Raw genomic sequence first — 576,716 nt, forward strand, 5'->3', positions numbered from 1 at the left:
GGTGGTGACCCCTAACTCACCTTGCGGCTGGCACCTGACTGCCCTGACGTCCCTAGACGGGTTCCTCACCCGTGCGGCGATCACGTGCCTAAACCCTGGCTTTCCCTAAAATGAGCCCTAGATAGTGAACGGGCCGGTGGGATCGCTAGTCCGCACCACTGTCACTAAGAGGGAAACACCAGGGAGAGGACAGACAAAACAGACAAACACATACACCCAGGTGGGCGACCACAATAGACCACAAAGGTCCAACAGGGATCCGGAGGGTAACGTTCTGGACCAACTACCAGAGAACGCAGCAACACAGCTCCAGAGGGTCAGAATAGATGTCCAGGCAGGAAGCTCTATATCTGGCAACCAGAGAAGTGTGAGAGGGGAATATAAGGAGGTTGGGAGTGCTGGACAAGGAACAGCTGAGGAGAAGGAGCTACGGATCCCTGAGTGAGCCAAAGGGGTTTGCAAAGCAAACCCAGAAAGCTACCAAAAGGAAACAGCCCTATCTTACATAGAGCGTGCAGCCAACCGCTGCGACTTCCTGACCCCGGGTATAACGGAGTCAGGCGTGGTTCTTGACACCCTCGTGACATAATATTTGTCAAGAAACTGTAGTTTTTTGGGTTTGCTATCAAGCAAGTTTAGAACAGATCAGAGGTTGTCAATAGTGTTAAGCGAACCCGAACCTTTCACAAAAGTTCGGGTTCAGGTTCGGTGTTCGGGTGATTTTATTATTTTCCATTATAACACAGAATGTTAAATAAAATGGCCATTGAAGGGTTAAAAATAATTTTAAAAAAAACCTCACCTCACCCACTTGATCGCGCAAGCGGTATCCTCTTCTTTCTTCTTTCTGCAGGACCACGTGGTGACTTCATCGCTGGTCCTTTTGCAGGTCCTGCAGAAAGAAGAGGATACCGGCTGCACGGAATGGCTAACGGAAAATAATAAAGTGAAGTTCGGGTCCCCATTGACTTTAATAGGATCCAAGTTCGGGGTCAAATTCGGGTCCCGAGCCTTGACCTGAAGTTCGGCCGAACCCGGCGAACCCGAACTTCCAGGGGTTCGCTCATGCCTAGTTGTCAACCATTCATAAATCTGTGGACAAGCCATACAAATTGGAAATGTTTTTCCAGTACCATGAAAACAAATAGATAAATCATATTTTATTTTTTTATTTTTTTAACTAAAGGTAATTGTGCATGTTATTGTGATCGTAATTAGCTTTTTAAACTGCACATTGAATACTGGTGTTCATATCCGTATTCTGGCTTTTGGACATATTTCTTTATGGTTTTCCAATTTGTGCTTAAAATATTAGTTGCTAATGGTTTTTTATGTTATCAGAATCCAGGATGATTGATGTTCTGGTTAGAGATGAGAACATTTTAAAAAAATTCGATTTGGCCGGCTCGCCGAATTTTGAAAAAAAATTAGCTTCGATCCGAATTTATTTCTGGCGAATCGCGTTAAAAAACAGCTATTTCCTGGCTGCAGAGAGCCTGTATAGTGGTGTAGAACAATGTGCCTTGCAGTAACAGGCATAGGGAGTCTGCTCTGGTAATGAAATAATACTGTGAGTCAGTATGACATGCAGATGACAGGTGTCGCTCTTAGAATCAGTACACACTTCACTTATTTGGGCAGTCACGGGGCCAAAACTGACCAAATAACTCAAGTATGAACTCAGCCTTACAGGTCAATGTTAGCGCCAAGAAGAAGCGCACTCCTTTTACACCGTTGACAGCTGATTCCACATAGATGTCTACAGAACCTATTCTATTAAACACTTATACAAGTAGAGCCCCCCTGACAGAGTGGAGAGGGTGTCAGCAGTAAGTTTGTGTGGACGTCACTGAATAATTTGCCCAAAAAACAGATCTTGTCTGTGGAGCGCCTTCACTCGGTCAACATTTGGTCAGTAATCCATCAGTATTGCTAATGCCAAAAAAAATCTAATAAATAAATAGGAAATTAAAACACCCCAAAAAAGTCTGTAATTTTCTCACTTCACCACACAACGGCAAATCCATTTTTTGGGCCACTAAAACATGCCAAAAAGGGCTGTAATTTTCGCACTTGCCCACACAATGGCTAATAACCCTTTTTTCCCACTAATACAAGCCAAAAATGCTTTAGAACATATAACTGCAACCCACAAGTGCAAATAAGACGTAGAAATATTTCCTTGTAATAAACCCTATTAATGCCTGTATCAAACAGCACTTGCACCCTAATAAGAACTGTTTGCTGGAATTACAGAGCTGTATAATTGCCATTTGGATCCCTAGTCAGTGCAGCAAGGTGTAATAGGATTGTTCCTATTACGAAGGCTGTAACCTCCCCTATTGAACCCTGTTCTATATAAATGCTATGGATTGATTCCTCCCTATCCTTTACCTACACCTTGAATAATTTTTCCCTGCACTTGTAACAATGAAGTTTTTTCTATCACTGTACGTAGCCCTGCTGATGTCTCTCCCTGCACTAATTACACTGGAAAATGGCTGAATCCAAGATGGCTGAGGCTATTTATAGGGCTGTGACATCACAGGGCTGGCTGGCTGCTGATTGGCTGCATGCATGGCATTATGGGTGCCTTCCCAGACTTCCTTGCTCCATGTCCTCACACGTGCAGCAGCCATTTTAGGAAAAAATTTGATTTGTTACCACGAAGCATGAGGAAATTCGGATTCAGTGCAAATCGAATAATTTCTGAAATTCGGATCAAATTCCACTTCGTCAGCTTCGATTCGATCTTCTCTAGTAGTGGCCTGGTGGCTCTTTTGCAGTGGACATTTTGTTGGAGAAAGAAAAATCACAGTGGGAAAGTAGAACTAGAAAACTAAACAAGTTAAGGGATTAGGCCCTGAAGTTAAATAGGGACCAGCAGTTTGAGAAGAAAGAATCAATCCCCCAGGGTATTATAGAATGTCTTCAACACATTATTAGAGAACGCAAACATCAGCAATTTGTGAGGGACCTGCAGGAATTTAAGTACAATACAGAGCCTACATTTTCCCCAGTTAGACATACACTAAGGAAGTAGCCACTGAAGTGTCCTCATCAGAAGCTGAAGTCTCAGATTATTTTGAGGGAGGAGCTGACACAAATAAACATAAAAGCCATCCCAGAGGTAGAGAAGAAGGATCAAGATCAAATAGAGGTGGGCCTGCCCAAAGTGATTTTCAGGGGAGAGAAAGCAGGGGAGCCATTAGTGGGGTGAACAGCAAAAACTTTTGTCCAACCTCCACAGCCGGCACAAATACCAGGCATATATCAGCTATGAATCAGGAAATTAATATTGGAAAAAGAACAGAGCACTTTTTGTACTTAAATAAGGGTTCTCTGCCTTTTATTCACTGATGATCTATCCTATTGATAGGTCATCAATATCTGATTTGCGGGGATCCGACACCCGGGACCCCCGCAAGCCAGCTGTTTGGGAAGGCAGAGGCACTCTCAGTAGCACCACGGCCTTCTTGCTGCTTCCCGCAGGCCAGTGATGTTATGACTATGTAATGTGGCCTGGGCACAGCACAGCCCAATTCATTTCAATAGGGTTGAGCTAAGTCCAGGCCATGTGACATTGTCATGACATCACTGGCCTGCAGGAAGCAGCGAGAAGGCCGCAGCGCTACTGCAACTACTGCTGCCTTCTCAAACAGCTGATCAGCGGGGTTCCCAGGTATCGGACCCCCCATTAGATGCTGATGACCTATCCAAAGGATATACAGTAGATCATCAGTAAGAGAAAGGTTGAGAACCCCTTTAAGCATTTTTAGATAAAGGATGAGAATCTATGCAACTAACATAACATCAAGTTCAGTGACCTGCAGGCAGTGAAGACCTTGGGGTAACTTCTTGATGGGAAGTTCTATTCTTCTATAAAGAATAAAATGGATAAACATTCCCCCCTCCAGCACATAACCTCTTAAAGATATTTTTCGGAAAAAATTAGAACAAAATCATTAAAAAAGTGTTAGAACTAGAGTTGAGCGGACACCTGGATGTTCGGGTTAGACCGAACTTCACAAAAAAGTATGAGTTCAGGACCCGAACTTGACCTGAACTTGACCCCGAACCCGAACACGATTGAAGTCAATGGGGACCCGAACTTTTGAACACTAAAATGGCTGTAAAAATGTCATGGAAAGGGCTAGAGGGCTGAAAATACCAGCAAAATGTGGTTAAGAGCATGGCAAGTGCTCTGCAAACAAATGTGAATAGGGAAATGACTTTAAGTAACATAAAATATGTAAAAATAAAAATGTGGAGTAGGAGGTTGAGGCAGTGGATGTGGCGGTGTAGGTGAAAGCAGTGGTGGAGGAGGTAGCCTACACAGTTTTTTGGTTTTCATTTTTTATTTTTTTTGTTTAAATTAAAGGGTACACCACAAAACATTGGGAAATATAACCTGTGATAACCCCCTCCAGTCATGCTAAACACACGTTCAGACAATACACTGGCTGCAGGGAAGGCCAGCACCTCCAAGGCGTAAAGGGCAAGCTCAGGCCATGTGCCCAATTTGGAGACCCAGAAGTTGAAGGGGGCAGACCCATCAGTCAGTACGTGTAGGCGTGCACACACACACTGAACCACCATGTCGCACGTCCCCGTGATGTTTACGATCCAATTGGATATCTGCTCTATCAACTTTCGATGTTCTTTTCTGTGCCTACCATGTTGATTATGGTTAGTGGCAAATCAGGGTTCCACGCCGGAGAGGGAGCGTGAGAAAGGGATACCACATCCAAGGGAGATCAATGGATGAAATTTAATTGTGATCGAGCGAAAATGTGGGACAAATTATCTACGCAGAAGCTTCCAAGTAAAGGAGGGGGCGCACGGCAATTACCCACTCCCGACTCGGAAGGCAGTAACAATAAATAACAATACAGGACTCTTAGGATGCCCTGTTATTGGAATGATTAATAAAAAATTATAGGGAATGTCACTGGGGTATTTTGGATTTGGAAACGTTAGACAGGAGAGGCCCTGCTGCCGCTTTGTTGACTCTAGATAACTTCTGCCTGATCGCATGTCCCAGTGACGTCCACCATCTATTTGGATATCTTCTCTATCAACTTTCGATGTTCTTTTCTGAGCCTACCATGTTTATCAGGGTTCCACGCCGGAGAGGGAGCGTGAGAAAGAGATACCACATCCAAGGGAGGTCCATGGATAAAATTAAATGTTGATCGAGTGGAAAAGTGGGACAAATTATTAAAGCCGAAGCTTACAAGTAAAGGAGGTGGCGCGCGACAAATAAAAAAAATTATTTGAAATTTAATTTACCTATGCAGAGAAGGGGTTTGTATATGCCAAAATTGGTAAACTGTCACCTGACAATGTAACAGACGATTTTTTGAAATTTATGTCCCTGTCAACTATGCAGAGCAGGGGTTTAATCACAGCAAAAATGGTCAAAAGTCACCCAAGAATGTAACAGACAAATTAGTGAATTCATTTTACCTGTCTACTAGGTAGAGCAGGGGAATATCCCAGCCAAAAATTGGTGAATTTCACCCGAATATGTAACAGGCAAATTATCTATTTTTTTTTACCTGTCTACTAGGTAGAGAAGGGGTATATCACACCCAAAAAGTGATGAATTTCCACTGAATATGTAACAGACAAATTAGTAATTTTTTCTTACCTGTCTACTAGGTAGAGCAGGGGTATATCACACCCAAAAATTGGTTAATTTCACCCGAATATGTAACAGACAAATTAATGACATTTTTTTACCTGTCTACTAGGTATAGCAGTGGTATATCACAGCCAAAAATTGGTGAATTTCACCTGAAAATTTAACTTAGTGTAAATTAGTGAAATGACATAAAATAAAATACGTACAAATTAAAAAAATTTTACTTGATTTATGAGGTGGAGGTCCATATGGAGTAGGAGTTTGAGGATGCGGTGGACGTAGCGGTGTAGATGGAAGCGGCGGTGGAGGAGGATGACGTAGCCAACACTGGTTTTTGTTTTTAATTTCAATTTTATTTTTTATTAGGGTACACTCCAAAAGAGTGGGAAATATTAAAAATACAACAATGAGCAATTGCGCTGTAGTATAACAATGGCTTGGTATGGCCGGTACACATGTCTATTCTGCACAAGGTACGGATAAGTCCTGTGGGATCCATGCCTGGTTCATTTTAATGAACGTGAGCTTGTCCACATTGGCTGTGGACAGGCGGCTGCGCTTGTCTGTGATAACGGCCCCTGCCATGCTAAACACACTTTCAGACAATACATTGGCTGCAAGGAAGGCCAGCACCTCCAAGGCGTAAAGGGCAAGCTCAGGCCATGTGCCCGATTTGGAGACCCAAAAGTTGAAGGGGGCAGACCCGTCATTCAGTACGTGTAGGCGTGTGCACACATACTGCTCCACCATGTTGGTGAAATGCTGCCTCCTGCTAAGACGTTCCATATCAGCTGGTGGTGCTGGTTGTTGTGGCGTGCTGACAAAGCTTTTCCACATTTCGGCCATGCTAACCCTGCCTTCTGAGGTGCTGGTGGTGCCCCAGCTGCGTTGGAGACCTCTTCCTCCTCCTCCTCTGCCTTCGCCTTGTGCTTACACTGTGCCCCCGCTGTCGGGTGGAAATGCCACCAGCAGCGTGTCTACCAGCGTGCGCTTGTTCTCACGCATCTTACGATCACGCTCCAGTGACAGAATTAAGGACGGTACGTTGCCCTTGTAACGGGGATCCAGCAGCGTGGCCACCCAGTAATCAGCACAAGTTAGAATTTTGGCAACTTGGTGGTCGTTGCGGAGACACTGCAGCATGTAATCGCTCATGTGTGCAGCCTGCCCAGAGGCAACGAAAAGCTGTCCTCTGTGGGAGGTGTATCGTCTGTGTCCTCTGTATCCCCCCAGCCACGCACCAGTGACGGCCATGAGCTGGTTTTAGTGCCACCCTGCTGTGAACACGGTTCCTCCTCCTCTATTTCCTCCTCCTCATCCTCCAGCTCATCATACTCCAGAACTGTGCCCTGGCTGGACAATTGTGTACCTGGCGTTTGTGGGTGCAGGAACCCACCCTCAGAGTCACTTGTGAATGACTGGCCGGAAACGCTATGAAATTATCCCTCTTCCTCCTCCTCCTCCTGTGCCACATCCTCTTCCATCATCGCCAGAAGCGTTTTTTTTTTAAGGAGGCATAGAAGTAGGATAGTAACGCTGAGAACGGCATTATCGTCACTGGCCATGTTGGTGGAGTATTCGAAACAGCGCAACAAGGAACACAGGTCTCGCAAGTAGGCCCAGTCATTGGTGGTGAGTGGTGCTGTTCCGCAGAGTGACTCACCCGTGCATGCTGCAGCTGAAACTCCACTATCGCCTGCTGCTGCTCGCACAGTCTGGCCAGCATGTGCAAGGTGGAGTTCCACCTTGTGGGCACGTCGCATATGAGGCGGTGAGCGGGAAAGTCGAAGTTACACTGCAGCGCTGAGAATGCCGAAAGCGCGCACAGACGGCCCCCCCTTTATTCAGCAGCTTTGACATATCGGGGTAATTTTTAAAGAATTTATGCACCACCAAATTCAGCACATGTGCCAGGCAAGGGATGTGCATCAAACCGGCTAGTCCCAGAGCTGCTACGAGATTTCGCCCATTATCGCACACCACCAGGCCGGGCTTGAGGCTCACTGGCACCAACCACTCATCAGTCTGTTGTACAAGGCCCGTCCACAGCTCCTGCACAGTGTGGGGTTTGTCCCCCAAACAGATAAGTTTTAAAACTCGTTGGTGGTAAAGGTGTTACGCTGACCAGATGAGGAGCCGGTAGAGGATGAGGAAGCGGAGTAGGAGGAGGAAGCAACAGGAGGCAAACTGAAGCGCCCTACATTCCTTGGTGGTGGAAGGACATGCGTCATACTGCTATCTGCCTCAGGCCAACCGCCACTGCATTTACCCAGTGTGCTTTTATGGAGATATAACGTCGCTGACCGTGCTTACTGGTCCTCGTATCCGTAGTTAGGTGCACCTTGCCACAGATGGCGTTGTGCAGTGCATACCTGATTTTGTCCCCCACTTGATTGTGCAGGGGAAGTAATGGCACGCCTGGAAAAGTAGTGGCGGCTGGACACGACGTACTGTGGGACAGACACTGCCATAAGGCTTTTAAAACTCTCCGTCTCCACCAGACGGAATGACAGCATTTCAAAGGACAGTAATTTTGAAATGCTGGCATTCAGGGCCAGGGATCACGGGTGGGTAGGGGGGTACTTCCTCTTCCGCTCCAGTGTTTGGGAGATGGAGAGCTGAACGCTTCCGTGGGACATTGTGGAGATTCTTGGTGACCCAGGTAGTGGTGTTGCTGGCAGATCTTCTTGCGGGGTGGCAGGTGGCACTGTCACTCCAGAGGTGGATGAAGAGGCCGAGACTGCAGCAGAAGAGGAAGCAGGAGGAGCCAGAGACCTTTCTTGGTTTTTGAGGTGTCTACTCCACTGCAGCTCATGATTTGCACTTAGATGCCTGGCGATGCAGGTTGTGCTCAGGTTGAGAACGTTTATGCCTCGCTTCAGGCTCTGATTGCACAGCGTGCAAACCACTCGTGTCTTGTCGTCAGCACATTGTCTGAAAAACTGCCACGCCAGGGAACTCCTTGGAGCTGGCTTTAGTGCTCAGTCCCTTGCTGTGGTGGGCAGTAGCAGGCATACTGTCTAGGGGACGGCCGCTACGCTTTTACACCCTGCTCCCTCTTCTGCTGTATTGGTGGCTTTGTGCGACCACCGCCTCTTCCTCCGAACTACACAGGTCACTCGCATGACCTTGGTTCCATGTGGGGTTGAGGACCTCATCGTCCTCCACATCATCTTCCACCCAGTCTTCACCCCTGCCCTCCTTGTCGGTCTGCACACTGCAGAAAGCCACAGCAGTTGGCACCTATGTTTCGTCATCATCCGAGATGTGCTGCGGTTGTCCTCCCATGTACTCATCTTGAAACATAAGTGGTTGGGCATCGGTGCACTTAATCTCTTCCACTTCTGGGGCAGGGCTAGGTGGATGGCCCTGGGAAACCCTGCTAGCAGAGTCATCAAAAAGCAGAAGAGACTGCTGCATGACTTGAGGCTCAGACTGCTTGGCTGAATTGCAAGGGGGTGAGGTGAAAGACTGATGGACATCGGCTGCAGGTGCCAACTCAGATTTTTCAGCAGGGGACTGGGTGGGAGACAATGTAAAGGAACTGGAGGCACTGTCAGCAACCCAATCTACTATCGCCTGTACTTGTTCTGGCCTCACCATTCGTAGGGCCACATTAGGCCCGACCAAATACCGCTGCAGGTTCTGTCGCCTACTCGCACCTGAGGAAGGTGTTTCACTTTTGCGTGTAGCTGGCACAGATCGACCACGTCCTCTCCCTGCAACAGGAGCTCCACCAGCAGCACCACGACTGGGCCCACGTCCCTTATTTGACGCTCTCCTCATATTTCTCAAATTTAGGATCTTGCCCAAAATGGGTGTTTTTTTAATAACAGAATAGAACAACAGTATCTAACGTGTGTATTTCACACTGACAGATGCAGCAAAGGCTGCAATATTAAGTACTTTGCCCAAAATGGGTGTTTTTTTAATAACAGAATAGAACACCACTATCTAATGCGTGTATCTCACACTGACAGATGCAGCAAAGGCTGCAAAATTCAGTATTTTGCCCAAAATAGGTGTTTTTTTAAACCCAGAATATTATTGCTATATTTCAAGCTAGTTTCTCACACTGACAGATTCAGCCAAGGCCGCAAATTTAGTATTTGGCCCAAAATGGGTGTTTTTAATAACAGAATAGAATAGCAGTATCTAACGTGTGTATCTTACACTGACAGATGCAGCAAAGGCTGCAAATTTAGTTTTTTGCCCAAAATGGGTGTTTTTAAACCCAAAATATTATTTCAGTATTTCTATCTTGTATGTCACACTAACAAATGCAGCATAGGCCCCAGATGTAGGGTATTGCCAAAAATGGGTGTTTTTTTAACCCCATCAGGGACCGGCTCATTTTCACCTTAAGGACCAGGCCATTTTTTGCAAATCTGACCAGTGTCACTTTATGTGGTGATAACTTTTAAACGCTTTGACTTATCCAGGCCATTCTAAGACAGTTTTTTCTTCACATATTGTACTTTATGGCACGGGTAAAATGGAGTAAAAAAAATGCATTTTTATTTAGAAAAAAATACCAAATTTGCCCAAAATTTGGAAATATTAGCAAATTTCCAAGTTTCAATTTCTCTATCTCTATAATACATAGTAATACCTACAAAAATAGTTATTACTTTACATTTCCCATATGTCTACTTCATGTTTGGATCATTTTGGGAATGATATTTTTTGGGAATGTTACAAGGCTTAGAAGTTAAAGAGCTAATCTTGAAATTTTTCAGAAATTTTCAAAAACCGACTTTTCAAGGACCAGTTCAGGTCTGGAGTCACTTTGTGAGGCTTACATAATAGAAACCACCCAAAAATTACCCCATTCTATAAACTACACCCCTCAAGGTATTCAAAACTGATTTTACAAACCTTGTTTACCCTTTAGGTGTTCCACAAGAATTAATGGAATATAGAGATACAATTTCAAAATTTAACTTTTTTGGCAGATTTTCCATTTTAATAATTTTTTTCCAGTTACAAATCAAGGGTTAACAGCCAAACAAAACTCAATATTTATGGCTCTGATTCTGTAGTTTACAGAAACACCCCATATGTGGTCGTTAACCGCTGTACGGGCACACGGCAGAACGCAGAAGGAAAGGAATGCCATATGGTTTTTGGAAGGCAGATTTTGCTGGACTGGTTTTTTGACACCATGTCCCATTTAAAGTCCCCCCTGATGCACCCCTGGAGTAGAAACTCCAAAAAAGTTACCCCATTCTAGAAACTACAGGATAGGGTGGCAGTTTTGTTGGTACTATTTTAGGGTACATATGATTTTTGGTTTTTCTATATTACACTTTTTGTGAGGCAAGGTAACAAGAAATAGCTGTTTTGGCACCGTTTTAATTTTTTGTTATTTAGAACATTCATCTGAGAGTTTAGATCATGTGGTATTTTTTTAGACCAGGTTATTACGGATGCGGCGATACCTAATATGTATCCTTTTTTAAGTATATGTGTAAGTTTTACACAATAATATCATTTTTGAAACAAAAAAAAAATCATGTTTTAGTGTCTCCATATTCTGAGAGCCATAGTTTTTTTCAGTTTTTGGGCGATTATCTTAGGTAGGGTCTCATTTTTTGTGGGATGAGATGACGGTTTAATTGGCACTATCTTGGGGTGCATAAGAGTTTTTTATCGCTTGCTATTACACTTTTTGTGATGTTAGGTGACAAAAAATTGTTTATTTAGCACAGTTTTTTTTGTTGTTTTTTTATGGTGTTCATCTGAGGGGTTAGGTCATGTTATATGTTTATAGAGCTGGTCGATACGGACGCGGCGATACCTAATATGTCTTTCCCCCCCCCCCCCCCCCCTATTTTTTACCAATTTTTTTTAACTGTTTGGGGAAAATGACGTTTTTGTTTATTTTTACTTGAAACTTAAAATTTTTTGGGGGGAAAACTTTATTTTTTCAACTTTTTTTTCACTTTATTTTTTGTATTACTTTGGGACTTCAACTTTTGGGGATCTAATCCTTTACAATGCTTTTTAATACTTCTGTATTGGAATGCATTGGCTATATGAGTAATACAATGAGTATTACTCAAACATCTTCCGGCCTGTAAGATCCAGGGGGCTGGATCTCACAGGCTCGTCACAGGAAGGCAGCGCCGGTGCCTCAAGAAGGCATCGCGCTGCATTCCATGCCATCGGGTCCCCCCTACAGCCCCACGGGAACCCGATGGCACCGCCGCCAGCCGCAACATTGAAAAGCCGCAAACCGCAGGTCTGAATTGACCTGCGGTTTGCGGCGACCACCGACATGGGGGGGGGGTGTCACGGGACCCCAACGCGCATTTAGCCTAGGTGCCTGCTCAATGATTTGAGAAGGCATCTTGTTCCGATCACCGGTACGTCATGTGAACTTGAGTACCGGGACAACATGCAGTACCGGTACGTCATGTGTCCCAAACAGATTAAACCCTGAATATTTCAAGCTTGTATCTCACACTGACAGATGCAGCAAAGGCTGCAAAATTTTGTTTTTTGTCCAAAATTAGTGTTTTTTTAATAACAGAATAGAACACCAGTATCTAATGCGTGTATCTCACACTGACAGATGCAGCAAAGGCTGCAAAATTATTATTTTTTGCCCAAAATGGGTGTTTTTTTAAACCCAAAATATTATTGCAGTATTTCTAGCTTGTATGTCACACAAAAGAATGCAGCATAGGTCCCAGATGTAGGGTATTGCCAAAAATGGGTGTTTTTTAAACCCAGATAATTATTGCAGTATTTCAAGATCGGATTTCACACTGACAAATGCTGCAAAGACCCCAGATGTAGGGTCTTGCAAAAAATGGGTGATTTCTTTTGAACCCAGAAAATTATTGAAGTATTGCAAGTTTCTATTTCACACTGACAAATGCTGCAAAGGCACCAGATGTAGGATATTGCCAAAAATGGGTGTTTTTTTAAACCCAGATTATTATTGCAGTATTTCAAGCTTGGATTTGAATGTCACAAAAGCACATATGCTGTGCTGGTGCACTAAGCTTGCATAAAATGGCCGCCGCCACCCACCTAACTAACAGACGGATAAAAGTTATTTTTCTGCGTCACTGGGCTCAGAGCAGGGTAAAAGATTGTGCACTGCACCTACAAAACTAAATCTAGGTTGATCGCTGAGTTAACAAGCACTTCTGATTAAAGATTCTGTCCTACTCCCTCCCTCACAGCAGCAGCATACTCTCCCTACACTAGTAACAGCAGAGTAACGTGCAGCGCTATGTGATTCCAGCTTATATTTGCTTTATCAGCAAAGCAGAGGCTAATGGTACTTTCACATTAGCGATTTTCTTTTCTGGCACTGAGTTCCATCAAAACGGCTCAATGCCGGAAAAGAACTGATCAGGTATATACCCATGCATTCTGAATGGAGAGCAATGCGTTTAGGATGCATCAGGATGTCTTCAGTTCAGTAATTTTGACTGATCAGGCAAAAGATAAAACCGCAGCATGCTACGGTTTTATCTCTGGACAAAAAAACTGCTGGATCCGGCAATTTTTTCCATAGGAATATATTAGTGCATTTTAAATTCCGGAATGCCGGATCTGTCCTTCCGGTTTGCGCATCCGCAGACCGATAAAAAGGTGAAAAAAATTAATGTTGTATCCGCTTTGCAGGATAACACTGGAAAGACGGATCCGGCATTTCAATGCATTTTTATGACTCATCAGTTGGCATACGTTTTGCCGGATCACTCTGCCGCAAGTGTGAAAGTAACCTAAGTTTATATAACTCACACATCCAATCACTGCTACCTTTTATGCGCTACAAAAAATCCATAAAGGATTAAATCCCCTAAATGGTAGCTCAATTGTGTCGGGGGTTGGAAGTATCAACCAAAATGTAGGATGTTACAAGATTTTGCATCCATTTGTACTTACATTGCTATCCTATATTACTGATGCATCCTACTTCTCGGCAAATTTTAGGATATAGGCCTAGAACAGAACATCATGCTTGCCTCCATTTAAAGGTTTTATCTTAACTCATCAAGGTATATTTATTATGTGCATGACATTGATATAAGTAACTTACTAATGTAGATGAATTAGCAGAAATGGCTCTGGTGCCACTATCTTTCTTCTTTGTCCTCTTTATAGACTGCTCGTCTCCAGGGGTTACGGCCACCGCTGCAGTGCAGCAGCAGTGGCCGCGATTGCGCACAGCTAGAAAAAAAGCCGGCCTTTCCGGTGGCCGGGAATTGATGGAGTGAGCGCGCACAGGGCCACGCGCATGCGCAGCAGCTCCCGTTCCCGTCCACCTTACTGTCATTCTCTCCTGTAAGATACAAATCGCGGCAACCACTTACCATAGGTTGTCACGATCTGTACAGGGTCTGCTCCACTGAGACTGCTAGTGTTTCAGATAGTCTAGCAGCCTAACGAGCGTGCAGGAGTAGTCAAAGGGCGGGATTATATTATCTCAGCGCCTCATGCCTGCTCCATCAGTCACAGCAGAGGTATCTCCCCCCCCACTACAGCTCAGGAAGTGCCCCAGGAGCCGTGCACTGAGGACTGAAATAAGGAGGTGAGACAACCCCTTTAAGTGGAATCACTGTACACGTCTATTCATCACGAATAAGGACTCAGGGCAGTCATACATTTAAAGGCATATAATGATTTTGGGGCACATTTATTAATAAAGCCCTAAGCTGGTGGTGGTTCCACCGAGGTTATGAAGAGCTGCAGTCTCTTCATAAACAAAAACGTCTTGAGTTACTAACCCTCAAAGCCCCAGATAACTCCCCCAGAAGCATCTGTGTCATAGGGGCATTTCACAACTAGAGATGTCCCGAATAGTTCGCCGGCGAATAGTTCCCGGTGAACATAGCTTGTTCGCGTTCGCCGCGGCGGGCGAACATATGCGATGTTCGGTCCGCCCCCTATACATCATCATTGAGTAAACTTTGACCCTGTACCTCACAGTCAGCAGACACATTCCAGCCAATCAGCAGCAGACCCTCCCTCCCAGACCCTCCCACCTCCTGGACAGCATCCATTTTAGATTCATTCGGAAGCTGCATTCTTAGTGAGGGGAGGGACAGTGCTGCTGCTGCTGCTGATCTAATAGGGAAAGCGTTAGTTAGGGCAGTGTTCTGTGTCCACAGACTCATCTGCTGTAAGGACAGCGTCCTGACAGCACCCCAAAAAGCCCTTTTCAGGGCTGGTACATCAGTCTGTTTTTATTTTTATTTTTATATATTTATATATATTGCAGTTGCCTGCCCGTGTGTGAGAGGCTGCAGGCTCAGTCACAGACAGTACTGTGTGCACACCATTCATACAGGGTGTGACAGAAAATACCTTGCAGATAAAAAAAATTCAATTTATTATTTCTCTGTGATATAATAGCAGTTGCAAGCCAGTGAGTGACTGTCTGGCCTACAGACAGTACTGTGTGCACACCATTCATACAGGGTGTCACTCACAAATACCTTTTAGATAAAAAAAAATAAAAAATAAAACATTTCTGTGATATAATCCCAGTTGCAAGCCAGTGTGTGTCTGGCCCACAGACTGTACTGTGGCCACTGGCTAGCCCACCACTCATACCTTTACAGGGTGTCACTCACTCACAAATTGTCACGACCATAATCATGATCGTGACTTCTTGGGAGCCGCATGCATTTGCCCGCGGTCTGGGATTGTTGTCAACCACAGGTGAGGGCTAGTATCTTGCCTCACGTATGGTTGCCGCTGGCAACTTGTGGTTGTTGGGCAGTGGAGCAGCCTGAGCTGGTTGCAGGGCGGCTCGCTGTCCATGCATGCGGTTGTCTTTGGCAACGTGTAGTTTTGTGTATGCACTTTGTCTGTTTGTTGTGCACGAGGTTATGTTTTGTGCGCACTGACATTTTCCCTTCACTTGTGGCTGCCCGAGGCAACGTGTTATTGTGTACATGTGGTGGCAGTGTCTCGGCCTTCTGGCTGACTCCCAGGACACGGTTGCCACGCATGTCGCTGCCTGCGGTAACAGCTGCAGTGTAATTGTGTGCGTATTTCCCTTTAAGTTGCGATCTTCCCTTCCCTGGTGTAAGAAGGGTTAATGCCCTTCCTAGACTGTGAGCACTGGGTGTGTCTGTGTGGGTGTGGCTACTTGGGCCTATATAGCCTCTGCTGAGAGCAGTAGTCAGAGGGTACTTCAGCCATGGTCTGCTGGAGTCATCCTCCTACCTAATACCATCTGCCAGTGAGGGCCACCCTTGTGGTCATAGCAAATGTTATATATGATGTTTAGTTGATGTTGTTTTATCTTTCATGTTTAATGCATCTGTGGATCTGGGTTCCTATGTGTATGTGTGTTTGCTGTGTCCATTTATTTATAGTGTGGACATCAGCTGTGAGCACGGGATCCAGTCAGCAAGGCTGTGGCAGGTAGGTGTGAACTAGTGTAGTTCTCCTGCCATATCCATAGGCTGTTCTTGTTCCTATCCCCTTGCAGCTTGGCCACTTTAGACTCCTGTTTCTCCGCGTCCAGGAGGAACGGGCTGTCTACCCAGCTCCTAGCTCAGGGATCTGCGGAGGGTTAGTAGGGATCCGAGGTTCCGGAGCATGAGCCCTCCTACCATCAAGGTCGGCTCATGCAGCTAGGAGTCAGGGTCAAATTAGGGATGCGATAGGAGAGGACCTGCTCCCTAATTCTGTGGTCCTGGCCAAGTAGCAACCAACCATCTCCTGGCATCGCACGGCTGAGGGTTTCCCCCATCCTCAGCTGTGACACAAATACCTTGCAGATAAAAAAAATTCAATTTAATATTTTTCTGTGATATAATCCCAGTTGCAAGCCAGTATGTGTCTGGCCCACAGACTGTACTGTGGCCCCTGGCTAGCCCACTACTCATACCATTACAGGGTGTCACTCACTCACAAATACCTTGCAGATAAAAAAAAATCAATTTAATATTTTTCTGTGATATAATCCCAGTTGCAAGCCAGTGTGTGTCTGGCCCACCACTCATACCGTTACAGGGTGTCACTCACTCACAAATACCTTGCAGATAAAAAAAATTCAATTTAATATTTTTCTGTGATATAATCCCAGTTGCAAGCCAGTGTGTGTCTGGCCCACAGACTGTACTGTGGCCACTGGCTAGCCCACCACTCATACCGTTACAGGGTGTCACTCACTCACAAATACCTTTTAGATAAAAAAATTAAATTTTATATTTTTCTGTGATATAATCCCAGTTGCAAGCCAGTGTGTGTCTGGCCCACAGACTGTACTGTGGCCACTGGCTAGCCCACCACTCATACCTTTACAGGGTGTCACTCACTCACAAATACCTTGCAGATAAAAAAATTCAATTTAATATTTTTCTGTGATATAATCCCAGTTGCAAGCCAGTGTGTGTCTGGCCCACACAGACTGTACTGTGCCAACAGCCCACCACTTATATAGGGTGGCACAGTACCTTGCACGCATAGTACCACTTATCTAAAAAAAAAATGACAGGCAGAGGCAGACCACACCGCAGGGGCCATCGTGGTCGTGGTGCTGTGATTTCCATTGGCCCTGGAATAATGCCCAGTATTCAGAGGCCACGTACCCTGAACCCAAAAAATTCGGAACAAATAGTTGACTGGCTTACACAGGACACCCAATCTTCAACAGCTTCCGCTAAGAACCTTGACGCACCATCCTCCTCCAGCTCAGCTTTGGTCACCTGCTCTCAAGTTACCACTCTCCCGCCCGCCGCCACCACCACCACTACCACCACAGCCACCACAGCCGCTTCAATGGATCCCTCAGAGGAGTTATTTACACATCAGTTGGATGAAATTAGTGATGCGCAACCATTATTGCCAGAGGATGTAGATAACAGAGATATGTCTCAGTCAGGCAGCATTACACACATGGACGTACAGTGTGATGATGATGATGATGTTGTACCCGCTGCTGCTTCCTTTGCTGAGGTGTCAGATACAAGTGAATTGGTTGATGATGACGATGTGTCCGTGGATGCCACGTGGGTGCCTGCTCGAAGAGAAGAAGAAGAGAGGGGAAATTTCAGAAGGGGAGACAGAGAGAAGGAGGAGACGAGTTGGAAGCAGGAAGAGGTCGTCGCAATGAGCTAGTGGCACAGTCAGACAGCATGTATCGGCACCCGGGGTCAGCCAGACAGCATGATCGCACATCACAAACACCTATGGGATCAACACATGAGTACAAGCAGCACACAAACTCAAAGCCACCATCCTCCTCCTGGTCCAGCATCTTCAGCCACGTCAACCACTGCTGTCCTCCTTGCCCCCTCTCAACCACCCGCCACTCCGCCTCTCACCTTCAGCAGTTCCATCTCATCTGCTCACAGTCAGGTGTCTGTCGAGGAAATGTTTGAGCGCAAGAATCCAATGTCACAGAGTCACCCCCTTGCCCGGCGTCTGACAGCTGGCTTGACAAAACTCTTAGCCCGCCAGCTTTTACCATACCAGCTGGTGGAGTCCCGGGGTGCTAGGACAGCCTCGGCGGCGCTGGGAACTTTTTTGCCATGTTACTGGACGCTCATGCGCAATGCCTGTAGGCTCATGCGTCCTTTTGAGGAGGTGACAAACCTAGTCAGTCGCACCGAAGGCACCATCAGCGACCTCATCCCATATGTTTTCTTCCTGGAGCGTGCCCTGCGAAGAGTGCTGGATCAGGCTGTAGATGAGCGTGAAGAGGAAGAGTTGTGGTCACCATCACCACCAGAAACAGCCTTGTCATCATCGCTTGCCAGACCTGCGGCAACGCTGCAAGAGGAGTATGAGGAAGAGGAGTCAGAGGAGGAATGTGGCTTTGAGGAGGAGGAAGACCAACCACAGCAGGCATCCCAGGGTGCTCGTTGTTGTCACCTATCTGGGACCCGTGGTGTTATATCTGGCTGGGGGGAAGAACAGACCGTCAATGACATCAGTGAGGACGAGGAACGGGAAATGAGTAGTTCGGCATCCAACCTTGTGCAAATGGGGTCTTTAATGCTGTCATGTCTGTTGAGGGACCCTCGTATAAAAAGGATGAAGGAGAACGACCTGTACTGGGTGGCCACGCTAATAGACCCCCGGTATAAGCAGAAAGTGGCGGAAATGTTACCAAATTACCAAAAGTCAGAAAGAAGGCAGCAGTTCAAAACAAAACTAAAAAATATGCTTTACACAGCTTATAAGGGGGATGTCACAGCACAACGGTAATCTAACTGGGGAAGAGGTGAAAGTAATCCTCCTCCTACCACGACCACGGCGGCAAGGACAGGGCGCTTTACAGATGTGTTGTTGATGGAGGACATGCAGAGCTTTTTCAGTCCTACACATCGCCTTAACTGCAGATATCGACACTCTGAGGAGCGATGAACCCCTTGATTACTGGGTGTGCAGGCTTGACCTGTGGCCTGAGCTATCCCAGTTTGCGATAGAACTTCTGGCCTGCCCCGCTTCAAGTGTCCTGTCAGAAAGGACCTTCAGTGCAGCAGGAGGCATTGTCACTGACAAAAGAAGTCGCCTCGGTCAAAAAAGTGTTGATTACCTAACCTTTTATTAAGATGAATGAGGCATGGATCCCGAAGGGACTGACAGTGGGGGATACGTTTGACTAACAAAAGGCCGGATGACATGCCTTGGCCTCAAAATGGTCCCCACGCTGCTGTATTTAATGTCTGCATACCGGATGACTTTCGTGAATACTCCGCCACCAACTAGGCTTCAAGCCACAATGTTTTAGTCACCTTTCTGCCTTGAAAACATCAATTTTTCCGGCTGCTGCTACAACAGCGGCTGCAACAATACTATTATTTTTCAGGCATGTGTACATGCCTAATTTTTCTGGCCTCTGGTGCTGCACTGTGGCTGCAAAAACAAAACAAAAAAGGCACATACAAGTGTCAATTCCCCTTCGTGATCGTTACCTTGTTGTGGTGAAGGGGCTTGCGTATCACAATGAAGCGATCATCACCTCTATGAGTGTGTTGGCAATGTTGCCACACTCCAGATGATAAGGCCATTGCTTCATTATGATCAGACCAAAAGCGATTGGCTGGATAATTTTTCATAGAAAAAACATTAATGTTTTTTTTTTTTTTTTTAAGTTGTATGGGTTTTTAATACATAAAATAAAAAAATCATAATAAAGTCTCGTAATAGTTTATTATAAATAATGCATACAATTAAAAAAATCCCCATCAATTCCAATACAAAGCAAGTACAAAGCTCAGAACTAAATTATTGCAGGATGTCGTAATGGTTCGTTAATTCGACAATGGTTAATCAATTCTACACACGTCCCCGGATAGGGACGTAACAGGGATTAAACTGATAGGAATAGTACTAGTTAAGACACCACTCATATAGGGTGTCCCAGCACATTGCTCCGTGCACGCGCAGTGCCCCAATTTGGGAATAAGAGGACCGACCAAGCTGCTTTTTCCATCTCCCAGTTCCTAAAATCAATTCATTTTGGTCTGTCACTGTGAAGACAGTCGAAGGTACCCGGCCTAAATTTTTTTTCACAAAAGGCAATCCCTGATATGGGACGTAACAGGGATTAAACTGATGAGAATAGTACTACAGAAAATACCACTCATATCGGGTGTGAGAGTAAATTGCACGGCGCAGACGCAGTGACCGTGGCGTGGATTCAAACAAAGGGGAGGGAGCCAGCGTTTTTTTAACCATCTCCCCGTTCGAAAAATCAATTTAATAAATGGACCCCAGATTGAGGACGTAACAGGGATTAAACTGATGAGAAGAGAGAACTACAGAAAATACCACTCAAATCGGGTGTGAGAGTAAATTGCACGGCGCAGACGCAGTGACCGTTGCGTGGATTCAAACAAAGGGGAGGGAGCCAGCGTTTTTTTAACCATCTCCCCGTTAGAAAAATCTATTTAATAAATGGACCCCAGATTGGGGACGTAACAGGGATTAAACTGATGAGAAGAGAGAACTACAGAAAATACCACTCATATTGGGTGTGAGAGTAAATTGCACGGCGCAGACGCAGTGACCGCGACGTGGATTCAAACAAAGGGGAGGGAGCCAGCGTTTTTTTAACCATCTCCCCGTTCGAAAAATCTATTTAATAAATGGACCCCAGATTGAGGACATAACAGGGATTAAACTGATGAGAAGAGAGAACTACAGAAAATACCACTCATATCGGGTGTGAGAGTAAATTGCACGGCGCAGACGCAGTGACCGTGGCGTGGATTCAAACAAACTGGAGGGAGCCAGCGTTTTTTTAACCATCTCCCCGCTCGAAAAATCTATTTAATAAATGGACCCCAGATTGGGGACGTAACAGGGATTAAACTGATGAGAAGAGAGAACTACAGAAAATAACACTCATATCGGGTGTGAGAGTAAATTACACGGCGCAGATGCAGTGACCGTGGATTCAAACAAAGGGGAGGGAGCCAGCGTTTTTTTTAACCATCTCCCCGTTCGAAAAATCAATTCAATTCACCTTTCGGGGACCCTTGGTGTTGTACGTGGCTGGGTGGAGGAGGAAACCTTCAATGACATCAACAGGACATGGCTAGCTTGGTATCCAACCTTGTGCAAATAGGGAGTTTGCGGTTGGGCAAATGGACTGTTTGCGGTGCATTAAAAGGGGAGTTTGGTCTGTCAATGTCTGTGAAGCGGGCGTAACCCTTACACTACCTGATCGATACAACATCATACCTGATTGTATACACACACTGGATGTTTTAAACCACGTTGTTCAAAATATTTTAGGATTGTTAGGTGATTTATGCCCTTTATGGATTAAAATCCAACTCTGCGTCAACTATGTAATTTTCAATGGGAGTTTTGCCATGGATCCCCCTCCGACATTCGCTAGTCCAGGTGTTAGTCCCCTTGAAACAACTTTTCCATCACTACTGTGGCTAGAAAGAGTCCCTGTGGGTTTTAAAATTCGCCTGCCTATTGAAGTCTATGGCGGTTCGCCCAGTTCGCCCGTTCGCGAACATTTTCAGAAATTTGCGTTCGCCGTTCGCAAATGGAAAATTTTATGATTAGGCGACAACTCTATTCACAACGCCCACAGAGAGGAAAGGAGAATCCTGACAAAACATTGGGGGATATTTCAAATTGACCCAAGTGCATGAAGGAAATCCAAAATTGATTCATTTCTTGGGTATGAAATTGGCCCTGTGGAACAAACAAGGGGGTGATTGGGATCACCAGATCCATCAGAAGGAAAATGTGCTGTGCTGTGATCTCCCCTATAAGGACATGGTGTGTGATTGGGATTGCTTAGTGAACATCCTAAACATACATGGTCTTTGTGGCTTGTTCCAAAGACAAGAATTGCTATGTGATTTAAGTGATTATATTTCCAAAAGTGTGCATCTTGGTGACCTGTCTTTTGTCCAGTAGTCTTACATAGGAGCTTGATCATCTCCTGCAATAATTAAGACAATGGGTTTGCCTGGATCCAAAAATGTCTGTGGGGATGATCCCAGTTGAGGTGTAGGATGGCGTATGACAGCTGCAGAGATAGTGAAAAGAGAAACGGGTAAGTGGGCCGTGAAAGATATTGAACACACAACAAAGAAAGCAGAAGTGCCAAAGGAAGGATGTTTGAGTCTGACGAGGTGAGTTAAAAAGAAAGGTGTGAAAGAGAAGGCTGAAGCATGGATACATGTATGTCAAAAGATGAAAGGAAAGGATTACGTTTATAGAAAGGTTTGTGCAGTGTAGTTGAATGGTGAGAATGTGTATTTATACTCTGAGGAAGAATAGCATGCTGCAGCTATAGTAGCTGCTATGCAAATGTTCAGTGACTTCAAAGCCCATAGCGACTTCAACACCAGTAGCTAAACAATATCCTGATTTGTCCCAATTAATGCCTCAATTATCTCTGACTGCTACCTCTACTTATATATAAAACCCTCCTGTCTACCTTGTATGTAGCAAGCACAAGTTCACTGAAGTGGGAATTTCTATGTATTGGGTGGTTGATAATGCTAATTAGTGTTGAGCGAAGCAAAGCATTCAAAGTTGAATTTGGTCCAAAGTGTAGGAACATTTGGATTCAAAACTAATCAGAATTTTCTCACTCTTCGTGGTTACGAATCTGGTTTTCCTAAAATGGCAGCTGCACGTGTTCAAAAGAGCAAGTAAGTGTAGAGGAGACAAGCCCAAGATCACCCATAATGCAGTGCAGCTAGCCAATCCACACATAGCTGTCCCCTGTGATGTCACAGCCTTATAAAAACCCTCACCCTGCAAGGTCTACTCCACTGTCCTGTGAGCGGAGCATAGGGAGAGACGTGGCAAGCGCTCATGTGCTAGGGACAGTGTTGCTGAAAATTATTAATCTAAGAATATTGGAGAGGGAGAGTGCAGGAAGACTACAGGGAGAGTGCAGGGAGACTTATTCTGTGTCAGTTTTATTTATTTATTGCTACATTTACCTATTTCTACATTAGCGATAAACTAAGATATGTATTTCAATACCAATAAGATGAAAGCCTTTATTATTCCAGTGCCAGTGTGTTAACTAATACCATCCAGTCTGCCCCCCTTGGGGGGGGCATGTCTTAATGATGACCATTCTTATCTTTTGCTGAGTTTACTTCTTCTAAGCCTCCATGTCCTAGAAAAGTCAACAAGAACATCAACAATGAAGATCGACTATACAGTTAAATGAAAGGCTGTGAGCTGTGAGCTAATGAGCTGTGAGCTAATTGGCCATGCGGTTCTTCATGGCAGCATGGCCACAACCCGCCCGCAGAACGACCCCTCCATGTGGCTGCACCCTAAGGCAAAGTGGCCTGGGTATACCTGATTTATAGTGATTAAATCAGGACAAATCAAATTTCTTGGCTAACTTTGCCGAAGTTGCCAAACTGAATTTTTCAAATTTTTGCTAGTCTCTGCGAAATTGCCAAATTTAATTTCTCTAAATTTCGCTCAACTCTACAGCTAATTAGAATCAATCAGTCCCAAATGATCGATGCAAATGAAAAGATAGAATTAATGGAGTAAAATGTTTTACCCGTAGACACCCAGAAGACCATTGCCATTGGGGTGGGTGGAAGTTCTACTCATATAACCTGGTATCATTCTTGGACCTAATCTTTCTGAGCCACGTAAGGACCCTATGGGTTTTGTACACCAGATGTGGACTTTACAAGATAGTCATGCAGCAACTTGGTCAGATTCAGCAGGATTGATTAAAGCTCAAACATTACTGACACAAATTGAAGGTTTTAAGACTACTAGACAGGGAACTCGACCAAAAACAGTGGACTAAGGAACTGAATTATTGGATTGTTTAGGAAAGTAGGTAGAAAAGCAAGTGGAAACAGAGATGCACGCAGTCCAGGGACTGAGACAGGAGACTAAGGAGACAGTGACGGATTTTGGTACTTGTCTGTTGACTGCATTTCAGCACCAGGATTATGATGTTAGTATATCCAGAGACAAGGGTCTGTTTAGGTCTTGTTTTTATAAATGGATTGTTAGTACCTTTGCAAGCTGAATTAATGAAAATTAGACCTGAATGTTTCCATACGGAAGTAGCCCAAACTTTATCAGTACTTAAGGGAATAAAGGAACAACAGAAAAAGAATGGTCAATCTCAGGCATTTTGGGTTGAATCAGAGTTAGAGTTTCCTAACCAGCCTAGATGTAAGGGGTTTGTTCAGCAGGATTCGGGCGATAGATAATTCATATATTCTAATGCTCCAAGAACATGCTTTTATTGTCGAAAGAAGGGTCATTTTATGCAAGGATGTCCAGAACTCAGAATGCTGCATTCCCAGCAGCTTCTGAACTTGCAATAGAAAATTGACATTCCAGTGTCAGAACCTGTCCCTATCTGGGCCATACAGGTAGCTACAATCAGGGCTGTGTGCATTTTTCAATGCTGAATTTCCCTGGGTCCTGGATGTTGACTGTCTTGTAGACACCAGAGCAAGTCATTCAGTAGTTCAAAAGGAGATAGTACTGTACCTAAAGCTGCAATATCAAAGAAAGTTGTTAAAGGGGCAGGTCTATCTGAAATACCATACCTGTGCAGGGAACTATACCCATTTCTGTTTATATATCTGAGACTGAAGAAGTTCTTTGCAAGTTTTTAGTATATGATAGCTGCCCAGTCCACTTTATAGGAGCAGATGTATTATCAGCCATTCATCTGATATTGTCCAGAGGATGGATGAGTGACTGGAACAGGTCCTCTATCATTAGAACAATTGCAGATCATGTACATTGCATTGGCTCAGCCCCTACAAGATGGAAAGTCTAGAAATCCGGATATTCCAGCTCTGCAGGAGGTTCCTGATAGCCTTTGGGCTAAAGATAAGAAAGATGTGGATAGAATATCTGTTCCACCTGCAAAACCACTGTTATGCCTGGTAGTTCTCCGGTAAGCTTAATCAGTACCCTCTTAGTTTGGCTCAGCTTCAAGGGTTAGAAAAACAGATCCAAGCTTAATGCATCTGGACATTGAGGTCATTAAGAAATGTGCATCTCCATGCAATACTCCATTGTTCCCAGTAAACAAAAGGACAGCGAAGGGGGAGTTACTTATCACATGATACGTACATGATCTAAGGGCAATTAATGCTACCACAGTGGCTGACACTTCTATGATGCCCTAACCCTACACTCTTCTCTCATCCATACCACCAAGTACTTTCTTCTTTACAGTCATTGATTTGTGGCATGCTTTCTTCTATGTCCCCCTACATGAGGATAGCCATTAACTTTTTGCTTTTACATACAAGCATGTACATGCAGATCTGATTGATAACCCAGACTGAGTTTTTTGTAGAAAGCTCCAGGTTCTTCAAAGAAGATCATATCAGACAGGATATGCTGTCACTACCCAAACTGATGTTGCCAAACAAGAACTACTCCCTCATGCAAAGTAAACCCATCAAGAATGTTACCCATTCTTGTCTGAACACTGTTTGTGTAGATTAAATTAAATGATCTGGACTAACATTCTGCTGTTTAGCCACAAGATGCCTCTGTTTCCTAAACACAGCTACAAAATGTACATATATCTCCATATTCATGAGAGAGGTGGGTTTAACATAGAGTCTGGAGAGAAGAGAAGGAGAGAGCAGAGCTGATAAAATTCTCACAAACTCAAGCCAGGCTGGTGTTTTTTTGCTCAGGAGGAATACTCAGGCACATGCTACAGGACCAGTTATGGGAGGGGGAATACTGTAGAACTTGTTAAGATTGTAAGCTATTGTGCTGCACCGCAGGATAGCCCGTAACACACACCCATACAGTGGTTCTTGTTTTTAGGGTAATAACAGGTAAGGTGTGGCTGTTTAGTTGTGCCCGCCAGAAGGTATATTACTGCACTTTCCCCCTCGATCCATTGTAGGGCGCCGTGCTGGGCAGCACAAGGGTCTCAGACTTTGGGCTGGGTGTATGTACATTTATTGTATGTTCTCAGCATGTGTGGTTGTGTTTATTGCCACATTTATGTAAAATTCTGTTTTGGCAAAAGCTGGTGTTGTGGTTGCTTTCCTCGTTCATGACTTCGCAGTATCCTGTGGAGCCCACCCCGATACACGGCTTACATCTTGGCATAGTCTGCAGGATACAACGACCGTTATGGACGGGAGCGCGGTGGGAGATATTCCCCCGACGCCAATGGCACCGGTCCAGGACCCAGCTCAGGGTGCGCCAGTGCAAAACCAACTTGCTCCAACACCGCTTATACAGCTTGCCGCCGCCATGCCCGTACCAATAGAGTACATCTCTGTGGGGGCGCTGTTGCATCATCTGTTAAAATTTGACAGTAAAAATATGACATTGCAGGAATGAAAAAGGGTGCGAAGTGCTGTTAGACTGTGTAACCTGACCCCCGAGCTGCGGGCGGAGGTTGCATTGGGGGCTCTAGAAGGTGATGTCAGACGGACAGTGATGGTAAGCGCCGAATCCGAGAGAGACACCCTAGAGAAAATATTCTCCCTGCTGAAGAGAGCCTGGGGAGGGGGGTGCTAAAGTAGTGCAGCTGCGGGGCAGCTTCTTTCACCGACCACAGCGAGGGGGCAAGACCCTGATGCAGTACTCCAATGCCCTAAAGGAGACGCAAAATGAAATAAAGCGGCAAGATCTAGAGGCCATGGGAGCCAAGAGGTGGACCGGCTACTACGAGACCAGTTCATAGTGGATCTCTCCAACAAGTTCTTACAGGACAAATTGCAAGAGATGACCCGGACGATGGCCGACAAGACATTCTACAGCGTCTACCTAGCCGCCCTAGAGAGAGAGTAAGAGCACATGCCTGTGGTGGTGAGAGTAGTGAGTAGCACCCATGCTACAGGGGACCGGTCGTGGTCGGAAGACTCAGAGTCCTTAAAGAATGTGGTCCAGGCCCTGCTGACAGAATTGAGAGAACTTCGGCTAGAAGTGTCCCAGATGAAGGCAGGATCTCCCTGGCCTCTGGAAATGACCCCAGCACCCTGCTCCACTCCACCCAGGATAACTCAGGCGTGGGGGCATGTCAAAAGGAGGCCCCTCTGTTTGGCTTGTCGACAGTACGACCATATGGCCAGAGAGTGCCCAGAACAGATGAAGTTCGAGTCGACATTAAATTTCTGACCGCCGCAGTATCTGGGCGTCCTGCAGCGGTACACCAGAAGCTAAGCCCTATGCGAGAGGAACACCACCTGTATGCCAGCAGCTAGAGCCTAAGTGGTAAGTTAGAGAAGGTGCGTGCGATTACATCAAAGGACGCACCAGAGTTAGTTGAGTGGCTCAATCAGCCTTCCGCTTCTGCACCCTCCTCATCCTCTGTAACTGCACCCAACTCCCTCTCTGCTGTGTGCACCCCCAAAGACACCACCACCACCATAGCCCCTCCACTAGAGTCAGAGGAATTATTTTCCCATCCATTCCCAGACCTTACCGATGCGCAGCCATTCTTGGTATTGTATGAGGAAGAGGAGGTAGCAACGGCCGCCGCCCGGCGGTCTGACGACAGTACCCAGATCAGCCCAAGGAGGGTGGTCCCCGCTGTTGCTGCCTACTCCGAGATCTCTAATGTCAGTGGTGGTGAAGGTGACGATGATGACGTGTCGATGGACGTCACGTGGGTGCCCACAAGAGAGGAAGAGGAGGGGAGTTCAGAGGGAGAGATGGAGCAGCAGATAGGGAGGAGAAGCAAGCAGAACTTACAGTGCACAGGAGGCAAAAAGCAGACTGCTAATGTTCCTGGAACGAAACATCCACCATGCACACATCTGGCGCTCCCAGGACGCCGGCACATGGCTCCGCAGTGTGGGCTTTTTTTAATCTGTCCACTGCTGACAATAGTGTTGCCACCTGCAGCCTGTGCTGTCAATGCATAAGTCACGGTAAGCCCAACACTCACCTAGGGACGACCGCTTTAAGAAGGGACCTGGCCTCCCATCACCAAGCCCAGTGGGAGCAACACCGTCAGAACCCACAAAGCCACACTCCCAGCGCTCACCATCCTGCCTCTTCTCCTCTCTCCTCCCAGTTATCCTCCACTCCACCTTCCACCGTGTCGTCGTCGCGTTCATCTGGCAAAAAGCAGGCTTCATTGCCCCAAATGCTCGAGCGAAAATAGATCATGACGCCGGATAACCCTCTTGCCCAATGGCTGACCGCTGGCTTGTCAGAACTTCTAGCCCGCCAACTACTGCCATATAAACTGGTGGACTCGGAGGCCTTTAGAAAATTCTTGGCCATTGGAACACCGCAATGGAAGGTCCCCGGAAGGAAATATTTCTCCCAGAAGGGCATCCCAGAGCTATATGGCCACGTTCAGTGGCAAGTGAATGTATCTCTGGCACACAGTGTTGGTGCCAAGATACATCTGACCACAGACACGTGGTCTAGCAAACACGGGCAGGGAAGGTACATAACTTTTACTGCCCACTGGGTGAACCTTCTGACGGCCGTCAAGCATGCAACCCATGGCACCCGTGTAGATTTGGTGTTACCGCCACGGATTGCATGCAGGCCTGCCTCTTCTTCTCCTCATCCTCCTACTCCATCCTCTCTCTCCTCCTCGGCTGACTCTTTCTTTTCCGCTGCTACCGTCTCTTCCGCTGCACCCCCCAAGATCCCCAGAACCTATTTGACGTGCCAGGTGAGACGTTGCCATGCTGTACTGCGTCTGTTGTGCCTGGAAGCCAAGAGCCACGCAGATCCTGCACTCATTTCAGCTTTGCGAACACAGGCAGATCAGTGGCTAACCTTGCTTAATTTGACAGTTGGTAAAGTGGTGTGCAACAACGGTGCCAATCTGCTGAGCGCGCTGAAACAGGGCAAAATGACACATGTGCCATGCATGGCACAGGTCCTGAACTTAGTCATGCAGCGATTCGTTGCCAAATACCCTGGGGTCCAGGATGTCTTCGGCAGGCCAGGAAAATCTCTGGCCATTTTAGAAGATCTTACACGGCCATGGCTCACCTTGCTGACATTCAGCGCCGATACCACCTGCCGGTCAGACGTCTGATTTGTGAGTGCCTGACGCGATGGAACTCCACCTTGTATGTGCTTGATAGGCTGCTCCAGCAGAAACATGCAGTTAATGACTACCTGTTCGAAGTCTGCGGCAGGACAGGTTCTGGGGGGCTTGTTTTTTTTTTCACTGCGCCAGTGGCTGCTCATGCGCAACGCATGCAGACTTCTGTGGCCATTTGATGAGATCACCAAACTGGTCAGTCACAGCCAGGGCGCTATCAGTGACATCGTACCTTACGCCTTCTTTCTGGAGCGTGCATTGCGTCGTGTCATTGATCAAGCCGTCGAGGAGCAGGAGCAGGAAGATGAGGAAGTCACAATGCTGAATGAATTCCCAGGGGGGCTACTCCATCTGAGACAAGTCAACAACAGGAGTCTGAAGAGGAGTCAGAGGAGGATGGTGCCGGGGAGGAGCAAGAAGAGCATGCTTTAAACGTTTCTGGGATCCCTGGTGTTGTCCGTGGATGGGGGAGGAGAACGAGGACAACATTATCCTGAATGATGAGCAGGAGCCAGGCCACTCCACCGCTTCCAGTTTAGTGCAAATGGGGGCCTTCATGCTCCAGTGTTTGAAGAGGGACCCCCGTATAAAAAGCATAAAGGGCAAGGACCAGTACTGGGTGGCAACATACTTAAACCCCCGAAACAAACACAAAATGGCGGAAATGTTACCACCATCACAGAGGGCTGTCAGAATGCAGCACTTCCAGGCCTTGCTTTGAGAAATGCTGGATTCTGCTTTTGCGGGCGCTGGCAGAGGAATTTCCACTCACAGAGAAACAGTTGCGGGTACCAATCCAACAGAGCATGGAAGAAGAGGGCTGTTTGAAGATGTATTGGTCACTTCGGATATCAGATCATTCTTGCAGCCAACTCATCGACAGCCGTCCTCCGGATCCAGCCTCAGGGAACGCCTAGACTGACAGGTGTCCGACTACATCGGGTTAACGGCCGATGTGGGAGCTCTGAGAAGCGATGAACCCCTGGACTGCTGGGTGTGCAGGCTTGACCTGTGGCCAGAGCTGGCACAATTTGCCATGGAACTGTTGGCTTGCCCCTCGTCTAGTGTCCTGTCCGAAAGGGCGTTCAGCGCAGCAGGGGGGATCGTGACCGATAAGCGCACTCACCTAGCTCACAACAGTGTGGACTACCTCACATTTTTTTAAATAAATGAGGCATGGATCTCGGAGGAATTCAGCACATGTGACGAGTCAACCATGTTTGATTGAAATTCCTCATGACAGCCCACAAATATCCGCCACCACCCATAACAAATCATGGTCCCTGTCTTAGGTAAATACAGCGGCATAAAAGGCCTTTTATGTCCGTTGAATGCCTAATTTTTGAGGCCTGTACTGGCCGACAGTTACATATTTATCCTGTGACTGCCTAATGTACCTCCAGCCACAGAATCCCAAATTCTTTGCTGTCAGGTGAATGCCTATTGGCTAATTTTTGGGGCCTGTACTGGCCTACAGTTACATATTTATCCTGTGAACGCCTAATGTACCTCCAGCCACAGAATCCAAAGTTCTTTGCTATCAGGTGAACGCCTATTGGCAAATTTTTGGGGCCTGCACTGACCGACAGTTACATTTTTATCCTATGACCGCCTAATGTACCTCCAGCCACAGAATCCTACAAAGTTGTGTGCTGTCAGGTGAATGCTAATTTTTGGGGCCTGTACTGGAGTGGCAAGTTCTCACAACAATACTTAGTGCACCAATCACTAATACCTCATGAGACGTTCTAAAATGTGAAGTTGTGTGTAACGCGAAAAAATAAATCGCATCATTAGAGATTTTCGCAATGGCGCTTTTTTTAAACACTCGATCTGCATATACAGCGATTGTTATAACATGCATGTGAAATGTAATCAAATACACTGCTTTAATGTCAAATTACTTACAGTGATCAGAAATTCTTCCTCAACGTTGTAAAAATTGTTGCCAACCATCTTTTCTGATCGCATCCAACTTCAATCTGGTGGAAACCCAGTTGCTGTAGTAGGCCATGCATATTTTGCGCATGCGCATAGGCGAAAATTACATTGCCAAAATTTTGCATTGAAAATAATAATGAATGGAGATCGCAAATTCGAATAATACATCTGGTATGTCACCGTCCATGTTGTGGGACGATTTGTGCACTTCTTGTAATTATTTGGTGGCTACAAATATGAGCTGAAGGTTTTTCAGGTTCGCCTGCCATTAAAGTGAATAGGACCCGACGCAAACTTGCGGTTCACGAACATTTGATCGCGTTCGCGTACCGCCCCGGCCGATGTTCTTCCATCACTATTAAGGGGCACTGTGGGGGGCCTGAAGAATCGTCCCATCGAGTAGGGACTCCGGCAACAAGAAGCAGTGAAGGAGGCGCTGACCAGTGCCCCGATTCTGGCTTATGTGAAGTTCGACACCCCATTCCTGCTGTACACTAACGGAAGTCTACATGGTCTTGGGGCGGTGTTATCTGAAGTCCAGGATAGACATGAGAGAGTCATTGCCTATGGCAGCCGGTCTCTGAGGGAGTCAGAGCGCAATCCTGACAACTATAGCTCTTTTAAATTGGAACTATTGTCACTGGTGTGGGCCATGATCGAAAGGTTTGCGGAGTACCTTACAGGTGCAGAGGTGACATTGATGACGGACAACAACCCGTTAGCACATCTGGAGAATGCCAAGCTCAGTGCACTTGAGCAGAGGTGGTTGGCTCGCCTTTCTAAATACCAATACCGCATCACGTTCCGGTCAGGTAGTGAGAACGGCAACACCGATGCACTCTCCCGAGTCCCTGTAGGGTTGTCGACTCAGAGTGCCGATGAGGAGCTAGAGGACACTGAAACGTCTGACCTTGGTCGATTACCGATGTTCCAGGACGTGGCACATTCAAGTGGGGTGACGTCTATGGTGCTGGGAAAGACATTGGCTGATTGGGAGAGAGTCCAGAATGGCTGCCCGGACCTGTGGAAAGTGAAAGAATGGGTCTGGACCAAGATCTGGCCTCAGCCAGAAGAGCGGGCTTGTCTGACTCCAGAGGGCCAAAAGTTGTTGAGGCAGTGAGATAAGCTGACTGTTACCCATGGCCTCCTGTGTCGGACCATATATTTATAGTCAGAGCTGCAGTACCGGCAACAGATCCCCATGTCATTGGGACCGGAGGCCGCCTGGGAAGCCCATTTTGGGAGCGACAAAACGCTCCAGTGGCTCCAACGGCTGGTATACTGTCCAGATCTGGCAGACATGGTGGCCGAGGCATTTCTTAAGTGTCGACCCTGCGGGCTGAGTAAGAGTACTGAACAGCGGGCTCCTGTCCAGGCCATCCAGACCTCAGCACCCCTAGAGCTTCTAATGATCGATTATGTACAGATTGGGTACTCTACCTCGGGACACTCGTACTGTCTAGTCATGACAGATCATTTCACAAAGTATGTTGTACCAACCAGAGACCAGAAGGCAGAGTCGGCCGCTGAAGCAGTCTGCAAACACTTTATACAGGTGTTCGGGTGTCCACAGAGGATACATTCGGACCAGGGGGCATGTTTTTAGGGTACTCTAATGAATGAGTTGTACCAACAGTATGGGATCGAACATTCCCGCACCACCCCGTCTCACCCCCAGGGAAACAGGGCGTGCGAACGGTTCAACCGCACCTTGCTCCAGATGCTGCGTACTCTGTAGGACTGCCAAAAGATAGATTGAAGATCTCCACATGCCCGATCTGATGGAGCCACCACCGAGAAATACCACCGCATGGGTGCAAGAGCACCGCCGCTGGCTGTGCTCTTGCACAAAATAGATGAAGAAATTTCAGTAAACAGAGTTACTGGTCCTTTTCAGTAACCTCCTTTCAAAAATTTTAGACTGTCCATGCTAGGTTTAGTTCCTAAAAAATAAGTTAACAGTTATCGCCTCATTTATCACTTGTCATATCAAAAAAATTATTTATTGAATGATTTAATTGATAAAAAATTTACATCGGTACACTATGCATTCTTTGATCAAGCATTATCCTTGCTTAGAAAACCATGGAGGAATGGGTTGATGGTAAAAACAGACATAAAATCTGGTTCAGGTTGTTGACTATTAACCCAGCCGGGTATAATTCATTGGGCTTTCAATTTGAAGGAAAATGTTATTATGACAAAGCACTTCCTATGGGATTTTCCCTATCCTGTTTTTACTTTGAGGCATTTTCAACATTTTTACAATGGATGCTAGAAAGTCATTCAAGTGGTGGTTACGTGATCCATTATTTGGACAATTTTCTGTTTATTGGTAAGTCAAAATCCAATGATTGCATTAATTTGTTAACTACCTTCAAAAATGTTGCTGAGTTTTTCCAAATTCCATTAACGGAAAAAAAGACAGTATACCCAACAAATAATATCACTTTTTTGGATATCTCCATAAATACGGAAAAAATTTAATTCAAAATCCCGGAGGAAAAAATTTCTTCCTTGTGGATTTTAATAAACAATTTGTTAACATCTAAGAAAACTACATTAAAACTTTTACTATCCGCTCTTGGATCATTAAATTTCATAACTTGAGTAAAACCAATGGGGAGAGTTTTTTCTAGACAAATGTATTCTGCCACTGTGGAAAAAACTGTCCATTCGATCACATTCGTCTGACAAAGCAAATAAATTACGACATTCAAATCTGGCTAAGTTTACTTGAGGATTATAATGGTAGAACCATGTGGCAGCATGAATTTATCGATTCTGATTCACTTCAGTTGTTCACTGACAATGCTGCTTCAGTGGGTTATGGAGCAATTTTTATGAATCAATGATCTACAGAAAAGTGGCCAAAAAATTGGTTAATTGAACCATTTACAAAAAACATAATTTTCTTGGAACTTTTTACGGTACTGGTAGCTTTATCAATTTGGCATGATAAATTCAAAATTATTTTCAAATAATAAGGGTGTGGTTTTCTCCATAAACTGTCTATCTGCCAAATCAGTGGTAGTAGTCAACATATTGAGACAAATTGTCCTCACTTGTTTAAAAAACAATATTTGGATGAAAGCTAAATATATTAAAGGCAGGTCTAATATAATCGCAGATTCTTTGTCTCGGCAGAACTTCTATTTCAGACAGTTGGTCCCGGAAGCAGAAGAAAAGGGAATTCCATGCCCATCAAAACTTTGGAAGACTATCTGGAATTGATCAATGGATGAATTAGTAACGCATTAGCTCCGACTACATGGGCTGCCTATACAGCCGCATGGAATAATTGGAGAACATATTGTTCTGCCAATAATTTTAATTAATGGGATCACAACATATTAAATCCTATTATCCTATTCATTTTGAATCTTATTAAAAAGGGCTGTAAAGGGGATTACATTCAAAAAATATTAGCCGGCATTTCTTTTTTCCTGAAAATTTGCAATATACCCGTCCAATTTTTTATTAAAACAGATAATTAAAGGTTCAAAAGTAAAAAAATCTTTCAAAAGCAGAACTAGACCATTATCTCTTGAACTTTTAAAACAATTTGTGGAATACTTGCCGTTTATTTGTTCATCTCCTTATGAGATGCGTTTATTCAAAGCTGCATTTTTGCTTTCCTTTTTCGGTGCACTTCGCATCAGCGAATTTACAGCTGCGAATAGAGCAACAGAAGCACCGTTACAAATCAATGACCTAGTTATAAATCTGGAAAAAAATCTAATTATTCATAAAAAGATCAAAGACCGATCAACAAGGTAATGGAATCTGGTTAAGTCTGAAAAAATTTAAATTATCCACACTGTGCCCTGTTCAGGCTTTAAAAGATTGGTTAATCACTAGGTCATATAAACCAGGCCCTCTTTTGAAGCATGTTGATGGATCCCCATTAACTAAGTTCCAATTCAACTTAACTTTGTCTAGATGTAAGAAACATTTCGAGTATAAAAATTTCAGCTCATTCTTTTCGAATTGGAGCTGCAACTTATGCATATAAAATTGGACTCAAAGAAAATACTATAAAGAAAATAGGTAGTTGGAACTCAAACAGGTATAAGCTGTACATTAGACCTGAATTGTTGTTATAATCTCTTTCAGAACGGAAGATTATTTGGATAATCAGAAATTATCTAATTTCTTCATCTAGTAAAAGCATCTATTAAATTCAAATCTGATAATGTAGGCTTAGGCGATAAGGTATCCATTTATGGGAGAGGTATTGTTGATCTAAGCTAAAAAAAACATTTATGCTGAATGTGTATCGGCCTCTAAAATGTAGCCGGTGACTTATATGATAATTTTATATGTTGGTTCCTCTGATATGGGTAGAATTCGTACACATGATTTAATAAAAGAATTAATTAAGAATATGTTAGAAGTACATATTCAGTTCCCACAAACTAAGATTGCATTTTCAGAAATAGTACCCAGATGGGAATGGAGTTCAAATACCTTGCTCTTGGAATTTTTTTAAATTTGTATAACCAAGAGAATTGAGACATTTATGACTAGTATCCAAGGAACGTCCTACAGACATATGGGCCAGATTTATCATTAGCTGAAGTCAGAATAATGGAGAGGAAAAGTTGCAAATTTTTGCGCAATTGCTAAAACTGCACAAAAAATTGTGACTTTTATTGGCTCTGCGCTATGCTCGCCAGTTTTCTGAAAGTGGGCGTGTTTTCTTATGTAAATGAATCTCTAGACAGATTTACTATTGCGACTATTTAAAAATTGCAAAAAATTGCGCCAAAAATTGCTCAAGTTCACTCCAGTAAGGACCATGCGTATCTTAGGCGACTTTTTAATAGAATATGCAACTTTTTCGTAAAGACGTGCGACTTTTGTAAAGCCGCTTACTGAAAGATAAACTGCTACCGTCAAACCACATTTATCACAGTATTAAAGTGACTTTGGACATATGTAAAAGTGGAGTAAGATGTAAGTGTAATGATAAATCTGGCCCATAGAGTTGGAAGGGTTTATTGCAGGGTTATACAATCAAACTGAAAAGAATGACGTGGTAATAAACAGGCAGGAAGTGCTCAAGCCCACATGCAGTTGTGCATGTATATATATACAGGGGAGCAAATCCTGCACTTGTGGCCGGTAGCTAATGACGATCCCCACCAAAAATGCATACAGTGGAGGATGCCCGCAGTGAACCACAAGTACCACAATAGACATCCTACACAAAATAGCAATTATGTGGATGTGATAATCAATATAACAATATAACAAAATAATAGCAAAGACAGGTGCACTCTGCGGTCTTACTAAACCCTCAAACTGATTTTAAAATTGAGAGATTAGCCAACATGTCCTACAGTGTAGGACATGTCTGAGCCCGAGCACCGCGCCAAGGTTTCTCAAGTAGCTCGAGACCTAACACTCACCTACCTGTGCCATGTGGGCAATACCAGGAGCCAGTGGGCAAATTACAGGAGCATGAGGCCGACTCACAAACAACTCACCAGTTGGGGTAACAATCATTTACTGAGTGAACTAGTTGGTTGTTATTTATTCAGTATTTAGTTATGTTGGTAATTTATTAATGTGGTTTACTTACACTGAGCAAAAATATAAAACACAACACTTTCGGTTTTGCTCCCATTTTGCATGAGCTGAACTCAAAGATCTGAAACATTTTCTACATACACAAAAGACCCATTACTCTCAAAATTGTTCACAAATCTGTCTAAATCTGTGTTAGTGAGCACTTCTCCTTTGCAGAGATAATCCATCCCATCTCACAGGTGTGGCATATCAAGGTGCTGATTAGACAGCTTTAGGCTGCCCACCATAAAAGGCCACTGAAATGTGCACAGTTTTGCCTTACTGGGGGGGGGACCAGTCAGTATCTGGTGTGGCCACCATTTGCCTCACGCAGTGCAACACATCTCCATCGCATAGAGTGGATCAGGTTGTTGATTGTGGCCTGTGAAATGTTGGTCCACTCCTCTTCAATAGCTGTGCGAAGTTGCAGAATATTGGCAGGAACTGGAACATGCTGTCGTATACGCCGATCCAGAGCATCCCAAACATGCTCAATGGGTGACATGTCCAGTGAGTATGCTGGCCATGCAAGAACTGCAATATGTTTTCAGATTCCAGGAATTGTGTACAGATCCTTGCAGTATGTGGCCGTGCATTATCATGCTGCAACATGAGGTGATGGTCGTGGATGAATGGCACAACAATGGGCCTCAAGATCTTGTCACAGTATCTCTGTGCATTCAAAATGCCATCAATAAAATGCACCTGTGTTCGTTGTCCATAACATACACCTGCCCATACCATAACCCTACCGTCACCATGGGCCACTCCATCCACAACGTTGACGTCAGCAAACCGCTTACCCACACAACGCCACACACGCTGTCTGCCATCTGCCCTGACCAGTGAAAACCGGAACTCATCCGTGAACAGAACGCCTCTCTAATGTCCAGATGCTATTAAATGTGAACATTTGCCCACTCAAGTCGGTTACGACGACGAACTGCAGTCAGGTCCAGACCCCGATGAGGATGACGAGCATGGAGATGAGCTTCCCTGAGACGGTTTCTGACAGGTTGTGCATAAATTTGGTTATGCAAACCGATTGTTGCTGCAGCTGTCCGGGTGGCTGGTCTCAGATGATCATGGAGGTGAACATGCTGGATGTGGAGGTCGTGTGCTGGTGTGGTTACACGTGGTCTGCGGTTGTGAGGCCGGTTGGATGTACTTCCAAATTCTCTAAAAAACGCCTTTGGACATGGCTTATGGTAGAGAAATGAACATTCATTGCACGGGCAACAGCTCTGATAGACATTCATGCAGTCAGTATGCCAATTACACACTGCCTCAAACGTTGCGACATCTGTGGCATTGAGCTGTGTGATCAAACTGCACATTTCAGAGTGGTCTTTTATTGTGGGCACTCTAAGGCACACCTGTGCAATATTCATGCTGTCTAATCAGCAGCTTGATATGCCACACCTGTAAGGTGGGATGGATTATCTCAGCAAAGGAGAAGTGCTCACTAACACAGATTTAGACAGATTTGTGAACAATATTTGAGAGTAATGTGTCTTTTTTGTATCTTTGAGTTTAGCTCATGCAAAATGGGAGCAAAACCGAAAGTGTTGCGTTTATATTTTTGTTCAGTGTAAATATATTTATTAGGTAACATTATGCACCGTGGCCAATTATATTCCAATAATAAAAACATATTTAATACTTTAAGTGTGGTTAATTATTTAAGTGTTTGAGCATTCAGGTGGATACAAGCTTAGGGTCTATGACACCATGGACATCTGACCCTTGTTTGGCCTCCACTTGTCAGAGAATTGGTGCATGTGCACTGTAATCCTTTAGACACCGAGTCATGCGAGTTAAAGCTCATACCAGGATGGACCTTGTAGGTTATTGTCATTTAGACAAATGTATTTTATGTACTGTATATTCACATCACAGCTGTCTGGTGGTTCCTAATTATGACCTTATACACTATTGCATCACTTGTACAATGTGCACATTTATGGATCTATCATGTATACATATGATTATTGTAGACTAGCAGAAGGGCTTTGCACGGGTATATTTCATCTATTTCATTTAATGTTTGTGTGGTCGTTAAAAGATTTCGACAGAATCCCCCCATAACATGACTAAGAATGTCCTTTGTTGCCTATAGCAACCAATCAGAGCTAATGATAATGACCTGTAGCAAAATAGAAGTTGAGCTGTGATTGGTTGCTATATGTAACCTGATGAATATCCAGGCTAACTGCCACAACAGCCAACAGACAATGGCTGCTGTAGTTTGGCGGTTAGGTTACTAAGTGTATTCTTTGGCAAATAATTGAAAAGTGCGGGGTGAAAATCTTCACTCAAAACATAGTCTATGACATTCCCCGAGTCACAGGAGGTGGCTATGCAAAATTTAGTGATTGTAAATGCAACGGTGCAGATTCCTTTAGCGGACATAATCTATTTCATTTAATGTTTGTGTGTGTTGTTAAAAGATATCAACACTATCCACTATAACAGTGACATCTACAGCACACCCCCACAAAACAGTTACTTCCACAGTCCCCCACCCCTTAACACTAACCCCCACAAAGTGCCCTGTCCCTTAAAATTGGACCTCCACAGCAGCCCACCCCCTTAACTTTGACCTTTACTACAGCCTTCCCCTTTAACAGTGACTTTCACAGCATACTACCCCTTGACAGTGACTTCCGCAGGGGCCCGCCCCCTTAACGTTGGCCTTTACTGGATCGGGGGCGTTTCCTTTTGAACAGCTCACTCTCAGACAGCAGCACTGTGCTGTCTGAGTGTGAGCTGTAGGGAGAAAGACAAAAGGCAGCTGACAGAAGTTGATTTTTACCCTTATTTTGTCAATCCCTGTCGGCTCGGGAGTGAAAGGGGTGTGGCCTAAGAAGATCGGGGCATGGCTTAGCGTGACCTAGAAGTTGATTTTTAACTTCATTTCTATTGGCTGATAAGGGTTATCTGACTAATCTTCTATTGGCTAATGCATTTTTGGGGAATATCTCAGGAACGGTACGTCCTGAAAGCTGGTCTAAAACCTTCCCGGACACCTGATGTACCTGTGTGCCAAATTTCGTGATTGTAAATGCGATAGTATGGATTCCTTTAGCAGACATACATACACACATACACTCAGCTTTATATACACCCTGTACAGAATTATTAGGCAAATGAGCATTTTGACCACATCATCCTCTTTATGCATGTTGTCTTACTCCAAGCTGTATAGGCTCGAAAGCCTACTACCAATTAAGCATATTAGGTGATGTGCATCTCTGTAATGAGAAGGGGTGTGGTCTAATGACATCAACACCCTATATCAGGTGTGCATAATTATTAGGCAACTTCCTTTCCTTTGGCAAAATGGGTCAAAAGAAGGACTTGACAGGCTCAGAAAAGTCAAAAATAGTGAGATATCTTGCAGAGGGATGCAGCACTCTTAAAATTGCAAAGCTTCTGAAGCGTGATCATCGAACAATCAAGCGTTTCATTCAAAATAGTCAACAGGGTCGCAAGAAGCGTGTGGAAAAACCAAGGCGCAAAATAACTGCCCATGAACTGAGAAAAGTCAAGCGTGCAGCTGCCAACATGCCACTTGCCACCAGTTTGGCCATATTTCAGAGCTGCAACATCACTGGAGTGCCCAAAAGCACAAGGTGTGCAATACTCAGAGACATGGCCAAGGTAAGAAAGGCTGAAAGACGACCACCACTGAACAAGACACACAAGCTGAAACGTCAAGACTGGGCAAAGAAATATCTCAAGACTGATTTTTCTAAGGTTTTATGGACTGATGAAATGAGAGTGAGTCTTGATGGGCCAGATGGATGGGCCCGTGGCTGGATTGGTAAAGGGCAGAGAGCTCCAGTCCGACTCAGACGCCAGCAAGGTGGAGGTGGAGTACTGGTTTGGGCTGGTATCATCAAAGATGAGCTTGTGGGGCCTTTTCGGGTTGAGGATGGAGTCAAGCTCAACTCCCAGTCCTACTGCCAGTTTCTGGAAGACACCTTCTTCAAGCAGTGGTACAGGAAGAAGTCTGCATCCTTCAAGAAAAACATGATTTTCATGCAGGACAATGCTCCATCACACGCGTCCAAGTACTCCACAGCGTGGCTGGCGAGAAAGGGTATAAAAGAAGAAAATCTAATGACATGGCCTCCTTGTTCACCTGATCTGAACCCCATTGAGAACCTGTGGTACATCATCAAATGTGAGATTTACAAGGAGGGAAAACAGTACACCTCTCTGAACAGTTTCTGGGAGGCTGTGGTTGCTGCTGCACGCAATGTTGATGGTGAACAGATCAAAAAACTGACAGAATCCATGGATGGCAGGCTTTTGAGTGTCCTTGCAAAGAAAGGTGGCTGATTTGTTTTTGTTTTGTTTTTGAATGTCAGAAATGTATATTTGTGAATGTTGAGATGTTATATTGGTTTCACTGGTAAAAATAAATAATTGAAATGGGTATATATTTGTTTTTTGTTAAGTTGCCTAATAATTATGCACAGTAATAGTCACCTGCACACACAGATATCCCCCTAAAATAGCTAAAACTAAAAACAAACTAAAAACTACTTCCAAAAATATTCAGCTTTGATATTAATGAGTTTTTTGGGTTCATTGAGAACATGGTTGTTGTTCAATAATAAAATTAATCCTCAAAAATACAACTTGCCTAATAATTCTGCACTCCCTGTATTAGATGGACACTCTAATAAACTATTGAATGTCTTCACAGAATCATGTAATTTTAAGTTTTGTGTTGATTAGTTAATTATCTTACCTTCCTCCTATGTATATACACTTCACATTGGTATAGGCCACATTGCTTGAGAAAGACATAATTGTGTTAAGCTGAAACATTGCAGTTGGGGTGAATAAAGCCTATCCACTACCCTTTCACCTATCTTGGAGTGCTCCCTCATTTGTTTATTTTGTATCCATTCACCTATAACTGAAGGTCTTGGAGGGATAGCACCCATATTTATCTGGATTGACAAAAGCTGGTGTTTTTTTCTAAGATAGATAAATAGATACATCTAGGTTTCAGCTCACAGGACTAAGTCATTATCTATCGTCTCCAGATGGCCCATTCCACATTTAAATGTACCTTGTGATTACAAATTTTAGCAATTATCTCTATTGTCTGGGGCTTGCTGGGAAGGTAATGAAATGTGCCCTTCATTTATATAAAATTATGCATGCAATGGCATTGTAAAATTGTTCTCTGTACTTTAATTGAATTACACCCAGAAAACATTTCTAGATAGTAGCAGGGAGTTGCTCTCTGGTTCATAGCTAATTTAAAGTAATCTAATTAATTCATATTGTTCATCTATTTAAGATTGTCACATTAATGAAATCCGATCTCTAAACATATCATTAAAAGGAAAAATGGGTTAAAATTTAGGGGACATACTGATATTGATATTAAACCACAGCTTATTCTATAGAATACTACCTCTCACTCATTGCAATCAGTTGTTGATATGTACAAAGCAGTAGTAGACCATGGTAATATAATAAGTCGTATTATCTTTTGCAGACTAGGCGCCTACTGTACTCTTCCAACCTAGCCATCTACATGTAATAATAAATTACATAGAGATAGTATTATATAAGGCTTTTGTTGTTATGCAATGGAGCAAATCACAGTGAGGTGGTTAGGTTGTTGTGATATTAAATTGGAGCTTAACCTAATATAGTCTATGGACACCTCTCGGGGGATTTTTTTATTTTATTATTATTATTACATTCTAATTATTTTGGGCTAAAATAATTTTTCATTTATGTTTTCTGAATAAAAAAATCTTCTATTTTTTCCTGTGCAGCTTTCACTTTCAGTGCATCTGCAAACTATTGCTTCTCCTTCTTAGTGAATCCATCAGAGAGTTGTATTGACGGCTCAATCTGTAGCGTTTTATTTACTGCCCCTATGGCTCATACACACTCATTTAAAGATGATCTCCCACAAAAAAATATTCTACAGTTTTCAAACCAGCACCTGGATCTGAACATTTTTGTAATTGCATGCAATACAAAATTGTGTATAGCCACTGAGTTATTCAATAAAATCTCTCTGTATAGCGCCATTTGCTGTTTTTTTTTTTTGTCCGGCTCACTGAAAAGACCGCACATGCACAGTTTCATCCCTCAACTGTCTCCTGAGCTGTGATAGGGAGGGCACTCCAGCAGAAAAGACACACCTCTCTCTCTGAGCTGTCAGCTTGATATACAGTAAATCTAGCAGAGCAATGATCCATGTGAGATACAGGGCTGGTTTCTAAAATTAGTTTTTAGTAAGGAGAAAAGTCCTGCATGCAGGACTTTAAAGACCTCTTTCATACAGTCAGAATTTTGTCAGTATTTTGCATCAGTATTTGATCAGTATTTGTAAGCCAAAAACAGGAGTGGGTCCAAAACAGAAATGAAATGTAATTGAAATATTTGCATCTAATCTGTGCCTTGAACATAATGCCTGCCTGCTGCTGCTTTTTTGAACGCTTGTACTGGGAGTGTTCCTCACAAGTAGTCTCCTGAGTAGTAGACGGTATACCCCTCCCTGATTTGCCTGCAGATCTTTCAGTGCTTCCACCCTGCTGTCTCATAGGCACACTTCCAACCTGCAATCTCATGGGCACGCTGCCACCCTTGTCACCTGATGATCCTGATGATAACGATGCCCCCTCTTCACCTGACTCCCACGTGCAATTGGCTACATCATCATCTACATATGTTTGGTCATCACTTGTGTCACCCTCACCTGTCTCTTGTGCACGTCTCTGACCTTTCGCAACATGTGTTTCGATCTGATTGTCATCATTAGTAGTTGCACGCCTAGAGAAGTCTGCAGCGGACTTCTCCTCCAGGTCTGGGCTGGCCTGTAACTGCTGACTGTCCTCACAAAGCTCATCCTCACGAAAAAGTGGAGCAGAGCCGGCAGCTATCATTACTTGGCGAGCAGAAGGAGCAGCAAAAGCAAGAGATAGGTTCAGGACAGGGGAGGGCACAGAGACAGTTTTGGGTCATGCCAACTATCGATTTGAGTCAATTAGGAAATTCCTACACTACAATGACAATTCACAGTGCCAACCCCAAAACGACCCAACATTTGACCATCTGTTCAAAGTTAGGCCTGTCATTGACCACTTTATCACCAAGTTTGCTGGTGTACAACGCAGATAAAAATGTCTGTGTAGATGAGTCCCTATTACTCTTCGAAGGGAGGATTATATTCTACCAGTACCTGCCTAGCAAACGGGCAAGGTATGGCATAAAGTTATACAAACTTTGTGAGAGTAGCTCCAGGTACACCCACAAGTTCCGCATTTACGAACGGAAAGATTCCAGGATAGAACCCCCAGAATGCCCCCCCATCCTAGGAGTTAGTGGGAAGATAGTGTGGGACTTACTGCACGCATTGCTGGATAAAGGTTACTACCTCTGTGTGGATAACTATTATACCAGCATAACTGCCAGAGGTACTGTGGCCTGCGGCACAGTGCGCAAAAATCAGAGAGGCCTCCTTAGATCCCTGGTAGGGTAACCACTGAGAATGGATGAAAGTAGGGCTCTCCTCCGTGAGAACATGCTGGTGGTTAAGTACAAGGACAAGAGGGATGTCCTTGTACTGACCACCATTCACACTAACGCCAGCTCCCCTGCCCCTGTACAAAGTATCACTACCATTGTCCCCAAACCAGATTATATCCTGAACTACAACAGGCACATGGGGGGGTGGATCTTTTAGATCAACTTCTGAAGCTCTACAGTGCCACATGAAAAACGAAAGTGTGGTACAAAAAGCTGGCTGTACACATTGTACAGATGGCAATGTGCAATGTGAACGTGCTATTTTAATCTGCAGGCCACACAGGAACTTTCCTTCAGTTCCAAGAAGTGGTTATCAAGGCCCTAATTTTTCAAACCCAGGCCGGGAAGGGTCCCAGTACTTCTGGAAGTCATGCTGCTCATGTGGTAAAAGGGCAAAATTTTCCAGGTCAAGGCCCCACAGACAGCAAGGAAGGGAAGGACCGAAACAAGATGTAGGGTGTATTCCAAAAGGGGGATAAGGAAAGACACCATTTACCACTGCGAAACCTGCCCTGAAAAACCTGGCCTGTGCATGCAGGAGTGTTTTAGAATCTACCACACATCCATGGAGTATTCATTTAATTTCATCCATGATGTACTCTGTAGATTTACCACCTTATATCTCTGATTTAGTCCGTATAGCTTACATATCCACTTTCCACCAACCACTACATATTCTTTTCTGTGAGACAAGTGTTAGGTCCAAAGAACCATTTCCACCTCTTAAAATGTTCGTATGGGGGTGCTCTTTCCAAAATTTGGTCACTTCTTGGGGTTTTTAATTTCTAGGGACCTCAGGAATTTAAATTTTTCACTTTCATAGCCAAGCATTTCCTAATTCTGTGAAAAGCCTGATGGGTCAAAGTGCTCACTACACACCTTGAAATATTCCTTGAGGGGTGTAGTTTCCGGAATGGGGTCACTTTTTGGGGGTTTCCACTGTACGGCCATATCAGGGTATCTTCATATGCGACATAGCTCCCAATTACCATTCCAGCTAAATCCGCTCTCCAACAGCCATATGGTGCTCCTTCCACTCTGAAGCCTGCTGTGTGCCCATACATCATTTTTTTAGCACATATGGGGTGTTGATGTACAGTACAGACCAAAAGTTTGGACACACCTTCTCATTCAAAGAGTTTTCTTTATTTTCATGACTATGAAGGCATCAAAACTATGAATTAACACATGTGGAATTATATACATAACAAACAAGTGTGAAACAACTGAAAATATGTCATATTCTAGGTTCTTCAAAGTAGCAACCTTTTGCTTTGATTACTGCTTTGCACACTCTTGGCATTCTCTTGATGAGCTTCAAGAGGTAGTCCCCTGAAATGGTCTTCCAACAGTCTTGAAGGAGTTCCCAGAGATGCTTAGCACTTGTTGGCCCTTTTGCCTTCACTCTGCGGTCCAGCTCACCCCAAACCATCTCGATTGGGTTCAGGTCCGGTGACTGTGGAGGCCAGGTCATCTGGCGCAGCACCCCATCACTCTCCTTCATGGTCAAATAGCCCTTACTTTTTAAAGTTTTCCCAATTTTTTGGCTGACTGACTGACCTTCATTTCTTAAAGTAATGATGGCCACTCGTTTTTCTTTACTTAGCTGCTTTTTTCTTGCCATAATACAAATTCTAACAGTCTATTCAGTAGGACTATCAGCTGTGTATCCACCTGACTTCTCCTCAACGCAACTGATGGTCCCAACCCCATTTATAAGGCAAGAAATCCCACTTATTAAACCTGACAGGGCACACCTATGAAGTGAAAACCATTTCAGGGGACTACCTCTTGAAGCTCATCAAGAGAATGCCAAGAGTGTGCAAAGCAGTAATCAAAGCAAAAGGTGGCTACTTTGAAGAACCTAGAATATGACATATTTTCAGTTGTTTCACACTTGTTTGTTATGTATATAATTCCACATGTGTTAATTCATAGTTTTGATGCCTTCAGTGTGAATCTACAATTTTCATAGTCATGAAAATAAAGAAAACTCTTTGAATAAGAAGGTGTGTCCAAACTTTTGGTCTGTACTATATATCTATTGATTATATATACAGGGAGTGCAGAATTATTAGGCAAGTTGTATTTTTGAGGATTAATTTTATTATTGAACAACAACCATGTTCTCAATGAACCCAAAAAACTCATTAATATCAAAGCTGAATATTTTTGGAAGTAGTTTTTAGTTTGTTTTTAGTTTTAGCTATTTTAGGGGGATATCTGTGTGTGCAGGTGACTATTACTGTGCATAATTATTAGGCAACTTAACAAAAAACAAATATATACCCATTTCAATTATTTATTTTTACCAGTGAAACCAATATAACATCTCAACATTCACAAATATACATTTCTGACATTCAAAAACAAAACAAAAACAAATCAGTGACCAATATAGCCACCTTTCTTTGCAAGGACACTCAAAAGCCTGCCATCCATGGATTCTGTCAGTGTTTTGATCTGTTCACCATCAACATTGCGTGCAGCAGCAACCACAGCCTCCCAGACACTGTTCAGAGAGGTGTACTGTTTTCCCTCCTTGTAAATCTCACATTTGATGATGGACCACAGGTTCTCAATGGGGTTCAAATCAGGTGAGCAAGGAGGCCATGTCATTAGATTTTCTTCTTTTATACCCTTTCTTGCCAGCCACGCTGTGGAGTACTTGGACGCGTGTGATGGAGCATTGTCCTGCATGAAAATCATGTTTTTCTTGAAGGATGCAGACTTCTTCCTGTACCACTGCTTGAAGAAGGTGTCTTCCAGAAACTGGCAGTAGGACTGGGAGTTGAGCTTGACTCCATCCTCAACCCGAAAAGGCCCCACAAGCTCATCTTTGATGATACCAGCCCAAACCAGTACTCCACCTCCACCTTGCTGGCGTCTGAGTCGGACTGGAGCTCTCTGCCCTTTACCAATCCAGCCACGGGCCCATCCATCTGGCCCATCAAGACTTACTCTCATTTCATCAGTCCATAAAACCTTAGAAAAATCAGTCTTGAGATATTTCTTGGCCCAGTCTTGACGTTTCAGCTTGTGTGTCTTGTTCAGTGGTGGTCGTCTTTCAGCCTTTCTTACCTTGGCCATGTCTCTGAGTATTGCACACCTTGTGCTTTTGGGCACTCCAGTGATGTTGCAGCTCTGAAGTATGGCCAAACTGGTGGCAAGTGGCATCTTGGCAGCTGCACGCTTGACTTTTCTCAGTTCATGGGCAGTTATTTTGCGCCTTGGTTTTTCCACACGCTTCTTGCGACCCTGTTGACTATTTTGAATGAAACGCTTGATTGTTCGATGATCACGCTTCAGAAGCTTTGCAATTTTAAGAGTGCTGCATCCCTCTGCAAGATATCTCACTATTTTTGACTTTTCTGAGCCTGTCAAGTCCTTCTTTTGACCCATTTTGCCAAAGGAAAGGAAGTTGCCTAATAATTATGCACACCTGATATAGGGTGTTGATGTCATTAGACCACACCCCTTCTCATTACAGAGATGCACATCACCTAATATGCTTAATTGGTAGTAGGCTTTCGAGCCTATACAGCTTGGAGTAAGACAACATGCATAAAGAGGATGATGTGGTCAAAATACTAATTTGCCTAATAATTCTGCACGTAGTGTATATATATATATATATATATATATATACACAATCCTCAACATTGAAATTGCAACACCAAGATGCAAAAGTAGTGGAATTATGGAAATCACAGGATCGATAGACATGCTAATGATATGTAAATGATAAAACATAGAAAGAAAATATTTAATACATCTCAGTTTATTCAGTATCAGGTATGGGTGTCACATGCAGAAATATACACATTTGCATGCCTTATATTACTATTAAAGAGATAATGGTTGTCTGAGGATCGCTCTGCCATGCTGAATGCACTTGGGCAAACAATGAATCAGCAAGATCCGCTGCTGAGAGCTCCTTCTGCAATTGCTGACCAATGACGTTCCAGATGTGCTCGATGGGAGACACGTCCAGAGACACTGCAGGCAATGGTATCACATTTTGGCCACACAGGTTGCTCACAGTAGCATGAGCAACATGCAGCCTGGTGTTGTCCCATTGAAAAAACGCCTCCTGGGACATGTCACATTCGGGTGTGGGAGGGAAACACCACACCAAACATAGGAGGAAAAGGGGTGAGGGAATAAGGCCAGGAAACTAGGAAAAGGAGATGGACACCTGCTAGTAAAACCCTAATCAAAGTCCTGACTAACTGCTAGTATGAACAGATGCCATACACAGGAATACCTAATGTCCTAACTCACCCTATAGGACCCTGGTACCAATGTCAGGACTGAGACAACCTGTTCCTCCAAAAGGAAGGACAAACAGGAGTCTCCCTCAGGCCTTAATACAAATGACAGGGAAATGCAACACACAAAATAACCCAAACAAAATACAAAAGGGAAAGAAAACACTTAACTTTAAATAGCTATGGTAGCACCAGGAACTCAGCCGAGATCCACACACCAGCTATCCACAACTCAAACTGAAGCTATAAACCGCATAGCATAGTGGGAGAAACAACAAGAAATAGAGAAGGTTAAATGACCATAATAGCCACACCTGGGGAAAGAAGGTGTGGCAAGCACCATAAACAACACAGATATGATTTGATCCAAACAGAAAACATGTCAGATCAAACCACGTGTTGCCAGTCTCACCGATCTCCTGCCACCCAGATGAAACCTGTGAAACGCTTTCATAAAATGACTGGCATTCAGATGCCTGTACCCACATCCTCTCCTCTGGTCCAAACCTTTCCAGTGAACAAGATACTGAAGAGATCTACAGAGAACTCGAGAGTCAATAATCTTGGTGATCTAGAATTCTTAACTGTTGTCCACCATGAAAGCAGCGGGTGGCAAAGGGGACAACTCTAAAGGTTCAACATATCTCTTCAACAAAGATTTGTGAAACACATTATGAATTTTTAGAGCCTAAGGAAGTTCAAGACGAAAAGCTACAGGATTAATAATGGCAGTGATATTATATGGACCAATAAACCTTGGACCCAACTTCCAAGAAGGAACCTTCAACTTAATATTTCTTGTGGACAGCCACACAAAATCACCCACACTTAGGTCTGGACCATTCATACGTTTCCTGTCAGTCACATTTATACTTGTTGCCCATATTCATCAAGTTATTTTGAATTTTCCGCCATAAAGAAGACAATGATGACGAAAAACATTCCTCCTCAGGGATACCGGAAGTATCTGAACCAGAGAATGTGCCAAATTGCTGGTGAAACCCATATGCCCCAAAAAATGGCGACTTACCAGTGGACTCCTGTCTACGATTGTTTATGGCAAACTCTGCCAAAGACAAAAACGAGGACCATTCCTCCTAGTTCTCAGAGACAAAACATCTTAGGTAAGTCTCCAGACTCTGATTAGTGCGCTCCGTCTGTCCATTCGTCTGAGTATGAAAAGCAGAAGAAAAAGACAATTGTACACCCAATCGAGTACAGAACTCCTATCAGAATCTGGACACAAACTGAGTCCCATGATCCAAGACCACGTCAGAGGGAGTGCCATGAAGTTTCACAATGTTGTCAACAAACACTTGCGTAAGTGTTTTAGCATTAGGTAGGCCAGGTAATGCTATAAAGTGCACCATTTTACTAAAACGACCAACCACCACCAGAATTACTGTCTTTCCAGACGAATTAGGCAGATCAGTAATAAAATCCATAGACAAGTCCATGGTCTGAACGGTATGGGCAATGGAAGTAGAGATCCAAAAGGTCGAGTATGTGTCACCTTAGCGCATGCACAGATACTACAGGCTGACACATAGTCCTCAACACACTCACGCAACCCCAGCCACCAGGGATCGGCAGTGGATCTACTCCCAGGGTGTCCCGTAAGAACTGTACAGTGATGTTCCTCAAACACCTTATGACGCAATTCTGACAGAACAATTTCCCAGAGGGGCAAGACTCCGGTGCGTCTCCCTGAGCCTCTAACACCTTCACCTCTAGGGCAGGGTATAGAGCGGATATCAGCGGATATCACTACCCCATCCAACCCCATTGGACTCAGATTTTTAAAATCACCACCTCCAGGAAAACAATGTGACATGGCATCTGTCTTGACGTTCTTAACCCAAGGACGATAAGTGACAATGAAATTGAATCTGGTGAAAAACAAGGACCATCTGGCCGGGCTCGGGTTCAGTCGTTTAGACCAGTGTTTCCCAACCAGTGTGCCTCCAGCTGTTGCAAAATTACAACTCCCAGCATGCCCGGACAGCCTTTGGCTGTCCGGGCATGCTGGGAGTTGTAGTTTTGCAACAGCTGGAGGCACACTGGTTGGGAAACACTGGTTTAGACGACTGCAAGTAAGCCAGATTTTTGTGATCTGTGAACACCGTGATCGGATGAATCGGCCCTTCCAACCAATGACACCACTCCTCAAAAGCCAACTTAATGGCCAGCAACTCTCTGTTACCCACATCATAATTTCTTTCCGCGGCAGAGAGTTTTTTAGAGAAAAATGCACATGGACGCCATTTAACAGGTGACAGGCCCTGCGATAAGACTGCTCCTACCCCCACATCGGACGCGTCAACTTCCACAATGAAAGGTTAACTTGTGATACATCCGGCTGCACCAATATAGGGGCAGAAGCGAAGCACTCCTTAACCACAGATAAGGCTTGCAACGCCGAACCAGACCACACTGAAACATCTGTCCCTTTCTTAGTCATGACAGTTAAGGATTTTATTGTTGTCGAATAGTTCTGAATAAATTTTCGGTAATACTTGGTGAACCCCAAAAACCGCATAAGAGCCTTCAGATTTCCAGGTCCATCCCAGTCCAATACAGCACGGACTTTCTCTGGATCCATTCTAAAACCTGAAGATGACAGCAGGTAGCCCAAAAACTGCACCTTGTGTACACCAAAAACACACTTCTCTAATTTTTAGTACAATTTTTTATCTCTTAGGATCTGTAACACCTGTCTAACATGATCCTGTATCTCCACATCTGGAAAATAAATTAGAATGTCATCCAAATACACGACTACAAACCTCACCACAAAGTGATGAAAAATGTCATTCACAAAATGCTGGAAAACCGCAGGAGCATTGGGCAACTCAAAAGGCATGACCAGGTTCTCAAAGTGACCCTCTGGGGTATTAAAAGCTGTTTTCCATTCATCCCCTTCCTTGATCCTGACCAGATTATATGCCCCACTCAAGTTTAACTTGGAAAACACCTTGACATCAACAATCTGGTTAAACAATTCAGGAATCAAAGGAAGGGGGTAAGGATCACGGACAGTAATCTAATTGAGCTCATGGAAATCCAGACATAGCCTAAGAGTTCCATCCTTTTTTTTAACAAAGAAAAACCCTGCTGCCACTGGAGATTCGGAAGGTCTTATGTGTCCTTTAGCCAAACTCTCGGTATTATACTCTCTCGTGGCCATTCTTTCAGGTCCAGAAAGGTTATGCAACCTAGATTTGGGCAACTGAGCTCCGGGAAAAAGGTTGACAGGACAATCATATTCCCAATGCGGAGGTAAATCCTGGCATCCACTTTCAGAAAATACATTGGCAAAATCAGATCTAAAAGAGGGTAATGTTTTAGTGGTTAAAGCACAAAAAGATGTATTCAGACAATTGTCAACGCAATAATTGCACTAAACCAGAATCTGTCTAGCTTGCCAATCGATGGTTGGATTGTGCTTGCTTAACCACGGTAAACCCAGAACCAACGGAGCTGGGAGACCCAGATGAATCCTGATGTAAGTCACCCACTCTTAATCGGATGTCATCTACCATCTGAGACAAACACTTCTGAGTTAGAGGTGCAGAATAAGGGTCCATTCACACATCTGTGTGTGTTTTGCGGTTTAGCGGATCCGCAAAACACGGACACCGGCTATGTGTGTTCCCGCATTTTGCGGAATGCACATCGCTGGCACTAAATAGAATATGCCTAATCTTGTCCGCAATTGCGGACAAGAATAGGACATGTTCTATTTTTTTCGGGAACGGAAATGTGGACCCGAAAGTGCGGGTCTGCATTTCCGGATCCGGGCTGCACATCGTGCGGCCCCATAGAAATGATTGGGTCTGCAATTCTGTTCTGCAAAATGCATAAATGGAAATGTTTTTCTGTAATGCACTTGGAGACAACTTAAAAAATACAATTCAACAGCACTCTGCAAACCAAATAAAGTACAAAAAAGTATTCTAATGCTATGCATATTATGTAAATTAGAGATGCTTGGCAAATACATTTTGTACAAAAAAAATTGGGCCCGCCTGCCACACGTCAAGGCGATCTCTGTAAGACGGGAACCTAACACTAAATTCTACCTGTTATGTGCCATGACGGCTACCATACAATTCAGGGAGTGTAGGTTCCACATGCATGCTGGGCCCACCTTCATTTTTGTCATCTTTGGTGCCAAAATGGCCTCCATTAAATCCAGAGAATGCAGGTACCAACATGCATGCCAAGCCCACTCCACACCTTTCCTGGTGCCAAATGGCCACAAATGAATGCAATGAAAGTCCACCTTATACCTCTCCTGGTGCCACATGGCTTCTATTGAGTGAGCGAGTGCAGGCTAAGCTTTATAATCACACTAATTAAAATCAGGTTATGGGGCAGACAGGCTGGTCAGGAGTGCACGACTGAAGTGTTAGCCACACCTCCAGTACAAACTGCAAATAAAAAAAGGGGGGTCAGTCAGCACATCCCAATGCACAGGTGCACGTCTCCGTGGCTGAAAACACAAAGTAGAAAAATACTATACAACAGCACTCTGCAAACCAAATAAAGTACTAAATTAAATTCTACCCGTTATGTGCCATGACGGCTACCATACAATTCAGGGAGGGCCCAGCATGCATGTGGAACCTACACTCCCTGAATTGTATGGTAGCCGTCATGGTAGAAATTAGTGTTAGGTTCCCGTCTTACAGAGATCGCCTTGACGTGTGGCAGTTTGTACTTGGAGACAACCTGTGCATACGGACGAACTGAGCATCAATCAGGTTCACCCCTGCCCCACTGTCGATAAACACCTCAATCCACACAGTCTTGGACTCTAGCGCCACCTCTGCAGTGGAGAAATCGGGTACTACCAGTCAAAGACAAATGCATGTTCTTTAAATTACTGTTGTAATTTTCCATGTTCACCAGCAGGTGGCAGCAATGCGTTGGTAAGGAGCTAGCTACAGTTTAATACATCTAAGCTGGAATGGTTCATTCCAGCTTAGCTCCCCCTCTGTGGAGGTGTGGACTATTCCCACAACCTACTCCCTGGGTGGAGAAGGAAGTTAGAGAGGAGTGTAGCCCACCCCCTGCTAGGGGTAGGGTGTATGTGTTAGGAGCTCCCCGATATAGGGAACCAAGCCAGGATCTTGTCTCGGCTGACACATTGATCACAATCCCCAGCCTGAACCCTGCAGCCTCAGCTGGATGAAACAGCAGACAACCTCCAGTTCCAGGAAGAAAGCATTCCCTGAGAATATAACTGAGTAAAGTCCAGAAACCCATGAGACGCCATATTCCTCCTCAGCTAGTCAGTCCCCATAAAGCAGAAGATAGAAAGAAGTGCAGAAGCCAAATTCCTGCCACAGTTTTAGAGCTACTAAGCAGACGTCCTTTCCTGCAAGCTCCAGGTTTATAGAGCAGAAGATTCATTCCTGCTAACCATTGCTGAAAGCCTGCTGGGACCTAAGACCAAAGCTGTACCTTGCTTGGATGAAAGTTACCCTCAGTAAAGACAAGTTTGAACTTTACCAAAGGTCTGGATATCAATTTCTGCTGCAAAATCCCTCTATTACTCCTACTATCACTACACTTAACTTATTGCAAGTGAGCCAGGAGTCCAGCCGTACCCAGGTAGGAGACACCGTTGACACCACTATCATGACCATACAGAGACATTATAGGCAATTACACCACTCTGGCATTCCTAACCTGGGACGTGAGTTATAGCATCTTGGAAGGGCCCTGTGGTAGTACCCTGCGCACGCTGCAATTGGCGTCACGACAAATACTGAACATTTAACCACCCATTCCTGGCCACTGGATATCTTCACCCAAAGTGTCAGAGGAAGACGATACGTTATGTGATAGTACGTCCTGAGAGTGGGGGCCTCTAGATCTCTTTCTCAGGCATCTATCAATGTGTACTGCAAGAGACATAGCGGCTTACAGAGACTCAGGATTCTCATGAAAGGCCAAAGCGTCCTTCAGCCTCTCTGATAATCCCTGACAGAACTGACTACGGAGAGCTGGATCATTCCACTCAGTATCCGTAGCCCACCTCCTAAACTCAGAGCAATAGATCTCAGCAGAACGCTCTCCCTGACGAAGGCCACGTAGCTTGGTCTCGTCCAGGGAGGGCCGATTCGGGTCATCATAGATAACCACACCAACTCTCTGAATCTCATCCTCAGATAAGTGTGGACATAGCCTAAAATACAATTTGCACGCCTCCCTAAACAAAATGAAATTATCACTTTCCTGAGAGAATCTGTCTGGGAGGGCAACTTTAGGTTCGAGACAGGCCTGGTAACCACCACTAGGACCAGCAGCCTGTGGTCTCTGGATCTGCGAGACGGTCGTGCGGAGGTCAGCTCCCTCAGCCCCTGCAGCTGTCCGGCCAGTGCAGCAATAGGATACATGGCTGTACTGAAACACTGGCGGTTTATAATGTTACATTCGGGTGTGGGAGGGAAACACGACACCGAACATAGGAGGAAAAGTGGTGAGGGAATAAGGCCTGGAAACTAGGGAAAGGAGATGGACACCTCCTAGTAAAACCCTAATCAAAGTCCTGACTAACTACCAGTATGAACAGACCTCAGAGGTAGGTGTTCATACACAGGAATACCTAATATCCTATTTAAACCTATAGGACCCTGGTACTAATGTCAGGACTGAGACAACCTGTTCCTCCAAAAGGAAGTATGAACAGGAGTCTCCCTCAGGCAAATGACAGGGAAATGCAATACACAAAATAACCCAAACAAAATACAAAAGGGAAAGAAAACACTTAACTTCAAGTGGTTATGGAAGCACCAGGAACTCAGCCGTCGCGGGAACATCCGTGACAAGACACTTTGGAGAAGTGGCGGTACCATTAGTTCCAAGACCAAATCAATATAATGATGAGCTTTTAGTATACCTGAAGTGAAGACTAGAGAGGTCTGGATACCATACATATTGCAGCCCACACAATAATTCCAAGAGTATAACCAGTGTGATGTTCTCTTATGAAGGAATACACTCACCTAAAGAATTATTAGGAACACCTGTTCTATTTCTCATTAATGCAATTATCTAGTCAACCAATCACATGGCAGTTGCTTCAATGCATTTAGGGGGGTGGTCCTGGTCAAGACAATCTCCTGAACTCCAAACTGAATGTCAGAATGGGAAAGAAAGGTGATTTAAGCAATTTTGAGCGTGGCATGGTTGTTGGTGCCAGACGGGCCGTTCTGAGTATTTCACAATCTGCTCAGTTACTGGGATTTTCACGCACAACCATTTCTAGGGTTTACAAAGAATGGTGTGAAAAGGGAAAAACATCCAGTATGCGGCAGTCCTGTGGGCAAAAATGCCTTGTGGATGCTAGAGGTCAGAGGAGAATGGGCCGACTGATTCAAGCTGATAGAAGAGCAACGTTGACTGAAATAACCACTCGTTACAACCGAGGTATGCAGCAAAGCATTTGTGAAGCCACAAGACGCACAACCTTGAGGCGGATGGGCTACAACAGCAGAAGACCCCACCGGGTACCACTCATCTCCACTACAAATAGGAAAAAGAGGCTACAATTTGTATGAGCTAACCAAAATTGGACTGTTGAAGACTGGAAAAATGTTGCCTGGTCTGATGAGTCTCGATACCTGTTGAGACATTCAAATGGTAGAGTCCGAATTTGGCGTAAACAGAATAAGAACATGTATCCATCATGCCTTGTTACCACTGTGCAGGCTGGTGGTGGTGGTGTAATGGTGTGGGGGATGTTTTCTGGGCACACTTTAGGCCCCTTAGTGCCAATTGGGCATCGTTTAAATGCCACGGGCTACCTGAGCATTGTTTCTGACCATGTCCATCCCTTCATGACCACCATGTACCCATCCTCTAATGGCTACTTCCAGCAGGATAATGCACCATGTCACAAAGCTCGAATCATTTCAAATTGGTTTCTTGAACATGACAATGAGTTCACTGTACTAAATTGGCCCCCACAGTCACCAGATCTCAACCCAATAGAGCATCTTTGGGATGTGGTGGAACGGGAGCTTCGTGCCCTGGATGTGCATCCCTCAAATCTCCATCAACTGCAAGATGCTATCCTATTAATATGGGCCAACATTTCTAAAGAATGCTATCAGCACCTTGTTGAATCAATGCCACGTAGAATTAGGCAGTTCTGAAGGCAAAATGGGGTCCAACACCGTATTAGTATGGTGTTCCTAATAATTCTTTAGGTGAGTGTATTCTATATTATTAAGACCCATGTGGTCTCTAGACTAATCTCCTGTTAAACACTGTCCCTAGCACTTGTCTCGTCAATCCCTATGCACAGTTCACTGTAAAATAGATGAGACCGGGCGGGATTAGGATTTTTATAGGGCTGTGACATCATAGAGGCTGGCTAGCTGCTGATTGGCTGGCTGTACTGCATTATGGGTGATCTCTTGTTCCCGGGCTTCTTACTTTCACTTTGTAACACATGTTGCCATCATTTTAAGAAAAAAATCTATTCATTACCACGAAGTGCCAGGAAATTCGGATTATTTGTGAATCGTATATATTTACTAAACTTTGGATCGAATTCCACTTCGGATGCTTTAATTTGGTCAACACTAATTGTATGCTGCCGACTCTGCTCCGCTTTTCAGAGAGGATAAGCCTTTTGAGGACAGTCAGCAGCTACTGCCCAGCCCAGATTTGGTCCACTGCTTCCACCTGTAGGTGTGCAAGTAGCAACTATGAGAGTCGCATGGGAGAAAGTGTTATGAGCGGTCAAGGACACAGTCATGAGACTGGTGAGGGTGAAATAAGTGAGGAGCAGACAGTAGTGGATTATGATATAACTGATTGCACGTGGGAGCCAGGAGGCTTCATCATCATCAAAGGGTGAGGGTAGCAGCTTGTGTGAGAGACAGTGGCAGGTTGGGAGCTTGCAGCTAAGCCCGTGAGTCATCAGTGTGGCAGTAGGGAGAGATATGGAGCCAAACGTGCCTGGGGTAGACTATCTGCTATTCAGGAGCCTACCTATCCAAAAACAACTAGCAGTACACAGGTTCATAGAGGCAGTGGCTGACCGCACACAGTGGTGGGGGTAAAATACCATACTCGTCTTTGTGGGAATTTTTCATCAAGTCGCCAGAAGACCTCAGCGTGGCTGTATGAAGGATCTATGGGCAGAAGGTGATTATATTAGTGGTTTGGAGACAGCACACCAGAGTCAGCAAGTAGCTTCGTATTCAATCTTTATTTTACCAGTGGTATAATCTCATGACATTTATTGCTTATAGCAACGTTTCGGGGCCCAGTTCGGTGCCCTTTGTCAAGCTATAAATGTAAACACAGATTAATACAATTAAAAATACATCAGTGAAAATTCCTTCATATATGCATCAATTCTTATGTGGTAATTCATATTTATAAATTCTTATCAATGAAAATTCATTCATACAGACATCAATTCTTATGTGGTAATTCATCAACCATTTATATCACTTAATTTCAGTACGAATCAGGATACGTCTACCGGGTCCCACAACGAACCCAAGTGAACGAGCACGCTCAAGGACCTCCGGATCCTCCAACACCAGCGACACTGATTTTTTTGAAGACCCCAGACCGCGCCGAGGAAGACGCCGAGGAGGCCTGGGCAGAAACATCAGAAGAGACAACTCCAATCCCAACACCCACAGACGGGACCAAATACAAACCAGATCCAGCAACAGGGGCAGATAAATAACAATATGGGACCACCACCAGAAAAGTCAACCAATCTGGTGGTTAATTTATCCGACATCATACTGGACTCTACTGCAACTATGGTCCTAAACAAAGGACTGGGCTTCGCCAGCACCAACCACACTGATCCATTCACACTGGACCTGGAAATGGCTAAATTCTATTGCCTGCTCTGGTTAAAAGCGCATATCAAACTGGATAACCTGGTATGGGCCAAGACACAGTCCACCTCCATTCCAACCATCTTCCATGCAAGAACCCAGAGATGCAAACCCGAAAGTACCTTCGAACCACCACACGACAATGATGCCATGGAGACATATACAGTTGTGTTCAAAATTATTCAACCCCCAATGGTGTAAAGGGTTTTAGGGAATTTAGTGTACATTTGTAATTGTGTTCAGAATGAAATCTTACAAGGACTTTTTAAAGAACCAAATGCAACTAAAATGACATCAATTGTTTTTGTAATACAGTATTAAATGTTTTTTTTCTGATTTCTTCATTGACACAATTATTCAACCCCTTAAAGACTACCACTCTTAAGAACAGAGGTTCATTCAAGTGTTTTCGATCAGGTATTGAAAACACCTGTGGATGTCAAGGAGCAGCAATCAAGCATAATAAGCACCAATTAGGCAGATTTAAAAGGACTGTGATACTCAGCTCCTTCTAGACATTTACTGGTGTGTTTACAAACATGGTGAAGTCAAGAGAATGGTCCAGGAAGACAAGAGAAGAGGTGATTTCTCTTCACAGGAAGGGCAATGACTATAAGAAGATTGCAAAGATGTTAAATATACCAAGAGACACCATAGGAAGCATCATTCGCAAATTCAAGGCAAAGGGCACTGTTGAAACGCTACCTGGTCGTGGCAGAAAGAAGATGCTGACTTCGACTGCTGTGCGCTACCTGAAGCGCAAAGTGGAGAAAAGTCCCCGTGTGACTGCTGAGGAACTGAAAAAAGATTTGTCAGATGTGGGTACTGAAGTTTCAGCTCAGACAATAAGGCGCACACTGCGTAATGAAGGCCTCCATGCCAGAACTCCCAGGCGCACCCCCTTGCTGTCTACAAAGAATAAGAAGAGTCGACTGCAGTATGCCAAAAGTCATGTGGACAAACCACAAAAGTTTTGGGATAGTGTTCTGTGGACTGATGAAACAAAATTAGAACTGTTTGGGCCCATGGATCAACGCTATGTTTGGAGGAGGAAGAACAAGGCCTATGAAGAAAAGAACACCTTGCCTACTGTGAAGCATGGTGGGGGGTCAATCATGCTTTGGGGCTGTTTTGCTTCTACAGGTACAGGGAAGATTCAGCGTGTGCAAGGTACCATGAATTCTCTTCAGTACCAGGAGATATTGGATGAAAATGTGATGCAGTCCGTCACAAACCTGAGGCTTGGGAGACGTTGGACCTTTCAACAGGACAATGATCCCAAGCATACCTCCAAGTCCACTAGAGCATGGTTGCAGATTAAAGGCTGGAACATTTTGAAGTGGCCATCGCAGTCACCAGACTTAAAGCCGATTGAGAACCTCTGGTGGGACTTATAGAAAGCAGTTGCAGCGCGCAAGCCTAAGAATGTGACTGAACTGGAAGCTTTTGCCCATGAAGAATGGGCGAAGATACCCGTAGATCGCTGCAAGACACTTGTGTCAAGCTATGCTTCACGTTAAAAAGCTATTATAACTGGAAAAGGATGTTGTACTAAGTACTAAGTTGAATGTCACTTGGGGGTTGAATAAAACTGATAATGATGTGAGCACAGAAAAGACATTTGTGGTTATTTCATTATAAATGTTATGTTATATTTGTCTGACTTACAAGTGCCTCTTTGATTTAATTGTAAACAAGATGACTGAAATGATCAAAATCAATGTCAAACTGGCCAAAACACTCAATTTCAGTGGGGGTTGAATAATTTTGAACACAACTGTATCGCCCTCGTCAAAGCCGATCTACTGGAACTAGAGAAAAGGGGACCATCCACAAAGGTGAGATACAATCTAAAGAGATCAGAACAAAGGGCCCTCGATAACCTTAGAAATAATAAGGATATAGTAATTAAACCAGCAGATAAGGGCTCAGGAATTGTGGTTTTAAACAGGGAGGATTATAGGAGGGAGATCCTTAGACAGCTAAACGATAGCAATACTTATCAACATATTAACTATGACCCCACAGCTGAGATAAAATCCGTCTTATGTAACTTAGTATCACAAGCTCAAGGACAGAAAATAATTGAAGACAAACTAGCTAACTTCCTGTTAATTGAGCACCCAAGAATCCCAGTATTTTATGTCTTGCCCAAGATCCATAAAAGCCTAAACAAATCCCCCAGGCCGTCCCATAGTCTCAGGGTGCGATTCTGTCTTTCAACCAGCCGCAATCCTTCTCGATAAGCTCTTATGCCCCTATGCCCAATCAGGAAAATCCTTTATTTTGGACACCACAGACTTTATTAATAAAACTAAGGGTTTGGACATCCACGGAACTGATACAATCCTGGTTACCATGGATGTCTCCAGTCTGTATACGAACATTCCCACAGAGGATGGCATTAAGACGGTCATGGAGATCCTGGTACAGCACCAGGAATCCCTTGCTGCCCATTTTCCCTGATGAAGCCAGAATACTGGTGAAACATGTCGGGGGGCAGTTTTAGTTTTTAGATTCAGTCCTCCACTCCATAGTGATTTAGCTTTGGTCAGTCTGGCTGGACTACATTCCAATAGAGAGATCAATCAAGCATTTCAGTTTATTAAAGTCTGTAGGGCTTTTTGAGGCTTGGCACTAAGCTCGTCTGATGCTTACAAGGGTGCCAATAGCATCCCTCTGACAGTGGGGTGACGCAGTTTGTTTCCCACTGCTTTACACTGCTACACTGATAACAATATTTAGTTGGCAATAGCTAGCATTGCTTTATACTGCTACACTGATAACAATATTCAGTTAGCAATAGCTCTACACACAGTAATACGGCAGTGTCTTGTATCACAAGTAAGAGGGTGGGATGTAGTGCACTCCTCCGCGCCCCCTCCTCATCGTGCAATACTCCAATCCCCTAGCGGAGTGGTGACTGTATTGTTAACATCGTTTTTTTTTGGTTTGTAAAATAATTAATAAAGGTAAATAAAACGAGCACCCATTTAGTAATTCAGATTTTAATATATATAATAATAAAAGTGAAGTATTAATTTCACCTGGGTCAAGATAGGTCTCATTGCCTGCTTAGGCATCTGTTAAAGCACCAGGAATACTCACACGAGGAAAATCTCTTCATTATAGCGTTATTAAGTTTGGTGTTGAAAAATAACTTTTTTTTATTTGAGGATGACTTCTATCTACAGGTCTCAGGTACCGCGATGGGATGTAATGTGGCACCGACATTCACGGTCATATATATGAATGCTTTTGAAATACATTATGTCTATACACATCGTTTGTTTCATAAATGTGTCAAGACTTGGCTACGTTATAGTGATGACGTCTTTTGTTTGTGGCAGGGGTCATTAGAGGATCTGCAGAACTTCCATCTTGACCTGAATTCATCGGTGGGATCCATTGCTTTCTCCTTGGAGACTAGTCAGACAAAGATTCCGTTCCTCGATGTCCTACTCCAGGTAGAGAATAACCATATACATTATGACCTGTATACCAAGCCCACAGACAGAAATAGCCTTCTATTATACAATAGTTACCATCCACCGGGCCTAATCAACTCCCTCCCATTATCACAATTAATGAGGGTCAAAACAATCGTTTCTAATCCTGAGACAGCAGAAGAAAGGTTAACCCAAATGAACAATACATTTTCTGATCGTGGGTTTCCATCCAAAACATTGATAGAACACACACAACGCATGAACAATACAAATAGAGATGACCTCCTGAAACCCAAATCCCCATCTGAAAACAAACAGAACACCAGAATCCCCTGTGTGTCTACCTACTCCACCTGGAGTGCTTCCATCAAAAAAATCGTGAACAGACACTGGCAGATCCTACAGAGAAGTATCCCCAGTATCTTTCACCTTAGACCCCTGATGTCCTATAAACGCCCACCCATCATCCGTGACCGCTTGGTGAGATCCGATCTTGGATCCAGAAAAAATGATCCACAACGCACTATCACGGGATCACCCAACTAGGGTACTTACCCATGCTTGGGGTGTGCTCAGTGTGGTAATGTCACAAAAGGGAACACTTTTACGCACCCCTCTTCAGGAAAAAAGTATTACATTAGAGACCACTTTTCATGTATGACGAGTTTTGTCATTTACCTCATTAAATGTCCCTGTGGTCTGAGGTATGTGGGTGAAACCACACAAAAAATAAAAGACAGAATTAGTCAGCATAAGTCAAACATTCGTACTAACAAAAAGGAAGCCCCACTAGTACAGCACTTTCAGGAACATAAACATACACCCAGCCAACTACGCTTTCAGGTGATTTATTGGGTCCCAAATCCCCGGAGAGGGGGGAGTCGCGATGACATGTTGCATTCAAGAGAAATGTAATGGATCCGCCACTTGGGTACTTTGGGCCCAGGAGGCCTTAACAAGGATTATGAGTTTGCCTAATTTGATAAAGGCTTAGTACTCTGACTCATACGTCTATTTATGTTCTCTCCAATAGGTTCATCCCATACAGCGTAACCCCATGATTCCACGTAGAACCTTAACTGTAGACAACCCTCAGTCAGCATCTATAGTCGGATGTAATGTATTGCGGCCAATGGGTATAGTATATACTCCCAGGATGAACTAACTCATGATTACAGGCATAAAGAGCACATATGTTTGATACACAAAACCAGCAGCACTCCATAGAATATTGTAATCTGGCCCCGTGCAGCATATGAAAAGGAAGCCTGGCGTCAATTAAACGATCATAATTGTTACAAGAGGCTGACATTCAACCCAACCCTAAAATATAGGGACGAGTTGAGTGTCATATTGGAGAAAGGAGTAGATGAGGGTGTCATCACGAAACAACAGTTGTCCTTCTTATTGATAGAACATCCTGTGACTCCAACAATGTATTTCCTACCGAAAGTACATAAAAACATGCAACATCCCTCTGGGAGGCCAATTGTTTTAGGGATGAATAGTGTAAAGGATGTAATTTGTAAATATATTGAACACCATTTACACCCTTTTGTTGAAGAATTGTCTTCATATTTGAAGGATACGACAGATGTGCTTCGAAAAATTGAGGATCTACATTTAGAACCAGATATGCTACTGGCTACCTGTGACGTGGAGTCACTGTATACTTCCATTAAACACGAAGATGGACAGCGATGGGGGCGTCTTGGGGCTGTGGGAAAGGGAAATACTCCAAACAGAAGTGACACCATTGGCACAGAAGGTGCAATATTGGGGCAGATATATTGATGATCTGCTGATCATATGGCAGGGTACCAGTGAGGAGTTTGGCCTGTTCATGAACCAACTAAATGCGAACAAATTGAATATCCGACTGACCTCTACCGTGAGTCGGACGGAGGTGGAATTCCTCGATGTAAAAATCCATGTGGGTGAGAAAGGGAAAATAGTGACAGATTTATATAGAAAACCGACCTCTGTCAATAGTATACTATCGGCCAAGTCTGCACACCCCAGGAGATTGATTGACAATATCCCTGTGGGGCAATTCCTGAGGGTGAGACGGATATGTTCTACGGATCGGCTTTTTGAGACACAGGCAATAGACTTGTAACAGATTTCAGGCCAGAAATGATACGGAAAGATCAGTTGAAAGGGCGTATAGACGGGCAAGTCTATCTAGACGCCCAAATCTGTTACAAGATAAGAAACCGAGGGAGACTGCGGAGGAGGTCAGATTCATAACAACATTTAATGATAAGAGTAAGGAGATTACTAACATATTAGCCAGACAATGGGAGATTTTAAAACTTGACCCATGTCTGAAGGATAAATTAAAAGAGCACCCAAGCATTACCTTCAGGAGGGGAAAAAATCTAAAGGATCACCTAGTAAAGAGCCCCTATGTTGTTATTCTCTCCAAACCTGTTTGGATCAAGAGGCCCACGGTGGGGTCAGGGGCGGACTGAGAACCCTCAGGGCCCCCGGGCAAAATAAATCAAGGGCCCCCTTACAGGCCCCACCCATGTTCTTCTGCAAGCCCCACCCTTGTCCCGCCTCCAGCCACACCCTACACAATCTTTAATAAGATTTCAAAGTTTAAGCGACACAAAAGGCACCCAGACCACTTCAGCTCATTGAAGTGGTCTGGGTACAGATCGAGCTGCAATGTTCTAGAGAATGCATTGTTTACGTTCCAGCAATAAGTCAGCCTCTAGTGGTTGGCAGCCACCTGAGGGCTTCCTGGAGTAAAACAGACCTTTGGTCTGGTATCTGACGCTGGACGTCCTCACACTCTGCATGATGACCTCCAGGGTAAGATTTTTCCCCATAGGAAAGCATTGATTCAATGCTTTCGTATGGGGTGATCTAATCTCAGCGTCCATTAGTGAGCCTCTGTTAGAAACAGTCCCCTCCACCTTGTACTTGTTCCACTGATCTGCTACTTGCGGGCTACGTGGGCATGAGTTCAGTCACTTCGGCGCGTGATCCCGCGAGACCCGTGACCTACAGAGACGGGTCTCGCGGGATCACGCGCTGCAGGACAGGATTGCGCACCGAAGTGACTGAACTCATGCCCGCGCAGCCCACAAGTAGCGGAACAATTACAAGAGGGGTGGGGAATAGCCAAATTAAAAAATATTTTGAACCAAAAGGTGTGCTTTTGGTGGGTTTTGAACTAATGGTGGTCTGTGGATGGCACTGTTGTGGGGGCTCTGTGGATGGCACTGTTGTGGGGGCTCTGTGGATGGCACTGTTGTGGGGGCTCTGTGGATGGCACTGTTGTGGGGGCTCTGTGGATGGCACTGTCGTGGGGGCTCTGTGGATGGCACTGTTGTGGGGGCTCTGTGGATGGCACTGTGGGTGACACATATATAGCACCTTATGCTATATATGTGTCATCCACAGATCCCCCCATAACAGTGTCCCTGTGAGTGAATGACCCCCAATACAGGGTCTGGGGGCCGGCATCTGGTGTTGTAATGGCAGCGGGGCCCGGTGCAGTCACTGTATTCAGGGGCGTAGCTATAGGCTCATGGGCCCTGGTGCAAGAGTTCAATTTGGGCCCCCCTACTCCCCAGCATAAGTATATGCCAATCGTTCACCAGCAAGGCAGTTGGCACTGGGATCTCCATGTTATTGGTCAGTTAATACATCAGGGACCCCCTGGCATGGGGCCTGGGCATAGCTAAGTGCAAACTGGGTGATCCCCAGGCAGGACCTTTATTATTAATGTAATGGCCCCCTCTTTATTATTAATGTAATGGCCCCCTCGTTGTTAATATAATGTCCCCCTCTTTATTATTAATATAATGGTAGTCTCTCCACTCTTATTAATACTATGACATTGTCCACTGAGTACTGTCAGTGGTCCTCCTCTCGTGCCCCCAGTGCCTCTGCAAGGGTAGAACGTAGGGTACATAAAAAAAAAAAAAATTAATACTTACCTCTCTCTCCTTCACAGCTTGTGGCATCCTGGTACAGGCGGTCACCAATTCCGCGCTCACTGTGCCTTCCCGCGCCGCGTCATCTCGCGAAATCCGACGCAGGAGGTCACAGTGAGGTACGTGACTAAGTCCTGCGTCGCACCTCAATTGAAGCCGCTCCCCCGGCCCCTGCTCCTCACTTCGCCTGCCCAGCTGCCCTGCACAGTGCGCGTCACACAGGGCCTCTCCTCTCGGCCTCCGCTCCGCCCCCTGTAAATCTTATTTTAGTTATTCAGCTGCGGCTGCGTTCTTCTGGCTTGAGGAGGCCCTGTGGGCCCCCCTGACTCAGGGGCCGGTCGCAATTGCGACCGCTGCGACCCCTATAGCTACGCCACTGACTGTATTCTATTACACAGGGCCCCGCTCACTGTAATACTAATTTTCATATGTGAACAAGAACAAGAGAAATCCTCTGCGATCCTCTCCCTCTCTTTACTCACAGCTCGCCTGCTCCTCCCACTTTATGAATGAAGCCGGCGGAGCAGGCGCGTGACGTCAGTGAGTTGCGCTGCCGCCCGGCCTGCCTGCTACTGAGTTTGAGAGTACAGAGAGGCAGAGGATCGCAGAGGATTTCTCTTCTTGTTCACATCTGAAAATTAGTATTACAGTGAGCGGGGCCCGGTGCGATAGAATACAGTGAGTGCATCGGGCCCTGCTGCCATTACCACCATTACCAGGCCAGCATAACACATTGCAGGGGCGTAACTAGAAGTGACTGGGCCCCACAGCAAATATTTGTAAGGGCCCCTCCAGCGCGCTTCGCACCTCCCTCCTCCTGTGTAAACCCCACTCCTTTGGCACAGTGTAGCGGTATACTGTATATTGTGGGGCACAGTGTAGCGGTATACTGTATATTGTGTGGCACAGTGGATGCTATATGTGTATAACATAAACATATTTAATATGAAAACTTACAGTTACTTGACTTGGCCCTTGGGGATCTCGGACACCACTTCAACACTTGGCCGGGGGCTCGGCGGAGCTGATGTTGTGCTTTATCCTAACGAGAAATATTTCATAATAAGGATTTGGAGAAGGGGCAGAGGGATAGCAGAGCAGGGAGAGGCTGGTGCTGCTACTAGGGGGTCATACCATGGGGGAGTAATAAAGCCCACTATAATGCCCCCCCCCCCCAGTAATAATAATTCTCCTTATAATGTGACAGTGCAAAAATACCCCCTTGTAATGCCCCCAGTTGAGCTAATGTCCCCATAGTGCCCCCATAATGTCCCAGTATAAAATACCCCTATATAGTGCCCCCAGTAAATTCCCCCATAGTGCTCCTCTCCCCCCTTCCTGCTAGTGCCCCCCATAATGTACCAGTATAAAATGCCCCATATATAGTGCCCCAGTAGATGCCCCTCAGTGTCCGGCCTCTGATAAGCTGCCGGGCTAGTGTCCCCCATAATGCCCCCCAATAATGTGCCAGTAAGTGTCCCCATAGATGCCCCCCATCATGTGCCAGTATCAAGTGCCTCCCCCCCCCCCCCCCCACATGTCCCAGTATCATAGTGCCATCCCCCCCAATGTGCCAGTATCAAGTGCCTCTCTCCTTCCCACCCCCCATGTGCCAGTATCATAGTGCCAAACCCCCCTATGTGCCAGTATCAAGTGCCTCTCTCTTCCCCCCCATGTCCTAGTATCATAGTGCCATCTCCCCCCCCCCCAAAAAAAAAGTGGCAGGATCAAGTGCCTCTCCCCCCCATGTGCCAGTATCATAGTGCCAAACCCACCCATGTGCCAGTATCAAGTGCCAAACCCCCCCCCCCACATGCCAGTATCAAGTGCCTCTTTCCCCCCCCACATGTCCCAGTATCATAGTGCCATCCCCCCCAATGTGCCAGTATCAAGTGCCTCTCTCCTTCCCACCCCCCATGTCCCAGTATCATAGTGCCACCCCCCCCCCCCCCCCAAAAAAAAGTGCTAGTATCAAGTGCCTCTCTCCCCCCCATGTGCCAGTATCATAGTGCCAAACCCCCCATGTGCCAGTATCAAGTGCCTCTCTCTTCCCCCCCCATGTCCCAGTATCATAGTGCCATCTCCCCCCCAAAAAAGTGCCAGTAACAAGTGCCTCTCCCCCCCCATGTGCCAGTATCATATTGCCAAACCCCCCCATGTCCCAGTATCATAGTGTCACCCCCCCCCACAAAAAAAGTGCCAGTATCAAGTGCCTCTCTCCCTCCCCCCCATGTGCCAGTATCAGGTGCCAACCCCTCCCCCCCCCCCATGTGCCAGTATCAGGTGCCTCTCCCCCCCATGTGCCAGTATCAGGTGCCAACCCCCACCCCAGGTGCCAGTATCAGGTGCCTCCCCCCCCCCCCCCATGTGCCAGTATCAGGTGCCAACCCCCCTCCCCCCCAGGTGTCAGTATCAAGTGCCTCTCTCCTCCCCCCATGTCCCAGTATCCAAGTGCCATCTCCCCCCCACAAAAAAAGTGCCAGTATCAAGTGTATCTTATGCTATATATTTGTCATCCACAGATCCCCCCATAACAGTGTCCCTGTGAGTGAATGACCCCCAATACAGGGTCTGGGGGCCGGCATCTGGTGTTGTAATGGCAGCGGGGCCCGGTGCAGTCACTGTATTCAGGGGCGTAGCTATAGGCTCATGGGCCCTGGTGCAAGAGTTCAATTTGGGCCCCCCTACTCCACAGCAGAAGTATATGCCAATAGTTCACCAGCAAGGCAGTTGGCACTGGGATCTCCATGTGATTGGTCAGTTAATACATCAGGGACCCCCTGGCATGGGGCCTGGGCATAGCTAAGTGCAAACTGGGTGATCCATAGGCAGGACCTTTATTATTAATGTAATGGCCCCTCTTTATTATTAATGTAATGGTCCCCTCTTTATTATTAATGTGATGGCCCCCTCTTTATTATTAATGTGATGGCCCCTTCTTTATTATTAATGTAATGGCCCCCTCGTTGTTAATATAATGTCCCCCTCTTTATTATTAATATACAGTAATGGTAGTCTCTCCACTCTTATTAATACTATGACATTGTCCACTGAGTACTGTCAGTGGTCCTCCTCTCGTGCCCCCAGTGCCTCTGCAAGGGTAGAACGTAGGGTACATAAAAAAAAATAAAAAAAATAATACTTACCTCTCTCTCCTTGTGGGGGGGTGGGGGGGGTTGACACTACACTGTGTGCAGAATTATTAGGCAAATGAGTATTTTGACCACATCATCCTCTTTATGCATGTTGTCTTACTCCAAGCTGTATAGGCTCGAAAGCCTACTACCAATTAAGCATATTAGGTGATGTGCATCTCTGTAATGAGAAGGGGTGTGGTCTAATGACATCAACACCCTATATCAGGTGTGCATAATTATTAGGCAACTTCCTTTCCTTTGGCAAAATGGGTCAAAAGAAGGACTTGACAGGCTCAGAAAAGTAAAAAATAGTGCGATATCTTGCAGAGGGATGCAGCACTCTTAAAATTGCAAAGCTTCTGAAGCGTGATCATCGAACAATCAAGCGTTTCATTCAAAATAGTCAACAGGGTCGCAAGAAGCGTGTGGAAAAACCAAGGCGCAAAATAACTGCCCATGAACTGAGAAAAGTCAAGCGTGCAGCTGCCAACATGCCACTTGCCACCAGTTTGGCCATATTTCAGAGCTGCAACATCACTGGAGTGCCCAAAAGCACAAGGTGTGCAATACTCAGAGACATGGCCAAGGTAAGAAAGGCTGAAAGACGACCACCACTGAACAAGACACACAAGCTGAAACGTCAAGACTGGGCCAAGAAATATCTCAAGACTGATTTTTCTAAGGTTTTATGGACTGATGAAATGAGAGTGAGTCTTGATGGGCCAGATGGATGGACCCGTGGCTGGATTGGTAAAGGGCAGAGAGCTCCAGTCCGACTCAGACATCAGCAAGGTGGAGGTGGAGTACTGGTTTGGGCTGGTATCATCAAAGATGAGCTTGTGGGGCCTTTTCGGGTTGAGGATGGAGTCAAGCTCAACTCCCAGTCCTACTGCCAGTTTCTGGAAGACACCTTCTTCAAGCAGTGGTACAGGAAGAAGTCTGCATCCTTCAAGAAAAACATGATTTTCATCCAGGACAATGCTCCATCACACGTGTCCAAGTACTCCACAGCGTGGCTGGCAAGAAAGGGTATAAAAGAAGAAAATTTAATGACATGGCCTCCTTGTTCACCTGATCTGAACCCCATTGAGAACCTGTGGTCCATCATCAAATGTGAGATTTACAAGGAGGGAAAACAGTACACCTCTCTGAACAGTGTCTGGGAGGCTGTGGTTGCTGCTGCACGCAATGTTGATGGTGAACAGATCAAAACACTGACAGAATCCATGGATGGCAGGCTTTTGAGTGTCCTTGCAAAGAAAGGTGGCTATATTGGTCACTGATTTGTTTTTGTTTTGTTTTTGAATGTCAGAAATGTATATTTGTGAATGTTGAGATGTTATATTGGTTTCACTGGTAAAAATAAATAATTGAAATGGGTATATATTTGTTTTTTGTTAAGTTACCTAATAATTATGCACAGTAATAGTCACCTGCACACACTGATATCCCCCTAAAATAGCTAAAACTAAAAACAAACTAAAAACTACTTCCAAAAATATTCAGCTTTGATATTAATGAGTTTTTGGGTTCATTGAGAACATGGTTGTTGTTCAATAATAAAATGAATCCTCAAAAATACAACTTGCCTAATAATTCTGCACTCCCTGTATGATACTGGGACATGGGGGGGTTTGGCAATATGATACTGGCACATGGGGGGGAGAGAGGCACTTGTTACTGGCACTTTTTTGGGGGGGAGATGGCACTATGATACTGGGACATGGGGGGGAAGAGAGAGGCACTTGATACTGGCACATGGGGGGTTTGGCACTATGATACTGGCACATGGGGGGGAGAAAAAATATCTACTGTTATAGGTGACTAAGTGTACATCTATACACATGACAGCTGCTCATATATAGAGATATAGCAGAGCTGAGTGTGCTGGGACAGCTGTCATATAGAGATATAGCAGTGCTGGGTGTGTTGGGGCAGCTTTCATGTGTATAGATGTACACTTAGTCACCTATAACAGTAGATATTTTTTTCAATGCAACCTTTATGGCATTGAGGGTAAATGCTTTGCCTCTGATACATTGGAGGTTGTGGGTTTGAATCCCAGACACATCAGGAGACTTTAGGAAGACAGTAAGATTAGATCACATTAGCGAGGGGGCCTGGTCAGCCGCTGCTGCTGTGAAGGGGCCCTGAACAGTAAGACAAGAATCGATATTTAACTAACTTGAAAATAAACTGTCACACACGCTGCCGGGGCTCCCGGGCCCCGAAGCAGCTGCTTCCCCTGCTTCCCCGGTAGTTATGCCACTGACACATTGTTATTCTGCGGTGGTTGCGGGCCCCCATACCGGCCGGGCCCTTGGACCTCATGAGGTGACTGATGTACAACTGCTTACAACAATACCAAGGCACTTTAAGGCAGAGCATGCCTGTGACGGATCAGCTTTACGCTTCAGAGGGATTGATCATGTAATGATCTCCCAAAGAGGTGGCAACTGGAAGAAACTACTGGCCCAGTGAGAGACACGCTGGATATACACTCTGAAAACTATGGCCCCACTAGGGTTAAATGATTATAACAGCTATGTTCCGTTGTTATAGATTGTTACCCATTTTTGCTTCGGATGACCAGGATCATCGTGGAACCACCAGGTAGGATGGGTTCCTTTTTAACTGTTGTTTGTTGATACAATATGGTGTCTTTTAACAGTTGTCCCCCTTTTTTGTAGCTTTCCTTTTGTGTTTAGCTACATGGTGGTTCGAACTATATAATCACTAATTGCCATATTTCTCTCCTTGCTTTTAGTTTACTTTGATTCTTATAGCAATATCCACCACAGAATATGGATCAATCAGTCGATGGGATGATGTGATGTGATTACATGGCACTACGCATATACAACACTGGAAGTTGGCAGGGGAGTGGGTCGGCGTTTGATGTCGCTCTGTCATCCTCTATCCATTGGAAATTGGGATCATAGATGTATATGTAGTATTATGTTGTTGATGTACTATATAGGAATAACCTGTGGGCTTTGGGAATGTAGGCCGCGGCACTAAGGTATAAGATATGTACAAGATTCAATCAAGGAATTGAAAAGCTTGAATCTAAACCCTGATATCACCATTCGCTGCACTCTGTTCACTGAGCAGTTTGCACATTGCACTTTATCATATCTCCCCCCTTTCTTCTTCTCTTCTCCTTTCCTCTTCACATGCAGTTGCACTTGGGAGAATGGTGATATCAGAGTATACAATATATATTGCTCTTAGATATCTAACATATATGTAGAAGTGGGTTTAAATAAGTGAGGTGTCACACAGTGATCCTATCACTCACGAGAATAAATTGTGACCGTCATGATGCGTTATCTGCTAGATGCACATGGCCAGCTGGTCTCCTTTATATATACACATTTTGTTAGTGGGAGATTGTTTATTGCTCACACTGGGCTCTTTTATAAGTATTGCTTAAATATGGCATAGGTCCCAGCAGGGCATAACTAGTATCAATTAGCATTTATTATGTGTCACATAACATTGTTTTACCACTATATATATATATATATATTTTTTTATTTTAACATGGATTGTAATCATGTATCTTTTGCACTTTATAAATTGCATGTTGCAGAGTTGTACTGTATTGATGTATCGTATGTCTTTCTAATTATGGTGTCTCTGATTGTATATATACTGATCAGTGTTTGACAATGGTTCGTTTAAGTAAGATTCCGATTTTATTCTGATAAGCCTAGTGTCGATGGGGCTACATGCAGTGTATGCTCCGTTTTGAGTGATTGAAGTGCGGGAGGAACAACTTATACGTCACCCAGGAGTGGCGAGCTGGTCATGTGACCCGCCTAGTGATTTGGTTGCCATAGGACGAGCCAAGCTGTCGTCTGACGTGGCCCTCCGCGCCGCATGACTTTTTGTCTTGTGTCACGTGACTCTGACGCAGCCTGCTGCGCCGCTTGACTCCGGCTGCGTCATGTGACTCTGTCCTCTGGCGGGCGAGTCGCAGGGCGGATGACGTGGCAGCTGTACAAATGAGATGTGATTGGATCTTAGGACATTCATCCCTCTCGAAAAGGTATCTGGGTGATTGATTGTGTGATTACGGACGGTGGCGTAGAAGTGCAGTCATTGGCTGAGGTTAAACTAAAGGAGTATATAGGAGGGGACTGTGGATGTGTGGAGTATGCCCCTAGAGGAAGCGTGAAGCAAAACGATCGTCGGGCGGCTGCTCCAGATCAGGGTCAGTAAGTTAAGTTATGTGATTTATTGTATTGTATTTTCTTTCCCCTCAGCAGTTCCAATTCTGTAGGCGTGCACGCAGGTTTACACCGCTGTGCACGGACTGTGCCTGTGATGTATTGTAACCAATATCCTGTGTGCACTTTGGCCATATGAGCCCCACTTATATTGTTGCTGCTTAGTGTGGGTATACTAGTCCCTCGTGATCTGGAGCTCACTCTCTGTTTTCCCAGGATTGCTGCTTTTTGCAATATTTTATCATAGTGTATTGTCAATGGATGTTTAATAAAGAATTGATTGATTATAACTACTTGTGTGGTAGCTTTTTGAGCGTTATAGGTGACACACTCCATAGAATGAGTATAACTACTAAAGTGCCAAAAGAATTTAACAGGAGCGCTGTTAATCAGCTAATACACCATCCCCAATATGATTGTGTAGAAATATCTATGAATTACCGATGTCTCCAGGTTCCAAAATGGCCTTCGGACATTTAAGACATTACTGGGCATGCTTCCACTCCTCCCACACAGCACCAGCGACCAAGATGGCGCCTCAAGACCCAGAGGGACAGTGCGCATGCGCCGAAATCCCGACGCACCACCCGCTGCCTCCGCCCCCCCACGTACGCCGGCTAACGCCGGATGTCCGGCCATCGCTCTGCATAAAACACCACGGCGTGCCTCCTGTGCACCGCACGCCGTGGAAGTATCATGACCAGCCACACAGGTAACTAAACGGAGACCATTCGGGGATATTCATAGCCATGTTTTGCCGCCACTATATAGCATCTGTGCTCTATATATGGTGCCTTGTGTTTACTTATGGCAATTTAATGCTCAGGAATCCCACCGCTATTGCCACTAACGCATAGGGCCTTGTGCTCTGAATAGGTGATGCCTGGTTTTGTGTTCACATATGATGTTTTAATGCTATATTCCACCCCCCTAATCTAGCTAGATTTATGAGTACATGTAGCAGGGGAGCCCCCTACCGAGCAATTCCTGTGATCATGACACCGGACTGTAATCATGGACGTGACCATGATACTATTATGCTCTCTAATCATGTTACATCTTGAAGCATTTGCCTTCCTGTTTCCCTTTAATCATGTATTTGCTCCTTTAATCATATATTCTTCCCTTTAATCATGTATCTTTTCATTGGTCGAAATCATGTTTCTCAATTGCATACAAGCATGGCCCTTGTTATTTGCATGAAGTTGTTCTCTTCTAATGAAATAATGTGTATCAAAATCAAGTGAGAATACGGTTGATGGATTACCACAGAGGAATTGATGTCCATGGTTTTTTCGGCCGTCCAATCATGTGTTTCAATGACATGGGAGTATGGCCCGTATTATTAGCATGAACACACCTTCCTTTAATGAAATAATACGTACTGAAATTAAGTGATATAAATGGTTGATGAATTACCACATAAGAATTGATGTCTGTATGAATGAATTTTCATTGATAAGAATTGATAAATATGAATTACCACATAAGAATTGATGTATATATAAAATGAATTTTCAGTGATGTATTTTTAATTGTATTATTCTGTGTTTACATTTATAGCTTGACAAAGGGCACCGAACTGGGCCCGAAACGTTGCTATAAGCAATAAATGTCATGAGATTATACCACTGGTAAAATAAAGATTGAATACAAAGCTACTTGCTGACTCTGGTGTGCTGTCTCCAAACCACTAATATAAGCTACTTATTTACTCCGCCGGTGGAAGGAGCTTGTCAGGAGACGTGCACCCACAAACGCCACTTGACAAAACGTGTGCTGAGGTCTCATAGCAATCAGAAGATATGGGCAGAAGGTGAAGCGTGACACCACGGCCCTGTGTCAACAGATGGAGTGTCACTATAAAGTGGCCTGGGAAAACCATGGCGCTAACTTAGTGGTACAGCCTGACGCAGCAACCGCTGCATCTCCCAGTAGCTCGCACCCCTTCTCCAGCAGTCAAGGCTACACCACTACACCACCTCAGCAGAAGGGAGCTGTGTTTTCTTCCCATCGTCTACTGGTTCTGATGTTCCCCCTCCTCCTCCTCATCACGCATTTCGCCAGCAATCGATCACCGAGGCAACTGCAAAAAGACAACAGTATGCGTGCAATCATCCAATGACACAGAAGCTGAATGTGCTCCTGGCCAAGTTGATGGTACTACAATCCCTAGCTTTCCATGTGGTTGACTCTTCCCATTTCAGAGAACTGATAGCTTGTGCCGAGCCAAGGTGGAGAGTCCCAAGCGGTCATTACTTCTCTAAAAAAGCTGTAACAGCCCTGCACACGTATAATGAGCAGGAGGTGGGCCAGTCCTTGAGCCTGTCAGTGTCTTGTACAGTTTATGTAATATAGCAGGCTAGTTTTTTAAAATCTGTAACAAAACAGATGGGCGCACCATAGGGTAATTCTGTGAGTGTAGAGTAATATACGGAGCAAGATGGTAAGGCTCACCTTGTGTGGTTGTGCAAATGTAGGCACAACACTATTGCAGGTATTTTCAAACAAGCCTGGACGTCTGGATATGGCGGTCTGCAGCCACGGGACCACAAGAGATCTTCAAAAGGAGAAGCCTGGAGCCCCCAAGAAGATGATGATGCAAAAGAACAAACCACGTCCCACGGCGCAAATTACCGTCAGCCAGTCACCAGGATCAAGAAGGAATCTTTTATTGCAGCGATACAACACGTTTCGGGGAATCACTCCCCTTCATCAGGTACAAAAAAAGCTGCACTGATGTGTGGAGCTGTAACTATGGTCAAGGACAATATATGTCCTTTATGGCCCACTGGGTAAATTTGGTTCCTGCCCAGGCACACTAGCAACTTGGCCAGGTAACGGCAATGCCGCCTCATCCTCCACCTTGTCCTCAGCCTCCACTGTAGGCACAGTTCGGAGTGGTCCTCCAACATATTACCTATGCAGAGCACGACTGCATGGGCGAACGTAGTCACACCAGGGAGAAACTGCTCTGCTCTATGAAAAAGCATGAGATGTCCCAGCGCAGTGTGTTTTCAAACACGCTATATATTAACATATGCCAAGCGTGAGTTACCGATAGCTATGTATGTCAGTGTCACAAAGACATCAATTACAATTGTTGTCATTGTGTTCCAGAGCTTGGTAAGGGGGGAGTTGAAAGGGGGAAAAATTAATAAAAAATAAACGAAAAGAGATAACAAGTTTTCATAAACATAGAGTCCTAGGAGGCTAGAGTGGGTTATATATCAACTTTCAGGGCAATTGGAGAAACTTCGGTTTGGATCTGAACTGAACTTCTTCAAAAGTTGGGTGCACCAGACCCGACACAAATCTCAACTGGTTTGCTCATCTCTAAATCTCATCTCACTTGTCCTTTAACCATTTTAAATGTGTCTATTTTACATTAAAGAGATTCTCCAGGACTTCTATATTAATGACCTATCCTCAGAATAGGTCATCAATGTTTGATTGGTGGGGTGCTGACCAGCTGTCTGATGGAGTGCCTCACAGCATACCAAGCACAGCGCCATTCATTGTTAATCGGACCCCCACCAGTCAGCCTTAATAGGACCTATCCTGAGGCTAGGTCATCAATATTAATATTCCCAGAAAAACCCTATCTAATCCCTAACTATATTATAGTATTGTATTTTTCTTTTCAGCTTTTTGACTCAAAAATCATTTTCAGACCTATGTTCTCCACTCTTCCAAAAGCTTAAGTGAAAGGTTTAAATGGAATGTGTCATCAGCAAATGACCTATTGTTTAAATCACGTTTTTTGTTGAAATTTCTTTTTTTAATATTTGTTGGTTATTTTTAATTTTCCATGTCACTATCTCTATTAAAAAAAATCATGCAGTTTTTGCACTGGCCACTAAGCTTAATAATAGGTGTGATTTCTTGGTCTGTGCAGATAACTTTATTGTAGTTATCTGCTTATCATTATAGGCAGAATTACACTGACAGATATCAGCGATGTATAGATAACACGGGGTCCGCAATTAACAATAGGTGATATCAGAACTTATCTGCTTCTCCTGACCTCTGCACAGGTCACAGAGCATGCCTAGACTAAACTCTCCATAGAAGTCAGTAAGGTCCTCTCCAGTCCATTCTTTCTATGGTCCATGGTGGTTGCTACAAAGCATATCTGTAACAGCTGTTTTAACACCGATGGCTCGTGTCCATTGCTGACCTGTTACTTCTATTAAGTCAGAGACAGGAAAAGGAAAAAAAGAGGGTTAGTCACTGGGCCGTCAGAACGATGGTCCAGGGGTAACTTCGCAGGGCGCCAAAAGGTGGGGCAGATTAAGTATCCTTTGATTTCACCTGAATATTAGGGAAAAAGATGTGTGAAATGAAGATAGTGGAACAGGTGAGGGCAGGCTGCCAAATGGTCTCAACCCACCTTGAGGGCCTCAAGGTGGGTGATTGGAGAGAAAGGAGTGAGGTAGCGTGGGGACGCTAAAAAAGAGAGAGAACCACAGGGAGGCGCCAATATCCCTAGTATCTATGCTTGTGGGTGTATATAACCCAAAGATAGCAGTTGTAAATAAAACAAATAGTAAAAGCAATGGTAAGTTGCACATATAAACTTGAAATATAAAATCAAAATTTTAGTGACTCACTTCACCCAGGAGGGTAATGTGGGATAAAGCTCAAGACACCCACATCACACCTCCTGCGCCTGGATCGCCAGTAGAGTCTTTAGAGATGAACAAAGATCACGCTCGAGTCCTTGTTCTTTCTTTTATTCTTTTATTCCAAAAAGCCAGGGTTGGGGGAGTGAGCAGCTCGACGCGTTTCGGGGCCTCTTAGTGGGTCCCCTTCATCAGGAGCATATATATTCAATATGCAGTAAAATGAGGTTTAAATAGCATGGGAAACAGCCAAAAAGACCGCCAAAAAACGGATTCAAATTGTGTCACTTCCGGTTTCTGCATGCGTTCCACTGTGGAACGCACCGGAAGTGACGACCTCTGTCTCAAAAACATTAGTTCAGTGAATACATAACTAAATACGATATATGGTACAAAGATAGCTAGTATATACATGTGGGGTTGGTGGGGGGTACCTCCTCACCACTTTCGGGTGTGAAAAGAGTGTGTGTGTCCCTCTTACATAATGTGCCCACGGTGGAGCGCATACCGGACTTCCGGCCTACTCCACCGTGGAACGCACCGGAACCGGAAGTCCCAGGTGCTCCTATGGGTCTGTGTCTCTTTTGTGTAGTATCCACGGTGGAACGCATACCCGACTTCCGGTGCGCTCCAACGTGGAACGCACCAGAACCGGAAATGCGCCTCAGGACGGGAGTGTGTATATTTATAATGGGCGGGGGGTATGGAAAAGAGAGGGAGGGTCCTTGGTGATGGGTTTGCACTATGCCTAAGCATAGGTCTAACATCAAACGTAAAGTCCCGACACATAGCGTATCACGACATTTCACCGAAAGGCATGAGGGCTCCATAATCGGTCTCACAGTTACACCCCTAGAAACCATCACCTCATCATACCAACAGTTATGCCGGAAGGAAATGTTCTGGATATTTACACTAAACACTTTATCCCCTTTCGGTTTAAATGAATGTCTAGAATATTCTAATTACTAAAAAAATACCACAGCTTAAGTCCTGTTTTTGCCATTTTTTGGTACAATCTCATCATCATCCATACGTCCTGATTTTTATGCTCGTTAACATTATTTATTTATATTGATATATATAATCATCCACTAGTAAATTTTTTTGTGTCTTATTTACCCAACACGTTTTATCTAATGTTTATCTAATGTATTCTTGTATCAGATATATATGCATATGTATGTATTCCTCTATATATAGGGAGAAGAGGAAGAAGTTCTTATAGAAAGTTTTTATGGAAAGTTTTTATCCCCTTGTACATATGCATATATATATATTTATATGTTTTTCTCTATATATATTTGTCTATCTGGTTATATATGTGAGTGTGGTCTAGATACCTATTTATATATTTATTATCATTATTACCATTGCTATGAATTAATTAATTATTATCCTTTTTCCATTATATTCTTTTATTTTTTTTTATTATTATTATTATTTTTATTTTTTATTTTTATTTTTATTATTACCAATCATCGCTAGATGACTGTGGGTATCCACTATAGTTCCCCTTTTATGAATTATGTAGAACACTGCTCCCTGTATGAACGATTCCCCTCGTATGAACTATTTATACAGTACCATCCCCTTGAAATCCTAACCATGTGACAAGGGAGCCAACCATATGACTCCACCCAGACTAAAGATACATTTTTGCAAAAAACACACTTAAGTACGTCCTTAGGCATAGTGCAAACCCATCACCAAGGACCCTCCCTCTCTTTTCCATACCCCCCGCCCATTATAAATATACACACTCCCGTCCTGAGGCGCATTTCCGGTTCTGGTGCGTTCCACGTTGGAGCGCTCCGGAAGTCGGGTATGCGTTCCACCGTGGATACTACACAAGAGAGACACAGACCCATAGGAGCACCTGGGACTTCCGATTCCGGTGCGTTCCACGGTGGAGTAGGCCGGAAGTCCGGTATGCGCTCCACCGTGGGCGCATTATATAAGAGGGACACACACACTCTTTTCACACCCGAAAGTGGTGAGGAGGTACCCCCCACCAACCCCACATGTATATACTAGCTATCTTTGTACCATATATCGTATTTAGTTATGTATTCACTGAACTAATGTTTTTGAGACAGAGGTCGTCACTTCCGGTGCGTTCCACAGTGGAACGCATGCAGAAACCGGAAGTGACACAATTTGAATCCGTTTTTTGGCGGTCTTTTTGGCTGTTTCCCATGCTATTTAAACCTCATTTTACTGCATGTTGAATATATATGCTCCTGATGAAGGGGACCCACTAAGAGGCCCCGAAACGCGTCGAGCTGCTCACTCCCCCAACGCTGGCTTTTTGGAATAAAAGAATAAAAGAAAGAACAAGGACTCGAGCGTGATCTTTGTTCATCTCTAAAGACTCTACTGGCGATCCAGGCGCAGGAGGTGTGATGTGGGTGTCTTGAGCTTTATCCCACATTACCCTCCTGGGTGAAGTGAGTCACTAAAATTTTGATTTTATATTTCAAGTTTATATGTGCAACTTACCATTGCTTTTACTATTTGTTTTATTTACAACTGCTATCTTTGGGTTATATACCAAAGGATAGATGGTGTAGCAGCACTAGGGGTATACTGTCCTCAATGTGGTGGTGCATGCAGTGTTGAACGACAGTCTGTAGCGTCCCTCCAAGTATGCATCCAGAGATAGTAAAACCGCAGCACTCTCTTGCCTCTTTAAACTCTCTTTAAACTCTTTATTCCATCAAATTCATGCGACGTTTCGACCTGGACGGTCTTTTGCTTGAAAAAGACCGTCCAGGTCGAAACGTTGCATGAATTTGATGGAATAAAGAGTTTAAAGAGGCAAGAGAGTGCTGCGGTTTTACTATCTTTGGGTTATATACCCCCACAAGCATAGATACTAGGGATATTGGCGCCTCCCTGTGGTTCTCTCTCTTTTTCAGCGTACCCACGCTACCTCACTCCTTTCACTTCTATTAAGAACATGATTCATTGAACTACTACTACTCTTATTTTTGTCACCAACAGTCCCCTCCTCTCCTTGCTTTGTGTGCAGTTGCACAGCTGCTTGTCAATCAGCTTCTGCAATAAATGCTGGTCTGCCCCCTCACTCCTTGCCTGAGTTTAGGTTCCTAGTTTACCAGTGAAGGTGTGCTGTTCTGTCTTCCCGTGTACTAAACTTCTGCCTAATTATCGACTCTGTTACTCCACTGCCTTTCCTGACCTTAGCCTGTCTACTGCACTGCCCCTTTGATGGCTTGCCAGAACTCTGCCTGTGTATCAACTATGAGTATTCCATGACCCCTTGGTGTTTTGCATCAGTGTCTCTGACCCCCATGCTTCAGCGGCCAATTACTTTGGGACCATTCCAAGAGGAAGCGGCCTGGTAGGGTCCCCTGCAGTAAAGGCCAGATCCCTGTATAGGAATTAAAAGGTGAAAACCAGGGGATTACCAGGATAAACCCCTTAGGACTAAACCAAAGTCAAACAGCTCAGGCAAGATGGCAGACCCCATAATCATGTTCAGGAAAAAGAATTTAAAAAAATCTACAATCAGAAAATAAAAACAGATTTGATCAAAGGGATGTGTTCTGCTATCTGGTTTTAACTGGCTGGGAAAAAAATGGTGACACATTTCCTTTCATCAATTCAAAATTTTGGGTTAATGTGCAACCATGGAGATTTTACTTGTTGTACTGCATGTTCTAAGAAAGAAGAAATTATTTAGAGAAGTTCTGTCTAAATTATATTTTTTTAAGAAACTCTAAACGATATAGCAGTGCTAATGATTTTTTTATATATATCTTGTGGTGATGTGTATGGCAAAGTGCTGGAGGGAGTGTATATCTCACCTAGGTTCCTCATCTGGGTGAGATAGCTGAAATCCAGAAAGATGCATTTGCTTCGGCAGAGCATAGTCTGCTGAAGCCCTTTGTTTAAGTTTGTATGAGCTGGATTTCTTTGGACTGGGAGATAGGATTGGTAGAGGGAGTTCCCAGTCCACACCCCTCCATGAGAGATTTTTCCCCTAGCCCGAGGTGATACCAGGTGATGCCTGCTGAGATCATCACTGGGGAATAAAGCAGACCTCAGAATGTCAGCCTGGGGGAGAAGGAAGCCTGAGATGCTTTGTGTGGTTACAGCTTTTAGACTTAAAGGGGAGTGAAGCCTGGAGAGAGGTATTGTGTGGTCACAGTCAGGAGGGCTGTTGTACCTTGATCCCCCCAATGTGTCATGTTGGTCATAGCCAGAAGGCTGCTGAATGGCTGAGTGAACAGGACTCTATAGGTGAGGCAGGAATGTCCTGTGTATTAGGTAGAGCACAGATGGGTAGATATTTATATTTATTTTCTGTTATGTTATGCTGGTGCTATAGCTTCACCTTACCAAGTGACACGATAACTTGGATGCTAATCTGTATTGCCGAAGGGACCAAATAAAGCAACGGTTGAGCTTGAAAACCCGCTATCTCCATGGAAATCTGTCATTGCTGTGAGTACAGATCCCTACAATCTTTCTAAGTAGAGATGGCCTTGCGGTTCGCGGCAAACTTTGCGTGTTCGCGATTCACCGAACATGCAAACATATGGAGATATTCGCGCCCGCGATATTCTTTTACATTGTGAAGAACTTTGACCCATGACACATCCATCAGGTGGTACAGGACAGCCAATTGAGACGGTTCAGCACATGGACATACCCCCTACCTTATAAATAAACCTGATCTGGCCGCCATTTTACATTCAGTGTTTTGACAGTGTAGGAAGAGGTTGCAGTGTGGAGCAGAGACAGGCTGTTAGGGACACCAAACGCTAGCTAATAGGGCCACAAAAGTCATTTTAAGGACTAGTATAGGTGTGCTATCGATAGGTGTGATACACAGAGGGGTGCGATATACTTATAATATACTTTTATAATGAGTCAAAAACACATAGATCTATATAGTAGTCACTGTAATGACCGGCGTCACGCAAAGGGAGGGAAGTGGGAAGGCCCTGTCCAAGGGAGAGGGAAAGGTGGTGACCCCTGACTCACCTTGCGGCTGGCACCTGACTGCCCTGACGTCCCTAGACGGGTTCCTCACCCGTACGCCGATCACGTGCCTAAACCCTGGCTTTCCCTAAGATGAGCCCTGTGTAGTGAACGGGGCGGTGGGATCACTAGTCCGCACCACTGACACTAAGAAGAAAACACCAAGGAGAGGACAGACAATACAGACAAACATATAATCCCAGGTGGGCGACAACAGCAGACCACCAAGGCCCACAGGGATCCGGAGGGAACAACAACCAGGGAACACAGTTACACAGCTCCAGTAGGTCAGTATAGAAGTCCAGGCAGGAAGCTCTATATCTGGCAACCAGAGAAGTGTGAGAGGGGAATATAAGGAGGTTGGGAGTACTGGACAAGAAACAGCTGAGGAGAAGGAGCTACGGATCCCTGAGTGAGCCAAAAAGGGTTGCAAGGCAAACCCAGAAAGCTACCATAAAGAAACAGCACTATGTTTCTACACCCGCTGCGACTTCCTGACCCCGGGTATAACGGAGTCAGGCGTGGCTCTTGACACCCTCGTGACAATCACCTGGAGGTCAGGGGTCTAGGGGCTAGGGCTTACAAGGGCCATTTTTATATAGGGTAAGGTTCCGGACGGGGTCGCTCTTATCAGGGCGGGCGGTCTGTGGTTAGGCTATCAGGGCCAGAATAGCACCCCCCTGTAGCGCAATATCAGGGACAGGTCTTTGCCCATCCTGTCCTTCAATACCACATCATCATCTAGCCCAGGGATAGATGTTTTTTGCTTTCCCTTCGGGATTCATGGATGTGCACTGGAACCCCCCGGATTGTGGTAGGACATATGGTTTCTGATTTGGTGCCGCCGAGCACCTGGTTTAGTGCCGCCGAGCACTTGTTATTGCCTACCACATCTATGCTTTTTCTTAACTTTAATAATTTAATTTATTTTCATTTTGAGGGATATCTTTTCCATTCACACGTCCGCAAAATGGGTCCGCATCTATTATGGAATATAATGGACACTTGCTTGTCACTTACAAAATGGTGTCTGTCCGAGAGACAACCCCCAGTATGCATTCTAGAAACATAGAAACATAGAAACATAGAATGTGTCGGCAGATAAGAACCATTTGGCCCATCTAGTCTGCCCAATATACTAAATACTATGGATAGCCCCTGGCTTTATCTAATATGAAGGATGGCCTTATGCCTATCCCATGCATGCTTAAACTCCTCCACTGTATTTGCAGCTGCCACTTCTGCAGAAAGGCTATTCCATGCATCCACTACTCTCTCAGTAAAGTAATACTTCCTGATATTACTTTTAAACCTTTGCCCCTCTAATTTAAAACTATGTCCTCTTGTAGCAGTTTTTCTTCTTTTAAATATTCTCTCCTCTTTTACCTTGTTGATTCCCTTTATGTATTTAAAAGTTTCTATCATATCCCCTCTGTCTCGTCTTTCTTCCAAGCTATACATGTTAAGGTCCTTTAATCTTTCCTGGTAAGTTTTATCCTGCAATCCATGTACCAGTTTAGTAGCTCTTCTCTGAACTCTCTCCAAAGTATCAATATCCTTCTGGAGATATGGTCTCCAGTACTGAGCACAATACTCCAAATGAGGTCTCACTAGTGCTCTGTAGAGCGGCATGAGCACCTCCCTCTTTCTACTGGTAATGCCTCTCCCTATACACCCAAGCATTCTGCTAGCATTTCCTGCTGCTCTGTGACATTGTCTGCCTACCTTTAAGTCTTCTGAAATAATGATCCCTAAATCCCTTTCCTCAGATACTGAGGTTAGGACTTTATCACTGATTTTATATTCTGCTCTTGTGTTTTTACGTCCCAGGTGCATTATCTTGCACTTATCAACATTAAATTTTAGTTGCCAGATTTTTGACCATTCCTCTAGTTTTCCTAAGTCCTTTCCCATTTGGTGTATTCCTCCAGGAACATCAACCCTGTTACAAATCTTTGTGTCATCAGCAAAAAGACACACCTTACCATTGAGGCCTTCTGCAATTTCGCTGATAAAGATATTAAACAATATGGGTCCCAGAACAGATCCCTGAGGTACCCCACTGGTAACAAGACCTTGGTCTGAATATACTCCATTGACTACAACCCTCTGTTGCCTGTCCCTCAGCCACTGCCTAATCCATTCAACAATATGGGAGTCCAAGCCCAATGACTGCACTTTATTGATAAGCCTTCTATGTGGGACAGTATCAAAAGCCTTACTAAAGTCTAGATAAGCGATGTCTACTGCACCTCCTCCATCTATTATTTTAGTCACCCAATCAAAAAAATCAATAAGATTAGTTTGACATGATCTCCCTGAAGTAAACCCATGCTGTTTTTCATCTTTCAATCCATGGGATTTTAGATGGTCCACAATCCTCTCCTTAAATATGGTTTCCATTAATTTCCCCACTATTGATGTCAGGCTTACTGGCCTATAGTTGCCCGATTCCTCCCTACTACCTTTCTTGTGAATAGGCACAACATTTGCTAATTTCCAATCTTCTGGGATGCGCCTGCGCCGATGACGTCTTCTATTTCGGTGATGTCATCGGCGCAGGCGCACTGAGGGAGTTCTGAGGAGGCGAGCCTCCTCATCTCAGAGCGCCTGCGCCGAATGAACACAGGCGCGCGATTTTTGAAATGCCGACAGGGCTGGCCGGAGGAGGAGATCCCGGCTGGCCCTGTCAATCAACACGACGAGGGGGCGGTTTTCTGCAGCTGCTACCAGCAAGTAGCCGCCCTACTTGCTGGTAGAGACCTAATTTACATATTATAAAACTTCGTTTTTAGAAGAAACTGCTGAATCAAAGTAAGTAAGACCATTATATTTTCATATATCGCAATATAAGTATTTTAACTAGCCCAAAAAAAAAAATGACTTCAGTGGGGTGACAGAAGCCCTTTAAGACATATTGTAACATTCTGGCTGTCCATAATCACCATGAGGTGGAGTGTCGGAGCTTGCTGTTTACTGTGACATTATTTAATTTATTGTATAATCAGTATTCAGTGCTAGTGGTGGCTGCAGACAAATAGGAATTTGGAGCGCTGTATCAGAAAAACAAAGTTCCGACTGCAAAAAAAATCCATAAAGAAATAAGCCCGGGCACAATTATGAAATGGAAGGGCAGCTCCTTCATCTGGATACATGTGCCAATTTATAGTCTGTTTGCCAGCCTAACAATCACAATTTTGTCAATGGGTTTGTCAAGGATATTTCAATTATATTTGCCTCATGAATTTATATGATTTTTGGATCACAAATTTAGATGAGCTACGTATCTCTTTTATAAATCAGTCTTTCAGTATGTACAGTTCTACCATACCGCAATCAAACTCCCCTCTAGTCTCCATCCATAACTTTTCAAAAAATATATTGTTAAACCATGAGCAATGATTTATCTGTGATGGATGGAATAACACCTACATTTGAGGCAAGCATTTATCAACTTGCGTAGGCAGCAGGGTGGCTCAGTGGTTGGCCCTTGCAAGCACTACAGTCCTATGTTCAAATTTCACCAATCACAACAGTATGTTCTCCAGATGTTTGCGTGGGCTTCATTCCAAAGTCCCCACTGGGGACAGCAAGTGATGATAATGCCTGAATATGTCAGCATTATATAAGTAATTAAAGTAATATAACATAATCTATATGATTAAACATAATCCTACACCTGATTGGCTAATCTTACATGAAATCCTTTAATTTTGGTTGAACATAATACGTTTTTTTATTTAAAAAATGCTGCGTGACAAAAAATGACTTTTATCAGTCTGTCATAATTTTGGTGCTGTCAAAATAATTCTTAATTTTTATTTATATACTTATCAACTAACATGACATTACCGGTAAATGAAAGTGTGCCTCATTGTGCTACCTTTATAATGTATTTTACTGTAGGATCAGTCCTGTAATACTAACAGATGGTACGAGGGCTGCATATTTAATTAAAACCAAAGGCTTCTTCATGGAAGACAAATAATAGGGACTGATTGTAATACCATAAGCCCATAAACATACCATACCATAAATATGATTGGAGTGTTCTGTCCTCAGATGCAAATCTAGTTATTTCTGTGGGTTTAACAGTTTAGACATTGCTATTACCTGTGTCTGTATTCCATCTGCATTATATTGTATGGTAACAGCACCATCTACTGGTGAGTTTAGTGTATTTCATCTAGCATTTATACTAATTGAAAAGATGAAAAGGAAATGTTCACACAATGGGCAATTTCATGCAGATTCCACCATGTATTACATGTCAAAATCTATGTGAAATCAATTTTTATAACACCTTTTACTGATTTCAGTGGGAACCACCCTGCACAAATAGAAGTGACATACCACTTCTTGACATGTATTCTGTGCAAATTCCATTTAAAACCACGGAGATTAGCCACAAAAGGTTTGGTCCCATTCAATGGGACAAATCTACGTATGGGTCCGTGGTATGATGAACTACAAATACGAGTCATTCTCTGAGTTCTGCCACAGGTTCTGGAAAAATCCACCAAATGAATGCCTTGGGCTATGTTTACATTACAGATTTTTCATGCTGAACAAACCAAAGCTGATTTTATAAATTTGCATGCAAATGGTTAACGCTATGATTTCAGTGCAGAATCCATTTCAGTAAGCAACATGTCCTTTTTTTCACAAATATATAAACTATTTGTACAAATTTCTCACTGAAATTAATGGGATAAAATAATATCGCCTTTTCACATTGAATATCCATCGGGCATTGTTTCAGCTAATGTTTCCTGACTCTACCATAAACATGCTTACTTGGCTACTTTATCTGCTTATGCTATCAGGGGTGAGTTTGGAGGTTTTCATACACAGGAGATTTTTGGCTATTCCTGTCTAAGGGTACTTTCACACTAGCGTTTTTCTTTTCCAGCGCTAAGTTCCGTCCTAGGGGCTCAAATCCGGAAAAGAACTGATCAGTTTTATCTTCATGCATTCTGAATGGAGAGCAATCCGTTCAGGATGCATCAGAATGCATCCAGTTCAGTCTTTTTTACTGATCAGGCTTTTCAGAAAACCGTAGCATGTTGTATTTTTACCTCCGGCCAAAAATCCAGAACACTTTGACTGAACGCCGGATCTGGCATTTTTCCCATTGACTTACATTAATGCCGGATTCCGGCGCCGTGTGTTCCGTCAAACCGGATCCGGCTTTTGCATGTTAAACCCGAAAAATGTGCAAAAAAAGTTAAAGTCCATAAATGGCAGATCCGTTTTTTTCCAATGCATTTTTTTTTTATTGTGATCAGAATCCTAATCAGGATTCAAATGTAATCCGTTTTCACACGTTTTTCCAGATCCGTCGGGCAGTTCCGGCGACGGAATTCCCCACCGGATTCAAACAACGCTAGTGTGAAAGTACCCTAACTTGGCAGTCGGCGGAATCATATGTACTGTTTGACCACCTCAAGTAAGTAATGAAATAGTTACAAAATAAAGCCCGAGTGAAACAAAGGATTACACTTACTAATGCTTTCATACTCCAATTCTTAGTTGGAGCATGGCAAAAATAAATTTGGTGCAAATTCAAACTCAACCATGTCCACTTTCAAGCCAAACAAAAAAATGTAAATGCATAATAAATTTAAGGCCATTTGAAAGCTGCCAAAAATTGATATACCAATGAGCAATAATTTTTCTTTTCCGTTAGCCTGCTTCTACCTTCCTCAAGGACCTCTCTTTCCTCTAAGTGTATTCTTTGCAGAAAACTTTTTTTAAATGCATAAATTCAATGCATACAGTTTTTCACATTATACTTTTGTTCTGTTTTACTGAAGAATATGATCTTTTATAATATTATATTTTGTTTTACAGAAGATGCTTTCCGCAGTAAGACTAATCAGAAAATGAAATCATAAATGGATCATAAAAGACAAGTAACACAAGTAAGTTAATACCTTCACAGGTTGCTTAAGTATACCCCGTATAACAATATAAGTGTAATCTGCCTAAAAACAAAGTATGAGATCCGAAAGAACTAGCTTTTAAATGAATATTATCCAACTCCTATTTTGTATCGTAGAAAATTGGCGAGGGGAATCTGACTCCAATCCAAACAACTTGCTACTCATGGATGAACAATATGTCCAATCAATATCTGCCCAATTTGTGGCCTGGTTTGGGCTTCCATAGAAGGGATACAGATCTGTTGTTGGTTGCCATAGGCCACTCCTTGCTTTCCTGCCTGCACTTAATATTATACTATTTTGTCCTTCCTTACCATCATGATACTCTGTCGGGAGAAGTATATGCTATATTTGACTATGTGCAGACATCCGGTGATTTTGATGTGAATTGCTAGCATGTAAGGATAATGTATTAAATGTGTACTGTGAGAAATTGGATTTCTTTGTTAAATTTGCAGAAAGTTAAAAGGGTTTTCCCAAAACAAACACTTATCCTCAATCCACAGGATAGGGGATAAGTGTATGATGAACAAGGGTCCAACAGTTGACCCTACATCAATCACGAAGATGACAGCGATGTGTTCCACTCTTTAATGGAGCAGCTTTCAAGCATGCACATTGGTCCTCCACTTGGTCTCAACTATCTCCAGATGTCCCATAGAGATGAATGGAGCAGCAGGGTGTCTTCGTGCTCACTTCTTCATTCAAACTGGGAACGCAGCCCTATTCTCGTAATCAATAGAGGCCCCGAAAGAAATGCAAATGAGCTTAACAAGCTCTGCCTCTAATGCCACCAGATGTAAGGCAGCTATCCTATAAGTCAATGGTCAACCCTTTAACTAGGCCATGAGACATGACTTGGATAATAAATAGGACAGCACTACATCTGCACTGCAGTCAGCTGTTTCCAGGTGATTGCCCCCAGGGCCGGACTGGGGATAAAAACCAGCCCTGGAAAAAGTTGCATACCAGCCCCACAGCATTGCGTCATTATTTACTTGTTTATAATACCGTAGGAGAAAGCATTCATTTAAAAACACGTGTGTAAACACGAATATGAACTTTGCCCCACGATAGCTCTTTTGTAGAACCCCCATTGTTCATATTATCACAGTGTTTTCCCAACCAGGATGCCTCCAACTGTTGCAAAACTACAACTCTCAGCATGCTCAGACAGTGTTTTACCACGCCCTTTGACCCACCCCTTTTTTGTTGGCCACCTATTTAATGATTTTACTGAGCAGCTATTTTAGATATTCTACGGCAATCCTGTTACAATCCCCCCCAATGAGCCTTTCGACCAAATAATAAAAATATTTATAAAATCTTACCCATATGCTGCAAAAAAAATAAGAAAATATGCAATGTAAAATCGATAATAAAGATCAACTACAAACAAACATATTTCACATAAAAACTTACAGTTACTTGGCTTGGCCCTTGGGGATCTCGGACACCACTTCACCACTTTGCCCGGGGGCTCGGTGGAGCTGATGTTGTGTTTTATCCTAATGAGAAAGATTTCATAATAAGGATTTGGAGAAGGGGCAGAGGGATAGCAGAACAGGGAGAGGATGGTGCTGCTACTAGGGGGTCATACCATGGGGGAATAACAAAGCCCACCATTATGCCCCCCCAGTAGTAATAATTCTCCTTATAATGTGCAAAACATACCCCTTTGTAATGCCCCCAGTTGAGCTAATGTTCCCATAATCTGCCAATATAAAATACCCCTTCTCAGTGCCCCCGTAGATGACCCCAATAGTGCTCCTCCCCCTCTTCCCCATAGTACCCACCATAATGTGTCCCAATATAAAATGCCCCTATACAGAGACCCCCATATAAAATACCCCTTCTTTTTAGCCTCAGTAGATGCCCCTATAGTGCCACCCAATAATCTGCCAGTAATAAGTGCCCCAATAGATGCCCCCAATCATGTGCCAGTAAGATGTGCCCCCATAGATGCCCCAATCATGTGCCAGTAATAAGAGCACGCCCACCATCATGTGCCAGTAGCCAGAGCCCCCCCATATCATGTGCCAGTAGCCAGAGTGCCCCCCCCATCATGTGCCAGTAGCCCCCCTATCATGTGCCAGTAGACCCCCTATCATGTGCCAGTAGCCCCCCTTATGTGCCAGTAGCCGCCCCTTATGTGCCAGTAGGCCCCCTTATCATGTGCCAGTAGCCCCCCCTTATGTGCCAGTAGCCGCCCCTTATCATGTGCCAGTAGCCGCCCCTTATCATGTGCCAGTAGCCGCCCCTTATCATGTGCCAGTAGCCCCCCATCATGTGCCAGTAGTCCCCCTTATGTGCCAGTAGCCCCCCTTATGTTCCAGTAGCCCCCTTATCATGTGCCAGCCCAGTAGTCCCCCCTTATCATGTGCCAGCCCAGTAGTCCCCTCTTATCATGTGCCAGTATTGTACCTATATAAAAAAAAAAAACACTTGTACTTATCTCCAGCGATGCGATGCAGGCCTCTTCCGGCCTGTGTCCCTCGCTATACAGCTCAGGCGGCGCGATGACGTCATCGCGCCGCCTGCACCGGCCTCTGATAGGCTGCCAGCACTAGGCCGGCAGCCTATCAGAGAAACAGGAGGGGACACACCTCTCCCTCCCCTGCCGCAGCATAGACATCTGTATTGCTGTCCAGAGGACGGTGATACAGATGACTATGGAGATGAGCGCTTCCACAATGGAAGCGCTCATCTCCTGCTGCTGTGCCCTGCCGCGGGCCGCCCCCACTTGTCACCAGGGCCGCGGCCTTGCGGCACTCAGGCCTGCCGGCCTAGCGGGAAATTTCCCAGTATTCCGTCAGGCCAGTCCGGGCCTGATTGCCCCTCATCAGTGCAGAGCAGAGAGTACTGGCTTAACTGGGTGAGAGGACTAAGCTCTCAACAGAGGCCCCAGCAGTTGGACCCCTGCTGATAAGAATGCATCCTCTATCCTGTGGATAGGGGATAAGTATTTGTGGTAGGACAACCCCTTTAAGAGCGGACACATCATGTACATAAGGCCCTCTTTGTTTTCATTTGGAGCTGGTGCATCAGATTTTGCAGATGGCACATATTCCAATCTGAACACATCATTTTAAAAGTGGAATAACTTTTTGAGTCCTGCTTACCAAGACACCACTGCTTGCAATGTACGTCTTATACAACTACATAATAAGATTAGAAAAAAAATTCTGCAGACAGTGATAAGAATGACAAGAAATCCTTAATGGAAGTTCAGTCTATACTTGTAAGGGCTTGAAAGGTTAGTGATAAAAACTACTTAATATAAAAATCGTTGATATGTCATGATATATTACAAGCTGCCAATGACAACATGGAAAATCTATGTGTTTAATATCAGGTCTACCCTGATCTGATAAGAAAACATGTCTATCATGAAGAGATAATGCTTCCAGATCCCTGTTAAACTAATTCCCTCTGAGACATCCTTCATGGGATCTGACGATTTGTGTAATAACGATATAGTCACAGGCTCGCAATCATCTTTACTACAGTCATTTATAGATACTGTATCTGCAAATATGGTGTATCATGATGTCAGTCATATACAATTTAAGCAACATGCCTCCATGACAGAATAATACAGCACTCCAAGTCTTGAATCTATGTTAATAACGATTTATTCACCAAAACATGTGCAGCGTTTCGACTACAACCAGTCTTTCTCAAGCTTGATGAAGACTAGTTGTAGTCGAAACATTTCACATGCTTTGGTGAAAAATCTTTATAAATACGGACTCAAGACTTGGAGTGTTGCAGTACTCTTCAATACAGTACTTGTTGGGGCTTATGGCTAAGGTCTAACAATGCCTGCACCGTCACTGAATGGAACTCATCATGGGATCTACTAACTGGTAGTGCTGCCTTTATTTTTATGCTATCTGGATCCAGGACAGAAGATCTACATATGTTTTGCCTTTCCTTTGGTTCTAAAAAACCAGTCAAAGCAGTGATCGTTTGATACTGGATTGGAACTATTGCCATTATAATGTTAATTAAGGAAGTAATTGCAACTCAGATCCAAACTCCATGTATTCACAGGATATGCCATAACTGTATATAAGACATGGTAGCCAGTAAGACCAGATAAGAGGGGAGGGGCCCCATTCTAGAAAAACATCTGGGTGATCTTATCAAAGAGGTGATTTTGTAAAATCAATTCATGCAGAACTTATATTTGCTAAAAGGCAAATAATCTAAACACATTTTATTTAAAGGGGTTATCCAAGACTATTAAATGCCCCCCATACACCCGGGCCCCTCATAATGAATATACTTACCTGGCCCCTGGTTCCCTGCACCGCTCCTGATCCCACACTGCTGCTGCTTCTCCCCATGCACGGATGAAAACATACAGTGTCGAGGGGAGCAGCCAATGGCAGGTGGTGATGGTGGGGAGCCTCCCTAGCGTCACCCGTGAGGGGCCTGGGCCTATGGGGGGCATTTAATAGTCTTGGATAATGCCTTTAACACTAAAATAATAAATAAAGTGATATCACTAATTCAATCAGTAAAAAGTGTATGCTACCACTGTAAAAAGGCCAATTATACAACCTTATAGTAACCATTTAGTAGTCTACACAAGTGGCCGGCAGAATATTATCACATTGCATACAATATAAGAGAACACTACTGATCAGACTAAGCCAAATGCAGAAAACACAACAGTTGCACCTAGTGACTCACAGATGCCCTCTCTTATTGGAGTCATCCACTTTCCCTTTCTTCTCCATCCAACCTAGACTGCCATGACAACCCCTCCTGACCACTGCAGATTTTTTTTGCCCAGATATTTTTGGCCCTTCATTTCTGCAGCCCATCACAACACTCTGTAGCAAACTCCCTGATGCTGTGATACTGTGCACGCTGCTGCCCAAAACACCCCCATTACTGTACTTACAGTGGTGACTAGTGCCCTCAAATGCAATACTGCTGACATAGTAGTGTCCGAGGGGCAGAAACAGATAAAAGCAAGACCATAATTACAAAATGCTAGGCTGTAGTGCTTAGAGGAGTTGTCTCACTCAGCAAATGGCATTTATCATGTAGACAAAGTTAATACAAGGCACTTTACTAATGTATTGTGATTGTCCATATTGCCCCCTTTGCTGACTAAAAAAAAATTATATTCCTACAGTGTGCAAGCACAGCCCCTGCTGCTGGACCGCCGTTGTAATTGAGTATAATGTGATGGAAAAATTGAATCAAGCCAGCAAAGGAGGCAGTATGGACAATCACAATATATTAGTAAGTGTATTGTATTAACTTTGTCTACATGATAAATGCCATTTGCTGAAGTGAGACAATGCCTGTAATTACCTGCCCATAAACTGGGGAGAAGACAAGGAGTTGTAACACAGTCTCAGCCAATGAGTACATCATAGGCCGCAAGGGACAGTATGGAGAGAGTGCAGGAGACTAGCCCTGCATATACAGCGTGTGCCATCTGCGTTATACAGCCTTTACAAGCCTATAATGGCCCTATTTTGAGGTGACACCAATCCAAGCCATTTAACATGGATGACGTGACCGTCTTCTGAGCTGACCCGTGTTCGGTGACTGCACTTGTCCAGACCTGCGAGGAGTTCGGACAAACTTCAGGGGCCAAAGTCAACTGCGGGAAGTCGGAAGCCATACTCTTCGGGGACTGGCAACTGGCTTCTTCTGCCCCCTTCCCATTTTCCATCAAATCAGACTTCATCAAGATCTTGGGAGTCTGGTTCGGGAAGGAAGGTGCAGCCCTCAAGTCTTGGGAAGAACGCTTGGCCAAGGTTAACCAAAGGATTGGACTGTGGAGTCTCAGACAGCTCACTATTGAGGGCAAAGCACTCATTCTGCGTAACGAAGTTCTGCCTGTGCTACAGTACACCGCACAGGCATGGCCCCCTCTTGTCACCATCTCAGGGGCCATCACCAGGACAGTGTTTCGCTTTGTTTGGGGATCCAAAATGGACAGAGTAAAGCGAGCCATCATGTACAAAGAGCCCCGCAAGGATGGAAAGGGTAGTCCAGACCTTCCCACATTATTGCAGATCGCCTTTGTTTGTGACAGCATTCGCCAGACTCTGAGAACTGCAAATGGTTCTGCGGGCAAGGCCATGTCTCGCTTCTTCCTCCTTCTTCCTTCCTGCCCCTCTGGTGGGGTCTGGGCTGAGACAATTGGGACGCTCCCTGGTATTACAGAGATGTTGTCAAGTTTGTGAGGGAACATCAACTGTAGGGCCTCAAGCCCAACTTGTCAAAGCCTAAGACAATCCCCAAGCTAATCAGAGAAATGGACGCGGTGGAGTCGTCAGACAGGTGTGTCGTCAGACAGGTTAACCAAAGGGCACAAGGACTTGTCATGGATGGCCATTCAGGGAGGATTACCGATTTGGTCATTTATGTATGCCGGCAACCTGTGCAAAACCCGGTACTGCTCCAGTTGCCATTTCAAGGAGGAAACATCTTACCACCTGTTTTGGGAGTTCCCCTTTGTGCAGGGCCTTTTGGATTCCCTGGAACATGAACTTAAAGACTCTGTGCTCAGGAACAGCCTGCAACACATCAGTGTTGTATGGACTTTTTCCTGGGGTTCATATTGTTGGGGCCATCCAGGAGGCCTGGTGCCTTATGAACTGTTTTAAGGACACTATATGGCTTTCCAGAAATCAGCTTATTCTCAGGAGGGAGAGCATGTCCGTCCTGGACTACCGCAGGCTTATCTACAGCCTGTTGCGGGACTACAACATCTTGGATGTCAATGATGAAGAAGAGGACTAAACCCCTCTCTTTCCCCCTCTCCCCCTGTTTGTGTCTGTCCTTTCAATGAAGCTTTGGGCATGTGATTTCCCCTCCCTACCCCCTCCTTCCCATCCCCAACCCCTCATCACTGTCTAAATGCTTTTGTTGAAAGGTTAATGTTCATTTGGGATTGAATAGGAATGCTAGTGTAGCATGCATTGTGATGTGTAGTCTACGTTAGCCGTTGCTTTTACATAACAATACCATGCTATGAAAGACGATTGTAAGTATTTATTAAGTGCTGCCTTGTGGCCTTGGCTGCGTTGCAGTACTAAGTATGTATGTTTTTGAGGATTTGATTGTAATAAAGGCGTTTTCAATCAATCCAAGCCATTTAATGCCTTGGATTCCATGGTCAAAAGCACCATCAGAGCAGTTAGAATGAGAGAGAGGGCTTCCTCTGTCTCCTCATCACCCTGTTACACAATCATGGAGTGCTGATCAGTTTCAATGACAGTTTCTTGGGGGACTAAAAACAGTTTAATAAAATTTTAAATATAAAAAATACCAATATAAAAAATAAATAAAAACTCCCCTCTGCATCATATAAAAAAATAAAAATAAAGTGTGGTATTGCCATATCCAATAATCTTTACTATAAATATATCCCAAAGCCAGTATGGAATTTGTTTTGCAAATATACTATCGCATTAGTCGGTCTGACCCACAAAATAAACTTAACATGCCTTGCTTCTGCAGTGTATGCTGTAAAAAAAAATATATATTTTTGGGACAATTTTTAACCACTTCTCAATATATTATATGGAACATTAACATTGTATTAAAAAACAAACCCATGTACAGCTATATCGGCAGAAAGATGGAGGGTCGGAGGTGAAAAAACTAAAAAAGTTGCAGCCAAAATTAGCTTTGTTTGAGTTGTCCATATTATTTAAACAACTCTGGCAAGGCAGCATTTGTGATAAAATAGCAAAATAAAAAATACTTATTTTATTCCCCTCTGCTTTCAGTGCTGATGTTCCGATATTCCCTTCAGTTGTCATATGCCATATTCAGTGTCTGAAGTACAAGCACATCACCGCTAATGTCATTGCTGCAGGGGTGGGGAGGATCAGAGCAAGGGATAAAATAGGTGAGTATATGTTCTTTTATTATTTTATCGCAAATGCTGCCTTGCCCGAGTTTTTGAAATAATTCTGACAACTCCTTTAGAGGTCAAAATATGCGTTTAGTCAACCCCTATAAAGATATTTTCCCATCCCGTATGCTCTCTTTGGCCACTCTTGCCAACTTGTTATGACATTGTTTTAGAAGCTTTCCCATCCATCTCCATCTCCATGTAAGAGGAAGGGGCAGCTGCTTCCCATGGAAATAACATAGGAACATGTTGCTTACTTCTAAGGCACGGTCTTCCAAATTGGATAGGACACCCCCTTTAAAAAAAAAAAAAGCGCTCTGGGGTTATTTAGCGTTTGTTAATTTATTTTCATTGAATACTTTTGATCCAGGCAATCATCTGTTCTCTGCCCCATCACTGATTATCCAATAAGCACATTTATCTATATTCTTATGGATATGGAGTGTTCATTCACAAATCCTTGAACCCGAATTTGCCATGGTGATTTTACTAAGAGGGTGGATTAAATCAGCAAACAAGCAATGATTGCTGCACCTCGTAGATAACCTCTATTTGAACGGAGAATGACAATATGGAGATTATCTCAAGCCACTAATAGGTTGTGCCCTCTCTTCTGGAACACATGTGGGCTTCTGCGATTGTCTTAAGGATAATGATGTGACTAAAGAATAACTGCTTGGATACTGTAACTACAATGTAAAAGTATGATTCATTGATCTTGTTTTCCATTTAATTCAAAGCTGCAATGAGTCCATTTCCTGTTGCTTAGAAACAAGAATTTAAAGGAAAGTTTCCTCCTCTCTATTTATTAACCCCTTTACGAAAGCAAACATGAATTTTTTACTGCAGCCTTTAAGGGGCCTAATTCTAGAGTGCCACGTTTTTACATCACACCACAAAAAGTGCTACACTGGCATCCATTGAGTGGGGACTTGGCATGGGTCACATCACAGCTGTTTAACCTTTTGATTGACGTGGTCAAGAGAGACCATGACATGGTCAACCAGAACTAGCCCCCTATGTCCTCACAACTGCTTGCAAGGGCTTGTTCACACGACCGTGTCGTTTTTTGCGGTCCGCAAATTGCGGATTTGCAAAAAACGGATGCCGCCAGTGTGCCTTCCGCAATTTGCGGAACGGAAGAGGAGGCCCATTATAGAAATGCCTATTCTTGTCCACAAAACGGACAAGAATAGGACAGGACTCATAATTTTTGCAGGGTCACGGAACATAGCAACGGATGCGGACAGCACACAGAGTGCTGTCTGCATCTTTTGCGGACCCATTGAAATGAATGGTTCCGTATACGGATCATATGCGGAACGCATAAAACAGTCCGTATACGGAACGCAAAATATGTTCTTGTGAACGAGCCCTAAGACAGATCATAATATATTATGCTAAGTATGCCAAGACATTATAAGAGTAAAACGGGCAAAACAGTAATCCCTTGATCAGATTTAAAAAACATCAAAAAAATAAAACCAGCAATAGTTTTGCATAAAATACAATTAATTGCACAAACATTACCCAAAAGCAAATCACCTACATTTATTAGGCATCCATATTGCTATAGTATTCTGAAGACTTTATTTACATTTGCAGGCGACAAGCCTAGGAAAGGGAGCAGAGGATGGGAGTGTTAGTTGTGTCCCTGAGCGGGGTAGTAGTGCTCACAGTTCATATTGGCAGTCCTCCTTCTGGAACCTCCTGGGGCTGTGCAGTGAAAGGACGCACCATTTCTTTCCCTGGGCCACACCCTAATAATAGGGCTCCTGCCTAGTGGTAGTTGGGGTGCCCTTGATGGTAGATGTTTGGTCAGGGTGCAAGGAAGGAGGGTGGATGCAGCAATGGCGGAGTATGATGACAATGATCAGGCCTGTGGGTTGTAATAAATAAAGTCTCCTTACTGAGTAGATGATGAGAGTTTTAGTACAAGTAGCAGCAAAGTGACACAATGATGGAGGTAGTAGTACTTTCAGACTCGCTATATATATATATATATATATATATATATATATATATATTCTCCTTACAATCTTTTCAAGTAACCATAGGCATGCAGTTAGGTTTTTAAGTCTTACTGCAGTTCCCAAACTGAGGGGTACAGATTAAGACACGAATGGCCAGTCCGTATCCAATTCTGGCAGGTGCTTGAGCATTCTATGCCTCTGACAGCAGTACGTTCTCTGGCCATAAACAGTGTGTACCTTACTGGCTCTATCTTACACAGTCTTGAAGGTTCTAGACCTTCTCGAGACTTTATTGATGGAACTGTTCTTTTAAGGATCAGAGATGGCAATTCTCTGCAACTTGAGACCTTGTCTGCTGGGCTTCCCTCATGCAAGTCTGTCTTCTTCTAAAAACGCTAGACTCCTCTAAATAAGTAAACAGGGGGTAGTCTCCTGGGTCGATCACACTGACAACCTGAATGATAAACAAATTTTAACTATGTTGTTGCCAGTACACTTACATAACTTGGGAAAAACAAGCATTTAACCACAACATTGCACTAAATAATAGTAAGTTAAGTGCTGCAGCAATAATTAACCTTTTACAGTGCCCTTCCTGGGGGAAACATGCACATTATAAAAAAAATCTATGTAATATATGTTCCCTCCAACAAGGGCTGGTAAAAATACAATTTCGCCCACAAAGTGTGCTGCTGCAGCCAATTACTAGCCTCAGTGGTGATCTGTCCCAAAGCAGTATGTGACCCAACCTTGACATGCTACGCTGAGGCCAGTGATTTGCATTTCTGAGGAACAGAGAGAGTGCAGATCGGGCCCTCAACACAGGAGCAGAGCAGCAGGGAGTATGTTTTTTGTTTTGTTATAGTGCAGTACTGACCAAATTTAAAAGAGGCTATAAAGTTGGACAACCCTTCGGGGGCAATTTTGTGGGCTAAAATTCACTTTTTCAATTGGTCTTTATATAAAAATTGCGAGCTGTTCTGTCACAAAGGGTTAACTGTCTAGTTTTGAGAATGGTACTTTGACTTTGTGCTGGTCAGCCAATAAACCTTATCTCTAAACCATTAACAAGTCAATCATTTATTTAAGCTGCATTCTTATCAGTAAGATAAGAATTGAGCTATAATGAATTGAGCTATAAGGAGGTCAGAGATCAGAGATAAGGAGCCATCAGTTGAGCTGCCTGATTTAACACAGTGAAAACAGACAGCAGACTACTAGAGCATCTCAGTGCTATACAAAGAAAATGGCTCAACATTTTTAATAAAGACCAACTGAAACAATGGTTTTGTGCTCAAAATAAATACAATGCAATACTAAAAAAAACAATTGCCCCTAAAGGTGTACATAGCCTTTATGTTTATTTTAAGCAGCAGTAAGCTTTGCACATTTGTGTCAATTATTGACAGCTATAGTTGCATTAAGTAGAGTTTTTCTGAGTGTTCCAGTACATATAGAACTGTATATTCCCCAGGTCCTCTTCCTTTATTGTACCATCCACTGCCCAGGTGGGGATTTTTACAAAAAGAAAATGAACAGTTTCAGATTCTACTGAGGAAGCTTGCCATCATCTCCTAAGATTATATTAAATCTGTCAAGTGTTCTTGAAGACACAAATAGCTCTATTTCTCGCTTCAATAGCACATCTCCCTATAACTAGATGAGCGTCAAACAGCCTGGATAATGAGAATATTCCAAACCAGGCTCTTGTGGTATAGCTGGATTTACTCTACCCTGCCTTCCATGGGAAATGTCCAGTATATCCTATCCTCTACAGAATTTTAATTAGATTGATTTGCTAAAAAATTATTAAATGGCACAGCCCTCCTAAAATCAGATAATAAAATCAACACCTGCTCATAGATCTGAGCTAAAATCGGTGCCAATATTTTGTCTTTGTATTTATAAATGTCTCATAATTATTCTCCCTCCTGGTAAACTATGGCAATTCTTTTAACTGTTTTAGAGAGTTTGACTTTTTCAGTACAATTTGTGATTTTTGTTAAGCCAAAAAACTGAAAGCTGTTAATAAATTCCCTACTAAAGTTATGTTCTCATCAGGGCTAGTGATTTTCGCTGCTCCATCACAGGAGCAGAAAAATAATCAGGGACAACACAGACACCAACAGATACCATTGACTATATAGTTGCATAGTTAATGCGGTTGAAAAAAGACATAAGTCCATCAAGGCTATAATGGGTCCCATCAGGTTCCCATCAATGAGCCTGGAATTTTACTGGACAAAATAGTACAGCATGATTTGTTATTTTGTCAGAGCTTCTCTCTCTGGGTTTCAGCACAAAAAATGTATGATAACTCAGTGACTCTTTAACATGTACTTATAGTTCGGAGTATTATAAATTTTTTGGGAATGGGTTGTTTATGTATTGAGTATATAAATCAGCTTTACAATAATCTAAAATAGGATGGGAATAATGTCATCATAGCAAATTAAAAAGAATCATTTGCACTCACAGACTGAAATAATTTTTATTTATTTAATGTACAGTAGTGACCAAAACATAACGTAAAGCTCCTGGGTGTAAATGAACAATAAAAGTAATCAGTAGTAAAATATTCTGCCAACATGGCCAGTCTGGATTCTGTGCAGGGTTTAGCAGAGGGATGGCATGCTTCTTCAGCATCCAGACACAAGAGTATGAGAAAGGAGAGAAGAAATGTCTGTCCTAGAAGAAATGTCTCCTAGGACACACTACTGTAGAGAACAATTTTTTACATTAGATTTGTTTTCCTTTTTTTATTATTATTTTAAATTATTTGCTTCTTTTGTATTGATGTTTTTAAATTAAAAATAGGGTTAGCCATAATATTATTAATAATAATAATTTGTTTTTATTTAGGAAATAAACAATGCATTCAGAAAGTCTTCAGATTGTTTCACTTTTTTGAACATTTTATGTTGCGGCCTTCAGGGCCGTTTCTTGGACCGGGTGGGCCGGGTGGCCGCCCGGGGCGCTGTCAGAAGGGGGGCGCCGGCAGGGCACAGCAGGAGATGAGCGTGAGCGCTACACTTTCATTGTGGAAGCGCTCACTCATCTCATAGTCCTCTGTATCGCCATCCTCAGGACGGCGATACAAATGTCTGAGCTGTGGCAGGGGAGGGAAAGGTGTGTCCCCTCCCTGTTCCTCTGATAGGTGTGTCCCCTCCCTGTTCCCCTCCCTGTTCCTCATCGCACCGCCTGAGCCAGCGAGGGACACAGTCCGAAAGGGGCCTGCATTGCATCACTGGAGGAGGTAAGTATACATTTATTTTTATTTTTTTATATATATGTACAAATTACAATACTGCCACATAAGGGGGCTGCTGGCACAGACATAAGGGGGACTACTGGCAAATAAGGTGGACTACTGGCACATAAGGGGGACTACTGGAACATAAGGGGGACTACTGGAACATAAGGGGGACTACTGGAACATAAGGGGGGCTACTGGCACATAAGGGGAGCTACTGGCACATAAGGGGAGCTAATGGCACATAAGGGGGGCTACTGGCACATGATAGGAGGCTACTGGCACATGATAGGAGGCTACTGTCACATTATAGGAGGCTACTGGCACATAAGGGGGGCTACTGGCACATAAGGGGGCTACTGGCACATACGGGGGGCTACTGGCACGATAGGAGGCTACTGGCACATAAGGGGGGCTACTGGCACATGGGGGGCTACTGGCACATAAGGGGGCTACTGGAACTTGATAAGGGGGCTACTGGCACATGATGGGGGGGCAACTGGCACATGATAGGGGGGCACTCTGGCTACTGGCATATGATGGTGGGGGGGCTCTTATTACTGGCACATGATTGGGGGCATCTATGGGGGCACTTATTACTGGCACATGATTGGGGGCATCTATGGGGGCACATCTTACTGGCACATGATTGGGGGGCATCTATTGGGGCACTTATTACTGGCACATTATTGGGTGGCACTATAGGGGCATCTACTGAGGCTAAAAAGAAGGGGTATTGTATATGGGGGCTCTTTATAGGGACACATTATGTGGGTACTATGGGGAAGGGGGAGAGGAGCACTATGGGATCATCTACGGGGCACTGAGAAGGGGTATTTTACAGGGAGTGCAGAATTATTAGGCAAGTTGTATTTTTGAGGATTAATTTTATTATTGAACAACAACCATGTTCTCAATGAACCCAAAAAACTCATTAATATCAAAGCTTAATATTTTTGGAAGTAGTTTTTAGTTTGTTTTTAGTTTTAGCTATTTTAGGGGGATATCTGTGTGTGCAGGTGACTATTACTGTGCATAATTATTAGGCAACTTAACAAAAAACTAATATATACCTATTTCAATTATTTATTTTTACCAGTGAAACCAATATAACATCTCAACATTCACAAATATACATTTCTGACATTCAAAAACAAAACAAAAACAAATCAGTGACCAATATAGCCACCTTTCTTTGCAAGGACACTCAAAAGCCTGCCATCCATGGATTCTGTCAGTGTTTTGATCTGTTCACCATCAACATTGCGTGCAGCAGCAACCACAGCCTCCCAGACACTGTTCAGAGAGGTGTACTGTTTTCCCTCCTTGTAAATCTCACATTTGATGATGGACCACAGGTTCTCAATGGGGTTCAGATCAGGTGAACAAGGAGGCCATGTCATTAGATTTTCTTATTTTATACCCTTTCTTGCCAGCCACACTGTGGAGTACTTGGACGCGTGTGATGGAGCATTGTCCTGCATGAAAATCATGTTTTTCTTGAAGGATGCAGACTTCTTCCTGTACCACTGCTTGAAGAAGGTGTCTTCCAGAAACTGGCAGTAGGACTGGGAGTTGAGCTTGACTCCATCCTCAACCCGAAAAGGCCCCACAAGCTCATCTTTGATGATACCAGCCCAAACCAGTACTCCACCTCCACCTTGCTGGCGTCTGAGTCGGACTGGAGCTCTCTGCCCTTTACCAATCCAGCCACGGGCCCATCCATCTGGCCCATCAAGACTCACTCTCATTTCATCAGTCCATAAAACCTTAGAAAAATCAGTCTTGAGATATTTCTTGGCCCAGTCTTGACGTTTCAGCTTGTGTGTCTTGTTCAGTGGTGGTCATCTTTCAGCCTTTCTTACCTTGGCCATGTCTCTGAGTATTGCACACCTTGTGCTTTTGGGCACTCCAGTGATGTTGCAGCTCTGAAATATGGCCAAACTGGTGGCAAGTGGCATCTTGGCAGCTGCACGCTTGACTTTTCTCAGTTCATGGGCAGTTATTTTGCGCCTTGGTTTTTCCACACGCTTCTTGCGACCCTGTTGACTATTTTGAATGAAACGCTTGATTGTTCGATGATCACGCTTCAGAAGCTTTGCAATTTTAAGAGTGCTGCATCCCTCTGCAAGATATCTCACTATTTTTGACTTTTCTGAGCCTGTCAAGTCCTTCTTTTGACCCATTTCGCCAAAGGAAAGGAAGTTGCCTAATAATTATGCACACCTAATATAGGGTGTTGATGTCATTAGACCACACCCCTTCTCATTACAGAGATGCACATCACCTAATATGCTTAATTGGTAGTAGGCTTTCAAGCCTATACAGCTTGGAGTAAGACAACATGCATAAAGAGGATGATGTGGTCAAAATACTCATTTGCCTAATAATTCTGCACGCAGTGTATATTGGCACATTATGGGAACATTAGCTCAACTGGGGGCATTACAAGGGGGTATGTTTTGAACATTATAAGGAGAATTAATTCTACTGGGGGGGCATTATGGTGGGCTTTATTATTCCCCTATGGTATGATCCCCTAGTAGCAGCACCAGCCTCTCCCTGCTCTGCTATCCCTCTGCCCCTTCTCCAAACCCTTATTATGAAATCTTTCTCATTAGGATAAAGCACAACATCAGCTCCACCGAGCCCCCTGCCAAAGTGGTGAAGTGGTGTCCGAGATCCCCAAGGGCCAAGCCAAGTAATTGTAAGTTTTCATGTGAAATATGTTCATGTTATACACATATAGCCTACACTGTGCCACACAATATACAGTATACCTCTACACTGTGTAGGGGTTATACTGTCTATTGTACAGCATGGCACAGAGGTTATATTGTCCGGCATGGTGTAACCTCCATACATTGTATGTACAGTATACAGTAATCCGCCTTGCCATCTATGCTTTGAATCTGGTTTTATATGTTACTTGGTTTTTGTACATTTACTTGCGTGTGCTAGTTGAGACCTGCTAACATGACAGTTTTTGGGTTTTGTACATTATTGATGATTGTATTTCATGACTACTCTTCTAAGGGTATTGCCTTCCTTTATACTGCAGTTCTCCTGTACCACTCTGCCTGCGACTTTTAGCAGTTTAAGCAGTAATTTATGATTTTCTTTTGCTCTCAATAAATGTTGTGTTAAGCATAAAAAAAAAAAATAATATATGGTGAGACGGTTGCAAGTACTCTTCTGATATAATTTCATCAAGCAGTTTTGATGGGGGGGGAGTTTTTTTGACACTCGCCCTGAGAGAAATTTTACCTAGAAACCGCTCTGGTGGCCTTGTGTTAAAATGAAAAAAAATAATTCCAGTTTTTCCTCATCGTTTTGCACATGATTCTGACAGAATCTTGCAATTGTAAATGTTATATCTTGCTTCTTGAATAAAGTACAAACAATCCCATTTGAATTCATGCATTAAATCTAGCATAGAATTCATAAAGTGCAAAAGTCCAAGGTACAAAGTCCATAAAATCAAAGACTTAACAGTCCGATGTAAGGAGACAGTTCACATGAAGGTGGAGGGCTGAAAAAGGGGGTGTGTTCATACTATGTAGTGGGAAGCGGGGGAAAAATTCCAAATGGGGTGGAATTGGGGAAAAAAACACAATTCCTCCACAGTTTTACAGGGTTTGTCCCTACTACAGCAAATATGACCTGTGCACTTCATTCTCTGGGTCAGTACAATTACAAGGATAACACATATGTAGAGGTTTTATATATCTAAATACTGAAAAAATAAATGAAAACTTTAAAAATAAAAACTTTTTTTTTTTTTTTTTTTACATCACCATATTCTGACACCCATAACTTTTGTAAAATGATGTCCACTGAGCTGTGTGGGAGTTCATTTTTTGTTTTTATTGATACCATTTTGGAGTGTGTGTCTTTTTGATCACATTTTATTCAATTTTTGGGGGTAAGAGAACCTGCTGGGGCTCTTCAGAGAGGCCCAGTTTATTACAATAAATTACCGGCATCCCCAATTGCCACACAATCCCTGCACGGGGAGGCCGATATTAACCAAGAATCAAGCGCTTCCAGGTTTTCCACTCTTTAGGTGCCATGATCACACTTGATCACAGCACCTAAAGGCTGTAATGTGCGCAATCGGCATTATTGCTGGTCATGGACATTAGCCGCGGGCTGCTGCTCTGTGAAACGTGTAGTGGGCACCATGTTTAAAGACCCACCAGCACCGTATTTGTATAGCGCTGGTAGTAAAGGAGATAAAGGGGTTTTCCGGGCTCCCCTCAGGGGAGCTGAGCTGCAGTAATACAGCACAGTCACTACACTTTGACCCTTTTAATATCCCTCCTCCATTTAGAAACTATTTTGTTTTATATTCTAATCAACAAAAAAGTATATAACGAAATCTACCAATCATTTGAGGTTAATTTAATTTTGGCTTTAATAATTAGATGTGGGTCTGTAAAAGAGAACTGTGTATGGGGAACTCCTGACTCTACCCTAACAAATGATGTCAGGGGAGAATCGGGCGAACTAAATATTTTCGCCTGATCCTTGTTTATTCCAGGAAATAAGTCGCTGCCAGAAGTGTCTGGCAGCAGCTTTCTCCTCTCTCCAAACTGACAACACATAAATGCTTAACTGAACCTGCATGTGTATGGGTGAGTTAGGAGGGAGAAATTCGGCTATTGAATTTGTATGGCTAACTATAGTTGACAGAGAGACTATTATATTGAGTGCAGCTCTAATTCTGGAGAATGGCAGTTGAAAGGCATTAATGGATAAATTGTGCATATTGTGACTATGCTGTCTCACCTAGGTTGGCAGCAGTATAATACAGCTGTCATTAATTCACTCATCCTGTTAATCATAATAAGATGACTTTGCTCATCCTGCCTCAGTCTTTACAGTAAAGCTATGCAGTGGAAAACAGAGGGGAATTTATTAAAGCTAGTTTCACACATGCGGCAGATAACTCCGGCAGGCTGTTTCGGAGTTGTCTGAATTGCTGGATACTACTGCCTTTCTGCCCGAGCCCGTTGACTATAATTGGGTCTCACAGAGATTTTTGCCTCTGTCTGGCCGATTCCCAGCATTGTCTGCTGGAACACCCCACTGGAACATCTGGCCACAGGTCTGAAACTAGCATAAGTCTGGACTACCATTACTTGCACCAAAGTTAACTAACATCACAAGCTGTTTCAAATTTGATGCATCTTTAAATATATCTAGAGATGCAACTCTGGTTGAGAGAACTTGAGGGGTGTCAAATAAAAATAGTCAAAACTTTTGTGTAAGGCGCACTTCACACTTCAGTTATTTGGTCAGTTATTTCCATCAGTTATTGTGAGCCAAAACCAGTAGAGAAGCCTACTCAGAGATAAGGCATAATGGAAAGATCTGCACCTATGTTTGTTTCTGACCCACACCTGATTTTGGCTTATAATAACTGAAGTGTGAACTCAGCTTAAATGAGCACAAAAAATGCAAAAGTCCTTTTTTGTGACTTTTTGAAACTAGAATTTTGGAGTGTACAACTTGATAAATCGCCCCGCCTTAACCCCCCCACCCTAAGCCAAGTATTGGCCTATTTTAAATGTTGTTGTGCCCATGGAGACACATAGATCTGCATAGAAAAAGCAGAAGATTCTTACGGCATCGCTTTACTTCTTAAGCATGCTCTCATCTGGAAGTTGAAAACGAATAATAGGGCGTGATTTTATAGGAATAGCCAATGTAAGACTTCCCTAGTATTTAATTTATCATATACTTTTTATTGTAGAATATTTGTCATACAGTTGTTTAGAACTCATGTACAAACCTATTAGTATACAGTAAATCTACGGAGACAAATCATGCTAACCCTGCATTACTGGTTACTTAATGTGGAATTTGTCAATGACACTTGTATTCTCATTAAATACTGCTTATTCCACAGAAAACATCGCAAAAGCCAGAAACATCAGTTACTTATATTTGCATTTTTTTCAAGCAGGCTTTTTTTTCCTTGCACATTAATAGAAGACAAATGGGGAGATTTATCAAAGACCAGCATTTTACACCGGTTTTTGAAATCTGCTGCACTGACGGACGAGGCACAGGTCCCATCATATATTCGGTGCATCATTGGTCAGGCAACACCACCAGAGAAAAATCTATGGCCGCTCAGAGCTTCTGGAGATTTCTTTCTCTATTTGCACCTGACATTGTGCGCACTTATATGGTTATAGTGTATCTTGAAAGAAATGAAACATGAGATATTATTAAGATGCTGAGCACTCACAGTAGACAAGATGTCCTCGACAATATTGATGGTTGGCGGATAATCACATAGTTGATGTCTGGACACAAGTATATACATTATATATTTTTTTAAGAAGACTGTACTTTGAGAATCTGTGTCGTACCAGGAACCACAAGATGAAGAAATTTTGAGGATGATGGATGAGGAGTCTGTGCAGTAGAATACATAAGGGGAGCGCGCAAAACTGGGAGGACAGTATTTGGCACTGGAACCATTTTGATTGACATCATCTACAGGAGCAGCAGCCCCATCAAACAGCAAGACAGAAACACTATGGTGGAAATGTACTCAAGATAATAGGCAAGAAAACTTGCCTCAAGTACAGAGAACCTGTAAGCAATCTATAAATATAACAAAGTCTCCTACCTTTTTAAGAGTTGCTGAGAAATATAACTTTTTATATTTATGCTAAGGTGCTGGCTGTAGCGCTTGGAGCACTGTAAGGACTATGGCCCTGTGCTCTGTTCACTCCCCCTTCCCTAATTAATTGATAGGGATCTCTCGCTAGTGCCAAGTCTTCTCAATGACTTGACACGAAACACAATGGGAAGCTTGGGAAGCAGCATAAGATCAATTGTGCAAGTCGTTTTAGGTGACATGGTTCCTGCACAGTGGATCTGATGACCAGTACTTTCAGAACTCATCAGATCCACTTTGCAGGCACCGAGTTACTAAGTCGACTTGGCGCTGGCTAGAGAACCCTGTCAATCAAATAGGGAGGGGAGAGTGAACAAAGCACAGGGTCGTAGCACTTGTGGTGATCCAAGCACTACAAGCTACACCTTGGTGCTCAAAATAGGACATTAACATAAACATTAAGTTATATTTCTTAGTAACTATTAACCCTAGAGACAAAAGAAATATATCACTCTACTCAGCATGATCAACCCTACCAGGCAAAATGCCTGGTTTAATAGAGTTGATCATGCTGACAGATGCTCTTTAAGCACCTAAGGATCCGTCCCCATTGACTTACATTGTGTGTCATAACGGATCCGTTTGGCTCAGTTTCATCAGACGGACACCAAAGTGGAATGGAGACTGAACTGATGCATTCTGAGCGGATCCTTTTCCATTCAGAATGCTTTAGGGCAAAACTGATCCATTTTGGACCGCTTGTGAAAGCCCTGAACGGATCTCACAAACGGAAAGCCAAAACGCCAGTGTGAAAGTAGCCTAAGATGTTAATTATGTGAGAAACATTGCTACTACATTTGCAAGGTGCATGGCTACAGTCCTAAAGAGGTGCTTCTCAAACTTGGTGGCTGGCCTTACGAGTGACTTAGCTTAACTGTAGTGCAAAATGTAGGATCTCCAATTCACACCGTGGAATAGCACCAAAACTTTAGCATGGACTTCTTCAGATTATGAGTTCATATATTTAGTACGTCATCAAATATTCCAGACCAAATAAATATTGACGTTTCGCTCAACTTTGGGCAACCTCAGAATAGTTAGTCGAAATGAAATGACCATTGTGCATTCTGAAAATACAGTAGTAGGAACTTGCAATGTAGTGTGGTGTTCTTGGTACATAACAAGTTCTTGCTATTTGCAGCACGTGGTCATTTTGAGGAAAGCAAGAGTAGAACTGCGAGGTGGTCCCTTGTTGTTGAAGTGCAACTGGATAGGCAATTGACACAGAAGTGATCACTGCTGCTCAGGCCTTTCTCTGGATGTAGGCTCATAATCAGGAGTGAACAGGGAATTTAACATTTACCTGGAACAAAAAGTGTCTCTCATGTTGTCAGCTGGTCTAAATTGATAGAAGGTGGGGCAACAGAAGTAGACTGCAATTGTCTCTAATTAATATATGGAGCAGTGGGCTCAGGAGGTGAGATGTGGGCAACAGCAACAAGCCAGCCTTATCTGCAGCATGCTAACTGGACTGCCGCTAGAAATGACCCCTATTGTGCACCCAGTTGTATGCTGCCCAAGTGGCCTCGGAAAGAAGAAAAAATAAAATACATTAGTCCCATTTCAAGTTGCCATTTCCAGTGGTGGACACAGGCCTACTCCAGCCTGCAGCCTAAGACGCTTGCGTCTGTGTCCCTCTACCTCACTTCAGTATTTAATTGTACGACCATCCTGAGGACAGCAATACAAATTAATTCAGTAGGGCACCTGTGGCTGCTAGCCAGGTGCAAAAGTACCTAATGTTATTAGTCTTGGCTTAAATAGGAATGACTGGGAACCACATTTTTGAATTACCCCCACTCCCCCGCCACCAGGAACTTCTTTGCAAATCACTCCGCCCGTTCAACCCTCACTTCTATGGTTAGTCAAGATCAAGATCGCTCTCTCAGACGAGGCCTGGCAGCAGCTCTGTTTGTTTCCTACATATAAAGTGTCTCTGGATAAAATTTCATTGTATAATACTGTTGAGGGGGACCTGACAATAAAATCTTTTAGCCCTCCTCCTGGGTGGGCTTTTTCTGAGTTTGGGCCCCAAAGCAGCCGTTTGCCCTGCTTCCCCTACGCCCCTTCTCTTACCATTAACTAACACAGAGAGTATCAGATTATTATGTATCCATCCAGTGGGAAGGGCTTGGGTGGCCCCCTGGCCATCAGCCTACTGGGAAGTTTCCCTGTAGGGTCTATGGCCAGTTCGCCTTGGTGCATAATTTACTCCTTTTGGCTTGGAAGAGTTACAAAAGTTCTGCCCTTTTGATATTCTTTTCTCATTCTTATGAGGAAACACATTAGCTCTTTGAAAATTAAATATCCTTAATACCTTTTAAGGAAAAATATTGATTGCACATTTTCAGCACTTCCCAGGAGGCGATGTTTAGTGTTCTTCGTGGATGGCGCTTGATCATTAAAGGGGTTGTACTACAAAAAATATTTTATATTTTCCAAATCGGCACCTGGATCTGAATACTTTTGTAATGGCATGTAATTAAAAATGTAGTATGGCCACTGAGCTTCTCAATAAAATGTATCTGTGTAGAACCAACTGCTGTTTGTTCTTTTCCTTATTTCTCTGTCCACCTCACCAAGGTGGTCGCATGCACTCATTGTAAATTTCCAACTGTAACCAGCTATTTCTTCTGTTAGAAGCTGTGGCAATTACAGGGAAAGAGGTACAGCACAAAGGGCTCGCACCCCGAGCTGCACACCTGAAATCAATCTAGCAAAGCAATTGGAGCAACGAATGGGGAGATCTCCAGGATCCATATGAGGTACAGGGCTGGTTCTAGCTTTGTAAGAAAGAGATTATCCTGCGCTATATGATGTCGGATTTATCATTTTTACATCAATCATTGCATAAGCCGTAATCTATTCCAACCAGGTTTAGTTTTGCCTGTGGCTGCTGCTTACAGTTAATGTTCTTTACTTTAGTCCTTTTATTCTGTTTGTTGTAAATTGACCACTTGCTGAGACGTTCCATATAAACAAGACTCAATTTAACAATCTGCATCCACAAAAAGTAATCTAAGGCAAAGTAAACTGTATATTTCCAGTGAGAGTGACAGGCGAGCAGACAAACGTAATTGCTTAGAAACTGCGGTCTATGTTCATGGAAATGCAACGTTGCATGATTTCTAAAAACCCCTACGGTGCTTAATGCTGAAGTGTTTGTTGTTATGAATAATATATTTTAATGATAGATATCCTATGTTTCCAGATCACTCCTCTATAATGCAGCATTACTGCTGCACATTGTATTGCCTCCTGGGAGCCTGAAATATGAGGCAGGAGAAAACTAGACTTTTTTTTTGGAAAGTGAGGAATGTAAAACATGAATACATATAACAATTTATGATATAAAATATAGGTAACATATAGAATACAGGCTTATTACAAAGGATCAAAAGATTCTCTGGGTTTCACCTTTGATTCCAGTACATGGAAACTTTAGCTTGTGGTGCTCAGATAAGCATCCCATCAAGCACATGTCAGAGTCAGTAGATGAAGGGGGTTAAACCAAAAATCCAAATGGTGGATGGATCCAGAGGATCCAGACAAGAGATGAAAGGCAGTACAGTTATTTACATAGGAGCAGAAGCCAGGAATGATGCCAGAGGTTGGCATACCAGAACCAGGGACAATCAGACAAACAATGGAGATGTAACCCGATTTACAAAAACAGGACCAAGACTTTATCAAGAGAGGCCAGAGGCACAGTGTCATGTTGGCAGCTGAGGTCAGAACGTGCGGTGAGTAGGAGGCTGTGGCCAGGTACAGGAAAGGAACCATCACATTGTCACACAGCAGCATGATGCATTCTGGATGAAGGAAAATAAGTGTTCTACAGCAGGACAGCAAAGGGATCATGTAGCAGATCAATGGATCGAGAAGAAGTCACTAAAGTCAGAAAACTAATCATATAATGTAGGTAGTGTTGGAATTTACTATGAGCCTCCATGGGGGAGACAGTTCCTGTAGTCCAGGAAGAAAAAGAATTGCAAATAATAGAATCACAGCACTGTATTTAGTGCTATTGTTACTGTCAAAATCTGAGACCCCTAAGCAGAACCAGAAGAGCCCCATTATAAGTCAATGGGGCCTGCATGCATCACTAGTGTTTACAGTATGATGGAAACCAGGATGCTCTTGTTGTGAGCAGAGCCAAACATTTTTCATAATATATTTAGGGGCTGAAATCATACAACCCCAATGAGTAGGTATTGTCATTCTGTTCCTTTACAAAGAGCCAGTACTTTGTCCAGTCATATATTAAAGAAAACTGATGTACAATTAACATTGCTTCTTCCAGATTCAGTTTGGACTTTTTGAATCCAAATCAGGTTCTTCTAACATTTTGCCCATCTGAAATAGTGTTCTCTAACCATTGGCCTAGGATCCATATGAGATCACTGAGAAATATGTCCTAGTTGTTGGCAGATGAACATATCATAATTGTCACCTAACCATAATCTTACCATCCAGCAGCTGCCACTTCGGTGCTGAGAGAGATTAGAAGTGGCATGTGCGGCAGACACAAGGCAGACCCTGAAAGGTTGTCATGCCAACCAAGTAAGCCCTGACGGTCAGTCTAACAGAGCGATGGGGTGCCAAGCCAAGCAGGGCTCTGGCTCAGCATCCAATCAGAGGGGTATGTGGGGGATTTAAATCAGGCACTGACAGATCAGTGACATTACTTTTTTATGCACCCTGGCTCCTGTTCCTTAATCGGGGTTTAGTGCTCATACCCTTATATTCTTGCTTACATATCCTCCATTACCGACTTTGGCTTGGCTCCTGATTAAATTCTTGTCTCCTGATTAGGTTTATACTTACTCTCCTGGCTTTGACCATTGCTAGCTGACTGTTCTATTGTTCCCTTTTGGTCTAGTACCTGTGAGTTTACACCCTTTTAATGTCACCTTACGCCACAGATGTAACCTGGGCCCCTAGCAGCAGCACTCCATACAGCCTTGCACCGAGTTCTAGTGAACACCTAGGGGTAGCCTTAGATTCTGTAGTGTACGAAGATTGGTAGCAGTTTTTTGAGTTTGCTGCCAGTGTTTCAGGCAGTGACCTTCGCAGTTTACTTTACAAAAATATTAATATAAGCTAAGAATATTATTACTAGCAAGAGTGTACACAGTGTAAAGGCAGACCAAGTAGTTGATATAGGGGTCAGGCCTGTTTGGCCCCTACTGGTTAGTAGCAACCTGTAGAATCTCCAAAGGAACTGCACTGTTAGCAAGCAGGAAGGTGATAACTTGGCTCAAGAGTCAAGGAAAGGGTAACACCAGGCCCTTTGTTCATGGATGGCACCGTTATTGGTGGCCCATTTTGATATTTGCTAAGGGATCCCTTCTCTTTTACGTGTGGCACTTGGCACCTGTGTCAACTGACCATACAACTGGCTTCCAAAAAGTGGACTTTGCATCAGCACAATATCACTGTCACTTTTTGTTCAAACTAACAGGTTCTTCTTTGTTAGTTCCTCTGTTATTACTATTTGGTTGTTCATCAACGATACATATTCAGTTCATTAGGTAAAGTGCCTGATAGTATATTTGATATACTACCCATTATCACTGTTATTACATCACCTGCTGTAATTTAAGGTCCATACCAAGCAAACAATGTTTTGGACCTCCAACTAGTTTCAAAGAATTAGTGCACCTAAAGATACATATTATAAAGGAGTATGTACTGGCTTCCTGTTCACATTGTAATCTAAAAAAAAATCATGAAAATCATAATCACTGATAGAGATGTTTCATCTATTAGGTCATTTGGATGTCAGAGTGGTTACCCTCTCACATTCTAGAGCCGCTAACAAGCAGTTCCCCTCTGTGGCGATTTGTGCCATCCATGCAGTTTGCTGGGATTCTGGGAGACAGATCCATGATGATCAGCTGACCCTATATGAAAGAGGTCGTAATGTATATGATGAACCAACCCCCTTTAAAAACATATATATATATATAAAGAGGAGTCAATAATTAGATCAGTACTATCGCCGTTCATTTTATAGAGTCGTTTATTCATTGACAGGCTGTGATAAAGGGAACACAGAGGTATAAATCATCAAGTATGAAGTCTTACATTCTTAAGAATTCACACAATTGTACGGTTTATGACACAGAAAAGCAAACAGCTTAGAAAATCACACAAATATTCTTTGACAATGAAATGTGAGGAACGATGCAGTGAAATCTGTTGAGGCTTCTGCCCTCTTGACTTTACACTGGGAATAAATAATATACTGTATTTCTTCATCGCTGTCACAGCAAACAAACATGAATAACGTGAATGAGTTCAAGCGCTCAGTGAAATGAAATATTCAATGAAAATTACCAGTGTGAACATTGAGGTAAAACATGAAGGATTCTCACCTGAGATCCGGCACAGTACTATACAAAGGACCTGTGATGGTGATCAGTTGTCTCAGTCTTTCATTTGTTTGGCCTAGGACCATGAGTGCTCGGACTATGAGACTCCATGAAGGGTTATTCCATCTGACAAATGAGTCACTTATTCAATGGATTGGTAATAGGCATTAGATTTGTTGGGTTCTAATGGTTGGGACCCTCATTGAATGCTAGAATGGGGACCCTGTCCAATAAATAGCAAAACACTCCCACTAGGCTATTTCCGCAAGTTCTATATAATTCCAAGGATCGGTAACACGCATGCTGAACTGCTGCTACATACAAACTCCTCCATATCATGGCCATAGTCATGAGGGGGCAGCGGACTTCCCAAACAGGTATTTCAGTCAATAACATGATAAATGGGAGCTTGATAGTATTCTGGCAGCCGGAATGCTCCTTAAATGGGACACTAAAGTAATTTAGTATTTTCTATTTCTAGCTAGAGGCGTTAAGTAAATCAGGAAAAATGTCCTACCACATCATCACTGCTTTATATCACATATTTCCAGGTCCAGTAATATTTATATCCAGACTCTGCTTCCTTCATGCTTGGCCTATACTGACATAGTCCATAAAACGGACACACTTGCATGGTGTAACATACCATTAGGTTATTAGGTTTTAAAGTGTGCCAGGATGCTGATGAGCCTGCTACGCTATTTGGAATAGCAAAACAAGAAAAATGTATACGCAACAATATAAATATAAAACGAAATAAATCTTTTAAAAGGCAAATGGAAAAAAAAACAAAAAAAACAAACGTAGGTCAAAAATCCATATGCATATTCAAACTGTACAGAGTAACTGTGGTTTCAAAAGACCCTAAGGTTGACCTTTATGTACTGCAGACAGGAGCGAAACAAGTAGCCATGAATTTGGTGCCTAATCCATCATATAAGAATGATAATGGCCTAACTGCTGTGTCTTCACTTTCTTTAAAGGCCTCTCAGAGCTCCTAGTAACGTAGAGAACATTAATCCTGACTGCTGATTCATCTGCAAGCTTCCATGTGCAGTACATGCGTGATAAAGTGGCAGACCTTTGGGTGTTCCATGCACCACCTATAGCAATCCCAATGGTGCCTTTAGCTGCAAAACTTAGTATTATTTATAAACAACATTAAAATATTGTCCAATTATTAATTTTTGCGCCTGTATATTACCATATTTTTTTTACTAATCCAAAGACTGATCACATGTCCCCTTTAAAAAATCACTCATAGCAAAATCAAAACCATGAGAAGCTACATGACTGGACATGACATTAGAGAGGACATTGGGAGCCATTTACTATCCAGAAATATTCCTATTTCAGGCGCAGATGGCAGCACAAGATTAGTTGCGCCGCAACCTGCGACTTCTTTCCCGCTCACGCTACGTCTAAAAAGTGGGCGTGGTGTGGGCGGAAAAGGGGACGGGCCAGTAGTGCCTATTTCATTCATAATTTTCTATGCCTGGTTAAGGAGTAGAAAATGGCTTAAATTTAAGCCAGAAAGGAAGCGGTCATACATTTACACTGGCGCTGGATACGCCGCTGCCTCTTCACTACGTCAGCGGATCCACTGATAGCTATAAGGATTACTAACACGACATCTAAAACGCCAGTCTTAATAAATGACCCCCATTATTTTTCAATAATCAGACACACTATACCTGTCACCAGGTTACCTGGTCTAAACTAATGCTGATCAGATGTACGCAGCACACACACACACTATAATGAGCCTACATGGGAGCTCCCCTCTGCGGGGGTGAGGCAACGATTAGTTCATGTGACACAATCCACTCATTTAGAGGCTCAATTAAAGGGTTTGTCCGGGATACTGAAGGGCTATCCTCAGAATACAGGTATCAATACCAGATCGGCAGGGATCCTACACCTGTACACCCTACCGATCAGCTGTTCCTGAATAGTTCCCGCACCAGAACTCCATTTGTAGTGGACGGAGCTGGTTACAGCAGTGCTGCCCCCATTCACTTTATAGGACGGAGCTATGCAGTTTCGGTGCTGACTTCCGGCTCTGGAGATACAAATAAACAGGTGAACAATGGTGGTGCAGAGTGTCAGTCCCATGCTGATCTGATATTAATGGGCCTATTGGACTGAATAGCTGGAAACTTTGGTGAAATACTTGTGTCTCCAAGACCCTGATGTATTAGAATTTCAACTGTAAGAAAAAGATCACTGTGTAACCAAGCATTGTAAACTCTAGGTCCTGGACACATTAAAGCAGCCATTACCTACAGTGTGAATAGTCTATATTTTAAGCTTTAAGGAAAGGCACAGATGTATTTTGTCATATAGATATTGTAATTGAAATGTTTACTGTGTAATTTCCTGTGCGGGCGAGGTAGGCTCACCCCCGTCACGGCCTGCTATTGCTTCCCCGTCACCGGATGTTTTGACCGCGTGAGGGAGAGATGCAGCGGCGGGTGTGCGGGGATCAGGAGCAACATGGGTGCTGGGGAGCAGGTTAAGTATAATCTATATGAGGGGCCTGGGCACTGGGGGGTTATGTGTTACACTTTGGATAACCCCTTTAACAGCACCCACTGTAAAATTAAGTGATGTGTCGTCTACTGCCAAGTTGTTAAAAAGGCTGTGTAGCCACTCTTTAAACATATCTGTTCCTGGGAATACTCGTTATGGCTATCCTTACCTTGCTATCATATTTTGAAATTCGTTCACGCTTCGTTTGGTGGTAAAAGCAGAATTGCGTTATGGATTCCGTTACCAGGGACCATAACGCAATTCTATGACGGAATGCATAAAGGAGTGCCTTTAGAGGCATTCCGTTATTCATTCCGTCATAATAGAAGTCCATGGGCTGCAAAACGGATCTGTCCCGTTTCCGTTAAGCAGGGGAGTCCTCTCCTGCATCACGGAAACGGGATGGACCCGTTATGCAAAAGCCTTCTATTATGACGGAATGCCTCTAAAGGCATTCCGTTTTGCATTCAGTCATAGAATTGCGTTATGGTCCCTGGTAACGGAATCCAAATAACGCAATTCTGCTTTTACCGCCAAACGAAGCGTGAACGTATTTGATAACATGAAATTCGCTCATCTCTAGTTGTCACCCAGCTCCAGAACTCGTAACAGCTAATCTGCTTAGTTATGTGCACTGACAACCCCTATTTGAGCTGAAATGACAAGCACACTGGCTTGTCGCTTTTTTTTCCCCAGAAAACAGATATGACTAAGAATACACTAAATAGCCGCAGCTTAAATCTCCTTCATCTTTTCATAGATTACAGGGCATTGTAGCTGTGTGCCACTTAGTAACTCTGGGGTACTGTGAGCACTGAACCCAGCTTCTTACAATAAAGCACTGGAGATCGCTTAAAGGGGCATTCTAGTTTCTTCATATTGATGACCTATGACCTGGATTTAAGATTGGGGGAGCCTGACACCCTTCTGCTTGTTGACTCCGTCCACTGTTTAGTTTTCAGCGCCGGCCGAAAACAGCTGAACAAGTGTCCGACATTGTCTATCTGGAGGAAAGGTCGTCAATTTTAAAAAGCTGGAATAGCTGGTGAGCTTTTCACATGGTCCTATAAAATTTGCAGGATGTGATAAAATGTCAATTGAAGTCTAGAAAGTTAAATGCACATTGAAGAATCTGAGCAGTGACTTCATGTTCACAGCCATATCACAGCTACGTGGAAACTGGTTTGTGTGGTGCTATAAGGCACCACAAACACAACAAAGAATAAAAGATATTTGGATTTTCAATACATTGATGCCTTCCTTAGACTTTTTCCTTTAAACTGGGGAAAGGTATTTTCTGCTGAGGTTCAGTTCTGGCGAATGATTCTGTTTCTTTTCCATCTCCAGAAACCTTTTCATCTAGTAATAAATATAAAAAATACACATTAGGTTTATTGGACGAATGAAAATACAGCATAAAACACTAGCACATTACAAGTAGTGGAATACAAGAGAAGCTAATGGCGCCTTTATTAATAGTATAATTATAGTTCTGACTTTGGCAGTTAGAAGCTATTTTATAATTGCTACATGAAACACCATCACCGTGGGGATCAACATATACATCTGGCAGGTTTTTTGTTCTTTTTTGCTTTTTATTCTACCATTTACATAGCCGTATGAGGGCTTGTTTTTTGCAGGACAAGTTGTATATTTTTTATTTAATGGCTCCATTTAATATACCATGCCATGTATATAAACTTAAGTTTTTCTACTTTCAAAAAAAAATGTGTTGTGTTGCGGCCATATTCTGTCACTCATAACTTTTTATTATATTTCTATCTAAAAAGCTATGTTGGGGCTAGTTCTTGCAGGTTCAGCCATAGTTTTTATTGGTACTATTTTTGGGTACTGTGGTAATGTGAACAATGCTGGAAGGTGTGTTGTCCCACTTCAGGTACCTCAGATGGGTGAGAAAGATAAAATCCAGAGAGTTTGCTGAGACATTTTTGTATACATTTTCTGGGCTGGATTTTACTTGGACTGGTGGCTAGGCTTGGTAGAGGGAGTTGCCAGTCCACACCCTTCCAGTACGGGTTTTCCTTTCTACCTGAGGTGATCGCAGGTGAGGCCTGCTGTAATCAGGCTGGCATAAAGCGCCTCAGAGTAGGTCAGTCTGGGGAGAGATACTCTGTGAGATACAGAGACCCAGAGCAGAGGCTCTGTGCGTGGTCTCAGCTCGCCAGGCTGAGAGACCCTGGGGCACTGTGACAGCCCGAAGTTTGGGGAACGCAGTGACGCCGGGATTCAAGGGTCACAAGGCTGGAGTCGGGAGGACTGTTGGGCCACACTTCCCCATACAGGTACGGGACTGATTACAGCCGGAGAGACTGGGGAACTACGGGCTGAGAAAAAGCCGCATATGGGTTCCGTCTGTGAACAGGGTTATGTAGCTGAGTCAGGGCCACGTTAACAGGTGTAGTGAGAGCCCAGCCGGGCAGGTATTTGTTTTGTTTTAATGTATGTGGGAACCTCACCACCCCAGTGATTATTAACTGGACTGTTCCGTGTATGAAAAATGTCCCAATAAATGCAATGTTTGGCCTCGAAAGCTGCGGTGGACGACTATTCTTGTGAGAATAACCCCCCAAGTACAGCGATCCCTTACAGTACGTATAACTTTTTGACTACATTTTATTACATTGTTTGGAGGGGGAGAGATGACAAAGAAACAACTATTTGAGCATTTCGATTTTTTCCTATTACAATGTTCCCTGTGCTGCATAAATACTTTTATGTTTTAATAGCTAGGAAAAGGAGTTTCAATTTTAATACTTTTATATATCAAGTCCTCTAGGGTATTGTTTTTACCACACACTATAATACTTTAGTATTGCAGTCTATAGTAATTGTGACTTCTTTGTATTAAGCCCTAGCACACAAAGATAACAATATTACAATGGAGGACCTGGGAGCGTTGCCAGTATAAATCAATTTTGGAGTCCAAACAAAAACAGGAGATCAGCACTGTTAATCCGTAAAACGTCTAAGTTTATTGTAGCATCTAAAAATCAGGACATCAATATATTATGGACAGTGTAGAAAAAGAAACCCACTTCACAATTCTGGCATCTAGCCCTTATTCATAGAATTCATAGCCAATTTTATTGAGCTGGGGAGTTCTTTAATTCATCCATTGCTCCACATGGCTTGTACAAAAATTTGACCTTTAGACTTTAGGGACAGCATTGACCAACAAAAATAGCTGCTGTATACTGCACATAATTTAAAGGGAATAGGTCACGAAAACATTATTTTTTTCAGTTAAAACAAGATAGTAAAGTATATCCTTTTCTCTGTTTTACTTTCTGACTGCAGGTATTTTTTCAGGGCAGCGATCTTGCCTGACATGTTGTTAACAGCACTTAGACATATGCTTTAGAAGAACCACTATGGGCCATAAACACATTAGACACAATGAACATGAGGGGACCTCGCTGACTTCTATGGGAGAGTTTTCTAGGCATGCTCTCTGACCTGTGCAGGTACTGTCAATGGTGGATCCTGTGTTAGCTATATATAGGTGTTATAATTAGGCATGAAAAATTATTTGTGAATAATCTCATAGAATGGTAAGTGATTGGAACCAAAATTATCTCCAAATAGAGTTTCCCTCATCTGGACCCATTAATGTGTCAGAGCTCAGGCCCACCAGAAAAATTTCTGGTGCTTTGGTGGGCTTGTATAACCCTGATTCAATGCAATGACGAAGTCATGTATTGAAGCATCTTGAACTTTTCCAAATTGTTGTCTTCACTAGAGGCTAAAACATCCACCTGCACCGACTATGAGAAGATTAGTATGCCCCTGGGTAGACTATTAAATATGCTGTCTATTTTACCTAATGCTCTTGAAGAAAGAATTTGAAATACTTCCTGAAACGGATTGAGTTGCTGTATTTTACTATGATCATTTAATAAGTGGTAACTGTTTTATCGTGGATTCTACTATATGGGAATAAATAGGCTTAAACAATAGCAGAGGAATTAAGAAGTTTACTAAGCAGTGGAAAAAAATATACAGAAAAGACATATACTGATCACATGCAGCATAAGATACAAAAAACACTTAACCTGCACTCAATTCTCTGGAACCTCCTTGCTGGCCCACCACGCAACAAAAAAAAACCTTTTCGTCTGCTACTGGGCAAAAACCATTTCTCCTATACTAAATCGAGTGTGCGGATTACAAGTCGAAAGTCAGAATTATTGTAACACATCACGCACGTGCAGCGGGCGCCATAGCTGTCGGGTTTCTGCTATTTTAAATAGCAGAGACCCACGGCACGTGTATGCGATCAGTCATAAGGATGATCGCATACATTTTCCCTTTCAGATGCCGTGGTCAAATGTGACCACGGCATCTGCGCAGTCCGGAAGCGGAAGTCGCGCACTTCTGCTCCGGTAACCGCGTTCCCCGGCTGAGATCGGGGAACTTGTTACATTGATCTAATAGGCTGAAGCCTCAAGCAGGGTTCGGTGCCTATTAGATGACTATACCAATACAGGCCACTAGGTGGCAGCATTGCATTGGTATAGTGCAAATTAAGTGTTCAATGGTGTCTATATAGACAACAATGAACACAATAGGCAATCTAATGATTGCCAGTTATTGTCACTCAAGGTGACTTAAAAAACAGTAAAAAAAAAGTTAAAAAAAAGTTTTCGCAAATATAAAAAAAAAAACTAAAAGTTCTAATCACCTCCCTTTCCTTAAAATAAAAATACTTAAACAATAAAAAAAATAAACATCATGGGCATCACCGCGTGCGAAAATGCCCATACTGTTAAAATATAACAATATTAATGGCATACGGCAAATGGCGTAACGTAAAAAAAAATGTTTTGTCACTTCAACTACCCAATAATTTTTTTATAAAAAGTGATCAAAAAGTCGCACACACTTCAAATTGGTATCACTGAAAAGAACAGATCGTCCCGCAAAAAATGAGCCCTCACACAGCCGCGTACATATAACTACAAAAAAGTTATAGGGGTCAGAAAATGGTTATAAAAAAAAATAATTCCTCAAAGTATTATTTTTTTTTTCAGTATTAAAACGCAAGAAAAATTATACAAGTGTGGTATCGTTGTAACCATACGGAACTGGAGAATGAAGATAGCATGACAATTTTACAGCATAGTGTACAGTGTAAAAAAATGAAATAAAAACCTTTATCAGAATTGCGTTTTTTCCCAATTCTACCCCATTTGGAATTTACAACTTGTCCCGCAAAAAATAAGCTCTCATAAGGCTATGTGAATGGAAAAATAAAAACACAAAAATGGAAAATCCCAGGGTCCTTAAGGGGTTAAAATCTAAATGTGTCAGGCAAATTTTGAGTTCATATTTGGAATCAGTGCACTCATTTTAGTATATTGTTTTTCTCTCAGTAGCAAAATAATTGCTGCGCGGTGTAATCGAAGGCTAATTGAATATACACTCAATGACAACGAAATAATAAAAATAACGTACCAAGAGGGAATTAAATTAAACTTTATAAGTAGTAAAGGGCTACTGTTCTTGTCAAATCAAAAGTGACAGGTGGGCACTCCCCTTTCCCGCCCACAATCCCACCCCAAACCACGCCCAAATACCGCCCATTCAACGCCCCTTTTATTCTTTTAGATCTTATAACGCATCATTAATTTAATTAAGTTTTAATAAGTTTAAAATAAAATGATATTAAGCTTGTATTAAGTGTGTATTAACCGCTTATTAAGTTATTATAAATATTGGCAATAGTTAATTGATCCGTCTAGCTTGCTAAAGGCTAAATGACCTTCGATGATGTCATCACAGGTCCTAGGTACATTTCTATCTAGCCCAAATCTAACCTTCAATAGATAAATATTTTATCTATTATCTATAAATCTATCTATCATCACAAATCACATATCTATTTATCCGGCATCTATCTACCTAGCTAATCTATCTATCCGGCATCTATCTATCTATTAGCTAAAGGACCTTTGATGAGCCCCTTTCCCCGCCCATAAACCACCCAAGCCTCCCCACACCCACACAGCCCCGCCCAAATCTGATGTCTCCGCAGGTCCTTAAAGGATAACTGTTGCATTACCTTTTGTTAGTGGATCTGCGATCTTTGGAATTTGCTTTAATTATATACTATCGTGTTTAATAAAATCGAAGGCGTCCGTGATTTAGGCAAAATATTTGAGCACCGCATCTAACGCATATATGTATCATTTATAAATATTAACAATAGCTAATTGCGACACCCAACTTTCCCAGGGTCGATTCTGTCTTCCCATTTTGTCCTATTTCATAGCCGCATCTATCATAGATATTCAACATATCTATCTTTTTTTTCTTAGAACTCTATATTGTTCCTCTGTTATTATTCCTAGAAATTAAGATATAAATGAATAACGGCAGCCTGATTATTTATGTCATAACGGGCGCTAGAATTGGATGGATCGCAAGCAACACACCGCCCACACCGGCGTGCCTGTCAATCACCACTGTCCCACACGCCACCCGTACAGCCCACATCGGCGTGACGGTCAATCGCCGCCGCCCCCACATCGCCCACACCTGCGTGCCGCCCAATTCTAGCGCCCGTTATGACATAAATATTCAGGCCGCTGTTATTCATTTATAGCTTAATTCCTTGGAGGAATAACAGAGAAACACTATAGGGTGCTAAGAAAAAAAAGGACCCAGCCTTGTTATTGTAATGAATCAATACTTTTTATTCTGGAATTTTGGTCTTTTAATCTGCATTTAGGTATGTGTATTTACAGATAGCTAGGTAAATAACAGATAGATAGATAGATAGATAGATATTGGCTTGATAGATAGCTATATAAATAAGATAGACGATTTATTTCTATGAGATAGATAGATATATAGATAGATAGTTAGTTAGATATTGGCTTGATAGATACAGCCAGGTCCATAAATATTGGGACACTGACACAATTCAATTTTTTTTGGCTCTATACACCACCACAATGGATTTAAAATGTAACAAAATAGATGTGCTTCAACTGCAGACTGTCAGCTTTAATTTGAGGGTATTTACATCCAAATCATGTGAACGGTGTAGGAATTACAACAGTTTGCATATGTGCCTCCCACTTGTTAAGGGACCAAAAGTAATGGGACAATTAGCTTATCAGCTGTTCCATGGCCAGTTGTGTGTTATTCCCTCATTATCCCAATTACAATGAGCAGATAAAAGGTCCAGAGTTCATCTCAAGTGTGCTATTTGCATTTGGAATCTGTTGCTGTCAACTCTCAAGATGAGATCCAAAGAGCTGTCACTATCAGTAAAGCAAGCCATCATTAGGCTGAAAAAAAAAAAAAAAACCATCAGAGAGATAGTAAAAACATTAGGCGAGGCCAAAACAACTGTTTGGAACATTCTTAAAAAGAAGGAACGCACCGTTGAGCTCAGCAACACCAAAAGACCCAGAAGACCATGGAAAAAAGCTGTGGTGGATGACCGAAGAATTCTTTCCCTGGTGAAGAAAACACCCTTCACAACAGTTGGCCAGATCAAGAACACTCTCCAGGAGGTAGGTGTATGTGTGTCAAAGTCAACAATCAAGAGAAGACTTCACCAGAGTGAATACAGAGGGTTCACCACAAGATGTAAACCATTGGTGAGCCTCAAAAACAGGAAGGCCAGATTAGAGTTTGCCAAACGACATCTAAAAAAGCCTTCACAGTTCTGGAACAACATTCTATGGACAGATGAGACCAAGATCAACTTGTACCAGAGTGATGGGAAGAGAAGAGTATGGAGAAAGAAAGGAACTGCTTATGATCCTAAGCATACCACCTTATCAGTGAAGCATGGTGGTGGTAGTGTCATGGCGTGGGCATGTATGGCTGCCAATGGAATTGGTTCTCTTGTATTTATTGATGATGTGACTGTTGACAAAAGCAGCAGGATGAATTCTGAAGTGTTTCGGGCAATATTATCTGCTCATATTCAGCCAAATGCTTCAGAACTCATTGGACGGCGCTTCACAGTGCAGATGGACAATGACCCAAAGCATACTGCAAAAGCAAACAAAGAGTTTTTTAAGGGAAAGAAGTGGAATGTTATGCAATGGCCAAGTCAATCACCTGACCTGAATCCGATTGAGCATGCATTTCACTTGCTGAAGACAGAACTGAAGGGAAAATGCCCCAAGAACAAGCAGGAACTGAAGACAGTTGCAGTAGAGGCCTGGCAGAGCATCCCCAGGGATGAAACCCAGCGTCTGGTGATGTCTATGCGTTCCAGACTTCAGGCTGTAATTGACTGTGAAGGATTTGCAACCAAGTATTAAAAAGTGAAAGTTTGATTTATGAATATTATTCTGTCCCATTACTTTTGGTTTTGTAACAAGTGGGAGGCACATATACAAACTGTTGTAATTCCTACACCGTTCACCTGATTTGGATGTAAATACCCTCAAATTGAAGCTGACAGTCTGCAGTTAAAGCACATCTTGTTTGTTTCATTTCAAATCAATTGTGGTGTATAGAACCAAAAATATTACAATTGTGTTGATGTCCCAATATTTATGGACCTGACTGTAGCTATATAAATAAATAGACAGATTGATAGTTAGATTGCTGCTTGATAGATACACGATTGATAGCTAGATAGATAAACAAATAGATAGATAATAGCTAAATAGGTAGATAGATAAATAGATAGTTAAATAAATAGATGATAGCTAGATAAATAGCTAAATTGTGAGATAGATAGATAGATAGATAGATAGATAGCTATGAGATAATAGATAAATTGTTAATTAGATAGCTAGTTAAATAGATAAATTACTAGATAGATAGATGTCTATAAGGTTATGTAAATAAAAACACTCCACCTCTCAGAAGGTCAGGAACTTGGAGGACCCCATCCCTGATTCCGGCATCACTTGTATAGAAGACACTTATGCCTTTCTCTGGGGACACAGATGGTCTGTGTCTTAAGGTTCCATTTTAGTGGTTCTTTCCCTCTAATTATTACTTGTGTAGTAAGCAGATACAAGACTATTATTCTACAGTTAACAGGATTAGTAACTGGTACTAGGCTGCATTCCTAAGGGCTGAGGTCACTGTTCTTGTACACTGCACACTGGAGACCTTTTAGGAGAGGCCACTGGGCTAAAAGGTATAAGGTATGCATGTAACAAAGTTTAAGCTTTATTGAAGAAAACCCAGAGACAGCTACCTGTCTCTTTGTTTTCCACTATCTAGGGTAGGGAGGAATGAGAACTTAAAGTGGCCTGGAAAAACACTACAAGTGACCCCATGTTGTAGGTGGGGGAACACAAGTAGGCAGGTACAACAGAAGTAGGCGGCGACAGCAATACCGTATTGTAGAACTAAATACCACCCAGCAGAACCAAATACCACAGTGCAGCACAAAAAGCTTCCACCTGTGCCACAATATAAAAATGTAACATTGTCCTGAGGATGACAGTTGAATTCAGAAGGGCACATGTGGCCACTACCAGGTGCATACGTGCCTGGTGCTCTTAAAATAATAAATGCTGAGAGCATCAGTTATTTATGTACCTGGCTCACCAGGAAATTTCCCTCTAGTGTTTATTGCCAGTCCGCCGCTAATCTAATAGATAAATTGATAAATTGATAGATAGAAAGATAGTTAGATATTTATGAGCTAATAGATAAATAGATACACTGATAGATAGTTAAATTGATAGATAGACAGATAGATATATAAATAGAAAGATAGATAGATAGAAAGATAGTTAGATATCTATAAGCTAATAGATAAATTGATAGATAGTTAGATAGATACATTGGTAAATTGTTAGCTATATAGATAGATAAATTAATAATTAGATAGATAGAAAGATAGATTGTTAGATAAATTGTTATATGGTAAAAATTCCACGGCACTCCCATAGGTTGTGGTTTAAAAATGTGTTCTTTAATCACCAACGCTAGTGTTGGTAATTAAAAAACAAATTTTTTAACCACAACCTATAGTGCCGTGGAATTTTTACAATATATCTATTTTGGATAAAGGATTGTCTCCATAGCCGCTGGCACACAACTTAGTTTTGCTCTGCGGTGCCGCTTTCATTTTGTTGTTGTAGATAAATTGTTAGATAGATAAATAGATTGATAGATAGATAGAAACATAGATATTTAGTTAGATATCTATGAGCTAATAGATAAATTGGTAGATAGATAAATAGATTGATAGATAGATAAATAAATAGATAAATTGTTAGATAGATAAATAGATTGATAGATAGTTAGATAGATTCTTCTTCACCTCATTGAGCTGTCTGCGCTGTGCTCTTGCAGTCATCTTTACAGGACGGCCACTCCTAGGGAGAGTAGAAGCAGTGCTGAACTTTCTCCATTTATAGACAATTTGTCTTAACGTGGACTGATGAACAGCAAGGTTTTATGCAGGTCAAAAATTCTTAATCGTAGGTCTTCTGAGAGCTCTTTTGTGCGAGGCATCATTCACATCAGGCAATGCTTCTTGTGAAAAGCAAACCCAGAACTGGTGTGTTTTTTATAGGGCAGGGCAGCTGTAACCAACACCTCCAATCTCATCTCATTGATTGGACTCCAGTTGGCTGACACCTCACTCCAATTAGCTCTTGGAGATATCATTAGTCTAGGGGTTCACATACTTTTTCCACCTGCACTGTGAATGTTTACATGGTGTGTTCAATAAAAACATGGTAACTTTAAATTCTTTGTGTGTTATTAGTTTAAGCAGACTGTGATTGTCTATTGTTGTGACTTAGATGAAGATCAGATCACATTTTATGACCAATTTGTGCAGAAATCCATATCATTATAAAGGGTTCACATACTTTTTCTTGCAACTGTATCTATGAGCTAATAGATAAAATGTTAGATAGATAGATAGTTAGATAGACATCTATGAGCTAATAGATAAATTGTTAGATTAGATAAATAGCTAGAGAGATAGATAGATAGATGTCAATGAGTGTATATTGGCATACAGGTTTTCTTCTAGACAGTTTCATAAATCTGCCCAATGAATTAATTCTCAGTTTACCAAGGAGAGGACTTTAATTAGTTAATCTGGAAAATGTCATCTAAAATATCGCTTCTGGCCATTTACAAGACAAATCCCTTAGTCACATAAATAGTTTATATGTTTTTCTACAGTCTAACGATACATGGGGAATCATGGACCAGATCTGTTTAATAATTCCATATAAATTACCATATAAAGAGTGTTAAATATTCTTGGCTAAAACATTCATCTTGAAAGTAAATATCCACCCTCTGACACAATCTACTTTTTACTGTAAGCAAGCAGCTATATACAACCAAGTAAGCCAGACACAGGAATTTAATTAGCATTTCTACCCCATTTTTTTCTGGTTGTGTAGCCTACACTTCAATGATGACATGATTTAGAGGAGAGACATAGAAACTGGGCTAGTCAGTGAGGCCACCAGTTTTAAGGATCTCATATCAGCTTCATGGGTTACACCTATATATGTCCTTGATCAGCAGTGGCCATCTATACTTAATAATCTCTTAAGGCCCTATTACACGGAGCGAATATCGTACAGATTCTTATGCATGCGAGCAAAAATGGACAAGAATTGTGTGATGTAATAAGTATGAACAATTGAAGGATGAACGATAAATTGTTAGTTTCTCGTCCACCGTGATCTTTCAGCATGAAAAAAAAGTTCCTTGTTAATAGATCCGTTCGTATAATATGTAGTCGTCTAGTTGCTAACAATCTAATCCATGGCTTTGGGAGTGGCAATAGGTGTGTCTTCGAAATTGACATGCTCTTTTCCATTGTCACACCTACCATTTCACCTGAAGAACAACCTCTTGACCAAGCATCTGTTCACCATCTTTACATGAAATAATAGCAAACGAGTAAGGACCGCATCTACGAACAATTATCGATGTGTATAATAAGCAAAATTTTCGTCGCTAAATCTTCGATCATTTATCGTGATCTGTATGACATCTGCTAGTGTAATAGTACCTTTACATTATATATAGAGTAGCTATCTTTGCTGGTCACTGGTGCCTTTAAAGTCTAAAAATGAAAACTTTGTATGTGCCATGTGGAACGTCAGAAAAGTTCCACTGCTCTACAAAATTGACTTCGAATAAGATCTAGATACCAAAAACATGTAAAAGGGATACTTTTTCTACACTGTCCAGGATATATTGATGTCCTGATTTTAAGATGCTACAATAAACGAAGAAGGTAACAGAACTGCTGATCTCCTGTATTTTTTTATTTTTTTTTTACAAAACTGATTGCTTATACTTAGCATATGTGATCAATATCAGATTGGAGGGCATCTGAAACCCCGCACCTCTGCCAATCAGCTGATTGAAGTGGCTGCAGTGCTTTAGCAAGTGCCTCATTCTCTTTATTTTTTACCAGGCACTGCTCCGAACATTTAGTTATGGCCAGAAGTGAATTAGCTCTTGACTTGACAAGGAGTAACCCCCATGGGATGGTCAGGGTATCAAGTCATGAGGCCGGCTACCCCCAAAACTGAAGAGCCATAAGTCAGTACACTATACATTAGTTATATACAATTGTTATAATCAGGCACAGTCTACATATGAGCCAAAACTTCTGCCTGTTGACATGAAATAATAACGCTCCCACTATTGGTTAACAGGTTTGCATTTATTCAATGGTCTTAAAGGGGTTGTCCGGGTTCAGAGCTGAACCCGGACATACCCATAATTTCACCCCAGCAGCCCCCCTGACTTGAGCATCAGAGCAGTTCATGCCCCGATGCTCTCCTTTGTCTTGCGCTAAATCGCGCAGGGCAAGGGCTCTTTTGTTTACAATCACACACTGCGGGGGCGGAAGCTTCCGCCTGGCAGTGTGTTCGGTGGCGTCACCGGCTCTGATGGGCGTGCTTTAGCGCTGCCCTAGCCGTTTTATTGGCTAGGGCAGCGCTAAAGCCCGCCCATCAGTGCCGTTGACATCACCGGGCTTCCTGGCAGCCTCATGGAGAGCCTGGTACGTCACCGGATCTCCAAAAAATGCCTATGCCCTGCGTGATTTAGCGCAGGGCAAAGGAGAGCATCGGAGCATGAACTGCTCCATTGCTCAAATTAGGGGGGCTGCTCTTAACCTAGACAACCCCTTTAATTTTGTATACCCTCCCATTTTGCATTCAGCGATATTCATTCAGTTTAGATGGCAGCCCATACTAAAAGAGAGAAGAGCACTTGTATGTGAACCCTTAGTTTGGGCACAGGTTCTTCTATATGCTGTCCAAGTGCACCTCTGGGTCTCAATGGTTGTCACGAAGCAGCTCTAGATATGAATAATTTATACCATACAGAAGGGTGTTGTCCATATGGGACAAAAATGGTCATACATGCCAACTTATGAGATGGGACAACCAGGAGATTCAGTAAAGTGGCATACAAAGCAGAGCACTACAGTATGTGCAACATGCAAAATACAGTCCTGATCAAAAGTTTAAGACCACTTGAAAAGTGGCAAAAAATCATATTTAGCATGGCTGGATCTTAACAAGGTTCCAAGTAGAGCTTCAACATGCAACAAGAAGAAATGGGAGTGAGACAAAACATTTTTTGAGCATTCAATTTAATGAAAATAACGAATAAACTGAAAAAGGCTGTTTTTCAGCTGATCCAAATTTTAGGACCACATGCCTTTAAAAGGCCAAATCTGTGCAAAGATGTGGATTCATTGTCATTTTCTGTCAGGTAGTCACACATTATGATGGCAAAGGCAAAAAAACTCTCCCTTTTTGAACGTACTCGGGTTGTTGAACTGCATAACCAGGGTCTCTCACAGCGCGCCATCGCTGCTGAGGTGGGACGCAGTAAGACAGTCATTTGGAATTTCTTAAATGATCCTGAGGGTTATGGAACAAAAAAGTCTAGTGGAAGACCCAAAAAAAATTCATCAGCACTGAGCCGGAGGATCCAATTGGCTGTCCGTCAAGACACTGGACGATTCTCGACCCAAATTAAGGCCCTTACTGGTGCTGACTGCAGCCCCATAACCATCAGACGGGATCTGAGACTAAAGGGCTTCAAAAACAAAAAACGTCTTCAAAGACCTCGTCTCCTTGAATGCCACAGAACTGCTCATTTGGACTTTGCAAGAGAGCACCAAACATGGGACATTCAAAGGTGGAAGAAAGTTTTATTCTCTGATGAGAAAAAATTTAACCTTGATGGTCCTGATGGTTTCCAACGTTACTGGCATGACAAGCAAATCCCACCTGAGATGTTTTCTACGCGCCACAGTGGAGGGGGCGCCATAATGGTCTGGGGTGCTTTTTCCCTCAGTGGAACAATGGAGCCTCAGGAAGTGCAGGGGCGTCAAACGGGCGCTGTCTATGTCCAGATGTTGCAGAGAGCATTCCTCATGACTGAGGGCCCTCGTCTGTGTGGTAACGACAGGGTTTTTCAACAGGACAACGCTACAGTACACAATGCCCGCAGGACAAGGGGCTTCTTCCAGGACAATAACATCACTCTTTTGGCCCATCCTGCGTGTTCCCCAGATCTAAATCCAATTGAGAACCTTTGGGGATGGATGGCAAGGGAAGTTTACAAAAATGGACAACAGTTACAGACAGTAGATGGCCTTCGCACGGCTGTCTTCACCACTTGGAGAAATGTTCCCACTCACCTCATGGAAACGCTTGCATCAAGCATGCCGAAACAAATTTTTGAAGTGATCAACAATAACGGCGGAGCTACTCATTACTGAGTTCATGTTTGGAAGTTGGATTTCTGTTTTGGGGGGGTTTAGTTTTTTTTTGGAGGTGTGGTCCTAAACTTTTGATCAGCTGAAAAACAGCCTGTTTCAGTTTATTCGTTGTTTTCATTAAATTTAATGCTCAAAAAATGTTTTGTCTTACTCCCATTTCTTCTTGTTGCATGTTGAAGCTCTACTTGGAACCTTGTTAAGATCCAGCCATGCTAAATATGAATTTTTGCCATTTTTCAAGTGGTCTTAAACTTTTGATCAGGACTGTATTAGTCCTTCTCTCCTGCTTATTTATATAGGACATGTCTGAACTTACAAAATTTAAAATCACAAATAGTACATATGGCTTCTTAATCACACGCCAAAGTGAATATAGACCACCTAAACCAGACCCCCTTATAACGCCCCAAAATACAGTAGAGACACCAGACCATCTAAGGAAATGCAGACCTTGAAACAGACCCCACATCAGGTCCCCCACAATAGAGAATCCACACCAGATCCCCTTAATAAACACTATAGACCAGAACACCCATTCATACAGATTCTATATCATACAGACACCAGAAAAGGCACTCCCATTTATACAGACCCCAGACCAGACCAGACCATCAATATAGACCTTCCGTTTGCACAGACCCTTAAGTCTTCCGTCTATACACCCAGGCCAAACCTTTATTTATACAAACCCCAGAGCAGCCCAACACATAATGCAGATCCTGGATTAGATGCACAGATATTCAGAACTCCTCGTTCCTGCACACTTTATTACCCCCAGGTCTTGCTGCAGGCGACTTCCCACTGACAGGGGCCAGCATCAGGACGTTGTCTGTGGCAGCACTTGGAAGTGGAGAACAGTGCAGGAACAGAGAGAGGTAGGTATAATTTAAAATGATGTGGCACCTAGGAGATTTGCATGCTCTTCCAGTAGTCTAGGAGGTCAACCCTTTTAACTTGAGACTCCCAAACACATAGTTGGCAAATATGTTAATGGGGCAGAAAGGCTAGGTGCATGGGAGAGGGAAATGCATCCATTTTTCTTGAAGACCCATTGTGTCACGAATAATGGGAAGGGGAGGGACACCAGAATAACAAAAGGGGAAAGACAAAGAACTAGGCCTCAAGGCTAGGGAGAGGTGTACGAAACCTGGCCCTGACTCCTGTCAGTATGTATAGACTCTGAAGGTGAGAAAATACATACGCCTGAACCTAAACCCTAGGAGCCCTGAAGGTAGTGACAGGGAATGAGACAACTGGTTCCTTCCCTGGTGAATGAACCAGCGTCTTCCTGAGGCCTAGTAAACAACAAGAACAAGGGACAACCAAATACAAAGAGCAGTACAACTTATCTTATAGAAAATGGATGAGCAGGAACACAGGAAAGGTCCACACACCAACTCCTCCAAATCCAAGCAGAGAATATCAACCGCATGGAACAAAGTGTGAGACCAAACTAAATAGGGAATGCAGTAATGACCACAAGCTGCACCTGGCAAGAGGTGTGGTCATTAGCAAACAACAACACTGAGAATCAAGAGACAGTCAGTTAACCCCAGGTGCAGTCTCCCAGATTTTCAAATCTCTGACATGGGAGGTAAAATGACACATTGTAACAATGCCTATTCTTGTCTGCAAAACGAACGAGAATAGGACATGCTCTATCTTTTTTGTGGGACTGCGGAATGGACATACGAATGCAGACAGGACACGGTGTGCTGTCCGCATTTTTTTGCAGGCCCACTGAAATTAATAGGTCCACATCCGATCCACAAAAAAATGTGGATCTGATACGGACTAAAAATACGGTCGTGTAAATGGAGCCTTAGGGTGCATTCACATGATCGCATTTATTTTACAATCTGCAAAACGTGGATCCACAAAAATACAGATGACATCTGTGTAAGAATAACACAGAACATGTCCTATTCTTATCCTATATTTTTTGCGGGACTACAGAAAAGACTTACGGATGCGGACATCACACGGGGATGCTGTCTGCATTTTTTTGCGACCCCATTGTAATGAATTGGTAGGCATCCAATCCGCAAAAATGCGGAACGGATGTGGAACAAAATTATGGTCGTGTGAATGAGATCTGAAAAATTCTGGGAAACTGAAGCCAGCTACACCAAACAATTGGAAATTTTAGAATGAAGTTAATGTGTCATAAGGGGTTCTTTATTTCATTGATCTATTCCAACGTTGTTGGTATTAGTGATGTGGGACCAGGATTGTCAGGACATCACTGAGTATATAATATACTATACTTTATTTATAAAAAACTAAATGTGGCTTCATGAAGCTCATTGAGTATTTCTTTTCTACAGTCAAGATGGTAAAATCATTTAGTGTTGAATAATTAAGTGTACTTTATAATTATTAAAGGGGTTATTCAACCCCTATAATGACCCCCTCAATGCCCAAGCACCTCCTATAGGTTATACTTACCCCACTCCCCGGCACCCGCATCTCTTCTGATCCCCGCATGGCTGCCGCTGCATCTCCGGAGATAGGGGGGAGCAGCCAATAGCAGGCCGTGACGGGGTCGACCCTCCCTAGCATCGCGGGTGACACATTGCTGGAGATGCATTGGTGGCCATGCGGGGCTCAGAAGCAACATGGGTGCCAGGGAACAGGGTAAGTATAACCTATATGAGGGGCCCGGGCATTGTGGGGGTCATTATAGAAGTTGGATAACCCCTTTAAGTGTAATTTGTTACATAGCAGATGATTAATTCTTCAAGGCTTCAACACAGCGCTTAGATTTACCATATGTGATTAGTTAGAATATGTGCAAGGAATTATTAATGTAAAACTGCAATGCTTATCCAAGCAAAATTCAAGGTATAATAAACTGAGAAAATTGGGACATACAATGAACAACACAACAACATGATATACTATTAATAAAAATAAAAAAATAAATATATATATATATATATATATATAAAAGGTAGGATGTTTAGACATGTACTGTATCATACAAATACATAAGAGTTGTAGATCTGGATCCATTTGCCCATTGATTTTACTGTACAAAAAAGATACCATATGGGTATGTGGTCTGACCAAAGAAGGAGCAATGGTAGCTCCTTAGTGCAAAAGGAATTGGTATATGAAAAGAAAATCCTCTGAAATGTGCCAATACCCCTATTCCACCTTGTAGTGTTGTTATACTGTGACAAAAAGTGTAATAGGGAAATCATTAAATAAAAAATATCCATGTACGGTAACATGTAAAAACAACAAAACAGCCAAAAAAGGTGAAGATAGACATAACCCTAAAGAAGCCATCTTTTGATTAGTCACAAGAAGCCAAGATAAAGGGAGATTTACAATATATAATTATAAACCAACTAAAAATTTCCCTCCAGCAAGCATGTAGGGCAGCAAGGCAGGTGAAGATTAGCAAAAGATTACAGATATCAAAGAATATATCAAAGCACTACCAACAAAAGACTTCCTAAAGAACCTCTTTGAAAAATGTACACAAACCATCAAGGAAGACATAGCCAATCTGTGAAATGATATGAAAAATGTCTTTGACCAAGTATACTGCCCTGAAGAAACATGTTCACAAGCAAACTAACAAAAAAAACTCTCAGAAGTAATAATCAGCAAATAAAAAGGAATCTACCTATGAAAATGACAAATAAATGGTCTAAAAATTAGATTGTAGAAAAAAAAATTGGAGTATAAAAGTTATACCACAAACGATTTCTGAAAAAAAGAATTCTGTAAGTTTAAGGCCCCTTTCAGACGAGCGTGGCGGATTAGGTCCGGATGCGTTCAGTGAAACTCGCACAATTTTGCAAGCAAGTTCAGTCAGTTTTATCTGCGATTGCGTTCAGTTGTTCAGTTTTTTCCGCATGGCTGCAATGCGTTTTGATGCGTTTTTCACAAAAACTGAAGGTTTACAAACAACATCTCCTAGCAACCATCAGTGAAAAACAACGCTCATGTTCACAGACCCATTTAAATGAATGGGTCAGGATTCAGTGCGGGTGCTATGTGTTCACGTCACGCATTGCACCCGCGTGGAAAACTCGCTTGTGTGAAAGGGGCCTAAGGGCCCATTTACACCAGCCGAGGATCAGGCCAGTTATCAAATGTGTGTTCCAATGAAAGCTCGTTCACGATAACTCGCCCATGTAAAGGACTCGGAGATTATCTAATAAACAAGCAAAATGCTTGTTTGTCGGGTGATCACATCTTTGATGCAACAGCCAAATTCATTTTGTTGGCATCACATCAACCAGTGTGAACAGAGATGTGTTGCCGACAATATGCAAAGTGAATGGGGGACTGATACGATTGTTTGCCCTCTTTCCCCTTTACATCGGGCAGTATGAAGAGTACTTTAAAGAGGACCTTTCATCGGTCCAAACATTGTGAACTAAGTATCATGATCTGTACAGCGGCGCCCAGGGATCTCACTGCACTTACTATTATGCCTGTGCGCCGCTCCGTTCTCCTGCTATGCCCTCCAGTATCTTTGGTCACTTGGTAATAGTAGGCGAAGACTTAGGGGACTTGGTTATAGTAGGAGGAGACTGCCCTTGTTCTCCTGGGCGTCGTCTTCTCCCAGGCTGTAGCGCTGGCCAATTGCAGCACAGAGCTCACAGCCTGGGAGTTTTTTTTCTCCCAGGCTGTGAGCTCTGCGCTGCGATTGGCCAGCGCTACAGCCTAGGAGAAGGAGACGCCCAGGAGAACAAGGGCAGTCTCCTCCTACTATAAGCAAGTGACCGAACATACCGGAGGGCATAGCGGGAGAACGGAGCGGCACCCAGGGATAATAGTAAGTGCAGTGAGATCGCTGGGCGCCGCTGTACAGATCATGATACTTAGTTCACAATGTTTGGACCGATGAAAGGTTCTCTTTAAATGAGTGCTAATCAACTTTTGTATTATTGATCGACGCTCATTCAGTGCCTGGTAATGAACAACCTACTAAACAATGAATAGACAAATGCTGTAGGCATAAAGACAGTACAGTATTCACACCAAAGTCAGTAGGACGCCTAGAGATAATACTCTGTTGCCTCTAAAGCTTGAAAATAAATGAGGGGATAATTCAAAAAGTGACATACACTTAAAAAGTTAGGAATATTTGGCTTCCGGGTGAAATTTATAGAAAATGTAAAAAGTTCACCCTACAGTAATATTATATCATGAAAGTAGGGCATTTAAGTAGAAGCATGCAATAGTGATTTCCTCATCTCAAACAATTTATTGAAACAAAAGCCAACAAAAGTGGTGGGTATACCCCCACAAAAAATGTCAATGTCTCAATAACTTGTCATGTGGCCTTGAGCATCAATTACAGCTATTCACAAGTCGACTTATTGTCTGCTTAGGCATGGCATCTCACTCTTCTTGAAGGGTGGCCCTCAGGTCATTGAGGTTCTGGGGTACAGAGTTACGAGTCTCTACAAGGTGACTCAGCTGATCCCAGAGGTTTTCAATGGGATTCAGGTCTGGAGAAAATGCAGGTCACTCCATTTGAGGTACCCTAGTCTCCAGCAGCCGTTCCCTAATGATGCGACCTCGATGAGCTGGCGCATTGTCCTCCATGAAGATCAAATTAGGCCTGTGTTGTTTATGCAGAGGCACAATGACTGGATTAATGATATTATTCAAGTAGTATGGGCTTGTCATTGTACCATTCACAAAGTGTAGGGCAGTTCTGTATTGACTAGGCACACGTGCCCACACTGTAACACCACCACCAGCAAAGGCTCTTCTGGTGACAAAAGTGGCTGATGCATAGCGCTCTCCTTGACGTCTCCAACATCGTTGGCAGCCATCATTTCTGCTCTGCGTAAATCGACTTTCATCAGTTAACAGTACTGAGGCACCCTGGTTCCTCATCCAGTATAGATGCTTCATGGCCCATGCAAGACGATGACGCCTGTGCCTTATGGTGTGGTGAGGTACCCTTGCAGATCATCCAGTGCACAGACCAGGCCAATGTAAATTGTTTTGAATGGTCTGATGTGACACTTGGATGCCTCTCACCTCCCTTAAATTTGCCTGGAGTTGTGTGGCATGCATCATCTGGTTCCGCAGGGCATTGTTCACAATGAAGCGGTCATTAGTGTGGCCATTGGATGTCCACTTCTATGCCTTTCTGTGACTCTTCCAGTTTCTCCATAACTCTGTTGCAACCTGCTGATAAAACTCTGTGATCCTCTAAGCTCAGTGGCCACTTCTGTCTGAGAACATCCTGCTTGAAGCCTCACAATGACGAGATACTGTTGATCAATTGTTAGGTGTTGTCTTGGTCTCATGAAATGTGAACAGCATGATAAGGAGGACTGTTTAAATGCAAATTCTAATTGATCCAGGAAATTTATTAGGTAATTCATGGATCAAACACCTATTGTGATTTTTGCCGTTAGTCTCCTTGTTAGAGTTGTGAAAAAGTACTGAAACATTGAACAGTTGGACATGTGCATTCAAAAGTTTAGAGAAGGTCACATTAAGTTCATCTGTAAAGGTTAGAGTGCATTTTAGGTTCATCCTGAAATTTTACCCACAAGCCAAATATCCCTAACTTTTTGTAAGTAGTGTATGTGAAGAAATTGAAATATTATGGTAATAAGATGAAATAATGAAGATATAAAAATGCAGAAGGGTATATTTGCGGACTAGGGCTGAAATGATTACTTTGAATCGAGTAATTCGACCCAAAAAAATCCTCGATGCAAATCTTTTGCATCGGGGATACGTTTGTGTCATGTAACCACGGAGCGGGAGTGAAGTGCTTGCTATTACTCACCTCTCCGTGGTCACCCGCTGGCCCGCACCACTCTGCACTTTCCTCCTGACAGATCGTCAATACATAGTGACCTGACGCTGTGTGACGTCAGGACGATAGTGCAGCGCGGGGAGAAAAAGATGAAGGAGCTGTGAAGCGGCGCCCCTACAGGAGAGGTAAGAATTTTATTTCACTGGCACTGGGGACATGGCTAGGAGGGGGAGATGGTGGCACTGGGGGGCAAGCTGATGGCACTGGGGGGACAGCTGATGGCACTGGGGGGGAAGCTGATGGCACTGGGGGACAGCTGATGGCACTGGGGGGAAGCTGATGGCACTGGGGGCCAGCTGTTGGCACTGAGGGGGGGGCCTGATGGCACTGGGGGGGGCAGCTGGTGGCACTGAGAGGCAGCTGATGGCACTGAGGGGGGGCCTGATGGCACTAGGGGGGAGCCTAATGGCACTGGGGGGGGGGCCAGCTGGTGGCAATGCGGGGGAGCCTGACGGCATGGGGGAACCTGATGTTATGGGGGGAGCAGCTTTATAAAGAAAAATGTTCTTTTAATTAGTTTTTTGTTATTAGAGTACTCGATTAATCATTGGATTAATCAGTAGAATACTTGATTACAAAAATAGTCGATAGCTGCAACCCTATTGCGGACTAGAAAAATATACTACATAACACCCCTTCCCTGACCTTGCCGTACAGTTATGGCAGCTGTTATGCCTGCAACATATCTGATACATTTATTAGTCTGCCACTTCATCGTGCCCCTACGACTGCTATAGAGCAACAGTGGCCTTCAAGGTCTGTCAAGTACATAAATTAAAAAATAAATAAAAATATCCACATCTGTAACAACCCGTTCTACAAAGTTATCGTTATTTAACACACATGGTGAACAATGTTAGAGCACACTACATTCCAGCAAGACTGCATGCTATATATCCTTCAGTCTCACCATTATAGTTAGAAATATGATAAGCCATATTTGATGGTCGTGCCTCATTGTGGCTCATCTTTGGTCTTGTGTAACGAGTTTGATGGTGGAGGTTACAGTCAAATCCTTCTAGATCCACCGTCTTTCAGGCGACAAACCCACAAATATGAACAACCCTACCTTTTAAATTAACACAGCATGTTCTATTGGCTGCTCACATTTACGTTGCTGCTCAATAGAAAACACCTCTCCTATGAATGCCGTAACTATAGCAGCTGCTATGGGGCCCAGAGGTTGGGTTGCCCAGTCAGGTGCAAGAACATTGTACCTTTTCGTGGGGAATAAACATCTAGTGGCTTTTTGCTATAAGGAGCTATATGGTGCTAGTATACAAACCTTTAAATATTGCTACAGTACTTATGCTGCTGTTTAAATTTTCTTGCACAAGGTGGTGGAGGCCCAATCTTATTTTGCTATGGCGCTCTTTCAAACCATAGTTACGTCCCTACTCCTACAAAGATCAGATTTATTTTTCATATTAATCGCATTATGTGATATAAAAAATTATCTGCTACTAGACTCGATAAGATTAAACATCTTAACAGGGTGTTGTCTCCCTGGATATCCTCACCTCATTCAGCCCATGTGCGGCATCATACCTCCTTATAGATAAAGGACTATGTCAGCCCCTAGCTGGTGTAGATTTGAGTTTCTGGTGCACGGCAGAGCAGAGATGCGTCTGACTAACAGCTCACAGGGGATCAGGATTGGCGTATTGTAACACCAGTCTTGATAAATCTCCCCCATAGTGCCTGTGTAAATAATGAAGTGGCTGCGGCCTCCCTGGATCTTTTACTATGACGATTGTTGGGCGTCCTGTGGATTGTATCACCAGCCATCAAACATTCATGGTAGGAGATACTTTGAAGATTTTCAGCAGTGTTTTTATCGTAGCAACAAGGTAGATGAGGTTTTAAAGGGAGTCTGTCACCACATTTGGGCATATTAGACCGATCAAATAGGGTTATATGTGCCACCCAGAACTTAAAAACGGTACCTTTGTTGTAGAAAACGGACTTTTCTTTTAGCCGAAAATGAACTTATAAGGTTATGTTAATGAGCCCTCTCAAGTGCCCAGGGCGGTCTCTCAATCCTCGGAGCCCCAGGCAGCACCTCCTAAACGGCTCATAACCCCGCCCTCCGTGCGCCTCTGCCCGCCCGTTTACTCCCCTCCCCTGTCCTTTTCCACTGCGGCTGTGCGGTCCAAATCGTAGCGGGCGCATGCGCAGTAGGTATCGCGATGCCCTGCCAGGAGCGGGCATCGCATTGCGCATGCGCCCGCTACGATTTGGACCGCACAGCCGCAGTGGAAAAGGACAGGGGAGGGGAGTAAACGGGCCGGCAGAGGCGCACGGAGGGCGGGGTTATGAGCCGTTTAGGAGGTGCTGCCTGGGGCTCTGAGGATTGAGAGACCGCCCTGGGCACTTGAGAGGGCTCATTAACATAACCTTATAAGTTCATTTTCGGCTAAAAGAAAAGTCCGTTTTCTACAACAAAGGTACCGTTTTTAAGTTCTGGGTGGATCATATAACCCTATTTGATCGGTCTAATATGCTGAAATGTGGTGACAGACTCCCTTTAAGAGATCTCAACCACATGCTGAGAAATAAATCTGCAGCGTGAAATGATTTTAAATCCACGGTGTGTCAATTTAGGCTTCGGACAGGGGCGTTGCTAGGCTAAAACATTCGGGGCCTGGGCCCCTGATGTTTTGTCCTAGGCCCCGAATATACTGCCTGCCAGGCAGATACAACTGTATTGCCATCCTCAGGATGGCAATACAATTGAATCTAATGCACTGCAAGATCTGAAGGACCTGTGATGACATCACAGGTCATGTGATCAGTGCAGAAGGCAGGGGTTGGGAAGGACCTGCGATGATGTCACTATCATGTGTTATGTGACCAGTGCAGGAGAGGACGGTAGTGAAGAGGTGAAGAAGCTGTGGTGATGTCTGTATATGAGGAGAGGTAAGTGAAGGGAGAGGCAGAGCAATGCTGGGAGTTGTGGTTATTTAACTGGGACTGTATGTTAGGGCTGAAGGGAGAGATGTTATCATGGGACTAAATGTTCAGAAGTGATGTTATTTACATGGGACTGTATATTGATGGTGGCTGGGGGAGGAAGTGATGTTATTCACATGGGCCTGTATTTTGATGATGGCTCTGGGAGGGAGTGATGTTTACATGGGACTGTATGTTGATGGTGGTTGTGGGAGGGAGTGATGTTATTTGCATGGGACTGTATGTTGGTGGAGGCTGAGGAGGGGGCGATGTTATCTACATGAGGCTGTATGTTGAAGGCGGGTGTGGGAGGAAGTGATGTTTACATGGGACTGTATGTTGATGGTGGTTGTGGGAGAGAGTGATGTTATTTACATGGGACTGTATGTTGGAGGAGGCTGGGGAGGGGGCGATGTTATTTACATGAAGCTGTATGTTGAAGGCAGCTGTGGGAGGGAGTGATGTTATTTACATGGGACTGAATATTGATGGTGACTGGGGGAGGGAGTGATGTTATTTACATGGAACTGTATGTTGAAGGCGGCTGTGGGAGGGGGTGATGTTATTTACATGGGACTGTATGTTGATGGTGGCTGGGGAGGGAGTGATGTTATTTGCTTGGGACTGTATGCTGATGGCGGCTGTGGGAGGGAGTGATGTTTACATGGGACTGTATGTTGATGGTGGTTGTGAGAGGGAATAATGCTATTTATATGGGACTGTATATTAATGGTGGCTGGGGGAGGGGGTGATGTTATTTACATGGGACTGAATGTTGATGGCGGCTGTGGGAGGGAGTGATGTTATTTACATGGGACTGTATGTTGGAGGAGACTGGGAGGGGTGATAATTACATGGGACTGTATATTGGAGGGGGCTGTAGACAGAGAGGGATGTTATTTACATGGGACTGTATATTGATGGTGGTTGGGGAGGGAGTGATGTTATTTACATGGGACTGTATGTTGATGACGGGTGTGGGAGGAAGTGATGTTTACATGGGACTGTATGTTGATGGTGGTTGTGGGAGGCAGTGATGTTATTTACATGGGACTGTATGTTGGAGGAGACTGGGGAGGGGGTGATGTTAATTACATGGGACTGTATATTGGAGGGGGCTGTAGACACAGAGGGATGTTATTTACATGGGACTGTATATTGTAGGGGGCTGGAGAGATGGTGTGATGTTATTTACATGGGACTCTATGGCGGAGGGAGGGAAATAGTGTTATTTACATGGGACTGTATGGTGGAGGGGCTGAGGAACTATTTGTGAGGACACTAAGAGGAGGAATATAACTACAGGGGGCAATTCAGGGGAGAGCATTATAACAGGAGGGGGCAGCTGTATATGTTCTGCTGTATAGCAAGTACAGCAAAATGCAGTGTGTGCGGGGAGGGTCAACTTCCCAGGGAGTACGGCAAACATGCCGAGAGGTGGGCTGAAAAAAACGACAGCATGCTGCAGTTTTATTCCAGCCGCCTCTCTGATTGTTTGCCGTGCTGCAGCTGGACCTCCAGCCCGCCCCATTATAGTGAGTGGGGCCGGAGCAGACTTCCGGCGGCATGGTGCACTAGCGGTAGCACGCATCTGGCAGGCTGTTACCCCGCCGGAACAGCCTGCAGGAGAAAGCTACCCCAAGTGTGAAAGGAGCCTTAGAGAATTGGGCCATATTCATTGGGGCTTGGAACCCGGTTCCTTTGAGACCCTAGCAACGCCCCTGGCTTCGGATATCCACATATTTCACTCTTTGCAATGTATATGATGATATCCCCTGAAAAGCCTACCAAAATCTGTGACTAATCCACATATAGCACAGTTACACTGAAGAGGCCATCAAAGGTGAACCTACTTCTCAGTTTTTTTAATGGTATAGTAATGCTTTGTTTGGATATACTGTAGTGCATTGCAGTTTAACATATATCTTTGTAATAACTGGACTACGCACTCCCTGCAAAGCATGTTTTATTGCAGAATTTTCCAATTTTTCTTTGAATTTGTGGCGAATATTCACACGCATGATTCATAGGTTTGTTTATTTTAACTGTGTGGAATACAGCACCTAGTAACAGACAACTATGATAATTGTTCTAGAAATAACATATTCCAATGAATGCTATTAGCGCATTAACAGTAATGAGAATGATAACAAATTCAGTTACCTGATATTTAACATGATTTACTGGATGCAGTTAATTATCTGAAGAGCTTCCCTCACTGGCATCGCTGTAGCTATCCCTAAAAAGAAAACAGGAAAAATAATATGAATAACATTTAACTCGTTCAGTACCGGGCCACTTTTCACCTTAAATCCCAGGTCAATTTGTGCAAATCTGACATGTGTCACTTTATGTGGTAAAACTTTGGAACGCTTTTACTTATCCAGGCCATTCTGAGACGGTTTTCTCGTGACACATTGTACTTCATGACAGTGGCAAATTTGAGTCAATATATTTCACCTTTTTTATATAAAATAATCCCAAATTTACACAAAATTTGGAAAAATTTTCAATTTTCTAAATTTGAATTTCTCTACTTTTAAGACAGATAGTAATACCTCATAAAATGGTTATCAATCAACACTCCCCATATGTCTGCTTTATGTTGGCATATTTTGTTTAGGAAGGCTTAGAAGTCTTAAACTCCATAGCTATTTTTCAAATTTTCAACAAAAATTCCAAAACCATTTTTTTAAGCACCAATTCAGTTATAAAGTGATTTTGAGGGGCTTACGTAATGTAAACCACCCATAAATGACCCCATATTAGAAACAACACCCCTCAAATTATTCAAAACTGATGTTACAAACTTTGTTAACCCTTGAGCTGTTCCACGAGAATTTAAGGATAATGGAGGTGAAATTTCAAAATTTCACTTTTTTGGTAGATTTTTTATGTTAATCAATTTTTTCTTGCAACACAGCAAGGGTTAACAGCAAAATAAACCTCAATATATATTACTCTGATTCTGGAGTTTACAGAAATACACCATACAGTATGTGAAGGTAAACTGCTCTATGGGCACGTGGCAGTGGTCAGAAGGAAAGTAGCGCAACATGGATTTTGGAGGCAGATTTCGCTAGAATGGTTTTTAGGCACCATTTTGCATTTTAAAAGACTCTGACGTACCCCTACAGTGAAAACCCTCAAAAAATGACCCCATTTTGGAAACTACACCCCTTAAATAATATATTAAGGGGGGTACTGAGCACTTTGACCCCCTAAGCGTTTTACGGAATTTGGAAACACTTGGCTGTAAAAATGAAAAGTTTTGTTTCTTCCAATAAATGTTGCATTAGCCCCAAATTCTTTCACAAGGGGTAACAGGAGAAAAAGCACCCCATAATCTGTTACCCATTTTCCCCGGAATACGGCAACACCCCATATCTGGTGGTGAACTGCTGTGGGGGCAGATTTCGATGGATATGTCTATGGGTGCCATGATTTTTATTTTTTAAGTGAATGTCTTATGTAGGGGCTTATTTTTTGCGGGATGAGGTGACGATTTGATTGGTACCATTTTGGGGTACATAAGACTTTTTGATCGCTTGGTATTAAACTTTATGTGAGGCAAGTTTTGGCATAGTTTTTTTTTTTTTTTTTTTACAGCATTCACCTGAGGGGGCATATAATGTGATATTTTTATAGAGCAGGTTGTTACGGACGCAGCGATACCTAATATGTCTATCATTTTTTACAAAGTGAAATCATTTTTGAACAGAATTAAATCTTGTTTTTGTGTTGCTATTTTCTGAGCCCTATTTTGGAAATTTTTTGGGCGATTGTCTTAGGTAGGGTCTCATTTAATGCGGGATGAGATGACAGTTTGATTGGCATGATTTTGGGGTGAGTATGACTTTTTGATCGCTTGGTATTACACTTTTTGTGATGTAAGGTGACAAAAATTTGCTTTTTTGACACAGTTTTTTTTTTTTTTTTTTTTTACGGTGTTCATCTGAGGTTTTACGGTGTTCATCTGAGGGGTTAGGTCATGGGATATTTTTATAGAGCAGGTTGTTATGGATGTGGTGATACTTAATATGTCTACTTTTTACATTTAACGCAATAGCCTGAGAGCCATAGTTTTTTTTATTTTTTGGGCGATTGTCTTAGTTAGTGGCTCATTTTTTGTGGGATGAGGTGACTGTTATATTGGTACTATTTTGGGGGAAATACACCTTTTTGTTTGCTTGGCGTTGCACTTTTACTGATATAAGGTGAGAATTTTTATTTTATTTTTTTTTGGATGGTGTTCATCTGAGGGGTTAGGTCATGTGATATTTTTATAGAGCCGGTCTGCTGCCTTCCCTGCCATCGGGTCCCCGTCACAGCAGCGCGGGGACCCGATGGCCACCCTGCATCCGGCAGGATACCGCACGTGCCGCGCATACAGCAGGGGTACGGCTATCATTGACTGCCGGGATGTCCCTGTTTCCAGCACCGTACATGTACGGCGCTGGTATCCTATGGGTTAAATACCATGTAGATATTCAGTATAAAAAAAAAACTAACTAATGACTACATATTTGCTTTTTCCTTCAAGATTAATATTACAGAAATAACAATATATGCAGTCACACAAGTAACCCCTTCCCACCGCTGCCATTTTTAGTTTTGGAATTTACATCTTTAGTCCCTGCCTTCTATAAGTCATAACATAACTATTTTTCCTATTTACCGTACATAGCCATATGAGAGCTTGTTTTTTGTAGGCCAAGTTGTACTTTCCAAGTCCCAGTTGGTCCCCTAAATTATCAATTGGCAATTAATCTGGCAACTGAGAAGGCAAAGGAAGTGTTCCAGTCTGGTAGAGACACTCCTGGAAAACTGTTGCTGTGTGGGGTTGAGCATTATCCTGCTGAAAAATTCCAGCTGGAAGCTCTGCCATGAGAGGAACACATGTGGCCACAGGATATCCTGCACCTATCTCTGAACTGTTAATGTCCCTCGTATCAATCATCACACGAGTTGGGGCAGTGTGTTGCTCTACATTAAAAGCAGGAATGAAGCGCTCACCATAAGGCTCACCATACTCGAACCCGACCCGATCCCAAGCAGAACCTGGATTCATCATTAAAGATGATACAGTTTCTGTCCATAGCAGTCCAAGTTTCTTGTTCATGATACCACTACAAACGAAGGCGACAGTGGATGTCTATCAATGGCAGGACACATAATGGGCGCCATGTCACCAAATTTTCTTTTGCTGATTACCTGGGAAGGGTCCGGGCAGAGACAGGGGTGGGTAATGAAGGTGCAACCTCTGTCTGGATGATGGACAATTAAACAGTTGGAGCTGCTCATTCTTGTCAACAGATCAAATGATCCTCTTTACAGGTGGACTGTCTGAATAGTTCAGAGCCTGTTCACTGTGTGTAAGCCCTCATGTAACCACAGCTCCCAACAACTCCTAACAGCTAGGTCAGCCTAGATGGCAAGCAATTTGTCAATAAAAAACATCACCTTCTCTCAGATCAATGATGTGCCCCTTCCCAAAGTCTGTCAACTGAGCAAAACATCTTTGAATGTGTCGTAGCAGTCAACAATCTGTCACCAAGAAGTACACTGCCCAAAAGTGACCTTTGAGAGCCTTTTTTTTATAGCAGCAGGCCACACCTGTAATCATCTACACAATGGCTTTTGATTCAGGATATCACGATGAGTTAAGAAATTTGAGTTAAGATTTTGTGTGCTAACATCCATGCATATCTGCCTAAGACATAACTGCATGTTGAATTTTGAAGCAATTTGACATTTCTATCTATATTTTTTGTCAATGGGGGTATTTGGTTCATCTTCTGCCAGTCCATGCACCAGAAAATCAAACCTATACTGTCTATAATCTAGCATGAATTTGAGCAATAATTTACGCCAGTTTCTAAAATAAATTCTACTAAATCGGTCACGCCAAAACTGGCCCTGCCCCTCCTGCTAAATCCCGCCAACAATTTTAGCAACTTTTGAAAAGTTGTTAAAAGTTGTAAATTATAGTGCAAATATGTTGTATCATAATTTAAAACTTTTTACTGTCATAAAAGTGGGGTTAATCCTTTCATAAATCTGCCCTTATTTGTAAAACCAATTTGACACTATCCATTCAATGCTGACAAAGCCAGCTTTATGTGTATTTTATATATGTAAAAAATATGTCCCCCAAGAGGTCATAAAACAGCTCTGGAGTACAATTTACACTGTCAGTTTTATTTTAATTTGCAGCTTTTCAATGTATCTTGGGCAGCAACAGGAAATCCATTACAAGGCAAAGCTGCTCTGGGTCACTCTGAGATCACTGCTTTCAAAAGTGATGAGAAATATGGGCAGGGGTTAACTATTTACTATATTTCATGGCAGAAACTGGTGTAAATTATAACTGAAATGAGGTGACCTAGATTTTCTGATGCAGGGACTGCCAACATTGCACCAAGTTTATTATTAGGCCTTAGACTCTTCATAAATTCAGGGAATGTCACTTCAAATAACTTTAGACTAAAGGGGTTAATGTACGAAAGCATTTGTGCTAGAAAAGGGAAGGGTTTTTGTCTGTTTTGCCAGTGGAGTAGCTTTTGTGACATATTTAAGAAGTGTTTGCGTGTCCTGTGTCATGCCTGGCATTTTGTATTTACAAAGTGAAGCACGGATGTTTTGTGGGCAGAGCTACATTTTTAGCCAGATTTATCACTTGCGACTTTTTAAAAAGTTGCAAGTGTACTCCAGCCTGCTGTACTACACCCTGGTGGAGTAGAAACTGACGGCACATTTATGATAAAATAACATTAGACTTTAGACTGAAAAATCACTAGATAATAAATTATATATAATGTAGAAATGGGGGAACTCTTAGTGGTGCTCTGTCTCATTAGGGGGATCAACAAGTATGCGTGATACGTATTGTAGTCCAGTCACCGCTGCTCCGTGTTTCTGAGAAACAATATGCAAATGTTACTATAATACATCTACAAGCATCAGATAGGCTTAGTGTTCTTTAAATCTTGGAAGAAAAGTTCATTTGAATATTTTCCCGAAAAATCTAAAGATGTTCAAACTAGCTTTCCTTCCAAAAAGAAAAATAAGCAAATATGGCAAAGCGGCTTTGGCTGTACTACAATATTCCTCATGCATATTTGTTGGTCTCTCTAATGAAAAAGAACCCCCCCCCCAAGAGTACCCCCAAGGCCACTCAGCTAACTAGGGCACTTCTTTTCTTGAGATACCCAGTACTCTTGTACTTTTGGAAGGGGAATTGGCTTGCATGTCTCATTTTCAGTGGAGTATTACACCTCTGTTTCTCTTCCTCTCAAAATCTCTCTTGAAATGCATCACAAGAAATTCAGGATGAATTCCAAATCGATTCATTCATCTCTAATCACTTTCTTAGTAAAGCATCCAATATATACTAATGCTTGTCCCTATTCTTTCCTGTATTGATTACCTTGCCATTATCCCATTCTGATGCCTTGACTTTTCATTGGACTGTCTAGAATATCATTGATCTTTTGTTATGTTAGATACATCTGCTCTTGATTTTTTTATTTTATTAGAAAACCAAACAATAATTTTCCATACAGAATACATTATTATTTCTATTTTCCCAATTTTAACCCTAACCCCCCTAGTTACCCACAACCTCTCTCCCCAAGACAGAAAGGGGATAATGAAGAGGTAGAGGCAGGAAAACTTGAAACTTCCAATCTCCCCATACCCTAATCCATTTTTCCTCAGTATTTCTTTGTTTTTTATAAAATATTTTCATATCTTTTGATCTTATTAGCAAGGTTTAACTATGTGTTTATACTTGGAATATTACGTGAAAACCAAGCCCATGCAATCAAAAGTCTCGCCAAAAATATTATTTTAATCAAAAGAATCCTTTTCTATTTATTGCAACCTACCTTGGAAAGGTGGCTCAATAGCCAACATTCTATCATAAATGGGATCACCACTTTCAATTTTTGGGTAATAAAGATATTAATTGCCCCCCAGTATTCTTTTAATTCTATATAAGACCAGAACATATGTAGATGATCAGCCCCGGGTGATTCACAACGTGGACAATTAGGAGTATTTCTTAAACCACATTTATTGAGCCATACAGGTGTAATATAAATTCTATGCAAAATGTTAAATTGAACCAAAACGTGATTAAAATTATGTGACACAAAACTTAAATTCACCAATATATTATCCCAATCATCCAGTTGAATTATTGGACAATCAATTCCCCAGGTCCTTTGTCCGGGAGATCGTATATTATTAAATCATGCTTTAAGTAAACATTTCTAAAGTTGAGAAATCTTAACCTTCTGTCCTACATTCCCTATCAAATCATTCTAAGGTGTAAAAATCTCAAACAATGATTTTTCCTTTATACTAAAGAGTGCCGAACGTAGCTGAAAATACCTAAACCAAGATAAATTAAATATATTTTCTCTTTGTGCTAACTCCAAAAACTAAAGTATATCCCCATTCCTAACCACCTGTGCAATATACAAAATATAATTTTTTGGGCAGTACTGATCCCCAGCCAGTTTGTCTAAGGCTTGTAAATAATATTTATGCCAAAGGGGCGTACAACAAAGGGATCCCTTTATTCCCAACCAATCTCTAATAGAAGTCCAGGACTTAGTGAATAACTTCCCAGCCACTCCATAGTCCTGTTGGAGATTAATTCATTGGCCGGATTCCAATAGAGTAAACATGTTGTCATATGGAGATCTCCTTACCAAGTATCTGCAGAGTAGGCTTTTCTCCCATTCACAATATAGCCATAACTGTGAAGCTATAAATTAGCCCTTGAAACAGGGAAGATTAAGCCCATGGTACATGGTCTGATAAAGACCTAGCCTCAAATTTCATCAGTTTAATGTATTTCAAATAGTTTTTATTTATCAGGGCCAAATCTATCCTGGACATAGAATTTCCGGATTTGCTTACACAGGAATATGCTCTTTTCCCCTTCCCTAAATATCCCCTTACATCCACAAACCCTGATTCCTGGCCAAAACATGCCTAAGGGGACCCTTGAGCCAAAATATAGAAATCTCCCCCCGTGGAGATCCTGTCCATCTCTGGATTAATAACACAGTTAAAGTCCCCAGTTACAATGGAAGGATATTCAGGCCACTAATCCATAAACGTTAATAAACAATTAAGTATATAAAGAGAAAAGGGGGCGGGGGGATATAAATAAAGGCCAAAATACATAATCTTCCAACCAGTTTCCCATAAAGAAAAACAAATCTCCCCTGCTTATCAATAGAGGATGCCCGGCAGACAAAATCGATCCTTTTATGGATTAATACTGTCACTCCTCTGCTCCTGATCTCCTTAAAAAACATATTTGCTTAGATAGCTAATAAGTGGCAGGTTGTGGTAATATCATTTACATTCTTTGCATGCACTAGGAACTCCAGCCTATTGTCCCTTAAATCCCACAGTTTCCTTAGAATGCCCCATGAAGATGGTACCTTACAGTATACTCACAAAGCATCCAAAGCTTGCCAGATGAGCTTTATTAAAAATCTTACAATTTTATGTCTACAGCTCATATGTAGATCTAGGTGTCTCCATGGTAACTGACTACAAACAAAACCACATACCCTATTCTATCTGTGTATACTTATTTCTGACTTATCAAATGAAAGTTATCAAGAAAAAGGGTCTGCACTGGAACTGTAGACACACTATGGTTAAAGATTTTTTTAATGAAGACTATTTTTTTAATGAATACTATTTGCAAAGCTGACCCATTTTTTATGTTAAATCTGAAGCACTACAAACCGGCAGACATATCCTTTTAGCCCATAGGGGACCTGGCGATTTTCCATTTTTGCATGTTTTTTTTTTTACCTGCCTTCCCAGAGCCATAACTTTTTTATTTTTCTGTTCACATAGAGAATGAAGGCTTGTTATTCACGGGACAAGCTGTACTTTCTAATGTCACCTTTTAATACTGCATATGATATAGTGGGAAGATGGGAAAAAAAATCCAAATGGGGTGGAATTGAAAAAAAATATATAACAATTCCGCCACTGTTTTATGCGGTAAAACTGACCTGTTAACTTCATTCTCTGGGTCACTACAATTACATTGATACCATATTTATATAGTTTTTCCTGTGTTTTTATTGACACATTCTAACCCCTGTAACTTTTTTTATATTTGTCAAAATCATGAAACTGCGCTGCTCCGAATTAACTGGAATGGACCATCCCAAGATAGGACTTATGAAGAGCTCCAGATATTCCACAGATGTAATCAATGCGCCACCCGGTAAAGTGTTCAATAAAATCTCCGCTCGGGAGCAACAGGAAATTGACCTTTTTAACATTGATATGTCTGTTATTTTATTGACCTTGTGAGTATATTAAATCTGCTGGATAATTAATGGTGGCTGCAGTGCTTCACTATTTTCTGCCCCCTATCTCTGGCTAAATACAGGGAAAGCAGGAGCGGAGATTTTAATGAAAGCTTTACCAGGTAGAGCAGTGATTTACTACACCTGTGGAATATCTGGAGCAGTTTATAAGTCCCATCTCGTGATGCTCCGTTCTAGTTGATTGAGAGCAGCGTGGTTTCATGATTTAGACAAATATAAAAGTTACAGGGGTTAGAATATGGCAAAAGTGGGAAAAATATAGTTAGGCAGAGTGGTCTGGGTATACCCGCTTTATAGCGATTTGTGACAAATTAATTTGTAATAAATCAAATTTCTTGGCAAACTTCAGCGATGCCGCCAAATCAAATTTTTCAAAACTTTGTTCATCTGTAGTAGGAACCCATCAGAATGAGATTGCCTTGTCCAAGCAGAAAAGCTCACACATTTTGATCAAAACGTGCAGCACGAAACTCAAATTTAGTATAGTATAGTAAATACAGAAGCTATTCAATTTAATCTATATCACACACACACTATGGGGACATTTATTATGAATTATATGCCACTTTATGATTTTAGCCCAAAACTTTCATGGAAAATGATAAATGAGATGAGCCTGCCGGTCTACCATTGCGGCAAAATCTGTGACTTTTTGCCGCTGACGTTCGCGTGAAAAAGGGCGTGGGCCATCAGGCCCAACTCATTTATCATTGTCCACAAAAGTTCTTGGTGTGGAAAATGACTTAAATCCCTTGCTGGCGTAGATTTTAGTATGCCGCTCGGCTTGCTGGAGGAAGCGCCAAAGTTATGTAGAGGCCTGTGCCTCCACATAACTTTGGCACATCCACTGGCAGAGCAGAGAGACTAAGACCAGCATCTAAATTGCCAGTCTTAATAAATGTGCATATATATACAGTACAGACCAAAAGTTTGGACACACCTTCTCATTCAAAGAGTTTTCTTTATTTTCATGACTATGAAAATTGTAGATTCACACTGAAGGCATCAAAACTATGAATTAACACATGTGGAATTATATACATAACAAACAAGTGTGAAACAACTGAAAATATGTCATATTCTAGGTTCTTCAAAGTAGCCACCTTTTGCTTTGATTACTGCTTTGCACACTCGTGGCATTCTCTTGATGAGCTTCAAGAGGTAGTCCCCTGAAATGGTTTTCACTTCACAGGTGTGCCCTGTCAGGTTTAATAAGTGGGATTTCTTGCCTTATAAATGGGGTTGGGACCATCAGTTGCGTTGAGGAGAAGTCAGGTGGATACACAGATGATAGTCCTACTGAATAGACTGTTAGAATTTGTATTATGGCAAGAAAAAAGCAGCTAAGTAAAGAAAAACGAGTGGCCATCATTACTTTAAGAAATGAAGGTCAGTCAGTCAGCCGAAAAATTGGGAAAACTTTGAAAGTAAGGGCTATTTGACCATGAAGGAGAGTGATGGGGTGCTGCGCCAGATGACCTGACCTCCACAGTCACCGGACCTGAACCCAATCGAGATGGTTTGGGGTGAGCTGGACCGCAGAGTGAAGGCAAAAGGACCAACAAGTGCTAAGCATCTCTGGGAACTCCTTCAAGACTGTTGGAAGACCATTTCAGGGGACTACCTCTTGAAGCTCATCAAGAGAATGCCAAGAGTGTGCAAAGCAGTAATCAAAGCAAAAGGTGGCTACTTTGAAGAACCTAGAATATGACATATTTTCAATTGTTTCACACTTGTTTATTATGTATATAATTCCACATGTGTTAATTCATAGTTTTGATGCCTTCATAGTCATGAAAATAAAGAAAACTCTTTGAATGAGAAGGTGTGTCCAAACTTTTGGTCTGTACTGTATATATACCGTATATATAGTGCTTTTTGTGTTGGTTTCCTTTGGTATTACAGTCAAAACAGAAGTACTACCCGGTTACTGTATTTCACTGTGCTATTTTTTTTCTGACAAAGAAGGGGGACAATCTTAAAAGATGCACTATAGGCAGAAAAAAGTCCTTCTGATCTTCAGCATCTGCAGACACCCAGTAAAAACTAGAAACCGACAGGAAGATTTTCCTCCGCTCTGACCACTGTTCCAAAATGTTTCACTATGGATTTGCTGGATGTTAGAGGGACATGTAGTACAACATTACAAAACATATACATGCAGAAAATCATTCCTGTTTGCTGCAATTCTCACTGGGATGTAACACATTGGTGCTCATTGCCTAATTTAAACACAATGATTTATTCAGTAGTGAACACAAAAACTGAAACAAACGCTATATGTGTTCAAACTGACAGAAACTAATTGGATTAAGTACCATAGGTGTTACGTTGTTATAAACAGTCACCTTTTACTGTGAAATGGTTAACATTCTATGGCCAGTTTAAGGCCTCATGCATATGACCGTATCCGTTTTGTGATGCATTTTATTTGCGGACCCATTGTTTTCAATCGGTCCATGGTCCGCATTTTGTGTACATAATGTCATAAGAAAATACCAACAGTGTGGAAGAGTTCCTTATTTATCCTAATCTTTAGTTAAAGGGGTTGTCTCATCTCAGACAATCGGGGGATATTGCTAGGATATGCTCCCCTTGTCTTATAGGTGCGGTTCCCACCGCTGGGACCCGCACCTATATTGGGAACAGAGCCCCGCAATGTGGTGGCTTCAGGACTCCGGTCCGGCCACCACCAATCGCTCTCCCCCGCTCAGCTATTTTCGGCGGCCCCATAGAAAACGAATGCGCATGCGCCCTCCACCACTTTCGAGGCTCCCGCACCACTTTCGGGGACCCGCACCTATCACACAATGGGGACATATCCTAGCGATATGCCACTATTGTCTGAGATGAATGAGACAACCCCCTTTGAGGAGGGTAGCTAGAACCGACAGTAATAATGAACCCTACTTTCCCCCAAAATCGAAAAAAAATGACCATTTATCCGTGAATCAGAAGTTATCCTGAAAACGACAGTTTAGTAATTATATTATTTTTTCACCTACAGCGACATTAGCAATTTTTTGCTTTGTTGTGGTGGCCATATATTTGCAAAAGCGATAACAGTGTAGCAATATTGAATGTAACTTTGGAATTAAAGGGCACCTGTCAGCAGATTTGTACCTATGAAACCAGATATGTCTGTTACATGTGCACTTGATAGCTGCAAACATCTGTGTTGGTCCCATGTTCATATGTGCCCGCATTGCTGAGATAAATTATGTTTTAATATATGCAAATGAGCCTCTAGGAGCAACGGGGGCGTTGCCGTTACACCTACAGATTCTGCTCTCTCTCTCTGCAACTGCTGTGCCCTTTGCCTGACAGGACCAGGCAGTGAAAATGTCATCATACCTGGCCCTGTCAATAAAAGTGCAGAGGACGCAGCAGTTGCAGAGAAAGCAGAGCCTCTAGGTGTGATGACAATGAACATGGTACCAACACAGATGCCTTCAATAGGTCAACCAGTGTCATAGGTACAAATCTGCTGACAGATGCCCTTTAACTTCTTTCCATCTGCTGGTAATTTGCTTCTTTCCAGAGAAAAGGGCAGCTAATATTTTCCGAGAAGCATATTCAAAGATACCAACCAATATGGCTGCATTTCCTGTACTGTTGTAAAAATGACCATATCTCTGTCTGCATAGTATACACAAAACGTAATCTTACTAACTTCTGATTTACTCGTTTTCCGACATTTTTTAGTCCAGTTTAAACTGGAGTCCAGTTTAAATGGATTGTGTCTCTGCCTATTGCTAATCTGAAAATAAAACCCAACTTATTGTGAAGGGTGCCCTGATGTTAATACCACTGTCATATCCGGTGAGTGAAACATGCAATACAAATACAAACACACACGTGCAGTATAATACTTACTTTCTTCAGAAGAAATCAACAGAAGCATTAAAATAGAAGTAACAGGAGATTAGTCGCTTTGGAAAATACAGCCCATTATAACACAACAACCATTATGAATGTGAATGGCAGAATTTGCCTCCCTAGACGTGATTATCCAAGAAATCTGACATTGTTTGTAAATAACACAAAGTGAATTGAACATTTCAGACACTTTCCTCCTTCTAATGGCAATTGCTACAATAAATAATAAATGTAACAATAGTAAAACATTTGCAGAAACTGAAAATCTAATAACAAAATCAATAACTGTACGCGGTAAAGGCATTTGTAAGTACAATGCAGGATGAAAGGGAAGAAAAAAAAACCTTCAGATCCTGTGCGCAGAACTGATGGATATTTATTCACAATGTTACTGTATTAGTTGTCCACCTTGTCCTTTTCAATTCCTTAATGGAATATATTGGTTTTTCCACCCTATGTACAACAAATAGGTTGCTTTCTGTAGCTGAGTGCTTGCAATCAATTTACACAACAGCTGATTTTTGTCTTGGTGTTGGAATACAGGCTATTCTTCCAGTTTAAATAACTTTCCAGTGCCAGTTATATGTACAGATTCTCTAACCACAAGCACATAATCCTAACCAATACAGTTTTAACCCCATGTTCTGGATTTAGAAGCCATGAATATTGATAACGTTGTATTTGCTTTGACTGACATCTCTTTAAACTGCATCTGTCAGCAGGATTAACCCTATGAAACCAGACATGATAGTCAGCTTCCCAGCACGGATTCACTTGATGTTAAACACTATATAATCTTGAAACAGAAGGCTTCATCCTGAGGGATTGTCTTTAAAACACAGTGTGATCAGACTGCTGCCGTGCAGTAGAAACGCCTAAGTGTTAAGCTGTACGGTGTTTCCTGGTGGATACTACGGGGGTCATTTATTATTCTGAAATTCGCCTATATTAGGCATATTTCAGGTGCAGATTGCGGTGCAGCAGGCGACTGCGCTGGATGTGCCAAAGTTATGTAGAGGCCAATGCCTCTTCATAACTGTGGCGGATCCACCACTAGCTATAAGGGATATTAGGAAAGGCGTCTAAAATGCAGATCTTAATAAATGACCCCCTCCTGCTGGATGAAGAAATCTATGTGTTAATGCCTGACTGGGCTGCCCAAGCTGATCCGCTGTGAGGGATATTAAGGTTTAAGTGCACCAAGGGTGTACCTTAGCTCTTCCACCAACTGGCAAGGACCTGCCCTCGATACATTTAACCCTAATCTTCATATTTTTTAACAAATTTTTCCTAAATGCCACAACAGAATGGGCAAAAATGCTATGGTTGATCCTGCTGACAGATGCCCTTTAAGTCATGAGAGGGCAAAGCAAGTAATGCAGTGCTTGGACATGACCCAAACAAATAACCCAATAGGAGATATGTATAAAAAAAAATGTGTCTTTGAGCAAACCATTTATTTTTATTTTTTTTGCATTCCAAAATATTTTAAGTCTATGTACACCTTTGGGGGCAATTTTTTTTATTATTGCATTATACTTATTTTGAGCTAAAAATAATTTTTTCCATTGGTCTTTATTAACAATATGGAATGCTTTTTTCTGTACAGAGCTGACATGCTCTACTAGCTGCCTGTGGATTTTTTGTCCTTTCCGTCATCTGAGGAGCAGACTGACTCCTTATCTCTGCCTTTATAAACACTCATTAAAGCTCAATCCTTATCTTACTGATAGGAATGTGGCTTAAATAAGTGTTTATGACTTTATCAGTAGTTTAGAAATAAGGGTAATTAGATGACAGGCACAAAGTGAAAGTACCAGTCACACAGTTAGAAAAACATTTAACCCTTTGTGACAGAACAGCTCAATATTTTTAATAAAGGCCAATTAAAAATTCCCCCTTTTTCAACAAAACAAATGTCTTTTTTGCTGTTGAACATATTGCATGTGCTTTAAAGAAGTTGTCAGCTGCAAGGGATAGTTACCAGATTCCCCCCCCCCCCCCCCAAAAGTGGGGGATAAATGGCAGAGCATCTTACGGTGCGAATACTAATGTGCGCTTTCAATATAGAAGTGGTTATTAGTATGCAGGAGCCGTGGGGAGCGGTGGGTGTTGCCCTGCTAACGCTGGCTGCACTCACCACTCCCTGATTTTCTTATGGGTGCCACACTGCACATATTCTGACTGCCTACAGAGTCAGGACATCGTGCACATAGGCACACACTATGACTTGACATTGTGCGATGTCAGGTCATGAAGTGCAGCTCAGGCTGAAAACAGACCAGGTGGCGTTGAGTGCAGAACAGACCGCCGGATCTGCCGAGTGGCAGCACTGTCTGGGGCAGGAGAGGCAAGTTCTTGGGGGTCTGATGGGGATCTAATCAGAGGTCTGATGAGGAATGGAGGTGTAATAAAAAAAAGTTTTTTTCATATTTTCCTCCTCTATATAGTAGGTGGGTCTAATGGACTGCAGCAAAAAAAAAAAAAAACGCATATATTATATCTATTTTTTAAAACGTCACAGGGAATGGCCATATTGGAGACACAATTCATTGGTCAGTACGGCAACATATGTGGGTTTTTTTGGCAGCTGAAATGAATGACAGTAAATTGACAGAAAAAAAAGGCCTAGATTATAAATCTCCAGGAAATGATGGATTGCAGCCTTCTTCACAGAGATTAGGGTGTGACAGGAGAGGTACATACTGAATCTTGGCTGGGTGTACAGTATATGGTTCCTTTTACAGTCTGCAATGAGCACCAATCAATGATATAAGAAGTCGCTTGATATCATTCAACACCAGCCAATGCAAACTAAAATCAGTAGATCATTCATCCCCATTCAGTTTGCATTGTCAGCAGCACATCCTGTTTACATAGAGAGATGTGCTGCCAAACAGCAAGCACTTTAATGCACATATAAAATATTCATTTGGCCTACAACCAGATGATTACTGCCCTGTTTACAGCTATGAACATTTCTTTGGCCGGTCATCTGCCCCTGTAAAAGGGACAGGGCTTGTTCACACGACCGTGCCGTGTTTTGCGGCCCGCAAATTGCGGATCCGCAAAACACGGATGTCACCCGTGTGCCTTCCACAATTTGCGGAACGGAAGGGGTGGCCCATTATAGAAATGCCTATTCTTGTCCGCAAAACGGACAAGAATGGGACATGACTTATAATTTTTGTGGGGCCACGGAACAGAGCAATGGATGTGGATAGGACACGGAGTCTCGGATGCGGAACTAAACCACGGTTGTGTGAATGAGCCCTTATAGTGTTAATAGCCTGCCTTATTTAGGCCTCCTGCAGTACAACAGAACTGTCAATAAGACCTGCCTTTTGCCCTTAGTCTCTCATGGCAAATTAGGTACAGAAAACAAGAAGTGTCTGTCTGTTGTGACTGCTCTAGTGGCATACATTTTTTTGAATATTACAAAAAAAAATTATGTCGACAGTGAAATAAAAATAATATTTAACCAATAATGACATGCCATTTTCTACTGACACATTCCCTATGTTATTGTCATGGCTTGCAGGTAGTTTGCCATGACACTTTCTCCGCGCATGCTGGTTACCGTATTGCATGTGTGTGTGCTTTTCCTTTAAGGCTGTTGCCCTTCCTTTCTGGTGTGCACGGGGTTAAAGTGTGAGCAAGGTGGAGCTGGGTGTGGTCTCAGGTGTCTTCATATACTGTTGCTGTGAGACTGAGATCATTGTTATGTCTGCCTTTGTATGAGAAGTAGCTTGCTCCTTTCTTGGATTTGATCTGTGGGCCATCCTAGTTTGACGGGGAAGGGGGTCCCTGGGGTTCCCCAGAGGGGGGAACTACAACTCAGTTAAAGAGGACCTTTATAGGCTCCGGTGTCTGCGCTCCCTCTGTTGTACTGGACTGATTTTTTGTATGAGGCGTGTCCCTTGCTGCAGCGCTGGCCAATCGCAGCGCACAGCTCATAGCCAGGCTATGAGCTGTGCGCTGCGATTGGCCAGCGCTGCAGCAAGGGACACGCCTCATACAAAAAATCTGTCCAGTACAACAGAGGGAGCGCAGACACCGGAGCCTATACCGGGCGAACGGAGTGGCGCCCAGACATACTAGTAAGTGCAGGGGGACCCCTGGGCGCCGCTCTGCCCACTGATATAGTTAGTTTTTAGTTTGTACACTAGTGAAAGGTCCTCTTTAAGCAGCGTTGTCTGGGTCCGCCATGCATCTTGCCGTATGGTGGTCCAGGCAGTTACTACTACTTCTGTGTTTGGTGTTGGTACTGAGTCCAGATTTGTGTGTTTGGGCTTCAGTGCTTTTCACAGCATCCAGTGGTTGTAGTGCGGACGACTCGTTCCTTTTAGTTGTTGTGGGCAGGTAAGTGACGTTGTGGTCCTGTGGTCTGTTGTCATTCCGCCACAGGACACTTACCTGTCGAGTTTGTCCTCTGCTTACTGTCTGCTTACTGCTTACTAAGAGACTCCTGCTCTTCCGTGTTTTAGAAAGACAGGTCATCTCTGGCCCTGACCTTACTACCAGGGATTGTTAGGGTCAGAAGGTCCCAAGTTACGGAGTATGAGCCCCCCTACAATTGAGGCCGGCTCATACAGTTAGGAGGTCAGGGATAGGATGAGGGTCGCGTTAGGAGGTGACCTGCTTCCCTTATCCCAGTATCCAGGCCTAGTGGCATATCCCACCTACCCCACATTGTACAGTGGGGGGTTTCCCCCACTCCCCACTGTGACAGTTATACACTGGTGTTTGTCTGTCTGCAGACACCACTAAAGGCAGCTTAGGAGCTTACAGCATACTTTTTTATGCCACAGGCAGACAAAAGTTTGTGGATACATTTAGAGCTCTGTATCACATAAATGATATTCAAACACTGTAACAATATATCATAGTTTCCTATGTCTGCATAAATTTTACTTAAATGAAATCAGATTTTCACACAAGTCCTAGAAGTAGATAAAGATAACCAAATCAAACAAATAAGTTAAAAAAAATACTAGACCTCGTCATTTTTTAAAAAGGAAATGGATCCAATACCACATGTCTGTGGGTGGCTAAAGTATGTGAACCTTTTCTTTCAGTATCTCGTGTGACTCCATTGTGCAGCAATAACTGCAACAAATTGTTGACTTGTCCTGCACATCAGCTTGGAGGAATTTTAGCCCATTCCTCTTTACAAAAAAGCTTAAATGGGTATTCCAGTTGTTTCAAGTTATCCCCTATCCAGAGGATAAGGGATAACTATTGAACTGGTGAAGGTCGTACCACTGGGACCCCCACCGTTCACCAGAATGGGGATCCCCGTACCTTCTACAACCCCCATCAAAAGAATGGCTTGCAGCCACTCCATTCATTTCTATGGGAATTCCGGAGATGGCGAGGGCTGTACTCCAGAACTCTTATAGAAATGAATGTGTGACCGGCTGCTCTCTTCATTCCTCGGGGGCAGCAGGGAGTACAGGGCCCCAGTTCTCGTAATCCCAGCAGTAGGACCCACACTGATCAAATAGTTATCCCCTATCCTGTGAATAGTGGATAACTTGAAACAATTGGAACAGTTCTTTAAGCTCTGCTACACTATGTTGGTGGGTATTCTCCCATGAACTACACACTTCAGGTCCTTTCACAACATTCCTAGTGGATTAAAGTCAGAGCTTTGACTTGGCTTTTTCAAAACGTTATCCTTCCTTAACCAGTCTTTGGTAGAAGGACTTTTGTGCTTAAAGTTGTTGTCTTGCTGCATGACCCTCATGGCCTTGAGATTCAGCTCACAGACAGATGTCCTGATATTTTCCTTTAGAATTTGCTGGTATAATTCAGAATCCATTTTTCCATCAATAAAGGCAAGCCAGCCTGGCCCAGATGCAGCAAAATGGGCACCAACCATGATACTACCACCACTGTGTTTCACAGATGGGATGCTGTTTTTACGCGGGAATGCAGTGTTTTCCTTTCTCCAAACATAATGCTTTTCATTTAAACCAAAGAGTAGTATTTTGGTCTCATCCATCCATAAAACATTGTCCCAATAGTCTTCTGGCTTGTCCAGGAGATCTTTAGCAAACTGCAGATGGGCAGCAATGTTCTTTTTGGAGAGAAGTGTCTTTCTTTTTGCAATCCTGCCATACACATTGGACTCATGAACATTAACATTAGCTAATGTAAAAAAGGCCTTTAGTTGCTTAAAGATTACTTTGGGTTCCTTTGTGACCTAACGGACGATTACACACCTTGTTCTTGGCGTGATCCTTGTTGGTTGACCACTCCCAGGGAGGGTAATAATGGTCTTGAATTTCCTCCATTTGCATACAATCTGTCTGACTGTGACAGACCAAACTTGTCAGATATGGTTTCATAAGCTTTTCCAGCAGGATGAGCATCAGTAACTCTTCTTCTGAGGTCCTCAGAAATCTTCTTTGTTTATTTTTATGATACACTTCCACAAATCTATGTTGTGAAGATCAGCTTTGATTGTTCTCTGTTCTTTTAATAAAATGGGTCACCCACTCACACCTGATTGTCATCCTACTGATTGCAAACACCTGACTGTAATTTCACTGTCAAATTATCTGCTGATTCTAAAGGTTCACACACATTTGCCACCTACTGATATGTGACACTGGATAATTTTCCTCAATAAATTAATGACCAAGTCTAATATTTTTGATTCATTTGTTTTATTTGTTTGCCTTGTGTGAAAATCTGATGCAGTTTTAGATCACATGTATGCAGAAATATAATACATTTTAAAGAGTTTGCAAACTTTCAAGCACCACTGTAAGATATATAATTCCTATTATATATTGTTACATTGATTTAAGTCTCATTTTTGTGATACAGAGCTGCAAATCCCCTGTATAGGCAAACTTTTGTCTGCCTGTGGCATAATACAGTATGCCATCAGCTCCTAAGCTACCTTTAGTGGTGTTTGCAGGCAGCCAACATTTTATGAAATAAATCTCTAAGGAGGGGATTTTGAGCTCTGTATAACAAACATGGAGCCCCAAATACCATGAAGTATATTAAAAAACGTATGCGCACACAGTGTGGGAATGAAAAATGCCATGGTTCCAAAAAAAGATCAATATTCACTTTAAAACTGTAAACATTGGTAAACATTACTATGCTGGGGGTCATCTACTATGCTGCAGATAGCAGCGCAATGGTTATCTGCGCTGCTATCTGCGACTTTGCCCCACTCACGCCAGGTCTAAAATTGTGGGTGTGGCGTGGAATGGGCCGGGAGGCCTGTCTCATTCACCATTGTATATGCCTGTTTTAGGCGTCGAAAAAGGTCTAAATGTAAGACAGCTAGGAAGCTGTCTTACACATAGAACTGGCACTGGATGCGCCAAAGTTATTGCATCTCTTCATAACTTCGGCTGATCCACCGCCAGTTTAGGGCATCTAAAACGCCGGTCTTAATAAATGTGCCCCTTTGTGTACAATAGTTCACATGCAGTATCACTGCAGGAGAGGGTAACACAGACCGGCCAGACCACTAAAATTGCGATGCTGGAGTGGCTGGGCATTTTAAAGGGTTATCCCATGAAAAGTATTATTATGTAATGAATAGGACATTTCAATTAAACTATTATTGCAATATACATATATTTAATTTTTTTATTTTTATGTTCATTTTCTTCTTTAGTAGGGCCCCTTCTGTTTATTCTTCTGGTCCATGTTCTCCTGCATTCAGAGTTGGTCTGACACACTCACAAACTTTCCTGCTCCCTTCCCCTACCGTCAGTGCTGGTGTAAAGATCTCATAGCGAAGCAGGTGAAACAGTCCAGACACCTTTCATTCATTCATCTTTACTTCTAAAATCACAGAAGTATTATCTGAGGGTTAATGTGTGTCTCTAAATATGTTTCAGCACTAACTTAGTCTACTTTGACTCCTAGATGTGATCTCCACATGTTACTTTATTTCATTTTGTTTAAATCTTATTTTATTTTTATATTATTTATGTTCTATTTATTATTTGCACTCCACCATATTCTGTATAGATATAATGATACCTGCTTAGCATATATGATCTGACTTCCGTGATGCATGTTATTCCTGTGCCATTTTATGTATGCTATATGATGTGCACAATTACTTTCATTATGAATAAAATACTTTGAAACATAAAATCGCAGAAGTATAACGGAAAAATGGTGCAGGTGCAAGATTGACAGTGCCAGGCAAGATATTTGCAGTATCAATCACGGGGAAGTTTGTTGAACAGCAGAGAAGGACTATTTTCTATGCAGGGGAAGAAAGGGTTAAGAAGAGTTAATTGCAATACTTCCTGGAGATGCAGGTGCTTGATTGTCTCATGTGAGAAGAAAGTCCTCCAGATGACTGATACCATTTAAAAATTTGTGGGATAACCACTTAAGAAGTGAGTAGTACTTATTTTGTTATTTCTGCCTTCTTCTCCGTGATATTCTAATGTATCTGACAGCCATATAACCAATAAAGGGATCATACCTAACATTATGTTTCCATGATACATTGAGATATCTTTCTTAAAAAATAATGTGCATTAGAGATCTTTTAGTATAAGCTACTCAGATTCTGCACACTAACAGACTGCAGAAAACTGTATAGGAAAGCATCCCAGCCATGTTATTAATTTTGAGCCCTGGGCACTCTGACTTTCCGCAAGTCTGAAAGAATTGATATTATACATTTCTGATGATTATCTCATGAAACGAACAGTATTCAGCTGCTAATAATACAAAGCTTGTAAAAATCTTACTTTTGTACTGGAACATAGATTAGTATGTGAGATCTATAGAGAGCAGTAGATGTTTTTTTCTATTTTGTGTTAAAATTAAAATAAAAACTCAGGGAGAGGTCTCTGTGGTGATGCCCTCATTTATAAGTAAAGAGATTATATCATGGTTTTGGGGAAACAATAAAGTTTGATGTTACCCAAGTTTCAGACCAAAAGCAAAGGCTTTCCTCTATTCCTGACATTAAATATCAGTGTTTAAAATAGACAGCAAAGAAACTAGACAGCTTCCTTGGATCCTACTTGAATCTTCTCACAACAATGTTGGCCTGGATGCAGAATAATTGTAAAGTGCCTTGTGAAAGTATTCACCCCCTTTTTTTGCAAAATCTGTTACATTACAACCTGGATTTACAATGGTTTTTAATTTAGTTTTTATGTAATAGACCTAACATAATACGGTAGTCCAAATTGTTACAGTGGAATGAAATAATACCTTGTTTAACCCTTATGATACCATAGGTTTTTTCGTTTAACTATTTCTTCCAGTGGCTTCCTCTGAGGAAGAGGTCAATACCTCGAAACGCGTCTGGATGTTTCGGGAATTGAAGACTACCCACCTAAAACCTTATACGGATTATCGAATATCACCACCTCTCATTGTTCTTTATTATGAAGACTGAGCCTCATAAGATTTACTGGAAACGGCATCAACTGACTTGCTCTGCCTCATGTGGAACAGCACGTGACATCGCCAAGTTGCTGGGACGCTGAAGCTCAAGACCTACGCACAACACAGTCCGGAGTGACTGCAACTCACCATCGAGGTTTGGTGGATATCCCATGAGCCTGTCTAAGTCGAACAATACTATCGCGGGAAGGGTAAGGTAAGAGGGTGCACATCGGGGGGACGCCCCAGACGCTAGCCCTACAACTAATACCTAGCCCTCAGGGATACTCGAGTTATATTATTAACCAACTGGGAGCATTGAATTGATACTGACTATCACTGGGATACCATCTACCCACCTTTGGGATATTTTTTTGTATTTTTTAACATTTTTTCACATATATTCTTGTGGACTTGTACTGTATTAATTACTCATGCAATGTGGTGACTATATTTTCGAAGCACTATATTTTCAAAGCACTATCTATGATACGTTTTTTTCAAAGTTGTTTACAATTCCTAAGGAGCACATAGCAATTATTTATGTATAAGTTTCTTTTATTGGTTGTATTACTTATTTTATCACATAAGTCCGTCGAATTGAATACTCCGAACATAATATACCAATGAACCTGTAAGCAAGAAGTTAGAGGTCTATAGGATTTTAGATCTATAGTATATTGATATCTATAGTATATTGATTTTTATCTACAGTATATTTACATTTTAGTACCTGCATATTGTATGGACAATTTTAATCCTATCCTATTGAGTAAACGAGCTATTTATACACCCTACCAGATGGTGAGTGCCTGTTTTTATTAGTATTTTTGAATTTTCGCAATTTGTGGATGACAAGGTGAATCATCCAAAAAACAGAGCACCTTAAAGGGTTTCTACCACCAGAAATACTGTTATGTAGCTGACTGACATTAGCGATGCGCTAATGTCAGCACTACATAACAGTATGTTTCTAACATTAGTTCCTGCAGCCGTTTTTGTTAAAAAAGCACTTTTATTATATGCTAATGAGCCTCTAGGTACTATGTGGGCGTCATTAGCACCTAGAGGGCTCCGTCCACTAACCATTTCAGCCGCCCATTGCATCCCTCCAGCCCGCCCCGCTCCTTTTGATTGACGTGAAACTTCTCAGTATCTCGTACTAATTCCCGCGCCGTGCGCTTCTGTATTCGGCGCAGGCGCAGTGAGTGAATGCCGCGCTCCTGGTGCCGGCTTCCTCATTGTAACGTAGTTGGCGCAGGCGCAGTGAGGAAGCCGGCGCCGGGAGAATACAGAAGCACACGGCGCAGGCGCGGGAATTGGTACGAGATACTGAGAAGTTTCACGTCAATCAACAGGAGCGGGGCGGGCTGGAGGGACGCGATGGGCGGCTGAAATGGTTAGTGGACGGAGCCCTCTAGGTGCTAATGACGCCCACATAGCACCTAGAGGCTCATTAGCATATCTATAAAAGTGCTTTTTTAACAAAAACGGCTGCAGGGACTAATGTTAGAAACATACTGTTATGTAGTGCTGACATTAGCGAATCGCTAATGTCAGTCAGCTACATAACAGTATTTCTGGTGGTAGAAACCCTTTAACCTTAAATCAGATACGGGAAAGCCACGATATATCTGTTATACATATGTCACTACCAGAGCTTTGGGACGTTCTCACAGCTCTGTTTCTCCACCCCTGTGATGATGTCACTACTAGAGCTGGGAGGAGTTCTCACTGCTCTGTTTACTTTTGGTTTCCTTCCTCCCAGCTGTTCCTCATGCGTTTGATTTCCCTCTCTTTATATCACCCCTCCTCCTATTGTAGGGCGTGGATTATAGTTCTCATTTCAGTTGTAGCTCTTGCTTTAGTATCTTCACTTGTAGCTATCAGTTCAATGGACCTGTGTTCTGCTGCAGCAAGCACTCCGGATATTGCCAGCTGTCCTTGGATCCGTCTTCTCTGCGGCTGCAACACCTTCAGCTAAGTGTACAGACATTGTTGTGTACCTGATTATTTTCTGACTGGATCTGAGGTGGCCACGGTTCCCTCCATATACTGAGTAGGGCACCGGTGGCCGTGCCCCTTCCACTATTGTAGGGGTTACAGTGGTCATCAGTCTTAGGCACGTGGGCATGCCTCGTTCCGCCATTTGGATCCGGGCATGTGCTTTAGCAGAATAGGGAGAGCTTTGAGGGTCGGACAGGGGTCACCCTTTATCCTCCCTAGTTTGGGTCCGGTCAGTAGCTCTTTTACTGTGTATACTGTTGTTGCTCACATACAGCTGTGACATTATAATCCACCAAAACCGTCCTTTTTTGACATGGATCCGCTTTCTGGCCTGGTTGACCGCATGCAGGGTCTTTCTTTGGAAGTAGCGGATCTCCGTCAATCTATGACTCAGCTTCAAGCATTGGGCTCTGCTCCGGCTCATGGAGTCTGTTGCGAGCCAAAGGTCTCACTTCCGGAAACGTTCTCCGGGGGCAGTGAGAATTTTGTTCGCTTCAGAGAGGCATGCAAACTCCATTTTTGCTTGTGTCCCCACTCCTCTGGTAATCAGGAGCAGAGGGTGAGGATTGTCATCTCCCTGCTCAGGGGTAATGCTCAGACTTGGGCTTTTTCGCTGCCATCAGGGGATCCCTCCCTTCGATCCGTGGAAAGATTTTTTGTGGCCCTGGGGCAGATTTGTGATGACCCGGATCGTGTTGCTCTGGCCGAATCTAACTTACGTGTTTTATGCCAGAACAAACTGTCTGCGGAGCTTTATTGTTCTGAATTTCGGAGATGGGCAGCTGATTCGGGTTGGAATGATGCTGCACTCCGGAGTCAGTTCTGTCATGGTCTCTCAGAGAGATTGAAAGATGCGTTTGCTTTCCATGAGAGACCAACGTCCTTAGAGTCTGCCATGTCACTGGCGGTACGCCTTGACAGGCGTCTAAGAGAAAGAAACGAGACCTCTCTGTCCAGCCATTGTCAGTCTAGGGGCAGTGGTGCGGACTCATTCAGTGTGCAGGGGCCTCATCCTGTCTCGCTCCCCTCTGAGGAGGAGCCCATGCAGTTAGGTCGACTTGCCCCTGATAAAAGAGGATTTAGTCCTCAGAGTATGGTGTGTTTTTGTTGTGGGGGCATAGGTCATTTGGCAAATGTTTGTCCGTCTAGGAGATTCGTGAACTGTACTAAGAGCGATAATAAGAGAAAAACCTCAAAAGGTAAATCATCAAGTTCTGCTTCATCTGCTACTTTGGGCAAAGTTGATGTAGGAATTGATGCTTTTCCTCTGACCTGCAGTTCCCGTTTTCTCCTATCTGCCAGGGTGGCGCTAGAGAGCAAAGTCATTTCTTGTGAGATTTTTGTCGATAGTGGAGCGGCCGTCAATCTTATTGACACTCGATTTGTAGCCATGCATGGTTTTCAGGTTTGCACATTAGAAAAGGATATACCTGTTTTTGCTATTGACTCTGCTCCACTCTCACAGAGATCTCTGAAGGGCATTGTTCACAATATCCGGCTAGCTGTAGGTGACACTCATGTGGAGGATATATCTTGTTTTGTCCTTAACGGATTGCCGTCTCCTCTAGTTTTGGGGTTACCCTGGCTCACTAGACATAACCCCACTATTGATTGGCAAGGAAGGCAAATAAATGAGTGGAGTGACTTTTGTAGAGAGAATTGTCTCACAGCGACTTTTGCAGAGGTGTCTACTAAAACTGTGCCATCATTTCTCTCTGATTTCTCGGACGTGTTTTCCGAGAGCGGTGTTCAGGAGCTACCTCCTCACCGGGAGTTTGACTGTCCCATTAACCTCATTCCCGGCGCCAAGCTGCCAAAAGCACGCCTCTACAATCTCTCACAACCGGAAAAAATCGCAATGCGAACTTATATCTCCGAGAGTCTCGAGAAGGGGCATATTCGTCCCTCAAAGTCACCTGTGGCCGCGGGTTTTTTTTTTGTTAAAAAAAAAGATGGCTCTCTGAGACCTTGCCTAGATTTTAGGGAGCTGAACCGTATCACGATTCGCGATCCCTATCCCCTTCCTCTGATCCCGGACCTCTTCAACCAAATTGTTGGGGCCAAGGTGTTTTCCAAATTGGATTTGAGAGGCGCGTACAACCTGGTCAGGGTCAGAGAGGGGGATGAATGGAAAACGACCTTTAATACCCCTAACGGGCATTTCGAGAATCTCGTTATGCCTTTCGGCCTTTTTGTTAATAGTATTTTCTACCATTTAATGGGGAAATTTGTATTGGTGTATCTTGACGATATTTAGATTTTTTCCCCTGATGTTCAGACCCATCAGGATCATCTTTTTCAGGTTCTGCAGATTCTGCGGGAAAATAAATTGTACGCCAAACTGGAGAAATGTCTTTTTATGGTATCGGAGATTCAATTTCTGGGTTTTCTCCTCTCTGCTTCTGGTTTTCGCATGGATCCGGAGAAGGTCCGTGCTGTACTTGAGTGGGAGCTTCCTGAGAATCAGAAGGCATTGATGCGCTTTCTGGGTTTTGCGAACTATTACAGAAAGTTCATTTTGAATTATTCCTCTGTTGTCAAACCCCTCACTGACATGACAAAAAAGGGGCCGGATTTTTCCTCTTGGTCGGAGGAGGCGCTTGCAGCCTTTTCTAAGATTAAAGAGAGTTTTGCGTCTGCTCCCGTCTTGGTGCATCCCGATGTTTCCTTACCTTTTATTGTTGAGGTGGATGCTTCCGAGGTGAGTGTGGGTGCGGTTTTGTCCCAGGGCCCTTCTCCTGCCAAATGGCGACCCTGTGCCTTTTTCTCTAAAAAACTCTCCCCGGCAGAGAGAAACTATGATGTGGGAGATAGGGAGTTGTTGGCCATCAAGTTGGCTTTCGAGGAATGGCGCCATTGGTTGGAGGGGGCCAGGCACCCTATCACCGTTTTTACCGACCATAAGATTCTGGCATACTTGGAGTCGGCCAGGCGTATGAATCCGAGACAGGCCAGATGGTCTCTGTTCTTCTCCAGATTCAATTTTGTTGTTACAATCCGACCTGGGATAAAAAATGTGAAGGCTGATGCTCTCTCTCGCTGTTTTCCGGGAGGAGGAAACTCCGAGGACCCGGGTCCCATTTTGGCGGAGGGGGTAGTTGTTTCTGCTCTATATTCCGATTTGGAGGCCGAGGTCCAGGCTGCCCAGACTGAGGCACCTGCCCGTTGTCCTTCTGGGAAGTTGTTTGTGCCTCCTGAGCTACGTCACAAACTCTTTAAGGAGCATCATGATACGGTTCTTGCTGGTCACCCCGAGAGTAGAGCCACGGTAGATCTCATTGCTCGGAGATTTTGGTGGCCGGCTCTTCGTAAGTCGGTGGAGGGTTTTGTGGCTGCTTGTGAGACGTGCGCTCGCGCTAAGGTCACTCGTTCACGGCCTTCAGGTTCCCTTCTCCCGTTACCCATACCTTCCCATCCTTGGACACACCTGTCCATGGACTTTATCACGGATCTTCCTCGTTCCTCGGGGAAGTCGGTGATCCTGGTGGTGGTGGACCGTTTTAGCAAGATGGCTCATTTCGTACCTTTCCCTGGTTTACCCAATGCTAAAACGTTGGCGCAAGCTTTTGTCGACCATATTGTTAAATTGCACGGCATTCCCTCTGATATTGTTTCCGATAGAGGCACGCAGTTTGTGTCCAGGTTCTGGAAGGCTTTCTGTTCTCGCCTGGGGGTTCGGCTGTCCTTCTCTTCTGCTTTTCACCCGCAGTCGAATGGTCAGACTGAGCGCCTCAATCAGAATCTGGAGACATATTTGCGCTGTTTTGTGGCAGAGAACCAGGAGGATTGGTGTTCATTTCTCCCTCTTGCTGAGTTTGCTCTGAACAACCGTCGTCAGGAATCTTCTGATAAGTCACCATTCTTTGGTGCATATGGGTTCCATCCGCAGTTTGGGACATTCTCGGGAGGGGCTCTTTCTGGTTTACCTGAGGAGGAGAGATTTTCCTCGTCTTTGTCTACCATTTGGCAAAAGATTCAGAGTAATCTTAAAAAGATGAGTGAGAGGTATAGGCGTGTGGCTGATAAGAGACGTGTGCCTGGTCCGGACCTGAATGTGGGTGATCTGGTGTGGTTCTCTACAAGAAACATTAAACTGAAGGTTCCCTCCTGGAAATTGGGTCCCAAGTTTATTGGGCCTTATAAAATCTTGTCAGTCATCAATCCTGTTGCCTTCCGTCTTGATCTTCCACGGGTTTGGAAGATACATAATGTATTTCACAGATCTCTCTTAAAACCATATGTCCAGCCCACGGTACCCTCCTCTTTGCCTCCTCCTCCGATTTTGGTTGATGGCAATCTGGAGTTTGAGGTTTCCAGAATTGTGGACTCTCGCATTGTCCGCGGTTCTCTTCAGTACCTCGTTCATTGGAAGGGTTATGGTCCTGAGGAGAGGATGTGGGTTCCGGTGTCGGACATTAAAGCCACTCGCCTCATCAGGGCATTTCATAGGGCTCATCCTGAGAAGGTGGGTCCTGGGTGTCCGGAGTCCACCCGTAGAGGGGGGGGGTACTGTCACTACCAGAGCTTTGGGACGTTCTCACAGCTCTGTTTCTCCACCCCTGTGATGATGTCACTACTAGAGCTGGGAGGAGTTCTCACTGCTCTGTTTACTTTTGGTTTCCTTCCTCCCAGCTGTTACTCATGCGTTTGATTTCCCTCTCTTTATATCACCCCTCCTCCTATTGTAGGGCGTGGATTATAGTTCTCATTTCAGTTGTAGCTCTTGCTTTAGTATCTTCACTTGTAGCTATCAGTTCACTGGACCTGTGTTCTGCTGCAGCAAGCACTCCGGATATTGCCAGCTGTCCTTGGATCCGTCTTCTCTGCGGCTGCAACACCTTCAGCTAAGTGTACAGACATTGTTGTGTACCTGATTATTTTCTGACTGGATCTGAGGTGGCCACGGTTCCCTCCATATACTGAGTAGGGCACCGGTGGCCGTGCCCCTTCCACTATTGTAGGGGTTACAGTGTTCATCAGTCTTAGGCACGTGGGCATGCCTCGTTCCGCCATTTGGATCCGGGCATGTGCTTTAGCAGAATAGAGAGAGCTTTGAGGGTCGGACAGGGGTCACCCTTTATCCTCCCTAGTTTGGGTCCGGTCAGTAGCTCTTTTACTGTGTATACTGTTGTTGCTCACATACAGCCGTGACAACATAACTTTTTTTAGTTATATCTACTAAGATGTGTGGGGGCTCATTTTTTGCAGGACGATCTGTAGTTTTTATTGATACCATTTTGGAGTGTGTGTGACTTTTTGATCACATTTTATTACTTTTGTGGGGTAAGAGAAGTAATGAAAAAATGGCGAATTGGCCATTTTGACCCTTTTTCCGTTACACCATTCGATGTATTGGAAAATAATTTTTATATTTTAATAGTACAGTTGTTTTCAGACGTGGTGATGCCCATGATGTTTATCTTTTGTTATTTAGGTATATATTTTTTTTATTCTACGGAAAGGGGGTTGATTTTAACTTTTATATTTTTTAATTTTTTATACATTTTTTAACATTTTTTTTTACTTTTTTGGGGGTGTTTGAGGCTACAAAACTCTATTTTTTAAAATTCTGTATCATTAGGTTTATTGTATATCCATATTGGTACAGAATTGCTCATTTCATATGTTGGCCTGCCACCTGCTGGCCAAAATAATAATTGTAGCTTCAATACCCTGGGTCTCTTCAGAGAGACCCAGCGTATTGAAATAAATTGGCCGCAGACTATGCCGGCAAGAAGCGCTTCCAGGTTTTTCACCCTTTAGATGCCGTGATTACACTTGATCACGGCATCTAAAGGCTTTAATGATCGCAATCGGCATTATTGCTGGTTGCGGTCATTAGCAGCGGGTCTCTGTTGTTTAAAACAGCGGAGACCCGCCGGCCATGGCGCATGCTGCGCACAAGCGGGCTCCATGCCTGCACACCGTTGGTGTATATGTATTCACCTCCTTTAGTACAAGGTCCTGAGTTTAAGAGTTTGGCCACTTTCTGGTTACTGTTGTCCACTGACTATATGACATTTACTAATATACCATAGCTTTTGTTGAAATTCTGCACCATTTTCTATATTTCATAAGGTATGCCCCTTGTTTGCAAAATCTTTTGTGCTGTCCACACAGAGGTCCTGTCCATAAAATGCAGGGTCATATGACCAGGCAAATCACCTCCATGTGATGCCTCCTCCTTTCAAATACACTGCACCTGTCAACTGCACTTGCACTGTTGGGAGTTTAGTGCAGGTTCAGCGTGTTTGAATGGAGGAAGCTGAGTGATGTATCTGGTCAAAGGACCCTCCATCAGCAGCATCTTATCGACATGACCTCTATGCGGACAGCACAGAAGATTTGCCTAACAAGAGGGGCATGGTTTATGAAATATAACATATCACACAGAATATGAACAAATAAAGGGTATCTGTGGATCGCTACAGCTAGACAATATGGAACAGGTGCTCTAGGTCTATGTGGCCCACCCAGCCACAGAAAGGTATTCAAAAAGTAAAGAGAAAGACCTGGCATTCTAAATATGCAGCCAAAATCGAGATAAAGTTATTAAAATATTTGATTATTTATTTAAAATATATTTAAAAGTAAACACAGCAGCGTATAGAATAAATAGCAGCACTATCTAATATGACATAACAGCATAAATAAATGGCTTCAGTATAAATAAAATATACAATAGCATAAAATGGCAGCAGTGATATATCAGCAAATGGTATTAATATAATCAAATAGTATCAATGATAAAATTCAACCATAGAGTATCCGTAATCCGTACGTGGGTTTAAACATAAACTGTTCCTCCTGTACCGCAGTGGGAAGTGCAAAAGTGCATTCAAATAGCAGCAATAATTAATGTCCAGCAGACCTCAGACTGTGTGCAGGTCTTTGCATATGAAATTGCTATTCAACGCTATCCAGGATGGATAACCTTAAGTATTTACAGTTCACAATTGCTACTGACTTTCTGTAGCAGCGCACGCATGAATCGCCAGTCTTTCCAATAACACACGGAAGGCCAGAAGGTACAATGTGGTAACTTCTCAAGGTGGAGTCCCACTCAGGTACAGTTACTGTATAACCTTGTTACCGGTGAACAGAGCTCTGCGCGTCACCTGGCGATCGACGTATTGCGAGAGGTTGGCCGTCAGGGAATTGATACCCGAGATTATGGGACGTCCAGGAGGAAGTCTCCGGAAGAAAGATAAAAAGCTCTGACGATACATGTCCTTACTGAGCGCACAAGCCAGCCGTGGGAACGTAGTTTTGGACAAGCGCAGCTGACATCCATTATACTACGAATTATCAAGCCCGCATTCACACATCGACCAGACTAAGGTAACAAGGATATATAGTAACTGTACCTGGGTGGGACAAGAAGTTACCACACTGTACCTTCTGGCCTTCCGTGTGTTATTGGAAAGACTGGCGATTCATGCGTGCGCTGCTACAGAAAGTCAGTAGCAATTGTGAACTGTGAATACTTAAGGTTATCCATCCTGGATAGTGTGGAATAGCGATTTCATATGCAAAGACCTGCACACAGTCTGAGGTCTGCTGGACATTAATTATTGCTGCTATTTGAATGCACTTTTGCACTTCCCACTGCGGTACAGGAGGAACAGTTTATGTTTAAACCCACGTACGGATTGCGGATTCTCTATGGTTGAATTTTATCATTGATACTATTTGATTATATTAATACCATTTGCTGATTCTTCACTGCTGCCATTTTATGCTATTGTATATTTTATTTATACTGAAGCCATTTATTTATGCTGTTATGTCATATTAGATAGTGCTGCTATTTATTCTATACGCTGCTGTGTTTACTTTTAAATATATTTTAAATAAATAATCAAATATTTTAATAACTTTATCTCGATTTTGGCTGCATATTTAGAGTGCCAGGTCTTTCTCTTTACTTTTAGAATATGAACAAAGGCTATATCAGTAAGTGCCATATAATCATCTTATATACACATTGGTCAACAGTAGCCAGAAAGTGCATCGGGCAAGGAGGGCATTAATCACATGTGAGATTTGTTCTTTTTTGCTCATTGTTACTCTGGTCTTGCACCCTAGATCCTGTTTCGCCATCCTCTGGACCCCAACTTGTTTACCATGGACATGGTCACATCTGCTATGGAAGCCAATGACTGGCTTCAGCACTGACATTTCCCCAAGACACACGTCACTGGCCGAAAGTAAACTAGCCAGGGACCAGAAGCTGGAGGAGGTCTGGAGCAGCGAAAAGCAGATAAGTACAAAGTACAAATCTTTCATTAGGTGGTCTTCCGTAAAGCCCCACTGTCTGGAGTATATGGCTTATTGCGGTCCAATGAGAGATAAAAAACACTAGGGGCCAAAAGTAAACACTTCATAATTCCTGGAAAACCCCTTTAGAGTCCATTCACACGTCCGCATAACGGGTCCGCAGCCACTCTGCAATTTTCAATGTCAATTCAATGTCCGGATCCGCACTTCCGTTCCACGGCCCCACAAAAAAAAGAGAGCATGTCCTATTGTCCGCAGCCATGGACAAGAATAGCCATTTCTATCATAGTGCCAGCCATGTGCGTTCCACTGCAGAATCAATTTTCTATTGAAATGAATGGAGAGATTCATATACAGGCAATCTGCAACAAAATCTGCACCATAATTCAAACCATGCCCACTCGGCTCTGTTCGGAAGTGAATGGAGAGCACGCTGTGTATATGCGGTGCTCTCTCCTTCACTCTGAGGGCTTTGTTCTAGAGATACTTGCAGGGTCCCAGAGGTGGTAACCAAATTGGTGGCATAGGCTAGAGATATGCCACCAATCTCTGAGATGGGCCAACCCTTTTAGGATTTAGGGGGAGATATTGTTTAATGCAGAATAAAGAATAGGGTGAACACAAGAAAAGTAAGAGAAGACACATGGATTATGCAGCAGATATATATAGTAATGGGTTATTCTACAAGTTGGCTATCTGGATCGGAGTCAATGTCTAATATGGTCAATACACATATGTATAGCTTACCTGGGAGATAGCTTGCCGCCATTCTGTATGTATGTAGATAGCTTTCCAGAGGCAGCCAACATTAGCCCAAGATAAGGAGGAGAAGGTTTCATAGGTCTGGATGAGAATTCTGGATGAAACTGCACGCCAACAAAGTATGGATGATCTGCAAACAGAAGAAATAGAATACACTGTATAGCACAAGATTGTGAATGACGAATGATAACAGCATTCTACAGACATTGAACATACAGAAGAGGCAGTGTCCATACTCGAACACTGCTCCTTTAAAACTCGTCCTCACTTTGGTCGTGCAGTGATGAGGAATAGTTCATTCTGGAGATCTAGTGGAATGCCAATTGTGGGTAAACCCTAATGTATTTTGAAGAGTAAAGCCAGAATTACACTGCTTGCACCGAAGTAACTGTAGAAGTAGCACAATCCGCCATGGGAGAGCCCCCAATCTATGACATTCATATGTTTCAATAGGGTCTATTTAAAGGATAACTGTCATATACAGGGAGTGCAGAATTATTAGGCAAGTTGTATTTTTGAGGATTAATTTTATTATTGAACAACAACCATGTTCTCAATGAACCCAAAAAACTCATTAATATCAAAGCTGAATATTTTTGGAAGTAGTTTTTAGTTTGTTTTTAGTTTTAGCTATTTTAGGGGGATATCTGTGTGTGCAGGTGACTATTACTGTGCATAATTATTAGGCAACTTAACAAAAAACAAATATATACCCATTTCAATTATTTATTTTTACCAGTGAAACCAATATAACATCTCAACATTCACAAATATACATTTCTGACATTCAAAAACAAATCAAACCTTTCTTTGCAAGGACACTCAAAAGCCTGCCATCCATGGATTCTGTCAGTGTTTTGATCTGTTCACCATCAACATTGCGTGCAGCAGCAACCACAGCCTCCCAGACACTGTTCAGAGAGGTGTACTGTTTTCCCTCCTTGTAAATCTCACATTTGATGATGGACCACAGGTTCTCAATGGGGTTCAGATCAGGTGAACAAGGAGGCCATGTCATTAGATTTTCTTCTTTTATACCCTTTCTTGCCAGCCACGCTGTGGAGTACTTGGACGCGTGTGATGGAGCATTGTCCTGCATGAAAATCATGTTTTTCTTGAAGGATGCAGACTTCTTCCTGTACCACTGCTTGAAGAAGGTGTCTTCCAGAAACTAGCAGTAGGACTGGGAGTTGAGCTTGACTCCATCCTCAACCCGAAAAGGCCCCACAAGCTCATCTTTGATGATACCAGCCCAAACCAGTACTCCACCTCCACCTTGCTGGCGTCTGAGTCGGACTGGAGCTCTCTGCCCTTTACCAATCCAGCCACGGGCCCATCCATCTGGCCCATCAAGACTCACTCTCATTTCATCAGTCCATAAAACCTTAGAAAAATCAGTCTTGAGATATTTCTTGGCCCAGTCTTGACGTTTCAGCTTGTGTGTCTTGTTCAGTGGTGGTCGTCTTTCAGCCTTTCTTACCTTGGCCATGTCTCTGAGTATTGCACACCTTGTGCTTTTGGGCACTCCAGTGATGTTGCAGCTCTGAAATATGGCCAAACTGGTGGCAAGTGGCATCTTGGCAGCTGCACGCTTGACTTTTCTCAGTTCATGGGCAGTTATTTTGCGCCTTGGTTTTTCCACACGCTTCTTGCGACCCTGTTGACTATTTTGAATGAAACGCTTGATTGTTCGATGATCACGCTTCAGAAGCTTTGCAATTTTAAGAGTGCTGCATCCCTCTGCAAGATATCTCACTATTTTTGACTTTTCTGAGCCTGTCAAGTCCTTCTTTTGACCCATTTTGCCAAAGGAAAGGAAGTTGCCTAATAATTATGCACACCTAATATAGGGTGTTGATGTCATTAAACCACACCCCTTCTCATTACAGAGATGCACATCACCTAATATGCTTAATTGGTTGTAGGCTTTCGAGCCTATACAGCTTGGAGTAAGACAACATGCATAAAGAGGATGATGTGGTCAAAATACTCATTTGCCTAATAATTCTGCACGCAGTGTATATATTTTTTTTTTTTATAAAGTGTAGGGCAAGTGATAGGTAACAATTTTGCAATAGACTTTATTTAGCCAAAACGTTTATTTTTGGTAGAAAACTGGGGCTGAAATGGCCCTTAGCAGCACTCTTCAAATGAGCGTTGCTAAGGGCCATCCGTCTCCTATTAGAAAGGGGGAGATGGGCTGTGCAGATGCTGTGCTTCTGCCTCCCGTGCTTCCCTGGGCACAGGAGTCTTAGGAGTTAAAATTACATTTATATTCCCCCTTTCTATGCAATCTAAAGCTCCGTTACATTCACTGACCTGCGATCCCTGTGATAATAATTCATGAAGCAGCAGCCGGCTCACTGCGCACAGTGCTTCTACTTCCGGCTGCTGCTTCATGAATTATTATCACAGGGATCGCAGGTCTGGCTGCACAGCCCGTTTTTTCTAATCGGAGATGGATCTCCCTTAGCAACGCTCATTTGAAGAGTGCTGCTAAGGGCCATTTCAGCCCCAGTTTTCTACCAAAAATAAACGTTTTGGCTAAATAAAGTCTATTGCAAAATTGTTACCTATCACTTGCCCTACACTTTAGCAAAAAAAAATATGACAGTTATCCTTTAACAAGCCAAGCACCTAAGTCACAAATGGCATATATAGAAGTCATATTCTGTTATTTCAAACAACTTCACTTTAAATGAAGAAACTAGCTCATAACCTTCAAGCTCAATGATCTCCATCCTCTGTCCCTCAGTGTCATGTCCAACAAACTTTAGACCTTTTTCTTCAAACTGTGGAATAAGTTCTGGATTCACCTGTGTAGAATTAGAAAGAGAAAGACTTTAAAGGGGTTATGCCAATAATGATGTAAAACAATAAAAATCAGACATTACATAGTACATGACAATCTCTTTCTAACAAAGCTAGAAACAGCCCTGTACCTCACATGGATCCAGAGATCTCCATATTCATTGCTCCAATTGTTCTGATAGATTTATATCCAGCTGGCAGCTCAAGGAGCATGTCCTTTCTCAGTAAGTGTGTCCCTTTTCAGGGGGGGTGTCCTTTCTCAGAGGGTGTGTCTTTTCTGCTGTAGCTCTCTCCCTGTAACTGACACAGCTTCTAACAGAAGATAGAGCTGGTGGCAGTTGAACATTTAAACTGAGCAGTGAGTTGGACGTTGAAATTAAGAAAATAACTAACAGCAGGTGGCGCTATACAGATACATTTTATTGAATAACTCAGGAGCTAGACTACCTTTTTTTTATTACATGCAATTACAAAAGTATTCAGAACCAGCTGCTGGGTTAAAAAATGTAGAATATTTTTCTGACATAACAATTAAAGGGTAAGTTTACTTTGCAGCAAAATTTTACAGTTTATAAATATCTGCACAAGATGTTGTGCCTCAATTTGCACCAACAAATGGTACATACATCTTGCAACACATTTATTACGTGTTTTAAACACTTTTTGTGGATCACTAGTCAATGAGTGTGGCTTATAGGAAAGAGTATGGCTTACTGGTAGGGGTCTGGCTTAAGATGCATGTGACAAAACGTTTGGAACAAAGTAAGCCCACTGCTGTCCCTTGCAGACGCAAACTCCACGCCACTTGCCATAACATCAGGCATTCTGGTTGCCAGCTTCCTCTGCAAGCTGCTGCCTAGTGCCACAGTCCCTGTCAACTTAGCGTGCTCACCTCTAGCCTCTTAAAAGACCAGTGCACGTGCTTGCCAATCCTTCCCCCCCCAAAAATGGCTAGAGTTCCCTGGGTATTTTAGGCACTCTCTCGAGGCAGAGGGTGCCTGAGCTTTTAGGTTCCCTGGTGACCAGCAAAGGTGTTTGACGTCTAGTGCTTCTGTTTATCCTGCGTTATTTCTGCTTATATTTCTGTCTATGCTCTTGCCTGTAACCAACCTGCCTGTGTGCTCCTGCACTTCCAGTTTCAATTTTTTTCTCGTGTTTAAGTTAACCCAGTTTGTCTGCCTTGTCCAAGTTCCTGTCAAGTACTCAGCTTGCCTGTCTTGACTCTGTCTTCACCAACACCCTGCCTGCTGGTTTATCGTGTCTCAATCTATTGACACTATCTGCGCGAAGTTCAGATCTCTGACTGCTCCTGCAGTTTTCCTGCTGTTTTGATGCGTTTTTGGTATCCAGAGCTCATGGTGCTTGCCCCAGAGTCCCTGACCCCAGTTGGTCAGATGCAACCATACCGGGACTATCCCAGTAGGTGGCAGTCTGATTGCTCCCGAGTAGCAAAGTACAGATACCTGTACAGGTGTTAAAGGGTGAATACCAGGGGACCACCAGAATAACTCCCTTAGGGTTAGCCCAGAGTCAGACCAGTTGGCTGGCACAGTGGGTCCATACTCACAAATTGTGCAACATGTCTAGCAAGATGTAACAAGCCTCATACAGCATGCGTCACTGTGATAACTTTGGTGCATCTTTAGACTGTCTGGTATGTTTACATTGTCTATATATTAGACAGGATCAGTAAATCTGCTCCACTGCATTTTCTTTAACTATTCCTGAATTTCAGTCTCAGTTGTAGTCCACAGCTGTATTCACAGTCCTTTTGGTTGTTATTGGAAACAGTCAACAAGTTTGTTGTCAAACCTCTTGCAGCTCAGTTTAACTCCTATAATGCAGTGGGATAATTCGTTTTTCCTTCATCAAATTACTCTAGAGTATCTGAAATAAAGACTTCACTGTAACAATAACAGGGAGCCGGCGACGCGCTTCCCCTTCGCAGCGCCGCCGCCATCCCGTGCATGTAGGGGAGCGGGGACGCGGCCAGCGGCCTCGTCTCCACAGTAACCAGGGGGCGGGGAGGATCCGGCCGCGCTGAGGAGTCCTCCATCCCCTAGACAACGAGCTGCAGGGGAGCTGAGCGCCAATAATGGTGAGTCGGCGCTCAGCTGTATTGGACTGTGTATGTGAGTCACACAGGACAGAGGTTCGGGTGGAAATTAGGGCTGCACTCTTCCCTTCCTATGTAACATTCACTTCCTAGAATGTAAATCTAAAAATATGGGGGATTTTACCTCTGAAGCCAACAGATTTGTGAATGGAGTTGTCACCGCCAGATCTTTGAGACGTTCTGATAGACGTTCTTCAGTACCTCCTGCATGATGTTCTTTTGTTTTGGTTTCGCTTTGACATCTCTTCTCCCTCTCCCAGCTGTCATCTATTAGCAGTGATTGCCTCCCTATATATCTCCTCCCATACTGCTTCACTTTGCGGTTTATACTACTTCCTGGATTCTGTTCACTGCTTGAAGTTGCTATTGCTGGTTCCTCAGATAAGTCTATTTCTTTATTTGCATTTTCCTGTTGGCTTCATCATTGGTGACCCTGACTCCCTTCGGATTAAGTGTAGGGAGCCGGTGGTCGTGTCCCCTCACTATTATAGGGTGTTCAGGTGTCACACAGTCGAGGTACGTGGACATGCAACTTTCTATCATTGAGATCTTTGCATGGGCTGAGCAGCCAGGGAGAGCTCTAGCGCTTTAATAGGGCTCACCCTTTTGTTCCTTAGTTTGGGATCAAGTCAGTCGGATCTTTATTTGTTACTTCTTGTTTTCTGCAACACCATCCGTGACAGGAGTCCTGAATTATAATATACAGTAGACTGTAGTCCAGGTTCAGTACACGATGTGTAAGTAATAAACTTTATTCACCAAGTGACTCAACATAGACTCATTCTAAGCATATTACTGCAAAATAATGTTCATGGTAAACTTTTGGGGTTTTCCTTGGAACTCCAAGCCTTACATTCCCATCATTAGTTTAGCTGCCATCTCTGGCCCAGCTCTAGGTTTACTATTTTTTTCTTATACATAGTTCCTCAACATCCTTTGTCATCCTTACCCAATGTTATACAGTTAACTATGTAATGAGGAGATTTATCCTGTTGTCTTAGGTGTATAACCTCTGTAAATACTTGGCACTGAAGACTTATGTCCACTTTTGCAACTAGTCTTTCTTTTTACAGTCTCCATCTTAAATAAAAATAAAGCAATTTAGAGTGTTTTTTTTGTGTTTCCAGTGCCAATGCATTTGTACATATAAAAAGAAAATAGATGTGACGCACTGGACTAACTATTGACCCAAGAGGTGCACTCAGTTGAGTGGGCTCACCCAGTCCACTCAAAAGGAGAAGTATAATAGAACAAAAGTAACTGGGCACTCTCAGGATATCTGGACCATTTGAAATTTATTAACATATAATAGCATGAATAACTGTACTTATTGACAATGATAATATAAAACTGTAATAAAAATACCTGTCCACTAAGCCATAATACACAATGTGCAGTACTCCAATATGACAAATACTACAATATAAAATACTAAAATTCGAGGAATACAATAGAATAAAAACTCGTATAAATATTCAGCAGATATGTGTATGGGAAAGTCAAATATTAAAAATTTGGCGATAATCCAATGTCCTTTATGTATGTCTCTTTCGATAAATGACAGGGATATCCAAAAAAAGCAAAGTCCCAATGAGCAATCAAAGAACAAACTCAAGCGGCGTCCCGCTAATAGCATCCACCAGCAGCGTCCCACTGGAATAATAATGCAGTTTTTAAATCGCTGGAAAATAATTGCTGGATAAAATCGTACGGTCTTAACGTCTCCTTTGATAAGTCGACAAAGATGCAGTTATGGACTTCCTCAGTAGCTACTGAGGAAGGGGTACTTCTAAACCCCGAAACGCGTCTAGCCTAGACAGGACCCCAACATTTGGACCACTTGGGAAGCTGGAGATTTGACTGGAAAGTCGCAAAGAAAGAACTACCTGGCACAAGAAAGGTACACTTGGAAAAGAAAGTGTAAGGCCTGATTCCATGGTGAAAGCCTGACTACATGTGCCAAACAATTGCAGTTGTGCGAGTTTACTATAAGATATGGTCTGCAAACTCAGAAGTCCATAACTGCATCTTTGTCGACTTATCAAAGGAGACGGTAAGACCGTACGATTTTATCCAGCAATTATTTTCCAGCGATTTAAAAACTGCATTATTATTCCAGTGGGACGCTGCTGGTGGATGCTATTAGCGGGACGCCGCTTGAGTTTGTTCTTTGATTGCTCATTGGGACTTTGCTTTTTTCGGATATCCCTCTCATTTATCGAAAGAGACATACATAAAGGACATTGGATTATCGCCAAATTTTAAATATTTGACTTTCCCATACACATATCTGCCGAATATTTATACGAGTTTTTATTCTATTGTATTCCTCGAATTTTAGTATTTTATATTGTAGTATTTGTCATATTGGAGTACTGCACATTGTGTATTATTGTGTAGTTGACAGGTATTTTTATTACAGTTTTATATTATCATTGTCAATAAGTACAGTTATTCATGCTATTATATGTTAATAAATTTCAAATGGTCCAGATATCCTGAGAGTGCATTTGTACATATATATGAGACAGGCACTCTACACTTGAAACAACCCGGAGAGAGTATTGCCTTAAATGAGTATTTAATATTGCACATCTACATTCACAATAAATAAAAACCTGTTCTAGAACCTAATTAAAAACAAAGTCAGCCTTATACTAAACAAAAAGAAAATAATGTACATTAAAACTGAATAAAAGTAAAAAATAAAAATATGTGACGTATAGTGGCAATATTGCTGTATGTATGATAGGTCTACAAATATCATTATAGTAGCTCTTGGATGGTTATAATATTAGTACCTAACATTCATACAGCTACAGAGGATTGCCACGATAGATCGCACATTTGCACGTGATGATGGTGGGTTATAAATGGTAACACATCTGCATCTGTTAGTATTAAGTTATTATTAGTAATACATTTGCATATGCAAATTTCAGGTTATAAATAATAACACAATCAGTATCTAGTTGGGCGCACAAAGTTCTGTCTATGGGTAATCCACCATTAATAGTACTTATAAGCCTATCAGTTTGTTTACAGTGATGAAATACAAAAGTGATACATTTGAAAGTCTCTTCTTTTCTTTGTGTCCACTGTAAAATTATATCTTCATTTGGTTATTGTATCATTCAGCTGTATTACCATTAGTTTTTAGGAGCGATAATATCCCAACAGTGATCAGTGTTGAGTACTCACTGTTTAGCCAATGGTATTTACCAACCGTGGCGTCCCACGTGGTAATCAGCACATTGGCCTCCTCCCTGTGAGTGTTGCGGGTAATGTTACCTTTGCTCGCGGCTGAGTTCTCACACTGTTGGTGCTTACAGATACACTTGCAAGCTCCGAGACTCACTTGCTAAAAATCAATGGAAATATGAGAAAATAATCTATTCACTACAAGTAATGTGGAGCGATTCACGGATAATATAACTCTCCTCCTGCAATCCCCCTACCTCACCAAAAGACAGAGGCGGTTTGAGACCGGCACATGGGACGTCAAGCAGCAACCGCGGAAACCGCAGCAAACTCAGCCACGAGCAAAGGTAACATCACCAAGAGTGCCTGTCTCATATACATATACAAATAACCAATTGCTTTAACGGGGTGAGTCAAATTGACAAGAGCACCATATGCATAGTAACAAGAGGGTGAGCCGCTATATTCCTCCAGTGCATGTTTCCATGGCAGACTCAAACTGTCACAGTCGTTACCTCTGGCTGTGACCTTCTGTCTTTGCTCTCGCTGCAGCTCTGTTCCTGTGTGTTCTTTGTGGGTTAACTCCCCTGTGTGGGGTGGGGGTTTTCTCCCACTGTGCTGACGGTACATAGAGCTCATGTTTTGTCTGTGCTGCCTTCCTGTCACGACCGCTATCCCAGCAGCAGTCGTGTCGCACCAGACAGAGGGGAAGGGGGACCCTTATCTACGGATGGGAAATAGAATGGCCACCCCTGACTAACCCTAAGCTGGCACCTGTCTGCCCTGATACCCTAGACGGGGTGTGAACCCGTGCGGCGAGCAGTATGCCTAAACCCTCAGTCGCCCTAACAAGACTGGACTGGGGAAAGGCCGATGGGAGCGCTAGTCACCATCACTCACGTCTAGGAAAACAACAGGGGAAGACAGCAACAAACAAACAACAGCAGAGATAGACTTATCCAGTCACGAGCAGAGAAGGTGATCCCAAACACGACAGTCCACGCCGGACAAGAGCTCCACAGCAACACCATCAAACGATCTCCTTCAAAGGTCAGAGTAGCACTGGAAGTAAGGACTATATCTGGCAATGACTGCAAGTGAAACTGAAACTAATATAGTATCTGGGAGTGGCAGACAGGACTCACCTCAGAAGGATGCCTACAAACTCCCAGTCAGGACAAAAAGGTTCACAAGGCAAAACCTGGATGACATACCCTGAACCACGGAGCAAACTCACAAGCTATCGCGAGTAGCAAGTCGCTGCGACCTTCTCCTCCCAGACCTGTCTGGATCAGTCACAGTCGTGACACTTCCCTGGTTTTTGTTTGTGCAATAACTCTTGTGTGTCTGTACCTGATTTCCGTTTGTTTATTGCTTGACGACGCGGTGGTCTCTCCTGGGACCTCCAACTCGTGACAGAATGAACAAGTGAACTTTCACAGAGTTTTTTTTGTTCTGTTTTCTGCTTATCTGTGGTGTGTGTGCAGTCTGTTTTTGTTTCCCTCTTTATGGTGCCTTTAGGTATCGGATTTGGTTGCCTTGGTGTACTGGCTGCGGTGTTCTCCGTGTATGCTGGTTGCCAGGGGTGACGTCCGGTTCAACCTTTTTAGCTTGCAGTTCTGCCTACGGCCGTGTTTTCCGTTATCGGCGCAGGTATCTGCTTCTGGTCCTGTTCCTCCGGAAGGGGGTGTCAGCATGTTTGACCAATCAGTTCTTGGCAGACATGCCATTCTCCGGAGGGAGAGTGGAGGGGGAGGTGTTAGCACACTGCAGTTCACCGTGACTTTTGTGGCCGTGTAGGCTGGCAGCATTCCCCTTGGCGTGCAGAGTGCTATGGGCAAGGCCACGCAGTATTCCACTGGTGGAGCTAGTCCTTCTCTGCTCATTGCCACTCCTGTTGCGTTTTTCGTGTAGGCTGTTGCTAGGGGCTGCGTGCTGGCTGCGGTTGTCTTAGGTGTTCTGCTTGTGTACCTCTGTACCCCTTTGATTCCGATTTTCTTTGTATTCCAGTCTGGTTCCTGTTCCTGGTCTTAATCCTCCGGAAGGGGGTGTCTGCATGTCTGGCCAATCAGTTCTTGGAAGACATGTCATTCTCCGGAGGGAGAGTGGAGGGGGAGGTAACTTCTTGGTGCGGTTCACTTGACGTGTATGCCTTATTGGCTGGCTATCTTCCCCTGGCGTACTGGCTGCGGACCCTCCGTGTAGGCTGGTTTTCAGGGGTTGGGCTGGTTGCGGTTGTCGTGTGTGTTCCTGCCCATGTACCTCGTCACCCCTTTGATTTCTGTCCCCTTGCCTGGTTCTGTTTGGTTTGTTGCCCCACTTCCTCCCCTTTTCTGTTTGGGGAGGAGAGGGGGGGGCTTTGAGGGGTGGGAGTGTCACAGTCGTTACCTCTGGCTGTGACCTTCTGTCTTTGCTCTCGCTGCAGCTCTGTTCCTGTGTGTTCTTTGTGGGTTAACTCCCCTGTGTGCCTATTAGGAGTTAATCCTCTCTGTCTGCTCCATGGGTGTGGCTTCTCTGCTGCACCCATGGAACCTGTATATAAGGCTGAGGTTTCCTCAGTTCTGTGTCAGCTCTCCTGGTGTGTGTTGTCTTGTCCTGCTCCTTGTTTGTACTCACTCTCCCATGCTGCTGACCCATGGGATCCGTGTCTGTCTGTCTGTGCTCTGTGGGTTTCCTACTTGTTCATTCCCGTCCTCTTTGATGTCCTCTTTCCTGTGTTTCTGTTATCTGTTCTGCCAGTTATGTTTTAGTTACCTTGTGTGTATTCATGTCTCTGTTCAGCAAGTCCTTGCTGCACCTTTCTTTACAGCAGAGTGCCATGCGCAAGGCCATGCAGTTTACTACTGGTGGAGCAAGTCCTTCTCTGCTCATTGTCACTCCTGTTTCCTTGCTATGTACTCCTGCTTGTGTTATTAGTTGCCCTGTTTGTATTTGCCTGTCTATGTTATGTATGCCTATGTGCCGTCGGTACGTTCTGGTACCTGTTGTCCATTCGTTCCTGCTGTCACTGTCTAGTTCACGCTCCAGAGTGGACCCTGGCAACTTCCTGCTGCAAAGCCTAACCCTACCATCTGGGGCCCTAGTGAATACCAGGAGTTGCTTAGTCACGCCCCTCTGGAGTATTACTAGACAGTGGCGCAGAGGGGGTTTTCTCCCACTGTGCTGACGGTACATAGAGCTCATGTTTTGTCTGTGCTGCCTTCCCTGGTTTTTGTTTGAGCAATAAACTCTTGTGTGTCTGTACCTGATTTCCGTTTGTTTATTCCTTGACGACGCGGTGGTCTCTCCTGGGACCTCCAACTCGTGACACAAACATTGAGTAGTCTGATCCTATAGTTCTGGTTAATTCCATTTGACCTGTACTTCTTGTCAATCTACTACAGTACATATAAGTTTGTATGAATACGGGGGGGAGATGGAAGTAATGGTGACTACAGGATTAGACTACATAGGATTTGTCTGTAGTCATGTATGCCTGTATAAGAGCTGTATACACAAAACTATAGAAATGTGACAACTGATGACCTAGCATATTTGCTGTGAATCTTTTTTTCCATGACTGCTGACCCACCCTTGGATATCCCACTGATGACACCCTTTACCATAAAAATATCACTTTATTCAATAGATCAATAAAATATAGTAAAACACGTGTAAATGTTGGGACATCTGGAGACAAGTGGGGGTGGCGGTAGGGCTGTGGGCAGTGAGCGCTTCTATTGTGGATGCACTCATCTCTATTTTAAAGGGAGTCTGTCACCTCCATATGGCCATAAACAGTCCTCACATTGTCCTATAGCACACCTATACACGAATGTAATAGTACCTTTGTCTTTGCCTGCATCGCTTTAACTACTGCGCATGCGCCAGCAAACGCCCCCTTGCCGCTGGTTTTGCGCCGTACGCCAGCACATGCGCAGTAGTTAAAACGATGCTGTGCCCACAATGGGCATCGCAGTGCGCATTCCCTGGCCTGGCGAGGCAGTGCGCAGGCGCGGGATCTCGGCCGGACCGAAGGATGACGCAAGGGAATAGGAGGGCGGGCAGAGGCAGAGGATGGGGCGGGGAAACAATGAAAAAAGGCAGAGCCGCCTGGGCTCCAACACAATGAACGTCCCCCCTGGGCACTTGCGAGTTGAATGCTGCGGCCTAGTGCCCTTAGAGTATCAGAGGCCGATGCAGGCGGCATGATGATGTCGTCATCGTGCCTCCTGAGCAGGGGCAGTATAGAACTCGGGACACAGGCCGGAAAAGGCCTGCAGCACATCGCTGACAGCTTCATGGAGGGCATTGTTTCTAATGGGGCACTTAATAGGTGCATTTTGTACTGGAACACATAAGGGGGTATATCAGCTTTATAGGGACATTAGCTCTACTAGGGGCACATTAGGGGGTATTTTTTGACTGGCGCACATTACACAGAGGTATTTTCTGTACTGGCACACTTTATAAGAGGGTCATTTTTGTACTGGCACACATTATAATGGGTATTTTTGAACTGGCGCTCATTATATAGGGGTATTTTTGTACTGGTGCACATTATACAAATGTATTTTATGTACTCGCAAACATTGTAAGGGGGTATTTTTTGTACTGGCACACATTATATAGGGGCATTTTTGTACTGGTGCAGATTATATGGGGGTAATTTTTGTACTGGCGCACATTATACAAAGGTATTTTATGTACTGGTAAACATTGTAAGGGGGTATTTTTTGTACTGGCACACTTTATAAGGGGTTTTTTTTTTTATTGGTTCACATTATAAGGGAATTTTTTGTACTGGCATACATTATAGGAGGTATTTTTGTACTGGCACATTATAAGTGGCATTATAAATTCTGGGCACAATGGGGGACATTATTACTATAAGGCTCCATTCACACGTCCGCAAAATGGGTCCGCATCCTTTCCGCAATTTTGCGGAATGGGTGCGGACCCATTCATTCTCTGTGGGGACGGAATGGATGCGGACAGCACACAGTGTGCTGTCTGCAGCCGCAATTGCGGAGCACGGCCCCGATTTTGGGTCCGCAGCTCCGCAAAAAGATAGAGCATGTCCTATTCTTGTCCGCAGCTTGCGGACAAGAATAGGCATTTCTATGGGGGTGACGGGCTGGTGTGTTGCGGACCCGCAATTTGCGGGTCCGCAACACACCACGGACGTGTGAATGTAGCCTTAGGGGCACTGTTACCAATAAATACAACTCTGGTAGAGAATTATTTTTATTGGTGGGACTTTTGTTAGTATTATTGATTTAGGGGACACAGCTTAGCACAATTGCTTTTGTGGAGCACTATATTTACAGAACTACTAGTATTAGGGGAACTATTTCCTGGGCACAAATATTTTTAGGGCACTGTGTGCCAATAATTATTGAAGGGGGCACAATCTGTGTTTCTGTAGAATAGTACTTGGGAGCACAGTGGGCATAGTATTGGGGGTGGCAGGAAGGGGCGTTCAGAAGGTGGGAGAATGATGGAAAAGTAGGAAACTAACATGTCTATGTCAAACTGTGCAGAGACGAGACATGACTGAAAGAAATCATCATGGCTAGGGATGAGCAAATAGACTTTGGATAAAACATCCGAAGTCAATTTGCATAAAACTTTGTTAGAATACTGTACGGAGTGTTCCGTTCAGTATTAGAATGTATTGGCTTCGATGAGCAGAAGTTAATACTTTGCGAAGTCTCGCGAGATTTAGTGTAATAACTTCATAAATTTATTTCTTAAAAACGTATACAAAGAGGCAGGGCTCACACGGCACACAATAGTAGCAGGCGCAGGATTTGAGGCTGCAGGCAGGGCCAGTGAGAGGAGGAGAGTGCTCGCTGGCCCTGTCAATCAAGTGGAGGAGGGGGCGTTTTTTCAAACAGAGGATGCGGCGGCTACCAGCAAGTCCGCCCAACTTGCTGGTAGTGAAGAAATTTACATATCATAAAAGTACGTTTTTTACTGTAATTACTGCACAGCCCGAGGTAAGAGGGGCATATATGGAATCTGATTACATTAACAAATATAATAAGTCAAAAACTGAAAATTGGGGGGTGACAGAAGCCCTTTAACAATAATTGGCTCACATAACGTATTGATTATTCATTCTCATCATGCCCGGGATACTTTGCTCAATAATTTATAATCCTGATATACAATAAATGAATACATCTTGGTAGGTCCTCAATTCATGTATCTACTGATGTCAATCACAGTTTGTGATTAAAGTGCATCTACAAGAATAGAGTATATGATCCATGGAGTCCATGATTAGGGTGCATAGAGCACAGTTGTAGAGGTTATATCCAATCCATACACTTCTATTATCAATACTCTGTAGATTATATCCCACACGTGAATATTCCACTTTTTGTTCTAAATGTGGTGGTAAGTCTCTACAAATAGCGCATTGGTTGGCAATGAAAACGCAATGAAAATGCATGATTATCGCAGTTACTGAAATGAGCTCTCAACTCACTATATACAGATTAATGATATATAGATCGATGTATAGGGAGAAGATGAAAAAAATAATGTAAGAAGGGAAGGAGGAACAATCAGAATAAATGGAGACTATAATTCATGTACGGGTTTTTGTAGTATTTTTGTGGTAGTGTTCCTGATCCCATGGATCCAGTCTGTAATGAAGACCACACAATGTTATGTGACATATGGCTATTGAGGAAGGAGCAGTGGCTCTGAAACGCATCTAACGGTACATATGTTACTGTATGTTTGATGTCGACATCTATTCAAAGAATTGTATGCCAAGCCAACAGCCGATGCAATTATCAACAACGTTCAAGTATATTGGATAATGGAGTGCGTTTGGTGCGCAGCAGGACGAACGAACACGTGTATGCTGGGAGGCACGCTGGAAGTTTGAACAGCATTATCAGCCATAGTGGGGAGCTGCAAGAGCGGTAGCGATATAATGATAAGGCAGGGGTAAGTGCACAGCCCCACAGCCCATCTGGCTCCAACTTACTGTAAATCCTTGCTTCAATCCACCTCCAAGGTAAGCGCTCCCCACTAAGCCTCAGAGTCACCATCGTTTCAGCTACCAACTAACAGGTAAACCCTGATGCATACAGACTTTCAATAGCAACGCTACCTGCAACTACTTACTAGCACACGAACAACACTCATTACCTAAGCGCTTTTTTAGGGTGAGTGCTACATATGAGACACTCAGCACTACGAGTGGTACCTACAGACGCCTATTAATACTAATGCTACTGGCATATTAATACCAGCATAATGCGCTATTTGTAGAGACTTACCACCACATTTAGCACAAAAAGTGGAATATTCACGTGTGGGATATAGTCAGGGGAGGGCTGGCAGCCTTTGTCCTGGGTGGCAAATCCAGTCAAGTGGCCCATTTTAGCCCCGTCCATTATTAAAAGCTCCTCCTACATATAATAGGCCACTCCCAACAAACACTGTACAGCTCACATTCTATTGTTCAGGCCTGTCTCTACATCATACGGAGAGGGGGGGCCTGTCCTGGCTGCACTGCCTGCTTCACATTATACAATAAACAGCAAGCTACAGTTAGGAAGCTCCTCCGCTCTCCTCCCTCCCCAGATCCTGCTCATTGCCTGTGGTTCCCCCCACCATCTGCCACCCGCCCGTGGCCTGCTGCCCCCCGTGGCCGTCCTCACCTAACTCTGAATCCTCCTTCTGCAAATGGCAGGGGGAGCAGCCGAAAGCATCTCCTCTCCTACATAGCGCCCCATACCTCTTACATCCAGTGATGTCACCTTTTTTGTAGACGTTCTCTTTCCTCATCTTCTCCATTCAGACCAGACCGCCATGATGATTTTTCTGCCATCTCCCGTCTCTGCAGAGATTGACAAACAGACATTAGTTTCCCACATGTCCATCATCTTCACATCTTCTGAAAACCCTTTCCTGCCACTCCCAATACAATACTGCAGAAACAGTCCCCCTGGAAATGCTACTACCACACAGATAGTGCCCCCTTCAACAATTATTGGCACACAGTGCTCTAAAAAATAACTGCGCCCAGACACTAATAGTATAAAGATAATGTCCCCCAAAAATAATTGTGCTAAGCTGATACTATGCCAGGGTGCCCCCAAAGTAACAGTGCTCCCCAAAATCCCACCAATAGAAATAATTCTCTGCCAGAGCACACTTAGTAGTAATAATGCCCCTATAGTGCCCATACTAGTAATCATGTTCCTCATAGCCCCCCAGTAGTAGTAAAGCTCCCCATAATACCCCCTAGTAGTAATAATTCTCCCTATAATATGATTCTCCCTATAGTGCCCGCAGTTAACTTAATGTCCCCATAATGTATGCCAGAATAAAATACCCCTATATAGTGCCCCAGTAAATGCCCTCATAGTGCTCCTCTCCCCCTTCCCCATAGTGTCCCTTATAATATACCAGTAAAAAAAATGCCCCTTCTTAGTGCCCCCAGCAGATGCCCCTATAGTGCTCCTCTCCCTCACAATGTGCCAGTAAAAAATGCCCCTTCTTTGTGCCACCATATGCCCCAATAGTGCTCCACTCCCCCATAGTGCCCCCAAATAATGCCCCATAGTGCCGCTCTCCCCTATAGTGCCTCCCATAATGTGCTAGTAAAAAATGCCCCCTTAGTGCCACCAAATGCCATAGTGCCCCCCATAATGTGCCAATAAAAAAGGCCCCTTTAAAGCCCCCACTTCCCCATAGTGCCCCCAAATAATGCCCTATAGTGACACCAGATGCCCCATAGTGCCACTCTCCCCTATAGTGTCCCCCACAATGTGCCAATAATTACAAAAAGCCCCTTTAGAGCCCCCAGATACCCCCATAGTGCTCCTCTCCCTCATGGTGCCCCCCATAATGTGCCAGTAAGAAATGCCCCCATAGTACCCCCTCCATAGTGCCAGCTCCTCCTATAGTGTCAGCTCCCCCCATAGTGTCAGCTCCCCCCATAGTGTCAGCTTCCCCAATAGTGCCAGCCCCCCCATAGTGCCAGCCCCCCCATAGTGCCAGCTCCCCCCATAGTGCCAGCTTTCCCCCATAGTGCCAGCTCCCCCCCATAGTGCCAGCTTCCCCCCATAGTGCCAGCTTCCCCCTATAGTGCCAGCTCCCCCATAGTGCCAGCTCCCCTCATAGTGCCAGCTCCCCCCATAGTGCCAGCCCCCCCCAATAGTGCCAGCTCCCCCATAGTGCCAGTTCTCCCCCCCATAGTGCCAGCTTCCCCATATTGCCAGTTCTCTCCCCCATAGTGCCAGCCCCCCCTATTGTGGCAGTCCCCTCATAGTGCAAGCCCCCCCATAGTGCCAGCTCCCCCCCATAGCCATAGTGACAGCTCCCCCCCCCCCATAGTGACAGCTCCCCCCGCAAAGAAAGAAAAAAAAAACACTAATACTTACCTCCATCAGCAGCGATGCAGGCCTCTTCCGGCCTGTGACCCTGCTGTGTGTTGCCCGGCTCAGGCGGTGCGATAATAATGATGTCTGCGCTGCCTGAGCCGGCCTCTGATAGGCTGCAGGCATTAGTGCCTGCGGCCTATCAAAAGAACAGGGGAGGGACACGCCTCTCCCTCCCCTGCCCCACAGCACAGCCATCTGTATCGCTGTCCTGAGGACAGCGATACAGATGAATATGGAGATGAGCGCTTCCACAATGGAAGCTCTCATCTCCTACTGCCCGCCGCCAGCCCGCCACTGCTGCCCGCCGCAATTACATCCAGGGTCGCGCGCTGCCTGTGGTGATCGGCGGTGCGGCCCTGAGGAATAAAAAAAAAATATATTTTTTGTTAAAGACGGCCCAGCGGCCGTTTTTTTAAGGGCGGCCTGGGGGGCAATTGCCTCCCTGCCCCCTGGCCCAGCCCGCCCCTGGATATAATCTACAAAGTATTGATAATAGAAGTGTATGGATTGGATATAACCTCTACAACTGTGAGGTATGCACCCTAATCATGGACTCGTCACATTTTTTGATGATAACACTTTGTGATGATATACTCCATTCTTGTAGATGCACTTTAATCATGAACTGCGATTGACATCAGTAGATACATGAATTGCGGACCACTTACTGGTCCGCAATTCGGACCACTTACTGTTATTTCACATATATATTCTTATTATTATAGCCAAATTTACCACCCTAACTCCTCCCACAGTTTTTACACTACATAGACAGTAATATACTTAAACGTGCAGATTGTTCCCGATTGGTGTGCTATTACTTTGTGGAACGTTTCACCGAATGGTTCACAAAATATCTGCGTTTTTTTTTTTGCGAAATTGGTCCCATATGAATGAATGGCAGAATGTTCAAAACTAGAGTGGGAGCTGACAAAAGCTAGAGTGTGAGCTGAAAAATCAGGACATGATTTCTAAACTGCCACCACTCCCTTATTTTCAAGCCCACCTACACAAATCTTATATCAAAACGTTCAGCTATCCCTGCTGCCACTAAAAATGTCCACGGCTAAGCCGTAGTCCTGATAGTTTTGTCCATTTGTTTGCAACTCACGCTGCCCATTGACATTCATTGAGACTCCACTCTAGCCACCTCAAATTTAAAAGGGCAATTTCTAAACTGCGACTGTGCCTTCATTATTAATATTTCAGAGAAATACTATGCATCAAAATATAGGTCTGGGCCTTGTGATTCTCACTGTAGGATTTATCATTTTTAAACTACAACCGTTTGAAGATGGCAACCGCCAGTGAAGTGAGCAAGTTGGAGCAGTTTGTTTTTAACCGCTCTTCTCTGCCCTTGCTGTAGAGTGAGTTGCCATAGGAACCCAGGTGTGTAAGCAGCCAGCAGAGTGATTAAAGCTAGAGTGTGAGCTGAAAAATCAGGACATGATTTCTAAACTGCCACCACTCCCTCATTTTCAAGCCCACCTACACAAATCGGGTGCTAATGCTTTTATAAATGTATGTTTTAATGTAACCGTAAAGCACTTTGGGCAACAACATTGCAATTAAATGTGCAATATAAATAAATAAAAGTTAAAATGCATTTCTCACTCTATCAAGCTTGCCATGTGTACTTTTTAAATTTGATCAATCAATTGGTTATGTAATGTTTACTATCTTTACTCATTCCAAACCCTCCACACAGTTACTCTGCCCACCCCATAAAGTTACTCTGCCCACTCCATAAAGTTACTCTGCCCAGTCCAACCTTTCCACAGTTACTCCAGCCACTCTAACCACACAACAGTTACTCAAGCCACTCCACCCAGTTACTCCGCCCACTCCAGTTGTAGACTACTGGTGGAGGCAAGAACACTTCACACAATTTACCCAGAAATTGTAGCTTTTCTAGTTTTATCATATATTTCACTTTCTGTATTTTAATTTTATGTAAATAAATTTGTCAAGTTGTTTTACACTTAAGGTGTGTCAACATATTCTTCCAGAAGGTGGTATACCTATATATATTTTCTTTTAGAAATTGATTTCTACTGTAAAAAAAAAACATTTCTCGGACTCGGGTTTGGTTCCAAGGTCCAACTTCGAACCAAAACTGAGTTCGATAAAATGTTTTTCACAGTAGAAATTAATTTCTGAAATTACCCAAAGTCTTGCGAGACTTTGCAAAGTAATAACATAATATTATAGTAATATAATAGTAATATTAGAATACATTCTAATACAGTACAGTATTTTAACTAAGTTTTATGCAAATTGTATTATGATGTTTCATCCGAAGTCGATTCGCTCATCCCTAATCATGGCGGTCTAGTCTGAATGGAAAAGATGAGGAAAGAGAACATCTACATCAGAGGAGACATCACTGGAAGTAAGAGGTATGTGTATTATCTTGTATGTTTTGTAGCGCTGTGTACAATGTTTTCCAAGTATGTCTTTAACAGCATGGCTGGAAGGAAGGGGTTAGGTTGTGAATTTGGCAAGGAGGGGGCACCATTTCAACTTTTGCCTCAGGCAGCAGAAAGGCTAGGTGCACCCCGATTACAACATTTCAAGAGGTGAATAAATAATACAGATATATAATATATATATATATATATAATGTACAACGATAAGTAGCAGTTTTTAATACAGCACAGTGATTTATTTTAGACTCCTAAAAATAAAAGTTACGTATTAAAACACTCCTTTTTTTGTGGCTAAGGCAAGTAGGATATTATTTGCCTAGGTAGCAGTGATACAGTAAATGTATAATTATACTACCTGTCCTTAGACCAGGGTCAGGTGGATCCAAAGTATCTGTTTTCCCCCAATGTTTTTTTTTTTTAAATTAGACAAGCCCCTTTCACATGAATGAGTTCCATGCATTGGACTCATTCATGTCAGTGTTATAGAATACATTCCAGACCTCTAAGGGTTACATAGCATCATAAATCAATACAATATTATGCGACCCCCGCCAGTGCTGAGAGGTCAGGACGGGTGCTCTCGCTGACACATGCTGCGAGTCCAATGTGTGGAACTTGCTTATGTGAAAGAGCCTTTATAGGGTATCCTCTTTGAGTACATTATCAGAGGCAGTCTATGGATGTGCCACAGGGACAGGATACTTACAGGATCAACCCTACTAGGCAGTATGTCTGGTTTAATATAGCTAATCCTGCTAACAGGTGATCTTTAAATAATATACAGACATTTTAAAAACCTTGAGCAGTGGTAGACTATTACATTATTGTGTCCTCCAAAAAATGTGAACAGTTGGAAAACGGGTCAAACGAGCCCGAAGTTTAATCGCTTGGACTCCACTTGCTAAGTTAATGGATCTGCAGAGGGATATGTTTGAATACCATTTACAGGTATTAAAAAATAGCTCAGCGTAGAGCGAAAATGTGATGTGAAAAGCCCCTAAGAATTATTCATCACAGTCGACCTCTTATTTGAGTAATCAAAGCTTTCCTTGATGAAGCCCTTTTTGTGTGCATTCTCTTGATAGGATGCTATATAGGTTTGTAATCAAAGTCAGACATAATTTGTATTCTCCTAAGTGTATTATGAATAAGGTGCTGTCAGGAACCTCAGTGTCTCAGATCAGAATGGCATGTAAAATCATATACGTGTCAATAAGAGAGATGGTTTGTGACAAGTGGGACAATGACATAATTTATGTATGTCACAGGAACTAAAATATATACACCACTAAAAAGTATTTTAATTAAATACTATATGACAGAAAATCAAAGAGGCTACCAATTTTAACAGTAAGAAAAAAAATGAAAAGGAAAAAATCTCAGAAATGTGAGCAGACTGTGTAATCACAATTCATTAGTCATCCTATGACACACTGGACAATGCCGTGAATTATGATTGTGATGTAGACAATTTCAGCCCCAGGTTCCAAATCGACTTAAATTTATGTGAACATCTGTGGAGTCAGATGTGAGCCTGTATAAGAATTGGACTTCATTAAAACCCTATTTTAGGTTTCTTTCACATTTGCATTACCGATTCTCTGTTGGAACAGCCTGCCGGAACTCTCTGGCTCTGGCATAGCCACATGTTACCACAATGTCCACCGGCCCCATTGACTATATTGGGATCTGGTGGAGATCCAGCTGTTACCCAGCAAATATGCCGGGATTCGGTAAGACAAAAGCCTTTCTGATATGGTGGTAAAACTTTGCCTGAGGCTAGAGGTTCAGTAGCAAAACAGTGCCTGATTCTTGGTGGTACAGTGCTAAAATAGTTGATATCTGGTGGTACAGCGGCAAAAGGGGGACTGATGTCTGGTAGTCCAGCAGAAAGAAAGCATCTGATTTCTGGTGGTGTAGTGGTAAAAATGGACTGATTTCTAGTGGTTCGGTGGCAAAAGAGTCACTGATATCTGGTGATACAGTGAGAAAAGAATGACTGATGTCTTTGAGTAGAGTGGTAAAAGAGTAGGTGATTGATTTCTGGTGGTGCATTGGTAAGTGATCCACTGTCACGGGGTAATATGGATAACAGGTTTACCAGATAGACAGCATAGGATAACATTCCAGGCCTAGAAGCTCGTGAAGGAGAGATGGTTACCTCCTAGCAATCCCTGAGTCTCTCCCTGACTCCTGACAGTATGTGCAAGCCCTGATGGTGGACGAACACATACACTCGTACCTAGACCCTTCTAATACTGTAGCAAACCCTAGATTAGGGAACGGGGAATGAGACTGCCGGTACCTTCCACAGTGAAGAGGCCAGCGTCTCCCTGAGACCCAGACTGACACAAACAACACAGAGCAAAAGCGGATCTTAGCTTGGGAAGAGTGAGGAACAAGGGATCCACAAACAACCAGCAGGAACTTCAGAAGGAAATATCAACCACATGGTGAGAAGTCAGAGGCAGACTAAAATAGAGCCTTTAATTAGCAAACAAGCCGAACCTGTGGAGAGGTGGGATCCCACCCACAACAACAAACTGAAAGGAAACACCTAGAACCAGATAGACTCACGTGCAGCAAGTCTATCTGATCTCTCAGATCTCTTACAGGGCCGGCAGTGACATCCACGTTGTCATGCCCTGCTCTGACTATGTGCGGAGGTCGGCCAGAATAGCAGCATGTGTTTAGTTTTGTTTTGGAGTCGTGCTGGACCCGCCTCCCATCAGGTGCACTGGGTGGGGTCATTGGTTTAAATATCACTCTAGTCCAGTGTTCTGAGCGGGTTATAGAAATCAGTCTGGCATTGGAAGCAAGGAAGGAAGGTTGTCTGTTCCAGCTCAGAAAAGATAAGTGTGGTTTCAGTTTTTGTTGATTGCTGTCTAGGTTGTGTTTGTGTCATCTTTCCCATCCAGGTTCTGTGCGAGCAGGCTGCTCCTTTTCCCCTTTTCACCATCTCAGGGAATCTAGGGTGTTTTAGCCCAGGCACGAGGACACATCATTCCTACCTTCAAGGTCTAAATGTGGGCTGAGCAGTGCAGGGAAAGAGGTCAGGGTTTAGCTAGGAGGTGACCCTTCCCCTGCTTCTCGCCTAGAGCCTGGTTGTTGGTTTATCTGTGTGTCTGAGTTCCCCGTCCGTTGTGACACACGTATTGTTAAACAGTTACCTATGAATGGAAATAGTGGCAAACCAGTGTCTGATTCTTGTGATAAAGTGCTAAAAGAGTGACTGATACGTTGCGACAAAAAGGAAAACACTGATTTGTGGTGGTACAGTGGTAAAAGAGGGACGGATTTCTGGTGATACAGGGGACTAGACAGAATCTGATTTTAGTAGTAAAATGGTAAAAAAGTAACTGCTGTCTGGTGGCACAGCAGTAAGAGAGTGACTGATGTCTGGTGGTACAGCAGTAAGAGTGACTGATGTCGGGTGGTACAGCAGTATGAGAGTGACTGATGTCGGGTGGTACAGCAGTAAGAGAGTGACTGATGTCGGGTGGTACAGCAGTAAGAGTGACTGATGTCTGGTGGTACAGTGCTAAGAGAGTGACTGATGTCTGGTGGTACAGTGATAACAGAGTGACTGATGTCTGGTGGTACAGTGATAAGAGTGACTGATGTCTGGTGGTACAGTGATGAGAATGATTGATGTCTGGTGGAACAGTGATAAGAGAATGATTGATGTCTGGTGGTACAGTGTTAAGAGAGTGACTGATGTCTGGTGGTACAGTGATAAGAGAGTGACTGATGTCTGGTAGTACAGTGATAAGAGAGTGACTGATGTCTGGTAGTACAGTGATAAGAGAGTGACTGATGTCTGGTAGTACAGTGATAAGAGGGTGACTGATGTCTGGTGGTACAGTGAAAAGAGTGACTGATGTCTGGTGGTACAGTGGTAAAAGAGACTTATGGAACAATGATGAAGGAATGATTCATGTCTCTGAGAATAAGTACCAATATCTGATTCTTGGTGGTATAAGAGCAAGCCAGCATCTGATCTCTTGACAATGTCAAAATTATGGGATTGATTAAAAAATACTGGGCACTCTTGATATATTGGGACCATACAATTTATTAATAACTAAAAAACACTTGTAAGTAACAATAGATAAAAAACTTAATTATCAAATAAAAGGTTTGATTAAAAAGTTAATAGCCTAAAAGTCAAAATGCATACATTATCCTAAACCTCAAATAAAATCCACCTCAGTCCAGATTAGTAATATGTCTATTACCTGAAACCTATAGTGTAATAGGTTATTTGGTTTTGAATAGGAATTCAGGTGGGGGAGGAAGAAGAGAGCAGGGGGTGCGATCAGGCGTTCAGTGAAAGGAAAGGAAGAGTTAAATCAATGCAGACAATAATAGTATATATAGAAGGTATTTAGTAGTGCCAAACAGAATCCCTGATGTAGCAGCTCCGGTCAGTGCAGGGGGCGTGGCCAGCACTGTGATGTCTCCTGTAGTGATGGCCAGTTTGCAGTGTTCGCCGACGAACACATGCGATCTGCCATCTTTATTCCCAAGTCCGGCGATACAGAGTTAAGTCCTTACCTGTGCCTGCGCCGCGAGCCGCTCTGAAACACATGCGGTCACCGGGAGCAGGCAGTTCCAAGAACAGCCCGATGAAGGCTGTTCTCGGAACTGCCTGCTCCTGGTGACCGCATGTGTTTGAGAGCGGCTCGCGGCGCAGGCACAGGTAAGGACTTACCTCTGTATCGCCGGACTTGGGAATAAAGATGGCAGATCGCATGTGTTCGTCGGCGAACACTGCAAACTGGCCATCACTACAGGAGACATCACAGTGCTGACCACGCCGCCTGCACTGACCGGAGCTGCTACTATCTGCCCTGTGTCTCCCTCCTGCTGGATTCTTCAGGAAAGATTAACCCCTTCTACCATAAGAAGCACAGACTCAGGGCTGAGGCTTACACATACAGCATGCTGCTGCGTATCCCAGTAGTCAGACATGTCACTCAGAGCAGCACTTGTATTCACCCCCTTTGCAGGGAAGGGGGGGGGGGGGGGCAGAGATTGATTACCTGCAAATAACAACAAAGGGCCAAGAAGAGAACTAGGGAAATGAGGAAATAAAAAAAATTTCCCCTAAAACTTGCTTAGCTTATGTACAGGTGAAACTCGAAAAATTAGAATATCGTGTAGGTGAAACTAACATATGAGGTAGACTCATTACATGCAAAGCGAGATATTTCAAGCCTTTATTTGTTATAATTTCGATGATTATGTCCTACAACTTATGAAACCCCAAAGTCACAATTTTGAGGTACCCTTTGCTCAGGGGGTATGGATTAATTAGCTGACTAGAGTGTGACACTTTGAGCCTAGAATATTAAATCTTTTCACAAAATTCAAATTTTAAGCTGCATTAATGCAATTCCTTTACATTTGCATTACTGAAATAAATGGACTTTTGCACAATATTAAAATTTTTTGAGTTTCACCTGTATATATTGCTGACCATCAGATTTACAGGGCTATTTTTCTTTTTACATAACTCGGACAACCCCTTTAAGGATTTTTGGGCATTTTTATATCTTAAATGCACTTATGTGAATTAATTAATAGTAATTTGGTCTTTAAATTTGGTTAAAAACCCATAATATAAAAAATTGAAGACAATTTAGCATTTTGTGGCAAATCCTGACGTCTAGGAGTTTTTACATTTTTTTTATTTGTTTTCAGCACACCAAAATACATGGAAATTAGATGAAAATAATCAAACAGCTTTTTAGTCGCAGACCTGTGAATTGATCCTATATGGAGAACTAGAAGGAGTGCACAACTTCTTTTTTCTGATTGTATCCATTATTTTTGGTTTTTAGTTTTATTATGGGCAACATGTGCAGAAAGAACAAGCATATTTTCTGTTCTTTTTCTTATTTTCAAACTTTTTTTTACATTTTAATTTCACAAAAACCTGCACAGCATACAGTTCTGTAAAGTGCAAAAAAGTTTTTTCCCCATTTGTTTCAGCTGTTTTAACATATAATATGTATAGTATGAGCAGAGCAGAGGAACCAACTCGGAAATAGAAAGAGAGTATATCAATCAAGTTATATGTATTGTAGCCTAATCCAGTAGAGCGATATGAAACACCTCAGCTCCAAGTTTTGTACTTAAAATAAGAATTGCAACTGAGCTCATTTTATCTTTCACTCAATCCCTATTTTTTTTATACTACTGAAAACCCAAGGAGAGCTCCTCGCTATTGTCTGAGAAGAACTGTGCTTCTTTTTATAAAACAACTAAAAGCTGAACTCGTATTCGGTCTCTGACTACATAGTCTATTTCATTTCTGGAATTTCCATAGCTTAGGGGAGGCGCTGGCTCTCCTTAAAAAGTTTTTCTGAGACTTTTTAACTGATAACCTATCCTCTGGTTAGGTCATCAGTATGTGATCGGTGGGGGTCCGACACCTGGGACCCCCAACGATCAGCAGCTTACCAAGCATAGCGCCATACATTGTACAGAGGCTGTGCTTGGTATCGCAGCTCAGTCCCATTCACTTGAATGTGATGTCACCAGGGAAAACTGTGAGAAGACTGTGCCACTTACTGTCACGGTTGAAGTTGCAGATAGCTAGAACTTATAAATAAACGACCGACTGGCTTGATCCCAAACTAAGGAGCATATAGGTGAGCCCTTTAAAAGAGCTCTCCCTGACTGCTATGCACATGCAAGAGATAATTGCATGCCCACGTACCTAAGACTGTGTGACACCTGAAAACCCTATAATAGTGAGGGGACACGACCACCGGCTCCCTGCACTTAATACGGACGGAGTCAGGGTCACCTAGAATCAAGCCAGCAAAGAAACACAATAAAAGGAAAAGACTTATCTGAGCAAACAGCAGAAGCAGCCTCCAGCAGTGAACACTTCATCCAGGAAGTAGTATAAACCGCAAAGTGAGGCAGTATGGGAAGGAATATAAAGGAAGACGATTAGTCTAAATAAGTAACACCTGGCAGAAGGAAAGGAGATGACAAAGTGAAACCAAAACAAAGAACGTCATACAAGAGGTAGAGAAGAACGTCTGCCAGACCTTCTCACAGAACTGGCGGTGACAGTATCCCTGCCTCTACGGGTGGACTCCGGACACTCAGAGCCCACCTTCTCAGGATGAGACCTATGGAAAGCCCTGATGAGACGAGTGGCCTTAATGTCCGCCATTGGGACCCACATCCTCTCCTCAGGACCATAATCCTCCCAATGAACGAGGTACTGAAGAGAACTGCGGATAATGCGAGAATCCACAATCCTAGAGACCTGAAATTCAAGATTACCATCAACAACAATCGGAGGAGGAGGCAAAGAGGAGGGTACAGTGGGTTGGACATAAGGTTTTAATAGGGACCTGTGAAAAACATTATGGATCTTCCAAGTCTGAGGAAGATCAAGACGTAAGGCAACGGGATTGATGACGAACAAGATCTTGTAAGGCCCAATAAACTTAGGACCCAACTTCCAGGAGGGAACCTTCAGTTTGATATTCTTTGTAGACAACCACACCAGATCACCCACATTCAGGTCCGGACGAGGCACACGTCTCTTATCCGCCACACGCTTATATCTCTCACTCATCCTCTTCAAATTACCCTGAATCTTTTGCCAAATAAATGACAAAGACGAAAAAAATCTCTCCTCATCAGGTAAACCAGAAGACCCCTCTCCAGAGAATGTCCCAAACTGCGGATGAAACCCATATGCACCAAAAAATTGTGACTTTTTTAGAGGACTCCTGGCAACAGTTATTTAAAGCAAACTCAGCAAGGGACAAAAAAGAATACCAATCCTCCTGATTCTCCGCCACAAAACAGCGCAGATATGTCCCAGATTCTGATTGACGCGTTCGGTCTGACCATTCGACCGCGGTTGAAAAGCAGAAGAGAACGACAACCGAACCCGCAAGCGAGAACAGAAGGCCTTCCAGAATCTGGAAACAAATTGCGTGCCCCTATCAGAAACGATGTCTGAAGGAATGCCATGCAATTTAACAATGTTATCAATAAACGCTTGCGCCAGCGTCTTAGCATTGGGTAACCTAGGAAATGGAATGAAATGCGCCATTTTGCTAAAACGGTCCACTACCACCAGAATTACAGTCTTCCCCGAGGAACGAGGCAGGTCCGTAATGAAGTCCATGGACAGATGCGTCCAATGATGGGAAGGAATGGGTAACGGAAGGAGAGAACCCGATGCCCGTGAATGAGGGACCTTAGCACGAGCGCAGGTCTCGCTGGCTGCCACAAAACCCTCAACCGTCTTACGAAGAGCCGGCCACCAGAATCTCCGAGCAATGAGATCCACTGTGGCTCTACTCCCCGGGTGCCCAGCAAGGACAGTATTGTGGTGCTCCTTAAAAACGTGGTGCTGTCGTAAAGCAAGAGGCACAAACAACCTCCCAGGAGGACAAAGATCAGGAGCCTCTGCCTGGGCTGCCTGAACCTCTGCCTCCAAATCAGGATAAAGAGCAGAGACGACCACCCCTTCAGCCAAAATGGGACCCGGGTCTTCAAAGTTCACCCCTCCCGGAAAACAACGTGACAGGGCATTCGCCTTCACATTTTTAACTCCAGGGCGGAACGTAACAACAAAACCTAGAAAAGAACAAAGACCATCTGGCCTGTCTCGGGTTCAGACGCTTGGCCGATTCCAAGTAGGCCAGATTCTTATGGTCGGTAAACACGGTAATAGGGTGTCTGGCTCCCTCTAACCAATGGCGCCATTCCTCAAAAGCTAATTTGATGGCCAACAACTCCCTATCTCCCACATCGTAATTTCTCTCTGCAGAGGAGAGTTTCCTTGAGAAAAAAGCACACGGTCGCCATTTGGCAGGAGAGGGACCCTGAGATAAGACCGCACCCACACCCACCTTAGAAGCATCCACCTCAACAATAAAAAGGTAGAGAGACATCAGGTTGTACCAAAATGAGAGCGGAAGCAAAACTCTCTTTAATACTAGAAAAGGGTTTAAGCGCATCTACCGACCAAGAGGAAAAATCCACCCCCTTTTTAGTCATATCAGTGAGTGGCTTAACAACAGAAGAATAATTCAAAATGAACTTTCTGTAATAATTGGCAAAACCCAAAAACCGCATCAGCGCCTTCTGATTCTCAGGAAGCTCCCAATCAAGCACAGCGCGGACATTCTCAGGGTCCATCCGAAAACCAGAAGCGGAGAGAAGAAAACCAAGAAATTGAATCTCCGGAACCGCAAACACACATTTTTCCAGTTTAGCGTACAATTTATTCTCCCGCAGAATCAGCAAGACCTGACATAGGTGGTCCTGATGAGTCTTGAAATCAGGAGAAAAAATCTAAATGTCATCAAGATACACCAGTACAAATTTCCAAATTAAATGATAAAATATGCTGTTCACAAAATGTTGGAAGACGGCCGGATCATTCATCAAACCAAAGGGCATAACCAAGGCCATCTTCTATTTGTCCCCTTCCTTGACCCTGATTAGGTTTAGGTTGTATGCCCCTCTTAAATCCAACTGAGAAAAAACTTTAGCCCCAACAATCTGGTTAAACAGGTCCGGGATCAGAGGAAGCGGATATGGGTCACGAATCGTGATACGGTTCAGCTCCCTGAAATCCAGATCTTAAAGAAGCATCTTTTTTCTTAAAAAAACAGCGGCAACAGGTGACTTCGAGGGTCGGATGTGTCCCTTTCTCAGGCTCTCAGAGATATAAGTACGCATAGCGACCCTTTCAGGTTGTAAGAGATTGTATAATCGTGATTTTGGCAGCTTGGCGCCTGGGATGAGATTAATAGGGCAGTCGTAACTCCCAGTGAGGGGGCAACTCCTGGACACCACTCTCGGAAAACACATCAGAAAATTCAGAGAGAAAAGATGGCACAGTCTTGGTAGAAACCTCTGAAAGAGACGCCGTGAGGCAATTCTCTCTGCAAAACTCACTCCAACCATTTATTTGTCTTGCTTGCCAATCAATGGTGGGGTTATGTTTAGTGAGCCAGGATAGCCCCAACACTAGAGGAGTAGATAATCCGCTTAAGACGAAACATGACATATCCTCAACATGAGCGTCACCCACAGTCAAACAGATATTGTGAACTATGCCCTTTAACGATCTTTGAGAAAGTGGAGCGGAATCGATAGCAAAAACAGGTATATCCTTTTCCAAAGTGCACACCTGGAAACCATGCGTTGTTGCAAATTGATTATCAATGAGATTGACAGCTGCTCCACTATCTACAAAAATCTCACAAACAATGTTCTTGCTGTCTAGCGCCACCCTGGCAGGTAGGAGAAAACGGGAACTACAAGCAAACGGCAAACCTTAAATTTCCACATCAACCTTGCCAATAGTAGCAAATGGAAAGTTTTTAGAGGGTTTTTTTTTGTTTGTTTTTTATTACCCTCAGAAAACTCCATGAATCTCCTAGAGGGGCAAACATTAGCCAAATGATTTATACCCCCACAACAGAAACAAACCCTCCTCTGAGAGCTGAATCCTCTACTATCAGAGGCAAGCAAACCGAGCTGCATATAGGTGAGCCCTTTAAAACCCTAAGAGCTCTCCCTGACTGCTATGCACACGCAAGGGTCTCAATGGTAGACGATTGCATGCACACGTACCTAAGACTATGTGACACCTGAAAACCCTATAATAGTGAGGGGACACGACCACCGGCTCCCTGCACTTAATACGGACGGAGTCAGAGTCACCTAGAATCAAGCCAGCAAGGAAACACAATAAAGGAAAAGACTTATCTGATCAAACAGCAGCAGCAGCCTCCAGCAGTGAACACTTCATCCAGGAAGTAGTATAAACCGCAAAGTGAGGCAGTATGGGAGGGAATATAAAGGAAGACGATTAGTCTAAATAAGTGACACCTGGCAGAAGGAAAGGAGATGACAAAGAGTGAAACCAAAACAAAGAACGTCATACAAGAGGTAGAGAAGAACGTCTGCCAGACCTTCTCACAGAACTGGCGGTGACACTTACAGGAGCACTGGTGCCATCTCAAACAGCTGATCGGCAGGGGTTCTGGGTGTCGGACCCCTGATATTCAGATACTGATGACCTATCCAGAATAAAATCCCTTTAAGAAGACCAGCTGTGTATGTAGACCTATTGGCAGTACTGTGAAGCAGCTGTCTGCGGATGCTTCTCTTTCTGGAGGAGATCGTTCTTTACGTGCAATTTCCATAAAAGTGTGCTTTTAGTGATTTAACAAATTTGACAGAATATGCCTATCAATTGCAATCTCAATTGCAATGTCTGGAGTCTATGTGTCTGTGAAAACCACGGATGCTATCCATGTTGCATCTGTATTCCATGGATCATTAGGAAGAGATGCTTTGAAAAAAAAATTTTCAGCTGTGCAGTGTCAGTGAAACACGGATGTCACACGGACAGCAATAAACGGACACACAGACCCAACACGGATCCTTCACGGATGCATCACTGACCACCTTCTCACAGATCTGAGCACGGACGTGTGAATAAGGCTTTAGACAGCTACATTTAGAACTGGGCACATTTAGAACCACCGCCAGCTTCGGGGTTTATTAAGACTGGCGTCTAAAACGCCGGTCTTAATAAATGTGCCCCCATATACTGAGTGAGTGACTGTAGTCTACAAAATCCATATGTTTATTAAGGAATATTGTGCAAAAAACCTAACTCCTTGTTCCCGAATAAAGATATGGATTTTACAGTCCTGGTGCATCCTTTTAAAAACCTGCTGGGCTTTGAGGTGCCAAAATGTCCCCATGCATGGGATATATACAGTTCACTTTTATTAGGTTGCGGTTTACTTTTATTCTATTCTGTTTTACATTATTGATTTGTCAACTGATTTTAATATCTTTTCACTGTTCTTGTATAACGTGTGGGAGTCATGTTTGCGGCATTGTACATGATCAATATGATATAGAGAAAATAAAATATGGTGACGACTCAAGGTGAGCACGAATTCCAAGTGGAGGATTTTGCCTTTGTCATTAGCATTATATCACCACATTACTGCATATTGAGGCGATGCTGAATAAGCTACTTGAGGCAATCCAGCAGGACATTCAGATTCTGCATTGGAAGCGGTATTCACTAACTCTGCACCACAACTGTCCCCAGGTTTTGAGTGGAATTGAAGCTTAGGCCTCTTCACTTCAATGGAGCTGGGCTACAATACCAGACACAAACCATGGACAGATATGGTGCTTCTTTCAGGATCCTTAACAATCCTTTTAAAGGGGTTGTCTCACTTCAGCAAGTGGCATTTATCATGTAGAGAAAGTTATTACAAGGCACTTACTAATGTATTGTGATTGTCCATATTGCCTCCTTTGCTGACTGGATTCATTTTGCCATCACATTATACACTGCTCGTTTCCATGGTTACAGACCACCCTGCAATCCATCAGTGGTGGACGTGCTTGCACACTATAGGAAAAAGCGTCAGCCTCTCTGGTGGCTGGGACTGTGGGAGCGCACATAGGCTGGTGCTTTTTCCTATAGTGCGCAAGCACGACCACCACTGCTGGATTGCAGAGTGGTCATAACCATGGAAACAAGCAGTGTATAATGTGATGGAAAAATGAATCCAGGAGGCAATATGGACAATAACAATACATTAGGAAGTGCCTTGTATTAACATTCTCTACTTGATAAATGCCATTTGCTGAAGTGAGACAACCCCTTTAATGCTGACAATAAGTTTACCTCATAGCGATGTCGATGACGTTCTTCCACAAAATCCATATTTTTATACAGCTTTTCTAGAAAGAAAAAAAAAACATAAATTCAATTCAAAACTGGTCTTAGATGTATTTGTGGACATTTCTTCATAAAATTTTATCTTTTGGCATGTCATACAAACAAAAGTATGGCCAGCATCAGCTGAATCCACCAATTACTAGAACCAAGAAGCCCAGAGAGGATGATGGGAGACAAAGGAGCATAACCATGGGGGTCACTGACATTCCTACGATATATCGGGATTTTATGCACAATGCGGCATATTTCCATTATGTCTCTGTTTTCCCAACTCTGCTGTGTTCCAGACCCTTATCTCTCTACCTACAGTACAGACCAAAAGTTTGGACACACCTTCTCATTCAAAGAGTTTTCTTTATTTTCATGACTATGAAAATTGTAGATTCACACTGAAGGCATCAAAACTATGAATTAACACATGTGGAATTATATACATAACAGACAAGTGTGAAACAACTGAAAATATGTCATATTCTAGGTTCTTCAAAGTAGCCACCTTTAGCTTTGATTACTGCTTTGCACACTCTTGGCATTCTCTTGATGAGCTTCAAGAGGTAGTCCCCTGAATTGGTTTTCACTTCACAGGCGTGCCCTGTCAGGTTTAATAAGTGGGATTTCTTGCCTTATAAATGGGGTTGGGACCATCAGTTGCGTTGAGGAGAAGTCAGGTGGATAGACAGCTGAAAGTCCTACTGAATAGACTGTTAGAATTTGTATTATGGCAAGAAAAAAGCAGCTAAGTAAAAAAATCGAGTGGCCATCATTACTTTAAGAAATGAAGGTCAGTCAGTCAGCCGAAAAATTGGGAAGACTTTGAAAGTAAGGGCTATTTGACCATGAAGGAGAGTGATGAGGTGCTGCACCAGATGACCTGGCCTCCACAATCACCGGACCTGAACCCAATCGAGATGGTTTGGGGTGAGCTGGACCACAGAGTGAAGGCAAAAGGGCCAACAAGTGCTAAGCATCTCTGTCACGGCCATGGCTATGACCGTGACTCCTGAACCGCATGCGGTTGTCAGCGGTTTTCATTGGTGTTCAATCACAGGTGAGGGCTGTGGTATTGGCCTCACCTGTGGTTGCCGCTGGCAACAGTATGTATGTGGCAGCGTAGCAGGCTGAGCTGTGCCATGCAGCTCGCTACCCTGCGCATGCGGTTTTGTGTGTGATGTGTGGATGTGTGCACTGTGTTTTATGTTATTGTGTGCACGTTCCCTTTAAGTGGTGTTTTCCCTTCCCTGGTGTTGGAAGGGTTAATCCCCTTCCTAGTGTGTGTGATCACTGGGTGTGTCCGACTGTGGGGTGTGGCTTCTTGGCCTATAAAGCCTCACTGCTTTTGCAGGTCTGCAGGTTGCTTCAGCCATGCTTAGCTGAGAGCAGCCTCATGTATTTATTACCTGCCAGTAAGAGCCACCCCTGTGGTCATAAACCATAATGTCATAACCATAATGTCGCTTTAAGTTATTTCTAGTTATGTGTGATGTCCGTGTGATGTTTTATATGTGATTTTGTGCAGCTATGGATCTGGGTCCCTGTGTGGGGATGCGTTTGTGATCTGCACCCTGCTAACACAGGGATCCAGTCAGCAAGGCTGTGGCAGGTAGGTGGAACTCTTTGTTCACCTGCCATATCCATAGAGCTGTTTATGTCTCCCCTTTTCCTGCAGCTTGGCCGTTGAGACTCCTGCTCCTCCGTGTCTAGGAGGAGTGGGCTTGTCTTACTCAGCTCCTAGGTGAGGGTCATCTTGAGGGCTAGCAGGGACTTTTAGGTTCCGGAGCATGGGCCCTCCTACCATCAAGGTTGGCTCATGTAGCTAGGAGCCAGGGTCAGGTTAGGGATGCGTTTAGGAGGTGACCTGCTCCCTAATCCTGTCTTCATGGCCAAGCAGCCGTAACATCACCGGGCTTCACACGGCTGAGGATTTCCCCCATCCTCAGCCGTGACAGTATGACCACAGGGGTGGCTCTTACTGGCAGGTAATAAATACATGAGGCTGCTCTCAGCTAAGCATGGCTGAAGCAACCTGAAGGCCTGCAAAAGCAGTGAGGCTTTATAGGCCAAGAAGCCACACCCCACAGTCGGACACACCCAGTGATCACACACACTAGGAAGGGGATTAACCCTTCCAACACCAGGGAAGGGAAAACACCACTTAAAGGGAACGTGCACACAATAACATAAAACACAGTGCACACATCCACACATCACACACAAAACCGCATGCGCAGGGTAGCGAGCTGCATGGCACAGCTCAGCCTGCTACGCTGCCACATACATACTGTTGCCAGCGGCAACCACAGGTGAGGCCAATACCACAGCCCTCACCTGTGATTGAACACCAATGAAAACCGCTGACAACCGCATGCGGTTCAGGAGTCACGGTCATAGCCATGGCCGTGACAATCTCTGGGAACTCCTTCAAGACTGTTGGAAGACCATTTCAGGGGACTACCTCTTAAAGCTCATCAAGAGAATGCCAAGAGTGTGCAAAGCAGTAATCAAAGCAAAAGGTGGCTACTTTGAAGAACCTAGAATATGACATATTTTCAGTTGTTTCACACTTGTTTGTTATGTATATAATTCCACGTGTTAATTCATAGTTTTGATGCCTTCATAGTCATGAAAATAAAGAAAACTCTTTGAATGAGAAGGTGTGTCCAAACTTTTGGTCTGTACTGTATGTGTCAGGCCATTCCTCCCATCTTTTCAAAACACTTGACCACCAATGTCCATCAGGCAGCGCAGTGAGCGCACAAAACTGGTGTCATGCTGTCAGCACTGAGAAGGGAGTGCCTGCTGTAGCCAAAAACAATCATGTGGCCACATCCACGACACCTCAGCATGGCCTTCAGTTCAGACCAATTTTCCAGGAGCGTTATACAGGTGCACTTATGGTGGCACCTTCCGAACTGACCAGGGGTCTAATGGCCTGAACTAACAGTACTGTAATGTGCACACGCTACTCAATATATTTATACATATATATGCATATACATATTTATTTTTTATACATTAGGAGAAAATTCGGCTAAACTCAACAGAGGCTTGATCCTCACTGACAACACATGCATACATGTATGTGTATGAAGGGGTTGGGAGAAGGTTTCTGAGAAGTCAAATCCAAGGTGGATGACAAGGTGTTTAGCACGTTCTCACATCCAGAAGATACATGACCGCACTGCTCAATACAGACAGTATAATTAATCATACCTAACCCAAAGCTCATACAGGATTCCACGAGGCAGAGATATATTGTTACAGTGTAACAGCTTTTTGTGTGTGTGTGTATATATATATACAGGGGCGTAGCGATAGGGGGTGCAGAGGTAGCAGTCGCTACCTGGCCCAGGAGCCTAAGGGGGCCCAAAGACCCTTGTGCCACATAAGAAGACACCGGTATTATAGAAAGTCCATGCTGGTATAGTTACACCTCTGGCTCAATTTGCCATCTGTTTGAGCCATTTCCATTAGAGATGGAAAAAAAGTCCTGCATGCAAAAATGTTCTGTTTTGTTGAGGTAAAAATGACACAAGGAAGTGCTGCCATATTGGTTGCCACTTATAAAACCAACTAATGGTAAAACTGGCACTTTGTTGTTGATTGAACATGCCAATAGAAGGACAGTTTTCCATCAATTCAGGTAATATCACTGGAGAACCTGAAAGATAATTACTACATGTGGGGCTCAAGGTACAAAAAATGTTACTTCTGACCGTTACATTTCTATAAGAACAACTAATAAGCTAGTAGTGGTAAAAAAAAACAGAAGTGGAATGGAATACAATGGACAATTTTGACATCTAGCTGATCGACTGGATATAGGTGACATCACTATGAGGGCACTGTGATGTCACTAGCCCTAGACATGGCATTTAAAGCCCCCACTTAGCTTGATGGAACTGAACCTAATGCTTACAACAGATACACTGAAGCAGTTATGCATGTGTACGGTATATTGTACATACTTAGGGTGGAGCTACTTGCTGTAAAAACAGTCTTCCGCTTCCCTAGTCGCATTGTTCCACCCATGTCTCCTGGGTTGTGTTCAGGCATGTCAATCACCTGGAAAAATAAAATACTTACATTACATAAATGTCTAAAAACCCAAAAATGTATTCATTTGTTAAACATTCTATAAAGGTTATACTTAAATGTGTACCTAAGGATAAGTCATTAACAAGTAAGCCCTGGAAAACTCCTTTTAAAGGGATTATTCCATGAATAACGTAAAAAATGAAAATCAGAATTCATATAGTGCCTGAAAATCTCTTTCTAACAAAGCTAGGACCAACCCTGTACCTTCATTGCCCCAAATACTCTGCTAGATTCATTTCAATCTGCAAGGGGGTGTGGGACCACCTCGGTGAGGTGGACAGAGTAAGGAGGAAAAGAACAAACAGCAGGTGGCACCTTAACTCAGAGTATATACTAAATGTTTAATTACATGCAATGCATTCAGAGACAGGTGCTATTTTTTCATGGGACAACCCCTTTAAGTTTAATGAGAAGAATTACAGAATTACATGGAAAGGAGGGAAGAAGAGAATGACTTGCATTTTATCCACTAATCCTGATTAATGCAAATTTTAACTACATTTGCATCTTTATAATTTTTTGCGGCTTTTCAATGAGGCACAATGGTGACAGGTAGTGATGGCCGAACATCGGCCGGGACGGTTAGCGATCTCACGAAAGCTATCAAATGTTCGCAAACCGCAAGTTCGGGGTGGGCCTCATTCACTTTAATGGCAGGCGAAACTGAAAAACCTTCAGCTCATATTTGCAGCCACCAAATACTTAGTAGTCCCACAACATGAACAGTGACAAATACTAGAGGAAGATCAATGACAAAAAATTCCAACAAAAAATTCCAACATTCCAACAAAAAATATGTATCTTAATCAGGGGACATTTTTATGCGTCTTAAAGGGAAATTCTCTGAAATGTGCCCTGTTGGAGACTAGAAATTTTTTATTTTAGGCCACAGGAGTACGGGCCTTAAAAATTAGGCATTCACCTGACATAAAAAAAATGTGATTATGTATTATAGTTATATATAACTATTTTACTGTAGCCCACTTTTTTTTTCACTTTTTTTTGGGGGGGGGGGGGCAACTGGTATATCACACCAGTACAAATTATTTATACCAATGTCGTTTGTCACTATCTGTAGCTGCGGTAACGCAGCTAAACCGCAAACAAATGCTGCACTACCCATATGCACTATATAGAAAGTATGTTATTAGTATATAACACCCCTGCTTCAATCATTTTTTTTGGGGGGGGCGACTGGTATATCACACTAGTAGAAATTATTTGTTCCAATAACGCTTGTCCCTCTATATAGCTGCGGTATCGCAGCAGAACCGCACACAACTGCTGCACAATACAAATGCACTATAATATACTTTCTATGTTAGAAAGTATATTATAATTATATCACACCCCTCTGTATATCACACCTATCGGTAGCACACCTATACCAGTCCTTAAAAGGACTTCTGTGGCCCTACTAGCTAGCGTTTGATGTCCTTAAAGGGTTTCTATCACTTCGTTTCACCTATTTAGCTTTCAGACACTAGCGATCCGCTAGCGTCTGCTTTATCTAACCATCCTAATATAAGAGCTTATTGTCCTGCCGTTTAGCTAAAAAAATAACTTATATAGATATGCAAATGAGCCTCTAGGTGCTATGGGGGCGTGATTAGCACCTAGAGGCTCCGTCTACCTTAACAAACTGCCGCCGCCCAGCGCGTCCCTCCAGCCCGCCCATCTCCTCCGGAATGCGATGCTCCTCGTATTCGGCGCATGCGCAGTGAATGTCTGATCGCTTCCCTGCTCAGACATCTCCACTGCGCCTGCGCCGATGACGTCATAGTGCTCCGAGGAACAGGCGCAGTGGAGATGTCTGAGCAGGGAAGCGATCAGACATTCACTGCGCATGCGCAGAACAGAGACGCGCACGGAGAGGATCGCTTCAGCTGGAGATGGGCGGGCTGGAGGGACGCGCTGGGCGGCGGCAGTTTGTTAAGGTAGACGGAGCCTCTAGGTGCTAATGACGCCCCCATAGCACCTAGAGGCTCATTTGCATATCTATATAAGTTATTTTTTAGCTAAACGGCAGGACAATAAGCTCTTATATTAGGATGGTTAGATAAAGCAGACACTAGCGGATCGCTAGTGTCTGAAAGCTAAATAGGTGAAACGAAGTGATAGAAACCCTTTAACAGTCTGTCCCTGCTCCACACAGCAACCTCTCCCTACACTGGCAAAACACTGAATGTAAAATTTATAAGGTAGGGGGTATGTCCATGTGCTGAAACGTCTCAATTGGCTGTGCTGTACCACCTGATGGATGTGTCATGGGTCAAAGTTCTTCACAATGTAAAAGAATATGGCACCGGCGGACATCTCCACATGTTCGCCCGTTTGGCAAACGAGCAAAGTTCGCCGCGAAACGCAAGGCCATCTCTAGTTACAGGTAAATGTATCTACCGCTCATGTAAACACATATATAGTATAATGCTGTAGACTTTGTCTCTGTGTTGAGTAGAAATAACTACACAGTCAAGGAGAAGGCCTTTAGACACATTCACCAGGTATGTGCTTGACAACGATGTCTTGCGACTATGCTGCCATGTCCCACTCATATCACATCTACAGTGCCAGGAGGAATAAATGTATCCCCGGCCCCAACCATACAAATGTCAAGGCTTCACATCATAAATACTATACGCAGAGTTGGGGAGCAGTGCTAGTTTTATGGATCTCCTGCTAATTGAATTGCCCACAATGCTTTTCTCCTGTGACTGGGGGAGGACTGACACCTGATGGGATTTATAATATACGTGCCTGTACAGCAGTCAGAAGGCTTCTAGTTCCCCGTGAGATCAGATAGATATAAACACCATCTGCTTCTGCTATGGAAACAATTCACTATTTATTTGTTGACTTTGTGAATAAATTACAGCGTATGATTTATTCCGTGTGTTACAGGGAACCCCTTTAGGACCGGCCTATTTAGTGCCTTTAGGACAAAGCACTTTTTTGCCTATTCCAGCAAGCCACAACTTTCATTTTTACTTTTCAATCGACGCAGTTGTATATGGGCTAGTTGTTTTGCGGGATAAGGCTACTTTCACACTAGCGTTTCTATTTTCCAGTATTGAGATCCGTCATGGGGTCAATGGGGACAAAGCGTAACTGAACAGAATGCTCCAAAATGCATTCCGTTCCGTTTGGTTGCGTTCTCATTTCCGGCATGGGATGCGGAGCAAGACGGGTCCGTCATGACACACAATGCAAGTCAATGGTTTTCTCTGACACAATAGAAAACTGATCCATCCCCCATTGACTTTCAATGGAGTTCATGACGGATCCGTCATGGCTATGTTAAAGATAATACAAACGGATCCAGCTGGTTGTGTTATCAGTAACGGAAGCTTTTTGCTGAACCATGACAGATCCAGCAAAAACGCTAGTGTGAAAGGAGCCTTAGTTGTATTTTTCAGTTACGCCTTTTTGGGGCATTTATACTTAAAGTTTGGGTCACTGAGTTTTCACTTTTGATCATAGAGACACATCAAAAGATTGCACGCCATGGCGTGCAGAGACACCCACCGATCCCTAGAATAAGGAGAGAGAAGCGCTTGCATATTGCGTTCTCTCTCTTCGCCGCAGGACAGGAAGCTATATGGACATAAAAGAAGGTCTATGGGCCCATCTCAATTCCATCCCCTTCAGTGAGGAAAAGCTTTTCTCTCTTCTTGCTCTAGGGATCGGTGGGGGTCTCAGCACTCTAACCCCCCTCCCAAATGAAAATTTTGAAATGTCTCTGACATATCAAAAATTTGCTGAAAACTCAGTGACCTATTAAAATGATTAACTGGGGAAAGGTAAAAAGCAGCGATTGTAATGTGTTTTTTGTTTAAATTTAGCACCATTCACTGTGCAGCATCAATAACATGTTATCTTTAATTCTTTTCACCATTACAGTTACTGAGATTTTTGTAGGGTTTTACGTCTTTCCCACAATAAAGTACATGTATTTGAAAAAAATCACTTGTTCCTGTATCACTATATTCTGCGAGCCATCATTTTTTAAATTTTACATTGCCAGAGTTAGGAGAGGGTTTGTTTCCAGACAAACTGTAGTTTTCATCAGTATCATTTTGGTTTACATTCGATTTTTTTTATCACTTTTTATTACAAATTTTGGGAGGCAGCATGAACAAAAAAACAACAGTTCTAAATTTTTTTCACAGTGTTTTCCATGTGGTATAAGGGCTCATGCACACGACCGTATGTATTTTGCGGTTCGCAAAAAATGGATCCGCAAAAAATACCAATGACATCCGTGTGCATTCCGTATTTTGTGGAATGGAACAGCTGGCCCTTCATAGAACAGTATTATCCTTGTCCGTAATACAAAAATTGGACATGTTCTATTTTTTTGCGGAACGGAAATACGGACATACGGAAACTGAATGCCCACAGAGTAAGGCCTCTTTCACACAACCGTTTTTTTTTTGCGTTTTGCGGGCCATTTTTTGCGTTCTGTATACGGTCCATATACGGAACCATTCATTTCAATGGTTCCGCAAAAAAAACGGAATGTGCTCCGTATGCATTCCGTTTCCGTATTTCCGTTCCGTTGAAAGATAGAACATGTCCTATATTTGGCCGCAAATCACGTTCCGTGGCTCCATTAAAGTCAATGGGTCCGCAAAAAAAACGGAATGCATACGGAAATGCATCCGTATGTCTTCCGTATCCGTTCCGTTTTTTGCGGAACCATCTATTGAAAATGTTATGCCCAGCCCAATTTTTTCTATGAAATTACTGTATACTGTATATGCCATACGGAAAAACGGAACGGAAAAAGAAACACAACGGAAACAAAAAACGGAAAAACGGACCGCAAAACACTGAAAAAGCCATACTGTCGTGTGAAAGAGGCCTAACTTCTGTTTTTCTTGCGGACCTATTAAAGTGAATGGTTCCGCATACGGTCCGCAAAAAAAAAGGAACGGATACGGAAAGAAAATACATTCGAGTGCATGAGCCCTAACTGACATGTTTACCTTTCTCTGTAGGTCAGTGTAATTACTCTAATTACACTGCAAAAATTTTTACAACTTTTTATTCCATTTTTTAGGAGACAGGGTGAAAAAAAAACAGCAGTTTGGGCATTTTCTCCCCACCAGATCGCTTAAATAATGTGATGTAACTTTTATTTTTACACTTGGGCCTCATGCACACGAACGTATATTCTTTCCGTGTCTGTTCTGTTTTTTTTGCGTATACAAAATCATTCATTTCAATGGGCCCGCAAAAAAAAAGGAAGTTACTCCGTGTGCATTCCGTTTCCGTATGTCCGTATTTCTGTTCTGTTCAAAAAAATAGAACGTGTCCTATTATTGTCCGCATTACGGACAAGGATAGTACTGTTCTATCAGGGGCCAGCTGTTACGTTCTGCAAAATACGCAATGCACACGGACGTCATCAGTATTTTTTGCAGATCCGTTTTTTGTGGAGCGCAAAATACATACGGTCGTGTGCATGAGGCCTTAAGGACATTTTTTAAGTCATTATTCTACAATTTTAGTCACACAAGGGAAAATGAATATGCAATCCTCCTATTGAAAAATGTAGGAAGTAAATCGCACTGCTGCATGGTTGATATTGGCGAGCCCTTGAGTTGTGAAAGACTCATAATTAAGTGCTTTATTGGGGAAACACATTTCTGGGGCAGATCACTCTCCATCAGGTACAGTTGTATCCTAGTCTTGATAACGTTGTGCCTATCACCTTCACAGTACTACCAGGTGAACACCCAACCATTTTGGTTTACCTTTGTTCTTTTTAACAATTTTTTTTTGTGCATATTGCTGTATTCTACTGAAAGGTAGACTATTAGACCCTGCCAACAATACATAAATTGTATCGATGTATTTTATAAAGTACTGGAAGGGTTTATATCTCGTCCAGATTGCTCAGATGGGTGAGATAAAAGGAATCCAGAAGGCTGTATAATTTCAGCAAAGTACAGTTTGTCGGAACTGGGTTATTCAGACTTTATTTATGGGCTGACTTTTTTTTATTTTTTTTATGGTAGGTAGGATTGGTAGAAGGACCTACCATTCCACCCCACTCCAGTACAGCTAGCCTGACGTGTTCTCAGGTGTAGTAATTGGGATTGTTACTGGGGAATAAATAGAGTCCTCAGACTGTCAGTCTGTGTCAGAGCCTTGAAGCTAGTAGACATGTCTCCTGTAAAAAGTCTGATCTGCATGGAATTTGTACCTAGATGAGGTAGAAAGCTCTGTGTAGTTAGTGTCCAGATGGGCCAGGACTTTAATTTAATGTTTATCTGTTATTCTGGTGCCGTGCCTTCATCCCAAGTGATTGCACAACTTGGTTGTCCTGTATTCTGCTTGATGCTAAATAAACTGAAGTGGACTTTTAAAACTGCTGAGTCATCTGAAGTCTGTCACCGCTGGTCCTGTTCACACATGCAGATCCCTAAAATAAATATTTGGTACCCAAAGGATGGGATTGTATTTGACCAGGTCAGCAAAGAGAATTGAGTCTCTGAGTGTTTCTTTTGACACACTGGGCCTTGACTGTATAAAGGCGTGTTAGTACGGGAAGATAGACATCTGTTTATTCCAACTGAACATCCCAATCCCCTATTGTCGGGGTAATTAATGGACAAAGAACTATTTATTAATCATGGTACTTCCCCTACCTCACTGTCATCAGTAAGATACAACCTTTTGATTGCATTTTATTTTGTTTTTGGGAGGAATGGTGAACAAAAACCAGCAATTTTGACATTATGATATGGGCTGTTAGAGACGCGGCGGTACTAATTTAGCATTTTTTTTATGGTTGTTTCAGCCCCATAGGCACAAAAAAAAGAAACACTGCACATGACTGAAAGAAGCTCCATTTTCCAAAACTGCATTAACCACAGTATATACAGTGGCATTGAAAAGTTTGCAACTGTGAACAGTTAAGCAAGAGGAAGATGACATGATCTCCAAAAGGCATAAAGTTAAAATGAAACACATTTTACAACATTGTAAGCAAGATCAGTGTATTATTTTGGTTTTGTACATTTTAGAGTGAAAAAAGGAAAGGAGTACCTTGCAAAAGTATGAGAACCTAAGTAGATACCAGACTCCTCTAACCTTGTCTCAAAAACAGCAGTCATGCGTATCAACTCGCCTTCATCTTCTTAAAATAAGGATCTCATCTTCTGAGCGTCCTGGACGTGTCTCATTTGATATGCTAGGACTCAAAAGCGATGAGATATGAATTACGAAGAAGGTCTGGGGTCTGTAGTTTCTCAGTTGGTCTGGTGAAGATATCTTTTTGATATTTTCATACCTGTTCCTTAGATGGCCAGTGGGCCGGCTGCATGGGTAATAAAGCTCGGCCAGAGGGGCTGAGTCAGAGGTGGGAGGGGAAATCCCCCTCAGGCCTGCCCCTGCAGGAAAGGCATAAACATACAGTCCCTGGATATTTGGGTGTCACAAAGTGGGAGATCTAATCGAATTAGTTTGTGCACCATTATTCTGCCCAAATCTCCTGGGAGGAAAGGACTTTTACCACACAACTGCTAAGTATCAGAACTTTCTATGTTTTCTCCTTTTTATTTTACAATTGTTTGCCATTTATGTATGTCTCTTGTTAATCAATTTTTGTAACCAAATACTGTCTATTTTTAATACATTAAACCTAAAAGTTTGATGGTTTGTCTTGTAACCTTAAAGGGTTTCTACCACCAGAAATACTGTTATGTAGCTGACTGACATTGGCGATGCGCTAATGTCAGCACTTCATAACAGTATGTTTCTAACATTTCTCCCTGCAGCCGTTTTTGTTAAAAAAGCACTTTTATTGTATGCTAATGAGCCTCTAGGTGCTATGTGGGCGTAAAATCAGCACCTAGAGGCTCCGTCCACTCACCCATTATCCCGCCCAGGTCCAGTGTTCTGCCCGCCCAGCTCCTCTTGATTTATGCCACTGTTCCCTGCATCGTTGGCGAAATCCCGCGCCTGCGCCGTTCACTTCTGTCTTCGGCGCAGGCGCAGTGAGTGAAGGCCACTCTCCTGATGCCGGCTTCCTCACTGTGACGTAGTCGGCGCAGGCGCAGTGAGGAATCCGGGACCCGGATCGCATCATTCACTCACTGCGCCTGCGCCGAAAACAGAAGTGATTTCGCCAACGATGCAGGGAACAGTGGCATCAATCAAGAGGAGCTGGGCGGGCAGAACACTGGACCAGGACGGCATAATGGGTGAGTGGACGGAGCCTCTAGGTGCTGATTTTATGCCCACATAGCACCTAGAGGCTCATTAGCATATAATAAAAGTGCTTTTTTAACAAAAACGGGTGCAGGGACTAATGTTAGAAACATACTGTTATGTAGTGCTGACATTAGCGCATCGCCAATGTCAGTCAGCTACATAACAGTATTTCTGGTGGTAGAAACCCTTTAAGAACCTGTTAGCTCCATGAAGAGTGTGTGTGCAGTCTGAGGCTGTAGGTTGTTTTCCGTGAGGCTTACTACCGTGTGCGTGTGTCTGCTTGCGAGTGGAACACTCAGGGGTTTCCCGTCAACCTTATAACGGACGGGTGGTGGCAGTGAAAGTTTTGTGGGTGTGCTTGCAGGCTTCAGGTGGCGATTTATGCTCGAGTTACGGCTCGTTGCAGCGTGTGAGGACGTGAGGTGAATCGGCCTGAAGGGCTTGGGCAACCCTTGTCACGTGACGCGGTGGGCTGGGCTGGTCCCCGGTACGTGACAGTCTGGAAGACCAAGAAAAATGCTTGTTCATAGGATTAATGGCAGAACACCTGGTAGACTGCAAAACACCTTCTGGATGACTTAGCAGACTCGGAAGTGGTACATTGTTCTACTGTTCAGCGACACCTGCACAAATATGGCCTTCATCGAATAGTCATCAAAAGAAAACCTCTCCTGTGTCCTCACTACAAAAACAGCATCAGAAGTTTGCAAAAAAACATCTAAACAAGCCTGATGCATTTTGGAAACAAGTCCTGTGGACCGCTGAGGTTAAAACTCTTTGGCCACAATGAGCAAAGGTATGTTGGTAGACAAAAGGGCACAAAATGTCATGAAAGGAGAATCTCTCCAACTATAAAGTATGGGGTGGGTCAATCATGCTTTGGGGTTGTGTTGCAGTAAATGGCACAGGGAACATTTCACAGGTAAAAGGAAGAATGGATTCAATGAAATTCCAGCAAATTCTGTAAGTAAATATAACATCAAGTGTAAAAAAAAAAAGCTGAAGTTAAAAAGAGCATGGCTTCTACAAATAGATAATGATCCTAAACACACATTATAATCGACAATAATCTACCTCAAAGAGTGCAAGCAGAAGGTTTTACCATGACTCTCATAGTCCCCTGATCTGAACATAATTGAAAATCTGTGGATAGACCTCAAGAGAGCAGTGCATGCAAGATAGCCCAGGAATGTTACAGAACTGGAATACTTTTGCAAAGAAGACTGGATGAAAATCCCTCAAACAAGAAATGACTTTTGGCTAACTACAAAAAGCGTTTACAAGCTGTGATGCTTGCCAAAGGGGGTGCAACTAGGTACTAACCATGCAGGGTGCCCAGAGTATTGCTTTCTGTTATTTTGAAAATGTAAAAGATGAAAAAAAAAAAAAAACTTTTTGCTTAAAGTGCAAAGAGAATGTGTCATCTTTGTACTTTGTAGAGATAATTTCATCTTCAACTTGCTTAACTGTTCACATTAACAGTAATTGTGACCCAGGGGTGCCCAAACTTTTGCATGCCATACTGTGGACAGGTTCACACGCAATGTCCTCTGCTGAGCAGCACAGCCCCTTTATTTAGTACAGCCTCTCCCTTCCCTGTCTGCATTGGGTTCCAGGGCAGCCTGTCAAAGGTTTTACTACTGCAGCATGTTGATATATCGTCTTTAGGGAAGGACTTTACCATCAGGCAAACCTTGCTTGGGGCCTCAGAAATGTGAAATCCATCCCAAACTGTATTAAACTGGCTTCATGATAAATTAGAGTCCTTAAAGGGGTTATCAAGGCGATAACTCCTTTAACCAAGTTAGACCTAAGGTAAGGGTGGCTGTGTATTTGGACATATTGTGGGAGCAAACTGCTTAATGGGGTTGTCCTGGTTATGAAAAAATATATATATAGCACTGTAAATCTGATGGTCAGCAATATATAACTAAGCTAAGCAAGTTCTCTTCTGGCCTCTGTTTACCTGCAGTAACAACAACCTCTGAGGTTTTCCTCATGAATATTTGCGCCCCTCCCCCTGCTCTGCAAAGGGAGTGCTAGGATACTCAGCAGCATGTTGTATGTGTAGGACTACAAGTCCCAGCTGTACAATGACACTGCTGATACACACAGGATCCTCCCCCTACCTGTTCTTATGCAATGCTCTGCAGAACTCCTCCAGTCTGTCAGCTCTGTGTCTGCAGGATGAGGAGGAAAGATCCTGTGTCTCTTCACTGCCTGTAGCTACCCGGCAAAGCCTTCAGCCCTGAGTCTGTGCTGCAGAAGGGGTTAAAGTTTCCTGAAGAATCCAGGGAGAAGGCAGACAGCAGCAGTGCTGGGGGGCGTGGCTCGTGTACAGACACAGATCTGCTCTCTCAGGCTTGTGCATGAAACATCATAAGATCAGGAAGAGAAGCTGACATCACAGGTCATGTGACCCTCAATGAAATCTGAGAAGGGAACCACTGCAGATGCAGTAAGTGCATTGTAAAGCCCTTACATTTGCCTAGTTAGAAACATACAAAGAACAAAAAAAAAAAAACTCTGACAACCCATTTAAAGTGTCACTAACTTTTCACACAACTTTTGATGTGTTATAGAATTAGAGACATATCGAAACTAGTGATCGGTGGGGGTCTGAGTGCTGAGACCCCCACCGTTCTCTAGAATGTTGGGAGAGCACACATATTGCGCGCTCTCTCTCCTCTTTGCACAAGACCAGATCCATAGAAATCTATGGGCCCATCTTGATTCAGTCCTCATGTTATAAGCGTGTACCTCTCTCTCCTTGTTCTACAGATTAGTGGAGGTCTCTGCACTCAGACCTTCACCAATCACAATTTTTGATATGTCTCTATTAGATATCAAAAGTTGTTTGAAAAATTGTGTGAAAAGTTAGTGACGCTTTAACCCCCTTTTTTTTTCTTAAAAAAGCTACTGTACTTCGGCAGGAGGTGAAATAGAAGTCCTTACTTTATATTTCTCATTCCTCTTAAGTCATTTCTGGCTTTGGCTCAAAATACTACATCAAATACTGAAGAAGAAAAAAAGCTGCGTGGAAACCATTTTAAAGGGGTTATCGGAGAGTTTAACAAATTAAACTAACTCTATTTAATATTATAAAAATGAATACTGATATCCTGGTAAATACATACTAATTGTAAGAATTGGATCTAGGCTTTGGCTTTTTGCCCCTAATGCTGATTAGAAGCTTAAAGTGAATTCTGTCACCAGAATTATCTCTATAGAGCCAATTACATGTTATTGGGGGTCTCCTACAGCATGTCAGAAATATACCAGTGTGTAAATTATGACTGCTGTGTTTTTTTTAAGGAAAAACTATTTTATATGTATGGAAATGAATTGCGAAACGAGCCCAAGGGGCAGTCCATGAGGCTGATGCCAGCATATGAATGGGAGACCGCACCACCGCTAAGGTGACTAGAAAACGCACTCGCGCGGGATTACAGTGCAACATCAGAATGACGTCGGAGGAGCTAGGAGGGGACTTGAGGATGGGGTGCTTTGCTCACACAAAATGAGTGCAGCTGGCCTCTGCTGACTGGTAGGACGCCTCTTGTGCTCTCTTCACAGTTCATTTGCATAGATGTAAAATCTTTTTTTCTGCAAAACGACAGCAGTCATAATTTACACACTGGTATATTTCTGACATGCTGTAGGAGACCTCCAATAAAATGTAATTGGTTCTATAGGGATAATCGTGGTGACAGAATCCCTTTAATTATGCATGTTCTTGCAAATGTATCAATGGTGTGATTTCTAAATAGAGAAATGTTATAAGAGAGTAAAACATTTACTCTGTGGTCAGGAACAGTTTTTCACCTGCTTCTTGTGACTGGGTTTCTCCTGGTAAATGGGTAAATCTGACATGTCACGCTGACAGATGCACAATGTTCTGGCATAAATATAGTCTCCAGTGTGATACCAGAGGACAAAATGTAAGAAGAATGCAACACAAAGAAGTAGAAAGATTTAAAAGAATTCAGAAGTAGAGCAAAATGGCAGAACAATAGACAGAGGATAAAAAATAGACCAAAAAAATCACAGCTTTCTTAACAGAATAGGAAAAAAAAGAACACAAAATTATTCTAAAGGTGAATATAATTTTTACTCTTTATAGAAAAAAACTCAAATGTTAACTTATGAATTATTAAATATATCAGCGATATAATAATGATACATCACTATACAGGATAATTAATGTTTAGATCCAGGTAGGCCTCATGCACACAGTAGTATATAGTTTTCCGATAATTGAAAAATTTATACTTTGTGTGCTTGAAATTTTTTTTCACAGTGCCATTAATACAAAGGGCTATTCTCTTCTGCACAAACGGACAAGAATAAAAACGTGCAAATGAGATCCTCAGATTAAGCACACGGATCGATGAAAATAAAAAAGAGTCTCCTGTTCCAGAGAGCAGCACCATAGTGCTCCCTGAGCTGCTGGACAGCTCCTTCACAGAGTCTGTAGACATTCCTGATCATTACTAAACTTCTTGTTCCAAACCTGTTTAACCTCAACCTCTGACTTTCCATTAAGCCTCTACACTTCCTGATTTCCAGGTTTGGCTCTATTCACGTCTGTGTCGCACTCCTTTAGACCCATACGAACAGAGCCCTATTGTGCTTTGCCTATAATTCAGCAACTGTTACTGCTTACTCCAGTACCAAACCTGGACTGTTACATGACTATTCTTGCATTGTTATACCACCATTTAAGACAGCTAAAGGAATCTGCTGCTGGGACCCCCGCAATCATCTCTACATATTTTTATTACCCTTTATTAGAATTCTATTCATTTTTTTTGCTTTGGTAACTTTTTTTGTTAACTTCAAACACTTTTTTAAACTTTTTTTGGCCCATATGGGGACTATCATTTTTCATTTTGTAAAAATGGGAAAAGTAGTTGATTACAATCCATATTCATTATTAATCCATCTGTAAAAACAAATTCCAGACATCCACTGCAAGTCTGACCGTGCCTGACCCCGGAGTGTTGTTACCTTCCTGCTCCGTTAGCAAAGGTGGTGACCATACATCTTATCCAGGATTTACTGTGGGCGCACCACATTTCTTTATTTCTTTTTACTTATAGACTGTATTGTTTTTAATGTTTTAACTACTTTCACATGTTGCAGCCGTTAAATGAATGGCCACCATGCTACACTAGTAATATGGTGCATCACGGAGCTCTAAGCTATTTATTTAGCAGGAGAACATTCAAGGCATGTTAGGTGAATAGCATAGATGTGCTGCATTCAAGGGGTATTCCGGGTACATTAAGTCCCCTGTCCACAGGATAGGGAATAACTATTAGATCGGTGGGGATCCTACCCCTGGGACCCTCACCGGTGACACAACGACTGGGGCTCCGTACCCCCCTGCAGCCCCCTGAAATGAACGGAGCGGCCGGTCGGGCATTTGTGCGGCCGCTCCATTCATTTCTATCGGAGTTCCAGGAAAACGGGGTCCTGTACTCGGTGTGACCAGTTGTAGAACCCTAATCCACTCTAATAGTTATTTCCAATCCTGTGCTGCTAGAGCTACTATACCTGCATGCATTCCAACGAGCTGGCAGAAGACATATGGTATATAGTTGTTTGGAAACACCTAAGGTACACCCAAACAGGCATAATCACTAGAAAGTCCTGTAGCTGTTTTTTTAGATACTTCTTGATAGGTGCTACATTCATTACTGATTGTGTTTTCTAAAGCGTTAGATGATCATTATCAAAACTTTCTCCTATCTTGGCTGTTGCCTTTTCAATTACAGCAGCACTCCCTGGGGTACAGTTTTGGTGGCAACTGTATGCCCAAATGCCTTAAAGGGGTTATCCCATGATTAATGTAAAAAATGAAATGACAATAGTACATGACAATCTCTTTCTAACAAAGTTAGAACAGCCCTGTACCTCACATGGATCCAGAGATCTCTCCATTAGTTTCAATAATTGCTATGCAACGGTCGATTTATATCAATCTAGCAGCTTAGAGGATGTGTCCTTTCTGCTGCAGCTCTCTCCCTATCATAGCTCAGGAGGCAGTTGAAGGATGAAACTGAGCATGTGCGTCCAGCAGAGAAATAAGAAAATCTAAATAAACAGCAGGTGGCGCTATACAGGTAGATTTTATTGAATAATTCAGTAGCTATACAAAAAATTTTATTACATGCAATCAGAAAAGTATTCAGATCTGGGTGCTGGTTTTAAAAATGCTGAACTTTTTTTCTTTGGACAAATTTTTTAACTGCCAGCATCCTTGGATGGATAGGTTAAATAACTAAGCCCTGTTTCACAAAATAAAGTGAAATCCATGGTTTCCTATGACTTAGGAAAGATGGCCTTTAAACTGACATTTGTTCTTTATTCAGTTAGTTCACTTTATTCAGAGGCGACGGACAAATCTTCTTCAAATCTAGTTAATCTCCAAAAGGGAATACAGCTGAGAATTGTGGAATTTACTTACTCGGAATACAACAAATAACAATCACGACTGACAAAGATAAATACGCCTCAGTTAAAATTTTCAATATCTCGGGGGCAAAAGCGAAAAATTGGATACATCCAATGAACTTAGAACTATGTATCTATAAGCGGCGCACAATTCACAGCATAAACCCCTGGATCTTCTCCAGCATACCGTAATCAATAAATAAAAGCTGGAAAAACAATTTCTATCTCATTTACAGAGAATACAACCAGAGCAAAAATTGTAATTGTCTCTGAAAATTTAGATATAAAGTGAAAAAATAACTGTATCAGGCTAAGAAATATATGGCTTGAAATGTTACCACATTTACTTAAAGGCTATGTACACCTTTGGGGGAATTTTTTATTGTATGGTACTCCTTTTGAGCTAAAAATCATGTTTTCAATTGGTCTTTATTAAAAATATGGAACCCGTTTTATTGTACAGAGCTGAGATGCTCTAGTAGCAGCTTCTGGATTTTCTCTCTTTTCTGTCAGTTGGGGAGCTGATGGGCTCCTTATCTCTGCTCTCTCTTACTGACAAGAATGTGGCTTAAAGAGGACCTTTCATTACAATAAAAAATCTAAACTAAGTATGCTGACATGGAGAGCGGCGCCCAGGGATCTCCCTGCACTTACTATTATCCCTGGTCGCCGCTCCGTTCTCCCGGTATAGGCTCCGGTATCTTCAGATTTTTGGCTCAACTGGGAGGAGCCTGCTCTTGTTCTCCTGGGCGTCTCCTTCTCAGGCTATGAGCTGAGCGCTGCGATTGGCCAGCACTCCAGCCTGGGAGGACTTTTTCTCCCGTCAAAAGCACCTGAATGTCTGTTTTTCTCTTTTTTGAAGACAAGTTTACTTAAGTCCAAACATCAGAGTAAAACACCGGCGGCCTAATAACAAGCCTTCAGAAGTAGTAAATAGCTATTCTGTGCAACATATAATATAGAAAAACTGCATGTTCCTCCCGTCACCATTCACCCATATCAAACAGGCATCTATCCACAGCCTTCTATTACAGTCATATTTCAATGATTCTCCTTTCAGAAACTGTAGACCTTAAAACTTACTTTCCATTCATCAGTGCATGTGACACTGGAAGGGTACATGTGTAAGTCTTTGGAATTGTCAGATTCAATAATTATTTGGATCAGACTTTAGTGAGAAGATCCAATACTCTCTTACTCTGCTTCACATGTACTTCTGTTGTAATAATGCTTGTACCAGCTTGACAATATATCTAACACAAGAACTGCACAATCTACAGCACTATCCTTACCACCAAATGTTACCAAAACCCTGATGGACCCAAATAGTAAAAAATCTGTTGGCTGATCATCTCATAGATTCATTATAAACTGAATCCATGGTGCTATTTCATACACTCATCAACAAAAGATGTGCAGATGATCAACTTTTCAAGCACCTAGCTCCGATTTATGGCATGTGGGATTCAAGCCAAATTCAAGCCAGATTCAAGCCAAATTGTTTAGCCATATGAAACCTCAAAAGTCGGATCAAGTAATGTGCGATGCCTCCTGTTTATCAACGTGCCACTTATTGCCACTCGTCGCAAACTTAGAGGGACAGAATCCTGAACTGAGAGACCTTTGTTTATTACTACGGCAGATGACTGCATCTAGGCCAAGATGTTACCACTGTTTAAAATTGTGTGCCCTGGTGGTTGGAAGAACAACGATGAAGTGAATGACAGCAAGAAGTCCACAAAGGCGAACATCTACACAGAGGAATAATTTGACTAGAAGAATGTTGTGTAGTGCAAGTGAAACTGGAAGTCACATCCCAAGCCTATGATGGCAAACAGTGTCTACAGAAACCATCACAAGCAATTTGAACGACATTGGACTACAAGCCAGACGTCCAGCTACAGATGTTCCATTGACCTCATGCCACCCCTCGCAAAGGCTATCATGGTGCACAGTAAAACGGCAATGGAAGTTGGAGTGGAGATCTATCATCTTCTGCGATGAGCCCTGCTTTTGTCTCGGATGAAATGATAGCCGGAGATCAGTCTGGGAGACCTTTATTCGACGGGATGGTTATGATTAAGACCTTATGTTGGAAAACGTAAACCAGTTCAGTGGTTTTGTTCCTGTATCATATTTTCATTAGTTCAAATAAAGGTGGATTTTACTGGTGATTGATCGTCTGGAAATTCATCCACTATAGAGAATTGTAGATGATACAGTATTGATCCATGCACCTCCAAATTTAGACATAAGACTTTGCAAAATTACATAATTCAATAAAACTGTGCAAGCCACTTTAAAGGCTATGTACACCTTTGGGGGCATTTGTTTTTTATTATTATTGCATTGTACCCATTTTTTAGAAATTAGTCTTTATTAAAAAATATGGCTTCCTTTTTTCTGTACAGAGCTGATATCCTCTAGTAGCACCCTTTGGATTTTATGTCTATTCCATCAGACCAGGAGCTGACGGGCACCTTATTTCTGCTGTCTGACATTATAAACACTCGTTTATAGCTCAGTTCTTATCTTACTGATAAAAATGTGGCTTGAATAAGTGTTTATGACCTCTCGGTAGTTTAAAGATAAGGTTTAGTAGATGACCGGCACAAATTGAAAGTACCAGTCACACAGCTAGAAAAACAGTTAACCCTTTGTGACAGAACGGCTCAATATTTTTAATAAAGGCTAATTGAAAAAAAATAATTTTTTTGCCAAAAATGAGTAAAATACAAATCATAAAAAAATTGCCTCCAAAGGTGTACATAGCCTTTAAATAATATTATTTTAAGAGCTGCACGATTCGCCTTTAAGCAATGCACAGTACTAAGGCTATTATTTCCATACTCCATCTCAAATGTTATACTCCCAATTCACTTCTCTGTAGTATAGCATTCTCCTCATTATTTCTGTACTGCTCTACATCTTCTACTGGAGATTTACTGGTTTAGCCAATGTATTTGAACTCTGCATCAGTGATAATCTGCTTAATGTGTGCCAGCAAACTCTGAACATCTCACAGATTTCAGCAAGCGTGCAGAGAAAACTATATTTGGGCTAAAAGGACGCTGTAGAATTTGGAAAGTAATTCTGGCGTGAAGTCACTTGATGAGTTTTGTCCAAAAAATAACTGGGGTATAAACATAGTAAACAACAGCTTAGTCTTGTATGTATACTAATACACAGAGAACATCAATTCCTAAATTCAAATAATGCACAAAGGAAGTGGACGATCTCCAACAACAACCAAGACTTGAAAGGACCCAAAATCCAGGCCATCGAAGTACTGCAAAATTTTATGGACACAGATGACAATTTATTGCACCTTTACATTCTACTTCTATGAAAGTCTACATTACCACTTACTTACTAAGACTTACATGTCTGTCTTAGTAACGACCTGCACTCCGCATGTAATAACAAATCTGGAGCATCAATTCCTGACTCTATGATGTGCCATTCCCACGATATTCCCCTGTTTATGAATAAATTGCCAGCAACTTGCAGTAAAGGTACAGATGGGTGTTGCCAGTCGGGGGGGTGTCCCTGCACAGTCTGACAATAGTCAGAGTCAGACACATCATCTATTGGTAACACCCAGCAGTATTAGGGTCGAGTGATATACCGGTGTCCACGGTATACAGCGGTATTAAGAAGCGGCGATATGGCGATATCACCGTTTCCTAATAACCGTGGTGTTTAATGATGTCATAGAAGCGGTCGCATGTGTGCCCACCGCTCCTAAAATGTCCACGTCCTGCCACCTGCTTACATGTCAGTCCCCGAGTGGCCACTTCCGCCTAGTTCTGAGACCTCCAGGTGCAGGTTGGCTATGTATATGGAGGTCTCGGTGGGTTTGTGGTGCTCAGGGTCCATTTTCTGCTGCGTATAACGGTGTCGGATAACGGCTGGTGTAGGTGTCTCCTCTGGGCGTGGGCGCTGTGCTTTCACTGGCCTCTGCCTCCTGCATTACTACTAGCGCGCGGAGGGCTGGACGCGGCTGCAAGTGCACTGGAGGGAGGGGGCGAGCAGGCTTTTTTTTACATTAAACTTTATATATACTTTTACAAACAAGCTGCATGCTAATGGAGGCTCCACGACCCACGGACACAGTTCTAACATAAACTGTCGCATAAACTTTGGTTTTAAGTGAGGTGAGGTCTGTTATTTTTTCCCTTTTTTTTAGAGAGCGTTTTTCACATAAAGCCCATCCACAGCTGTTGGTCATATCCTGCAAAGCAGCCAGAGCACAAGCATGACAGTGCCAGCCTGGGTGCCCCCAAAATAGTGTACATCAAATTACAAGCATGACGGCATGTAGTATAATGTCACCTTGTCCCCAGCCGCCCCATGCAGTATAATGTCACCTTGTCCCCAGCCGCCCCATGCAGTATAATGTCACCTTGTCCCCAGCCGCCCCATGCAGTATAATGTTACCTTGTCCTCAGCCGCCCCATGCAGTATAATGTCACCTTGTCCCCAGCCGCCCCATGCAGTATAATGTCACCTTGTCCCCAGCCGCCCCATGCAGTATAATGTCACCTTGTCCCCAGCCGCCCCATGCAGTATAATGTTACCTTGTCCTCAGCCGCCCGATGCAGTATAATGTCACCTAGGGATGAGCGAATCGACTTCGGATGCAACATCCGAAGTCGATTCGCAAAAAACTTTGTTTCAATACTATTAGAATGTATTAGCTCCGATGAGCCGAAGTTATTACTTCGCGAAGTCTCGCGAGACTTCGCATAATAACTTTAGAAATTGATTTATACTGTAAAAAAACATTTCCCAAACTCGGGTTCGGTTCCAAGGTACCACTTGGCTTTTATAGGATGTTTCATCCGAAGTCGATTCGCTCATCCCTAATGTCACCTTGGCCCCAGCCGCCCCATGAAGTATAATGTCACCTTGTAGCCTGACGCAACATACAGTATAATGTATCCTTGTGGCCTCCATACAGTATAACGTCTCCTTGTGGCCCTCATACAGTATAACGTCTCCTTGTGGCCCCCATACAGTATAATGTCTCCTTGTGGCCCTCATACAGTATAACGTCTCCTTGTTGCCCCCATACAGTATAATGTCTCTTTGTGGCCCTCATACAGTATAATGTCTCCTTGTGGCCCTCATACAGTATAATGTCTCCTTGTGGCCCTCATACAGTATAATCTCCTCGTGGCCCTCATACAGTATAACGTCTCCTTGTTGCCCCCATACAGTATAATGTCTCATTGTGGCCCTTATACAGTATAATCTCCTTGTGGCCCTCATATAGTATAACATCTCCTTGTGGCCCTCATACAGTATAACGTCTCCTTGTGGCCCTCATATAGTATAACGTCTCCTTGTGGCCCTCATATAGTATAACGTCTCCTTGTGGCCCCCATACAGTATAACGTCTCCTTGTGGCCCTCATACAGTATAACGTCTCCTTGTTGCCCCCATACAGTATAATGTCTCTTTGTGGCCCCCATACAGTATAACGTCTCCTTGTTGCCTCCATACAGTATAATGTCTCTTTGTGGCCCACCTCCCGATACAGTATAATGTCTCCTTGTGGCCCTCATACAGTATAATGTCTCCTTGTGGCCCTCATACAGTATAACGTCTCCTTCTGGTCCCAAGTGTTTTTTCTTCTAAATGGGCATTTATTGCGATATATATCGTTATCGCGATAAATGTCTTAATATCGTTATCGTGGGAATATTTTTGATATCGCCCAACCCTAGTACTGCAGACTGCTGGCAATTTATTTGTAAACTTCTAGCAGGAATAATACAGAAATAGTGCAACACAGAGGCATAAGAACAGATGCTCCGGAATTGTTATTACATGGGGAATGCAAGTAGTTACTAAACAGACATGGCAGGAGAGATGTGCTTGTGTCCTATAGTCGCCAGACCCTCCTGACTGCTTCCTTAGTGATTCACAGGACTCTGCTGGATCAATGAGAGAGCTGTGGGTCTGCACACTTCTCTCTCTCTGCCTGACATGTGTATGATAAGTGCAGGTAGGAGAGGAGGATGAAAGATCATTCGGCTCATGAGAGGACTGCGAGAAACACCGCCGCCCCGTGCTGAAGATTCCCACGCAGCAGGGACATATATAAAAGCTCTGACTTAGTGTAGCTAAAGGTTCTTTGATGATGTCACCAATTGGAGGACTTAGTCCACTAAGAAGAAGAGGACTACACAATGGGGTCTGTACTGTACACTGTCATCTGACCACATGCGTCATTACTGTTTGTTTCAATGGTCAAAAGATGACACACTAGGATTAACAGAAGCTGACTGTAAGCTATATCCCCCTCTACCCTAAAGATAGCGACACTGACATCTTCACTTCATTAACCCTTTCCAGATTTTCCGTTATGTGTGTTTTCGTTTTTTACTTCCTGCCTTTTTTCGTTCACATAGCCATATAAAGGCTTCTTTTTTGTGGGACAAGTTTTACTTTCTAACGGCACCATTTAATATTGCATATGATGTAGTAGGAAGCTGGAAAAAAATTCCAAATGTGGTGGAATTAGAAAACAAAAATGCAATTCCTCCACAGTTTTATGGGTTTTGGTTTCACGGCGGGCGTTCACTATGCAGTAAAACTGACCTGTTCCCCTCATTCTCTGGGTCGGTACGATTACAACAAAGTTATATATATATATATATACACAGTCCTGGTCAAAAGTTTAAAAAATGGCAAAAAATCATATTTAGCATGGCTGGATCTTAACAAGGTTCCAAGTAGAGCTTTAACAGGCAACAAGAAGAGATGGGAGTGAGACAAAACATTGTATATACAGCCTTAGTGTATATGCCTTAAAGGGGCTTTCAGGGAGATCGATATTGACAACCTATTCTGAAGAATAGTAAATGTAAAGAAATCACTCACCACTGGATTCTTTGTGTTTGGGTCAAATTCTGTAGAGTTTGCATCTGCACAAGACAGAAATCCAGATTAAAAACAATCTGTGGACTATGCCGTAGCTTTAGACCATACAGGGAGTGCAGAATTATTAGGCAAGTTGTATTTTTGAGGATTAATTTTATTATTGAACAACAACCATGTTCTCAATGAACCCAAAAAACTCATTAATATCAAAGCTGAATATTTTTGGAAGTAGTTTTTAGTTTGTTTTTAGTTTTAGCTATTTTAGGGGGATATCTGTGTGTGCAGGTGACTATTACTGTGCATAATTATTAGGCAACTTAACAAAAAACAAATATTTACCAATTTCAATTATTTATTTTTACCAGTGAAACCAATATAACATCTCAACATTCACAAATATACATTTCTGACATTCAAAAACAAAACAAAAACAAATCAGTGACCAATATAGCCACCTTTCTTTGCAAGGACACTCAAAAGCCTGCCATCCATGGATTCTGTCAGTGTTTTGATCTGTTCACCATCAACATTGCGTGCAGCAGCAACCACAGCCTCCCAGACACTGTTCAGAGAGGTGTACTATTTTCCCTCCTTGTAAATCTCACATTTGATGATGGACCACAGGTTCTCAATGGGGTTCAGATCAGGTGAACAAGGAGGCCATGTCATTATATTTTCTTCTTTTATACCCTTTCTAGCCAGCCACGCTGTGGAGTACTTGGACGCGTGTGATGGAGCATTGTCCTGCATGAAAATCATGTTTTTCTTGAAGGATGCAGACTTCTTCCTGTACCACTGCTTGATGAAGGTGTCTTCCAGAAACTGGCAGTAGCACTGGGAGTTGAGCTTGACTCCATCCTCAACCCGAAAAGGCCCCACAAGCTCATCTTTGATGATACCAGCCCAAACCAGTACTCCACCTTCACCTTGCTGGCCTCTGAGTCGGACTGGAGCTCTCTGCCCTTTACCAATCCAGCCACGGACCCATCCATCTGGCCCATCAAGACTCACTCTCATTTCATCAGTCCATAAAACCTTAGAAAAATCAGTCTTGAGATATTTCTTGGCCCAGTCTTGACGTTTCAGCTTGTGTGTCTTGTTCAGTGGTGGTCGTCTTTCAGCCTTTCTTACCTTGGCCACGTCTCTGAGTATTGCACACCTTGTGCTTTTCGGCACTCCAGTGATGTTGCAGCTCTGAAATATGGCCAAACTGGTGGCAAGTGGCATCTTGGCAGCTGCACGCTTGAATTTTCTCAGTTCATGGGCAGTTATTTTGCGCCTTGGTTTTTCCACGCGCTTCTTGCGACCCTGTTGACTATTTTGAATGAAACGCTTGATTGTTCGATGATCACGCTTCAGAAGCTTTGCAATTTTAAGAGTGCTGCATCCCTCTGCAAGATATCTCACTATTTTTGACTTTTCTGAGCCTGTCAAGTCCTTCTTTTGACCCATTTTGCCAAAGGAAAGGAAGTTGCCTAATAATTATGCACACCTAATATAGGGTGTTGATATCATTAGACCACACCCCTTCTCATTACAGAGATGCACATCACCTAATATGCTTAATTGGTAGTAGGCTTTCGAGCCTATACAGCTTGGAGTAAGACAACATGCATAAAGAGGATGATGTGGTCAAAATACTCATTTGCCTAATAATTCTGCACGCAGTGTACAAGGTGATAGGTTATTTAGCAGATTTCATAAACGTCATAGGTTACATGAAATTTTACACCCCGAATTCTGTTCTCTGAAGTGAGTGCATCCCTCATTATTCCCCACAAATAACTTTTATCACCTATCGATAGAAGATAAATGCTAGACTGCTGTCAGCACCACTCTTTAGGCCCCCCAATCACTAGTACAGGGGCTCTCAGTTTTCACCAGTGAATTGGGAAGTAGTGGAAAATATGTTGGCGCTAAAGAAAAACAAAAATATAAATATTAAAAAGACTGGATTCAGTTTATGCTTTAAAAGGTTTGTCCCACCATAGGACCCTATCTCCTACCCAGAACATAGGGGCTAAGTATCTGATGAGTGGTCCTTCACTGATCACAAGAATGAGGTGCTGGGCTGAACAGAGTGGTGGTCACACATGGGGCTGCCAAAGAGAAGCCAAGCACAGAGTGGCATGTATGCGTGACCACCACTACATTCACTCTGGGATGTCTATCACCTTTGTCTTGAGATCCATGGGTGGTCCCAACAGTCTGACCCCCATGATCAGATACTAATTGCTTATCCTGTGGATAGGGAATAAGTTCCTATAGCAGAGCATCCCTTTAAAGGGAGCCTGTCACCTGGATTTGTGTATAGAGCTGAGGACATGGGTTGCTAGATGGCAGCTAGCACATCCGCAATACCCAGTCCCCATAGCTCTGTGTGCTTTTATTGTGTCAAAAAAAACCATGTCCTCAGCTCTATACACAAAATCCCAGTGACAGGTTTCCTTTAAGGGTGAATTTACAATGTGGCGCATTTGCTGCAGAGGTTTATACTGTTTCATTCATCTATACTTGCAGAAATCCATGTTTTTGCTGCCAAGTTCTATTCAGATGAGTGGTGTCTAATTCCAACAACCAAAGGAGAGGTCGCCCATTGCTTCATTTCAACAGTTTATCAACTTAGTGTCACTTTACTGAACTATTTTAATGCCTGTAGAGTATGTTTTCAAGGAACTGAACAACGTACGGCTCTAATGTGTGTGATTTACGTCTCCTTCTATTTCATTTGACAGCTCTACTTAGCTGAATTTTGCACAAATGTCAAGTACAACTGAGGATGATTAGAGGACAGGAGCAGTTCTAGAGATACATGTTTTGACTGAATTAGACATATGTAGCTATCTTTGAGATGAGAGATGCCTGTAAATGGGTGGATTTATACATCCTCCCCCCCTTCCTTCACTTCTCAGCCTTTAAAGCATTTCTTCCAGAAGCGGCCTGTCTGCTGGCTCTGTTTAAGGGGGACATTCTGCTGCTACAATGGAGCTGTCACTGGGGGACATAACGGCAATCATTTATATGGGTATTTAAGACATGCACTGTATGGTGCAATTTTTTTATTTGCATAATATGTTAGTATTATTCACTTATACTAGATGCATGGATTCGGTGACGTACCAGGCTCTCCATAGGCAGAGGCTTCCACCCAGCAGTGAGCCCAGTGACATCAGCAGCACTAATGGGCGGGCTTTGGAGCTGTCCTAGCTGTAAAACGGCTAAAGCCCGCCCATCAGAACCGGTGATATCACTGAGAACACTGCTGAGCGGAAGCCTCCGTCCAGCAATGTGCCATTGTAAACAAAAAAAAACCTTGCTCTGCGCTGGAGAGCACCTGAGCATGAAATGGGTGACGGGTGAAGATGGGCATATACCCCTTTAAGCCACATGTTTCTCTGTAATTAGTGAAAGGATTTTGTCTGGCTAAAAACCTCAGTAGTATGGTACAGTGGTTGTGATTGTTATCGCAGCTCGGCCCCATTCACTTGTATGGGGCTGAGCTGCACCTAGGCCATGTGATGAACGTGGCTTGGCTTAGAGAAAACTGAGAGAAGGCCGCAGCCTTCTCAAACAGCTGATCAGCAGGGGTCCTGGGTGTTGGACCCCCACTGATGAGATTTAAGTCTCAGAGAACCCCTTTAAATATACAGGGGTATCCTGAAGGCCCATTCCCTTTCATGTCACACTGCCAGGACTTCATTCAGTATCCCAGCAGGGCTCCCTAGCCCCACAGCAACGCATGGTCTGCCTGCCCTGACGGAACCCCGCTGGGTTCAGCTTCCTGTGTCTCATGATAACACTGCCCGAACACCCCGGAGACCGTGCAGCAGACTTTCCCTGATCAGAGTTATCTTTAGGCCTCATGCACACAAACGTATTTTCATTCCGTGCCCGTTCCGTTTTTTTTGCGGACCGTATACAGAACCATTCATTTCAATGGGTCCGGGAAAAAAAAACAGAAGGTACTCCGTGTGCATTCCATTTCCGTATGTCCATATTTACGTTCCGTAAAAAAATAGAACATGTCCTATTATTGTCCGCATTACGGACAAGGATAGGACTGTTCTATTAGGGGCCAGCTGTTAAGTTCTGCAAAATACGGAATGCACACGGATGTCATCCCTATTTTTTGCGGATCCGTTTTTTGCGGTGCAAAATACATACAGTCGTGTGCATGAGGCCTAAAGGTGCTACCACATTTGATAGGCAAAACCTGGCTTTTTACTATGAGTAGTGAATACTGTTTCCTCTAAGCTGCCCAGCAGTGGGCCATGCAGCTCAGAAGCGGTCTCTGATCAGGGAACCTGAAATATTGTAGAGCAACTCACAGCCCTTCAAAGATGCATTAATCAATGGAAGAATTCTTTTTCATTAATCTACTATGAAATCATAAAGTATAGCACACAGTATTCACTGCAAATGTTTTGGTCCTTCCTGGACGTGCATGCTGACCATAAGGCCTCATGCACACGACCGTATGTATTTTGCGGTCCGCAAAAAACGGATCCACAAAAAATACGGATTACATCCATGTGCATTCCGTATTTTGCGGTACGGAACAGCTGGCCCCTAATAGAACAGTCCTATCCTTGTCCGTAATGCGGACAATAATAGGACATGTTCTATTTTTTTCCGGAGCTGCGGACCGGAAGATCGGGGCCGCGTTCTGGAAATGCGGATGCGGAGAGCACATAGTGTTCTCTCGGCATCCATTCCTGCCCCATTGAGACTGAATGGGTCCAGACCCATTCCGGATATTGCGGCACGGATGCGGACCCATTCCACAGACGTGAATGGACCCTTATGTGTGTCCGTGTTACAGATATATAACCACATCAGTGATCCCACCCTTTACGCAATCTTACATATACCCCTGTGTAATCCTAGCAAAGTCTGTCCCAAATTAGATGAATGTCAGACATGCTGATTTCAGCAAAGGGGTGCCGGGACAAAAAAAAGAAAGGGCAGCTGGATTGTAATACTGTATGGCCTCATGCACACGACCGTATTTTTTCACGGTCCGCAAAACAGGGTTCCGTTGGTCCGTGATCCGTGACCGTTTTTTCGTCCGTGGGTCTTCCTTGATTTTTGGAGGATCCACGGACATGGAAAAAAAAGTCGTTTTGGTGTCCGCCTGGCCGTGCGGAGCCAAACGGATCCGTCCTGAATTACAATGCAAGTCAATGGGGACGGATCCGTTTGACGTTGACACAATAAAGTGCAATTTCAAACTGATCCGTCCCCCATTGACTTTCAATGTAAAGTCAGGAGTTAATATACCATAGGGTCAGAGTTTTCTCCAATCCGATGGTATATTTTAACTTGAAGCGTCCCCATCACCATGGGAACGCCTCTATGTTAGAATATACCATCGGATTTGAGTTACATCGTGAAACTCAGATCCGACAGTATATTCTAACACAGAGGCGTTCCCATAGTGATGGGGACGCTTCTAGTAAGAATATACTACGAACTGTGTACATGACTGCCCCCTGCTGCCTGGCAACACCCGATCTTTTACAGGGGGCTGTGATCAGCACAAATAACCCTTCTGGTGCCGCCAGTGTGCGGCCCCCCCCCCCTATTGTAATATCATTGGTGGCCAGTGTGCGGCCTCCCCTCCCCCCGATCATTGGTGGCAGGGGAGAGTTCCGATCGGAGTCCCAGTTTAATAGCTGGGGCTCCAATCGGTAACCATGGCAACCAGGACGCTACTGCAGGCCTGGTTGCCATGGTTACTTAGCAATATTACAATATTAGAAGCATCATACTTACCTGCTGCGCTGTCTGTGACCGGCCGGGAGCTCCTCCTACTGGTAAGTGACAGGTCTGTGCGGCGCATTGCTTAATGATCTGTCACTTACCAGTAGGAGGAGCTCCCAGCCGGTCACAGACAGCGCAGCAGGTAAGTATGATGCTTCTAATATCGTAATATTGCTAAGTAACCATGGCAACCAGGCCTGCAGTAGCGTCCTGGTTGCCATGGTTACTGATCGGAGCCCCAGAGCGATTAAACTGGGACTCCGATCAGAATCTCCGCTGCCACCAATGATCGGGGGGGGGGGGGGGGAGAGGAGGCCGCACACTAGCCACCAATGATATTAATACAATAGAGGGGGGGCCGGGGGGGGGGGCGCACACTGGCCACCAATGATATTAATACAATAGAGGGGGGGGGCCGCACGCTGGCCACCAATGATATTACAATAAAGGGAGGGAGGGGGGGGGCAACGGAGGCAGCACACTGGCCACCAATGATATTACAATAGAGGGAGGGGGGCCGGGGGGGCCGCACTGGCCACCAATGAAATTAAAACTGGGGAGGGAGGGGGGTCTGCCCGCTGGCCACCAATGATATTACAGTATATTACTACAATAGAGGGGGGGGGGCCGCACGCTGGCCACCAATGATATTACAATAAAGGGAGGGAGGGGGGGGCAACGGAGGCAGCACACTGGCCACCAATGATATTACAATAGAGGGAGGGGGGCCGGGGGGGCCGCACTGGCCACCAATGAAATTAAAACTGGGGAGGGGGTCTGCCCCCTGCTGCCTGGCAGCCCCTGATCTCTTATAGGGGGCTATGATATGCACAATTAACCCCTCAGGTGCAGCACCTGAGGGGTTAATTGTGCGGATCACAGCCCCCTGTAAGAGATCGGGTGCTGCCAGGCAGCAGGGGGCAGTCATGTACACAGTTCGTAGTATATTCTAACTAGAAGCGTCGCCATCACTATGGGAACGCCTCTGTGTTAGAATATACTGTCGGATATGAGTTTTCACAAAGTGAAAACTCATCTCTGAAAAAGCTTTTATGCAGACAGATCTTCGGATCCGTCTGTATGAAAGTAACCTACGGCCACGGATCACGGACGCGGATGCCAATCTTGTGTGCATCCTTGTTCTTTCACGGACCCATTGACTTGAATGGGTCCGTGAACCGTTGTCCGTCAAAAAAATAGGACAGGAAACGGACGGACAGGAAACACGGATCACGGATGCGGCTGCAAAACGGTGCATTTTCCGATTTTTCCACGGACCCATTGAAAGTCAATGGGTCCGCGAAAAAAAAACAGAAAACGGCACAACGGCCACGGATGCACACAACGGTCGTGTGCATGAGGCCTAAGTCTGATTCTTTAGTTATTGAGAGAGAAAAGCCCCTGCCATTTTATACATATGCACGATTGACCGTGCCAAAAATATGTGTGAATCGCGGATAGGGGTGGGCTGGAGGAATAGCTGTCAGCCAATGAGCATTCAACCAACAGCTAAAGTCTATGGCCAGTCCCAGACTGACACAACAAGCCATTTCTCATCTCAGCATGTGCTATTAATCAGACGAATTACTAATAAACATAAGTAAAGAACTTCATTCATTCTCTCTATATACTGTCAATTCTCCTGAATTTGTATTGTTACATTTTTTGCTAGACTGCTATAAATACAAACTTTTCTTTTTACGAACATTTCTCCTTGTAACACATCTGAAAGCGATAAAACGATATTGTTGAAAGCCTTAACACAATGCTTCATAAAACTGACAGAAAGTGAAATGGAGTCCAGGATTCCTTCTCTCACCTCATGAAATCATACAAATACTCACCTTTCCAGTTCAAACAATTTCTTGCAAATTCCACTACAGCCAACTGCATCCCCAAGCATACACCTAAAAACATAAAGCAACAGTTACAAGAATTACGTGGAACACTTTTTGCATTAAAGTGGCAGTGTACTTAGGGAAACCGCTTGGTATGTCATAACGGCATGAGACCCCTGCCGATTACTGGAGCGAGGACAGAGGACCGCTCACATGGCACGCTCACTCCCATCAAGGAGGAGATAAATGCAAGTTGGACTCAAGAGAAAGTCTATAGGCTGACTCCATTCGGTCTCTTGCAGTGAGAACCCGCTATGTGAGCACTTCTATTCTTAGGCCTCCTGCACACGACCGTTTTTTTTTCCCGTTTACTGGCCGTTTTTTGCGTTCCGTATACGGAACCATTCATTTCAATGGTTAGGCAAAAAAAACGGAATGCACTCCGTAAGCATTCTGTTTCCGTATTTCCGTTCTGTTTAAAGATAGAACATGTCCTATTATTGCCCGCAAATCACGTTCCGTGGCTCCATTCAAGTCAATGGGTCCGCAAAAAAACAGAACACATACGGAAATGCATCCGTATGTCTTCCATTTCTGTTCCGTTTTTTGCGGAACCATCTATTGAAAATGTTATGCCCAGCCCAATTTTATCTATGTAAATACTGTATACTGTATATGCCATATGGAAAAACGGAACGGAAAAACGGAACGGAAAAACGGAAACAAAAAACAGAACAACGGATCCGTGAAAAACGGACCGCAAAACACTGAAAAAGCCAAACGTTCGTGTGCAGGAGGCATTAGTCTAGAGATTGGTGGTGTTCTCAGCGCTCGGCTCACTGATTAGGCTACATTCGCATCTGCGTTTTTAATTCGGGTTTTGATATCCGGCAGATGATCTCAAAACCTTTGGCTACTTTCACACTAGTGTTTTCCAGCAGGGTTCAGCACAAACGCTTCCGTTACTGATAATACAATCATCTGCATCCGATATGAACGAATGCGGTTGTATTATCTTTAACATAGCCAAGACGGATCCGTCATGAACTCTATTAAAAGTCAAGGGGGGACGGATCCGTTTTCTATTGTGTCAGATGAAACGGATCCGTCCCCATTGACTTGCATTGTGGGTCTTGGCTATGTTAAAGATAATACAACCGGATCCATTCATAATGGATGCAGATGATTGTGTTATCAGTAACGGAAGCGTTTTTGCTGAACCCTGCCAGATCCAGCAAATACGCTAGTGTGGATCCGTCTTGCTCCGCATCCCAGGATGGGAAGCAAACCGCAGCATGCTGCGGTTTGCCCTCCGGTGTGAGAACGGAACAGAATGCATTTTGGAACACTCCGCTCTATTCAGTTACGTTTTGTCAGCATTGACAATGAATGGGGACAAAACGGAAGCATTGAGACCCTATGATGGATCTCAATAATTGAAAATCTTAACGCTAGTGTGAAAGTAGCCTAGATAAATAAATCCTGATGGCTCAGTTTCAGCCGGATCTGGTTGTATAAAATCACATTGATTTTCATGCCTGATCAGGTTTGTTCAATTTTGCAAACCGGACTCAAAAATGCTGCTTGCAGCGGTTTTGTGTCCGGCCCCAAAACGCAACTGAACGGAGGCTGCTTTCTCCTACGACACGTTGTAGTCTTATTCCAGCTGCCTCTCGGCATGTTTGCCGTGCCGCGGCCGGACCTCCGTCCCGCCCCTATTATAGTGAATAGGGCCGGAGCGGACTTCCGACGGCAACGTGAACTAGCGGTAGCACTGATCCGGCAGGCTGTTCCCCAGCCGGAACAGCCTGCCGGAGAAGGCTGCCGCTAGTGTAAAGGTAGCCTGAGCTGATGCATACTGATCAGTTTTGTCCTCACTGACAATGAATGGTGACAAAACTGATCAGTTTTACATATTTTGATTACATATCAAAAGTTTTCTCAAAGTACATGTACACCGTTTAAAGAGACATGATGAACCCTATTAAACCAGGCATACAGGTAGAGCTCATCGTGCTGATTACAATGACACCTTTCTTTTGTCTGTATGCTAAACAGCTGCAGAGATATCTGTGTTTTTATTCATATGCAATTTAGCAATTTAGAGCACCAGGGGGCGAGACTGCATCCTTGGAGCACTAGTTTTGTAACACCCCTGTGTTCTGTACACCCCTTCCCTTGATTGACAGGGCTAGAAATCAGCATGCTGAGACAATTAAACCAAACATGTAACATTCCAGTCATAGACCTGACCTTTAACAAACCATCGGATTGCACTTGAGTAACTGCATCAGCGCTTGTAAAGGGGCTAATGCAGCTCCGGAAATGTATGCCTGAAAAACCGTCCCGCTAATCTGCTCATGTGAATGGGCACTAAATCACACACTAGATAAAGTGAAAGTAAATATGAACTCTAATTAGAAAAGCCTTTAAAGGGGTTGTCTCACTTCAGCAGGTGGCATTTATCATGTACAGAAAGTTGATACGAGGCACTTACTAATGTATTGTGATTGTCCATATTGCTTCCTTTGCTGGCTTGATTCATTTTTCCATCACACTGCTTGTTTCCAGGGGTTCCGGCCACTGCTTCAGCGGACATATGAGACCAACACCTTTTTTCTATACTGTGCAAGCACGGCCACCGTTGCTGGATTGAAGGGTGGTCTTAACCCCTGGATACTAGCAGTGTATAATGTGATGGAAAAAGTGAATCCAGCCAGCAAAGGAGGTAATATGGACCATCACAATACATTAGTAAGTGCTTTGTATTAACTTTCTCTACATGGTAAACGATAAATGCCATTTGCTGGACTGGGACAACCCTTTTAATATAAATCATATTTGTTGCTCACAGCAAGGTTTGTGTTTCATAACCTCATCACCTCCGCAAACTGCATTTCCTGATCTTTATGTAATGCAGAAAACTAAATCTCTCAACTAGCTCTTGTCCTTTTCAAAGGAAAAAAAATAAGAAACAAGACTTAATTGCTGTTCTTCACTAGGTCAGTCAATTGTTCGCTCTTACCCTGACTTCTAATGAGAAATCTGCTTCTCTTTGAACTTTATTATTTATCTCACACACACGCTAATTGCCATGAATCTCAGGGACACATCGCGGTCTTCTCACATCTATTCTACTTGTCCAGATTTTTTTTTTTACATTTCTGAAATCCGTTAAAGAGAATCTGACCAGGTTTATGCTGCCCAATTTAAGTAATGATAGAGACCCCGATTCCAGCGTTGGGTCACTTACTTTTTTATGTCTTTTTTCATGTGCTGTTCTTTTTTTGAAACTTCACTTTTATTTATGTGTTCTCTATAAAATCTTCTCACAAATAATAAAGACTGTGACAGGCTAAAACTGTCAGTGGCTTCAGGCTCGCTCCCTCTCATAGTCTGCGAACTGTTTATATTCCTTCACAGCAGCGTTCTAGATTCTAATAGTCTGTAGCAGCTTCAGCCTCAAGCGCTCCGGCTGACAGTCTGTTTCTACCTTCCGGTATTGCTATAATTGCTGTAATTTAACTCCTGTATCGGAGCTCCCTGCCTGTCTGCCACTGAATCTAAAAACACACACACATATACACCCTGCATCCGACATGTGTCTCTGGACACCCAGCGTCTTCAGGGGATCGTGCAGGTATGTGTGATGTGGGCGGGGACTATCCTTTAACTGTTCGGTATCAGATGACGTACCTTTGATAACCTATCATGTTGCTTATTGTGTATCCATCTCCCCGTCATTGTTTCGTCTCCGGCTCTAATAGGCTGGACTGTCTTGAGGTTTCCGCCTCCTAGCTCTGTCACTCCGTGATCTCCCACTCCCTCTAACAATGTCCGCGCGTGAGCGCCAACTTAGAAACAAATCTTCTTCCCAAGCTCAATGCTCTGGAGAGGAACGCGCAGGCGCGCCAACTCAGAAATATATTCACTTCTCAACATTCGTTCTACAGAGAAAACAGCGCGTGCGCGCCAACTTGGACACAAAAAATGTTTTGGGGTTCGTAGTACGAATGAATTTAAAATTATGGGAACTGTATATGATTTTAGATTTTCTCTTATATTACTTCAGTTTATCTCATTTAGCTATTTTAACAGGTTTGGAGATATATTTGCTTCCAGTGGATATTATTTAGCTAAAAAAAGTGGCCACTATTTTATTCGGAAAATCAAACTGTAACTGTTCCTGAAGGCAGATCCCAGGTCTCTGACTAGGACTATTATATACAGTACAGACCAAAAGTTTAGACACACCTTCTCATTCAAAGAGTTTTCTTTATCTTCATGACTATGAAAATTGTAGATTCATACTTATGGCATCAAAACTATGAATTAACACATGTGGAATTATATACATAACAAACAACTGTGAAACAACTGAAAAAATGTCATATTCTAGGTTCTTCAAAGTAGCCACCTTTTGCTTTGATTACTGCTTTGCACACTCTTGGCATTCTCTTGATGAGCTTCAAGAGGTAGTCCCCTGAAATGGTTTTCACTTCACAGGTGTGCCCTGTCAGGTTTAATAAGTGGGATTTCTTGCCTTATAAATGGGGTTGGGACCATCAGTGGCGTTGAGGAGAAGTCAGGTGGATACACAGCTGATAGTCCTACTGAATAGACTGTTAGAATTTGTATTATGGCAAGAAAAAAGCAGCTAACAGTCTATTCAGTAGGACTATCAGCTGTGTATCCACCTGACTTCTCCTCAACGCAACTGATGGTTCCAACACCATTTATAAGGCAAGAAATCCCACTTATTAAACCTGACAGGGCACACCTGTGAAGTGAAAACCATTTCAGGGGACTACCTCTTGAAGCTCATCAAGAGAATGCCAAGAGTGTGCAAAGCAGTAATCAAAGCAAAAGGTGGCTACTTTGAATAACCTAGAATATGACATATTTTCAGTTGATTCACACTTGTTTGTTATGTATATAATTCCACATGTGTTAATTCATAGTTTTGATGCCTTCATAGTCATGAAAATAAAGAAAACTCTTTGAATGAGAAGGTGTGTCCAAACTTTTGGTCTGTACTGTATGTATATATATATATATATATATATATATATATATATATAAAATAGTCCTAGTCAAAGACCTGGGATCTGCCTTCAAGAACAGTTACAGTTTGGTGATTTTCCAAATGAAATAGTGGCCACTTTTTATAGCTAAATAGTATCCACTGTTAAAATAGCTAAATGAGATAAACTGAAGTAATATAAGAGAAAATCTAAAATCATATACAGTTCCCATGGAATAGACAAGTGGACCAAACTTTGAATGAAAATGGAGCAATAAGAGAGATGTGAGACTAAGTTTAAATTTATGCGTACTACGAACCCAAAAACATTTTTTGTTTCCAAGTTGGCGCGCCTGCGCGTTCCTCTCTAAAGCATTGAGCTCGGGAAGAAGCTTTGTTTCTAAGTTGGCGCTCACGCGCGGACATTGTGAGAGGGAGTGGGAGATCACGGAGTGACAGAGCTAGGAGGCGGAAACCACAAGACAGTCCAGCCTATTAGAGCCGGAGACGAAACAATGACGGGGAGATGGATACACAATAAGCAACATGATAGGTTATCAAAGGTACGTCATCTGATACCGAACAGTTAAAGGATAGTCCCCGCCCACATCACACATACCTGCACGATCCCCTGAAAACGCTGGGTGTCCAGAGACACATGTCGGGATGCAGGGTGTATATGTGTGTGTGTTTTTAGATTCAGTGGCAGACAGGCAGGGAGCTCCGATATAGGAGTTAAATTACAGCAATTATAGCAATACCGGAAGGTAGAAACAGACTGTCAGCCGGAGCGCTTGAGGCTGAAGCTTCTACAGACTATTAGAATCTAGAACGCTGCTGTGAAGGAATATAAACAGCCGAGTTTGCAGACTATGAGAGGGAGCGAGCCTGAAGCCACTGACAGTTAGCCTGTCACAGTCTTTATTATTTGTGAGAAGATTTTATAGAGAACACATAAATAAAAGTGAAGTTTCAAAAAAAGAACAGCACATGAAAAAAGACGTAGACAGGTCTTAATATTTAAGTAGACGTCGTACATGCGCTGAGAGGTCTTATTAGTTTGTATAGTTGTTCACAAACTGTGAGGACTCTAGTGCTTGGCTCCTTTTGCAGCTTAAACGCAGTGACTTTATGAACGTACTGTAAGTGACCCATCTGTCACTATTTTATGCTGCCCTCAGAAAGGCAACAAACTTGACGAGGATTCCCTTTAAATAACTCTGTCGTACCTAGGAAAGGAATCTTTCTTTCTCTGGCCCAGGTGATTGCTTCAAGTTTTCCTTCAGTTCCTCGTGATCCAAATCCACCAGGAACCAATATACCCCTGGAAATAAAAGAAAAGAGTAATCGATGCGATTCATTCAGAAGTTGGATTACTTTAGTTGGATTTTAACATAAGGCCAGTGACAGGGAGAGAGGTGCATTGGAAGAAAATACTACAGTACTTACATTTCTTACCGCTGATTTTAGGACCTTTTGGCCTCAAGAGAGCCATGTGCATAGACATTGCAGGCGCTTCTCATGATTATCTATATACAGTGTTTGATGGCAAACTTTTTTCTTTCCTAATCATACAAGAAAACACATCACTGCTGAGGCCAGACATTGGCTTCAATGGCTCATTTGACCCCTTCTGTACCCCGGTTGGAAGTAAACAGGCCAGAGACTGGAAGATCATCAAATGAAGCTATGGTACCAAATCAGAAAATCAGGGAGCAGGTCAGTACGATATGTTTTAATTAGGCACTACACATTCTGTTAGCTAGGTAAAAAAGGGTAAAATCCCTGCAGTTTTAGGGGTTTCATTTTTACAGCATTTCCTATGCGGTAACACTGTCCTGTTGCCTTCATTCTCTGGGTCAGTATGATTACAGCGATTCAACATTTATTTCGTTTTTCTCGTGTGTTAAAACTTAAAAAAATCAGTCATTGTTTCTTTGCATCGTCATGTTCTGACCCCCATAACTTTTTTTATAGTTATGTCTTCGGAGCTGTGTTAGACCTTTTTTTTTGCAGGGCGGTCTGTAGTTTTTAGTGATACCATATTAGATCACCTTTTCTTTAATTTTTTCAGGAAGGGAAGAGATAAAAAAAAAAGCAAATATACCATTTTGATTTTGTTTCCATTACGTAGTTCACCATATGGAATAAATATTTTGACATTTTAATATTATGGGTGTATTGGGACACAGCTTTTTTTTTATTGTTAACTTTTTTCTTTTAACCCCTTCAACCCCGGGCCTGTTTTCACCTTCCTGCCCAGGCCATTTTTTTAAAATCTGACATGTGTGACTTTATGTGGTAATAACTTTAAAACGCTTTTACTTATACAGGCTATTCTGAGAATGGTTTCTCGTCACATATCGTACTTCATAACACTGGTGAAATGGAGTAAAAAAAAAATATTTTTATTTATAAAATTTCAAAATTTCATTTTCTCTACTTTTATAATAGATAGTAATACCTCCAAAAATAGTAATTACTTTACATTCCCCATATGTCTACTTCATGTTTGGATCATTTTGAAAATGACATTTTATATTTTTGGGACGTTAGAAGGCTTAGAAGTTTAGAAGCAAATCTTAACATTTTTAACAAGATTTCCAAAACCCAAATTTTTTAGGATCAGTTCAGGTATGAAGTCACTTTCTGGGGCTTACATATTAGAAACCACCCATAAACCACCCCATTTTAGAAACTACACCCCTCAAGGTATTCAAAACTGATTTGACAAACTTTGCTAACCCTTTAGGTGTTCCACAAGAGTGAATGGCAAATGGAGATGAAATTTCAGAATTTCACTTTTTTGGCAGATCTTTCATTTCAATCCATTTGTTCCAGTAGCAAAGCAAGGGTTAACAGCCAAACAAAACACAAAATCTATTACCCTGAATCTGGGGTTTACAGAAACACCCCATGTGTGTTCAAAAACTGATGTATGGGCGCACAGCAGGCTTCATAGTGGAAGGAGCATCATATGGCTTTTGGAGAGCGGATTTAGCTGGAATGGTAATTGGGAGCTATGTCGCATGTGAAGACACTCTGAGCTGGCCCTACAGTGGAAACCCCCAAAAAGTCACCCCATTCTGGAAACAACACCCCTCAAGGAATATTCCAAGGTGTGTAGTGAGCACTTTGACCCATCGGGCGTTTCACAGAATTAGGAAACGCTTGGCTGTAAAAATTAAAAAAATTTCCATAAAAAGTTGCTTTACACCCACATTTTTCACTTTCACAAGGAGTAACAGGACAAAATGCACCCCACATTTTGTTCTGCATTTCCCCCTGAATACGCCAACACCCAATATGTGCTCATAAAATGATGTATGGGTGCATGGCAGGGTCCAAAAGGAAAGTAGTGCCATAGGGCTTTTGGAGGACAGATTTTGCAGGATTGACTTTTGGGAGCTATGTCGCATATAAAGACACCCTGAGGTACCCCTACTGTGGAAATCCCCAAAAAGTGACCCCATTCTGGAAACTACACCCTTCAAGGAATATTTCAAGATGTGTAGTGAGAACTTTGTCCTCTAAAGGTAAAACATGGAATTGGCTGTGAAAATGAAAAATTTAAATTTTTTCAAGAAAAATGGATTTTAGCACAAAATTTTTCCCTTTCAAAAGGGGGAACTAGAGAAAATGTACCCCCTAATTTATTGCCCATTTTCTCCTGATTCCAGCAATACCCCATATGTGCTTGTATACTGCTATATGGGCGTACCACAGAGGTCAGAAGGAAAGGAGCACCAAATGGCTTCTAGAAGGCAGATTTCACCGGAATAATTCACAGGCGCCATCTTGAAATTGAACACACCCTGAGGTACCCCTACAGTTGAAATCCCCAAAAAGCGACCCCATTCTGGAAACTACACCCTTCAAGGAATATTTTAAGATGTGTAGTGAGAACTTTGTCCTCAAAGGTAAAACATGGAATTGGCTGTGAAAATGAAATTTTTTTATTTTTTCAAGAAAAATTTACTTTAGCCCCAAATGTTTCCCTTTCAAAAGGAGGAACTGGAGAAAATGTACCCCCTAATTTATTGCCCATTTTCTCCTGATTACAGCAATACCCCATATGTGCTTGTATACTGCTATATGGGCGTATCACAGGGGTCAGAAGGAAAGGAGCACCAAATGGCTTCTGGAAGGCAGATTTCATCGGAACAATTCACAGGCGCCATACTGCAATTGAACACACCCTGAGGTAACCCTATAGTGGAAACCCCCAAAAAGTGACCCCATTCTGGAAACAACACCCCTTTAAGGGTAATTCCAAGGTGTTAAGTGAGCACTTTGACCCATCGAGCGTTTCACAGAATTAGGAAACGCTTGGCTGTGAAAATGAAAAATTACTATTTATTCCTAAAAAAGTTGCTTTACACCCACATTTTTCAATTTCACAAGGGGTAACAGGACAAAATGCACCCCACATTTTGTTCCCCATTTACCCCCGAATACGCCAACATCCAATATGTGCTCATAAAATGATGTATGGGTGCATGGCAGGGTCCAAAAGGGAAGTAGCGCTATAGAGCTTTTGGAGGACAGATTTTGCAGGATTGACTTTTGGGAACTATGAAGCATATAAAGACACCCTGAGGTACCCCTACAGTTGAAATCCCCAAAAAGTGACCCCATTCTGGAAACTACACCCTTCAAGGAATATTTCAAGATATGTAGTAGTAAGAACTTTGTCCTCAAAGGTTAAACATGGAATTGGCTGTGAAAGTGAAAAATTAAAAAATTTTCAAGAAAAATTTATTTTAGCCCCAAATGTTTCCCTTTCAAAAGGGTGTAAATGTGGGTGTAAAGCAACTTTTTCTGGAAAAAATTGTAATTTTTCATTTTCCCAGCCAAGCGTTTCAGCACATATGGGGTATCGCTGTAATCAGGAGAAAATGGGCAATAAATTGGGCGGTACATTTTCTCCTGATTACAGCCATACCCCATATGTGCTGAAACGCTTGGCTGGGAAAATGAAAAATTACAATTTTTTCCAGAAAAAGTTGCTTTACACCCACATTTTTCACTTTCACAAGGAGTAGCAGGACAAAATGCACACCACATATTGTTCCCCATTTCCCCCCAAATACGCCAACACCCAATATGTGGTCATAAAATTATGTATGGGTGCATGGCAGGGTCCAAAAGGGAAGTAGCGCCATAGGGCTTTTGGAGGACAGATTTTGCAGGATTGGCTTTTGGGAACTATGTCGCATATAAAGACACCCTGAGGTACCCCTAGAGTGGAAATCCCCAAAAAGTCACTCCATTCCGGAAACTACACCCCTCAAGGAATATTTCAAGGTGTGTAGTGAGCACTTAGACCCATCAGGGGTTTCACAGAATTAGGAAACGCTTGGCTGTGAAAATAAAAAAATGACACATTTTTCACTTTCACAAGGGGTAGCAGGACAAAATGCACCCCACATTTTGTTCCCCATTTCCCCCCGAATACGCCAACACCCAATATGTGCTCATAAAATTATGTATGGACGCATGGCAGGGCTCTAGATACAAAAAGCTAAATATGGATTTTGCTGACCTGAATTGGCAGACATGGATTTTAGCTGCCATGTCACATTTAAAAAATTTCCTGATGTCCCCAGAAATGAAAAATCCCCCAAAGTGACCCCATTTTGGAAAGAGCACCCCCGTACGAACATTTTAAGTGGTGGAAAGGGTACTTTTTACCAAACAGGTGTCTCCCAGAAGGCAGAATTACTTGAGACAAGCATTTCATAGCACACATTTGTAAAAATTACTAGCAGACCCCAATTTTTCACTTTCACAAGGGGTTAAAGGAGAAAATGCACCCCATATGTGCTCGTAGCCTGCTGTATTGGCGCACAGAAGGCTGCTACAGGCAAAGTGCAATTTGCAGGCCTGAATTGGCAGACATGGATTTTAGCTGCCATGTCGCATTTAAAAAATTTCCAGAGGTCCCCAGAAATGAAAAACCCCAAGAATTAACCCCATTTTGGAAAGAGCACCCCCGTACGGACATTTTAAGTGGTGGAAAGGGTACTTTTTACCAAACAGGTGTCTCACAGAAGGCAGAAATACTAGAGAGAGGATTTCAAAGCACACATTTGTAAAAATGAAAAAGTACTAGCAGACCCCAATTTTTCACTTTCACAAGGGGTTAAAGGAGAAAATGCACCCCAGTATACGTTCCCCACTTTCTCCCCATTTTGCAAACACCCCATATGTGCTCGTAGCCTGCTGTATTGGCGCACAGTAGGCCGCTACAGGCAAAGTGCAAAATATGTTTTTTGCAGGCCTGAATTGGCAGACATGGATTTTAGCTGCCATGTCGCATTTAAAAAATTTCCAGAGGTCCCCAGAAATGAAAAACCCCAAGAAGTGACCCCATTTTGGAAAGAGCACCCCTGTACGGACATTTTAAGTGGTGGAAAGGGTACTCTTTACCAAACAGGTGTCTCACAGAAAAGATTATGTAGTGGTTGTTGGAAAGTGGGTATGCAAGTGAGGTGGACTAAATCAGAGATATGGAAATATTACAGGGAGCATAAAGGATGAAATAAAAAATCCATGGATGAGTGGTAGGTTCGGAAGCATTCTTTCATGCAGAGGCCAAGTTTATCAGGGCAGGTGTCGTATTGATAAATGGTGTCCTTTCGTATTCCCCTTTTGTAACAAACCTGACACCTTTTTTGGGTCTTTCCCCTCTTCGCTGTTTGTGGCACTTCACCAGGGAAATGTTTTCCTGGTACAACACGGGCACCATGACCTCCTGAAGTACTCGGGCCATCCCCTTCCTGACTTTGGAAAATTCGGGCCTTGATTACCGCCTCTTGGAACTGAAGGAAAGTTCCTGTCTGGCCTGCAGTTCGATGTAAACTGTAAGCATTGTACATTGCCATCTGTACAATGTATACGGCAAGCTTTTTTTTACCACACCATAGTTTTACGCATGGCACTGTAGGGCTTTAGAACTTGATCAGACAGATCATTCCCTCCCATGTGCCTGTTGTAATCAAGGATGCAGTCAGGCTTGTTGACAGGGGTAGTGGTACCTCGCACTTGGGCAGGAGAACTGGTGTTTGTGTGAATGGTGGTTAGTACAAGGACATCCCTCTTGATCTTGTACTTAACCGCCAGCATGTTCTCATGGACGAAAGCCTTACTGTCACCTTTTCGGAGTAGTTGCCCTACCAGGGATCTAGGGAGCCCTCTCTGATTTTTTCGCACTGTGCCGCAAGCCACAGTACCTCAGGCTTTTAGGGACATGAATAGGGGTATGCTGGTGTAATAGTTATCTACATAGAGGTGATACCCATTATCCAGCAGTGGGTGCAGTAAGTCCCACACAATCTTGCCAGTAACTCCTAGGACGGGGGGGGGCATTCAGGGGGGTGTGTATCCGGAATCTTTCCCCTCATAAAACCCGGAACCTGTAGGTGTACCCAGAGGTACTGTAATGACCGACGTCACGCACAGGGAGGAAAACAGGGAAAGCCCTGCCCAAGGGAGAGGGAAAGGTGGTGACCCCTAACTCACCTTGCGGCTGGCACCTGACTGCCCTGACGTCCCTAGACGGGTTCCTCACCCGTGCGGCGATCACGTGCCTAAACCCTGGCTTTCCCTAATATGAGCCCTGGATAGTGAACAGGCTGGTGGGATCGCTAGTCCACACCACTATCACTAAGAGGGAAACACCAGGGAGAGGACAGACAAAACATACAAACACATAAGCCCAGGTGGGCGACCACAATAAACCAAAAAGGTCCAACAGGGATCTGGAGGGTAGCGTACTGGACCAACTACCAGCGAACGCAGCAACACAGCTCCAGAAGGTCAGAATAGATGTCCAGGCAGGAAGCTCTATCTCTGGCAACCAGAGAAGTGTGTGAGAGAAATATAAGGAGGTCTGGGAGTGCTGGACAAGGAACAGCTGAGGAGAAGGAGCTACGGATCCCTGAGTGAGCCAAAAGGGTTTGCTAAGCAAACCCAGAAAGCTACCATAAGGAAAACAGCCCTATCTTAAATAGAGCGTGCAGCCAACCGCTGCGACTTCCTGACCCCGGGTATAACGGAGTCAGGCGTGGTCCTCGACACCCTCGTGACAGTACCCCCCTCTCTACGAGGGGCCTCCGGACACTCAGGACCAGGTCTCTCAGGATGAGAGGCATGAAAAACCCGAACTAACCTGTCGGCGTTTACCTCAGACGCAGGAACCCACATTCTTTCCTCGGGACCGTAACCTCTCCAATGCACCAGATATTGAAGAGAGCGGCGGACCCGACGAGAATTAACAATTTTGGATATCTGAAATTCTAGGTTACCATCCACGACAACAGGAGGGGGTGGCAGCGGTGATGGTTCTAGAGGTGGAACATATTTTTTGAGTAACGACTTATGAAAAACATTATGAATTTTAAAAGTCTGAGGTAACTCCAGGCGAAAAGCCACGGGGTTGATGATGGCTACAATTTTGTAAGGGCCAATAAACCTAGGACCCAGTTTCCAAGAGGGAACCTTCAATTTAATATTCCTAGTAGACAACCACACATAGTCATTCACTCCTAGGTCCGGACCTGGCGACCGTCTCTTATCAGCCATGCATTTGTATTTACCTCCCATATTTTTCAAGTTAGCTTGCACCTTCTGCCATACCGATGAAAGAGATGACGAAAACCGTTCCTCTTCGGGAACCCCAGAAGACCCCCCCTCTTTGAAAGTACAGAATTGGGGATGAAAACCATATGCACCAAGAAATGGTGACTTGCCAGTGGATTCCTGACGACGATTATTTATGGCAAACTCAGCTAACGGTAAATATGATGACCACAACTCTTGGTTTTCAGACACAAAACATCTTAGATATGTCTCAAGGTTTTGGTTGGTACGCTCAGTCTGTCCATTCGACTGAGGATGGAAAGCAGAGGAAAAGGACAAGTGTACCCCCAAACGGGAACAAAAAGCTTTCCAAAATTTAGAAATAAACTGGGTACCCCGATCCGAAACAACATCGGAGGGGACCCCGTGAAGCTTCACGATTTCACTGACGAATACCTGAGCAAGAGTCTTAGCATTAGGTAGTGCGGGTAACGCAATGAAGTGTACCATTTTGCTAAACCTGTCCACTACTACCAAAATAAGTGTTTTACCCGCAGACAAAGGTAAGTCAGTGATAAAATCCATTGACAGATGTGTCCACGGTCTATTGGGAATGACGAGTGGTAATAGAGACCCTGCAGGAAGTGTATGTGAAACTTTTGCGCGCGCACAGGTAGAACAAGAAGACACAAAATCCAATACATCCTGACGCAACCTTGGCCACCAAAAACGACGAGACAATAGTTCCAAGGTTGCTTTACTACCCGGGTGCCCAGCAAGTGCCGAATTATGATGTTCCTTTAATAATTCGAAACGTAAGTTCAACGGTACAAACAATTTCTCTGAGGGGCAAGAGACCGGGGCGTCCCCCTGGGCCTCTAACACCTTCCCCTCCAAAACAGAGTGTACCGCAGAAACAACCACTCCTCTTTGAAGAATGGGTACCGGATCACTCACATTACCCCCTCCAGGGAAACAACGAGATAGTGCATCAGCCTTGGTGTTCTTTGCCCCAGGACGATAGGTAATCACAAAGTTAAACCTGGTAAAAAATAGCGACCACCTAGCCTGTCTAGGGGTGAGACGCTTAGCTGATTCGAGGTACAGAAGATTTTTGTGCTCCGTAATCACAGTGACGGGGTGGACTGCCCCCTCTAAGAAATGACGCCACTCCTCAAACGCAAGTTTAATAGCTAATAGTTCCCTATTGCCAATATCGTAGTTCTTTTCTGCTGCAGATAGTTTTTTAGAAAAGAAAGCACAAGGACGCCATTTGCCAGGAGACGGACCCTGAGACAGCACCGCCCCCACTCCCACCTCTGACGCATCGACTTCAACAATAAAAGGCTGAGAGACATCAGGTTGGACCAGTACAGGTGCTGAGGTAAACCTCTCTTTTAGAGAGGAAAAAGCAACTTTAGCGGCGTCAGACCATTTAGAAAAATCAGTCCCCTTCCTAGTCATGTCAGTAAGCGGTTTTACAATAAGTGAATCATTTTTAATGAATTTCCTATAGAAATTCGCGAAGCCCAAGAACCGTTGTAGTGCTTTGAGGTTCTCAGGAAGATCCCAATCTAAAATTGCCTGGACCTTCCTAGGATCCATACGGAAACCTGACGCAGATAAAAAATAACCCAGGAATTGTATCTCCTGAACGGCGAAGACACATTTTTCAATTTTAGCATATAATTCATTCGTCCGTAGGACCTGCAGTACTTGTCTGACATGCACCTCATGTGTTTTCAGATCAGACGAATAAATTAAAATATCATCTAGGTAGATTACCACAAACCTGCCGATTAGATGACTAAAAATGTCATTAACGAAATGTTGAAAGACGGCAGGAGCATTGGTCAGACCGAAAGGCATAACTAGATTTTCATAATGCCCCTCAGGGGTGTTAAACGCTGTCTTCCACTCATCCCCCTCCTTAATACGAATCAGATTGTAGGCACCCCTAAGATCAAGTTTGGAGAACCACCTAGCACCCGCAATCTGATTAAACAGGTCAGGAATGAGAGGAAGAGGGTATGGGTCTCGGATGGTTATCTGATTTAATTCGCGAAAATCTAAGCAAGGACGCAGGCCCCCATCTTTCTTTTTAACGAAGAAAAACCCTGCAGCCACGGGTGAAGAAGAGGGTCTGATGTGTCCCTTAGCCAAGCTCTCGGAGATATAATCTTTCATGGCTTGTCTCTCTGGACCCGAAAGATTATATAACCTGGTCTTGGGTAATTTTGCGCCGGGAATAAGGTTAACCGGGCAATCATAAGGACGATGAGGTGGTAACTTCTGACAACCCTTTTCAGAAAAAACATCCTCAAAGTCCGAAATAAATGTAGGTAGGGTAGTTATGGAGGCGACTAAGCAATTGCTATTTAAGCAATTTTCTCTGCACTGCTCACTCCACTCCAATATCTCCCTGGCCTGCCAATCCACCACTGGATTGTGCGCTACCAACCAGGGAAGACCCAGCACTACCGGAGTGGGAAGCCCCTCCAGAACATAACCTGAAAGCATCTCGTTATGGTGGTCCCCTACCCGAAGGTGTAAATTATGAACAATGTGCGTGAGGTTTCTCTGAGACAGGGGAGCAGAATCAATAGCGAATATGGGAATGGGTCTCTGTAAAGTACAGAGAGACAAACCCAAAGTGCGGGCAAAATGGGCATCTATCAAATTTACCCCTGCTCCACTGTCTAGAAAGAAAGAAATAGTCTCCGTCTTATCAACAAAAATAATAACCGCTGGCAACACAAATTGCGATGTACGTATGGAGGAAACGTATACCCCCCGGCTGACATCCTCCACACAGCCTGGGGTTAGTAGTTTTTCCGACGGTCTTTTGTTTCTGAGGAAAGAAGGACAGACATTAATGAAATGACCCCTCTCCCCACAAAAAAAACAAACCCCACGCCTACGGCGAGCCTCAGGAGGACGGACCTGACGAGTAGTTCCTCCTAGCTGCATAGGCTCGTCTAAGTCCGTACAGACTAACTGCTGCTTGGGAGGGGTTACCAATTGCTCCGGTTTTTTCAACCTGACCCCCATAACCGCATCAAGGGAAAAGGGGGTCTCATATAATGCAAGCGCATCCTTAATCCTTTCGGATAACCCAGAGCAGAACTGACTCCTGAGAGCCGGGTCGTTCCATTGGGTATCCGTAGCCCACCTACGGAATTCAGAGCAATACTCCTCTACCGGCCGCTCTCCTTGTAAGAGTCTCCGTAATCTTGATTCAGCCAGGGCGACTCGGTCAGGGTCATCATATATGAGACCCAAGGCCCCGAAAAACTCATCCACTGACCGAAGAGCCTGGGAATCAGTAGGTAAAGAGAACGCCCAGGACTGCGGATCCCCCTGCAGCAGGGAAATAACAACCCCCACCCGCTGATCTTAATTACCAGAGGAGTAAGGGCGCAGTTTAAAATATAACTTACAGGCCTCACGGAATGTCAAAAACTTGTCCCTTCCCCCAGAAAATCAGTCAGGGAGAGGGACCTTGGGTTCCGCAACAACCTGGTTACCAGTAGCAACCGCTGGGCTTGCAGTCAGTTGTAATTGCTGCTGTTGCTGGAGGACCAACGCCTTCAATCCTACCACCTCCAAAGACAGGCCATGAAATTGTTTGGACAGAGCAGCAATTTGATCCATACTGGATTCTAAGTAGGTAAAAATTATTATTATTTTTTTTTTTTTACCTACACAAAATAATGGCCAGAGATAATGTAATGACCGACGTCACGCACAGGGAGGAAAACAGGGAAAGCCCTGCCCAAGGGAGAGGGAAAGGTGGTGACCCCTAACTCACCTTGCGGCTGGCACCTGACTGCCCTGACGTCCCTAGACGGGTTCCTCACCCGTGCGGCGATCACGTGCCTAAACCCTGGCTTTCCCTAATATGAGCCCTGGATAGTGAACAGGCTGGTGGGATCGCTAGTCCACACCACTATCACTAAGAGGGAAACACCAGGGAGAGGACAGACAAAACATACAAACACATACACCCAGGTGGGCGACCACAATAAACCAAAAAGGTCCAACAGGGATCTGGAGGGTAGCGTACTGGACCAACTACCAGCGAACGCAGCAACACAGCTCCAGAAGGTCAGAATAGATGTCCAGGCAGGAAGCTCTATCTCTGGCAAGCAAACCCAGAAAGCTACCATAAGGAAAACAGCCCTATCTTAAATAGAGCATGCAGCCAACCGCTGCGACTTCCTGACCCCGGGTATAACGGAGTCAGGCGTGGTCCTCGACACTCTCGTGACAGGTACTCTCACACAGCTTGTACATACATTTTTATTCCGTACCGTGCCCGCTTGCTGGGCAGGTACTGGCAAAATTTAACCCTTCCTTTAAAATGTACAAGGGACTCGTCTATGCTAATTTCTTTTGCTGGGGTGAACACCTCTGTAAATTTTGAGTTGAGGTGCTCCAGGAGGGGTCTTATTTTGAATAGACAGTCAAAATTTGGGTAATTTTTTTTTTTGGGGGGGGGGGGGGGGCACTGTGCATTATCATTGTAATGTAGGAATTTCAAAATGGATTCAAATCTTGAGCGGGACATGGCCATATTGTAAATTGGAGTGTGGTACAAGACATCTGAACTCCAATATTGTCTCATTTCAGTTTTTTTTACAAGGTCCATATGCAGCAACAGCCCCCAAAACTTCATAATGTCTGCTGCATTTACAGGGGTCCAACCTAGGGGTCTAGCATATGGGGATGTTGGGTTTTGAGAAATAAACTGCTGGGTGTACAAATTTGTTTGGGTCACGATCAAATTTATGAGATCGTCAGAGAAATAGATTTTGAAAAAATCAATTTCTGTGAAGCCCGTGCAGTCAATCTGGATTCCAGAGTTTCCCACAAACTCTGGAATCTGGGGCTCATCATCCTCAGGCGGTGTGGACCATAGGGGATCACTGGGGGGACTACTTCATCTCTCCTGGGGCGTCTCCTTGAGGGTCCCTCATCACCGGATGACGATGATGATGAAGGAGTAGAGGAGTAGAGGAATGTTGCATCCTCTTCTCCCTCACTTGCAGACTCCGTTTCAGAGGCAAGGATGGCGTATGCCTCTTCAGCGGAGTACATTCTCTGGGATGAATTGGACATTTTTATTTTTATTGGTGTATGTAAAGTGAAAAGTGTCAGGGGGGTGTATGTAGTGATTTAACACGTGAGGGGACTTGTAATGAATTAATTAAAATAACATTTATGATAAAGAAAAAAAGAGAAAGAAAGAAAAGAGAAAAAGATAAGTGAAAGAATTAGATAAAAATTTAGAAAGAAAGGCTCAAAAAAATAAATAAAATAAAATAAAATAAAAAAAGGCACTAAACCTGAGCAGACGCAGTCAGTAATTGACAGTACTGACCGGCGCTCAGCAGGTGCAGAACCCACGCACGCAGATGGCACGTGTGTGGGTTAAAAAATCTAAACTAGTACTAAGTAAAATTGACATATATATATATATATATCTATATGTGTATATAGAAATAAACAAAGGGCAGTGGCACATGTGCAGCTTCTCTCTGCTCACTTCAGGGGTCCCGTTCAGGAGGGAGGTGTAGATCCCAGAGGTGGGACCCGCACCTATCTGACATTGGTAGCATATCCTAGCGATATAGCAACCAAACAGCTCCCTCGATCGTGGTGTGAGGGAGCCGTTCGGGCCTAGGGTGCGCAGTGCTCCCAGGGTTTCACCGCTCAGATGCTGTGATTGCAATTGACCATGCCACCTACGGTGTTAAATGTCAGTGATGTGCATTATCGCTGATCGCCGACACTGCCTCCGCTGTGGCGCCTTGCTCTGCTTTTGAGGGGGAGCAGTTGTGGCACCTACTCAGCTTCTGAGAGGGAGTTATCTTTAAAGTTTCGACTTCTGCTGTACATGGATGGCGGAGGTCAGGAAGGGGTTAAAGTATACTTATCACATAATTAATCCTTGTCTATCAGGACAAGTCGTTTCTATACGCCCTTTTTGTGGAAATGCACATTACAGAGGTGGGTTTCTACATTTGCTGCAGGCAAAATGGATAGCCGTCTGCAGTTTAACCCATTGTATCAGTAGCCAAAAGTGCCGTGATTAACTGATAACTGGAGGAGATCATGACATAAACTGTTGGATGATTAATCTTCCATCAACACAAAAACCGCCTCAGCAGCATATAGAAACATAAGGAAGTATAAATCAGTATAGTCCAGAACACCTTCCCATAAATCTTCCAGTCGACACCCTTAGACCTCACCGTTCTGTTTCTCTCTTGAGCTATAGTAGCTTTTTTTATACAGGTTTGTAAAGTTTTCATTAAGTTCAACAGGAAGATTTAAAGAGAATAACCTACAGTACAGACCAAAAGTTTGGACACACCTTCTCATTCAAAGAGTTTTCTTTATTTTCATGACTATGAAAATTGTAGATTCACACTGAAGGCATCAAAACTATGAATTAACACATGTGGAATTATATACATAACAAACAAGTGTGAAACAACAGAAAATATGTCATTTTCTAGGTTCTTCAAACTAGCCTACTTTTGCTTTGATTACTGCTTTGCACACTCTTGGCATTCTCTTGATGAGCTTCAAGAGGTAGTCCCCTGAAATGGTCTTCCAACAGTCTTGAAGGAGTTCCCAGAGATGCTTAGCACTTGTTGGCCCTTTTGCCTTCACTCTGCGGTCCAGCTCACCCCAAACCATCTCGATTGGGTTCAGGTCCAGTGACTGTGGAGGCCAGGTCATCTGGCGCAGCACCCCATCACTCTCCTTCATGGTCAAATAGCCCTTACTTTCAAAGTTTTCCCAATTTTTCGGCTGACTGACTGACCTTCATTTCTTAAAGTAATGATGGCCACTCGTTTTTCTTTACTTAGCTGCTTTTTTCTTGCCATAATACAAATTCTAACAGTCTATTCAGTAGGACTATCAGCTGTGTATCCACCTGACTTCTCCTCAACGCAACTGATGGTCCCAACCCCATTTATAAGGCAAGAAATCCCACTTATTAAACCTGACAGGGCACACCTGTGAAGTGAAAACCATTTCAGGGGACTACCTCTTGAAGCTCATCAAGAGAATGCCAAGAGTGTGTAAAGCAGTAATCAAAGCAAAAGGTGGCTACTTTGAAGAACCTAGAATATGACATATTTTCAGTTGTTTCACACTTGTTTGTTATGTATATAATTCCACATTTGTTAATTCATAGTTTTGATGCCTTCAGTGTGAATCTACAATTTTCATAGTCATGAAAATAAAGAAAACTCTTTGAATGAGAAGGTGTGTCCAAACTTTTGGTCTGTACTGTATATATTTTTTTAGAACTTTGATGATCTTCTTTAATGTTTTATGTCACTATGAAAAAAAAGAAACTAAAAACCTGCAGTTTTCACTCTTACCACTAAGCCTAATAACATTTCAAGATTTTCTGTTCTGTACAGATTCACTTTTCAGCAGTCATCTCATTATCATAAAAGGCACAATGAGTACAATGACAGTTAATACCTATATACAGATTACATACAAGCCACTTTTCACAATAAATGATGGTCACAGCTTATCTTGCAAAATGACCTCCGCACACTTCACATAGCATGTTTAGAAAACTCTCCAATACAAGTCAATGAACATCTACTGTCCATATCTGTAAATGATGTTATAGGGGTTGTCCAATTTCCGATACTGATGAACTATCATCAGGATAGGCCATCAATATCAGATCAGTGGGGGTCCAATCGGCTGTTTGAAGAGAATGTAGCACTCCTATCAGTGCTCCTTCCTCTTCACCGTTAACCTGCCCGCTATCAACATTGCAGAGCCGAGCAAGTGAAATGACAGCTCTTTTGTCCCATTCACTTGAAAGGGAAGGTGCAGTTGTAGTTTCACTCTATACCATTCAATTGAGTGGGATGAAGATGCTATAATTACATTGCTCGCTGCTTCAATGTTGATGGCAAGCAGGCAAGCAGTGAAGAGAACGCAGCGCTCCTTCAATCAGCTGATATTGATGACCTATCCTGAGGATAGGTCACCAATATTGGAAATTGGAGAACCCCTTTTAACAACAGCTCAGGCAACATGGCTGCCCCATAGTCATGTACAGAAATTTACAATTAGAAAGTAAAAACAGATTAGCAAATAAGGAATATGGTTTTAATTTGTAAAAATATAAATATATAAAATATAGGGAATACCTTCCCTTTAAAGAGGTTGTCCGGGTTCAGAGCTGAATCGGGACATATCCCTTTCTTCCCCCACTCAGTTCCTCTGACATGACCATCTGAGCATTTCATGCCCCGATGCTGTTCCTTGCCCAAGGCCTTTTTTACATTTGTTTACATTTTTACAGGCTAGTGCAGCGCTAAAGACCGCCCATTAGTGCCAGTGACATCACCGAGCTCCCTGCTAGGCGAAAGCCCATGCCTAGCTTACCCATAGAGAGCCGGTACATTACTGGATCTCCAGAAAAAGCCCTTGTCCTGCACGATTCAACACAGGGCAACGGAGGGCATCGGAGCATGAAATGTCAGAGGGGCTGAGTGGGGGAAGAAGGGGATATGTCTGGGTTCAGAGCTAAACCTCTTTAAGTCTTGTCACGACTCTTTGCCAATTTTTGACCATGCAAACCTGGATAGTCGTGAATGTCAATCGGATTGAATACTTTTATAGAAATATCAATGTAAGCAGCCCCGTGGTCAAGACTACAAGAATGCAGCTGAGCTGCAGTACCACACACAACCAGGGGATAGTTATATAACTGTTTTTGGAAGAAATCACTCATGTTTTTCTAATGTTGAACAACCCCTTTAAGGATGTTCATTATTTGTGTAGAACCCTTTTCGATGATACCTATACTGCTGTTGACCAGTATAGAACAAAGTTACAATTTACTAGCAATAATGTCCAGCACTGCATGCCGTACAAATGCATTTAAAAAAGTTAAGAAATTACAAAAGAAAATTCCAATTTAGATTTTTCATAAATCACCTTTAAATAGTCAATCTTAGATTTTACTTTATTGTATTTTTAATCAAACTCCTAGAAATACATCCACTCGTCACCATCTCGTGAAAGCCATAACCGCACTGTAGATCTCAGCTACCTTGAACTCTGTATAATATGATAAACGGGGAATAATATATAGTGCTCAATGCACTCACACACTACCTGAATTTTCAGGCTTTGAGTTAAAGGTATACTAGTTGTGGCAAGCGACAACTATTAGATAGGTGGAAAGCTGGGATCCCCACTGATCACAAGAACAGCGACCCTGCATGCCATGGGGCCCCCCAAAAATAAGTGCAAATCGGGTATGCGTACTGCTGCTCTATTCATCTCTATGGCGCAGCAGTGTGCATGCCCTGTTCATTTGGGGGCCCAATGGAGTTCCCATTCTCGTGATCAGTGGGGTGCCTAATGATAGGATTTCCACCAATCTAATAGTTATTCCCTATCTTGTGGATAGGGGATAAATTGCCACAACCGGAACAAAACTTTAATATTGAGACAAAGAAAAAAAAAATTATAGAAAAAAATCTTTGCATAATCTATAAAAACATTTCTCAATATTGCTCTTTCAATTATTACATAATTCTTTGCACATTTACCCCTTGGATGACTACTTCACCCATCAGATTATGGATTCGATTTTTGAATAATACTTTTATTAAAGCATTATACATTGCATAAAGATTTTCAATGATACTATCTCGAGCAGGCGTTCTTTTACCAGAATAAACTGATTGGTATTTCACTGAGGCAAGCATAATAAAACATAATCGCTTGTGAGGCAGTGACAGGCCTCATAGCTATGAGAGGAGATGTATGTCCGGATTTTCAGGGCTTTCCCCACAATCACCAGGTCTGAGGTAAGACCAGGTGTGATCATCACATGGGGATAAAACTGTCACAACCAGACAGCTGAGAAGCTCTGACAGGAGCCGTCCAGATCCTCCTCCTTGAGTTTCTTTGTTTTGGTTTCTGTTTCTCACCTCGTTAGTCTATCTCAGCTGTCATGCAGTCAGACTGATTACCTCCCTTTAAATTCCTCCCCATAAGGCAGTAGTGTGCGGCTGATACTTCTTCCTGGAGTGTGTGTGCATGCTGTTCCAGCTCCCAGCTCCCAGTTCCCAGTTCCCTGTCCACAGTCGTCTGCAAGATAAGTTCTGTTTATGTATTTATGATTTTCTGTTTTCTGGATCCAGGTGACCCTGACTCCCTCCGTGTCTGTGTAGGGAGCCGGTGGTCGTGTCCCCTCACTATTGTAGGGCCTTCAGGTCTAAGATAGCCGAGGTACATGGATATGCGCCCATCCACCTTTGGGGTGGTCGCATAGGCTGAGCAATAAGGGAGAGCGGCAGGTCGATTGCAGGGGTCTCCCTTTTGTTCCTTAGTTGTGGGTCCAGTGAGTCATTGTTTGTATTGTATTATCTTGTTTCCTGTACACCATCCGTGACAAAAACAATCCTCAGAGTGAGAGAGATTTTTTGAACAGAGGCCTGCAGAGGCTCTGAGTAGCTCCAGCCAGGAGGACTGGAGCAGCAAGGCTGACGAAGCCTGAGTTTGGGGGGACGCCCGTGACACCCAAGGAAGAGAGGTGTCGCAAGGTCAGAGTCAGGAGGACTGCTGGACCCAAGCCCCCCAAGGTATTTCACTGCTTCCACCACGAGGACTGGTGGTTTGCATTGGTTGGCAGCAGGGAGGCTGTCGGACCGAAGTAAATACTGTACAATGTGAATTGCGTCTAAGAGGTGAGCTAGGGAAGCCTCTGTTTAGTGAGTGCCTAGCCGGGCGAGTGTTTATTTTGTTGTGTTGATATAACACCATGTGAGTTGAAGCTGCGACTTCAAAGTGCCGAGTGATGTCACAACTCGGATATATGACCCATATGCGTCCATGTGCTGTCCAAGGTTTCCTTGGACTGCACATTGAAACACCTATTCTGATCCGTAAAATACAGATCACAATAGGACAGGCGGTGAGTTTTTTCACATGGACTTGAATTCAATTGAGCCGTATGCCGTCCGTAAAATATGGCCTGAACAACAGCTGTATTTCACATTTGCGTGAGCCCATACTAAGTGAACAATAGGGTTGTCATTCTGTCATTCCAATCTTATACGTAATACTATCCCATGTGTATGTAGGGCCTCCCAACCTTCCCGTCATGATGTTGGGGAGAAGTAAGATTAATTATTTTGAATTTGGACATGCTTGATACTATCTTCCCCTGTGTCTGACAGCATCTTACACTCCTCTCCACAGTTAAAACACACGCATGCTCAGCAGAACATGCATGAGCAAGCTGGAGTCAGGAGGCATGTGGCTGAACAAGTGTTCTGTTGACAAGTATTTATGGTGTTTGAGCACCTTCTGTAATCCATTTGTGCTGATTTCAAAAAAGTACATTACATTTTTAATTGTATAATACTGCCAAATTAAAAAGAACACATATTGGGTTAAAAAATTACATTGGAGGCTTAATTAAGCTGTGTGTTGCCAAATGGTATTCCAAATTGTCTCGCACATGAAGCAGGCACTTTACTAGAAGTTATATCTACTACCAAAACAAATTGACAAAAGCATGAATACATCATTAAGAAGATTGAAGAACCAAGCAGAAGACACAAGTTTTGGAGAAGCAGAACGACTGTTGCAATAAATATTGCATTGACACAGCTACAGAAGAGAATGGCTTTCATTTTATTCATTTTTTAGGCCAAAATGAATAGGGATCAAGACCAAGAATTGGCAGGTCAACAAGCACCTCCACCAAGAAGCACAAATCTGGAAGCCAAAAAAGAAAAGAGAAGCAGATACTGGAAGACAAAATCAAGAAGCTAGCTTCCATTGACCGGTTCTTCAGGAAAAGTACACATAAGGAGAATGAAGAGTCCTCCATTTGCACGACATCAGATATTCAACCAAGTGTCAATACTTCTCAAGAAGCATGTTCAAGCATTGAAGAAGTCAGCGAACTGGTTGTAGACCCTCCAGACCAGCAAACCTTGTCCTGTCATTCTGGACCTCTTCCAGAGCTTAGTGATGATCCAGCAGAATGGCCTGATGTAATCACTGATCTACTGAGATGCAAACTATCAAAAGGGACCCTAAGCAAGTGAAGCTGGAAGATTTTCCACTTACAGATTTTCCAGATGGTACAAAAAAATAAGATTCTCATCTGGTCATTATTACAGATTGCTGGGTACTGGGGAAAAGGTTCCACGAGATTGGCTCGTTTACTCAGTGCTTGGAGATTCCACATATTGCTTTTGTTGCAGGCTATTTGACAATGAAGCTAAATCAAATTTCTCAAGCTCAAATAGAATTAGAGACTGGAAGCATGTCAGTGGTAAGGGATCCTTGCATTCCCATGAAATATCTAGCAGCCACCTGTCTAATGCAAAATGGAAAGATCTGGAATCAAGCATAAAAAAAGAAACTACTATTGACAAAGATTTGCGTCGACAACTCCATTTGGAAGAACAAAGATGGCGCAAAGTATTGTTGTGGCTACTAAAAGTAATTCGCTGGATGGCAAAAAAACAATCTGCCATTCAGAGGATCATCAGATACTGTGTTCACAGAACATAATGGTATTTTTCTCCAATTACTGGAGCTGATCTCTGAATTTGATCTGGTTCTGAAGGAACACTTGCAACGTGCCAAAGAAGGAACCAATGCGCATTATCTGAGCAAGGATATGCAAGCTAAATATTTTAGCATCATTGTAGACTGCACACCAGACATCTCCAAACAAGAGCAGTTGTCACTTGTGCTGCGATATGTGGACATCGATGATGTTAGCAAAACAGTGGAAGTCAAGGAAAGCTTTCTGGAATTTCTGACTTTCACAGATACAACTGGAAAAGGTCTTGCAAGTGTTGCTTTGGAAAGACGGACAGAACAACATGGACTGTGTGTGTCAAACATTCGAGGTCAGTGCTATGACAATGTCGTAATAGTGCACGCTGCAGAGAGCTCAAGCCAAAAAAACATTTTTACGATCTGTTGAATCGCATTTATGTGTTCTTCTCGGAGCAACCAAGAGATGGGAAGTGGCTTCAGAGCATTTGTCACATCTGACACTTAAAGCTCTGTCTCAGACACGATGGTGTGCTCGCCTTGAATCAGTGAAAGCTATTTTGTTACAGTTTCCACAACTTGTTGCTCATGCTTTAGAAGTTTTTTTTTTACATGGTACCCAATATTCCAGTGACACATACAGTGAGGCAAAGATTTTATTGGATTCCATATGCACATACCCCATTGTTGTCTCTTTATGTGTATGGCATTCTGCTCCAGGTCAACCAAATTAGCCTGGCTGTACAAACAAAAACCATTCATGTTTCAAGTGTTAGTCCACTTGTAAAATCTATTACCACAGCTTTTAAAGAATACAAGGTGTCAGGTTTCAAACAAGCTGAATGTAAGGCAGCAGGTATTTGCGAAAAGCTGGATATATCTACTGAATACCCGACACACAGGGTTAGAAAGAAAACTCGGCAATGCAGTGACCAAAACTGTCAAGAGCCAGCATGCCAGCAGGCAAGTGGAACATCATTTTTAGAGGCAAGGCAAGAATTTGAAGAAATATTCTTCAAGCCTCCGCTTGAAACTTGGTGAAATTGAAATAAGGTTAAATTTTTTGCAAACATTTACAGACAAGTTTGGATTTCTATATGACATTAAGAAAGAAGCTGCTGACTTGTCTAACTTACAGCTCCAGTGTTTAAACTTCTCTGATCCAGCAGTTGATGGAGAAGTTATGCTTGAGGAGATCAAGACACTGGCTAGGATGTTGCCTGAACATATACGCCCACAGGAGACTTTAAAGTATATATTCTCCCACTCACTTAATCTGGCATTCCCAAACCTTGTTTTGGCCTAGCAGTTGTTGTTAACTGTGCCTGTTTCAGTTGCATCTGCTGAAAGGAGCTTCAGTAAATTGAAGCTAATTAAAAACTACCTAAGCTCCAAAATGTCTGCAAAACAGATTAAATGCACTGGCGGTTCTTTCAATCGAATCTCAAGAAGCAGAATGTGTAGATTTTAATCAGGTAATACTTTTTCAGATGAAAAAACACATACAGTCAGGTCCATAAATATTGGGACATGGACACAATTCTAAGATTTTTGGCTCTATACACCACCACAATGGATTTGAAATGAAACGAACAAGATGGCTTTAACTGCAGACTGTCAGCTTTAATGTGAGGGTATTTACATCCAAATCAGGTGAACGGTGTAGGAATTACAACAGTTTGCATATGTGCCTCCCACTTGTTACAGGACCAAAAGTAATGGGACAGAATAATAATCATAAATCAAACTTTCACTTTTTAATAGTTGGTTGCAAATCCTTTGCAGTCGATTACAGCCTGAAGTCTGGAACGCATAGACATCACCAGACGCTGGGTTTCATCCCTGGTGATGCTCTGCCAGGCCTCTACTGCAACTGTCTTCAGTTCCTGCTTGTTCTTGGGGCATTTTCCCTTCAGTTTTGTCTTCAGCAAGTGAAATGCATGCTCAATCGGATTCAGGTCCAGTGATTGACTTGGCCATTGCATAACATTCCACTTCTTTCCCTTAAAAAACCATTTGGTTGCTTTTGCAGTATGCTTTGGGTCATTGTCCATCTGCACTGTGAAGAGCCGTCCAATGAGTTCTGAAGCATTTGGCTGAATATGAGCAGATAATATTGCCCCAAACACTTCAGAATTCATCCTGCTGCTTTTGTCAGCAGTCACATAATCAATAAATACAAGAGAACCAGTTCCATTGGCAGCCATACATGCCCACGCCATGACACTACCACCACCATGCTTCACTGATGAGGTGGTATGCTTAGGATCATAAGCAGTTCCTTTCCTTCTCCATACTCTTCTCTTCCCATCACTCTGGTACAAGTTGATCTTGGTCTCATCTGTCCATAGGATGTTGTTCCAGAACTGTGAAGGCTTTTTTAGATGTCATTTGGCAAACTCTAATCTGGCCTTCCTGTTTTTGAGGCTCACCAATGGTTTCCATCTTGTGGTTAACCCTCTGTATTCACTCTGGTGAAGTTTTCTCCTGTTTGTTGACTTTGACACACTTACACCTGCCTCCTGGAGAGTGTTCTTGATCTGGCCAACTGTTGTGAAGGGTGTTTTCTTCACCAGGGAAAGAATTCTTCGCTCATCCATTACAGTTCTTTTCCGTGGTCTTCCGGGTCTTTTGGTGTTGCTGAGCTCACCGGTGCACTCCTTCTTTTTAAGAATGTTCCAAACAGTTGTTTTGGCCAGGCCTAATGTTTTTGCTATCTCTCTGATGGGTTTGTTTTGTTTTTTCAGCCTAATGATGGCTTGCTTCACTGATAGTGACAGCTCTTTGGATCTCATCTTGAGAGTTGACGGCAACAGATTCCAAATGCAAATAACACACTTGAAATGAACTCTGGACCTTTTATCTGCTCATTGTAATTGGGATAATGAGGGAATAACACACACCTGGCCATGGAACAGCTGAGAAGACAATTGTCCCATTACTTTTGGTCCTGAAACAAGTGGGAGGCACATATGCAAACTGTTGTAATTCCTGCACCGTTCACCTGATTTGGATGTAAATAACCTCAAATTAAAGCTGACAGTCTGCAGGTAAAGCACATCTTGTTCGTTTCATTTCAAATCCATTGTGGTGGTGTATAGAGCCAAAAATTTGAGAATTGTGTCCATGTACCAATATTTGTGGACCTGACTGTAGAAAAGTGTTTTAACTGATTTACACAAGATACCACTTTTGTGTTCTGCCCAAAAAGTTCTGGACCATCAATGCATGGACTCTAACAAGACATTTCATAGTGTTCTGCATTAACTTCCTTTCGTACTTTTTAAATGTTTTACGTCTTTACAGTATGTCCAAATAAATATTTTCGTATTCAATGTCTGTCTGTTTCTCTTTAGAGGGTGTAAAGTAAAAACGGAATACTGAGTAGACCTGAGGAATTAAAACACTGGGTAGATAAAAAAAAGTAGGGACATAAGGATTGATTCACATATATCCATGCTGTAGCGTGTTCTGTCTATTGTATTTGGCACCATACACTGCGTGCAGAATTATTAGGCAAATGAGTATTTTGACCACATCATCCTCTTTATGCATGTTGTCTTACTCCAAGCTGTATAGGCTCGAAAGCCTACTACCAATTAAGCATATTAGGTGATGTGCATCTCTGTAATGAGAAGGGGTGTGGTCTAATGACATCAACACCCTATATTAGGTGTGCATAATTATTAGGCAACTTCCTTTCCTTTGGCAAAATGGGTCAAAAGAAGGACTTGACAGGCTCAGAAAAGTCAAAAATAGTGAGATATCTTGCAGAGGGATGCAGCACTCTTAAAATTGCAAAGCTTCTGAAGCGTGATCATCGAACAATCAAGCGTTTCATTCAAAATAGTCAACAGGGTCGCAAGAAGCGTGTGGAAAAACCAAGGCGCAAAATAACTGCCCATGAACTGAGAAAAGTCAAGCGTGCAGCTGCCAAGATGCCACTTGCCACCAGTTTGGCCATATTTCAGAGCTGCAACATCACTGGAGTGCCCAAAAGCACAAGGTGTGCAATACTCAGAGACATGGCCAAGGTAAGAAAGGCTGAAAGACGACCACCACTGAACAAGACACACAAGCTGAAACGTCAAGACTGGGCCAAGAAATATCTCAAGACTGAATTTTTTAAGGTTTTATGGACTGATGAAATGAGAGTGAGTCTTGATGGGCCAGATGGATGGGCCCGTGGCTGGATTGGTAAAGGGCAGAGAGCTCCAGTCCGACTCAGACGCCAGCAAGGTGGAGGTGGAGTACTGGTTTGGGCTGGTATCATCAAAGATGAGCTTGTGGGGCCTTTTCGGGTTGAGGATGGAGTCAAGCTCAACTCCCAGTCCTACTGCCAGTTTCTGGAAGACACCTTCTTCAAGCAGTGGTACAGGAAGAAGTATGCATCCTTCAAGAAAAACATGATTTTCATGCAGGACAATGCTCCATCACACGCGTCCAAGTACTCCACAGCGTGGCTGGCAAGAAAGGGTATAAAAGAAGAAAATCTAATGACATGGCCTCCTTGTTCACCTGATCTGAACCCCATTGAGAACCTTTGGTCCATCATCAAATGTGAGATTTACAAGGAGGGAAAACAGTACACCTCTCTGAACAGTGTCTGGGAGGCTGTGGTTGCTGCTGCACGCAATGTTGATGGTGAACAGATCAAAACACTGACAGAATCCATGGATGGCAGGCTTTTGAGTGTCCTTGCAAAGAAAGGTGGCTATATTGGTCACTGATTTGTTTTGTTTTGTTTTTGAATGTCAGAAATGTATATTTGTGAATGTTGAGATGTTATATTGGTTTCACTGGTAAAAATAAATAATTGAAATGGGTATATATTTGTTTTTTGTTAAGTTGCCTAATAATTATGCACAGTAATAGTCACCTGCACACACAGATATCCCCCTAAAATAGCTAAAACTAAAAACAAACTAAAAACTACTTCCAAAAATATTCAGCTTTGATATTAATGAGTTTTTTGGGTTCATTGAGAACATGGTTGTTGTTCAATAATAAAATTAATCCTCAAAAATACAACTTGCCTAATAATTCTGCACTCCCTGTATATAGTACATGCAGTTTTAGTGCCTCATCTGTTGTGCAAAATGCCACATGGGGGCCCACTAAGGCTTTATCGCCCAAGGACCCACATGAACCTTGAGCTGGCCGTGCCTGCCGACCCGTCCCCTTCCCCGCCCACGCCACACCCACTTTTTTTAGAGCTGGCGTAAGCGGGGAGAAGTCACAGATTGCAGCGTAACTAACCGTTGAGCCGCAATCTGCTCCTGAAAAACGCCTAATTTAGGTGTATCTCAGCTTGATAAATGAGCCCCACCCCCCATCTTTAAGAAAATAAATGAACATAAATTACTCGAACAACCCTTTTAAAGGGGTTGTCTGACCCCTGGCTCAAAATTAAATAATGGCTGGAACATGTGTACACTATAAAATGAAAACCACTCACCTCTTCTAAGCAGCTCTGTTTCAGCACAAATGGTCCCTGCACCAATGCAGCCATTCACCCGATGTGACGATGGACAAGACATTACATCTTAGGTCCACAGGGGATCAGAAGCAGCAGACTGTTGGTGCTGAAATGGAGCTGCTTGGAAGATGGGAGTGGCTTTCTTGTTTTTTTAGTATACACACATTATAGCCATTATTTTATTTAGAGTTGTGGGTCAAATAACCCCTTAAAAGGGCATCTGTGATTTGTACCTATGAAACTGACTGACCTGTTACATGTGTGCTTGGCAGCTGAAGGCATCTGCGTTGGTCCCATGCTCATATGTGTCCGCATTGCTGAAAAAAAGTTTTAATATATGCACCTAGAGGCTCTGCTCTCTCTGCAATTGCTGCCCCCTCTGTATTTTGATTGACAGGGCCAAGCAATGAAAACGTGATCACGCCTGGCCCTGTCAATCAAAGTGGAGAAGGTGTGATGGTTGCAGGGAGAGCTGAGCCTCTAGGACTAACGACAACGCCCCCGTTGCTCTTAGAGGCTCATTTGCATATATTAAAACATAATTTTTCTCAGCAATGCCCTTTAACTCCTCCCATTTCTGAAATTCACCTCCTCTTTCAATTCCTGAAAGATTAATTAAAGCCCTCATTCTAACCAACAAATTCCTGTCCAATTACCCTGTACATGTGCTTTCTAACTCATCGATATCATCGCACATGCAGCCTCCACCCTGCAAGTCTTCTCTCGTGCCTCCCTTCTCTTCTCTCTTTATACATCCATTCATGCCTTTAGTTTCTGTGCCTCTTTGCTGGGTATAGTGAAAGTAGACAGCAGATACCGATAACCTGTGAACTTTCAGGCCGATAGCCGATAACTTATACCAATATTCTGTGCATTTTATTTTATTTTTTAAAAACTATATTTTTCTGTTACAGTGTTCACCACATAGGAGATATATTTTAATAGTTTTGACTTTTCGGATGTGGCAATATGTGATATATTTATTTATTGTTTATATATTTTATATGCAAAATTCGGAAAGGGGGTGATTTATACTTAATATTTAGGTGTTTTTTTTTACTTTTTTTTTTTTTTTACTTTTTATTTAATAACCATTTCCCTCCTTAGAGGCTAGAACCTGGGATCTTTTAATCCCTTGTCCTATTTACCCTGATAGAGCTCTATTAGGGTGAATAGTACACACAGCAGCAGGGAGCTTACCATGGCAGCCAGGGCTTCAGTAGCATCCTGGCTACCATGGTAACCAATCAGAGCCCCAGGATTACACTTTTGGGGCTCCGATCAGAAGCTGGCACTGCACCACCAATGAAGAGGAGGGAAGGGGACCCTGTGGCCACTGCCACCAATGATTTTAATATTGGGGGGGTTTGGGGGGCGCATTGCGCCACCAATGATTTTAACACTGGGGGGGCGCACTGCGCCACCAATGTTTATAATACTGGGGAGGGCGCACTGCGCCACCAATAATAATTAACGTTTAATACAGGAGGCGGGTGTGTCGGCAGCAGAATCACATAGCCGGTACCCTCTGAGGTGCGGCACCTGAGGGGTTAACTGCCGCTGATTGCAGCTTCCTTTCATAGAGGCTGGGCGACGGCTATGTGATTCTGCACCCAGCCTCCTGTATTTGCATTAAATGTTAAAGAGGACCTTTCATGGGTCCGAACATAATAAACTAAGTAGCAGAAAATGTAGGGGTTAATGCAGGGATGTCCTTGCACTTATTATTATTTCTGTCCGGAGCTCCGTTGCGCCGCTGTGGCCCCCGTTACCTTCTCCTGCGCTGTATGCTAATCACTATCATCAGAACACCAGGGAGGAGACATCAGCTTCTCTCCCTGGGCGTTCCTTCTCCCTGGGCGTTCCTTCTCCCTGGCTGTAGCGCTGTCCAATCACTGTGCAGAACGTCACAGCCATGGAGAAGGTGAGTTTTTTTTTCTCTCCCCGACTGTGACGCTCTGCGCTGCAATTGGACAGCGCTACAGCCAGGGAGAAGGAACGCCCAGGGAGAGAAGCTGATGTCTCCTCCCTGGTGTTCCGATGCTAGTGATTACCATACAGTGCATTTACCATTACATGTTCTGCTACTTAGTTTATTATGTTTGGACCCATGAAAGGTCCTTTCATTGGTGCCGCAGTGCGCCCGCCCCTCCTCCTCCCCTCTTCTCTAATTGGCAGCGCGGCACAGGGGGAGGGAGAGAGTGACTTCTTCTCCCCTGTGCTGCTGAGGGAACATGAGCACGCTGACAGCAGCACGCTCATGTTCTGTGATAGCGTGCTAGACACATTATCGGCATATCGGCAAGATTAGATGCCGATACCGATAACTTTGAAAATCATGAATATCGACCGATAATATCGTTAACTCCAATAATCGGTTGATCCCTAAGTGAAAGCTCTATGCAGTTGCTTCCAGAGTCCAGAATCCCAGTCCATTGGATTTGTGGTTCCACAGTGTTAGTGTTGCCTCTACTGAAGCTGGGTTTGCTGTTTGAGTCTTGTGATTTTCTTGCTGTCTAGTTGGACTTCAGTTCAGGGTCAGATAAGTGCTTTATATAACTTTTCTTGCCACCATCTGAATGTTAAGTAATTCTACTCGACTCAAGTTCGGGGGGTACTTGAGTACTGAAAGCCATTGAATAGGACTTGAGAAAAGCAACTGTTATAGGTGGTCAAGTTCTGCTGCCTAGCACACAACAGGTGTCGTTACAGTGTTACACCAATATTATTATATTAACATTATACCTTATACAAAGTGCACCCTAAGACATGTTTGTGATCATTGACATTTTTACGCATCACAGATGAGATGAGCTGAGTACAGTTTCCTTGAGCCTTCAGGACAACAGGCTGTATCAGCCAGGAGGCATTAGCTCTACAATCTCGGCTCATTTACAAACTGAATGCACAATGTTCTCTCAGTGTGATTCCACATAAGAGTAAATCAGATAGGCTTCAAAAACACTTTTCCCTAAACGAGAACTCTTATTATGTGGCCTCTTCTCTTTGGAGGATGCAAAAATAATTCTTCTTCTTTAATACTCATTCACCAGATGAATACGATATTGACCTGTGTACTCCTGGAAGAGCAGAAATTCAAATGGATATCTAAGGAAACGTTTCTATCCTAGCTTTATGACCTTAAAATGTGTCAATTTGGACACAAAACTTCAGATCTTGCTAAACCTTTCATATATTTTCTCAGAAATATACATATACCGACTACTGTGACAGCAGAGAAAGTAAGATGTGGTAATTGGGAAGAATATGCCACCCACCGTGTGTGAGATTAGTCTTCAGGTTGTCACCATTTAGTGGAAGCATGTCAGCAGGGTGCAAGTTTTTAAGTCTGCAGACCCTCTGCATACAGATTATATTAAATGTACAGTACATACACTGAGAAAGGGAAGTGTCTTTAAATGAAGATCCATAGACTATTTAGGTTTCCGCTTAGAGAAAGATATTTGAAGCGGAGACAAAAGCACGATCGCCACTACACACAATGAAATGTGAATCGTGACAAAGTAAACAACAAAGTGAAGCAGCTGAATCGAATTTTTGATAACTTTGCTCATCTCTACTGAACAATGCGACTTTTGCATCAACTTACAGGGCAGAGTAAAAGAGGGCGAAATAACCGACATGCTGGTGTCCAGTGATGACGCTACCTTTCACCTCAGTGAGAAGGTAAATCTCCACAACGTTAGAATCTGGGGCTCAGAAAACCCATGTGTCCTTATCGTGCTCATGAGGGACTTTCACAGATACCTGAATGAAACTCTACCAGAATATTAGATTGGCCAATCCAGAATAAACAAGTTCCCCAATGCTGCGCTGGCCTCTGCGATCACCAAATCTAATACCTCGCGATTTCTTTCTGTGGAGCTACATCAAGAATTCAGTGTAACTGCCCCACCAGCCACAGGATCTGAATGACCTGAGGAGACACATCAACTGCCAAACACAGCGTGACACCAGACGTGCAAATAAATGTTTTCACACAGCCAATTAAAAAAGGGACTTTTTTACACTAAAACAGTTGCAAGTTTCTTAACCACTTCCAGACCAGGCCATTTACTCCCTTCCTGACCAAAATTTAGCAAATCTGACGTGTCACTTTATGTGGTAATAACTTTGGAGTGCTTTTACTAATCTAAGCCTTTCTGAGATTGCTTTTTGTGACACATTGAACTTCATGACAATGGAAAATTTGTGTCAAGATTTAACAAAAAGTTTGAAAAATGTAAATAAATAAATTAGAATCTCTCAGCTTTTAGGACAGATAGTGATAACTCATAAAAATTATGAATTAACATTCACCATATGTCTAATTTATGTTGGCATCAGTTTGGTACTGTTATTTTATTTTTTTAGGACGTTAGAAGGTTTAGAATTTTAGAAGCAATTTTTTACATTTTCAAGAAAATTTCCAAAATCAACTTTAAGAACCAATTCAGTTCTGAAGTCACTTTGAGGAGCTTACATAATAGAAACCGCCCATGAATGACCCTATTTTAGAAACAAAAACCCTCAAACTATTCAAAGCTGAGTTTAGAAATGTTATTAACCCTTTAGTTATTCCACAGGAATTAAAGCAAAATGGAGCAATATGTACTATGAGGTGAGATTTCAAAATTTCACTTTTTTTTGCAGATTTTCCATTATAATCCATATTTTTCCTGTAACACATCAAGGGTTAACAGCAAAACAAACCTCAATATTTATTACTCTGATACTGCTCTATACATAAACAACCCATATGTGGTTGTAATCTGCTGGATCATGATTAAGAACCAGGAGGTTCGAAACATGTTGATCTGATGGGAGGTGGAGGGAGGTGAAGCTCACTACGTTTTACCTCTCATGTGAATACTGGAATAAAGATGCACTAACGTATAATCTACTCCGTGCTGGAACTTTTTCTTGTTATGCCTATGTGAAGAGCTGGCCTTGGCTCCATCCGTGCACAGAAGAATTGGGTGAGCTGGACTAATATACTTATTGTTTGGGTTGTAAACGGCTATATGGGCACACAGCAGTGCTCAGAAGGGAAGGAGCAACATATGGTTTTTGGAGGGCAGATTTTGCTGGAATGGTCTTTAGGAGATATGCTGCATTTGAAGAGACCTTGAGTTACCTCTACATTGGAAACCCCCAAAAATTGACATTTTGGAAACTACACCACCCAAGAAATTTTTAAGGGGTGTAGTAAGCACTTTGACCCAACAGGTTTTTCATAAACATTATAACACTTGGCTGTGAAAATGAAAAATTACGATACATTCCTTTTTTTTTTTTTTTTTTACAAGAAAATGGTGCTTTAAGCCCAAACTTTCCTTTTCACAAGGGATAACAGAATATCACCCCACAATTTGCTACCCATTTTCCCCTTAATACTGTAACACACTATTTGTCTTCGTAAACTGCTGTTTGGAGATACACCAGGGCTCAGAAATTTGCTGAAATGGTTTTTAAGAGCCCAAAATGTATTTATTTTTTTAAGAGAAGTGTGAGGGCTTATTTTTTTGCAGGACAAGCTGTAGCTTTTAAGGCACCCTTTGGGGGTACATTTGGCTTTCTGATCGCTTTTTATCTCATTTTTTGGGAGGTGAGGTAGGCAAAAACTAAAATTCTATCAGTGTTTTTTTTTAATGTGGTTCACCATGTGGTATAAATGATATAATAACTTTATCCTGCAGGTTGATACGATTATGGCTATACCAAATTTATATAGTTTTTTTAATGTTTTACTACTTTTACATAGTAAAATCACTTTTTATTATTAAAGATATGTCATATTTTGCATCGCCACAGACTAAGGCCTCATGCACACGACCGTTGTGTGCATCCGCGGCCGTTGTTCCGTTTTCCTTTTTTTTTTCGCGAACCCATTGACTTTCAATGGGTCCGTGGAAAAATCGTAAAATGCACCGTTTTGCAGCCGCATCCGTGATCCGTGTTTCCTGTCTGTCAAAAAAATATGACCTGTCCTATTTTTTTGAAGGACAACGGTTCACGGACCTATTCAAGTCAATGGGTCCATGAAAAAACACGGATGCACACAAGATTGCCATCCGCGTCCGTCATCCTTGTCCGTAGGCTACTTTCACACAGACGGATCCTATGATCCGTCTGCATAAAAGCTTTTTAGATCTGATTTTTCACTTTGTGAAAACTCAGATCCGACAGTATATTCTAACACAGAGGTGTTCCCATGGTGATGGGGACGCTTCAGGTTAGAATATTCTAAAAGAACTGTGTACATGACTGCCCCCTGCTGCCTGGCAGGTGCTGCCAGGCAGCAGGGGGCAGACCCCCCCTCCCTCCCCCCCCTGTATTTAACTCATTGGTGGCCAGTGCGGCCCCCCCTCCCTCCCCTGTATTTAACTCATTGGTGGCCAGTGCGGCCGGCCCCCCTCCCTCCCTTGTATTTAACACATTGGTGGCCAGTGCGGCTGGCCCCCCTCCCTCTCTTGTATTTAACACATTGGTGGCCAGTGCGGCCGGCCCCCCCTTCCTCCCTCCCTTGTATTTAACACATTGGTGGCCAGTGCGGCCGGCCCCCCTCCCTCCCTTGTATTTAACACATTGGTGGCCAGTGCGGCCGCCCCCCCCCTCCCTCCCTCCCTTGTATTTAACACATTGGTGGCCAGTGCGGCCGCCCCCCCCCCCCTCCCTCCCTCCCTTGTATTTAACACATTGGTGGCCAGTGCGGCCGCCCCCCCCCCTCCCTCCCTTGTATTTAACACATTGGTGGCCAGTGCGGCCGGCCCCCCCTCCCTCCCTTGTATTTAACACATTGGTGGCCAGTGCAGCCGGCCCCCCCTCCCTCCCTTGTATTTAACACATTGGTGGCCAGTGCGGCCGGCCCCCCCCTCCCTCCCTCCCACATAATTAAAATGACCGACCCCCCATCATTGGTGGCAGCGGAGAGTTCCGATCGGAGTCCCAGTTTAATCGCTGGGGCTCCGATCGGTTACCATGGCAGCCAAGATGCTACTGCAGTCCTGGCTGCCATGGTTACTTAGCAATTTTAGAAGCATTATACTTACCTGCGATGTCTGTGACCGGCCGGGCGCTCCTCCTACTGGTAAGTGAAAGGTCTGTGCGGCGCATTGCTTATAGCATTTTTTTTTTTCTGACAACCTATGTGGCGAAAAAAAACCTGATGTGAACTGAACCATTTACTTGAATGGGTCAGTGTGCTATGCAGTTGCAGCGCGGATAGCACACAGATGGAAAACACTGTCATCTAAATAGAAACATAGAATGTGTCGGCAGATAAGAACCATTTGGCCCATCTAGTCTGCCCAATATACTAAATACTATGGATAGCCCCTGGCCCTATCTTATATGAAGGATGGCCTTTTGCCTATCCCATGCATGCTTAAACTCCTCCACTGTATTTGCAGCTACCACTTCTGCAGGAAGGCTATTCCATGCATCCACTACTCTCTCAGTAAAGTAATACTTACTGATATTACTTTTAAACCTTTGCCCCTCTAAATCAGGCCGTACTGTATGAGCTGAGCCTCAGGGTCACCCACTCCTTGTGTCTAATGGTAAATCTGGCCCTGATGGATATGTAACAGTATCAGATGAATCTCGTCTGGTGGATCAACTGAATGGATCCAACCGGACGTGACTCAAAAAAAGAAAACACTATAGTAGGCGCCACTCCCAAGAGTATGGAGGAGATAGGTATGGTAAGTAATCACCCCTTATTCCAGATGATGGTGACGAGAATACAGAATAATCTCCTAACAGGAGGTTGGTGATTCTGAAGGTTAGAGTACTCACTTCACAGGGGGGGGGTTAGTCACAGGATAAAGCTCAAGACACCCGTGACCAACTGCCCCCCTAGTCAGGATCGCATATCAGATGGTATCAATTGATGGCCGCCAAACGATAAGGCTTCTGATCAAATGCAGCTTATTTTTGTAGAAAATACAAATATCCCAGCGCGTTTCGGAGGTCTCACAACCCTCCTTCTTCAGGGGTCTTTTGACAGAGGTCTCCAGTACTTCAGGATGAGATAGTCCCTGATGGATATGGGCATGCACACATGCCACCGATGTTACTCATGGAATGTCAAACTGACAATGTAACGGAAGCCTATTATCTGCAAAAATGCTTTTATAAATACATCATATAGCCTTGTTGTAGAAGCATCAGCCATAAACAGGCTTAAAAAGAATGAACTGTTCACACTTCACTTAATGCTTATATAGATCAGTATGATAATGCAGGATAGTAATACGGCATTTACATTATTCTAGCAGATGTTATTTTCACAGTATTTGTGGTTTGCCATGCCGGCTTTCATTCAAGGACAAGCCGGCATTTTCTGTCAGACCATCTATGCAAGATAAATGATGGCGTATCTCGCATCGCATTATACTAGAAATGTATTAACGGGAAGAAAAACTGTTCAGGAAGGAGCTGCATGTAAAGCTTTACTCACCAAGGAATTATCACCTTCATACAAGCTCTCTCTAGGCAATCCAAGTGCCTTGAAATGTATCATGCATTTAAAGTGATTGGCCATTTACTTATGTCATTTCCAATATTTTAACCTGATTGATCTCTCTTAAACGCCATAAGAAACTCAGCAGTCCATTTGTACGTAATGTTGAAGAACCACTTCGGTCCCACTGTCCGGAAAATACAATTCCAAGGAGTTCTCCTCAGTCAAAACCTGTAGAGCACCCTTGACCTCGCTTCTTCTTTTCAGTGCAATTAACGAGAACGTATATCACTGAGGGCAACTTCTAAAACGTAACCTTTAGGCTACATGCACACGATCGTGCTGTTTTTTTTGCGGTCCGCAAAGCGCGGACAAGAATAGGACATGTTATTTTTTTAGCGGGGCCGTGGAACGGAGCAACGTATGCGAACAGCACATGGAGTGCTGTCCGTATCTTTTGCGGCCCCATTGAAGTGAATGGGTCCGCATCCGAGCCGCCGATGTGGACCCAAACAACGGCCGTGTGCATGAGGCCTTATTCTACCTAAATAAGATAAAAATATTTGGTCCAAACAGGACCCTGATAACCATAGTCTAAAAGAGGTGCTACCCTCAATATATTGCAAGAAAATTTAGACTAGAACCCCCATTTCTTAGCTCTATTGTTTGTATATACAGGGAGTGCAGAATTATTAGGCAAGTTGTATTTTTGAGGATTAATTTTATTATTGAACAACAACCATGTTCTCAATGAACCCAAAAAACTCATTAATATCAAAGCTGAATATTTTTGGAAGTAGTTTTTAGTTTGTTTTTAGTTTTAGCTATTTTAGGGGGATATCTGTGTGTGCAGGTGACTATTACTGTGCATAATTATTAGGCAACTTAACAAAAAACTAATATTTACCCATTTCAATTATTTATTTTTAACAGGAAAACCAATATAACATCTCAACATTCACAAATATACATTTCTGACATTCAAAAACAAAACAAAAACAAATCAGTGACCAATATAGCCACCTTTCTTTGCAAGGACACTCAAAAGCCTGCCATCCATGGATTCTGTCAGTGTTTTGATCTGTTAACCATCAACATTGCGTGCAGCAGCAACCACAGCCTCCCAGACACTGTTCAGAGAGGTGTACTGTTTTCCCTCCTTGTAAATCTCACATTTGATGATGGACCACAGGTTCTCAATGGGGTTCAGATCAGGTGAACAAGGAGGCCATGTCATTAGATTTTCTTCTTTTATACCCTTTCTTGCCAGCCACGCTGTGGAGTACTTGGACGCGTGTGATGGAGCATTGTCCTGCATGAAAATCATGTTTTTCTTGAAGGATGCAGACTTCTTCCTGTACCACTGCTTGAAGAAGGTGTCTTCCAGAAACGGGCAGTAGGACTGGGAGTTGAGCTTGACTCCATCCTCAACCCGAAAAGGCCCCACAAGCTCATCTTTGATGATACCAGCCCAAACCAGTACTCCACCTCCACCTTGCTGTCGTCTGAGTCGGACTGGAGCTCTCTGCCCTTTACCAATCCAGCCACGGGCCCATCCATCTGGCCCATCAAGACTCACTCTCATTTCATCAGTCCATAAAACCTTAGAAAAATCTGTCTTGAGATATTTCTTGGCCCAGTCTTGACGTTTCAGCTTGTGTGTCTTGTTCAGTGGTGGTCGTCTTTCAGCCTTTCTTACCTTGGCCATGTCTCTGAGTATTGCACACCTTGTGCTTTTGGGCACTCCAGTGATGTTGCAGCTCTGAAATATGGCCAAACTGGTGGCAAGTGGCATCTTGGCAGCTGCACGCTTGACTTTTCTCAGTTCATGGGCAGTTATTTTGCGCCTTGGTTTTTCCACACGCTTCTTGCGACCCTGTTGACTATTTTGAATGAAACGCTTGATTGTTCGATGATCACGCTTCAGAAGCTTTGCAATTTTAAGAGTGCTGCATCCCTCTGCAAGATATCTCACTATTTTTGACTTTTCTGAGCCTGTCAAGTCCTTCTTTTGACCCATTTTGCCAAAGGAAAGGAAGTTGCCTAATAATTATGCACACCTAATATAGGGTGTTGATGTCATTAGACCACACCCCTTCTCATTACAGAGATGCACATCACCTAATATGCTTAATTGGTAGTAGGCTTTCGAGCCTATACAGCTTGGAGTAAGACAACATGCATAAAGAGGATGATGTGGTCAAAATACTCATTTGCCTAATAATTCTGCACGCAGTGTATAACGGTGTGCAGCCATTTTGTTTCTTGTAATTATGTTTGCTTCATGGATATGCACCTGTGATTCTGAAGGTTCTAGTCTAAATTTTCTTGCAATATATTGAGGGTAGCACCTCTTTTAGACTGGACACGCCCATCTACCTGGGACTACTGAGCAGAGTACATTTGTAGCTGGTTCCTACACTGCCCTGAATATTGTAAGTCCAAAGGTTTGTAGCTGGTTCCTACACTGCCCTTAAGTAAGTCCAAAGAGAGGCAGTATATTTAGTGATAGGGACCCATCTGAGGAAGCAACATTGACGCCTGGTAGATGGGCCCAACACGTATGTGCGCTAAGAGCTTCCATTATTCATTTATAGTTGGTATTGTACCACTTTTATCTACAAACCGGATTCCAAAAAAGTTGGGACACTATACAAATCGTGAATAAAAACGGAATGCAATGATGTGGAGGTGCCAACTTCTAATATTTTATTCAGAATAGAACATAAATCACGGAACAAAAGTTTAAACTGAGAAAATGTACCATTTTAAGGGAAAAATATGTTGAATCAGAATTTCATGGTGTCAACAAATCCCCAAAAAGTTGGGACAAGGCCATTTTCACCACTGTGTGGCATCTCCCCTTCTTCTTACAACACTCAACAGACGTCTGGGGACCGAGGAGACCAGTTTCTCAAGTTTAGAAATAGGAATGCTCTCCCATTCTTGTCTAATACAGGCCTCTAACTGTTCAATCGTCTTGGGCCTTCTTTGTTGCACCTTCCTCTTTATGATGCGCCAAACGTTCTCTATAGGTGAAAGATCTGGACTGCAGACTGGCCATTTCAGTACCGGGATCCTTCTCCTACGCAGCCATGATGTTGTGATTGATGCAGAATGTGGTCTGGCATTATCTTGTTGAAAAATGCAGGGTCTTCCCTGAAAGAGATGACGTCTGGATGGGAGCATATGTTGTTCTAGAACCTGAATATATTTTTCTGCATTGATGGTGCCTTTCCAGACATGCAAGCTGCCCATGCCACACGCACTCATGCAACCCCATACCATCAGAGATGCAGGCTTCTGAACTGAGCGTTGATAACAACTTGGGTTGTCCTTGTCCTCTTTGGTCCGGATGACATGGCGTCCCAGATTTCCAAAAAGAACTTCAAATCGTGACTCGTCTGACCACAGAACAGTCTTCCATTTTGCCACACTCCATTTTAAATGATCCCTGGCCCAGTGAAAACGCCTGAGCTTGTGGATCTTGCTTAGAAATGGCTTCTTCTTTGCACTGTAGAGTTTCAGCTGGCAACGGCGGATGGCACGGTGGATTGTGTTCACTGACAATGGTTTCTGGAAGTATTCCTGAGCCCATTCTGTGATTTCCTTTACAGTAGCATTCCTGTTTGTGGTGCAGTGTCGTTTAAGGGCCCGGAGATCACGGGCATCCAGTATGGTTTTACGGCCTTGACCCTTACGCACAGAGATTGTTCCAGATTCTCTGAATCTTCGGATGATGTTATGCACAGTTGATGATGATAGATGCAAAGTCTTTGCAATTTTTCGCTGGGTAACACCTTTCTGATATTGCTCCACTATCTTTCTGCGCAACATTGTGGGAATTGGTGATCCTCTACCCATCTTGGCTTCTGAGAGACACTGCCACTCTGAAAAACTCTTTTTATACCCAATCATGTTGCCAATTGACCTAATTAGTGTTAATTGGTCTTCCAGCTCTTCGTTATGCTCAAATTTACTTTTTCCAGCCTCTTATTGCTACTTGTCCCAACTTTTTTGGGATTTGTTGACACCGTGAAAATTGGAATCAACGTATTTTTCCTTTAAAATGATACATTTACTCGGATTAAACGTTTGATCTGTCATCTACGTTCTATTACAAATAAAATATTGACATTTGCCATCTCCACATCATTGCATTCAGTTTTTATTCACAATTTGTTTAGTGTCCCAACTTTTTTGGAATCCGGTTTGTAGAATGACCCCAATTTCTTAGCACTATTGTTTGTATATATAACGGTGTGCAGCCATTTTGTTTTTTGTAAGAGGATTAGGATATATCTGTCCCTATTCTTGCCCTTAAAGAGACTGCTCAGCCCAGAGATGCACCTTAAAGGTAGTTGCACTCTGTCCACGTTCCTGGGCTAGCCTGTCCTTATATAGCCCTATCACTTTCTGACACGACATACAATGTCCCAACACGTTTCCCCTTACAGATAATTAAAGGTTCATCAGGGGACTAAAAGCATCAGTACGGTAATAAGTTGCAATATACAGAGTAAACATAAATAACCGATAAATGAAAACATTACTGGAGCACCCCAGACAAGAAAACATCTGTGACGAGGTAAGAGGCGCTAAGCCTCTGTCCTTATCCGCATAACATTGTCTGTATTTCTGCTAACCGTCCATTGTATTGAAAACTTTTGGGACATTGTATGTCGTGTCAGAAAGTGATAGGGCTATATAAGGACAGGCTAGCCCAGAAACGTGGATAGAGTGCACCTACCTTTAAGGTGCATCTCTGGGCTTAGCAGTCTCCTTAAGGGCAAGAATAGGGACAGATATATCCTAATCCTCTGCCCTTATTCGCATAATATTGTCGGTATTTTTGTTAACCGTCCATTGTTTTGACAGCTTTTTGTACTATGGTTATCAGGGTCCTGTTTGGACCAAATATTTGTATCCTATTTATGTAGAATAAAGGTTAAGTTTTAGAAGTTGCCCTTCGTGATATATGTATTGGAATAGCAACTGTCTGCTGTAATATCCTGGTACTCAGTGGTTGTGCAATGAATAAGAACGGTCCTAGGCTCCATTCACAGATTCCTCCCAGGGAAACCTCTGATGTTACAGGAACATACGTCATGTCCCAATGACCCCCCTCTTTTAAAAAAAACTTATAGGCCCCTTTCACACGGGCGAGTCATCCGCACGGATGCGATGCGTGAGTTAAAAGGCATTGCACCCGCACTGAATCCTCACCCATTCATTTCTATGGGGCTGTTCACATGAGCAGTGATTTTCACGCATCACTTGTGCGTTGCGTGAAAATCGCAGCATGCTCTATTTTGTGCGTTTTTCACGTAACGCAGGCCCCATAGAAATGAATGGGGTTGCGTGAAAATCGCAAGCATCCTCAAGCAAGTGCGGATGCGGTGCGATTTTCACGCACGGTTGCTAGGAGACGATCGGGATGGAGACCCGATCATTATTATTTTACCTTATAACATGGTCTGGTTGGCAAGTCTTTTTTTTTCTTTACTGTATAGGAAAGTGTCATTTACTATGCTTTTCTATACAGAGTGACACAGGAATAAATTGCACAGTATGGCCTCTTTCAGACGGGCATTGCGGGAAAAGGTGCGGGTACATTGCGGGAACATGCACGATTTTTCCGCGCGAGTGCAAAACATTGTAATGCGTTTTGCACGTGCGTGAGAAAAATCGCGCATGTTTGGTACCCAAACCCGAACTTCTTCACAGAAGTTCGGGCTTGGGATCGGTGTTCTGTGGATTGTATTATTTTCCCTTATAACATGGTTATAAGGGAAAATAATAGCATTCTGAATACAGAATGCATAGTAAAATAGCGCTGGAGGGATAAAAAAATAAAAAATAATAATTTAACTCACCTAATCCACTTGATCGCGCTGCCGGCATCTCCTTCTGTCTTCTTTCTTTGCTGTGTGCAGGAACAGGACCTGTGGTGACGTCACTCCGGTCATCACATGGTCCGTCACATGATCTTTTACCATGGTGATGGATCATGTGATGGACAATGTGATGACCGGAGTGACGTCACCACAGGTCCTGTTCCTGCACACAGCAAAGAAAGAAGACAGAAGGAGATGCCGGCAGCGCGATCAAGTGGATTAGGTGAGTTAAATTATTATTTTTTATTTTTTTATCCCTCCAGCGCTATTTTACTATGCATTCTGTATTCAGAATGCTATTATTTTCCCTTATAACCATGTTATAAGGGAAAATAATACAATCCACAGAACACCGATCCCAAGCCCGAACTTCTGTGAAGAAGTTCGGGTTTGGGTACCAAACATGCGCGATTTTTCTCACGCGCGTGCAAAACGCATTACAATGTTTTGCACTCGCGCGGAAAAATCGTGCATGTTCCCGCAATGTACCCGCACCTTTTCCCGCAATGCCCATCTGAAAGAGGCCATACTGTGCAATTTATTCCTGTGTCACTCTGTATAGAAAAGCATAGTAAATGACACTTTCCTATACAGTAAAGAAAAAAAAAGACTTGCCAACCAGACCCTCCTTAGGTATATCATGGAACCTCTTGACCTATAGATATAATTGGCATGCACACTGGTAACTTTGTCTGCACATAAACAAAATATGATGCAAAAATGTAATGTGAACAGACTCTTACTGGATTCTTAGAGAATCAAAAGCCTGTGATGTACCATCAGATAAAATGTGCAAAACAAAGTCCAGATTACCTGAGTCCTTGTGATGCAGGAAAGGGACTAGACAGCTCCAGTGCAATCTATAGAAGAAAGTGCAGATCCAGCATCTGATGCAGTATCAAAGATGAAGGTTTACTGAGATCTATTAAAGGGGTATTCTGGTTACATTAAGATATCCCCTATCCACAGGATAGGTGATAAATACTAGATCAGTGGGGGTCCTACAGCTGGGACCCCCACCGATCACAAGAACGGGGGCCTCATACTCCCTGCAATGAACAGAGCAGTCAGTCGCACGTGCGTGTGACCACTCCATTCATTTCTGTGGGAGAAGAGTACAGCGTCCGGCTATCTCTGGAACTCCCATAGTAATGAATGGAGCGCCAACACGCATGCCTGACTGGCCACTCTGTTCATTTCAGGGGATCGGTTCTTGGGAACGGTGGGGGTGGGGGTCCCAGGGGTAGGATCCCCACTGATCTAGTATTTATCACCAATCCTGTGGATAGGGGATAACTTAATGCAACCGGAATACCACTTTAAAGGTATGGCTACACGGCGACATGTCTCGCAGAAAAGTCACATGACCGCATATTAACACAGTGGGAGCATTTTACACTCAGGACTAGTCTAGAAGCACAACTGTCAGAAAGTTATAGAGATTATTAAATATATGAATCAAGGAAATGGGACACACTGGGGGTCATTTACTAAGGCCGTTTTTTTTTTTTTCAATCGGTCTTAGATTCCCCCCTACGCGTGCACCTCGTCATAAATTAGGCAAATCAACGGCAGCCCAATCACCTGGCGTTTTCACCAACATTTACACCTGTTTCCAGGAGTAAATGTTAGTAAATTTGCCACACACCCCTGCCTATCCCACCCAACTTCCGAACATGGCGTACCCCTCATCATAAATTAGGCAAATTAACAGCAGCCCAATCGCCTGGCGTTTTTCGACAACATTAACACCTGTTTCCAGGAGTAAATGTTATTAAATTTGCCACACACCCCTGCCCTGCCCCCATTATACCCAACTTCTGAACACGGCATAAAACCGAGCAGCATTAAAAAAAGGTACTTGGGGCTATGTGTACTACTAAAATAGTCACAAGTCTCGAAATAAATGACCCCCAATCAGCGTAGCAATAATGTTTCTTATATTACAAAGAAAACAGATACAGCGCACAATTATTAATGGAATTAACCCTCTAATGAACAGGCCTGAAAAGGCCTTTATTTCCAGATGCTTTCTTCGTGATGAAACACACATGGTGGTTTAATGGTCGTAACTTTTTTATTTGTTGGACTACAAAAATATTTTTTGCAAATTTTTTTTACGTGACACCTAGGGATTTTTATACATTTTTTTTTTTTTATTATAGTTCCTTATCCTTTAAATATGCAAATTGACACCAAAATAAATTATTAAAATGGGTTCCGTATTTTGTGTTTATTGTTTTAAAGGGAATCTGTCACCTATTTTGAGCCTATAAAACTGTTAACATAGCAATGTGCAATAAAGTACCTTCATTCCAGCATGTGTCTTCTTTCTTTTATTCAACTTTTCATTCAGATGAAAAAGCAATTTTTATGATATGCAAATTAAGTCTCACTGCACCGTCCTTGCTTCCTCCTCTCTTGGCCTCCGAAATCCCGCGCAGGTACAGTATCGCTGAGTGCCTGCGCCTGTACGCTACTCCTGGTCCTGAGGGCAACAGCCTCAATAGTGTCACTGGGCATGCGCCGAGCCCAGTGACGTAATCAGAGCGCTGTTGCCCTCTGGAGCAGGAGTATCGTACAGGCGCAGGCACTCAGCGATACTGTACCTGCGCGGGATTTCGGAGGCCAAGAGAGGAGGAAGCAAGGATGGTGGGGTGAATAAATTAAATGACGTAGTGGAGGGGGTGGCGCCGTTCGGCAAGGATGTAGGAGGACATTTATTTCTTAGGAGGCGTGCTGGGCTTGGAAGAAAGGCGGGCTGGGCACTGCAGGGGCGCGTTACTGGGCACTAGAGCAGAGTAATAACGCCCCTCTGGGGACCTTGAGACTTAATTTGCATATCAGAAAAATTGCTTTTTCATCTGAATAAAAAGTTGAATAAAAGAAAGAGGACCCATGCAGGACTGAAGGTACTTTATTGCACATTGCTATGTTAACAGTATTATAGGCTTAAATAGGTGACAGATTTCCTTTAGGCCTCTTTCACACGGGCGTTGCGGGAAAATGTGAGGGTGCGTTGTGGGAACACCCGCATTGTAATGCATTTTGCACTCGCGTGAGAAAAATCACGCATGTTTGGTACCCAAACCCGAACTTCTTCACAGAAGTTCGGGTTTGGGTTAGGTGTTCTGTAGATGTTATTATTTTCCCTTATAACATGGTTATAAGGGAAAATAATATCATTCTGAATACAGAATGCTTAGTAGGTGATCAATTGAGGGTTAAAAAATGAATGGGGTTGCGTGAGAATCGCAAGCATCCGCAAGCAAGTGCGGATGCGGTGCGATTTTCACGCATGGTTGCTAGGTGACAGTCTATGCACTGTATTATTTTCCCTTATAACATGGTTATAAGGGAAAATAATAGCAGTCTGAATACAGAATGCTTAGTAGGTGATCAATTGAGGGTTAAAAAAAAGTAAAAAAATTAACTCACCTTCTCCTCTTGTTCGCGTAGTCCCCGGTCTCTTCTTTACTTCTTTAATGATGAGCTGTGGGCTAAAGGACCTTTGGTGACGTCAGATCACATGCTCCAATCACATGCTCCATCACCGTGGTGATGTACCATGTGATTGGAGCATGTGATCTGACGTCACCACAGGTCCTAGCCGATAGTTCATCTTTTGAGAAGTAAAGAATAGACCGGGAGCTACGCGAACAAGAGGAGAAGGTGAGTTAATTTTTTTACTTTTTTTTAACCCTCAATTGATCACCTACTAAGCATTCTGTATTCAGAATGATATTATTTTCCCTTATAACCATGTTATAAGGGAAAATAATACAGTGCATAGACTGTCACCTAGCAACCATGCGTGAAAATCGCACCGCATCCGCACTTGCTTGCGGATGCTTGCGATTCTCACGCAACCCCATTCACTTCTATGGGGCCTGCGTTGCGTGAAAAACGCAGAATATAGAGCATGCTGCGATTTTCACTCAATGCACAAGTGATGCGTGAAAATAACCGCTCATGTGAACAGCCCCATAGAAATGAATGGGTCGGTATTCAGTGCAGGTGCAATACGTTCACCTCACGCATCGCATCCGCGCGGAATACTCGCCCGTGTGAAAGGGGCCTAAAAGAAAGAAGACACATGCTGGAATGAAGGTACTTTATTGCACATAGCTATGTTAACAGTATTATAGGCTCAAAATAGGTGACAGATTCCCTTTAAAGTACAATATGTATAGTTTTGCATACATGGGGTGACTATGGTGATGGTTTCGGTTGGAGTGGATATTTTTATTTATTTCTTTGATTTGTATTTCATTATAATTTTTACTATTTTTTTAAATATATTTTTGGCACATAATATGTCCCACAAGAGGTCATTAAATGAAATACACTTTCAGTACACTACCCACTATACTTTCACTTCACATTTTCCGTTTTTTCATTCTCATTTTTTACTCCCTGCCTTCCTGGAGCCACACCTTTTTTTATTTTTTTTCTGTTCAAATAGACAGGACAAGTTGTACTTTCTAATGGCACCATTTAATATGACATATAAAGTAGTAGCAATCACCACAGTTTTATGGGTTTCGCTTATACGGCGTTCCCTAAGTGGTAAAACTGACCTGTTCCCTTCATTCTCCGCGTCAGTACTATTTCAGTGATACCCCATTTTTAGAGCTTTTCTTGAGTTTTAATATTTAAAAGGAATAACTCTGGAAAAAATATTCTGACCCCCATTACTTTTTTATATTTATGTCTATGGGGCTGTCTGAGGGCTCCTTTTTTTGGGGGGGGGGGCGATCTGTAGTTTTTATTAATACCATTTTGGGATGTATACGAAATTTAGATCACTTTTTATAAAAAAAAATTGGGGGGGAGGTGAAGCAAAGAAAAAATGGCAAATAAACCATACAGGATAAATACTTTTATATTTTAAACGTTTGGGCATTTTGGAATGAAGCGATGCCTATGATCTTTATCTTCTTTATTTTTTATTTTATTATGGAGAAAAGTGATTATTTGATTTATTTTATATTTTAAACTTTCTTTTACACTTTAAGTCCTCCTAGGGAATTGAACATGTCAATCTCTGATCGCTTCTCCGATAGATTGCAATGAATTACCACTGCAGTCTATACGAGACTATATTCCTATGGAGCCCGGGTGTCAGGAAGGGTAATATAAGGTCTTGTCTGCGGTTAAGACCACTTGGTGTTTGTGTTGCTAAGGCCTCATGCACACGACCGTATGTGATTTGGGGTCCACAAAAAACGAATCCGCAAAAAATATGGATGACGTCCGTGTGCATTCCGTATTTTGCATAACAGAACAACTGGCCCCTAATGGAACTGTACTATCCTTGTCCATAATGCGGACAATAATAGGACATTTTTTTGCGGAATGCAAATCCGGACATACGGAAACGGAATGCACACAGAGTACCTTCCCTTTATTTTTTGCGGACCCATTGAAATGAATGGTTCCGTATACGGTCCGCAAAAAAAACTGAATGGACACGGAAAGAAAATACGTTCATGTGCATGAGCCCTGAGGCCTCTTGCACACGAACGTTTTTCTTTTCCGTTTCCGTTTTTTGCGCTCCGTATACGGAACCATTCATTACAATGGATCCACCACAAAAACGGAAGGTACTCCGTATGCCTTCCGTTTCCGTATTTCCGTTCCGTTCAAAGATAGAACATGTCCTATTATTGTCCGCATAACGGACAAGGATAGTACTGTTCTACCAGGGGCCAGCTGTTCCGTTCCGCAAAAAATGAAATGCACACGGACGTCATGCGTATTTTTTCCGGAGTCGTTTTTTGCAGACCGCAAAATACTGAAAAATCCATACAGTCGTGTGCAAGAGGTCTAAGGGTCCATTCACACATCCGTGTGTGTTTTGCGGATCCGCAAAACACGGACAGCGGCAATGTGCGCTCTGCATTTTGCGGACCGTACATTACCGGCACTAAGAGAATATGCCTATTCTTGTCCGCTGTTGCGGACAAGAATAGGACATGTTCTATTTTTTTCAGGATCGGAATTGCGGACCCGGAAGTGCAGGTCCGCAATTCCGGATCGGGGCCGCACGTCGTGGGGCCGCATAGAAATGTATGGGTCCGCAATTCCGTTCCGCAAAATGCGGAATGGAATTGCGAATGTGTGAATGGAGCCTAACTGTGAGGCTTTCTTTTATGACCGCCTCAGTGTGAAGGAGGAAAAACCTTTTCTATAACTTTCAGGGTGGTAAAATCTCCATTATGGGCCTGAGTAAAATGAGTCAATACTGCAGAGACATTCTTTTTTCCATCATGCGGTATGTGACTACGTACTGAACTTTAGAAGAAGTAGGCCTCATGCACACGACCGTTGTGTGCATCCGTGGCCGTTGTGCCGTTTTCCGTTTTTTTTCGCGGACCCATTGACTTTCAATGGGTCCGTGGAAAAATCGGAAAATGCACCGTTTTGCAGCCGCATCCGTGATCCGTGTTTCCTGTCCGTCAAAAAAATATGACCTGTCCTATTTTTTGGACGGACAACGGTTCACGGACCCATTTAAGTCAATGGGTCCGTGAAAGAACACGGATGCACACAAGATTGGCATCCGCGTCTGTGATCCGTGGCCGTAGGTTACTTTCATACAGACGGATCCGAAGATCCGTCTGCATAAAAGCTTTTTCTGAGCTGAGTTTTCACTTTGTGAAAACTCAGAACCGACAGTATATTCTAACACAGAGGCGTGGTGATGGGGACGCTTCTAGTTAGAATATACTACGAACTGTGTACATGACTGCCCCCTGCTGCCTGGCAGCACCCGATCTCTTACAGGGGGCTGTCATCCGCACAATTAACCCCTCAGGTGCTGCACCTAAGGGGTTAATTGTGCATATCATAGCCCCCTATAAGAGATCAGGGGCTGCCAGGCAGCAGGGGGCAGACCCCCCTCCCTCCCCAGTTTGAATATGATTGGTGGCCAGTGTGCGGCCCCCCCCCCCCCCCCCCCCCCTCTATTGTAATATCATTGGTGGCCAGTGTGCGGCCTCCGTCGGCCCCCCTCCCCCATCTATTGTAATTTCATTGGTGGCCAGTGTGCGGCCTCCGTCGGCCCCCCTCCCCCCCTCTATTGTAATTTCATTGGTGGCCAGTGTGCGGCCTCCGTCGGCCCCCCTCTATTGTAATTCCCCCCGGCCCCCCCTCTATTGTATTAATATCATTGGTCCCCTCTCTCCCCCCCCCCCCCGATCATTGGTGGCAGCGGAGACTCCGATCGGAGTCCCAGTTTAATCGCTCTGGGGCTCCGATCGGTAACCATGGCAACCAGGACGCTACTGCAGGCCTGGTTGCCATGGTTACTTAGCAATATTACAATATTAGAAGCATCATACTTACCTGCTGGCTGCTGCGCTGTCTGTGTCCGGCCGGGAGCTCCTCCTACTGGTAAGTGACAGGTCTGTGCGGCGCATTGCTTAATGATCTGTCACTTACCAGTAGGAGGAGCTCCCGGCCGGACACAGACATCGCAGCAGCCAGCAGGTAAGTATGATGCTTCTAATATTGTAATATTGCTAAGTAACCATGGCAACCAGGCCTGCAGTAGCGTCCTGGTTGCCATGGTTACCGATCGGAGCCACAGAGCGATTAAACTGGGACTCCGATCGGAATCTCCGCTGCCACCAATGATCGGGGGGGGGGGAGAGAGGGGAGGCCGCACACTGGCCACCAATGATATTAATACAATAGAGGGGGGCCGGGGGGGGGCGCACACTGGCCACCAATGAAATTACAATAGAGGGGGGGAGGGGGGCCGACGGAGGCCGCACACTGGCCACCAATGAAATTACAATAGAGGGGGGGAGGGGGGCCGACGGAGGCCGCACACTGGCCACCAATGATATTACAATAGAGGGGAGGGGCGGGGGGGGCCGCACACTGGCCACCAATGATATTCAAACTGGGGAGGGAGGGGGGTCTGCCCCCTACTGCCTGGCAGCCCCTGATCTCTTACAGGGGGCTATGATACGCACAATTAACCCCTTCAGGTGCTGCACCTGAAGGGTTAATTGTGCTGATCACAGCCCCCTGTAAAAGATCGGGTTCTGCCAGGCAGCAGGGGGCAGTCATGTACACAGTTTGTAGTATATTCTAACTAGAAGCGTCCCCATCACTATGGGAACGCCTCTGTGTTAGAATATACTGTCAGATCTGAGTTTCACGATGTAACTCAAATCCGATGGTATATTCTAACATAGAGGCGTTCCCATGGTGATGGGGACGCTTCAAGTTAAAATATACCATCGGATTGGAGAAAACTCTGATCCTATGGTATATTAACTCCTGACTTTACATTGAAAGTCAATGGGGGACGGATCCGTTTGAAATTGCACCATATTGTGTCAACGTCAAACGGATCCGTCCCCATTGACTTGCATTGTAATTCAGGACGGATCCGTTTGGCTCTGCACGGCCAGGCGGACACCAAAACGACTTTTTTTTCATGTCCGTGGATCCTCCAGAAATCAAGGAAGACCCACGGACAAAAAAACGGTCACGGATCACGGAAAAACGGAACCCGTTTTTACGGACCGCAAAAAAAAACGGTCGTGTGCATGAGGTCGTACACGGTACATCAAATTAAAGTGAATGTGTCACCTTATCATTTTTTTTAACCATTTAAAACGAGAAAGTGACCCAGATTTTTTTTATTCTATCTGAACATGATTATAGGAGCAGCCATCTTTCCCGAGCTTCTAACAGCATTTAGAAATATGTTTTACAGTAGCCACTATGGGCCATAGACACAATAGCCAGTTTTGTAGACAGGCTCTGTGACCTGTGCAGTAGTCAGGAGGGAGTAGATAAGCTTTGGCAATCACTTATTGTGATGGGTCATTTTATATATACAGTATATATTAGAGATGAGCGAATTTGTTTTAATATGTCTTGGGTCCAATTCGTTGAAACTATTCTGGGTTTCTGGGCAATATATATGCGTTGTCTGGGGGGTACAATTTCTCATTATGGAAAACACGTAGTATAGGTAGTATGTGTGCGGACTATTGCAGGCCAGGCAACGTCTCTGTAGCATTCTTTTCTTTTTTGGAAGAAAAATGAATCTGAATATCTTTCCCAGAAATCTAAATGTACAGTTGCAAGAAAAAGTATGTGAACCCTTTGCAATGATATGGATTTCTGCACAAATTGGTCATAAAATGTGATCTGATCTTCATCTAAGTCACAACAATAGACAGTCACAGTCTGCTTAAACTAATAACACACAAAGAATTAAATGTTACCATGTTTTTATTGAACACACCATGTAAACATTCACAGTGCAGGTGGAAAAAGTATGTGAACCCTTGGATTTAATAACTGGTTGAACTTCCTTTGGCAGCAATAACTTCAACCAAACGTTTCCTGTAGTTGCAGATCAGACGTGCACAACGGTCAGGAGTAATTCTTGACCATTCCTCTTTACAGAACTGTTTCAGTTCAGCAATATTCTTGGGATGTCTGTTGTGAATCGCTTTCTTGAGGTCATGCCCCAGCATCTCAATCGGGTTGAGGTCAGGACTCTGACTGGGCCACTCCAGAAGGCGTATTTTCTTCTGTTTAAGCCATTCTGTTGTTGATTTACTTCTATGCTTTGGGTTGTTGTCCTGTTGCAACACCCATCTTCTGTTGAGCTTCAGATGGTGGACAGATGGCCTTAAGTTCTCCTGCAAAATGTCTTAATAAACTTGGGAATTCATTTTTTCTTCGATGATAGCAATCCGTCCAGGCCCTGATGCAGCAAAGCAGCCCCAAACCATGATGCCCCCACCACCATACTTCACATTTGGGATGAGGCTTTGATGTTGGTGTGCTGTGCCTCTTTTTCTCCACACATAGTGTTGTGTGTTTCTTCCAAACAACTCAACTTTGGTTGCATCTGTCCATAGAATATTTTGCCAGTACTGCTGTGGAACATCCAGGTGCTCTTGTGCAAACTGTAAACGTGCAGCAATGTTTTTTTTGGACAGCAGTGGCTTCCTCTGTGGTATCCTCTCATGAAATCCATTCTTGTTTAGTGTTTTACGTATTGTACATTCGCTAACAGTGATGTTAGCAAATGCCAGAGACTTTTGTAAGTCTTTAGCTGACACTCTAGGATTCTTCTTTACCTAATTGAGCAGTCTGCGCTGTGCTCTTGCAGTCATTTTTACAGGACGGCCACTCCTAGGGAGAGTAGCAGCAGTGATGAACTTTCTCCATTTATAGACAATTTGTCTTACCGTGGACTGATGAACAGCAAGGCTTTTAGAGATACTTTTACAACCCTTTCCAGCTTTATGCAAGTCAACAATTCTTAATCGTAGGTCTTCTGAGAGCTCTTTTGTGCGAGGCATCATTCACATCAGGCAATGCTTCTTGTGAAAAGCAAACCCAGAACTGGTGTGTGTTTGTTATAGGGCAGGGCAGCTGTAACCAACACCTCCAATCTCATCTCATTGATTGGACTCCAGTTGGCTGACACCTCACTCCAATTAGCTCTTGGAGATGTCATTAGTCTAGGGGTTCACATACTTTTTCCACCTGCACTGTGAATGTTTACATGGTGTGTTCAATAAAAACATGGTAACATTTAATTCTTTGTGTGTTATTAGTTTAAGCAGACTGTGATTGTCTATTGTTGTGACTTAGATGAAGATCAGATCACATTTTATGACCAATTTGTGCAGAAATCCATATCATTCCAAAGGGTTCACATACTTTTTCTTGCAACTGTATGTCCAAGGCAAGGCAAGGTCTGTTTGTTGTGAGCCGTTGACGTACTAGGCTTTACATCAGTATGCTAGACAGGGACTTCCGCCTAGCAGGGAGCCCGGTGACATCACTGGTACAAATCGGTGGCACATAGCGCTGTTCTGGGCAGTTTTTGTGGTGAGTACTAGTGATACCCGCCTCTAAAACCGCCGAGAACACCGCTATATACCATCCCTTTCTGCCGTGACATCCTGGACTCCCTGCTAGGCGGAAGTCTCCACACCCTGAACCCGGACAACCACTTTAAATCTTGACGGTTTAGGACTAAACCCGAATATAAGCTCCCCTTCACTCCTTTACCATGTACGAGTGGAGCATCAAAGCATTTCCTTGCTGCCATGCTCCCCTTGCCTTGCGCAGGGCAAGGTCTGTTTGTTGTGAGCCAGTGACGTACCAGGCTTCACATCAGTATGCTATACAGAGACTTCCGCCTAGCAGGGAGCCCGGTGACATCACTGGCACAAATGGGCGGTTTATAGTGCTTTTCTGGGCAATTTTAGAGGTAGGTACTTCATCTCCGCCCTGAACCCGGACAACTTCTTTAGGCTAAGTTCACACGAACGTGTGTGATCCGTGGCCGTATTGCGGCCCGCAAATCGTGGGCCGCAATACACGGCCACAGTTCCGTGTGTATTCCGCATCACGGATGCGGACCCATTCACTTCAATGGGTCCGCAAATCCAGAATCGTGGAACGGCCGCACGGGACGGGACCCCTCGGAAGCACTACGGAGTGCTTCCGTGGGGTTACGTCCCGTACTTCCGTTCCGCAAAAAGATAGAACATGTCCTATCTTTTAGCGGAACGGGCGGATCGCGGACCCATTAAAGTGAATGGGTCCACGATCCGAAGCGGCTGACCTACGGCCGGCAATCGTGCATTGCGGCCCGCTATTTGCGGGTCGCAGCACAGGCACGGGTCACACACATTCGTGTGAACTCGGCCTTAAACCTTTGGATTCTGCTCTTCTCTCTGTCCTCCAGAGACCCTCCTCCTCAGTAAAAGGTCTCAAAAAATACAAAAATGTTTTCTACCTGTTATGCCACCCGAAAAAATTCTGAAGTTTACATTTTGAGTCTATAAATCTGCTTGCAGTAAGCTCCTAGGCTTCTCTCTAGTGAAGGGCAGGAAGACAAAATGTATTATTAATTCAAGTGAAATTCGGACCAACATGTGCAAAATATGCACAGGTCATGTCATAAATGTCAGATAACAGTCAGCCTGCTCAATGTTTCCATACTCAGACTTCAATTGAGGGTGGAAAGCTCTGTTTGGCTTCCCATCCTATTGGTCTTTGCCACCAGCCACCTTGTCTTGCAAAGCATGGTCATGAAATGCTCCTCCTCCCCAACTATTAGACACAGATACCGGCCGTGTGTGTGCTGCATTTTGCGGAACGGAACACTCTACCATTTATAGAACTGTCCTATCCTTGTCCATGAAATGGACACATATAGGGCATGTTCTATTTTTTGGTGGGTGCCGCAGAACAGACATACGGATGCAGACAGCACGCGGTTTGCTGTCTGCATCTTTTGCCACCTCATTGAAGTGACTGGGTCCTTGTCCGATCTGCAAAAAATGCACTGGACAAAAAAGACAGTCGTGTGCATTTGCCCTAACTCTATGAATGTGTTTAGAGAAGTAGGTTATTTGGAGATCTGCAACAGAAAATGGAGCTCCGACTCCTAGAAAGATATGCTATGAAGTAAATCAGCATAGACATTTAGCCTGAAAACGCCTATGGAAAGCCTCTAATAACAGACATTTTTGTAACAGCTTTTTACACCAAATGGCAATACTGCATGGAACAACTCATAGGAGGCTGAAATGAGTGTGAGGAATAAATAAAATGAATGTTCTCCCTGCGGGGCTGGCAGCTCTGCCACATCCTGAACATAAAGATATGCAGGCAGACCTCCTAGTGAACGCAGAAAATACTCTGCCAAGGTACACTGAATGTACATCTGTCTCCTTTGTATTCAAAGGTAAGCCTATTAGTTCCTTCAGGGCACTACCTGAGGTATAAAAGATGGGTGGAAACCATTCCCGTCTAACATTTCAACATTTTTTCCACTGTTTAATAATAAGAATATGACAATGAAGTAAAAATTTCTAATTGGTTCAAAGGCGTCTGTCAGCAGTTTATGACCTCTCAAAGCTGCTGGCGGCCTATTATACAGGTGAAACTCGAAAAATTACAATATCGTGCAAAGTTCATTTATTTCAGTAATACAACTTAAAAGGTGAAGCTAACATATGAGACAGACTCATTACATGCAAAGCGAGATATTTCAAGCCTTTATTTGTTATAATTTGGATGATTATGGCTTACAGATTATGAAACCCCAAAGTCACAGTTTTGAGGTACCCTTTGCTCAGGGGGTATGGACTAATTAGCTGACTAGAGTGTGACACTTTGAGCCTAGAATATTGAACCTTTTCACTAAATTCTAATTTTAAGTTGCATTACTGAAATCAATGAACTTTTGCACGATATTCTAATTTTTCGAGTTTCACCTGTAGGTGATGGGTAGAGTGGTGCAGACATGCCTAGAGAGATGGTCACACAGGTTGCAGGATGCGAGTGCCCAGGAGGCGATCTCTTCATGTTCACTGCTCTGGGCATCCCGACTGAGCAATCCCAGGCCCCTCCACCCTGAGTGACAGCCCTAGTGTTCAATCAGGAAACCATGAGCGTTGTCACTCAGAGAAGAGATAGTAAGGTTCCAGAAAGCATTCAGTGTAGAGGGCCCAGGGCATTGAGCATGAAGGCACGACCTCCTGAGCACCTGCGGTCGCAGCCGAGTGAGGATATAAAAACATAGATATCGGTCATGCAACATTTAGGGCCATCTCTCTAGGTATGTCTGCGACTCTCTCCCTGTCACTTGTAGAATGCTGTCAGCAGTTTTGAGGGCTCAAAACTGCTGACAGACTCCCTATAATACATTTTGTACAAATGCAGTAAGCTAACAAAATCAAAACCTTCACAATTTAAAAGTAATGAAGATACCAGGCACCGTATGTCTGATGCACCTAGGACTCAAGGAAGCCTCCGCGACCACTAACCACCCACCATGTCAACTTCGTCATTCCCTGTTTTAGCTGTAGTCCAGGCCGGCACGTCACCAATGCACTTAGTGCAAGTAACAGTAACACTGATGTTCTTCTGCTGCCTGTGACTGTTCTCTGTATCGTCTTTAGTTTTTGGCCCCTTTATTCTGAACTTGCGATCCCATTATATTTCATTCTCGTATTTTAAATGTCTCTATCAAATATATTGCCGATGTTCTAGTCCTGGACTTCCTGAGAGACAGGACAGTGAGAGAGAACCTCTCATTATGTGTCATGTGTCTGCTCCAGAGGATGCTGGATTATCAGACTTTTCCTGAATATATTAGATGTATCTCTGCTGTTTCAGTCTTTACCACTTGAGATCAGCCATTCCAGTCCTGATGAATGGAACGTATGCACATTGTGCCACACAAAGCGGAAACTCAGGAGAATAAAATGAGGTGGTAATAGACTAATAGAGGTTTGCGATATGTGCTCTTTAAGAAGGAGGGACCTTCTAAACCGCCAAAATGTGCTGAGTGACTGTTTATGTTGTAAATAAAAGCAACTTCTGGCATTTAAACCCGGTGAATACTTTGTGGTGTGTGCTACGTTTTCTGGACTTTGGGGACTTTGGGTTAGTAGCTATGCTGGTCCAGTCCCACAAAGGTGCGCTGATCCATCCAGTTATTTACATAATCTTTTTACATAATCGCATCTGTTATCGGGACAAACGCCATCAGATTGTTCTGGTTCTTGTATGTGTAAATCCAATACTAAACTTTCCCATCTTTTGCACCTCTGCATGGTTCCCTTCTCCCTTTCCTTTACTTTCTTCTCCTTTTCCCTTGTTTTTATGCTGAGGCACTACCCTTTTTTCTTGGGTGTGTATTGCTAAATATTATTGCACCCTCTGTTATTTTTTCCTGCTTTGTCTTTTTTTGAGTTACATTATTTAATTTTTTGTTGTTATTGTAATCAGTCTTCATATGGTGGTAATATTCAGTCACTATATGGTGGTAATATTCCCATACAATATGGTAGTAATATTCACTTGCAATATGGCAGTATTCACTTACGATTTGGTGGTACTATTTACTTACAGTATGGTGGTAACAGTTACTTACTATATGGTGGTAATATTTATATACAGTATGGCAGTAATATTTACATACAGTATGGTGGTAATATTCATTTACTATATGGTGGTAATTACTTACTGTATGGTGGTAATATTTACTTACTATATGGTGGTAATATTAACATACAGTATGTTGGTAATATTCACTTACTATATGGTGGTAATATTCACTTACGATATGGTGGGAATATTCACTTTCGATATGGTGGTACTATTCACTTACAGTATGGTGGAAATATTCACATACTGTATGGTGGTAATATTCACTTACTATATGGTGGTAATATTTACTTACTGTATGGTGGTAATATTCACTTTCGATATGGTGATAATAGTCGCTTACAGTATGGTGGTAATTTTGGTATTCATGTAGTACTTTCATCCAGCACCAGTATAGTCACAGTATTGGGGTGTTATCCATTTACTGTACAGAATTATTATCCAGTCACAGTATATGGTTGTATATATTGTCATATTATGGCTGTATTTTTTAGTCACAGTATTGAAGTGCCATCCAGTCATGGTATGCTGGTATTATCCAAAGCATGGTGGTGTTCTCCAGTCATGTTATGGTGATAGTATTCAATTACAGTAAGGCGGTGTTATTTAATTATTATCTAAAATTATTTTTACTTTTCAGTGCCAGGTCAGGTGTACTAGATTCTTGAACAGGGCAGTGGTGGGGAGATCATATCAACCACTACTGCCCTTGGAGTTGTTAGCAAAATACAAGTCAAAGATTAGAGCCTGTATTCTGCCTAGGGTGCAGTGGTCCTAAAATAACCTATAGAGACTCTCCGGGTAATTTGGCCTTTAATTGCATGCTCACCACTCAATTATTAGAGCGCCCCTGCTTAACAAGTCGGATAATAGACATATGAACAAAACAGTTATCTCATATCTATGGCCAGCTGAATGCATCTGAATGGGGATGAGCTGCAATAACAGACACAGCTCATGGGCAGTAGTGGCATCATTTCTGTAAAAAATTACCGAATGCAGAGTAACTTTATGGAGTGGGCAGAGTAACTGTGTGGAGTGTTTGGAGTGAGTAAAGATAGTAAACATTACACTAGCCAATTAATTGATCAAATTGTAAAAGTGCACATGGCAAGCTTGATAGAGTGAGAAATGCATTTCAACTTTTATTTATTTATATAGCACATTTAATTGCAATGTTTTTGCCCAAACTGCTTTACAGTTACATTAAAACATACATTTATAAAAGCATTAGCAGCCGATTTGTGTAGGTGGGCTTGAAAATGAGGGAGTGGTGGCAGTTTAGAAATCATGTCCTGATTTTTCAGCTCACACTCTAGCTTTTGTCACTCTGCTGGCTGCTCACCCACGTGGGTTCCTATGGCAACTCACTCTACAGCAAAGGCAGAGAAGAGCGGTTAAAAACAAACTGCTCCCACTTGCTCACTTCACTGGCGGTTGCCATCTTCAAACAGTTGTAGATATAAATCCTACAGCGAAGAGCTTTATACTGTGAGAATCACAAGACCCAGACCTACATTTTGATGCATAGTATGTCTCTGAAATATTAAAAATGAAGGCACAGTCGCAGTTTAGATATTGGCTAGAGTGGAGTTTCAATGAATGTCAATGGGAAGCATGAGTTGCAAACAAATGGTCATATTGTTAAAACTATCAGGACTATGGCTTAGCCGTGGACATTTTTAGTGGCAGCAGGGATAGCTGAACGTTTAGATATAAGATTTGTGTAGGTGGGCTTGAAAATGAGAGAGTGGTGGCAGTTTAGAAATCATGTCCTGATTTTTCAGCTCACACTCTAGCTTTTGTCAGCTCCCACTCTAGTTTAGAACATTCCGCTATTCATTCCTATGGGACCAGATATTTTGCAAACCATTTGGCGAAACGTTCCACAAAGTAATAGCACACCAATCGGGAATAAACCGCACGTTTTGGTATATTACTGTCTATGTAGTGTAAAAACTGTGGGAGGAGTTAGGGTGGTAAATTTGGTTATAATAATAAGAATATATATGTGAGATAACAATAAGTGGTCTTGCCATGCAAGAACACTTAATTATTACAACAAATATTTCGGTTTGTAACATTGTCATCTGTTACAGGAGACCCTTGCTGATCTGATACCGATGACCTATGGTCAAAGGGGTTGTTCAGTTTCATATAGTTTATACCTCCCACCGAAAGGGCACTTCACCGATGTTTGGTTCTGGCTTTGTGAGTCCACTGCCGTCTTTCACTGTGCTTCAGTCCCCTCATGTAAATTTCTGGCACGGACGGAACCGAGCATCGGGGTGCAGAAAAGTATTCTTCACTCGACAGGTTGGGAGGATTTAAAAATCTATATGAAGTCGAACAGCCCCCTTTAAGATATGTCATCAATAAGTAAACCCCTTTAATTTGGCATTTTTTTAAAGTCATCAGGACACATAAGTCATATTATTGCATTACTATATACTGTCCATGTAATACATTACTTACTGAGCTTTGCACAGCTTTTCCCAGGCCTTATGATATTTCACAGGGTCTTCTGTTTTGTTTGAAGGTTCTAGTTCAGCAGAGTCTATATACTAAGAAAAGAAATGTATTAATCACGTGAGATACATTCTGTATGAACTGTTAATTTGTTCTTCTAAACTTCTTAGACTATGGTTATTTTTTAAAGTCTACAACTTAAAGGAGTTTTAACCACTAGCAACCTGTTTTAGAAGGGCAGGACTGGTTGCCTACACTGCCCTGCAATAGATGATAATGATGTGATCCTGCCTATGATATGCCAATTTATGCCATCATGGCTGAGCAGCCTGTTAGAAAAGATCACCAATATGTAGTATATGCAAGCGCCAGAGAGTAATGTGTAGTGAGGCCCTGGCCCTCTCACCCCCTAGCCAGCTCTGCAAATGAAGGACACTAGTCCTGCTCACATTCTAGGACAGGTTACTGGCAGCTATTTTAAATTTTCATCCCCAGATGACCCCCTTTAATAAACCAGAATTTATACCCATCTCAAAATAAATATGCTGCCCCAGGAAGCAGAGCCAGCTGTTCTCTTGACAGCTGCCTCCCAGGCTTCATCCAGGCCCTGATCACTAGAACATCTACTATGTTGCTTAGAACAATGGCCTCCAAACTGTGGCTCTTCAACACTTGCACAACTAGAACTCCCAGCAGCTGGAGGGCCACATGTTGGAGACCATCGCCTTAGGCTACTTTCACACCTGCGTTTAGGTCAGATCCGTCTGGTGTCTGCACAGACGGATCCGCACCTATAATGCAAACGTTTGGATCCGTTCAGAACGGATCCGTTTGCATTACCATGAACAAAAAAAAAAAAAAAAAATTTTTTTTTTTTTTTTTTTTTGTTCATGATAATGCAAACGGATCCGTTTTGACTTTACATTGAAAGTCAATAGGAGACGGATCCGTTTGAAAATTGAGCCATACTGTGTCAACTTCAAACGGATCCGTCCCCATTGACTTACATTGTAAGTCTGGACGGATCCGTTTGCCTCCGCACGGCCAGGCGGACACCCGAACGCTGCAAGCAGCGTTCAGGTGTCCGCCTGCTGAGCGGAGCGGAGGACAAACGGAGCCAGACTGATGCATTCTGAGCGGATCCGCATCTATTCAGAATGCATTAGGGCTGGACGGATCCGTTCGGGGCCGCTTGTGAGCCCCTTCAAACGGAACTCACAAGCGGAGCCCCGAACGCTAGTGTGAAAGTAGCCTTAGCCATGATGATAACACAGATTAAAATATCCCCAACTAGGATAAATAATGGCTTACCATTAAATTCAGCTTATGGTTGATGGCCAGGGCAGAGTGCTCTAGCGCCTTGAAGACAGAGGTATAACAGTCACTCAGTTTGGTGTATTTTCCAACCAGTGCTATGGAGCAGGTCTGCAGCAGTCGTTCATACCTGGTAAAAATGGTCACAATTACTGGTTGACAACGAAAGGTGTTTTTTTTTTTTCAGCTCCCAATGCTGGGACTTCCGAAGGAAAAAGCTGTAGACTGTGGGAGAATCTGACAGCGAGTGTTGAATTAGGCTAGTTTCACCTCTGTGGCAGAGCACTCCGGCAGGCTGGTCTGGTAGAGAACACCGGATCTGGCATTGCCTATAACTACTGGCAAATATCCTGAGAATTGGCCAGACAAAAAACACTGCACACTGAACGTTTTTTTGTCTGGACGATTCCCGGCACTGTCTGCCAGTACTGCCGGCAGGAACACCCTGTAGCCTTACCCTGTAGTGCCATCACTCAGGAAATTAAAGGGGTATTACAGATTTTATACTTTCATTTATTTGTTTATAGAATAGGAAATCTCAGATTAGTCCTGTAAAATGCATTCATGAGAAACTGAATAAGATTATACAGTCATATAAACTCCCCCCTTCCATCCCACCTATACATTAGACAGTAACTATCTCCTCAGGAGATCAATTTAGGAACAAGCCGTAGGAGTTGAAATGTCGAAATGTACTGCATGTTTAGCGAGGTTATTATACCCTTTATACTGCATCATGTTGTTTACTGTCATAATATTGGATAAGGTAATTGAACCTGAAGACTGTCAGCTAAGGCGCTCACTCCAGTCCTGTGTACACAGCACATGCAGCACAACGAGCTGGTGTTCATTTCACTAAATGTTACCTCTGTATATACAAAACGTAACTTGAGAATGACTGTAGTAGTGTAGGGGGAGGGTATCTCCTTTATAATACCTGACTACGCAGCCCTCTATCCCCACTACTTTTTAAACATAACAGTATAACATGTAGAAACCCTAGATGCGCCAGATTTTTGGTGCAGATGCATTACTAAATCCGGGCCTCTGTTCTCACTGTTATATTTAAGACTCTTCTACAGGAAATATTGCAATGCAATGTAGGATAGTTACTATACTGTCACAGGCACGGTGGTGACGGTTTAAGGCTACTTTCTCTATACCGGAATTAAACGGATCCGTTTTGATTTTGCACATCAAGATGCATCCGTTCCGTTACGATGCTGTTGTGTGAAATAAAAATGGAAATAAACAGATCCATCAGTAAATACATTAAAAGTCAATAGGTGACGGATCCGTTTTTTTTAGGCTCCATAAAAAACTGATCCATCACCATTGACTTACATTGTTTTCAGCGTCGCATCCGCTTTTTTCAGTTTTTATGATCGGACACAAAACTTCAGCTTGCAGCGGTTTAGTGTCCGGTCACAAAGCGGAATGCTGCCAGAATGGAAGACATCCTGATGCATCCAACGGATCGCTTTCCATTCAGAATGCATAAGGTCTAAATGGAAACGTTTTTTTCCAGCATTGAGACCCTCTGCCGGATCTCAATACCGGAAAACAACAACGCAAGTGTGAAAGAAGCCTTAGACTTATCCAATCAAGACCAAGACGTTTATTGAAGTCCATATCCATATCCTTGTACTACATGGTCAACCATTAATTTGAATGACCGAAATAAAATATTGCACTTCCCCTAATGTATGGTTACTTTCCTTTGTAGATCTGGAGCCTGGATATCCCAGGTATCAGAGCTAATCAATGATTAAAATGAACGTTGTCCACATTGTAGACACCTTTTGGCCACTGACCTTAAACTGGTGGCCCAAGATTTAAAGTGAATCTGTCACCAGTGACCTCCCTATTAAGCTGTCTGCATAAGCACATAGCTGTGGTTCACCTGATTAAAAGGGTTGTCCGGGATTAGTACAAGACAGACAAACATATAACATACATCCATGTCCTACCTTTTTACATGTTTCTGAGGCCCCGTTTTCTTATAGGAAATTCTTTGCCGGAAGTGAACTTTTCTTAGACTCGGTGACGTACCGGGTCCCTTTGAAGGAGCGCTGAAGCCTCCTCTTCCGGCTGCTCAGGGAGCCCGGTGACGTCACCGGCTCTGATGGGCGGGCTTTAGCGCTGCTCTAGCCAGTAAAACGGCTAGGGCAGCGCTAAAGCCCGCCCATCAGAGCCGGTGACGTCACCAAACACACTGCCTGGCGGAAGCCTCCGCCGGGCAGTGTGTTATTGTAAACAAAAGAGCCTTTGCCCTGCGCGATTTAGCGCAGCGCAAAGGAGAGCATCGGATCTTGAACTGCTCCGATGCTCAAGTCAGGGGCACTGCCTGGGTGAAAATAGAGGCTCTGAACCCGGACAACCCCTTTAAGACACTGTTTTACGTTTGTTGATTTGAAGCTCATTAGGCATTTGGTGCAATGAGGGCATCACCATTGTTCTTGTTGAACTCAAGCTCCACTCAGTTCTGTATTTAACCCCTCCCAGGCTGCTATGATTGACAGGGCAAGGCAATGGCAAGGCAGGGAGGCATGGGCTGGCTACAGAAAGCAGTGGAGCTTGGATGCGACAAGAGCAATGCTGACACCCTCATTGCACCAAGGGTCTATTTTGCATATTAAGAAAAAGTATCATAACTCGGCAACAGAGACTCATATTAACAAAAGAAAAACAGCATTTGAATCAGGTGAACCAAAGCTATGTGTCTATGCAACCAGTTTATTAGGCAGTTCACGCTGGCGACAGATCTCCTTTTAATATTTTAATATCTCATCAGTGGGAGCCCAACTCCACTGATCAGCTGTTTGAAGAGGCCGTGTGTCTCTTCCTTGGCCTGTGACGTCACAGACATCAGTCATGGGACTGGGCTGCAATAAGATACACAGCTGCTATACAATGTACACTGTGCTTGGTATACTATGGAGAGGCCATGGCCCCTTCAAACAAATGATAGGTGGGGGTAACAAGTTGGACACCCACCAATCTTATATTGACCGATCTTGAGGATAAGTAATCAATATTTAATTTTCGTGAAACCCTGTTATATATGTTTTTTATTAAATTAACATCATGCCTCTACTGAATGTGACCTGCACTGTTACACCGAAGACCCTGGAAAATATCCTTTAATAAGAAAACAAGGTGTTGCCCAGGATTAGAAAATCATGTCCACATTCTTCCATAAACAGCATATCAGCCCTATTCACTTCAATACGAGACAAAACCTATGGACAGGTGTGGTGTGAACGCAGCTGTTTCATGGACAATTGCTTTAAGGTACTTCAAGCATTCACATAGAACTGCTTTAAAAGATAAAGGGAGTTGTTTATGATGAAAAATACGCCTACATTAGGTGTATTTCAGGCGCAGATTGCGGCACACCTTTGTGCCGCAATCTATAACTTTTCCCGGCTCATGCTAGGTCTACAAAAGTGGGCATGGAGTCAGCGGGGAAAGGGGATGGGTCGGTAGGCCCAGCTCATTCATCATTTTCAACGCCTCTTTTAGGTATAGAAAATGGTCTAAATCTACGCCAGCAAGGGAGACGGCGGGTCTACATATCTTCCGCAGATCCACCGCCAGCACAGGGCCTTATTAAGACCAGCATCTAAAATGCCGGTCTTAATAAATGACCCCTAAGATATCTGCTAGAAATTACCTAATTTGCCACTGTCAACTGCCAGACACGGTTACAAAATATCATATAGACATCTGGGAAGGTATACGAAATTTGCCGGATCAGCTGATTAACCAGGGACATTCATAATGCAGGCATCAGTCTTGCAGAGTATAATTACATGAGATCTAATCACCCACTCTGCCGAATCTATTTAAATACATCACTGATACTGATGACCATCTGATTTGCATGCACTAGATGCAGAGACAGATGGAAGAACATCTTAAGTACATATTCTGTTTGGTTCATGGTCAGGCTTGACACGTTTATATCCATCAATCTTCTAAGCTCTTAGAAGAAATGAGTCAATCACTCGGACTATTGTGAACATATAAGAGATTGCATGAGGAGACAGGAAAGTGCTGCCCCTTCTATTTTGTCCTTCTAAATAAAATAAAAGCTTCTGCACAAAAGGAGAATTGCTAATTCCCATTGATTATGCTTCTGGAATATGACAGCATAAAAGTAGCAGAGAGCATAGAATTACCTAACTGTGGACGTAAGAAAAGAATTGAAATTGCAGTTCAGCCAAGCCTAGAAATACAATTCTCCAGATTTATAGATCTAAAAATGTTTTTAAAGTGTCAGCTGAGGATAAGTGATAACGGTATTCCATCGGGGACAAAGTATAAACTTTTTTTCTATTGTGAAAGGGGTATTCGAGTTTTAATAATTTCTGTATTTTTGCTGTATAAGGCGCACCTGATGATAGGACGCAACTAGATTTTAGAGGAGAAAAATAAGAAAAAACTAATTTTTTATCGGATTTCAAAACAGACCACTAATCTTCATCAGACCCCCAAATTAGACCCCCATATCAGACTTTGACAGCAGAACTAGATTGTGGGTTTTTATTAGTGGTTGACTGAGGTTTCTCGGGCGCCCAACTTCTAGAACCTGTGCACATCCACTTTTAATGTTATCCTACTCTTTTTTAATATAATTGCACAAACAGGACACATAAACAAGGTTTAATTAGTTATTTGTGAATTAAGAAACTGACCTCAGTGGTTGTTTTGCTGGAACTTTTGGGGACAGCTGTATTAGGGTGCCCATTAACGTATCAGATGTATGGCTAGGAAAATGTATTAACTAAAGAAAAAGGGTACTTACCTATTCACTGCTGCTCTTTTCCAGTGGTGAGACTCCATCCCTGCTCTTTCTGTTTCCCGGTAGACTGTGACGTCTTGTCTGTGGTCATGTGCACCACTGCAGCTATTCATTGGCAGTCATATTTACCTTAGCAGCACGTGACCACTCAGTTTACGTGGTAATCTGACTTATAAGGATACATGGTGGTGAATTTAACCTCCAGGGACCAGAAGGACCAGGGGATGGGAGCCTTAGCACTGGAACAAGACAACCCCTTTAACACCACCAAATCTTCATTTGACGCTTTAGTGATGTGATTAGTATACACTTGAAAGTCAAGACAAGATTACAGTACTAAGTAATAGATTTGGGGGGGTACTATCTCTCCTTGGGGAGAGAGCACCTTAATCAGCATGAGGAGACTTATAGGCCATACATGCTCCACTGGGAAGAAAGGGATGCAAGTGAGTTCTTAACAAGCTCTCCTCTGATGCCACCAGATGTAAGGCAGCTCTCCTATAAGTCAATGTTCGACCCTTTAAATAAGCCTTAAGACTAGGGCTGCACGATATGGGAATTTTGTGCGATTGCGATTAGGGCCCTAAAAATTGCGATAACGATATGCGATGCAAATTTTTAAGGGAATTGTGCTAGAGGTCTATTTGCTTGGATTTTCCCATATGAGCCGCTGACACGGCTGGGTATGACATTGTTATGGGGGATCTGTGGATGGCACTGTTATGGGAGATCTGTGGATGATGCACTGTTATGGGGGATCTGTGGATGATGCACTGTTGTGGGGGATCTGTGGATGACACTGTTATGTGGGGGATCTGTGGATGATGCACTCTTATGGGGGATCTGTGGATGGCGCTGTTGTGGGGGATCTGTGGATGACGCTGTTATGTGGGGGATCTGTGGATGACGCTGTTATGTGGGGGATCTGTGGATGGCGCTGTTATGTGGGGGATCTGTGAATGACGCTTTTATGTGGGGGATCTGTGAATGACGCTGTTATGTGGGGGATCTGTGGATGACGCTGTTATGTGGGGGATCTGTGGATGACGCTGTTATGTGGGGGATCTGTGGATGACGCTGTTATGTGGGGGATCTGTGGATGACGCTGTTATGTGGGGGATCTGTGGATGACGCTGTTATGTGGGGGATCTGTGGATGACGCTGTTATGTGGGGGATCTGTGGATGACGCTGTTATGTGGGGGATCTGTGGATGACGCTGTTATGTGGGGAATCTGTGGATGACGCTGTTATGCGGGGGATCTGTGGATGATGCTGTTATGCGGGGGATCTGTGGATGACGCTGTTATGCGGGATCTGTGGAGGACACTGTTATGGGGGATCTGTGGAGGACACTGTTATGGGGGATCTGTGGAGGACACTGTTATGGGGGATCTGTGGAGGACACTGTTATGGGGGATCTGTGGAGGACACTTATGGGGGACCTGTGGATGACGCTGCTATGGGGTGGATCTGTGGATGGCACTGTTATAGGGGATGTGTGCTATGACACATAGGGCCATGAGGGGGGCTAGCATAAGACACACATATAGCATCTTACGCTGGTCCCCCTCATGGCCCTATGTGTCCCCTCATGTGTCCTAAACTGCGCACATAACTGGCTTTGTGTGTAAAGTATTTTACTACTGTCTGAAACAAGCTCTCTCCTATTGATAAAATGGCCAGCCTCTGTACTCACTTTCACTATGAATGCACTGCAGCGAGCAGCAGCGAGCGGGCCGGCCGGCGCGTGACTGACGTCACTTAGCACGCTCCTCCCACTTATTTCAGGAAGCAGGAGCGTGACTAAGTGACGTCAGTCACGCGCTGGCCGGCCAGCTCGCTGCAGTGCATTCATAGTGAAAGTGAGTACAGAGGCTGGCCATTTTATCAATAGGAGAGAGCTTGTTTCAGACAGTAGTAAAATACTTTACACACAAAGCCAGTTATGTGCGCGGGCCCCTTCATATATAATCGCATCATTTTCGGGTCGGCCAAATCGCCATATCGCATTTGGCGATTATCGCGATTCGATTATTTTTTCGATATATCGTGCAGCCCTACTTAAGACAGGACTCGGATATTAAATAAGCCAGCGCCTCATCTGCAGGCTCATAGCTTGGGAGAGGCATGTGTAGGATATAGCTGGGTACTACTTTGCCCAGATTGTAGGCTGTAAGCCCAGGAGAGGCATTTTAGAGTAGGCCCCATCTGATTAGAAGCCACCTTGTCGTCTGGTAGATGGGCCCGAAATATTTTTGATCAATTATATGCGCAAAGAGCTTCTAGCTGCATTTGCAGTAAAGTATGGCCACCAAGCTGTTATTTTTTCAGTGTTTGCTTATATCTTTGTGCAATTGACTAGCAGAGTGCTGTTACCTGTAGTTCTACTAATCCAATTGTGCTTCAGCCAAGGTAGCGTGCACCTGCGTTCTCATATTTACTTATTATGGAGGTGCTGGTTCGTTTGTTTTTCTTAGCTAAGTAATAGTATCAGGTCTGTGATAACTCTCAGTCCATTTTCATAAAAAAGTGGATTAATAGAATAGAATAAGTCCTTGAGTTGTCCTTTACCTTCAACCTCAGAAAAACTTCATTGATTTATTATAAATACCTGTGTTTTCTCCTCTCTCTGTGACAACAGGAAAACCATTGCTTTCCCATATGCCTCAATGGCACACACCTAGTTATGAAGTGATAGGTTCTTTTACATTTATAATTAGGCTCATCTGCTACTCTTGAGGAACCCAAATAACTGTCCACCTATGACCTCTACTGGCAGACATTTAGGTCATCACCCAGGTTTCCCACAAAAAGATGTAATGGCGAAAAAAAGAAACCCTATTACAGATGTATCCACCTTAAGACTGAGACACACAGAAGATGCATTTGGCTTCAGCTTTGGCGTAGCAGTCACACTTCATTACAAGTCATGTGACTTCTACTGGCATGTGACTGAAAAAGATGTCACACTTGCTTATATAGTACCAGCATGTTCCAGACTGCTGTGTCGAGACTGTCATCACCATAAGCCCATGTTTCCAGTGGCTTACAAGGTGGCCATACACAACAGATGAAAGCTAGGCAAACCCAACAGTTTCAGTGGGACTGAGTGACTATCTCATGTGTATGGAGGTGTCCACTCTACCCAACTGGCAGACATCATAGGGAAAAAAGAGTTGGACATGTAGATCTCAATATGCACAATCCTTGTGTTCCCAAGAGAGATTATGCAATGGCTTATTCTCCTCTTCCATTAATAAATGCATGGTCAGCCAAGTAGGTGGGTTGGAAGGAATAGCTGTAAGCCAAATAAGCGTTCTAGACCGAAATATAAAAAAAAGTTATGGCTGTCAGAAAATGGCAATACAAAGAAAATTTGTATTTTTTCAAAGTTAAGTAGTAAAAAAAAATATATATACAAGTTTGGTATCGTTATATTCGTATTGAGCCACAGAATAAGGGCATCATGTCATTTTTAGCACACAGTGAACATCGATATGTAAAAACTTCAAAAACCTTGACAGAATTTTGCTTGCTTTTTAAAAAAATTGAACCTCACAAATATTTTTTTTTCCCATTTACCAATAACAGACATGGTAAATTATATGGAGCCCTTAAAAAATACAACTTATGCCACAAAAAATACGTCCCATAAGGCTATATGAATGAAAAATTAAAAAAGTTATGGCTATTGAATCGTGGAGAGGAAAAAAAACGAAAACGGAAAACTAAAAATAGGCCCTGTACTTAAGGGGTTAAAATATCAAAATATTATTTTTCCTGCATGGTGAACGCCGTAATGGAAAAAATTTAAATCCACGATTCACCATTTTTGGTCACCTAGTCCTTCCCCATCAAAAATAAAAAGTGACCAAAAAGTCGTCAATCATCCAAAAATGATACCGTTCACCCCACAAAAAACAAGCCCTACACAGTTCTGTAGCCAGCAATATAAAAAAAAGTTGCGTCCGAAAATGGTGAAGCAAAGATTTGTATTTTTTTTAAAGTAGTAAAACATAAAACTACACAAAACTATACAAATCGGGTATCGCCGTAATCGTACTGACCTGCAGCATAAGGACATCATGTCATTTTAGCACATGCCGTAATAACAAAACCCAAAACATTTTAACAGATATGGTAAATTAAATGGTGCTATTAAAAATACAACTTGTCCTGCAATAATGTGAATGAAAAAATGTTTAAAAGTTGCGGCTTTTGGAAAGTAGAAAGGAAAAAACTAAATTACAAAACAAATTTAGTGACATGTCTTATTTAAAATTATCTGGGGCAACTGGAAGTGATATCAATCTCCTACTGAGAGAACTGCAGTCTGACATGGTAGAAATCAATATCCTTCACGGTAAGACGTCAGCAGCAGACATAATTACAGCTATTTCTAGCAGGCCCAGAGGGCTGCAGCCATCGCCGCCATGCAGGGGAAACAGGTTGGGGATCTCAGCATCAAATGATATAGAACTACAGAAAAATAGCTGCATCTGTCTATCTATTGCCTTCTACAGAAGATGGATACAGAGCATACCTACATGACTACGGGAATGTACGTTTACTCATATCCAGTCCATGCATAATGCATGTGTACATAGATTTTTATGAACACATCACTCATCTATGGAAGGACAAAATACATTAGTCATTTTATATTTATGAAATCCATCAGTAATTATATACAGTATTTTTTGCCCTGTAAGACGCACCCGCCCATAAGACGCACCTAGGTTTTAGAGGAGGAAAATAAATAAATAAATATTTTTCATTAGCCCTCAGATCAAGCCACCAATCAGATCCCCAATGTTAATCAGACCTTAGCTCAAAGCAGCTATTCAAAACCCCAGTGTTAATAAGACCTCAGCTCAGACCCCCAATATTAATAAGACCACCAATCAGACCTCAGCTCAGACCTTTAATGTGAAAAAGACCCCCCTCAGATAAGACTCAATGTGAATGGCCTTTAATCAGACGTCAGGTCAGAGCCCCAATCTGAATAAGACCCCCATTCAGACCTCAGAACAGACCCACAATGTGAATGAACCCCCCCCCCCCCCCAATTAATACCTCAGATCAGACCCCCATGCTCAGAGCAGACAACAAAAAAAATCAACTTACCTCTCCTGCTCCGGACGACTCCTGACACAGGTCACTGAGCGCCAACGTCCTAACGCTGTGTGCAGGTCACAGAACACCATGAAGAGCCTGCAGGAGAAGACCAGGAAGCGAAGAGTACAGAGCCAGCACAGGGAGAGCTGTATTCACCGCTTCCCGGTTCTTCCATAATGGAAGCGCTCATTAGGATTCGCCCCATAAGACTCACTTTGAGGGTGAAAAAGTGCATCTTATAGGGCAAAAAATACGATAAATGTTGAGTAGCTTAAAGGGGTTGTCCAGCTTTTTGGACTTTTTTAGCTTTCAACCCCAGACTGTTATACCTTTTGAAAAAACAATGCTGACCTGCTCCCGTTGTTCCGGCTTCCTGGCTCGATTCAGTGGTATTACGGTCTCCTCCCAGAAGAACAGGGTTATGTGCGCCGCTGCGGCCAATGACTGGACTCATCAGTGACATGTCCCCAAACGCCACATTGTGTTGGATCATGAGTCGTTTGAGGAAACATCACTGCTGACATTAGTCATTGTCTGCAGTGGTGCATGTAACCCAGAAATTTACAAGACCGGGACTGGAAGACCACTGAAGGGAGCCAGGGGCCCAGAGAGCTGGAACAAAGTAGCATGTGAATATTACCATATTTTTCGCCCCATTAGACACACTTTATTCCCCCCAAAGTAGGGAGGAAATGTCCCTGCGTCTTATGGGGTGAATACTAATAAGCGCTTCCATTATGGAAGCGCTCATTAGTACCGGAGGACCAGGAAGCGGTGAAGGCTCTGTACTCACCGCTTCCTGGTCCTCGGCTGTCGGCTGTGCAGTGGCTGCGCACATCGTAAGGGCACTCTGTGACATCACGCTGTGCATGCCGGTTCACAGCACAGCCAACAGCAAGAGCAAGAAGATCGTGGGTGGAGAGGAGCGGCGGTGTCCAGGAGCAGGACAGGTAAGTGGTTTATTTATTTTGTGATCTGAGGCTGGGGGCTGATGAATAATGGCTGGGGGCTGCTGAATAATGCCAGGGGGCTGCTGATTATATGACTGGGGGCTGATTATATATATGACTGGGGGCTGATTACATATGATTGGGGGCTGATTACATATGGCTGGGGGCTGATTACATATGGCTGGGGGCTGATCACATATGGCTGAGGGCTGATCACATATGGCTGGGGGCTGATTGATATGAGGCATGGAGGACTGATATGAGGCATGGGGGTCTCATCTGAGGTCTGATTTGGGGTCTTCTTTATATTATGCTCTGATGTGAGGTCTGATTGGGGGTCCTTCACATTGGGGTCTGAGCTGAGGTCTTATTAACATTGGGGATCTAATTGGGGCTGTGAGCTGAGATCTGGCTAATATTAGGGGTCTGATTGTTGATCTGATCTGAGGTCTAATGAAAAAAAAAAAATTCTTATTGTCCACCTCTAAAACCTTGGTGAGTCTTATGGGCCAGTGCGTCTTATAAGGCGAAAAATACTGTATATTTTTCAACAAGTACAAAAAAGTTTTTAAAAAAAGCTGAACAATCCCTTTAAGCTTGTGTTCACAAAGGGTAGTACTGATAATGATGACACCACATCAACATGTCAGTGGGCACAGTTTTTAAATTAAGTTCAAAGCTAACATGGACAATACCATACTGTGGCCCCAACATGTGAATACAGTCTTAGCTAATAGCCACAGAGCTGATCAACTCAGAGGCCTGTGATCTGCAGCTATGTGCTGGAGCTACATATAGCCTCTTACACATCACTGCTCGATTCCCTATACAAGGTATAGGTAATATATACAGATATAGGACATATGCCAGGGAGTCATATGGAAAAAATTCTATTATAGTAAAGAACTGCATCACATTGTGTCTGCAGTATTCATTTAACATGTTTCAGGCACATAAGTTAAATGGACTAATAGGCCTTCATATATCGCAAGAAGCCAAAAAGACTGTTATTTTGGTAAACACCAGGGCTTAAGATTTTTTATAATACTGTAGCCCTTGTGGGTTGCCTGTAAGGGATGGAAGCCACTCAGAGGCATCCATAAAACACCTCCTCCTATTGTTACACCAGGAAATCCTCAAAACAACTGGCAGGCCAGACAAAGGTGAAAAGAACATACGATTCACATATTTTAAATTACAAATTTCAATAATTTTTTGAATCCATTAACTTCTCCAATTTTCACAACATTAAAGGGAGTCTGTCACCAGCATTTCACTTTTTTAACCCTTCCCACAGCTCCCTAGCATGCTTACAGTTAATAAAAACGTTACCTCTGGCATCAATCCTGGACTTAAAGAACCCTCAAAAACGATCTTTATAAGATATGCAAATGAGGGCTCACAAGTGCCCAGGGGCGGCGTTACTCTCTTAGGTGCCCTGCTAGCTCAGCCTTTTTATTGCGTCCCCCCCGCCCCTTCTTACCCTCCGCCCGCCCATCCTTTCCCTCTGACCGCCTTTCTACTAACTTGTTATGCTGCCAGTATCCCGTGCCTGCGCACTGATTCCTTTGGCCGGCGCATGCGCACTGCGATGCCCATTCCTTGTACGGCATCACAGTAACTATTGCGCATGTGCCGGCTAACAACGCGAAAACACAACAAAGGAGGCGGTCCATCGGCGCATGCGCATTCATTACTGTGATGCCGTACAAGGAATGGGCAGTGCAGTGCATATGCGCCGGCCAAAGGAATGAGTGCGCAGGCGCGGGATATCGGCAGCATAACAAGTTAGTAGAAAGGCGGTCAGAGGGAAAGGATGGGCGGGCGGAGGGTAGGAAGGGGCGGGGGGACGCAATGAAAAAGCTGAGCTAGCAGGGCACCTAAGAGAGTAACGCCGCCCCTGGGCACTTGCGAGCCCTCATTTGCATATCTTATAAAGAACGTTTTTGATGGTTCTATAAGTCCAGGATTGATGCCAGAGGTAACGTTTTCATTAACCGTAAGCATGCTAGGGAGCTGTGGGAAGGGTTAAAAAAGTGAAATGCTGGTGACAGACTCCCTTTAAAGGATATGAGAACAACTGCTGCCATCTTGTAGAAACAGTGCCACACTTATCTATGGGTTGTGTCTGGTATTGCTTGTCTGCAATAGGTCCCCTACTAGAGGGAACTATCCTGGCCACCACCGATGTGGAATTGCCACCGAATCTGTGGTGGAGCGTATAAAATTCATACTAACCCATAATTACTTTTTATTTGGTGACAGCATATATTTACAGAAAACCGGTACAGCAATGGGAAGCAAAACATCACCACAATTTGCAAATCTGTTCATGGTCAAACTTGAAAGTGACTTCCTTTGGCCACTATCGCTAAAATTATGATATCATAACCATCTGGACAGATTGTGAACTAAAAACATTCCATGAATGCTTCAATCAGTGTCATCTCACCATCAATTTAACACTCAACTACTCCTTTACTGAAATAAACAATTTGGACACGATAATCAGGATACAAAACAATAACATAGAGACATAATTATACCAGAAACCAACTGGTTGCACAACAAACCTCAGATGGGACAGTTTCCACCCCAAACATTAAAAAAAATCCATCACCTACAGTCAAGCTATCAGATGCAACCGCATATATTCAAACCCTACAGACAAGGATGAACACCCAGGAAGGCTAAAAAAAAAACATTTTTGAATCAGAGACACCATCCAATTACAGTGGAAAATCAAACACTAGTTTACGAAGACGTGAGCTCCTACGATGCAAAACAAGAAAACCACTGGATACCTCTAGTAATCAACTACAACCCAAATCAGAAGATTCTGAATAGGGTTGCTCGGAGACAACATGGAATACTACAAAAAGATTGAGATCTATATTTACAACCCCCCACTCCTGTGTTATAAGCAGCCATCTAATCTTAAAAACATCACTGAATTGGATTTACTGTATGTCCATCTACATCATTTGAGGAAATGACCCTCTAGACCTCTTGGGTTCATAACATTTGTGGACTGGATATCTATCAAGGGACAATAAAACTTTCACTGTCCTTAACTATAACTGCTACAACAATTTACTGCTACAACTTTACTCCTCTACTTATCTTGATCTGCGTTGCATCACTTGTCTTATCTACCTCACTACTCCTATGTAGTGTTGTGTATAAATATGTTCAGATAGTGTCTTATAACATACCTGATGAAGAGACAAGAGTAGTCTCACAACTTGAAAATTTTCAGTTTGCCATTAAAAGGTGTCAACCACTATGGAATCTCATTTTTAAATCTTCTTAGGATACCCGGAACTGATACAGAATTCCCTATTGCCTCTCTCTGCTGACTGGTCAAAGGAGATTACTTGACCTACTGTACATCACAGACCCTTTTTTCTTTAGGGCTTCTGAAAATTGTAGGGGATTTGTAGTATGTTATCAGGGCATCCAATGACTTCTGTATGAATTGGCTTGTCAGGACAGGGTCACGTTGCGAATGACAGCAGGGAAGACAGCCTATAATTCTACAATATAATAACCAACAAGGTCAATCATTGCCTTACCCTATGTCTCATGCAGTATTCCAACAGAAGAAACAATAAATAAAATTGATTCAATGGTGAACAGTCACTTTACAGTGCTTGTACCATTTGCCGGTATCTTCACCTGCAAGGCACGTTCTGTGGCCAAATGATGGGAAACTACAGTCGCGGCCAAAAGTTTTGAGAATTACATAAATATTGGAAACTGGAAAAGTTGCTGCTTAAGTTTTTATAATAGCAATTTGCATATACTCCAGAATGTGAAGAGTGATCAGATGAATTGCATAGTCCTTCTTTGCCATGAAAATTAACTTAATCCCAAAAAAACCTTTCCACTGCATTTCATTGCTGTCATTAAAGGACCTGCTGAGATCATTTCAGTAATCGTCTTGTAACTCAGGTGAGAATGTTGACGAGCACAAGGCTGGAGATCATTATTTCAGGCTGATTGGGTTAAAATGGCAGACTTGACATGTTAAAAGGAGGGTGATGCTTGAAATCATTGTTCTTCCATTGTTAACCATGGTGACCTGCAAAGAAACGCGTGCAGCCATCATTGCGTTGCATAAAAATGGCTTCACAAGCAAGGATATTGTGGCTACTAAGATTGCACCTCAATCAACAATTTATAGGATCATCAAGAACTTCAAGGAAAGAGGTTCAAAGGCTTCAGGGCGTCCAAGAAAGTCCAGAAAGCGCCAGGATCGTCTCCTAAAGAGGATTCAGCTGCGGGATCGGAGTGCCACCAGTGCAGAGCTTGCTCAGGAATGGCAGCAGGCAGGTGTGAGCGCATCTGCACACACAGTGAGGCGAAGACTTTTGGAAGATGGCCTGGTGTCAAGAAGGGCAGCAAAGAAGCCACTTCTCTCCTAAAAAAACACCAGGGACAGATTGATCTTCTGCAGAAAGTATGGTGAATGGACTGCTGAGGACTGGGGCAAAGTCATATTCTCCGATGAAGCCTCTTTCCGATTGTTTGGGGCATCTGGAAAAAGGCTTGTCCGGAGAAGAAAAGGCAAGCGCTACCATCAGTCCTGTGTCATGCCAACAGTAAAGCATCCTGAGACCATTCATGTGTGGTGTTGCTTCTCATCCAAGGGAGTGGGCTCATTCACAATTTTGCCCAAAAACACAGCCATGAATAAAGAATGGTACCAAAACACCCTCCAACAGCAACTTCTTCCAACAATCCAACAACAGTTTAAAGAAGAACAATGCATTTTCCAGCTGGAGCACCATGCCATAAGGCAAAAGTGATAACTAAGTGGCTCGGGGACCAAAACGTTGACAATTTGGGTCCATGGCCTGGAAACTCCCCAGATCTTAATCCCATTGAGAACTTGTGGTCAATCCTCAAGAGGCGGGTGGACAAACAAAAGCCAACTAATTCTGACAAACTCCAAGAAGTGATTATGAAAGAATGGGTTGCTATCAGTCAGGAATTGGCCCAGAAGTTGATTGAGAGCATGCCCAGTCGAATTGCAGAGTTCCTGAAAAAGAAGGGCCAACACTGCAAATACTGACTCTTTGCATAAATGTCATGTGTAACGGAACGCCTAGCACCCCGACCGGGTACCTCCGTCGATATATGCTCCTAGTGCTTCCAGAGGACTCCAAGCACTCCACTTGACACCGTCAGCACTGCAGACCCCACAAACCGCCGAAGCTTGGTGGAGGTCTCGCCGTCTCCTACCCACCCTGGACCTACGACAAGGCTCCAGGCTGTGAACCTCTCCTAAATGCAGAGACAGGAACCAGGAACAAGCTCTTATAAGAGCTTATACTCAGGGGAGTATTGTGATATAGCAATCCCCAAGAGTGTAGTTATTCCATCCCCCAAACATGAGCCAAGACTTCATGAAGGTATAAAACAGGAACTCTCTTTATTTTAACACACAAGCATTTTATACACATCTTCCAACAAGGTTACCACCCACAGGGTTTTGTAAAAACAGCCAATAACCACGTACAATACACTCAGACACTCCCACACAAAATCCTCCCCTCTGCCCGCGATAGAATTACCTCACACTGGGTTGATGCAATCATCACAGGCAGGCGAATACACAATATCCTCTGTCCTGGAGACAACCAAGAAGTAATTCAATTATCTCTCAGGACAAAGGACATCGCCAATACACACAGAGAGACAATGCAACAGACCTCCCTACTCAACGTATACAATGTTCCACCCTTTTCAATACACAGACATTTAACATCCCAAAATGGCACGAATTAGACCAGGAGTTCAAGTTAGTCCAAGTCCTTTGTGAACAAATGAGGCCTGGCTGATGAGAGGTCCCATAATCCTGGGGCAAGAGGCTAGTAGCCAGCCCCTTCCAAAACCCAGTGGCGAGGTTGGTTTCGCCACATCATGTAATTGTCGATAAAAGCCTTTGAAACGTATGAAGTGCGTGTAATTATATTTCACTATATCACAGAAACAACTGAAACAAAGATCTAAAAGCAGTTTAGCAGCAAACTTTGTGAAAACTAATATTTGTGTCATTCTCAAAACTTTTGGCCACGACTGTATATGCACTGCTAGGAACACAGGAGCACAAAACAGGAGAGGGCAGCATCTAATTATTTTTCTTTGCTGGGTATGCTTTGCTTCTTTTCCTGTTTTTGGAGACAATTTTTGATAATTTGGCAATTGTACTGGATATAGTTATATTTTTAGTAAGTTAGATTATGTTGCATTGTGTGTGTATATATCTATATATCTATATATATATACACATATAGAAACACCTTTTATTTCAAAGTTTTTCTTTTTTTCTTCATTGTAGATTCATACTGAAGACATGAAAACAATGAGGAAACACATATGGAGATTAGCAGGAAACAAGAAAGTGTTAAACAAACCAGAATATGTTTGTAGCCCCTTTTTGCTTTGATGAAAGCTTTGCACACTCTTGGTACTTTCTCAGTTAGCTTATTGAGGTAGTCACCTGGAATGGTTTTCTGTTAATAGGTATGACTTTTCAAGTGTTAATTTGTGGAACTTCTTGCCTTCAAAATGTGTTTGAGGCCATCATTGATGTTGTGCAGAGATAGGATTTGTACACATACAGTCCTATTCCACTACGGTTCTAAACCACATTATGGCAAGAACCACTCTCCTAACTGAAGAGAAACAAAAGTCCATTATTATTTTCAGACATGAAGGTCAGTCAATCCAGAAAATTTCTTGGACTTTAAAGGTTTGCTCAGGTGCCATCAAACACTAGAATGAAATTGGCTCTCGTAAGGACCACCCCAGGAAAGGAAGACCAAGAGTTAACTCTGCTGCAAAGGATTAGTTCATTAGAGATACCAGTCTCTGAAACGACAAATTAACAGCACCTCAAATCAGAGCCGTCATAAATGCTTTACAGAGATCAAGTACCAGACACATCTCAACATCAACTGTTTTGAGGAGGGGGCGGAGCCAACGGAGCATGGTGCAGGACGCTTGAACTCAGAACTCCTCACCACACCACCTGGCTTATTAGCTAAAATAGTGTTTACTACTGCCGAACCATGGGCAAACTCAGTAAAGAAAGAGGGAGAGACTCGGAGGCCACCCCGAGGGTCAAGAAATCTCATGGGGACATGAACAAGTTCTTCCAAAAGAAGCTGTCCTTAACGGCCGAACGCAGCAAAATGGCGCCGGATGATTACAGCGATGCGGCGCATGAAGATGAAGACTCTGATGGCGCGAGTTCCTGCGCTCACTCTGAACCACCAGATCGGGAGGACCCGATGCCTATCACCAGATCCTTCTTAAAGCACACACTGGCACAAGCTCTTTCGCCAGTCATGAAGGAATTGGCTGACATAAAATCAGAGGTGACACACATGGGGCACAGAGTGGAAGCATTTGAAGAGTCACAAGCTTCAGTCATCCAGCACAGCAAAGGCATGCAATCACAGATGCAAGTGCTTCGCTCGCAGGTCAACAATGCTTACCTGTATCTTGAGGACCAGGAAAATCGGGGTCGGCGGAAGAATGTGCGGCTGAGAGGAATCCCTGAATCGGTTCCCCCTGACGAGCTGATGGAAGTGGTCCGCCGTGTATTTGCCACGCTGCTGGGACCAGACTGTGCGGCAGCCATTACAATAGAAAGGGCTCATAGAGCATTACGACCGAAACCTCCTGCAGGTGATCACCCCAGGGACACCATTTGTGCCTTACTTAATTATCTGGACACTGCAGACGTCCTGAGAGCGGCGAGGGATAAAGAAGAAGTTCTGCTTGACAACAGCAAGATTCTGCTATTTCAGGACTTAGCTGCTAGCACCCTGGCTAAGCGCAGGGCCCTACGCCCGCTGACGGCGGAATTGAGAGCTAGGAAGCACCCCTTGAGATGGCTGTTTCCTTTCGGCCTCAGTACCACCATAAATGGACGACAGATCCTGTTGAAACACCCGGACGATTTGCGTAAGATCTGGGACTCATTAGATATCGCACCGATGGAAATTCCACCTTGGTTGCCGGTTGCTGATTTTGATGAACTTCCCAAGTTAACCGTTCCTTCTCCATGGAACCGAGTGGGGAAGTTCAAATCCCCCAAGAAGAGAGCTGATCCAGCGGACTAAGGTCCTTCACGTGAGACTTTCATGACAATGTCTAACCCTTTACTTTTCAGGGCCGAGTGAAGGGACTTGTTATCATGGTTGTCTACTTTTAGTATGCTTATATCTATGTCTAGAATTACATCAACCTGGGTCATAGAAAGCTGCGCTATCATAGGATATGGATGTATGCACAGTTAATGGTTAATGTTTTTCACATCATTTGTTCATGTGGACGACTAAGTTACTGCTTTCACAATCCAAACAGGTGATAATGAGCCCAGGTACAGACCTACGGGTATAATTGTATAAGGGTATTACTCCCTTCATAGGCTCTCTTAGTATTAGGCAGGTTTCACTCTGCTCAAGCCGAGGTTGTGGTGCTCCGAATGTGACCTTGGCTCTCACCACTAAGTTACCTCCCCCAACATACATGCCCTTGTATGTTGCCTTTGTTCTCTACAGGTGTATGTTTCTGACATACCTCATCCTTTATGGGGGTCTGATTTTAGTTTTTGTTCACCATTTTTTATTGTTAATTTTTAAGTCAGTTCAGGAATGGATAGCAATGCTTTCTTTCTACCTCAAACAACTCTCATATGGCTAAAGTCACGGCGGTGACATTGAATGTGAACGGGATGAATGCACCACAAAAACGCAGCCAGGTATATCACATGCTCAGAAAAGAGAAAGCGGGCATTGCGTTTCTGCAAGAAACGCACTTCAGACATTCACACATACCCAATATGGTAAATAAGCATTTTAATAGCTGGCATCATGCTACGTACACGTCAGCAGCTAGAGGGGTCTCAATAGGGATCAATAGCAATATTCCTTTAGTGATACTAGATAAAAAGGTGGATACCGAAGGAAGATTTTTGTTCCTCAAAGGTAGAATTCTGAATTCTATTGTCACCCTTGCTAACTTACATGCTCCTAACACCAAGCAGGTAACGTGGAGGATCCAGACATTGGAGGTTCTTAAGTCATTCACTGAAGGGACCATCATTTTGGGGGGAGATCTTAACCTGGCATTGGACCCTTCAAAAGATTCCACTTCTAGACATGCCTCTATTTCTCTGAAACAGATACGTAGGATCCAAATTAGTCTTGCTGATTTGGGAATATCTGATGTCTGGAGGATACTCCACCCGAGTGATAAGGACTATACCTATTTCTCCCAGGTCCATAGATCCTATCAAAGCTTGGACTATTTATTTCTTTCTAATACTGCCCTAACGTCTGTCACTAGCGCATCGATAGGTTCTATAACAGTGTCGGACCATGCCCCAGTAAGTATATGTTTAAGGCTCCAGGACATACCACCTAAAGCTTGGTCTTGGCGACTCAATACTACGCTCATAGAAGAAGTGGTTAATAGAGACATGATCAAGGATAAAATATTAGAGTATTTCAAGGTTAATGACATACCCAACACTTCAAAAACCATATTGTGGGAAGCTCATAAAACAGTTGTTAGAGGGGAGTTGATTAGCCTGGGTACCAGGGTGAAAAAACAAAGAGAAAAAAAAATAGAACAAATCCTGTTACAAATCTCCATATTAGAAAAACGGCACAAGTCCATTATGACAGATGATGCTCAAAATACTTTGAGTCTCTTACGCTCCCAATTGAAGGATACGCTCAATGTTAAGTCGGCCAGAGCCCTGCAAGCGTTAAAGTTTAAGTACTATTCACATGGGGATAAGGGATCTAAACTAATGTCTTCTCTTTTGAAGGCCCAGAGAAATAAGACCTTTATTAGTGCGGTAAAGTCTAATAAGGGTAATAGACTGACCTCGACCCCAGCCATAGCTGAAGAATTCTGTAAATTCTACACTTCACTTTACAACCTAGAGGAACAAACGGATGCTCCTGGAATTCCCCCCCCCCCCCCCCCCATATACAGGATCACATCAATTCTTTCCTCCGTTCCATCAAATACCTACTATCGCAGAAGCAGGGAAAGCTAGCCTCTTAACACCTTTCACAATACAGGAGATAGAAAAAACACTTCATACTATCCCTTCTGGTAAAAGCCCGGGTCCTGACGGGTTCCCGATTGCCTATTATAAAAAGTTCAAAGAGGTATTGCTGCCACACTTCACCAATATGTGCAACTCTCTGATGTTGGGTTCCTCCCTCACTCCCCAGGCCCAGTTGGCGCATATAACTATTTTGCATAAAGAAGGGAAGGACCCGGAAGAATGCGGTAGCTATCGACCCATTTCCCTCCTTAATACGGACCTGAAGTGGTGGGCGAAGCTTTTGAGTCAACGCATATCAAAACTGCTCCCAGGCCTAATAGGGGAAGAGCAGGTGGGTTTTGTGCCGGGGCGGGAGGGTAGACACAACGTCAGTAGAGTACTGCATTCCATATTTTTAGCTAAAGAAAGAAGGTCCCCACTTTTACTCTTAGGGAAAGATGCTGAAAAGGCGTTCGACAGAGTTAATTGGCTTTTCATGAAATCCTGCTTAGTTGCATTTGGCTTTCCCTTACAAATCATTGACGCAATTTTTTCACTGTACCCCCCTCGGCCAAAGTACTGGTTAATGGAACTCTGTCGAACGCCTTTCAGATTAGAAACGGAACTAGACAGGGATGCCCCCTTTCCCCCGCCCTGTTCGTTTTGACTTTAGAGACACTTCTCTTGAAATTTAGACAATCCCCCAACATTAAAGGATTAAGAATAGATGACGTACATCATAAGATGGTGGCGTTTGCCGACGACCTTCTACTGATGATAACGAACCCAGAAGAAGCTATGCCTCATGTCCTGGAGATTTTTAAGAAATTTGGAAGTGTCTCTAATTTTTTAATTAATATGGGGAAGTCTGAAGCTTTAGGAGTCTCACTGGACCCTGCTAAAAAGAGACATTTAGAAGCCTCGACCCCCTTTAAATGGCCCTCTGAAGCTTTAAAATATTTAGGGATAATGATACCGGCTAAACCAGCTTGCCTCTTTAAACTTAATTATATCCCCTTATTAAATTAAATAAAAACGTTTCTCTCTAAACCCTCGATGCCTAACCTCTCTTGGTTGGGGAGAAAAAATGTTTGACGACGTACACTCACCTAAAGAATTATTAGGAACACCATACTAATACGGTGTTGGACCCCCTTTTGCCTTCAGAACTGCCTTAATTCTACGTGGCATTGATTCCACAAGGTGCTGATAGCATTCTTTAGAAATATTGGCCCATATTGATAGGATAGCATCTTGCAGTTGATGGAGATTTGAGGGATGCACATCCAGGGCACGAAGCTCCCGTTCCACCACATCCCAAAGCTCTATTGGGTTGAGATCTGGTGACTGTGGGGGCCATTTTAGTACAGTGAACTCATTGTTATGTTCAAGAAACCAATTTGAAATGATTTGAGCTTTGTGACATGGTGCATTATCCTGCTGGAAGTAGCCATCAGAGGATGGATACATGTTCTCATTCTGTTTACGCCAAATTCAGACTTTACCATTTCAATGTCTCAACAGAAATCGAGACTCATCAGACCAGGCAACATTTTTCCAGTCTTCAACAGTCCAATTTTGGTGAGCTTGTGCAAATTGTAGCCTCTTTTTCCTATTTGTAGTGGAGATGAGTGGTACCCGGTGGGGTCTTCTGCTGTTGTAGCCCATCTGCCTCAAGGTTGTGCGTGTTGTGGCTTCACAAATGCTTTGCTGCATACCTCGGTTGTAACGAGTGGTTATTTCAGTCAACGTTGCTCTTCTATCAGCTTGAATCAGTCGGTCCATTCTCCTCTGACCTCTAGCATCCACAAGGCATTTTTGCCCACAGGACTGCCGCATACTGGATGTTTTTCCCTTTTCACACCATTCTTTGTTAACCCTAGAAATGGTTGTGCGTGAAAATCCCAGTAACTGAGCAGATTGTGAAATACTCAGACCGGCCCGTCTGGCACCAACAACCATGCCACGCTCAAAATTGCTTAAATAACCTCTCTTTCCCATTCTGACATTCAGTTTGGAGTTCAGGAGATTGTCTTGACCAGGACCACCCCCCTAAATGCATCGAAGCAACTGCCATGTGATTGGTTGACTAGATAATTGCATTAATGAGAAATAGAACAGGTGTTCCTAATAATTCTTTAGGTGAGTGTATATTCTTCCTCAGGTTATGTATACATTCAGGGCTCTTCCAATCCCTGTCCCAAAACTATTTCTGAATAAACTTAAAACACTTATGGGTAGATTTCTCTGGGCAGATAAAAGAGCCAGACTCTCTTTTTCGCTTTTAACCAGACGTAGAAAACAAGGTGGTATCTCCCTCCCGGACTTGTCTTCGTATATTCAGGCTATCCACCTGGAAAGATGGTTGGCCCTGTCCAGGCCGCAACCTCTCCCACTGCATATATCTCTAGAAAGGGCTCTATTAGGAGTGAATCAAGAACACCTTCTGTGGAGACACAGTAGCAAGATCCCCAATAGACAAGCAGTTAAGAGTGAGATTACGAGGTGTACCATTATGCACTGCAATGCTTCCCCAGCTCTCAACATTTGTGGAAAACGTCTTTCACCCATAATACCCCTTCCGCTACTGCCACATATACTCTCCACTAATCCACTTAAACGGTCTAGGGTTTGGAGATCTGTTCATAATCTCAGATTGGGCGACCTAGCTAGAATTCCCCCGAACTCTGACTATTATTCTGCCCTTACTGGAAACCCTGCAGTTGCAATAAATATGATCCAGAAATGGGACTTTGAAAGCACATGTGCCAAATTTTCAAGGTCTTTGCACCTTCCCCTTCCAGATCCTACCTGGCTGGAGAATTATGTCCTTCTCCCTTCCATTCCCCCAAAGTGCCTTTCTTTAATCTATAGACAATTACTAGCTGGGAGGGACCAGCAGACCCCAGCTTATTTGAGGGAATGGGAGAGAGAACTGAATATCACAATTGATGATCCAGATAAAGCATTTATACTTTCTCATTCCCATGGACCCCCCCACTTTGACCATGTGGTATGATAAAATGAATCTTATGTGTCGAATGGAGGAATTGGCAGGGTGGGAGAACAACAACAGGAGTGTGTTCCTTAAAACTTTGCAACCTTGGCTTATGCACATGGAGGAGAAATATGCCCAGGCCAAGGGTTAGTCCACCTGCTGCCCCCTTTCCACAAATCTGGTGTTGTGGATTTTGCATTCCCCAATTGTTCACATTTCTTATACCCAAGAGGTTAACGGTTTATATGTGACAGGTCTATGATCGAATGTTTGATATCCTGACTGACATGTATTTTTTCCCCCTATGTTCTTATTGTTTAATGTTATCGTTGTCTGTCCTCTAATTTTGCTTTAAACAATATGGAACGAGATCCTTGGGGGGCCTTGGGTCTCTTAGCCAAATTTCCACCCAGGGCCTATGATTAAAGTAGCATGATTGGAAGAGTTAGTAGACTCTAGCGTAAAGTTTTGGCCACAAGTGTCCCTTACCTGCGGCTTGGGGTTCCCGGTGCCCCTCAAGTTGGTCTTATCTCCATCTTGATTGATTATCAGAGTGGTGACTTATTGATGATTATACATGCTTTAATCTCTGATGTACTTACATGTGCTGTGTATGTCTTTGTGTGAAAATCATGACATAAATAAAGATTAAAAAAAAAATATATGTTTTGAGGAGACTGTGAGAATCAGGTCTTTATGGTCGAATTACTGCAAAGAAACCACTACTTAGGAACAACAAGATGACAAGAATTATAATGACCCCAGGCTATGAAAGGGCTATTTGACCTCCAAAATCACCCAACCTTAACCCAACTAGGATAGTTTGGGTTGATTTGGACTGCAGAGTGAAGAAAAAGCAGCCAACAAGTACTCCAGATTGCTGTAAAACCATTCCAGGTGACCACCTCATGAAGTTGATTAAGAGAATGCCAAGTGTGTGCAAAACTGTCATAAAAGCAAAAGGAAGCTACTGAAGAAGCTACTGAAGAAATATAAATCATATTCTGGTTTAACACTTTTTTTCTCACTAACTCACTACTTAATTTCATATGTGTTTCTTCATTGTTTTCACATTTTCTATATGAATCTACAATGTGGAAAATTAAAAATAAATAAATAAATAAGAAAAACCATGGAATTAAACTGTGTCCAAACTTTTGACTAGTTTTGTATGTGTGTGTATACAGCTGAAACCAGACGTTTACATACACTATATAAAATGACACATATGCATGTTTTGAAATCAGAATAAACATTTCCTGTTTTTGGTCAATTAGGATTACCATAATTATTATTATTTGCCAAATGCCAGAATAATGAGAGAGAGAGAGAGAGAATGTTTTAAGGCATTTTTATTACTTTCTGCAATGTCAAAAGTTTACATACACTATGATTACTATGCCTTTAAACAATTCTGGACTGCCCATATGATGATGTCATGTGTTTAGGAGCTTCTGTTAGGTTTGTTGGCAACATCTGAGTTAATTAGAGACACATCTGTGAATGTATTTAAATGCACAACTGAAATACACTGCTTCTTTGTGTAGCATCATGGGAAAGTCTAAAGAAATCAGCCAAGATATCAGGAAGAGACTTGTGGACTTGCACAAGTCTGGCTCAACTTTGGGTGCAATTTCAAGATACCTGAAGGTGCCTCGTTCATCTGTACAAACAATTATATGCAAGTACAAACAAGATGGGAATGTCCAGCCATCATACCGAAGGAGACAGGTTCTGTGTTCCAGAGATGAAAGTGCTTTGGTCCGACATGTGCATATCAACCCAAGAACAAAAGCAAAAGACCTTATAAAGATGATGGCAGAAGCTGGTAAGATTGCGTCAATATCCACAGTGAAACAAGTACTGTATCAACATGGGATGAAAGGCCACTCTGCCAGGAAGAGGCCATTACTCCAAAAGAAACATAAAAAAAAGCCAGATTAATGTTTGCAAATGCACACAGGAACAAAGACCTTATTTTTGGAGACATGGCCTGTGGTCTGACAAAACTTAAATTTAACTTTTTGGCCATAATGACCATCGTTACGTTTGGAGAAAAAAGGAAGAAGCTTGAAAGCCTAAGAACACCATCCCAACTGTGAAACACGGGGGTGACAGCATCATGTTGTGGGGTTGTTTTGCTGCAGGAGGGATTGTTCACTTCACAAAATAAATGGCATCATGAGGAAAGAAGATTATGTGGAAATACTGAAGCAACATCTCAAGACATCAGCCAGGAGGTTAAAGCTTGGGCGGAAATGGGTCTTCCAAATGGACAATGACCCGAAGCATACTGCCAAACTGGTTACAAAGTGGCTTAAGGATAACAAAGTCAATGTTTTGGAGTGGCCTTCACAAAGCCCTGATCTCAATCCTATTGAAAACTTATGGGCAAAGCTGAAAAGGCAGGTGCGAGCAAGGCGACCAACAAACATGGCTCAGTTACACCAGTTTTGTCAGGAGGAATGGGCCCAAATTCGGACCAACTATTGAGAGAAGCTGGTGGAAGGATATCCAAAACGTTTGACCCAAGTCATACGGTTTAAGGGCAATGGTACCAAATATTAATGAGACGTATGTAAACTTTTGACTTTGCAGAAAGTAATAAAAATGCCTTAAAACATTCTCTCTCTCTCTCATAATTCTGGCATTTGGCAAATAATAATAATTATGGTAATCCTAATTCACCAAAAACAGGAAAGGTTTATTCTGATTTCATGTCAGATATTGAGAAAAACATGTGTATGTGTCTTTTTATATAGTGTATGTAAACTTCTGGTTTCAACTGTATGTATTGTGACGATCAGCTCAAATGGTGACTTCAGATATAGTTCAAACAATAGTCTTTTTATTTTGTCCAAAACGGATTCAACAAATACTCGCTTACTTCAGCATGTAAACACAAAAAAAACACAGTCCATGTGAAGTGGTCTGACTCACAGTCCTCTGTAGATCCTGGTTTCCACCACCAACTTGAGGGGGAAAAGACTTGGCAATAGCAGGCTTTTCCGCTGAAACACTCCACACAGCTGTACTCCCAGTCTATCACACTTCCAGACTAGGAACCACACCCCTAGCTCTCTCGGGCTTTCTAGCTTATATAGGCCAGCCAAAACCTGGTCTGGATACGTGGCAGTAGTCATCCCACCCTGCTCTTTGACTACTGCAATGAAACCAGGCCCGGATCAGCCAGCAGCTAAACTACTACTAACAAGTGTCAGTAACCTACGGTTACTGACAAAACGTTACCGGTTCATTTCACAGAAGCCAGGCACCTTGGTGACACGTATTTATCATCTACTATGGCACCTTGTGCCTTCTCACAGTATATATTTGTATATTTTCGGTTCAGAGTGTGTGCTTGTGTATGTGAATCAATGAGTGGTTAGACCAATTAAAATTTTTGCTAGACCAGTTTTTAATTTTTGCAATTACTGTTCATTTTCTGTTTACTATTTTAGGTTTCTATTTTTGATTATGCTGTTGTTATTGGGCGATGTTATGCTTATGTTATTATCATAAAATAAATACAGAAGTGAGCAGTGTGGACTACTTTACCTGTCAGACATTCTTTTCCATTTCAGAAGCTGCACAGTGGGCTTATCATCCACAGGAAGGTTCAATCTGTGTTTAAAATACGTAATAATTCCTTGTTCCTCTAATAAAATGGGGACACGGTATGTAGAAGACACGTCATGAATGAAAATGACCTGAAAAGAAAGTTTTACACTGAGAAGACAAGAATAATATATCTATATAGTTTCTAATGGAGTTATGACAGGTCTGTAGGTGATATCTAAGACTATGGAGTAAAATTTTATAGATAGTACCATTGCTCCCTCTCATACAGTCCTGATCAAAAGTTTAAGACCACTTGAAAAATGGCAAAAAATCATATTTTACATTGTTGGATCTTAACAAGGTTCCAAGTAGAGCTTCAACATGCAACAATAAGAAATGAGAGTGAGACAAATCATTTTTTGAGCATTCAATTAATTGAAAATAACGATTAAACTGAAACAGGCTGTTTTTCAGCTGATCAAAAGTTTAGGACCACATGCCTTTAAAAGGCCAAATCTGTGCAAAGATGTGGATTCATTGTCATTTTCTGTCAGGTAGTCACACGTGATGGCAAAGGCAAAAAAACTCTCCCTTTTTGAACGTGGTCGGGTTGTTGAACTGCAAACCAGTGTCTCTCACAGCGCGCTATCGCTGCTGAGGTGGGACGCAGTAAGACAGTCATTTGGAATTTCTTAAATGATCCTGAGGGTTATGGAACAAAAAGGTCAAGTGGAAGACCCTTTAAGGTGAGCACCTCTATTTGTTAAACAATTCAGTTTGTTCTGAACATACTACCCTATTGTGCTCCCGCCACCCCTCTTTCTTTTGTCTCTATGTTCCCCTCCTGACCGAGGGGAATTTAGATTCGCCCGTGGTTACATAGGCCTATCCATTAGGAGCAAAATGGATTATGCTTGAAACCGAATGGAACAGCGGGAACGCTTGATTATTCAATGTACAAGAAGCACCACTGAACATCATGTCAATCTGAACCAGGAACCAAATGCAAGTATTGACGAAAAAACTCTACTAACTTTATTTCATGATTTAGAGAAACTTGTCAGATGAAATACAACATCAACTTGATGCCAGTTTTCTTGAGATTTATCTTAAGGAGAACATTGTCCCCCGTGGTCTGAGACTACGGTTTGGGAATTCCTTCAAGGAGGATACTGACTTCTGTAAAGAATGGGACAATTATTTGCTTGAATGTGCAAAAGGACTCATCACCAGACTGATATATAAAAGGCGGTCATTATACTTGGAATGTGGTTGGAAAATATCTGAATGCCACAATATAATTTCTAAATATAAAATCACACACGGCCTTCACCAAATTCGATCGGCTCATTACATCTAGGATACTATCGGTCGAAAAAGATACACTATATAAAAAGAGCAATAAACTCCATAGAGACAGACAGGATTTTGCCACCAATAACATAAAACACTGGTTGAAACCTGATATGTCTAGGCATATAACAGACAATCATATCAAACCACACTCAGCTATTCCTATTCCAGAGGACAATACCATAGAAAACATCAATACACCGCATCTGACTGCACACCCTCACAGTGATAGTGGAGCCCAGATCCAACCTCCCCCTGTTCATAAACAAGAACACAAATACAAAAAATTTCACAAACCCTGGGTGTCATATTCTAACCGAAATAGATCCAATTACAATGAAGCGTCATATTCCCAAGGCAGTAGATCAAACAAGTTCTTTAGACCACAGACCCATTATACACCGAAATACAATAGAATACCAGTTGACAAGACACCAACTTTAAATCCTGACCAGCACACATCCCATAGTGTCTGCCATACCCCCATTGGTAGATCCAAGCACACTAATGGTCCACTTAAGGACATAGTCACTCAGGAATCCCCAGTTTCTGTATTTCAGACTCCTTTACTTACTCCAGACTCCTTAACTTACTACAACCATCACTACACTAACTCTTACCTCTCCGTCCTCAATGTTTTCCACTGAAATACTTAATACATGTGGTCCACTCAATCTACCACCCACTGAGTTTTCTATTCATCCCGATCAACATCCTTCAGTTTCATCCAACTCTCCCACTCCCTCAGCTTGTTCTGATTTGGAGATTGACTCTCTCCTTACCATCCATGTGAGTACCTCTCCACCAACAACTTCACACTTGGGCTTGTCGCAAACTGAATATAATATACCTGCCAGTGCATCTTCCACCACTTCTGACAATATCCATACAAACCAACATAACGGTTCACCGGCTATAGAATCTTCTACAACTGGCCCCATTACATCCATGGTATCTTTTTTAGATCTCCCTCCTATCATCCATCCCACAACCGTCCATTCCATTCCAAAAAATCCAAAAACCACCAATATAGCCAATTTTTTTCGCCCACTAGGCCACAAATCTGTAAAAAGAAAAAACCAAGGAGAGGCTGTAGAGCAGGTCAACGCAAAAAGAAGAATCCCCACCCCTCGCAGCCAATATTGATTCCCAAACCAGATACATCCCCTCTTTCTCATGGCATTTTTAACCTGTCCAGTCATGTACTGACACCAAATGAGGTTGCGGTATTATCCAAAGGACTTTCCTTCTGCCCCACTAGCAAACTTAAAGAATTTGATCTCTTTCTCGATTGGAATCGGTATATCAAGAAACTTACCCTCAAAAGGCACTTCAAGATAAAAGAAAATTCCAACACTGGGCCGAGACTAGAGCCAAATACTATATCCCCGGACATGGAACAAATTATAGCTTTACCCTCTGGTTTAAAACCACCATCTACCTTTTACCCCATCCACCATAAGGGGAATTTCCTTGACACTTTTTATTCTGTGATTTCAAATGATTTTAGGGATATCAACTATAAACCAGAAATAAGGCAAAACATGAAACTATCAGATAAATTAGCCCTAAAGAAGCTACAATCAGATACCGACCTAATTATTAGAAATGCCGATAGGGGGGGGGGGGGGGCATTGTCATCCAGAACCGTGAAGATTATGTGAAGGAAGCTCTAAATATTCTATCCAACGATAAATACTATCTACCCCTTGACTGTGACCCCTCTGAAGCACACATAGAAGAATTTCAGACTCTAATTAAATCCGCAGATCTTTGTCTAAATAAGAAAGAGAGGGAATATATTATGGTGAAAGAATCCGCACCAGCTATTTTTTACCATCTTCCTAAGATCCACAAGGACATCCAGAACCCGCCGGGTAGACCCATAATATCAGGAGTCTCTTCCCTCACCCGGAATTTGTCACACTATATTGACATCTACCTACAGAAACATGTTCTCAATCTAAAATCCCATCTGAGACACTCTGCATCCCTCATTACTCTACTTAAAGACATTAAGTGATTGGATGGCTATTATTGGGTGACTTTGGATGTTTCGGCACTATATTCGAACATCTCCCACGACTTGGGCATGAAGTGTACATCCAGTTTTTTAGATATTGATTCAGAAATGCCTGCTACACAAAAGGCATTTATTATGAGGGGCATTGAATTTATACTTACGCATAACGTGTTCACATTCCAAAATGACATTTACAAACAAATACGTTTTGGGGGCATTTGAGGAGGAATTCATATACCACTCAAGCTTCTGGGCCAACAACAATATTGTCTTTTTCCGCAGATATATCGACGATCTGATTTTCATTTGGAATAGGGACCCAGCATCTATTGATAAGTTCATTTCTTACCTTAACACCAATGACTGGTGAATCTCTTTCACTGGCACATACGACAATGAAAAAAACTGAGTTTCTGGATCTAGAAATTTTTATTCAGGACAGTAAAATAAATACACGCACCTTTTTCAAAAAGGTCGATAGCAATAGCTATCTAGATTTCAAGAGCACACACTATAGGAAATGGAAGGTGAACATCCCCTTCAGTCAATTCAAATGACTTCGATGAAATTGTACTCGTGAAGATGACTTCAACCAACAGTGTGATACTCTGACCTCCAGGTTCACTCAAAAAGGCTATCCCCCTAATATTATTTCTGGCGCAAGAGCAAAGGCAACAGAACTCACCCAAGATGAATGTCTGATTCCAGCCTCTAAAAAGAAGAAAGATAACAGCAACGAGAAATACAGTTGCAATTTTATATGTAACTGAATCCTGTTACATATCATATTTAGAAACAAGATTCCACTGTCCCCAAAGGCAGCTCTGAGTGCGGACACAAAAGATGTCTATGCTGCTCCAGTATATGCCAAACATCCATTTTTTACAGTCGAGTTAGCAGGGAGTCATTCCCCATTATGAGCAGCCTAAACTGTGAATCCAGCCACGTCATATATATCTTAGAATGTCCGTGCCATCTGCAGTATGTGGGGCGCACGATTCAAACACTGCGGAATAGACCGAATACACATAGATCAAAGATTAAGAAAAAATACCGGAAACACAGTGTATCCAGACACGCTGCAGAACATCATGAAGGTAGTTCAGCCGGATTCAAGGTGACCCCAATTGAACAAATTCCAAGTCACCTATATAAAGATACCCAGTACATTAGACGTAGGGAAATGTACTGGATCTTTAAGTTGAATAGTCTGAATCCATATGGCCTTAACGAAGCTTTTGAGATCAATTTATAAAAAGCCTAGAACCAGTATTTGATATATATTCCCCCTCTTCCCCCCCTCCCCCACCTTTTGGGTTTTTAGATAATAATTTTATTAGTTAATTTTATTCATCATCACTGAGGGCATATTCAATTTATTTTATATTCATTTTATATCTATTATAACACTACTAACATGTATTGTATATCTATTTATTACTATTTTTTTACTTTTTTACAAATATATGTATGTTTATTTATATATTTTTATATATATTTTTATATACTATATGATTAGTGGTTCATCTTCAGAGGCGTTTTAGCATGAATGTATACACTTAATTATTTATTTATTCAGTAATTTATTCAGTGCTGGTGTGGCCTCACCTTGTATAATTACATACTGGACCCCCAGATATTTGCTACTGTCCCGTTCCACATCACAATATCGCGCTGAGTGGGATGTTCCCTGGGCACTGCGCTCTGTTATGCCACATAGAAGCGTCTCTGCAGTCATGGATACCGGCCATGTGATCGCGAGTCTAGCGATCACATGACCGGGCGGCCCTGAGAGGAGTTACAGGGGAGCAGAGCGCATGCGCCAAGCGCTCACCGAATACAGCAGCCGCCCTGCCCCATCACATGATCGCAGTGTAGCGGTCATGTGACCTTAGTTTACCGGCCGCATTATATACAGTATAGTTCTTTATAATCGCTGACTCATTATCGGTATTGTCCCACCAATGCATCACTAGCAACAACCAACTATATATATACTGAGGTTTAAAAGTTAAAAAGCTTTATTCTAATATGTGACATTATACCTGGGGCTAGCCCCTCCCATCTGTGGGCAGCCCCCAGGTAATTTGTTCTTTGGCGGTTTTTTAATCTATATAAACCTGTATTTTACTACTAGCTATTGTGACCACCTGTTAACCTGATGAAGGGGACAGTTTGAGCCCCGAAACGCGTTGTTCTACACATCTTTTAATTATGATGTAAATAAAGAAGATTCACCTACAAGAGACGTATTGGAACCTGTGATTTTGCGCCTGATCAGAACCTTTTTACTACAAGCACCCTTTGGGGGATTGGGCACCCGATCCCAAAGACACTTCTGCGGCTGCATTCACGGATCCTAAAGATTTATATATATCTACATATCTACAATAGAGTTGTGTCTATTATTGCATAACCCTTTAAGGTGAGCACCTGTCACGGCCACGGTTTTGGTCGTGACTCCTTGGGAGTCGCATACAGTTGCCCGCGGTTTTGGTTGTTGTGTCAACCGCAGCTGAGGCATTATGTAGTTGGCCTCGGTGCGGTTGCCGCGGGCAACAGCCTTGTGTGCGGTTCCCGGGGAGTTGTTTTGGATGCACGTTTGTATGTCTGGTGTGCACTGTGTTTTATGTTTGTGTGCGCACGGACATCATTCCCCGCACTGTGGTTACCCGTGGCAACCTTAGGTGGTATTATGCACATGTGGTGGCAGTGTCCCGGCCTTCGGGCTGACTCCCTGGACACGTGTGCCACCCATGTCGTTGCTTGCAGCAACGGCCACAGTGTGATCTGTTGGACACTTTTCCTTTTTGTGAGTTTCCCTTCTGTGGTGTGTGTAGGGTTAACTCCCTTCCCAGTGTGTGTGTGATGTCACTGGGTGTGTCCTTCCTTTGGGTGTGGCCACTTTGGGCCTATATAACCTCTCTCTGTGGCAGGGCTCAGGAGGTTGCTTCAGCATGCTTGCTGATAGCAGCCTCCTGTGTTTTTCCATCTGCCTGTGAGAGCCACCACTGTGGTCATAGATTTAAGTTAAGGTTTTATGTATGCCTATCTCTTTATGTGTGTGTTGTAGCAAGTTTGTCTGTTGGGATTTTCATATGTCTTTGTGCAGCATAACGGTTCTGGATCCCTGCCTGTTTAGGGATCCAGTCAGCAGGGCTGTGGCAGGTTGCTGAATGTCTGTTCACCTGCCATTTCCGTATTGCTGTTTCTGTTCCCCTTTTCCCAACAGCTTGGCCGTTGAGGCTCCTGCTCCTCCGTGTCAAGGAGGAGTAGGTTGCCTTACCCAGCTCCTAGCTCAGGGATCTGCGGAGGGTAAGATAGGGCTCCGAGGTTCCGGCGCATGGGCCCTCCTACCTTAAAGGTCGGCCCATGCAGGTTAGGAGTTAGGGTCAGGGTAGGGACGCTGTAGGAGGTGACCTGCTCCCTGTCCTGTGGCTTCATGGCCGAGTAGCTACTTCAACACCTGGCACCTCACGGCTGAGGGTTTCCCCCATCCTCAGCCGTGACAGTATGACCACAGCGGCATCTCATGTGGCGCTTTTCCCTCGAAAGAGGGTAAAGCATGCACCGCTATCTACGGATGGGGTGCATGCGCGTTCTCCGGAGGGAGAGCGTTATGGGGTTTTCACCATTTACGGCGCGGTGAGTGGCATTCCCCGCCATTCCTTGCTCACCGTTGTCCGTGTTGGTGTCCCCTTTGTTTGTCTTTCCCCTCCCCCCCTCCCATTGTTTTCTAAGCCTCACCAACCTTCCCCTTTTTTGTTGGGAGGGGCTTTGAGGGGTGGGAGTATGTTCCCTCGAAAGAGGGTGAAGCATGTATCGCCGTCTGCGGAAGGGGTACATGCGCGCTCTTCGGAGGGAGAGCGTTCTGGGGGTTTCGCCTCTGACGGCGCGGTGAGTGGCGTTTCCCCGCCATCATCGTTGCCTCGTTTTGGCGTTCCCCCTGATTTTTAGAACACGTGGTGTTTGTTTGGTATGCGGTATGCATACCTTCGAAAGAGGGTGCAGCATGCAGTGCCATACCCTTGTGGCCTGCATGCGCGTTCTCCGGAGGGAGAACGTCCCGGGGGGATCATCCTTAGCGGCACGGTTGGTGGCTATTCCCCGCCACCGTACTTTCCGTGTCCATGGTCCCTCGTGCCTCTCCATGTTCCCATCTCTGGTCGTTTGCTGGCAGCACTCCGTAAGTAGTCCAGCTGTGTGCTGGTTAGGGGTGTCTGCTGGCAGCGACTGGAGTGGGGACGTGTGTGGAGAGTCCCTTCGTCCATCTCTCAGTGGTTCTTTCCCCTTTGTTGCTGGTGCGGGCTGCAGTCCTCGTCGGACTGGCTAGTGTGAGCCGGGAGAGGATGCAGCTGACAGCGACCCCTTTTTAGAACCGGCACTGAGAGTGGACGTCCCCTTCTCCTTTCCCCTTGTCTGAGTCCCTCACGTATTTTTTTTTGGTGGGGGGGCTTTGAGGGGTGGGAGTGTCACGGCCACGGTTTTGGTCGTGACTCCTTGGGAGTCGCATACAGTTGCCCGCGGTTTTGGTTGTTGTGTCAACCGCAGCTGAGGCATTATGTAGTTGGCCTCGGTGCGGTTGCCGCGGACAACAGCCTTGTGTGCGGTTCCCAGGGAGTTGTTTTGGATGCACGTTTGTATGTCTGGTGTGCACTGTGTTTTATGTTTGTGTGCGCACGGACATCATTCCCCGCACTGTGGTTACCCGTGGCAACCTTAGGTGGTATTATGTACATGTGGTGGCAGTGTCCCGGCCTTCGGGCTGACTCCCTGGACACGTGTGCCACCCATGTCGTTGCTTGCGGCAACGGCCACAGTGTGATCTGTTGGACACTTTTCCTTTTTGTGAGTTTCCCTTCTGTGGTGTGTGTGGGGTTAACTCCCTTCCCAGTGTGTGTGTGATGTCACTGGGTGTGTCCTTCCTTTGGGTGTGGCCACTTTGGGCCTATATAACCTCTCTCTGTGGCAGGGCTCAGGAGGTTGCTTCTGCATGCTTGCTGATAGCAGCCTCCTGTGTTTTTCCATCTGCCTGTGAGAGCCACCACTGTGGTCATAGATTTAAGTTAGGGTTTTATGTATGCCTATCTCTTTATGTGTGTGTTGTAGCAAGTTTGTCTGTTGGGATTTTCATATGTCTTTGTGCAGCATAACGGTTCTGGATCCCTGCCTGTTTAGGGATCCAGTCAGCAGGGCTGTGGCAGGTTGCTGAATGTCTGTTCACCTGCCATTTCCGTATTGCTGTTTCTGTTCCCCTTTTCCCAACAGCTTGGCCGTTGAGGCTCCTGCTCCTCCGTGTCAAGGAGGAGTAGGTTGCCTTACCCAGCTCCTAGCTCAGGGATCTGCGGAGGGTAAGATAGGGCTCCGAGGTTCCGGCGCATGGGCCCTCCTACCTTAAAGGTCGGCCCATGCAGGTTAGGAGTTAGGGTCAGGGTAGGGACGCTGTAGGAGGTGACCTGCTCCCTGTCCTGTGGCTTCATGGCCGAGTAGCTACTTCAACACCTGGCACCTCACGGCTGAGGGTTTCCCCCATCCTCAGCCGTGACAGCACCTCTATTTGTTAAACAATTCAGTTTGTTCTGAACATACTACCCTATTGTGCGCCCCCCACCCCTCTTTCTTTTGTCTCTACGTTCCCCTCCTGACCGAGGGGAATTTAGATTCGCCCGTGGTTACCAAGTCGAATAAAATGGGGACACGGTATGTAGAAGACACGTCATGAATGAAAATGACCTGAAAAGAAAGTTTTACACTGAGAAGACAAGAATAATATATCTATATAGTTTCTGATGGAGTTATGACAGGTCTGTAGGTGATATCTAAGACTATGGAGTGAAGTTTTATAGATAGTACCATTGCTCCCTCTCATACAGTCCTGATCAAAAGTTTAAGACCACTTGAAAAATGGCAAAAAATCATATTTTACATTGTTGGATCTTAACAAGGTTCCAAGTAGAGCTTCAACATGCAACAAGAAGAAATGAGAGTGAGACAAAACATTTTTTGAGCATTTAATTAATTGAAAATAATGATTAAACTGAAACAGGCTGTTTTTCAGCTGATCAAAAGTTTAGGACCACATGCCTTTAAAAGGCCAAATCTGTGCAAAGATGTGGATTCATTGTCATTTTCTGTCAGATAGTCACAAGTTGTGATGGCAAAGGCAAAAAAACGCTCCCTTTTTGAACGTTGTCTTTTTGTTGAACTGCATAAGCAGGGTCTCTCACAGCGCGCCATCGCTGCTGAGGGGGGACGCAGTAAGACAGTCATTTGGAATTTCTTAAATGATCCTGAGGGTTATGGAACAAAAAAGTTAAGTGGAAGACCCCAAAAAATTTCACCAGCACTGAGTCGGAGGATCCAATTTGCTGTCCGTCAAGACACTGGACGATCCTCGACCCAAATTAAGGCCCTTACTGGTGCTGACTGCAGCCCCATAACCATCAGACGGCATCTGAGACTGAAGGGCTTCAAAAACAAAAAACGTCTTCAAAGACCTCGTCTCCTTGAACGCCACAGAACTGCTCGAGACTTTGCAAGAGAGCACCAAACATGGGAGCACCAAACTGATGAGAAAAAATTTAACCTTGATGGTCCTGATGGTTTCCAACGTTACTGGCATGACAAGCAGATCCCACCTGAGATGTTTTCTACGCGCCACAGTGGAGCGGGCGCCATAATGGTCTGGGGTGCTTTTTCCTTCAGTGGAACAATGGAGCTTCAGGAAGTGCAGGGGCGTCAAATGGCCACTGGCTATGTCCAGATGTTGCAGAGAGCATTCCTCATGACTGAGGGCCCTCGTCTGTGCGGTAACGACTGGGTTTTTCAACAGGACAACGCTACAGTACACAATGCCCACAGGACAAGGGACTTCTTCCAGGAGAATAACATCACTCTTTTGGCCCATCCTGCATGTTCCCCTGATCTAAATCCAATTGAGAACCTTTGGTGATGGATGGCAAGGGAAGTTTACAAAAATGGACAACAGTTACAGACAGTAGATGGCCTTCGTGCGGCCGTCTTCACCACTTGGAGAAATGTTCCCAAGTGATCAACAATAACAGCGGAGCTACTCATTACTGAGTTCATGTTTGGAAGTTGGATTTCTGTTTTGGGGGGGTTTAGTTTTTTTTTGGAGGTGTGGTCCTAAACTTTTGATCAGCTGAAAAACAGCCTGTTTCAGTTTATTCTTTGCTTTCATTAAATTGAATGCTCAAAAAAAATTTTGTCTCACTCCCATTTCTTCTTGTTGCATGTTGAAGCTCTACTTGGAACCTTGTTAAGATCCAGCCATGCTAAATATTATTTTTTTGCCATTTTTCAAGTGGTCTTAAACTACTGATCAGGACTGTATGTTAGTGCAAATTATGATATCCAATACACTTAAAGGAAGTAAGCTACTACACATGTTCCTTTAATAATGAGCATCTAGTAAACGTTATTTCTTAAAAGGGCCTGTCCAGGGAGAGAAGTACAAAAATGAGGTCCAAGGTACAGTCAGGTCCATAAATATTGGGACATGGACACAATTCAAACATTTTGGGCTCTATACACCACCACAATGGATTTGAAATTAAACGAACAAGATGTGCTTTAACTGCAGACACTCAGCTTTAATTTGAGGGTATTTACATCCATATCAGGTGAACGGTGTAGGAATTACAACAGTTTGCATATGTGCCTCCCACTTGTTGAGGAACCAAAAGTAATGGGACAATTGGCTTCTCAGCTGTTCCATGGTCAGGTGTGTGTTATTCCCTCATTATCCCAATTACAATGAGCAGATAAAAGGTCCAGAGTTCATTTCAAGCGTGCTATTTGCATTTGGAATCTGTTGCTGTCAACTCTCAAGATGAGATCCAAAGAGCTGTCACTATCAGTGAAGCAAGCCATCATTAGGCTGAAAAAACATAACAAACCAATCAGAGAGATAGCAAAAACATTAGGCGTGGCCAAAACAACTGTTTGGAACATTCTTAAAAAGAAGGAACGCACCGGTGAGCTCAGCAACACCAAAAGACCCGGAAGACCACGGAAAACAACTGTGGTGGATGACCGAAGAATTATTTCCCTGGTGAAGAAAACACCCTTCACAACAGTTGGCCAGATCAAGAACACTCTCCAGGAGGTAGGTGTATGTGTGTCAAAGTCAACAATCAAGAGAAGACTTCACCAGAGTGAATACAGAGGGTTCACCACAAGATGTAAACCATTGGTGAGCCTCAAAAACAGGAAGGCCAGATTAGAGTTTGCCAAACAACATCTAAAAAAGCCTTCACAGTTCTGGAACAACATCCTATGGACAGATGAGACCAAGATCAACTTGTACCAGAGTGATGGGAAGAGAAGAGTATGGAGAAGGAAAGGAACTGCTCATGATCCTAAGCATACCACCTCATCAGTGAAGCATGGTGGTGGTAGTATCATGGCGTGGGCATGTATGGCTGCCAATGGAACTGGTTCTTTTGTATTTATTGATGATGTGACTGCTGACAAAAGCAGCAGGATGAATTCTTAAGTGTTTCGGGCAATATTATCTGCTCATATTCAGCCAAATGCTTCAGAACTCATTGGATGTCGCTTCACAGTGCAGATGGACAATTACCCAAAGCATACTGCAAAAGCAACCAAAGAGTTTTTTAAAGGAAAGAAGTGGAATGTTATGCAATGGCCAAGTCAATCACCTGACCTGAATCCGATTGAGCATGCATTTCACTTGCTGAAGACAAAACTGAAGGGAAAATGCCCCAAGAACAAGCAGGAACTGAAGACAGTTGCAGTAGAGGCCTGGCAGAGCATCACCAGGGATGAAACCCAGTGTCTGGTGATGTCTATGCTTTCCAGACTTCAGGCTGTAATTGACTGCAAAGGATTTGCAGCCAAGTATTAAAAAGTGAAAGTTTGATTTATGATTATTATTCTGTCCCATTACTTTTGGTTCCTTAACAAGTGGGAGGCACATATGCAAACTGTTGTAATTCCTACACCGTTCACCTGATTTGGATGTAAATACCCTCAAATTAAAGCTGACAGTCTGCAGTTAAAGCACATCTTGTTCGTTTCATTTCAAATCCATTGTGGTGGTTTATAGAGCAAAAAAGGTTAGAATTGTGTCGATGTCCCAATATTTATGGACCTGACTGTATAAAGATTGATTAAATCATATCTATCCCTTATTGGTAGGGTAGAAGAAAACATTGAACAGCTGGATTGTTCTGACTTTTTTATTGCTCCAGTGCATCTAATACACAAGATGAAACAACTCTGAAAACAGTCTTTTCCACAGTTTTTAGACTAGACACAAATCCTATAGTCATGTTTCCTGTTCTTCCATCCGTCTCCTCTTCTTGCTAACCTACAGACCATAAAAGAGAGGGCTGATGGAGTGCAACGTCACAAGACTGCAGAGATCAGACTACACAGGATTTTTTTGTAGTCTGTTACCCTGGAGACACATAGGTCTGGATGGGAGTTGTATGAAGTCTACCTGCAAAGCTGCATCTATTTTTTGGTAAATTGCTGCTCTACTAAAGGTACTTTTACACCTACCAATAATCAGTCCAATTCGGGGATAAGCATTTGAACAAACATTCATTCTTGTTATTTGACCTGTGTGCTCGTTAATCAGGTGAGCCTGTCTTTCAGCCAGCACCTAAAATGGTGGTTTCTGTTTCCAGGGAGCACCAAGTATGCTACTCTGGGTTTATGGTCAATGTATATGTGTAATCTAGGGGTACTCTTTCTCATTACAGAGTGCTTAGTATGCATAGAATGTGCGGCAAGTATTGTAGGTCAGGCAACTCCCCTCTGGGTTTCTGGGATGCTAGCAGATATAAGATGTGTTCGTTTTTATATATTTTTCTACAAACCCAGAGGAGAGTTGACTGACTTAGGGCTCTTTCACACTTGCGTTATTGTCTTCCGCCATAGAGTTCCGTCGTCGGGGCTCTATGCCGGAAGAATCCTGATCAGGATTATCCTAATGCATTCTGAATGGAGAGAAATCCGTTCAGGATGCATCAGGATGTCTTCAGTTCCGGAACGGAACGTTTTTTGGCCGGAGAAAATACCGCAGCATGCTGCGCTTTTTGCTCCGGCCAAAAATCCGGAACACTTGCCGCAAGGCCGGATCCGGAATTAATGCCCATTGAAAGGCATTGATCCGGATCCGGCCTTAAGCTAAACGTCGTTTCGGCGCATTGCCGCATCCGACATTTAGCTTTTTCAGAGTGGTTACCATGGCTGCCGGGACGCTAAAGTCCTGGCAGCCATGGTAAAGTGTAGTGGGGAGCGGGGAGCAGTGTACTTACCGTCCGTGCGGCTCCCCGGGCGCTCCAGAGTGACGTCAGGGCGCCCCAAGCGCATGGATCACGTGATCACATGGATCACGTCATCCATGCGCATGGGGCGCTCTGACGTCATTCTGGAGCGCCCGGGGAGCCGCACGGACTGTAAGTATACCGCTCCCCCGCTCCCCACTACTACTATGGCAACCAGGACTTTAATAGCGTCCTGGGTGCCATAGTAACACTGAACGCATTTGGAAGACGGTTCCGTCTTCAAATGCTTTCAGTACACTTGCGTTTTTCCGGATCCGGAGTGTAATTCCGGCAAGTGGAGTACACGCCGGATCCGGACAACGCAAGTGTGAAAGAGGCCTTACAATATTCCTCATGGATACTTGTCGTCCTCCATAAGGAGAAATTGTACTCCAACCAAGGCCTCTCAGGCAGCCAAGCAAATTTTCTTTGCTCAATGCTGTTGAAGACAAAGACACTCAGTTTTCCTTTCCTTTTGGAACAGAGACTAGCTTACGTGTCTCTTTCCCAGAAATGCATGATGTAAAGATACAAGCACAGCAATAGATTAAAAAAATCTTAGGAAAAACATAGAAACATAGAATGTGTCGGCAGATAAGAACCATTTGGCCCATCTAGTCTGCCCAATATACTGAATACTATGGATAGCCCCCGGCCCTATCTTATATGAAGGATGGCCTTATGCCTATCCCATGCATGCTTAAACTCCTTCACTGTATTTGCAGCTACCACTTCTGCAGGAAGGCTATTCCATGCATCCACTACTCTCTCAGTAAAGTAATACTTCCTGATATTACTTTTAAACCTTTGCCCCTCTAATTTATAACTATGTCCTCTTGTAGCAGTTTTTCTTCTTGTAAATCTTCTCTCCTCTTTTACCTTGTTGATTCCCTTTATGTATTTAGCAGTTTCTCTCATATCCCCTCTGTCTCGTCTTTCTTCCAAGCTATACATGTTAAGGTCCTTTAATCTTTCCTGGTAAGTTTTATCCTGCAATCCATGAACCAGTTTAGTAGCTCTTCTCTGAACTCTCTCCAAAGGATCAATATCCTTCTGGAGATATGGTCTCCAGTACTGCGCACAATACTCCAGATGAGGTCTCACTAGTGCTCTGTAGAGCGGCATGAGCACCTCCCTCTTTCTACTGGTAATGCCTCTCCCTATACACCCAAGCATTCTGCTAGCATTTCCTGCTGCTCTATGACATTGTCTGCCTACCTTTAAGTCTTCTGAAAAGCACTGACTGAACAGTTTGATGCAAAAACCAGGGGAAAAAATTATTGAGAAAAAGCTAAATTGATTCTTATTTTCTAAAAATTTTCAAAAAATTTGAAGGAATTTGTTCATCTCTAAGGCTACTTTCACGCTTGCGTTGAAAAACGTTTCCTTTAGCCCCCACGCATTCTGAATGGAAAGAGATTTGTTCAGGATGCATCAGGATGTCTTCCGTTCAGGCAGGATTCCATGTTGTGACCGGACACAAAACCGCTTCTGGCGCTGAAAATAAGGCTACTTTCACATGTCATGGATCTGCAAAAATGCTTCTGTTACAATAATACAACCGCATGCATCCATCATGAACAGATCCAGTTATATTATGTCTTATATAGCCATGACGGATCCGACATGAACACCATTGAAAGTCAATGGGGGACGGATCCGTTTTCTATTGTGTCAAATTGTGTCAGAGAAAACGGATCCGTCCCCATTGACTTACATTGTGTGTCAGGACGGATCTGTGTTGGCCTGCACCACATCGCGGACAGAAAAACGCTGCTTGCAGCATTATTTTGTCCACGATGGGGACGCAACCAAATGGAACGGAATGCATTCTGCTGCATTTCGTTTCCATCAGTTTTGTCCCCGTTGACAATGAATGGGGACAAAACTGAAGGTCTCTCCTATGACGGATCTCAATAGCGGAAGTGAAAACGCTAGTGTGAAAATAGCCTGATGTAAGTCAATGGTGACTAATACGTTTTTTTAGGAGCCTAAAAAACAGGATCACCCGTTGACTTTCAATGTACAGGGTGGGCCATTTATATGGATACACCTTAATAAAATGGGAATGGTTGGTGATATTAACTTCCTGTTTGTGGCACATTAGTATATGTGAGGGGGGAAACTTTTCAAGATGGGTGGTGACCATGGCGGCCATTTTGAAGTCGGCCATTTTGAATCCAACTTTTGTTTTTTCAATAGGAAGAGGGTCATGTGACACATCGAACTTATTGGGAATTTCATACGAAAAACAATGGTGTGCTTGGTTTTAACGTAACTTTATTCCTTCATGAGTTATTTACAAGTTTCTCTTTGTTTACAGCCATTGACATGTCGCCGAGGTTAACACGTGAGGAGCAGATAGAAATTGTGTTGATGTCTGGTGAACGCAGTAACCGGGTCATTGCAGCAGATTTCAATGCAAGACACCCTACGAGACCACCCATCTCCCATGCTACAGTTAGCAAACTGCTTGCTAAGTTTCGTGAAACTGGTTCAGTGTTGGATTTGCCAAAATGTGGACGCATGAAATCTGTCTCTAATGAAGAAACATCAGTGGCTGTCCTAGCTTCATTCAGCAAGAGCCCACAGCGTAGCATTCGCCGCATGTCACTGGAGAGTGGCATTAGTCGAACATCCCTTCGGCGGATATTAGCTACTCACAAATGGCACCCTTACAAACTCCAGCTACTGCAGCATCTCAACGAGGATGACCCAGATCGGCGCACTAAATTTGCAGAATGGGCAAAACAAAAATTGGAACAGGACCCTCAGTTTACGCAGAAGATTTTGTTCAGTGATGAGGCAAACTTTTATGTGAATGGTGAAGTTAACAAACAAAACCACCGCTATTGGTCTGACACTAACCCACATTGGATAGATCCCTCCAAGACTGTTGGAACAAAAAAATTGATGGTATGGTGTGGTATATGGGGTACAAAGATAGTGGGGCCATTCTTCATCAACGGAAACCTCAAGGCCACTGGATATGCGAAATTGCTACATGATGATGTGTTTCCCTCTTTATGCACTGAAGCTGGCACGTTCCCTGAGTTTTTCCAGCAAGATGGTGCACCACCACATTATGGGTGTCAGGTCTGAGCATTCCTAGATGAACAGTTTCCTGGAAAGTGGATTGGTCGTCGTGGGCCAGTTGAATGGCCCCCAAGGTCTCCCGATCTGACCCCCTTAGACTTTTATCTTTGGGGTCATCTGAAGGCAATTGTCTATGCTGTGAAGATACGAGATGTGCAGCACCTGAAACTACAGATACTGGAAGCCTGTGCTAGCATTTCTCCTGCGGTGTTGCTATCCGTGTGTGAAGAGTGGGAGAAGAGGGTTGCATTGACAATCCAACACAATGGGCAGCACATTGAACACATTTTATAAGTGGTCAGAAACTTGTAAATAACTCATGAAAGAATAAAGTTACGTTAAAACCAAGCACACCATTGTTTTTCGTGTGAAATTCCCAATAAGTTTGATGTGTCACTTGACCCTCTTCCTATTGAAAAAACAAAAGTTGGATTCAAAATGGCCGACTTTAAAATGGCCGCCATGGTCACCACCCATCTTGAAAAGTTTCCCCCCTCAGATATACTAATGTGCCACAAACAGGAAGTTAATATCACCAACCATTCCCATTTTATTAAGGTGTATCCATATAAATGGCCCACCCTGTATTTAGTGACAGATCCGTTTTTTTTCCGTTTTGATTTCACACAACTGCATCCTAACAGAACGGAGGCAAAATCAAAACGCATCCATTTATCTCCTCTGCCGGATCTCATTACCGGAATTAACAACGCAAGTGTTAAAGTAGCCTAATTGAATCCATTGGCAAATTCAGTCATCATCACGTAATAAAGAAATCTTTATCACCACTGACTCTAATTATTTCCCATCTAGACTACTGTAACTCACTAGTGAAAAAACTGTCTCCACTTCAATCAACCAGGAATTCAGCAGCCAGGTTGATTTTCTGCCCATTGGTTATGCTCTCTGTTGATCTTTCAATAGGTTACCAGCTTCTTGTAGAACAAAGGGGTTTTCCAGGACCTCCGGATAGGCCATCACTGTCAGATTGCCAGAAGTCTGACACATGCCCCCTGAGTTGCAGCAGAAAGGATATGTCCCCTGAATTGTGGCAGAAAGTACACGCCCCTGAGCTGCCAGCCTGAACTATATCTAGCAGAACAACTGGAAAAATGAATGGGGAGACCTCTGGATCCATGTGAGGTACAGGGCTGGTTCTAGCTTTGTTACAAAGAGATTGTCATGTTCTATATGCTGTCTGATTTTTATTTATTTTTATTATTATTAATGGGGTAACCTATTTAGGGACAAATTGTAAACCATTACGAATGATAAAGATATTATGTAATACATATCTGTAAGTCATACAGTGATCTGTTCAAGTACCATCAGCCTAAAAAAAGATACAACTTTATTTTTCATGTAGACTTTCTTCTATTTTCAAAGACTATCTGACTTTCAGCCATGACCTACAACTCTCATTATCCCTTTCTTAAACCCCCCCTTCCCCCCATCTACAAGACTTCAATTCTGTGGAACTCACTGCTTGGACCATCAGATTTGCTCCTAACATTCCCAGTTTTAAGTTTTCCTGGAAAAAAAGAGGTCTATGTCACAGAATCATAGTCCACGGCCCCTACACAACCTGACCTGGTCACAAATATTTCCACTCCACCGTGTCCTCAACTAGCTATCCTTGTGCTGGCTCCAATACTGGATGGTGACAGGTTCATGCAGCTCTATCTGTATTCCCCATGTCTCACTCCTCCGAACCCATTCACATTGTCAGCTTTCATGGGCAGGCACAGCTCTCCTTTTGTCTCTTTGTTCATTCTGTTTTATTTGCCATTAAACTTGTTTATTACCTTTTGTAAAGTGTTGCACAATACTGTAAGTAAAGGCCGTTATTGGGTGCAATTTTAGATGATTTGGAGTAATAAGGCTTATTATGACTTATTAATGGATTGCATGCTATTTAAGGCAAGTTAAGTTCAAAAAGCCATTAAACCCACCAGGGCTGACCAAAATACCAGAAACATTACATGGTAAGCAGCTCTAATCTGTTAAAAGAGAATGCATTAGAAAATGACATATTATTTAAAGTTTTAAACCAGTGATGCCCAACCTACGGCCCGCGGGCCACATCCGGCCAGCGAAGCTGTATAATGCGGCCCGCGCACTGACGGGAGGCGGAGCTTGCGCTCAGTTGAAGAAGAAGGGACACGCCTGGGCCGCAGTACAATTATTTTCTGCAGCGACTGGAGACCCCCATCCCCCCACACCCCTGGGTACAGACCTCATCAGAGCACGTCTGAGAAGGATGAGTACGAGTCAGAAGGGAGCAGGAGGTAGATGTGACTGCCGAGGTGTGGTAGTGGTGGGAAGTCTGGTGCCCGTGTGGGCCGTCTGGGTTGCTTCTCAGGAAGCGCTCCTCACCAGCTCTAATAAGGGAGAGATATGTGCCCCTTCACAGTAATAATGCTCCCATGTGCCCCTTCACAGTAATAATGCTCCCATGTGCCCCTTCACAGTAATAAAGCTCCCATGTGCCCCTTCACAGTAATAATGCTCCCATGTGCCCCTTCAGTAATAAAGCTGCCATGTGCCCCTTCACGTAATAAAGCTCCCATGTGCCCCTTCACAGTAATAATGCTCCCATGTGCCCCTTCAGTAATAAAGCTGCCATGTGCCCCTTCACAGTAATAAAGCTGCCATGTGCCCCTTCACAGTAATAATGCTCCCATGTGCCCCTTCACAGTAATAATGCTCCCATGTGCCCCTTCACAGTAATAAAGCTCCCATGTGCCCCTTCACAGTAATAATGCTCCCATGTGCCCCTTCACAGTAATAATGCTCCCATGTGCCCCTTCAGTAATAATGCTCCCATGTGCCCCTTCAGTAATAAAGCTGCCATGTGCCCCTTCACAGTAATAAAGCTCCCATGTGCCCCTTCACAGTAATAATGCTCCCATGTGCCCCTTCAGTAATAAAGCTCCCATGTGCCCCTTCACAGTAATAATGCTCCCATGTGCCCCTTCACAGTAATAATGCTCCCATGTGCCCCTTCAGTAATAATGCTCCCATGTGCCCCTTCAGTAATAAAGCTGGCATGTGCCCCTTCACAGTAATAAAGCTCCCATGTGCCCCTTCACAGTAATAATGCTCCCATGTGCCCCTTCACAGTAATAATGCTCCCATGTGCCCCTTCAGTAATAAAGCTCCCATGTGCCCCTTCACAGTAATAATGCTCCCATGTGCCCCTTCACAGTAATAAAGTTGCCATGTGCCCCTTCACAGTAATAATGCTCCCATGTGCCCCTTCACAGTAATAATGCTCCCATGTGCCCCTTCACAGTAATAAAGCTCCCATGTGCCCCTTCACAGTAATAAAGCTCCCATGTGCCCCTTCACAGTAATAATGCCCACATGAGCCCCTTCACAGTAATAATGCTCCCATGTGCCCCTTCGCAGTAATAATGCCCACATGTGCCCCCTCACAGTAATAATGCCCAGATTTGTGCCTCCTTCACAGTCGTAATGCCCAGATATGTGGAAAGTGATTGTACATGAGCCTTCTTTTACTAAGTCTGGTGCCTGTGTGGGCCGTCTGGGTTGCTCCTCACCAACTTAGCAATATTAATGAGGGAGAGAGAACTCATAATGCTGCACCCAAAGGCTTATGATTTCTTTTTAATACTGTGTTATCTAAATTACTACAATAATTTCCTTTTTAATGATTGCTTTTCTTTCTGGCAAAGCTACCTGGTTCTGGCCCGTGAAATTAATTCCATGTCTAGTGCGGCCCCCGGATGAAAAATGGTTGGACACCACTGTTTTAAACCATGTTTCAAGGAATATATTTTTCTTTAATTGATGCTTTTTATGAATTTCCCGTCTCTATACACAAACAAATTAAAATATGATAGTTTATAGTTTGCACAAGATAATTACCTACTGTTTAAATCACATGTTTATGTTAACATTTTTGGTTATTTTTTTATTTTGCCATGACACTATTTATCTTGAATAACTAAGTTCTGCAGTTCTCACACTGGCCACTAGGCCTAAAATATAATAAGATTTCCTATCTTTTGAGAGCAGCCACCGTGGGCCACAGACACAGTGGTCTGGAGCTGACCCCAGTGACATCTATGGGAGAGTTTTCTAGACATGCTCTGTGACCTGTGCAGAGGTCAGGAGGAAATAGGTTAGGCCTCGTTCACAACTCCGTCAAGCAGATCCGGGTGCCTGATGTAGCACAAATGCCAGCTGTCGGCAGGACCAAAAACCGCTGCAGGCAGTGTGGTTTCATACTACATCTTTTTTCCAAAAATGCTATGCATTTTATCAGCACTGATTTTTGGAGGGGGGACAAAATAAATGCCATGACCAGGTGGTAAACACCCTACAAACACAGCTTTTTATGCAGCATGTTTTTAGACATTTTCCTATACACTGTAATATAGGAGGGGGGGATATAAGAAATTGTTGCGTAACTAAAAAATAAAAAGCCCACACCAGAAAATGCTTGTGAAAAATGGCTCCGAATCTGCTCAATAATTTTCACCATTTTTTGAACAGTTCCAAAATACAAATCTATGGCATACATTAGTTTACATTTGAACAAAATGTAAAAAAGAAATTCAAAAAAGCAAAAAATACAAATGTATAGTGATAGTCAAAGGTGCCCCCATAGTAGTCTAACTGCAGCTGCCCCCATATTTGTCCACCAAAAGGCATTCCTAAAGGTGTCTAGCCACAGGTGCCCCTATAACTGCCACACAGTCTCCCATAATTGCCAGCCACCGCCCCCTATATTTGGCAAACACAACCCTTTCCTATAATTGCCAGCCATATCCCCCCAATAATTACCAGTTACAGTTTCCCTCCCCAGGGTGACAAGCTGCCTCCCTCTGCCATCCTATCTCCTCCTCTTTCAGTGTGGGGGAAGTGAACATTGTCCGTTCACTGTACTATATTAGCAAATACATCATTTCCCTCAATATCACAAGAAGCCTATCTATGTTTTTGAAATGTAGGAGGAAATTAACCTCCTAACAGTCATGTTAAAATTGGAAAAACCCTAAAAAAATTCACTTTTTTATTGTAGATTTTTAATGTGTTTCTGCAGTAAATCTTGTTAACGCACAACTCAGGGAAGACTATTGAATTTTTAACCCAGTGACAATTTATGGACCAATAATATTTCCCCTCTTTTATTTTGCAGGATTAGTTGTAGTTTTTGTTAGGAACCATTATGGGGTATATATAGTGTATTAAATAACTTTTATTATTTTATTTTTAGGGGGAAAGAAAAAACAGCAATTTTTACATTATTTTGTGGAATTTATTTAAGTCGTTCACTGTGTAGTAAAAATAGAAACTTTATTATGCGGGTCAGTATTCTGATGATAATGCCACATTTCTATATATATTTTTTTTAAGTTTGTCTCTTTTCCTCCTGCAAGCTGTCAGCTCTGCAACTGCTCCCCCTTCTCGGCTTTAGCTGTTCATATCTCTGGTAGCAGATAGAGATATGGGCTTTATATTGTTTGAAAGCTGACATTCCAAGCCAATACCAGAATGACAGCAATATCTTCAGTACATGGGAAGATATCACTGTTCGGGAAATCGGGATGCAGTGAATACAGCTGAAAGTAAATGCAGGTTTTACCCACGATTATTCCCCACTCGATTTCTAACAGTGATATCTCCTGTTTATCTTGGAATAATGCTGTCATTTTGGTCTAGAAAATGAAGACTCCTGTACTCCACTGAATTGCTTCAAGTGTTGTATTTTATTAAGCGCTATGAATGGCGCCATTCCTATAGGGAAGTTGCCCAGTTTAAAATAGCGCTGACAAGGGCCGTAGAGCACAGCATAACAGGACCATTTTGGTTCCTTCATTCCAATTGCCAAAAGGCTGCGGGTTCTTTATCCCTCTTTTATTTTCTTCACTCAATGCGGCTCATCCAGTGTTCTGAATAAGGCTAAATGCCGAAAACGTTTATATTTCATTTGAACTGGAAATCCGCTTGCTTAATAAAATACACTTGAAGCAATTCAGTGGAGTACAGGAGTCTTCATTTTCTATTGCAACCCGGCCTGGGAACCGTCTCCTGGTACCTGCGTATCCACCCAATTGGAGTGTCGCCCAACCTGATGCCAGTCATTTTGGTCTTGTATGTAAAACTGGAATGTCATCTTTCAAACAAGACCAGTTGCATGCTTCTTGTGCTACTATTCAGGAGATATCAGCAGCTAAAGCAGCCCTCCCTCTTCTACTTCTGCCTGAGCTGAGCTCGGGCAGAACAGTGAGGTGGTTAAAGAACCTTGAGCAAACCCAGCCAGTGGAAAAGACGTGACCGTAAACTCTAATGTGAGATAATCATGGAATAAATAACTGACCTGTTCGGGTTCCACATGACAGAACATTGAAATCTTCTGTTTCACAGCCATCTCAATGGGTTTGGTACTCCTACACACAATCTGTGAAAAAAGATTAACAGTCAGAGTTCCCCACGTGTCCAAAGAAATCCATACAGACACTTTGTGAAAACGATGAGCATCTACCCAAAGTTTATCTCTGCAGGCACAGTCATTGCTGGGCTACTGCTACAGGATTAAGGGTCCATTCACACGTCCGTAAGTGTTTTGCGGATCCGCAAATTGTGGATCCGCAAAACACGAACACCTGCAATGTGCGATCCGCAATTTGCGGACCGCACATCACAGACACTATAATAGAAAATGCCTCTTCTGGTCCGCAATTGCGGACAAGAATAGGACATGTTCTATTTTTTCAGGAACGGAATTGCGGATCCTGAAAAAACGGATCCTGAAAATGCGGATTCGCATTCGTTCCAGCCCCATTGAAAGTGAATGGGTCCGCAAATTGCGGAACAAATGCGGACCCAAATTACGGACGTGTGAATGGACCCTAATAGTCCTTTAGAGTCCTCTGTTGTAGAGACCTGCCTGGTCACCTTCTATCCTTCAGTCAGTCATCAGTACATCCTGCCAACACCTTTGCCCCTATACTTGTTTTTCTCAGTGTAATGTGGGTAAGGGCAGGAGGACAGCAAGTGGCATTTATCATGTAGAGAAAGTTAATACAAGGCTCTTACTAATGTACTGTGATTGTCCATATTGCCTCCTTTGCTGGCTGGATTCATTTTTCCATCACATTACACACTGCTTGTTTGCATGGTTATGACCACCCTGTAATCCATCAGTGGTGGTCGTACTTGCACACTATAGGAAAAAATGTTGGCCTCTCTGGTGACCGGGACTGAGGGAGCGCACATAGGCTGGTACTTTTTTATAATATGCAAGCACGACCACCGCTGCTAGACTGGAAATGGGCAGTGTATAATGTGATAGAAAAATGAATCCAGCCAGCAATGGAGGCAATATGGACAATCACAATACATTAGTAAGTGCCTTGTATTTACTTTCTCTAGAGGATAAATGCTAAGTGACAAAACCCCTTTAAGTCATAAAAATAGCCTTCAAAGACATTTGCAAAAAAGGCTACCTTGAGCCATGTTACTTTAATTTAAGGGGCTGTCCATGAAACAGCTACAATGGTATAAAATAAAAAGAGTAATAATCACCAAAGTCTGGATACCACATACGTCGTGTACACACTGGGGTCAGGTAAACAGAGACCAGTACGGATCCCGGAAGTGTAATAGGGAACAGCAGTATACTGAGAAAACATTACGCTACTTCTTTTGTTATTTTATACCATTGTAATCTTTGGAATTTCTAAAACAATGTCATGGAGATAGAAAACTCCTTTAACCCCATGCCGCAAATGGACATAACTGTACATCCACTTTAACAGCGCCTTACCGCAAATGTACGTACAGTTCTGTTCATAGGAAGACTTTGAAGAACCAAGTATACACCACCTGCAGTGGGCGCTGGATTTAATATATCTGGGCACCGCCGTAAAAGCCAGGGTCGGAGTTAACTCTGATCTTAGCTGTTTAAAGGGGTTTTCCCAAATTTTTATACTGATAATCTATACCCTGGACCCCCGCCAATCAGCTGTTCGAGAAGGCAGTGGTGCTCGCAGTAGCTCCGCGGCTTTCTCACGGCTTTTCCTAGACCAATGACGACACGTTCATCAGTCACGTGGCCTAAACGCAGCTTAGTCCCATTGAAATGAAGGGGGCAGAGGGCGATACCAAGCACAGCCGCTATACAATGTACGACACTCTGCTTGGTAATCACGGAGAAGGCTGTTGCCTTCTCAAACAGCTGATTCGCGAGGGTCCGGGTGTCAGACCCCCACTGATCAGATACTGATGGTCATCAGTAATAAAATGTCGGAAAACCCTTTTAACTGGTAATAACTATCTGCCATAGATATATGCACTAATAGATTGCTTGTCAGTTTGAATGACAGGTAATAATGCTTTGCTATACTGAGTATACCAAACTAATAGAAAAGCAATCAGATGATCACATTGTGAAGTATTGGTACTAAAAAATATGTTTTACCTAGAAAAAAAGTACTTTCATAAAGGGACCAAGCTGTTTTGCTTACATTTTGTACTGAACAACTCCACCGATGCTGGAGCTGCTCATTGCCCAGTGCAAGCCAATAAGTCCTGATATTCACAACCTCAAGGCTCGCCCCGACCCAGTGCTAATTTACATAATTCTTCCTACAGCAATCAGGGGGCAATCATGGTATCACCCGAATTGCAACAACACATAGAATAAAGTTAACATTTCATTTAAATTGCACAGTACTGTAGGAGAAACATGCAAAAAACAACATATGTACCCCAAAATGGCTCTATTAAAAATATGACTTGTCCTCCAAAAACAAAACATATGCAGCTATATTAATGACAAGATGTTTTGGCTCTTGGACATTTTTTTTCTATGAAATGTGGTTTTATTGTGCAAGAGTAGTAAATAGCTCAAAAATACTATACATATTTGTTATTGGGGGCATCCATAGAATAAAGGTGACATGTTATTTACTGTACAGTCGTGGCCAAAAGTTTTGAGAATTACATAAATATTGGAAATTGGAAAAGTTGCTGCTTAAGTTTTTATAATAGCAATTTGCATATACTCCAGAATGTTATGAAGAGTGATCAGATGAATTGCATAGTCCTTCTTTGCCATGAAAATTAACCTAATCCCCAAAAAAACTTTCCACTGCATTTCATTGCTGTCATTAAAGGACCTGCTGAGATCATTTCAGTAATCGTCTTGTTAACTCAGGTGAGAATGTTGACGAGCACAAGGCTGGAGATCATTATGTCAGGCTGATTGGGTTAAAATGGCAGACTTGACATGTTAAAAGTAGGGTGATGCTTGAAATCATTGTTCTTCCATTGTTAACCATGGTGACCTGCAAAGAAACGCGTGCAGCCATCATTGCGTTGCATAAAAATGGCTTCACAGGCAAGGATATTGTGGCTACTAAGATTGCACCTCAATCAACAATTTATAGGATCATCAAGAACTTCAAGGAAAGAGGTTCAATTCTTGTTAAGAAGGCTTCAGGGCGTCCAAGAAAGTCCAGCAAGCGCCAGGATCGTCTCCTAAACAGGATTCAGCTGCGGGATCGGAGTGCCACCAGTGCAGAGCTTGCTCAGGAATGGCAGCAGGCAGGTGTGAGCACATCTGCACACACAGTGAGGCGAAGACTTTTGGAAGATGGCCTGGTGTCAAGAAGGCCAGCAAAGAAGCCACTTCTCTCCAAAAAAAACATCAGGGACAGATTGATCTTCTGCAGAAAGTTTGGTGAATGGACTGCTGAGGACTGGGGCAAAGTCATATTCTCCGATGAAGCCTCTTTCCGATTGTTTGGGGCACCTGGAAAAAGGCTTGTGTCAGAAAAGAAAAGGTGAGCGCTACCATCAGTCCTGTGTCATGCCAACAGTAAAGCATCCTGAGACCATTCATGGGTGGGGTTGCTTCTCATCCGAAGGAGTGGGCTCACTCACAATTTTGCCCAAAAACACAGCCATGAATAAAGAATGGTACCAAAACACCCTCCAACAGCAACTTCTTCCAACAATCCAACAACAGTTTGGTGAAGAACAATGCATTTTCCAGCACGATGGAGCACCGTGCCATCAGGCAAAAGTGATAACTAAGTGGCTCGGGGACCAAAACGTTGACATTTTGGGTCCATGGCCTGGAAACTCCCCAGATCTTAATCCCATTGAGAACTTGTGGTCAATCCTCAAGAGGCGGGTGGACAAACAAAAACCCACTAATTCTGACAAACTCCAAGAAGTGATTATGAAAGAATGGGTTGCTATCAGTTAGGAATTGGCCCAGAAGTTGATTGAGAGCATGCCCAGTCGAATTGCAGAGGTCCTGAAAAAGAAGGGCCAACACTGCAAATACTGACTCTTTGCATAAATGTCATGTAATTGTCGATAAAAGCCTTTGAAACGTATGAAGTGCGTGTAATTATCTTTCACTACATCACAGAAACAACTGAAACAAAGATCTAAAAGCAGTTTATTTGTGTCATTCTCAAAACTTTTGGCCACGACTGTATGCTGCAATGAGAATGGCAAAAAAAATTATAACGCTAAAATACTAAGGAGAAATTGTTAGTAGTTATTTTTTTTTCTTTTCCCCAAGGAAAGAGATAAAAGTTAGTCAAAAACAACTTGGCCCAAAAAAAACAAGCCCTCAATCACTTACCGCATTTTTTGCCCTATAAGACGGAAAAAAAAAACTTCCCCCAAAGTAGTGGGAAAATGTCAGTGAGTCTTATGAGCGCAGTGAAGGCAGAGTTCCACGTGCGGGCTCTGTACTTCCTCGTCTTCCTCAGACGCATGCTGTGCTATGACCTGTGCACAGTGTGAGGACATCAGCGCACTCTGTGACCTCACGCTGTACGACGTCAGATCACAGCACTGTGCGCCAGGAAGAGCAGGAGATGCATCTCAGGACCGGCGGTGGTGTCTGGAACAGGAGAAGTAACTTGATTTATTTTTTTTCTCTGATCTGAGGTGTGATTAACATGAAGTCTTATTCACATTGGGGGCCTGATCTGAGGTCTGACTGGGGCTCATTCACAATGAGAGTCTAATCTGAGGTCTGAATGGGGGTCTTTTTCACATTGAGGATCTGATCTGAGGTCTTATTCACATTGGGGGTCTGATCTGAGGTCTGATTGGGGGTCTTATTAAGGGGTCTGATTTAAGGTCTGATTAACATTGGGGGTTTGGTTGAGGCTCTAAGCTGAGATCTGATTAACATTAGGGGTCTGATTTGAGGTCTAATGAAAAATGTTCCTCCCGTAAAACCTAGGTGCGTCTTATAGGCAGGTGCGGTATGTTTTGGATCTCTGAAGGTGGGTATGAAAAAACAAAAACAAAAAAATCATGACATAATAAAGGCCAAAACTGGCTGTGGCAGCAAGGGGTTAAAAAAGGAATCCAATAAACTGTGATGTCTAGGAAATTTCATAGTTTTACAGATGAACAATTGACACATATCTACTGTAAGATTTACAGGACATACCAAGTCTGGAGATAGGCCCAGACCCCTGAGCGCGCGGACGCTGTTCTGCGTTGGTTTGGTCTTTTGTTCTCCTGTAGCTGTTGGCTACAAAAAATGAAAAAGAAACATTGATTGTTAATGTTATTATGACATAGGCACATTCTCACTTTTACTACCCTGCAGCACATGCTGGAGATAAATAATGCTGCAGCCATTGCTATACCGTTGTTTTAGGCCCCTTGCAGACGAGCGTGTGTCACGCTGCGAGTCCGCAACACAGCTCCCGGCCTGACCTTCCTGCACTGACAGGGGTCACATAGCATTATATTGATTTATGATGTTATGTAACCCTTAGGCCTCTTTCACACAGGCGTCATGGATTTGGGCCGGATAAGATGCGGATGCGGGTGCGTCGTGGGAAAATGCGCGATTTTTCCATGCAAGTGCAAAACATTTTGATTCGTTTTACACGCGCGTGAGAAAAATCGGCATGTCTTCACAGAAGTTCGGGTTTGGGATCGGTGTTGTGTAGATTTTATTATTTTCCCTTATAACCATGTTAATGTTAATGGAAAATAATAGCATTCTTAATACAGAATGCTAAGTAAATTAGGGATGGAGGGGTTAAAAAATAAAAAATAAATAATTTAACTCACCTTAATCCACTTGTTTGCGCAGCCCGGCTTCTCTTCTTTCTTCTTCTTTGCTGTGCGGACCATGTGATGAACGCAGTGACGTCACCACAGGTCCTTTTCCCCCTGCACAGCAAAGAAGAAGACAGAAGAGAAACCGGGCTACGCAAACAAGTGGATTAAGGTGAGTAAAATTATTTATATATAATTTTAACCCCTCCAGCCCTATTTTACTTAGCATTCTGTATTAAGAATGCTATTATTTTTCCTTATAACCATGTTATAAGGGAAAATAATGATCAGGTCCCCATGCCGATCATCTCCTAGCAACCATGCGTAAAAATCGCACCGCATTCGCACTTCATTGCAGATGCTTGCGATTCTCACGCAGCCCCATTCACTCCTATGGGGCCTGCGTTGCGTGAAAAACGCACAAAATAGAGCATGCTGCGATTTTCACTCAACAAACAAGTGATGCGTGAAAATCACCGCTCATGTGCACAGCCCCATAGAAATGAATGGGTCCGGATTCAGTGCGGGTGCAATGCGTTCACCTCACGCATTGCACCCACGCGGAAGTCTCAACCGTGTGAAAGAGGCCTTAGAGTTCTGGAATAACAGCATTATGTCAGTGTCATCTAATACATTCCAGAACTGTAAGGGTTACATAGCATCATAAATCAATATAATGCTATGTGACCCCGTCAGTGCTGGGAGGTCAGGCCGGGAGCTGCGCTGACACACGCTCCTCTGCAAGGGGGCCTTACCCATTACACCGCATGAGCAGCAGTTCCATTATATGTCACCGTTTTAGTTGTTTCTAACATTAAGATAATTTTAATAATATTGAACCAAAGTAGTCACCAGTCACATTCTCCTGCAGCCTTCTTGTCAGTCCATCAGTGGACAGGCTGCAATTTGAATGCTTGTGTCTGCTGTACCATGGACAGGTGCCGTTAAAAGGGTTATTCAGTAATATATAATGATGATAAATCCTCAGGATAAGTCATCATTATCACAATAGCGGTGGTACAAGTCCCGGAACTCATACAACTGTAGTGGAATTGCTTATTTTTCACATAGCCTTCAATGAAAAATAAAAAAGTTATGGTTCTGGGAAGGTCGGGAGAAAGAAATGCAAAAATGGCCGCAGCCTCTTCCTAGGCCACTGACACTCTGCTTGAAACTGCTGGCACCGATGTCAGCACTTTAACCCCTTCCATGCCGCGGTCAATAGGGACCGCTGTATGGAAAGAGTTAACAGGGAGGGAGCTCCCTCCCTTCCCCATCAGGTCGCTGTGCTGCTGTGGCAGCGTCCCGATGGTTACCATGGCAACCGGATGCCTCCACAGACTAAAGGCAGAAGCCTGATCAAGTGTAAAGTCACAATACACTGCAGTACACTATATAGTGTACTGCAGTGTATTATAGAGGCATCAGACCCACTGGATGTTCAAGAAAATGTAAAAAAAAAGTTTAAAAAGTTAAAGAAAAATAAACAAAAACTAATTTCTTCCTATAGCCGCACATTTATAATTGATTAAAAATTTAAAAAATAAAATACACTACACATGTTTGATATCACCACATCCGTAACGACCTGATCTATGAAAGGATCATGTTACTTTCCCCGCACGGTCAATGCCATAAAAAAAATAAAAAAAAGAAAAACTATGATGGAATTGAAATTTTGCCCACCTCATTTCCCAAAACAAGGTATTAAAAGTGATCAAAAAAGTCATATGTACCCCCAAATGGTACCAATCAAACCGTCACCTTATCCCTCAAAAAATGAGCCCCTACATAAGACAATCGCCCAAAAAATATGGCTTTCAGAAAATGGAGACACAAAAATGTTTTTTTTTTCAAAAATGCTTTTATTGTGTAAAACCAAAATAAAAAATAGACACATTAGGTATCGCTGCATCCGTAACGACCTCCTATATAAAAATATCACATGATCTACACCCTATGGTGAATTCTGTAAAAAACTAAAATAAATAATGTGTCACAACAACTATTTTTTGGTCTACTAAAGTGTAATATTGAATGATCAAAAAATATTATGTAAAATTTGGGACCAATGAAAATGTCAACTTTTCCCACAAAAACGAGCCCCTGCACATGACAATCGGCAGAAAAATAAAAAAAATATGTCTTTCAGAAAATGTTTTTTTTTCCAAAAAATGCTTTATCATGTAAAAGTGAAACAGACAAACAAAGTAGACAAATTTGACATAAGCGCATCCGTAACAACCTGCTATATAAAAATAGCACATAATCTAACTGTCAGATGAACACTGTAAAAAACTAAAAATAAAAACTGTTCCAGAACGGACATTTTTGGTAACCTTGCCTAACAAAAAACGTAATATAGAGCGATTAAAAATCATATGTAACCCAGAATAGTATCAAAAAAACTGTCACCTTATCCCGTAGTTTCCAAAATGGGGTCACTTTTGGGAGCTTCTACTTTAGGGTGCATCAGGGGCGCTTTAAATGGGACATGGTGTCTAAAAACCAGTCCAGCAAAATCTGTTCTCCAAAAACTATACGGCCCTCCTTTTCTTCTACGCCCTGCCGTGTGCCCTTACAGCAGTTTACAACTACATATGGGGTGTTTCTGTAAATCACAGAATCAGGGTAATAGATTTTTAGTTTTGTTTGACTGTTAACCCTTGATGCGTTACAGGAAAAAATAGATTAAAATGGAAAATCTGCCAAAAAAGTGAAATTTAGAAATGTCATCTCCATTTTCTTTTAATTCTTGTGGAATACGTATAAGCAGGATATTGCTGCATTTGTGGGAGGGGAGGCTGATTACAAGGCTATTCATACGTACCTGTGGGCCAGGCTGGCTGATTACTAGGCTATTTATAGACACCTGTGGGTCCAGGCTGACGCCGATTCAGCTGATTTCACCCACCCACCCACACCATCTTACAGTCACTTCACATTAGGGTGGCCCACTTTAGGCTTCCCTTCCACAGCAGTTATGGCATAATTCTACTGCTCGTTGTAGATAGGGTTAGATAGGTTAGGTTCACCTTTCTGATAGCCGATCCGACCACAAATAAAGGGTTAACAAAGTTTGTAAAATCAGTTTTGAATAACTTGAGGGGTGTAGTTTCTAAATTGGGGTCATTTATGGGTTGTTTCCACTATGTAAGCCCCACAAAGTGACTTCAGTACCAAACTGGTCCTTAAAAAAAATGGTTTTGGAAATTTTCTCAAAAATTTTAAGAATTGCTGCTAAAATTCTGAACCTTCTTACGTCCTAAAAAAATAAAATTACATCTACAAAATTATGCCAACATAAAGCAGACATATGGGAAATGCAAAGTAATAACTATTTTGTGTGGTATCACTATCTGCCTCAAAAGCAGAGAAATGAAAATTTTTAAAATGGCATATTTTTCCAAATGTTCGGTAAATTTAGGATATTTTTTTTATAAATAAGGGTAATTTATATTGACTCACATTTACCACTTTAATGAAGTACAATGTGTCACGAGAAAACAATTTCAGAAAGTAAAAGTGTCACATGTCAGATTTCCAAAATTTGGCCTGGTCCTTAAGGTGGAAAAATGTCCTGAAGTGGTTAAAGGGGTTGTGCCATAAACTAGTTTTCACTCTAAGGGGACAAATTTTTTTAGCTGAATTTTGGTGTGGATACCTGCGCCAAAATTTCGCTGAAAACCTGTCGGTGGCTGTATTCTCTCTGCCTCTCATATATCTCAATGTGAGGTACAGCTGAGGACGATGGACCAGCGACTTAAAGCCACAGATGCGCCAAGAAAAGCCTTGATCTGCTGTCCCATCATGCCGTAGGGCAGTATTCACGCCCCTTGTTCTTACCATTGTTCTTACCAATGAGGCTCCCTACGTTCTAAATTATCAGGCTCCAATGCAGGACGTAACCTACAGCAGCTGAAAATCAAAACTGATTTGCCACAGGGCGCAATGGTAGATTAATAACTTTAGAATAAGGCAGTTTGGATAAATGGTGGTATATGGGGACAGTGATATAACGGCAATATCTGTTGGGATACACTTAAATTAATAGTACAACCCCTTTAAATATATCAACATACAGTACAGTATTTGATCTGATGGCCAGAAATAAAAAGATAATCAACAAAAATAGTAAGAACAGCAGGATTTCATTTTTTATTTTATAGAAAACGCTTGTTGATAGTGAGAAGCATTTTTCGAGCAAGGATGCCCCCTAGTGTTACAAAGTGTAGATAGTAGTAGATCTAATTCATCCTCATGCTGCTTTTAACAAATGTACAGATTAATACAAAGGATGCCATTCTTTTCTCGGGTCGGCTACTGTTGCTTGCACTCTCCCTCGCACGTAACAAATGACATATTCTTTTATATAGGTGTTCTAACTTACCAATTGTTCTGATTGTTTATATATGTATACTTTAAAGGGGTTGTCCTTTCTGCTGCAGCTCAGGGGGTGCATCCTTTTAAGGAGGGCACGTCCGTATTCAGGAGCGTGCCCTCTTTTTGCAGATTTATCCCTGGAACTTTATCCCTGGAACGCCGACATCCAGTTAGCCCTTACCAGGGAGTCATTGAGGCCGTGATCAAGGTCTGGGAAGTGGGAAGGACCAAAATGTCGGTCTTGCCAATATTATAGTAACTGGATAGATTAATAAAACTTACAGTCTATAAATTGAGAGTGCCGTGAAATTTATTTAGGATTTTTTCCTATCACTGAGCACCAGGATTGCTCTTTTTCTAAAGAAGTGGAGTGCCAACCAAGTCTTCTGAGTGTGCAGATGAGATGCTGGCTTATTTAATATCCAAGTCATGTCTCAAGGCTTATTTTAAGAGCTGAACATTGACTTATAGGATAGCTGCCTTACATCTGGTGGCATTAGAGGCAGAGCTTGTTAAGAGCTCACTTGCATCCCTTCCCTCCCAGAATTCCAGAGGAGCATGTATGGCCTATAAGTCTCCTCACGCCGATTAAGGTGCTCTCTCCCTAAGGAGAGTTAGTCCCCCCCTTCCCTGTAACTGTTACAGTTGAATCTGTTGAATCTCGGAGCTATGTAGTGTAGTGATGTTACTGAGGTGGACGGAAAAATAAGGAAAAGAACAAACAGCAGGTGGCGCTATACAGATACATTTTATTGAATAACTTGGTGGCTATGCAAAATTTTTGATTACTTGCAATCACAGGAGAATCCAGGTGCTGGTTTTAAAAATGTAGAATTACTTTTACTGAACAACCCCTTTAAGCACTCTGCAGTGATTGAGTAAAACTTCCATACTTTAATTTCGATGATAACACATAAAAGCCATCTCCGGCAATGTCTGCTGCGTGAAGGGTTAATCAGCATAGTGTGTTTGTTCTTTCATATGTAGACACTGATTTAACAAGACAGATCACCCCTGAGGAGGGTGCCATGCAGCAGCGGTATGTGTGAATTTGCACCTTACACATTGCATCCGATAGCACATGGACTCCATCTTTTGATGCATATACAACATATTTTTTGCACATTATGGTCCTGGTTTATCAAGATCAGCATGTGCTTCATTAGTCTTGATGGGCCCTGTGGTGCCAGAGCAGGCTCACAGATTGGGCAGATTTCAGTCATCATTTATGCCAGTTGCTACTAAATATAGTCGCAATGTGGAATAAAAAGTCACAATGTGTATCATTTTTCTTTTCACGTCACATTATATTTGCTTTATTTGCTATATTATTTTTAGTTCGCCCATTTTGAATGTCAAAGGATTTTTCTATACAGTTTATATATCCGTGATTGCAATCAGTGGTATCTTGTGCACCATGCTAATGTATCTGCTGTTTTATGGTGAATGACTAAGAACAAATCCTGTGTGTAGTCTGATCCTGTGGTCATGTATTATTCTACCACTTCAACTCTAAAATACTGAAGCGGCATCTGTCCTTAGGACATTTCTCCCAGAAATGTCAGTGTGAGGAAGTGGCTCAGATTAGATCCAGGCAAGGGCAAAGAGAGGCAGAGGCAAGGGAGGAATACTGTCACCCCCACACCGAACATAGGAGGGAAAAGGAGATAAGGCCTGAAAACTAGGGAAGAACGATGGACACCTCCTAGTGAAAACCCTAATCAAAGCCCTGACTGACTACCAGTATGAACAGACCCTATCTAACCCTAAAGGACCCTAGTACTAATGACGGGAATGAGACATCCTGTTCCTCCAAAAAGAAGGATGAACTAAAGCTAAAAGAAGTCTCCCTAAAGCCTAACACAAAACAACAAAGGAATGCAACACACAGAAAAGCCAAAATACAAAGGGAAAGGTAACACTTAACTTCCAAGAAGCTATGGCAGCACCAGGAACTCAGCAGAGATCCAAACACCAGCTATCCACAGGTCCAACTGAAGCTATAAACCGCACAGCATTGTGGAAGAGACAACTATAAATAGGGAAAGTTAAATGACCACAATAGCAACACCTGGAGGTTAAGGGTGTGGCCAGTACCAGAAGCAACACGGACGCCTATTGATCCACAAGGTAAACATGTCAAATCAAACCAAGTGTTGCCAGTCTCAAAGATCTCCTGCCACTCACTGTCACAGGGACATCCGTATGCCTAGGTACGTCCGTGAAAAATACAGCTCGAACATTCAAAGTAAATTATCTCTGAGCTCTGAACTTGTAGGTCCACAAGCAACAACATGAGAGAAGGTAATAAAAGTCAAAAGGAAGCAGATTTATCATAGCTTAGTGGCGTACTCCGGGTTATGATCACCAGGCGCGCTGTCGGATGCTGCGCCTGATTAATGAAAAGGCTTAGGCCTCGTTATAAATTAAAGGGTTTCTGTCGCCAGAATTAACTTTATTAAACTGGCTGACATTAGCGATGTGCTAATGTCAGCAGACCCTAACTCTCCTAATCTTATGCTTATGGATGCCCCCGTTACTGCACAATTTTAACTTTGATGATATGCTAATTAGTTTCTAGGAGAAGGGGGGGCGTTGCTCCTGCTTCTAGAGGCTCCGTTCGCCAACCTCAATCCTTGATTGACAGGGCCAGCGTTTGTCCTCTCCTACCGGCCGTGTGTGCGGGATAAATCTCGTGCCTGCACAGTTCCCAGCACACAGGGCCGGCAGGAGGAGACGAACGCTGCCTGGCCCTGTCAATCAAGGACGGCAGGGCGTGACTTGGTGGGCGAATAAGGCCTCTAGGAGCAGGAGCAACGCCCCCCTGCTCCTAGAGTCTAATTAGCATATCATCAAAGTTAAAATTGTGCAGTAACGGGGGCATCCATAAGCATAAGATTAAGAGAGTTAGGGTCTGCTGACGTTAGCACATCGCTAATGTCAGCCAGTTTAATAAAGTAAATTCTGGCGACAGAAACCCTTTAAGCACAGCATCCGGCAGTCCAATCTGGTGGCTGGCATAGATTTCAGCATTCTTCTGGCATAGAAGATGATATGCTTTTTCATAAATCAGGAGCAGCATCCGGCAGTCCGTGCGCCTGAACTGAAAAGATTCCAGTGTCCTTCTACACCAGAAGACTGACATGAAAGATAATAAATGTGCCCCCCCTCCAGCCTTACCACGCCCCCTTTTTGGAAGAGTAATGGCACTTGTGCAAAAATTTTGCGCAAGTGCCGTTAAAAAGTCACAAATGTGTAGCTTGCAACTTTTTCACGCGACAAAAGTGGCGCACCTACCATATTTTTCACCCTATAAGATGCGTTTTTCCCCCCAAAGTTCGTCTTAAGGGGCGAATACTAATGAACGCTTCCATTATGGAAACGCTCATTAGTACAAGAGGATCAGTAAGCAATGAATCCAGTGCTCCTCGTGCAGGCTCTGCTCTGTGACCTGTGCTTTTCCTCCTCTAAAACCTAAGTGTGTCTTATGGGCAGGTGGGTCTTATATGGCAAAAATACGGTAAATGCTAAACTCTGTCCATAGTGTAACCTCAACTTCTCCAATTAAACAGAAAAGTATCTAAAATATCTCTTTTTCGTGACCTGTTACCGACCGATCCTGACACGTCTAACAAACCAGTATGATTAGTGAATGAACCAGCATGGATAGTCTGTTTTTTCAGCTTTTTGTATACCCTAAAGATTTCATTTATTTTCCTTTCTGGCTATAAGATCAATATACCCTCACACTCAAAGAAGCTTACGTTTAAATTTAATAGCTTTTTGTGCCCGAGACTGTGTTGTAGGAGTTGTAGTCTCGGCGTACCTATCACTAAGGTAAATTGATTGTTCCATCCGTCAGAAAACAGCCACAGACGGTCTACTCTAGACTTTATTTATTGTGAATGTAAAGGACTAAACAGCGTGTTCTTCAAATAAACAAGCGAGGGTTCGGAATTATGTACACGTTAGGCTACTTTCACACTGGCGTTTCTGGGTCCGCTTGTCAGATCCGTTTCAGGGCTCTCACAAGCGGCCCAAAACGGATCAGTTCAGCCCCAATGCATTCTGAATGGATAAGGATCCGTTCAGAATGCATCAGTTTGGCTGCGTTTGGTCTCCGTTGCGTTTTTAAATGGTCACTAAAACACAGCTTGCAGCGTTTTTGTGACCGTCTGACTATGCGGAGCCTAACGGATCCGTCATGACTTACAAGTAAGTCAATGGGGACGGATCCGTTTTTCACTGACACAATATGGTGCAATTGAAAACGCATCCGTCCCTCATTGACTTTCAATGTAAGTCAGGACGGATCCGTTTTGACTTTTTTTTTTTTTTTTATGAATAATGCAAACGGGTCCGTTATTAAAAGATACAAGCGTTTGCATTATTGGTACGGATCCGTCTGTGCGGATACAAGAAGGATCTGCACCAAACCCGAGTGTGAAAGTAGCTTTACGTGTGATACATTGCAGCGACTCTCCAGCGCAGCACCATCGTCTTTACTTTTATCTTGCACTTTGACAAGCCTGCTCTTAGTTTTCCCTTGTAGTCCCCATATTTAAAATGTCTTATTTTTTTGTGGTACTAGTCTGACATTTATTGTTACACAACCAATTGTAGTTGGTCAAACTATAATGAAACCATATGGCTAAACCCTTAAATAACTAATAGACTTCACAATTAAATGGGTAGCTTATTTGAATTTTAAAACATAACATTTATTAATGTTTGTAGATAAAATAATGGGCCCTACTAAACTTGACAATACTAAATAGTTGCCACTAGTTACACTATTCTCCTATAAAAAATGGGCGGAGATGGGAAGGGACCAAAAAGGGACAGTGTTAAAGTAACCAGATAGGGTGAAGGGTAGCCAGGTACCAAGGTAGAAAGACACAGCGCTGGGTCAATATCCCTAGACAGCCCTGTCTCTCACTATATCCTCCCTCCTATCTGCCACAGTATCCCTATTTGCACCCTCCCTAGTTGTGGACTGCCCAGCTTTGCCCGATAGCCAGAATATGGTCCTAAAGATGGTATCCTTAACCACAAGGGGAAAGGAAGGGAAAGCTGGCAAAAGGTGAGTATGCTGAAACAAGAACAGGCAAATTAACGATGTAGCGTTACCTGTGATGCCTCAGCAGATTCATGCACAATAAAATATAATCATAAATCATGAATTACCAAGAATGTAAATATTCATATACTATATATGACAGATAATGTATACATCTGTGGTCTACAAAATATCATGTTAATGTGATAAAATAAGACTGGAAAATGTTAATAAAGAAACATCTGATTTAAGAATGTAAATATTCAACTGGTAGCAACGTCCCGACGCGTTTCCTCAGTGCAACCTGATTCGTCAGGGGACAAATAGATTATATCGAAAGAGCCCCTCAGTTGGGCTCAGTCATTCAGACAAAACAGAGGGGTCATAGAGAGCACACTATACCATACTCAATAAGCCTATACAGTCTCCCTGATAATGGACAACTGTGCAGCAAATAGAGAGTATAGGTGGGTTATTATGTGGCCTCAATTTAGCCGAACGTTGTAGTAATAAAGGCAAAAATCACCCTCTATTTTGCATGGCCTGTGGTAGTTCCTGCTATTTAAATTCAATAGTGTATAGTGTATTCAGTGTTCAATACACACCAGTATCCAGGTTAGAGTGTCTAAGACTGGAAATTAAATCAGGAATAACCAGAGGTCACCAGTCTCTATTTAGACAAGGTAATACTTGTCAGTAGGACTACAATCCAAGCCTAGCAAACCAATGGTAGTATATTCATGAATGCATCACATTAGCTGGAGGTATCTATTCAGAATACCTCCAATGATAGATGCATCACGTCAGTTGATAGTATCTACTTAGTATACATTGTAGCCGATCTCCCACTAGTCATGTCATTAGCGGACATTAAAAGTCGGCGCAACGTTGCTCATCAAGTGCTTATGTCAATCTGATATACAAGCATCAAGAAATAAGCGGCTTATCTGTCCAGTCGTGATGGTAACTGTCTCCAGATGGGAATGGATGGAGGTTGCTCCCTGGCGTCCCGCGTGTAGCAGTGGCAATGAGGCCATATTCGCGGGTCATTTAAAAAGCCGAGAAGCCCCGCCTCCAGTCAACGCCCCCTCGTTGTCAGATCGCGTCATAGTCACGTGATACATCGGCTGTTCCGCCCATAGTCACGTGCTTCTACTCCTTTCTATGACGCCTAGTGTGGAAGCAACTTCCTGCTGCCAGGCAACCAAGACGACGCGTTACTTACAATAATAAAGTAGAGGTCCGTTCATATTTCAGTGGTCTGTCGGGGCGCCGCCTTCCCCTGTTATGTTGCAGGCGGCCTGTAGTCTCCACTACATATATTTGAGGTGCGTGTTTAAATGAGATGCAGAGATGGGGTCAAAGGGCAAATAAGCTCAACCTCTGCTCCCATAGAGATAAAGAATGTTTTCCATTGGTCCGCTAGGTCTGCGGTTTGCCTAATGGAATATTAGAGTTTTTAAGGTGATTCCTTAGATAGCTGTCGTTTTTAATTGATTGCTTCAGCGCAACCCTATTTAAAGATGCCTCTTTCCATAAGATCCCAATAGGGTTTTTTTTTCTGATCTCATTCAATATGTCGCTCCGACGGAGTCATTCTTAAGAACAAATACATATTTTTAATGTTAAATGTATGTTATTACTTCCATCCTACCCACATACTCACGGGGTAATTACGAGGGCGACCGGACGCCATTACTGAGATACAGAGTAGTATGTCACGGTTCAATGTAGCAACCAAATTACAATTGTTCATTTAGGCCTAAATGAACAATTGTAATTTGGTTGCTACATTGAACCGTGACATACTACTCTGTATCTCAGTAATGGCGTCCGGTCGCCCTCGTAATTACCCCGTGAGTATGTGGGTAGGATGGAAGTAATAACATACATTTAACATTAAAAATATGTATTTGTTCTTAAGAATGACTCCGTCGGAGCGACATATTGAATGAGATCAGAAAAAAAAACCCTATTGGGATCTTATGGAAAGAGGCATCTTTAAATAGGGTTGCGCTGAAGCAATCAATTAAAAACGACAGCTATCTAAGGAATCACCTTAAAAACTCTAATATTCCATTAGGCAAACCGCAGACCTAGCGGACCAATGGAAAACATTCTTTATCTCTATGGGAGCAGAGGTTGAGCTTATTTGCCCTTTGACCCCATCTCTGCATCTCATTTAAACACGCACCTCAAATATATGTAGTGGAGACTACAGGCCGCCTGCAACATAACAGGGGAAGGCGGCGCCCCGACAGACCACTGAAATATGAACGGACCTCTACTTTATTATTGTAAGTAACGCGTCGTCTTGGTTGCCTGGCAGCAGGAAGTTGCTTCCACACTAGGCGTCATAGAAAGGAGTAGAAGCACGTGACTATGGGCGGAACAGCCGATGTATCACGTGACTATGACGCGATCTGACAACGAGGGGGCGTTGACTGGAGGCGGGGCTTCTCGGCTTTTTAAATGACCCGCGAATATGGCCTCATTGCCACTGCTACACGCGGGACGCCAGGGAGCAACCTCCATCCATTCCCATCTGGAGACAGTTACCATCACGACTGGACAGATAAGCCGCTTATTTCTTGATGCTTGTATATCAGATTGACATAAGCACTTGATGAGCAACGTTGCGCCGACTTTTAATGTCCGCTAATGACATGACTAGTGGGAGATCGGCTACAATGTATACTAAGTAGATACTATCAACTGACGTGATGCATCTATCATTGGAGGTATTCTGAATAGATACCTCCAGCTAATGTGATGCATTCATGAATATACTACCATTGGTTTGCTAGGCTTGGATTGTAGTCCTACTGACAAGTATTACCTTGTCTAAATAGAGACTGGTGACCTCTGGTTATTCCTGATTTAATTTCCAGTCTTAGACACTCTAACCTGGATACTGGTGTGTATTGAACACTGAATACACTATACACTATTGAATTTAAATAGCAGGAACTACCACAGGCCATGCAAAATAGAGGGTGATTTTTGCCTTTATTACTACAACGTTCGGCTAAATTGAGGCCACATAATAACCCACCTATACTCTCTATTTGCTGCACAGTTGTCCATTATCAGGGAGACTGTATAGGCTTATTGAGTATGGTATAGTGTGCTCTCTATGACCCCTCTGTTTTGTCTGAATGACTGAGCCCAACTGAGGGGCTCTTTCGATATAATCTATTTGTCCCCTGACGAATCAGGTTGCACTGAGGAAACGCGTCGGGACGTTGCTACCAGTTGAATATTTACATTCTTAAATCAGATGTTTCTTTATTAACATTTTCCAGTCTTATTTTATCACATTAACATGATATTTTGTAGACCACAGATGTATACATTATCTGTCATATATAGTATATGAATATTTACATTCTTGGTAATTCATGATTTATGATTATATTTTATTGTGCATGAATCTGCTGAGGCATCACAGGTAACGCTACATCGTTAATTTGCCTGTTCTTGTTTCAGCATACTCACCTTTTGCCAGCTTTCCCTTCCTTTCCCCTTGTGGTTAAGGATACCATCTTTAGGACCATATTCTGGCTATCGGGCAAAGCTGGGCAGTCCACAACTAGGGAGGGTGCAAATAGGGATACTGTGGCAGATAGGAGGGAGGATATAGTGAGAGACAGGGCTGTCTAGGGATATTGACCCAGCGCTGTGTCTTTCTACCTTGGTACCTGGCTACCCTTCACCCTATCTGGTTACTTTAACACTGTCCCTTTTTGGTCCCTTCCCATCTCCGCCCATTTTTTATAGGAGAATAGTGTAACTAGTGGCAACTATTTAGTATTGTCAAGTTTAGTAGGGCCCATTATTTTATCTACAAACATTAATAAATGTTATGTTTTAAAATTCAAATAAGCTACCCATTTAATTGTGAAGTCTACTAGTCTGACATTATCTTCACACAGATGAACAGAGAGACAAAAGCTGCAGATTGAAGTAAATTACAGTTTCCACAAATTAGGATCGGATAGCTTTATACTGTATGCCAGGCATGCTCAACCTGCGGCCCTCCAGCTGTTGCAAAACTACAACTCCCAGCATGCCCAAACAGTCTACAGCTATCAGCATATAGCAGGGAATTGTGGGAGTTGTAGTTTTACAACAGCTGGAGGGCCGCAGGTTGAGCATGCATGCTGTATGCAATTAGCTGCAAGAAAAACATGAATTTTATATAAAGCGATGGCATCCAACATATACATGCTTTTAGTATTATGAAATCTTAAAAAAAAAAAAAAAGATCTGACAGATCTAACGTCATGGCTGGCTGCTTTACCAAAGCTTGTATTCCCCATCATTTGGAGCATCATTTCTGCGGCAGATTTACTAATCCTGTAGACGATACTGTCTAGATTTATCACAGGGCCTCAGGCTGGATGATACATTTGGTGCAGGCAGACACTTTTGTTAAATTTTATTACAACTATTGGTTGACTTAGAGAATTGTGGTGTAAATGTGGTGTAAAATGGACATCTTAGGCTATGCCCCTTTCCTACTGTTAGCCCAGCGGTCCGTGCCGGCGCCCCTAACCACAGGCAGGGGCGCCGGGCTCCCTCTTTTTCCTCCTGCTGCCATGCTGACAAACCAGGGCAGCAGGTAGCTTAACTATGGTATCTGTGTTCCATGCCAGAGTTTCCTTCCTGCTGGAGACTTGCACTGGTGTTTGACCTTGCGTGGGTGTCTCTCTTCACCTAAGAGGCAACACACACACAGCCTATGGCTGAATTGCAGCAGGTATTTAAATGCGCTTCCTACTACAGGAAGATGCCTGAGCAACCTCATGGTTTTAGCTTGTCTATCTCCAAGTGCTAAGGTGTCTCTCTTGCCGGATCTTGCTTATTCAACTCCTGGACTTTGCCTGTTTACCGCCTGCCTCTGACCTCGGACTTCGATTAATTGCCGCCTGTCCAGACCCGACACCTCCTGGCCACGCAAGTCCACTCGGTGCTTGCACCGAGTACTCTGACCCCCTGGTCAGCTGTCACTGACTCGGGGACTGCTCTGGAGTAGCCCCTGGCAACTACCCTAATGACCCAAGCCTATCCTCACCATCAGAGACTCTAGTGAAGACCAGGTAGTGGCTTAGTTACACCTCTCCAGTGGCGCAGTGGGTCCACACCCGCTTGCATAACACCTGCTAAGTCACTCTTCTTTAAAATTAATAGTTCCCAAGACTGGCACTATCACAGACTGGCAGTTCCATTCAATACAATAAAAATGAATTCAGAAATGTACGTAGAGCCCTTTTACAATCCGAGTAGAATTAAATAAAATGATTTATTTAATCAAATAAAATAACTTTACTCCTTTAATAGAAATAGATCAAATTCAATGTAATAAAAAAAATACTAAATGAAAAATATAAAACAAAAAAACATAAAACAAAACATAGGTGTGCCAAATTTTACCAAAATTGCTCCAAATTGGGCCAATTTGCACCAGACTTTAGCATGGTTTACAACACTGTCTAGGTCAGTGATGGTGAACCTTTTAGAGACCAAGTGCCCAAACTGCAACCCAAAACCCACTTATTTATCGCAAACAGCCACCGCGGCAATTTAACCTGAATACCAATATAATATATCTTCCATCTACTTTATCATTTAGCTATAATAGCCTGCCTACATTCAGTGCGCTGCCTGTGCTGTTCATAGCGCACCCTGCGCTGATGAATGGCAGGGAAAGTCTAAGGCATACTGGTACACCATAGACTTTTTCCAGGGTGCTGGTGCCCATGGAGAGGGCTCAGAGTGCCGCCTCTGGCACCCGTGCCATAGATTCGCCACCACTGGTCTAGGTGAACTCGTAGTAAATATAGGGCTCTGTGTTGTTTTGTTCCTCTGTTATGCCTCATTTAAATGAACAGATACGAGGCCAACTGGGTGATACCATTTCTCTTGTCAAAGGGGTGTGTCTGAGTCAGCACTGATTGGGCAGTGTAAGGACACACCCCCCAACTGGTGACACCCAGTTGTCAATTTGGTCATATAGATTGAGGAGGAGGACACAATGCAGAGCTCTAAGAAAAGGTGCTCTAGAATTGTTATTCCACTTATACAATTACTTACTAAAAACAGTCAGGAGAACTGACACGGCCATGTTAAAAAAAAAAAATTCTAAAACACTTGATTTTGTGGTCACGCACACTGGCAAAGAGTCTTTATTTTAGTGCTATAAAGACTCCCTGCAGTGCCGTACAGGCTGTGACACAGTCCTCATGTATGGAGATTATTCTCATCTAGAAGCAAAGCTCCATTCTGTGATGGTGACTGGGGATTCTTTATATATATATTCCAGGATATTATTCAATATGAAAAAATGACTTTATCTGTAAAGATCAGTTTCTCTAGGTGACTAATGCTGAGACATATACAGTCACAGATGACTTACCTGAGGCACAAGGCTGACATGTATGTTACAGAAGTTTTCTCTTTTGGCTTTAAACTGGAACTGCCTGAAAGCTTCTATGAAAGCCATTCCCTCAATGTCTCCAATAGTTCCACCAAGCTGAAAAGACAATACAGAAGATTTAACGTCTCCTTACATGTATATAAAACAATCGCATTACTGGAACATGGTGGGTGTGGGACCCAGTTAGATTCTGAACTGGGACCCAGGGACTTAGAGTTACGCCTCTGGGAGATATTATTTTCCATGCTGTTCTACCTTTCACTGATTTGTCCTTAAAAAATTATTCTAAGGCCCCATGCACACGACCGTTCCGTTTTTTGCGGTCCGCAAACCGCGGATCCGCAAAAAACGGAAGCCGCCCGTGTTGCTTTCCGCAATTTGCGGAACGGGCGCCGGCAATATAAATGCCTTTTCTTGTCCGCAAAGCGCGGACAAGAATAGGACATGTTATATTTTTTTAGCGGGGCCGCGGAACGGAGCCACGGATGCGGACAGCACACGGAATGCTGTCCGCATCTTTTGCGGCCCCCTTGAAGTGAATGGGTCCGCATCCGAGCCGACAAAACGGCGGCTCGGATGCGGACCCAAACAACGGTCGTGTGCATGAGGCCTAAACCAGATGGGATTATTCAGCTTTTTTTTTTTTTTTTTATATATATATATTGTGACAAGCAGTGTTTTACACCTTATCTGTTCTTGTTTCCAGTAGATGCAGTCATAAAAGGGTTTTCGCCAACACAAATCATGCACTCAAGTGTCCTTAGTACACCTCTTTTCTGGTTTTGGGTAATTCTATAGCTCTGATGGAACGTCTTTCTTTGATTCATTTTTAAGACACTGCCAGGATAATCTCGGAAAACCCTTTTAACTGAACTGCTTGTCAGAAGGTCCCAGTTGTCCGTCCACGGGCTATGTAAAAACCGCACCGACACAGCCGCCCTGTGCATGGGAAGCAAAATGGTGGCAGTCATGTGGTTAAATCACAAGCCCGCTATCTTAGCCATCCATGACCGCTTCCTCTTCTGCACAAGTTGAACTGGTCCAGCTTCGGCAGCGGTGATCTATTTACACAGTCTGCAAATGGTCAGCCGGGGCCCTTATGACAAGCGGCTCAGGTGAGCCAAAAGGATCCCATGAGTTTATTGTGGCACACCGTGTACTGTGAGACCATTTTAAAGTGGACAATCCCATTAAATTAGCGGAAAGGAAAGTTCAGCAGCTCTCACCTGCCTCACCTTCACCTGTGAGCACGGAGGACCCGTGTCAGGCCCGGGTAACGTAGTACAATGTGGTTCAAGAAATCCAGCTCCACTTCGGTAAAGAAAAAATTTATTTTGCTTGCGGTAAAATCACATCCAGTTAAAGTTACAAAGTCGCTGTCTACGAGTAAGGGCTTGAATTGTCTTCAGTAGCCCGAAACGCGTAGACAACGACTTTGTAACTGTAACTGGATGTGATTTTACCGCAAGCAAAAGAAATTTTTCCTTTACCGAAGTGGAGCTGGATTTCTTGAACCACAATCCCATTAAGTTGGAAAAAAAATCAAGATTTTGATTTTAGGTCATATTGCTCAGCTCAACTATCATCTAATCTTACATTTTGTTTGCAGATCAGAAACAGTGATGGCCAGTTCGCAGTGTTCACCGACGAACACATGCGATCTGCCATCTTTATTCCCGATGAAGGCTGTTCTCGGAACTGCCTGCTCCCGGTGACCGCATGTGTTTCAGAGCGGCTCGCGGCGCAGGCACAGGAAAGGACTTACCTCTGCATCGCCGGGCTTGGGAATAAAGATGGCAGATCGCATGTGTTCGTCGGCGAACACTGCGAACTGGCCATCACTGATCAGAAACCATTCAGTGTGCAAAAATATGCAATACTATGTCATATCTGCCAGGGTGTGATGTTATGTAATAAAATGACTATCAATATACATTATACGTTATATACATCTGGCCTGGTTAGAAGCAAAATTATCAAAAATATAAGAAAAGTCTGCAAATCCACCAACTATAAAGCAGTAAATCCACTATTATGATGCTGGAAGAAACAATCTATCAAAATGATTACTCAGTGTTCAGGAGAATCTATCCTCTGGAGTACTTCACTATGTGGATAGACGGGTTCTGTAACAAGCCAAATGAATGATTGCTGACATCAGAAAAGAACATTGGCATATTACTGTGCAATGATAATCACAAGATGGACAGAATGATATATCAACAAGCGGAAGATATCGCAAACCTCAGACCAGACGTCATCCCACTTATCCCTATTCTCTTTGTCGATTTATATATTTTTTTTCCAACAAGCACCACAGCTGAGGCCGGGTTCACATCAACGTTTATTTTTCCATTCTTCTGATCCATCAGAAGAACAGAAAAATAAAGAAAAAAACAGATCCTGTACTTTAAGCATCCGTTATGGTCATAACTGACCATCTGGCATCCGTTTTAGCCATTTCCTTTCTTTTGACATCTTTTGGCATCGCCGTTTCCCAAGAACCATAACTTTTTTGTGTGAGGGCTTGATTTTTGCTGGATGACTTGTAGTTTTCATTGGTATCATTTTGGGGTAAATTACACCTTTTTATCGCTTGTTGTTAAGTTTTTTCAGTGGTGACTAAGAATAAATTAGCAATCCTGCCATTTTTTTTTTTTTTACAGCGTTCACCGCAGGGGATAATCTACATGATACTTGTGTAGTGCGAGTCGTTACGGACTCAGAAATATATGTGAAGGAGATTTTATTTTTGCAATTTTTTCATTGAAAATCGTATTTTTAATGGAAAAAAAAGTGTATTTTTTTTTATTGGATTTAAAATGTTATTCATTTTATTTTATTTTTTACTGCTTAATAGTCCCACGAGAGGACTATAACAGACAATATTTGGATTGCTTTTAAAATACAATGCACTATCCCTATAGTGCACTGCATTTTAATGTCAGTGCTATACTGACATTTACCAGCAGGCAGCGCCAGAGAGACGCAGCCTGCTGGAAAACACTCAAGGTACGCTTGGGGCCTATACCAGGTCCCAGCCAGCCTTTACATACATCGGCATCCCGCGATCGCATTTGCAGGGTGCCGATGGGAGACAGAGGGAGTCCGCTCCGTCTGTCACCGCTTATATGCAGCAGGCACCATTGCCTATGGCATGTTAGGGGTTAAACAGCCCGGATCTGCACTCCTGGTTGGTCCGGGCTGTTAGAGCAAGAACGCGGCTCTCATGTGAGAACCGAGCACCCGATCTCATGAAAAGGCGGCGGCTCAGCCTAAAGCCCCTTAGTGACCGCCGTAAAGAGGCGTATTGGTGGTCACTAAGGGGTTAAAGGGATATTCTGGCTACAGGTATTGATTATTAATATCAGATTAGCAGGGGTCTGACACCCGGCACCCCCTCTGATCATCTGTTTGAAGGGCCTACAGCGATTGTGCTGTGTCGTCGTCTCTAGTGTTGAGCGAACTTCTGTTTTAAGTTCGGCGTCTAAAGTTCGGCTTCCGGTTAGCGAAGAATCCTGATATGGATTCCGAATTCCGTTGTGGTCCGTGGTAGCGAAATCAATAATGGCCGATTATTGATTCCGCTACCACAGACCACAAAGGAATTCGGAATCCATATCGGGATTCTTCGCTAACCGGAAGCCGAACTTTAGACGCCGAACTTAAAACAGAAGTTCGCTCAACACTAGTCGTCTCCACTATGGTGGCAGTGAAGTAATTACAGCTGTAGTAGCGAATGGGAGAGGAAACTGTAATTACACTGCCCCTCCACTACAAGAGAGATGCACAAGCGCCCCGGCCCCTTCAAACACCTGATCGGTGGGGGTTGGGGCTGGGAGTGGAACCCCCGCCAGTCTGAAAGTGATGACCTATCCTGAGGATAGGTCATCGATATCTGTAGCCTGGACAACTCCAAAAATGGGTTGCCCAAGATAATTAAAATTCTTGGACAAGTCCCTCCAAACTGCCTAAAATAAATAATCATCATATACTCACCCATCCCTGCAGCGCTGGTCCTCCTGTCACTGCTTGTCACGTAGCAGTATACAGCGTGTGACCGCTGCCCTCAGTGATCATTGGTGGATGCTTAAAGTGATTCTGATTCTCTACAGTAATACATGAGTAGTACTGCAGATATGGAGGCCAGGTCACTATTTTGTTTTTCCTATTATCCCCCACTCCCCCGCTGTCAGCTCTCAGAGCTGTGTTGAAATACATTGTCAGGGCTGCCCAGCATGCCCACACCAGTTAGCACTGCCGTCCGGACTGTGTATTCAGTGCAGCTTTGAGTCCTGACAGTGGGGGAACCGGGGGCAGTAGGAAAATAAAAATTGTGATCTGGAATCCTTATCTGCAGTACTACGCATGTATTACTGTAGATAATGGTCCAAAATTGGGGTGACAGCTTCCCTTTAATAATATACTGGGTGACAGAGAGCAGAGGATATTGAGATTTATGAGGGGGCAGGTTATCAATATGTCCATGCCAGTTGTGTCGTGTAAATACTTTGAGAAATATCTTGTTCAGAATGAGCGCCATATTTATGAAGCACCTGTTCCACTTTTTCCAACACTGAGGTCGGGTAAACTGGGTGACGAGGAGGGCAGCTTTTTTTGTACAAAATTTCCACGATTTAATTTAAGAAAACTCTTCATTTGTCATGCAGCCTATTGGTGTAGAGGGACACATACTAAGTGTTCCTATGGGGCCCTATGAAACCTGTTGTACCCTCCTGCATTGGCTGAAGTCAAATCCTGTACCGTTATATTAAACTATGTTTATGGAATGGATAAACAGGCTTATTTAAAAAAAATATCTAAAACCCAGTAAATATAAAAGATAAACATTTGTATTCTTTGTCAAAGCTGTTTCCTGATACATTTAGATTTAAATACTGAGCTGACAAAAAGCTTGTATAATAATGTTTTCTATTCAAGGCGGCGAGAAATGATCCAGAAACGGTTATAGTTAAACTGCGGGGATCTACGGCTTGTCACTTCACTCCGAAGAGAATTATGGAGATGCAGATCTAGGCTGCAAAGAGCCATAAACAAAATATATACAACCGAATATACTGCATTAGAAAGACAACAGTGCCCTCTAGTGGTACAGCAAGCACATCACACAGAATGGAAACAACTGCATGTGCGTACTTTGCAGTATATTCAGGAGAATGTCAAGATCGAGATATGTCTCCTACTAGTATAGGATTCTACCCTTCACCCCCTATCCGGATGGCAGGAACACTTTGAAAGCTACTATACTGTATGTATAATTACAGAGGCACTGCCAGTGCTGGGGGAGTACTAGGATGGTGCCACCAAAATGGTCCTCCTTATGAACTACCGTATTTTTCGCCCCATAAGACACACCGGCCCATAAGACGCACCTAGGTTTTTGAGGAGGAAAATAAGAAAAAAACATTTTTTAACCAAAAGGTGTGCTTTTGGTGGGTTTTGAACTAATTGTGGTCTGTGCATGACACTACTATGGGGGATCTATGGATGGCACTGTTATGGGGGATCTGTCTGTGGATGGCACTGTTTTTGGGGGGATCTGTGGATGGCACTGTTATGGGGGGATCTGAGGGGGGCACTGTTATGGGGGGATCTGTGGATGGCACTGTTATGGGGGGGATCTGTGGATGGCACTGTTATGGGGGGATCTGAGGGGGCACTGTTATGGGGGGGAGATCTGTGGATGGCACTGTTATGGGGGGGAGATCTGTGGATGGCACTGTTATGGGGGGGGAGATCTGTGGATGGCACTGTTATGGGGGGGAGATCTGTGGATGGCACTGTTATGGGGGGGAGATCTGTGGATGGCACTGTTATGGGGGGGAGATCTGTGGATGGCACTGTTATGGGGGGGAGATCTGTGGATGGCACTGTTATGGGGGGAGATCTGTGGATGGCACTGTTATGGGGGGTGATCTGTGGATGGCACTGTTATGGGGGGGAGATCTGTGGATGGCACTGTTATGGGGGGTGATCTGTGGATGGCACTGTTATGGGGGGGTGATCTGTGGATGGCACTGTTATGGAGGGTGGATCTGTGGATGGCACTGTTATGGGGGGGAGATCTGTGGATGGCACTGTTATGGGGGGGAGATCTGTGGATGGCACTGTTATGGGGGGAGATCTGTGGATGGCACTGTTATGGGGGGAGATCTGTGGATGGCACTGTTATGGGGGGTGATCTGTGGATGGCACTGTTATGGGGGGGAGATCTGTGGATGGCACTGTTATGGGGGGTGATCTGTGGATGGCACTGTTATGGGGGGGAGATCTGTGGATGGCACTGTTATGGGGGGGAGATCTGTGGATGGCACTGTTATGGGGGGGGGATCTGTGGATGGCACTGTTATGGGGGGGAGATCTGTGGATGGCACTGTTATGGGGGGGAGATCTGTGGATGGCACTGTTATGGGGGGGAGATCTGTGGATGGCACTGTTATGGGGGGAGATCTGTGGATGGCACTGTTATGGGGGGTGATCTGTGGATGGCACTGTTATGGGGGGGAGATCTGTGGATGGCACTGTTATGGGGGGTGATCTGTGGATGGCACTGTTATGGGGGGGTGATCTGTGGATGGCACTGTTATGGAGGGTGGATCTGTGGATGGCACTGTTATGGGGGGGAGATCTGTGGATGGCACTGTTATGGGGGGGGAGATCTGTGGATGGCACTGTTATGGGGGGAGATCTGTGGATGGCACTGTTATGGGGGGAGATCTGTGGATGGCACTGTTATGGGGGGTGATCTGTGGATGGCACTGTTATGGGGGGGAGATCTGTGGATGGCACTGTTATGGGGGGTGATCTGTGGATGGCACTGTTATGGGGGGTGGATCTGTGGATGGCACTGCTATATATGTGTAACCCACAGATCCCCCACCCCATAACAGTGCCATCCACATATCCCCCACCCCATAATAGTGCCATCCACAGATCACCCCCCCTCCCCCCATAACAGTGCCATCCACAGATCACCCCCCTCCCCCCCATAACAGTGCCATCCACAGATCACCCCCCCTCCCCCCATAACAGTGCCATCCACAGATCACCCCCCTCCCCCCCATAACAGTGCCATCCACAGATCCCCCCCCCCCCCATAACAGTGCCATCCACACATTCCCCACCCCATAATAGTGGCATCCACAGATGCCCTAATATACCGGAGCTAAACCTGTGGGAGGGGCCGGTGTCATGCAAATGCAGCGGGGCCGGTGCGGTCACTGTACTCCGGCCCCGCCACTCACTCACTGCTTTATTGCCTAAACCTTTTATAATAATAACTTTAATTGAAGTTCCGATCCCCAGCCCCATCTGTACTACTTACTAAATGTCCTGTAGCAGGCAGAGCAGGGCGAAAAAATCGGCAATCACAGAAGTTCGAGTTTGGGTTAGGTGTTGTGTAGATTGTATTATTTTCCCTTATAACATGGTTATAAGGGAAAATAATAGCATTCTTAATACAGAATGCTTAGTAAATTAGGGCTGGAGGGGTTAAAAAACTAAATAATAATAATTTAACTCACCTTAATCTACTTGTTCGCGCAGCCCTGCTTCTCTTCTGTCTTATTTCTTCAGGAGCTGGGTAAAGAACCTTTGATGACGTCACTGCGCTCATCGCATGGTCCATCACATGATCCATCACCATGGTAATGGATCATGTGATGGACCATGTGATGAGCGCAGTGACGTCACCACAGGTCCTTTTCCTCACAGATGAAGGCAGAAGAGAAGCAGGGCTGCGCGAACAAGTGGATTAAGGTGAGTTAAATTATTATTTTCTTTTTTTTAACCCCTCCAGCCCTATTGTACTTAGCATTCTGTATTAAGAATGCTATTATTTTCCCTTATAACCATGTTATAAGGGAAAATAATAATGATCGGGTCCCCATCCCGATCGTCTCCTAGCAACCATGCGTGAAAATCGCACTGCATCCGCACTTGCTTGCGGATGCTTGTGATTTGCACTCAGCCCCATTCACTTCTATGGGGCCTGCGTTGCGTGATAAACGCAGAATATAGAGCATGCTGCGATTTTCACGCAACGCACAAGTGATGCATGAAAATCACCGCTCATGTGCACAGCTCCATAGAAGTTAATGGGTCCGGATTCAGTGCGGGTGCAATGCGTTCACCTCACGCATTGCAGCCGCATGGAAAATTCGACCATGTGAAAGAGGCCTAAGAGTTTTGCCCAAGCTATGCTAGGGCTTTGAGAAGATTCCGGTCTTAAAACTATTGTCAGCTTTCAAACATGGCCTGGCCCATATCTCTAGCTTCTACCCAGCCTGAGATAAAAGGAGTTAGGCTAAATGCACACAATCAGGATTGCGTGCGGATTGGCGTGCAGAAAATCCGCACCGTAGGTCGTGTACATTGTATTCTATGAGAATTTGAAATTCTCAATGCACACGATGCAGATTTTTTCTGCGCAGATTTTGAACTGCGGTGCGGATTTAAAAATCCGCAGCATGTCAATTTATTTTATTTTTCCTTACCGGATTTTCTTCATTCACTTAGTAAAATCTGCATGCAAATCCGCACCAACTGATGCGGATTTACCGCACGGATTTGCCTGCGAACACCTGCGGATTTCAGTGCAGATTCCCTGCACATGAATCCTGAACGTGTGCATGTACCCTTAGGCCCCTTTCACACGGGCGAGTATTCCGCGCGGATGCGATGCGTGAGTTGAATGCATTGCACCCGCACTGAATCCCGACCCATTCATTTCTATGGGGCTGTTCACATGAGCGGTGATTTTCACGCATCACTTGTGCGTTGCGTGAAAATCGCAGCATGCTCTATATTCTGCGTTTTTCACGCAACGCAGGCCCCATAGAAGTGAATGGGGTTGCGTGAAAATCGCAAGCATCCGCAAGCAAGTGCGGATGCGGTGCGATTTTCACGCACGGTTGCTAGAAGACGATTGGGATGGAGACCTGATCATTATTATTTTCCCTTATAACATGGTTATAAGGGAAAATAATAGCATTCTGAATACAGAATGCATAGTAAAATAGTGCTGGAGGGGTTAAAAATAAATAAAAAATAATTTAACTCACCTTAATCCACTTGATCGCGCAGCCGGCATCTCCTTCTGTCTTCATCTTAGCTGTGTGCAGGAACAGGACCTGTGGTGACGTCACTGTGCTCATCACATGATCCATCACATGATCTTTTATCATGGTGATGGATCATGTGATGGACCATGTGATGACCGGAGTGACGTCACCACAGGTCCTGTTGCTGCACACAGTTAAGATGAAGACAGAAGGAGATGCCGGGCTGCGCGATCAAGTGGATTAAGGTGAGTTAAATTTTTTTTTACTTTTTTTTATTTTTTTTTTAACCCCTCCAGCCCTATTGTACTATGCATTCTGTATTCAGAATGCTATTATTTTCCCTTATAACCATGTTATAAGGGAAAATAATACAATCTACAGAACACCGATCCCAAGCCCGAACTTCTGTGAAGAAGTTCGGGTTTGGGTACCAAACATGCGTGATTTTTCTCACGCGAGTGCAAAACGCATTACAATGTTTTGCACTCGCGCAAAAAAATTGTGCATGTTCCCGCAACGCACCCGCACATTTTCCCGCAACGCCCGTGTGAAACCAGCCTTAAAGCAGCCCCCACCCTGCTGTCCATGCTGTCACTATTGCTCCTAGAAGCACATTTGCATATATTAAAACTATTTAAAAAAAAAATTCTCAGCAATGCGGACACGTATGTACATGGGACCAACACAGATGTCTTCAGCTGCCAAGTGCACGTGTAACAGGTCAGCCAGTGTCATAGGTACAAATCTGCTGACAGATGCCCTTTAACAGTTCAGCCTAAGCAGCATGTACAGCAGGGTGGGGGCTGCGTTAACTTGTCTTATCTGGGGCTTGGTAGAAGCTAGTCAACCCTGTTATACCCTACGTCATCTAAACGTCATGACATAGGGTATACCAGGGTTGACTAGGGGTAGGTACGTGGACAAAGTGCACCCACCATTAGGGTGCATCTTTGTGCTGAGGAGTAATCAGGGATTCTATAGGGAAACACCTTCATCCCTGAGGGCTCATGCACACGACCGTATGCCCACCGGGACATATGGCCTGCTCACGGACCGTATGTCTTGGAGGGCATACGGTCGTGTGCATGAGCCCTGACTGTGTGTCTCCTCAAATTTTTTACCCTCCTAGCAATCACATTTCGTTTTGGATAACGGTTATTTGGTTTTCCTTTTGTTATATTCTTTTATTTATATTATTAAAAGTTACATTTTAAAAGTTTCATACCCTCTGTGATATGATTTTACAGGGCTGTGACATTACAAGGGATGGCTATCTGTCTGGCAGCACAGTGTTCCCAGGCTCCATACTTTCACTTTGTAACATGTGCAGCTGCCATTTTACAAAAAACTGATTCGTTACCCCGACGCATAGGGAAATTCGGATTTGTCGTGACTCAAAGTTTTCCTAAACTTCAGACCAAATTCCACTTTGAATGCTTTGCTTCACTCAACACTAATATAGACCAAAACAGTTCCTAAAAAAACACCTACAACTCTTCACGAAAATTCTAAGTTCAATATAGCTAAATTGAATAAAAAAATAAAAAAACGTTATGACTGCTGGAACACAGAGGGGGAAAATGTTACTGGTCCTTAAAGGGGTACTTCGGTTATAGGAATGATCCCCTATCCATAGGACAGAGGATAAATATGGCTCCGTCCACTGTGGAGCCCCCTGAAATGAACAAAGAGGCTGGTCGGAAAAGCACACCGCTGCTTTATTCATATTTAGGAGAGGTCCAGAGATAGCTGAGTACAGCGCTTGGCTATCTCCGGCACTCCCATACAAATGAATGGAGCAGCAACTCACTTTTCCGACCAGGCACTCTGTAGATGGGCGATAACTTTCTATAACCGGAATATCCCTTTTAAAATTAGTTATGTTACTAAGGGGTTAAAAATGCAATTGTGTCCCCTGAGCTGTGTGCCAACTAGATCTACTTCAGACATAAATTTTAAAATCTACAACAAAAAAGTGACATTTTGGCAAGGGCTTTTTCAATATTAATGGAACTACTGGATGGATCATTTTTTACACCTGGAGGTTTTATTTTTTACATAACCTTTCTCCTACAGTCATGATCATGGCAGTAATAAAGCACAAAGGTAAAAATTAACTAGGAGCACATGTCATGTTGAACACTATAAAAACCAAATGCAGAGAACAAAACAAAAGAACATAAGAGTAGAGGGAGGATTACAACAGTCAATAGATAGTGTTAGGGAAGACGTAGGCAGGGGAGACAAATGGGTGCCATATGTTGGATATACTGTATCCTCCCTAGAAGCAATATTTCAATAGCTAAATATTTACAAAATATGGTGTGTAATGGAGCAGGCCACAACTTTTATTTTGTAGGATTTGTATGAAGACGTCTATATGCCTTTGTATCGGAAACATGCAGAGCGGCCATCAAACGGCTATGTGCATGAATCTTTAGGTTGTGGTAGGGAAGTCACTGTCACGGACGTACCAAGATATACGGACGTCCCGGAGACAGTGAGTGGCAGGAGATCTGCGAGACTGGCAACACGTGGTTTGATTTGACAGGTTTTCCTTGTAGATCAATAGGCGTCTGTGTTGTTTCTGGTAATGGCCACACCCCTTGCCTACAGGTTTTGCTAATGTGGTCATTTAACCTTCCTTATGTATAGTTGCTTCTCCCACAATCCTGTGCGGTTTATAGCTTCTGTGCCTGTGGATAGTTTGTGGTTGGATCTCGGCTGAGTACCTGGTGTTGAATGAAACTAAACAAAGAAATACCATACTGGGGCCGCACCTCCAAGAATAAAACACAATTTATTGAGACATCTAGATTAAAATCAGCGTTACATGGAGCAAACCCCAGGGGTGGGAAAATTCATGTGCAACATGATGAGGAGTACCACAGAGTAAACAATCATGAAACAGATTGGGAATGAAATCCCTGTAAAATCATGTATGAGGCATACAAAACCCATCCAAGAGGAGAGCAAAAAGCCCTAACGCGTATCGCTAGTACATGGACTAGCTTCCTCAGAGGTCCATGTCCATGGACCTCTTTGTTTAGTTTCATTCATGTTTATTTTTTAATACCAGGCCAGCACTCCCTTTGATATTGATAGGTGTGCCCCCCGCTCTTTAGTATTGAGTATTGAGTTCCTGGTGTTTCCATAGCCCCTTTGAAGTTAAGTCTTTCCTTTTCCTTTTGTATTTTGTTTGAGTTCTGTGTGTTGCATTTCCCTAGTGTTTGTATTAAGCCTGTAGAAGACTCCTGTTCGTCCTTCTTTTTGGAGGAACAGGCAGTCTCGTCCCTGCCATTAGTACCAGGGTCTTATAGGGCTAGATAGGACTCTAGGTATTCCTGCGTATGAAATCACCTACCTTTTGGGGTCTGTTCATACTGGTAGTCAGTCAGGATTTTGGTTACGGTTTTCACTAGAAGGTGTCCATCTTCCTTTGCTAGTTCTCAGGCCTGATTCACTGTTCCCCCCTTCCCTCCCATGCTCGGTGTGGTGTTTCCCTCCCACACTGAAGCGTGACAGTCACGTTGCTAGCTCCACTGTGACCAAGAACCATTGCTGATAAATTCACTTTTTCCACGTTTGTCTATTGCTGGCACTCATATGAATTGGTCTAGTGCAGGAGTAGGTAACCTCCGGCACTCCAGCTATTGTGAAACTACAACTCCCAGCATGCATACTTACTCTGCACTTCTCAGAACTCCCATAGAAATGAATGGAGAATGCTGGGAATTGTAGTTTCACAGCAGCTGGAGTGCTGAAGGTTGCTGACCCTGGTCTAGTTGATTAGATACATCACAAAAGTAAAGTGACAGGCACTTAAGAAACACAAATAGTCAGTGATGGGTCAGAATATAGCTGCTGGAGGCAGAAGGTGATAGACCTGATGAGGTTTTATGTTACCGGCACTTGCCTCAATGACACAGATCTGAGGCTCCTGATGGTCCTTGTCCACTGGGACTGTTGCCTGCTTCATCACCCATTCCTGAATAGCATCCGTAATATGTGGGACCACTAAAATCAAAGACAACATAGATAAATCAGATCTATGAAGGTGCTGCCAAACATAACCTTTTATTAACAATAATACCATATTGATTTGACAGGGTTGTCTTGTGATCGGTGGGGGTCCGGTGTTCCCCAATGCCAATAGACATGCACACTGCTACTCCACTGAACTCTATGGGACTGTCATGGAAAATTAGAGTATTAGAGTCCAGTGCTCAGCTATGTCATGCAGTGAGCATTCATAACAGCCCCTCCATTCAAACTGAGGGACCACAGGGCCCGTTTCTTGATCAGCAGGGGCCCCAGTGGTCAGATCCCAGCTGATCAGACACTAATCCCTTATTCCGGAGGATAGGGGATAAGTCTTTGTCATGGGACAACCCCTTTAAGCTCCTGGCACACGATTGCAGTTTGTAAATGGCAATGTACTATTTACAAGGCTATATTTCCAGTTACATTACTGTTAATGTATAGGAATACAATCTGCTACGTGAGAAGTGCAGAACCAGGGTCTTCAGCCACTGAATGCAAACAAGAGTGCCATTCACTGACAGCAAGAAGAGGCTGTGAATATGGTGATACACTGTATACACAATATGTGTTATTTATATAAACCCCATAGAGGTGACCCCGTGGTTCCATATAAAGATGTATCTTTCCTTGCATTCCCTCGTGGCTCACTATATCCCTAGATATGTAGTATGGGTCGTCCAGCTTTTATAAAAAAAAAACATGACCTTGCGATACTCTCAAGATTTCCATCCCATAAGTGTCTAAGTGTGGTCACATCTGTGCATGTATCCACCATCTGCAGTCACTGGCAGGAGTACATGTGTACTGTGTGACAATGTGCCCCTTCATATTTCTTAGGCAAACTTCACATACAGTGTTTTGACGTGTTCTCTGAGTTTTTTCGGATCTCTTGTTCAATAAGGCTCTTTTCAAATTTTCGCAAATTTTTTTTCTGGTCGAGGGTTAACCCTTTGAGGACCATAAGATTACCGTCATCAATATAAAAATAATTTTTTTCCCTTCAAGAATGTATTTGAACAATAAATAAAGCTAGATCCATTTGTTAATAAGAACTAATATTTTGACTCAAACCAAAAAAAAAAAAAAAGTATTTTAAGTTCTTAATCAGATGATACAGGCAATTAGACATGGGACAAATACGTCCCTTGGTCGGTCCTCAAAAAGTTTTAAGAGACAATCCTGGTGTGTGCCTGTATGTGCTCCAAGGAGACCCTGGAGTGCTCCGAAATCAACTGTGTATGCACGCCCCAAAGGGATTCCCCCAATTCGCTTGTGCAATTTTTTCACACAGCACTTCCTATGTCTACACCAAACTCCAAAAGATACTCCCCCAGTACCTGCGCACCACGAAGACCTGCACTATACACCTCCACCCACAAAATACTGCAAATCAACAGGTTGGTACATGAGAATGCATGGACTGGGAGAAAATGTCTGTATGTGGGTAAGTAACTGGCTCAATGATAGAAAACAGAGGGTGGTTATTAGCGGTACACACTCAGGGGGTACCACAGAGGTCAGTATAGGAGGGGACACCAGTGGGGTACCACAGGGGTCAGTATTGGAGGGGTTATCGTCACCAGTGGGGTACCACAGGGGTCAGTATTGGAGGGGTCACCAGTGGGGTACCACAGGGGTCACTATTGGAGGGGTTATCGTCACCAGTGGGGTACCCGAGGGGTCAGTATTGGAGGGGTCATCGTCACTAGTGGGGTAACACAGGGGTGAGTATTGGGCCCTATTCTCTTCAATATATTTATTAAAGGGGTTGTCTCATCATAGACATTGGGGGCATATATCGCTAGGATATGCCCCCATTGTTTTATAGGTGTGGGTCCCACCACAAGGACCCGCACCCATATAGAGAACGGAGCCCCGCAAGGTGGTGACTGGAGGACTCCGGTCCGGCCACCACCACCAAGCCGGCTCCCTATAGAAGTGAATGGGAGCATACCGCACATGTGCGGTCCCCGCTCCCCTTCAATTCTATGGGGCCGACGGAAAAAGCCAAGCCAGCGCCCCAAATAAAATTAATGGAGGGTGGCTGTGCATGCGCAGTGCACCCTCCTTCACTTGCAGGGCTCCGTTATAGATGCGGGTCCCACCTATATCGAGAAGACAATGGGAGCCTATCCTAGCGATATTCGCCCATTGTCCATGATGAGACAACCCCTTTAATGATCTTGTAGAAGGCTTGCACAGTAAAATATAAATTTTTGTAGTGTAAAGTAATTAACACGAAACAGGACAGTATACTGTATATATATATACACTAAAGAGGACAGTATACTGTGTGTATATATATATACTAGAGAGGACAGTATACTGTGTATATATATATAGATATATATATATATATCAGAGAGGACAGTATACTGTGTGTATATATATATATATATAAAAAAAAGAAAATGATGGCGGCACTGGAAAAACAAATGCTGGCGGGTGCCAAGTCCAGGGATATAGCTTCTTACCCCGTGTAGATAAATACGAAAAGTGGACAGCACTCCAAGTAAAAAAGCAATTGGTGTTTATTCACCCATGTGGAAGGCAACGTTTCAGCTCATACAAAGAGCCTTTCTCTCCCCTTGAGAAAGGCTCTTTGTATGAGCTGAAACGTTGCCTTCCACATGGGTGAATAAACACCAATTGCTTTTTTACTTGGAGTGCTGTCCACTTTTCGTCTTTATATATATATATATATATATATATATATATATATATATATATATATATTAGAGAGGACAGTATACTGTGTGTGTATATATATATATATATATATATTAGAGAGGACAGTATACTGTGTGTATATATATATATATATATACTAGAGAGGACAGTATACTGTGTGTGTGTGTGTATATATATATATATATATATATATATAAGAAAGGACAGTATACTGCTACAGATGGATCTGGATAGATCAGAGGCTTGGGCAGAGAATGAGGATTAAAAGGGTAGTGCGGTAATTTCAGGTTATTCCCTATCCACAGCATAAGGAATAAATATTTGATCTTACCACCAAGACCCCCACCGATCACCAGAACAGGGGCCCTGTATTCTGCAAGGCCCGTGAGAAAGAACAGAATGACAGGTTGGGCACACTCACTGCTGCTCCATTCATCTCTATGTGACTGCAGGAGATGGACGAGTACAGCGCTCGCCTATTTCTGCCACATGCTATAGAGATAAATGGAGTGGCAACGTGAATGCCCTGTCAATAGGGCATAACTTACCGGAATTGACTGGAATACCTTTTTAACAGTGGGTCTGGACATGGGAAGGGGAAATACGTACATGTCACCAGTACATACTAAATGAGAAAGCACCAGGTAAAACTAACATGGAAGGGGACTAAGGAATTTTAGTTGACAGCTGCAGCAACCAGTGTCAGACAGCTGCTGCCAAGGCTAATAATTATTGAGTGCATCAAAAGGGGCATAGATGCACATGATGAATTGATGAAAAGTTTGGCAAAGTGTCCTAAGAACTGTTTTTCAACAGGACAACACCATGCCACATGTTGCTCGCGCTACTGTGAGCAGTCTGCATGGCCTAAACGTGCTACCATGGGCCTGCAGCATCTCTGGACTTGTCTCCCATCAAGCACATCTGGAAAATCATTGGTCGGCAATTTATAGCTCAGAGAACCCCCTTTTCTGCCATACCTGCCTGCCTGGCACTTCGCCATCATTTTATGAGATGGGAAAACCCTTCTAAGATATATGGCAATGCCAAATGCACAAACCCTACACCGTGACAGGTCCGTTTTACTTTCCCGCTACCACCTTATTAGGCCTTGTGATACCCCGTGTTGGCATTATACCTTGCACTAGAATATATTGCTTTCTTCTCGCCACACAATAACACTTTACAAGAACTGAAACAGCAATAAGAATTAGAGGAAGAAATCCAGCGCCAAACTCTCTGCGCTACGTTGACCGACCTTGCACGGTTTTGCCCAGGTAGTCTCCTCGCCGCTCCTTGTTGATCACATGCTGATAAATCTTTCCTGTAGTGATATTGTTGTCCTTATACAGACTGATATCCAGGAATCTCTCGTAATTTCCCAAATCCAAGTCTACCTCCCCTCCATCGTCCAGCACAAACACTTCACCTGCAAATCAGATCAACGGAGAACAATGTCATGTCATATGTCATGTTACTCGCCAGGTTTTCTCTATGTAATAACTGTGACAGGGCCTTTCCATATATCCTGGATATGTTAACAGAGGGGACCGGACTGGAGAGCATTACAAATCTCAGCTGAATGTAAGGATACCTTTCACTTAAAGATCCGCTGCTTTATTCTGGAGAAAAAGTCTTTTTAAGTTTGCATTCGCACAACCGTATGTATTTTGCGGTCTACAAAACGGACATCCGCACAAAATACGGATGACGTCCGTGTCGTATCCCTTTTTTTTTTTTTTGTAGACCCATTGTTACAATTCCTATTCTTGTCTGCAAAACGGACAAGAATAGGACAGGTTCTATCATTTTTGCGGGACTGCGGAAGGGACACACGGTGTGCTGTCTGCAATTTTTGCGGCCCCATTGAAATGAATGGGTCCACATCCAATCCGGGAAAAAAAATGCAGATCGGATGTGGACTAAAATACGGTCGTGTGAGTGTGGCCTAATCCATATGCCAATAAGCAGTTAGGTGCATTGAGGGCGGACTCAAGCCGACACTAAAACGGGTTAGCCCGGATCCATTGCTGAAATATTTTCATTTTTCCGCTCTTCTGTTTTTAGTTAAGATTAGGGATGAGCGAACTTGTGTTTTACAAGTTCGAGTTCGGGTTTTATTACAATTCTGATATGCATTCCGTTTTCCATTCCATCATAATAGAAGTCTATGGGCCGCATAACGGATCCGTCTGGTTTCCGTTATGAAGGAGAGGACTCTCTGCATAACGGAAAAGGGACGGATCCGTTATGCGGCCCATAGACTTCTATTATGACGGAATGCCTCTTAAAGGCATTCCGTTATGCATTCCGTAATAGAATTCCATTATGGCCCGTGGTAACGGAATCCATATGGGAATTGTAATAAAACCCAAACCCAAAATTGTAAGTTCGCTCATCCCTAGTTAAGATATGAAAAGAGCTTAGAGAGGGTAGTCCCGTTATGACAAGTTAGGCTACTTTCACATCTGTGCTTTCCGCTATTGAGATCCGTCATAGGATCTCAATAGAGGGGGGAAACGCTTCTGTTTCTCAATGGGGACAAAACTGAACTGAACGAAACAGAATGCACTAGAATGCGTTCCGTTCCGTTTGGTTGCGTCCCCATTGCGGACAGAATAGCGCTGCAAGCAGTGTTTTTCTGTCCGCGATGTGGTGTGAACTTTCAATGGTGTTCATGATGGATCCGTCATGGCTACATTAGCGATAATACAACCTGATCCGTTCATAACGGATGCAGACGGTTGTATTATCGTGACGGAAGCGTTTTTGCTGATCCATGACGGATCCAGCAAAAACGCTGGTGTGAAAGTAGCCTTATCCCTATCCACATAGGGATAGGGGATAACCATTAGATCAACGGGGGCCCTACTGCTGGGACAACCACCCATCACGAGAATGGAGACCCTGTACCCTTAGGGGCCCCCCAAAATGAACGGAGTGGCAAGTCAGGCATCCGTTCCCTCATTCATCTCAGTGGGAGAAATAATCGCGGGGTGTAGTCAGCTGTCTCCAGAACTCCCATAGAGATGAATGGAGAGGCAGTGTGCATGCTCGACCTTCTGCTCTGTTCATTTTGGGTAGCCCCAAGAGGTACAGGGTCTCTGTGTTCGTGATCGGTGGGGGTCCCAGCATCCTGTGGATAAGGATAACATGTCACAAACAAAAGAACTTTTCTAATTTTCCATCTCCAGGGCATTGCGTTGTGCTTTCAGCACATCCCATCCCAACCTGTCCCATCCCAAGATGGCAGACCTTCACTAGGCCCATGTCTGCCATGACCCCTAACCCCTTGACCATATGACCCCATTAGTCTAACTGCTTACATTCCATGGTAGCTATTAGGTTATTTCTGGTCCTGGTCAATGCAGGCAGTTGTCAGCTTTATACCAATGCTAGCACCCAGTGAGCCTTATATGATGTTGGGATCAGCCGAATACAATGGGGGACATTTATCAAAACTGGTGTAAAGTAGAACTGACTTAGTTGCGCATAGCAACCAATCAGATTCCACCTTTCATTTTCTAAAAGATCTCTGAAAAATAAAAGGGGGAATCTGATTGGTTGCTATGGGCGACTAAGCCAGTTTTACACAATTTTTTATAAATCTCCCTCAATGTTAACCAGCTTAAAGGAACATTCTAGTTGTGTGAAGTTATCCTCAATCTTCAGGATTAGGGTATAATTATTAGATTGGTGGGGGTGCTACTGCTGAGACCCCGATGATCACAAGAAAGGGGACCCACCTGAAATAAACAGAGCGGCCAGTCGAGCATGCGCACTGCACCCCACAGCACTTGAATACAGCACTTGATTATCTCTGAGCAGGCCGCTCCGTTCATTTCGGGGGGCTCTGCGGGGTTTGGAGTCTCCATCCTCGTGATCAGTGGGTTCTCTGTTCTCATGATCGGTGGTGTCCCTTATAAGACCCCTACATACATGAATTTTGTCTGGTGTTTTTTTACCACTAAACAATTACAATTACAATTTGTTTTAAAGGCGTTTTTTTTCTGCCATTTCTTCTCCTATAGCAAGGATGTCAAATTGCCAGAAAAAGAAAATACAAAAGCTTTTACAGAGAAGAACGGTTCTAGAGGTGGGACCAGCACCTATCCAACACTGATTGCATATCCTAGCGATACGTCATCAATGCCTGAGATGGGAATACCCCTTTAATTACCAAGCCTATGACTATAACCATAGATCAGTGCTCCATCTGTCGATCAGACGATTGTCAGGTACATTCACAATATGATGATTGAATAAAATCTGTAATATCATAACTTATACTGTACCATGCTCATAAGGTGAAAAAGTCCCAGCATCAATATTAATGTACGGGTCAATTTTAATGGCGGTCACTCGAAGCCCACATGACTTCAGTATGGTACCAATGCTGCTGGCGATGATTCCTTTTCCAATGCCAGAGATGACGCCTCCAGTCACCAGTATGTACTTCATCGGTTCTCTACGTACTGTAGTCAGGTGCCGAAATAGATTCCTAGAATACAATAAATCATATTATCATGACTGGTTCCATAGATGAACATGAGAAAATAGAATATGTTTCCAGTATTAGGCTACTTTCACAGTAGCGGCAGCCTTCTCCGGCAGGCTGTTCCGGCGGGCAAACATGCCAAGAGGTGGCCGGAATAAAACTACGACATGTCATAACTTTATTCCCGCCGACTCTCGGCATGTTTGCCGTGCTGCTGCCGGAAAACCGGGCCGACCACATCATAGTCAATGTGGCAGGAGCGAACCTTCGGCGGCACGTGTGCACTAGTCGCAGCACGGATCCGGCAGGCTGTTCACCCACCGGAACAGCCTGCTGGAGAAGGCTGCCGCTAGTGTGAAAGTAGCCTTAAAGGGGTGCTCCATTTATTTGGTTCTCCCCCATCTCCATTGATGCTCTGTATATATGAGTCCTGGCACTTAGTAAGTTCGGCAAGCCCTGTTATTATAAGCCATATCAATGGTAGCACAGGCTACAGGTAAAACACCATGTAAAAAAAAAAAAATTTTGTGTGAGACCTATACATTAAGATTCATACCAAATTTAGTTGCATTGATTCTTAGATTTTTTTCACATTTTTTCCTATTATACAGTGACAATGATCAATTATTGACTATCTTCGATAAATTGGATTAAAAGGGTTGATCAGTTAAAGAAATCTGTGCACGGACTGAAATAGTATAAAAAACCTATTGCCACATGGATCAGATATAGGAAACTTAAAGGGTTTCTATCACTTCGTATGCCATAATTAGCTCTCAGACACTAGCGATCCGCTAGTGTCTGCTCTGGCCAACCATCCTAATATAAGAGCTTTTTGGGCAGCCGTTTTGCTAAAAAAATAACTTTTATAAATATGCTAATGAGCCTCTAGGTGCTATGTGGGCGTCATTAGCACCTAGAGGCTCCGTCTACCTTCATACACAGCCACCGCCCAGCGCGTCCCTCCAGCCCGCCCATCTCCTGATGAATGCGATCCTCCGTGTGACGCAACAGACGAATTCTCGCGCATGCGCCGTGCGCGGCTGTATTCGGCGCATGCGCAGAGAATGTCTGACCGCTTCCCTGCTCAGATATCTCCACTGCGCCTGCGCCGATGACGTCATAGTGCTCCAAGGAACAGGCGCAGTGGAGATGTCTGAGCAGGGAAGTGTCAGACATTCTCTGCGCATGCGCCGAATACAGCCGCGCACGGCGCATGCGCGAGAATTCGTCCGTTGCGTCACACGGAGGATCGCATTCATCAGGAGCTGGGCGGTGGCTGTGTATGAAGGTAGACGGAGCCTCTAGGTGCTAATGACGCCCACATAGCACCTAGAGGCTCATTAGCATATTTATAAAAGTTATTTTTTTAGCAAAACGGCTGCCCAAAAAGCTCTTATATTAGGATGGTTGGCCAGAGCAGACACTAGCGGATCGCTAGTGTCTGAGAGCTAATTATGGCATACGAAGTGATAGAAACCCTTTAAAGGCTATGTACACTTTTGGGGGCAATTTTTTTTTTTGTGCATTGTACTCATTATCAGCTAAAAATCATTTGGTCTTGATTAAGAATATGGAGTCTTTTTCTCTGTACATAGCTGAGATGCTCTACTAGCAAGATTTGAATTTTCTCTCTGCTTCGTTAGACAGCTAGCTGACGGACTTCTTATCTCTGTTCTCTGACCTTATAAACACTCATCAAAGCTCAATCCTTATCTTACTGAAAAGAATGTGGCTTAAATAAGTGTTTATGACCTCTAAGTAATTTAGAGATAAGGGTTATTAGATGACCGGCACAAAGTGAAAGTGAAAGTCGGATGCATACAGCTAGAAAAACTGTTAAACCTAATTTTTTTTAATAAAGACCAATTGAAAAAAATATTTTTAGCCCCAAATGAGTAAAATGCAGTCATAAAAAAAATGTCCCCAAAGGTATACATAGCCTTAAAGGACTTTTTTACTGGTGAACATGACTGCTTCCTTCCTGGCTACAGGTTATGAGATGTATTGCAGCTCAACTCTATTCAGTTTAGTGGAGCTGATTTGCAGTACCAGACATAACCCATGGGGAGGCGTGGTGCTGTATCTGGGGAAAGAAGCAGCCATGTTTTTCTAATGTTGAGCCCCCTTGGTCTTTCTGCAGACAATACCTTTCATAATATAACTGAAAAGTGATATTACCTTCTTCCACAGGCAATATATTGCCCAGCGAGTCTCCAGATCATTACACAGTTACTCTCCACACTGCAAAGCAACAAAGGCATGATTTACAAAGAAAGATTTTTACGTTAATAAAATAAATAAAAATGGCAATGTAATTAATGAATTACTTTTCAATGAATGCGCATCTAAATAATGTCTTAAAGGGAATCTGTCACTAGCAATTTACCCCAATTATTTTTTCATGAATCCATGTTTAACAGAGTACCTTTTTTCCATCGGTCTTGTTCTTTTGATTGTCCGTCTTGTCATTTCTTCAAAAAATCGATTCTTATGATATGTAAATGACGCTGTAAGGAGCCCAGAGGGGCGTTCTTCTTTCTCCACGGTGCCCAGGAACGCCCCTCTGAAGTGCCGTGCCCGCCTAAATTTGAAATCTAATAACGCCTCCAAGTTCATCTAAATCCCCTCCCAGAGGCGCGGCTAAGTGCTCAACAACGCCCCCTATTCAGCGCCGCGCTCTGCGGCAAACACCCCGATCCTCCTCTCGCCGGCATCCCAATCCCCGCGCAGGCGCAGTGCCGGCGATTTCCTGGGCTATTATAAGATGACTGTCGGCACTGCGCCTGCGCGGAATTTGGGATGCCGGCGAGAGGAGGATCGGGGTGTTTGCCGCAGAGCGCGGCGCTGAGGAGGGGGCGTTGTTGAGCACTTAGCCGCGCCTCTGGGAGGGGATTTAGATGAACTTGGAGGCGTTATTAGATTTCAAATTTAGGCGGGCACGGCACTTCAGAGGGGCGTTCCTGGGCACCGTGGAGAAAGAAGAACGCCCCTCTGGGCTCCTTACAGCGTCATTTACACATCATAAGAATCGATTTTTTTAAGAAATGACAAGACGGACAATCAAAAGAACAAGACCGATGGAAAAAAGGTACTCTGTTAAACATGGATTCATGAAAAAAAAATTTGGGTAAATTGCTAGTGACAGATTCCCTTTAAGTCCACCCTAAAAGCAGCCCCAGGACCACCCATTCAGTGGGCTATAGATAGCCTTTAAAGGGGTTCTCCGGGAATTAAGAAAATGAAAATACGCAAATATTTCTTTATTATAAATATATTCCCAAATACCTTTTATTAGTTATAATGGCTTGTTTTGTCTGGTAAGCAATCATCAGGGGAAATAAAATGACCGCTGTCCAATTAGTACACAAAAAATGTGTCCTAATCACACAGCAGGACAAGTTACTTCACAGCACTAAGCTAAAGAGCTGCCTCATCCTCCTATCTGCTCTACTTCTCAAGGATAAGGATCCTGAATACAGCTGATAAGATCTTCAGCAGAATCTCTGTAGGAATGGAACTCATGAGGAGACATGAAGTACAGAGAGAAGGGTGGGGATGTAGTAATGAGCAGCAGCACTTGTATGCAGTTTCCATTACCACAGCCCAACATTATTTCTGCACTTCATGTCTCCTCATGAGGAGGATGAGGCAGCTATTTAGCTCAGTGTTGTGAAGTAACTTGTCCTGCTGTGTGATTAGGACAGGTTTTCTGTGTACTAATAGGACAGCGGCCATTTTATTTCTACTAATGATTGCTCCCCAGACAAAACAAGCCATTATAACTAATGAAAAGAATCTGGGAATGTCAGGTACCAGTTGGTACTGGCCAAGTGGTGGGTAGGGATTCTACATCGCACTACATTAAAGGAACTGGCTGACCTGTTACATGTGCACTTGGCATCTAAAGGTCTCTGTGTTGGTCCCATGTTCATATGTGCCCGCATTACTGAGAAATTTTTTAAGTTTGAATATATGCAAATGAGCCACTAGGTGCAACGGGAGCGTTGTCGTTACTCCTAAAGGCTCGGCTTTCTCTGCAACTGCTGCGCCCTCTCTACTTTGATTGACAGGGCCAAGATGTGTAAATGTCATAATACCTGGTCCTTCCAATCAAAGTGTGGAGGGGGTGGCAGTTGCAGAGAGAGCTGAGCCTCTAGGTATATATCACGGTCGGGCGTGACTATCACATACGTGACGCAGAGGGAGGGAACAAGGAAGGCCCTGCCCAAGTGAGAGGGAAGGTGGTGACCCCTGACTCACCTAGCGGCTGGCACCTGGCTGCCCTGACGTCCCTAGACGGGTTCCTCACCCGTACGCCGATCACGTGCCTAAAGCCCTGGCTTTCCCTAAGCTGAGCCCTAGATAGTGAACAGGGCGGTGGGAACACTAGTCCGCACCACTAGCTCTAAAGGAAAACACCAAGGGAAGGACAGACAATACAAACTCAACATATAATCCCAGGTGGGCGACAACAGGAGACAACAAGAAGCCCAACAGGGATCCGGAGGGTAGCACTCTGGAACGACAAACAGGATTCACAACTCCAGTGGGTCAGTATAGATGTCCAGGCAGGAAGCTCTATAACTGGCAACTAGAGAAGTGTGAGGGGAGAATATAAGGAGGTTGGGAGTGGCAGACAAGAAACAGCTGAGGAGGAGAAGCTACGGATCCCTGATTGAGACAAAAAGGATAGCAAGGCAAACACAGAAAACAATCACTAAGAAACAACGTGATCTTTAGATATAGAGCGCGCAGCCACCCGCTGCAACCTCCTGACCCCTGGTATAACGGAGTCAGACGTGGCTCTTGATACCCTCGTGACAGTACCCCCCCTTTCACGAGGGGCCTCCGGACACTCAGGACCAGGTCTCTCTGGATGAGAGGTATGGAAAGCCTGAATTAACCTGTTGGCGTTTACCTCTGATGCTGGAACCCACATTCTTTCCTCGGGACCGTAACCCCTCCAATGCACCAGATACTGAAGAGAGCGGCGGACCCGACGAGAATCAACAATTCTGGCTATTTGAAACTCCAGATTACCATCCACAATAACAGGAGGAGGTGGCAGTGGTGATGGTTCTAGAGGTGGAACATACTTCTTGAGTAACGATTTATGGAAGACGTTATGGATCTTAAAAGTCTGAGGTAGCTCCAGGCGAAAAGCCACAGGGTTAATAACGGCTACTATTTTATAAGGACCAATGAACCTAGGGCCCAGTTTCCAAGAGGGAACCTTCAACTTAATATTCCTAGTAGACAACCACACATAGTCATTCACTCCTAGGTCCGGACTTGGCGACCGTTTCTTATCGGCCATGCATTTATATTTACCACTCATCTTTTTCAAGTTAACTTGCACCTTCTGCCATACCGATGAAAGAGATGAAGAAAACCTTTCCTCTTCGGGAACCCCAGAAGACCCCCCCTCTTTGAAAGTACAAAATTGGGGATAAAAACCGTATGCACCAAGGAATGGTGACTTGCCAGTGGACTCCTGATAATGATTATTTATGGCAAACTCAGCTAACGGTAAATATGATGACCACAACTCTTGGTTTTCAGACACAAAACACCTTAAATATGTTTCTAGGTTTTGGTTGGTACGCTCAGTCTGTCCATTCGACTGAGGATGGAAAGCTGAGGAAAAGGACAAGTGTACCCCCAAACGGGAACAAAAAGCTTTCCAAAACTTAGAAATAAACTGGGTTCCCCGATCCGAAACCACATCGGAAGGGACCCCGTGAAGCTTCACGATTTCACTGATAAACACCTGAGCAAGAGTTTTAGCATTAGGAAGTGCGGGTAGCGCAATAAAGTGTACCATTTTGCTAAACCTGTCTACTACTACCAAAATAACTGTTTTACCCACAGACAACGGTAAGTCAGTGATGAAATCCATTGACAGATGTGTCCATGGCCTATTGGGGATAAAAAGTGGCAATAAAGACCCTGCTGGACGTGTATGAGAGACTTTCGCGCGTGCACAAGTAGAGCAAGTAGACACGAAATCCATTACATCCTGACGCAACCTTGGCCACCAAAAACGACGAGATAATAGCTCCAAGGTTGCTTTACTACCCGGGTGCCCAGCAAGTGCCGAATTATGATGTTCTTTTAATAATTCAAGACGCAGGTTTAACGGTACAAACAATTTCTCTGAGGGGCAAGAGGCCGGGGCGTCCCCCTGGGCCTCTAACACCTTTCCCTCTAGAACAGAGTGTACAGACGAGACAACCACTCCTCTTTGTAAAATAGGTACCGGATCACTAACATTACCCCCTCCAGGGAAACTACGAGATAACGCGTCTGCCTTGGTATTTTTTGCCCCAGGACGATAGGTGATTACAAAGTTAAATCTGGTAAAGAATAGCGACCACCTAGCTTGTCTAGGGGTGAGACGCTTAGCCGATTCTAGGTACAGAAGGTTTTTGTGATCCGTAATCACCGTGACGGGGTGGATTGCTCCCTCTAAGAAGTGACGCCACTCTTCAAGCGCCAGTTTAATCGCCAACAGTTCCCTATTTCCAACATCATAGTTCTTCTCTGCAGAAGATAATTTTTTGGAAAAGAAAGCGCAAGGGCGCCATTTGCCAGGAGACGGACCCTGAGACAATACAGCCCCCACTCCCACCTCTGACGCATCTACCTCAACAATAAAAGGCTGGGAGACATCAGGTTGAATTAGAACAGGTGCCGAGGTAAACCTCTCTTTTAGAGAGGAAAATGCATTTTTAGCGGCGTCAGACCATTTGGAAAAATCAGTCCCCTTCCTAGTCATGTCGGTAAGGGGTTTAACGATCACTGAATAATTTTTAATGAACTTTCTATAGAAATTTGCGAAACCCAAAAACCGTTGTAGGGCTTTAAGGTTCTCAGGAAGATCCCAATCTAAAATTGCCTGGACCTTCCCAGGATCCATACGGAAACCTGAAGCAGATAATAGATATCCCAGGAACTGTATTTCCTGAACGGCGAAGACACATTTTTCAATTTTCGCATATAATTTATTCGTCCGTAGGACCTGCAGTACTTGCCTGACATGCACCTCATGTGTTTTCAGATCAGCCGAATAAATTAAGATATCATCTAGGTATATGACTACAAACCCGCCGATGAGATGACTAAAAATATCATTAACGAAATGTTGGAAGACAGCGGGGGCATTGGTCAGACCGAAAGGCATAACTAGATTTTCATAATGCCCCTCAGGGGTGTTAAAAGCTGTCTTCCACTCATCCCCTTCCCTGATACGAATCAGATTGTAGGCCCCCCTAAGATCAAGTTTGGAGAACCACCTAGCACCCGCAATCTGATTAAAAAGGTCAGGAATGAGAGGAAGAGGGTATGGGTCTCGGATGGTTATCTGGTTTAGCTCACGGAAATCTAGGCAAGGACGCAGGCCCCCATCTTTCTTTTTAACAAAGAAAAACCCTGCAGCCACGGGTGAAGAAGAGGGTCTGATGTGTCCCTTAGCCAGACTCTCGGAGATATAATCTTTCATGGCTTTTCTCTCGGGACCCGAAAGATTATACAACCTGGACTTGGGTAATTTTGCACCGGGAATCAGGTTAACCGGGCAATCATAAGGACGATGAGGTGGTAGCTTCTGACAACCCTTTTCAGAAAAAACGTCCTCAAAGTCCGAAATAAATGTAGGTAGGGAAGCTATGGAGGCGATTAAGCAATTGTTATTTAAGCAATTCTCTCTGCAATGCTCACTCCACTCCAATATCTCCCTGGCCTGCCAATCCACCACTGGATTGTGCGCTACCAACCAGGGGAGACCCAATACCACAGGAGAGGGAAGGCCCTCCAGAACGTAACATGAAAGACACTCATTATGGTGGTCCCCTACCCGAAGGTGTAAATTATGAACAATGTGGGTGAGGTTTCTCTGAGACAGAGGAGCAGAATCTATAGCGAATACGGGAATAGGTCTCTGCAGCGTACAGAGAGACAAACCCATAGTGCGGGCAAAATGGGCATCAATCAAGTTTACCCCTGCTCCACTGTCTAGAAAAAAAGAAATAGACTCCGTCTTAACACCAAAAACAATAACCGCTGGTAACACAAATTGAGATGTTCGTATGGAGGAAACATATACCCCCCGGCTGACATCCTCCACACAGCCTGGGGTTAGTAGTTTTCCGACGGTCTTTTGTTTTTGAGAAAAGAGGGACAGACATTAATGAAATGACCCTTCCCCCCACAGAAAAAACAAGCCCCCCCCCTACGGCGAACCTCAGGAGGATGGACCTGACGAGAAGTTCCGCCTAGCTGCATAGGCTCATCTAAGTCAGTACAGACTAATTGTTGTTTGGGAGAGGTAACCAATTGCTCAGGAATTTTCGATCTCTCCCTAAGACGCCTATCTATTCTGATAGAGAGGGACATAACAGCATCAAGGGAAAGGGGGGTCTCATACAGCGCCAGTGCATCCTTAACCCTTTCAGATAACCCAGAGCAGAACTGACTCCTGAGAGCCGGGTCGTTCCACTGAGTATCCGTAGCCCACCTACGGAACTCTGAGCAATATTCCTCTGCTGACCGATCTCCCTGTAGGAGTCTCCGTAACTTCGACTCAGCCAGGGCGACTCGGTCAGGGTCATCATATATGAGACCCAAAGCCCCAAAAAATCCCTCCACTGACCGGAGAGCCTGGGAACCAGGGGGTAACGAGAACGCCCAGGATTGTGGGTCCCCCTGAAGCAGGGAAATGACAATCCCTACCCGCTGTTCTTCATTACCTGAGGAGTAAGGGCGCAACTTAAAGTATAATTTGCAGGCCTCACGGAACGTCGCAAATTTGTCCCTTCCCCCAGAAAATCTGTCAGGAAGAACAACCTTGGGTTCTGTAACTACCTGGTTACCCATAGCAACCGCTGGGGGTGCGGTCTGCTGCATTTGCTGCTGTTGTTGGAGGACAGACGACTTCAATCCTGCCACCTCCAAAGACAGGCCTTGAAGCTGTTTTGCCAAGGCAGCAATAGGATCCATATTGGATTCTAAGTAGAGAAAAAAAAACAACAAAAAAAAAATATATTTTTTATTTTTATTTATTTATTTTTTCAAAAAGTAATGGCCAGTTATAATATCACGGTCGGCGTGACTATCACATACGTGACGCAGAGGGAGGGAACAAGGAAGGCCCTGCCCAAGTGAGAGGGAAGGTGGTGACCCCTGACTCACCTAGCGGCTGGCACCTGGCTGCCCTGACGTCCCTAGACGGGTTCCTCACCCGTACGCCGATCACGTGCCTAAAGCCCTGGCTTTCCCTAAGCTGAGCCCTAGATAGTGAACAGGGCGGTGGGAACACTAGTCCGCACCACTAACTCTAAGGGAAAACACCAAGGGGAGGACAGACAACACAGACTCAACATATATTCCCAGGTGGGCGACAACAGGAGACAACAAGAAGCCCAACAGGGATCCGGAGGGTAGCACTCTGGAACGACAACCAGGATTCACAACTCCAGTGGGTCAGTATAGATGTCCAGGCAGGAAGCTCTATAACTGGCAACTAGAGAAGAGTGAGGGGAGAATATAAGGAGGTTGGGAGTGGCAGACAAGAAACAGCTGAGGAGGAGAAGCTACGGATCCCTGATTGAGACAAAAAGGATAGCAAGGCAAACACAGAAAACAATCACTAAGAAACAACGTGATCTTTAGATATAGAGCGCGCATCCACCCGCTGCGACCTCCTGACCCCGGGTATAACGGAGTCAGACGTGGCTCTTGATACCCTCGTGACAGTATAACTACAACGCCCCCGTTGCTCCTAAAGGCTCATTTGCATATATTAAAACTTCATTTTTCTCAGTAATGCGGACACATATGAACATGGAACCAACACAGATGCCTTCACCTGCCAAGAGCACATGTAACAGGTCAGCCACTTCCATGGGTACAAATCTGCTGACAGATGCCCTTTAACCACCTCCGGACCGCTGTACGCACAGACGCGTCCTGGAGGTGGTTGATTCATTCCGAGTGGACGCATATACGCGTCATCTCGCGAGACGCGAGATTTCCTGTGAACGCGCGCACACAGGCGCGCGCGCTCACAGGAACGGAAGGTAAGAGAGTTGATCTCCAGCCTGCCAGCGGCGATCGTTCGCTGGCAGGCTGGAGATGTGTTTTTTTTAACCCCTAACAGGTATATTAGACGCTGTTTTGATAACAGCGTCTAATATACCTGCTACCTGGTCCTCTGGTGGTCCCCTTTGTTTGGATCGACCACCAGAGGACACAGGTAGCTCAGTAAAGTAGCACCAAGCACCACTACACTACACTACACCCCCCCCCCCCCGTCACTTATTAACCCCTTATTAGCCCCTGATCACCCCATATAGACTCCCTGATCACCCCATATAGACTCCCTGATCACCCCCCTGTCATTGATTACCCCCCTGTCATTGATCAACCCCCTGTAAAGCTCCATTCAGATGTCCGCATGATTTTTACGGATCCACTGATAGATGGATCGGATCCGCAAAACGCATCCGGACGTCTGAATGAAGCCTTACAGGGGCATGATCAATGACTGTGGTTATCACCCCATATAGACTCCCTGATCACCCCCCTGTCATTGATCACCCCCCTGTCATTGATCACCCCCCTGTCATTGATTACCCCCCTGTAAAGCTCCATTCAGACGTCCGCATGATTTTTACGGATCCACTGATAGATGGATCGGATCCGCAAAACGCATCCGGACGTCTGAATGAAGCCTTACAGGGGCATGATCAATGACTGTGGTGATCACCCCATATAGACTCCCTGATCACCCCCCTGTAAAGCTCCATTCAGATGTCCGCATGATTTTTACGGATCCACTGATAGATGGATCGGATCCGCAAAACGCATCCGGACGTCTGAATGAAGCCTTACAGGGGCATGATCAATGACTGTGGTTATCACCCCATATAGACTCCCTGATCACCCCCCTGTCATTGATCACCCCCCTGTCATTGATTACCCCCCTGTAAAGCTCCATTCAAACGTCCGCATGATTTTTACGGATCCACTGATAGATGGATCGGATCCGCAAAACGCATCCGGACGTCTGAATGAAGCCTTACAGGGGCATGATCAATGACTGTGGTTATCACCCCATATAGACTCCCTGATCACCCCCCTGTCATTGATCACCCCCCTGTCATTGATCACCCCCCTGTCATTGATCAACCCCCTGTCATTGATCACCCCCCTGTCATTGATCACCCCCCTGTCATTGATCACCCCCCTGTCATTGATCACCCCCCCTGTCATTGATCACCCCTCTGTAAGGCTCCATTCAGACATTTTTTTGGCCCAAGTTAGCGGAATTATTATTTTTTTTTCTTACAAAGTCTCATATTCCACTAACTTGTGACAAAAAATAAAATCTCACATGAACTCACCATACCCCTCACGGAATCCAAATGCGTAAATTTTTTTAGACATTTATATTCCAGACTTCTTCTCACGCTTTAGGGCCCCTAGAATGCCAGGGCAGTATAAATACCCCACATGTGACCCCATTTCGGAAAGAAGACACCCCCAGGTATTCCGTGAGGGGCATATTGAGTCCATGAAAGATTGAAATTTTTGTCCCAAGTTAGCGGAACGGGAGACTTTGTGAGAAAAAAATAAAAAATATCAATTTCCGCTAACTTGTGCCAAAAAAAAAAAATTTCTATGAACTCGCCATGCCCCTCATTGAATACCTTGGGGTGTCTTCTTTCCAAAATGGGGTCACATGTGGGGTATTTATACTGCCCTGGCATTCTAGGGGCCCCAAAGCGTGAGAAGAAGTCTGGCATCCAAATGTCTAAAAATGCCCTCCTAAAGGGAATTTGGGCCCCTTTGCGCATCTAGGCTGCAAAAAAGTGTCACACATCTGGTATCGCCGTACTCAGGAGAAGTTGGGGAATGTGTTTTGGGGTGTCATTTTACATATACCCATGCTGGGTGAGATAAATATCTTGGTCAAATGCCAACTTTGTATAAAAAAATGGGAAAAGTTGTCTTTTGCCAAGATATTTCTCTCACCCAGCATGGGTATATGTAAAAAGACACCCCAAAACACATTCCCCAACTTCTCCCGAGTACGGAGATACCAGATGTGTGACACTTTTTTGCAGCCTAGGTGGGCAAAGGGGCCCATATTCCAAAGAGCACCTTTCGGATTTCACTGGTCATTTACCTACTTACCACACATTAGGGCCCCTGGAAAATGCCAGGGCAGTATAACTACCCCACAAGTGACCCCATTTTGGAAAGAAGACACCCCAAGGTATTCCGTGAGGGGCATGGCGAGTTCCTAGAATTTTTTATTTTTTGTCACAAGTTAGTGGAAAATGATGATTTTTTTTTTTTTTTTTTTCATACAAAGTCTCATATTCCACTAACTTGTGACAAAAAATAAAAACTTCCATGAACTCACTATGCCCATCAGCGAATACCTTGGGGTCTATTCTTTCCAAAATGGGGTCACTTGTGGGGTAGGTATAATGCCCTGGTATTTTAGGGGCCCAAATGTGTGGTAAGGAGTTTGAAATCAAATTCTGTAAAAAATGACGAGTGAAATCCGAAAGGTGCTCTTTGGAATATGGGCCCCTTTGCCCACCTAGGCTGCAAAAAAGTGTCACACATCTGGTATCTCCGTACTCAGGAGAAGGTGGGGAATGTGTTTTGGGGTGTCATTTTACATATACCCATGCTGGGTGAGATAAATATCTTGGTCAAATGCCAACTTTGTATAAAAAAATGGCAAAAGTTGTCTTTTGCCAAGATATTTCTCTCACCCAGCATGGGTATATGTAAAAAGACACCCCAAAACACATTCCCCAACTTCTCCCGAGTACGGAGATACCAGATGTGTGACACTTTTTTGCAGCCTAGGTGGGCAAAGGGGCCCATATTCCAAAGAGCACCTTTCGGATTTCACTGGTCATTTACCTACTTACCACACATTAGGGCCCCTGGAAAATGCCAGGGCAGTATAACTACCCCACAAGTGACCCCATTTTGGAAAGAAGACACCCCAAGGTATTCCGTGAGGGGCATGGCGAGTTCCTAGAATTTTTTATTTTTTGTCACAAGTTAGTGGAAAATGATGATTTTTTTTTTTTTCATACAAAGTCTCATATTCCACTAACTTGTGACAAAAAATAAAAACTTCCATGAACTCACTATGCCCATCAGCGAATACCTTGGGGTCTCTTCTTTCCAAAATGGGGTCACTTGTGGGGTAGTTATACTGCCCTGGTATTTTAGGGGCCCAAATGTGTGGTAAGGAGTTTGAAATCAAATTCTGTAAAAAATGACGAGTGACATCCGAAAGGTGCTCTTTGGAATATGGGCCCCTTTGCCCACCTAGGCTGCAAAAAAGTGTCACACATCTGGTATCTCCGTATTCAGGAGAAGTTGGGGAATGTGTTTTGGGGTGTCTTTTTACATATACCCATGCTGGGTGAGAGAAATATCTTGGCAAAAGACAACTTTTCCCATTTTTTTATACAAAGTTGGCATTTGACCAAGATATTTATCTCACCCAGCATGGGTATATGTAAAATCACACCCCAAAACACATTCCCCAACTTCTACTGAATACGGAGATACCAGATGTGTGACACTTTTTTGCAGCCTAGGTGGGCAAAGGGGCCCATATTCCAAAGAGCACCTTTCGGATTTCACTCGTCATTTTTTACAGAATTTGATTTCAAACTCCTTACCACACATTTGGGCCCCTAGAATGCCAGGGCAGTATAACTACCCCACAAGTGACCCCATTTTGGAAAGAAGAGACCCCAAGGTATTTCGTGATGGGCATAGTGAGTTCATGGAAGTTTTTATTTTTTGTCACAAGTTAGTGGAATATGAGACTTTGTAAGAAAAAAAAAATAAATCATCATTTTCCGCTAACTTGTGACAAAAAATAAAAAGTTCTATGAACTCACTATGCCCATCAGCGAATACCTTAGGGTGTGTACTTTCCGAAATGGGGTCATTTGTGGGGTGTTTGTACTGTCTGGCCATTGTAGAACCTCAGGAAACATGGAAACATGACAGGTGCTCAGAAAGTCAGAGCTGCTTCAAAAAGCGGAAATTCACATTTTTGTACCATAGTTTGTAAACGCTATAACTTTTACCCAAACCATTTTTTTTTTTTACCCAAACATTTTTTTTTTATCAAAGACATGTAGAACAATAAATTTAGAGCAAAATTTATATATGGATGTCGTTTTTTTTTGCAAAATTTTACAACTGAAAGTGAAAAATGTCATTTTTTTGCAAAAAAATCGTTAAATTTCGATTAATAACAAAAAAAGTAAAAATGTCAGCAGCAATGAAATACCACCAAATGAAAGCTCTATTAGTGAGAAGAAAAGGAGGTAAAATTCATTTGGGTGGTAAGTTGCATGACCGAGCAATAAATGGTGAAAGTAGTGCAGGTCAGAAGTGTAAAAAGTGGCCTGGTCTTTCAGGGTGTTTAAGCACTGGGGGCTGAGGTGGTTAAAGGACACCTAACTTTTGTAAAAAGACACTAAGGGCCATTATTGCTGCTGAGTGCTCTGCATCTTCGGGTTTCATCAGCTCTGCTCGGCTGACTGACGCCCCACAGGCTTGGACAACCGAGCAGAGGCAATGAAAATCAAAGGTGCATAGCGTTTAGAGGAGCACTTCTGCCCCTTCATGCTTCTTGCAAAAGATTAGGTAACATCATAACTGATTTTTTATTTATTTTTTGCCACCTGCGTTTTTGCCATGTTCTTATGTCTTGTGGCATTTTTAGCAATCAGTAATATTCTTTTTATTATACTCACTTATATAGCGCTACTATATTCTGCAGCGCTTTACAGACATTAGTATCATGCTGCGCCCAATGGGGCTCATAATCTAAGGTCCCTGTCAGTATGTCTGTGGAGTGTAGGAGGAAACCAGAGGAAACCCACACAAACAAGAGGAGAACATAAAAAAATGCAGATGTTGTCCTTGGTCGGATTTGAACCCAGGACCCCAGAGCTGCGAGGCACCAGTGCTAAGCACTGAGCCACCATGCTCCTGCTCGCTAGTGTTTTCTTTATGCCGTTTTTCCCCTATAGAGAAGGTGATGTGAAAATGCCTCAAAAATAGCATTTAAAATTTCCCATAGACTTGCAGCAGGAGCAGGAGTTTTTAAAGTAAAAAACACACAACAAAAAATGCAGGTGCAAAAAAAGTCACTAAAAACATATACCGTAAGGGCAGAAATGTGACAGCAAAAACCTAAATATGAACCCAACCTTAAATTGGTGTCACACACAGGTTTCTTTGACGTTTTTGAGGGTTGTTGCAGAGTTTGGTACTTTTTTTTGCCGATGCTTTTTGCAGAGTTTAGCTCCAGATGTTGCATGGAAGTGTTTGGGAATTATTAAGTGGACGACAAACAGAGGTTCTTTTGTAATGCCAGTTTTTCACCCTTGATGTGCATTTTTGGGTCAATTTTTTTATTTTTTTATTACAGCATGCTCTCAGTCTGGCATTCACTACAAGGCATACAAAAGAACGCCACTAAAAAAAGGTCAGGTAGTAAAATACACTGTTTGGCCAAAAACACCTTGAAAATGCTTTAACCCCTTACATGTACGGCATTATTAGCCCGCAATTGTATGGAGTGGGCTGCTGCAGGTAGCCCGCTCCATATGCGATAGGTATGCATATAATACAGCACGCACCTGGCAGCAATGACAGGGAACAGCGATTGTGCCAAACCCTGTCATTTAACCCCTCAGATGCGATCAACAGCGATCGCGGCATCTCTAAAGTTAGGCAGAAGGATGAAGTTGCCTCTGCCTTCTGATCAGAGCTCCTGCAGTGAAATTGTGGGGCTCCGATCAGTTACCATGACTGCCTGGAGTCAGCTGAGGCTTCCCTGGCCTGCTATGGTAACCTCCCTGCTAAGCTGTGCACAAGGCATAGCTCAGCAAGAGTGTGTCAAAATCCTATTCCCCCTTATAGATCTCTATAAGGCCTCATGCCCACGAGTGTAGCCTGTTTTGTGGTCCTGCAGGACGGAACCTCCTGGCCTCTATACAACAGTCCTATGCTTGTCTGTAAAACAGACAAGAATAGGCCATGTTCTATATTTTTGTGGATGCCACGGAACGGAAACGGTGTGCTGTCTGCATCTTTTACAGCCCTGTTGAGTATGCATCCGACCCGCACAAAGTGAAGATCGGATACGGACCAAATACATTCGTGTGAATGGGGCCTTAGGGTGAACAGGACAAGGGATCAAAAGATCCCATGTATTAGCCCCCTAAGGCTACTTTCAAACTAGCGGCAGAATGGATCCGACAGGCTGTTCACCCTGTCGGATCCGTCCCGCCGCTATTTCTATAGCTATTGACTATAATGGGGACGGGGGGGCGAAGCTACGGTGCAGCACGGCAGTGCACGGCGAGAGGCAGCTGGACTAAAAGTACTGCATGTCCGACTTTTTAGTCCGGCGGCCTCTCACCGCGCACTGCCGTGCTGCACCGGAGCTCCACCCCCGTCCCCATTATAGTCAATGGGGACGGAGCGGCAGTCCGGCGGCACGGCAAAATAATGGCAGGACGGATCCGACAGGGTGAACAGCCTGTCGGATCCGTCCTGCCGCTAGTGTGAAAAAACCCTAAGAGGGCTAATAGTTACTAAGTAAAAAGTTTAACAAATGTAAAAAATACTAAAATATTAAAAGTTTAAATCACCCCCCTTTCCCAATTTAACATATAAAAACAATAAAAAAAACATATAAACAATATAAACAATAAAACATATGAACAATAAAACATATGAACAATAAAAAAAAATAAACATATCAGGAATCGCCATGTCCAAGAATGCCTGTGCGGTGCATGTGGTACTTTTCTCCATCTAAAAAATCTGATTTCTGACAGAAATGGCTCAAACAGATGTCAAATGTGCATAACTTATGCACAGGATCAGTTTTTTTTTTTTTTTCTACTCATAGAGAAGGCAGGGATGGTCTATTAATGTATATGCCTCATCCATTGCTCTGTACAAGTACTGAATGAGCACTGTAGATACATGTGATCACCAGGGCCCGGGTGTCTGCATGAGCTGCTGGGACTTAGAAGATCCAGATTAGCTCTGCAGTGAGACTGTACAGCCTTGTACAACCTATCTGGGCTTGTATTCCCCCTGTAACTGAGGATAATATGTCAGCCCCAATTACATCCGAAATCGGCAATTAAAATAATGTAATGTTAGGCTACTTTTAAATATGTGGCCAGGGGCAGACAGGGAACTTAAAATACTAATAGTGGCCCCGTTTTGTAGTCCGGTCCAAATTAATGAAAGGCAGAGCCAACACAAGTAGGCGAGGCCAGCAATACCATATTGTGGCACATTATACCAACCCAGCAGAGCCAAATGCCACAGTGCATCACAAAATAGTGCCGCCAACAGCATAAAACACATCCCCAAAAACTTCCACTGGCTGGCCGTGAGAAAGGCCCAGGTGGCCCCCTGGGCATCGGCCCGCCGGGAAGTTTCCCTGTAAGGTCTATGGCCAATCCGCCCCTGTCTGAGGCATTGTGATCCAGCCGCCAGTTCAGGGAAAGAATGCCAGGAATCTGACGGACGCAAACCCAAGCGTGCAGCGGTTTCTGTCCATCCAATTCTCTGCATTTTTGCCAGAATGCATCCAGACCTGCGCAAGACCCCATTATAGTTAATGGGGCCGACATTCAGGTTGCATCTGGCAGGGCCGGATCTGGAGAATTCAGGGAGGCTGTTCTTACTGCCGCAGATGTGAAACTAGCCTTAAATCCCCCCCAAAGGTCTTGTATGACTTTACACAAAGCACAAAAGTAATAATAAAGGCAAAACAAAATTAAAAAAGAAAAAGAAAAAAGAAGACGTCCACTAGCCCACACACTGCTTCTAGCCCACACCACTGCTTTAGCCCACACACTGCTTCTAGCCCACACCACTGCTTCTAGCCCACACACTGCTTCTAGCCCCCACACTGCTTCTAGCCCACACACTGCTTCTAGCCCACACACTGCTTCTAGCCCACACCACTGCTTCTAGCCCACACCACTGCTTCTAGCCCACACACTGCTTCTAGCCCACACCACTGCTTCTAGCCCACACCACTGCTTCTAGCCCACACCACTGCTTCTAGCCCACACACTGCTTCTAGCCCACACCACTGCTTCTAGCCCACACACTGCTTCTAGCCCACACCACTGCTTCTAGCCCACACACTGCTTCTAGCCCACACACTGCTTCTAGCCCACACCACTGCTTCTAGCCCACACACTGCTTCTAGCCCACACACTGCTTCTAGCCCACACCACTGCTTCTAGCCCACACACTGCTTCTAGCCCACACCACTGCTTCTAGCCCACACACTGCTTCTAGCCCACACACTGCTTCTAGCCCACACACTGCTTCTAGCCCACACCACTGCTTCTAGCCTCACCCCCGTAAACTGCATGTCTTCTATATCAAAACAATTTAAACACTTATTTTAGTTGCACTTTGTGCTATTAAAAAAAAAAGGAAATCAAAATGATGAAATAATGTGAAAAACTGACTTTTTATCTCCTGCCTGTCAAGAAGGGGGATACATGGCCCATTGTGGAATAAGTTAAACATGCATTTGGTCTAGTATTTTTCAAGTTCTATAGAAAAGTCTACGGGAACAACATTCTAAAAAAAAAAATCCATACCTAGTATACTGCATTTTTTATATTTTTAAGGCCAAAATGCTCAAAACTGCCATGTGAAAACCTTTAAAAAAAAAAAAAAGCTTTTAATGTAGGGCTTTTCATCCTATGTGGGCACATAAAAAAAAAATGAAAAAAACATGCTACGGAATGCTGCAAAAAAAAAAACATACAAAAAAAACACTCAAAACACTAAACATGTGAACGAGCAGAACATAAACATTATTTTTGGGAAACAGATGGACTTTTTGGTGGAAATAACTACCGTAGACACTGATAATGTGCTCTGTGAGGCAGACATGCCGCTGGCTGGTGTCATACAACACATACAAATGTGTTTTCAGCACCAATTCATTCCCAGCCAGCAGAGATCTTGAAATTCATAGCTGACAAACTTTTTATTACATTTGAGTGGAGCCAGACTACTTATAAGCCCCGCCTCCTGTCACTCATACTTAACCCTTCCTGTACCGCAGCTAACCATAAAGGAGAAGTGCAGTCCCGCTCTGTGCCTCCCTCACCCCATGCTATCCAGCTCCACTGTCATTACCTATGCGATGCCGCGGCACAGCGCAGACAGCTCCTTCCTAGTATAGCGCACACAGAGTCAGCCGTACTGCAGGGCCCATGCCGGGTTACCACGCACTCAGGGGCCCAACACACCTTCAGGAACAACACGTTGGATTGACAGGACAAGTTATTCTGACGCTCAGCCGCTAGGTGGCGACGGTTTCCACAGCAAGAGTCACAAACATGTACAGTAGATAGACCATGCCCATATTAGTTTTTTTTTTTTTTTTTTTGTCAGTGCTTTATTGATATAGAAACAATAAAAAAAGGAACAAAACTGAGTACGAATTGCAACTTGTCTTTTAGTTTGTGTTAAAGGTTATCATTTTATAAACTAGAGATAACTAGTACAGGCAATGTTACCAGCGTGTAATATGCTGCAGTTAATCTATTTCAGAATTCTCATCGACATATGAAAAAAAAAAAAAAAAAGCAGAAAAGCTTTGGTATTGCGGATTTTAAATCTGCAGCATGTTAATTTGTCCTGCAGATTTCATTTCCAAAGCAAAGAATGAAACTGCATCTTTTCTGTAACAAAATCCAAGCTCCCTGTGGTGGGTGTGCAGTGTGAACCTACCCTTATTATCCTTGCATGTCGCTGTATTTTTCTGGCAGAATGCTGGTATTTATGTCGCAAACTTACCGGTGACCGGCTACGCCGGATACAGTAACTCCGATAGTCTGCGCCTCTGCTGGAACAAAATACCGGATTTCCCTCCCTCAGATGTGAACGCACTTCTTAGGGACTGGCCTGCTAGGGGCTTGTTTTTCCCATTTTTGTCTCATTTCCATATCTCAAGAGTCTTAACTAGTTTCTGAAGACAGCTTTAACCCTCAGGATTCCAGAGGTTTTTTTTGTTTTTGCATTTTCATTTTTCTTTCATTTTCATCTTCTTGGAGCCATAACGTTTTTATTTTTCCGTTCACATATCCTTATAAGGGCTTGTTTTTTGCAGGACAAGTTTCTAATGCCACTATTTTATGTGGTATACAATGTAGTGGGGTGGAATTAAAACATAAACGGAAATCCTCCAAAGTTTTACGGGTTTTGTCCCTACAGCCAGGGGCGGACTGGGAACTTAAAGCGGCCCTGGAAAAAATATTAAAAGTGACCCTGTTTTGTAGTCGGGTCCAAATCGATGGAAGGCAGGGCCAACAATACCATATTGTGGCACATTATACCACCCCAACAGAGCCAAATACCACTGTCCATCACAAAATACATCCCCAAAAACTTCCACTGGCCGACTGTGAGGAGGGCTCAGGCGGCCCCCTAGGCATCGGCCTACCGGGAAATTTCCCTGTAAGGTCTATGGCCAATCCACCCCTGCCTACGGCGTTTCATTTGCGGCAAGACTGACCTATGCCCTTCATTCTCTGGGTCAGTACAAGGATACCACATGTGTATAGGTTTTAGAAGTCTAAATACTGTAAAAATAAAACTTTGAAAAATACATTTTTTTATATCACCATATTCTGACCCCCAAAAGATTTTTATAGTTATATCTACTGAGCTGTGCGGGGGCTCATTTTTTGCAGGACAAGTTTTTATTGTAGTTTTTATTGATACCATTTTGGAGTGTGTGTGACTTTTTAATGACATTTTATAAAAAAAAAATTGGGTAAGAGAAGCTATGAAAAAATGGCGAATCGGCCATTTTGATACTTTTTTCCATTAGACCAGGGATGGCCAGCCTGAGGCTCTCCAGCTGTTGCAAAACTACAACTCCCAGCATGCTCAGAATGCCTACAGCTATCAGCCTACAGCAGGGCATGGTGGGAGTTGTAGTTTTACAACAGCTGGAGGGCCGCAGGTTGGCCATTCGTCGTTATTTTTATATTTTCATAGTATGGGTGTTTTCGGACGTAGTGATGCCCATGATGTTTATATTTTTTTTTTATCATTTATGTATTTATTTTTTGAATCTAAGCAAGCTGTGGTTTTGTGTCCGGTCATGTAAGTCAATGTAAGTCAATGGTGACGGATCCATTTTTTTAGGAGCCTATAAAAAACTGGATCCGCCAACCATTGACTTTCAATGTATTTAGTGACGGATCGTTTTTTTTTCCGTTTTGATTTCACAGAGCAGCATCTTAACAGAACAGATCCATCCTGATGTGCAAAATCAAAACGGATCCTCTGCCAGATCTCAATACCGAAATTAACAAAGCAAGTGTGAAAGTAGCCTAACATAATCTGGTCATTAGCCATTCTATATAATTAGGCCTGTGTTTTTCATGCAGAGGCACAATGACTTAATGATGTTATTCAAGTAGTATGGGCTTGTCACTGTACCATTCACAAAGTGTAGGGCAGTTCTGTATTACCCAGACACACCTGCCACACTGTAACACCGCCACCACCAAAGGCTCGTTTGGTGACAACTCTGGCTGATGCATGGCTCTCTCCTTGATGACTCCAACATCGTCAACGGTCATCATTTCTGCTCAGCGTGACTCAACTTTCATCAGTGAACAGCACTGAGGCCATACTGGTCCCTCGTCCAGTGTAGATGCTCCCTGGCCCATGCAAGACAATGCCACCTGTGGTCAGGTACCCTTGCAGGTCGTCTAGCACGCAGACCTCGTTGATGTAAACAGTTCTAATGGTCTGACATGACATTTGGATGCCTCTCACCTCCCTTAAATGTGCCTGGAGTTGTGTGGCATTTATCATCTGGTTCTTCTGCAGGGTATTGTTCACAATTAAGCTGTCATCAGTGTGGGAGGTGTCCAAAGGACGTCCACTTCTATGCCTTTCTGTGACTCTTCCAGTCTCTCGGTATCTCTGTTGCAACCTGCTGATAAAACTCTGTGACACTCTAAGCTCAGTGGCCACTTCCGTCTGAGAACATCCTGCTTGAAGCCCCGCAATAACGAGGTACTGTTCATCAATTGTTAGGTGTTGTCTTGGTCTCATGATGTAAAATTGTGAACAGCATGATGAGGAGGACTTTCATAAATACCAATTCTAACTGAACCAGGAAATTTATCGGGAGATTTATGGATCAAACACCTGTTGTGAATTTCGCCTTTCAGCTTCTTGTTGGAGAACAGCAAGTTGTACAAAAAGTACCGAAACATTGAACAGTTGGACATGTGCAGTCAAAAGTTTAGAGAAGGCCACATTAAATTCAACCTGTAAAGTTTACAGTGCATTTTAGGTTCATCCTGAAATTTCACCCACATGACAATTATCCCTAACTTTTTGTTAGTGTGTGTATATATATATATATATATTATATATATATATATATATATATATATACACTGCTCAAAAAAATAAAGGGAACACTTAAACAACACAATGTAACTCCAAGTCAATCACACTTCTGTGAAATCAAACTGTCCACTTAGGAAGCAACACTGAGTGACAATCAATTTCACATGCTGTTGTGCAAATGGGATAGACAACAGGTGGAAATTATAGGCAATTAGCAAGACACCCCCAATAAAGGAGTGGTTTTGCAGGTGGTAACCACAGACCACTTCTCAGTTCCTATGCTTCCTGGCTGATGTTTCGGTCACTTTTGAATGCTGGTGGTGCTTTCACTCTAGTGGTAGCATGAGACGGAGTCTACAACCCACACAAGTGGCTCAGGTAGTGCAGCTTATCCAGGATGGCACATCAATGCGAGCTGTGGCAAGAAGGTTTGCTGTGTCTGTCAGCGTAGTGTCCAGAGCATGGAGGCGCTACCAGGAGACAGGCCAGTACATCGGGAGACGTGGAGGAGGCCGTAGGAGGGCAACAACCCAGCAGCAGGACCGCTACCTCCGCCTTTGTGCAAGGAGGAACAGGAGGAGCACTGCCAGAGCCCTGCAAAATGACCTCCAGCAGGCCACAAATGTGCATGTGTCTGCTCAAACGGTCAGAAACAGACTCCATGAGGGTGATATGAGGGCCCGACGTCCACAGGTGGGGGTTGTGCTTACAGCCCAACACCGTGAAGGACGTTTGGCATTTGCCAGAGAACACCAAGATTGGCAAATTCGCCACTGGCGCCCTGTGCTCTTCACAGATGAAAGCAGGTTCATACTGAGCACATGTGACAGACGTGACAGAGTCTTGAGACGCCGTGGAGAACGTTCTGCTGCCTGCAACATCCTCCAGCATGACCGGTTTGGCATTGGGTCAGTAATGGTGTGGGGTTGCATTTCTTTGGAGGGCCGCACAGCCCTCCATGTGCTCGCTAGAGGTAGCCTGACTGCCATTAGGTACCTGGTATACTTACTGCAAATGCAGCTAGAAGCTCTTTGCGAATATAATTGATCAAAAATATTTCGGGCCCATCTACCGGTCGTCAAGGTCGCTTCTAATCAGATGGGTCCTACTCTAACATGCCTCTCCTGGGCTTACAGCCTACAATCTGGGCAAAGTAGTACCAAGCTGCATCCTACGCATGCCTCTTCCAGGCTGTGAGCCTGCAGTATGGGCTGGGTAGAATACAGCTGTACAAGTACAGTGGCTCCCCCTGGTGGTGAGATTGAACCGTGCACCACCAGCCCATTTACCATGTGCTATTTTAATCAGATAGCTTGTACAGCTGTATTCTACCCAGCCCATACTGCAGGCTCACAGCCTGGAAGAGGCATGCGTAGGATGCAGCTTGGTACTACTTTGCCCAGATTGTAGGCTGTAAGCCCAGGAGAGGCATGTTAGAGTAGGACCCATCTGATTAGAAGCGACCTTGACGACCGGTAGATGGGCCCGAAATATTTTTGATCAATTATATTCGCAAAGAGCTTCTAGCTGCATTTGCAGTAAGTATGACCACCAAGTATTTATTCTTTCAGTGTTTGCTTATATCTTTGTGCAATTGACTAGCAGAGTGCTGTTACCTGTAGTTCTACTAATCCAAGTGTGTTTTAGCCAAGGTAGCGTGCACCTGCGTTCTTGTATTCACTTATTGTGGAGGTGCTGGTTCGTTTATTTTTTCCCCATTGCCATTAGGTACCGAGATGAGATCCTCAGACCCCTTGTGAGACCATATGCTGGTGCTGTTGGCCCTGGGTTCCTCCTAATGCAAGACAACGCTAGACCTTATGTGGCTGGAGTGTGTCAGCAGTTCCTGCAAGACGAAGGCATTGATGCTATGGACTGGCCCGCCCGTTCCCCAGACCTGAATCCAATTGAGCACATCTGGGACATCATGTCTCGCTCTATCCACCAACGTCACGTTGCACCACAGACTGTCCAGGAGTTGGCAGATGCTTTAGTCCAGGTCTGGGAGGCGATCCCTCAGGAGACCGTCCGCCACCTCATCAGGAGCATGCACAGGCGTTGTAGGGAGGTCATACAGGCACGTGCAGGCCACACACACTACTGAGCCTCATTTTGACTTGTTTTAAGGACATTACATCAAAGTTGGATCAGCCTGTAGTGTGTTTTTCCACTTTAATTTTGAGGGTGACTCCAAATCCAGACCTCCATGGGTTGAAAATTTGATTTCAATTTTTATATTTTTGTGTGATTTTGTTGTCAGCACATTCAACTATGTAAAGAACAAAGTATTTCAGAATAATATTTAATTAATTCAGATCTAGGATGTGTTATTTTTGTGTTCCCTTTATTTTTTTGAGCAGTGTATATACACACACACACATTATAAAAACTGTGCTTTATGTTTGTGGCAGGCCCAGAATTGAGGTTTGCTATGTAGCCCCTGCTAGACAAATTTGGAATTCATAATAAAACAACTATATATTAGATATTGCCCTTAAAAAAAACAAGAAACAAAAAAATTTGGAATTCAGCAGTCTGGGAAAGCTGGATAACAACCTTTGCAGAGATGTAATGGAGGTCAAATTTTAACTGGTCAGATTAGCTATTCAGCTGTATGTACTATGGCACTGTGTCTGGTACTGTTAGCAAATGTTTTTTTTTACTATTACTAAGGCTACTTTCACACTAGCGTTGTTTTAATCCGGCGTTCAATTCCGACACCGGAACTGCCCGCCGGATCCGGAAAAACGTGTGAAAACGGATTACATTTGAATCCTGATCAGGATTTTGATCACAATGAAAAAATGCATTGGGAAAAACGGATCCGCCATTTATGGACTTTAACTTTTTTTTCACATTTTTCGGGCTTAACATGCAAAAGCCGGATCCGTTTTGACTGAACACACAGTGCCAGATCCGGCGTTAATGCAAGTCAATGGGAAAAAGGCCTGATCAGGCGTTCAGTCAAAGTGTTCAGGCTTTTTGGCCGGAGGTAAAAATACTGCATGCTACGTTTTTCTGAAAAGCCTGATCAGTCAAAAAGACTGAACTGAAGACATCCTGATGCATCCTGAAGGACTGACTCTCCATTCAGAATACATGGGGATAAAACTGATCAGTTCTTTTCCGGATTTGAGCCCCTAGGACGGAACTCAGCGCCGGAAAAGAAAACCGCTAGTGTGAAAGTAGCCTAACTAGGAGATTACTTCCAACAACAAAAAAAGTCACTCTGTGTACACAAAAATTATCCAGACTAAACCCAGCCGCCTCCTTCAATACTTCCTGGCTCATGTGCACACGTATGAGAGGGAGGTGAAGGAGGAGGTAGAGGACTTGGCTGCAGCCTGAGATTACAATGCACTGCTTTTCTATTGTATTTTTCATGGTCTGCATTTGTAATATCTGACAAAACAACAGTCAATAACAGACACAAAAGTAGATAATGTTCCTTTTTTTTTTTTTTTTTATATGTTTTGATTCTGGGTTTAGTTCCCCTTTAACCAGCTATAGGACGATCTGAAGTTTTTATTGATCACTTGGCAATGGCAAATTGGCCAGTTGATAAAAAAAAAATTCCATTACGCTATTCACCATATGGGATACAGTTTTTGTATTTTTAATAGAATGGGTGTTTTCGGACACAGCAATGCCTATTATGTTTATTTTTACTTTAATTTTGGGCAAGGGAGGAGGTGGATTTGCATTATTTATTTTTTAGGCCCCCTAACATGCAATCCTTAGACTACAATTTGTATAAAGTAATGACATTTTATCTATTACCATATACAATTCAGTGCTGCCACCTGCCGACCTGAATTGTAATATACAAGTAATAAGCCTAGAACCCTAGTACAGGCTCTGGGTCAGAGGTCGCACTACATTTTTTCTGAAAGAGTAGAAATACTCCTCTTACCATTCTTGGGGAGTATTTTTAGCCGAGGAGGAGTACGAAAGTTGAAGTAATTTTAAATACATAATACGTAACCTGCACTTGTTCACATCTGCATTTAGAGCCTCCATCACATATTTTGTTAAAAAGACTGGACAAAAAAAAAAAACTTACATGCAGGACCTTTTTGTCTGGTAAAAAGAGAGAATCCCAAACTGGTCTAAATAACATGAAGCAATTATGGCGAAGTGATAAAGTCCAGTCCAATATGGCAGATCTTCCCTGTACTTTATCACTTGGCTATAATAGCCTGCTGTGCACTTACTACACACTGCAGCACATACATCACACCTACACTACATACATCAGTGTGAGATGTGTGGTGCAGATCACATACATTACACATATCGATACATTGCTGCACTTTCACCTTGCGGTGCAGCACTCCATTCCTCTTCAGATCCACGCCATGTTTGTCGCCTCATGCATCGAGACTCGGGAGCCGGCCCCTCCTCCTTTCAGCTCCCGACGGCTTCCCCTGCTGTATTGCTCCGGCGTTTGTTCAAACTAACCAATAGCAAAGCTCCTTACTGTATGGAGGTGCTATTGGTTATTTCAGGCACAGGCAGCATCACTGCGCTGCCTGTGCTGCTGAATGTAGGGGCAAAGTCTAAGGTGTATTGGTACGCCTTAAAGCGAACCTTTCACCTCATTTTCACTTTTTAAACTAGCCACAGTACCTTATAGATTATCTTGAGTGTGTTGTTATCCATGTTAGTGCCGCTTTCCTGCGCTTTTTATTCATAAAAAAACCGTCTTATAAAGTTCTGATTTCTGCTCCAACAGTCAGGCAACAAGTCAAGGGGGTAGCCCTTCCCTCTCCTCTGGCCGTACCTACCCTGCCCTAACGCCACCTCTATGCTTTGTGATTGACAGCCGGCTCAGTCGCCGGGACGGCGCTTCTGAATCCTGCGCATGCGCCGTCCTCCTCATTCGCCGCGCGATCCCGTCTTTCTGGGGCTCACGATGATCACTGGCTTGCAATCTGCGGCAAGTCTACAGTGATCACGTGGGGCACTTGGAGCCTGAAGATAGTGGAGCGCGCGCACGGGAGGGAGAGCAGACAGGCAGGCATCGCGTACGGCGCATGCGCGATCCTGTTACATGGTCGCGCTTCTGTCTGCCAGAAAGACGGGATCACGCGGCGAATGAGGAGGACGGCGCATGCGCAGGATTCAGAAGCGCCGTCCCGGCGACTGAGCCGGCTGTCAATCACAAAGCATAGAGGCGGCGTTAGGGCAGGGGAGGTACGGCCAGAGGAGAGGGAAGGGCTACCCCCTTGACTTGTTGCCTGACTGTTGGAGCAGAAATCAGAACTTTATAAGACGGTTTTTTTATGAATAAAAAGTGCAGGAAAGCGGCACTAACATGGATAACAACACATTCAATATAATCTATAAGGTACTGTGGCTAGTTTAACATGTGAAAATGAGGTGAAAGGTTCGCTTTAAACATTTTTCAGAAAGTAAAACAGCCTGAACAAGCGTCTATGTTCTGGGTTACTACTTCAATGGAACACCTTCCCCCATCTCCGCCCAGGGGAGGCCTTCCTGCCCAGCGAGCACTTCTGGGTTTTGAAGAGTTAAATGTCAGCAATCGGCTGGCACCCAGTTGCTATGGCGCTGGCTCTGCTCTGGAGCGGCTGCCATATTCAAAAGGGGTTCTCCAGGAATTAAGAAAATGAAAATACTTAAATATTACTTTATTATAAATAGATTACCAAATACTTTTCATTCTTTATAATGGCTCATTTTGCCTAGGGAGGAATAAACGGAACCACCGTCCTATTAGTACACCCAAAACCTGTCCTAATCACACAGCAGTTACTTCAGAACACTGGGCTAAAGAGCTGCCTCTTCCTCCTCTCTGCTCTACTGGTCAGGGAATATGATCCTGAATACAGCGGAGATCTTCGACTAAATCCCTGTAGGAATGGAGTTCATGAGGAGACATGAAGTACAAAGAGGATGGACAGGACAGACTGTGGTAATGGAGACTGCATACAAGTGCTGCTGCTCATTATCCACATCCTCCTCTCTGTACTTCATGTCTCCTCATGAACTCCATTCCTACAGAGATTCAGCTCTGCTTGTCATGGATGATGATCCTAAATACAGATGAAAAGATCTTCAGCAGAGAGGAGAATGAGAATGTTCTTTAGCTCAGTGTTGTGATGTAACTTGTCCTACTGTGTGATTAGGACAGGTTTTGAGTGTACTAATAGGACGGTGGACATTTTATTTCCCCTGATGATTGCTCCCTAGACAAACCGAGCTATTAGACGGAACAAAAAAAAAGTATTTGGGAATATATTTAGAATAAAGTAATATTTAAAGTGATTCTGTCATGAGATTTTACCCCTATAACCTAAACATATGCTCATGTCCGGAGTAATAAGAATAATCCTAAGTTGGCCTTATTAAACTTCACTGTGGCTCTATTTGCCCAAAAAATAGGTTATTATAACCTGTCACTCACTTAAGGTACCCAAGGGGAGGTCCGTTAATACAGGGTGCCCGGCCGCACCCCTCGCCATCCGGTGCCCAGTGCCGCCTTCGCTGTCTTCTGCGCCGCCTTCTACAGCTCAGCGCCGCCTCCGCAATCCTACCCGTCCCTCTGCCAGATCCCGGCGCCTGCGCACTAGGCTCAGCCTGATGCGCCGCGGACTCCTGGCAGCGGCTTTGTTGAGCGAAGTGCGCATGCGCATCAGGACGGCGCATGTGCACTTTGCTCAACCAAGCCGCTGCCAGGAGTCCGCGGCGCATCAGGTTGAGCCTAGTGCGCAGGATCTGGCAGAGGGACGGGTAGGATTGCGGAGGCGACGCCAAGCTGTAGAAGGCGGCGCAGAAGACAGCGAAGGCAGCGCTGGGCACCGGAGGGCGAGGGGTGCGGCCGGGCAACCTGTATTAACGGACCTCCCCTTGGGCACCTTAAGTGAGTGATTTGTTTTTTGGGAAAAAGAGCCACAGTGAAGTTTAATAAGGCCAGTTTAGGATTATTCTTATTACTCCGGACATGAGCATATGTTTAGGTTATAGGGGTAAAATCTCATGACAGAATCCCTTTAAGTATTTTAATTTTCTTAATTCCCAGAGAACCCCTTTGAAGACCTGACTATTACAGAGGATTTCGAGAAGAGGTTAAATCTTCACGATACCCCGTTTTCTGCTATTTACCCCCCTTCATAATTATGACACTTCCACCCAGTAACTTATGTGCTCCATTTTATTACCAGTTTGGGAATCAGAGATCACACACAATGAAAAGGATAGACAACACTTTTAATATTTCTCTGATATATTCTCAATTTAACACATTTAAATAGATGAGTGATTAAGTACAGGAAAACTTGGGTATGAGAAAGTCGTGGTAGAGGTACATAGTACCAAAAACGCTATACACATCTTTTGTATATTACCAGACAATGCACAAGGCAATCCTTAACAACTGCAGTTGAAATACGTTACCCAGAGAATCAAGGCAGGAAACGTAATATAACAAAGTGATATATATATATATTTTAGGGTGAGAAAAACGAAACAAAAAAAAAAAAAACACATACACAGCAGTGTAACGGAGTGTTGCATTAGGAGCATTGGTTCTGCCCCAATTCGTAATGAAGTCCAACAGCGCGATGTACTCCCAGAACTGTCCCTTTGCAATACTAGTGTGTCCAAGGGTCTCAAAAGCTGGATCCAAATGGTCATTGTCCTGCAGCAATCATATGCTGAAATACAGCCTCATTAAAAGATCCATGGGTTCTTCAAGATAGTAGACTTGCATGTATCAGAAAATGAAATTGCAGCATAGGTAGAAAGAAATCAGATCATCAGCTGTGAATCCACAAGCAACCTTCCACGTTCACATCCTCATAAAACCAGACATTATCATCATTTTGAACTAACGAGGCCTAACCTGTTATACGGTTATCCTCTCAAACCATTCCCACAATACTACAAAGTTGTTTCCACCCCAGACCACTTGAAATTATTAACGCATGCAACCAAATCATCAGCATCCTTTAAAGGGGTTGTGTCACAAAGCATATTCAACATTTTTTTCAAATCATCACCTGGATCTGAATACTTTTACAATTCCTTGTAATTAAAAATTTAGTACAGCCAGTGAGCTTTTCAATAAAATGTATCTGCATAGCGCCACCTGCTGTTTGTTTTCTTTTTTATTTCTTGTCCATCAAAATGATCAGGTCACACACGCTCAGTTTAAATCTCCAACTGCCACCAGCCATACGTTCTGTTAGAAGCTGTGATAGTTACAGGGAGAGAGATGCAGCAGAAAGGACACACCCTCTGAGCTGTCAGGCTGAAGATAATCTAGCAGAGCAATGAATGTGAACATCTCTGGATCCATGTGAGGTACAGGGCTGGTTCTAGCTTTGTTAGGTACTGTCATGTACTATATGATGTCTGATATTTTTTTACATCAATCATGGCATAACCCCTTTAAGGCGGAAGTAACTTGTAGTCTATTATTGACAGGGAAAGGAATTACCCAGGATTAGGAAAATGTGGCTGCTTTCTTCTTTAAAAAACAATGCCACACCTGTCCATGTGTTGTGTGAGGTATGGCAACTCAGCTTCACTGCAATTAACTGGGCTGAGCTGCCATACCTCACCCAACCTGGGCACAAGCGTGGCACACTTTCTAGATTGAAGCCAGCCATGTTTTTCTACCCCTGGGCAACCCTTATTTAATGAGCAGCCAATGTTCAAAGCAATGATAGGATATTCCCCACCATTAAGGTAGCCTTGGAGGAATAGGAAAATGTGATAACTCCGATGTACAGTGTAATGAGAGCCTTCTGGCATTCATTTAAAGGGAATGTGTCATCAGGAAATAACTATTGTTTAAATCACATTTTTAAATAATTTTGATAGTATTTTTAAATTTTCCATGTCATTATATATATATATATATATATATATATATATATATATATATTTTTTTTTTTTTATTATATATTTAAACAAAACCCATAAAATCATACCGTTTTCGCACTGGCCACTAAGCCCAATATTAGGTGCCACTTCTTGGTCTGTACATATCACTTTACTGCAGTTATCTGCTTATCATTACAAGCAGGTTTAGAATGGCATATATCATCTGTGTATAGATAACACAGGATCCTCCATTCACAATAGGTGACTGTCAAATCTCATCTACCCCTTGCTTGTAAAATGCCCTCTGCGCAGGTCACAGAGCGCGCCTAGAAAACTCTCCTGGTTCCCTCCTGTCCATTGTGTCTATGACCCATGTGGCTGCTGTAAAGCACTTCTTGAAATGCTTTCTAAAAGGCCGTTAAGAACAGCTCGGTCGAGATGGCAGCCCCCATAATCATACCGAGAAAATAAAATTTAAAATCTGTACCTAAAAAATAGAAATAGATTAGAGAAAAAAAATGCGTTGCTATCTGGTTTTAACTAGGAGAATTTTTTTTTTATTTAAATGGTGACACATTCCCTTTAAGTGTCGATTTAATGATTATAAATTAGCACTTTTATTAGCAGATTAATTTCCAGCAAATTCTATAAAAGATGGGAAAACGTTGCCATTCATTAACGTGATGCACATTTCCCAAGAAGTGTTGTCAGAGGAACACAAGCTCTCCTCACAAGCAGACTGTAACTTCAAAAATCAAGATAAAAAACTACTCCGGTACGTGGCTGCGGTTTCGCGCTGACTAACTTCAGTTTATGATAACGTGGCATAGGAATAAGGTATTTTTTTCTCATTTTTAACACAAGTGAATTAAAAGGGCATCTGTCAGCAGATTTGTACCTAAGAAACTGGCTGTCCTGTTGCATGTCCTGTTACATGTGCGCTTGTCTGTGTTGGTCCATGTACATCTGTGCCCGCGTTGCTGAGAAAAATGATGTTTTAATATATGCAAATGAGCCTCTAGGAGCAACGGGGGCGTTACCATTACACCTAGAGGCTCTGCTCTCTGCAGCTGCCGCACCCTCTGCACTTTGTTCGACAGGACCAGGTGTGACTGCGTTTACGCTGCCGGGTAATGTCAGTGCAGAGGCCGCATCATTTGTAGAGAGAGAGGAGCCTCTAGGTGTAATGGCAACGCCCCCGTTGCTCCTAGAGGCTCATTTGCATATATTAAACCATCCTTTTTCTCAGCAATGCGTGCACATATGAACATGGGACCAACACCGATGTCTTCAGCTGCCAAGTGCACATGTAACAGGTCACCCAGTGTCATAGGTGCAAATCTGCTGACAGATGCCTATTAATGTTATCAGGTTTTATCACACACATCAGATCTTAGCCAAGTGTATTTGCTGCAAAGCCACCGCAAATAGCGTTCAGCAGCACGCAGGTACCGGTGATTGGGTGAACAGTGTAAATGCATCCTTAGGGCTCTTTCACATGAGCGGATGCCGTGCGGGTAAAGAGAGCCAAGCCCCGTTCTGGACAGCAGAGACCCGGAGCATTACATGACTGATGATGCTCTTTGCCTCTCTGTGATCTTTTTACTACAAAATCACAGTGAGATAAAGTTGTTAATGCTCCGTGTCTCTGCTGTCCTTGGCACTATTTCTACGCACGGCATCCGCTCGTGTGACAGAGCCCTTATAGGAAAGAAGTCAGAGAGTTTGTGTGGATGAAATAATGGCCAGGGAGCTGAAGCTCTGAATCCCTGTATCATGCATGTGTTTATTGCTATGGATCATGAAGGATAATACATAGGCCAGGCCACAAATATGCATCAACTGTGACAATACACCTTCAAATGTGGAACCTGACTTATGGGAATGTCGTATTAAATACATTGTCTGCAAAACATTTGTAGTAGCTCAATGGGCAAACTATGAACCACCAGAAAAATGAAAAACGGAAACTGCGGTAATATGTCAGAGTGCGTCTGGGTAATTGTACAATGTGCACGCACAAACAAGATGTCCGCCCAGACCCATATCTTTAATGAAGTTTTGTGTTCTTTTAAATTGTGGTGACTAGAGAACCGACTGATCTAGGCAGGTATCAAAACTTATCCTGAATGGTCCTGGACCGGCTTGTGACTCTTGTTGACACTCCTGTGATCTTTTCCATATTCATAATGAATGATATTTCCAGTGCAGATAGATCACAAAGTGACCAGAATCATCCTGAAGTGTTAACCACGGAAACATGCAGCATCTCTGAAGGAAGTCTTAGTTCACACTTCGTGTGTTTCACCTTCGCGGTCACCTTAAGTGCCCTGCGCACATCTTCATAGAGATTATATTGGGAGAGGCTTAGTCAAAAGAACAACATTTTTTTTTTTTTATTCTTCTAGTCCCAAAAGCTTTGATCCCGACACTGGCTTTAATTACTTTCTCTTGTTCAGCACAGTTGCTGTAACACATCTGTAAGTGCAAGGAACTTTTGAAAGTCACGTCAGACAGAGAGTGGTGTGACGCCATGGATCTTATACCTAGGATATATTTTAAAAAAGGCAATTAGGTAAAATGAGTCAGAAAAGAATTATTACTTCTGCAAGATAAAGACGTCATCATGTAAAGAACCATATAATGTATTTTTCGCTCCATAAGATGCATTTCCCCCCCCTAAAAGTGGGGGGAAATGGCAGTGTGTCTTATGTAGCAAATGCTAATGATCACTTGCATTATGGAAGCACTAACTAGTACACAGTAGAACAAGGGAGCGGTGAATACAACGCTCCTGGCCTTCTCAGGACCTGCACTGCACTGTCTTGGCTGCGTACAGTGTCAGGACGTAGTTTGGCGCACTATGACCTGAAGCTGTGCCATGTCCGGTCACAGTGCAGCAAGGCAACCGGAGAGGACCAGGGATTGGTGAGTGCAGGATCAGGTGGTGGCGCCGTCTGGAGCAGGTGAGGCAAGTTCATTTATTTTATGTCTGATAAGGGTCTAATAATGAATGGGGTCTGATTTGGGGTTCTGATCTGAGATCTAATAATGAATGGGGCTTGGATTCAGGGGTCTCATCTGAGGTCTGAAGAAAAACTTTTTTTTCTTATTTTCTTAAATCCTAGGTGCGTCTTATGGTATAAAACATACGATAAATGGCAGTTTTACGAACCAATAAAATTGGATTCTTTTGTGCTTTCCTGTAAAATCTTTTTCTCACAGAGTTAATTAGGGGACACAGAAGACCATGGGTATAGCTGCTGCCACTAGGAGGCGACACAGAAAAAAATGTGTTAGCTCCTTCCCTCAGCTATACCCCTCCTGCAGACACTGAGCTAATCAGTTTGTACAAAAGCAGTCAGAGCAGCCAAGAGAAGCCAACAGAAAACAATGAAAAGTAAGAAAGACTAAGATGGGTCAGAATCAAGAACCGGAGAGACCCATTAAGGAGCTCCAGCAATGTACTTACAGTGTGGGAGCTGTGTCCCCCAATGATCTTAGCGAGAAAAGGATTTTACTGGTAAGCACAAAAAAAATCCTATTTTCTTGCTCGAATCATTGGGGGACACAGAAGACCATGGGACATTAAAGAGCAGTACCATGAGGAGGGAACAAGAACAGAACGAATCCAAGGCCGGTCATAATGCCCCGCACAGAAATGCGGGGGAGGACACACCTGGAACCCCGAAAAGGGACAGGAAGAATCATTCCCAGGAAGGCCAGCCAAAGAACAGCTGAACACGCAGAGGCTCCGGCTGGGCAGAAGAACAGTCCAGGGAATATAAATCACGGCTTAGAAGACTGCAGAAGATGCAGGAGGGAGACCTAGCCTGGATTCAGAAGACTTCTGAGGAAGCAATATCCATGGGTCAGAACCCCAGGAAAAAAACAGACACAACATGGTGTGAGAAGAAAAAAAAGGGAACCACTCAGTGGAAAACTGATTGGAAGAAGACAAACGAAAAATGGTGTCTGGATATCAAGGGACAGAAGTGCAGATGTGACAAAAATTTTGCCCCCCATGGGGGACGAAGTAGGGGTTCCAGAAGGCAAGGCCCCAAAACCATAACAGGCTGCCAGAAGAGAAAACCACTCCAGCGGGACCATGACGAACAAGGCAGGGCTAGAGAACCTGAATAACAGGCATGAAAATGGCCCACAAGAAAAAGTTCTTGAGGGAGTGAAGAAAGTCAATGGGAACAAGGCAGTGAAACCGACCCAAACCACAAAAAAGGTGAGGAGTAACCTGGCAGGAAAAAAAGCGTCCTCCGGAAGCAAAAACGTCCACTTCAGACCTACGGCCAAGGGGTTTGCTGTATAAGTGTTCCCCAAGGAGAACGCCAATTTGATAAGTAGAGGTAGGTAGAGAAGGAACTAAAATTCCAGAACAAGAGGGGAGAGAAGCCGTCAGATAAGCCATGGAAGGCTGCCTGAATTGGCAGACCTAACCGGAAGCTGAAGAAGAAAAAAACACCTAGGCCAAAGGGTCGAAAATTTTAAGGTTGTGTAAACTCATCAGACACTGTCGACCGCCACTGCGGAACAACCCCGCCTAAAGAAGGCAAGAATGGGGTTATCCGAGGAATGTACAAAAAACGGGCCAAAAGGAACCAGAGATGGCATAAATACTGTGCCAGGAAGGTAGTGTGGACACCGAACGCCACTAGTTGCAAAAAAAACTGGTAACAGAACCAGTACCCACCCACACAGGCACTCTACAGCAGAAAGGGGGCATACAAGAACTCAACAGATATGGAAACTGGCCGAGCAGGAGAAAGTGCAACTACTCGCCCTGCAGAAGGGGAGAAGTAAAAGAGGCTGATGCTGCTCAGTGGGGAACCAGCATTTAGGGGTGACAACAAGGACAGTACGACCGCTCTATCCGGGGAGGGGAGCCATGCAAACAAGTCACATATGCAAACTGAATAAGTGCATACCCAAAACCACAAGGAAGCAAAGCTGATGCCGTCACCGTAGGAGATGGTAGAGGCAATGCACTACATGTGAAGGGAAGAAGGCGCAAAGCCAGCACTATAGAAATCAGCAGGTTACACCACGCACAGAAAACCGTATTAATACCCATGAGAAGTGAGCAAATCCACCAGCTGCAGCATTTCATGGTATGGGCAGATGACAGCACTATAGGGAATAAGAGTACCTGTCAGCCAGCGCCTCAGGAACACCATACATATAAGGCCTGGAGGATCTATCTCACCCGGTGAGGGCAGAACATGAGCACAGGAGTAGCCATAAAATCTATGGCCAGCGCAAGGCTGCCTCGTAGGGGGGAGGCCATAGCCACAACTAGTCTGCCTATGGAAGGAGGGTAATGCAATAGGCTGTACAGTATCCAGTGCTAGAGCCATTATGCTGCCTATGGAACTAAGACAATGCTATGGGCTGTACAGTATCCAGTGGTAGTGCAAGTACTCTGCCTATGAAGGAAGGGTAATGGTACAGACTGTACGGTATCCAGCACAAATGCAATTACTCCGCCTAAACAAGGAGGGCAGTGCCACAGGCAGCACAGCAACCGGTGCAAGTGCAATTACTGCGCCTATGGAAGGAGGGTAATGGTACAGGCTGTACGGTATCCAGTGTAAGTGCAATTACTGCGCCTATGAGCCCTAAACCACACCTGAAGTAAAGAACAACTGATCATAAAATATACGAATGACTCATGTCACAATTCATATAAGGGCACATGTGATAGTATAGCTCACTGACCTTAGTAGAGGTGTCTGGTGGAGGACTCCACTGTGCCTGCTGCATCACATCATTAACTATCATCTTTGCTATCTTCCAAGCCATTTCTTCTTGAGCCTACAATAGACAGGAGCTTGAGACACCAGCACAGTAATACACTGTAAACATGAAGACTGGCCACCGCATTAACCCAGAGCATGGAAAGGAAGTAAAATTAAAACATGGAGTGAGGACAATTCCACATCCACACCAACATTGAAGAGCACCTAGATGACCACATCGGTGGATGTCCAGGACAATGTTCAGTGTCCAGTAGCTGAGTAGTGGGTGCACTGGGCGCCACATCTATACTTTAATTACTGCACATGAATAAAATGCTTTTGTTGGCAGGAATACTTTTACACATGCAATTCTAAAAATCATAAAATATCAAAGTTATGTTACGCCCTATACCCATATGTTTTTAGGATTTAGAAAAATGGCCCATTACGACTGAGCCAGAAGCACAGCTCCATCCACTGTGTAGTGGCCGTGTCTTGTTACTGCATCTCAGCTCCCATTTTTCCTGAGGATACAGTAGGTCCTTAATACATGTACGGCCAAGTTCACATTTCAGTTATTTCCATCAGTTACTGTGAGCCAAAGTCAGATGTGGGTCATAAACACAGAAGTGAAGCAAATCTTTCCAGTATAGCTCATCTCTGAGTAGCTTCACTACTGGTTTTGGCTCACAATAACTGATGGAAATCACTAAAGTGTGAACTCGCCCTAACCTGGGAAACCCCTTTAAACAGAAATGATTTTGTAGGTCGTTATCTCCTACTCAACCGCCAAGATGTAGTCTGCTGAAAATTGGTTAAAGGGGTTCTGCAGTTTGTTTAAACTGATGATCTATCCTCTGCCTGTTTGAGAAGGCAGCAGCGGCGCGGCCTTCTCACTGTTTACCGCTGGCCCAGTGACGTTGACTAGTATCAACTGGCCTGGGCGCGGCTAAGCTCTGTTCACTTGAATGGAGCTTACCTGTGCCCAGGCCAGTTGATACAAGTCGTGACGTCACTGGGCCGGCGGTAAACAGTGGGAAGACCACAGTACAGCTGGAGCGCCGCTGCCTTCTCAAACAGCTGATTGGCGGGGGTCCCGGGTGTCGGACCCCCGCCGATCAGAGGATAGATCATCAGTTTAAACAAACTGCAGAACCCCTTCAATGTAAATCCTGTGGAGTGGAGCATTATCATTATGTATGGAGATTTTTACCTCATCTGTGTTACCCTGGACCCATTTCTTCATCGCTTGGGAGAACATCGACCCTAATTGCAAATAACAACAATGAATTTACATGTGATGGAATCCAGAAACCTGCAGAACAACAACTGCATACATTTCTTCACATCTGAAGAAGACATTCACCTTTGGATTTCTTCACATCCGGCTCGGGCTCCGACTCTCTGATAAACTGACCTAGATCACTCACTGTCCCAAAAGACATTTTCCTGTCAGTAAAGTAATGAAATAAATGTTAAAACGTATAGATATGACTGAATGCAAGGGGCATAATACAGTGGTAAAGAGAATCTCTTGGGAGTCACTGAGAATGTCTCCGACATTGTATATGCATAAGGGCTCATGCACACGACTTGCGGATCAGCAGAACACAGATACCGGCCGTGTGCATTACGTATTTTGCGGAACGGAAGGGCCGGCCCGTAATGCGGACAATAATAGGACATGCTCTATATTTTGTGGAAAGGCCATGCAGACATACGGACGCAGAACGCACACAGTCATTTCCGTTTATTGTGGGCCCATTCTAGTACATAGTTCCGCCTATGGGCCGCAAAAAACAAACAAAAAAAACTAGTGCACGAGCCCTAAACTGGTTTCAATGAATGACAAAGGGTTCACATGACGATCTGCTGCGACGTATATTTCTTGTGGAATTAAAGGTGATACCAGAATGAAATCAATTATTGAAGGACAATGACAATGAATTTCACGTTCTAAAATATTCTGGGCTTCAATGCATCACCACGTACTGTACGTCGGAGGATCCAAACTTCAATGTTTGCACTCACAGGAGGTAAACACTGAAAACGTTGGAGTGTATTAGAAAGAGGACATCCTCTCACTATACAATTAAACTTTACTGACAAAAAAAAAAAAAGGGGGAAAACCTCTTTAAAAAAGGTTCCAAAAGATTGTAACAATTATGCAGCAGAATAGCTGCCACAAAGGATTTGACTATCTGCAATGGTCAGAGACAGAAAGGAGCTGTCACCTCTCCTGATCTGTCTGTTTTAGTAAGTACTTGCATTTTCCCATGAGCTAGCTACTGTGCACCATCAGTTCTGATCTCTCTATGCTGTGCTATTCCTCCGTTATTCCTACTAGAAGTCTACAAATGAATTGCCAGGAGTCTGCAAAAGGTCCACCTGGGTGTTACCAGTTGGGGGCGTGTCCCTGCACAGTCTGACACGGTCCAATCAGTGCTGCCTGTGTTAAGACTGTGCAGACATACCCCAACACACAGACGTAACACCTAGTTGCAGACCTATTAAGTCATTTAGGCCTCTATTACACAACCACATTTTCAGACCCGTATAATAACGCCCCGCCTAGCCGACAAAAACTACCCGTTTGTGGCCCAACTGTGTCTTTCATTCTGATGAAATGAATGATGCTTGTTTATCAGCAACACATTGCCCGATGTAGTCAGAGATGAGCCGTCGATAACCACTATGAGAGAATGAGGGGATAAGGATGAGGTCTATTGTCAATCGCCACTCACCCTGCCTGAATATTGGGCAGGGTGATCTATCCCCTAGTCTGAGGTTACTGGTCGAAAAACCTGAGGCTGGCATTGTCTGGTTTCGCTTTATCAAACGTCTCAGCCTGGCATGAACAGGAAGAGTTGTTCCATATTATACACGTGAACAACAATTTGGGTGGCGCACTGGATCCACACATTGACCCGGACGTACACTTTCTCTACACCTGCACCAGATTTATCCCAGGGGCTCAGGCTGGATGATTATTATGGTGCAGGGGGAGACACTTTTGGCTGATTTACTATGAGACTATTTTTTTAATTTTTTTATTGAAAACATTAAGCCTACTCATTTTGCTTTGAAGCCCCCCCCCCTCCCACTTTTTCCTAAGCCCCACCTCTCGTACAGCAGGTCAGAAAAATAGTGTCGAAAACCCTAGATGCGCCAAATTGTGTCAATTTGCGCCACTTTTTTTTTTGTGAAACATTAGAAAATATGGGCCAATGATCACTGCAAAGGAACCTCAAGCTTCAGGCCTAAAACGTCTTTCGCACTGCTCTTTATTTTACTGCCTGCATCGGTGACGTTCCGTGTACTGCTAGCAGGTGACCTGCGTCCATGGAAAGTCACCACTGAGGCCAGGAAGAAGGCGTCAGCGTCAGGGACGACCGTACTGCAGCGCATGGAAGAAGCATGGGAGAAAAGGGGTATCTATTCATATCATTTATAGGGGCTGCCAGATTTTATTTATCTTAAGCAACTCCATTAAATGTTTTTTTTTTTCTTTAATAAATTACTGTCCATGCAATACTTGTAAGGCTACTTTCACACTTGCGTTCAGAGCGGGTCCGTCTAAAGTCTGCACAGACGGATCCGCTCCTATAATGCAGGCGTTTGGATCCGTTCAGAACGGATCCGTCTGCATTATAGTTTGAAAAGAATTCTAAGTGTGAAAGTAGTTCAGACGGATCCGTCCAGACTTTACATTGAAAGTCAATGGGGGACGGATCAGTTTGAAAATTGAGCCATATTGTGTCAACTTCAAACGGATCCGTCCCCATTGACTTACAAGTCTGGATGGATCCGTTTGCCTCCGCACGGCCAGGCGGACACCCGAACGCTGCAAGCAGCGTTCAGGGGTCCGCTTGCTGAGCGGAGCGGAGGCTGAACGCTGCCAGACTGATGCATTCTGAGCGGATCCGCCTCCACTCAGAATGCATTGGGGCAGTACGGATGCGTTCGGGGCCGCTTGTGAGAACCTTCAAACGGAGCTCACAAGCGGAGCCCCGAACGCTAGTGTGAAAGTAGCTCTAAGGCCCAAGTCTGTCAGCGCTCACAGAGGAGACAGCAGGTAGTCTGGAGCATGGCTGAGCAGGAAAAAACTGAGAAGAGAGGCCGTAGATCCAGTATTATTAGGGTGGACAATGGTGCCGGAGCACAAAGGCTAGACCAGTAATACGCCATAACCTCATGAAATGAGAATACTCCTTTAATGGACAGAAGAAAAAAAACTCCTGTGCTTGCATTAAACTGATGTCTGCTCCAACACACAGTGTTATTACCCAGCATATGTTCGTTGATAGAGCGACTCAGGATCCAGGCTTGCAGCATCAACAATTATTGCTTCATCAAAGTTTTTCAGAATTTTTACATTGCTCTTTTTGACGTTAGTCTGAAAGATAGAGATCATGTACATTAGATTTACAGTACTAAAAGGTCAAGGTCTATAAAGCGGAAATCCAGCAAACAGCCACACGCTTTAGGCGATCACATTTCGTAAAATCCTTGATCTTGGACTGTCACCGATTTCCAATATAAAAGGACTCTATACAGAGCTGAACCTTTTTGGGACTATTTCGGAGACTTTGCTTAGAATATTTTAAATTTTCAGTAAACTACGAAGCATTTTAATAGAGGATTTAGATTTGTATTAGAATTCCAGTGATGGATATCTGAGCAGTGCTAAAAAGGATTAACCCATTAACAATTTTGCCCAGCTCAGCTCGGGCTTTAAAGGGGTTGTCCGGGTTCAGAGCTGAACCCGGACAAACCTCCATTTTCACCCCGGCAGCCCCCTGACATGAGCATCGGAGCAGTTTATGCTCCGATGCTCTCCTTTGCCCTGCACTAAAACCGCGCAGGGAAAAGGCATTTTTTGGAGATCCGGTGACGTACCGGGGCTCTCCATGGGGCTGCCAGGAACCCCGATGACGTCACCGGCACTGATGGGCGGGATTTAGCGCTGCCCTAGCCAGTAAAACGGCTAGGGCAGAGCTAAAGCCCGCCCATCAGAGCCGAGCAGAATAGATCCGTCCTGGTTTCCATTATGCAGGTGTCCAGTCCTGCATAATAAAAATGGGGCGGATCCGTTCTGCTGCCCATAGACTTGTATTATGACGGAATGCAAAACGGAAGCCTTTAAAAAGGCTTTCCATCATAATAGAAGTCTATGGGAATCATAACGGATCCGTCCCGTTTCAGTTATGCAGAAAGGACAAAAAATTGTTTTCCGTCTTGCATAAAAGGGAAACAAACGGATCCGTTATGATTCCCATAGATTTCTAATATGACGGATCAAAATAGAATGCCTCTTAAAGGCTTCCGTTTTGACTTCCGTCCTATGGATTCCGTTACTTTCCGTTATAACCATGTTATAACGGAATACATAACGCAGATGTGAACCCTCCCTAAACAGGCTACCAAAGAGAGTAAAGGTTATAATCAACCAAACAGGTGTAAAGTGACCGCAGGGTCCAATGATGGGGGAAAAGCAAGAAAAATTTCCTTTCCTAGCAACATGAGGATTAACCAAAACAGCAGAAAGAAGGGACATCCAGAAGGGGGAGAAATCATACAGCATTGGCCTTGAGTAATGGGTCACCACGTATAGTGGTGTTGAAGATCCTTGGCCTCATAGATTCGCTGAACAGTGTGTGCTAGTAAGCTGCTGATGACTCTTCTGACTGAATACAGGGAGTGCAGAATTATTAGGCAAGTTGTATTTTCGAGGATTAATTTTATTATTGAACAACAACCATGTTCTCAATGAACCCAAAAAACTCATTAATATCAAAGCTGAATATTTTTGGAAGTAGTTTTTAGTTTGTTTTTAGTTTTAGCTATTTTAGGGGGATATCTGTGTGTGCAGGTGACTATTACTGTGCATAATTATTAGGCAACTTAACAAAAAACAAATATATACCCATTTCAATTATTTATTTTTACCAGTGAAACCAATATAACATCTCAACATTCACAAATATACATTTCTGACATTCAAAAACAAAACAAAAACAAATCAGTGACCAATATAGCCACCTTTCTTTGCAAGGACACTCAAAAGCCTGCCATCCATGGATTCTGTCAATGTTTTGATCTGTTCACCATCAACATTGCGTGCAGCAGCAACCACAGCCTCCCAGACACTGTTCAGAGAGGTGTACTGTTTTCCCTCCTTGTAAATCTCACATTTGATGATGGACCACAGGTTCTCAATGGTTTTCAGATCAGGTGAACAAGGAGGCCATGTCATTAGATTTTCTTCTTTTATACCCTTTCTTGCCAGCCACGCTGTGGAGTACTTGGACGCGTGTGATGGAGCATTGTCCTGCATGAAAATAATGTTTTTCTTGAAGGATGCAGACTTCTTCCTGTACCACTGCTTGAAGAAGGTGTCTTCCAGAAACTGGCAGTAGGACTGGGAGTTGAGCTTGACTCCATCCTCAACCCGAAAAGGCCCCACAAGCTCATCTTTGATGATACCAGCCCAAACCAGTACTCCACCTCCACCTTGCTGGCGTCTGAGTCGGACTGGAGTTCTCTGCCCTTTACCAATCCAGCCACGGGCCCATCCATCTGGCCCATCAAGACTCACTCTCATTTCATCAGTCCATAAAACCTTAGAAAAATCAGTCTTGAGATATTTCTTGGCCCAGTCTTGACGTTTCAGCTTGTGTGTCTTGTTCAGTGGTGGTCGTCTTTCAGCCTTTCTTACCTTGGCCATGTCTCTGAGTATTGCACACCTTGTGCTTTTGGGCACTCCAGTGAGGTTGCAGCTCTGAAATATGGCCAAACTGGTGGCAAGTGGCATCTTGGCAGCTGCACGCTTGACTTTTCTCAGTTCATGGGCAGTTATTTTGCGCCTTGGTTTTTCCACACGCTTCTTGCGACCCTGTTGACTATTTTGAATGAAACGCTTGATTGTTCGATGATCACGCTTCAGAAGCTTTGCAATTTTAAGAGTGCTGCATCCCTCTGCAAGATATCTCACTATTTTTGACTTTTCTGAGCCTGTCAAGTCCTCCTTTTGACCCATTTTGCCAAAGGAAAGGAAGTTGCCTAATAATTATGCACACCTATATATAGGGTGTTGATGTCATTAGACCACACCCCTTCTCATTACAGAGATGCACATCACCTAATATGCTTAATTGGTAGTAGGCTTTCGAGCCTATACAGCTTGGAGTAAGACAACATGCATAAAGAGGATGATGTGGTCAAAATACTCATTTGCCTAATAATACTGCACGCAGTGTAGTGCTGGGTGCTCTAAAAACATGAACATTAAAAAGAGAGGCATGATGCCTTTTCTAATATCGCAGGTCCGCTGCCAGGGGGTAACATTTGATTCTGCCATGTCCTTTAACCACCTCAGCCCCCAGTGCTTAAACACCCTGAAAGACCAGGCCACTTTTTACACTTCTGACCTACACTACTTTCACCGTTTATTGCTCGGTCATGCAACTTACCACCCAAATGAATTTTACCTCCTTTTCTTCTCACTAATAGAGCTTTCATTTGGTGGTATTTCATTGCTGCTGACATTTTTACTTTTTTTGTTATTAATCGAAATCTAACGATTTTTTTGCAAAAAAATGACATTTTTCACTTTCAGTTGTAAAATTTTGCAAAAAAAACGACATCCATATAGAAATTTTGCTCTAAATGTATAGTTCTACATGTCTTTGATAAAAAAAAAAATGTTTGGGTAAAAAAAAAAATGGTTTGGGTAAAAGTTATAGCGTTTACAAACTATGGTACAAAAATGTGAATTTCCGCTTTTTGAAGCAGCTCTGACTTTCTGAGCACCTGTCATGTTTCCTGAGGTTCTACAATGGCCAGACAGTACAAACACCCCACAAATGACCCCATTTCGGAAAGTAGACACCCTAAGGTATTCGCTGATGGGCATAGTGAGTTCATAGAACTTTTTATTTTTTGTCACAAGTTAGCGGAAAATGATGATTTTTTTTTTTTTTTTTTTTTTTCTTACAAAGTCTCATATTCCACTAACTTGTGACAAAAAATAAAAAGTTCTATGAACTCACTATGCCCATCAGCGAATACCTTGGGGTCTCTTCTTTCCAAAATGGGGTCACTTGTGGGGTAGTTATACTGCCCTGGCATTCTAGGGGCCCAAATGTGTGGTAAGGAGTTTGAAATCAAATTCTGTAAAAAATGACCTGTGAAATCCGAAAGGTGCTCTTTGTAATGTGGGCCCCTTTGCCCACCTAGGCTGCAAAAAAGTGTCACACATCTGGTATCGCCGTACTCAGGAGAAGGTGGGGAATGTGTTTTGGGGTGTCATTTTATATATACCCATGCTGGGTGAGAGAAATATCTTGGCAAAAGACAACTTTTCCCATTTTTTTATACAAAGTTGTCATTTGACCAAGATATTTATCTCACCCAGCATGGGTATATGTAAAAAGACACCCCAAAACACATTCCTCAACTTCTCCTGAGTACGGGGATACCAGATGTGTGACACTTTTTTGCAGCCTAGGTGGGCAAAGGGGCCCATATTCCAAAGAGCACCTTTCGGATTTCACTCCTCATTTTTTCCTGAATTTGATTTCAAACTCCTTACCACACATTTGGGCCCCTAGAATACCAGGGCAGTATAACTACCCCACAAGTGACCCCATTTTGGAAAGAAGACACCCCAAGGTATTCCGTGAGGGGCATGGCGAGTTCCTAGAATTTTTTATTTTTTGTCACAAGTTAGTGGAAAATGATGATTTTTTTTTTTTTTTTTTTTTTTTTTTTTTTCATACAAAGCCTCATATTCCACAAACTTGTGACAAAAAATAAAAACTTCCATGAACTCACTATGCCCATCAGCGAATACCTTGGGGTCTCTTCTTTCCAAAATGGGGTCACTTGTGGGGTAGTTATACTGCCCTGGCATTCTAGGGGCCCAAATGTGTGGTAAGTAGGTAAATGACCTGTGAAATCCGAAAGGTGCTCTTTGGAATGTGGGCCCCTTTGCCCACCTAGGCTGCAAAAAAGTGTCACACATCTGGTATCTCCGTACTCAGGAGAAGTTGAGGAATGTGTTTTGGGGTGTCTTTTTACATATACCCATGCTGGGTGAGATAAATATCTTGGTCAAATGCCAACTTTGTATAAAAAAATGGGAAAAGTTGTCTTTTGCCAAGATATTTCTCTCACCCAGCATGGGTATATGTAAAATGACACCCCAAAACACATTCCCCAACTTCTCCCGATTACGGAGATACCAGATGTGTGACACTTTTTTGCAGCCTAGGTGGGCAAAGGGGCCCATATTCAAAAGAGCACCTTTCGGATTTCACAGGTCATTTTTTACAGAATTTGATTTCAAACTCCTTACCACACATTTGGGCCCCTAGAATGCCAGGGCAGTATAACTACCCCACAAGTGACCCCATTTTTGAAAGAAGAGACCCCAAGGTATTCGCTGATGGGCATAGTGAGTTCATGGAACTTTTTATTTTTTGTCACAAGTTAGTGGAATATGAGACTTTGTATGAAAAAAAAAAAAAAAAAAAAAAAAAATCATCATTTTCCACTAACTTGTGACAAAAAATAAAAAATTCTAGGAACTCGCCATGCCCCTCACGGAATACCTTGGGGTGTCTTCTTTCCAAAATGGGGTCACTTGTGGGGTAGTTATACTGCCCTGGCATTTTCCAGGTGCCCTAATGTGTGGTAAGTAGGTAAATGACCTGTGAAATCCTAAAGGTGCTCTTTGGAATATGGGCCCCTTTGCCCACCTAGGCTGCAAAAAAGTGTCACACATGTGGTATCGCCGTATTCAGGAGAAGTTGGGGAATGTGTTTTGGGGTGTCATTTTACATATACCCATGCTGGGTGAGAGAAATATCTTGGCAAAAGACAACTTTTCCCATTTTTTTATACAAAGTTGGCATTTGACCAAGATATTTCTCTCACCCAGCATGGGTATATGTAAAATGACACCCCAAAACACATTCCCCAACTTCTCCTGAGTACGGCGATACCAGATGTGTGACACTTTTTTGCAGCCTAGATGCGCAAAGGTGCCCAAATTCCTTTTAGGAGGGCATTTTTAGACATTTGGATACCAGACTTCTTCTCACGCTTTGGGGCCCCTAGAATGCCAGGGCAGTATAAATACCCCACATGTGACCCCATTTTGGAAAGAAGACACCCCAAGGTATTCAATGAGGGGCATGGCGAGTTCATAGAAATTTTTTTTTTTTGGCACAAGTTAGCGGAAATTGATATTTTTAATTTTTTTCTCACAAAGTCTCCCTTTCCGCTAACTTGGGACAAAAATTTCAATCTTTCATGGACTCAATATGCCCCTCACGGAATACCTGGGGGTGTCTTCTTTCCGAAATGGGGTCACATGTGGGGTATTTATACTGCCCTGGCATTCTAGGGGCCCTAAAGCGTGAGAAGAAGTCTGGAATATAAATGTCTAAAAAATTTTACGCATTTGGATTCCGTGAGAGGTATGGTGAGTTCATGTGAGATTTTATTTTTTGACACAAGTTAGTGGAATATGAGACTTTGTAAGAAAAAAAAATATAAATTCCGCTAACTTGGGCCAAAAAAATATCTGAATGGAGCCTTACAGAGGGGTGATCAATGACAGGGGGGTTGATCAATGACAGGGGGGTGATCAGGGAGTCTATATGGGGTGATAACCACAGTCATTGATCACGCCCGTGTAAGGCTTCATTCAGACGTCCGGATGCGTTTTGCGGATCCGATCCATCTATCAGTGCATCCGTAAAAATCATGCGGACATCTGAATGGAGCTTTACAGGGGGGTAATCAATGACAGGGGGGTAATCAATGACAGGGGGGTAATCAATGACAGGGGGGTGATCAGGGAGTCTATATGGGGTGATCACCACAGTCATTGATCACGCTCCTGTAAGGCTTCATTCAGACGTCCGGATGCGTTTTGCGGATCCGATCCATCTATCAGTGCATCCGTAAAAATCATGCGGACGTCTGAATGGAGCTTTACAGGGGGGTAATCAATGACAGGGGGGTAATCAATGACAGGGGGGTGATCAGGGAGTCTATATGGGGTGATCACCACAGTCATTGATCATGCCCCTGTAAGGCTTCATTCAGACGTCCGGATGCGTTTTGCGGATCCGATCCATCTATCAGTGCATCCGTAAAAATCATGCGGACATCTGAATGGAGCTTTACAGGGGGGTAATCAATGACAGGGGGGTGATCACCACAGTCATTGATCATGCCCCTGTAAGGCTTCATTCAGACGACCGGATGCGTTTTGCGGATCCGATCCATGTATCAGTGCATCCGTAAAAATCATGCGGACATCTGAATGGAGCTTTACAGGGGGGTGATCAGGGAGTCTATATGGGGTGATCACCACAGTCATTGATCATGCCCCTGTAAGGCTTCATTCAGACGTCCGGATGCGTTTTGCGGATCCGATCCATCTATCAGTGGATCCGTAAAAATCATGCGGACGTCTGAATGGAGCTTTACAGGGGGTTGATCAATGACAGGGGGGTAATCAATGACAGGGGGGTGATCAGGGAGTCTATATGGGGTGATCAGGGGTGATTAGGGGCTAATAAGGGGTTAATAAGTGACGGGGGGGGGGGTGTAGTGTAGTGTAGTGGTGCTTGGTGCTACTTTACTGAGCTACCTGTGTCCTCTGGTGGTCGATCCAAACAAAGGGGACCACCAGAGGACCAGGTAGCAGGTATATTAGACGCTGTTATCAAAACAGCGTCTAATATACCTGTTAGGGGTTAAAAAAATCACATCTCCAGCCTGCCAGCGAACGATCGCCGCTGGCAGGCTGGAGATCAACTCTCTTACCTTCCGTGCCTGTGTGCGCGCGTTCACAGGAAGTCTCGCGTCTCGCGAGATGACGCGTATATGCGTGACTGTGCGCAGGGCTGCCACCTCCGGAACGCGATCCTGCGTTAGGCGGTCCGGAGGTGGTTAAGACACAAATCCAAACCCTCACCTCCACCTGCCGCTTTCACCTCAAGAACATCTCTCGTACTCGCTCCTTCCCCGAGTCAACTAAGATTCAAGTGCATGCCCTCGTCATCTCCCGCCTGGACTACAGTAACATTCTCCTCTGTGGCCTCCATCTAGCACTCTCACTCTGCTCCAATCTATTCTCAACCCTGTTGCCTGGTTAATCCACCTCTCCCCTTGTTTCTCCTCTGCCTCTACCCTCTACTAGTCCCTTCAGTAGCTCCTTATTGCCCAGCAAATTCAGTTTAAAATACTAACAACTACATATAAGGCCGTCCACAACCTGTCCTCTCCTTACATCTCTGACCTGCTTTCCTGATACATCCCTCCAAGTAATCTCCGATCATCACAGGACCTAATTCTCTGTTCTCCTCTCATCTGTTCTACACACAACTGACTGATTTCTCACGTGCCTCTCCTCTACTCTGGAACTGCAAGTAGACACTACGGTCATTAGATTTAATAGTTTTTTATATGGGGGGATCTGAATGGCATAGAAAATAATGAACTGACCAATTTTTGTTTTTCTGGGAGGGGGGGGGGATTGAGTGGGGCACGTCACTTGCTTATCTACATCTCTCTAAAAGAGAGACTGTTCTATTAAAGGGGTTGTCCCACAAATATTCTACAGTTTTAAAATCAGCACCTGGATCTAAATACTTTTTTAACTGCATGTAATTAATAATGTAGCATAGCCACTGAGTTATTCAATAAAATGTATCTGTTTGGCGCCACCTGCTGTTTTTTTTTCTTTTTTCTGCTCACTGAGAAGGCCGCACATGCTCAGTTTCATCCTTCAACTGCCTCCTGAGCTGTAACAGAAAGGACACTTCCCTTGAGCTGTCAGCCTGATATAAGTCTAGAAAAACACAGAAATAAGATAATAATGCACTTAGTAAAGTAGATGCTTTTATCTTGGGAGTAGCATTCCTCTGCACTTTTGCCCTTCCTATCCAATAGAGCGCCTTGATTAGGTGGTACATATAGGTGTGCTGGCTCCTCCTCCCATTGGTTGCTTGATGCACATGGAGGTGACTAGGAGCAGCACACCATATGTGCGGCGTCTGCGCTCCTGAACATAGAAGCCCAACGGCTTAGGTAGGTTTAGCGTAGGACCCGCCTGACCTGGACCACCTTGGCGCTTGGTAGGCGGGCTTAGATGTGTTTTGATCAAAATATATTGACTAAGTGTCTCAGATATTATTATATCAGAGTGAGGACTTTGTCCATGTATAATGTTTGCATCTACTTTACTAAGTGCATTATTATCTTATTTCTGTGTTTTTCTTCAATAATATGGCCAGGGACATCCGCACATTTGTATCATATCGTGCAGGATGTTTTTATCTTAGTTTTTTCTGTGGAATTTTTTTGTCTGATATAAGTCTAGCAGAGCAATGAATGGGGAGATCTCTCATTCTGCTCCAATCTATTCTCAACCCTGTTGCCTGGTTAATCCACCTCTCCCCTTGTTTCTCCTCTGCCTCTACCCTCTACTAGTCCCTTCAGTAGCTCCTTATTGCCCAGCAAATTCAGTTTAAAATACTAACAACTACATATAAGGCCGTCCACAACCTGTCCCCTCCTTACATCTCTGACCTGCTTTCCTGATACTTCCCTCCAAGTAATCTCCGATCATCACAGGACCTAATTCTCTGTTCTCCTCTCATCTGTTCTACACACAACTGACTGATTTCTCACGTGCCTCTCCTCTACTCTGGAACTCACTATCCCAACACATCAGACTCTCCTCCAATATCCAAATCTGCATAAGTAACCTGAAAACCCACCTCTTCAGGAAAGCCTACCACCTGCCATAGACATGCTGCCACCACAAGAGCAGCCTTTACCCTCACCTACGGTGTTCTTCCCCCTTCCCTTGTAGATTGTAAGCTCTTGTGGTCCTCTCCTCCTCTGTACCAGTCTGTTAATAGTTCCTTGTTTACAGTATTTGTATTTAAATATTATGTATTTGTAAATGGTGCTCTCAAAGGGGGGGACCAAGGTGAACAAGGGAGGTGAAGGACACCGCGAGGAATGCGATAGACTCCAGATCCTGTAAGTTATCCAGAACCCAAAAGCAGAATCTCTGCAGCCCACAGTGGGGCAACTGCTATACTGCCAACTAAGGCCATCCATGAAAAAAATAAAATACACAGCTCACCATGAAGGGAATCAGGCAGAGAGAGTGTTAAAGGCGACCTGGGGAAGAAAACCTATAAAGGCAAACGAGCCCAAAAATAGGAACATTAGCTGAAGAAAAGGAGATATGATCTGGGGAAACCGCAGAACAAAACCAGCAGGGCAAATCAGAAAATTGCCATGACTGGCAAAGGAAAGCAGAAACGGATGGAGTAGGTGGTAGTTCAAAAAACTTCACTGCTGACGTAAAATGAAAAAGACTGATGCAAAGTTTAAGTTTTCCGGTATTGAGTTCCGTCATAGGGGCTCAATACCGGAAAAAACGCTTCAGTCAATGGGGACAAAACGTAACTGAACAGAACGGAATGCTCCAAAATGCATTCTGTTCCATTTAGTTGCGTTCCCAGACCAGAGAGCAAACCACAACATGTTGTATTTTGCTTTCAGTCCTGGGATGCGGATGCAAGACGGATCCGGCATTACCCCAATGCAAGTCAATGGGAACGGATCAGTTTTCTCTGCCACAATAGAAAATGGATCCGTCCCCCATTGACTTTCAATGGAGTTAATGACGGATCAGTCTTGGAATGTTAACGGCTGCAGATGGTTGTATTATCAGTAACTGAAGCGATTTTGCTGAACCCTGCCAGATCCAGCAAATACGCTAGTGTGAAAGTAGCCTAAGACGGCATTCCAATGGAACATGCCCTGGCGCGGCTTGACGGTCATGTCAGGGCTAATCCTGCTAAGAAAGGTAGTGACTAGAGAGATGGTTCCAGGAGGTGACGAACTCCACAAGCCCCACCTCCCACTGGCGACTCCAGGCGCTAGCTCTGCAAGCGGGGTCCTGACAGTGACAGCATGCGTACCTCAGTGTTGACCTGGGCCCTGAGGAGCAGAAAAGTCGCCAAAGCCCTTTCGGCCAGCACGCAGGCAATGAAATAGCAAGATGAGTGAGGAAATAATCAGGGAGGCAGGAGGGCAGTGCAAGTCCTGTCTCCCAGACAACACAAGGCCACAGACCAGGGGTGGAAGTATCCAGCTGAGCCAACAGTGATTCTACTTGCTGGTCCGAAAAACAGGGCAGACCGGCAGACACCAGACCGGTGGAGCATGCGGGCTGACAAGTATACTGTATGCAACGGTGCAGACTTGTTCTGGAGTAAAATTAAATGAAGATGTATTTAAACAACACACTCTAAAGTCAAATCATTGGACTGTTCTCTGTTAAAATCAACCACATTCTTCAAAAAAACTAGGCAGTTTTGTGCCCAGGCAGCGGGAAAGATGTACTGTATGACAACTACTGTGGCAGGCGTACTGGATGCCATACTGTTTGCAGTGAATATGACACTACCCCTCCTAAGGGTCCATTCACACGTCCATAGAGTATTGCAATTTGCGGATCCGCAATACACCCGGCTGGCACCCCCATAGAACTGCCTATTCTTGTCCGCAATTGCGGACAAGAATAGGACATGTTCTATTTTTTTGCGGAGCCGCGGCCCGAAATGGATCCGCATCCATTCCTGCCCTACTGAGAATTAATGGGCCCGCACCCGTTCCTGATATTGCGGAACTGATGTGGACCCATTTGCGGACGTGTGAATGGACCCTAAAAATGACAATGGTGATTTATTTTACTGCCATATAGGACATGTTGTATTTTTCTATGTTAGACCACAGTCCTAATAAGTCTATGCATGTAACATAGATCTTTACCTGAGAGGTGGATATGTCCGATGCCCCAGTACAGGGCTCATGGTTGGGAGTGCCTTGGTTTCCTTGACTTGGATTTCCAGCTCCAGTCCACGTATAGTCATCACCCTTCACTGAGTGAATCAGATCATTCAAGTACTTATAATACAGATTGCTAGAGAGGAAGCCAGGCAAGAAAACCTGAAACAATATTCAAAGAATCTTAATTAATGAAGTGAGTGGAATGTAAATAATTAACAAGCTATTCAGTATAAGACAACGCTGTACTGTCTAAGTTCATTGATGCGCAGAGGTGGCAGTATGAAAAAAAACTAAAAACTGCAGCATTACCCTCCAGAGTGAATATACCGTTCCACATGCTCGACATCTGGATACAGAAAGCACGTGGAAGACATTCTTGTGCATTCCGCACCCGTATGTCCGTTCCACAAAAGACAGAACATGTCCTATACTTGCCCGCACAATGCGGTTCACAGACCCATTGAAGTCAATCGGTCCATAAAAAAAAATGGACCGGCAGCACAGAGGGGATATCAAGACCTGCACAGAAAGCGCCCGTCTTCATAAATCTCCCCCACAGATGTTGCGCTCCAGTCAGTAAGAACAGTATACTTGTCTTTGTTATGACCTCACCTTCTCCATGGTGGTCCAAGCCTGACGTAATGGAGTGGTGAAGCAGTTTGGGAGTGGGCCTCCTTCCCGGCAAATGTTGGACTCTATTTCTAGCCGCACAGAGTCATCAAAGCCTAATGGGTGCGTTGCTTGTAGAGAAAAATACCTAAAACACAAGATCCAGATATGTCTGAGCTACACAATATTACATAGCTGTGTTCAGTCCTCAGTCAGCCACGACGTAAGCAAAGCTCAGAGAGAACAGCAACGTGTTCTGCTAAGATTAATCAGATTAGGAAATGTTGTGGTTTGGGGTCTGAACAGGTTAGCTAATCCTAGATCCTAATGACCGGGTTACATAGGACCCTTCTTACCTAATGGTTTCCTTTTGTTTGTGCTCAGTAAATGCTAGTCAACGCTGTAAGTCTGCTCCTTTTTTTAGAAAAAGTACAAAAATACTTAGGCCTTGATTTATCAAGGCTGGCGCTGGGGGAGAAGGCAGGCAATTTATGATGAGGCACAGGCCTCATCATAAATTACCTGCCTCCGTCAGCTCTCCGCGCGGTGGAACGAGCTGCCGTAGATTTCAGACATTTGCGCCAGTATTGGTTTTAAATAATAAGGAATCAGCCAGGGCAGATAGCCACGCCCCTTCTCGTAGACTTGGCGAGGGTGGTAGGTTGCAAATCCGGTGGACTGCGACTTTTCTACGCCAAAAAGAGGTGTAAGGGGAATGATATAATATTAATAGAACGTAGTGATTCTATGTTAAAAACTGCTCTAGCTAGACTCCTTCAGAGGAGGCTTTTGTATCCTTGACCTTACCTTCACAAACACCATAAAACAGGTCCGCAAATGAATAGAGATGCCATATATGCATGGCTATCTATTCCCGAAAATTCCACAGACCCAAACCCTATGAGACTACAGAGACTATAAAAACAATTGTTGATTCTCCCCCCCCCCCCCCACACACTATAAAGTTGACAGTGTTAATAGCTACACCCAAACAGCTGATAAGCAGGGTGTTGAACCCCCGACGATCAGCTAGTGATGGTCTGTTCTAAGGATAGGTCATCGCTTAGAAAAGGCTGGACAACCCCCTTAATTGAATGAGCTGTAGATTCCTGGGAGTGATCCACTGCTTACTTATCATAAAGGATCATTGCGTCGTTCTGCGCCTCCTGTCCATCGTACTGTCCATTCTTGACTGCAAGTTGAGACTGGAAATTGTCAGCAGCCAACCAGAATTGTAATATATTGACTGCATCTTCCTTCTCCATGTACTGTTAACAAGAAGTTGAAGAAAAAATATAATTTTAATATTTTATTCACGCATCAGTCCTAGTCAGCATAATAAAATATGGCCATAAATATGGATGTCACCAGAGCCTGCCGATTTCAGACCACCCATGTAACGTGCCCTGGCGGCAGATGTCAGAGAAAAGAAGGCTCCTCTTTAAGACAAGCCGCTGATGCCTGGGCCTGTGAATCAAGGGGATGGAGGAGTGGAAAGAGGAGCTCTGGCCTACCCCACCGTACACGGAAGACCCAATTTACCCATCACTAAAAAGTAAGGAATCTGGGAACGGCACAACGAAGACAAATATAGATTGGACCCTAGCAGGCATTATACCTGGTTCAATAGGGTTGCTCCTGATGACAGATGCTCTTTAATAAAAGGATAACACTTGTTTGTGGAAACGGTAGGATCCCTTTAATGATCATGCCCCAGATTATTATGATAATGTCTTTACAGCAAAACCTGTTGCCACTCCTTGTACGCGCCATTATCTTCCTCTTTTACAGAAGTATGAGGAACAGAAAAGTGAACCGTGCAATAATAATGATATCAAATCTAAAGACGTGAAGGGACAAAGCACTGAAGTCACAGACGTGGTACGACTGTATCTCACACGTAACCGGAGTCAGAATTGTAGATGTAACCATCGTTGTGCTCTTACCTCTGAGAAATAAAAGAGCGCAGACTCGCAGAACAAAATATCCGACAGGTACACCGTTCCACTGGTCAGCACCTCAATCTGGTATTTACAGAAATGTTGACTTCGTAAAAATTCTGAAAAGTGCCTGTAAGATGCAGACAAAAAAAATTCAGTATTGTTTCTAAAAGGTAAGGCAGAGCTGGGTTAGTTATCTGGTGCTGCCCATCATGTTACTAAAGTGAACCAGTCCTAACCACAGGCAGCATGAAACAGCAATAGGCGCCCTTGTCACACAGAACTAGGTGGCACCCTAGCTTTAGAAATAGCCAGTGTCCACCGGCCAGCTGCCCTCCCCTATAGCTACTCCTTGGGCATGGAGAAGCTAAATAGCCATGATGAATCCACTGACACCAGCCTAATCCAGAGATTCCCCTTAAAAGCGGTAAGGCTCACATAGTTTAGGCTACTTTCACACCTGCGTTAGGTGCGGATCCGTCTGGTATCTGCACAGATGGATCCGCACCTATAATGCAAACGCTTGTATCCGTTCAGAACGCATCAGTCTGCATTACCATGAACAAAAAACTAAATAAATAAATAAATAAATAAATAAATAATGCAAACTTACACTGAAAGTCAATGGGAGGCGGATCCGTTTTCAATTGCACCATATTGTGTCAGTGAAAACGGATCCGTCCCCATTGACTTACATTGTAAGTCAGGACAGATCCATTTGGCTCCGCAGCGTCAGGCGGACATCAAAATGCTGGTGTCAGCCTCCAGAGCGGAATGGAGGCAAACTGATGCATTCTGAACGGATCCTTATCCATTCAGAATGCATTGGGGCTAAACTGATCCGTTTTCGGCCGCTTGTGAGAGCCCTGAAACGGATCTGACAGGCGGACCCAGAAACGCCAGTGTGAAAGTAGCCTTAGCTGATGCATCTGAAGAACAGAAGAAAAAAACAAAAAAAAAACAGATCCATTATTTTGAGCATCAGTTATGATCTGTTTGTGTCACTTCCATCAGAGATCAGCTATTTTTGACAGGAGAAATAGTTCTGTATGCTGTACTTTTTTGCCCGTCAAAAATAACTGATCTTTGACGGAAGTGACACAAACTGATCATAACTGATGCTCAAAATAAACGGTGATGTGAACTCAGCCTAAACTGGAAACAGGCTCAAAGACTTCACTTCTCAGAGCACCCCGCACCCCCTGCTGCACGATAAAACATTGGGGCACAACTACCACAGTGTGCAGTGCAGAGATTGTGAGCACAGGGAAAGGACTTAACGTCTAAGGGTCCATTCACACGTCCGCAAAGTGGTTCCGCAATTTTGCGGACAGGTGCAGACCCATTTACTTTTAATGGGGCCGGAATGTGCTGTCCGCATCCGCACTTCCATTCCGCAAAAAAATAGAACATGTCCTATTCTTGTCCGCAATTGCGGACAAGAAAAGGCATTTTCTATGAGAGTGCCGGCGATGTGCGGTCCGCAAAATGCGGTGGATCCGCAAAACACATACGGACGTGTGAATGGACCCTTACAGTTGTTAAATTATTTTTCCACCAGACGCCAAGCATCTTTCCTGAGCTGGAGGATGAATCTAACCAGGGTCCAGCATGGTTTATTTTTAATTTTTTTCATCTTTATTTTAAATAAAAATAACCTTCAATAACTTACTCTTGTTCCATCGCATTAAAAACTATGGACTGTGCCGTAACAAAGCAGTTGGGGTCCACTTGGCCATCCTCGCCACAGATTTTTGCTGCAAATAATAACATGCAACCATTATGTAGTTCAAAAACATTAATGGGTTCCACAGAATTAGGTCATAAGGGTCCGATTGCTGAGGGAATGACGAAGACAGAGTACAGTACGCTCTGTCAGTCCCTTCGATTTTGAATGGAGCGGCAGTGCATAGGCTCAACTGCTTCTCCATTCTAGCTTCTCCTCATTGCGGTCATCCACTGAGAAGGAACAGGGGGGCAGTGGACATCTGTTCTGAGATCCCATGGACAGGTGATCAATGTTGATTCTGGAAAAACCCCTTCCAGACATTCGACATACATCATAATGGTTGAAAGGGAGTATGGTGCAAGCCAAGTCCTCTCCATAAGCGGTGGGTGCAGGCTGTGTTATACAGCTGACATCCATCTTTCTGTGACCGGGATCAGATATAACTACCAGTAAACATCAATATAAGGCTACTTTCACACTTGCGTTTTGCCTGATCCGGCAAGGATCAGCAAAAACTATTCCGTTTCCGATAACACAATCGTCTGCATCTGTTATGAACGGATCCGGTTGTATTATCTTTAAAATAGCCATAACGGATCCGAAATTAACTCCATTGAAAGTCAATGGGGGACGAATCCGTTTTATATTGTGTCCGAGAAAACTGATCTGGCACCACTGACTTGCATTGTTTGTCATGCCGAATCCGTTTTGCTCCGCATCCCACGACGGAAAGAAAGTTTGCTCTCCGGTATAGGAACGCAACCAAACGGAACAGAATGCATTTTGGAGAAGTGTTATTTATTCAGCAGTGAATGCTGTAAAGAAAAAAAAAGTCATATGTATCTCCAAATATAACTGCTAAAAACTACAGTTCACCCCACAAAAAGCAGGCCTTTATAAACTGTCAACAGAAGAAAAAAAAAAAGAAAAAAGTATGGTTTTAGAAAAACAAAAAGGTTAAAAAAAAATGTAAGTTGAAATGGAAAAAAAATTAAAAAATATTTTTTTTTAATTTGTAATCACAGTGACCTAAAGAATTAGTCATTTGTGTCATTTTTTTACCACATACTGAACACCATAAAAATAAGACCCTAAAAACAATTGTGTTTTTTCCCTAATACACCCCACAAATATCTTGCTTTTATACTTTACAATATAATTACTACATTAAAGGGTTTCTGTCATCAGAAAAACCGTTCTGTTATCTGGCTGACATTAGCGATGTGCTAATGTCAGCAGAACATAACTATGATTTTTAACTCCCTGCCTGCCGCCGTTCCCTCAAAATAAAGACTTTTATAACATGTTAATGAGCCTCTAGGTGTTCGTGGGGCGTTGCTGCAGCACCTAGAGGCTCCGTCTTCTCACCCTTTGGCACGCCCATGTCCAGTTGATTGACGTCCGAGTTCTCCTCAGTGTTGGTAAAATCCCGCGCCTGCGCCGTCCCGTTTAGTATTTGGCTCAGGCGCAGTGAGTGAAGGACGCTCTCCTGCTGCCGGCTTCACTCACTGTGCCGAATACTAAACGGGACGGCGCAGGCGCGGGATTTTACGGGCACAGAGGAAAACTAGGACGTCAATCAACTGGACATGAGCATGCCAAAGGGTGAGAGTAGACATAGCCTCTAGGTGGTGCAGCAACGCCCCAGTAACACCTAGAGGCTCATTAGCATATTATAAAAGTCTTTATTTTGAGGGAACGGCAGCAGGCAAGGAGTTAAAAATCATACAGTTATGTTCTGCTGACATTAGCACATCGCTAGTGTCAGCCAGATACATAACGGTTTTTCGGATGACAGAAACCCTTTAAAAAAAAATAATGGTTCCCGGAAAACATCTAGTTCATTATATATTATATATATATTCCTACAGACCACTCACCTACAATATCGCTCCTGATTTCCTCACTGATGGGGATGGGTTTAGCAGCATCCGGAGAAATGTATTTGGTGAATGTGTTCACAGCATCCCGTTCTATACCTGCAAAAAAAAATCTAAGGCATCAAACCTCAGTAGAATAGACTGAGCCTTGTATGTGCAGGAAGTGGGGAGATCGGCAGCTTTCCCAGCATGCCTCACAGATGCTTTAGCAAAATGTCTCTGAGCTGTACCAGAAGACTAAACACCAAAAAAAGGTTAGGACAATGTAGTATCTGTTGGGCTAATAACATGGAGATCTCGTTATATCTGAGCTAGGCTGTCAGGTTCTTCATTGACCGATGGAGCCTTTTGATCCACATACAGTATTTGCACATATACTTGAAAGGGGGCATCTCATGAGGACAACCAATTTCCAAATCCCTTATTGGAGAAGGGGGGGGGGGGGTGGCAGACACCAGGAGACCTGTTCAACAACAGCATCTCTTCCTCCAGCAGATGGAGCCCCTCTATTGTACCGTATAGTGACCCATTCATTTAAATGGAGGCCATGTAATACTACAAGCAGGCGGTGTGTATGGGAAGCTGCGGATTCTCTCAGCGGTAACAACTGATTTCTGCAGGTTAGTGAAGACGAGCCAGCAACTATGAAAAGGCATTGTCTTAAAGAGACTGCCCCCTTTAAGATCTCCAGAGTAAGTGAAGAAAACACTGACACCTTGAAGACTTGTGAGTCCCTGAGCAAAAAACAGACATCGACTATAAATAACCTTGAGATGTAACCCAACCAGAAAACCTCAAGATGCGAGGAGGCCTGATCTTGTCCTCTAGAATCCCTGACAAAGAGAAAGAACTGAAAATCTACTATAAATGTCTCCTTCATTACCAAAGGTTACGAAAAGAAAAAAGGAGATTAAACTCCTCCATAGAGGTATGAATCAGGGGGAATTCACAGATTTAGTGCAGAAATGTATGTGACTGTTCCATTCATTTGAATGGGGTTTGCAGGAGTTCCTCCACTTGCTGCCAAAAGAACCCCTCTGACGTGTACGGAACTGATTCTCAGTGGCAGAACGTTCTGTGTGAATATTCCCATAGATGATTGACAAGATTGGGGTCCACACAGTGCAGCAGTCTGCACACGGCCAAGCCACATCCAAGGGACCCGATGGCTAAACGATTTTCCAGCAAAATCTTGTGGCCACCCCAGGTGGGCATGTCTTGCTCACGAGCAGCCAGCTGCACCATGTGACCTCACCTTAAGGCAAAGGGTCCTTCACACCCAATATTTGAGCAGATTATCGCTAACGAGCATCAGTGGTAATCTGTCAGAGTTCGAGTGTCACGCTCTGGACTGTATTAGATGACACTGACATAATGCTGTCAGTGTTAGCTAATACATACCAGAACTGTAAGGGTTACATAGCATCATAAATCAATATAATGCTATGCAACCTTGACTGTGCAGGAAGGGTGCTGCGCTGCGAGTCCGGAGCGTGACACTCGCTCGTGTGAAACCAGCCTAAAGGTGCCGGGTAACAGGATTGTTGGGGCGAACATCTAAATTATCATTTACTGGCAGCAGATCGTACCGTCTAAACAGGACGCTGCTACCGGCAAATGAGGATTCTGTATGGGAATGCTTCCTTCCCGACAACAGACTGCTCCTTCAAGCCATGTAAAGAGACCTTAACTGATAAACATAAGCACAAGTACCTTACATTAGGAACCACAGGGTATTCAGAAGCTGCTTGCCTTTGTTTAGTAGGTGTAATGGTTGCGAAGAAAAAAAATAAAAAGACACTAACTGGAGTTAACACAAATGAAGGGCTGTGCAGTTGTAAAGGGGTAGATCTGATCCAACTTCAGCTCCAAAATAAAATTATTACATGATTGTGATGAAAAACCTGATGTTAGGCTCCATTCACATGTCCGCAAATGAGTCCACATCCGTGGACGGGTGCGGACCCATTAATTCTCTATGGGGACAGAAAAGTCACTATGCACTGTCCGCATCCGCATTTCCGTGCCGCGGCCCCGAACTTCGGCCCCAAACTTTCGGGCCGCGGCTCTGCAAAAAATAGAACATGTCCTATTCTTGTCCGCAATTGCAAACAAGAATAGGCAGTTCTATAGGGGGTGCCGACCGGGTGTATCGCGGATCCGCAATACACTACGGACATGTGAATGGACCCTTACCACGAGTTTACTACACACTGTTCAGCTCTATGGGACTGCGGAGTACAAGCGATCAGCTATGACAAGCAATCCCACACAGTTGAATGGAGCACCAGAACCACTGTGTGACAACTGCTCCATTCAAACTAGGGAACACAGGGCCCCTGTTCTCATGGTCAGAGGGTGCCCCACAGTTAGACCTCTGCCAGGCACTTGTCCCCTATTATGTATACAGCATTACTATGTGCATAACATCCACCTTTGCTCCTAGAATGCGTTTTACGGTCCGTGCTGAACCCCAGCTTTGCTTAGCATGGCTGCTAAACGTGTTATGCATATTACATCACAAGACAGTCAAAAAAAAATTGCACGTCTGGAAGTAGTGGACTTACCCTTCATTAACTTCTGGGACATGTCAGCTAGCCCTTCGTCTATAGGACTGTTCCTGTTTGATGCGTTAAGCTTGGAAGACTGCTCATAGGGGAGTAAGGTCTCATCCGTAGACAGTTCTAGCTGAATAGCTGGCATGCTCCCCATCTTCTGTTTAGTCTGTGAAGCGTTGCGTTGGTTTGCTGCAGAACCTAACGCTTTCAATCTGGATGTATGTTGTGGAAGTTTAGAGCAATCTTGGGCCTGCTGATCAACTGAAGCCGCAGACTGATCCGGCCGCCTTGGAGATGGCGACATGGGCTCTGCCAAAGTGCTGTGCTTGACTGTGTTTAGACTGTATGCTCTAATTCGGGACCAGGTAGTGGAGTTAAAACTTTTAGCCTCCAGCCAGAACCTTACTAAATGTTCCATTCTGCGGAGTTCCATAAACTGAATAAAATAAGGGAGGGCCAAATTGTCTTGGAGAACTTGTACAAGAGTTTTTGAAAGATTTGACTTTGCATCTTGGGACTCATAATTCAGACATGATCGGCCTGGAAGAGGAGAAATACATTAAAAAGCTTATTTCAGGAATCATTTTAATGCCCACAGACACAAAATTATGTTAACAGAGGCTTCAAAAGGAGTTGTCCAGGATTTACAAAAACTTGGCAAAGAACAATCCTACAGACATCCTATGCTCACCTGTTCTGTCCCAGATGCTCAACCATGCTGAGTCCTCACCAGTCATTCTACTTGCTTCCCTGTGCTGACATCACATACATACTGCTGCAGCCAATTGCTGCCCTCAGCAGTCTCATGCTGTACAAGCAGGCATCTCCACTATGGTCAGTGACTGGCTTCAGTGCTCATGTACAGCATGTCATCATGTAGTAAATGGAGACCAGCAGGGACTGCAAGAACTGAACATGTGAGTGCAGTGATTTTTTTTTTATTTATTTATTTATTTTAATTCCTTGCTCATTCCAAAATTTCGGAAATCCAGTAAATCTCTTAAATATAATTGGCAATGTATTTAGTATAAACATTTCTTTGCTTCCACGTGACCTCTCAGTGATGCTGCTAATCTATAGAGCCAAGACTGGGCTCTGGAGAGAGTCAGACTCCTTCCCCCTCTGGTAGCTGATAACAGGGTCCATTCTTCTCTATCCTGCCACAATACTGCAGAGGCTCTTCTCCTTCCCAAACAAGCAGGGCACACAGATATTTTTTTATTAGCTGTTCTGCGTGAACGGAAGATCTCTATACAGATGGGGAGAGTGACTGACTACACGTGTTTATGAAGACCCCCCTCATTAGGTGGAGGTGCACACTGTCATACACCTTAACTACCAGGTGGCACCATACTATGGAAGTAACTTTTCACTGGATCATTTATTTACCAGTATGTAAATGGAAAACACAGTTCACTTCCTAAGGTCTCCATACAATCATTATGATATTTTAAGGCTACTTTCACACTAGCATTAATATTTCCCGGTATTGAGATCCGTCATAGGGTCTCAATACCAGAAAAAAAAAAAAAAAGCTTCCGTTTTGTCCCTATTCATTGTCAATGGGGACAAAATGTAACTGAACAGAACAGAATGCTCCAAAATGCATTCCGTTCTCATACTTTCCGTCCTGGGATACGGAGCAAGACGGATCCGTCATGACCCACAATGCAAGTCAATAGGGACAGATCCGTTTTCTCTGACACAATAGACAAACTAATCCGTCCTCCATTGACTTTCAATGTAGTTCATGACAGATCTGTCTTGGCCATGTTAAAGACAATACAACCGGATCCGTTCAAAACTGATGCAGACTGTTGCATTATCAGTAATGGAAGCGTATTTGCAGAACCAGGACGGATACAGTAAAAACGTAAGAGTGAAAGTAGCCTTAGATGACACAAGCCTTTAAACTATATACAGACCTCCTTCTATATGTATACATGCAGTCAGCAATCAGGCATCAAACTGTAAAGGTTCACTGTAACTGATGTCAGGGTCCCACAGGCCTGCACATCTGCATTTACGTCACCTCTGTGTAACTGTAGACCCACAGCACAACACAGCGAAGGCGGGAGCGGCTTCTTACCAAGATCTCCAAAATGTGTAGCTTCCATGTGAGTTGGCTGCTTTTTGAGCGCAGCAGTCCTGCTGCTTGAGTAAGAGTCCATATTGGCTGATATGGCATTGATAGCCACATGGCTCGGTCCAGCAGCCTCCAGCAAGGCATTATTTTTTGGACTTCTTGATGGGGAATGTACTGGTGCAGGTGCAGCTTCTAAGACGAAAAAAGTTAATTTTAAGCAGACTCATTCCCACTTCTAGAACATTATTAATCCAGCGACAAAATAACACAGTATGCAACATAGCTGGACTTTGCTATAGTACAGCACTTTAAAGTGTACCTCCAGGACTACTCTCCTATCCGGTGTCACATCAGAACCGCACGCTGGAGGCACTGGGGCAATTATTAACACAACTGTACCTATTCTAGTTAGCAGGACCCGAGCACAATACTCACTGGGGGTCAAATGGCTGCCCTGACAACTGTTCTGTCCAGCATACGGTTGTGACTCTCCATAGCCAATGTCAGACTGGCTGGATAGCCTGTCTGAAGAGCTCACTTAAGGGGGGGGGGGTTCACACAATGCATATTTTTACGCAGTGAATCTGCAACAACATCCACATGTGTTCCATGCATTTGCAGAAAAATCTATGCAAAGTCCCATCCAAATCTGCAGGGAACACAGATTTTTGTGTGGCCAAATTCACAGAGAAAAGAATATGTCAAGTGTGAATCCGTCCTAATAGATATATTATTACAGGTGTTAAAGGCACAGTGTATAGTGATGATGGTTGCAGGCAGAATAGGTCATCAATATTTGAGTGGCGGGGGGTCCGACACCCAGCAACCTTGCCAATCAGCTGTTTGAAGAGGATGTGGCGCTCCATGCGAGCACTACTGCCTCTTCACTACACTGCCTGTCATCTTGGGGGTGCAGGGTGATTACAAATACTCGTAACATTCACACCACGCCGCTGCTGCGAGGGAGATGACGGGCAGAGTAATAAACAGGAAGCAGTGCTCACATGGAGGGCCACATCCTCTTCAAACAGCTGATTGGTGGGGGTTCTTGGTGTTGGAGCCCCGCCGATCAGATATGGATGAGCTATCCTAAAGACAGGTCATCGATATATACTGGCTACACAACCCCTTTAAATGCCGAATTCTCCTGTGTAGAATTACAACATATAGGAAGGAGTACCTATGTTAGGCCTGTATTAGACCAGCACATGAGGCCGACGATGGTCGGGAGGGAAGTGTTCCTTCCCATCAACCGCCTGCTCGTTAGTGGAGGAGACCGCTGCTATTACATGCAGCAATCTCCTCCACAGTATGGGGAGGAGCGATCGCTAAGGCCAACGCTCGTCCCCATACAGAATCATTATAATATAATAATTATAAAATGATACGATTTTTTTTGGGCTGCTTAAAAACTGCGATTGTCCAATGAACAAGCGTTGACTCGTTCTTTGGGTAATCAGCGACACTTTTACACAGGCGGATCATCGCTAACATGCGTTCATAGGAACGTGCGTTAGTGATGCTGATCTGCAGATGTAAAACGTACTTTCGCTTCTTTTTTTATCTTGACAAATTGTTTTATCTACAAAAACATAAAATAATCAATGTTACCTTTAAATACTTTCACATCTGGCTTGTCTTGATCTTTTCCTTTCACTGTGAGAAAGAAAGACAATTGTTAAAGGTGATGTCTGGTTGTCATTTATAAATGCCCCATTTGTGAAGCCATAGTTAATAGATGAAGCGTCCCTGTGGAGAAGCCTCGTCTATTAGCCAGAGCTCACTCGGGAGGACCCAGCAGGTCTGTGCATTACGTCGGCAGCCCATTGATTGTAATGGAAAAGGTGCAATGTTCCATCTTCCCTGCACAGATTACAGCCGATGCTGTAAATTCACGAATAATACCGTACTACAGCTTGTGGCAGCCACAGAATGGTCACGAGAAATGAAGAGCTGCTAACGCCATCCACGTAGAGGATTTCAGAGCTTCAAGCAGATCTCAGACATTAGGTACTGGCCTTGTGGCAAGATGTTTCCTTGATGTCCTGTTGTTGACCACAGACAAAGATACAAATGTATTTATCTGTTCCATCTGTGGTTTCAGCAGGTTTGGCTGGTGACTTCCTGTTTAAAGGGGGATGTCCGGTTTCAAGAGGAACCCGAACAATTCTCGGGGTGTGTCTAAAATAAAGAATAGACTATTACTGACCTAGCAGATGCAGCACCGCCAACCTGGTTCTCCCGACAGGGCACCACTTGACCTTTGTTTGTGCCGGAAGTTTGAATACAGGTGCCGGAGTATGCAAAAGGCAGTGTATATGTGAACCCAGAACGGAGGCGTCTTCACAAAATCAAATTGCTTTACTGGAAGACCTAAAAGACACCATGTAGCAAGGACACATTTCAAACTCAAAGGTTCTTAATCATGGCCATGAACCTTGGAGTCTGAAATGCGCAGGCCAGGCGTGCAGTCCTTGCTACATGGTGTCTTTTAGGTCTTCCAGTAAAGCAATTTAATGTTACAAGACGCCCCAGTGCTGGACTCAGCTACATTGTGCATCTGTTTGTCCTGCTCAGGGACCTCCGCGCATGATTTAGTCTACATGAAGAAGGGGGTGAGCCGACATTACCTGTGAACCGAATGGCAAGGAGCAGGTAAGTATGCTTGACCCTATGGGTCCAGCGGAGACAAGAGAGAATAAAAAAAAAAAGGCTGGACAACCCCCCTTTAAGGTTGGGTCATCAATTTGTGGCCACAACCAGGAAAACATGAGAGATCAGCGAGGCTTTTAATCTGAATGCAGAAAAACAAGCGGTGTAATTGTTAATGGATATGCGGTTTTGTAACTAAACGGCAGTTTACCGCACAACCAGGACCTCTCTGATGGGTGTGTGCCTAAGCTGGCATTTTTTTCCCATAGTGTGCAAGCACGACCACCACTGCTGGATTGCAGGGTGGTTGTAACCATGGTAACGAGCAATGTATAACGTGATGGAAAAATTAATCGAGTCAGCAAAGGAGGCAATATGAACAATCACACTACATTAGTAAGTGCCTTGTATTACATTTCTCTACATGATAAATACTATTTTCTGAAGTGAGACAACCCCCTTAACCCCTTCCCAACAGCAACCAGGCATTTAAAAATGGCGGCACTCATGAGCAGACCCCATAGCTGCCGGTGCTAATCACGATAACATCACATACATTTAATTTCTCAGATGCCATGGTCAAATATGTTACCGGCTCCCCACGGCGAGGATCAGGTGAGCAGGATGCAGTGTGCGAAAGCCCCTGTTCTCAGGAAGGATACGGGGGGGAAAAAAAAAAAAAAGTCAATATGCCTTCAGTACCGGCCCATAGAGGTATACGGGCGCCCTATTAAAGCTCTCACTATTAGTGCACAACAATATGATCAAAGGGTAAAACAACTGTGAATATCATCAAGGTGATGAAAGTGTAACCGGAAGCCTCGTCCAGCCTCGGAAATATATTCAGAGAAACCAGGACAGGTCGCTGTAAATGTATTACTTTTCACTGACGTCTTCAGAACTTCCACTAATTGGCCCAAAATAATGCTGAGCAGAGGGAAAAGAGTATTACACTCACCGGTAATCCGGTTTCCTGGAAGTCTCCATGACACCAAGTCCTGACACCAAGTCCTGAGATTGACTTCCTTCTGATTGGACAGGAAAAACACAGAGAGGTTAAAACCCCCACCCCCTCCTCACATCACCAGTGTATTTTAACGAAGAACCCCAGGATGAAAGGATAATAGCTAATAGCAGAAAAAAAAAAGGGTGGGATATATGTGGTGTCATGGAGACTTCCAGGAAACCGGATTACCGGTGAGTGTAATACTCTTTTCCCCAGTCGTCTCCATGACACCAAGTCCTGAGACAATATCAAAGATACAATTAGGGGGGGACGACTGCCGACAGGACCTTACGTCCAAATCTTAGGTCGTCATTAGCAGCTACATCTAGTCTGTAGTGCTTAGTGAAAGTATGAACTCTTTTCCATGTTGCTGCCCTGCAAATCTGTTGTAAGGAGGCTGAGGCTTTTTCCGCCCAGGAGGCAGCCATGCCTCTCGTAGAATGTGCTTTTAGGGAAGCAGGGACGTCTTTTCCCTGAGCTTTATATGCTTCGGAGATTGCCATCTTAATCCATCTGGAGATGGAACTTTTTGCCGCTCTCTTCCCTTTGTTAGGACCTGAAAATTGGACAAACAGATTTTTGGCTTTTCTCCAAAGGCTGGTAGCTTCCAGGTACTTTAAGACCGCTCTCCGGACATCTAATGTGTGGTAAGTGATTTCTTGATCGTTTTTTGGATCGTCACAGAACGAGGGGAGAACAATGTCCTGAGACCTATGGAAGGTCGAGACTACCTTGGGGAGAAAAGTCGGATCTAATTTGAAAATTAATTTGTCCTCAAATATTGCAAGGAATGGTTCTTGGATGGACAAGGCCTGCAGCTCACAGACCCTTCTGGCTGAGGTTATTGCCACCAGAAAAATCGTTTTAATGGTAAGCCATCTGATGTGGATAGAGTCCAGAGGTTTGAATGGATCGGAGGTTAGACCCCCTAGTACCGTATTAAGGTTCCATGGTGGCACCATGTTTCTAATTGTAGGTCTGATCCTATCTGCTGCCTTAAGGAATCTGGATATCCAGGGATGTTCCGTTAGCTTGGTATTATATAGTGCTCCTAAAGCCGATACCTGGACCCTAAGGGTATTGGGGGGATAGACCTAAATCTAGCCCTTCTTGAAGAAAATCCAGGATTAGTGAGATGTTGGCTCTAAACTGGTTGAAGGAGGTCCCAGACCAATCAGCAAATTTCTTCCATATTTTTTGGTACTTGTCGTTGGTACTCTGTTTCCTGCTAAGGAGTAAGGTGTTCACTACTTTTTTTGATAGACCAAAGTTTAATAAGTTGGATTCTTCAGAATCCAGGCTGTTAACTTTAGTATTTTCAGGTCTGGGTGAGAAATGGGCCTCTGACTTAGAAGGTCCGGCCTCTGAGGTAGAAGGAGAGGAGCTTCCACGCTGAGGGCTTTCAAGAGGGAGAACCAACTTCTCTTGGGCCAGAAGGGGGTTATCAGGATTAGTGTACACTTTTCTTTTAGGAACTTCTGTAACACTCTGGGGATAAGCGGAAATGGGGGGAAGGCGTAGACTAAGTTTGTTGTCCAACTCTGGTTGAGGGCGTCTACTGCCCGAGGATGATCCCTGGGGTTGAGGGAGAAGAACTGGTTTAGCTGATGATTTCTCCTTGATGCAAACAGGTCTATCGTCGGCCTGCCCCATTTCTTTGTGATTAAATGGAAGGCTTCTGGAGCTAACATCCATTCCCCTGGGTCTAGTCTGTGCCGGCTTAGGTAATCGGCCTGAATGTTTAAAACTCCCTTCAAATGAACCGCTGAAAGAGATTGAATGTTGCCTTCTGCCCAGGAAAAGATTTTGTTTGCCAGGTTCTGTAGCAGGCGATGCCTTGTGCCTCCCTGGTGTTGGATAAAGGCCACGGCTGTAGCGTTGTCCGAGTAGACTAGGACGTGACGACCCTTTGCCAGCTGACTTGTGTGTTTCAGTGCTTCCCACACTGCCCTCAGCTCCTTGAAATTTGAGGATTGCTGGCTCACGTAATTCCCCCATGTTCCCTGGTAGGAGTTCCCCTGGACGACCGCTCCCCACCCGTGGAGGCTGGCATCTGTTGTGATGACTAGAGGGAGATCTTGTGCCCAGAAAATCCCGTTTTCTAGGTTCGAATTGCTGAGCCACCAAGTTAGTGATTTTTTGGTCTCTGCATCTAAGAATATTTTCCTCTCTAGGGTTAATTGCGATCTGTTCCATTTGTCTAAGATGAATTTCTGGAGTGGTCTTAGATGGAACTGTGCCCAGGCAACTGCTGGAATGCAAGCGGACAGACTCCCTAGTACCTTCATGGCCTGTCTTATTGAACAGAATTTCTCCTTCTTGAACTTCCTCAAAGCTGTCTGAAGTTTTACTATCTTTTGAGGTGGTAGAAAGGATCTTTGGGAGACTGTGTCTAGAGTAATGCCCAGAAAAACTTTCCGTTTGGATGGGATTAAATCCGATTTTTTCCAATTGATGAGCCAACCTAGGCTCTGTAGATGATCCAGGACTAACCCGAGATGGATTCCCATGGTCTCTATGTTGTCCGCCACTACCAGTAGGTCGTCCAGATAGGGGATCACACAAATTGCCTTTTCTCTCAAGGTTGTCAAGGCTTCCGCCATTATTTTAGTGAAAACCCTTGGGGCAGAAGAGATCCCGAAGGGGAGACACCTGAACTGGAAATGCTGAATGTTTCCCTCCAATTCTATTGCGAACCTTAGGAATTCCCTTGATGACCTGTGAATTGGGACGTGATAATAGGCGTCGCTTAAATCTATTGTGGCCATCACTGCATCCTTTTTTAAGAGTTTCACTGCTGACTTCAGGGTCTCCATTTTGAATTTTTGATATCTTACGTATTTGTTTAGATGTTTCAGATTTATAATTACCCTGGATTTCCCGTTTGGTTTCTTTATAATGAAGAGGCGGGAATAGAATCCCAGTCCTGTCTGATTTTTCGGGACGGGCTCTATGGCGTCCAAGGTTAATAGGTTTTTTATGTCGTTTTTTAAGGTCGCAGTTTGAGATGGGGGAAGGGTAGTGATCACATATTTCTGTGGAGGGGAAGAGAGAAGATCTATCAGATAACCCTCTTGTATAATACTTAAGATCCACCGGCTGTTTGTTACATGCTCCCAAGATCTTAGAAAGGAGCTGAGTCTTCCCCCCACTGGTATGGCGTCATTGTTTGTTGTTGGATGAGGAGGCTTCGGCCCGATTTGGGTTGAAGAGGAAGCTTCTCCCCCTGCCTCCCTTCGCATAGCTCCACCTCCCAGTCTTCCCTTTATCTTTTTTATTTTCGGGTTGAAAAAATCGGTCACGAAAGGGCTGCCTTTTTTGTTTATATCTTTCCTCTGGAAACCCTCTTTTTTTATTTGTCGCGTTGTCTAGGATTTTATCTAGATCTTCTCCGAAAACGTACTGACCGTGGAAGGGGAGTGCGATTAATTTATTTTTAGATGTGATATCTCCTGACCACGCTTTAAGCCATAGTGCCCTTCTCGCTGTATTTGAGAGAACAGCTGTACGGGCGGACAGTTTAACTGATTCAGCAGCTGCGTCTGCTAGAAAGGAGGTTGCCATCTTTAATAGAGGCAAGCTCTCTAGAATTTGATCCCGTGGTGTCTTATTGACCAGATGTATCTCTAGCTGGTCTAGCCAAAGGTTCAGTGTTCTGGCCACACATGTGGAGGCAACGCCCGGCTTGAGAAGGGCCGCCGTAGTCTCCCAGGTCTTTCGCAAGAGACTCTCCGCTTTCCTGTCTAGAGGATCTTTCAATTGTGCTGAGTCTTCAAACGGTAGGGCCGTATGTTTTGCTACCTTGGCCACTGGCGCGTCTACTTTGGGAATGGTCTCCCAATCCGTACAGTCCTCTTGGCTAAAGGGGTAGCGCCTCTTAATTCCTCTTGGGATAAAGGATCCTTTATCCGGTTTTTCCCATTCAGACCTAATTAATTTTTGGACACTATCCGGGACTGGAAAAACGGCCTTCTTCCTTTCACCTAGACCCCCAAAAATTTCTTGCTGGGTAGACCTAGGGGTTTTAGGCATCTCCATCTGAATGGTGGCCCTGATGGCCCTGATAAGTTCATCAATATCTTCAGGATTGAACAAGAAGCGCTTATATTCGCCCTCTTCATCTGAAGATGCCGGGTGTTTTTGGACAGATTCGGAGTCTGAGACCGCCAGCCCCTCAGAGTCGGAATCCAGGATAAGTGATTTAACACTACGGGCGTCCTGAGTGGGGGGAACTTTGGGGGGAGTAGGTTCTCTGGTAGTTAAGGCTAGCTGAACCTCTTCTTTTACCACTTTTCTAATGTCTTCAATTAGACTAGAAGACTCAGACTTGATGACACTGGCAGTACATTCTTTACACAGGGGCTTGGATCCAGTGTTAGACAATCTTTTGCAGCAAATACCACATTTTCTAGTTTTTTTGGCTGCAGAAGCCGAATCCTTTTCTCCCTGAAATGGTAAGGGAGGAAAGGATGAGCAGACTGAACCCACCATACAAAGCATGTACCTGAGAACAGGTTACTCACTGTCCCAGGGTTTGATGCAGGCTCGGTTCCAGAGCCCGGCGTGAGGGGGGTGCTCATCTTGACTCCCGACCGCTTCAGAGATGCTTCACCAAAATATGTGAGCCGCGCTATGCAGGGCGCCGTTACACAGGTCCTGAGCGTTTTTATAGTGTCTCCATGTGCTTCTCATGCTGCAGGACCTGTGGCGCATGTTGATGACGTCAGCGCGCTTAGCTCCGCCCCCGGCGTCTGACGTCATCCGCCTGCCGGCCGGAAGGGACACATCACAGTGCCGATCCGCCGTGTTCCTCCTTCCCTCTGCATCAAGCCCTCCGGGACCGCCGCAGAGGGAATCTTCGCAGGGGCACTACCTATGTGCCCGAGCCCAGGCCTAACCAAACGGAGGAGGGAGAGCTGCACTGCAGATCCGACCTCGGCCCAGATGAAAAAAAAAAAAAAAAAAAAACTCCAGGTGAGCCCAAACGAGCTCCGTGCACCTCTCCTGCTTCCTATCCTGATGGGACAGGAAAAACACTGGTGATGTGAGGAGGGGGTGGGGGTTTTAACCTCTCTGTGTTTTTCCTGTCCAATCAGAAGGAAGTCAATCTCAGGACTTGGTGTCAGGACTTGGTGTCATGGAGACGACTGGGGAAAAAAAGATACGGGGTCAAGTGACACAAGGGAACACGCAGGAAGAGACTTTACAATCCAATACTTCGTTAGGCCTTAAAGGGCTTCTGTCACCCCCCAAATTTCAGTGCGGAGGCAAACGGATCCGTCCAGACTTACAATGTAAGTCAATGGGGACGGATCCGTTTGAAGATGACACTATATGGCTCAATTTTCAAACGGATCCGTCCCCCATTGACTTTCAATGTAAAGTCAAAACGGATCCGTTTGCATTATCATGGTTATTTGCATTATTGTTCATGGTTATGCAAACGGATCCGTTCTGAACGGATGCAAGCGTTTGCATTATAGGAGCGGATCCGTCTGTTCAGACACCAGGCGGATCCGCTCCTAACGCAAGTGTGAAAGTAGCCTTACTTGTCGGTTTTGCAGACAATAGGCAGCATGTACTCGGCCGGTATCCACGGTTTGCAGACCATAAAATATATACGGTCGTGTGCATGAGGCCTAAGGGTCCATTCACACGTCTGTATGTGTTTTGCGTATCCGCAAAACACGGACACCGGCAATGTGCGTTTCGCATTTTGCGGACCGCACATCGCCGGCACTCTCATAGAAAATGCCTTTTCTAGTCCGCAATTGCGGACAAGAATAGGACATGTTCCATTTTTTTGCGGAACGGAAGTGCGGATCCACAAATGCGGATAGCAGATTCCAGCCCCATTGAAAATAAATGGGTCCACACCTGTTCCGCAAGATTGCGGAACGGATGCGGACCCATTTTGCAGACGTGTAAATGGACCCTTCTAGGGACATGACAAAATTAAAAGGGGGCTCCTCAAAGATGAGGGACAATTGCGAGTTTGAAGGAGTTGTCTGGTTTTCTTGATATGGACAACCTAACCTTAGGATCAATATCAGATCAGTAGGGGCCTCCTCCCAGTAACACTGCCAATCAGTTGTATTGAGGGATTGTGGTGCTCGTGTGAGCGCGGCGTCCTCTAGTCACCTGCACGATGTCTAGACTGTAGCTGCGGCGCGACTACAGCTGAATGAGAAGGGAAGCTGGAATTACCCCTCACCGCCACTGCAATATAGACTGCACGCAGCTAAACACGGAAGAGGACAGCGCACTTGAGTTAGCGCCACAGCCACTTCAAAACTGATTACAGGCATGGATGCCGTCAGTCATCAGTTCCGAGGATATCATGAAACTAGACAAGCCCTTTAAAGCCTCAAGCTCATGGCATCTACAATGCAGCAAGATGAAAGGCAGCCATTCCAATCTTCATGCACAAAGCGTTGACATGTGTGGACATCTAAATGGCCGGGTGAGACATGAAAAAGGCAAGATTGGTGCATGCTGAGGGTCTCTCTATAGACGAATTGTCCAGGCGGGAAAAACGGACTTGTGAGAAGCCTGTCATCTAAATCAGCCCTTAAAGAGAACATTTCACTGGTCCTGAAGTTACAATATTAATACCTGGCAGTGTAGGGCATTACTATGGCGTTTTTTTTTTCTCAGATGTGAGAGCATCACAGCCAGGGAGAGGAGAAAAATAAATTAAATAAAGCTCAGCTCCCTGGCTGTGATTGGGGAGAAGGAGACACCCCCTGAGTAACCCGGGCGTCTCCTCCTCCCTGTACCGATGCTATTAATTAGCACACAGGGCGGCAAAAGTGAACGGGGCGCACAGCGGGGGGAACGGAGCAGCACATCTACTAGCAATACGCTACACTGCCAGGAACTGGGGGACGCTGCTTAGTATTTAGGGCATCGTTTACACCCATTATACGGAGGCCCATGCTGAATGGCCTGAATCAGCTACAGTTCACAGCGATTCTGCTGATTTCGCCTTACGGTATGGGGTTTACTGCTGGACGGTCTCACGTGATGCCTGTACTAATCTGTAATAAGCAATAAGAGGCAAGAACAAAGGGGTCAGTGTTTCAGCTCTTATTAAGCTCTACTCGTCTCTCACAGCTTCTTCCAACCAGAGGTCTTAGGGCCCGAGGCCGCGCCAAGATTAACAGTTATTATGTGACCATTGAGGTTTTATGTTTTCAAGAAGAGGACGATGGAGCGAGAGCAAACGATGCCCTCATCACATCGGGTACAGATCCCGCACTGCTCATATCATTGGTACAGTACTCAATAATCAATGTCAGGAGGTCTTCAACTTGGTCACAGCCTATCCCACCGCCTTCAAGGATTGTGCCGAGACAAACGCCTTCAAAAGTCCAAATGCCACTCAAAACCTAAAAATTCAGGTGTGCCTTTCATGAAATGTCAAGGGCTGAGTAGCAATACGGGCGAGGCATCTCACAAAACAGCAGACGCCCTGAAGAACCTTACTGTAACTCAATGGATATTGGTAGTGTTTGCCATGCAATGGCTCCGGCGCTATAATGGAGCCCATAAATCGTGGCATACTCCTGACATAGAAATGTGAATAAGGTCTTAGGGGGTACACCACAGAATAGGGAAAATCTATTGGATCCCAGAAGTAGGACCCCCACCGCTCAAGAGAATGGGGATTCTGTTCCCCTCCCTGTTTATTTCAGAGGGCCCCTGAGGGGTAACACCCCTTTAAAGAAATGAGTCTATAGAAGATTATTTTAAAGGTGCCTCCATTGGATTGTAGAACTGAGAGATACAACTGGGTTAAAACAAATCTGAAAACAGTCTGGCAGAGAAAGGAGCAGACGGTGAGAGTGTCAGTGAGCACCGCGTTCATATTTCATTCAGCAGAATAAGCTGCCGGAGGCCTCAGTTCGCCGCCATGGATTCTGGGTTTCCGACAGCTACAAGAAAGGACAGCAAACCTGTGAGCAACGAGGTGACACAAGCACCATGAAACCTCCAACTGTTCCAGGATGTGCTACTAGTACTACAGGACACGCTGCGCTACCGAGCGGCCACCTCCGTCCGCAGTGTGGGCACAGCCCAGTAATCAGAAGCACAAGACGTCCAACTCTCCCAATAGGGGAACATTTTTTTTGCAGGGTCATCTGTACTTTTCATTTATACCATTTTAGGCCTCCTGCACACGTCCGTAGGTGTCCCGTTGCCGTATGGCGGACCGCATTTGCAGATCTGCAATACATGTGCCGCGTTCCGTATCACGGATGCGGACCCATTCACTTCAATGGGTCCGGAGATGCGAAATGGTGCGGAACGGAACCCTACAGAAGCACTACGGAGTGCTTCCGTGGGGTTTCGTCGTCTCGTACTTCCGTTCCGCAAAAAGATAGAGCATGTCCTATCTTTTTGCGGAACGGCCAGATCGTGGACCCATTAAAGTGAATGGGTCCGCGATCCGCTGCCCCACGGTCGGTGTTCGTGCATTGCTGGCCGCATTTTGCGTGCTGCAGCACGGCCACGGGGCGCACACGTTCATGTGCAGGAGGCCTCAAGAGTGTGTATGACTTTTCTTTATCAATTTTTATGGGAGGTGAAGCGAATCAGCCATTAGAATTTTTTTTTTCCCCATTTCGCAATTTGCCATATCGGATATTTTTATATTTTAATAGTATGGGGCGTTTTCAGTTATTTATTTGTTTATGGATTTTTATTTTGGTGAGAGAGGGGGTGATTTGAATATATTTTTATATTTAGGCCCTAATTTATCACACCTTTACTCCAGAACTCTGGCATCAAAAAGGCGCAAAATCTTGCAACTGTTTGCACTCATTTGCATTTTTACACTACACACTCCAGTTTTGTAATGTGGGTGGAAGTGTGGTTAGCTATGTTAATGAGTTTCACTCCAGATTTATCGCAGACGCTGTCAGCAGGAATCCCGGCCGGGTTACCACGGACCGCTCTCGGTTTCCGTTCTTTGTTTCCGTTTTTCCATATGGCATGTACAGTATACAGTAATTACATAGAAAAAAATTGGGCTGGACATTTTCAATAGATGGTTCCGCAAAAACAGAACGGATACGGAAGACATACATATGCATTTCCGTATGTGTTGTGTTTTTTTTTTTTTGCGGACCCATTGACTTGAATGGAGCCACGGAACGTGATTTGCGGGCAATAATAGGACATGTTCTATCTTTCAACGAAACAGAAAAAAACGGAAATGGAATGCATACGGAGTACATTCCGTTTTTTTTGCTGAACCATTGAAATGAACGGCTCCGTATACGGAACGCCCAAAAAAAAAAACGGCCCGCAAACGGAAAAAAAATACGTTTGTGTGGATGAGCCCTAAATCATACATATGAGATCAGTGGCGGTCCAACTCCTGGAACCCCCGCCGATCAGTTGCTTGTAGAAGCTGCAGCCTCTTCTTAGGGCAGTGATGTCACGTTCATCAGTCACATGGCCTAAGCGCAGCGCAGCACCCTTTAAATGAATGGGCCTGGGCTGCAACACCTAGCTGTACAGCGCTATGCTTGGTACGCTGCGAGGAGGAAGCTCATCATAGCACTGATCAGTGGTGGTGCCAGGATGGAAATGGCTCAAACGGATGTCAAATGTACATAACTGATGCTCAGGATCCGTTTTTCTTACCAGATCCGTTTTTTCTTTATTTTTCTGATCAGGAGAACAGAAAACAAAACGGGGAGGATTTGTTGTGGATTTCACCCTCTGCACTGCAAATGCTGAAACACTGCAGATTTCAATCCCCACCGAAGCCAATTTACGTTACGGTTTTATTTTGCAGTGTGTAGATAAGATTTCTCAAAATCTCATTTACTTTGCTTGGACTGTACAAAGCCGCAGATTTCCAAGCAAAAATTATTGGTGGCAGAACTGCAATGTGTACACCATGTGTGAACATACCCTACAGATAGGCCATGTCCGCCTTTAGTTCAGCATCCATCTTTGACGACGTCCTCTGATGTTCTCATAGCTGCCAACCCCAGAAAGCCCAGCACATAACCTTTACCAGAATAAATACACAACAAAAAGGGACTCCAGACAAGGTCCAGCTGATGTCTGCCAAGTGTTACACCTCTCCTTTATCTTGACACGTCATGGAGAAGGTGGAATATCTACCTTGGCGGGCTAGGAGAGACTGAACATCGTCTAAGCACCACTACTGCTAACCTGCCCGCCTATTTCATGGAAATAACATGCAGAATTTACGTTGTAGACAAAAACTGGGGAGATGCTGTGAAAGGGGTCAGAACTATTCACCGATCCAGTGTATGCACAGATATGGGAGTTTGTGTATGTGCCAGGGAGATGAATAGTTCTGGTCCTGTCCTGGGCAGTGACATCCATAGACCACAAATGAAGGACGTGACGTTGGCGGATGGAGAATTGTCCTAAGGGGAGAGTCACGTGACTGGGTTCCAGAATGGACTATCCATGCAACTCTATATACCGGGAACTTTCTTCTGCGGGGGGAGTTGTTGGGTCCAGCAAATCCCTCATAATCAAAGTGGCTGATTCTTCTCTCCCCTGACCTCAACTGCAGGAGAAGAATTTGGAGCCCCCCATACACCCGGGGATTTGTTAGCCAGTCCTGTCAAAAATCTGTGGGTTGGCCCAACAAGGTGTATACTTTAAAACAAACTACAGAACTTCCTAAATGGGATTAACAAAATGTAATTGAAAAATGACCAAAAAAAACTGTTATTCGGTAAAAAATGTATTTACCGAAAAGATAAAAAAAAAAAAAAAAAAAAAGCAAAATGACAAAAATCATTGAATTACATTTATAGAGTCAAATGTGCCATGCAAAAAAAAAAAAAAAAAAACACAATGGGGGAGAACTTTCTAGGACCTCTTGAAAGTGCGCTGGAGTAAAACACAATAAATGTATTAAGGAGCGCAGGCCTCTAAATAAATCTGCCACCCTGTGTCAGCTACGTGCTGGCGGAGACACACACTACAACTTACATCACGTGTCAGGCAGCAGGCGGAGCCCGTCCACTTTTTAACCTGTCAAACATCCAAAAGAGTCCAAAAATGTTTGTGCAAAAATCTGCTACTTTTTGATGCCAGCTTTCTGATGCAAAGCCATAATAAATCTGCCCTCCCCAATAATGTATCCCTTGTAAAAAAAAAAAAATAAAATGTAAAAATGAGAAATGTAATGCGTTATTAAAGGGGTTGTGCACCTTTTATTAAAGGGGTATTCAAGTTGCGAGAAGCTATCCCCTATTCAGTGGAGGTGCCAGGGGTTGGACCCACACAATCCCCTAGTTATCCTTATAGCGGATAACTTATCACAACCGTAACACCCCTTTAAGTGATGACCCCTCTGAAATAAACGGAATGGCAGGTTGGGCATGTGCACCACCACTCCATTCATCTCTATGGGAGTTCCGGAAATATCCGAGTGCTGGACAGCTGAAAAGTGATGATTGGCGGGGTCCGACGCCCTGCACCAAGTAGTGATGGGCTACCTGGCTTCAGCGGTGACGTTTCAAACAGTCAGGTCATCGTGCCGCCAATCACTGGCCTCAGCAGTACACAGGATGTCACCGCAGCAGCCAGAAAATAAATAAAAAAATACATCAGCAATGCATCACTGGAAAAAGCCGGGGAGAAGAGAGGAACAACAACAGGTCCCTCATTAAAGGGGTTTTGTCACTTCAGCAAGTGGCATTTATTATGTAACTTAAAGGGGTTCTCCGGGAATTAAGAAAATGAAAATACTTAAATATTACTTCATTATAAATATATTTCCAAATACCTTACATTAGTTAAAATGGCTGCCGTCCTATTAGCACACACAAAACCTGTCCTAAATCACACAGCAGGACAAGTTACTTCACAACGCTGAGGTAAAGAGCTGCCTCCTCCTCTCCGCTCTACTTGTCAGGGATTGTGATCCTGAATACAGATGATAAGATCTTTAGGCCTCTTGCACACGGCCGTATGTATTTTGCGGTCCGCAAAAAAATTGATCCACAAAAAATACGGATGACATCCGTGTGCATTCCGTATTTTGCGGAACGGAACAGGTGGCCCTTCATAGAACAGTCCTATCCTTGTCCGTAAAGCAGACAAAAATAGGACATGTTCTATTATTTTGTGGAACGAAAATAGGGACATACGGAAACGGAATGCACACAGAGTAACTTCTGTTTTTTTTTGCAGACCCATTTAAGTGAATGGTTCCGCATACGGTCCGCAAAAAAAAAGGAACGGACATGGAAAGAAAATACGTGTGCAAGAGGACTTACCTGAATCTCTAAGAATGGAGTTCATGAGCAGATGTGGCTAATAAGCAGCAGCACTTGTATGCAGTCTCCATTACCACAGTCAGTCCTCTCTGTACTTCATGTCTCCTCATGAACTCCATTTCCACAAAGATACAGCTAAATATCATATTAAACTGTAGTCAGGATCATAATCCCTGACAACCAGAGTAGAGGGGAGGATGAGGCAGCTCTTTGGATCAGTGCTGTGAAGTAACTTCTCCTCCTGTGTGATTAGGGCAGGTTTTGTGTGTACTAACAGGACCGCGGCCATTTTATTTCTCCTAATCATTGCTCCCCAGACAAAACGAGCCACTGTAACTAATGAAAGGTATTTGGGAATATATTTATAATAAAGTAATATTTAAGTATTTATTTTCTTAATTCCCAGAGAACCCCTTTAAGTTAATACAAGGCACTTACTAATGTATTGTGATTGCCCATATTGCCTCCTTTGCTGGTTGGATTCATTTTTCCATCATAATATACACTGCTTGTTTTCATGGTTACGACCGCCCTGTAATCCATCAGCAGTGGCCATGGCACACTATAGTAAAAAGTGCCACCCAAAAATGCAGAAGCAGACATAGGCTGAAGTAGGGGTGGGCGATATAGACGATATGAGATATAAAACGATATAAATTTGGCCAACGATAGAGATTTCGTTTATATCGCAGTAGAACATGGCATGCGCCGCTCTCGGCACGCACCATGTTCTCCTGAGCCGGCACAGTGGAGAAGGAGGGAGTCCCTCCCCACTATGTGCAGCTGCTGCTGACGACCAATGAGAACAGACAAGGAGGAGGAGGGGAGGGGCTGTGGCCAGTGCGCCACCAATGAAAATAGTTAATATGCCTGAATACAAACGTAGCCTGCATGTGCCGGCCATATCCCATACCTGGCCTCTATTACTGTGTGCCGTGATCCGCCACAATTAACCCCTCAGGTCCCTTCTACTCCCCCTCTTCTAAGTATTATATTAATTGCGGGCCCCCCTCCACACGATTAAATCATGGAAACGAGCAGTTTATGTGATAGAAAAATTAATCCAGCCAGCAGAGGAGGCAATATGGACAATCACAACACATAAGTAAGTGCCTTGTACAGTCCTGATCAAAAGTTTAAGACCTCTTGAAAAATGGCAAAAAATCATATTTAGCATGGCTGGATCTTAACAAGGTTCCAAGTAGAGCTTCAACATGCAACAAGAAGAAATGAGAGTGAGAGAAAACATTTTTTGAGCATTCAATTTAATGAAAACAACAAATAAACTTAAACAGGCTGTTTTTCAGCTGATCAAAAGTTTAGGACCACATCTCAAAAAAAAAAAAACGAAACCCCCCCAAAACAGAAATCCAACTTCCAAACATGAACTCAGTAATGAGTAGCTCTGACGTTATTGTTTATCACTTCAAAAATTTGTTTCGGCATGCTTGATGCAAGCGTTTCCATGAGGTGAGTGGGAACATTTCTCCAAGTGGTGAAGACGGCCGCACGAAGGCCATCTACTGTCTGGAACTGTTGTCCATTTTTGTAAACTTCCCTTGCCATCCATCCCCAAGGTTCTCAATTGGATTTAGATCAGGGGAACACGTAGGATGGGCCAAAAGAGTGATGTTATTCTCCTGGAAGAAGTCCCTTGTCCTGCGGGCATTGTGTACTGTAGTGTTGTCCTGTTGAAAAACCCAGTCGTTGCCACACAGACGAGGGCCCTCAGTCATGAGGAATGCTCTCTGCAACATCTGGACATAGCCAGCGGCCGTTTGACGCCCCTGCACTTCCCGAAGCTCCATTGTTCCACTGAAGGAAAAAGCACCCCAGACCATTATGGCGCCCCCTCCACTGTGGCGTGTAGAAAACATCTCAGGTGGGTTCTGCTTGTCATGCCAGTAACGTTGGAAACCATCAGGACCATCAAGGTTAAATTTTTTCTCATCAGAGAATAAAACTTTCTTCCACCTTTTGAATGTCCCATGTTTGGTGCTCTCTTGCAAAGTCCAAACAAGCAGTTCTGTGGCGTTCAAGGAGACGAGGTCTTTGAAGACGTTTTTTGTTTTTGAAGCCCTTCAGTCTCAGATGCCGTCTGATGGTTATGGGGCTGCAGTCAGCACTAGTAAGGGCCCTAATTTGGGTCGAGGATCGTCCAGTGTCTTGACGGACAGCCAATTGGATCCTCCGGCTCAGTGCTGATGACATTTTTTTGGGTCTTCACTTGACTTTTTTGTTCCATAACCCTCAGGATCATTTAAGAAATTCCAAATGACTGTCTTACTGCGTCCCACCTCAGCAGCGATGGCGCGCTGTGAGAGACCCTGCTTATGCAGTTCAACAACCCGACCACGTTCAAAAAGGGAGAGTTTTTTTGCCTTTGCCATCACAACGTGTGACTACCTGACAGAAAATGACAATGAATCCACATCTTTGCACAGATTTGGCCTTTTAAAGGCATGTGGTCCTAAACTTTCGATCAGCTGAAAAACAGCCTGTTTCAGTTTAACCGTTATTTTCAATTAATTGAATGCTCAAAAAATGTTTTCTCTCACTCTCATTCCTTCTTGTTGCATGTTGAAGCTCTACTTGGAACCTTGTTAAGATCCAACAATGTAAAATATGATTTTTTGCCATTTTTCAAGTGGTCTTAAAGGGATTCTGTCATGAGATTTGAGCCCTATAAGCTAAACATATGGCCAGGTCCGTACTAATAACATGAATCCTAAACTGCCCTTATTAAACCTGCTTGTGGCTCTATTAGCCCCAAAGAAAAAAAAATTGTGGATTGCGGAGGTGGGGCTGAGATGAGGAAGGCGGCGCTGGGCACCAGGCGGCGGGGGGTGCGGGCGGGCACCCTGGGTTAACGTAAAACCCCTTGGGCACCTTAGGTAGGTGAGTGACAGCTTATAAAAACCAGTTTTTTGGGCTAATAGAGCCACAAGCAGGTTTAATAAGGGCAGTTTAGGATTCATGTTATTAGTACGGACCTGGCCATATGTTTAGCTTATAGGGCTCAAATCTCATGACAGAATCCCTTTAAACTTTTGATCAGGACTGTATTAAAGGGAACCTGTCACCTGGATTTTAGGTATAGAGCTGAGGACATGGGCTGCTAGATCATCCGCAATACCCAGTCCCCACAGCTCTGTGCTAGCGTGATCCCATCGCGAGATTACGGCGCTCAAGCTTTGTGACGCCGGGGAGTAAGGAGGAGATTCGGACGATGCGGGGCGGTGCTGGGCTCCTTCACACACACACATATATATATATATATATATATATATATATATATATATATAAATAAAATTGACACAATAGAAGCACACAGAGCTATGGGGACTGGGTATTGCGGATGTGCTAGCGGCCATCTAGCAACCCATGTCCTCAGCTCTATACCCAAAATCCAGGTGACAGGTTCCCTTTAACTTTCTCTACATGATAAATGCCATTTGCTGAGGAGAGACATCCCCTTTAAGGGGTTAAATAAGAAGATTCCTGTATTCACTTCTATTTTTCCAGAGAATTACTGAAGAGGACGACTCTCTCACACTGTCCGTGCCTCAGGCCACCACATCTTTCTTCTTCTATTCTTTGTCCATGTAGAATCCGGGCTGAACACTGACTCATCTCCAGATCTGGGTCAGCGGGCTTGTATCTGTACCACCGCAGGCTGGAGCGGGGCACAAAGTACAACCGTTACCCAGAGCGGCACCATGCCTTAATAATAATGGCTGCCCCAAAACGTGTGAACCCCGGAGTCCATTCTTTCTAAGAGAAGGTTACAGGTCAATTTCCTTGCAGAATTTTTTTTTTTTTACTGTGTACATGAAATTTAAAAAATCTCATCTACTTTCAGGGGACCTTGGATAGATCATCAGCATCTGATTGGCCAGGTGTTCGGGAAGGCAGCGACGCTCACATTGTGCTGCGGCCTTTTCTCTGTTTCCCGCAGGTCGGTGACGACACATCACTGGTCAGGGTGCGGCTCAGCTGCGTTCACGTTCAATGGGGCTGAGCCACGCCCAGGCCACGTGATAATAGTCGTGATGTCACTGGCCTACGGGAAACAGAGAGAGGGCCACGGCGCTAATGCGAGCGCTGCTGTCAAAAAGCTGATCGGCAGGGGTCCCGGGTGTCGGACTCCGCCAATCAGATGCAGTAAGAAAAAGCTACAGAACCGCTTTAACTGGTACTGTATTACACTGCAGATTTCCTGCACGTACCCTGAAAGTAACCAACGCTCTCCTGCGCTTCTGTGATGTCACCCATGATGCTAGGGAAGCTGGTCACGGTCCGCTATCGACTTCTCCCCCCCCCCCCTATCGCTAAATGTTTTGATCCGCGTGACGGGGAGATGCAGCAGTGGCCATGCGGGGATCTGGAGGTACATGGGTGCCGGGACCGTGTAAGTATCGTCTATAGGAGGGGCCTGGGCATTGTGGGGGGCATTTGTACCATTGGATAACCCCTTTAATTTTCACAGCATCTACTATAAATGGTCCGTGAAACACAGATTGCGTCCGTGTCGAGTCCGTTTTTTTTTTTAACAAACCCAAAGACTATAAAAGGCATGATGAATCTGTAAACACAGATAATAGGGCATGCGCCCGTGCTAAAACCATGGACACAAGGACCGCGCTACAACATGGACATGTTGGCATCTTTGTGAGGGACAGCACACGGGCGACATCCTTGTCATGTGTGCTGTCCGCATCCGCACTTCCATTCCGCGGCCCCGCAAAAAAATTGAACATGTCCTATTATTGTCCGCAGACACGGACAAGAAAAGGCATTTCAAGGATAGTGCCGGCCATGTGCGGTCCGCAAAATGCGAAACGCACATAGCCGGTGTCCGTGTTCTGCAGATCCGGAATTTGCAGACAGCAAAACACTTGCGGACATGTGACGGACACCTTGGACAGACAGACGAGCCTGGGGAGACGGATTAGTAATGGATCAGGGTCACAATGAGAGGTTTTGTTGTCTCCATAGTAAGAAAGGGGAAAATTGTAGATGTTTTTGAGGTGCAGGCGGGCGAGAGATTTCATATATGGGGTGAAGGAAAGATCAGCGTCAAACATGAAAGAGACAGCAGGTGTGTTGGGAGTGCAGGTTTAGGTAGGTCAGTTCCGTTTCTGAAAGATTTCATTTCAGATAAAGAGAGGACATGATGTTAGAGACAGCGGACAGTCACGGGATGAAGTGTATAGTTGGGGGTCGCCAGCATAGAGATGGTACTGGAAAGCAGGACTACTGAGTCTGTAGAGAGAGGCGAGGAGCTAGGACTGAACCCTGAGGAACCCCAAGAGGAGGCAGAGCCAGAGAATGCCACACTGAAGGAGCCGCCAGAGACACTGGAAGAGGACCAGAAGAGGCCGCTGATAGACCGGAGCTTGGTGAGGAGGAGATGGTGGTCAATAGTGTCCAATGCTACAGAGAGATCCAGAAGAATGAGGAGAGAGTAGTCACCGTTGCATTTAGCCGTCGTGAACATACAAGTAGCGTGTTCCCGGGCTGTCACAAGCGGACCTGTCACCTAAAGACTGGGAGACACCCTGTAGCATCAAACTGGGCCATGTACGGACATAACGCGGTCATGCGACCGGGGACTCGCGCACCGACGGTGAGATCGGACACTTAGGCGCAGCGGCCATCTGCACAAATTTCTATGGAAGCTAGTAACATCTCATGGCCCTCAGCGATGGGCACCACATCAGCAGGTGAAGTGCTAAACAAGTGCCATCACTGTGGGGTCATCAACCTGAAGGGGTATTCAGCTAGGACTGGGGTCCTGCGCTGGGACTATAAACCTGCAGCCCTGCGCCCGGAGGGGTCACTCACTCCCCGGGGTCCTCCATACCCTGACACCGGCAGCTCTTACCTTTCCTGCGGAAGAAGGACATGGCGGCGCCGGCTCCCTGGATGCTGCCGGCTCACTCAGCGCATGCTGGGGCGCCCCGGCTCCCCTCACCCAACACACGGGACGCCGGGGACGCCGCTGAGAGAGCTGTGCGGTTACAAGGAGCCCCCCTCCCTGCAATCCTAGCATGAATGACACTTCCTCCTTCCGACCGCAGCTCCAGCCCCCGCCATATTGTCAACAGCACAGTCTTCCGGGGAACGCGGGGCACGCTGAGTAATTGCCCGACCTGCTGACACCCGGGCGGCCATGCTTACTAAGGGCACTGTGCAATGGCGCTCCCGGCTGCTGTGGGATTCTGGGATTTGTAGTTTCCAGTGAAACACTTCACCGAGTTTTTATTTTTTTTGTTCGTTTCATACATGTATTTTAACCGGGTTAGGCCCAGGGTGTTTTTGGTCTTCAAGACCTGACACATTCCTTAGGGTAATGGCTATAACATTTTCATTGGTTTGGCTGTGAAAATGATTTTTCCCTTTTCTTCTCATTTTTCTTTCTTTATAATTTTTACTTTTAATAGGAGGAGATTTATCCAAACTGGAGTAAAGGAAAAGTGGCAACCAATCAGATTCCTCCTGTCTAATAGGTGCGGGTCCTACCTCTGGGACCCGCACCTACAAGGAGAATGGAGCGGAGAAACTTAAAGGAGGGCACACTGCGCATGCGCAGCCACCCTCCAATCATTTCTATGGAGCTGCCGAAAATAGCCGACTGCTCGGCTATTTCCGTCGGCCCCATAGAAATGAATGGGAGCAGTGGCTGCGCATGCACGGTGCGCTCCCATTCACTTCAATGGGAGAGGCGGGGAGCTGCGCCTGGTGGTGGACGGACCCTCACAACTCTCCCCGGCTCCATTCTCCTTGTAGGTGCGGGTCCCACCACCTAGCGATATGCCACCATTGTCTAAGATGGGATAACCCCTTTAAATGTCCCTCTTTCTGATCTGAACTTTCTGAAGTATAGATTTGTATTATTATGTTTACACTGTTCATCCAGAAGTGTTTTCTAGTTCCTATCTGTATATTAGAGCCCGCCTTGTATGTTATTTCAATATTTGATGCAATTTGGATTTTAAAAATTTCTATATTCAGATACGTTTTGCACTATTGTGTAAAAAAAAACTATTGAAGTGTATAAATATGCAGGAAAAATGGATCTTTCACAAAATGTACATGAAATGCCCCTCTTCGACTGTGTAAAAAGTTGGGAGGTATGCAGTACTGTGACATCACTGTAATTATTATCCATGTACTGTGACATCACTGTGTTTATTATCTCTGTACTATGACATCACTGTGTTTATTCTGTCTGTACTGTGACATCACTGTGTTTATTATCTCTGTACTATGACATGACAATGTTTATTATCCCTGTACTATGACATCACTGTGTTTATTATCTCTGTACTGTGACATCACTGTGTTTATTCTGTCTGTACTATGACATCACTGTATTTATTGTCCCAGTACTATGACATCACTGTATTTATTGTCCCAGTACTGTGACATCACTGTGTTTATTATCTCTGTACTATGACATCACTGTGTTTATTCTGTCTGTACTCTGACATCACTGTGTTTATTATCTCTGTACTGTTGTGGTAAATATTAATAGTTGTAATCCGCTCGCATCAAAGTTTGTGTAAGGAAAAAGGTGAATCCCTTTTCTCAGCCCCAGTCAGAGACAAACCCAGGCGTTACCATCTTGATTGAAAATTCTGAGCAACTCCTCCGCCCTGCTCAGTCTGCTCACCTTTATTTACTAACAAAAGGTGTAAAAGGGGCTGACCCAAGACAAGGATACAGGAAGTGATAACATGCAGGAAGTGATGTCAAAGGACAGGGCGGGGCAATCAATGTGGCTGGGCAGACAATGCACACGCCCCATCCCTGTATAAGGAAGGATGAGTCATGTCCATTGTCTGATCAGCCAGGTGGCCGCCCACCCCCCATCACTGTCAGCATGGACCTCATTCAATACTGCTCAAAGGTGATCAGTATCTAATAAAGATCATTCTACTGGTTCCCATAGGTTTGAAATTATCTGCGAGTCATTGCTACGGCTATTGTCTGTATAGGGTACTAGTATACCGACAAGGCAGATATGCATGTCTTAAAAGCAGATATGTCTCCAAGCCCATGAGAAGGTTTTCATACTGACGGTTTTACCACTGGTCCGATTCAGCCAAAGTACCCTCTGCTAGAGCGCTCCTTGGCTAAATCAGACACAGGGAGACAGATGACAAACTATAAAAACACACACACATCCTAAAGTAAAATGTCCGCATAATAAAATTTCCACAACAGTCCCTCCTCTTTGTCATATGCTCGCCAATGTCCCTCGACGGATCTCAATCTTCTTCTTTGAACAGATGATGGAAAACAGAAAGTCAATCTTGACACGTCTTCTTTTCTTCGGGAGGTGACTTAGGAGGTGGTGTTTCGCGTTGGTCGCCGGCTGGTTTGGAATCCTCTACATCTGGTCCATGGTTTGGTCTTCAGGGCGTCTTGTCTGTTCGGTCTTCGGTAACTCAGTCGATTAGACATCAGGAACATCTCACTCCGGCGTATAGAAGGAATGGAAACAAAAAACATAAGTACATGTCCCATTTCCTTTCGCCTGGATCCAATGGAAAACCAGTGAGCCCCAAGTCCTCCCTAAGCTTTAAAAAGGATTCTGACCGTCACTAGTCATAGCTCCGCCTCTGTCCTGCTCCTGTCAGTATGGGCCTGACCCTTGTCAATGGTGTCTGCTAGCCAGGCATAACCTTCCTCACAACCGGAGGATCCCACATCTACGGGTCGCCTAGCTGCCCGGACACCCATACAGGATTAATAAGCAAGGAGCAGGAGCCAGAGCTAATATTAATATTACCCTCTAGGAATGTATCGTTATCAACAAATGCCTTCTTGTAACAAATAAACAAAAGTGATACTCTGCATTCTTTGACTTAGTTGAGCAGCTTCTTGCAGTGACCGGTGTGGATCCAGTTGTCTCGTCCCTCGAACTTCAGAGAGGTTGGCGTCATCAGCAGCACCTGGAATGGCCAAAGATATCTCGGCTCTAGTCCCGTCCTCGGATGTTTCTTTAGCACGACCCAATCACCTGGTTGACTAGAATGAACACTGGTTATTGAGTCTGGGTCCGGAAAAAAACTCCCGAACCCGGTGGTGGACATCGGGTGATAACCCGTGGGGCTGCCTGGGGGCATACCTGATGGAATAAAAGTGTTACAGTGGAACATTCAGGCCATGGATCGGCCGTGATTTTTACCTTCTTTGCAAAAATCGGACCCAAGTACCAGCAAAGAAAAGGATTGACATTTGAGAGGTTAGAAAGTTTGAAGATCGTTGTTTTCTGCACCACTTTCCCCCCTTCTCATCGTCCTTAAAACCAGGACGAAGAGAAGCTGGATTAAACATGGTGCATCGTCTTAAGGTTAGATGGAGAGATGAGGGAGGGATGAGAGAGAGAAAGAGAAAAGCGCTTCTCTTGGACTCTGTAGTCTTAGCGGGACGGGAGTACATGACAGTGTTAGTTCGCACTGCCTGGGACTTTTGAATGCCCTGTTGCTGGAGATCGATGGATTCGTGCAGCCACAGTTCTGCTTTCTGGAGGGAACCATGGCTTTGGAGTCTAGTGGGGAATTCACGGACAAACTTTTCCCAAATCCAGACCTCAAAGGTCCATTCTTTGGGGATGGTCCACTCTGAACCTACAGTCCATTGGTGCCAATCTTTGAGGGGCTTAACAACTCCTCCTCCATAGATGGATTTCATGTGCTGCTTCGCTGACCTATAGTCAGAAGTGGTACCCTTCTGTTCCCTAAACTCATGCTCGAGCTACAGTTTCCCGCGACCTACGCAAGGAATTTTTCTAAAAGTAGGTGCGTCCACCTCCAGTGTCCCGCGACAAACGCCTGGATGGCTGCTACTCCGCTTCGTTCGCCTCTGAGTTGCCCTAGGGTTTCTGGCACCGACACACGGACTCCGTTCACCCTAGTTAGACCTCAGGAAAAGGAGTAATCAGTGTGAGGAAAAGGGCTCTCGCCGACACACGGCGGCCCTCTGAGTCTCCTAATGAGATATACCAGCCTCGGTTTTGGCTCTGAATAGTGACCTGACCACAGGATAGGGCTTCTAATTGACCTGGAGTGGAAAAAGGGGTGCACAGAGAACACACAGTACCTTCTGTGGGGACGAGGGGTGCACAGAGAACACACAGTACCTTCTGTGGGGACGAGGGGTGCACAGGAAACAAATCCTGTGGGGAATGGGGTTACTCACGCAGCTATTGGTATGCCCAGGTGATATATATCACCTTGTCTCCTTAAAAAAATGCTCATCAACTCACTTTCCTTTGCCGATATGATTCTATATAGTCAAGCTGAACAGCACACGAAGCCCTTTTTGCAGTGACTGATCAAAAACCTCTCACTCAGCAGCAACCCTTGAATTCAGACAGTAGTTCCCACACAATATCATGAGACCCCCAGTACTCCTAACCAAATCTACAGAGAAAAGAGAGGGAAAGAAAGAGAAAAAAGAAAAAGAGAAAAGCCCAAAAATATGAAAAACCTAAAAAATTAATAAAAAGGAAAAAATTAATAAAAAGGAAAAAATTAATAATAGGCTGCAAATAAAAATGGGTTGGTAAATAAGGAAAAACTGAAAGAAACTTCAATAAAAACCTAAAAAATAAAAAATGGATTAGTAAAAGAAGAAAAATTTAAATTAATCAAAGAAATACCCAAACGAAAATAGACAAAAATAACTGAAAAATAAAAAAGGAAAAAAAACTTGATTACAACAATAAAACAACAATAAAACCTAAAAATTCAAATGGATTAGTAGAAGAAGGCCTGTAAACAGGAGAGAAAAACAAACAACATCAGTTACAGACAGTCTTGTTACATACATTGAGATTCAGTAAAAAGTTAATTTTAACTTAAAACCCAAAACTCATACAAAAACTAAACCCTTAGGAACACATACAATTGTATAGGACTGAATTAACAAATCAATGTCTTGGAGGGTTCCCCTGAAACCGTACAGGAGAATTTCTACCCACCCAGTCATTGAAATGTTAATTTGCCCAAACAGCTTCAGATTAATTTTACCAGAGAAGCAGGAATTAACATTTCAAGGTCCCAAAACCGTTTTTTCCTAGACCTTGACTGTCCCTGGGTTCTCTGCCTTTGCAAAGAAGCATGTCTGGGACCATTACCCCACCTTGCTGAATAAACGACTTCACTTCTAGGTGTGGTTCTGGGGTACTTAACATACCTGTGTCTGTTGCCATTAGCAACGTTACAATATCGTGCAATGTGCCCGTATTCCCTGCATGCAAAACAAAGGATAGCTCGCCTCCCTGCATAATACCTTGTCTGGGCACATGGCCATTTGATTTGGCGCACAACATTAACCATCCTAGCATGACTAGATCCCACACTACTATCTGGATTGAGTCCACTTACCACGGACTCATCTGTGGAATCTTCTGGCCTTGTGTTGGTACTTCCAACTTCAGGGTCAGGCACATTGTCCATCTCCATCCCTGAGTCGGTTCCACTATCTGAACCACAATCCTCAGACTTCTCCATGCTTACAGCGCATACATTGCCTTTAATCCCAGACACATTACTCTCCAACGGTTGTTTCAATAACTCTGGCAATTCCTTTACAGCATCCTGTGCATGCATCAGGCTTTCAGCATCTTCCTTCCGCAGCTCAGTATTACACCTCACAGTACATTCATAATTAGCGTTAGCTTCAGCTGCCTGCTGGACAAGAGTTCTCAATTTAACAATTTCCACTTTTAAATCTTCCACTTCTCCTTCCAAACTCAGCTTCAGCCTACAAGACTCCTGATATTTATCCGCTATCCACCCAGCAGCAAAAATCAGAGCATACTTGCCTTTCCTTTTGCGCCATTTTTTGGTACCGATCAGGTTTGCTACACAATTCTGAGCCTGCAGCCATGGATCAGTAGATCCCTGCATAGCCTGAAGAATGGCCGCCGTGTCCTTCAATTTTGCTACTTCTTTAAAAATACTTTCCATTGCACAAAAACAAACACCACAATGGTTGCTACAAAAAAACAAAACACTAGTACCAATTTCTAGGAGTTGTCCCAATACTTTTGGCACAGAACCTTTCTACACTGTAGTACCCGTATTAATTATGCCAAACAAGTCTACAATTCAGTGTAACAGCCACAGATATACTGTACAAACATTAAGCAGAATCATCAACTATAGGACGATTTCACCACTAAACTACCACTAATGCTCAGACAATGATTCCTGTATCATACTGGTCACTGCGCTATACCATAACCGAACACTCAACTGATATCCAGCACAAAACTTATCAAAACAAAATAAAACTGTACATAGAAAGGTTACAAAAAGACAAGATAACTATTCTGGACAAAACTAACATTTCAGGCAAAAACAATCAGATCGCTTTCCATAGTAAACTGACTAAGATGGCCGACAAGCACATGGTAAAGATGGCCGACAAGCACATGGTCATAAAGATGGCCGACAAGCACATGGTCATCACACAGAGGAAATCAAGATAGTGTCTACAAAATCCAGCAATAAAAACTGTTTCTATATTTCCTGTTCCCTACCCCGTGAAACCAGAGCAAAACCTCCACTCTGTGGGTGATTTACAGGTTAACAATATAAAAATACTCTCTAAATGCTGTCTCTAATGTGCAAACACTAAAACCAATTGCTGCCTCTATAAACCTCTATAAAATTGCCTCTTACAAAATCACAGTAACATAAACACAATACCCTGCACTACTCATCATACAATCTCATCATACAATCTCTGTACAATCAACCTACCTTATCCTCACACCCCTTGACGCAGCAGACAACAACCACATACACCAAAAGGTTCTTTTAAGTAGATTTCTTTCCCGATATCAGCAGATTGGAGTACACAGATTTCAATTCACAAAGAGCAAAACTTTCTCAAAAATGAGAGTAAGGAAAAGGATATTACCTTATGCCGGCCTTTTTTGCTTTTTGAAAATTAAGCTGTGTCTCCTTTAAGTTCTGCTGATAACGGGGAAAAAAATTAGCTTTCTAATTCGTGGTCGCCAACTGTTGTGGTAAATATTAATAGTTGTAATCCGCTCGCATCAAAGTTTGTGTAAGGAAAAAGGTGAGTCCCCCCCTTCCCTTACCCTCAGTCAGAGATAGACCCGCGTGTTCCCATCTTGATTGAATATTCTGAGCAACTCCCCCCGCCCTGCTCAGTCTGCTCACCTTTATTTACTAACAAAAGGTGTAAAAGGGGCTGGCCCAAGACAAGGATACAGGAAGTGATAACATGCAGGAAGTGATGTCAAAGGACAGGGCGGGGCAATCAATGTGGCTGGGCAGACAATGCACACGCCCCATCCCTGTATAAGGAAGGATGAGTCATGTCCATTGTCTGATCAGCCAGGTGGCCGCCCACCCCCCATCACTGTCAGCATGGACCTCATTCAATACTGCTCAAAGGTGATCAGTATCTAATAAAGATCATTCTACTGGTTCCCATAGGTTTGAAATTATCTGCGAGTCATTGCTACGGCTATTGTCTGTATAGGGTACTAGTATACCGACAAGGCAGATATGCATGTCTTAAAAGCAGATATGTCTCCAAGCCCATGAGAAGGTTTTCATACTGACGGTTTTACCACTGGTCCGATTCAGCCAAAGTACCCTCTGCTAGAGCGCTCCTTGGCTAAATCAGACACAGGGAGACAGATGACAATCTATAAAAACATACCCACATCCTAAAGTAAAATGTCCGCATAATAAAATTTCCACAACAGTACTATGACATGACAATGTTTATTATCCCTGTACTATGACATCACTATGTTTATTATTTCATAACTGTGACATCACTGTTTATTATGCCTCTATGTATTACATGCATCCATGTTCTGTGACACATCTGTAATATGCTCCTCTGCTAGTCCTACTAGCGTTTTTTTTTTTTAGTTCTGTCACAGGAGCTCAATACCGGGGAAAAAACGGATCAGTTTTACCCTAATGCATTCTGAATGGAGAGCAATCTGTTCAGTATGTATCAGGATGCATCAGTTCAGTCCCTTTTATGTTTTTTTAGCCGGAGATAATTACTTGTTTTTATGGCACCATTTCCCGAAAAACCATTACTTTTTTATTGATCTGCCAGCAGAACTTCACGAGGCTTTGTTTCTTGTGGGCTGAGGTTCAGTATATTTATTAATGATCTTGTAGAAGGCTGCACAGTGAAATAGGAACTTTTGCAGATGACACTAAACTGTGTAAAGTAAGGCTACTTTCACACTGGCGTTTTGGTTTCCATTTGTGAGATCCGTTCAGGGCTCTCACAAGCGGTCCAAAACGGATCAGTTTTGCCCTAATGCATTCTGAATGGAAAAGGATCCGCTCAGAATGCATCACTTTGGCTTCGTTCAGTCACCATTCTGCTCTGGAGGCGGACACCAAAACGCTGCCAAACGGATCCGTCCTGACACACAATGTAAGTCAATGGGGACGAATCCATTTTCACTGACACAATATGGCACAATAGAAAACGGATCCTTCCCCCATTGACTTTTAATGGTGTTCAAGACGGATCAGTTTTGGCTATGTTACAGATAATACAAACGGATCCGTTCAGAACGGATGCAGATGGTTGTATTATCTGAACGGATGCGTTTGTGCAGATCCACGACGGATCCGCACCAAATGTGAAAGTAGCTTTATTAACAGGAAAGAGGACCGTTATATATACTAGAGAGGACAGTATTATATATATATATATATATACAGTATATTGCAGGGTTACAGTATACTGCTACAGATAGATCTGGATAACACTGACATGGAAAAGGAATTAGGAATTTTACTGAACAGCAAACTCACCTGTAGAAACCAGTGAAAGAAGTGGAATGTTATGCAATGGCCAAGTCAATCCCCGGACCTGAATCCGATTGAGCATGCATTTCACTTGCTGAAGACAAAACTGAAGGGAAAATGGCCCAAGAACAAGCAGAAACTGAAGACAGTTGCAGTAGAGGCCTGGCAGATCATCACCAGGGATGAAACCCAGCGTCTGGTGATGTCTATGTGTTCCAGACTTCAGGATGTAATTGACTGCAAAGGATTTGCAACCAAGTATTAAAAAGTGAAAGTTTGATTTATCATTATTATTCTGTCCCATTACTTTTGGTCCCTTAACAAGTGGGAGGCACATATGCAAACTGTTGTAATTCCTACACCGTTCACCTGATTTGGATGTAAATACCCTCAAATTAAAGCTGACAGTCTGCAGTCTGCAGTTAAAGCACATCTTGTTTGTTTCATTTCAAATCCATTGTGGTGGTGTATAGAGCCAAAAATGTTAGAATTGTGTTGATGTCCTATTTTTTTTGTAATTGTAAAAAATGAATGCATAATATGTGGGAAACTACTACTGATGTTTTTAGCCATGATATATTTACATATATTATAATATATTATATATTCTAAATATATTATATATGTAAATATATAATGGCTAAAAACGTATATATATATATATATATATATATATATATATATATATATATATATATTAAATTTAGCCTCTATTTCTGAAAAGTTTCTGCCAGGATTTGAACTCACAACCTTCTACATTAGAGCCAAGAACCTTAACCACTACGATTTACAGCTACATGTTAACCTGCAGTGAAATATGAAATAATACTTCTGCTGTATAGGTATACTTACTACATGACAAACTACAGATGTAGTAGAGTTAACACTTATGCTTTATGAGATGTGTTATCTAAACTAAATGAGTTAAGCAAACACCTTCAATTGTTTTTCAATGGCTTTTGTTTCAAGATAACACGATCAGTTATGAAATTTTAGTTAAGAGTTTGAGTGTTAACCCTGATACACCTGTACTATGAGGTTTTTCTGACACAGTTTAACATTCAGCTTTATAGCTGAGTGGTTAAAGTCCTTGCCTCTAATGTATAAGGTTGTAAGTTCAAATCCCAGCAGATACTTTTCACAAAAAGAGGCTAAATTGGATTTAAATACATTGACTCGTGCATCGTGCTCGAGCCCACGAGGTATTCGGCCGAGCATCGCGATGCTAAAGCCGAACTGGTATTAGCTGAACACTAATACCAAGCGATCAAAAAGTCATATTTGCCCAATGGTACCAATCAAACTGTTATCTCATCCTGCAAAAAATGAGACCATACCATCGTCCAAAAAAATAATAATATTTGGCTTTCAGAAAATGGAGACCGAAAAACATGATTTTACTTTTTTAAATGTTTTAATTGTTTAAAACCGAAAAAAAATAGACATATTAGGTATCACCATGTCCGTAACAACCTGCTCTATAAAAATATCACATGATCTTACCGATCAGGTGAACATTGTGAAAAATAAAAACTGTGCCAGAACAGCCTTTTTTGGTTACCTTGCCTCAGACAAAGCGTAATATTGAGCGCTCAAAAATCATATGTACTCCAAAATAGTACCAATAAAACTGTCATCATATCCCATGGTTTCCAAAAGGGGTCACTTTTTTGGGACTTTCTACTGTAGGGTATGTCAAGGGGGCTTCAAATGGGACATGGTGTCTAAAAACCAGTCCAGCTAAATCTGCCCTGCCACAACCATATGGCGCTCCTTTCCTTCTGCACCCTGCCGTTGTTTCTTTAAACTGCTAAATCAGGCTAATAGATATTGGGTGTTGTTTGGCCATTAACCCTTGCTGTGTTACAGGAAATAATGGATTAAAATTTTAAATCTGCCAAAAAAGTGAAATTTAGAAATTTCATCTCCATTTTCCTTCAATTCTTGTTGAACACCTAAAGGGTTAACAAAGTTTGTATAATCAGTTTTGAATAACTTAAGGGGTGTAGTTTCTAAAATGGGGCCTTTTACGGGTGGTTTCTACTATGTAAGCCCCACAAAGTGACTTCATAACTGGTCCTTAAAAAAGTGGTTCTTAAAAATTGTAATTGCTTCTACAATTCTAAGCCTTCTAACATCCTAAAAAAATAAAATTTACAAAATCATGCCAACATAAAGTAGACAAATGGGGAATGTAAAGTAAGGTCTCTTTCACACGGCGAGATTTCCGCGCGGGTGCAATGAGTGAGGTGGACGGATTGCACCCGCACTGAATCCGGACCCATTCAGCATGCTCTATTTTGTGCGTTTTTCACGCATCGCAGGCCCCATAGAAGTGAATGGGGCTGCGTGAAAATCTTAAGCATCCGCAAGCAAGTGCGGATGCGGTGCGATTTTCACGCATGGTTGCTAGGAGGCGATCGGGATGGGGACCCAATCATTATTATTTTCCCTTATAACATGGTTATAAGGGAAAATAATAGCATTCTTAATACAGAATGCTTAGTAAAATAGGAATGGATGGGTTAAAAAAATTATTTAACTCACCTTATCCACTTGTTCGCGCAGCGCGGCTTCTCTTCCGTCTTCTTCTTTGATGAACTGTGAGGAAAAGGACCTGTGGTGATGTCACTGCGCTCATCACATGGTCCGTCACATGATCCATCACCATGCACATTTTTCCACGACGCATCCGCATCCTATCCGGCCCAAATCCGTGACGCCCGTGTGAAAGAGGCCTAATTATTTTGTGGGGTATCACTATCTGCCTTAAAAGCAGAGAAATAAAAATTTTGAAAATTGCTAATTTTTCAAAATTTTGAAGAAATTTCGTTTTTTTTTTTAATAAACAAAGATATTGGCTCAAGTTTACCACTATTAGGAACTACAATGTGTCACAAGAAAGCAATTTCAGAATGTCCTGGATAAGAAAAAGCATTCCAAAGTTATTACCACATAAAGTGGCATAAGTCAGATTTCCAAAATTTGGCCTGTTCCTTAACCCCTTAAGGACCCATGACGTACCGGTATTTCAAGAGTTCAAAACAAGATTGCGGCGTTGCGGGGGTTAATCGGAACAGGATGCCCGCTGAAATCATTCAGCGGGCATCCTGTCACAACGCCGGGGGAGGGTCATATGACCCCCCCCTGTATCGGCGATCGCAGCAAACCGCAGGTCAATTCAGACCTGCGGTTTGCAGCGCTTTCTGCAGTTTCTGATCCCCAGTTTCTGATCGAACTTTAAAATGCCCAAAATATAGTTTTTTTCACCCCCCCTGCACCCCTGAATGATTTTATGCCGGTGGGTGGTTGCAGGCGGTGCGGCAGGCGGGATCTCGATCCCCCACCCGCCTCCTCTTGAATATTCATTGGTGTCCAGTGGGTATACCAGAGTGTCAGCACATTGCTGACACTCTGGTATAAACGGCTGACATCTGTGCTGTGATGTCAGCTGTTTAACCCTTTCCATACCGCGGTCCATACGGATATAGATCTGTTCAGACAAAGTGTAAGTAAAATACAGTACAATACACTATATAGTGTACTGTACTGTATTATACAGATATCAGACCCACTGGATCTTCAAGAACCAAGTGGGTCTAGGTAAAAAAAAAAGTGAAAAAAGTAAAGATAAAAAAAACACATTTATCACTGAATAAAAAAAAAAATAATTAAATACACTACACTTATTAGGTATCGCCGCGTCCGTAACGACCTGATCTATAAAACGGTCATGTTACATTCCCCGCACGGTGAACGCCATAAAAATTAAAAAATAAAAACTATGAGGAAATTGAAATTTTGCCCACCTTGCTTCGCAAAAAAGGTAATAAAAGTGATCAAAAAAGTCGCATGTACGCCAAAATAGTACCAATCAAACCGTCATCTCATCCCGCAAAAATCATACCCTACCCAAGATAATCGCCCAAAAACTAAAAAAAAACTATGGCTCTTAGACTATGGAAACACTAAAACATGATTTTTTTTGTTTCAAAATTGAAATCATTGTGTAAAACTTACATAAATAAAAAAAAAGTATACATATTAGGTATCGCCGCGTCCGTATCGACCGGCTCTATAAAAATATTACATGACCTAACCCCTCAGGTGATCACCGTAAAAAAAATAAAAACGGTGTAAAAAAAGCAACTTTTTGTCATCTTACATCACAAAAAGTGTAATAGCAAGTGATCAAAAAGTCATATGCACCCCAAAATAGTGCCAATCAAACTGTCATCTCATCCCACAAAAAATGAGACCCTACCTAAGATAATCGCCCAAAAACTGAAAAAACTATGGTTCTCAGACTATGGAGACACTAAAACATGATTTTTTTTGTTTAAAAAATGAAATCATTGTGTAAAACTTACATAAATAAAAAAATTGTACACATATTAGGTATCGCCGCGTCCGTGACAACCTGCTCTATAAAAATACCACATGATCTAACCTGTCAGATGAATGTTGTAAATAACACAAAAAAAAACGGTGCCAAAAAAGCTATTTCTTGTTACCTTGCCTCACAAAAAGTGTAATATAGAGCAACCAAAAATCATATGTACCCTAAACTAGTACCAACAAAACTTCCACCCTATCCCGTAGTTTCTAAAATGGGGTCACTTTTTTGGAGTTTCTACTCTAGGGGTGCATCAGGGGGGCTTCAAATGGGACATGGCCCTTACAACAGTTTACGACCACATATGGGGTGTTTCTGTAAACTACAGAATCAGGGCCATAAATAATGAGTTTTATTTGGCTGTTAACCCTTGCTTTGTAACTGGAAAAAAAATATTAAAATGGAAAATCTGCCAAAAAAGTGAAATTTTGAAATTGTATCTCTATTTTCCATTAAATCTTGTGCAACACCTAAAAGGTTAACAAAGTTTGTAAAATCAGTTTTGAATACCTTGAGGGGTGTAGTTTCTTAGATGGGGTCACTTTTATGGAGTTTCTACTCTAGGGGTGCATCAGGGGGGCTTCAAATGGACATGGTGTAAAAAAAAAACAGTCCAGCAAAATCAGCTTTCCAAAAACCATACGGTGCACCTTTCCCTCTACGCCCTACTGTGTGCCCGTACAGTAGTTTACGGCCATATATGGGGTGTTTCTGCAAACTACAGAATCGGGGCAATAAATATAGCATTTTGTTTGGCTGTTAACCCTTGCTTTGTTACTGGAAAAAATGGATTAAAATGGAAAATTTGCCAAAAAATTGAAATTCTCTAATTTCATTTCCAGTTGCCAATAACTCTTGTGCAACACCTAAAGGGTTAACAAAGTTTGTAAAATCAGTTTTGAATACCTTGAGGGGTGTAGTTTCTAGAATGGGGTCATTTTTGGTTGGTTTCTATTATGTAAGCCTCACAAAGTGACTTCAGACCTGAACTTGTCCCTAAAAAGTGGGTTTTTGAAGATTTTCTTCTAAACTTCTAAGCCTTGTAACATCCCCCAAAAATAAAATATCATTCCCAAATTGATCCACACATGAAGTAGACATATGGGGAATGTAAAGTAATAACTATTTTGGAGGTATTACTATGTATTATAGAAGTAGAGAAATTGAAACTTGGAAATTTGCAATTTTTACAAATTTTTTGTAAATTTGATATATTTTTATAAATAAAAATGAATTTTTTTAATTTCATTTTACCAGTGTCATGAAGTACAATATGTGACGAAAAAACTCTCTCAGAATGGCCTGGATAAGTCAAAGCGTTTTAAAGTTATCAGCACTTAAAGTGACAATGGTCAGATTTGCAAAAAATGGCCAAGTCCTTAAAGGGAACCTGTCATGTGGATATTTGATTATAATCTAACTAATTATATACAATCATTAACTACTAAAAAGTACCTTAGAGGTATTCACTTACTGGTGTGACAGATGGTTACCTCATAATATACACACAAAGATGCCGCATGCCGCATGCTAATGAGCTGATTCGAGTCCGGCGTGATGTCATTGAGTCCAGCGTATATTTAATTCAGAGCTATAGCCACTCCCCTGCCCACCTGCTGCTGATTCATATGGAAACAAACTGTCATTCAGCAGCAGGTGGGCGGGGAGAGTCAGGAGCTCATAAATATTCATGACTCATCATTATCAGCTGGAGCTTTTCAATACAAGATGTTGGCAGATTGACTGGTTCAATTAAAGAAAGTGACCCAGCATTTTGCTAAGAGAATCAGTCACTTATTTATGTTGCCCTTAGTTAGGACACCATAAAACTGGTGACAGGTTCCCTTTAAGATGAAATAGGGCTGAGTCCTTAAAGGGTTTCTGTCACCCCACAAAACTCATATATATTTTTTTGGATAGTTAGATTCCTCATAGCGCGATATAGGAGAATATAATAGTCTTACTTACTTTCATGCGGCCGATTCTTTATAAAACGAAGTTTTATAATATGCAAATCAGGGCTCTACCAGCAAGTAGGGCGTCTACTTGCTGGTAGCCGCAGCAGAAATCCGCCCCCTCCTTCTGTTGATTGACAGGGCCAGCCGTGATCTCCTCCTCCGGCCGGCCCTGTCAGTAATTCAAAAATCGCGCGCCTCTGGTCATTCGGCGCAGGCGCTCTAAGATGAGGAGGCTCGTCTCCTCAGCACTCCCTCAGTGCGCCTGCGCCGATGACATCACCGAAAGAGAAGACGTCATCGGCGCAGGCGCACTGAGGGAGTGCTGAGGAGACGAGCCTCCTCATCTCAGAGCGCCTGCGCCGAATGACCAGAGGCGCGCGATTTTTGAATTACTGACAGGGCCGGCCGGAGGAGGAGATCACGGCTGGCCCTGTCAATCAACACGGCGAGGGGGCGGTTTTCTGCTGCGGCTACCAGCAAGTAGACGCCCTACTTGCTTGTAGAGCCCTCATTTACATATTATAAAACTTCGTTTTATAAAGAATCGGCCGCATGAAAGTAAGTAAGACTATTATATTCTCCTATATCGCGCTATGAGGAATCTAACTATCCAAAAAAAAAAAAAAGAGTTTTGTGGGGTGACAGAAACCCTTTAAAGGGTTTCTGTCACCCCATTAAACCGTTTTTTTTTTTTTCTTTACTAATAATCCCTACACTGTGATCTCCTCATACATAATCTAATTAATGATTTTGGTTCAGTAGAATTTCTTAAAAATCGATTTTTATAATATGTAAATTACCTTGCTACCAGCAAGTAGGGCGGCTACTTGCTGGTAGCAGCCGCATCCTCCGATGGTAATGACGCCCCCTCTGCTTGTTGATTGACAGGGCCAGCGGACGGGATCTTTCTCCGCTGGCCCTGCCTGTTTTGATTCAATATCTGGCGCCTGCGCCGCGGCCGTACCTATATTCAATCTGCGCAGGCGCACTGAGAGGCGGCCACTCACTCGGCCGCTCGCTCCTCAATGCGCCTGCGCCGGGTGTAGATGTGACGTCATCGGCGCAGGCGCATTGAGGATGGAGCGGCCGAGTGAATGTCCAGAAGATGGCGACAATTTACTAGAACTGCAACTAAACAGCTGCACCACAAAGGTACATTTTTCACACGACTGTATGTCTTTTGCGGACCACAAATTGTGAATCCGCAAAACACGGATGCCGGTCGTGTTCATTCCGTATTTTGCAGAACGCACGTGGCCGGCCCTATAATAGAACTGCCTATTTTTCTCCGCAATCGAGGACAAGAGTAGGACTTGTTCTATATTTTTTGCGGGGCTGCGGAACAGAAGTGCAGCTGCAATCAGCACATGATGTTCTGTCTGCATCTTTTGCGGCCCTTGAAATGAATAGGTCCACATCAATGTTCCGCAAAATTGCAGAACGGATGCAGACCCATAAATACCGTGTAAGGAATACAGCGGCTCACCCCTATCACGTATGGATAGGTGCTCACCCTCTGGTCCTACCCTCAGGACCTAGAAGGAAAATGGAATGTATACAAAATGAGGGGGCACACACACACGAGTAAATGCTATTTAATATTCTAAAAACAAACCCCTAAAAAATACATAAAACATGTAATCTAGCAATATAGCAACCTATGAACTCACATATACCACTGATGGCAAATACGTGCAAGCGCTGACATGAACACTGCTGTGGGTATGGTCACATGTGATAGTGCATACAACCGCCAGTGTGCAAAATCATATATACTGGCGTGAGCACTATTGCAGGTATGGTGATGTCCAACCAATGTCCCAATTGACAACAAATGTAGATGACTGGCCACACGTTGTGTTCCAATAGTGATGGTGGTATTGGAAATCCGGAGAATCCCACCAATAATACTGTGAACTATGTCCAAAGTGATGAGACACTAATGTCCAATGCTCAAGGATCGGTACAGCACATGTGGGTAAACTTCCCAGTACTTACGATATCCAGCCGCTTGTACTGACCCGGTCTCTTCCCTCCTTGCTGCCTCACTGCAGCGCTGATTTCCCAGGTGGCCGTGCCTGGCCGACTGTGGCGTCCCACGTGACCTGGTGATCTGGGGTTCCGGGCAGACGCTTGAATGACGTCACTGGTATGCGGCGGCAATTTCAAATTCGGAAGTAAGTCTTTTGTGCTGACAACTTGGTATCCAGTTTCTTTAGTCTTTGGCTTGAATCCACGCTCACTCTGTAATGCCAGACGCGTTTCAGGGTCTTGCGCCCCTTCCTCAGTGGGCACCGAGTGAGTGGATTCTCACTCCTTTTAAATGGTGTTGACCCACCCACAATTGTGTTTTTTTCAGCTTGTTCCAATATGTGGAGTGGATTTGGTTTCTATTACATTCCTATTATATTTTGTGCTTAAAACATAGTTAAAAAGACATGATAATAAATAATACATCCCATAAATACGGTCGTGTGAATGTACCCTAAATATAAATTTGGTCTTTGGTAGATTATTCTCTCTTTGAGGAAGCACTGTGGGGGAGATTTATTAAAACTAGTGTAAAGGAAAACCGGTTGATTGCCCATAGCAACCAGTCAGATTCCATCTTTCATTTTTCAGAGCTCCTTTGGAAAATGAAAGGATCAATCGGATTGGTTGCTATGAACTACTAAGCCAGTCGTCCTTTACACCAGGGCCTATATATTTATATAACCCCTACTGACTGCCGCCATCTTGCAGCCGATGGAAGCGGAGGATGCCTGGTCTGTATATTTACCATGCTAATGCCGGGGGCTTCAGTATGGCAGCAGGGAGACAGTACAAAGTCATGCATGCTTACATTAGGCACACATGACTGTTTATGGCATTTTTAGAAATGTCAATCTAAAATGGCCAACCCCTTTAAACACAAAATGACGGAGGCCGATGCACAAGGCCTTTGTTTTTATGTCACCGACTGTGAATGACCGAATAAAGATTATCACTACATTATGTGAATCTTGTGGTGATTTTGTACATCAGGGGTTCTGTTGGGGTTATAGGTTGTACCCTTGGGGTGAGCAATTTGGACCTGATCTGGGTTGTTTGAACGTTAATACTATTTATTCATAGTAATTATGGCGCCTACATTTATGGGATCAGTAGCAGAACTGGGACTTAGGACCGTTCTTTTCACCCGTACACAGTACCACACACAGTTCACGCTTGGCAGCAAGACATGGTCAGCAGCACAGTGGATTTGCAAGCAGGAAAATCTATAGCATTTACAAGTGTCAAAATAAAATCACGGAAAATAATGCAACACAATACATGCAAACATTATATATGGACTAAGCCCTCATTCTGGTATGCTAAAATCTGAGACTCTCAGCCAATATATTTTGATCAAAACACATCTGTGCCCGCCTACACACGCCAAGGTGGTCTCAGTCAGGTAGGTCCTGCTGTAAACCTGCTTATGCCGTTGGGCATCTATATTCAGGAGAGCAGACCCTGCACATATAGGGTGCTGCTCCTTGTTACCTTTGTGTGCACCAAGGAACCAATGAGAAGTGGGATAATAGGAGCTCATTCAGATTTGAAGGTCTATATACTACAGCAGGGGTGGCCAACCCGCGGCTCCTTGCGCCTTCATTTGCGGCTCACAGAGGAGCGGTGCGGCCAGCTCTTACACTCCTCTCTGCAGCTGCAGCAGCAGCAGCACGTAAGTGAATCGGTGGAAGGCTGGAATGAGGCGGAAGAGTGGAGAGGACTCAGAGCGCCGAGAGCGGGCACGTGACTCAGTCACTCACTGCAGCTCCACCTCCTCCGGCAGAGAAGGCGAAGCTGCAGTGCTTAACCCCACCACCAGCCGCCGATGTGCCCGCCCACGGCCCCACACCCCCTTCTGTGAGTGTGTTTGTGTGTGACCTAATGCCCGCCCCAGTCTTCTCAGTTCCAGCCCAGCAGCCAGATTCATCAGACCGCAGGCTGGGTCTGTGGGGGCGGCAAGAAGTGGCGCAGCAAGCAAGGAGGACCTGCTTCCAGCTCCATAGTAAATTTTAATGAATGTTAATGGTGGACAGCAGTGGAGGGCAGTGGGCACTCAATCAGAGCAGCAGTGGCAGAGAGACTCACTGAGGGCAGCAGCAGCCATTTTAGTCCGATTACAGCCACTGCTGCTCTGCCTTTTTTTTCCACAGGTGCCACTGCCCAGCACACCAAGTGTGTTTGAGCATATGGGCGGTTGTTTAAGCATGGGCAGTCATCTGAACATAAGGCGGTCATCTGAGCATAGAGAAGTCATCTGAGCATGGGGCGGTCATCTGTGCATGGGGCGGTCATCTGTGCATGGGGCGGTCATCTGTGCATAGGGCGGTCATCTGTGCATGGGGCGGTCATCTGTGCATAGGACGGTCATCTGTGCATGGGGCGGTCATCTGAGCTTGGGGCGGTCATCTGAGCATGGGGCGGTCATCTGAGCATGGGGCGGTCATCTGTGCATGGGGCGCTCATTTGAGCATGGGGCGCTCATTTGAGCATGGGGCGGTCATCTGAGAAATATTAAAACACATTGTGAAAACCAAAGATTGCCAGAAGTTTTACTAAAGCTGTCTACATTAAAGGTAGGAAAGGTGGTTTAAATGCACTTTTAAGTGTTTGAAAACTCAATTGCAGTAATACTGTCGTGTGCACGCATATTCGTGTAAATGTATCGCCTGTGGCTCCTGGCAGTCATAAGTTGTTGTTTTTTTGCCTCTTTGTGTCTGTAAGGTTGGCCACCCCTGTACTACAGACTAGGCAAAAATCACAGAAAAAAGATGAGAAAAAAATCCTGCACGATGTAATAAATGAATATGCGGGCACAGATGTGTTTTGATCAAAATATATTGGCTGAGAGTCTCAGATTTTATCATATCAGAGTGAGGGCTTAGTCCATATATAATGTTTGCATCTATTGTGTTAATGCATTATTTTCTGTGATTTTTCTTTTATAAATGTAGCCATCCGCATATTCATTTATTACATTTATTACTGACCTGATCTCATTAGAGACTGTACAAGTCAATTTGAAAAGGTTGGATAACCCTTCTATCAAAGTACCCCCTGCATGTACTAACATGTAGCGCCTAAGACAAGATGCTCATGGAAGTTGTCCACATAAACAAGGCCTACCCTTAAAGTGGTTGTTCAAGTATTGGGGAGTTTCTGGCAAACCGTCCCATTCTGGCAGATCTGCAAAGAGAAGAGGACTTACTTGCTTCCCGGCGCCGGCTCCCCGCACCTTCTACAGCCTCTCAATGCTCCTCTGCTGGGCTCAAGCGATATCAACATCAGATTTGACAAGGCATCCGGCTCCCCTTGCGTCATGTGACCATTTGTCATGACGCAAGGGTAGTAGTACACCACCGTCGCCAGTGATTGGCTGCGGCGATGTCAAACCAGATGTTGACATTGCTGGAGCCCAGGCCTGCAGGAAATGGAGCGGGGAGCCTGTGTCAGAAGTCAGGTAAGCAATCTTCCTTTTGCAAGTCTGGCAGAAAACATCTGTACCCCTATAATCAGTCCTCAGGTCTACTGCCCAACTATTAATTCTCTCCTGTCAGCCCAGAATATGAGACTTTCTCCAGTCTTTCAAACGGGACTGTAAAAAAAAACAAGTGACCTGTGACTGGTTGGATTTTTGGACAAGGAGTGTGTCACTGAGAGGACAGTCATCTTTCTTAATTCATTTTTTATTTTATTTTATTTTTTTAACAAAAAAAAAAAATGTTAAAGGAAATGTGTCACCAAAATTTTTATCTGCCAGTTAGAATCAGATAGCAGGATTTTTTCTAAGGTGTTTTATTTTCTTATTGTAGATTTTTTTATTTATTTCCTGAACTTCATGGGGGCGGCCATTTTGCCTGAGCTGTTCTTAACAGCATTTACAAAGCTTTAAAAAATTGCTTTACAGCAGTCCAATGGTCCATAGACACAATGGTCAGGAGGGGACCTCATTGACTTCTATAGGAGAGTTTTCTGGACATGCTCTGTGCCCTGTGCAGAGGTCATTGTACAAGGAAAGAATAGATAAGCTCTGCCAATCACCTATTGTGAATGATGGATCCTGTCTTATCTATACACAGAGGTGATATCTCATTATCATTACAGGCAGGTTTAGAATAATATATAACTGCAGTAAAGTGATCTGTAGAGACCAAAAAGTGGTGCCAATTATTACACTCAGTGGCCAGTGTGAAAACGGCAGGATTTTTTGTTTTAGTTTAAATATAAAAAGTGACATGGAAAATAAAAAATAAAATAAAAAATTATTAAAAAATATGTTAAACATAAAAAAGTGATCTAAACAGCAGGTCATTTTCTGACAACTCATTCCCTTTAAACTGAATTAAAAAAGGATACTTTTTTATGCAATCAGTTTAATGGATCCTGCTATTACTTTTAGGTGATTTTTTTGCCGGATTGTAACAGAAAGTTCTGTATCTGTTTTTTTGCAGATTGAAATAGTGCACACATCTACACATTCCCATCCAGTAAAAGAAGTGTCATGAATGCAAAATAGACAAAACTGATGCACTTTTTGGCATCAGTTTTTTTCTATAGAAGCACATCGTCTTGGAGGAATTTAATCCATTCCTTCATACTAAGCAGCTTCAACTCTGTTATGTCTCATGAACTGCTCACTTCAGGTCCTTCCACAGCATTTCTGTTGGATTAAAGTAAACTTTTACTTTATTGTTCTTTAACTTGTGTGCTTAGGGTTGTGTCTTGCTTCAAGACCCATGTTCTCTTGAGATTCATGTCCAGACATTTTCCTTTAAAATTTGCTGGTATAATTCAGAATTCATTGTTCCATCAATGATGGCAAGCCATCCTGGCCCAGATGCAGCAAAAACAGGCCCAAACCATGATACTGCCACCACCTTGTGTCACAGATGGGTTTAAGTTTTGTGTGCTGGAATGGAGTGTTTTTATTTCTCCAGACCTAATGCTTCTCATTCAAATAAAAAAAAGTTCTAATCGTTCACAAAACATTATTCCAATAGCCTTTTGGCTTGCACTAGTGACCTTTCGTAAACTGCAGACGGGCAGCAATATTCTTTTTGGAGAACAGCAGCTTTCTCCTTGGAAACCTGTCATGCACGCCATTGTTGTTCAGTGTCCCCCTGATGTTGGAGTCATGAACATTAACATTAGCTAAATCAAGAAGGGCCTTTAGGTGCTTACAGGTTACCTTCATTTCCTTTGTGACCTTGCAGACTATTACATGGCTACACTACTTGCTCTTGATCTTTGTTTGTTGACCACTCCTGGGAAGGGTAATAATGGTCTTAAATGTCCTCCATTTGTACACAGTCTGTCTGACCATAGATTGGTGAAGTCCAAAATGTTTGGTTTTGTAACCTTTTCCAGCCTGATGAGCTTCAACAACTCTTCTTCTAAGGTCCTTAGAAATCTCCTTTGTGCCATGGTACACTTCCATAAACATTTGTCATGAGGATCAGACTTTGATAGATCCTTGTTCTATCAATAAAACAGATCACTTACACCTGATGGTCATCCCATTTGATTGATTTGATTGGAAACACCTGACTCTAATTTCACCTTCAAATTACACTATCTGCTAATCCTAAAGGTTTACATACTTTTGCCACTCAGACATGTGGTATTGGATTATTTTCCTCAATAAATAAATTACCTAGAGTCACGCAAGGTAGGGATGAGTGCAGCCCTAATCTCCACCCACACCTCTATCCCTACCTACTTGCACAGTCCGTCCTAACCGATGGCGTACAACTGGGCGGCAGTCCCTAGCTTACGTACGTGCAGGGGCCTAATGAAAGATACAACACAGAGAGTAAAATAGAGAGACAGATCACACAGAAGCAAGGCTTCCCAGGCCGGCACAGAATAGCAATGGGCCAAGGTCAAGGATAGGAGGGTACACAAGCACACAATAAACTATATTGCCAAGTGAGTACAAGCCGAGGTCAAAAGCCAGGAGGTCACGTCAGTACCAGGGATAACACCAGGGTCTAATACAAACCGAGGTCAGGAGCCAAGAGATCGCGTCAATACAGGGGGTAGAACCAAGTCAGAGTCAAATACAAGCAGTGGTCAAAAGGTAGAAGTCGCACACACAGATATCACCATATGAAGTAAGACCAATCACAGGCAACCTGTGGCCAGCAGGTTACCTGTTTAAATAGGTCCTCTAGAAGTGTCATGTGACGTGGCCAGCGTCACATGACCCATGTCCCGCATCGCAGTTCAGGTGAGCGCCGATTCATTAACATCAGCGCTCAGTTCCCCAGCTGCTCGTTGTCTAGGACGCTAGGGGATGGAGGACGCCGGCCACGCTGAGGAATTGTGCGCGGCCGGGTCCTCCTCGCCCCCTTGTCACCATGGAGACTAGGGCGCCGGCCGCGTCCTCGGTCCTCCCCACTAGTTTAATTCCGGCGGCGCAGCAGGGAAAGAGCGCGTCGCTGGCTCCCCGTTACACCTAATCTAATATTTTAACTATGTTTGAATTAGTTATTTTTATTCTTATGTGAAAAATCTGATGTAGTGTTAGGTCAAATTTATGCAGAAATATAGAAAATTCTGAAGGGTTTACAAACTGTACCACAGTTGACCACTGTAGAGCTTGATGTATTTCACAGCCTTTCACATACTAGCTGGACATCTTAAAACTATGCACAAATATAATTCACAACACATGCTTGTACCACCATCTGCCTCCAGAGGGCACAATTGTACTGCGTATCATGTCTTTCTAGTCTAATATGCAATGCAAAATATAGAAAAAAAAAACATTCAAAAACTGGTTATTTTTTATTTTTAGAATTAAAGGAATTCTTTACCAATCCATATACTGTTACAATATCTGATTATTAATAAAAATGTTATGCACTACAAATATTTTTTAGTTTCCCAAAATATGTAGTGTTAGTATGAAGTGCACTATAATGAATATAATCTCCGCTTCCCTGGTGTTCCTGCTTCTATCCTAAAAGATTTATCTTGGAGGTTACAAGAATTTCTAAATATATTTATGGTGAGGGCTAGGAATAAAGTCGGCGTACGCAGAGAACCCTGCCCTGAACATAGTGGCTGAATTGTGCCGGGAGCCACGGGCTCGGGTACACCAAAAACAACAGTTAGGTGCAACACTTTATTGTGAACAATTACAAAGCCAAGGAACAAAAGGCTCAAGATATTTCTAATTGAGGATTCGGTATATATCTGGTGAAACAGGAGGACCGCCATCGCCCCATGGCCCGAATGACATGAGCTGGCACCTGATGCCGGGATGCTGCTGAAGCCGCCCCTATGCGGAACGAATGCCCCGAAATTACCTTGGGGTCATAACCTAGACCCTGGGCGAGAGCACGGATGTAGGAAATGAAATGCGAGGTAGTGAGAGGTTTGCCTGCGTATGGCAGGATCGGGCTGTCTGGCGGTGAAGCCTGAATGTGTAAGAGTAATTGATGAAGCACCTGAACCGAGCACCAATTGTTTGAAGTCGGGTAGAATTTGACCTCTGTAGGCGGACCGGACTGATTAGTTTTGGTGGAAGGCAGTAGGAGGGTAAAATGGTCATTTGCCCATGACAAATGTTGCTTCAGAGGATAGCCTTGACGATTTGGGCCGGCTGAAACTTCCCCGGGCCTAAGGAACCCATAAAAACTGAGGTACATGGCAGCTTTCAGGAACAGACTAGTGGGGGGCCCAAAAGGATTACCATCTAAAGACAAGGAGAGCTCTCTAAACAATTCGCTGGACACTGGTTGCCTACGGCTCACGGACTCCTTACCCTCCTTTTGAATACCCCGGAGGGTGGCTTTAATAGCCTGAATGGAGAAAATTGACCTGCTGTGTGGACTAGACAGCATGAAGTGATGTTTTAGACCAGCTAAATAAAGTTTGATGGTATTATGCGACAGAGACAGTTGTGAGTGACAATAAGCTAAGAAAGCCATGATATAGGAGGTTTCGGTATGATGACCCCTCGGATAGATCTTAGTGAATTTATCAAAAGCTCTCAACCCGGCTTGATAATTCCTTGCCGTATTGCGTCACAGGGATTTCTTAACCAGATTCTTGGCCTCGTCTATGAGGGAATCTACTCCAGGGTGAGTGCGCTGAATCGAGAAATGGGCGTGCCTGACTGATCCACGTCTGGCATTTCCTGAAAAAAAAAACGGAAAATTAAAACGAGAAAGAGCATCGGCGGCCCTATTCTGCTCGCCTGAAATGTGAACACATCGCATATGAAAGTTGTGGCGGAGGGACAGCCAAACCAATTTGCGCAACAAGTCCATGATTTTGAAGGATTGGGCCCTGCCTTTGTTGACAATGTCCACCAGGGTCTGACTATCTGTAACAAAGGTCACAGAGGCGTTGAACCAAAGGTGACCCCAAACCTGAGTTGCCGCCACGATGGGATACAGTTCCAGAAGGGGAGAGGATTTGAGTGCTGCTGAATCTAAAGCTAATTCCGGTGGCCATCCGGCAGCCAGCCAGTGAGACCTAAAAATGGCGGCGAACCTGGAGGAACCCGCGGCGTCAGAAAATACAATGGGGGAAGAGGAGTCCTATTGTGGAACGAACAAAGAGATACCGTTCCAGTCGGAGAGAAAACTGTTCCACATGACGAGGTCAGCAATGGCCTGACTGTCCAGATGGACGACGGAATCCTGCTCTGGGGCAGAGGGCAGAAGTCGTAACAACCTGGAAAGAAAGGCCCTGCCCTGAGGCATAATTCTAGTAGCGAAGTTTAGCATCCCCAGCAAGGATTGCCGTTCCACCTTGGTCAGGGAGTGGGACAGAACCGCCTGGAAGATGGCAGAGCGGATCCTGAGCAATTTCTCACTGGGAAGGCTAGCCTCCATCTTAATGGTATCTAAGATGATGCCCAGGAAGGTGACCCTGGTAGCCGGGCCCTGAGCAGGTTGGCAAAGTAGAATTTATTCGCCCACTTGATGCCATAATACTTCCATAGCTGCGGATGGATTGGAAGCAACTTGAAAGCATTGGCGATATCTACCTTGGCCAACCAAGCCCCGGTACCTGCTTGCAAAATGTACTGAATAGCCTCATCGACTGAAGAATATTGCATTGAATATTCCCCAGAGGGAATAAGTGAGTTGAGACTGGGGATGGAAGACATATGAGGCGCGGAGAGGTCGTAGATGAGAAGTTTTTTATTAGAGGACTGCTTTGTGACAAGGCCAATGGGATTGATGTGCCAAGACTGGAAGGGAATCTCTAGGAATGGACCAATAATGAACCCTTTGTCGACCTCTGATTGGATGAGGGTAGCCACCGCCTCGGGGTCACTGGAGGCGGAAAGCAAATTGGGGTCTTCCCAGCAGCCCTGGGGAACCGTGATGAGACCAGTATGGAAACCTTCCCTGAACCCATCCAACAAGAAGGCGATGAAAGGTCGGTCGGGGTGGTCCCGCAGAAATGCAGCCAACAATTTCAAGTTGATGTCGGCTAGTCAGGAATCCTTGGCTGCCTTCCTGGGACAGGAGGAGCGGGGGTGGGCCCGAAAACACAGGGAGCAGACATGAAGTGCTCGGCAAGCGTTGAAGGCGCAGCCCTTTGCGTTAAAATTATTGCATACCTGGCTACTACCGAGGTACACAATTGGCCTGCCCAGCTTATCCAGGGAAGATGAGGACCTAGAAGACCCGGAGGGACCTGGCGTGGACACTGACTGAGGGGAATGCACCGGGTTAGGGCACCATTCAGATGAATGGAAAATCGATTGGCATATGGAACAAAGAGGGGCCTTGAGACCCGCAAAGTGTCGACAAAACAGTTCCATATCCAAATCTGCCCAGTTTGACACAAACTGAAACTGGTTTAGGGCAGCAGCGGCTTTGGCAGAAAATGAGCCGTGATAGTCATAAAATGCCGTGCTGCCATACTTGTGCCCCAAATCCGTAACCCGGTATAAATAAGTGTCCAACTCTTCCCTACGACTAGGTTGAGCTGAGGACACCACATCTCTATAAAGGCTGAAGGCCAGAACGAATTCGGAAATAGATCATTTCCTGTTGAGACGAGCATCCTTAGCCTTCAAAACCACAGAGACCTCTTCGCAGTTGATGACCCGGTTCTCAGAAATATCCTGGGAGGCAATAAGAATAGACGCCAGATTCACGTCCTTGCCTGCCAGGATATCCTTTTTGATATGATCCGGGACGAAATGATAAGGTGCAATTTGGGGAGTGGCAGAAGGCCTACCTGCAATGTCCTTGGGAATGGCAGGGGTGAATGCCGAACCCGGAGATTATGGCGAGGCCGCTGGCCTGGTCTCCAATACTGCCACCCTAGACTGAATGTCCGCGACCGAGCTAGTGAGACCACTGATGGAGGTCTGGATCTGAGCTAGCGCGTGCTGTAATGAGCTGAGATTGGACTGCTCAGCTGTCGGACCCGGAGCCGTCATCAGTAGACGGTACAATTCAGCCTTGCGGGCGGACGCGGGATGCCGAATCCCCCGGCGATTAAGCTCGGCAATCAGCCTTGGCACAGTCCAATTTCTCAATGATGAGCTGCTGTTGTGGCCTGAGACGGAAGTTCCTGGCATAGAGATGTTGTCATCCATATCGGAAATGTGGGACATGCTTGACCTGAGAAGGAAAAGGCGAATTATAGCAACCAGAGCAACGGCAAAGGGAACAGACGGATGCGGAGAAAGCGACCAGGAAGAATGTGAGAGACTGGAGGAGTGCGAAAGTGACCATCGGATGAACAGCCTACCTGGCGTGACACAAAATGGATTTGGAAGCACGGATTTGAAACGCCAAGCGCTACGTTGAAACGAATGAAAAAGATGACCCTGAGTATCGAATCTGGCGGCTGCCCCCTCCCCAGCAACCATCTCTAACCCGAGACACAGACACCCTGGGTGATCCAGGAGACACAGACACCCTGGGTGATCCAGGAGACACAGACACCCTGGGTGATCCAGGAGACACAGACACCCTGGGTGATCCAGGAGACACAGACACCCTGGGTGATCCAGGAGACACAGACACCCTGGGCGATCCAGGAGACACAGACACCCTGGGTGATCCAGGAGACACAGACACCCTGGGTGATCCAGGAGACACAGACACCCTGGGTGATCCAGGAGACACAGACACCCTGGGTGATCCAGGAGACACAGACACCCTGGGTGATCCAGGAGACACAGACACCCTGGGTGATCCAGGAGACACAGACACCCTGGGTGATCCCGGAGACACAGACACCCTGGGAGATCCAGGAGACACAGACACCCTGGGCGATCCAGGAGACACAGACACCCTGGGCGATCCAGGAGACACAGACACCCTGGGCGATCCAGGAGACACAGACACCCTGGGCGATCCAGGAGACACAGACACCCTAGGAGATCCAGGAGACACAGACACCCTGGGCGATCCAGGAGACACAGACACCCTGGGCGATCCAGGAGACACAGACACCCTGGGCGATCCAGGAGACACAGACACCCTGGGCGATCCAGGAGACACAGACAACCTGGGCGATCCAGGAGACACAGACACCCTGGTGATCCAGGAGACAGACACCCTGGCGATCCAGGGTGACCCCCCCCCCCGTATTGGCGATCGCTGCAAACCGCAGGTCAATTCAGACCTGCGGTTTGCAGCGTTTACGAGTCATTCCGGCGGGGATCCTTCCTTAGGCATCGGGGGTGCCTTCTGGTGAAGAGCCTGTGAGATCCAGCCCCCTGGATCTCACAGGATCTCACAGGCAGGAAGCTGTATGAGTAATACACACTATCACTCATACAGCCAATGCATCCCAATACAAAAGTATTGGAATGCATTGTAAAGGGGATCAGACCCCCAAAGTGGGACAAAAAAATTTAAGTGAAAAAAAAGTTGAAAAAATAAAGTTTTTCCCCCCAAAAATGAAAAGTTTAAAGTAAAAAAAAACAAATTCATTTTCCACAAATAAAGTTAAAAAAATTGGTAAAAAATATGGAAAAAAAGAAAAGTAGACATATTAGGTATCGCCGTATCGACCGGCTCTATAAACATATCACATGACCTAAACCCTCAGATGAACACCGTAAAAAAAAAAAAAAATTTAACTGTGCTAAATAAACCATTTTTTTGTCACCTTACATCACTAAAAGTACAACAGCAAGAGATCAAAAAGGCGTATGCCCACCAAAATAGTACCAATCTAACCGTCACCTCATCCTGCAAAAAATTAGCCCGTACCTAAGACAAACGGATAGTGAACAGACCGGGTCAAAACCAAGAGGACAACGTAGCAAAGAATGGTCAGGAGAAGCCGGGGTCATAAATACCAGGAGATTAGTGAAGTACCAAAGGAGTCCGCAAAGAATAGTCAGGTGGAAGCCGAGGTCAAAATACCAGGAGGGATGCGCAGTACAGGAGGAGCAGGCAAAGGATCGTCAGGGAACAGGATCATGTAAGTATACAGGTATCCAACAAACGCCAGGAACCTAAATTAACAGGCAACCTGTGGCCAGCAGGCTGCCTGTATTTATAGTGGGGAGTGAGGGTCATGTGACGTGGCCAGCGTCACATGACCGACACACCGACCAGTCGAGCACCGAGTGATCGGCTCAGCGCTCATGGTAGACCTAGGAGCAGGGAGCCTCCCAGCTATCAAAGCCGCCCTGGGAACGAGGTCAAACACAGATCCTCGCTCCCGAAGCTAAGCAGCAGGTCTGCAGCTGATGGGAGACCGAGTGCGCCTTTGGCACCCAGTTACACTTACATCACAAAAAGTGTAATAGCAAGCGATCAAAAAGTCATACGCACCCCAAAATAGTGGCAATTAAACCGTCACCCCCCATAAAATGAGCCCCTACACAAGACAGTCGCCCAAAAAAAAAAAAAAACTATGGCTTTCAGAATGTGGAGATACTAAAGAATATATATTTTTTTAAATAATGCTTTGTCATGTAAAACTGAAACAAACAACCAAAAAAAATACCAATATTTGGTATTATCGCATCTGTGACAACCTGCTCTATAAAAGTACCACATGATCTAACCTGTCAGATGAATGTTGTAAATAACAAAAAATAAAAACGGTGCCAAAACAGCTATTTCTTGTTACCTTAATATAGAGCAACCAAAAATCATATTTACCCTAAAATAGTACCAACAAAACTTACACCGTAGTTTCTAAAACGGGGTCGCTTTTTTGGAGTTTCTACTCTAGGGGTGCATCAGGGGGGCTTCAAATGGGACATGGTGTCAAAAAACCAGTCCAGCAAAATCTGCCTTCCAAAAACCGTATGGCATTCCTTTCCTTCTGCGCCCTACCGTGTGCCCATACAGCAGTTTACGACCACATATGGGGTGTTTCTGTAAACTACAGAATCAGGGTCATAAATATTGAGTTTTGTTTGGCTGTTACCCCTTTCTTTGTAACTGAAAAGAGTGAAATTTTGAAATTTTATCTCTATTTTCCATTAATTCTTGTGGAACACCTAAAGGGTTAACAAAGTTTGTAAAATCAGTTTTGAATACCTTGAGGGATGCAGTTTGTAAAATGGGGTCATTTTTGGGTGGTTTCTATTATGTAAGCCTCACAAAGTGACTTCAGACCTGAACTGGTCCTGAAAAAGTGGGTTTTAGAAATGTTCTGAAAAAGTTCAAGATTTGCTTCTAAACTTCTAAGCCTTTTAACATCCCCAAAAAATAAAACGGCATTCACAAAATGATCCAAACAGGAAGTAGACATATGGGGAATGTAAAGTAATAACTATTTTTGGAGGTATTGCTATCTATTATAAAAGTAGAGAAATAGAAATTTGAAAATTTTAAAATTTTTCCAAATGTTTGGTAAATTTGTAATTTTTTAAATAAATAAAACATTTTTTTTTACTCAATTTTACCACTGTCATGAAGTACAATACTTGACGAGAAAACAATCTCAGAATGACCTGGATAAGTAAAAGCGTTTTAAAGTTATCACCACATAAAGTGACACATGTCAGATTTGCAAAAAATGGCCTGGGCCGGAAGGTGAAAATGAGCCCGGTCCTTAAGGGGTTAAAGGACATCTGTCAGCAGATTTGTACCTGTGAAACTGGCTGACCTGTTACATGTGCACTTGGCAGCTGAAGGCATCTGTGTTGGTCCCATGTTCATATGTGCTCGCTTTGCTGAGAAAAATTATGTCTTAAAGGGTTTCTGTCACCCCATTAAACCGTTTTTTTTTTTTTCTTTACTAATAATCCCTATAGTGCGATCTCATGATACATAAGCAAATTAATCATTTTGGTTCAGTAGAATTTGCTAAAAATCGATTTTTAAAATATGCTAATTACCTTGCTACCAGCAAGTAGGGCGGCTACTTGCTGGTAGCAGCCGCATCCTCCGATGGTAATGACGCCCCCTCGGCATGCTGATTGACAGGGCCAGGGAAGGGAATCGTTCTCTGCTGGCGCTGTTAGAATTTGAAATCTCGCGCCTGCGCCGTACCTGTCTTCAATCGGCGCAGGCGCACTGAGAGGCGGCCGCTCTCTCAACCGCTCCATCCTCAATGCGCCTGCGTCGATGACGTCATCAAGTACACCCGGAAGAGAAGACGCCGGCATCACTGGAAGGAGGCGGAGAGTCTGGTGACGTCGCTGGATGCTCGAATCAGGTAAGTATGTACATAATAAGCATGCTGCCACAAAAACCACCAACGAAATGGGAATAAATAATTTTATAAAAATGACAGTTATTAACACTATACCACCAACGATTATTAATAATAAATCTCTTCCGGGTGTACTTGATGACGTCATCGACGCAGGCGCATTGAGGATGGAGCGGTCGAGAGAGCGGCCGCCTCTCAGTGCGCCTGCGCCGATTGAAGACAGGTACGGCGCAGGTGCGAGATTTCAAATTCTAACAGCGCCAGCAGAGAACGATTCCCTTCCCTGGCCCTGTCAATCAGCATGCCGAGGGGGCGTCATTACCATCGGAGGATGCGGCTGCTACCAGCAAGTAGCCGCCCTACTTGCTGGTAGCAAGGTAATTAGCATATTTTAAAAATCGATTTTTAGCAAATTCTACTGAACCAAAATGATTAATTTGCTTATGTATCATGAGATCGCAGTATAGGGAATATTAGTAAAGAAAGAAAAAAAACGGTTTAATGGGGTGACAGAAACCCTTTAAATGAGCCTCTAGGAGCAATGGGGGTGTTGCCATTACACCTAGAGGCTCTGCTCTGTCTGCAACTGCTGTGCCCTCTGAACTTTGATTGACAGGGGAAGGCAGTGTAAACGTGATCCTGTGTGGCCCCTAAAGTCTCGTACTGGGCAGTGCACTTCAGTATTTGGCGCAGGCGAAGTATAGGAAAGGGGTCCACAGTACAGAAGAGAACTGCCTGCGATCCTGTATCCTGCAGCATATGGCATCACTGGCAGTTATCTATAAGTAGGGCAATTGCAGACCTCTGGGCCTTCACTAGGCACCGAGCTGCCGTAGGAACGAATCAGCGCCCCACAGTTTCATCTCTGATGGCTGATTAGGCCCCCCTCTGACTAGCCTTTCAGATGACCATGGCATCTGAGGGGTTAAGTGAAACAGCTGGCACCCACCATCTATGGAGGACACTCAACTTCAGAGTGTGCTCCCATACACTGTGGACATCCGCCATACATGAGCAGTGAATGTTGCTGAAAGGGTGTTGAAATAAACACTGGATGCTGCAGGAATCCTGCAAAGTCATTTCCACATCTCTTCCTCAATCTCTCTCCCTTCCTATGTGCCACTTTGTTTGTCAAGCCCTGTGGCCTGTGGGTCTCTTGACTACAGAGCCCAGTAACAACTGCAAATTGAGTAAATTGATAGGACACAAGTACCCTGTCCAGCAAACTGTGCACCCACCGTTATGCAGGATGAAATAGAAAATCCTGTCGACAGGACTTTCTTTTCCGTCCTGGATAATGAAAACCAGACAGTTCTGTTATGCTTGCCCATAGACTTCTAGTATGATGGATCAAAACAGAATGCCTCTAAAGGTTTTCATTTTGCATTCCAGGAAGAAGTACAACAGCGACTTAAAAAGATTAAAATACAAAAGACAAATTGCCAGGACCGGATGGCATACACCCCTGTATCCTAAGGAAATTAAGTAATGTCATAGCCAGACCCTTATTTATGATATTTGCAGACTCTATACTGACAGGGAATGTCCCACAGGATTGGCGCATGGCAAATGTGGTGCCAATATTCAAAAAGGGTCCAAAAACAGAGCCTGGAAACTATAGGCCGGTAAGTTTAACATCTGTTGTGGGTAAACTGTTTGAAGGTTTTCTGAGAGATGCTATGTTAGAGGATCTCAACGGAAATAAGCAAATAGCGCCATATCAGCATGGCTTCGTGAGGGATCAGTCATGCCAAACTAATTTAATCAGTTTCTATGAGGAGGTAAGTTCTAGACTTGACAGCGGCGAATCAATGGATGTCGTATATCTGGACTTCTCCAAAGCATTTGACACTGTACCACATAAAAGGTTAGTATATAAAATGAGAATGCTCGGACTGGGAGAAAACGTCTGTATGTGGGTAAGTAACTGACTGAGTGATAGAAAATAGAGGGTGGTTATTAACGGTACACACTCAGATTGGGTCACTAGTGGAGTACCTCAGGGGTCAGTATTGGGCCCTATTCTCTTCAATATATTTATTAATGATCTTGTAGAAGGCTTGCACAGAAAAATATAAATTTTTGCAGATGACACTAAACTGTGTAAAGTAATTAACACTGAAGAGGACAGTATACTACTAGAGATGTCGCGAACATAAAATTTTCCGTTCGCGAACGGCGAACGCGAATTTCCGCAAATGTTTGCGAACCGGGCGAACCGCCATAGACTTCAATAGGCAGGCGAATTTAAAAAAAACCCACAGGGACTCTTTCTGGCCACAATAGTGATGGAAAAATTGTTTCAAGGGGTCTAACATCTGGACTGTGGCATGCCGGAGGGGGATCCATGGCAAAACTCCCATGGAAAATTACGTAGTTGACACAGAGTGTGGTAAGTTGAATTCGCAATGCAATTAATATAACCTGTATTAATCGCATTGCGATTACAACTTAGATCTGAGTTTCTAATGGTTGTATTGCTAGAATTGACGAATATAACGAATATAGCACTATATTCTCAATCTTCGTTATATTCTAGCAATACAACCATTAGGAACTCAGATCTAAGTTGAATTCGCAATGCGATTAATATAAGCTGTATTAGGCTGAGTTCACACGAGCGTGTCCGGATAAGGTCCGGATGCGTTGCGGCAAACCCGCGCGAGTAGGTACCCAATTGCAGTCAGTTTTGACTGCGATTGCGTTCCGTTGTTCAGTTTTTATCGCGCGGGTACAATGCGTTTTGCACGCACGTGATAAAAAACTGACTGTGGTACCCAGACCCGAACTTCTTCACAGAAGTTCAGGTTTGGGTTCGGTGTTGTGTAGATGTTATTATTTTCCCTTATAACATGGTTATAAGGGAAAATAATAGCATTCTTTAATACAGAATGCTTAGTAGGTGGTCAATTGAGGGTTAAAAAATAAAAAATAATTAACTCACCTTCTCCTCTTGATCGCGTAGCTGCCGGTCTCTTCTTACTTCTTTGATCATGAGCTGCCGGCTAAAGGACCTGTGGTGACGTCAGATCACATGGTCCAATCACATGGTCCATCACCACGGTGATGGACCATGTGATCGGACGTCACCACAGGTCCTTTAGCCGGCAGCTCATGATCAAAGAAGTAAGAAGAGACCGGCAGCTACGCGATCAAGAGGAGAAGGTGAGTTAATTATTTTTTAACCCTCAATTGACCACCTACTAAGCATTCTGTATTAAAGAATGCTATTATTTTCCCTTATAGCCATGTTATAAGGGAAAATAATACAGTGAATAGACTGTCACCTAGCAACCGTGCGTGAAAATCTCACCGCATCCGCACTTGATTGCGATTTTCATGCACCCCCATTCACTTCTATGGGGCCTGCGTTGCGTGAAAAACGCACAATATAGAGCATGCTGCGATTTTCACGCAACGCATAAGTCATGCGTGAAAATCACCGCTCATGTGCACAGCCCCATAGAAGTGAATGGGTCCGGATTCAGTGCGGGTGCAATGCGTTCACCTCACGCATTGCACCCGCGCGGAAATCTCGCCAGTGTGAAAGAGGCCTTAATCGCATTGCGATTACAACTCAGATCTGAGTTCCTAATGGTTGTATTGCTAGAATTGACGAATATATAACGAATATAGCACTATATTCTCAATCTTCGTTATATCCTAGCAATACAACCATTAGGAACCCAGCTCTAAGTTTAATTCGCAATGCGATTAATATAACCTGTATTAATCGCATTGCGATTACAACTTAGTCAAATTTGTGACACTGCAGCTTCAGAATGTATCTAAGATGGATGCTCTCCTTGATTTTTGATAGGAGGTGGGAGGGTCTGGGAGGGAGGGTATGCTGCTGATTGGCTGGAATGTGTCTGCTGACTGTGAGGTACAGGGTCAAAGTTTGCTCAATGATCATGTATAGGGGCGGACCAAACATTGCATATGTTCACCCGCCGTGGCGAACGCGAACAAGCTATGTTCGCCGGCGAATAGTTCGGGACATCACTATATACTACTACAGAGCGATCCGGATAGACTGGAGGCTTGGGAAGATAAGTGGCAGATGAGGTTTAACACTGACAAATGTAAGGTTATGCACATGGGAAGGAATAATGCAAGTCACCCGTACATACTAAATGGTAAAACACTGGGTAACACTGACATGGAAAAGGATCTAGGAATTTTAATAAACAGCAAACTAAGCTGCAAAAACCAGTGTCAGGCAGCTGCTGCCAAGGCCAATAAGATAATGGGTTGCATCAAAAGGGGCATAGATGCCCGTGATGAGAACATAGTCCTACCACTTTACAAATCGCTAGTCAGACCACACATGGAGTACTGTGTACAGTTCTGGGCTCCTGTAAACAAGGCAGACATAGCAGAGCTGGAGAGGGTCCAGAGGAGGGCAACTAAAGTAATAACTGGAATGGGGCAACTACAGTACCCTGAAAGATTATCAAAATTAGGGTTATTCACTTTAGAAAAAAGACGACTGAGGGGAGATCTAATTACTATGTATAAATATATCAGGGGTCAGTACAGAGATCTCTCCCATCATCTATTTATCCCCAGGACTGTGACGAGGGGACATCCTCTGCGTCTGGAGGAAAGAAGGTTTGTACACGAACATAGAAGAGGATTCTTTACGGTAAGAGCAGTGAGACTATGGAACTCTCTGCCTGAGGAGGTGGTGATGGTGAGTACAATAAAGGAATTCAAGAGGGGCCCCGATGTATTTCTGGAGCGTAATAATGTTACTGGCTATAGCTACTAGAGAGGGGTCATTGATCCAGGGAGTTATTCTGATTGCCTGATTGGAGTCGCGAAGGAATTTTTTATTCCCCTAAAGTGGGGAAAATTGGCTTCTACCTCACAGGGTTTTTTTTTTTTTTTCCTCTGGATCAACTTGCAGGATGACAGGCCGAACTGGATGGACAAATGTCTTTTTTCGGCCTTATGTACTATGTTACTATGTTACTATGTTACTATTCCGTTTTATGAATTCCGTTATTTTCCATTATAACGGAAAGCAATAATAGAGTTCATAATGTTGACCCTCCATCAGCAGGCATTTTATGGACAGGACCTCCATGTGGACAGCACAAAAGACTTGGCCAACAAGGGGGAATACCTTATGAAATATAGAAAATTGCACAGAATATCAACAAAGGCTATATTAGTGTCATATAGTCACCTTACAAATACATTGATCAACTGTAGCCAGAAAGTTAGCAATCTCTATAAATTAAAGAGAATACATTACGTTTAGTCATTTATACTGGGTTGAGGGCAAAAAAATGCATACGGTGGAGGATGTCGGCGCGGTCCACATGCACCACAAAGGCATCCTACACAAAACGGAGCATTGTGCGGATGAAAATATAATCATATAAATCACAGAAAAAATGCACCAAACGGATATGCCACTGACTATACTGGCTAGTCATAAATGTAGATATTAAAAGCTGAGACTTTTGCCAATATATTCCTGTCAGAAAAATATATCGGAGCCCATCGTGCATTTTTTTGCTGGGGATAGTCGATTGCTGCGGTCCACATGCGGTGGGGCTGCTCCCCCAATGAAAAACACGCTACAGTGTTAGGGGTTGAACAGCTCCCCCAGATTTGCCACTATATTTCTGTGTTTGTGTCTTGTTTTATATGTAGTGTGTGTGCCTTTACCTGGCATTCAAACACTCTCTTTTGCACCTGGTAACCTCCATCACACGGTCTGATATGGGTGAGGCTTACAGTCTTGCTTTGTTCACATTGCACTAGTTGTCCTGCTAGGCGTTTGTGTGGAAGCCTGGCTGTGAGCTGGATTACATCGCCTTCAGACCTTGTTCACACCATAGTTAGCGTAGTGGTAGGACCCTTGCCATGCTGAGTGACCGTGACGTGGTGCATGATGGGCTCCGATATTTTCCTGACAGGAATATATTGGCGAAAGTCTCAGCTTTTAATATCTGCATTTATGACTAGCCAGTATAGTCAGTGGCATATCCGTTTGGTGCATTTTTTCTGTGATTTTTTAAAAATAAAATAGTAATTATTATTATGGTACTTCCATTGAGCCACCAAATCTGACAGCTTGAAGATGGTAAATGAATGTAACTTTATTACCGGAAAGAATTTGGGTTAAATTGAATTTGACCATTGCGGTAAGGTGTATGGTAAAGTGCTGGAAGGGGTGTATATTCCTCCCAGAATTCTTAGATGAGTGAGGTAAATGAAATCTAGCACAGCTATTTTCCCTAGCCTGAGGTGACCCAAGGTGTTACTGTTGCGATCATTACTGGGGAATAAAATCAGGTCTCAGATTGTCAGTCAGTGTCAGAAAGCTGTCTGAGCCTGGACCCCCCTGTGTGAACTGCGCTGTAGTGGTGATTTAGAGACGACCTGTGTATTAGTCAGAGCCCAGACGGGCAGCAATTGGTTTTGATGTTTTGTTGTGCAATGTGCTGCGGCTTCAGCCAAGTGACTGTTAACTTGGATGCCACAAATTGTGTTGCGCTGAGGAGCAAATAAAGCGCTATTTGGACTTTTAACCCCCAGAGTCTGAGAGTCTGCCATCGCCGACCCCACCGCAAGTACACGATCCCTTATAGTATATAAAAATTTGATAACATTTGTGGTTTGTGAAAGAAAAATCTTTAACTTAGCATCATGCATAATCTCTTCTGAACTTTTTTTTTTTTTCTTCTCTCCCTTTCTTTACTCTCTTTGAGATAATGTACAGATGCGTAGGAAGCGGCCGCGCGACTGCAAAGTTATCCTAGTGAACTGCCTGCCCGTGTTTCTGTTTTATGGAGATTTCCTACGCAAATTAGCTCTTCTCCAGAAGGAAGAAAATTGTCTCTCTAGTGCCAAAATGAGATCCAGTAATCCCCAGAGCTAGAGATTTGCTAATATTGTTAGTTGGCTTCCTGTTACATATTCAGTATCAAAGCCATGTATAACCCTCAATGATTCTCTCGAGGTCAGCTTTTCATCTTTCAATTTTTCGGATTAATTCACATTGCATGGTGTTAATTAAAGTGACGTAAAAAGATGAAAATATCGGCTTATTCCAGGAAAATGGCATTATTCTAAAAATGTTTTCTTCTGAAGATATCTTTTATAGACAAGGGAAAGGAAATGCCGATGACAAAAAGAACACGATTCAAATATTTAGCTAAAATGTCCCAGTAATGAACCCAAGTACACAGATATTCAAAATGAATGCAAGCTGCCAAGCTACATAGACCATGTGATATCTTGTGTAGATCTCTGCTGCAGATTGCAGCAATAGGAAAGGATAAAGGACTTATCAGATATTAAGGCGGTCATTAATTTTCATTGATCTAAAACTGTTATCCTTTTCTTAAAAAATGTCAGGATTCTTATCAAAGGCAAAACAGATCCATCTCACAAGGTAGGGTTCTTTTTTTTTCTTGAAAGTGTCACAAAGCTTCAAAAAACCTTTGAGATGTTATGGCGACATATCAAAGGTGCTGAGACCCACACCGATCTCTAGAACGAGAAGAGAGAAGCGATCGCATATGGTGCTCTGTCCTCATTGCAGGAGATGGAATCGAGACAAGCCAATAAACTTCCTATTGAGCCTGTTTCCTGCAGTGAGAAGAGAGTGCACGTTTTAACAGTCGTCACAGTTCTCAGCACTCAGACCTCCACCGACCAAAACCCTTGATGTTGCTACAAGTTTTTTTTCAAAGTACAGAGACACTTTAAGTACTGAGCAGAGAAAACTCTCACCTTTAGGGAGGGTTAGAGAGAAAGTGGTAATTTATGCCTGGTGGACTTGCCCACCAATTACCCACAATTTTCATCCTAAAGTGGGTGGCTTATTTCTACTGCACAACCACTCTAATATTATGTTTTCTGTGCACTGATAACTTCCTTCAACATGCTAAAACAGTGGGATCACACATTACACCAAGAGAGTGATGGCCAGATCTTGAAAGATCACAAAATTGCAGAACCATAGAGATAATATGGAGCTCGTATTTGCCAATGTCCTTGAAAACATGCAAAATATTGGAACTTATGGAATACATGTCTACATTTGTACACGTCTTTGCTTCTTACATTTAAAGGAGAATTCTATTTATATCAAGTTATTTCCTTATCCGCTATTAGATTGGTGGGGGTCCAGCCGCTGGGACCAACACAAAATGGAGCATTTTATCAAGCATGTGCACTGCCAATCATTTTGGGGGACAATTATTATGAATTATACGCCATTTTAAAAAAAATTAATGTTGCAGATTTTGTCAAAATGATCATTTGCAGCAAAATGTGCAACTTTTTGCTGCTCACGCCGCGAGAAAAGGCGGTATAGCGTGGGTGGGGAAGAGGGCGGGCCGGCAGATCTCTCTCATCTATAATTCTAAAATAAAAAATTTGGGCTTGGAAAATTACTTGAATCTACGTCAGCAAGGGAGCTGGCATAGATTTTAGTATGTCACAAAGCCTGCTCAGGGATGCGCTGAAGTTATGTAGAGGCCTGTGCACATTCGCCAGCAGCGCAGAGGGACTAAGATTGGCATCTAAATCTCTGGTCTTAATAAATGTCCCCCTTCATCTCTGTCACGACCAGAGGATGTGAATCTGATAGTGGACTAGGAATTAGCCCAATATTGCTGACTGCTGACTCCCAGAGTCAGGACACTGGTGTTTATACCAGTCACCCAAAAATCAGCTAACTGCAGGAGTGTGTACAGAGTCCAACAGAGGAAGAGTAATGGAACAGATTATCTTTACTGGCAGAAGTTAGACAAAAGTCATTTGATACAAAGGCAAAACAAAATTGATACAAAGGCAAAATAAAGTCATTTGATACAAAGGCAAAACAGAGGTTCAGACGAACTTACTGATGACGAAAGAATCGTAGTCAGGCAATGCAGGGATCAAGACTGGAGTACATTGGTAAAAGTCCAGTACACAGCAGGGCAGAGCAGCAGGAAGCTTTAGCAGAGGTTAACAGGTAGTGATGGACGAACATCGGCCGGGACGGTTCGTGAATGCGATCAAATGTTTGCGAACCACAAGTTCGCGGTGGGCCCCATCCAATTTAATGGCAGGTGAACCTGAAAAACCTTCAGGTCATATTTTCTCAGCCACCAAATACTTACTGGAAGTGCACAAATCGTCCCCCAACATACAAGAGGGGGATCAATGGCAAAAATTCCCACAAAAAATATGTATTTTAATCAGGGGCCATTTTTATGCATCTTGAAGGCCAGTGGAGTACAGGCCACAAACATTAGGCATTCACTGGACAGAAAATATCAAGTGATTATGTGGCTGGAGGTATATTAGACGGTCATTGGATATCAATTTTATTGCAGGCCAGTGGACTACAGGCCCCAAATTATTCATTCACCGTACAGAAAAGAACAATTGATAATGTGGCTGGAGGTACATTAGGCGGTCACCGTATAACAATTTTACTGTTGGACAGTTAGATTACAGGCCCAAAAAATGATGCATTCACCGTACATAAAAGATCAAGTGATTATGTGGCTGGAGATATATTAGACGGTCAATGATTATCAATTTTACTGCAGGCCAGTGGACTACAGGCCCCAAAAATTATTCATTCATCGGACAGAAAACATCAAGTGATTATGTGGCTGGAGTTATATTAGACGGTCATTGGTTATCAATTTTACTGCAGGCCAGAAGAAAAAGGAAAAGACCCCAGGGGTGCCGAGGGGAAAGGGGGCGGTGCCCACCCAATGTACTCACAAAGGACACCCCTAAGAGATAACTCGGTACAAGCTCCCGAGTACAATGGCAGAACAACAAAGGAAATGGAGCTCAAAGTACCAAAAGATAAATATTAGATTTTATTATGGTATAACAAGACATGATTAAAATTACATACATGTGATGCCAGAGGACAGGGTAAAAGGTAGCGGGGAGAACACACCGGTCAGAAATGCATAAATATATGGAGGTCAACTGGAAGTGCATGGTACAGTGACCAGCTCAAAAACCAAATGTATATACATAATAGAAGGTGAATGAAAATCAGCTGCAAAGAACAAACACGGGCATGAAGCAAGGTATGTTGAGCAAAAGCTATAAGATAAAGAATGAATAATAAACAGCATACCACAATGGATCAAGACCTAACGTATAGAAAACATCCAGGTCAGAGAAGACCATGGAAGTAAGGTTGCAGCCGAGACTCACCTAAATCAGACCAGGAGTGAAACAACCCAGGATGGCGCTACCCCAACGCCTGTTTCGGCGGGCCTTCGTCAGGGGGTAACGCCATCACTGTGGATCAGATATTTAAAGTCTCTTTGGGCCAATCAGGAGCCAATACTTACTCGTCCCCAGGTGCATATGCTGATTGGCGCGCAAACAATCCATCGCAAGCGCGTCCGGTCACCCCGCGGTCGGCTTCCCGTCAAAGCACGCCCACCTCACGTGACAAAGTCACCTAATCGGGCGGAGATGACGTAAGGACGCACAGGCGCGGGGCGCCGGATGACGCGCGCACGCATCACAATGGGGGAGGAGCAACGGACGTCAAGCTATCAAGAAACAGACCCCCTCCAAAGTCCGGATACCTCCATCATGAATCGTTACATGGAAACGAAAAAGAAGAGGAAACCTACTTAGGGCACATCTGTATATACACCCATGCTGGTGACCACATGCGTCATGAAATATATATATATAATGAAAAAACAAATAAAAGCATAGAATGTAAGATATATATAATGTATGATATAATATAATAATGCCCACGTATATACATATGCATAGACAATAATACACACAAGCACACATACTTGGCCATAAATACATACAAAAATAATAATAAGTGCATACATATATACAAGGGAATATAAACATGATTGATAATTCATATAGTCATGATAATCAATAAATCCATGATTGGATAAAAAGGCATACAATAAAAGAACGGAAAAATAATAAATATATCTATATGTGCCGTGCAATGACGTAAAGTGCAGTGAACTACAGGCCCCAAAAGTTATGCATTCACCGTACATAAAAGATTAAGTGATTATGTGGCTGTAGGTATATTAGACGGTCAATGGATATCAATATTACTGCAGACCAATGGACTACAGGCCCCAAAAATTATTCATTCACCGGACAGAAAACATCAAGTGATTATGTGGTTGGAGGTATATTAGACGGTCATTGGATATCAATTTTACTGCAGGCCAGTACAAATATTTTTGTTTAAAAGAACAAAAATTATAAAATTGGATTAAAAACATGGCTAACGAAATCCCCCCTCTTGAAAAAAAAAAAAAATGATAATAGTTGAAATTCGATAACACGTGGTCATCACAGGTGTAGAATTCCTCCGAGGTCCCAAACATTAGGCATTCACCTGATGAAGGCTGTAGCACTATTTTATCGGGAGATTTTCGCTAATAGAAGATAGTCAGTCCTCGAGAATTCTGTGCTTTCAACTTTCGTTGATTAAAGCAACACACCTCTGGTCAATGGCAGTTGATATTCGGTAGTCAGTCTTTCCGTGCAGCAAAAGTGGGGGCTGTAGCACCAGACGGTCCCAATGTTCACCCCTTCCTCAGTGAATATTATATTGATTATATAACAATAGAAAAATAGGCGAGCACTCATACACTTGGCAACCAAATTGACATATGCAGAAAATATTCATTGTTAAAGAGGACCTTTCACTTGTATAAACTATGTGAACTGAGTATGCTGCCATATAGAGCGGCGCCCGGGGATCTCACTGCACTTACTATTATCCCCGGGCGCCGCTCCGTTCTCCCGTTATAGGCTCCGGTACCTTTGCTCCTTAAGTTATAGTAGGCGGGTCTTCCCTTGTCCTGTTGGCGTCTCCTTCTCCTAGGCTGCAGCGCTGGCCAATCGCAGCGCACAGCTCACAGCCTGGGAGAAAAAAACCTCCCAGGCTGTGAGCTGTGCGCTGCGATTGGCCAGCGCTGCAGCCTAGGAGAAGGAGACGCCCACAGGACAAGGGAAGACCCGCCTACTATAACTTAAGGAGCAAAGGTACCGGAGCCTATAACGGGAGAATGGAGCGGCGCCCGGGGATAATAGTAAGTGCAGTGAGATCCCCGGGCGCCGCTTTATATGGCAGCATACTCAGTTCGCATAGTTTATACAAGTGAAAGGTCCTCTTTAAAGCCCCATAAAATTCAAGTAATAAAAATAATAAAAACAGTGTATTATAGCAATGACATACAAAAACTACAATCACATAAACTATAGTAGATATAATAGTATAGTCGATATTGTATTGAATGCTAAAATATATGATAATAAAATATTCGATACTAGTCTATAGTCGATAAATTCACTGATATAAATCACACACCAAAAACTTCAAGTATTGTCCAGGTCTTATATATGCTGTTATTGTGAAGGGGGAGGTAATTCCTCTGTGAATCTATCTCAGATTGGGAAAATGAGTGTCACTTTAAATATTGTAGGTGTATTTCCCCTGGGAACGTAGTGTATTCATAAAATGTCCACAGGAATCCTGATAATGTTGGAATAAAAAGTCTCTTATGGTATTTCCTTTTAAAGTCGAGGTAAACTTTAAATCGGTATTTGGCTTACCGTCTGGTGTCTGCTGTCTCCCTGTTGCTTGAGTGGAGCTTTAAATGTCTGCCGGCTTATTTGATCGCTCCTTCCAACAAGCTGGTTCAAATTTCGCGGGAGTTCCAAAGATCGCGGGAGTTGACACTCTGTTCCGCAATTTCCTTCGGTGCAGCTTTTCGACGATAAAAGTAGTTGTTCCTTTACTGTAAAAAAATTTTCTTTCTCTGTATGGCCATACAATTTTATCGGAGGCTTCTCAATACAGGTACATCACTTGTACCCACCCTTCCTTCTCTATCAAATTCCAAGAATCGTATAAATCTCCAACTTTCAAGATTCCTCAAATCCATTATAAATGTTGGGGAGTATTTATAGTTTTATATCCGGATTTTAATCGAAATAATTTGTTTAATAATATTTTATCATTAAAATGTGATTTTATAAGTGTTAGCAATTAGATATTAAGTTTATATTTCATACATCAGTATATCACACCAATTGGGACATCTGGGCAAAAAAACGCATGTGTCCCCAAAAAAACGCATGGAAACTGCAAGTAGGAAAAAAATATATAAAAAAATTTCAATGCTGTATAGAATTATCCCCTGATTATGTGGGAGGATTTCCTGACCAATTGGGAACAGCATGAACAGCAGGTGTTTGAGCGTTGGGAAGTAATTAAGGAATGGATAAAAATGGAGGCCAGGCAGGCAGACACTTGACCACTGAGGAAGGGAGAGCGAATCTACCCGAAACGCGTATGGTGAAACAAGTGATGTACCTGTATTGAAAAGCCTCCGATAAAACTGTATGGCCATACAGAGAAAGAAAATTTTTTTACAGTAAAGGAACAACTACTTTTATCGTCGAAAAGCTGCACCGAAGGAAATTGCGGAACAGAGTGTCAACTCCCGCGATCTTTGGAACTCCCGCGAAATTTGAACCAGCTTGTTGGAAGAAGCGATCAAACAAGCCGTCAGACATTTAAAGCTCCACTCAAGAAACAGGGAGACAGCAGACACCAGACGGTAAGCCAAATACCGATTTAAAGTTTACCTCGACTTTAAAAGGAAATACCATAAGAGACTTTTTATTCCAACATTATCAGGATTCCTGTGGACATTTTATGAATACATTACGTTCCCAGGGGAAATACACCTACAATATTTAAAGTGACACTCATTTTCCCAATCTGAGATAGATTCACAGAGGAATTACCTCCCCCTTCACAATAACAGCATATATAAGACCTGGACAATACTTGAAGTTTTTGGTGTGTGATTTATATCAGTGAATTTATCGACTATAGACTAGTATCGAATATTTTATTATCATATATTTTAGCATTCAATACAATATCGACTATACTATTATATCTACTATAGTTTATGTGATTGTAGTTTTTGTATGTCATTGCTATAATACACTGTTTTTATTATTTTTATTACTTGAATTTTATGGGGATTTAACAATAAATATTTTCTGCATATGTCAATTTGGTTGCCAAGTGTATGAGTGCTTGCCCATTTTTCCATTGTTACATTTACTTTTTAACAGAGGGTGGGGTGATTCCCTCTATATGAGCTTGTAGCACCATACAGTAACTACTAAGGAGTGAGCCACTACAACCCACTACTATATCGATTATATATTATCGACTATCTATCGAATATTTACAGATTATTGTATTTGTCATTTCGAATGTACGTATGGTCTCAACTCAATAATTCGATTTTTAGTATATTTGTAATATTGTCCACATTTATATGAGGTTGTCACCTATTATCTTTATATAGAGCTAATATATACGGTACATCTTTAGCTGTTATTCATTGATTTTATCGTTGGCTGACATATCAGTTAAATAAAACTATTTTCTTTGTGCATACACATAGTCCCGGATTTCCTTGAGTGCTCTGTCTATACTTACCATATATATATATATATATATATATATAGTCAGTCTGTAGTATTCTTGATTAACCACTTCCCGCCACGCTAACGCCGAAAGGCGTCATCTCTGCGGCGCTCCCAGGTCACACTAACGCCGATTGGCGTCATCTCGCGTGAGCCGAGATTTCCTGTGAACGTGCGCACACAGGCGCGCGCGCTCACAGGAACGGAAGGTAAGAGAGTGGATCTCCAGCCTGCCAGCGGCGATCGTTCGCTGGCAGGCTGGAGATGTGATTTTTTTAACCCCTAACAGGTATATTAGACGCTGTTTTGATAACAGCGTCTAATATACCTGCTACCTGGTCCTCTGGTGGTCCCCTTTGTTTGGATCGACCACCAAAGGACACAGGTAGCTCAGTAATATGTTGCACCAAGCACCACTACACTACACCCCCCCCTGTCACTTATTAACCCCTTATTCACCCTTGATCACCCCTGATCACCCCATATAGACTCCCTGATCACCCCCCTGTCATTGATTACCCCCCTGTAAATCATTCAGATGTCCGCATGAATTTTACGGATCCACTGATAGATGGATCGGATCCGCAAAACGCACACGGACGTCTGAATGGAGCCTTACAGGGGCGTGATCAATGACTGTGGTAATCACCCCATATAGACTCCCTGATCACCCCCCTGTCATTGATCACCCCCCTGTAAAGCTCCATTCAGATGTCCGCATGATTTTTACGGATCCACTGATAGATGGATCGGATCCGCAAAACGCATACGGACGTCTGAATGGAGCCTTACAGGGGCCTGATCAATAACTGTGGTGATCACCCCATATAGACTCCCTGATCACCCCCCTGTCATTGATTACCCCCCTGTCATTGATCACTCCCCTGTAAAGCTCCATTTAGACGTCCGCATGATTTTTACGGATCCACTGATAGATGGATCGGATCCGCAAAATGCATACGGACGTCTGAATGGAGCCTTACAGGGGCGTGATCAATGACTGTGGTGATCACCCCATATAGACTCCCTGATCACCCCCCTGTCATTGATTACCCCCCTGTCATTGATCACCCCCCTGTAAAGCTCCATTCAGACGTCCGCATGATTTTTACGGATCCACTGATAGATGGATCGGATCCGCAAAAGACATACAGGCGTCTCCCTGGAGCCTTCCAGGGGGGGTGATCACCCCATATAGACTCCCTGATCACCCCCCTGTCATTGATCACCCCCCCTGTCAGGCTGCATTCAGATGTCCGTATGATTTTTACGGATCCACGATACATGGATCGGATCCGCAAAACACATACGGACATCTGAATGGAGCCTTATAGGGGGGTGATCAATGACAGGGGGGTGATCACCCCATATAGACTCCCTGATCACCCCCCTGTCATTGATCACCCCCCTGTCATTGATCACCCCTCTGTAAGGCTCCATTCAGACATTTTTTTGGCCCAAGTTAGCGGAAATTATTATTTTTTTCTTACAAAGTGTCATATTCCACTAACTTGTGTCAAAAAATAAAATCTCACATGAGCTCACCATACCCCTCACGGAATCCAAATGCGTAAAAATTTTTAGACATTTATATTCCAGACTTCTTCTCACGCTTTAGGGCCCCTAGAATGCCAGGGCAGTATAAATACCCCACATGTGACCCCATTTCGGAAAGAAGACACCCCCAAGTATTCTGTGAGGGGCATATTGAGTCCATGAAAGATTTAAATTTTTGTCCCAAGTTAGCGGAAAGGGAGACTTTGTGAGAAAAAAATAAATAAAATCAATTTCCGCTAACTTGTGCCAAAAAAAAAATAATTCTATGAACTCGCCATGCCCCTCATTGAATACCTTGGGGTGTCTTCTTTCCAAAATGGGGTCACATGTGGGGTATTTATACTGCCCTGGCATTTTAGGGGCCCTAAAGCGTGAGAAGAAGTCTGGGATCCAAATGTCTAAAAATGCCCTCATAAAAGGAATGTGGGCCCCTTTGCGCATCTAGGCTGCAAAAAAGTGTCACACATCTGGTATCGCCGTACTCAGGAGAAGTTGGGCAATGTGTTTTGGGGTGTCATTTTACATATACCCATGCTGGGTGAGATAAATATCTTGGTCAAATGCCAACTTTGTATAAAAAAAATGGGAAAAGTTGTCTTTTGCCGAGATATTTCTCTCACCCACCATGAGTATATGTAAAAAGACACCCCAAAACACATTGCCCAACTTCTCCTGAATACGGCGATACCACATGTGTGACACTTTTTTGCAGCCTAGGTGGGCAAAGGGGCCCACATTCCAAAGAGCACCTTTCGGATTTCACAGGTCATTTACCTACTTACCACACATTAGGGCCCCTGGAAAATGCCAGGGCAGTATAACTACCCCACAAGTGACCCCATTTTGGAAAGAAGACACCCCAAGGTATTCCGTGAGGGGCATGGCGAGTTCCTAGAATTTTATATTTTTTGTCACAAGTTAGCGGAAAATGATGATTTATTAATTATTTTCTTTTTCCTTACAAAGTCTCATATTCCACTAACTTGTGACAAAAAATAAAAACTTCCATGAACTCACTATGCCCATCACGAAATACCTGGGGGTGTCTTCTTTCCAAAATGGGGTCACTTGTGGGGTAGTTATACTGCCCTGGCATTCTAGGGGCCCAAATGTGTGGTAAGAAGTTTGAAATCAAAATGTGTAAAAAATGACCGGTGAAATCCGAAAGGTGCTCTTTGGAATATGGGCCCCTTTGCCCACCTAGGCTGCAAAAAAGTGTCACACATGTGGTATCTCCGTACTCAGGAGAAGTTGGGGAATGTGTTTTGGGGTGTCATTTTACATATACCCATGCTGGGTGAGAGAAATATCTTGGCAAAAGACAACTTTCCCATTTTTTTATACAAAGTTGGCATTTGACCAAGATATTTATCTCACCCAGCATGGGTATATGTAAAATGACACCCCAAAACACATTTCCCAACTTCTCCTGAGTACGGTGATACCACATGTGTGGCACTTTTTTGCAGCCTAGGTGGGCAAAGGGGCCCACATTCCAAAGAGCACCTTTCGGATTTCACAGGTCATTTACCTACTTACCACACATTAGGGCCCCTGGAAAATGCCAGGGCAGTATAACTACCCCACAAGTGACCCCATTTTGGAAAGAAGACACCCCAAGGTATTCCGTGAGGGGCATGGCGAGTTCCTAGAATTTTTTATTTTTTGTCACAAGTTAGCGGAAAATGATGATTTATTAATTTATTTATTTTTCCTTACAAAGTCTCATATTCCACTAACTTGTGACAAAAAATAAAAACTTCCATGAACTCACTAAGCCCATCACGAAATACCTGGGGGTGTCTTCTTTCCAAAATGGGGTCACTTGTGGGGTAGTTATACTGCCCTGGCATTCTAGGGGCCCAAATGTGTGGTAAGAAGTTTGAAATCAAAATGTGTAAAAAATGACCGGTGAAATCCGAAAGGTGCTCTTTGGAATATGGGCCCCTTTGCCCACCTAGGCTGCAAAAAAGTGTCACACATGTGGTATCTCCGTACTCAGGAGAAGTTGGGGAATGTGTTTTGGGGTGTCATTTTATATATACCCATGCTGGGTGAGAGAAATATCTTGGCAAAAGACAACTTTTCCCATTTTTTTATACAAAGTTGGCATTTGACCAAGATATTTATCTCACCCAGCATGGGTATATGTAAAATGACACCCCAAAACACATTCCCCAACTTCTCCTGAGTACGGTGATACCACATGTGTGGCACTTTTTTGCAGCCTAGGTGGGCAAAGGGCCCCACATTCCAAAGAGCACCTTTCGGATTTCACAGGGCATTTTTTACACATTTTGATTTCAAACTACTTACCACACATTTGGGCCCCTAGAATGCCAGGGCAGTATAACTACCCCACAAGTGACCCCATTTTGGAAAGAAGACACCCCAAGGTATTCGCTGATGGGCATAGTGAGTTCATAGAAGTTTTTATTTTTTGTCACAAGTTAGTGAAATATGAGACTTTGTAAGAAAAAAAAATCATCATTTTCCACTAACTTGTGACAAAAAATAAAAAGTTCTATGAACTCACTATGCCCATCAGCGAATACCTTAGGGTGTCTACTTTCCGAAATGGGGTCATTTGTGGGGTGTTTGTACTGTCTGGGCATTGTAGAACCTCAGGAAACATGACAGGTGCTCAGAAAGTCAGAGCTGCTTCAAAAAGCGGAAATTCACATTTTTGTACCATAGTTTGTAAACGCTATAACTTTTACCCAAACCATTTTTTTTTTACCCAAACATTTTTTTTTTATTAAAGACATGTAGAACAATAAATTTAGAGCAAAATTTATATATGGATGTCGTTTTTTTTGCAAAATTTTACAACTGAAAGTGAAAAATGTCATTTTTTTGCAAAAAAATCGTTAAAAAACAAAAAAAGTAAAAATGTCAGCAGCAATGAAATACCACCAAATGAAAGCTCTATTAGTGAGAAGAAAAGGAGGTAAAATTCATTTGGGTGGTAAGTTGCATGACCGAGCAATAAACCGCTAAAGTTGTGGAGTGCCGATTTGTAAAAAAGGCCCTGGTCTTTAGGGGGGTATAAACCTGTGGTCCTTAAGTGGTTAAAGGGGTTTCCAGGCCCTGAATGTCACCAGTTAGTGGCCGCAGCATTGATGTGATTGGGCATGGCACGTGACTGGTGAGCCCATAGATTGGCTGGCAGTGGTGATGTGTGGTTTGTCAGGACATCACATGTCATGTTGGGCTGGAACAGGAAGTGGTGGGGACAGTGATGCGCCCCTTGACCCGGCACAACCAGAGAAGATAATTTTATTTTTATTTTATTTTTTTATTCATACATCATGCCTGGCTATCCCTTTTAACTTGTCTGAGTAATAAAAATGTTATTATAGCTATATAGAAAACTTTATTTGACTAAAATAAATATGACCGGGCATCGGTAGTCTTTATTCCACGATAGTATTTAAAATCTGCAAAACGTCATGTTCATTACATTCCTTTCGGCTGTTCTCTACATTTTACCATTGATTTCTTTTGCTATCTGCACAATATTTTTTTTGTTATCTTTTGTTGTGGAGGTTAATGGAGTGAATGTTTTGTACAAGGCCATGCGGCTGTAGTCTTGGATACAGGTTACGTTAACATTCAGCTAAGCCTTGTGGGGTAGAAATGCTGTCAGAGGCTAAAATATAATAGTACTGTGACTATTCAACTGAATGACGTACAACAAAAAGCAAACATCTACTAGATATTGGGTTTACCCAGTCATGAGGTTTTGGAGGCAAATCAATCATGTCAAAGGAATGTCATGATATTACATATTTTCCCTATACGCAAGAAAGCAGACACAGACTTTTGAGGAACCGGTGTCTCCTGGTGGGCTTCAAAACGATACTGCACAAAGTTGGCACAGTTGCTCCATTTTATAGGGCAAACATCTCCTCCACTGACCCCTGGGACAGACCATAATGAGCTTATCAATGGACAACCCTCTTCTGTAGCCAGCAAGACAATGGGGAATGTGTGGCCTGTGATGTACCGCGTCCACAGCAAAGCTAACTCCGGCCCAACCACCTCCAGTTGCTACTGGTAACAAAGGCGCCTCCCGGAAAGAGCCTGTCCGTGTAACACGCCCGTGACAATATATGGGTATTGAGCAGGGCCAGCCCTTCCATATAGGCAAGGGGGGCAATTGCTCCTGGGCCCCCGAATCCTTAGGTGCCCCCAAGCCCACCACCCAACACGGCCCGCAACTAACGGCAGGACAAAGGGAGATGAACGCTTCCATTGTGGAAGCGTTCATCTCCATAGTCCTCTGTATCGCAGTCCTCAGGACAGCGATACAGATAGCTGTGCTGTGGGACAGGGGAGGGAGAGACGTCTCCCTTCCCTGTTCCTCTGATAGGCTGCGGGCCTTGTGCCGGCAGCCTATCAGAGGCCGGTGCAGGCTGCGCGATGACATCATCACGCCGCCTGAGCCGTACAGCACGGTACACAGGCCGGAAGATGCCTGCATTGCATCGCTGTGTGATAGAGGTAAGTATGTGTTTTTTTGTTTTTTTTTATACTGGACTATCTGTTACTGCTATATGGGGGGAGCGGGAGGCACTTGATACTGGCACATGGGGGGGGGGGGTTGGCACTTGATACTGGCACATAGGGGGTTTGGCACTTGATACTGGCCCATGGGGGGGGTTTGGCACTTGATACTGGCACATGGGGGGTTTGGCACTTGATACTGGCCCATGGGGGAGTTTGACACTTGATACTGGCACATGGGGGGGTTTGGCACTTGATACTGGCACATGGGGGGGTTGGCACTTGATACTGGTACATGGGGGGGTTTGGCACTTGATACTGGCACATGGGGGGGAGAGAGGCACTTGATACTGGCACATTATTATGGGGCACTATGGGGGCTTCTACTGAGGCCACAAAGAAGGGGTATTTTATATAGGGGGCTATGTGTGGCACTAGTATTATCTGTTTCTGCAGTATAGTATTGGGGAGCACAGTGGCACAGTATTGGGGGTAGTAGGATGATTTGTCCAGAAGATGGGAGGATGATGGAAAAGTAGTAAACAAAGATTTTTTTGTTGTTGTCAAACTGCAGAGACGGAAAATGGAGACAAAATGGTGGTCTGGTCTGAAGGTCTGAAAGGAGAAAACGAGGACAGAGAACGTCTACATCAAAGGAGACGTCACTGGATGTAAGAGGTATGGGGCGCTGCATTTCTGTAGTGATGGGGGGGACGTTAAAGTCAGCAAGTGTCATGTGGGGGGACGACCCCTTATTGTTTTTCGCCCCATTTCACCTAGAACTGGCCCTGTTATTGAGAATCAAAGCATTAACTCCCGACGCCCTATACTTGCTGCCACCAGGTTCGTAAAAAGAACCACACAAAACCTGAGGATCAGGAATTTTGACACTGTAATTGCTAATTTACCGTCAATTAACCCCTTAGGGTGTGGGCCATTTTTCACCTTTAGGCCAGACTGATTTTTGCAAATCTGACATGTGTCACTTTATGTGGTGATACGGTAACTTTAAAACGCTTTTACTTATCCAAGCCATTCTGGGATTGTTTTCTCATCACATATTGTATTTCATGACAGTGGTAAATTTGAATCAAAATATTTCATTTTTATTTATAAAAATAATGTTAAATTTACCCAAAATTTAGAAAAATTAGCAAATTTCAATTTCTCTGTTTTTAAAACAGATAGTGATACCTCATATAATAGTTATTACTTTACATTCCCCATATGTCTACTTCATGTTTGGATCATTTTGTGAATGCCATTTTATTTTTTGGGGATGTTAGAAGGCTTAGAAGTTTAGAAGCAAATCTTGAAATTTTTCAGAAAATTTCCGAAACCCACTTTTTAAAGACCAGTTCAGGTCTGAAGTCACTTTGTCAGGCTTACATAATAGAAACTGTTACGGTTGCCTCAGGCTGGCTGAGGGTTGGACCGCTTAGATGTCCTTGTCCCCGAATTCCAGAGAGCGCTGTTAGGTTCCTTTTAGCAGTCATCCATGCTCCTGTAAGTGTAGATGAAATCCAGAGAGCTCTTACAAGGGCTAGTGATTAGTGATGCTCTACAAAACAAGTCAAAGCACGAATTGAGGGTAAGAAGCAGAATCTCTCTTTACTGATAGCTACCCGCCCGTATTTATGCAGGTCCCCATCTGGTGGACACTCCCCTAGGGGGACCAGATGGAAGACTGTGACACAGGACAGATAAACAACAATTCAGGACACAGACACAATACATCCCCACAATCTGGGCCGGTGCAAGGATTTTTGCTGCCCTAGGCAAGATAAAAATTGCTGCCGCCCCCCCCCCCCCCCTTATCAGATGATCTGCCCATATCATGACATCACATATGTTCCACCCCTTTCTCAGGATTTAAATTAAAAGAACTGCTATGTTTCCCTTAGGGTTAATCAAGCTTCTTGTAGCTGTCTCCCTGACAGCCGCTAGAGGTGCTTCCGCGATTCTCACTGTGAAAATTACAGTGGGAAGACGCGGAACATAGTTTTGAATGCGTGCGCATGCACATTCGCAGCTGAGAGGAGGATCGGGGAGAAGAGTTCCCAGTGCCGGCGCTGGAGAAAGGTAAGTGGCTGAAGGGGTTTTAACCCCTTCAGCCCAGTGGGAGGGGGACACGAGGGTGCCCCACTCCTAACAACTATATAGTGCCAGGAAAATGAGTTTGTTTTCCTGGCACTATAGTGCTCCTTTAACACCAGTACTGCACAGTGTCTTTTCTCTGCAGGAACAGGCTATAGGCACCAGTACCACTCTTCTCCCCCCCTCCCTTGCCACTCTCTTCTCCCCCCTCCCTCCCTTGTCACTCTCTTCTCCCCCCTCCCTTGTCACACTCTTCTCCCTCCTTTGTCACTCTCTTCTCCCCCCTCCCTTGTCACTCTCTTCTCCCCCCCTCCCTTGTCACTCTCTTCTCCCCCCTCCCTCCCTTGTCACTCTCTTCTCCCCCCTCCCTCCTTTGTCACTCTCTTCTCCCCCCTCACTCCCTTGTCACTCTCTTCTCCCCCCCTCCCTTGTCACTCTCTTCTCCCCCCTCCCTCCCTAGTCACTCTCTTCTCCCCCCTCCCTCCTTTGTCACTCTCTTCTCCCCCCTCCCTCCCTTGTCACTCTCTTCTCCCCCTCCCTTGTCACTCTCTTCTCCCCCTCCCTCCCTTGTCACTCTCTTCTCCCCCCTCCCTCCCTTGTCACTCTCTTCTCCTCCTCCCTCCCTTGTCACTCTCCTCCCCCCCCCCCTCTCTCCCTTGTCACTCTCCTCTCCCCCCTCCCTTGTCACTCTCTTCTCCCCCCTCCCTCCCTTGTCACTCTCTTCCCCCCCTCCCTTGTCACACTCTTCTCCCCCCTCCCTCCCTTGTCACACTCTTCTCCCCCCTCCCTCCCTTGTCACTCTCTTCTCCCCCCTCCCTTGTCACTCTCTTATCCCCCCTCCCTTGTCACTCTTATCCCCCCTCCCTCCCTTGTCACTCTTATCCCCCCTCCCTCCCTTGTCACTCTTATCCCCCCTCCCTTGTCACTCTTATCCCCCCTCCCTTGTCACTCTCTTTCTCACCCCGCCCCTTGTCACTCTCACCGCCCCTCCCTTGTCACTCTCATTCCCCCCCTCCCTTGTCACTCTCATTCCCCTTCCTCCCTTGTCACTCTCATTCCCCCCTCACTCCCTTGTCACTCTCATTTCCTCCCCCTCCCTTGTCACTCTCATTCCCCCCCTCCCTTGTCACTCTCATTTCCCCCCTCCCTTGTCACTCTCATTCCCCCCCTCCCTTGTCACTCTCATTCCTCCCCTCCCTTGTCACTCTCATTCCTCCCCTCCCTTGTCACTCTCATTCCCCCCCCTCCCTTGTCACTCTCATTCCCCCCCACCTCTAGTGTAGCATGGCCGTGTCACTCTCTTCTCCCCCCCTCCCTCCCTTGTCATTCTCTTCTCCCCTTTCCCTTGTCACTCTCTCCTCCCCCCCTCCCTTGTCACTCTCTTCTGTCCCCCTCCCTTGTCACACTCTTCTCCCCCCTCCCTCCCTTGTCACTCTCTTCTCCCCCCCTCCCTTGTCACTCTCTTATCCCCCCTCCCTTGTCACTCTCTTCTCCCCCCTCCCTCCCTTGTCACTCTTATCCCCCCTCCCTCCCTTGTCACTCTTATCCCCCCTCCCTTGTCACTCTCTTTCTCACCCCACCCCTTGTCACTCTCTCCCCCTCCCTTGTCACTCTCATTCCCCCCTCCCTTGTCACTCTCATTCCCCCCCTCCCTTGTCACTCTCACCCCCCCTCCCTTGTCACTCTCATTCCCCCCTCACTTGTCACTCTCATCCACCCCTCCCTTGTCACTTTCATCCCCCCCCTCCCTTGACACTCTCATTCCCCTTCCTCCCTTGTCACTCTAATTCCCCCCCACTCCCTTGTCACTCTCATTTCCTCCCCCTCCCTTGTCACTCTCATTCCCCTGCTCCCTTGTCACTCTCATTTCCCCCCTCCCTTGTCACTCTCATTCCCCCCTCCCTTTGTCACTCTCATTCCCCCCCTCCCTTGTCACTCTCATTCCCCCCCTCCCTTGTCACTCTCATTCCCCCCCTCCTTTGTCACTCTCATTCCCCCCTCTCTTGTCACTCTTATTCCCCCCTTGTCACTCTCATTCCCCCCCTCCCTTGTCACTCTCATTCCCCCCACCTCTAGTGTAGCATGGCCGAGTGCTGTTCGGTCCGCGGTACAGGAGCATTTGTTTCCTGTACCCGGCCGGACTGAAAGGAAGTGCACACTAAGTGAGCACTTCCTGTCAGTCCAGCTGGGTACAGGAAACAAAAGCTCCTGTACCGCGGACCGAACAGAGCTCGGCCACGCTACATTAGAGGCGCTTCCCTCCTGTCAGTCCCTATCTTCAGGCTGCGCCCGGGCGGTGCACAATCATAGACGCGCCAGCCCGGGCAGTGCGGCAGCCGCCTGGTGCGGGGGAGGGCCCGCCACCGTACTTTAAAAAAAAACTTGCGGCAGGACGGGCCCGGTCGCCACCCGCCACTTAACTAACGCTTTTTTTTTAAACTGCGCAGGGCCGGCGGCCCCTGCTAAATTGCACCCTAGGAGGCTGCCTAGGTCGCCTTACAGGTGGCGCCGGCCCTGCTCACAATGCATCCTGGTTTCCTGGTTTCTCATCTACCCGGGGCATTGGGTATGCATCAGTAATCGTTTTGTCGTTTAGCTTTCTATAATCTACGCAAAATCTAGTGGTACCGTCCTTTTTCGGTACCAACACTACTGGAGAAGCCCAGGGACTGTTGGAGGACTTAATTACTCCTAATCGTAGCATTTCAGATATTTCATTTTTCATCCCGTCTCTAACTGCCTCAGGGATTCGGTAAGGGGCATGGCGAAGGGGCATCTGACCTGGGGTGTCCACCTGATGGGTGGTAAGGAGTGTATACCCTGGGTCTTGGGAAAAGGTCAACCTCTTTTGGTATAGCATGTCACTTAACTGGCCTTTCTCAACGGTACTTAACTTTTCTCCCATCTGCACTTGGCTGAGTATGTCGGGGTTCAGTTTCCTATTTAAGAGATCAGGTATGGGAAGATTATCAGGGTCTTCATGTGCTGGACTACATATTGCAGTCACTTCCTCAGGTCTCTCATTGTACTCCTTGAGCATATTTATATGGAAAGTTTTCCGTAGCCTTTCATCGTGACAGCTGGCGATGACATAGGTGGTGTCTCACACTTTATCTACGACTTTATAAGGACCCTGCCAAGAGGCTTGTAACTTGTCCTGCCTAACTAGTTTAAGTACCATCGCTTTCTGTCCTATTTGAAAAATACGGCGCCGGGCTCCCTTATCATACCATACTTTCTGGCGTTTCTGTGCGTTCTGGAGCTTGGCTTGGACAGATCTGGCTAGTTGTTCCATCCGGTCCCTAAGCTCTAATACATATGGCACGATAGGGACCCCGTCATTCTCAGTGGCTCCCTCCCAGTGTTCCCTAATAAGGTCCAAGGGTCCTCGCACTTTTCTCCCATATAGTAGTTCAAACAGGGAGAAACCCGTGGATTCCTGCGGCACCTCCCGATATGCGAACAGGAGGTGTGTCAGGAACCGCTCCCAATCCCTATACTCACTGGTAAAGGTCTTGAGCATTTGCTTGAGCGTTCCATTGAATCGCTCGCACAAACAGGCTATAGGCACCAGTACCACTCTTCTCCCCCCCTCCCTTGCCACTCTCTTCTCCCCCCTCCCTCCCTTGTCACTCTCTTCTCCCCCCTCCCTTGTCACTCTCTTCTCCCCCTCCCTCCCTTGTCACTCTCTTCTCCCCCCTCCCTCCCTTGTCACTCTCTTCTCCTCCTCCCTCCCTTGTCACTCTCCTCTCCCCCCCCCTCTCTCCCTTGTCACTCTCCTCTCCCCCCTCCCTTGTCACTCTCTTCTCCCCCCTCCCTCCCTTGTCACTCTCTTCCCCCCCTCCCTTGTCACACTCTTCTCCCCCCTCCCTCCCTTGTCACACTCTTCTCCCCCCTCCCTCCCTTGTCACTCTCTTCTCCCCCCTCCCTTGTCACTCTCTTATCCCCCCTCCCTTGTCACTCTTATCCCCCCTCCCTCCCTTGTCACTCTTATCCCCCCTCCCTCCCTTGTCACTCTTATCCCCCCTCCCTTGTCACTCTTATCCCCCCTCCCTTGTCACTCTCTTTCTCACCCCGCCCCTTGTCACTCTCACCGCCCCTCCCTTGTCACTCTCATTCCCCCCCTCCCTTGTCACTCTCATTCCCCTTCCTCCCTTGTCACTCTCATTCCCCCCTCACTCCCTTGTCACTCTCATTTCCTCCCCCTCCCTTGTCACTCTCATTCCCCCCCTCCCTTGTCACTCTCATTTCCCCCCTCCCTTGTCACTCTCATTCCCCCCCTCCCTTGTCACTCTCATTCCTCCCCTCCCTTGTCACTCTCATTCCTCCCCTCCCTTGTCACTCTCATTCCCCCCCTCCCTTGTCACTCTCATTCCCCCCCTCCCTTGTCACTCTCATTCCCCCCCACCTCTAGTGTAGCATGGCCGTGTCACTCTCTTCTCCCCCCCTCCCTCCCTTGTCATTCTCTTCTCCCCTTTCCCTTGTCACTCTCTCCTCCCCCCCTCCCTTGTCACTCTCTTCTGTCCCCCTCCCTTGTCACACTCTTCTCCCCCTCCCTCCCTTGTCACTCTCTTCTCCCCCCCTCCCTTGTCACTCTCTTATCCCCCCTCCCTTGTCACTCTCTTCTCCCCCCTCCCTCCCTTGTCACTCTTATCCCCCCTCCCTCCCTTGTCACTCTTATCCCCCCTCCCTTGTCACTCTCTTTCTCACCCCACCCCTTGTCACTCTCTCCCCCTCCCTTGTCACTCTCATTCCCCCCTCCCTTGTCACTCTCATTCCCCCCTCCCTTGTCACTCTCATTCCCCCCCTCCCTTGTCACCCTCACCCCCCCTCCCTTGTCACTCTCATTCCCCCCTCCCTTGTCACTCTCATCCACCCCTCCCTTGTCACTTTCCCCCCCCCCCCTCCCTTGACACTCTCATTCCCCTTCCTCCCTTGTCACTCTAATTCCCCCCCACTCCCTTGTCACTCTCATTTCCTCCCCCTCCCTTGTCACTCTCATTCCCCTGCTCCCTTGTCACTCTCATTCCCCCCTCCCTTTGTCACTCTCATTCCCCCCCTCCCTTGTCACTCTCATTCCCCCCCTCCCTTGTCACTCTCATTCCCCCCCTCCTTTGTCACTCTCATTCCCCCCTCCCTTGTCACTCTTATTCCCCCCTTGTCACTCTCATTCCCCCCCTCCCTTGTCACTCTCATTCCCCCCACCTCTAGTGTAGCATGGCCGAGTGCTGTTCGGTCCGCGGTACAGGAGCATTTGTTTCCTGTACCCGGCCGGACTGAAAGGAAGTGCACACTAAGTGAGCACTTCCTGTCAGTCCAGCTGGGTACAGGAAACAAAAGCTCCTGTACCGCGGACCGAACAGAGCTCGGCCACGCTACATTAGAGGCGCTTCCCTCCTGTCAGTCCCTATCTTCAGGCTGCGCCCGGGCGGTGCACAATCATAGACGCGCCAGCCCGGGCAGTGCGGCAGCCGCCTGGTGCGGGGGAGGGCCCGCCGCCGTACTTTAAAAAAAAACTTGCGGCAGGACGGGCCCGGTCGCCACCCGCCACTTAACTAACGCTTTTTTTTTAAACTGCGCAGGGCCGGCGGCCCCTGCTAAATTGCACCCTAGGAGGCTGCCTAGGTCGCCTTACAGGTGGCGCCGGCCCTGCTCACAATGCATCCTGGTTTCCTGGTTTCTCATCTACCCGGGGCATTGGGTATGCATCAGTAATCGTTTTGTCGTTTAGCTTTCTATAATCTACGCAAAATCTAGTGGTACCGTCCTTTTTCGGTACCAACACTACTGGAGAAGCCCAGGGACTGTTGGAGGACTTAATTACTCCTAATCGTAGCATTTCAGATATTTCATTTTTCATCCCGTCTCTAACTGCCTCAGGGATTCGGTAAGGGGCATGGCGAAGGGGCATCTGACCTGGGGTGTCCACCTGATGGGTGGTAAGGAGTGTATACCCTGGGTTTTGGGAAAAGGTCAACCTCTTTTGGTATAGCATGTCACTTAACTGGCCTTTCTCAACGGTACTTAACTTTTCTCCCATCTGCACTTGGCTGAGTATGTCGGGGTTCAGTTTCCTATTTAAGAGATCAGGTATGGGAAGATTATCAGGGTCTTCATGTGCTGGACTACATATTGCAGTCACTTCCTCAGGTCTCTCATTGTACTCCTTGAGCATATTTATATGGAAAGTTTTCCGTAGCCTTTCATCGTGACAGCTGGCGATGACATAGGTGGTGTCTCACACTTTATCTACGACTTTATAAGGACCCTGCCAAGAGGCTTGTAACTTGTCCTGCCTAACTAGTTTAAGTACCATCGCTTTCTGTCCTATTTGAAAAATACGGCGCCGGGCTCCCTTATCATACCATACTTTCTGGCGTTTCTGTGCGTTCTGGAGCTTGGCTTGGACAGATCTGGCTAGTTGTTCCATCCGGTCCCTAAGCTCTAATACATATGGCACGATAGGGACCCCGTCATTCTCAGTGGCTCCCTCCCAGTGTTCCCTAATAAGGTCCAAGGGTCCTCGCACTTTTCTCCCATATAGTAGTTCAAACAGGGAGAAACCCGTGGATTCCTGCGGCACCTCCCGATATGCGAACAGGAGGTGTGTCAGGAACCGCTCCCAATCCCTATACTCACTGGTAAAGGTCTTGAGCATTTGCTTGAGCGTTCCATTGAATCGCTCGCACAAACAGGCTATAGGCACCAGTACCACTCTTCTCCCCCCCTCCCTTGCCACTCTCTTCTCCCCCCTCCCTCCCTTGTCACTCTCTTCTCCCCCCTCCCTTGTCACACTCTTCTCCCTCCCTTGTCACTCTCTTCTCCCCCCTCCCTTGTCACTCTCTTCTCCCCCCCCTCCCTTGTCACTCTCTTCTCCCCCCTCCCTCCCTTGTCACTCTCTTCTCCCCCCTCCCTCCTTTGTCACTCTCTTCTCCCCCCTCACTCCCTTGTCACTCTCTTCTCCCCCCTCACTCCCTTGTCACTCTCTTCTCCCCCCCTCCCTTGTCACTCTCTTCTCCCCCCTCCCTCCCTAGTCACTCTCTTCTCCCCCCTCCCTCCTTTGTCACTCTCTTCTCCCCCCTCCCTCCCTTGTCACTCTCTTCTCCCCCCTCCCTTGTCACTCTCTTCTCCCCCTCCCTCCCTTATCACTCTCTTCTCCCCCCTCCCTCCCTTGTCACTCTCTTCTCCTCCTCCCTCCCTTGTCACTCTCCTCCCCCCCCCCCTCTCTCCCTTGTCACTCTCCTCTCCCCCCTCCCTTGTCACTCTCTTCTCCCCCCTCCCTCCCTTGTCACTCTCTTCCCCCCCTCCCTTGTCACACTCTTCTCCCCCCTCCCTCCCTTGTCACACTCTTCTCCCCCCTCCCTCCCTTGTCACTCTCTTCTCCCCCCTCCCTTGTCACTCTCTTATCCCCCCTCCCTTGTCACTCTTATCCCCCCTCCCTCCCTTGTCACTCTTATCCCCCCTCCCTCCATTGTCACTCTTATCCCCCCTCCCTTGTCACTCTTATCCCCCCTCCCTTGTCACTCTCTTTCTCACCCCGCCCCTTGTCACTATCACCCCCCCTCCCTTGTCACTCTCATTCCCCCCCTCCCTTGTCACTCTCATTCCCCTTCCTCCCTTGTCACTCTCATTCCCCCCCCACTCCCTTGTCACTCTCATTTCCTCCCCCTCCCTTGTCACTCTCATTCCCCCCCTCCCTTGTCACTCTCATTTCCCCCCTCCCTTGTCACTCTCATTCCCCCCCTCCCTTGTCACTCTCATTCCTCCCCTCCCTTGTCACTCTCATTCCTCCCCTCCCTTGTCACTCTCATTCCCCCCCCTCCCTTGTCACTCTCATTCCCCCCCTCCCTTGTCACTCTCATTCCCCCCCCACCTCTAGTGTAGCATGGCCGTGTCACTCTCTTCTCCCCCCCCTCCCTCCCTTGTCATTCTCTTCTCCCCTTTCCCTTGTCACTCTCTCCTCCCCCCCCTCCCTTGTCACTCACTTCTGCCCCCCTCCCTTGTCACACTCTTCTCCCCCCTCCCTCCCTTGTCACTCTCTTCTCCCCCCCTCCCTTGTCACTCTCTTATCCCCCCTCCCTTGTCACTCTCTTCTCCCCCCTCCCTCCCTTGTCACTCTTATCCCCCCTCCCTCCCTTGTCACTCTTATCCCCCCTCCCTTGTCACTCTCTTTCTCACCCCACCCCTTGTCACTCTCTCCCCCTCCCTTGTCACTCTCATTCCCCCCTCCCTTGTCACTCTCATTCCCCCCCTCCCTTGTCACTCTCACCCCCCCTCCCTTGTCACTCTCATTCCCCCCTCCCTTGTCACTCTCATCCACCCCTCCCTTGTCACTTTCATCCCCCCCCCTCCCTTGACACTCTCATTCCCCTTCCTCCCTTGTCACTCTAATTCCCCCCCACTCCCTTGTCACTCTCATTTCCTCCCCCTCCCTTGTCACTCTCATTCCCCTGCTCCCTTGTCACTCTCATTTCCCCCCTCCCTTGTCACTCTCATTCCCCCCTCCCTTTGTCACTCTCATTCCCCCCCTCCCTTGTCACTCTCATTCCCCCCCTCCTTTGTCACTCTCATTCCCCCCTCCCTTGTCACTCTTATTCCCCCCTTGTCACTCTCATTCCCCCCCTCCCTTGTCACTCTCATTCCCCCCACCTCTAGTGTAGCATGGCCGAGTGCTGTTCGGTCCGCGGTACAGGAGCATTTGTTTCCTGTACCCGGCCGGACTGAAAGGAAGTGCACACTAAGTGAGCACTTCCTGTCAGTCCAGCTGGGTACAGGAAACAAAAGCTCCTGTACCGCGGACCGAACAGAGCTCGGCCACGCTACATTAGAGGCGCTTCCCTCCTGTCAGTCCCTATCGTCAGGCTGCGCCCGGGCGGTGCACAATCATAGACGCGCCAGCCCGGGCAGTGCGGCAGCCGCCTGGTGCGGGGGAGGGCCCGCCGCCGTACTTTAAAAAAAAACTTGCGGCAGGACGGGCCCGGTCGCCACCCGCCACTTAACTAACGCTTTTTTTTTAAACTGCGCAGGGCCGGCGGCCCCTGCTAAATTGCACCCTAGGAGGCTGCCTAGGTCGCCTTACAGGTGGCGCCGGCCCTGCTCACAATGCATCCTGGTTTCCTGGTTTCTCATCTACCCGGGGCATTGGGTATGCATCAGTAATCGTTTTGTCGTTTAGCTTTCTATAATCTACGCAAAATCTAGTGGTACCGTCCTTTTTCGGTACCAACACTACTGGAGAAGCCCAGGGACTGTTGGAGGACTTAATTACTCCTAATCGTAGCATTTCAGATATTTCATTTTTCATCCCGTCTCTAACTGCCTCAGGGATTCGGTAAGGGGCATGGCGAAGGGGCATCTGACCTGGGGTGTCCACCTGATGGGTGGTAAGGAGTGTATACCCTGGGTCTTGGGAAAAGGTCAACCTCTTTTGGTATAGCATGTCACTTAACTGGCCTTTCTCAACGGTACTTAACTTTTCTCCCATCTGCACTTGGCTGAGTATGTCGGGGTTCAGTTTCCTATTTAAGAGATCAGGTATGGGAAGATTATCAGGGTCTTCATGTGCTGGACTACATATTGCAGTCACTTCCTCAGGTCTCTCATTGTACTCCTTGAGCATATTTATATGGAAAGTTTTCCGTAGCCTTTCATCGTGACAGCTGGCGATGACATAGGTGGTGTCTCACACTTTATCTACGACTTTATAAGGACCCTGCCAAGAGGCTTGTAACTTGTCCTGCCTAACTAGTTTAAGTACCATCGCTTTCTGTCCTATTTGAAAAATACGGCGCCGGGCTCCCTTATCATACCATACTTTCTGGCGTTTCTGTGCGTTCTGGAGCTTGGCTTGGACAGATCTGGCTAGTTGTTCCATCCGGTCCCTAAGCTCTAATACATATGGCACGATAGGGACCCCGTCATTCTCAGTGGCTCCCTCCCAGTGTTCCCTAATAAGGTCCAAGGGTCCTCGCACTTTTCTCCCATATAGTAGTTCAAACAGGGAGAAACCCGTGGATTCCTGCGGCACCTCCCGATATGCGAACAGGAGGTGTGTCAGGAACCGCTCCCAATCCCTATACTCACTGGTAAAGGTCTTGAGCATTTGCTTGAGCGTTCCATTGAATCGCTCGCACAAACCGTTTGTTTGGGGATGGTAGGGAGAACTGAGTAAAGATTTTCTGTTACACAAGTGCCACAGCTGTTGGGTTAGTTCTGCTGTAAACTGGGTGCCTCTATCGGATAGGATTTCCCTGGGAAACCCAAGACGGGAAAAAATATGTACCAAGGCATTGGCTACAGTATCGGCCTGAATGTTTGATAGCACTACTGCCTCTGGGTACCGGGTGGCATAATCAACTACAGTAAGGATGTATTTATTTCCCGAGGGGCTAGGGGTGGGGTCCTATTAAATCTATGGCCACCCTACTAAACGGCTCTGGATGATCTCCCCTTTTTCCCATCCTTTGACACACATCACAGGTCCTACAATGAGTACGCACATCATTATGTACTCCCGGCCAGAAAAAGGTGTGGGTGATCCTATGTAACGTACGGGTCATTTCTAGATGCCCTGCTAACGGAATGTCATGCCCTACTCTTAATATCTCCTTGCGGTATTTTAACGGAATTACCAACTGGCGTTTTGGGTTTCTCTTTTTCTCTGTTAATCTGTACAATTTATTCTGTTCCCAAACAAACATTTCATTATCTAACTCCCCTATGCCTTGTTCAGCTTTCTCCCTATATTTCTGTAGCGTCAGGTCAGTCTTAGTCTCAGCTTCAAATGTGTCAGGAGTATCCCATTGGACTGGGGGCTGAGGGAAAGTCAGGGTAGGAGTTTGTCCTACCTGTGGCTCCCGCACTGGTGAAGGTTCTCTCTCAGTCCTGGCTTGCGACCGGGTGGTTACAGGATGGACTGTTGCACCATAGTAGGGGGCATAGGCAGATGTCATCGGCCCCAAGTCATTGCCCAATAAAACTTCCGCTGGTAAATTGTCCATGATGCCCACATTCACTTGACCCTCCCCTGCACCCCAATTCAAATGTACTCGGGCTGTCGGTACCCGGTATACTGCTCCTCCTGCCACTCGTACAGCCACAGTTTGCCCAGACCTTTTGTGAGCCGGAATAAGACTGCCTTTAACTAGCGTGATGGTGGTGCCAGTATCACATAGTCCTTCCACTGACCGCCCTTCTAATTGTACCTGCTGTCTGTGGTGTTGACGGTTGTCATCTGATGCTGCGTACATAGGGTTGGCCTCATGGAGTTGCCCTAGGTATTCCTCTGGAGCGGAGGGTGATGACAAACACATGTCACTAGGGTGGCGAGCTGGTACAGAAGTGGTTTGTGGCTTTAGTCGGTTCCAGTAGGGGCATTCTGTGTTGAGTGGACATTGCCTGGCATAATGTCCTGGTTCGTGGCAGTTGTGACAGGTTCCTCTGGCTCTGTCATAACTGATATTAACTGGTCTCTGGTACCTGGTGGGGCCTGGTGGAATTGGAGCCCGAAATTCATTGCGAGGAGGTGGTCTGTAAGTATCCCGTGGTTCTGTGGGTGGAGTGGGTCTGGAGCTTGGAGGTTCGTGTAGTACCCGATCTGCATATTCGTCTGCGAGATTGGCAGCTGTCTTGAGCGTGGTGGGTTGCTTGTCCAACAACAATAGTAATAATTTTGGCTCCAATCCTTTGTAAAAATGTTCTAGCAAAAATAATTGTAACACTTCCTCAGCGGTTACCGCTTGACTGCCCGTAATCCAATGATTAGCAGCTCGGTGCAATCGGTTAGCCCATTCTGTGTGTGTATCGCTGCGTTTCTTGGCCATTCCTCTGAACTGCCGGCGATACGTATGAGGTGTCACAGCATACCTTTTTAACAATGCCTCTTTTATCCATATGTATTGGGTAACTTCCTCAGCTGGAATATCCCGGAAGGCATCAGCAGCCCTACCAGTTAATTTACCCGTAAGCAATGTAATCCAATCATCGGTGGTTACTTGATGTAGGGCACACAATCTTTTTCTTCCCAGGACTAGAGGGGACGGTTGTCATTACTGTGGGTACAACAGGGGGCGGTGTCGTATACATACGGTACTTATGGTCCCTTCGATCCTGTATCTCTTTGGCTGCTTCAGTATACAGTACGGCAATCCTCTCCTCTGAGATATTCGCTTTGTACGTCAGCATCCTGGCTTTTACCATTCGGGTGGCCTCATCCTCCCCGGGTGATGATGCCTCTGACATGGTACAATTCCGGTCCAGCTCGGTTAACTCCGCAATCAGCTCTCTCCTGGGCCGGTTGCTGGCGATTCCTCCACGGCTCTCCAACAAATCTTTTAAGGTAGCCAGTTTCAGCTTGTCATAAGTACTTTTCATCCGTTCAGCTACTCTCCTGGGAAATAAAGGACCGTCCCACCGCTGTGCCACCAATTGTTACGGTTGCCTCAGGCTGGCTGAGGGTTGGACAGCTTAGATGTCCTTGTCCCCAAATTCCAGAGAGCGCTGTTAGGTTCCTTTTAGCAGTCATCCATGCTCCTGTAAGTGTAGATGAAATCCAGAGAGCTCTTACAAGGGCTAGTGATTAGTAATGCTCTACAAAACGAGTCAAAGCACGAATTGAGGGTAAGAAGCAGAATCTCTCTTTACTGATGGCTACCCGCCCGTATTTATGCAGGTCCCCATCTGGTGGACACTCCCCTAGGGGGACCAGATGGAAGACTGTGACACAGGACAGATAAACAACAATTCAGGACACAGACACAATACATCCCTACAATGCATCCTGGTTTCCTCCTCTCTGCCCCGGAGACAACCGAGGAGTAATTCGATTATCTCTCAGGACAAAGGGAGATCGCCACCATACACGTGGGGACAACAGGACAGAAATCACCATTCAAACATATAATGTCACAACCCTTGCAGTAAACATAGACACATACCCTGGAGACAACCGAGGAGTAATTCCATTATCTCTCAGGACAAAGGGAGATCGCCACCATACACGTGGGGACAACAGGACAGAAATCACCATTCAAACATATAATGTCACAACCATTACAGAAAACATAGACATGTAACACATCCCCAGATAGCTCCGGTCTGAGTGCATATTATTAGGTAAATGGCACTCAGACTACACGAATACAGTAGAATCGCCATGGAGCCAAAGTCTTTACTTTCACATAGTCTTTCGTTATCCAAATGGGCTCCATGGCATAGCAATCTGGGGTATCACTGTTCAAATCGGGCAAGTACCAAATGACCCGGCTTTAATGTCTTAAATAACCGAAATACATTGTTGCAACAAAGTATCAGCCAGAGTGTAACTGTAACAGAAACCACCCAAAAATGACCTCATTTTAGAAGCTACATCCCTTAAGGTAATAAAAACTGATTTTACAAACATTGTTAACCCTTTAGGTGTTCCACAATAATTAATGGAAATTGGAGATTGAATTTCAGAATTTCACTTTTTTGGCAGATTTTCTATTTTAATCATTTTTTTCCAGGGTTAACAGCCAAACAAAACTCAATATTTATTGCCCTGATTCTGTAGTTTACAGAAACGCCCCATATGTGGTCGTAAACTGCTGTATGGCTGTCATGGTCTTACCTTCTTGCTGTTCTCCTTCGTTTGACATGTGCTGGCGGCCATCTTGGTTTCTGGGTTTCTTGTAGCCTCCCACCCTGCGGCTCCTCCTTCCCACTGGGAGGAGCTGGATGCCTAGCTCATATATATAGGAGGTCTGTGGCTTCAGTTCCTTGCTTGGTCCTCCTGTGTTCACATGTTTCTAGACTGCTGCTGCTTCTGGTTCCTGATCCTGGTTTCGTCCGACTACCCTGCTGGTTCCTGATCCTGGTTTCGTCCGACTACCCTGCTGGTTCCTGATCCTGGCTTCGTCTGACTACCCTGCTGGTTCCTGATCCTGGCTTCGTCTGACTACCCTTCTGGTTCCTGACCTCTGGCTTCGCAAAGACTCTGCTTCGGTTTCGCCATCCGTTTGGACTTTTGCTTTACAGCTTTATTTTCAATAAAGCCTTCTTATTTTCACTTATCCCTTGTTGTACGTCTGGTTCATGGTTCCGTGACATTAGGACCAAGCCATGAATTCTGACGGTACAGGGCCATCCTCGCTACCCACGCTGGTTACCAGACTTGATCAGCAGGATCACCTGTTGGGTCGGTTCGCTGTGGCGTTGCAAACCCTGCTTGAACGCACGGCTCATTTCGCTCCCGTTGCCGATGGGTCGGTTTTCGCTCCTGGGCCCGCTCCTACTGCCGCTCCGGTTGTTGCGCCAGAGTCTACCCCGACACCTGTTGTTGCACCTGCGGTGTTTCGGGGCATGACCGGTTCTGCCCCTCTTCCACAGCGCTTTGGGGGAGAGCCAACTCAGTGCCGAGGTTTCCTTAACCAGGTGGGCATTTATTTCGAGTTGCTGCCACATGCCTTTCCCACTGAGAGATCAAAGGTGGGCTTCTTGATCTCGCTGCTCTCGGACAAGGCCTTGGCCTGGGCCAGCCCTTTATGGGAGAACAACAATCCGGTGGTTGCCGAGTTTTCCGGTTTTGTTGCTTCTCTCGGAAGGTATTCGATGTGCCGGCTCGTGCTGCCTCTGCTGCGAAGCTCCTTATGTCCATCAGACAGGGTTCACGATCCGTGGCTGAATACGCCATTGAGTTTCGTACCCTGGCAGCAGAGGTGGGCTGGAATAATGAGGCTCTGGTCGCTGCTTTCTCTCATGGTCTCTCGGATGCCTTGAAGGATGAGGTTGCAGCTAAGGACCTACCAGTGGAGCTCGAGTCTCTTATTTCTTTCCTGATTTTGATTGACACCAGACTCAGGGAGAGACCTTCCTTTAAGGAGAGCCTGCGGAGGTTTTCTAACAGATTGGCGCCTACGTTTGCTGTCCCACCCGTGCCTCCCTCTCCTCCCACGCCTCCTGGGGATGACTTGTCTGGGGGTGAACCCATGCAGCTGGGGTTTGCTCGCCTGTCCGAGGGGAACCGTCCGGGAAACGCTCGCACCTGAGATCCTGTCGGGGGCAGATCTTGGGTGGAGTCTCCTCGTCCCCGGTTTCCCGTGTTGACAAACCACTGATCACTGTTGTCCTCTCCTGGGTCGGGGGCTCGGTGACGACCCAGGCGTTGGTGGACTCTGGTGCTGGTGGTTTGTTCATTGATAATGTGTTCGCTGCCGCCAATTCCATTCCTCTGCAGGCTCGAGGTTTCCCACTGGCTCTTGAGGCGATAGACGGCAGACCCCTTCTGCCGCCACACGTGACTCATGAGACCCTTCCAGTGGGGATAGCCATTGGTGCCGTTCACAGAGAGTCGGTCTGCCTCCAGGTTATTTCGTCTCCACACTACTCGGTGGTCTTGGGGTACCCCTGGCTCCGGAAGCATAATCCGACTTTCGATTGGAGATCGGCCGAGATCCTCTCGTGGTCACCGCAGTGTGGGGCTAGTTGCATCCATGGGTCTGTCAAGTTGCTGTGTACTTCCTCGGACTCTCTGTTGCCTCCTGAATACGAGGAGTACCGGGATGTATTCGATAAGGTGCGCGCGGTTGCCCTACCTCCGCACCGCCCATACGATTGTGCCATAGAGTTACAATCTGGTGCCGTTCCTCCTCGTGGCAAAGTCTATCCACTGTCGGTAGCGGAGAATGAGGCCATGGAGGAGTACGTGAGGGAGGCGCTTTCACGCGGACACATTCGCAAATCCTCGTCCCCGGCAGGGGCTGGATTTTTCTTTGTGAAAAAGAAGGGCGGTGAGTTGAGGCCTTGCATCGATTACAGGGGTCTCAATCGCATCACGATCAAGAACGCTTACCCGATACCCTTGATTTCCGAGCTGTTCGATCGCCTTAAAGGGGCCACGGTCTTTACCAAACTCGACCTGAGGGCGGCATATAACCTGGTAAGGATCAAGGCGGGCGATGAGTGGAAGACCGCGTTTAACACCAGGACCGGTCATTATGAATCCTTGGTTATGCCCTTTGGGTTGTGCAATGCGCCCGCAGTCTTTCAGGAATTCATCAACGATGTTTTCCGTGACCTGTTGCAGCAGTGTGTGGTGGTCTATTTGGATGACATCTTGGTATATTCTGAATCCATGGAGGCCCACATTCTGGATGTCAGACGAGTGTTGCAACGGTTACGAGAGAACAAGCTGTTCGGTAAGCTTGAGAAATGCGAATTTCACCGATCCCAGGTAACCTTCTTAGGTTACATCATTTCCGCTGAGGGGTTCTCCATGGATCCTGAGAAGGTTTTGGCTGTCTTACAGTGGCCCCAGCCCAGTGGTCTTCGTTCCCTGCAGCGCTTTTTGGGCTTCGCCAATTATTATCGGAAGTTCATCAGGGACTTTTCCATGCTAGCCAAGCCTCTCACGGATCTGACCAGGAAGGGCAGTAATTCCCAGGTCTGGCCGCTCGAGGCCATCCGAGCTTTTGAGGCTCTAAAGTCCGCCTTTGTGTCGGCTCCGATTCTGTCGCATCCCAACCCTGGGTTGCCCTTTGTCCTCGAGGTGGACGCGTCTGAGACGGGAGTAGGCGCCCTTCTGTCTCAGCGTAGAACACCAGAGGGTCCTCTGCTTCCTTGTGGGTTTTACTCCCGGAAACTGTCTTCCGCGGAGTGCAACTATCAGATTGGTGACAGGGAGTTATTGGCCATCGTGCAGGCCCTTAAAGAATGGAGGCACTTGCTCGAGGGTTCGGTGGTTCCGGTCCTCATCCTGACGGACCACAAGAATCTGACCTACCTTTCTGAGGCCAAGAGATTGACACCACGTCAGGCCAGATGGGCTCTGTTCTTGTCACGTTTTAATTACGTGGTCTCCTACCTACCCGGTTTCAAGAACATCAGGGCGGATGCCTTATCACGGCAGTACTCCGAGCTGTCCAGGGAGGAGTCGATTCCGACTTCGGTCATACCTCCGAATCAGATCTTGGCCGCCATTCGCACCAGCCTGACCTCTCCCCTGGGTGAGCAGATTTTGGCGGCTCAATCTGGTGCTCCCTATGGGAGACCCAACGGCAGATGTTTTGTGCCTGAGGAGTTGCGCACTCGGTTGTTGCGAACCTACCATAACTCCAAGACCGCGGGGCATCCTGGAAAGAATCAGCTGTCCTGGGCTGTTTCACGTCTGTTCTGGTGGCCTTCCCTACGTTCCGACATCGCCGCATATGTAGCGGCATGCTCCGTTTGTGCCCAGAGTAAGTCCCCTCGGCACCTTCCGTTGGGCCTTCTGCAACCCATAGCCACCGGGGAGCGCCCATGGTCACACCTGGGGATGGATTTCATTGTGGACCTCCCTGCATCCCGAGGCCATACGGTCATTCTCATGATTGTGGATCGGTTTTCCAAAATGTGCCACTGTGTTCCTCTCAAGAAGTTACCCTCTGCACAAGAGTTGGCCACGATTTTTGCCAGGGAGGTCTTCCGGTTGCACGGTTTGCCCAAGGAGATTGTGTCGGATCGGGGGAGTCAGTTTGTGTCCAGGTTCTGGCGCGCCTTTTGCTCCCAGTTGGGGATTCATCTCTCCTTCTCCTCGGCCTACCACCCTCAGTCCAATGGGGCCACAGAACGATCCAATCAGGCCTTGGAGCAATTCCTTCGTTGCTATGTCTCCGATCACCAAGACAATTGGGTTGACCTCCTGCCTTGGGCTGAGTTTGCCAGGAACACGGCGGTGAACTCTTCCTCTGGGACGTCTCCCTTCATGGCCAATTATGGGTTCCAACCTGCCGTGTTACCGGAGGTATTCTCTCCCCAGGATATTCCGGCTGTGGAGGATCACCTTTCCGTCCTACGTGCTTCTTGGGTACGGATCCAGAAGTCCCTTGAGGTCTCTGCGCAGCGCCAGAGACTCCAGGCTGATCGCAGACGAGCGCCTGCTCCTTCCTACCAGGTCGGAGACCGTGTATGGTTGTCCACCCGCAACCTCAACCTTCGAGTGCCCACTCCCAAGCTGGCGCCTCGCTTTGTTGGTCCCTTCCGAGTGCTTCGCAGGGTAAACCCGGTAGCCTATGCCCTTGCGCTTCCTCCTGGCATGCGGATCTCCAACGTGTTTCATGTCTCCCTGTTGAAGCCACTGGTGTGTAATCGTTTCACTTCCTCGGTTCCTCGGCCTCGTCCGGTCCAAGTGGGTAATCGTGAGGAGTATGAGGTGAGCAATATCCTGGACTCACGCCTGGTCCGCGGTCGGGTGCAGTTTTTGGTCCATTGGCGTGGTTATGGTCCAGAGGAGCGTTCCTGGGTTCCCTCCGCAGATGTCCATGCTCCTGCCTTGCTCCGAGCCTTCCACGCACGCTTCCCTCAGAAACCGTTCTTTACTCCCCGGAGGAGGGGCCCTTGAGGGGGAGGTACTGTCATGGTCTTACCTCCTTGCTGTTCTCCTTCGTTTGACATGTGCTGGCGGCCATCTTGGTTTCTGGGTTTCTTGTAGCCTCCCACCCTGCGGCTCCTCCTTCCCACTGGGAGGAGCTGGATGCCTAGCTCATATATATAGGAGGTCTGTGGCTTCAGTTCCTTGCTTGGTCCTCCTGTGTTCACATGTTTCTAGACTGCTGCTGCTTCTGGTTCCTGATCCTGGTTTCGTCCGACTACCCTGCTGGTTCCTGATCCTGGTTTCGTCCAACTACCCTGCTGGTTCCTGATCCTGGCTTCGTCTGACTACCCTGCTGGTTCCTGATCCTGGCTTCGTCTGACTACCCTTCTGGTTCCTGACCTCTGGCTTCGCAAAGACTCTGCTTCGGTTTCGCCATCCGTTTGGACTTTTGCTTTACAGCTTTATTTTCAATAAAGCCTTCTTATTTTCACTTATCCCTTGTTGTACGTCTGGTTCATGGTTCCGTGACAATGGCCACACGGCAGGGCGCAGAAGGAAATGAATGCCATATGGTTTTTGGAAGGTAGATTTTGTTAGACAGTTTTTTTGACACCATGTCCCATTTCAAACCCCCCTGATGCACCCCTAGAGTAGAAACTCTAAAAAAGTGACCCAATTTTAGAAAATACACCGCTCAAGGTATTCAAAACTGATTTTACAAACTTTGTTAACCTTTAGGTGTTCCACAAGAATTAATTGAAAATGGATATGAAATTTCAGAATTGCACTTTTTTTGGCAGATTTTCTATTTTTATAATTTTTTTCCGCTAACAAAGCAAGGATTAACAGCCAAACAAAACTCAATATTTATAAACTGCTGCACGGGCACACGGCAGGCCACAGAAGGAAAGGAAGGCCATATGGTTTTTGGAGGGCAGATTACACTGGGATAATTTTAACTTGCCATGTCACATGCACCCCTAAAGTAGAAACTTCAAAAAAGTGACCCCATCTTGGAAACTACGGGATAAGGTGGCAGTTTTGTTGGTACTATTTTAGGGTATCGATGATTTTTGGTTGCTCTATATTACACTTTTTGTGAGGTAAGGTAAAAAAAAATTGCTGTTTTGGCACTGTTTTTATTTTTTGTTATTCACAATGTTCATCTGACAGGTTAGATCATGAGCTATTCTTATAGAGCAGATTGTTAGGGACGCGACAATACCAAATATGACAACTTTTTTTGTTGTTTGTTTCAGTTTTACATAATAAAGCATTTAAAAAAAAAAATTCAGTGTCTCCATATTCTGAAAGCCCAATTATTATTTTTTTTGGGCGACTGTCTTATGTAGGGGCTCATTTTTTTTGGTATGAAATGACATTTTGATTGGTACTATTTTAGGGTGCATATGACTTTTTGATCGCTTGGTACTTTTTGATCTGTATTGTAATGCATTGCTTGTTAGTGGATTACACTGAGTAATATACTAACAGGTTGCCTAGGAGACCCAGCCTGAGGCTGGATCTCCTGGGCACCCGTAGAAGGCAAGTCCCCATGCCGTGCAAGGCATTGGGCAGCCTGTTGAGCTGCACGGAATCGGGCTGCCTTGTCACACATCGGGTCCCCGCCACAGCAGCGCGCGGACCCGATGCACTGCTTTACCCGCCGCAAACCACTTCTATGTCGTGGTCAGCGCTGACCGCGGCATAGAAGGGGTTAATCCGCCAGCATTGCTGTAAACAGCGATGTCGGCGGATACAGCAGGGGCCCGGCTACCAGGAAATGCCGGACTTCTTCAGGGGTCAGCCCGCCGTGCATGTACGGCGGAATGTGTTCTTGCACAGCATCCCCCGCCGTACATGCATGGCGTTTTGCATTAAGGGGTTAAGCATCAACTTGCTCTCTGCTGATCGTTCGCCTATGACCTATTGTTTCACTTGGGTTCTATGCCAGAAGACCTATTTGTCACTTTTCTGGACATAATAATCTCTTCTCAGATGACCCACATCTGATTGGACAGTCCCCATACATATCCAATCATCATAATTAAATCTTAATTATAGCACTAGAATATACAAATTCTCTCCTGAAGGAAGTTGGATTCACAAGCTGTTAATATTTCAGAGCAAAAGGAAACAGACAATTAAAAATAAATAGTTCTTTTTAATGGAACAAAATCAGTTATAACAAGATGTGTTTTTCAAAGATTTATAGAAAAATGGTAGACAAGACATAGGGCATGAAATGTAAGCAAAAGGGTTTAACATTGAAATGATACCTTTCTTAAATGAGTAGTATATAGGCTCTATATCTTAGGTTCTATCTAGGGTATCGCTGTTGTTGCCGTGATAACACAGCTCTCTATTCTGCTGCTCTCTCTCTGAACTCTTTACTCAAAATGGACTCCTGCATCTAGTTTATATAGACTCTGACAGGTTGCCTCAGAAACCAACAACTCTTACTGAAATGGCTGCCAGTCTGGTGCCATTTCAGTTATTTCTAACAGAAAATTAGCAGATCAGAAACGTTTAAAACTCCCAAGGGGCAAGTGAATATGTCAAGTCCCTCATAATGCAGCTGAATTTAATGGCTGTGTGTGTGTGTCAGCAAAACATCATGGCACTGCGCTATATTGTTTACTATATTAATACACCACTATCATCACGCCTTCCACCTAAATGGAAGCCAGGGGTACGGTCTTCAAGACCCTACTCCGCAGCAACTTCATTCCCCTGCCTCGATAGTCCATCTGCATTCTGATGGGTTTTGCCACTTCTGTGTTGAATACTGAAATCATAACTCTGGAGACAGAGGCTCCAACAGAGGAGTTTCTTATTGTTCCCAGATACCTGATTCAGTCAACTTAAGGGGTTGTGGTCTGTGATCAATGTGAAATTTCGGCCATAGAGGTATGGCTCCAATTTCTTCAGTGCCCAAACAATGGTGAGACATTCTTTCTCTATGGTGGGGTAGCCCACCTCAGCGGGCAGTAGCTTCCTGCTCAAATATTGGACAGGATGCTCCTAACCAGCCTGATTTACCTGGCTTAGAACAGCTCCTAGGCCGAAGTCCGAGGCGTCTGTCTGAACCACAAACTATGCCAAAAGTCAGGGGCCTGTAGTACAGGGGCACTACCTAGGGCGTGTTTTAGGGCTTGGAAGGCCTGGTCGCACTCTGTTGTCTATGTCACGACCTTTCCTCCGGTCAAGTCCGTCAGGGGCTTAGCTAGAACACTATAGTCTTTAACAAACTTCCGATAGTAGCCTGCTGTCCCCAAGAAAGATTGTACTTTGTTTTCTGATGCGTGGAATGGGCCAACTGGCGTTTGCCTCTATCTTACCGGTGTCCGGCATTAGCTTTCCATCTCCCACTCTATGTCCCAGTTAGTGGACTTCAGTCATACCTAGCTGAAACTTGCTTGATTTGACTGTTAGTCCAGCACCTTTCAAATGGTCCAAGACCTGTGACAGGTGCACTAGGTGCTCCACCCAGGTGTTGCTAAATACCGCTATATCATCCAGGTAGGCTATAGCAAATTGTTCCTGTCCTTCCAACAGCTTAATCATCAACCTCTGAAAGGTGGCAGGTGCATTCTTCATCCCAAAAGGCATTACTGTAAACTCATACAAACCCGTTGGGCTTTTTTGAACCTGCCAGTACCCTCTGCCCAGGTCCATGATCATCAGATAGCGGGCTTTTGTCAGCTCATTCAATAATACATCAATTCTGGGCATAGGGTACGCATCAGAGGTAGTAATAGCATTGAGCTTTCTGTAATCCACACAGAATCTAACTGTTTTGTCCTTTTTGGGACAAGCACCACTGGTGAAACCCAGGCACTATGGGATTCCTGGATCACCCCCAACTCCTTCATCTCCTCAATTTCCCTTTTTATGTCTGCTCGAACCTGATCTGAAACTCGATAGGCAAAACTGTTTGATTGGGGAATTGGTACCAGTCTCTACATGGTGAGTCATGAGGTGTGTTTACCCTGGCTTGCTTGTGAAGGTATCCGCAAATCTCCGTAATACCTCACCAATCTGACTTTTCTGTAGGAGTAGCAGCTCAGGGTTGATATTCTATTCTGCCCCTTCTTCCTTTGTATCATCCAACAAATCTTGCCCCCTACCTCAGTGTCGGGCACGCTGCATACTGCCATAACATGAGCCGGTCTCTTAATGTGCTCCTTTAACATATTTACATGGAAAGTTTTGTGCCTCCTTCCACCCAAGTTTATTACATACTGTACCTTGTCCATTTTCGCCACAATGGGATAGGGACCCTCCCATGCTGCTTGCAACTTATGTTGTCTGATTTGCAGTAAGATGTACACTTTTTGTCCCACTTGGTAAGAGCGTTCTCTAGCATGCCGGTCATACCACTGCTTTTGGGTATGCTGTGCTTCCGCCATGTTCACCTTTATTTTACCCACAAGGGTTTATATTTTGTCCCTGAACTTCAGGACATAATCAAAGACAGACACTTCATTAACCTCTTTTGGGTCTTCCAAATACTCTCAAATGAGGTCCAATGGGCCTCTAACTTTCCTATCGTATAAGAGTTTGAAGGGTGAGAAACCAGTGGACTCTTGGGGCACCTCTCTATAGGCAAACAACAAGTGTGGCAGGTATCGCTCCCAGTCCTTGCCTTGATCTTCAAGAAAGGTTCTCAGCATTTGTTTTAGTGTACCGTTAAACCGTTCACATAAACAATTAGTTTGTGGATGGTAGGGAGTAGCAACAATGTGGCTCACTTGTATTTTCCTACACAGGGCTTGCATTAGGTCTGACATAAATTGAGTGCCATGATCTGTCACCATCTCTGCTGGAAACCCAACTCTCGAGAAGATGGTTAGAAGGGTGTCCATGACTTTATCCAACCTAATCGACAACATCGCGACAGCCTCAGGGTACCGCGTTGCATAGTCGACGACAGTAAGAATGAATCTTTTTCCTGAAGAGCTAAATATCTTAAGAGGACCAATGATGTCAAAACCCACCCGACTAAATGGTTCCTCAATGATTGGCAAAGGATTTAATGGGATGCAGGCCACGTCTCCGGTTTTTACAACATGTATGCAGGTCACACAAGATCGACAGTAGCTATCAACATCTTTATTTATGCCAGGCCAGTAAAATTTTTCAGCAGAAGGGACCCCGTCTTCTTGCTACCCAAGTGACCAGCCAAGGGGATCTCATGCGCCACATGCAGCCATTGGCTCCGGTATGAACTGGGCACAACTAGCTGTCTGTGTAGCACGTCCACCTCACCGCCACTTGACCGGACCTTTTCCCGGGACAATATACCACCTTCCCAAAACACTCTATGGGTAGCTTCCTCTGCAGGGGCATTCTCCGCTACCATTCTCAGTGTTTGTAGATGGGGTTCACACCAGATTCCCCCACCAGATTCAGACGACTGCCCCGTTGAGAAGAGAGTCAGTGGTGTAAGCCCAGTGGATGTCGAGTCCCTCGGGCCGGAGCAGGCCAGAGATAAGGCCCTAGACCGCTTGGACTCAAGTGAGTCTGCCACTGCCGTCCTTGCTAGTGTTGAGCGCGAATATTCAAATAGCAAATTTTTTTAGCAAATATTGGCACTTCACTAATTCGCGAATATTTCGAATATAGCGCTATAAATTCATTATTTCGATTATTATTATTATTTTTTTTATTGTTATATTTTTTTCTTTCTCACTTCCCAAAAGTAGTTCTTACCTGTTCTGAGGATTCCTGGCTGCTCCAGTCAGTGCCCGTTGCCGCTTCTGCCGACTTCCGTGCTCATGGAGCGTCCCCATCACCATGGGAACGTCTCCATATACTAGAATGTACTGTCGGATGTGAGAATTAAGTTGAAATCGCAATGCGATTAATATAACTTGAAGTAATCGCATTGCGATTTCAACTTAGAGCTGGGTTTCTAATGGGTCAGCTTGCTAGAATTAACGAAGTTAACAAATATGGAATATAGCAGTGCTAAGTTGAAATCGCGATGCGATTACTTCAAGTTATATTAATCGCATTGCGATTTCAACTTAGCACTGCTATAATCCATATTCGTTAACTTCGTTAATTCTAGGCTAGAGTTAACGAAGTTAACGAATATATAAAAGAAAAAAACAGAAAGAGGCAGCGCCTCGTGTGTAGAACCTTACAGACAATAATACAGAATTACACTGATTATGCTTACCTTGTGGTGTTGTGAAAAGTCACAACACCTATGTTTCGCCTTGCTGGAATTATTCCCGTCCAGTCTGCGGGGGATGGGTCTGCATCTGCTGCCTTGGTCTATGCCCTTTTTCCGTCGCTCACGGTCAAAGGGATATAGCAGGTTTAGTTGAAAGAAGAAGATCGGACCAAATTTAAACGGCGCTGATGCAGAAGAAAAGACTCCGTGTTGAGATGTTACCATATAGGTAATCTTTTATTCAAAAGTCTACGCGTTTCAGGGGCGGACTGCCCCCTTCATCAGGACAATAAAACTTATTAGGATAAAACATGTGTTCTGGTGTGCTTTACTATATAAACTCTGTTTGGGCGCGATGTGCAGTGACATAGGGGGCGTGAGGGGGGCGGGTTTGTGGGCGTGGAGGAGTCTGGTGTTGCTAAGCTACTGTGCCCTCCCTTACGGCCGGTATTGGTGTTCTAAAGGCAGTGGGTAGGGGAGATTAGCATAAAGGGCGGGGATAGGGCGGGTTACCGAACGGGGGAGGGATGTCTGTGGTGTCAGAGCACTGAACGTTAGACGCTGATTACAGGCAGAGATGTTTGTAAGCGAAATCTGCTGATAAGCGGGGGGTGCTGACCAGAGGCATAATGTGCCGATATGGGGCATTATAGTCCCTCTTCCGATCCGCTGGCCAGCAGTGTAGTAACTGCCGGACAGACGGATTGGCAGGCGGGACATGGGAGGAGTTCTGGCTAGTGGTAAGGGAGAAGCCAGGTTGCCTGTTGTGTGGGACGCTAGCTCTCGTTGCTATGCCCTTATGTGACGTATAGGGCTGGGAGGAGAGGCTGGGAGTGACGTACATGGGGCGTAGAGGCTGGGAGTGACGTGCAGGGGGCGGTGTTCATAGCCCCGATCACATGACAGTGTCATTCCATTGTGTTTATAGCATTAATGACCGGTATGTTTGGCTGCGGGGGTAAGGTATGCAGGCAATGTGGAGGATAGAGATGAAGAAGGGTATTTGTGCGCTTATAAAATATAGTAAAAGATAAAGGGTAAAAAATGCAAATATATATATATAAATATATACTAAATAATAAATAATAAAAGAAAATTTGGAAAGACATAAAAGGTTTCCTCCATCTACTTGTATACACATAAATATGTACACACGTGTATACACAGGGAATAAGAAGTAAAAAGGGGAGTGTGTTAAATGAGATACATGAATTAAATGGGTTAAATAAATAAATAACTAAATATATGTATACGGCGGTATGTTAAATGAATATATATATATATATATAGTGGCGGTATATGCATGTGCATGTAAATATAGTTTCTTTATTAGAGTATGGTTTCGCTCATTTCGTTTAATCCATATGGCCTCAGAGTATCTAGTTGGTAGATCCAGTAGACCTCTCTTCTTTGGAGGATACTAAATCTATTATATGGGTTGGGTGGTATATGGTCAATAGGAGTAATTGTTAGTTTATGTCTATTTTTTTCTCGTGTGGTGGCGCAGTGTCGAGAGATGCTGTGTTTGATGCATAGTTTTTGGATGTTATGCCTATGCTGGTTAACTCTGCAGTGCAGTTCCTGTGTTGTGCGTCCTATATACTGGAGGCCACATTCACATTCGATTAAGTATATGACGTAACTACTTTTGCAAGTTAGGTGGTATTTTATTGGGAAGCTTGTGCCGTTTTTCGTGGAACTAAAAGAGGTCTTATTGTGTGTAATCATGTCGCAACACAGGCATCGTTTCGTGGCGCATTTGTAGCTACCCACGCGTTCCTTTCTAGTTATATTTTTGATTTTTGTATGCTTTTTCTGTTTGCTTGGGGCTAGGACACTTTTTATTGTAGGTGCTCTTCTGTAGGTGATCGTAGGTATATTAGGGAGATATTTTTCAAGGTAAGGGTCCTGCCTCAAGACGTGCCAATGTTTGGACAGTATTGCGCGAATCGTTTTATATACCGACATTCTTTGACCTAATATCAGCAGACATAAAGAAAATTGCCTCTGAGCAGAATCCAAAGAGACCCCCGAAAAATGGAAACTTATCCTATCAAGAGACATATGCCCTAAGGAGCCTTAAAAACAATGAGAACCTAATAATCCGCCCAGCTGATAAAGGAGGTGGGATTGTAATACAAAATGTAGAAGAATACGAAAAAGAAGCACACAATATTCTAAACGATCCTGAGTACTATCAGGTAATAGAGAACAATCCCTTCCCGGATATAATTAAGAACCTTGTAAGCCTGGTTAAAAGGGGCCATAAAACTCAATACATAAACAAAAAAGAAAAAAACTTCCTTATACCTAAAGCACCGTCAAACCCATACTTCTATCATTTACCAAAAATACACAAGAATACAGAAAAACCCCCAGGGAGGCCCATCGTGTCAAACACAAACTCAGCAACAAGTAATCTATCCCATTATCTTGATCTCTTTCTCCAACCATATGTCCAGAATCTACCAAGTTACCTACATGACTCAAGACAGCTAATGGAAGAAATTGGAAACATAACATGGAGGAGCACCTATGCATTATTCACCATGGACGTTACAGCATTATACTCAAACATCGAACACAATCTAGGGATCAAGTGCGTAGAAGCCACACTACGCAACGACACTACCCTAAAATCACCACAGGTCAACTTTTTATTGGAGTGTTTACGGTTCATCTTAGAGAACAATTTCTTTATATACAACGGCATTACATATCATCAATGTCGCGGTACCGCTATGGGTACGAAAGTAGCGCCAGCTTTCGCTAACCTATTTATGGGCCACTTTGAGAATGAGTACGTCATCAACGAGCAGATCATCTACTATAAGAGATACATCGATGATATCTTTATTATCTGGGACGGGGATGAACACTCAGCCCTAAAGTTTCACGAAAAATTGAATAATACGAACTGGGGGATCACCTTCACTCCAAACTTCCAGAAACAACAAATAGATTTCCTAGACATTACTATCAATATTACAAATAACATTGTTACAACAAAGACATTTTTTAAACAGGTCGATACTAACAGTTATATACACTATAAGAGCTTTCACCACAAAAAATGGCTGCAAAATGTACCATATAGCCAGTATAAGCGCATTAGACGTAATTGCACAGAAAACGAGACGTTCAAGGAACAAGCAAAAACTATACAAAAAAGATTCACCGATAAAGGCTACCCAAGCCAATTATTAAAAGACGCATACAAAAGGAGCCTAAAAAATACGCAGAAAGAATGTCTACTGAGTGTAGCCAAAGATCAAAAGGAAGAAAATCTAAAACACTTAAACCTAAGTATGCAATATAATACATCTAATAAAACGATTCGCGCAATACTGTCCAAACATTGGCACGTCTTGAGGCAGGACCCTTACCTTGAAAAATATCTCCCTAATATACCTACGATCACCTACAGAAGAGCACCTACAATAAAAAGTGTCCTAGCCCCAAGCAAACAGAAAAAGCATACAAAAATCAAAAATTATAACTAGAAAGGAACGCGTGGGTAGCTACAAATGCGCCACGAAACGATGCCTGTGTTGCGACATGATTACACACAATAAGACCTCTTTTAGTTCCACGAAAAACGGCACAAGCTTCCCAATAAAATACCACCTAACTTGCAAAAGTAGTTACGTCATATACTTAATCGAATGTGAATGTGGCCTCCAGTATATAGGACGCACAACACAGGAACTGCACTGCAGAGTCAACCAGCATAGGCATAACATCAAAAACTATGCATCAAACACAGCATCTCTCGACACTGCGCCACCACACGAGAAAAAAATAGACATAAACTAACAATTACTCCTATTGACCAATAACCACCCAACCCATATAATAGATTTAGTATCCTCCAAAGAAGAGAGGTCTACTGGATCTACCAACTAGATACTCTGAGGCCATATGGATTAAACAAAATGAGCGAAACCATACTCTAATAAAGAAACTATATTTACATGCACATGCATATACCGCCACTATATATATATATATATTCATTTAACATACCGCCGGTATACATATATTTAGTTATTTATTTATTTAACCCATTTTAATTCATGTATCTCATTTAACACACTCCCCTTTTTACTTCTTATTCCTGTGTATACACGTGTGAACATATTTAATGTGTATACAAGTAGATGGGGGAAACCTTTTATGTCTTTCCAAATTTTCTTTTATATTTATTTTTAGTATATATTTTTATATATATATTTGCATTTTTTACCCTTTATCTTTTACTATATTTTATAAGCGCACAAATACCCTTCTTCCTCTCTATCCTCCACATTGCCTGCATACCTTACCCCCGCAGCCAAACATACCGGTCATTAATGCTATAAACACAATGGAATGACACTGTCATGTGATCGGGGCTATGAACACCGCCCCCTGCACGTCACTCCCATCCTCTACGCCCCCTGTACGTCACTCCAGCCTCTCCTCCCAGCCCTATACGTCACATAAGGGCATAGCAACGAGAGCTAGCGTCCCACACAAACAGGCAACCTGGCTTCTCCCTTACCACTAGCCAGAACTCCTCCCATGTCCCGCCAGCCAATCCGTCTGTCCGCAGTTACTACACTGCTGGCCAGCGGATCGGAAGAGGGACTATAATGCCCCATATCGGCACATTATGCCTCTGGTCAGCACCCCCCGCTTATCAGCAGATTTCGCTTACAAACATCTCTGCCTGTAATCAGCGTCTAACGTTCAGTGCTCTGACACCACAGACATCCCTCCCCCGTTCGGTAACCCGCCCTATCCCCGCCCTTTATGCTAATCTCCCCCTACCCACTGCCTTTAGAACACCAATACCGGCGTAAGGGAGGGCACAGTAGCTTAGCAACACCAGACTCCTCCACGCCCACAAACCCGCCCCCCTCACGCCCCCTATGTCACTGCACATCACGCCCAAACAGAGTTTATATAGTAAAGCACACCAGAACACATGTTTTATCCTAATAAGTTTTATTGTCCTGAAACGCGTAGACTTTTGAATAAAAGATTACCTATATGGTAACATCTCAACACAGAGTCTTTTCTTCTGCATCAGCGCCGTTAAATTTGGTCCGATCTTCTTCTTTCAACTAAAGAAGTTAACGAATATGGAATATAGCAGTGCTAAGTTGAAATCGCAATGCGATTAATATAACTTGAAGTAATCGCATTGCGATTTCAACTTAGACCTGGTTTACTATGGTTGGCTTGGTAGAATTAGCGAAGATGACGAATATGACGAATGTATTCGTCATATTCCTCAAAACGAAGATAACGAAATATTCTCCATCTTTGTTTTAGCTCCATATTCGTCAACTTCGCTAATGCTAGCAATCAAATAGGAAAGTTGACTATAGAGACAGCTGTGTTTAATTCGCTATGTGATTATATTACGTTGCTTTTTTTTTTAATAAATAGAATAATTATAATACTTGATAATTATTATAATTATTCCTATTTATTAAAAAAAAAAGCAAAGTAATATAATCGCATAGCGAATTAACACAGCTGTCTCTATAGTCAACTTTCCTATTTGATTGCTAGAATTAGCGAAGTTGACGAATATGGAGCTAAAACGAACATGGAGAATATTTCGTTATCTTCGTTTTGAGGACTATGACGAATACATTCATCATAGTCGTCATCTTCGCTAATTCTAGATATCAAACCAATAGGAAAGTTGCCTTAAGTTAAAATCGCAATACGCGATTATTTAAATCGCATATTAATCACGATAACTAGAATAACGACGAATATTCGATTTAGACGAAGATGAGACGAATATTCTAGCGAATATTCGCTAATTTCATCTAAATCGAATATGGCACCTCCCGCTCATCACTAGTCCTTGCCACACTGCGGGTGACAGCCATGACAGGTACATTCTGACATATGACATTTGTAGTTTGTACATTACTACATATATGCTTATCATTGTCATTACTGTCAGTATTTAGTTCAACTGCATCAGCTGATAATTTCTGTTTTACCTGAATGCTATTAACCGCAATCACCCCTATGTCTTTCTCACCTGAAGACATACTTCCATGCAGATCAGATACACCATCACACATGAAATCTGCATGCTGTGCGCTATCACACAAACTATTATCATCACTGTCAGCGCTTTGCTCAACTGCATCAACAGACAGTACAGGTTCTCCCAGAAGGCTATTTTCCGCAACCAGTCCCACATCTCTTTCACCTGGAGATATGTACCCATGCAGACCAGACACATCACATAAATGTATACAGAGAGGCTGAGCACTCTCCCAATGGACCACACAAAGACTATTCAAAAATTATTAGATTTATTACACCAATATATAGATCTAAAAACAAAATCACAATGAAACAAATTACACAATAAAATTACACATTAAGAATAATATTAAAATTGTTGTTCAGATAAAAAGCATAAAATTTTATGATTGCGGTGGTATACAAAAGGGTAACATATACAACTTGAATAAAAAGGATGTGTCCTAATTGGAAAAAACAAGAGGATCGATAATGGATTATTCGACACTATGAGAATAAATTTTCGACTATAAGAAGATATATATTCGAAAAAATATGAAAATTTTCGGATGAATGTCCAAAACTGAAATTTTCGATTATGTGAAGATAAATATTCGAATGAATAGGAAAATAAATTTCGAATGAATGTCCAGACTGAAATTCGATATAGACTTATAGTTATTCTATCGATAATAATCAGTCGATATTCCCTGTATGGCAAAACGAAATAACACTAATACCGTCTGACTATAGCACACGGTGGCGTCCCACGTGGCTGATGGAGTCAGAGTCGGCGGTACCTGTTTGTAGCAGTTCAGCAGGTGCAGTGTGAATATTGTAGCCCTCCGTGTAGAGATTCTTTGATAAAGAGATTGATTTCAGCTCTGTCACTTCAAGGGTTTAAATGGTTTGAATGTTCGCTATATGCCATAAGAGTCCATCAGGGTGAAAAGGGGTCGATTCTAATCGTTTAGAGTCAGGTACGTCCATCAGCTGATGTGCGGGTCTTTTGAACCAGACGCGTTTCGGGGTCTTTTCCTAGCCCCTTCCTCAGTGGGTAGCCGCAGAGAGAAATGAGCCCCTTCTTATACCCAGAATCCTCCATAATTGGGTAAAATGAAAAATCTGGAATGGATCTAGAAACTTGTTTCAGCAAATTGCATATAAAACCCGATGTGGAGTAAAAAATAAGGATACATATCAAATATATCTATAGATGTCAATTTTCCAAAAGTAACTCTTAAAAAACTTAATTACTATCTCATAGAGTTATATGTCGACATACAATCTAATCTGTAGAATGTCTATATAATTTTCTGAAAAAAACATAGTTGCAGTTTATTCAACTTTTATCTATTTTTCTCATGCGTTTTCTCAGAATCTTACATCCATAGATTGTGCATATATAGAAAATATAAACTTTCAAAGAAAATTTGTCTCTAAAAAAGTTTGACAATGTCTAATATATATATATGTAGATATATAGTACCATCTATGCCCCAGCAGTATGATTTTCTAAAAAACGCAGGTGCGTTTTTTTTTTTATGCAATGCGTTTTCCATGCGTTTTTTTTTTTTTTTAATTATTATTATTTTTTTTTATTTTTTTTATTCTCTATATTGATTCTACATATATATATATATGCCAATAGCAGACATCTTAAGTAATTATAGCATATAATATAAATAGCATATAATATGAGAGATATGTCACATGAAATAAAAGATAAAACTTTCCATATATCAGTGTTAAATTGAATTAAAATTGAATATAACCATTGAGTGCTAATATTATGCAATATATCAAAAGCTACTAATATAAAAACGCTATTTGCGTAACATGTAAATAATACGGCACAACCCTTGCAAAGATATAAATACAAGTGGTTAAAAAATATTTTTTTTATAAAACATATACTTCCGCATTGGTCTCTTAGGCCTCTTTCACACTTGCGTTGTCCGGATCCGGCGTGTACTCCACTTGCCGGAATTACACGCCGGATCCGGAAAAACGCAAGTGTACTGAAAGCATTTGAAGACGGAACCGTCTTCCAAATGCTTTCAGTGTTACTATGGCACCCAGGGACGCTATTAAAGTCCTGGTTGCCATAGGTAATGAGCGGGGAGCGGGGGAGCGGTATACTTACAGTCCGTGCGGCTCCCGGGGCGCTCCAGAATGACGTCAGTGCGCCCCATGCGCATGGATGACGTGATCCATGTGAATCACATGATCCATGCGCTTGGGGCGCCCTGACGTCACTCTGGAGCGCCCCGGGAGCCGCACGGACGGTAAGTACACTGCTCCCCCGCTCCCCCGCTACACTTTACCATGCTGCCAGGACTTTAGCGTCCCGGCAGCCATGGTAACCACTCTGAAAAAGCTAAATGTCGCTCCGGCAATGCGCCGAAACGACGTTTAGCTTAAGGCCGGATCCGGATCAATGCCTTTCAATGGGCATTAATTCCGGATCCGGCCCTTGCGGCAAGTGTTCCGATTTTTGGCCGGAGCAAAAAGCGCAGCATGCATGCGGTATTTTCTCCGGCCAAAAAACGTTCCGTTCCGGAACTGAAGACATCCTGATGCATCCTGAACGGATTTCTCTCCATTCAGAATGCATTAGGATAATCCTGATCAGGATTCTTCCGGCATAGAGCCCCGACGACGGAACTCTATGCCGGAAGAACAAGAACGCAAGTGTGAAAGAGCCCTTACTTTTTCGTTTTTATTTATTTTTCAGTTATTATTTCAATAGTTATTTTAAGTAAATGTTTTTCTATGAGTCATCCGAATATTTATCCAATGACTTTTTCGAGAGCTATTTCTGAGGGGAAAGCCACAAATGTAGCAGCCACTGGTCGCCGCTAAGGCAGCAGCAGCAGGCCAGGCTCCAGATGGTTGTGGTGCCTGCTTCTGAAGCTGTCATTTCACTTGTGCAACTGCTGTTCTGGGAGAAGAAGCACCAGAAGCAACCCCTTCCCCAATCTGGAACAAGATGTCCTTCATTCCTCTGGTGCTCTGAAGGCAAGGTATTCATCTGCCAAAGTAGCAGCCTCCCGCAGATTCTTTGGCTTGTTCTCGCAGTCATACTTTTGCACTTTTAGCAGACAGTTGTAAATAAACTGCTCTCTCTGGATCAAGTCGGCTAAAGACTGACGTGTATTTTCAGTTAGAGGGGTGTACCACTGTTCACAGGTACTACGCGGCCGACTGGAAAAATCCATAAAGGTCTCTTCAATGCATCGCTGAAGCGAACAAAACTTCTGCCTGTATGACTCTGGTGTCAACATGTATTTTGTGAGCACAGCAGTTCTGATTTCCAAAAATGTACTGCGTTGCTCCAGCGGCAGCTCTAGCAGTGCGTCTCTGGCTCTGCCTTTCAGGGCGGAAATAAGGTGACCAGCCCACTGTACTTCTGGGATTGCATAATTGTGGCACGCCGATTCAAAAGCTCTCAGAAATAGTTAAATATCCTCATCATCCTTATCCATTTCTGGTAACTTTGGCTTAATGATTGGCTGGACAGCTGCCGGCACAGCCGTCTGGTTCAAGCATTGCAATCTGATTTTCTCCATGTTAAGCTCATCTTCGCGAGCAGCAGCTCGTTCCGCACGTTCCTCAGCAGCAATACGTTCACCGCGTTCAGCAGCACGCTCCTCCCTCAGCCAATCACTATATTCCTTCGGGTTGGTCAGCGCCCACTTCTCCATAGCTTCCTGGTTTGACAAGGGGCCAGGATTGGGGAGGATCAGCGGGCTACTATGTCCAGCAATGCCAGCACCATCTCCCTGGTCTGCAGCTGCGATATCAGCATCCATCCTCTTTACCGTGTGCTTTCACCAAAAGCCAAATTAAAGATAGACAGAATAACAGAGAAAAGGAAGGGAACACTTCAGCTGCTATGTATTATTAAAATAAACGCATGTGGCTGTTCCTTTAAGAAAAAAATAAAATACAATTCTCGTTTTTTTAGTTGTATGGTGTTAAAGGCATATGACTGACACTCTGAAACAATTAAACAGCAATCCCACCGCTGCCACCAAATATGTAATGTACCGCTCCCACAACCAAGCTAACTCCAGCGCAACCACCTCCAGTTGCTACTGGTAACACAGGTGCCTGCCGGAAAGAGCCTGTCCGCCTAACACTAACTCCCCACACCCATGGGCGTAACTATGATAGAGGCAGACCATGCGACTGCTATAGGGCCCAGGGCAAGAGGGGGCCCAGTCTTAGTTGGGATTATCTCCTCTTCTACGTCTACTGGAGGTGAAAACTTGGTGAGGACTCTACCCTCTAAAGCAGGGATGCCCAACCTGCGGCCCTTCAGCTGTTGCCAAACTACAATTCCCAGCATGCCTGGACAGCCTACAGCTAGTAGAGCATGCTGGGAGTTGTAGTTTTGCAACAGCTGGGGGGCCGCAGGTTGAGCACCCCTGCTCTAAAGGAACAACTTTTAGCAAATGAGGCAGTGGGAAAATGGCCCAAGGGTGATTGAAAAGGGGTCCTGTGTGGGGGGCCTGGTTTGATCCTTGCTATAAGGCCCTTACTTCTCTATGTACGCCACTGCCCACACCCTATACTTGCTGCCACCAAGTTCGTAAAAAGAACCACACTAAACCTGAGTATCAGGGATTTTGTACACTGTAATTGCCCATTTACCATCAGTTAAGCATCAACTTGATCTCTGCTGATCGATCTCCTATGACCTATTGCACTGCAACACTTGAGTTCTATGCCAAAAGACCTATTTGTCACTTTCCTGGACACGATAATCTCTTCTCAGATGACCCACATCTGATTGGACAGTCCCCATACATATACAATCATCATACAATTAAATCTTAACTATAGCACTAGAATATACAAATTCTCTCCTGAAGGAAGTTGGATTCTCAAGCTGTTAATATTTCAGAGCGAAAGGAAACAGACAATTAAAAAGAAATAGTTATTTTTAATGGAAGAAAGTCAGTTATAACAAGATAAATGGTAGACAAGACATAGGGCATGAAATGTAAGCAAAAGGGTTTAACATTGAAATGATACCTTTTCTAAATGAGTAGTATCTAGCCTCTATATCTTAGGTTCTGTCTAGAGTCCTGCACACATTGGGTATCGCTGTCAGTGCCGTGACAACACAGCGCTCTATTCTGCTGCTCTCTCTCTGAACTCACTACCACATAATGGACTCCTGCATCCAGTTTATATAGACTCTGACAGGTTGCCTCGGAAACCAACAACTCTTACTGAAATGGCTGCCAGTCTGGTGCCATGTCAGTTATTTCTAACAGAAAATTAGTAGATCAGAAACGGTTTAAAACTCCCAAGGGGCAAGTGAATATGTCATATCCCTCATAATGCAGCTGAATTTAATGGCTGTGTGTGTGTGTGTGTCAGCAAAACATCATGGCACTGCGCTATATTGTTTACTATAGTAATACACAACTATCATCATATGGCCCTTGGCATGATTTGAGATCTGTCAGTGGATAAGTAGAAGTGGATCTCCAGAACAAAGAATGCCACTGAATCTGGGAAAAACTCACATTATGGGTGTATACTGGATATATCAACCTGATATGATTGAAATATGTAGTGGAATGAACCAAGGTTGCCTATTTTTACTAATATGCCCACCTGGACACTGTGTTGATGGAGGACATCTTTATGCTTAAATGGAATGTCCATGGACACCATTATAGTCATTTATCCAACTGGTGTAAAGTAGAAGTGGCTTAGTTGCCCATAGCAACCAATCAGACTTCACCTTTCATTTTTGACAGAAAATGAAAGGTGGAATCTGATTGGTTGCTAAGGGCAACTAAGACAGTTCTACTTTACACAAATTTCTTTTTAGGTTCAACATTCTGTCCCGATTTATTTCTTAACAGGCAGTCCCATATTTGTCATGTATAGG

The 576,716-nt window shown here is 43.8% G+C and overlaps 2 protein-coding genes across 5 annotated transcripts; both read right to left on the reverse strand.

Annotated features, from left to right (window-relative positions):
- Positions 1-114,392: 114,392 nt before the first annotated feature.
- Positions 114,393-419,396, reverse strand: CTPS2 (CTP synthase 2). 4 transcript variants are annotated; one of them, XR_005777445.1, is made up of 22 exons: positions 419,262-419,396; positions 402,183-402,245; positions 399,799-400,004; positions 396,762-396,932; positions 392,685-392,785; positions 379,665-379,781; positions 363,182-363,265; positions 358,073-358,153; positions 334,930-335,081; positions 307,414-307,546; positions 306,109-306,197; positions 248,888-248,982; positions 242,642-242,704; positions 235,035-235,078; positions 213,332-213,428; positions 209,313-209,368; positions 179,362-179,458; positions 176,628-176,772; positions 174,568-174,570; positions 144,109-144,184; positions 118,688-118,798; positions 114,393-114,436 (listed from the first exon to the last, which is right to left on the reverse strand). XR_005777445.1 is itself a non-coding variant. In XM_040423328.1 (21 exons), exons 2-20 carry the CDS (start codon positions 402,224-402,226, stop codon positions 144,139-144,141), a joined length of 1,824 nt encoding a protein of 607 aa, XP_040279262.1. In that variant the 5' UTR covers positions 402,227-402,245; positions 419,262-419,396; the 3' UTR covers positions 117,911-118,798; positions 144,109-144,138. The 4 variants fall into 4 exon arrangements, 3 of the variants coding, with proteins under 3 accessions (XP_040279262.1, XP_040279263.1, XP_040279265.1); XM_040423328.1 differs by lacking the exon at positions 114,393-114,436 and having other exon boundaries at positions 117,911-118,798; XM_040423329.1 differs by lacking the exons at positions 114,393-114,436; positions 174,568-174,570 and having other exon boundaries at positions 117,911-118,798.
- Positions 419,397-431,452: 12,056 nt separating this feature from the next.
- AKAP10 (A-kinase anchoring protein 10) lies at positions 431,453-485,847 on the reverse strand. Its single transcript, XM_040423332.1, has 15 exons — positions 485,630-485,847; positions 465,412-465,456; positions 463,804-463,992; positions 461,724-462,254; positions 459,157-459,255; positions 457,220-457,304; positions 455,554-455,677; positions 454,739-454,875; positions 453,611-453,755; positions 452,981-453,157; positions 441,391-441,500; positions 438,471-438,553; positions 438,318-438,370; positions 437,085-437,180; positions 431,453-433,900 (listed from the first exon to the last, which is right to left on the reverse strand). Exons 1-15 carry the CDS (start codon positions 485,649-485,651, stop codon positions 433,895-433,897), a joined length of 1,902 nt encoding a protein of 633 aa, XP_040279266.1. The 5' UTR covers positions 485,652-485,847; the 3' UTR covers positions 431,453-433,894.
- Positions 485,848-576,716: the final 90,869 nt, after the last annotated feature.

This window comes from Bufo bufo, chromosome 3, assembly GCF_905171765.1.
Source record: "Bufo bufo chromosome 3, aBufBuf1.1, whole genome shotgun sequence".
In the NCBI taxonomy this organism is placed as follows: Eukaryota; Metazoa; Chordata; class Amphibia; order Anura; family Bufonidae; genus Bufo; species Bufo bufo.

Excerpts from the sequence above, each read along its gene's own strand:
- CTPS2 (XM_040423328.1), bottom strand. The coding sequence starts at position 402,226 with ATGATCTGGAGACTCGCTGGGCAATATATTGCCTGTGGAAGAAG. Across the intron at positions 358,154-363,181 it reads TGGGCCTATCTCCAGACTTG|ATTGTGTGTAGGAGTACCAA; the intron begins GTATGTCCTGTA and ends CTTTTTTCACAG. Across the intron at positions 306,198-307,413 it reads ACCATAAGCTGAATTTAATG|TATATAGACTCTGCTGAACT; the intron begins GTAAGCCATTAT and ends TTCTTTTCTTAG.
- AKAP10 (XM_040423332.1), bottom strand. The coding sequence starts at position 485,651 with ATGTCCTTCTTCCGCAGGAAAG. Across the intron at positions 455,678-457,219 it reads TTTAATGCGATGGAACAAGA|GCACTTTTCAGAATTTTTAC; the intron begins GTAAGTTATTGA and ends TGCATCTTACAG. Across the intron at positions 441,501-452,980 it reads CGGACATATCCACCTCTCAG|ACTAACGTCAAAAAGAGCAA; the intron begins GTAAAGATCTAT and ends TCTATCTTTCAG.